This window comes from Mastigoproctus giganteus, chromosome 4 (genome assembly GCF_048544385.1).
Source record: "Mastigoproctus giganteus isolate SK-2022 chromosome 4, ASM4854438v1, whole genome shotgun sequence".
In the NCBI taxonomy this organism is placed as follows: domain Eukaryota; kingdom Metazoa; phylum Arthropoda; class Arachnida; order Uropygi; family Thelyphonidae; genus Mastigoproctus; species Mastigoproctus giganteus.
The window spans coordinates 140,608,026-141,095,612 of NC_143578.1; the positions used below are offsets into that span (position 1 = coordinate 140,608,026).

Consider the following 487,587-nt stretch of genomic DNA (forward strand, 5'->3'; position numbering starts at 1 on the left):
TGTTACTTGTGACATCAAATTGAAGGGGAACTTCATCCATATTTGCAATCTGTCCCAACTCAAACTGATGTGTCTTCTGACATTGAATGACAAAACGATGAAATTCAAGGACCTTCTGCTCATAGCTTTCAGGCATCTTTTGGGCAAGTCTGGTGTGTGTACGCATGCTTAGTCCATTCCGTTTCATGAACCTGAAGCACCAATTGTGTCCTCCTTTGAAATCAGTAACTTATTTTTCATCAGCAATTCTTCTTGCCTCATGCTGAACCATCTTCTTGCCTCATGCTGAACCATCTTTGTGGACACAAGAATTCCAATTGCCCTTTGCAATTCAATCCATATTTTCAATTCCCTCTCTAAATCAGGCTATTTTGCAGACTTGCCTCTAATGGCCTTCTTCTGCCGTGGCGTTTTCAGTAGGGTTTCATCTTCCCGTAGCCAGTCTCGGATTGTTTTCTCAGTTGGAGGAGGACCAAACTTACGTTCAGCAGCACGATTTCCATTCACTTTTGCAAACTGGACCACTTTTAACTTGAATTCAGCACTGTACGAAAATCTTTTCTGAGCCATTTCTGGAAAAAAGGCTAAACTCCATTATCCAATCACATATTCTGTGATTGGGTGATTATTGTGAAATCGTTTTATTTCTGATTGTTTTGTGTCATTTAGGAGGGGGGTACTTAGCTGAGGTAGGATATTTTTCCCCCTATTCTGCTGTTTTAAATTCGGTAAATGAATTCGCGATTTACAAGCAGCATCAAGTGGGGGGGGGATAAACACTCTAGGTATATTCACCTAGGAGGAGAGTGGGCAGGGAAAGCAGTATCAAATTTTGTGATTTTTTTCACTATTTAATATAAGTGAATAGGTTCCTAGGAGGGCAGTGTCTTCCAACATTTTAATTTTTAAAAATATTCAAATCACCATTGCGTTCATAAGCACCAACGTTGATTGCAGTGAAACAGTACTTTGTATTGATTTCCACATCACAGTATCAAATTATGTGATTTTTTTCACTGTTTAATATTAGAAGTAACCGTTATTCAAAATATGGAATTAGCATTACGATTAGAAAAGGCATATGATGCAAGAAAGCAAGCTTATACAGTATCAGACAAAAAACACCTTCTCATTTCACACATCCACTCGCTACAAATGTTTGTCGAGTTCTGTCTTGAATCTATTTAAGCTATCAACTTCTACAAAGACAGATGTAATTTTGTCTCAACAATCAACCACCCACTGGCTAAAGGCAAACTTCTGCAAATCTATCCTACAACTGTCTTTCCTCAATTTGAATTTATGGCCTATCAGACGATTATTCTGAGGAAGAGGAAGAATCCCATCAGCATTGAGCATGTTCAAACGATTCAATCTAATTCTCAATTAGATCACCTCGCAGGTGCCTAGTCTTAAGACACTAATTTGCAAAACATAAGCCTTTCTTCATAAGAGCGACCCTTTGTCCATTCACAGATTAGCATTAGCATTAGCATTAGTAGAGGCATATGATGCAAGAAAGCAAGCCTATTCAGCATCAGCAAAAAAAAAAAAAAAAAAAAAACACACAACCACTACTCCCATTTCACCCCTCCGTTCGTTCGAAATACCTGTCCAGCTGAGCCTTAAATTTGTTTAGGCTATCAACTTCAACAAGTAACGGAAGTCTATTCCACAAACCAACTGCCCGCTGGCTAAAGGCAAATTTCCGCGCATCTATCCGACATCCGTCCTTCCTCAATTTGAATTTATGCCCTCTCAGGTGATTATTCTGAGCAAGAGGAAGAGTCCCATCGGCATTGAGCATGCTCAAGCCATTCAAAGCCTTATACACCTCTATCAGATCACCTCGCCGATGCCTAGTCTCCAGACTCTGTAATTTGCAAAACTTAAGCCTTTCTTCGTAAGAGCAACCCTTTGTTCCATTCACTAATCTTGTTGCCCTTCTCTGTACTCGTTCCAGCAGCTCTACATCCTTCTTCAAATGAGGCCTCCAGACCTGTATACAGTACTCAAGGTGCGGCCTGACCAATGCCTTATACAAGGGAATAATCACATCCCTATCCCTGCTAGAAAAAGTCCTCTATATCATTGACAAGACACCATGAGCTACTCTTGCAGCTCGTCTGCACTGCTCAGAGAATTTCATATCTGCCTGCACAATTACCCCCATTTTCATTCTCTACCATTGTCAGCGTAGTACCACAGAGTTGATACGTTGATCTGGGGTTACTGTTTCCCATATGTAGTACTTTACATTTGTCAATGTTAAACTTCATTTGCCCATCTGCTCATGGGAATCATTGACAACCCCTACTGTGCATGTGGTGAAATAGAAGACTGGAACCATCTAGTATATACCTGCCAACACTATGAGGACCTCCGCAGCATCCTGTTTACTCGTATACAAGATAACCCTCAAGGAAACGAACACTTATTCATCACAGAAGAAAACTACTACTATGAGTTTACCAAGTTTGCACAAGCCCTCTTCACAAGACGGAGCACCCTATTGCCAAAACAAAATAGGAACAACCCAAACATCTGATCCTAACCTAATTGGCCAACCGATCTTAACCTGGATAGGATCAACTGACGTATGGACCATCTCATTCCTCAGTGGCAAATTGCACACGGCTCTCTTGCTGCCTTATTTATTGTCCTTCCCGGGTTCCCCTTTCAACTGATGGCGCTTATTGCTCCATTGATAACCTGGAGGATACCTTCGCCTACATCCTCCATATTTCTAGCTATACCCTCCTTTCTTGCGTACACTCTGTACTTCCCCAACTCTACCTTTTTTTTTTTTTTTTTTTGTCTCCGTCCAAAAAGCTCTGGCGACCCTGGCGGAGACAAGCCAGAGAATAATGGGCAGACTGGCTACCTCCTAGTGGTGTGTGCGGGCAACGTGGAGTCCCACTAGGGGCCCTGCGGCCAAATGCCAGGACACACAACAGAACCTAACGCAATATGTCATATACAACACACAACACTTTTCTGGCATTTACAGTAGTACTGTATTCCTTCACAGCGAACATATGGCGCAGATGTGGGAAACCACAGGTGGCGCCTGACCCTAATACTATGCACACTATGCACACTATGCCCATCTGCTCAACCTTTGCAGATCCTGTTGCAGCAGCCTAGCATCAGTAGTGTCCTTCACAACCCTGCCAACCTTTGTATCGTCTGCAAATTTGGACATCTCTCAGCCCATCTGCTCAACCTTTCCAGATCCTGTTGCAGCAGCCTAGCATCAGTAGTGTCCTTAACAACCCTGCCAACCTTTTTATCGTCTGCAAACTTGGACATTAAGCTTGATATACCATCATCAATATCATTTATAAATACAGAAAACAACAATGGACCCAACACTGAACCCTGAGGAACTCCACTAATAACATTAGTCCACGTTGAGCAGTCTCCATTGATTACCACTCTCTGTCTTCTGCCAGTCAACCATACCTTTATCCATAGCAGCAATTTGCCTCCAATGTCACACTGCTCCAATTTGTGTAGCAGTCTTCCATGCGCAACAGTATCAAAAGCCTTTCTAAGATCCAAATATATAATATCAAAGTTATTCCCTGCATCCAGTTCTTTTGTGACTACATCATAGTATCCAATCAAATTGGTCAGACATGACCTGCCCTTAACAAAACCATGCTGTGTCTGAACTATAACTGAATTCTTGTCTAGATGATCCTGCAGTGCTTCTTTAACCAGTGCCTCCATTAATTTTCCTGGAACCGAAGTTAAACTAACAGGTCTATAATTACTTGTGTCAGCCTTTGATCCTCCTTTGTGAATTGGGGTTACATTTGCACATCTCCAGTCTATGGGTACCTCCCCTGAGTCCAAAGAAGCTCTCATAATTATGGCTAGGGGTTTGCTTACTTCCTTTGCTGCCTCCTTTAATATAACTGGATAGATCCCATCCACCCCGGGTGCCTTTTTTATGTTTATCCTCAACAATTTCTCCTCCACTTTCCTCTCAGTTATTAGAAAATCATCTAGGTCACTGCCAATATTTACTTCACCTACGACATTCCCCTTCCTGAATAACTCCTCATGTGTGAATGTAGATGCAAAATACTTGTTTAGATTGTTAGCCACCTGAGCAGGATCCTCAACTGTTGAACCATCAACATCCAGTGGACCAATCTGATGCATCCCTTTCCTTCTTGAGTTTAAATAGGTAAAGAACTCTTTTCTGTTTTTCTTTGCATCCTTTGCCAAGGATTTCTCATAATCTGCCTTTGCCTGCCTAATCTTTTTCGTGACTTGGTTACAGACCAACTTATATCTATCATAGGGTTCCATGTCACCCATTAATTTGAATGTATCCCATGCATTTTTCTTCTCTGCCATATGTCTCATTAGTTCATCTGACAACCATTTAGGTCTGAACCTTGAACAATATTTCTTGGTTGGTATGTAAAGCCTGGTAGCTTCCAAGATTAGTTCCTTGAATGCTTCCCATTTTGAATTTGCTGTTGGTCCCACTGTATAGAATTTAAATACTGTCTCAGACCATCATAGTCGCCTTTACGAAAGCAAAAACCCTTCCCTTTACCTCTGATGGTAGTTACCTCCTTGAGTGAATCCCACTTCAGCACACTGTGATCACTGCCACCTAGTGGTTCCTTTATCTGCAGATTCTTAATGCATGAAGAATCACTACTGATAATCAGATCAAGAGTATTGCTCACTCTACTTGCCTCCCGAACATGGTGGTGTAGAAAACAATCATCCAATAAATCCACAAAAGCCTTCGTAGTGTGTGAGTGACCAACTCACAAATTCTAGTCAATATCTGGGAATTTAAAATCCTCCATTATAAGACTCTCTGATTTACTGGCCCATTCTATTTTCCTGTACAGTATCTTATTATACTCATCAGAGTCATTAGGCCTATAGCAGACTCCTACTCTCAATTTTGATTTACCTATGCTTATGTCACACCAAATTGACTCGACACTGCCCTGTCCATCGATGTCGACTAGCTTCACTTCCTTGGATTTTATGTGTTTTTTAACTAATAGCATAACCCCTCCTCCCTTCCTATCCTGTCTATCCTTTCTGTAGACGTTGTACTCCCCAAATTCCAGTTCTGCATTCCTTATATCTGTGTGACACCACGTCTCTGATATCCCAACAATATCTGCCTTTGATGTTTTGAGCAATACCTCAAATTTGTCAAATTTATTTACGAAACTCCTAGCATTGGTGTACACGCAAGTATACATGCACCTGTTTCGATTCTTAGCTACCCTAACACAACCCAGGTGTTTACTTGTACCGCAATGACTTCCAGCAGTTTCTGAAATATCCTGCATCTTGTTTTTCAGGCTTCTGCTCATTCCAATAGAAGCAGTGGAAGAATCTCTTTCACCTCTGCCAGTGGCTACTATTAATCTATTACTCTTTGTCTCCCCCCAAGCTAGCAGTTTTCCGACCCACCTAACACTGTCTCGATAGCATCAGCAAATATTCTTGCACCCTTTCTATTTAAGTGTATCCCATCCCTGTAGAAGCAATCTCTCCTGTTAACAAGTACAGTCCAGGCTGAAAAAAATTCTACCCCTTGAGCCTTGCACAATCTTTCCAGGGACGAATTGATCGACAAGGCTCTCATCATGTTCTCCCTCCTGTCGTGTCTGGGCAGAATTGCAGACACTTTCAAGTTCAACCCTACTTCACGGCTTTTTTTCAACAGTGACATGTACTTGTTAAGTAATTCCGCTAGTCTCCTACTTTTAATATCATTAGATCTTGTTGCCCTTCTCTGTACTTGTTCCAGCACATCCTTCTTAAAATGAGACCTCCAGATCTGTATACAGTACTCAAGGAGTAGCCTGACAAGGGATAATCATCTCATTATCCCTGCTAGAAAAAAAAATCGTGTATATCATTGACAAGACACCATGAGCTACTCTTTACAGACCATCTGCACTACTCAGAAAACGTCATATCTGACAGCGCAATTTCCCCTAGATCCTTTTCATTCTCTATCACCATCAATGTAGTATCACACACTTGATACATTACTAGCATTAGCATTAGTAGAGGCATTTGATGCAAGAAAGCAAGCTTATGCAGCATCAGCCAAAAAAAAAAAAAAAAAAAAAAAAGTAACATAAATAAATAAAAATAACCACTTCCACTTCACCCCTGTGTTCGTTCGAAATACCTGTCCAGCTGAGCCTTAAACTTATTTAGGCTATCAACTTCCACGACAAGGGATGGAAGTCTGTTCCACCCACCAACCACCCGCTGGCTAAAGGCAAATTTCCGCACATCTATCCTACATCTGTCTTTCCTCAATTTGAATTTATGCCCTCTCAGGTGATTTTTCTGAGCTAGAGGAAGAATCCCATCAGCATTGAGCATGCTCAAACCATTCAAGGCTTTGTACACCTCTATCAGATCACCCCGCTGGTGCCTAGTTTCCAGACACTATAATTTGCAAAACGTAAGCCTTTCTTCGTAAGAGAACCCCTTTGTCCCATTCACCAATCTAGTTGCCCTTCTCTGTACTCGTTCCAGCAGCTCTACATCCTTCCTGAAATGAGGCCTCCAGGCCTGTATACAGTACTCTAGGTGTGGCCTGACCATTGCCTTATACAAGGGAATAATCACCTCTTTATCCCTGCTAGAAAAATTCCTATATATCATTGACAATACAACATGAGCTACTCTTGCAGCTCGTCTGCACTGCTCAGAGAACTTCATATCTGCCTGCACCACCACCCCCAGGTCCCTTTCATTCTCTACCACTGTCAGTGTAGTACCACAGAGTTGATACGTTGCTCTGGGGTTGCTGTTTCCCATATGTAGTACTTTACATTTGTCAATGTTAAACTTCATTTGCCACCTCGAAGCCCATCTGCTCAACCTTTCCAAATCCTGTTGCAGCAGCATAGTGTCAGTAGTGTCCTTGACAACCCTGCCAACCTTCGTATCGTCTGCAAACTTGGACATTAAGCCTGATATACCATCATCAATATCATTTATAAATACAGAAAACAATAAAGGCCGCAATACTGAACCCTGAGGGACTCCACTAATAACATTAGTCCACGATGAGCAGTGTCCATTGATTACCATTCTCTGTCTTCTCCCCCTCAACCACCCCTTTATCCATAGCAGCAACTTGCCTCCAATGCCACACTGCTCCAATTTGTGCAGCAGTCTTCCATGTGCAACAGTATCAAAAGCCTTTCTAAGATCCAAGTATATAATATCAAAGTTATTCCCTGCATCCAGTTCTTTTGTGACTGCATCATAGTATCCAATCAAATTGGTCAGGCAAGACTTCCCCTTAACAAAACCATGCTGTGTCCTAGCTATAACTGAAGTCTTGTCTAGATGATCCTGCAGTGCTTCTTTCACCAGTGCCTCCATTAATTTTCCGGGAACAGAAGTTAAACTCACAGGTCTATAATTACTTGTGTCAGCCTTTGATCCCCCTTTGTGAATTGGGGTCACATTTGCACATCTCCAGTCAATGGGTACCTCCCCTGAGTCCAAGGAAGCTCTCATAATTATGGCTAAGGGTTTGCTTACCTCCTTTGCTGCCTCCTTTAATATAACTGGATAGATCCCATCCACCCCAGGTGCCTTTCTTGTGTTTATCTTCAACAATTTCTCCTCCACTTTGCTCTCAGTTATTACAAGATTCTCTAGCTTACTGCTAGAGTTGAATACACCTCTGGCATTCCCCTCGCTGAATAACTCCTCATGTGTGAATGTCGATGCAAAATATTCATTTAGTTTGTTAGCTACCCGAGCAGGGTCATCAACAGTTGACCCATCGATCTCAAGCGGACCAATCTGATTCATCCCCTTCCTTCTAGAGTTTACATAAGTAAAGAACTCTTTGCTGTTTTTCTTCGCATCCCTTGCCAAGGATCTCTCGTAATCTGCCTTCGCCTGCCTAACCTCCTTTGTAACTTGGTTACAGATCAACTTTTATCTATCATAGGCGTCCGTGTCACGTGTTAATTTGTATGTATCCCATGCATTTTTCTTCTCTGCCATATGCCTCATTAGTTCATCTGACAAACATTTAGGCCTAAACCTTGAACAATATTTCTTAGTTGGTATGTAAAGCCTAGTAGCTTCCACGATAAGTTCTTTGAATGCTTCCCATTTTGAATTTGCTGTTGGCAATATCATCAGTTGATCCCACTGTATAGAATTTAAATACTGTCTCAGTCCATTGTAGTCGCCTTTACGAAAGCAATACCCCTTCCCTTTACCCCTAATGGTAGTTACCTCTTTGAGTAACTCCCACTTCAGCACACTGTGATCACTGCCACCAAGTGGTTCATTTATCTGCAGATTCTTAATGCATGAAGAATCACTACTGATAATCAAATCAAGAGTATTACTCCCTCTAGTTGCCTCCCGAACATGCTGATGTAGAAAACAATCATCCAATAAATCCACAAAAGCCTTGCTACTGTGTGAGTGACCAGCCCCCAAATTCCAGTCAATATCTGGGAAATTAAAATCCCCCATTATAAGACTCTCTGATTTACTGGCCCACTCTATTTCTCCGAACAGTTTCTTATTATACTCATCAGAGTCATTAGGCCTATAGCACACTCCTACTCTCAATTTTGATCTCCCAAACTTATGTCACACCAAACTGACTCGACACTGCACTGTCCAGCGATGTCGACTGGCTTCACTTCCTTGGATTTTATGTGTTTTTTAACTAATAGCATAACCCCTCCTCCCTTCCTATCCTGTCTATCCTTTCTGTAGACATTGTACTCCCCAAATTCCAGTTCTGCATTTCTTATATCTGTGTGACACCATGTCTCTGAAATCCCCACAATATCTGCCTTTGATGTTTTGAGCAATACCTCAAATTCATCAAATTTATTTACTAAACTCCTAGCATTGGTGTACACACAAGTATACATGCACCTGTTCTTTTTCTTAGCTACCCTAACACAACCCATGTGTTTACTTGTACCCCAATGATTCCCAGCAGTCTCTGAAATATCCTGCATCTTATTTTCCAGGCTGCGGCTCATTCCAATAGAAGCAGTGCAAGAATCACTTTCACCTCTGCCAGTGGCTACTGTTAATCTATTAATCCTTGTATCCCCCCAATCTAGCTGTTTTCCGACCCACCTAACATTGCCTCGATAGCATCAGCAAACATTCTTGCACCCTTTCTATTTAAGTGTATCCCATCCCTGTAGAAGCAGTCTCTCCTGTTAACAAGTACAGACCAGGCTGAAAAAAAATCTACCCCTTGAGACCTGCACAATCTTTCCAGGGCCGAATTGATTGACAGGGCTCTCATCATATACTCCCTCCTATCGTGTCTGGGCAGAATTGCAGACACTTTCAATTTCAACCCTAATTCACGGCTTTTTTTCATCAGTGACCTGTACTTGTCAAGTAATTCCGCCGGTCTCCTACTCTTAATGTCATTAGTGCCAACGTGTACAACTATATCACCTTTTGTGCCCTTAAAAGATGATATCCGCTCTACAACGTTATCAACTTTTGCCCCTGGCAGACATACCCTGGTCCTATTCCACCTATCCTTTTTACAAAGCATGTTTCCCGTTTCCCTGACAATAGAGTCACCAACAACTACTAGTTCCTTTGGGACCAGCGCATTCTGCCTTGGGGGTTGCCGCTGTGTTCCGCGATGACCAAGTGCAAGCTCTGGCATTGGTGTGGGCAGCTGAGAGCTTGATGGGCCCCTCACTTGTAATCCTTCGAGGGCATCCACCCTATCCTTCAAGCTCTCATATAGGCCCATAACAACGCTGAGTTGTCGCCTTATCTCCTTGCACTCCTTGCATCGCACACACACAAAGACATCCCCCATGGCAGTATCATGTCCCATACTTGACTGCTCCGCAAACATCAAGCAAATAGTGCATCTTACAAGGCTGTGATTCAGAGGACAACTGCCCCCCTCAGTTCTCCCCTGGGCCACAGCATTCCCATTAGCTTGAGCCCTTTGCTTTGCTGCTCTGGTTTGAGTCATGATTTAGATTTACTTCCAATAAAATTTCAATTTCTGTACAAAATTAAATCCTAAACTTGTATCCAAACACAGTTATAACGCTATATTTATGTTTCAGTAACGAGTGTTATCTACGGAATATTTACGTTTCAGTAACGAGTGTTATCTACGAAATATTTACGTTTCAGTAACGAGTGTTATCTGCGAAATCCCTTTATATAACTTTCGTATCAAGTTATGTATTAATTATTTGTTTTTACTAATTATTTATGTTACATAACCTAAGTGGTTATATGTATAATTAATTATGTTAAATATAATTAATTATATTACGTTTGTAATCTAAGTCGTTATATGTATTTATTTAAACGTACAAGTTAACTGCTAACGAAGTTCAACTAACGCTATCTAGTACGGTATATCGTATCACAAAGGCGGGAAAATTACGAACGGTTAGCGGAGTTGAAACACGTGGAAACCTTTACCGATACTTTTATGCAATTACAAGGCCGAGTACTCTGGGGTTAATGATTCCCATATGCAATACTTTACATTTGTCAATGTTAAACTTCAGTTGCCATCTTTCAGCCCATCGATGCAACCTTTCTAGATCTTGTTGCAGTAGTGTCATTAGTGCCATTAAAAACTCTGCCGACCTTTATATCATCTGCAAACTTTGCCTGACATACCAACATCAATATCATTAATAAATACAGAAAACAACAATGGACCCAAGGGATGCCTCCGTAGCCAGATGGGCAGGAGCAGCAGCCCCGGTCTAATCAAGAAGCACATGCCTCTTGATTAGTCTGGGGTTCGAGCCCATGACCACCAAATACGGAGGATGATGGAAAGGTCAGGGAATGACCACCGCATATCCCCGGAGCAATATGGCCTTACTTGCTAATGCTCCTAAACACCAAATAACAACAAAAACAACAATGGACCCAACACTGAACCCAGAGGCACTCCACGAATAACATTAATCCAAGAAGAGCAGTGTCCATTGATTATCACTCAGTCTTCTTCCACTCAACCATCCATCCCTTTATCCATATCAGCAATTTGCCTCCAATGCCACACTGCTCTAATTTGTGCAGCAGTCTTCCATGTGAAGTTGTATCAAAAGCCTTTCTAAAATCCAAGATATCAAAATTATTCTTTGCATCTAGTTCCTTTGTGACCACATCATAGTATCCAATCAAATTAGTCATACAAGACTTCCCCTTAATAAACCCATGCTGTGTCCGAGCTATAACTAAAGATTTGTCTAGATGATCCTGCAGTGCTTCTTTAACCAGTGCATCCATTAATTTCCCTGCAACAGAAGTTAATTTCTGTAATTACTTGTGTCATCCTTTGATCCTCCTTTGTGAATTGGGGTAACATTTGCACATTTCCAAAACGTGGGTAGCTCCCCTGAATCCAAGTGAGCACTCATAATTATGGCTGAGGGTTTGCTTACTTCCTTTGCTGCCTCCTTTAATATAACTGGATAGATACCAGCCACCCTGGGTGCCTTTCTTACGTTTATATTCAACACTTTCACCTCCACTTTGCTCTCAGTTTTTGCAAAATCATTTAGCTCACTGCCAGAGTTTAATTTCCCTCATTCATTTTCCTCCCTGAATGTGTGAATGTAGATGCAAAATACTCATTTAGTTTGTTAGCTACCTGAGCAGGATCAACAACAGTTGAACCAGTGATATGAAGTGGACCAGCAATCTGATTCATCCCTTTCCAAAGATTTCTTATAATCTGCCTTTGCTGCCTAACATACTTTGTGACTCGGTTACAGACCAGCTTTTATCTATCATAGGCTTCCGTGTCACTTGATAATTTATATGTATCCTAAGTCCCTGGTCACCGTGAAGAGGAAAAGACCAAACCCTCCAGCATATGACAGCACGGCAAAACAAATGGCCCTCAGTCCCCAACAGCTTTCACTCCTCCTCTCACGGCAGCAAGAGGATCAGAGTGGAACCAGAGGGAGCTAAGAATCTCTGGGTACAACCTGGCTGCCATGCACAGAAACTGAAGTTGGCCTGTTATAACGTAAAATCACTCATCGGTAAAGACGGGATATTAGAGCTGGAAAAGGAATTAGAAAATGTGAATTGGAATATCACCAGTTTGGCTGAAACAACAAGAAGAAATGAATCACTTATAAGTTTATCAAGTGGAAATCTGCTGTACACCAATGGAAACAGTGAAAGGAGTAAAGGTAGAGTTGGGTTTCTGGTCCATAAAGATTTTAAAAACAACATTTTGGAATTCAAAAGCACATCACCAAGGGTGTCAAGACTAATACTCAAGATTTCTAAGAGGTACAAGCTAAAGGTTATAATGATTTATGCACCAACATCGAGCCATGATGATGAAGAGGTTGAAGAAATGTACACCGAAATTGAGATTCTTCTAGATGAGCAGAAAACCCACTACACTATTATTATGGGGGAATTCAATGCTAAGGTTGTAAAAAGACAAAACAGCGCAGAAAGGGGAACTATTGGAAATTTTGGAATTGGTGAAAGAAATGAAAGAGGTGAAAGACTTGTGGAATTTGCAGAATCTCAAGGACTGTCAGTAATGAATACTTTTTTCAAGAAAGGGGTGAACAGAAAGTGGACATGGAAGAGTCCAAATGGATTAACATCTAATGAAATCGACTAACAGAAGATATATTGTGAATGATGTTACCGTCCTGAATAAGGTAAATGTTGGAAGTGATCACAGAATGGTAAGATGGTATATAGATGTAGGAAAGGAAACGAAAAAAACTGACTCTAGTAAATAATACAAAGGTCTTTGAGATAACAAAAGAGGAGAAAAAGCAGTATGTACTGGAACTTAAGAAAACGTTTGAGCTTCTGCAGACTGCTCCGGACAAAGGTATCGACGAGGAATATTACAACTTTCTCAAAGTGATAAAGCCCAAGAAACATATAGGGAAAAAGAAATCGAAAGAAGAAAAAATTAGTCAAGAAACATTTGTCATGATAGGGAGAAACCACTGACATTGACAGAGAGAAAATTGAGTATACTGAATTATGCAAAGCCATTAGAAAGAGACTCAGAGAGGACATAAGAAGATTTAACACAAGAAAAGTAGAACAAGCATTAAGGGAAAACAAAGGATTTAAATCAGCAGCCATGAGCAGTAATACAGAAAGACAAATGATACTGAGACTAAAGAAAATGGTGTACTTATAAACAGCAGAGAAGGCATAATTCAAATAGCAGAAGACTACTATAGAGAATTATACAAGGAGCTAGGGAATGATGCCAGCAGTGGGGAAGATGGATTGCAAATTAGCAACACATACGACATACCCGATATTCTTCCTGATGAGGTAGAACATGCATTGAAGAAAATGAAGAACCAGAAAACCCCAGGGGAAGATGAAGTTATTGTAGAGTTGTTAAAATTGGGAGAAAGAGACATAAGACAAAAACTGGCAAGGCTCTTCACAAAATGCATTAAAAAAGGTGTGACACTTAAGCAGTAGAATAATGCAATCATAGTTTTGCTGCATAAGAAAGGAGATAAATCAGAAATTGGAAATTATAGATCAATTAGCTTGTTATCCCACATCTACAAGTTGTTCAGAAAGGTCATTACTAACAGATTAGAAAGAATACTTGGTGAGAATCAACCGAAAGAGCAAGCTGGGTTTAGGACAGGATTCTCAACTATGGATCACCTTCACGTAATATCACAGCTAATGGAGAAAGCAAATGAATATAAAACACCATTATGCCTGGAATTTGTGGATTATGAAAAGGCATTCGACTCCATACAGCATAAGGCAATGTTTCGGGCACTAGAAAGACAAGGCATAGATACCCCACATATTATGATTTTGAAGAAAATATATGAGAGTGCTACCTCCTTTATTAGACTAGACAAAGACAGTAGGAAATTTAAAATCGAGAAAGCAGTTCGACAAGGAGACACAATATCTCCGAAGCTGTTTACTGCTGGCCTTGAGAAAGCTTTCAGAAGATTAGACTGGTCGCAGAAAGGAGTCAATGTGAACGGAGAGTACCTAAACCATTTACGGTTTGCAGATGACATTGTGGTCATAAGCCACGATCCCAAAGAATTAGAGGAAAATCTTAATCTGTTATGCACAGTTAGTAAGGATTTAGGACTAAAGATGAATATGGCTGAAACAAAAGTAATGATGAACAAGTATGCCACAGAAAGGAAAATAATGATTGAAGGAGCAGTAATTGAAAAGATGGAGTCATATAATTATTTGGGACAAGTTATAACATGAATTGTTGAGGAGGCTTGCATCCTGCAGTGGGTTGATAATGGCTGCACTTTACTTTTTACTTTATTAGCTGTAATAATGATAAATGGCTGGAAGTCAAGAGAAGAATAAATTTTGGAGATAGCATTCAGGAAATATAGTCACATACTGAAGAGCAATATTCCAGTTTGTCTGAAACATAAAATAATGAACCAATGTATACTCTCCACCATGACTTATGGAAGTGAAACTTGGGCACTCACCAAAAGAATGTAAGAGAAGCTGAGAACTACACAGCGAAGAATGGAACGAATTATCAGACTGTTAGATAAGAAGAGAAACACATGGATTAGACAGCAAACTCAAGTAAAGGACATTCTTATCAAAACTAAAGAACTAAAATGGTCTTGGGCAGGACACAGCTCGAAGGCATAATGACAGATGGACTAAAAAAATAACAGAATGGTACCCAAGAGGAGCTAGAAGAAAACCTGGAAGACAAAGGCGGAGATGAGTAGATGAAATTTATGAGTTTGTGGGTAGAAAAACGGATGGCCAGTGCTCAAAACAGAAGGAACTGGAAAGTTGCTGGAGAGGCCTTCATCCTTCAGTGGATTGAAAATGGCTGATGACGATGATGATGATGTATCCCATGTCTTTTTCGTCACTGCTACATGATGTTTCATTAGTTCATCTGACATCCATTTAGGCCTAAACCTTAAACAATATTTCCTATGAAAAGTCTAGTAGCTTCCAAGATTAATTCTTTGAATGCTTCCCATTTTGAATTTGCGGTTGGTAACATCATCAGTTGGTCCCACCGTATGGAATTTGAAAACTGTTTCAGACCACCATAGTCACCTTTACGAAAGCAAAAACCCTTCCCTTTGCTCATGATGATAGTTACATCTTTGAATAAATCCCACTTCAGCACACTGTGATCACTGCCACGTGGTGGTTCGTTTATCTGCAGATTCTTAATGCATGAAGAATCACTACTGATAATCAGATCAAGAATATTACTCTCTCTAGTTTGCTCCTGAACAGGCTGCTTCAGAAAACAGTCATCCAATAAATCTACAAAAGCCTTTCTAATGTGTGACTGACCACCAACAAATTCCAGTCAGTATCCAGGAAATTAAAATTCCCCATTATAAGGTACTCTAATTTACTGGCACACTCTATTTCTCTGTACAGTTGTTTATTATACTTATCAGAGTCATTAGGCCTATAGCACACTCCTACTTTTAATTTTGTTTTCCCTGTGCTGATGGCATATCAAACTGACTTGACATTGCACTGTCCAGCGATGTCAACTGGTTGCATTTCCTTGGATTTTATGTGTTTCTTAACTAATAGCATTAGCATTAGTAGAGGCATATGATGCAGGAAAGCAAGTTTATGCAGCATCAACAAAAGAAAAAAAAAAACATGCTCCCATTTCACCCTTCCGTTCGTTCCAAGTACCTGTCCAGTTCAGCCTTAAATTTATTTTGGCTATCAACTTCCACAACGAAGGATGGAAGTCTATTCCACCTGTTGGCTAAAGGCAAACTTCCACACATCTATCCTACATTTGTCTTTCCTCAATTTGAATTTATGCCCTCTCAAATGATTATTCTGATCTGATAGCTTAATCCCTTCTCCCTTCCTATCCTGTCTGTGCTTCCTGTACACATTGTACTCCCCAAATTACATTTCTTCATTCCTTATATCTGTGTGACACCATGTCTCTGATAGCCCAACAATATCTGCCTTTGATGTTATGATCAGCACCTCAAATTCATCAAATTTATTTACCAAACTCGCAGCATTGGTGTACGCACCTGTTCCTATTCTTAGCTAACTCTCAGCAGTCTGTGAATTCCTGACCCTCAGCAGCCTCTGAATTCCCCTGCATCTTGTTTTCCAGGCTGCTGTTTATTCCAATAGAAGCAGTGGAAGAATCAGTTTCACCTCTGCTAGCGGCTACTGTTAAACTGTTAAACTGTTAACTTCAGGGAATACATTCCATGTATTCTCTGAAGTTAACAGTTTTCTGACCCAGCTTACTCTGCCTCAATAGCATCAGCAAATATTCTTGCACCCTTTCTATTTAAGTGTATCCCATTCCTGCAGAAGCAGTCTCTCCTGTTAACAAGTACAGACCAGGCTGAAAATAATTCTACCCCTTGAGCCTTGCACAATCTTTCCAGGACCGAATTGATCGACAAGGCTCTCATCATATACTCCCTCCTATCGTGTCTGGGCAGAATTGCAGACACTTTCAAATTCAACCCTAACCTGTGGCTTTTTTCAACATTGACCTGTACTTGTTAAGTAATTCCGCCGGTCTACTACTCTTAATATCATTTCTGCCAACTTGTACAACAATATCACCTTTTGTGCCCTTAAAAGATGATATCTGCTCTAAAACGTCATCAATCTTTGCCCTCTGGCAGACATATTCTGGTCCTGTTCCATCTATCCTTTTCGCACAATATGTTCCTCGTTTGCCTGACACCGATAACTACTAGTTCCTGTGGGACTGGTGCATTCTGCCTTAGGGGTCGATGCTGTGTTGCATGAAGTTCAAGTGCAAGCTCTGACATTGATGTGGGCATCTGAGTGCTTGGTGGGCCTCTATTAAATCCTTCAAGGGCATCCACCTTGTCCTTCAAGCTCTCATATAGGCCCATAACATCGCTGAGTTAGCACCTGATTTCCTCACACTGCTTACATCGTGCACACAGAAAGACATTCCCCTTGGCCATATCATGTCCATTGTGTACAACAGTATCACCTTTTGTGCCCTTACAAGATGATATCTGCTCTACATCATCAACCTTTGTCCCTGGCAGACATACCCTGGTCCTCTTCCACCTATCCTTTTTGCACAATATGTTCCCCATTTCCCCGACAATAGAGCTACCAACAGCAATTGTACCCAAGATCTGGAGTTTAAATAATCTTATTATAAGAATAACAAGAAAATGGGATATTTTTTATAAGATTTGTTGGCACTGGAAAAAAACCGTTTAAATCTTTGAACTGTTTGATCAAAACTTACTTACTTGTGCTACTTAAAAGGTTGATATTGATAAAAATTTTGCATTTTATTTTTGCACAATATTACTACCCGCTTTCTTGCATAATATTATCTCGAAACCTTATTTAAATTTTTGAATGGTTTGATCTAAACTTATTCACTTATGCTACTTAGAAGGTTGATGTTGAACAAAATCTTGAGAAGCCGATTTTATTAAAGTCTGCATTTTATTCTTGCATAATGTTACTTTTCTGCTTTTATCTTGCATATTGTTACTTTTCTGCTTTTATCTTGCATATTGTTACTTTTCTGCTTTTATCCTTGCATAATATTCGGCAGCATAATATTACTACTAGCTGCTTACTCTACCGAATCAACGTTAGAGTAAATCACTAGAGTAAAATCGTTACCAATCGATTTTACTCTAATGCGGCCATAGATGTTTTCACATCAAAAATTTTGTAATAATGAATTACATCATTTCTGTTACAAGAAAATTTCATTACCGATCGATTTTACTCTAGTGCCGCCATAAACGTTTTCACATCAAAAAGGTGGAACAGCAGTGTTTGCAGATGAGTTGTCTTCTGCACAAACAAGGAGGAAGAACTTCAAGAGAAACTAACACATTGAGAAAGCGTAGTTAGTGAGTATGGTCTAAAGATAAGTGGTCAGAAAAGCTAAGAGGTGGTGATGGACAGATGGATGGACAAAGGTGAGTAAAATACTGACAGAAATGTAAAAGGTATAAAATTGGGGAAGGCATGTTGGAAGTAGTGGATACTTTTAAGTACCTAGAGAATTTATTAACAAAGGATGGCAGCCTAGATATGGAAATAACTTGGACAATAGCAGATAGTCAGAGTTTCCGTTGTAATGTTAATAGCCTGTAATGGGCTAGGGAAGTTCCAATGACGTGTAAAAAGCTGATTAACAGGGCATATTTCCTCCCTATTTTGACCTATTCTGTTGAGATGTGCAGGATAAATAAGAAGGATTCTAGCAGAATCCAAGCTGTGAAAAAATGAAGGCGCTAAGGACTATGCTAGCGAAAACTAGAAGAACTAAAATACTCACATGAAGAGAATGAACTCGGACAGATTACCAAGAAGAATGTTTGTTGTTTGTTTGTTTGTTTGTTATTTGGTTTTTAGGAGCATCAGCAACTAAGGCCATATTGTTCTGGGGATATGCGGTGGTCATTCCATGACTTTTCCCCATCCTCCGTATTTGGTGGTCACGGGCTTGAACCCCGGTCTAATCAAGAAGCGTGTGCTACGCACTGCTGCTCCTTCCCACCTGGCTATGGAGGCGCCAAGAATGTTTGAGATGAAAATGGACAAGAAGAGGCTGAGGGAAGACCCAAGGATGGAGAGATCAGATTAGAGAAGATGTGGAAACAAAGGGAACTGAGTGGGAGAGAATGATAGAAGATCTGATAAGTTAAAAAAAATGACAGGCTTTGACTCCTCTGACCCAACCTTAGGTTGGAACAGTGAGGAATATGATTACAAAGTGAGTAGTTGTGTGTAAGAAAAGTAATGCCAAGAGTGAAAGAGAAAACCCAGTTTTTTTTGATGCAGAGGAAGCAATATTTGTGATGTGCTGACATCTCTAATGTCAAGAGAGATTCGAAGTCATGTTAATCGCTAATAGAGATATGACCTTGTCTAGAAATCTCGGTGTCGTTGAAGATAAGCACAGGAACCGAAGAATCCTTTTTGCAAGAAACTTAATAAATTGACCACCATTACTGACCCTATAAAACAGGCAAAAGAAGTCAAATTTTACTTAGAAGAACGCATGCACAAGCAGACCAACAGAATAACTTCTGTAATAAGACTACAGATAGTTAATTGTTGGTTTGTAATTGAAATGAGGCTAATTGAAGTAAATATTGAGCATCAAGTTCTCAAATCAAAACTTGAAGTGATTAATGAAGAGAAAAATAATTACAAGACCATGACACACTGACCTATGCTCAAGCAGCAAAGGCCAGTGGCAAAAGTGAAACTACTCAAGCTAAAAAAAGTAATTACTAAACCAAATCAGGGAAATGTCATCAAAGAAAGCAAAATAATAAAACTAAAGGCAAAGACTACATTAAAGAGCAGTGAGGCTGTAAAAGATAAAGTCGCCACTAAGCTCAAGTCCCACCTGAAAGAAGTCAAAGTGAACAATGAGGAAGATAAGGAATAATGGGGTATTTATTGAATTTTCAAACAAAGAGGACATTCACAGAACAGAATGCCCTGGGGTCCAGAAACCAGGCCTGCAACCTGAAAAACCTGAAGTGGGAAATCCCAATATACTTATATTTGATTTAGTAGGGTTCACTCCTGAAAGGGAATTAATGACAGAGATGTGCTACAAAAATTTTGAAGACATAATGACCACTGATGAATATGAAGAGCAATTTCAGTTAAAGATAGGCACAAAGAGCTGAAAAAATGAGCAGCTGAATGTAATGACAGAGATTTCATCTAAATTATCACAACAATTAAAAGGACAACAGAGAATCTATGCTGATTGGCCCAGCCATAGATTCAGGGAACTCTTCTTTGTTCAAAAGTGTTATTACTGTCACAAATGTGGACATATTGCCATGCACTGCAGCCAGAAAATTTCTGTCTGTGGCCATGACTTTAAGAACTACAAAAACAAAACTCAGCAGCCAAAGTGTGCTATTTGTAAGTCAACCAGACTGTCTGACAATTTGCACAGTATCAGGGATGTAAAATGCCCCTGTTACCAGAAAATGATAAAATTAATCCAATCTAGAACCAATTATGGATCAGATTGAGAACATGAATGTGACTATGGTTCCGAACTTCATCCAGTTGAATGATCATAGAGCACGTACCCAAGTTAGAGGAAAATGATATAGATATCCTGGTACTCCAAGAACCATATATGGGTAGAGTTCAAGGATACAAACGGCTATAAGATCATAAAATGCACCTCAGGTGTCTCTTCTACTGCAATAGTTTTAAAAAAACACTGATCTCACTGTCACAAAGGTGGGTCACCTCTGCTCCCCAGTGGCTGACTGGGTCAATATCACCACTGTGGGCCAATTACAGGTCTACCATCACTAATCCGGCCACCGATAATCCGGTTCCACCGCTAATTCGGACATAATTTCCGCAAACGTAATTTCGAATTTCCCGGGTCGGCGCACCGATCTGCCGCTACTGTTTTGGTGGCGTTGGTTGCAGCATCAGCTGCTGGCACGACCTCATCAGCGTGAAAACACTGACAAGCCATTCCCACGTGTTTTTCTGCATTTATTATTATAACCTGCTCACATTTAGCCCCAGCAATGGTTCCAATTCATAAAGGAAGTGCCTCTCATGATGGAAAGCGCAAACACCGTTTGCGCTTTATTTAAGCAGAGTTAAACTTCTGTGAGAAGTTTAACTCTGCTTAATTGTAAATTCCAGCAATTTCTCTCAGTTCCTCTTATTTTATAATTTTCTCTTAGCCATTCCTTTTTAGATTTTTTTTTTTTTTTTACAACACACTTGTACAAATTTGCGGAAAAACACAACACAATACGATGGATAATACAGCGCCCTAACAAACTTGTTTTCACAAAATCTCTAACAATACTGACAAACTTATTGCGATGTTTGAGAGTTTATTTTATTGTAATTAGTTTTACTGCAGCGCTTGCAATAAACTAATTACAAACGACCATCATACAGTGGTGGGATTCAGCCGGTTCGCACCGGTTCGGCAGAACCGATAACTAATTTTTTGTTTACTTCGGCGAACCGGTTGTTAAAATGGCACTTGTGATCAGGGTTCTCTTTAAGTTGGGCGCTTGGTATTCTATGCCATTTATTAATTCAGCAAGAAATTTTCGTTTAGTATCACTAAAATGAAGAAAATGTGTGTTCTGACTGATGTTTATCACTGGTATAAGCATAGTGCTTTGTTTATAAAAGTTTATGATATGACCACACGTAGACAGAACCAGTAAAATATTCAAATATATAGGCACATATCCGCTCCTGCTCTATAATATATTAAAATAAAACATTTTTAAATTTTTTTCCAGTAGCCCTTAAAAGGATGAAAAGGCAACAGAGTTTGACAGGTTTTTTCAATAAGAAACAAAAATCAGAATTTGTTGTATTAGAATTGGCCTTGGATTCAGTTACATCGCCAACAATTTTCGTCGAACTAGTTGAATTGGAAAAACAAGATGCAGAGGCAATGTGTTCTTCAGTTATGGAAAGTTTAAATAATGTTGGGCATACTAAGAACTACCTAGAAAAAAAATTTAATAGGATTTTGCTCCGATGGTGCCAGCGTTATGCTTTGGAGAAAATCTGGAGTGAGCACTAGGATTGCAAAAGAGTTTCCACACATAATAATAAGGCACTGTTTAAATCATCGCCTCCATCTTGTTTTAGATGATTCGATAAAGGAAATAAAGCAAGTAAATCATTTTAATATATTTATTGATAAGATATATACTATTTTTCATCAATCCAATAAGAACCAAATTGAACTTTCCAAAATATCCGAATAACTTAGAATTGAAATTATAAAGATTGGTAGAGTCTTGGGACCAAGATGGTGTTATACTGGGGAGTTTTTACTTGCTTACTTACTATTATCGTTCGGACTTCTCTGGACAACACATCTGTATAGCGGGACGTTTTCCTCCTTGATCATTTGTTCTGTCATAACCCCAGTATACTCATGTGACTGTCTAGTGGTTTTTTTATATTAGGACAATGGTCTCGGCCCTCGGTAATCCTATTCAACGGAAGGGAATAGGAACTGCAGCTTTGACCAAGGCGTGGTGACAATACTCAAACTCTTTCCAATTATAGGTAGAAATTCGAGTACCCGCGATATCAGTTCTATTCTAAGCCTTTATCTACTGACCGTCGTGTGAATAGAGCATAGGTCTGAGGCATATTTTTAAACAAAACATAGTTTAATACAATCTACTATAGAATCAATACATGTATAGTAACTACTGCCCTAGTGGCAATGACAAGCAAATCCTACATCATCTAGTTACACTAATATAACTGCTTTCATGGATTTAAGAGTTCTTAGCATTATTGATCTTTGGGAGTTAATGGGCTCCTCACACAGGTGTTCTTCGTGTGGGTACTTCATCTCAGGCAAGAACTGACATATGACATAAAGGTTATACAAACATGGTGGGTGTCAATACTAAAATACCGCGCTATAAGATACATCACTTTACCTATCGTTAATTTGTGAAACCGACAATCTGAGTGATGCGCTATTTAAGATAGCAGTATTAGGGTATTCTATACTTAATAATACTAGCATAATAAATCGTATTCAATGAGGAGTAAAGTTTATGCATAACTGTAGTAATCAGAACTTACCGAAGTTAAGCCGACTCCTTCGGCTATTTACGGGGCTCGAGGTTGGTCTCTCCATCATTTTTCTATCTTCCTCTATCTTTGTCACCTAGACTTCACTGCTTAGCTTGCAATTACTCTTTGCTACCCCGAAACTGCTTGTTCTCCCGTTGACCTTACGTTCTCCAACTCCTCGTCGGTCTCCCGTCCTGCTGGTATTATGCACCTTATCGCATGAACTTTCGCCACCCCCTCGGAGCCCGATCGAGGGTGGGGGCACCTTATTCTCACTTCGACACGACCGATAAGCTCACCAGTATTTGCCAGAGAGAGCAAAAGCTCATATTTTTCTGGACTGGTAAACTAACTTCTCCCTAACGACTGCTTACCTCGTGTAGCGACAACAGTAAACAGGGGGGGGGGGGGGCTGATACAATATTCGGATGGTATTCAGACGTGTGAAGCCTCGGCCCTCCTGAATTTTGGACTCTTATCGCTAACGCAAGCTGGTGGTCAAGTTTGTCCTGTGTGTTTCTTAGTAATGTTTTCACTGGGATACCCAAAAAAACAAAAACAACTCTTTTAGCATAAGGGATACAGTAAAAGGGGGAAGGGGGGGTACGAAAAGTAGAATGTAAAATGAATGCATTTTACACCCATCATTACTACCACTGAGAATCTCAGTCTTGTTACCCAACTAAGACTGACATTCTCGACCCTCCTACGGGGTTTTTGACCGTTTGGTCGGGAGGGGATAAACATGAACGTTACTACTCTTACAACATATAAAAGAAATTAATTCACTAACACGTTCTATGGATATAATAAAAAAAAAATACAAGATACATAAAACAAAGGTACAACACTTGGTTCGGTGAGTGGGTATGATGAATTTCTTTTCTTCTTTCAAAACAGAAGTTTGTACTACTTCTGATTGACATTCTATAGCTAGAAAATAAGTGAGCACTTTGAAGCACAACAGGGAATGGATCTGGATTTCAAGCTGAGGCTGTCAGGCGGTCAAGGAAAAGTTCTTCCGTAGTCTATGATTCGGCGAAGTTATCCTTCGGCAGGCTAAGGAGATATACTGGGTGCTTCTCCTTCCAAGGAATGCTCTGGGCACTGCTTCTATCCATAGTCCTTACTTGGCTCACAGGCACGACATAAAACATAAACAATCACACAATTAGTAACTGTCCTTAGGTCATGGACACAAAGCATCTGAAGTTAATCAAGCAAGTACATTATAATTGTTTACATGTAACTAAACATCACAATAATATAGACATGAACTAATAACTAAAATGGATCACTGCAACATACATAAAAAAAATATCATATATGTAAGCTGATAAAAATATTAAAGTTAGGTCTATAAAATATATATATATATGTATATATATATATATATTTTTTTTTTAATATTGTAGACCTTAGCAATATCCTTACACAGAAATGAATGAAATTACAACTCTTCTGTCTTCACGCTTCATGTTCTTCTCCTTATGTTTGGCCTTGTCTTCCTTAGCTGTTAACGCACGGCCTGGTGGTAAACCACTTTCACTATTAAGTTCTGAGGAAGAGCTTTTCTTGCCTTCACTAGACCTATGAATTCCAGCCACTGGGTGCAAACGTTCACTGTGCGGACTGCACAGTGGTCCGCCGGGTGGTTCCAGGGACAATGAAAGGGATTGTCTCTTGCATCAGGCAAGAATTCTGGATCGGGACAGGAGAAGACTTTAGCATCCACCACAGTCCGGAAGGGAAGGACTTTTTCCAGGCTTCGTGCCTTTCTTTCTCCTATAGCTATGACTGTTTGGTATGGCTTCGTAAGGATGCTTAACCATGATCCGAGATGCCGAGATGCAAACGCTCCTGCCTTTGGGGTTGATGCAATATACCGATGGTCCCAACTTACTAGGACAATCTCCTCTACTTTGAGCGCACTTTCTTGGTTCCTGGCAAAGAGAAAATCAATAACGATCCACCTCGAGAAAGGAGGAGGTGATCCAAGGGGGCGTGTCGTTGGTGACCGGGGAAGGGCAGGTGTGCTCCAGGTTGGGTGGAAAAAGCGTTCCACCATCCCAAGTCCACGTTTAGAAACCTGCACCTCACCTTTCCAATTTAGGAAACTTTCCATGCTATGGCTCTCATAGTGGCAGGGAAAATGCATTTCCAGGGCTGCCTTGTGTTTCCTCCTCATGGGTTGAGTCCGCCTTACTTCCTTTTGTTTCTGCTCTCACTGGGCAAGCTGCTGTGGGGTTAGAATCAGCTCAGCTCCAGAGGACTCCTGACAAGGACTTATGGGTTGATTAGGCGCTGGGATCTCCATTTTTGTGGGGGTCGCACTCTGTATCCAACGTAAAGGTGCTAGGAGGAAGGTCAGCATTCTAGCGATGAGGCATCGTATAGACTTGTGAAACACTACCATCGTGACTATGAGCAAGGGGGCGATTAAATAAAACTAGTTAGTGAAGAAATACTTTTATTCCTGCTTTCCTTCCATTCCTCTCTTCTATACTAAAGATTCGCTCCACTTACACATCTTTTTCTCGTTATACTTTCGAATCCCGGGTGAGGGGGTATCTGGTACCATACACACTCCACATTTACACCTTTCATTCATCCTTCCTGTTCTCACTCACAACCTCAATTGCCACTTTCTTGATTTCCTTGCATACCTTTCCGAAGACGCATCACTCAATTCATTCGCAAAATCAAACATGCCATGCATGGAAAAATAATAAGATCCTCATCAGAAAAAAAAAAAGCTTTAGAAATCATTCTCTTATTTTGAGAATAGCCCCTGATTTTCCTGATTAGCACAATGTTCTATTTATCAGCAGCCTGGATTTTTGAAGGCACGAACATGAGTACACTACTTCAGCAATCTTGTTTCTGTTTTTTTTTTTTTTTAAATAGTTAATATTACCTATGTGTTTGCTCTATACTGACCTTCTTACATTAATGCAATATCACTCACTACCCTACTTTTATAAATGATTAAGTTCTCATTAGTAGGTAAACTTTATTCAAAAAGAAATTATTGATGGAATTAGAATTCTGATTAATATTGTTTTGAGGATTTCCTTCCACAGTGAAGTTTTTTTTTTTTTTTTTTTTTAAATATTATTTATATAGATATGTAGTACAAGAAGATGGATCCCAAGTCTAGATCTTGAAGCTCAGAAGTTACCTCGTATTCACTTAATTTTTCTTTTCTTCAGGAAAATGATAAAACAAGTAGTAACTGGGTGGAACCAGCCGTTCCCAGGACAATTGCCTCACCTTGTCCCCAAAAGAAAAGCCAAATCTTGAAAAATTTTTTTTTTTTTTTTTCGTCCCAAATCCAATTTCTCTTGAACATAAATTTTTGCTATGCAAACAGAGAGAGAAAACACAAAGGAAATGATAAAACAAGTAGTAACTGGGTGGAACCAGCCGTTCCCAGGACAATTGCCTCACCTTGTCCCCAAAAGAAAAGCCAAATCTTGAAAAATTTTTTTTTTTTTTTTTCGTCCCAAATCCAATTTCTCTTGAACATAAATTTTTGCTATGCAAACAGAGAGAGAAAACACAAAGGGACTAGGGGCTTACTGGCCATGCCCTAGACTAAATGCGTCCTTCCTCTCTGCATTATTTTATAAACTCCAGATATATTTGTGTGAAAAAAGTATTTCCTTTAATGATATTAGCTCAATGATTATAGAATTCTGGTACTAAATCAATGGTTTTTTTTTTTTCAAGATTCATTAAAGTGATTCGTGCTTCTGCGTGAGATTTATAAAGATAAATTAATTCTATTTTCCTACTCATGCCATTTCATAACCTGCATTCATTTAGCCAACCAATTATCCAGCTGCTGATAAAACACACTGCCAGAATCCAACAAAACTGATCAATTTCTTCACCTCTGTGGCCAGTCATGTACTTTGATCCTTTGCTTATCATAACTTCGCTTATCTCCTCTCTCTCTTTTTTTTTTCTCTTTCTCTTGAAATAACACAAGAGTTTTTTTTTTTCCTGTATCTTCTCTCTTCTGTGTTTCCACCTGTGCCATTTACACTTCTCAATCCTTTTTCCCGCTTCCACTCTCTGTCACCAATCTTATTATTATTTTTTTTTTTTTAATTTACTGGTACTGGTTCTGGAACTGGTCGTTCGGTGTACACAACTGTCTTGCCAAAGCATTCACTTTGCTAGTAACTGTAATTATGGCTTGTTTCTCCTTGAAATCGATACACTTCGCTATCCTCACTTTAGTCTCTCCAGGCATCTCTCAGAATACCTGCCGGATCAAAACTACTGCCATCACTTGGTCGAAGGTACTTCTCAGCAAGTGGTCGACCCAATATCCACTGAAATGCTCTTTCCATCCTATCTGGTGGCTCACTTTGGCTTGTGTTTGCTTGAATGTTGTTACTCTGATCTGGGGTGACACCTCCTTCTGCTTCAGCTACATTGCTAGGAATATCAACCACTGTTTCTGCTCTTCCCACTGAAGCTGTCCCTGGCACTGGTTCTTCAACTTGTGGCTGGGGCACCATAATTTCCTCTGGTGGGGCATGAGTTACTCGGTCGCGACTGCGTAAATTATATCCATGGGTCTGAGTGGGTATTTGCTCAGCTCCCTCAGGTCTCACTGAATGCTCTGTCCTTGGTTGGCCCTCCTGATTTCTTTGTGGGAGGGATGACAATGGGATTGATATGGGTAAGCTTGTCGGTTTGGTCATTGTTGGTCGGGGAATTATAGGTGGGATAAGATCACAATCCTCCACTAAAGGTTCATCAAAGATCCATGTCTCTTTGGGCACTGATGTGGTGCTTGTTTGGTCTGGTGAATCGCTATCCTCTGATTCCTCTGACTCCTCTATTCTCAGTTCGGGAAACACTTTCCTGTCAATAACCTTTGTCAGTCTCTCCACGTGCACAATTTGTTTATCTTTAGGGTTATACAGGTGCTGTATCTCATAATTCACTAATGATGGCTGACTGATCACACGGTAGGGACCTGTGCTCAAATGAGCCAATTTCTTTGTAGTGCCCACTTTTATCTTAGGGGTAAAAAGATAAACAAGACTTCCTACACGGTTGTTTTTGTCTACTGAAACAGATGCTCTGCGATCCTCTTGCCTCTGTACTGCCTCTTTCAAGTGTTGGGAGACGATTTCATAGGATCTGCGAAGGCGTGCACATAATAGTTCTGCATAGTTTTCCAAAGACGCATATGAATGTCTCTCTTTGGAATGCCATAAGTCAGATGGCAACAGCAAATCTCTGCCATACATTAAAAAGTTTGGTGATTCCTGTGTGGAACTATGAGTTGCCGCATGGTATGCAGCGATTGCTAGTGGGACCATGACATCCCAGTCCGTTTGAGACTCATTCACCATATGAAACAGGATGTTTGCCAAGGTGCGGTTTAAACGTTCGACCTTTGCATTGGTCTGGGGGGTGGAAGGGGGTCGTATGAAGCTGATGAATATCTAGCTTTTTACACACCTGTCGTAACAGTGATGACATGAAGTTAGTGCCCTGATCTGTTAGGATGTATTTAGGAATCCCATGTCTCGAGATCACATTGTTTATGAAAGCTGTGGCCACTTCCTCAGCCTTCTGGATATGAAGTGGGATTACTTCCGCATAACGGGTAAAATTATCTACTGCCATCAGTAGATATTTGTGTCCTTTCAAAGTCATTGGAAGGGGTCCCAAAATGTCCAAGGACACTCGGACCCAAGGTGAGTTCTCATTAGGAACTCTCATCAGGGCTGCTTTAGCCTTAGGGTTATACCCTCTACGCTCCATGCACGATGGACAAGACTCTACATAATTCTTGGCGTCGCCAAAAAGGCCTAGCCAGAAGAAGTGTTTTCTGACCTTCTCTAACGTCTTGTGTAGGGCCAGCTGGGCCCCGCTGAGAAAACTGTCGTGGCAGGACTTCAACACTTCTGCTTTCAAGCTGGTTGGAACTACTAACTGTTCACAGGGCTCTGAGTAGCTCCATGGTCAGGTAAAGTGTAGTGATACAGTATCCTGTCCTCACTCAGATAGAAGGAATCTGGGATTTTACTTGTTGCCTGGAGTGCTCCTTCTAATTGCTCAATTAACCCCTGCAGATTTGGGTCCTCTCTTTGGAGATTCCTAATCAAAGTTCTGGTTTGTTGTTGCGGCATGATCAGTGACTCTATGGTGGGATTTGCTGCTATAGGAGCAACTAATTCAGCAGTTTTGGATTTCTTAAGCCCCTTTTTTCTTTCCTCTTCCTCTAACACTGGCCTTGAAAGGAAATCTGCATTTGAGTGCAGTCGACCCGGCCTGTATACGATTTTGAAGTTGTATTCTTGTAGAAGCATTATCCAGCGAGCTAATCTAGGGGATGGATTCTTTAAGTGAAGAAGATAGCTCAATGGTTGGTAGTCTGTTATTAGTGTGAAGCTATTAAGGCTATTAAGAATGGTCTGAACTGTGATACCGCAACAACTATTGCCAAAGCTTCCTTTTCTGTGGTACTATACATAGTCTCTGCTTTCTTTAGTAGTCTGGAGGCATAAGCGATTGGCTGTCTTTGATTTTCATCAACTTGTTGCTCTAGCACAGCCGAAATTGCATAATTAGATGCATCAGAGGACACAAAAAACGGTTTAGAAAAGTCCGGATAAATTAATAGGGGTGGTGTGGTCAAAGCGACCTTCAGCTTGTCGAAGGCCTCTTGGGCGGCACTGTTCCAGGAAAAGGGGATGTTCTTTTTTGTAAGTTGAGTTAGCGGCCTGACTATCCTGCGTACTCTGGGACAAATTTTCTGTAAAATCCTGTCATCCCAAGAAACGATCGCACTTGCTTCATGGTTCTTGGTTCTCGACACTCTCGAATGGCAGCCACGTTGGCTGGATCGGGACGGACACCGTCCTTATTAATGAGATGACCTAAGTATTTTAATTGCTGTTTTAGGAACTCACATTTTTTTGGTTTCAGCTTCAGATCGTATTTTCTCAGGTGCTGGAAAACTTTCTCAAGCTTCGAAAGGTGTGAGGACCAGGTTTTTGACACTATGATTATATTGTCTAAGTAAGCAAAAATGGAATCTCGTAAATTTTCCAACACAAGCGCCATTGCCCTCACGAAACTACACGGCGCATTTTTTAGCCCAAAAGGCATGCGTCGGTACTGTAGCAATGATTCCCCCAATAGTAAAAGCTGTCTTGTGGCGGTCCGCAGGGTGCACTTCAATCTGGTGGAATCCGACTTCCAGGTCCAAAGAGCTGAAGTAGTGCGCGCCTCCCAGAAGTTCAAGTATCTCACTCATGCAAGGGATCGGGTAAGAGTCCGAGATCGTCTTGGTGTTAAGTTTCCTGAAGTCAATACATAACCTGTATCCCCCACCTCGCTTCTTCACCAGAACGAATGGGCATGGCGTACGGAGACTAGCTGGGTTCAATGATGTTTGAATCCAGGAGTTCTTGGACCTGGTTGCGAATCTCATCCTTTAGTAAAAAGGGGGTTCTATAAGCATTCTGTCTAACAGGAATGTTGTCTGTCAATTTAATTCTGTGTTGGATAACTTTTGAGTTGCCAAGTTGGGCTGGTGATTTGGTGAACTCATCCCGGTATTTGCGTAACAGGTCTGATAATTGGTGTCTTTGATCGACAGTCAGGTGATCAAGCTTAAAGTCCTCTATGGTCACTGGAGAAACTTCCCTTTTGCCTCTTTCCTGGCTCTTAGGGTTAATTGATTGAGGATTCAGGTGCTCCAGACTCGGAATACCCATGCCTTTTGGAAGATGCAGAGGTTCCGATGTTAAATTTGCAAGGAGCACAGATATTTTCCCACTTTCGTCTACTTGGTCTACCGAATATTTCACTGCTAAATCATCCCGGCTTAAGTTTGAATTTGGCCCTGCTAATACTAGTTTGGGAGGAGCAGCAAGCTGGTCACAAGATACTGTTACCACCCGTTCTGTGCTTGCTGGGAGCACATGTTTACATGTAAGCTTAGCAACTGTGGGTGTGGAATTCACCAATTGTTGCTGAATATCCTCTTCCCTCAGGCAAATCCCTAGTGGAACTGATCGTATGATCCCTTTACCTAAGTCTAGGCTGAATGAAAACTTCCTTAATATGTTCAAACCGAGGATGATGTTATATTTACCATTAAAATTTTTTGAAGTTACCAAAACTTTCTCCCTAAAAGTTGCATTACCTAATTTAATATTAGCAGTTACTGTAGTGTGTATAGGCACAATATTTCCCGAAACTCTGGTTACAGTTAATTCTGGAGGTCTGAAATCTAACGATGTATCATTTTTAATTTTATTAAATAAATCTGAACTCATTAAAGTAACGCTAGCACCAGTGTCTAAAAGAAATCTAGTTTTAATGTTTTGTACAGATCCCAATACCACAGGTAATTTAGTATTATCCTCCAGAATGTAAATGCCATGTTGTGTTCGGATGCCTACTAACTTTACTAAAGTTAGGGGTTGGCAAAGGAGTTTTATTACATCGCGGGTCCTTCCTACTAAGTTTAGAACCCCTTTTTAGTCATAAATTTCTATCTCTATCTCGCCTGTAGCTTCCAGTATTTGTATAATTATTTTGTCTGCCCTGCAATGTTTTTGGTCGAGTTTGCCCCTGAATATGCTCATTCCTATATATTCCTCTCCTTATCCTAGAATAAGAGTCTATATTACTCCTATTATGATCATCATAATACATTCTACTGGCGACTTGATCCTGATTTTCATTAAAATTACAAAATCGGTGGTTAGCATAGGACGTCCTAACTTTTGGGGATGCAGTGTACATGTCCGTTTCGTAATTCGTGCACGGGTGGCTGCGAAAAAGTTGAGTGGGTTGATGGAAGCTCGGACGGCCGTCAAAAATGCATCTTTCCCTTCGTTCGCAATTGTTTACTGTATTTCTGGCTGTCTGCTGTGTACCGTAGTACGGCGCAATGAAGCGTCTTTCTGGACGGTCAACGACCTCTGGTCTGAAGGTCACGTTAGCGTCGGTTAGCGGATCTACTGCGCTGTCCGATTGGAGGTAGGTACGCCTAGTGCTGCCTGACCGTGGGGAGGGGAAATTTGCCCACCTTCATAGTTTGCATCTGCTGACTCAGGGCGGCTATCTGTGTCTCCAAATTGTTGATTGTTGCGTGATTTACTGATAATGAACTTAACGATTGTTGTAAGTCGCGTATTTGATCTTGAATGGGTTCAAGAATGTGTTCGGGATTATTTTCCTGTCGCTCCCATTCACTCTCGTTCCTTACAGGACTATTAATAACATGTAAAGGGACAGTTTTTGTGTGAGTAAGCTGGTCATTAATTTCCTCCCTTTTCGAAATCTCAATTGCCTGTGAAAAAGTTAAAGGATTGTGTGTGAGCACCATTTTTCTAATTTTTCCAGATATGCCCCTAAGGAATTGGGCCAGTATTGCCTGGTCTAAAATGTTTAATACTTCAGGTGTCTCTCCCTGAATTTTGAAAGCTGCCCTTGCCAAATTCCTCACCCGCGCGCTATAACTCCAATGGTTTCCGAAGGTGCGTGCACAGCACTGGCAAACTGCTGAAGGGAGGTAATAATTGGTTCCCTTTTTTCGAACTGAGCCAAAAAAGCATTCTTAAATATGTTGTAATTCTTTTCCCTGTGTAATTCAAAGGATTGGGCTAAAAAGTCTGCTGCCGAAGAGCGAAGTTTAGATTTCGAGACTGCTAAAAGTTCTCTGTGCCCCCAGAGTGCTAATTCTCCGACACTCTCCAAAGTTTCGAAAAACAATTGGACTGAAGGGCCTTCATCATTTTTGCCAAAGAATAATGGCACAAGACTTAAAAATCCCGCGATATTCGCTGAATGCGGTCTATCTGTTTCTGGGGCGGCTTGTGGCTGTTGTGTCTGAGGTAGGGGGGATGATGTTCCTGTTGTTTGAGGACTCTGATCCTCCATTTTTTAATTTACTAGGAATTGGGAAATTTAATTGCTAATTTTGGACCCCTGTCTTCCAAAATAATGTGACTTACCTGTTGCTGAAACAAAATTATGATGTTAGTAATCACTCATTTAAAATAAGAGTGTTATAGCATGTAGTCATTTGTTTATTAAATTCAATTATAAGAATAGCAATAATTTACTAATTAGTGTAGATGTCCTTTGTTGTTGCAAGGGAGCAATGCCTCCTACCTATTCTCTTAATACACGAAATCAACAATCTTACTACTTATCAGTAATCCCTTTAGATTCTCTTTCTCTTCTCGGTTTCCTTTTTGCGACTTCTTCAGTGTAGACAGTTTTTCATCCCGCAAAATATTTCATCCTGGTCACAATTGGCAACAGTGTTATACTGGGGAGTTTTTACTTGCTTACTTACTATTATCGTTCGGACTTCTCTGGACAACACATCTGTATAGCGGGACGTTTTCCTCCTTGATCATTTGTTCTGTCATAACCCCAGTATACTCATGTGACTGTCTAGTGTTTTCTTTATATTAGGACAATGGTCTCGGCCCTCGGTAATCCTATTCAATGGAAGGGAATAGGAACTGCAGCTTTGACCAAGGCGTTGTGACAATACTCAAACTCTTTCCAATTATAGGTAGAAATTCGAGTACCTGCGATATCAGTTCTATTCTAAGCCTTTATCTACTGACCATTGTGTGAATAGAGGATAGGTCTGAGGTATATTTTTAAACAAAACATAGTTTAATACAATCTACTATAGAATTAATACATGTATAGTAACTACTGCCCTAGTGGTAATGACAAGCAAATCCTAAATCATCTGGTTACACTAATATAACTGCTTTCATGGATTTAAGAGTTCTTAGCATTATTGATCTTTGGGAGTTAATGGGCTCCTCACACAGGTGTTCTTCGTGTGGGTACTTCATCTCAGGCAAGAACTGACATATGACATAAAGGTTATACAAACATGGTGGGTGTCAATACTAAAATACCGCGCTAAAAGATACATCACTTTACCTATCGTTAATTTGTGAAACCGACAATCTGAGTGATACGCTAATTAAGATAGCAGTATTAGGGTATTCTATACTTAATAATACTAGCATAATAAATCATATTCAATGAGGAGTAAAGTTTATGCATAACTGTAGTAATTAGAACTTACCGAAGTTAAGCCGACTCCTTCGGCTGTTTACGGGGCTCGAGGTCAGTCTCTCCATCATTTTTCTATCTTCCTCTATCTTTGTCACCTAGACTTCACTGCTTAGTTCACAATTACTCTTTGCTACCCCAAAACTGCTTGTTCTCCCGTTGACCTTATGTTCTCCAACTCCTCATCGGTCTCCCGTCCTGCTGGTATTGTGCACCTTATCGCGTGAACTTTCGCCGCCCCCTCGGAGCCCGATCGAGGGTGGGGACACCTTATTCTCACTTCGACACGACCGATAAGCTCACCAGTATTTGCCAGAGAGAGCGAAAGCTCATATTTTTCTGGACTGGTAAACTAACTTCTCCCTAACGACTGCTTACCTTGCGTAGCGACAACAGTAAACAGGGAGGCTGATACAATATTCGGATGGTATTCAGACGTGCGAAGCCTCGGCCCTCCTGAATTTTGGACTCTTATCACTAACGCAAGCTGGTGGTCAAGTTTGTCCTGTGTGTTTCTTAGTAATGTTTTCACTGGGATACCCAAGAAAACAAAAACAACTCTTTTAGCATAAGGGATACAGTAAAAGGGGGAAGGGAGGGTACAAAAAGTAGAATGTAAAATGAATGCATTTTAAATGGGCTGCCTGTAGTTTAAGGTCAACCCTAGCTGTGTGGCGCGCTTATCCAGCACTACATCACTATTTTTATTCAAATAAAAAGTACTCAGGTATGGCTGCCCGTCTTGAAAATATATATTTTATAACTGATTTGGCATTGATGATTGATATTTTAAACGAAATTTCTCTTCTTTGAAATGCACTGCAAGCAAGAAATATAGATATAATAAAGGCTGAAAAACTCGTGATAAGATCTATTAAAGCATTTCAAATGCTTGGAAAGGAAAAGGGTCCATACGAAAAAAAGAGTTGATGAATTAATTACTTCAGAAACCTTCAAAAAATATAAAATTTGTAGAAAATCATCGATTTGTCGGGCTTCCTCGGGTAAGACTTTTAGAAAACATCGTAACGAATTTGAAAAAAAGACTAATGGATTGTGAACATTTAAAAGCAACTTGTAGCCAATTTAAAGATAGGAATAAATTACAATTTCTCAATTTTTGTAGCCAGATTACTGGAATATTGAAGAAGTACTAGTTCCATGGAAAGCAGCTGAAGAACAATTGCTCATATTTAATGAAATTTTTAATTACCAAATTGATATTAATGATTATTGAGATTTCGTGGAAAACGTTTTAAAAAATTTCCAGAATTATGCAATTCCTGAAAGTGTTGAAAGAGCTAAAAATATTGTCAGAACAATTGCTGTAAGTTCAGCAGAAGCGCAAAGGGGTTTTTCAAACATGAACATAATATGTCCAGAGAAGAGAAGTCGCCTAACTGTTTCTAATATATCAAACACAATGACTATAAGTCTAATCGGCCTACCTCTAAAGGAATGGAATGGGATCCTACTCCTACAGTGAAAAGATGGTTAAGGATAAATCACTCAGCCGATGATGCTCGGATAAAAGCGAAGAAAATTTCAAGTGAGGACGCCAATCAAGAAGAATATGGAAATTTCTTAAATAACAGTTTTATTGTTTATTGTCAGGTATTATTTAATATTTTTTCATTAATATTTTAAAACTCTTTCTTATAAAACATAATCTAGTTTTGCGGACTTCTTTTATTGTTCTTATTTAAGTATTAGCTGCATGAAATAATAAACTACCTTTCAGTATATAGTTTTTTTATACTTAGAATGGTCATTAGAGCAGCGAACCGGTTGTTAAATTATTTGAATCCCACCACTGCCTTCATATGTATGCTGTAAAAGTGTCACACGTATGTGGCCGACACGGCTTCTCAAGAAATAATGTAACCAACATATGTGACCACGTTGGCCACATATATGCAACATTAAAAAAAAACTTTTTTTTTTTTTTATATTTTAAGTGAAAAAACGACAACACAGTAATTCTAAAATTTATTTTAGAATTACTAATCAAATTATTTGCTAAATATTTTTTGGCCCCTAGGGAATTTTTTTCTTAAACTAGCTAGTCAACATGTTAAACGTAGGAGGAGATGGTTAGCTGTTGGGTAAACTGCATGTGCCAAAATAACCACAAGCAATCCGGCAAACTCACTAATCTGGTACCCCACAAGTCCCAATGCTGCCGGATTAGTAATGGTCGACCTGTATTTCATTGTATTCCAGACCAGGTGAAGATATAAATGTAACTACTTGTAGACACTCAACAGTGTTCAAAAACAATGTTGAATGTCTACAAGTAGTTACAGATCTGCTACCTAATGCTAACATTATTGTGTGTGTGTGTGCTGTCAACTGCCAGTCAGCCTTATGGCATTGCCATAGAGAAGACAGAGCAGGCACACACACAGTGGTCAAATTTTATCAGATTACATAGCTTCCTCACCATTTCAAGTACTAAGCCAACCAAATAACTTGTCAACTTTTAGCATGTATAGTATCTTATGTAGGACGGCACCTGAACGAAAGTTCATCTCTGTCATTTTTTAGCAGTAATATGTGGGAGAGTGACGGTACTCTTGATGGTACTCTTGCCACCAATTCAGTAGCTTATAAAATTACAGACTGGTGTGTCCAGCCAGCCTGGACCACATCAGATCACAGAGCAATTACTTTCAAGCTAAATAAACAGTTACAAACAGCCTAACAATCCCTGTTGGATATCAAAATATATAACATAAAGAAAGCAAATTGGAATATCTTCACAGAAGCCATGAAGATATTCTAATATATATAACAGCTGAGCTGCAAAAGCAGGAAAATGAGTTGGTCTAGATCAAATAACAATTATAGCCCTGACGACCACTTACTGATTATGACAAATGTCTTAATAAAAACATCAAACCTGTCTATCCAAAAAAAAAACTAAGGAAGCAGGTAGTTCCCTGATGGTGCCCTGAACTGACTATACTCAGAAGGGTGCAGCAGGTGAGAAGGCATTTTCAAAGAGCCAGAACATCTTGGCCACAAAATGAGGTTGATGCACTGAGAGATTCTTACAGAACTCTCAGGAACCAATATACTTCCTTCATTAGAGAAAAGAAAAAAGAAATCTGATGGAACTTGGTGGGAACTTCTTGAAACGAGTTGCCCCTCCCCCACTTTCAACCAGGCGGGTACCTACACTATTGCCCTCCTCTTTTTCTCTACCACTTTAATCCCCTCTCACTACCCACTACTAGCTTCCATTTTCACTCTTTTTTTTTCCCTACTGGGTTCTCCCTGGCTGTAACCTTGGCTACCCACAGGGTTCCCTCCCCCAATGCTTTACACTCCCTACTTCCTGGCCTGCCTCCTCATGGGGCATTGGATGGTAATCTACAGGTTTTGTGTGAAAACACAGGCCCCTAAGCTAAGAGGTTAATACTTCACGATCACAACACTCACTAACCTACATAAATCTGGCCTTTGTAGAGTTTTTTTTATTCATTACATTGTCTGATGTGGAGTTGGAGGAATCCCAGAGTCGCATTACAAATAACCCTATACACTATTTCCTTTCTGTACACGTACTTCCCATATTCAAATTCTGTATCCCTTATATCTGAGTGACACTACATCTCTGAAATCCCAACAGTGTCTTCACTTGTTGTCTTGAGCAGCACTTCAAATTGATCAAATTTATTTACTACCAGAAGGCCTCTGTAGTAAAGTGGTCAGGACTGGGAGTGCATACGCTTTTTGGGTAGACCAGGGTTCAAGTCCCTGACTGCTAAATACAGTCGATCTGCCAAACCGCACTCGACCAGCGTGGCAAATTATCACAGATTGATAATGGCTGAAAATACCCGTACCATTGGTGTTCATGCAAGTATACATGCCCTATTCTTACCCTCAGTTATCCTAACACAGCCCGTATATTTACTTCTTCCATGATGACTTACACTTGAAATCTCTGGCACCTTGCTTTCAAGGCTGCTGCTCGTTCCAGTAGAAGCAATGCAACAAATACTTTCACCTCTGCCTGCAGCTATTGTTAATCTGCCCATCTGTGTATCACCCTAAGCTAGCAGTTTTCTGACCCACTTAACACTGCCTCGATAGCATCGGCAAATATTCTTGTACCCACCCTTGAATGAAACACCTAGATTTTTGTCAGTATTTCTCATGGAATAACTTTCTTTATACAAAGTTATAGTAGCACTTCTTTTATCAACACTATTTCATTTAAATTATATTTCTTGCGATGTTTATCATGTAACACACAAAATGTTCATCAAACTCTCTTTCTAAATAACAGGTGTTATATTTTATAAGTACGGCTCTTACTACTTAATTTATATTATTTCAAAACTTTAGAATCATCTACAACCTTCTATAATATTGAAACAATACTCCCACTTTCTTGAATATTCTAGAATCATCCACAATGTTCTCCCACATTCAGGAGTTTCTTGAATATTCTAGAATCATCCACAATGTTCTCCCACATTCAGGAGTCTTCTATGCCTTTTTAGAATATTTTGTTCAATATTCTTTAATTATTATTTAATTTTTTTTTTTTTTAATAAAAATCGGTAAACAAGTTGGTCTTATTTTTTAATTAAAACTTTGAAAATTAAGAAAAATGAAACATGATTCCAAACTTTTAGATGGGATTTTCATTAAAAAAATGGCAAAGGTAAAGAAAGCCTGCACGAGAAGCATGCAAAAGGTTGATGAAATTTACTGGTAAAAGTACTTTGCTGTAACGGCATTTGTATTGTTGCTCGCTCGGTAAACAGATGGTGGGTGTTATTGGTGAGGAGTAGAAATTGAATTCCATGGCAGATTGAAACAATCCCAAAGTGGAGAGGGTAACCTGTCTTTTTTCTTTAGAATCACTGGTGGACTAGTGGATAAATTGTTTATTAAGAAAAAGAAAAGGTAAAGGAAGCCCATACGAGAAGCATGGAAAATGTCGAAAAAGTTTACCTGTGAAACTACGTTACGAACATTTTTAATGACGCCAGAATTTCCAATATGACTCTGTTCGTGATTCAATTAGTGATTCTAAAGAAAAAAGGTCAGGTTATCCCCCTCCACTTCGGGAGTGTTTCAAGCTCCCGTGGGATTCAACTTCTACTCCAGACCGATAACACCCACCGTCTGTTTACCAAGCGAGCAACAATGCAAATGCCGTTACGGCAAAGTACATGTACTTTTACCTGTAAATTTCATCGAACTTTTAGTGTGCTTCTCGTGCAGGCTTTCTTTACCTTGGCCAAAAAAATACGAAAATTAAAAAGTATTGCAGTACCATTATTGAAAAGTTAAACATTTTTATAACCTGTGCAGAATTCAGAAAAACTAAGAAGTTTTCTACAATTAAAAACAAAGTTGAGCTCCTTTCAGATGCAGCATGAGTGTTTTTTTTTGTTATGATCAGAAGCACTGGCAGGTTAAAGGATATCAAGTTGGCACAATTTTGTGAGTTACTGTCAGAAAAACAGCAAAGCCCGTGATTTTCATCCTTAAAATCACCAGCAAATCATTCACTATCAAACAAAGTGATTTATAAATTAAATTTTCATTTGAATCATCACAGTTGTGTTTACTGGCTAGCAACAAGCAAGCAAGATGAACCATTGAGAAATGATGGAGACATTTTGAATATTTGACATAACATCTATAATGCCTTCCATTTCCATTTGTTATCTGATTTATTTGAAACTTATTTTGGTTCTTATTTGCCCAAAGTTGTTTCAGTGCAAATTCAAATCAATCAAACTGGGAGTGGGGAGGGGGTGAGAATTTTATACTTCCATATAGCCTGAGATAGCCAGAGCTAATTTTGACAGAACTTTTTGTGGAAGCATATGAGCTTAATTTTGCAACATGTAAATTTGCATTTGCTTATGTTCCCCCAGTGTCTGTGAATTGTTTGTACTCTTTGGTTGGCTTGCCTATTTTGCAGAATAAAAATTCAAGTTTCAAAGAGAAAAACCATGTAACCATCACCCAGATCAATTAACTTTTTGACTGTGTAAAAAAAAAAATATTTTTTTCTGTCAAGACAGGATTCAAATGCAGGCCGTTTCCAAATGATGTGAAAAGAGATTGGTTATAATCATTGTGCCAGGTATTAGAGTTTTCTCCCTCTCTAAATATAAAATAATAATAATAATAATAATAACCCTTTTTTTCCACAGGTACAAGGAAATGTGATAGTGATTGGATTTTTGAGAGGGTTAGAGGATTCACAATGGTTGGTGGTAAGAAAAAAACTGCTCGTGTTGTGTCCCGAGAGGCATGTATGGAGATGTGTTTGAATGAAAAACAGTTTGCTTGTCGATCTGCCATTTACAACTCAGGTAATGGAGACTGTTCCATCTGTGACAATGACCGAACCACCATGTCTACTAACAGGTATTTTCTCCGGTCCAACAGAGCTGTTGACTATTTGGAAAACAACTGTTTGGATGGTGAGTAGGATATGTATTGTGACAAAAGAATAACAATTAACTATTATTCCAGTTTTTCTTACCTTAAATGTCAGTTTTATTTACCTGGCATTAACTTTGATAAAGAATAATACTTCCTCATATAATAGAATAAAATAAGAGCTATTACAAAAAATATATGCTTCTTAAAGCATTTACCTATAATAAAATAATAGATGAATTTAATGTAGAGTCAGTGTTAGTACATTCAGTGAAATTACAGTGGTACCTTGGATTGCGAGTAACTTGGTCTGCGAGTGTTTTGCAAGACGAGCAAAAATTTTTAATAAATTTTAACTTGATGAACGAGCGAGGTCTTGCAATACGAGTACAGTCAGTCCTCGTATAACACGTGTTTACACTACACAAATTCGATCATACACGATTTATAAATAGGGGAACGATGTCGTATATAACATGAACCGAATTCGCTTATGCATGATTCGCCTTTGTGTTTACAAGAAATGGCAGTCGAACGCAGAATCACACCAACCGAATGCAACACGATAGGAATGAAAAGAAGACTCTGAAAATGTATTTATGTTTTTTATATCAGTGAAGGGGAAACACATTTCACCATAATAACATAAAAACAGACACAATTCCAGCTATCGGTATAATCGCAAATGCAATTAGATCGAGTTTACTACCAGTTTATAACAGATACCACTAGCAGAAACGCAACTGGAAATTGTTTTTATTGTTTTATGGTAGTAACACCTAGAAATGTGCTTTAGTAAAATGTGAGGTGTAATAATGTATCTGCCTTTACGGTGTTGTGTATTCAGTTGCCACACGCGCGCAGCTTTGTTTATGTGTATCAAGTGTGCCTCCTCATTTTGTAATTGTGCTTTATTCCCTAAAAATTGTCTGCCAAGCGTCACGTGATCACATGCTGATCAGGTAATCGTCCCGCATGCTCGATCTCAGTCGGCATTGTAGTGAACATTCGTGCTAGCGTTGTGACCCCGTGTATGTGCGTAAAGCATTTTTTTATTTTGTGTTCAAATGTAGTGACTGTTCTTTATTAACTGTACATTACGAAAATGGCTTCGATCAAGATTCAGTATCGGGTACAGCCAATGAGAACGAAGGAGATGATTACGGTAGAAATTAAGAAGGAAATCATCGGGAAGCACGAACAAGGTATGAAAGTGGCCGCCATCGCAAGATTTTTTAAGAAGTCTACGTCAACGATTTGCACAATATTAAAGAAGAAAGAAGAACTAAGGGGACTAGATGTAGCAAAAGGAGTCACGAGAATATCAAAGCAATGGCCACGTATTCTGGAAGATGTAGAAAAGTTGCTTTTGGTGTGGATAAACGAGAAGCAACTAGCAGGTGATACTGTGACCGAGAACTTGATCTGTGAGAAGGGAAAGGCCTTGTACGCCGACCTCGTAAGTAAACTGCCAGGTACATCTACAGAAAACGAAGAAGGCTTCAAGGCGAGCAGGGGATGGTTTGATAACTTTAAGAGGAGAAGTGGCATCCGTAGTGTTGTGAGGCACGGAGAGGCTGCGAGTTCGGACGCTAAGGCAGCTGAGGCGTTCGTTGCCGAGTTCCAGAAGCTCATGCTTTCCGAGTATTACCTGCCGCAGCAAGTTTTTAATTGCAATGAGATGGGGATTTTTTGGAAAAAGATGCCAAAGAGGACCTACATTACAGGAGAAGAGAATGCAATGCTCGGTCACAAGCCCATGAAAGACCGTCTCACCCTCTTGCTGTGTGCTAATGCAAGCGGTGATTTCAAAGTCAAGCCCCTGCTCGTGTATCATTCTGAGAATCCACGAGCCTTCAAGAAATGCAAAGTGCAGAAGAGCCAATTAAACGTTATGTGGAGGTTCAACAGCAAGGCTTGTATCACTCGTATCTTGTTCATTGAGTGGATCAACGAGGTCTTTGGTCTTGCAGTGAAGAAATACCTATTAGAAAAAAAAACTGCCACTCAGAGTCTTGCTGGTTATGGATAATGCTCCTGCTCATCCTCCAGGCCTTGAGGACGACTTACTGGAAGAATTCGAGTTCATTAAGGTCAAGTTCCTTCCTCCCAACACTACTCCATTACTCCAGCCCATGGATCAGCAGGTCATTTCAAACTTTAAAAAGCTTTACATCAAGGCACTATTTCAGCGATGCTTCGAGGTGACCGAAGGAACTAACCTTACCCACCAAGAGTTTTGGAAAAATAATTTCCACATCGTAAACTGCCTCAAGGTCATCGATAAAGCTTGGGATGGGGTCACCAAGAGAACCCTCAATTCTGCTTGGAGAAAACTGTGGTCTGATTGCGTTGAGGGGTTTGCTCATGAACAGGAGCTGCCAGTTGTCGATGAAATTGTGTCCTTGGGGACGACTATGGGACTGGAGGTGAATAAGGACGACATTCAAGAGCTGGTGGAGGAACATGGCCAGGAGTTTACAACTGACGAACTGATGGATCTGCATCACGAGCAACAGCAAGAGGTTATGGAGGAGATCTCGTCTGAGGAGGAGGAGAAAAAAATGGAGACATCCCTCTCTTCAAATGAGATTAGGGAGGTGTGTAAAATGTGGGAATCAGTGCAAAATTTTTTAGAAAAGCACCACGGCTGTGGCAGTGCGAGCGATGAATCTGTTTAATGACAATGCAATGTCATATTTCCGTGAAATTCTTAAAAAGAGGCAAAAGCAAGTGTCATTGGAAGGTTCCTTGTTAAAGTCGCACAAAAAGAAAAAGTCAACAGATAGCAGTGATTCCGTTAGTGACAGTGAAAGTTGTCCTACCCAATAATTAATAAATTCATTGCTTTATGTATATTAAATTTAAATATTAAAAATATAAAAAAGGTATGTATGTATTTTGTATTAATCATTTTTACAGTATTATTTTTGAGTTTTGGAACAAATCATCTGGGTTTCCATTATATTTCTTATGGGGAAATTCGCTTTGATATACGAGTAGTTTGGATTACGAGCACGTTTCCGGAACGAATTATGCTTGCAAACCAAGGTACCACTGTATTGGCAAGTTAAAAATTAAAAAAATGAAAAAAAATCACAAATAAAAGTGATAAATAAAGTTTATTTTATATGGCTTGAAAGAGTCAAAAGCACAAATGAATGGGCTTTAATGTGCATGACTCTGGATCATGCATAACTTGAGTCAGTGGTTGTTTTGAATTAGCTATGACTGGTCAAGAATTAACTAATTAGCTATAATAGTTAATTCTTGACCAGTCATCATCAACCTGATGGAAGTAAGTGCAGTTTTCTATTCATTTGGTCTTTGAGGCAAGCCAGAAATGTGTGAAAATTTTAATTACATTCATGAAATATGAAAGGAGGAGATAGTTGTACCATGTGCTGTCCAGTAAATTTATTGAAATGGTTATATGCAGGGCCTGCATTGCAGGTGGGTGCCACTACAAGGTGGATATTGTTTTGAAGTGTTAGTATGAAGTTTAGTATGTTTGGGGGCGCCTGCCTTGCAATGCAGGATCACCCATTTCAGCTTTGCAGCCTAGCGCCCGCCCTGGTTATATGAATATAATACAGAGTGAGTCAAGATTAGATCCTGATATTTAACAGTGACAGTGAAATGAACAAAGCTGGAGAAATGAAACAAATCATATTATATTTATGAGAATTTCAAGTTAGCCACAACTTCTGTTTATCTGCATTAATTTACCTGCATTAGTTAAGAGCAAGTGGATTGTATTTCTCCACTTGCTCTTAAAACCTGTACTCTTGTCTTGTGTTGCCTTTTTACACTTTTTCTTCATTCCACTTCTGATTTTCCTTCTACGTGGAAACTTTCTTGTATCCAGTCAGTTCCTAAAAAGGGTGATGACAATCCCTTCCCTTATTGTTCCATTGCACTTGCCTCTACTCTTTCCATAACAATGGAGAAATCCATCAACTTGCCAACTCTTACAATATCTTGAAACTTTTCATCTAATCTGTGACTCTTGATTGCATGAATGTCAATCCACTGATAATGTCTTGGCTTATGTTACTCATCTTTGGACAAATTCAGTGGAAAAGTTCAGTGGAACTCAAGTAGTTACCTTTTGCATTTTCAAGACTTTTAATCATTGTTGGCCCCAATGCCAAGTGAATGATCATAGCAATTTCCAAAGTGACTTGAAAGTTTCTTCTCTCCAATTGACTGATTAAAGAGATTATTAAAGCCTTTATTTACAAAGTTACTTATTTTTGGGTCCTTCCAAGTAAAGAGGTAAGCTTCCTATCAAGAAAGGAAAGACACCTTTCTTTTATATATAACTAACTTCCCTAACACACTAAATACTAACTTCTTATTACTTGGTCACTGGTGGCACTGCTCCTGCTTCCATGTGGCAGTTTGGTACCTACTATAAATCCAATACTCAGGGCAAAAAGGAGCAAACATGAACTCCTGAATCTCACCAACTGTAGAGCCCACATAGTAGTTCATATATTGAACATGAATCGTCTCAACCAAAAAGAATTAAAAAAAGATGATTTCTTCATCTTTTTTGACCTATCTGCTTTCCTAATCATACGTTCTTTATCAATGAAACCTCTTAGCAGCCTATCTCCATTTTTTGTGCAGAAAAGCATATTGGCTGTAGCAGGTACTCCTAAAATAGTCAAATGACTTCGCTCAGGAGATCTTGTGGAAACATCCAACCCCAATCATAACTGACTGACTAGGCAGCTCCTGTAGCAAATGACCTTTGGAGGTCCTCCCATTTCTGTAACCCCACACAGAATTTTAAATTCTGTGTGGGGTTACAGAAATGGGAGGCATTTATGAATGGGATCTCCTTAATATTCCCTAGGAAGAAATTGCTTAAGAATTTAAGGCACAATATGTAATCAGTGCCCAAAATAATTATGCCCAAACTGGATGATGGGCATAAGGAACATTATTCTTACCTTCAGCACTCCAAATCGCCTTGCATCAGTTTAAGCCGGCTACCTTTCTAGTAAGATCTGACCATATATGGATATATATGGTCAGATCTTACAAGATCTGAATTTAGAATATAGCCTAAATGGATATATTCCAAATCCATTTAGATGCTTCTAAGCGGATATACCAGAAGTATCCCATATGCATTACCAAACATCATGTCAAGGTAAGGCCACTTGCCCCTTTTGTGGATCAACAGACCATTCCCAAACTGAATGTACAGCAGTAACACCACAGTGTGCCAGTTGCCAGGATGCACTCTGTATATTCCATAACTTGTGACCCATGGAAAATGGGCAAGGAAATACTGAAGTAGAAGGCAAAGAAAAATGTCTGATACCAAGAAGCATGAAAACAGATATTAAACGATGCCTTTCAAATCATATACCAGTGCAGTCAAAAACAGTAAAGAGTTTTCAACACACACTGATATTACAATTCCTCCTAAAATATTTCTTTCTAAGTAGGCCAGATCTCATGGATGGTGAGACACTGACAGCAACAAAGAGTACATCAAATTATGCTAATACCACACCAACCAAGTCATACTAAGACAGTGCTCCCAAGTTAGGATTATTAACAAAGGAGAAAGATCCAGACCTTGCACAGAATTAACAGGTGACTCAATTGTCAGGGAAATGGAAAATATATATTGTGCAAAAAGGATAGCTGGAATAGGACCAGGATGTCTGCCAGGGCCAAAAGTTGATTTGTAGAGCTGATATCATCTTTTAAGGGCACAAAAGGTGATATCATTCTACATGTTGGCACTAATGACATTAAGGGTAGGAGATCTACAGATTTACTAAGCACGTACAGGACAAAGCTGAAAAAAAGTTGCGAGTTAGGGTTAAATTTCAAACTGTTTGCAATGCTGCTTGGACACAATAGGAGGGAGTGTATCAATTTGGCCTTGGGGAGATTGTGTAGAGTTTGTGGGGTTGAATTTTTCTCAGTGTGGTCTGATTGTTAACAGGAATTGTTTCTACAGGGATGGGATACACTTAAATAGAAGGGGGTGCAAGAATATTTGCTGATGCTATCGAGGCAATGTTAGGTGTGTCAAAAAACTGCTAGCTTGGGGAGGATTCACAGAATAATAGGTTAACAGTAGCTGCAGGCAGAGGTGGAAATGATTCTTGCACTGCCTCTACTGGAATGAGCAGCAGTCCGGAAAGCCAGTTGCTGGGGATTTCAGGAACTGCTGGGAGTCATGAAACAAGTAAATACATGGGCTGTGGTAGAGTAACTAAGAGTAAGAACAGGTGCATGTATACTTGCATGTACACCAATGCTAGGAGTATAGTAAATAAATTTGATGAATTTCAAGTGCTGGTTAAGACATCCAAGGCAGATATAGATGGGATGTCAGAGACATGGTGCCACTCAGATATAAGGGATGCAGAACTGGAATTTGGGGAGTACAATGCGTACGGAAAGCATAGACAGAAGAGGAAGGGAGGAGAGGTTATGCTGTTAGTTAAGAAACACATGAAATCTAAGGAAGTGCATCCAGTGGATATAGATGGACAGTGCAATGTTGATTCAGTTTGGTGTGACATTAGCACTGGGAAAGCAGAAATGTGGGTAGGAGTTTGTTATAGGCCTAATGACTCTGATGATTACAATTAACAATTATACAGAGAAATAAAGTGGGCCAGTAAATCAGTGTCTTATAATGGGGGATTTTAACTTCCCAGATGAACTTGTGGATTGGTCACTTGCATACTAGCAAGGCTTTTGTGGATTTATTGGATGATTGTTTTCTACAGCAGCATGTTCGAGAGGCAACCAGAGAGGGTAATATTCTTTATCTGCTTCTCAGCAGTGATTATTCATGCATTAACAATTTACAGATAAAGGAACCACTAGGTGGCAGTGATCACAGTGTACTGATGCGGGATTTACTTAAAGATGTAACTACCATCAGGTAAAGGGAAGGGTTTTTGCTTTCGTAAAGGTGAGTACAGTGTTCTCAGAGATTTTTTGGTTCTATACAGTGGGACCAAATGATGATGTTACCAACAGAAAATCTAAATGGGAAGCATTCAAGGAACTAATTTTGGAAGCTACTAGGCTTTTTGTTCCAACTAAGAAATACTGCTCTAGGTTCAGGCCCAAATGGATGTCACATGAACTAATGAGACTCATGGCAGAGAAGAAAAATGCATGGGATGCACATAAATTGTCAGGCGACACAGAAGCCTATGGTAGATAAAGGCTAGTCTGTAATCAAGTCACAAAGGAGGTTAGTCAAGCAAAGGCAGATAATGAAAAATCTTTGGCAAGGGATGCAAAGAAAAACAGCAAAGACTTCTTTATTTATATAAACTCTAACAGAAGGGGATGAATCAGATTGGTCCCCTTGATATCAATGATTTGACTGTAGTGATCATTCTCAGATAGCTGCCAAACTAAATGAGTATTTTGCATCTACATTAACATATGAGGTTATTCAAGGAAAAGAGGGCCAGTGATTTTTTAATAACTGAGATCAAAGTGGAGGAGAAATCGTTGAAGGCACACATAAGGAAGGCACCTGGGCACAAAAGGTGATGGGATCCTGGTGTGGATGGGATCTATCAAGTTATATTAAAGGAGGCAGCAAAGGAAGTACGCAAACCCTGAGCCATAATTATTAGAGCATCCTTGGACTTGGCAGAAGTCCCCATGGACTGGAGAGGTGGAAATGTATCTCCAATTCACATAGGGAGATCAAAGGGTGATATGAGTAATTACAGACCTGTTAGTTTGATTTCTATTCCAGGGAAAATAATGGAGTCACTGGTTAAAGAAGCTTTGCAGGATCATTTAGACAAGACAGCAGTAATAATTCAGTCCCAGAATGGGTGGCAAAGGTAAAGAAATCCAACATGAGAATGACGAGAAACATCGGATAACTCACACGGAAAATTAGTTTCCTGATACGGCACTCTAGCGCTCCTTGCTCGGTAAACAGACGGTTATCGGTCTGGAGCAAAGTCGAGAATGATATATTAATTGACAGGTAGGCATGACAAACGATGTCCTGATTGGTGCACGAAGACAACACACGATAACATCGGTTTAGTATGCAGTCAGCACTAATGGTAACTTGCCCTAATCAACGCCTTACATAATATATATATATGTGTGTATATATATATATATATATATATATTGGAAGCTTGAACCCCTCCTGAAGTGGGGTGGGTACCCTAACCTTTTTTCTTTAGAATCAGTCATATTTAGAAATACATTCATAAAAAAATAAAAATTTTTATGATTGTATTTTTATTTTCTTGTTCAATAATATGCCCTTACGGTGACCTTTTTTCCATGGGATTCACAAACACTTGAATCCCATGGGAGCTTGAACCCCTCCCAATATGGAGGGAGTAGTGCATGAATTGTTTATTAATAAAATATTAATTTTTTATTACTGTACTTTTATTTTTAAAGACACTCATGCAGATACACACATATCATGACACCAATAGCTATTCACTATATATATATATATATATATATATATATATATATATAGTCAATAGCTATTCACTACATATATACAATGGATTCCGATTATTTGGGCCACTGGTTAATCGAGGCCGCTGTTTATTTGGGGCAAATGTTAAAAACAGAACCCAATGAAGAAAATAGCCGGGGTTTACTTCGCTTAATTGGGACATCCTGTTTAATCAGGACAGGAGACCGCAGCACTGGAGATTACCCTACGTTTGTCTCCGACTGTACCACGTGGTTTGGTCTGATTTATGGAGGTCAGAACCATAAAACAATAAAAACAATTAGCAGTCACCTGTTTATTAGGCTTTTCTGTTAGTGCAATCTATCATAAATGGATAGTAAACTTGATCTTATTGAATTTGCAATATGCCAACAGCTGGAATTCTGTGGGTTTTTATGGTGAAATGTGTTTACACTTCCATGAAATCTTCAATCATAAAAAAATTAATTTTCAGAATCTGCTCTTCATTCCTATTTTTAAAGCTTCGTAACTTGTTACTCCGTTCTCACTTCGCGTATCGTGTTACTTGCAACTTGTGTGTGCTGTGTTCTTTGTTATTGATTGCTTACCTTTTTACCGTTTTATTTAACCTCCACCCACAAATGTCAGTGAACAGAAATATCAACTAGTTAGTATGCACATTACAGTACGTATTAATTATTCCGATTATCACGTATATTCTTCCGATTTTCATGTATCATTTAAATTTTTAATTGGTAAGATAATAAAGGGTAAATTTGTGCTTAATATATCTTTACTTTTATAGCCTGTGGATAATATTCCTCCTATTTTCACTAATTAGAATCGCGGCTTAATAGAATTAAAGTTCAAATCACAAATGTGATCACCGGCACTTACTACACATCAATGACCGGCACTTACTACACATCGTATAGTGAACGGTACTTTACTATGTTGAGTCCATCATAAAGTGATTTGATTGTACAGTGAACCAATTGTAAAGTGGGGATCCATTGTATTTTTAACTATTTATGTAAAACTTCGAATAATTGGGGCAGCCGCTTAATCGGGTCAAAATGCACTAGTCACAATGTGTCCCAATTAACCAGAATCGACTGTATATATATATATATATATAAAGAATCTTTCTTTCTTTTCCTATTATTTTCTAACCTAACGTTTAAGGTTAGGTCACGAAATATAAGGAAACCTTTTCTATTATTTCCTAACCTACCATTTAAGGTCAGGTTACAAAATATAACGAAAAATAAAGAAACCTTTTCCTTTTTTCGTAACTAAATCAACAATATAGTAAAAACATTCATGAACTCCAAAAATGAGAAAAAAAGCAAAATGAACAGAACGAAACTTTTATTAATTTAGTTTTCATCAAAAAATCAACCAACGTTTTATTTTCCTTACAAATTTCTTCCATCTTTAAAAGATTCATCGCTATTATTAACTGTTTACCGTCCATCACAAAACTATTATGCACCGTTCTTTACTCATAAATACACATTATAATGCCAACCAATGACTACACAGTGGCCTATGGTCTGTCGGCCCAATCATTTCATCGTTTGCCACACATACCTGTCAATCAATATATCCTTCTTGATTTCGGCTCAAGACCGATAACACCTACCATCTGTTTACCGAGCGAGCAGCGCTAGAGTCCGGTGTTGGGAAACTAATTTTTCGCATAACTTATCCGACATTTTTCATCATTCTCATGTTGGCTTTCTTTACCTTCGCCAAATGGGTTTGTCAAGGGGAAGTCTTGTCTGACCAATTTGATTGAATACTGTGATGTGATCACAAAGGAACTGGATTCAAAAAATAATTTTATATCATAAACGTGGATTTCAGGAAAGCTTTGATACTGATGCACATGGAAGACTACTGTACAAATTGCAGCAATATGGTATTAAGGGCAAGTTGCTACAATGGATAAAAGGATGACTGAGAGGGAGAAGACAGAGGGTGGGTGATCAATGGGTACTGCTCTGCGTGGACTATTGTTATTAGTGGAGTTCCTCAGGATTCTGTGTTGGGCCCAATGTTGTTTTGTTTATTATCAGTGATATTGATGAAGATATATCAAGCTTAATGTCAAAGTTTGCAGGCAATACTAAGGTTGTCAGGGTTTTTAATAACAGTAATGACAGCATGCTGCTGTAACAGGATCGGAAAAGGTTCAGGAGACAGGCTGAGAAGTGGCAACTGAATTTTAACATTGAAAAATGCAAAGTACTGCCTATGAGTAGCAGTAACCCCAGAAAATGGTACCAACTGTATTACACTCAGGGTAGTGGAGAATGAAAGAGACGTGGGAATAATCGTGCAGTCAGATATGAAGTTTTCTGAGTAGTGCAGACAGGCTGCTAGAGTAGGTCATGGGGTCCTGTCAATAATACTGTATACAGCAATTTTGCAAGCAGGAAAAAGGAGGTGATTATTCCCTTGTATAAAGCAATCTTTTCTAGATAGGATCTAGAAAAGTTGAGCAGATGGGCTGAAACTGGCAACTGAAGTTTAACATTGACAAATATAAAGTATAGGAAGCAAGTAGTGACCTCAGAATAACATATCAACTGTGTGGTACTACACTGACAGTGAAAAAGACCCAGGGGTAATTGTGCAGACAGATATGAAGTTTCTGAGCAGTGCAGACAGTCTGCAAGAGTAGCTCATGGTGTCTTGTCAATGATATATATATATATATATATATATATATATATATATATATATATATATATATATAATAATATAATATATGATTGTATTAAAGAGTAAAAACAGAAAATACAGGAATTTTTCTAGCAGGGATAAGGAGGTGATCATCCTCGTGTATAAGGCAATGGTCAGGCCACACCTTGAGTACTGCATACAGGTCTGGAATCCTCATTTTAGGAAGGATGTAGAGTACAGAGAAGGGCAATAAGACTAGTGAAGGGAACAATTGAATATTTGCTGATGCTTTGTTGAGGCAGTGTTAGTTGAGTCGGAAAACTGCTAGCTTGGGGGGGGGGGCATGGGTTTGTTAAGGGAAAGTCTTGTGTGATAAATTTTATAGATATTATGATGTGGTTACAAAGGAAATTGAAATAAAAAATAATTTTGATATCATATACTTGGATTTCAGAAAACTTTTACATTGTTGCGCCTGGAAGACTACTGTACAAATTGGAGCGAATGGTATTAAGGGTAAGTTGCTACAATGGATAAGGCGCCTCCGTAGCCAGGTGGGCAGGAGTGGCAGTGCGTAGCACATGCTTCTTGATTAGACCGGGGATCGAGCCCATGACCACCAAATAAGGAGGATGTGGAAAGGTCAGGGAATGACCACCGCATATCCTCGGAGCAATATGGCCTTAGTTGCTAATGCTCCTTAAAAAAAAAAAAAAAAAAACCCAAAAACCTACAATGGATAAAAAGGATGGTTGAGTAGGAGAAGGCTGAGGGTGGTAATCAATAGGCACTGCTCTTCGTGGACTAATGTAATTAGTGGAGTCCCACAAGGTTCAGTGTTGGGTCCACTGTTGTTTTGTATATTTATCAATGATATTGATGAAGGTATATCAGGCTTAGTGTCGAAGTTTGTAGATGATACAAGGTTGGCAGGGTTGTTAATGACAGTAATGGCAGTGTGCTACTGCAACTGGATCTAGAAAATTTGGGAAGATGGGCTGAAAAGTGGCAACTGAAGTTTAACATTGACAAATGCAAACTACTGCATATGGCTAAAGTAACCCCAGAGGAATGTACCAACTGTGTGGTATTAAACTTAAGATGGTAGAAAATGAAAAAGACCTAGGGTAAGTGTGAGAAGTTTGTGCAGTCGGATATGAAGTTTTCTGAACAATGCAGACAGGCTGTAAGAGTAGGTCATAGGGTTTTGTCAGTGATATACAGGAATTTTGCTAGCAAGAAAAGGAGGTGATTGTTCCTCTGTATAAGACAATAGTCAGGCCACGCCTTGAGTAGCGTGTACCAGTCTGGAGGCCTCATTTTAGGAAGGATGTAGATTTGCTTGAGCATGTACAGAGAAGGGAACAAGATTGGTGAGAGGAATGAAGGGATGCTCTTACCAAGAGAGACTTAAGTTCTGAAAATTTCAGCGGCTGGAGACTAGGCACCTGTGAGGTGATCTGATTGAAGTATATAAGGCCTTGAATGGGTCGAGAACACTGAATTCTGATGGATTCATCTACTTGTGCACATTATGAACCTAAGGGGGTATAAATTCAAATTGAGGAAAGACAGCTGTAGAATAGATGTGCAGAAAGTTGCCCTTAGCCAGTGGGTGGTTAATTGATGGAACAAACTTCCATCTTTCATAGTGCAAGTTGAGAGGAACTGGACAAACATTTAGATTGTGTGAATTTTTTTTTTTTTTTTTTTTTGTCTGATGCTACATAAGCTCATACACTTGCTTTGTTGCATTACATGCCGCCATTACTATTACAGAGGGGTACTCTTATGAAGAAAGGCTTGAATTTTGCAAATTGCAGCATCTTGAGGTGTATAAGGCCTTTATTAGATTGAGTAAGCTCAATGTTGATGGGATTTTTCCTCTTGCCCAGATTACAAACCTGAGGGGGCATAGATTCAAAGCGACCATAGCCAGTTGTGGAATATTTGTGTGGATATATGCAGATATTTGCCTGTAGCCAGTGGGTAGTTGTTTGCTGGAACAAACTTCCATCTGTTGCTGTGGAAGTTAATAGCTTAAATAAATTCAAGGTGTATACATTTGGAAGAACTAAGCAAACATTTGGAATGAATGGGTCAGTGAAATGGGAAAGGTTTTTTTTTGGCTGATGCTGTATAAGCTTGCTTTCTTGCATCATGTTCCTCTACTAATGCTGATGGTAGTGTTTGATTGAAAGGGAACTGATGAGATATCAGATAATGACGATAGAGTTTTCTTACTACATGCCAATGATGAGATGGATGTTGGTCATCCAGTATTTCCAAAGACAAAGAGAAAAATTTTAACAGGATCGAGGGAAAATAAAGCAGTCAGACCAATCCACAAAACGTAAACTCAAATAATGCAGAAAATCAGTCAGTGGAATCTTAGGGGCTTAAGAAGCAACCGAGATTTAATGCACCAGCATGATCCCATCAGAATTTGTTTACAGGAAACATATGTATCATCAAATTATACTTTTCACTTCTCAAAAGTTATGCTATTCAGATGTGACAGAAGTCTAGAATTGCTGGCAAGAGCAGGAGTAGAAATTTTAGTTCGTAGGAACATACCATCCAAACCTATCTAGATATTTGTTCCTAGAAACCCTTGTGCAATGCAAAATTGTGCAATATAAATAACAGGCCTATGGGAAAAATAGGGTTAGGTGCCAACCACCCAAGACTGAACACACATTTGTAACTAAAACATTACTAATCACAATAAATAATCATAATAAAATTCTTAAGTAGTTTATTACGACTATTATTTAATAAAACATTGCTAATGCTTTTGCTTCTATCGTAAGCAAACTTGTTCTTTGTTTGATCTTCTATCCAAACAGATGACAGCCGTTGCATCTCTTCCAATTCTTTGTGTCTTGATCTAATGGATTTTGTTACACTTTGAGTTGTTCCTGCTATGAAAGTTGTTTTTATTTTCTCTGCATTCTTTCTAATTCTTGGCATTGCCTCATTTAGGCCTGTAGCACATGCAATATCACATGGTCTTTCATTTTGCTCAAAGCGTTTCACAATTTCATATTTTTTCTCTATCAACAGAGGCAGATTAGCCATAAGCCTTACTGGGGAAACCCTGGTGGGCACGAAGCCGGTGTGATTTCGGCCATAAACCATAGTATGAGGGCCTGTAGCAAGTGCAATATCACATGTTCTTTCATTTCATTTCTTCCATACCCTGGTTCTGGAACAGGACCAGGGTATGTCTGCCAGGGGCAAAGGTTGATGACGTTGTAGAGCGAATATCATCTTTTAAGGGCACAAAAGGTGATATAGTTGTACACGTTGGCACTAATAATATTAAGAGTAGGAGACCGGCAGAATTACTTAACAAGTACAGGTCACTGTTGAACAAAAGCCGAGAATTAGGGTTGAATTTGAAAGTGTCTGCAATTCTGCCCAGACACGATAGGAGGGAGTATATGATGAGAGCCTTGTCGATCAATTCAGCCCTGGAAAGATTGTGCAAGGCTCAAAGGGTAGAATTTTTTTCAGCCTGGACTGTACTTGTTAACAGGACAGATTGCTTCTACAGGGATGGGATACACTTAAATAGAAAGGGTGCAAGAATATTTGCTGATGCTATCGAGGCAGTGTTAGGTGGGTCGGAAAACTGCTAGCTTGGGGGGAGACAAAGACCAATAGATTGACAGTAGCCACTGGCAGAGGTGAAAGAGATTCTTGCACTGCTTCTATTAGAATGAGCAGAAGCCTGAAAAACAAGATGCATGGTATTTCAGAGACTGCTGGGAGCCATTGCGGTACAAGTAAACACATGGGTTGTGTTAGGGTAGCTAAGAATAGAAACAGGTGCAGGTATACTTGCGTGTACACCAATGCTAGGAGTTTAGTAAATAAATTTGATGAATTTGAGGTATTACTCAAAACATCAAAGGCAGATATTGTTGGGATATCAGAGACGTGGTGTCACACAGATATAAGGGATGCAGAACTGCAATTTGGGGAGTACAACGTCTACAGAAAGGATAGACAGGATAGGAAGGGGGGAGGGGTTATGCTATTAGTTAAGAAACACATAAAAACCAAGGAAGTGAAGCTAGTTGACATCGCTGGACAGTGCAGTGTTGAGTCAGTTTGGTGTGACATAAGCATTGGGAGATCAAAATTGAGAGTAGGAGTGTGCTATAGGCCTAATGACTCTGATGAGTATAATAAGGAACTGTACAGGGAAATAGAGTGGGCCAGTAAATCAGAGTGTCTTATAATGGGAGATTTTAATTTCCCAGATATTGACTGGAATTTGGGGGCTGGTTACTCACACACTAGCAGGACTTTTGTGGATTTATTGGATGATTGTTTTCTACATCAGCATGTTCAGGAGGCAACTAGAGGGAGTAATACTCTTGATTTGATTATCAGCAGTGATTCTTCATGCATTAAGAATCTGCAGATAAATGAACCACTAGGTGGCAGTGATCACAGTGTGCTGAAGTGGGATTTACTGAAAGAGGTAACTACCATTAGGGGTAAAGGGAAGGGTTATTGCTTCCGTAAAGGCGACTATGATGGACTGAGACAGTATTTAAATTCTATACAGTGGGACCAACTGATGATGTTACCAACAGCAAATTCAAAATGGGAAGCATTCAAAGAACTTATCTTGGAAGCTACTAGGCTTTACATACCAACTAAGAAATATTGTTCAAGGTTTAGGCCAAAATGGATGTCAGATGAACTAATGAGGCATATGGCAGAGAAGAAAAATGCATGGGATACTTACAAATTAACACATGACACAAAAGCCTATGATAGATACAAGTTGATATGCAACCAAGTTACAAAGGAGGTTAGGCAGGCGAAGGCAGATTACGAGAAATCCTTGGCAAGGGATGCAAAGAAAAACAGCAAAGAGTTCTTTACTTATGTAAACTCTAGAAGGAAGGGGATGAATCAGATTGGTCCACTTGATATTGATGGGTCAACTGTTGATGATCCTGCTCAGGTAGCTAACAAACTAAATGAATATTTTGCATCGACATTCACACATGAGGAGTTATTCAGCAAGGGGAATGCCAGAGGTGTATTCAACTCTAGCAGTAAGCTACAGAATCTTGAAATAACTGGGAGTAAAGTGGAGGAGAAACTGTTGAAGATAAACACAAGAAAGGCACCCGGGGTGGATGGGATCTATCCAGTTATATTAAAGGAGGCAGCAAAGGAAGTAAGCAAACCCTTAGCCATAATTATGAGAGCTTCCTTGGACTCAGGGGAGGTACCCATAGACTGGAAATGTGCAAATGTGACCCCAATTCACAAAGGAGGATCAAAGGCTGACACAAGTAATTATAGACCTGTGAGCTTAACTTCTGTTCCAGGAAAATTAATGGAGGCACTGGTTAAAGAAGCACTGCAGGATCATTTAGACAAGACTTCAGTTATAGCTCAGACACAGCATGGTTTTGTTAAGGGGAAGTCTTGCCTGACCAACTTGATTGGATACTATGATGCAGTCACAAAAGAACTGGATGCAGGGAATAACTTTGATATTATATACTTGGATCTTAGAAAGGCTTTTGATACTGTTGCACATGGAAGACTGCTACACAAATTGGAGCAGTGTGACATTGGAGGCAAATTGCTGCTATGGATAAAAGGGTGGTTGAGTGGGAGAAGACAGAGAGTGGTAATCAATGGACACTGCTCATCGTGGACTAATGTTATTAGTGGAGTCCCTCAGGGCTCAGTGTTGGGTCCATTATTGTTTTCTGTATTTATAAATGATATTGATGATGGTATATCAAGCTTAATGTCCAAGTTTGCAGATGATACAAAGGTTGGCAGGGTTGTCAAGGACACTACTGACACTATGGTGCTGCAACAGGATCTGGAAAGGCTGAGCAGATAGGCTGAGAGGTGGCAAATGAAGTTTAACATTGACAAATGTAAAGTACTACACATGGGAAACAGCAACCCCAGAGCAACGTATCAACTCTGTGGTACTACACTGACAGTGGTAGAGAGTGAAAGGGACTTGGGGGTGATTGTGCAGGCAGATATGAAGTTCTCTGATCAGTGCAGACGGGCTGCAAGAGTAGCTCATGGAGTATTGTCAATGATATACAGGAATTTTTCCAGCAGGGATAAGGAGGTGATTATTCCATTGTATAAGGCAATGGTCAGGCCACACCTAGAGTACTGTATACAGGTCTGGAGGCCTCATTTCAAGAAGGATGTAGAGCTGCTGGAACGAGTACAGAGAAGGGCAACAAGATTAGTGAATGGAACAAAGGGGTGCTCTTACGAAGAAAGGCTTAAGTTTTGCAAATTACAGTGTCTGGAGACTAGGCACCAGCGAGGTGATCTGATAGAGGTGTATAAAGCCCTGAATGGTTTAAGCATGCTCAATGCTGATGGGATTCTTCCTCTAGCTCAGAAAAATCGCCTGAGAGGGCATAAATTCAAATTGAGGAAGGACAGATGTAGGATAGACGTGCGGAAATTTGCCTTTAGCCAGCGGGTGGTTGGTTGGTGGAACAGACTGCCATCCCTTGTGGTGGAGGTTGATAGCCTAAATACGTTTAAGGCTCAGCTGGACAGGTATTTTGAACGAACAGAGGGGTGAAGTGGAAGTCGGTTTTTTTTTTTTTTTTTTTTTGGCTGATGCTGCATGAGCTTGCTTTCTTGCATCAAATGCCTCTACTAATGCTAATGCTAATTTTGTTCAAAGTGTTTCACAATCTCATATTTTTTCTCTATTGACAGAGGCAAACTGGCCATAAGCCTTACTGGGGAAACCCTGGTGGGACGGAGTCTAGAAGACAATGGAAGTCAGTGTGATTTTGGCCTTAAACACTAGCATGAGGCCTCTACAAATTTTCCCGGGTAAGAATTTTTGACCCAGTCTGCTCTATCTATCGATATTGTCTCTTTACCAGGATGCTGCCTTTTCACACCTTTTAAGTATTTTACTCATTTTTAGGGAATAAAGCACAATTAGAAAATGAGGAGGCATGCTTGATACACATAAACAAAGCTGCACACATGTAGCAACTGAATAAACAACATAGTAAAGGCAGGGACACACTAATAAGACTTCACTAGCTCACATTTTACTAAAGCACATTTCTGGAGGTCACTACCATAAAACAATAAAAACAATTTCCAGTTGTATTTCTGCTAGTGGAATCTGTTATAAACTTGTAGCAAACTCAAAATAATTGCATTTGGGATAATACCGATAGCTGAAGTTGTGTGGGTTTTTACGTTATTATGGTAGAATGTTTCTCCTTCACTGATATAAAAAACATAACTACATTTTCAGAATCTTCTCTTCATTCTTATCGTGTTGCATTCAGTTGGTGTGATTCCGCATTCGACTGCCATTTCTTGTAAACACAAAGGTGAATCGTGCATAAGCGAATTTTTTTGGTTCATGCTATATATGTGTTTTATATATCGTTCTGCTATTTATAAATCGTATATGATCGAATTCATGTAGACATGTTATATGAGGACTGACTGTACCAGTCAGTCCTCAGGTAAATGAACACGTATACACGTGTTCATTTACCTGCCCTCAGGATCTAGCTCTGCCCTATAACCATCCATATGTTCCTCATACATTTTAACCAACCTTCACAACAGTGATCACTTTCCTATAAATTGCAAAATATAGACATATACAAACTATGCTTCCAACCAACAAACTACATGGAATTTTAATGGAGCCAACTGGAAACAATTTTCTAATCTAATCCAATAGTTATATTAGTTATATCCAGTAATTATATGGATAATAATAATAAAATACTTTATTAATAGAAATAAAGGAACACAATTCCCACTACAGGCAACCAGAGGAATCTAACAATTAATGCCATATTACATTTTGTATGAGTACATACAAAACTACATAGGTACATGGCAAATATATTGAATACATAGAAAAGCTAACATTATTATTATTATTAGCCTTAAAAGCACCAGCCAAAAAAAAGAAAAAAAAAATTCTGAATTACCCTGTGAGAGAGAGAAATAAGTAGGAAAGAATTACCAAGAAAGCTCATGATCCTGGGTGTGCTGAGCCCATACTCACCAGATGTGAGCCTCCCTGGGGTTAAATACTTCCGTCGAGCATAATCAGATTTGAATTTAAGCTAATTACAATTTGAGCTGGTCCTGAAACAGTGATTATAGAGGGCTTATATTATATCATATAGATTATATGTTATTATATAAAAAAAAAATTATATGACACGATACAAAACATTGAGACAATCTGAAAATCTTTCACTGGTTCCGCTCTTATGACTAGTTTTGCTGACAATTGCAAGAATGTTGACTGCACGTGAATATAGATTTGCACTTTTCTCCTCTGGACCAGAGATATAAATCAACATTGGCGAAGTTCAGTGCACCGATGATGCTGTTTGGAGAGTGCCGCTTGTAGGCCGAGAGCTTCTGTAGGTTAGACCAGATCACTGGAGAGTTTCTGAAGGCACTACTCGGGATTTCCAGCTTACAATTTCCCAAATGTTGATGAAGTTTAGAACAGTGGAGCACAGAATAAGCGCCATTGTGAGCTTCCTCGCATATGCCAAGTGCTGGGCTGGGGTGTATCTGAGATTTATGGAGAGTTGTGATTTTGAAGTTGTGTAGGGTAGGTGAGCCCAATTGTTGGCCCACTTTAGGACCCAGAATTCTAGCCCCTAGAGCACCTTCAGACTGGACATGGAGCAGCAGACAAAACTTCAATACCATAGCTAATGATAGAACTAAAGTAGTAGAGGAGAAATTTTCTGACTGTTTCCTTGTTGTGCACTCTACAGAGATCAAGCTTTATACCCCAGAAAGCCCACAATGCTCTAGAATGCAGTTGCTGGATTTGTTCCTTATACGTTAGGTTTTTGTCTATTACCAGCCCTAAGAATTTTACAGAATGAGTGGCGACAAGAACATGCCCCTCAATGGCAGGATGCAGAGATACTGCTGGATTGAGGTTTGCTTGTGCTGTAGGTGAGATGATATATTTGAATTTTTCTGGGTTCAATTTAAGCCCAAAATAGGCAGCATATTCACAGAAAGAGGACAGATATCTGTTCAGAATAACAGATTTCAATAATTTCTTTGCCTAGTCTGGTGAGGTGTTAGCAGGGTTTGAGAGGTAACACAAAATATCGTTGCCGTAGGCCATAAATGCAGGTAACTCATTTATTAATGGAATAAATATCACTGAAAATAGCAGTGCCGACAACGATCAGTCTTGGGGTATACCGACTTCCACCTGTTTTGTGATGCAGTTATTCCCATGCTGGAAGGTAAGAAACCTCTTGATTAGTAGATTTCTGAGGAGCTTCAAGACATTACCTGTGAAACCATAGTAGTTCTCCATGAGGCACATAAGAGGCTTAACATGTACTGAGTCAAAGGCCGCTTTCAGCTCTAGAAAAACAGCATGAAGAACATAACCTTGCTCCCAGGCTTGAAGGGTTTTCAAATTCAGAGCCTGTATGCATGTTATTGGGGATCTTTGTGAGAGTGCATAATGTGTGTGCAGAGGTCTCTGGGAAAGGATCTGATTGGCAACCACTTTGAACATTAGCATTAGAATTGGCACATGATGCAAGAAAGCAAGCTTATATAGCATCAGCCAAAAAAACCCTTCTCGTTTCACCCATCCGTTCATCATCATCATCAGCCATTTTCAATCCACTGCAGGATGAAGGCTTCTCCAACTTTCCAGTTCCTTCTGTTTTGTGCAGTGGCCATCCATTTATTACCGACAAACTCCTGAATTTCATCTGTCCATCTATGTTGTTGTCTTCCAGCTCCTCCTGTGTACCAATCTGTTATTCTCTTATTCCATCTGTCATCATGTCTTCGAGCTATGCGTAACACACGCTTCTTGATTAGACCGGGGTTCGATCCCGTCACTACCAAATACAGAGGATGCAGAAAGGTCAGGGAATGACCACCGCATATTCCCAGAGCAATATGACCTTAGTTGCTAATGCTCCTAAAAACCAAATAACAAAATAACATAAGTCTTCGAGCTAATTGTCTTGCCCAAGACCATTTTAGTTCTTTAGTTTTGATAACAATGTCCTTTACATGAGTTTGCTGCCTAGTTCATGTGTTTCTCTTCTTATCTAACAGATTGATTCCCAATATAATTTGTTCCATTCTTCGCTGTGTAGTTCTCAGCTTCTCTTCCATTCTTTTGATGAATGCCCAAGTTTCACTTCCCTAAGTGATGGTGGGTAGTATACATTGGTTCATTATTTTACGTTTCAGACAAATTGGGATATTGCTGCTCAGTATGTGACTATATTTCCTGAATGCTATCCATCCAAAATTTATTCTTCTCTTGACTTCCAGCCATTTATCATTATTATAGCTGATGACTTGTCCCAGATGACGTGTCCCAGATATGACTCCACCTTTTCAATTACTGCTCCTTCAATCATTATATCCCTTTCTATGGCAGGCTTGCTCATCATTACTTTTGTTTTAGCCATATTCATTTTTAGTCCAAAATCCTTACTAACTCTGCATAACTGATTAAGATTTTTCTCTGATTCTTTGGGATCGTGGCTTATTGACCACAAAGTCATCTGTAAATTCTAAATGGTTTAGGTACTCTCTATTCACATTGACTCCTTTCTGCGACCAGTCTAATCTTCTGAAAGCTTCTTCAAGGGCAGCAGTAAACAACTTTGGAGATATTGTATCTCCTTGTCAAACTCCTTTCTCAGTTTTAAATTTCCTACTGTCTTTGTCTAGTCTAATAAAGGAGGTAACATTCTCATATATTTTCTTCAAAATCATAATATATGGGGTATCTATGCCTTGTCTTTCCTGTGCCCGAAACATTGCCGTTTGCTGTATGGAGTCAAACGCCTTTTCAGTCCACAAATTCCAGGCATAATGGTGTTTTATATTCATTTGCTTTCTCCATTAGCTGGTATGATCACCTTCACATGATATTACGTGAAGGTGATCCATAGTTGAGAATCCTGTCCTAAAGCCAGCTTGCTCTTTCAGTTGATTCTCATCAAGTATTATTTCTAATCTGTTAGTTGTTATTTGGTTTTTTTTAGGAGCATTAGCAACTAAGGCCATATTGCTCCCGGAATATGCGGTGGTCATTCCCTGACCTTTCCACATCCTCCGTATTTGGTGGTGACAGGATCGAAGCCTAGTCTAATCAAGATGCATGTGTTACACACTGCTGCTCCTTCCCACCTGGCTACGGAGGCACCTAATCTGATAGTAATGAGTGAACAACTTGTAGATGTGGGATAACAAGCTAATTGGTCTATAATTTCCAATTTCTGATTTATCTCCTTTCTTATGCAGCAAAACTATGATTGCATTATTCCCCTCCTTAGGCATCACACCTTTTCTAATGCATTTTGTGAAGAGTCTTGCCAGTTTTTGCGCCATGTCTCTTCCTCCCAATTTTACCAGTTTTACCGTACCTTCTTCTTCCTCCGGGGCTTTCTAATTCTTCATTTTATTCAACGCATGTTCTACCTCATCAGGAAGGATATCGAGTATGTCATATGTGTTACCAATTTGTGATCCATCTTCCTCACTGCTGTCATCATTCCCTTGCTCCTTTCATAATTCTCTATAGTAGTCTTCTACTATTTGAATTATGCCTTCTCTGCTATTTATAAGTACAGCATCGCTATTCTTCAGTTTCAGTATCATTTGTCTTTCTGTATTATGCTCATCGCTGCTGATTTAAATCCTTTGTTTTCCCTTAATGCTTGTTCTTCTTATGTCCTCTCTGAGTCTCTTTCTAATGGCTTTGCATAACTTAGTATACTCAATTTTTTTCTTGTCAGTGTTTATCTTGCTCTTCATTTATCATCCTCGGTTCATCATGACAAGTGTTTCTTGACTAATTTTTTCTTCTTTGGATTTCTTTTTCCCCTATAGATTTCTTGGGCTTTATCACTTTCAGAAAGTTGTAATATTCCTCGTCGATATCTTGGTCCGGAGCAGTCTGCAGAAGCTCAAACTTGTTCTTAAGTTCCAGTACATACTGCTTTTTCTCCTCTTCTGTTATCTCAAAGATTTTGCATTATTTACTCATGTCAGTTTTTTCCTTTCTTTTCTTACATCTATATCAAGTATGCATCTTACCATTCTGTGATCACTTCCAACATTTACCTTATTTATAATGGTAACATCATTCATGATATACCACTGGGTGTTGTTGCATAAATCATTATAACCTTTAGCTTGTACCTCTTAGAAATTCTGAGTAGTAGTCTTGACACCCTTGGTGATGTACTGTTGAAATCCAAAATGTTGTTTTTATATCATTATGATCCATAAAACAAACTCCACCTTTGCTCCTTTCACTGTTTCCATTGGTGTACAGCAGATTTCCACTTTATAAACTTATAAGTGATTCATTTGTTCTTGTTTCAGCCAAACCGATGATATTCCAATTCACATTTTCTAATTCCTTTTCGAGCTCTAATATCCTGTCTTCACCGATGAGCGATCTTACGTTGTAACAGGCAAGTTCAGTTTCCGTGCATGGCAGTCTGGTTGTACCCAGACATTTTTAGCACCCACTGTTTCCACTCATCCTTTCACTACTATAAGAGGGGGAGTGCTTGTTCTACTTTAAGGGCCATTTGTTTCTTTGGGCTGTCATGTGCTGGAGGGTTTGGTCTTTTCCTCTTTACGCTGACCAGGCGCCTTGAAGAGAACCACTCTACACGTTCGTTGCCACCTAAGTGTCGTAACAGGGCTTATCATCGAGGAGGTGTGGTTGAGTGAATTTTAGGGAGGCAAGGCAACTGCACTTCTCCTAAATCTTCTGAGATAGAAAGATATTGGATCCATCAGTGTTTTAGACTCAGTGTCTGATAACACACAGAATGCCTGTTCCCCTCTAAGCCCCACTCACACCCACTAGCCCCAAATATTTGTCTAGTTCTGCCTTGAATCAATCCATTTAAGGCAGAACTAGACAGTTTTGCCTTAAAACCCGCTGGCTACAGTGAAACTTCTGCACATCTATCTTTTCTCAATTTGAATTCAAGCCCTCTCAGGCGATTATTATGAGCAAGAGGAATGATCCCATTAGCCTTGAGCATGCTCAAACCATTCAAGGCTTTATACAGCTCAATCAGATAACCTCGCATGTAGCTGGTCTCCAGACACTGTAATTTGCAAAACTTAAGCCTTTCTTCAAAAGAGCAACCCTTTGTTCCATTCACTAATCTTGTTCCAACAGCTACATCCTTCTTAAAATGAGGCCCCCAGACCTGTATACAGTACTCAAGGTGTGGCCTGACCATTGCCTTATACACGAGGATAATCACCTCCTTATCCCTGCTAGAAAAATTCCTGTATATATATATATATATATATCATTGACAAGACCCCATGAGCTACTCTTGCAGACTGTCTGCACTGCTCAGAAACTTCATATCTGTCTGCACAATTACACCAGGTCCTTTTCACTGTCAGTGTAGTACCACACAGTTGATATGTTATTCTTAGGTCACTGCTTCCTATACTTTACATTTGTCAATGTTAAACTTCAGTTGCCAGCTTTCAGCCCATCTGCTCAACTTTTCTAGATCCTGTTGCAGCAGCATTCTGTCATTAACAACCCTGCCGACCTTCATATCATCTTCAAACTTGGACATTAAGCCTGATATACCATCGTCAATATCATTGATGAATACAGAAAACAACAATGGACCTAACACTGAACCCTGAGGGACTCCACTAATAACATTAGTCCACGAGGAGCAGTGTCCATTGATTACCACTCTCTGTATTCTCCCACTCAACTATCCCTTTATCTATAGCAGCAGTTTGCCTCCAATGCCACACTGCTCCAATTTGTGCAGCCGTCTTCCATGTGCAACAGTATCAAAAGCCTTTCTAAGGTCCAAATATATGATATCAAAATTATTCTTTGCATCCAGTTCCTTTGTGACTACATCATCATATCTAATCAAATTGGTCAGACAAGACTTCCCCTTGAAAAACACATGCTGTGTCCGAGCTATAACTGAAGTCTTGTCTAAATGATCCTGCAATGCTTCTTTAACCAGCACCTCCGTAGCCAGGTGGGCAGGAACAGCAGTGCATAGTACATGCTTCTTGATCAGACCGGGGTTCGAGCCCGTGACCACCAAATACGGAGGATGCAAAAAGGTCAAGGAATGACCACCGCATATCCCTGGAGCAATATGGCCTTAGTTGCTAATGCTCCTAAAAAAACCAAATAACAAACAAACGAACAAGCTTTTTTAACTAGTGCCTCTATTAATTTCCCTGGAACAGAAGTCAAACTAACAGGTCTGTAATTACCTGTGTCTCCCTTCAATCCTCCTTTGTGGATTGGAGTCACATTTACACATCTCCAGGCCGTGGGTACCTCCCCTGAGTATTGTTGAAGATAAACATAAGTTTATCTTCAACAATTTCTCTGACACTTTACTCTCAGTTATTTACAAGATTATCTAGTTTACTGCCAATGTTTAATTTATCTCTGGCATTCCCCTTCCTCAGTAACTCCTCATGTGTGAATGTAGATGCAAAATATTCATTTAGTTTGTTAGCTACCTGATGGTTCATCAACATTTCAACCATTGATATCAAGTGAACTAATCTGATTCATCCCCTTTCTTCTAGAGTTTACATAAGTAAAGAGCTCTTTGCTGTTTTTCTTTGCATCCTTTCCCAAAGATTTCTTGTTATCTGCCTTTGCCTGCCTAATCTCATTTGTGACTTGGCTAGAGACCAGTTTATATATATCATATAAGCTTCTGTGTCACCTTTTAATTTACATGTAGTATGATGCATTTTTCTTCTCTGTCACATGTCTAATTATTATTATTATTATTATTAAAATTAGCCATATGGTGCAAGGAACCCGAGGCTTTTGCTGCACCAACCAAAAAAAAAAAAAAATTCTGAGTTACCCCTGAGAGAGAGAGAGAGAGGAGGTGGGGGGCCAGAAATAGAAGGGTATCATGAAGAAACAGAAGAATGATGATATCCAGCTCAGGACCCTGGTGTGCCAAGCCGATACTCACCAGATGTAAGACCGTGGGGATTAGTTCCTCTGACATCCATTTAAGCCTAAATCTTGATTGTTATTGTTTGTTATTTGGTTTTTAGGAGCATTAGCAACTAAGGCCATATTGCTCCAGGATATGCGGTGGTCATTCTCTGACCTTTCCACATCCTCCGTATTTGGTGGTAACGGGCTCGAACCCCGGTCTAATCAAGAAGTGTGTGCTACGCACTGCTGCTCCTTCCCACCTGGTTATGGAGGCGCCCCTAAATCTTGAACAATATTTCTTAGTTGGTATGAAATGCCTAGTAGCTTCTAAGATTAATTCTTTGAATGCTTCCCATTTTGAATTTCCTGTTGGACATCATCAGTTGGTTCCACCGTATAGAATTTAAATATGGTCTCAGACCACCGTAGTCAACTTTGTGAAAGCAAAAGCCCCTCCCTTTTCCCCTGATAGTAGTTACCTCTTTGAGTAAATCCCACTACAGCACACTGTGATCACTGCTACCTAGTGGTTTCTTTATCTGCAGATTCTTGATGCATGAATAATCACAACTGATAATCAGATCAAGAGTATTACTCCTTCTAGTTTCCTCCCAAACATGCTGCTGTAGAAAACAATCATCCAATAAATCTACAAAAGCCTTGCTAGTGTGTAAGTGACCATCCCACAAATTCCAGTGAATATCTGGGAAATTAAAATCTCCCATCTGCACAATTTCTCATTATACTTATCAGATTCATTAGGCATATAACACACCTACTCTCATTTTTTCTTTCCCAGTGCTTATGTCACAGCAAACAGACCGAACATTGCATTGTCCACCAACATAATTGGATGCACTTCCCTAAATTTTGTGATTCTTAATAAACAGCATAACCTTCCCTCTCCCGTCCTGTCCTGTCTATCCTTTCTGTACACATTGTACTTCCCAAATTTCAATTCTGCACTGCTTATATCTGTGTGACACCATGTCTCTTATATCCCAACAATATCTGCCTTTGATGTCTTGACTAGCACTTCATGCTCATCAAATTTATTAACTGTACTCCTAGCTTTGGTGTACATGCAAATATACATGTACCTGTTTCAGCTCTTAGTTACCCTAACACAGCCCATGTTCCACTATGACTCCCAGCAGTCCTGGAAATCCCCCATTGCCTTGCTTTCCAGGCTGCTGCTTAATTGCATTTCAATAGAAGCAGTGCAAGAATCACTTTCACCTCTACCGGGGGTACTGTTAATCTATTAGTCGATGTATCCCCCAAGCTAACAGTTTTTCGACTCACCTAACTCTTCCTCAATAGCATCAGCAAATATTCTTGTACCCTTTCTATTTAAGTGTATCCTATCCCTGTAGAAACAGTCTCTCCTGTTAACAAGCACAGACCTGGCCGAGAAAAATTCTACCCCTTGCGCTTTGCACAATTTTTCCAGTGACAAATTGATCGACAAGGCTCTCATCATATACTCCCTCCTATCATGTCTGGGCAGAATTGGAGACACTTTAAAATTCAACCCTAAGTCATGGCTTTTTTCCTACATTGACCTGTACTTGTTAAGTAATTCAACTGGTCTTCTACTCTTAATTTGCAGTTAATGTGGGACCATTATTTTTTAGGGGCTCCTGTGAGGTGCTTTGCTGCTACCATTGGGTTAAGTACCTGTTAGTCACTGATACACACACGGTAATTATTAACAGTAAGCTAATAATTACCATGAAATTACTTTAACAAATAATGAGTCAGTATCTTCTTTATCATCTGATCTCTTCTTCTCTTTTTTTTTTTTTTTTTTGAGAACAAAGTTCATATAAAATGGTTCCTTCTCTGATATACAGTAGGCACAATGATAAATAACATATTATGATAGATTTCATAATGATCAAAGGTTTCTATATAAAAATTAAACAGTTGGCCTTGTTGTTAAACTTACAAAAGATTTTTCCAAAAATGTTAAGATGGCCATTGCTGATTTCAAATTTGATATATTCGTAAATTAATTATGGCATCGAAATGTCAGACCCAACTAGAATTATTCTGTAAGGTCACGTTGAATAACTTTTGACAAAAGATTATATTTTTATATTTTTGCTGTCAGCTACTGTACTTTTTAATTATAGCATTTGTGACATTAAATGAAAGTAATATGAATCATTTGCTTGCACACTATTGCATAAACAGTTCAGACTAGTGCTTCTGATTAGCCCAAAATCTCTCACTTTTGATTCAGTTGTGTATTCTTGTAATAGTTTGTGTTGTGCTGAACCAAAGCAATAAAACAGGTGCTACCTGTTTTATTTTAAAATATCACAATTTTTTTTTACACAGGGAAAGGGGGTATAATGGAGGAGCATGTACTAGATATTTTTTTTACTTGAAAGTTTTCTGTCAAACCAGCTTTGCCTACTCCACAACTGTAATAAAATAATTTGACATCACTTCTTGAGCCATAATACTATTTTAGATGCCTGTTTCATGTCCATGTATCAATTGATTCATATGGTGTATTTTATAAACATTGTCACATGTGGTTTTATGTCAGATTCCTGTCAAAAAATTAGCAGTGAACTTTACAATTTTAATGAAATTGTAAAGTTCACTGCTAATTAATTAAATCTTAGAAAATAAATTATTTTAGATTGTTATTGCTGATTGTTACACAAGTGAGATATCACAATAAAGTTGTTATAGTCATAACTTGCCAAACCATTATAATATATTTTATCACTGATTTCTCTCATATATGCAGAAGGCATAAGACTTTGTGAATTCCGGAAACTGTCAGGACGTATTTTAAAAACAGTTGATGCTGTTTATCAGGATGTGACCTCACTGGAGGACTGTCGTCAGAAATGTCTTTCTGTTAATTATAGATGTCAATCATTTGATTATGGAAACCCTTCAAATAATGTATGCCGGCTAAGTCACCATACTACAGCTTCTCTCACTCACATTCAAGATCCATACCTTGAAATTCCAGGTGTGACAACATATGAAATATTATCATGCTACAATGGTAAGTAGTATGGTATTTGTATTCTGGTTTAAAATAAAGAAATTAGCCAAATGGTTTTAATTAATAAATTCATTAAATGATTAAAAAATTAAATTCTACACTATATAAAATATTTAAAAAATATTTCCTTTATAAAACAAGAAACTAAATACACATGACAATGTGGTCCATCAAACATAGCTACAAAAAACAATAAAAATGGTATTATTTGAAGATAATAAAGTACTGAAAACTTGAATTGGTATTATTATGTTTATTTCCCAATTGGAAATATGTACATAATGGCATTTTGTGGAATTTTCTTACCACCTCTTCAGTGATTGCAAAGACAGTCACTAGGGATTCATAATATTTTTTTAGTTGAATTAAATAGTAGAATTAGAAGTTTTAGTAAAACAAACTTAGATATAATGTGAAGAATTTTGTTTTAAGGTTAATTTTTAATAATAACAATAATACGTAAATGCTTACCAGGTGTCTTTTTTATATCATGTCACAAATAATCACTTCAGTCACGGGAACTTATTGTTTTGTTTATGAATGAAACATATACACTGAGTGATCACTGAATTGTAACCACCTACCTAATACTTCATAGATCCTCCTTTTGCCCTCAGTACAGCAGCTATCCGATGTGGCCTTGATTCAACAAGATGTCAGTTGTTGTTTGGTTTTTAGGAGCATTAGCAACTAAGGCCATATTGCTCCAGGGATATGCGGTGGTCATTCCCTAACCTTTCCGCATCCTCCATATTTGGTGGCTCACGGGCTCGAACCCCGGTCTAATCAAGAAGCGTGTGCTACGCACTGCTGCTTCTGCCCACCTTGGCTACGGAGGCGACTACAAGATGTCGGAAGCATTGCGGAGGTATGGCCAAGCAAGCTGTGTGTAATGCAGTCAGCAATGCAGGTATGGAGGTGATTGGTGTATTCAGACAACTGATATGTCTTTCCATAGTGTCCCACAAGTGCTCTATGGGATTGAAATTCAGGATTGATATCAGGGGAGTTCGGAGGCCAATTGATATGCTGGAAGCCAACTGTGTTCCTCAAACCAGTCCTGCACAACAAGTGCCCAATGGCTCAGTGCATTGTCGTTTTGGAAGACACCATCGCCATTCGGGAAAAAGTGTAACATAGCGGGGTGTACACCGTCAGCAAGCAGTTGACGATAGCAGAGGCCACTGATATGTTGTTCAACATGCACCAGGGGTCCAAGTTCCTGCCAGTGAAACATGCCCCACACCATACAACCACCTCCAACGGCCTGCACTTTTGATACCATGCATGATGGATCAACAGCCTCATGTTGAAGACACCAAATCCGTACACGACCATCCACGGTGTGGAGTAAATAATGTGACTCAAGAACAGCACACCTTCTTCCAGTCTTCTGATGCCTTGGTGCTCTTTGCACCAGGTGAGTCTTTTATGCCGATGAACCTTTGTTAAGAGAGGATGCCGTAGCAGTCATCTGCTGGTACAGCCCATACGTGCAAGCATGCGATGCATGGTAATGCCAGATATTGTTCCAAGTTGGCCCATGTTGTATTGGGTAGTCAACTCTTCAACAGTGCTGCGCCTGTATGAATTGTAGGATCCGGCACCCACCTCTAACATCAACCTTTTGCTGACCTTTGCAGTTTTGCCGTCAGGTCATTGTTTCACCATTTTGACGCCAGTCCTGGTATACTTTAACTACGGCAGCTCTTGAAACCCCACCAGTTCAGCCATTTGGGAAATTGAGGCACCAGCTCATCGAGCACCCGCAATCCGTCCTTTATCAAAGTCCGATAAATCCTTCCTTTTACCCATCACACTCGGAATTTTACTACCTACTGAACCACTGACACCTTATCTATGCTATGTAGGTCAAGTAACTGTGCACTTTCATACCTCATGTGGTCAGCGGGTTGCATTCAGTTTTCATAGGTGTGGTCATAATTCAGTGATCACTCAGTGTAATCGTTACCAGGTGGTTGGCGGAAAAGAGTTTTATAATCTTGATTACCCCTTGACGTGGGCACTACGTGGTGAGGGCACTTCCCAGTGATGCTTCTGGTCCTCCAGATTTGCATCACTGGGATCCAACACCCACAGCCTAGGTTCCAGGCTAACATCATAGGAATCCCGTGTGTTTGCTGTGCACTGCAACCCATGGAAATTGGGAAAAGGGGATCCTGGTGGTTGATGCGGCCAGCTTCGACACACCACTTTAGCCCCTGCTTTGACAAGACGGGTGGTCCAGGATGGCCCAACTAGGATCAATTGGCTAGTTGGTTTGCCTGCAAGGGTCAGCCGTGTCAATGCCATGCCCCTACCTGCGTGGTCCGAGGGACAGGATTCAGGCTGACCGCGGTGCAGGTATGGTGTCTGGTTAGCCCTGGCATTCCACTCCCAAGTGTATTTATTGCTTCCCAGGTAATGGGCATCCCTTTTGGCTCCATTATGGGTGCGGAGCCCAGGCACTGAACCAATACAAAAAACATTATGAATCCTGATAAACTAATTTCTTCAGGGTCACCAACCTGGTCCCTATCTGAAAATACAGATGGCGAGACAGATAAAGCTAATGCTGCCAAGTGACCCAGAACTGAAATAACATCAGGGCCTATCCCAAGATTTTTAATCATGCATTCTAACAGTGAAAAACCTATTGGGAAAATGTCGCCCTTTTTTATTCAGAAAGTCTTAGAGGGGTTAGCAGGTTCTGTTAAATCAGTTAAGAGGCTTCATTCAGGGGACCTCCTAATTGAAACTAAAAATGACAGGCATTCAGAGCACCTACTCCAAGCAGCATCAATCAGAGGAATACCAATATCACACTCAATTCATCGAGAGGTGTCATTTCAGAGTGGGACGCTCTCGAGGTTACTGAGGAGGAAATGTGCTCTGAACTAAAGCCACAGGGAGTGATTGCTGTTAAGAGAATTTCTGCGCATAGCGACAGGAAACTTCTTACTACTAGAAACATTTTCCCAAAAAAGAAAAAATCCAAGACTGACAAAATTAAGCCCTCAGCACCTCAGAAGCCACCTGATGGAACCACCAAAATAATGGCTAAATTCCTAAATGTCATGGATTTCGTCAAAGCCTCCGTAGCCAGGTGGGCAGGAGGAGCAGCAGTGCGTAGCACACGCTTCTTGATTAGACCGGGGTTCGAGCCCGTCACCACCAAATACGGAGGATGCGGAAAGGTCAGGGAATGACCACCGCATATCCCGGAGCAATATGACCTTAGTTGCTAATGCTCCTAAAACCAAATAACAATAACAATATCCCTGGAGCAATATGGCCTTAATTGCTAATGCTCCTAAAAACCAAATAACAACAGATTCCGGCAAATTACTGATGACATCAAGGCACTCATGCAAAAGCACAAGCCAGCTTGCTTTTGCATACAGGGGACTTCTTTAAAGGCAAACAATGACCCCACAATGCATAACATTGCCATCATTCTTAACGACAGAATTTTGGATGGTCCTACACATGGGTTGCGCCTCCGTAGTCAGGTGGGCAGGAGCAGCAGTGTGTAGCACACACTTCTTGATTAGAACGGGGTTCGAGCCTGTGACCGCCAAATACGGAGAATGTGGAAAGGTCAGGGAATGACCACCGCATATCCCCGGAGCAATATGGCCTTAGTTGCTAATGCTCCTAAAACCCAAATAACAACAACCTACTCATGGAGGAATCACAATCCTCATGGGCAACCAATCCCCCTTTCTGCCTTTGCAATTTACAACTGGCATTGAGGCTGTAGCAATTCACCTTACTATGGGGTTCTTATTAACTCTCTGCTCTGTTTATTTTCCACCTGGCATTGTCATCCGTCAGAAAGACATTGATTATGTCATGCAATTACCTTCCCCTTGCTTAATTCTTGGGGATTTTAATGGACATAACACTCTGTGGGGTAGAGCTAAGATAAATGGAAGGGGATGAGTCATAGAGCATATGCTCACTGAGAATGAACTCTTCCTTCTAAATGTGGGAACAAACACATTCTTCCACATGCCTACCCATACGTACTCTGCCATTCATCTTTCTGTCTGCACCCCTTCTCTCCTTTCTTCACTTGCTTGGGAGGTGGAGTGACCCCATATGAAAGTGATCACTTCCCCGTGATAACCACCCTAACTAGTGGTAGACCATATCTGCCATATAGTTTACCTTGGTGGAAGATTGATCAGCTGGAATACCTTTCAACATCTGGCAAATCTTTGACGTGTATGTATGTGTACCCTGTCTATGGTGGCTCCCAGACTAATGTCCATCACCACCTAATGTCACCCTCCATAGCCAGGTGGGAAGGAGCAGTAGTGCGTATCACATGCTTCTTGATTAGACCGGAGTTCGAGCCCGTCACCACCAAATACGAAAGATGCGGAAAGGTCAGGGAATGACCACCGCATATCCTGGAGCAATATGGCCTTAGTTACTAATGCTCCTAAAAACCAAAAAAACCAACAAAAAAACCTAATGTCACTGTGATGAAATACAGAAACTCTATAAAATGGGCCTGAAGTGTGGTTAATGAATGTATATGTAGTGTTGTGAATGTTCTGTAGTATGTGTTGTGAGTCAGGCCTCTTTGCCACCAGGGAGCAGCCATCACCTGGACAACTGCTGCCCAGTGCCTGTCCTCGGCACATGGAGCTGTTTCCTGTATTTTATTGCATCCACTGGAGGCAATAAAATACAGGAAAACCAGTGGATACATTAACTCTGTACTCAGGTTGCCAAGTTCTGAATACCTCACTATCTTAACTATGGGCCTTTTCCACTGTCAGTGCACAATGCACAAAATCCCACATCCATAGGAGGCAGTGTACCTGTGGCTATACCTGTGGATGCCAGCGAAATTCCTGTAACTATAGACTAAAATAATTCAAAAATTCCTGACATTTTGTCAAAGGAAATCCAACAACACTTCAAAAAAAAAAAAAAAAATGGAAAGCACAAACATACAATATAAACTTATATACAAAGTTTCCTCTTCAAGTTACTCATTACTCTTAATGTATTTACAATGTCACATCAGATGTTCCTTCCACCTCTAGCACAGTAGTTGAATCAAATTGTTTCTTCTATTCCAATTTTAGGATTATATTTGTACATCTTATAGAACTATGGCAGGTTTAGTCTCCAAAATTTTTACTTTTACATTCTTCAGGAACCTTGTTTCTAACAGTGTAGAAAACTTGAGAGTTCATACAATCATGCTATCCATGTGTGCTCTTCTAAATATCTCAACAGTTACCACCACTTTTCAACACAAGTTTGACTCTAATCACCTGTAACTTGAAGGCGCAGTAGTTCCAACAGTATTTCCACAATGTTTTCAAATTTTACAAATTATATCAAATGCCATTGTGTCACATTTTTAGGTTATTCAAAATTTTATGTCACACAAAGAAGCCTCTCCTTGCATTCTGTTAAAAGCCAGCTATAAGTGAATATTCAATCATTAACCTCTGAGGTGAAACTGTAGAGTAACACATCCAGCTGAATCATCTTAGCCAGATATGTATATCTTCAATATTTAAGTTCATTCAACCATCATGAATAGAAATTGGATTAAATTAAATACTATCTCTTTTTTAGTCTTCAGTATGTCACCATACAAACTATCACTGGTTTATAACAAACTGTTCAGCAAGCAGGATTAAAAAAAATAATAATAATAACAATCTGTAATTTTTAACTTTCTGTAAATAAAAATGGCGGAGGAAAAGAAGGGTAAATCCTCAATGTGACAAATGTAGCCCCAAACTCAAGGAAAGGGAACAACTATTGACTTATCTTGTACCTACCATTTGGGATCTTAGTTCAAGTTTCTTGAGAAACACTTTAGTCGAAAAATCTTGGAAGGGGTCAAAATTTCTGGACCACCCACAAGCAGGTGAACAAGTAGGTTTATTTAATGAAAAAACTTTCTAGCCTACAGGCCAGTAAGGTTCCTGGGGTTGATGGCATATTATAATTTTTAGTGTTTCTCACCAACCATTGAAGTAAAAACGAAAACCACTGTTGAGGAAGAAGGCAGAAGCCTTTGAAAGCTTCAGTTATTTTAGTGCTTTTAATCTAGTATATTTTATTGCATTTTAATTCAGTATTTTATTATCATTTTAATTGTACATTCACTGTAAATTACATTTGTTTTATTCTATCCTAATTCAGTATTTCATTATCAGTAACATTTTGTATAATCGTATTTTGTTGATCTACTGTAAATTTATTGTAAATTCAAACATAAACTTTTTAAGATTTTGGTTTTCATTTTTACTTCAGTGGTTGGTGAGAAACACTAAAAATTATAGTATGAATATACCCAACCCCAGAGGCCTATTTTAAGGAGTTGATGGCATATACCTTATAATCTTAAGGGAGGTGGCAAGTCAGTGCATTGAAACATTGAGGCTAATTATGAGAGCATCACTGGACTTGGGAGTGATTCCATTGGATTGGAAAAGTGCCAGTGTATCTCCAATACATAAGGGCGGTTTTAAGAGTGAAGTGGGAAATTACTGGCAGGTTAGTCTAACTTCAGTAGTAGGGAAATCATGGAGACAGTGATAAAGGGTGGAATTCAGGATCATTTAGATAGCAATGGAATTCTGAAGGATACCCAGCATGGTTTTGTAAAGGGAAAATCGTATTTAACTAATCTGGTTTGGTTAGTTATTTTGACAGGGTCACTCATGAGCTGGATTTGGGGAATAATTTTGACATTGTTATTTGGATTTTGGCAAAGCATTTGACTGCCCCACATGAGCTATTATTTTATAAGCTGGAATCACAGGGAAAATCCTTAGGTAGACAGCTGGATGGCTTCAAAGCAGGTTTTAGAGCATATGCGATAAATAGTTATACCTCAGATTGGGTTGATGTAAGAAGTGGGGTTCCCCAAGAATTAGTATTAGGACCACTGTTGTTTTTACTTCAGTGGTTGATTTTCATAAATGACATGGATAAAAGGATAGAGGAAGTCATATCTAAATTTACAGATGATGTAAAGATTGGTAGAGTAGTTAATGATCACCACCAAGCATACCCACCAAGCAGAGCTTCTTCAGAGTGACCTAGATAAACTTCAGGGATGGTCAGAAAAATTGCAGCTATGCTTTAATCCAGCAAAGTGTAAGGTATTGCACCTGGGAACAGTAAGCCCAATATAAATTATACAATTGGTGGAGTTGAACTAAAGCCGGTAGTGGAGGAAAGGGACTTGGGTATCACAATATGGTCGGACATGAAATTCTCCAAGCATTGTAGACTGGTTGCAAGGAAGGCCCATGGTGGCCTATCAATGATTTATCAAACAATTGCAAGTAAAGATAAGGATGTCATAATCCCATTATGACGTCCTTATTGTTAGGCTATTGTTAGACCACACTTGGAATACTGTTTTCAAGTATGGAGATCAGTGGTGAGCTATAGTGGGCTCGCGAGAGCCCATTGTTATTTTTTTTGAAAATATGCAACATATGAAAATATGACAAACGGGCATATATTTTTCGGAGAAGTGAGTGATTCATGTCTTCCAGTAAATTTCTCCTGTCTATGTTTACATGGTCACAGTAGCTGAATATCCATGTGATTCCGACATTTTGCACAGTATTCAAAGAACTAGCGACAGTAGCAAAGTGGAGGGGGAAGGAGATTGAGGCAACTAAGATATTATATAAACTGTAAGAAGATGAAATGCTTGCAGATTTCGAAATTTTGTCCAGCCTTTCACTGTGTAGAAAATGTTCTAAAATATGATGGCATACGGGCAGTAATTAAAAAAAAAAAAAAAATATCACCAGTCTCCAAAAAACTAGCACGAATTAAGGATGATTGCTAAAAAACTTGATGTGGAGACTATAAAGATCGGTCGTGTGTTCGGGCCACAATGAACAGCTTGTAGCTTGCAGATGGCAATTGTGGGTTGGAGGAATTATCCCTCTTTGTGCAAACATTTTGAACTGGAAATATGCCAGATTATTAAATCGACTTTTAAATTTGGAACTTCTTAACCATTTAGCACTAATGATCGACATCCTGCAGGAGCTCTCTTACCTTTCAGAAGCTTTACATATTCACTATGTAAAAGCAGTTAAATTAATTATTTGAACTATCAATGCTATTGCTAATTTGAAAAATTCTGAAGGAAATTATGAAGATAATATTGAGAGCATGTTGCAGTGGAAAGAATTTGAAGGAATCAAAATTGAAAGTAAAAAAATTAGCATTAGTAGAGGCATATGATGCAAGAAAGCAAGCTTATGCAGTATCAGCCAAAAAAAAAAAAAAAAAAACACTTCCATTTCACCCCTCCGTTCGTTCGAAATACCTGTCCAGCTGAGCCTTAAATTTATTTAAGCTATCAACTTCCACAACAAGGGATGGAAGCCTGTTCCACCAACCAACTACCCGCTGGTTAAAGGCAAATTTCTGCACATCTATCCTACATCTGTCTTTCCTCAATCTGAATTTATGCCCTCTCAGGTGATTATTCTGAGCAAGAGGAAGAATCCCATTGGCATTGAGCATGCTCAAACCATTCAGGTCTTTATACACCTCTATCAGATCACCTCGCCGGTGCTTAGTCTCCAGACACTGTAATTTGAAAAACAAACCTTTCTTCGTAAGAGCAACCCTTTGTTCCATTCACTAATCTTGTTGCCCTTCTCTGTACTCGTTCTAGCAGCTCTACCTCCTTCTTGAAATGAAGCCTCCAGACCTGTATACAGTACTCAAGGTGTGGCCTGACCATTGCCTTATATAAGGGAATAATCACCTCCTTATCCCTGATAGAAAAATTCCTGCATATCATTGACAAGACATAATGAGCTACTCTTGCAGCCTGTCTGCACTGCTCAGAGAACTTCATATCTGCCTGCACAACCACCCGCCCAGGTCATTTTCATTCTCTACCACTGTCAGTGTAGTACCACAGAGTTAATACGTTGCTCTGGGGTTGCTGTTTCCCATATGTAGTACCTTACATTTGTCAGTGTTTAACTTCATTTGCCACCTCTCAGCCCATCTGCTGAACCTTTCCAGATCCTGTTGCAGCAGCATAGCATCAGTAGTGTCCTTAACAACCCTGCCAACCTTTGTATCATCTGAAAACTTTGACATTAAGCTTGATATACCATCATCAATATCATTTATAAATACAGAAAACAATAATGGACCCAACACTGAACCCCGAGGGATTCCACTAATAACATTAGTCCACGATGAGCAGTGTCCATTGGTTACCACTTTCTGTCTTCTCCCCCTCAACCATCCCTTTATCCATAGCAGCAATTTGCCTCCAGTGCCACACTGCTCCAATTTGTGCAGCAGTCTTCCATGTGCAACCGTCTCAAAAGTCTTTCTAAGATCCAAATATATAATATCAAAGATATTCCCTTCATCCAGTTGTTTTGTGACTGCATCATAGTATCCAATCAAATTGGTCAGGCAAGACTTTCCCTTAACAAAACCATGCTGTGTCCGAGCTATAACTGAAGTCTTGTCGAGATGATCCTGTAGTGCTTCTTTAACCAGTGCCTCCATTAATTTTTCTGGAAGAGAAGTTAAACTCACAGGTCTATAATTACTTGTGTCAGCCTTTGATCCTCTTTTGTGAATTGGGTTCACATTTGCACATCGCCAGTCTATGGGTACCTCCCCTGAGTCCAAGGAAGCTCTCATAATTGTGATTTGTTTACTTCCTTTGCTGCCTCCTTTAATATAACTCGATAGATCCCATCCATCCATGTTTATCTTCAACAATTTCTCCTCCACTTTACTCTCAGTTATTACAAGATTATCTAGCTTACTGCCAGAGTTGAATACACCTCTGGCATTCCCCTCACTGAATAACTCCTTATGTGTGAATGTCGATGCAAAATATTCATTTAGTTTGTTAGCCACCTGAGCAGGATCATCAACGCTTGAACCATCGATATCAAGTGGACCAATCTGATTCATTCGAGGTGAGCGGACGCGCTTAGACAGGGCTCCTCAGTTAAATGGTCTACTTTTGGATAGTGCTTTTAAATATTTGATTTATTTAGATATTGTTGGATTATTTTGTTATAGGTTTTCCTGTAACTGTTTGATTTTAATAATATTATAGATATAATTTTTTAAAGTTACTTTCATTGATATTTATTTAACTTTATAATGGTAGTTATGAGATCTGCCCTAAACACGTCACAGGTTATCGTGACTCACATGGAAATAGCAGATGGCGATTTACGAGTGAGTAATGATTTAATCCGTTGTGGAACCTGTGGAATGTTTTCCAAGGTCGACCTGGTGACTAATCCTACCTCACCTGGGGATTCTTTTCTTTGTGATTGATGTAAGGAGTGCACCGATCTTAAATTACAATTTGTTGCACTGATGGAAAAATTTGAGTCCCTGAAAAAACAAGTGCTTGCCCTCGAAAATAATGCATCTGGGAGCTCGTCAGGGACTCAAAACTCCAGCAATCTACCAAGTGATGCACACCCGATTCGAGCCTCAAAACAGAAAAACCAATTGCAAACTATTCTGGTTAAAAAGGACATTGTTTTATTAGGAGACTCCATTGTCAGGGAAACGGGGAATATATTTTGTAATAAGGATAGGTGGAGCAGAACCAGGGTATGTCTGCCGGGAGCAACTATTGATGATGTCACCAACAGATTGTCAGATTTTAAAGGGGGTAAAGAAAATATTATTATTCATGTGGGGACAAATGATATTAAACGTACACGATCTGACGATTTGTTGGAAAAATACAGGACCATGCTGAGGAAATGTCGCGAGCTAGACCATAATGTCTGTGTGTCTGCAATTCTGCCCAGATACGATAGGAGGGATTATATGTTAAGAGCCTTGTGGATTAACTCAAGACTTTAGGGGGTAAATTTCTATCAGCATGGCCCACACTTGTAAGTAGAAGGAATTTGTTTTGTAGAGACGGGATACACTTAAACAAAGGTGGTGCAAACGTTTTTGCCAGTATTATTGAGGATACCTTAAAGGTTCAGGGAAACTGCTAGTTAGGGGGGGATGTGGGTAATACTGACACGCGTTTATCTGATAATATTGGTGAATGTAACTCTTGCACATACCTTAAGAGTTCTTATCTGTTACCCCAACTGGACGTATTATCTAGATGTTCTGAGGGCAAAGACGTTTCACGTGAGCGGGTAGCTAATATCAGGGAAGAGAGCCTAAAAAACTTCAAGGGTTGTTAAATATACAAGAACAGTAAGTCTTAATTGTTTATACAGTAACGTTAGAAGTGTCGTCAATAAAATGAGCGAATTCGAACTGCTGGTTAAAACAAGTAACAGGGACATAATAGGGCTTACAGAGACGTGGTGCCACCCGGAAATTGGGGATGATGAGTTTCAGTATGGCTTGTATAATGTATTTAGGAAGGATAGGTTAGATAGAAGGGGTGGTGGGGTAATGCTTCTTATCAGAAGCAGCCTGAGTGTGACGATAGCTTTCCCGGATTCAGACATTTCACATGCTAGTATAGAGTCTGTATGGTGTGAGATAGTTGGAAACAAAGGTATAATGCGAGTAGGAGTAATCTACAGACCAGGTGATTGTGAAGATTATGACAAAAGCCTCTACATGCAAATGGAATGGGCAAGTAAGCGTCAATGCCTTATTATGGGTGATATCAGTTTGCCTCTAATTGATTGGAGTAAATGGGAAGGAAACTCGACATGGGGAACAAAATTTTTAAATCATCTAGATGACTGTTATTTGTATCAACATGTCAGGGAAAGTACTAGAGAAAAGAATATCCTAGACCTCATCATCACACATGAATCAGATGACATAACAGGGCTGACAGTAGAGGAACCAGTAGCAGGAAGTGATCACGGAGTTCTACAGTGGATGATGACGAGAGAGGTAGCAGAAGTAAAAGGCAAAGGAATGGGTTTTAATTTCAGAAAAGTAAATTACGATGCCTTAATGTACTACATGGCCTCTATTAACTGGGCAGATATCACGCAGAGAATGAATACAATTGAACTGTGGTACGCTTTTAAAACATTAATCACAGATGCCTTGAATGCGTATATACCATTAAAAAAAATACTCCACGAGAAGGGTTCCAAGTTGGATGAATAGTGAAGTTGCCACATTACTTGAGCAGAAAAAGGTGGCATGGAAAGGTTAAAGAGCAATAGAGCCACAGAAAAGGTTCGACAGGCAAAGGCAGTTTATGAGAAATCACTAGCAAACAGAGCAAAGAGGGGGGATAAAGAATTCTTCACATATATAAATGCCAAGAAGAGCAGGACAAACCAGATCGGACCTTTACGTAAGGGAAAGGGGATAGTAATAAATACACCAGCTGCCGTTGCAGATGAACTCAACAGTTATTTTGCATCGATATTTACAAATGAAAAGCCTTTTGTGGCAATGGGAAATTGTGGGAGCGAAGTTAAAAAATATGTAATTAATGATATTGAAATTTCGCAAGATTATTTAATGAAAAAACTTTCGAGCCTACAGACCAGTAAGGCTCCTAGAATTGATGGAATTTACCCTATAATCCTTAAGAGAGGCGGCAAGCTGGTGCATTGAACCATTGAGGCTAATTATGCGAGCATCACTAGACTCCGGGGAGATTCCCTTGGATTGGAAAAGTGCAAATGCATCTCCCATACATAACGGTGGCTCTAAAAGTGAAGTTGGAAATTATCGACCTGTCAGTCTGACTTCGTAGTAGGGAAAATCATGGAGGCAATGATCAAGGGTAGAATTCAGGATCATTTGGATCGAATTGAAATTCTCAAGGATACTCAGCATGGTTTTGTAAAGGGAGAATCATGTTTAACAAATCTGGTTCGCTATTTCGAAATGGTCACTCACGAGCTGGATTTAGGGAATAATTTTGACATTGTTTATTTAGATTTCAGCAAAGATTTTGACTCAGTCCCACATGAGCGGCTGCTTTATAAGCTGGAACAGGTTGGAATCACTGGGAAAATCCTTAGATGGATAGAAGGATGGCTTCAGGGCAGGAGGCAGAGGGTTGTGATAAATGGCTATTCCTCAGATTGGGTTGATGAAAGAAGTGGGGTGCCCCAAGGATCAGTATTAGGACCACTGTTGTTTTTAATTTTCATAAACGACATTGATGAAGGGATAGAGGGCGTGATGTCTAAATTTGCAGATGATGTTAAAATTGGTAGAGTAGTTAATGATCACTGTCAAGCTGAGCTTCTTCAGAGAGACCTAGATAGACTTCAGGAATGGTCAGAAAAATGGCAGCTGTGCTTCAATCCAACAAAGTGTAAGGTATTACACCTAGGAAACAGTAATCCCAAAAAAACTTATTCACTTGGTGGAGTTCAACTAAACCCAGTACTGGAAGAAAGGGACTTGGGTGTTACGATACGGTCAGACAGAAATTCTCTGAGCATTGTAAACAGGTTGCAAGGAAGGCCCATGGCGTATCGATGGTCTATCGAACTTTTGCAAGTACAGATAGGGACGTGATAATCCCATTATATAAGGCTTATGTTAGACCACACTTGGAATACTGTGTTCAAGTATGGAGACCGCACCTAAAGAAAGACATCGAGCTTCTTGAAAGGGTGCAAAGAAGGGTAACTCGCCTTGTGAGATCGGCAAAAGGGCGTCCTTATGAAGAAAGACTTTGAATATGTGGGTTGCAGAGTTTGGAAACTAGACACTTAAGAGAAAATTTGATTGAGGTGTTTAAGGCTCTGAGAGGCATCAGTAAAATGAATGAGGACAAAATTTTCAAGATTATAAATGATGCTAGAACTAGGGGACATAAATTCAAGTTACGGGGGGGAAATGTTTAGATTGGACTGCAGGAAGTTTTATTTTAGCCAGTGAGTTATAAATTACTGGAATAAGTTGCCTTCATGGGTGGTAGAGGCCGACAGTTTGGGGAAATTGAAAGGTCATCTGGATAGTACTTTCGGGTAAGGGAAGCGCATAGGATGATAGGTTTAATTTCCTTTTTTTTTTTTTTTTAATTAATTATTATTATTTAGTTATTTATTTAGTTTATTTTATTTATTTTTTTTTTGTTTTTATCATTGTTTTGTTCGGATTTTTTTTTTTTTTTGGCTGGTGCAGCATAAGCCATAGGCTTTCTTGCACCATGCGGCCGTTACTAATACTAATCCCTTTCCTTCTAGAGTTTACATGAGAAAAGAACCCTTTGCTGTTTTTCTTTGCATCATTTGCCAAAGATTTCTCGTAATCTGCCTTCGCCTGCCTAACCTCCTTTGTAACTTGGTTGCAGACCATCTTATATCTATCATAGGCGTCTGTGTCACATGTTAGCATTAGCAAGAAAGCAAGCTTATGCAGCATCAGCCAAAAAAAAAAATAAATAAATAAATAATAAATAAATAAAAAATAAGCACTTCTACTTCACCTCTCTGTTCGTTCAAAATACCTGTCCAGCTGAGCCTTAAACTTATTTAGGCTATCAACTTCCACGACAAGGGATGGAAGTCTGTTCCACCAACCAACCACCCACTGGCTAAAGGCAAATTTCCTCACATCTATCCTACATCCTTCTTTCCTCAATTTGAATTTATGCCCTCTCAGGTGATTATTCTGAGCAAGAGGAAGAATCCAATCAGCATTGAGCATGCTCAAACCATTCAAGGCTTTATACACCTCTATCAGATCACCTCGCTGGTGCCTAGTCTCCAGACACTGTAATTTACAAAACTTAAGCCTTTCTTCGTAAGAGCACCCCTTTGTTCCATTCACTAATCTTGTTGCCCTTCTCTGTACTCGTTCCAGCATCTCTACATCCTTCTTGAAATGAGGCCTCCAGACCTGTATACAGTACTCTAAGTGTGGCCTGACCATTGCCTTATACAAGGGAATAATCACCTCCTTATCCCTGCTAGAAAAATTCCTATATATCATCGACAATACACCATGAGCTACTCTTGCAGCCCGTCTGCACTGCTCAGAAAACTTCATATCTGCCTGCACAACCACCCCCAGTTCCCTTTCATTCTCTACCACTGTCAGTGTAGTACCACAGAGTTGATACGTTGCTCTGGGGTTGCTGTTTCCCATATGTAGTACTTTACATTTGTCAATGTTAATCTTCATTTGCCACCTCTCAGCCCATCTGCTCAACCTTTCCAGATCCTCTTGCAGTAGCATAGTGTCAGTGGTGACCTTGACAACCCTGCCAACCAACCTTCTTATCGTCTGCAAACTTGGACATTAAACTTGATATACCACCATTGATATCATTTATAAATACAGAAATCAATAATGGACCCAATACTGAACCCTGAGGGACTCCACTAATAACATTAGTCCACGATGAGCAGTGTCTATTGATTACCACTCTCTGTCTTCTCCCCCTTAACCATCCATAGCAGTAATTTGCCTTCAATGCCACACTGCTCCAATTTGTGCAGCAGTGTTCCATGTGCACCAGTATCAAAAGCCTTTCTAAGATCCAAGTATATAATATCAAAGTTATTCCCTGCATCCAGTTCTTTTGTGACTGCATCATAGTATCCAATAAAATTGGTCAGGCAAGACTTCCCCTTAACAAAACCATGCTGTGTCTGAGCTATAACTGAAGTCAATACAGAAGATGTCTAGATGATCCAGCAGTGCTTCTTTAACCAGTGCCTCCATTAATTTTCCTGGAACAGAAGTTAAACTAACAGGTCTATAATTACTTGTGTCGCCCTTTGATCCTCCTTTGTGAATTGGGGTCACATTTGCACATCTCCGGTCCATGGGTACTTCCCCTGAGTCCAAGGAAGCTCTCATAATTATGGCTAAGGGTTTGCTTACTTCCTTTGCTGCCTCCTTTAATATAACTGGACAGATCCCATCCACCCCAGGTGCCTTTCTTCTATTTATCTTCAACAATTTCCCATCCACTTTACTCTCAGTTATTACAAGATTCTCTAGCTTACTGCCAGAGTTGAATACACCTCTGTCATTCCCCTCGCTGAATAACTCCTCATATGTGAATGTCGATGCAAAATATTCATTTAGTTTGTTAGCTACCTGAGTAGGATCATCAACAGTTGACCCATCGATATCAAGTGGACCAATCTGATTCATCCCCTTCCTTCTAGAGTTTACATAAGTAAAGAACTCTTTGCTGTTTTTCTTTGCATCCCTTGCCAAAGATTTCTCGTAATCTGCCTTCGCCTGCCTAACCTCCTTTGTGACTTGGTTACAGACCAGGTTATATCTATCGTAGGCTTCTGTGTCACGTGTTAATTTATATGTATCCCATGCATTTTTCTTCTCTGCCATATGTCTCATTAGTTCATCTGACATCGACTTAGGCCTAAACCTTGAACAATATTTCTTAGTTGGTATGTAAAGCCTAGTAGCTTCCAAGATAAGTTCTTTGAATGCTTCCCATTTTGAATTTGCTGTTGGTAACATCATCAGTTGGTCCCACTGTATAGAATTTAAAAACTGTCTCAGTCCATCGTAATCGCCTTTACGAAAGCAATAACCCTTCCCTTTACCCGTAATGGTAGTTACCTCTTTGAGTAAATCCCACTTCAGCACACTGTGATCACTGCCACCTAGTGGTTCATTTACCTGCAGATTCTTAATGCATGAAGAATCAATACTGATAATCAAATCAAGAGCATTACTCCCTCTAGTTGCCTCCCGAACATGCTGATGTAGAAAACAATCATCCAATAAATCCACAAAAGCCTTCCTATTGTGTGAGTGACCAGCCCCCAAATTCCAGTCAATATCTGGGAAATTAAATTCCCCCATTATAAGACTCTCTGATTTACTGGCCCACTCTATTTCCCTGTACAGTTTCTTATTATACTCATCAGAGTCATTAGGCCTATAGCACACTCCTACTCTCAATTTTGATCTCCCAATGCTTATGTCACACCAAACTGACTTGACACTGCACTGTCCAGCAATGTCGACTGGCTTCCCTTCCTTGGATTTTATGTATTTCTTAACTAATACCATAACCCCTCCTCCCTTCCTATCCTGCCTATCCTTTCTGTAGACATTACTCCCCAAATTCCAGTTCTGCATTCCTTATATCTGTGTGACACCACATCTCTAAAATCCCCACAATATCTGTCTTTTATGTTTTGAGCAATACCTCAAATTCATCATATTTATTTACTAAACTCCTAACATTGGTGTACACGCAAGTATACATGCACCTGTTCTTTTTCCTTAGCTACCCTAACACAACCCATGTGTTTACTTGTACCCCAATGATTCCCAGCAGTCTGTGAAATATCCTGCATCTTATTTTCCAGGCTGCGGCTCATTCCAATAGAAGCAGTGCAAGAATCACTTTCACCTCTTCCAGTGGCTACTGTTAATCTATTAGTCCTTATATCCCCCCAATCTAGCAGTTTTCCGACCCACCTAATACTGCCTCGATAGCATCAGCAAACATTCTTGCACCCTTTCTATTTAAGTGTATCCCATCCCTGTAGAAGCAGTCTCTCCTGTTAACACGTACAGCCCAGGCTGAAAAAAATTCTACCCCTTGAGCCTTGCACAATCTTTCTAGGGCCGAATTGATCGACAGGGCTCTCATCATATACTCCCTCCTATCGTGTCTGGGCAGAATTGCAGACACATTCAAATTCAACCCTAATTCACGGCTTTTTTTCAACAATATTTCTTAGTTGGTATGTAAAGCCTAGTAGCTTCCAAGATTAGTTCTTTGAATGCTTACCATTTTGAGTTTGCTGTTGGTAACATCATCAGTTGGTCCCATTGTATAGAATTTAAATACTGTCTCAGTCCATCGTAGTCGCCTTTACGAAAGCAATAACCCTTCCCTTTACCCGTAATGGTAGTTACCTCTGAGTAAATCCCACTTCAGCATACTGTGATCACTTCCACCTAGTGGTTAATTTATCTGCAGATTCTTAATGCATGAAGTATCACTACTGATAATCAAATCATGAGTATTACTCCCTCTAGTTGCCTCCCCAAACATGCTAATGTAGAAAACAATCATCCAATAAATCGACAAAAGCCTTGCTAGTGTGTGAGTGACCAGCCCCCGAATTCCAGTCAATATCTGGGAAATTAAATTCCCCCATTATAAGACTCTCTGATTTACTGGCCCACTCTATTTCCCTGTACAGTTTCTTATTATACTCATCAGAGTCATTAGGCCTATAGCACACTCCTACTCTCAATTTTGATCTCCCAATGCTTATGTCACACCAAACTGACTTGACACTGCACTGTCCAGCAATGTCGACTGGCTTCCCTTCCTTGGATTTTATGTGTTTCTTAACTAATAGCATAACCCCTCCTCCCTTCCTATCCTGTCTATCCTTTCTGCAGATGTTGTACTCCCCAAATTCCAGTTCTGTAGTCCTTATATCTGTGTGACACCATGTCTCTGATATTTCAACAATATCTGCCTTTGATGTTTTGAACAATACCTCAAATTCATCACATTTATTTATTTACTAAAGTCCTAGCATTGGTGTACACGCAAGTATACATGCACCTGTTTCTATCCTTAGCTACCCTAACACAACCCATGTGTTTAGTTGTACCGCAATGACTCCCTGCAAGTCTCTGAAATATCCTGCATCTTGTTTTTCAGACTTCTGTTCATTCCAATAGAAGCAGTGCAAGAATCTCTTTCACATCTGCCAGTGGCTACTGTTAATCTATTAGTCTTTGTCTCCCCCACTAGCAGTTTTCCCCAAGCTAGCAGTTTTCCGACCCACCTAACACTGCCTTGATAGCATTAGGAAATATTCTTGCGCCCTTTCTATTTAAGTGTTTTTTTTTTTTTTTTGGTTTTTTGTTTTTTTTTTAGGAGCATTAGCAACTAAGGCCATATTGCTCCGTGAATATGCGGTGGTCATTCACTGACCTTTCCACATCCTCCGTATTTGGTGGTCTATTTAAGTGTATCCCATCCCTGTAGAAGCAGTCTCTCCTGTTAACAACTGCAGTCCAGGCTGAAAAAAATTCTACTCCTTGAGCCTTGCACAATCTTTCCAGGGACGAATTTATTGACAAGGCTCTCATCATATACTCCCCCCTATCGTATATGGGCAGAATTGGAGACACTTTCAAATTCAACCCTAATTCACGGCTTTTTTTCAACAGTGACCTGTACTTGTTAAGTAATTCTGCCAGTCTCCTACTCTTGATATCATTAGTGCCAACGTGTACAACTATATCACCTTTTGTGCCCTTAAAAGATGATATCCGCTCTACAACGTCATCAACCTTTGTCCCTTGCAGACATACCCTGGTCCTGTTCCACCTATCCTTTTTACTTAAACAATATAGAGTCACCAACAATTACTAGTTCCTGTGGGACCAGTGCTGGGAGCTTGACGTTCCCCTCAATTTAGTTCCTTCGAGGGCATCCACCCTGTCCTTCAAGCTCTCATATAGGCCCATAACAACGCTGAGTTATTGCCTGATTTCGATACACTCCTTGCATCGCGCACACACAAAGATATCCCCCATGGCAATATCATGTCCCGTACCTGAATGCTCCACAAACGTCATGCAAGCAGTGCATTTTAAAAGGCTGTGATTCAGAAGGCAACTGTCCCCCTCAGTTCTCCTCTGAGCCACAGCACTTCCATTAGCTTGAGCCTTTTGCTTTGCTGCTCTGGTCTGAGTCATGATTTCAGTTCAAAATTATAATCCTAAACTTGGATCCCAACACAGTTATAACTTTATATATATTTTTCAGTGTCAAGTATTAATTATCTACGAGTTCCCTTTATGTAACTTCCATATCAGTTATGTATTAATTAATTATGTTACGTTTGTAATCTAAGGCGTTATGTATTTAGTTAAAAGTACAATTTAATTGACAGCGAAGTTCAAGAAGTTTAATAGATTCTACCGATCAACTGACAATATTATAACGTATAATATACTAATGCTATCTAGTTATGACAAAGGCTGCAAGTTACAAATGGTAAATCTACGGACACTTAAGTATTAATTAACTTTCAAATCTCGTTGTGTCAATTCAGAATAACTAACGATCCTTACTAGGTCTATAAGCTACTTACAGAAAATAATTTGATGTAAAAAATATTCAATAAAGCGTCTAAATATCGCTAAAAAACTTCTCGTTCAGTAGAGTTGCAACTTGTAACACATGGATTTGATAGCCTTACCGATACCTTTATGCAATTACAAGGCCGAGTAAAGAATAAATACACCAGATTAATCAGAAAATCACAAAATAATGCTATACTACTAAATTTAAATCAAAAGTTTTAGAAAAACAATAATTTCAAATCAAAAAATAAGAAAAATCCACTTAGCGGCTTTGAACACATCTGGCTCCTACTAGCCTCGTCAGCAGATGAATTTGAGCTGTTCAAGGCATCAAAGGTGGATATTGTTGGGATATCAGAGACATGGTGTCACACTGATATAAGCCATGCAGAATTGGAATTTGGAGTGTACAATGTGTACAGAAAGTATACATTGCACACAGGATAGGAGAAAAGGAGGGTTTATTCTGTTAGGTAAAAAATGCACAAAATCTGGGGAAGTGCAGCCAATTGATGTTGGTGGACAATGCAATGTTGAGTCTGTTTGGTGTGACTTAAGCACTGGGAAAGGGAAACTGAGAGTAGAAGTGTGTTATAGACCTAATGAATCTGATGAGTACAACAAACAAATGTACAAAAAAATAGTGGGCCAGTAAATCAGAATGTCTTGTAATAAGAGATTTTAACTTTCCAGATATTTACTGAAACTTGTGGGTTGGTCACCTGCACACTAGCAAGACTTTTGTGGATTTATTGGATGATTGTTTTCTACAGTGGCATGTTCAGGAGGCAACTAGAGGGAGTAATACGCTTGATGTGATTATCAGTAGTGATTCTTCATGCATTAAAAATCTGCAGATAAAGGAACCACAAGGTGACAGTAATCACAGTTGCTGAAGTGGAATTTACTCAAACATGTAACTGCCATCAGAGGTAAAGGGAAGGGTTTTTGCTATCGTTAAATTGACTATGGTGGTCTGAGACAGTATTTAAATTCTATACGGTGGGACGAACTTATGATGTTACCAACACCAAATGCAAAATGGGAAGCATTCAAAGAATTAATCTTGGGAGCTGCTAGGCTTTTCATACCAATTAAGAAATATTGTTCAAGGTTTAGGTGTAAATGGATGTCAGATGAACTAATGAGATCGTGGCAGAGAAGAAAAATGCATGGGATGCATATAAATTATCAGGCTACACAGAAGCCTATGATAGACATAAGCTAGTCTGCAATCAAGTCACAAAGGAAGTTAGGCAAGTGAAGGCAGATTATGAGAAATCTTTGGCAAAGGATGCTAAAGAAAACAGCAAGGACTTCTTCAGTTATATAAACTCCAGAAGGAAGGGGATAAATTAGATTGTACCACTTGATATCGATGGTTTGTCTATTGATGATCCAACTCAGAAGGCTGATAATCTGAATGAGTATTTTGTATCTACATTTATACAAGGGGAGTTATTAAAGGAGAAAAATGCCAGAAGTTTATCAAACTGTAGTAGGGTGCGTAATGATTTTGTAATAACCGAAAACAATGTGGAGGAGAAATTGTTGAAGTTAAACATAAGAAAAACACCTTGGGTGGATGGGATCTATCCAGTTATATTAAAGGAGGCAGCAAAGGTAGTAAGCAAACCCTTAGCCATAATTTGAGGGAATCCTTGGATTCGGGAAGTCTCCATGGACTGGAGATGTGCAAATGTATCTCCAATTCTTTTTTGTTTTTTTTTAAATTAAAAATTTTTTTTTTAGATTTATTAATTTTTTTATTTATTTTTTAACACCATGGGAACTCATTCTTTCTTCCTTTTCGTTCCTTTTTATTATTTTTTTTATTTGTTTATTTAATTTTTTTTCTCTTCCTATGGAATGGGTCCTCAGAGGAATCTGGCTCAACTTTTAGCAACATCAGGTGGGTCATAGTCTCAAATTGAAACAGTACAAGCACTATGGGACTGGCCCAACTTCCCGTGGTGTGGACGAGTACCCAAAATAATCTCTCCAGGTGATTGATGCTTCTGGGTAGCCAGACACAACAGAACACACACATAATACACACAAACCTACATCACACACTCATATCTGGCCCATTTGTAGTGATACTATTCTTCATAGAGATATGAGACAGAGTTGAACCAACATTCTAGGAGCTGCACTTTACAGAAACACGTCCACATGTATCTCCAATTAACAAACGGGGATCAAAGGGTGACACCAGTATTTACAGACCAGTTATTTTAACTTCTGTTCTGGGAAAAATAATGGAGTCACTGCTTAAAGAAGCAGTGCAGGATCATCTAGACAAAACTGCAATAATAATTCAGACACTGCATGGGTTTGTTAAGAGAAAGTCTTGTATGTCAAATTTGATTGGATACTATGATACCACATCTTAGTATACAAAGGAACTGGATGCACAAAATAATTTTGATATCATATACTTGGATTTCAGTCAAGCTGTTGCACATGGAAGATTACTGTACAAATTGTAGCAGTATGGTATTAAGGGTTAGTTGCTACAATGGATAAAAGTGTGGTTGAGTGGGAGAAGGCAGATGGTGGTAATCAATGGACACTGCTCTTAGTTGACTAATGTTATTAGTGGAGTCCCCCAGGGTTCTAGGAGCTGCCCTTCATTGTTAGGCTCACTGTTGTTTTTTATATTTATCAATGATATTGATGAAGGTATATCTGGGTTAATTTCAAAGTTTGCAAATGATACAAAGGTTGTCAGGGTTGTTAATGACAGTAATTGCAGGTGCTACTTCAACACTATCTAAGAATTTGGACAAATGGTTTGAGAAGTAGCAACTGAAGTTTAACATTGGCAAATGCAAAGTACTGTATATGGTTAGAAGCAACCGCAGAGAAACGTACCAACTGTGTGGTACTACACTTAGGGTGGTTGAAAATGAAAAAACCTGGGAGTAATTGTCCAGTCAGACAAGAAATTTTCTGAGCAGCAGACGGGCTGCCAAAGCAGGTCAAGAGATATTGTCAATGAGATACAGGAATTTTGCTAGTATCCCTCTGTCCATTTGTATAAGGCAATGGTCAGGCGACGCCTTGAGTGCTGCATACTACAGGTCTGGAGGCCTCATTTTAGGATGGATGTAGAATTGCTTGAGTCAGTACAGAGAAGGGCAACAAGATTAGTGAGGGGAATGAAAGGGTGGTCTTACCAAGAAAGGCTTAAGTTCTGTAAATTGCTGTGTCTGGAGACTAGGCAACTGCAAGTCGATCTGATTGAGGTGTATAAGATAGTGAATGGTTTGAGCAGGCTCAATTCTGATAGGATTCTTCCTCCTGCTGAGATTACGAACCTGAGGGAGTATAAATTCAAACTGAGGAAAGACAGTTGTAGAATAGATGTGCGGAAATTTGCCTTTAGCTTGCGGTAGTTGATTGCTGGAACAAACTTCCATATGTCGTTGTGGTAGTTGATAGTTTAAATAAATTCAAGAAGGAACTGGACATCCATTTAGAGCGAATGGATGTGTGAAATGGGATTTTTTTGGCTGATGCTGCATAAGCTTGCTTTCTTGCATCACATGCGACTACTACTACTACTTATTCTTACACTTAGTTACCCTAACACAGCCCATGCATTCACTTAGTCCATGATGACTTCCTCAATAGCATCAGCAAGCAAATGTCTGATGCTATCGAGGATTTTGCACCCTTTCTGTTTTCTCTATTTCACTTCTTGCACTCTTTTGATTTAATTGCATCTCATCCCCATAGACACAATCTCTTCTGTGAACATGTGCTGACTCCACCTAAAAAAATTCTACTCCATGAGCATTGCACAAGCTCTCCAGGGCTGAAATGATTGACAAGACCCTCATCATGGGCTCCCTTGGCAGATTGCAGGTTCTTTCAAATTTAACCCTAACTAGCGACTTTTTTTTTAACCTTTTCTCTGTACTTGTTAATTAAGTCTGCAGATCTCCTACTCCAAATGATATTTGTGCCAACATGTACAACAATATCACCTTTCGTGCCCTTAAAATATGATATCTACTCTACAACGTCATCAAGTTTTGCTCCTGACAGACATACCCTGTTTGTGTTCCACCTATCCATTTTGCACAATATATTTTCTGTTTCCCTGGCAATAGAGTCACCGACAACAACTAGCTCCTGTGGGACCAACACATTATGCCTTGGGGCATAATGTGTTGAAGGCATAATGGGCATAATGCAACACATTATGCAATGAGGTGAGCAGCTGAGAGCTTGATTTTTCCCCCAAATTTAAATCCTTTGAAGGCATCTACACTGTCCTTTAACCTCTCATGAAGGCCCGTGACAATATTGAGTTGTACCCTAATATCCCCACCCACACTCTTTATATCATATTCTATTCCAGATAAATCTGTAAACATCAAACAAGCAGTACATTTAATAAGGTTGTGAATTGGAGGACATCTGTCCCCTCAGTTCTTCCCCCTGAGCCTCAGCACTCCCACTCTGAACCCTCTACTTTGCTGCTGTGGTGTGAGGCATGATTTATGCTATTTAATATATATATATTGCAATATCAAGCTTACGTTGTATGTTATTATGTTATTGAACTTATATGTATTTAATGTATTATGATAAGAGATATGAAATATATTAAATACATTATGCTATAATACATTAGCATAATGTTTTTAAGTATTAAAATAGATAATAAATTTATCTAACTAATCCCGAACTATGTGATTCAAACTTTTGAGCTACCTGTTCGCCAGGTAGAATTCACCTACTGTGCACTCAATACTATAACAATGTCTGCAAATTCAAATGTTCTTCTCGACTCAAAACAATGGTGGTGGAAGATGACTGTAGTTTCTTAAGCTATTATACAGTGGGACCAACTGATGATGCTACCAACAGTAATTCCAATTCACCAGTTATGCAGCAATAATGCTACCGTGCTACCAAGTTTATCTTATATGTATTATGCGATACCATTTTGCTTGTAAATTAATTATAATATATAATAAAATTATTCAACCTACATGACTCGAACTTTCAAGCTACCTATTTAATGTTTTAAACATTAGACATTTAACATTTTTATTGTTATTTGTTATTTTGGTTTTTTAGGAGCATTAGCAACTAAGGCCATATTTCTCCAAGGTTTTGCAGTGGTCATTTCATGACCTTTCCGCATCCTCTGTATATGGTGGTCATGGGCTCGACCCCCGGTCTAATCAAGAAGTGTGTGCTACCCACTGCCACTCCTATCCACCTGGCTACGGAGGCACCCTCATTTTTATCGATACAACACAAATGCAGCAGAAGTCAACTGTGTTTCTTAAGCAATTTTAACTTTAGACTGTTTCTTAACAAACAGTCTAAAGCAATATGAGGCATTCTGAAGTAGAATGCCTACAACATTCAGCTAGTCTCATAAAAATAGACGGGTTGACATCAAGGTTGCCATCCAATGGTAGCATTTATAAGATGCAATTATATAATGTAATTTTAGCATTTATAAGATGAATGAACAGAGAACTGCTAGATGAATAATGTTTAAATATTGAATGACCATTGAGATTAGTACCATGTCCTGTTCCACATAATTCAGAGTTGTTTTAAAAACACTGTGAATTCAAGTTGTTTATAAGAATTCATTTTTATGTGTTCAGTTGTCTTTAACAAGTTCTCAAAATGTGTAATCCTAGATGTTAGTGTTTATTAAAGGATGTGCCCTTTGGCATGTGTTTTGCATGTGTTTATTTAAATAAACACGTATTTTGCATGTGTATATTTATCATATATGAAATAAAAAAATGAATCTAATTTCCAAAGAATGAGGAATTTGGAAGAAGATCAAAACTATTGCTATTGCATATAATGAAAAGGAGGAAACAGAAGTTAAATTATATTGTTCAATTTGTAAACAGAAACTACAAAATGGTTGTCCAGCTTTATGTTATCTAATTTTCAGTTTCTCTAATGCTAATTTGGTGATTTTTATATTATACTTTCAGTTATAACTGGAGAAGCTTATAACATTGGTGCATTAGTCATTCTTCAAGAATTATTTTTTGTTAACAAATTTTTGCAAACAAATTATATTGTATAGCTGCCAACTCTCTAGATTTATGAAGGAGAGTCACTTTTTTTTTTAATCAATTTTACCCCTTATTCTCATAATAGGGAAGAAGGTAACAAAGGGTTTCCTTGTGGATTGATCATTCACACACTAGCTAGTCTTTTGTGGATTTATTGTATGGTTGTTTTCTACAGCAGTATGTTCGAGAGGCAACCAGACAGAGTAATACTTTTCATCTGATTATCAGCAGTGATTATTCATGCATTAAGAATTTACAGATAAAGGAAACTCTAGATGGCAGTAATCACAGTGTACTGATGTTGGATTTACTTAAAGATTTAACTACCAACAGGGGCAAAGGGAAGGGTGTTTTCTTTCGTTAAGGTGACTACAGTAGTCTCACAGATATTTTAAATTCTGTACAGTGGGACCAACTGATGATGTTACCAACAGCAAATTCTAAATGGGAAGCATTCAAGGAATTAATCTTGGAGGCTAGTAGGCTTTTCATGTTAACTAAGAAATACTGTTCTAGGTATTTGAGAGTCAGATGAACTCTCAAATGAGAGTCAGATGAACTAATGAGACTCATGGCAGAGAAACAAAATGCATGGTATGCATAATTTATCAGGCAACACTGAAGCCTATGGTAGATATAAGCTAGTCTGTAATCAAGTCACAAAGGATGTTAAGCAAGACTTCACTTGCCTAACATCCTTTGTGTCTTGATTACAGACTAATCTTGATTATGAGAAAATATTTGGCAAAGGATGCAAACAAGAACAGCAAAGAGTTCTATACTTATGTAAACTCTAGAAGGAAGGGGATGAATAAGATTTGTCCTCTTGGTATTGAGTAAAGTGGAGGAGAAATTGTTGAAGATAAACATAAGAAAGGCACCTGGGATGGATGGAATCTATCCAGTTATATTAACGGAGGCAACAAAGGAAGTAAGCAAACCCTTAGCCATAATTATGAGAGCTTCCCTGGACTCAGGGAAGGTGCCCATGGACTGGAGATGTGCAAATATGACCCCAATTCACAAAGGAGGATCAAAGGGAGACACAGGTAATTACAGACCTGATAGTTTAACTTCCGTTCCAGGGAAATTAATGGAGGCAATGGTTAAAGAAGCATTGCAGGATCATCTAGATAAGACTTCAGTTATAGCTCGGACACAGCATGGGTTTGTTAAGGGGAGGTCTTGTCTGACTAATTGGATTGGATACTATGATGTAGTCACAAAGGAACTGGATGCAAAGAATAACTTTGATATCATATATTTGGATCTTAGAAAGGCTTTTGATACTGTTGCACATGGAAGACTGGTGCACAAATTGGAGCAGTGTGGCATTGGAGGCAAATTGCTGCTATGGATAAAGGGATGGTTGAGTGGGAGAAGACAGAGAGTGGTAATCAGTGAACACTGCTCTTCGTGGACTAATGTTATTAGTGGTATGTCCAGATTCGGTGTTGGGCCTATATTGTTGTCTTGTATATTTATCAATGATATTGATAAAAGTATATCAAGCTTAATGTCGAAGTTTGCAAATGATAGAAAGTTTGGCAAGGCTGTTAATGACAGTATGCTACTGCATCAGGATCTAGAAAAGTTGGGCAGATGGGTTGAGAAATGGCAACTGAAATTTAATATTGACAAATGCAAAGTACTGCATATGGTGTCACACTCAGGGTTGTGGAGAATGAAAGAGACTTGAGGGTAATTGTGCAGTCAGATATGACGTGTTCTGAGCAGCATAGACAGGCTCCCAAAACAGGCCATGGGGTCTTGTCAATGGTACATAGGAATCTTGCTAGCAGGGATCAGGTGGGAAGGAGCAGCAGTGCGTAGCACACGCTTCTTGATTAGACCGGGGTTCGAGCCCATCACCACCAAATACGGAGGATGCGGAAAGGTCAGGGAATGACCACCGCATATCCCCGAGCAATATGGCCTTAGTTGCTAATGCTCCTAAATAACAAACAACAAACAACAGCAGGGATCAGGAAGTGATTATCCCCTTGTATAAAGCAATGGTCAGACCTCGCCTGTGTGTGGAAGCCTCATTTTAGGAAAGATGTAGAGTTGCTAGAACACATACAGAGAAGGACAACAAGACTGGCGAAAGGAACAAAGGGGCGTTCTTACAAAGAAAGACTTAAGTTCTGCAAATTGCAGCCAGCATTTCAAGACTAGTCACCTGGGAATTGATCTGATTGAGGTGTATAAGGCTTTGAATGGATTGAGCAGGCTCAATGCTGATGGGATTCTGACTCTTCATATGAGGGAGCATAAACTGAAATTGAGGAAAGACAGTTGTCGAATAGACATGCAACAATTTTTCTTTAGCCAGCAGGTAGTTGATTGCTGGAACAAACTTCCATCTGTCATTGTGTAAGTTGATAGCTTAAATAAATTCAAGGAAAAACTGGACAAACTTTTGAATAAAATAGATAAGTGAAATAGAAAGGAGTTTTTTTTTGTGATGTTACTTAAGCTTGCTTTCTTGCATCATATGCTTCTACTAATGCTAATCGTGCAAAAAAGCAAGCGTATTTTGCTTTTTTTTTGCACCATTAGCAAGCAAAAAAACAGGCCAAAAAAAAAGCAGAAAATAAATAAATAAATAATATATATATATCCCATTTCACCTCCAATAGTCTGTCTAGTTCTTCCTTCAATTTATTTAAACTATCCACTTCCACACATCTATTTTACAACTAACTTTCCTCAATTTGAATTTATGCCTCTTATGTATATAGCCGGCCTCCGTAGCCGAGTGGGCAGGAGCGGGAGTGCAGTAGCACACGCTCTTTGAGTAGACCGGGGTTCAAGCCCCTGACTGCTGAATACGGTCGATCTGCCAACCCGCACTGGACCAGCGTGGCAGATTATGGTCCATTTCCCTCAGTATGAATTGTTGAGGAGGCTTCCATCCTGCAGTGGGTTGATAATGGCTACACTTTACTTTTTTTATGTATATAGCGTCAGCAAGAGGGAGAATGCTATCAGTATATTGAGTTTGATCAAGCCGTAAAAACCTAAATCACATCACTATGTAGGTGCCTAGTCTCCATATGCTGCAGTTGGCACAACTGAAGCCTTTCATGATTGAAGCACTCCTTTGTTCCCTACACCAATCTCATTACTCTTCTCTGTACCTGCTCCAATACTGCTTCATCCTTAATAAAATGAGGCCTCCAGACCTGTATGCAATACTCAAAATGTGGCCTAACCATTGGTTTATACAATGGGATAATTATATTCTTATCCCTGCTAGCAAAGTTCTCTATGCAGTGCTCAGAGAACTTCACATCAGACTACACAATTATCCTAGGTCACTTTTATTTTCCACTACCCTGATTGTATTACCACACAATTGTTATGTTACTCTAGGATTACTGCTATCCATATGCAGTACTTTGCATTTGTCAATGTTAAACTTCAGCTTTCATTTTTCAGCCTATCCACTTAATTTTTCTACATATTTTTTTGACTTTCGTTATTGTTATTAACAGCCTTGCCTTTGTATCATCTGCAAACGTAGACTGAATCCTGATATTCCTTCATCAATACTATTAATAAATACAGAAAACAGCAGTATTTCAAGCACTGAACTCTCTGGGACTCCACTAAACACATCTAGGTATGAGGTTATTACCGTGTTGGTCAAGATCTTTGCAGCTCTGCCGAATTATTAGCATTAGTAGAGGCATATGATGCAAGAAAGCAAGCTTATGCAGCATCAGCTAAAAAAAAAAAAACTTCCACTTCATCCCTCAGTTCGTTCGAAATACCTGTCCAGCTGAGTCTTAAATTTATTTAGGCTATAAACTTCCACAACAAGGGATGGAAGTCTGTTCCACCAGCCAACTACCCGCAAGCTAAAGGCAAATTTCCGCACATCTATCCTACATCTGTCTTTTCTCAATTTCAATTTATTCCCTCTCAGGTGATTATTCTGAACAAGAGGAAGAATCCCATCAGCATTGAGCATGCTCAAACCATTCAAGGCTTTATACACCTCTATCAGATCGCCAGTAGATAGTCTCCAGACACTGTAATTTGCAAAACTTAAGCCTTTCTTCGTAAGAGCAACCCTTTGTTCCATTCACTAATCTTGTTGCCCTTCTCTTTACTCGTTCCAGAAGCTCTACATCCTTCTTGAAGCGAGGCCTCCAGACCTGTATACAGTACTCAAGGTGTGGCCTGACCATTGCCTTATACAATGGAATAATCACCTCCTTATCCCATTCTAGAAAAATCCCTGTATATCATTGACAAGACACCATGAGCTACTCTTGCAGACTGTCTGCACTGCTCAGAGAACTTCATATCTGCCTGCACAATTACCCCCAGGTCCTTTTCATTCTCTACCACTGTCTGTGTAGTACCACAGAGTTCATACTTTGTTCTGGGGTTGCTGTTTCCCATATGTAGTACTTTACATTTGTCAATGTTAAACTTCATTTGGCACCTCCCAGCCCATCTGCTCAACCTTTCCAGATCCAGTTGCAGCAGCGTCAGTAGTGTCCTTAACAACCCTGCCAACCTTTGTATCGTCTGCAAATTTGGACATTAAGCTTGATATACCATCATCATTATTATTTATAAATACAGAAAATAATAATGGACCCAAAACTGAACCCTGAAGGACTCCACTAATAACATTAGTCCACGATGAGCAGTGACCATTGATTACCACTCTCTGTCTTCTACCCATCAACCACCCCTTTATCCATAGCAGCAATTTGCCTCCAATGCCACACTGCTCCAATTTGTGCAGTAGTCTTCCATGTGCAACAGTTACAAAAGCCTTTCTCAGATCCAAGAATATAATATCAGAGTTATTCCCTGCATACAGTTCTTTTGTGACTGCATCATAGTATCCAATCAAATTGGTCAGGCAAGATTTCCCCTTAACAAAACCATGCTGTTTGTGTCAGCCTTTGATCCTCCTTTGTGAACTGGGTTCACATTTGCACATCTCCAGTCTATAGGTACCTCCCCTGAGTCCAAGGAAGCTCTCATAATTATGGCTAAGGGTTTGCTTACTTCCTTTGCGGCCTCCTTTAATATAAGTGGATAAATCCCATCCACCCCAGGTGCCTTTCTTGTGTTTATCTGCAACAATTTCTCCTCCACTTTACTCTCAGTTATTACAAGATTATCTAGCTTACTGCCAGAGTGGGCCGACCTAGCTAGCCGAGCGGGTAAAGTACCTGCCTGGCAACCCAAAGGTCGCGGGTTCGATTCCTGCCTCGGGCTTGGATCAAAGTACTGCAAAAACATTGGGAGGTGCAATATGGCCACAGAAGCCGATGCGCCAACAACTACCACATCAAATCAATCAAGCCAGAGTGGAATACACCTCTGGCATTCCTTCACTGTGTAACTCCTCATGTGTGAATTTCGATGCAAAATATTCATTTAGTTTGTTAGCTACCTGAGCAGGATCATCAACAGTTTAACCATCGATATCAAGTGGGCCAATCTGATTTATCCAATTCCTTCTAGAGTTTCCATAAGTAAAGAACTCTTTGCTGTTTTTCTTTGCATCCTTTGCCGAAGATTTCTCATAATCTGCCTTTGCCTGCCTAACCTCCTGTGTGACTTGGTTACAGACCAGCTTATATCTATCATAGGCTTCTATGTCACGTGTTAATTTATATGTATCCCATACATTTTTCTTCTCAGCCATGTGTCTCATTAGTTCATCTAACATCCATTTAGGCCTAAACTTGAACAATATTTCTTAGTTGGTATGTAAAGCCTAGTAGCTTCCAAGATAAGTTCTTTGAATTTTTCCCATTTTGAATTTGCTGTTGTTAACATCATCAGTTGGTCCCACTGTATAGAATTTAAATACTGTCTCAGACAATCGTAGTCGCCTTTACGAAAGCAATAACCCTTCCCTTTACCATTGATGATACTTAACTCTTTGAGTAAATCCCACTTCAGCAGACTCGTGATCACTGCCAACTAGTGGTTACTTTATCTGCAGATTCTTAATGCACGAAGAATCACTACTGATAATCAAATCAAGAGTATTACTCTCTCTAGTTGCCTCCCGAACATGCTAATCCAATCAATCATCAAAACAATCATCCAATAAATCCATAAAAGCCTTGCTAGTGTGTGAGTGACCAACCCACAAAATTCCAGTCAATATCTGGGAAATTAAAATCCCCCATTATAAGACTCTCTGATTTACTGGCCCACTCTATTTCCCTGTACAGTTTCTTATTATACTCATCGGAGTCATTAGGCCTATAGCACACTCCTAATCTCAATTTTGATCTCCCAATGCTTATGTCACACCAAACTGACTCGACACTGCACTGTCCAGCTGGTGCCTCCGTAGCCAGGTGGGCAGGAGCAGCAGTGCGTAGCACACGCTTCTTGATTAGACCGGGGTTCGAGCCCGTGACCACCAAATACGGAGGATGCGGAAAGGTCAGGGAATGACCACCGCATATCCCCGGAGCAATATGGCCTTAGTTGCTAATGCTCCTAAAATCCAAATAACAAACAAACAAATAACAAACAAGCACTGTCCAGCGATGTCGACTGGCTTCACTTCCTTGGATTTTATGTGTTTCTTATCTAATAGCATAACCCGTTCTCCCTTCCTATTCTGTCTATCCTTTCTGTAGACGTTGTACTCCCAAATTCCAGTTCTGCATTCCTTATATCTGTATGACACCATGTCTCTGATATGCCAACAATATCTGCCTTTGATGCTTTGAGCAATACCTCAAATTCATCAAATTTATTTACCAAACTCTTAGCATTGGTGTAAGCGCAAGTATACATGCACCTGTTCCTATTCTTATCCACCCTAACACAACCGATGTGTTTACTTGTACCGCAATGACTCCCAGCAGTCTCTGAAATATTCTTCATTTTGTTTTCCAGGCTTCTGCACATTCCAATAGAAGCAGTGCAAAAATCACGTTCATCTCTGCCAGTGGCTACTGTTAATCTATTAGTCCTTGTACCCCCCCAAACTAGCAGTTTTCCGACCCACCTAACACTGCCTCGATAGCACCAGCAAATATTCTTGCACCGTTTCTATTTAAGTGTATCCCATCCCTGTAGAAGCAGTCTCTCCTGTTAACACGTACAGATCAAGCTGAAAAAAATTCTACCACTTGAGCCTTATAAGGCCTTATAAGGTTTTTATATATATTTAATTGTTTTGTTGACTTAATTGTTATACTAAGTTATTTTCTAAGGTTGGCAGGGTTGCTAATGACATTAAAAACAGTATGCTACTGCAACAGGATATAGAAAACTTAGGCAAATGAGCTGACAAGTGGCAACGGAAGTTTAACATTGACAAATGCAAAGTACTGCATATGTTGCAGAGCAGTAACCCAAGAGAAATATACCAACTGTGTGGTACTACACACAGGAAGGTGGAGAATGAAAAAGACCTTGAGGGTAATTGTGCAATCAGATATTAGCATTAGCATTAGTAGAGGCATATGATGCAAGAAAGCAAGCTTATTCAGCATCAGCCAAAAAAAAAAAAAAAAAAAACAACCACTACTCCCATTTCACCCCTCCGTTCGTTCAAAACACCTGTCCAGCTGAGCCTTAAATTTATTTAGGCTATCAACTTCAACAACAAGCGATGGGAGTCTATTCCACAAACCAACTGCCCGCTGGCTAAAGGCAAATTTCCGCACATCTATCCGACATCCGTCCTTCCTCAATTTGAATTTATGCCCTCTCAGGTGATTATTCTGAGCAAGAGGAAGAATCCCATCAGCATTGAGCATGCTCAAGCCATTCAAAGCCTTATACACCTCTATCAGATCACCTCGCCGATGCCTAGTCTCCAGGCTCTGTAATTTGCAAAACTTAAGCCTTTCTTCGTAAGAGCAACCCTTTGTTCCGTTCACTAATCTTGTTGCCCTTCTCTGTACTTGTTCGAGCAGCTCTACATCCTTCTTGAAATGAGGCCCCCAGACCTGTATACAGTACTCAAGGTGTGGCCTGACCAATGCCTTATACAAGGGAATAATCACATCCTTATCCCTGCTGGAAAAATTCCTGTATATCATTGACAAGACACCATGAGCTACTCTTGCAGCTCGTCTGCACTGCTCAGAGAACTTCATATCTGCCTGCACAATTACCCCCATGTCCTTTTCATTCTCTACCACTGTCAGCGTAGTACCACAGAGTTGATACGTTGATCTGGGGTTACTGTTTCCCATATGTAGTACTTTACATTTGTCAATGTTAAACTTCATTTGCCACCTCTCAGCCCATCTGCTCAACCTTTCCAGATCCTGTTGCAGCAGCATAGTATCAGTAGTGTCCTTAACAACCCTGCCAACCTTGGTATCGTCTGCAAACTTGGACATTAAGCCTGATACACCATCATCAATATCATTTATAAATACAGAAAACAACAATGGACCCAACACTGAACCCTGAGGAACTCCACTAATAACATTAGTCCACGTTGAGCAGTGTCCATTGATTACCACTCTCTGTCTTCTGCCACTCAACCATCCCTTTATCCATAGCAGCAATTTGCCTCCAATGCCACACTTCTCCAATTTGTGCAGCAGTCTTCCATGCGCAACAGTATCAAAAGCTTTTCTAAGATCCAAATATATAATATCAAAGTTATTCCCTGCATCCAGTTCTTTTGTGACTACATCACAGTATCCAATCAAATTGGTCAGACAAGACCTGCCCTTAACAAAACCATGCTGTGTCCGAGCTATAACTGAATTCTTGTCCAGATGATCCTGCAGTGCTCCTTTAACCAGTGCCTCCATTAATTTTCCTGGAACCGAAGTTAAACTAACAGTTCTATAATTACTTGTGTCAGCCTTTGATCCTCCTTTGTGAATTGGGGTTACATTTGCACATCTCCAGTCCATGGGTACCTCCCCTGAGTCCAATGAAGCTCTCATAATTATGGCTAGGCATTTGCTTACTTCCTTTACTGCCTCCTTTAATATAACTGGATAGATCCCACCACCCCTGGTGCCTTTTTTATGTTTATCCTCAGCAATTTCTCCTCCACTTTCCTCTCAGTTATTAGAAAATAATCTAGCTCACTGCCAATGTTTACTTCACCTACGACATTCCCCTTCCTGAATAACTCCTCATGTGTGAATGTAGATGCAAAATACTTGTTTAGATTGTTAGCCACCTGAGCAGGATCCTCAACTGTTGAACCATCAACATCCAGTGGACCAATCTGATTCATCCCTTTCCTTCTTGAGTTTAAATAGGTAAAGAACTCTTTTCTGTTTTTCTTTGCGTCCTTTGCCAAGGATTTCTCATAATCTGCCTTTGCCTGCCTAATCTCCTTTGTGACTTGGTTACAGACCAACTTATATCTATCATAGGTTTCCATGTCACCCATTAATTTGTATGTATCCCATGCATTTTTCTTCTCTGCCATATGTCTCATTAGTTCATCTGACAACTATTTAGGCCTGAACCTTGAACAATATTTCTTGGTTGGTATGTAAAGCCTGGTAGCTTCCAAGATTAGTTCCTTGAATGCTTCCCATTTTGATTTGCTGTTGGTAACATCATCAGTTGGTCCCATTGTATAGAATTTAAATACTGTCTCAGACCATCATAGTCGCCTTTACGAAAGCAAAAACAATTCCCTTTGCCTCTGATGGTAGTTACCTCCTTGAGTAAATCCCACTTCAGCACACTGTGATCACTGCCACCCAGTGGTTCCTTTATCTGCAGATTCCTAATGCATGAAGAATCACTACTGATAATCAGATCAAGAGTATTACTCCCTCTAGTTGCCTCCCGAACATGCTGGTGTAGAAAACAATCATCCAATAAATCCACAAAAGCCCTGCTAGTGTGTGAGTGACCAACCCACAAATTCCAGTCAATATCTGGGAAATTAAAATCCCCCATTATAAGACTCTCTGATTTACTGGCCCATTCTATTTCCCTGTACAGTATCTTATTATACTCATCAGAGTCATTAGGCCTATAGCACACTCCTACTCTCAATTTTCATTTACCTATGCTTATGTCACACCAAACTGACTCGACACTGCCCTGTCCATCAATGTCGACTGGCTTCACTTCCTTGGATTTTATGTGTTTTTTAACTAAGAGCATAACCCCTCCTCCCCTCCTGTCCTGTCTATCCTTTCTATACACATTGTACTCCCCAAATTCCAGTTCTGCATTCCTTATATCTGTGTGACACCACGTCTCTGATATCCCAACAATATCTGCCTTTACTGTTTTTTTGAGTCTTTTTCACCAACCTTGCGTAGAATTAAGCAAGGTTGGTGAAAAAGACTCAAAAAAACAGTATGGATATACCCAACCGCAGAGGCCTGTTTGGAGAAATATCTGCCTTTGATGTTTTGAGCAATACCTCAAATTCATCAAATTTATTTACTAAACTCCTAGCATTGGTGTACACGCAAGTATACCTGCACTTGTTTCTATTCTTAGCTACCCTAACACAACCCATGTGTTTACTTGTATCACAATGACTTCCAGCAGTCTCTGAAATATCCTGCATCTTGTTTTTCAGGCTTCTGCTCATTCCAATAGAAGCCGTGCAAGAATCTCTTTCACCTCTGCCAGTGGCTACTGTTAATCCATTAGTCTTTGTCTCCCCCCAAGGTAGCAGTTTTCCGACCCACCTAACACTGCCTCGATAGCATCAGCAAATATTCTTGCACCCTTTCTATTTAAATGTATCCCATCCCTGTAGAAGCAATCTCTCCTGTTAACAAGTACATTCCAGGCTGAAAAAAATTCTACCCCTGAGCCTTGCACAATCTTTCCAGGGCTGAATTGATCGACAAGGCTGTCATCATATACTCCCTCCTATCGTGTCTGGGCAGAATTGCAGACACTTTCAAATTTAACCCTACTTCACGGCTTTTTTTCAACAGTGACCTGTACTTGTTAAGTAATTCTGCCGGTCTCCTACTCTTAATATCATTAGTGCCAACATGTACAACTATATCACCTTTTGTGCCCTTAAAAGATGATATCTGCTCTACAACGTCATCAACCCTTGCCCCTGGCAGACATACCCTGGTCCTGTTCCACCTATCCTTTTTACAAAGCATGTTCCCCGTTTCCCTGACAATAGAGTCACCAACAACTACTAGTTCCTGTTGGACCAGCGCATTCTGCCTTGGGGGCTGCCTCTGTGTTGCAAGATGACCAAGTGCAAGCTCTGGCATTGATGTGGGCAGCTGAGAGCTTGATGGGCCCCTCAATTTATTTCCTTCGAGGGCATTCACCCTGTCCTTCAAGGTCTCATATAGGCCCATAACAACGCCGAGTTGTCGCCTAATTTCCTTGCACTCCTTGCATCGTGCACACACAAAGACATCCCCCATGGCAGTATCATGTCCCGTACCCGATTGCTCCGCAAACATCAAGCAAACAGTGCATCTTAAAAGGCTGTGAGTTAGGGGGCAACTGCCCCCCTCAGTTCTCCCCTGAGTCACAGCACTTCCATTAGCTTGAGCCTTTTGCTTTGCTGCTCTGGTCAGAGTCATGATTTCGATTTAAATGTCAGTAAAATTACAATTTCAGAACAAAATTAAAACCTTAAACTTGTATCTTAACACAGTTATAATGCTATATTTATTTTTCAGTACCGAGTGTTATCTACGAGTTCCCTTTATATAACTTCCATATCAAGTATGTATTAATTATTTGTTACGTTTGTACTCTAAGTCGTTATATATATTTAGTTAAAAGAACAATTTAATTGACAATGAAGTTTAACAAGATTAATAGATCTACTGATTAATTGACAATATTATATTATGCACTATACTATACAAAGCTAATGCTATCGAATTCCGGATATGCTGTAACGAGTGTTATCTACGAAATCCCTTTATATAACTTCCGTATCAAGTTATGTATTAATTATTTATTTTTACTAATTATTTATGTTCCGTAACCTAAGTGGTTATATGTATAGTTAAAAGTACAATTTAATTGCCAATGAAGTTCGACAAGATTAATAGATTTACTGATTAATTTTCACGTAACAATGGCGGCTGTTTATGAACGGTAAACACGTGTATTTGATACCCTTTCCGATACTAAGTAATACCTACAAATCTCTATCTAAGTTACTTTAACTTAAGTACCGTAAATAGGAATGTAAAGCTACTCTAGAAATAAGTTAATATGTCAATTTAAACTAATAAAGCAGAAAATAAATCAGAAAAAACTTCTCTGTTCCAGTAGCGGCAGAAAGGCACGTCCACACAGGAAACTCTCGTTCTCGAGACTCATATGAAGTTCTCTGAGCAGTGCAGACGGGCTGCCAGAACAGATCTTGGAGTTTTGTCAATGATATATAGGAATTTTTCTAGCAGAGACAATTAGGTGATTATCCCTTTGGATAAGGCAATGGCCAAGCCACACCTTGAGTACTGTGTACAGGTCTGGAGGCCTCATTTTAGGAAAGATGTAGAGTTTCTAAAACGAGTACAGAGAAGGGCAACAAGATTGAAAAGAACAATGGGGTACACTTATGAAGAAAGGCTTAAGTTCTGCAGGTTGCATCATCTGGAGACTAGGCCCCTGCGAGGTGATCTGAATGCTGGATAAGCTTTTTCTTGCATCATATGTCTGAGCTAGTGCTAAAAACATTGGTTCAAAAAGAGTAGTGTCCCTTAATAACAACTCTCTCTCTCTCTCTTCTCCCAATCAACCATCCCTTTATACATAGAAGTCTTTTCCCTTAATGACACACTACTCTAATTTGTATAGCAGTCTTTTATGTGGAATGGTATCAAAGGTTTTTTTGAAATCCAAGTATGGATTATCAAAATTATTTTTTCCATCTAGTTCCTTTCTCACTGCACCATAGTATCCAACAAATTGTTCAGACAAGATCAGCTCTGAACAAATCCATGCTGTGAATGAAGTATAACTGCACTCCTGTCTAAGTGGCCCTGCATTGACTCTACTGTTAGGGCTGCATTCATGCATCTACTGTTCACTGGGATCCCCCACCCCCAGAATCTATAAATGCTCTCATAATTATGGCTAAGGATTTGATTATCTATTTTTCTGCCTCCCTTTATATAATTAAATAGATCACATACGCTGTATGCACCTTTTTTTTATGTTTAACTTGGACTATTTTTCTTCTACATTTTATTCAGTTGAAAACAAAAACCCTCCCCCCCCATTAGACTTTGATAAACTTCTGACCTTCTCTTCCTTAAAAATTCTTCATGTGTGAGTGTGAATTTAGATTCAACATATATATTCAGCCTCAGCAACCCGAGCAGGTTGAAGAACAGTTAAACCACTGACACCAAGTGATCAATTTGATTCAACCCCTTTATTCTACTGTTAATGTAAGTAAAGAGCTCTTGGCTGCTGTTCTTGACACTTTTTCAAGAGACTTCTCATAATCTGCTTTGGATTGCCTAACCTCCTTTCTGACTTTATTGTCAGGGCCATGCTAATGGGGGAATGCATTGGATGTGCTGCACAAGGGCCCACGATCTATCTAAGCGTACCCCAATTGAGGGAGCCATCAAAGTCTCAACATAAATAAACAAGGTCCCCTTATAACACACTCCTACTCTCACTTTTGTTTTCCCAGTTTCACACCAATCTGACTCACCTTATATCACACCTAATTGACTCACAGTTGTACTGATCATCCATGTCAAATGGATGTACTCCACTAGATTTTATGTCTCAACATAAAGGAGGGGTTATGCTCTTAACAAACAGTATAACCCCTCCCCTTCTTGTCTTTTCTGTCCTTTCAGTATACCTTGTACTGCCCACATTCAAATTCTACATCGCTGATATCTAAGTGACAAAATATCTGATATCCCCAAATTGTCTGCATTTGTTCACTAGACTAGCACTTGCTCCTAGAATTGGTGTATGTGCATGTATATAATACACCCATTCTTACACTTGGTTACCCTAACAGAGCCCATGTATTTTGTTGTTCCACAATTGTAGTCATAGTAGTGGCAAATGATGCTAGAAAGCAAGCTTATTTAGACTCAGCAAAAAAAAAAACAAAAACAACACACACTTCAGCCATCCCTACCCTCCAAGAATTTATCCAGTTCTTCCTTGAATCTATTCAAACCATCCTGAAAGGAATAACAAATTTAAGCAATTTCAATTGATGCATGGCACTAAAGTAAAAAAAGATTTTGAAGTATGTGTGTGTGTACACATTTGCTCTCTTTGGTTAAATATATAACAAACAAACAGAACAATGGCAAACTTTGCTATGGGTCTGTTTAAAGAAGATGTTAAGAGTGGGAAAAAAAAAGTGAGCCTTTTTCAGAGTTGTCAAATTAAAAAGTACAACAAGCAATCATTAGTGAATGCCACTGACTTGTGTCCAAATCTAGTCATGATCTAAAGGAAATTTTGAAAGACAAATTTATGAACCACCCAAAGGGAAAAAAAGACTTCTTATGTTCCTCTCTTCTGGATTGAATAAAGCAATTTGCTTGTTTCTCTTAAATAGCTTCTTGTTTCTTTTTTGGACCTTGAGATTGTCACAGACATTCTCTCAGCTATGACAGACAAGCTGTACTTACTACCTGGGAGTCTAAAACACTGATGGAACTGATATTCGGGTGACACTCAAGTCAAGTGGACCCAATTTCGGCGAAGTCCGGACGGTCTGTGACAGCCAAATCCTCTGCTTGCACCTTCACGATGGTGGGACTGTTAGTAATCCTGGGTATAACTTCCATGCACAAGTACATGGTGGGTGACCACCCAGGTGTGAACCAACGTAAGCAGGGGTCGAAGTGTGGCGCCCACACCACATGGAGGAACACCGACCCTCTATGTTACCAGGCAGTACTAGGTGGTAGATGACTCTCATCAACCAGTGAAATACCACCACTTTGCTTATTGGGGGCTTAAAGTGGTGGAACCCATGTTTAGTCTCTAGAGCTAAGTTCCGGTCAACCCTTCGCTATCTCTTCCATCATGCAGTATGATTGATGACTTTTGAGGTTATGATGATGAACGTCGTGGTGAGATCCAATATTCCTTACATTTCGAGGGTACAGCTCTAAAACGGTGTTCGCAGGCCGGCGGCTAGTTAGTACACCGGACCGAACCTATTGGTAACTCTCTAGGAGGCTTCCGGATCAGCTAGTGTATAGTCTTGCTACCTCTACTCTGCCAGATAGTGACTGGAGGGAGTCCGAGTAGTGTGTATGCAGGGAGCATTGTCGAGGCCACGTTATGCCAAGGATCTGGGTATATTCTTACCACGTGTACGCCATATCCAAAAATTTCATTACTTCAAACAGCATGTCCCACCCACTTTTTCTTACCATTCAATACACAATGAATTGTCAAACTAATAGAGCAAGCTTATCTGCAAAAAGATCTAAACCTCCCAAGCACTTCCTAATTCATTTCACAAATATACGTAGTCTCAATTCTAATCTCAACGATGTCCATTTCCACTTGCAATCTGCCAAACCCCATGTACTTTTTCTGACAGAATCTCAGTTATCGGTTGATTCAACTCCTGCACATCTCAGATGCCCAAAATTATTTGCTGTATGATTCCTTTCGCCTCAAAGGTGGTACTTGTGCATATGTCCATTCTGATATTCCCTGTCAGAGACTTGGCAATTTGGAATCTCCTCTCTTTGATCTTCTCTGGCTTAAAATTTCTCTACCTCATTGTGTCAAATTCATCTGTTGTCTCTACCGTTCTCCCAACTCCACTAATCACTTGGAGCTCTTTGACTTCCTCTCTTTGCAACTTGACTTTCTCCAGTCCAACTTTCCTAACAGTGAGGTAATTTTCCTTTGTGATTTTAATGTTCACAACTCCAGCTGGCTTCCATTTTCTAGTCACACCGACCCAGCAGGTCGATATGCTGAGGCTTTTGCAATTACTAATGACCTAGCACAGATTGTTCATTTACCTACAAGAATACTGGACAATCCTAATCATACAGCCAATACGCTCGATCTTTTTCACACAAACAACCCTTCTAAGTACACGGTCGAAGTGAGAGTTCCTTTAGGCACTTCAGATCACAACTTGGTGATTGTCCCTTCTCCAAAGGAACCTTTATCTCATGGCTATTCGCAACCTCGTGTTGTTTGGCATTACAAGAATGCAAAATGGGATTACCTGCGAGACTTCTTTTTTCTTTTCCTTGGTCGGATTACTGTTTCAAAACTTCTGATGTCAAAGTTTGCTCAGATTGTGTCAGTGAAATTATTCAAGCAGGAATGGAATCGTTTATTCCACACTCCACTTGAAAATCTCACTGACACAATCTGAGCAAACTTTGACATCAGAAGTTTTGAAACAGTAATCCGACCAAGGAAAAGAAAAAAGAAGTCTCGCAGGTAATCCCATTTTGCATTCTTGTAATGCCAAACAACACGAGGTTGCGAATTTCTTGGTTTTCCAATAAATGTGCTAAGGCTTTTCAAGAGAAGAATGTTGCATATCGTAATTGGCTTGTTTCTAATTCTTCAGTGTCATTTTCTAATTACACCAAAGCTCGCAACAATTGTAAAGCAGTTATTAATCAGTCCAAACTAGAGTTTGAACAGGCTAAGAGTAAAAAACTTGCTTCTTGCTGTAATGGTAGCCGAGCATTCTGGTTTCTTGCCAAAGCTATTGACCGCAACTTTTTCTCATCTCTGCTCCCACCTCTGTCCAAACCAGATGGTTCTGTTGTCACTTCAGCCAAGGATAAAGCTGACCTGCTAGCATCCCATTTTTCTTCCAACTCGTGTATTAATGATCTTGGTAAAACACCTCCCACCATTCCCATCACGCTCCATTCAATGCCTCCTGTAGTCTTTCGTCAAAAGGATATCAGAAGGATTTTGATGACTCTTGATGCTAAGAAAGCTCCAGGTCCTGATGGTATTGCTCCACTTGTTCTCAAAACCTGTGCTCCTGAACTTACTCCTATTCTTTGCCGCCTTTTTTCACTTTCTTATTCTAAAGGTTGGAAATTCCTTCTGCTTGGAAATTTTCTCATATCCAGCCAGTTCCTAAAAAGGGTGACAAATCCCTCCCATGCAATTACTTCTACTCTTTCTAAAGTAATGGAGAAATCAATTAACCGCCAACTCTTAAACTACCTAGAAACCTTCAAACTGATCAACGATCGCCAGTATGGATTCCGTCAGTGTCGATCCACTGGTAATATTCTGGCCTATGTTACCCATTTATGGACTAATTCAATGGAAAGGTTCGGTGAAACACAAGTAGTTGCTCTTGACATCTCAAAGGCTTTTGATCGTGTTTGGCTTAAAGGTCTTCTAAACAAGCTTCCATCTTATGGTTTGCCAACTGTTTTTAGTAATTGGTTATCCAGTTTTTTCTCCGATCGCTCACTGAGGGTGATGGTAGATTGCTCTCTGTCTTCTAACTATTCCACTAATGCCGATGCCCCCCAAGGTTCAGTTCTTTCCCCTACTCTTTTCCTCTTGTATATTAATGACCTTCTTCCATTGACTGGAAATCCTATCCATAGTTTTGCCGATGATAGCACATTGCATTCCACTTTCCATTTTGAGAAACCTTGTCCTGCTCAATCAGCTTCAACTTGTCGAAAATCTGCTACAAATTCCTTAAATGCTGATCTTCAGGTAATTCTCCAGTGGGAAAAGACAACTTAGTTGATTTCAACCCTTCTAAAACTCAGTCTTGTCTTATATCTCGCAAAAAGAATTCTTCTGCTCCTATGCTTATCTTTAGTGACACTCCAATTTCTAGGCAAAATGATATATCTCTTTTGGGGATTACCCTGACTTCTAATCTCTCTTGGCACAAGCACATTACAAATATTGCTTCCTGTACATCTAAAAAACTTGGTTTTCTCTTTCGCTCTTGGCGTTACTTTTCTTCCAAACAGCTGCTCACTCTGTATAAATCGCAAATCCGCCCTGCCATGGAATATTTTTCCCACATCTGGGGTGGTGCCCCCAAAACCTTTCTCAGGCTTCTTGATTCCATTCAGAAGAGGGCAGTTAGGTTAATTAATGATTCATCTCTAACAGAGTCTCTCCACTCGCTTTCTCATAGACATTCTGTTTCTGCTGCTTGCCTCTTCTACAGATACTTCCATGGGCACTGTTCTTCTGAATTGGCTTCTATAATTCCCGCTCTATCTTTCAAAACAGTCCGAACACGTTCCGCCACCAGCCAGCATTCATTTACTGTCCAACTTCAAACTCACAGAACCAACTTTTCATCTTCCTCATTTATTCATTCAACTGCCGTTTTCTGGAACAACCTTCCTTCATACGTGTTTCCTGAAGATTACAATCTACAGAAGTTCAAGTCCAATGTCAACAAATATCTTCTTTCGTCGTCTTCTCAACCTCCAATCCAAGCATGATACTAAGTACTATAGGTTCTAATACCTCTCGTGTTTGGTGTTCACATAAAAAAAAAAAAAAAAAATATATAGTATGCCTCCATACGTTGAAGTTATTACTCCTACATATGACAGAGAATGTTATATACAAATTTACCAGCAGTTTTTAAATCTTGTACTTCTGTTTTGAAGATGTTTGCCATAGCAGACTGAACCAGAAGAATGATTCTGACATAGTCATGAGCATTGCTACTGCTAAGGCCATGGAGAATCTAAAACAAGAGGAGAATATACAGTTCTTTTGTTTAATGAGGAAGTACCTTATTGCTACATGTGAATACATGGTGTACAAGTTCCCATTTTTAAAAAGTAATTTTCCTATAAATACCAAGGAAGTACAAATTTCATCCAATGGCAGTGAATCATTTTTCAGATTTGAAATTTTGTGGACAAGTTTTTCATTACTTCTTAGTGCCAGTCAGGTCAAATAATCAGATAAAGAAATAGATGTTTAGCAACATCAATTCTGTCAGTTTCAGTGTGAGGACCTTCTAGATGCTATTATGAAAGAAGGAAGAACTGGTGTACTGAAATGGGGAACTGACATGTATACAAGGAAACTTGAAATATAACATTATCTCATCTCAAGTCATGCTTGTCATTTTAACAATTTCTCATAGTAGTGGTGAGGGTGAGGGAATATTCAGTTAGAAAAGGAAAAACATTAATTCAGATCTTCTCTTTCTGGTGAAGTTTTGAAAATGCTCTTGACAACCAAGGCTTAACAACAGCACTGTTTTTAAACAAGACTCTGACTCAGTATTTCTGAAAAGGTACAAAACCCACAACAGTATCTTTCTCAAAGCAATCAATGAATTTATGTCTGACAATCTAAACAGAAATCCACAGACAGAAAAGTCCTAAATCCTACTCTACTAGTAAACATCCTGTGGCTTTTTTAAATATAAAATATGTATTTTATCAGTAAAATTTAATTTAATTAGCCACCCTCCTGCTTTTTTGAAAGTCAAAAGTTGGCAAATATGATATTATATTAAATCTGAAAAGTAATGATTGTCAATTAACTAAATTTGAAGTGATTAGATTTCGTATATTCACACTTTCACTACCAGGCATTTTATTTTTGTGTAGTATACACAAATGAGTGGTGAGGAGTAGGAGTGAAGAAGCACACACTCTTTGAGTAGACTGGGGTTTAAGCCTCTGACTGCTAAATATGGTCAATCTGCTGACCTGCACTGGACCAGTAGCAGATTATGGTTCATTCCCTCCACATGACTTGTTGAGGTGGCCCCCATCCTACAGTGGATTGACAATGGCTCTAGATTTATGTATTTATTATTTATACATACAATGCAATACATTTGTGTGACACATGGCACCGTATGGTTGATCATAATGTCATCTTGCATTTGAGGATGGCATTTGGCAGTATCAGTGAATTAATATCAGAGTTGAACTGGAAAGAAAATGTACCCTGAAAAAATAAAACTATTTTTGTTTGAATCAATGAGTTATGCATTGGAATGAACTCCCCTCAGATTTTCCTCATTATCTTTCTTATCTGACCATGATCCAGTAGTGATCAAATTAATGTGTCAGTGGATTAGCATCAGATTCCAAGTGGAAAGAAAAAGGTCCCTTTTAAAATAAAATTTTGTTCGAATCTGTAAGTGCCTAGCTAGGCATGGCAGAGGCCCATTGAGAGTTTTCTTAGTATCTTCCTGTTTGAGTTTCACCCTAATTAGTAGCAAGAAACTGGAGGCCACTATTTGGTAGTGTGTATATAATAGCAATGAGCTCTTGAGGCTGCTGTTTGGCAGTGAAAGTGCTACAAATGCTTCCCTTAAGCTGAATCCCAGATATTCCATTGGTGCCATCTTTGCATAAAAGTTCTTCAGTTCATTGTGTATTTTTGTTTTTCTCATGCATCTCTTAGTTTATGATGTTGATGTCTTGCATTATCTATTATCTTATAAGCACAGTAAATTTTATATTTAAAAATTCTAACTACCATGATAAGTTGCTTTTCTATAGCTTTAACTAGTAACTGACAAAACAGTAAATATGCCTATTTATGGCAGAATGAATACTTCCAAAATAAACAGTGATCATGTAGAAAATGCCAAAGATATCTGCATCATTACAGGATTAAACCCAAAGTGCCATATGACAACATTGGCAGTGAAAGTGTTAAGCAATTTTTTAACAAATATTGAAATAAAACTTGAAATACCTTTTTTAATATTAAATTTCTCAACCTCTTACAGTTTCAATAGAGTGCAAGGCAAGAGAAATGATTGCCAAGATAAAAACCAGTAGAATATTCAATGGTAAGGTATATGCTAAATCTAGGCCAAATTCTTGTGTCATGGATGTCACTAATACTGTTGAGTTTGAAATTAGAATGGCTTACAATGATTTGAACTGTGATGTCAAACAAGAGGTAAATGAAAAATTTAGCAAAATCTTTAAAAATATTATTTGTATATACACTCACCAAAACATTATGACCACCTGCCTAATAGTATGTTAGGCTGCCTTTCATAATGATAACTGCTTGCACCCAGCATGGCATTGACTCCATGAAACCGTGGACAGTGTCCTCAGATATCCTGGACCAGCTAGACAGAAGAATACCCCAGAGATTGGCAGTAGAGCAAGGGGGACTGGCATAGAGTGGCAAATGCTGCATTCCAATAAATACCACAAATGCTCAGTGGGATTGATGTCAAGGAAATTTGGTGGCCGGGGGGGGGGGAGCACATGATGTTCAAACCATTTCTGCCCAATGTGTGACATGGGACATTGTCTTGTTGAAAGACTCCAGTGCTATCTGGATACATAGTCACCATTTAGGGAAAAAAATGTTGTCCAAAACAATGCTGTGGTAGGATCTGACAGTAAGGGTGTGTTCAGTGGGGATGAGGGGACTCAGTGTTGTCCATGAAACATTGTCCAAACCATTATACCACCACTGCTGACCAGTCTAACCAAGCAATCTGGTTGCAGTTGTTCACCACTCATCTCAAATAGCCACCTGTCCATCAGTATGATGAGGCTTGAGTTATCAGACCAAGAGACTCTTTTCCAGTCATTCAATGTTTAGGAATGGTGCATGTCAAAAATAGTCAGCCAACATGACAGCCTACTTTGTAAGCCTATCTACAAGAGCATCTGCTGGATGTTGTGCTCAAGAACATTTCTGTGTGCTCTGATTGTAGTCTGCTGTTAATTGAGGCATAGTGAGCTGTCTGCTGTCCCAGACAACATGTGCCAACTGTCGTTCACCTTGCCTCTCAACCTCCCCATTCTGGCATGTTGAATGGTTGTGTTCCTCTTTGGACCAATCTCACCACATTTTCACTATGGTGGCCCTTGAACAGCCAACAATGTCTGCAGTTGCTGAAATTGCCCCACATTCCTAGTCCTCCAAATCATTATTATTATTATTATTATTAGCCATATGGTGCAAGGAAGCCTGAGGCTTTTGCTGCACCAGCCAAAAAAAAATTTGTGAGTTAACCTGAGGGAGGCAGGGGGGGACACAGAGAGAGAGAGAGAGAGAGAGAGAGAGAAGCAGAAAGGAATCACCAAGAAAAAGAAGAATGATCATATCCAGCTCAGGTCCCTGGGCATACCAAGCCCATACTCACCAAATGTGAGCCCCTGGGGTTTCCCATTCAAACTCCATCAAGTCCTTCCCTTTCTCCATTGCATGGATTGGGAAAGTGAAAGGATACTGGCAAATGGACAGGCATTATCTGTTTCATCACTATATCTGGAACACAGGAATGGTCATAATGTTTTGGTTCAGGAGTGTTTTTTTCACTTAGGTACTGTCTCGTACTTAAATCTTTTTAAATGTAACATTTTTTTTATGTATTTGATATAACAGGTGATGATTGGTTTAGAGATTATCAAATATATTCAGTACTGTGTTCAAGTATGGAGACCACACCTAAAGAAAGACATCGAGCTTCTTGAAAGGGTGCAAAGACGGGGTAATTCGCCTGGTGAGATCGGCAAAAGGGCATCCTTATGAAGAAAGACTACGAATATGTGGGTTGCAGAGTTTGTAAACTAGACACCTTAGGCGATTTGATTGAGGTGTTTAAGGCCCTGAGAGGCATCAGTAAGATGAATGAGGATGAAATTTTCAAGATTATAAATGATGCTAGAACTAGGGGTCATAAATTCAAGTTACGGGGGGGGGGGGGAATGTTTAGATTGGACTGCAGGAAGTTTTATTTTAGCCAGTGAGTTATAAATTACTGGAATAAGTTGCCTACATGGGTTGGTAGAGGCTGACAGTTTGGGGAAATTCAAAGGTCATCTGGATAGTACCTTCGGGTCAGGGAAGCGCATAGGATGATAGGTTTAATTTCCTCTTCTTTTATTAATTATTATTATTTATTTATTTTTTTTTTATTTTATCATTGTTTTATTCAGGTTTTTTTTTTTTTTTTGGCTGGTGCAGCATAAGCCATAGGCTTTCTTGCACCATGCGGCGGGCGCCTCTGTAGCCAGGTGGGAAGGAGCAGCAGTGCGTAGCACACGCTTCTTGATTAGACCGGGGTTCGAGCCCGTCACCACCAAATACGGAGGATGCGGAAAGGTCAGGGAATGACCACCGCATATCCCCGGAGCAATATGGCCTTAGTTGCTAATGCTCCTAAAAACCAAATAACAACAACAGCACCATGCGGCCATTACTTTTACTAATACTAATACTATATATACATATTTTAATGGAATCAACAGTTTAAGATATTATTAATAATAGAATTAAAAGGCGCTGAGATCACAGGACGAACAGCACTAAGTTATTCTTATTAATTCTTATTATTCCCTATTACTTCTCCTTTATCTTAGCTCCCTTATTTCTTCACCGTGATAGCAATGTCAGTTCCATTCGCCCTTTGTTCTCCATAACTAGCATTACTAGTAACGTTAGCACATTGCTCTTCATGACTACTAACTGATATATGTACAAACTCTTATACCAAAACTCATCAAGGTAACACAACTCATTCATTATAATAAGGCTCTTCTATACATATCTGTTTATATCATTAGGAGATAACTCTACTTGATTTTTGTGGCTTTGAGAGTGTCAAATTTACAGTTGAAACTCTATATATTGACCCCCGGGGGAATGATAAAAATTGTTATTATAGCGGAAGGACATTATATTGATTGTTCATAAAAAGCAGCAACAAAACAAGTAAAAGCTTGAAATTTTAATGTAATGCTCCTAGTATTATCTTATTTATAATATGTACTACAATATTAAACAAGAAAATTATGATTGTAAATTTTGCATTGATTGTAGAGTGCAGTGTGGCTACAATTAAATTGTAAATTTCACTACATAGGCTACATACCTATTAAGACCTAACAAAAAAATTATTTCATACTTTAAAATAATCTGTCGAGCACACTGTTTTTATGGTAGAGCATGTTTTAAAAGGGAATTATGAAGGTGTGCAATAGCAGTTATTTCACTTTTTTAGTTGTAGGCTGCACTTGAAAAAATCAACATCAAATCCTTTATGAGCATCCTTCGCTGAAACTTTTTGTTCATCCACAGGAGATTTATCATCTTCATCACTGTAAATTTCAAAAGATTCCATTAATTCTGCAATGAGTTCTTCTTCATTTGTTCATATCCTGAAACATTCAATGTCTGCATCCACTTCTGTGTAATCTTTGAAGCTTAAGTTTTCCTGTAAGTTTAGGTCATCATGCACATGCTGAAATATTTCTTACCTATTATCGGAATGTTTTTTGCAATTAGGAAGAAGCATGCAAAACTTCACACATTGCATCATTCAAGGTGGTGTATTTGAAGCAGTTGGCGATCACTTTTTCATGAACTTCATCCCATGCTGAAACACATTGCCAACAACATGTCGATTTTGCATTGACTTTTGCTTTCAAGACATAGCACAATTTTGTTAATAGCATTCTTTGGTGGTTTTTCTTAAACAATTTTCCAGCTAAGGTAAAGAAAGCCAACACGAGAACCACCGCAAACTACCACAAACTTACCAGACAAACTGGTTTGCTGTTACCGCAGTTTTTCCCTGCATTCTCAGTAAATAGATGCTGCATGTTATCGTTAGTGGCAGTAGAAGTCGAGAAGGATGTATTGATTGAGATATACATGTGACAGATGATGTAATGATTAATTTTTTTTTTCATTATTAAAAGCAGATTATTGGAGTTCATAAGTGTTTCTGCTATTAAAAAAACCATATTTCTAATTTCTTTGTAGATTTTTAAGGTTGTTTCCTAACAGACAGTGCGATAACATGTACAGTCTGTAAACTTTTAAATTCTTCAATATCCAAGGATAGGTTAGGAAAATAGGGAAAGGTTTCTTTATTTCGTTATATTTCATAACCTGACCATAAATGTTAGGTTAGGAAATAATAGGAAAAGAAAGAGAAATTCTTTATATATATCAGGCCCGGGCAAAATGTGCAGCCCGCAGGCTTTAATTGTATTTTCAAAAAAGTTTACTTATTTTACGCCTTTTGCCGACACCTTTTTGAAAAATAAATTTGTATATGTAATACATTATAGAATTTGTCGACTTGTAAATTGTTTTATCATCTCTGTATTGTTCAAATTGAGATAGAATTTTAAATTGTGCGCGAACCGGAGTGAGCCAACAGGCGCTTTTATAACGGTATAATTTGCGATTATAAACTAACCGTGCGAAATTACGGTAACAGACAACCGGTGATGACGACAATGGCTTTGCTGCGGTGGCGGAGTAATAGGATAGGACTGCTGATCGGCCGCAGTTCCAATCTGTTTTCTCTGACGGTCAATCCCGCAGTTAGTTATCTTCAGTTATTATCTTGGTGCCAGTAGCGATAAAAATAATATTTACGCCCTTTTAAAAATGAATAAAAAAACGAAAAATTCAACAAGAGCATCGTGTCTTCAATGAAGAGTGAAACACAAAATATTTTTTTGCTAACATAACGAGACTATTTGAGAGTGTCTCAGTGTTGAAAGAGTACAATATTAAAAGACATTTCACTACTAAACATTCCGAATATGGTGCCAATTTAACTCCGGAAGCAAGAAAGAAAACTGCTGATGGATTGATTCAAAATTTATAGACAACAAAATGTGTTTACGCAGCTAACTAAGGAACTAGAAGCTACTGTAGAGGCAAGTTTTGTTATTTCCCATATAATTGCAAAAAGCAACGAGCCTTTTTCTGATGGAGACTATATTAAAGAATGTACGACTGAAGCTTGTGGAATTATATGTCCTGACATTAAACACAAATTTGAGAATATAAGTTTATCTCGGCGAACCGTAGTAAGAAGAATTGAATGTATCAATACAAATTTGAATGAGCAATTATTATCAGTATTAGAATCCATAACATGGTACTCGATAGCTCTCAACGAAAGTAATGACCAAAAGAATACTGCACAGTTATTAATTTTCATACGTGGATGTACCTCTAATTTTGAAATTATTGAAGAGTTTCTTTCAATGGAATCTCTTAAAAACCAAACAACAGGAGCTGATATATTTGAAAAAGTTGAAAAATGCTTAACAAGATATAATTTACAACGGAACAAAATGGTAAGCGTAACAACTGACGGAGCACCAAGTTTGATAGGTAAAATGTTGGAGCGTTAAAGAAAATTCAGGATAAAATTTATGAAAATTATCCTGATTATAATTTAATTACAATTCATTGTATTATACATCAACAAGTATTATGTAAAAATGTGTTAAATGTTGAACATGTCACATCTTGTATTATTAAACTAGTAAATTTAATACAATCGAGGGGCCTGAAACACAGACAATTCGTTAATTTTCTTCAAGATATTGAATCCGAGTACACAGATATTCCTTATCATAGCCAAATTCGATGGCTTAGCTAGCTTAGGAAAGGTTCTTTGAGTATGGGATCTTAAAGGTGACATCATTCTATTTTTAAAACTGAAAAATATTATGGACTTTCCTGAATTAACTGATAATAACTGGATTTGTGATTTTGCGTTTACCCTGGACATCGTGACACACAAACACTTTCAACACCGTGTTACAAGGGAAAAATTTATACGCCCATGATATGGTAAAAAGTTTGAATGGATTTCAATTAAAACTCCAGTTGTTCCTTTGACATTTATTGATTAACAAGGTAGACCACTTTCCAACCATGAAGTTGCTGAAGATTCCAGAAAATAAATTTGAAAAATATTGTGAAATTATCAAACGCTTTGAATGATGACTTTTCACAAAGATTTGACGACTTCCGAAAAATTGAGATAAGTTTAGCAATAGTGCGCAACCCATTTTCAATAGAAATTGATAGTGCACCGAGTGAACTACAACTTCAGATTATAAATCTGTAGTGTGATACCAACTTAAGGGAATTGCACCATTGTGAGGAAATCTGTAAAATCTGGGTTGCGTTCCTGAGAAATGCCGCGAATACTGAGTTATGGCTCCCATAGTAATAAAGGGGTTCAGTTCCAAAGTATGAAATATATAAGAAAAACTAGTCTAAAATTTTGTCTATGTATGTATTATATGTACCTTCATAATATGACTATGTACATAGTGAGATGCAAGCATATGGCATCAAAATGAAAATAAGAAACAATTTAATATTAAATGTAATATTTATTAGAAATTTCAAACAAATCTTTCAAACCAGCGTCTTTCCTAGCTAAAAAACTTATCCCGCCAGTGCTATCACCAGTTTCGCTAAAGTGTTGATAAAGGAGTTTTCCCTTTTCACGAATAATGAGTGAACTTAACAGAATTTTATTTTGAGTTCGATCTTCTATCCACAGATTTAAAGCCTTTTCCATTTTTTTAAATTTAACATCAGGAGTTAGAGAGCAAATTTTTGAAGCAATTAGCGCGTTTTCACGGACACTACGGTGGATTTTTTCTTCCGATTTCTTGATTGATCGTACCGTTGACTCATTGATTTTATAATGTTTTTCCACTGAGGAGACACTTTCACCATTAGAAATTTTATCTAATAACTCAATTTTATTCGCTAATGTCATCAGCTTCTTTGATCTTTTCACATTTCCCTTGTTATTCGTAGCCATATTTTTGTACGGGTTAGAAAGAACTTGTCCACAATCAAGTCACTTTCTTCCGTTAACACACTCGAAAAAGTGTTTTACACTGAAACGGTAGATTTATCGTTTCTGTAAGCATATCAATTTATAAATTTATTCAATTTATAAGCATATAAATTAATTAAAAGCAAACGACGAAACCTTCCATGACAAGCGCATAACACATACTGAACAAGGATTAGCGAGAAACATCCACGCTCGCGATTTTGTCACACCTCTCCCCCCACCCACTGAGTGCTGTTTTGACCGGGAAAGATAATTTTAGCCACGCCCATGCTTTTTTATGGCAGAAAATGTTCACGGCGCCTTAAAATTCTCATTTTTTTAGGTTTCATTTTATATTAAATCAGCGACCGCGAATACAGGTACCGCGAATAGCGGGGGTTTACTGTACTCTTAATTCGGACAAATTTGACTAACTTAAAGATTTTGCCCGAAAAATGTTGGTTATTTTTGGATCAACCTACCGGGTTTTTCCGTTAAGAGGCTCACTCAAATATAGGCCCATCTGGGCCTATATTAGGATTTTGTTTTAAAAATAGAAGCCCATGGGCTTTTATTGGGGACATATACAGTCAGTCCTCATATAGCACGATAGTTGTGTTCCTAGAAACCCTCGTGCAATGCAAAATTGTGCAATATAAACAACAGGCCCTATGGGAAAAGTAGGATTAGGTGCTGATTCCCCAAGATTGAACACACATTTGTAACCAAAACATTACCAAAAACAATAAATTATCATAATAAAATACGTAAGTATTTTATTACGACTATTACGTAATAAAATATTGCTAATGCTTTTGCTTCTATCGTAAGCAAACTTGTTTTTTGTTTAATTTTCTATCCAAACAGATGATAGCTGTTCCATCTCTTCCAATTCTTTGTGTCCTAATCTAATGGATTTTAATTACACTTTGAGTTGTTCCTGCTATGAAAGTTGTTTTTATTTTTTCTGCATTCTTTGTAATTCTCGGCTTTGCCTCATTTAGGTTTGTAGCACTTGCAGTATCACATGGTCTTTCATTTCGCTCAAAGCATTTCACAATTTCATATTTTTTTTTCTATCGACAGAGCTTATGGGCCAGAAACTGGCCCATAAGCTTTACCGGGGAAACCCCAGTGGGCCAGAGGCTGGTGTGATTTTGGCCCTAAACCATAGTATAAGGCCACTATAAATTTTCACGGGTAAGAATTTTTGACCCAGTCTGCCTGTTTATCGATATTGCTTTTCTTTTTCTCTCTAAATCTGCAGTGTCTTCCTTTTCACACCTTTTAAGTATTTTACTCATTTTTAGGGAATAAAGCACAATTACAAGACGAGGAGGCATGCTTGATACATATAAACAAAGCTGCGTACATGTAGCAACTGAATAAACAACACAACAGAGATACACTATTAACACCTCACATTTTACTAAAGCACATTTCTAGGGGTTACTACAATAAAACAATAAAAACAATTTCTAGTTGCGTTTCTGCTAGTGGAATCTGTTATAAACTGGTAGTAAACTCCATCTAATTGCATTTACGATTAAACTGATAGCTGGAATTGTGTTGGTTTTTACGTTATTATGGTGAAATATGTTTTCCCTTCACTGATATAAAAAACATAAATATATTTTCAGAATCTTCTCTTCATTCGTATCGTGTTGCGTTCGGTTGGGGTGATTCTGTGTTCAACTGCCATTTCTTGTAAATACAAAGGCGAATCATGCATAAGCGAATTCGGTTCATGTTATATTCCCCTATTTATAAATCGTGTATGATCGAATTCGTGTAGTGTAAACACGTGTTATACGAGGACTGACTGTAATAACGCACTTTAATAAACAACTCGTAATGTACCATATATCAGCGCTCTGCGCATGCCCGAGATGTCATTGCAATAGATGTGAACTGCGCGTCTTTACTCGTTGTCAGAATATTTAGACCTAAAAATGGAAAATAAAAAGTCTAGTAAACGAAAATCGTATACTATCCAGGAAAAACTACAGTTTGTGACACGTTTAAAAGCGGGGGTAAAGTCAAAATTCGATATCACAACAAACAGGCATTGACAGGAAAAATCTTCGCCATTGGTTGCAACAAGAAGCAGAATTATTGAAGCTGTTTAAAAAAACATAAACACAAATGTCTTGAGGGAGCAGGAAGGAAGGCGTTTTATCCCGAAATTGAGAAAAAACTATTTGAATTTTTCAAAAAGGAACGAAATAACCACCGATCAGTTACCTATAACACATTGCAAAACTATATTTTCTCACCAGAATTTGGTCCTAAAATACCACCTGCTTTTAAAGTAAGCAACAAGTTCTTATTTGGATGGACCTGGAGACATCGGATTAGATCACGTAGAATAACTCATCGTGGACAACTGGATTATCACGATCCAAAGGAAACGCAGGAACAAGTAAAGCAATACTTAATTCAAGTAAATAATGCTACAGCAGGAATGACAAGTGATCGTGTTTTTAATATGGATGAAACTCCATGTTACTTTGACATGGCAAGAGATTGCACTCTTCACTTTGTTGGGAGCAAAAATGTTGATGGTGCAGATACAGGCTTCAGAAAAAATCGATACACTGTCTGTTTGACAATATCATTGGATGGATGCATACTCCCGCCTATGATTATTTTTCATGGCTTAAAGAAAATTCCCAAAGTAACAATCCCCAGCGGTTAAGCAGGGGATTGTTACTTAATTATTTGGGATTCTTATGGAACTCATAAGAAAGAAGAAATTTTAAAATATCTTTTAAAAAATTATGGCTCAAAGGCAGTAATAATTCCAGGAAAGACAACACACTACACGCAGCTCCTAGATATTGCCATAAATTCCAGTTTCAAAGCTGCTATGAGAAAGGAATGGGATAATTGGGTAAGAGAAGAAACTGCTGAATTTACTCCAAAAGGATATAGAAAAAGACCATCTTACCAAAAGATTGTTGAAATGGTTATTTCTGCCTGTAATACGATCCAATCAAAATCAATTCAAAGAGCATTTGAATGTTGCGGCATTGCTGCAAATGGACAAGAAGTACCAGCGACCAATACAGTATTTTACATGCAGCCCGCCTTCTTTTTGAATTCCTAATGTGGCCCTTCAACCAAAAGGTTTGCCCAGGCCTGATATATATACATATCATAACATCAATCAATCACCTAACGCTATGATGTCTGTCATGCCTACGTGTCAATCAATATATCGTTCTCAACTTCTACTGCTGTTACCGATAACATGCACTGTGCGTTTACCAAGAATGCAGGAAGAAACTGCGGTAGCAGCAAATCAGTTTGTCTGGTAAGTTTGCCATGGTTCTCGTGTTGGATTTCTTTACCTTTGCCGATTTTTCCTTCCATTCATTTGTAATGTCAATATCATGGCTGCATTTTTGCCACACTTTTATGAAAGACAGCCCAGGATGAATCTTAAATTTCTGGAACCATCTAGCTAACCTTTTGATTCTTCAATATCCATTCGATGCACAAACGATACAGCCTTAGCTTTAAAAGATTACCATCTACGGAAATAATTTCTGCATGCATCATCATTAGCCACTCCAAAAGTACCTTTTAAAGATCTGGATACTTCACCTTTCATGCTTGAATGCTATCTGGTACAGCAGATGTCTCTAAACTTTCAATCTTTTTCTGTTCTTTAAGAATAGTGAATAGAGTACTCTTGGTAATGCCGACCTGTTTGACAATGTCAGTCTTAGAAGGCAATACATTATCTACAGCTTAAAAGGTGATATTGTTGTACATGTTGGCACTAATGATATTAAGAGTAAGAGACTGGCAGAATTATTTAACAAGTACAGGTCGCTGTTGAAAAAAAGCCGTGAATTGGAGTTGAATTTGACAGTGTCTGCAATTCTACCCAGACACGATAGGAGGGAGTATATGATGAGAACCTTGTTGATCAGTTCGGCCCTGGAAAGGTTGTGCAAAGCTCAAGAGGTAGAATTTTTTTCAGCGTGGTCTGTACTTGTTAACAGAAGAGACTGCTTCTACAGGGATGGGATACACTTAAATAGAAAGGACGCAAGAATATATGCTGATGCTATCGAGGCAGAGTTAGGTGAGTCTAAAAACTGCTAGCTTCGGGGGGATACAAGGACTAATAGATTAACAGTAGCCACTGCTTCTATTGGAATGAGCAGCAGCCTGGAAAACAAGATGCAGTGTATTTCAGAGACTGCTGGGAGTCATTGCGGTACAAGTAAACACTTGGGTTGTGTTAGGGTAGCTAAGAATAGAAACAGGTGCATGTATACTTGCATGTACACCAATGCTAGGAGTGTGGTAAATAAATTTGTTGAATCTGAGGTATTGCTCAAAACATCAAAGGCAGATATTGTTGTGATATCAGAGACGTCACACAGATATAAGGAACACAGAACTGGAATTTGAGGAGTACAATGTGTACAGGAAGGATAGACAGGATAGGAAGGTAGAAGGGGTTATGCTATTAGTTAAGAAACACATAAAATCCAAGGAAGTGAAGCCAGTCGACATCTAAGGACAGTGCAGTGTTGAGTCAGTTTGGTGTGACATAAGCATTGGGAGATCAAAATTGAGAGTAGGATTGTGTTATAGGCCTAATGACTCTGATGAGTATAATAAGAAACTGTAAGGTAAATTGAGTGGACCAGTAAATCAGAGAGTCTTATAATGGGGGATTTTATTTTTCCCAGATATTGACTGGAATTTGTGGGTTTGTCACTCACACACACTAGCAAGGCTTTTGTGGATTTATTGGATGATTGTTTTCTACATCAGCATGTTCGGGAGGCAACTAGAGGGAGTAATACTCTTGATCTGATTATCAGTAGGGATTCTTCATGCATTAAGAATCTGCAGATAAAGGAACCACTAGGTGACAGTGATCACAGTGTGCTGAAGTGGGATTTACTCAAAGAGGTAAGTATCATCAGGGGTAAAGAGAAGGGTTTTGCTTTCGTAAAGGTGACTACGGTGATCTGAGACAGTATTTAAATTCTATACAGTGGGACCAACTGATGATGTTACCAACAGCAAATTCAAAATGGGAAGCATTCAAAGAACTAATCTCGGAGGCTACCAGGCTTTACATACCAACTAAGAAATATATTGTTCAAAGTTTAGATCTAAATGGATGTGAGATGAACTAATGAGACATATGGCAGAGAAGAAAAATGCATGGGATACATATAAATTAATGTGTGACATGGAAGCTTATGATGGATATAAGCTGTTTTGTAACCAAGTCAGAAAGGAGATTAGGCAGGCAAAGGCAGATTACAAGAAATCCTTGGCAAAGGATGCAAAGAAAAACAACAAAGAGTTCTTTACCTATGTAAACTCTAGAAGGAAAGGGATGAATCAGATTGGTCCTCTGGATATTGATGGTTCAACTGTTGATGATCCCGCTCAGGTGGCTAACAAACTAATTGAGTATTTTGCATCTGCAATTTACCCATGAGGAGTTACTCAGGGATGGGAATTCCAGAGGTGAGTTAAACGCTGCAAGTGAGCTAGATGATTTTTTAATAACTGAGAGGAAAGTGGGGGAGAAATTGTTGAAGATAAACATAAAAAAGGCACCCGGGGTAGATGGAATCTGTCCAGTTAAATTAATAGGAAGCAGGAAAGTAAGTAATCAAACCCTTAGCCATAATTATGAGAGCTTCTTTTGACTCAGAGGAGGTACCCATGGAGAAGTGCAAATGTGACCCCAATTCACAAAGGAAGATCAAATGGCAACACAAGTAATTATAGACGTGTAAGTTTAACTTCTGTTCCAGGAAAATTAATGGACACACTGGTTAAAGAAGCATTGCAGGATCTTCTAGACAATTTTTTTTAGGGAAAGTCTTGCCTGACCAATTTGATTGGATACTCTGATGTGGTCACAAAGGAACAGATGCAGGGAATAACTTTGATATCATATATTTGGATCTTAGAAAGGCTTTTGATACTGTTGCACATGGAACACTGCTGCACAAATTGGAGCAGTGTGGCATTGAAGGCAAATTGCTGCTATGGATGAAGGGGTGGTTGAGTGGGAGAAGACAGAGAGTGGTAATCAATGGACACTGCTCTTTGTGGACTAATTTTATTAGTGGAATTCCCTAGGGTTCAGTGTTAGGTCCATTGTTTTTCTTTATTTATAAATGATATTGATGATGGTATATCAAGCTTAATGTCCAAGTTTGCATACGATATGAAGGTTGGCAAAGACACTAATGACAGTACGCTGCTGCAACAGGATCTAGAAAAGTTGAGCAGATGGGCTGAGAGTGGCAACTGAAGTTTAACATTGACAAATGTAAAGTACTACAATGGGAAGCAGTAACACCAGAGTTTTGTATCAGTTCTGTGGTACTACACTGACAGTGGTAGAGAACGAAAATGACCTGGGGGTAATCGTGCAGGCAGATATGAAGTTTTCAGAGCAGTGCACACAGGCTGCAAGAGTAGCTCATAGTGTCTTGTCAATGATATACAGGAATTTTTCTAGCTGGGATAAGGGGGTGATTATCCCTTTATATAGGGCAATGGTCAGGCCACACCTTGAGTACTGTATACAATTCTGGAGGCCTCATTTTAAGAAGGATGTAGAGCTGTTGGAACGAGTACAGAGAAGAGCAACAAGATTAGTGAATGGAACAAACGTTGTGAACAACAAGATTAGTGAATGGTTGCTCTTATGAAGAAAGGTTTAAATTTTGCAAATTACAGTGTCTGGAGACTAGGCACCTGTGACGTGATCTGATTGGGGTATATAAAGCCTTGAATGGTTTGAGCATGCTCAATGCTGATGGGATTCTTTCTCTTGCTCAGAATAATCACCTGAGAGGGCATGCATTCAAATTGAGGAAAGACAGGTGTAGGATAGATGTACGGAAGTTTGCCTTTAGCCAGAGGATAGCTGGTTTGTGGAACAGACTTCCATCCTTTGTTGTGGAATTTGATAGTTTAAATAAATTTAAGACTGAGCTGGACAGGTATTTGGAACGAATGGAGGGGTGAAATGGGAGTGGTTTTTTTTTTTTTTTTTTGGCTGATGTTGCATAAGGTCGCCTTCTTGCATGCTATGCCTCTACTAATGCTAAATGCTTGCAAAATCCTAATTTTGAAATTGACTTCTTTGAAATTTCAAAATCCTAATGAAATTGACTTCTAGTCGATGTTCATTTCAATATCACACTGCAAAATAAAGTGTGGGAAATCTTAAAAATGATTTCTGAGGGTCAGGCTGCAATTACTTTAATATCTTTGACCCGTTCTGTAATTTTTGAACAGGTATATTGTAATAAAAAAGTAAAAATTCAGATTAATAGGTAGAAATTTATAGTTGTTATAGAAAAATCTTTTTATTTCCAAGGTCGTTATACTGAATGCAAAGTAGCATTAGGTTAATGAGAAATTGGCTGGGATCAACCACATAGGACCTCATAACATGTTAGGATGTTAAAAAGAAGGTCGTTACAAAGAGCTTCAACTGTAGTGTGAAACTAAATAATGTGCTTTTCACCCTAAATGATAGTGTGAAACTAAATAACATGTAGAAGTGGTAATGTGTGTGTTTCAAGGTACATAAACATGGAATTACTAAGGAACTGTTTGATCAAAACATCACTGTTTTTTTTTTTTTTTTTTGTTATGTTTCTGCTTGTATATCTGATTATGTATAATTCAAATTACTGCAATCACACTGCAATTAATTTCACATTAAATTTTACATTATTAGTGTACACGATAAGCTTGCTATCTTTTTTGAGCACACAACCAAAGTTTAAATGTCGAATTTAAATTCGGCAGCAGTGCTCACTGATTGCTTTTGTAACAACTTCAGTCATTATAATTTTCACCTTTGAGTTGAAAATCAAGCATAAAAAAAAGACAGTACAGAAACAGTCAGTTTTTCTCATATTTATAGAAAAACTAAATTGATAAATGAAAATTAAAATATATTTTTAAAAATATATATTTATATAATAAAAAAAAAGTTTATTGGGTAGATAGAAAAATAGTAGTACATGCACTCCCGATTAACGCAAGGGTTGCATTCCGTGAAAAGCTATGTAAGTCGGAATTTCCCTAAATAAGCATTTGGGAAAATTCCACACTCGCAACTATGCGCACTGAATTTGATAGAAGCAAAAAAGAAATGTTCAACGAACATGTAAATAGAATTATTTATTAAATTTTTTTTATCTTATGCACAGGAAAAATTACAAAAGTGTACACAAGTACAAAAATTTCAAAATTATAAAATTACAAAAAGAGAGAGGAGATAGGCATAATGCCAGCAAGTTTTACCTTTCGAGCATCATTGCCAGAATTAACACTCCAGCTGATAAGCACGCCACTGCAGAAGTTGAGGGCTGTGGAGATTTGGAACAGGTTTTTTCCATCACATCCCAAAATTTTTGTGCAGCTGCAGGATCGACAAGGGCGACTTCACCTTTACTTTAATGTTTTGGAAACCAGCACGATGCTTGAACCTATTAAACCACCCGTTGCTTGCCACGAACTTGGCTTGGGATTTGGCGTACTTATCGTTGTCTTCATAAATGCTTTTTGCTTGAATGGCCATTAGTTTCGGGGCACTTGCTTCTGAATCTGATTTTCCATCCCTATTATTAATAACTTTTCCATCTTTGATATAGCACCTGAATGCTGTTTTGTGATCATTGTTGGGGCGGACTGGCCCCGGTGTGGAATATTTTAGCATTAGCATTAGCATTAGTATGTTGATCCTCTAACAATGTTCTTTTATATGCGCATGGTTCCTTAAAATAGTATTCACTGTTGAAGCAGCGAGACCTAATTCTGTGCAATAGATGACAAACTTTGTCTTGCTTCGTACTTCTTAATTAATCATCTTCATTTCTAAATCAATTTTGTTTTGTTTCCTAGCACGGCAAGCGCTTGCACTTTCCACTGGCCCCTTTCCCTTCATCATTGTAATAAGTAAATAGAAATGAAGAGAAGATTCTGAAAATTTATGTTTTTTGTATGATTTAAAATTTCAGTGAAGGAGAACTCATTTCACTATAATACCATAACATAAAAATCCACAGAATTCCAGTTATCGGCATTATCGCAAATGCAATAAGATCAAGTTTACTATCTGTTTATAACAGATTGCATTAACAGAAAAGCCCAATAAACAGGAAAGGTCACTACCAAAAAACAATGTTTTATGGTAGTGACCTCCAGAAATGTTCTTTAGAAAAATATCACTAAGGCATTCAAAATTGATTCTTATAATGGAACATATAACGATGAAAGTGTAGCGCAATTTCCATTATAAAAATGACCTTTTAAGTAGATAAATGGCTTAGTTATATAGCGAAAATTTCAACTTCCAAGGTCTTGGAATGAATTACCAAAAAAAAAAAAAAAAAAACAATGTTACTGGGTTTGCATTACGATGTTTTTATGATACCTCCATCTATTTCTACGGGATGTAAATACGTTTCCACGATTTTTTTAAGTTTGCACCGGCCAGCAAAAACTTACATTAAGTCGAGTATTACATAAGTCCGGAGTTCTTGTAGTAGTATGAGGGATGATCATTTAATTCACGGACTAGTGCAAGGTTTTATTTTTACAACGCGATTTTGCCATAACTGCTGTTAGAGATGCTCTCCCTGATCACTACTGAACAGACTGTGTGTGCATGCCAGTACTTGCCAAGCTATTGTTACACAAATAGTTTTTTTTTAGCCATTTGTCACTGACAATCATTTTGAAGCAAATATCATGTTGGACATACAGATTGAACAGAGATATGTGATTCATTATTTTGTCAGATGGGCGCTTAAATGCACTGGAAACAGCTAAAGAGATGAATGGAGCATATGGTATTGAGTGTCTTGGTAGCATTGCCATATTTAAATGACATGAGCAATTCAGTGAAGGCATGAGTCTATTGCAGAGGATCCAAGTCCCAGTCAGCTTTCGACCTCAACAACGCCTGAACAAATCACAAAGCTCAGGAAATCTTGGATGAAGACAGGCAAATTACACTTCATGAATTTGCTGTTACAATGTCCATTTCATACAGTAGTGCTCACAATATTGTGAAAGATCACCTGAAAATGTCGCGAATCTGTGCCTGCTGGATTCCACACAATTTGACTCCAGAACAGAAAGGGTCTACTGCCAATTTCTTGTGCAAAGAAATTGGCAGTAGACTTGTGCAAAGAAATGCTTCATCAATTTGCCATGACAGCTCATGGGGTTTGTCAATGGCATATAGAAATTTTGCTAGCAGGAATATGAGGTGATTATCCCTTTGTATACGACATTGGTCAGGTCACACCTTGAGTACTGTATACAGGTCTGGTGGCCTCATGTTAGGAATGATGTAGAGCTGCTGGAAGAAATACAGAAAAGGGCAATTAGATCAGTGAAGGAATCAAAGCAGTGCTCTTACCAAGAAACTTTAGTTATGCAAATTGTAGTATCTGGGGACTAGGCACCTGTGAGGTGATCTTATTGACGTGTTTGAGGCTTTGAATGGATTGAGCAACCTCATTGCTGATGGGATTCTCCCTCCTGCCCAGATTATGCACTTGAGGGGGTATAAATTCAAACTGAGGAAACACGGTTGCAGAATAGTTGTCATGAAATTTTCCTTTAGCCAGTGAGTGGTTGATTGCTGGAACAAACTTCCATCTATCATTGTGGAAGTTGACGAAAATAAATTCAAGGAAAAACTAAACAAAGTATTGGAGGGAATAAATAGGTGAAATGGGAGGGAATAAATGATGAAATAATGTTGTGTTTTTGGGTTTTTTTTGGCTGATTCTATATTATTAGCTTGCTTTCTTGCATCATATGACACTGCTAATGCTAAGAAAGCAAGCTATATAGCATCATCCAAAAAAAAACAAAAAAAAAAAACACATCTACAGTTCACCGATTTGTACCCTCCAAGAATTTAATTCTACTTTAATTTTTTCAACTTATTCACTTAGCATTAGCATTAGTAGAGGCATATGATGCAAGAAAGCAAGCTTATGTAGCATCAGCCAAAAAAAAAAAAAAAAAAAAAAAAACCCCTTCCACTTCACCCCTCCGTTCGCTCGAAATACCTGTCCAGCTGAGCCTTAAATTTATTTAGGCTATCAACTTCCACAACAAGGGATGGAAGTTCTGTTCCACCAACCAACTACATGCTGGCTAAAGGCAAATTTCCGCACATTTATCCAAATCTGTCTTTCCTCAATTATTCTGAGCAAGAGGCAGTATCCCATCAGCATTGAGCACGCTCAAACCATTCAAGGCTTTGTACACCTCTATCAGATCACCTCGTCGGTGCCTAGTCTCCAGACACTGTAATTTGCAAAACTTAAGCCTTTCTTCGTAAGAGCAACCCTTCGTTCCGTTCAGTAACCTTGTTGCCCTTCTCTATACTCATTCCAGCAGCTCTACATCCTTCTTGAAATGAGGCCTCCAGACCTGTATACAGTACTTAAGGTGCGGCCTGACCATTGTCTTATACAAGGGAATAATCACCTCCCTATCCCTGATAGAAAGATTCCTGTATATCATTGATAAGACACCATGAGCTACTCTTGCAGCCCGTCTGCATTGCTCAGAGAACTTCATATCTGCCTGCACAATTACCCCCAGGTCCTTCTCATTCTCTACCTCTGTCAGTGTAGTACCACAGAGTTGATACTTTGCTCTGGGCTTGCTGTTTCCCATTTGTAGTACTTTACATTTGTCAATGTTAAACTTCATTTGACACCTCTCAGCCCATCTGTTCAACTTTTCCAGATCCTGTTGCAGCAGCAGCAGCATAGTGTCAGTAGCATCCTTAACAACCCTGCCAACCTTTGTATCGTCTGCAAACTTGGACATTAAGCTTGATATACCATCATCAATATTATTTATAAATACAGAAAACAACAGTGGACCCAACACTGAACCCTGAGGGACTCCACTAATAACATTAGTCCACGATGAGCAGTGTCCATTAATTACCACTCTGTCTTCTGCCACTCAACCATCCCTTTATCCATAGCAACAATTTGCCACCAATGCCACACTGCTCCAATTTGTGCAGCAGTCTTCCATGTGCAACAGTATCAAAAGCCTTTCTAAGATCCAAATATATAATATCAAAGTTATTCCCTGCATCCAATTCTTTTGTGACTACATCATAGTATCCAATCAAATTGATCAGGCAAGACCTTCCCTTAACAAAACCGTGCTGTGTCTGAGCTATAACTGAATTTTTGTCAAGATAAGCCTGCAGTGCTTCTTTAACCAGTGCTTCCATGAATTTTCCTGGAACAGAAGTTAAACTCACAGGTCTATAATTACTTGTGTTGCCCTTTGATCCTCCTTTGTGAATTGGGGTCACATTTGCACTTTTGCATTTAGTTTGTTAGCTACCTGAGCAGGATCATGAACAGTTGAATCATCGATATCAAGTGGACCAATCTGATTCATCCCCTTCCTTCTAGAGTTTACATAAGTAAAGAACTCCTTGCTATTTTTCTTTGCATCCCTTGCCATGGATACCTCCCCTGAGTCAAAAGAAGCTCTCATAATTATGGCTAACGGATTGCTTACTTTCTTTGCTGCCTCCTTTAATATAACTGGATAGATCCTATCCACCCCATGTGCCTTTCTTGTATTTATCTTCGACAATTTCTCCTCCACTTTACTCTCAATTATTACAAGCTCATCTAGCTGTATACAGGTCTGGAGGCCTCATTTCAAGAAGGATGTAGAGCTGCTGGAACGAGTACAGAGAAGGGCAACAAGATTAGTGAATGGAACAAAGGGGTGCTCTTACGAAGAAAGGCTTAAATTTTGCAAATTACAGTGTCTGGAGACTAGGCACCAGCGAGGTGATCTGATAGAGGTGTATAAAGCCTTGAATGGTTTAAGCATGCTCAATGCTGATGGGATTCTTCCTCTAGCTCAGAATAATCACCTGAGAGGGCATAAATTCAAATTGAGGAAAGACAGATGTAGGATAGACGTGCGGAAATTTGCCTTTAGCCAGCGGGTGGTTGGTTGGTGGAACAGACTTCCATCCCTTGTGGTGGAGGTTGATAGCCTAAATAAGTTTAAGGCTCAGCTGGACAGGTATTTTGAACGAACAGAGGGGTGAAGTGGAAGTGGTTTTTTTTTTTTTTTTTTTTTTTTGGCTGATGCTGCATAAGCTTGCTTTCTTGCATCAAATGCCTCTACTAATGCTAATGCTAAATGCTAGCTCACTGCCAGTGTTTACTTCATCTATGGCATTCCCCTTCCTGAATAACTCCTCATGTGTGAATGTAGATGCAAAATATTGATTTAGTTTGTTAGCTACCTGAGCAGGATCATGAACAGTTGAACCATCGATATCAAGTGGACCAATCTGATTCATCCTCTTCCTTCTAGAGTTTACATAAGTAAAGAACTTGCTGTTTTTCTTTGCATCCCTTGCCACAGATTTCTCATAATCTGCCTTTGCCTGCCTAACCTCCTTTGGAACTTGGTTACAGATCAACTTATATCTATCATAGGCTTCTGTGTCACATGTTAATTTATATGTATCCCATGCATTTTTCTTCTCTGCCGTATGTCTCATTAGTTCATCTGACATCCATTTAGGCCTGAACCTTGAACAATATTTCTTAGTTGGTATGTAAAGCCTAGTAGCTTCCAAGATAAGTACTTTGAGTGCTTCCCATTTTGAATTTGCTGTTGGTAACATCATCAGTTGGCCCCACTGTATAGAATTTAAATACTGTCTCAGACCATCATAGTCGCCTTTACAAAAGCAATACCCCTTTCCTTTACCCCTAATGGTAGTTACCTCTTTGAGTAAATCCCACTTCAGAACACTGTGATCACTGCCACCTAGTGGTTCATTTATCTGCAGATTCTTAATGCATGAAGAATCACTACTGATAATCAAATCAAGAGTATTGCTTCCTCTAGTTGCCTCCCGAACATGCTGATTTAGAAAACAATCTTCCAATAAATCCACAAAAGCCTTGCTAGTGTGTGAGTGACAAACCGACAAATTCCAGTCAATATCTGGGAAATTAAAATCCCCCATTATAAGAATCTCTGATTTACTGGCCCACTCTATTTCCCTGTACAGTTTCTTATTATACTCATCAGAGTCATTAGGCCTGTAGTATACTCCTACTCTCAATTTTGATCTCAAAATGCATATGTCACACCAAACTGACTCGACACTCACTGTCCAGCGATGTCAACTGGCTTCACTTCCTTGGATTTTATGTGTTTCTTAACTAATAGCATAACCCCTCCTCCCTTCCTATCCTGTCTATCCTTTCTGTAGACGTTGTACTCCCCAAATTCTAGTTCTGCATTACTTATATCTGTGTGACACCACGTCTCTGATATCCCAACAATATCTGCCTTTGATGCTTTGAGCAATACCTCAAATTCATCAAATTTATATACCAAACTCCTAGCATTGGTGTACACGCAAGTATACATGCACCTGTTCTTTTTCTTAGCTACCCTAACACAACCCATGTGTTTATTTGTACCCCAATGACTCCCAGCAGTCTCTGAAATATCCTGCATCTTATTTTCCAAGCTGCTGCTCATTTCAATAGAAGCAGTGCAAGAATCACTTTCACCTTTGCCAGTGGCTACTGTTAATCCATTAGTCCTTTTATCCCCCCCAATCTAGCAGTTTTCCGACCCACCTAACACTGCCTCGATAGCATCAGCAAACAGTCTTGCACCCTTTCTATTTAAGTGTATTCCATCCCTGTAGAAGCAGTCTCTCCTGTTAACAAGTACAGACCAGGCTTAAAAAAAATTTACCCCTTGAGCCTTGCACAATCTTTCCAGGGACTAATGATTGACAGGGCTCTCATCATATACTCCCTCCTATCGTGTCTGGGCAGAATTGCACACTTTCAAATTCAACCCTAATTCACTGTTTTTTTTCAACTGTGACCCGTACTTGTTAAGTAATTCTGCCAGTCTCCTACTCTTAATATCATTAGTGCCAACGTATACAACTATATCACCTTTTGTGCCCTTAAAAGATGATATCCACTCTACAACGTCATCAACCTTTGCCCCTGGCAGACATACCCTGGTCGTGGTCCACCTATCCTTTTTACAAAGCATGTTTCCTGTTTCCCTGACAATAGAGTCACCAACAACTACTAGTTCCTTTGGGACCAGCGCATTCTGCCTTGGGGGTTGCCGCTGTGTTGTGTGATGCCCAAATGCAAGCTCTGATGTTGGTGTGGGCAGCTGCGAGCTTGATGGGTCCCTCACTTTTAATCCTTCAAGGGTATCCACCCTGTCCTTCAAGCTCTCATATAGGCCCATAACAACGCTGAGTTGTTGCCTGATTTCCTTACACTCCTTGTATCGCGCACATACAAAGACATCCCCCTTGGCAGTATCATGTCCGGTACCTGACTGCTCCACAAACATCAAGCAAATAGTGATTTTAAAAGGCTGTGATTCAGAGGGCAACTGCCCCTCTGAGTTCTCCCCTGAGCCACAGCGCTCCCATTAGCTTGAGCCTTTTGCTTTGCTGCTCTGGTCTGAGTCATGATTTCGATTTAATTTCAATAAAATTTCAATTTCAGTACAAAATTAAAATCTTAAACTTATATCCCAACACAGTTATAATGCTATATTTATGTTTCAGTATCGAGTGTTATCTACGAAATCCCTTTATATAACTTCCATATCAAGTTAAGTATTAATTATTTATTTTTGCTAATTATTTATGTTACTTAATCTAAGTCGTTATATGTATATAGTTAAAAGTACAATTTAATTGACACTGAAGTTCAACAAGATTAATAGATTTACTGATTAATTGACAACATTATGTACTATATTATACTAAGCTTATGCTATCTAGTTCGAGATATTTTGTATCTCGTAACAATGGCGGCAATTTACGAACGATAAATCTATGGACACTTAAGTATTGATTAACTTCCAAATCTCGCTGTCTCAATTCAGAATAAACTAAGGATCCTGACTAGCTACTTACAGAAAATAATTTGATATAACAATTGGTTAATAAATCGGCTAAATATGGTTAAAAAAAACCTCTCGTTCAACGGAGCTGCAACTTGTAACACGTGGATTTGATACCCTTACCGATACTAAGTAATACCTACAAAATCTCTATCTAAATTAAACTTTAAACTAAGTATCGTTACTAGGAATATAAAGCTACTCTAGAAAATAAGTTAATATGCCAATTTAAGCTAATAAAACAGAAAATAAATCAGAAAAAACTTCTCTGTTCCAGGAGCAGCAATAAGCTACATCCGCACAGGCTACTATGGAAGAGTATGGAACTTCCACAATAATAGATGGAAGCCTGTTCCAACAATCTACCACCCACTAGCCCCTCATGTGTGAGTCTCAGCAAGTGAAAGAATGCCATTAATATTCAGCTTATTCAGTAAATTCAAGGCTTTAAGCACTTCATTTAGATCACTCCTCAGATGCAGTCTCAAGTCACTGCAATTTGTAGAACTCAAACCTTACTAAGTGAGATGCTCTTCAGATTGCCCTTATCTGCACCCATTCCAGCAGATGTATATCCTTCCCAAAGTGAGGCATCCAGACATGTATGTACTTAAGATGTGGTCTTATAAAAAGGGATAATAACCTCCTCATTACAGCCAGCAAAGTTTCTGTATATCATTGGCAAACCCAATGAGTTGTAATGGCAGCATGTCTGTACTGCTTATAATTGCACACCCTGAATGTAGTAACACACTGTTTATAAGTTACTCTGAGGTTACTTTTATTCATGTGCAATACCTTGGGATTTGTCAATGGTTCACCGATTTGTACCCCTCCAAGAATTTGTCTAATTCTACTTGAATTTATTTAACCTATTCACTTCCACAATAACAAATGGAAGCCTGTTATTGTGGAAGTGAATGTTAAACTTCAATTGGTATTTCTCAGCCCATCTACTTAATTTCCTAATGATGATTTCCTAGCACTTGTTAGAGTTGATCACCTTGATGACTGTCATTAACCACCTGCCACCTTTTGTATTATTTGAAAACCTGGTCATTAAGCCTGACATACCTTCATCAATATCATTGATAAATATAGATAACAAAGGGTCCATAGGGTCCTCTCCTGAATCCATGGATGCTCTCATAATTGTGGCTAATGGTTTGCTTACCTCCTTTGATGCCTCCATTAATATAATTGGATAGATACTATCCATTCCAGGTTAATTTTTTATGTCCATCCTCAACAATTTCTCCTACACTTTCCTTGCAGTTATCACAAGGTCATTTTGCTCTTCATTAAAGTTTGAATAACTTATGGCATTCCCTTCCTTAAAGAACTCCTCAGTGTGAATGTAGATGCAAAATACCTATCCAATTTGTATGCAACCTGAGCACGGTCATCAATAGTTAACCCATAGTCGTCAAGTGGCCCACTGTGATTCAACCCCTTCCTTCTACTGTTAATATAATCATTATAGATTATATGTTAATATAATCATACATCCTTTGCCAGAGACTTCTCATAATCTGCCTTAGCTTGCCTAATCTCCATTGTGACTTAATTACAGACAAATTTATATGTACCACAGATTTCTGTATTACCTGATAATTTATATGCATCCCATCCACTTTTCTTCTCTGCCATGTGTCCCAGTAGTTCATCTGACATCCATTTAGGTCTAAGCCTTGAAGAGTATTTCTTCATTGGTATGAAATTCCTAGTAGCTTCTTTGATTGCTTCCCTCATTTCTTCCTATTTAGAATTTGCTATAGGTAACACAATTTAAAAACTGTCTGAGACCTCTGTACTCACCATTAGGAAAGCAAAAGCCTTTACAGTTGTTATGCCTTTAATTAAATTAGTACACTGTGATTGCCACCCAGTAGGTCTTTTACTTGCAGATTCTTAATGCATGAAGAATCACTGCTGCTAACCAAATAAAGAGTATTGCTTCCTCTTGTTGCTTCTCTAACATGGTGCTGTAAAAGAACAGTCATACAAGAATTCCACAAAAGTCTTGCTAGTGTGTGAGTGATTAACCCACAAATTCCAGTTAGTCAACATGTGGAAATTTAAAATCCCACATTGAGACAATCTGATTTACTGGCCCTGTGTAGGTATTTGGTATGCTCATCACAGGCCTATAACATACTCCTACTCTTAATTTTGTTTCTCCAGTGTTTAATCTCACCAAACTGACTCAACATTGCACTTATCACCGAAGTCAACTGGATGCACTGCCTTAGATTTAAAATGATCTGATAGAGCAGCAAAAAAGGAGAATATATTTTAAAAAGGGAATTTTGAAATGTCCATCATTCTGCCCAAACATTACAGAAACTGATACACGATGACAGCTTTGTCAGTCAATTCAACCCTGGAGAGACTGTGCAAAGCAGAATTTTTCTTCCTTGCACAGTTTCCTCCCAGGCTGAATCATGAAGTAGATCTTTTCTCAGCATGTTCGGCGCTTTTTAAAATGGACAGGATACACTTAAATAAAAGGAATGCAAAAAATATTTACTGATTATATCAGGGCACTGTTAGGCAATTCAGTAAACTCCTAGCATGGGAGAATAGACAGAATAATAGTTTAATAGCCACTGCAAATTGAGGTCTTTTGCATTGCTACTTTTGGGTTATGCAGCAGCCCAGAAAGTAAGGTTTCGGTGACAACAAACTCTGCTGGGAATCATCATAAAATAAGCAATGTGTCAGGGTTGCCAAGAGTAAAAACAGATGCACATGTATACTTGCATTTACATTAATGCCAGGTGTAAAGTAAACAAACGTGATGAATTTGAAGTATTGGTTAAAACGTCAAATGCAGCTTTGTAGGCATATTGGAGGATTGGTGCTACTCAGATATAAGGGATGTGTAATTACAATACGGGGAATACAATATATACAGAAAGAACAGGCAGAATGGGGGGGTTGAAGAGGTAAGCTCTTAGTTAAGAAGCAAATAGAGTCTAAGGCAATGCACTCAGTTAATGATGGTGGCCAGTACAATATCGAATCCGTTTATCATAATGCTCAGTAAACAGAAATTAGAGCAGGAGTGTGTTATAGGCCAAATAACTGTGATAAGCATAAGAAACAACTAAAATAAACAGTGTGAGCTGCAAAATCAGAATATCTTATAATGAGGATTTTAACTTTCTGGAATTTGTGGATTGGTCACACATTAGCAAGACTTAGCATTAGAAAAGGCACATGATGCAAGAAAGCAAGCTTATATAGCATCAGCCAAAAAAAAACACCCTTATTTCACCATCCACTCACTCCAAATGTTTGTCAAGTTCTGCCTTGAATCTATTTAAGCTATCAACTTCTACAACGACAGATGGGAATTTTTTCCAGCAATCAACCACCTGCTGGCTAAAGGCAAACTTCCGCACATCTATCCTACAACCGTCTTTCCTCAATTTGAATTTATGCCCTCTCAGGTGATTATTCTGAGCAAGAGGAAGAATCCCATCAGCATAAAGAATGCACAAACCATTCAAAGCTTTATACACCTCAATCAGATTACCTCGCAGGTGCCTAGTCTCCAGACACTTTAATTTGCAAAACTTAAGCCTTTCTTTGTAAGAGCAACCCTTTGTTCCATTCACTAATCTTGTTGCCCTTCTCTGTACTCGTTCAAACAGTTCTATATCCTTCTTAAAATGAGGCCTTCAGACCTGTATACAGTACTCAAGGTATGGCCTGACCATTGCCTTATATAAGGGGATAATCACCACCTTATCCCTACTAGAAAAATTCCTGTATATCATTGACAAGACACCATGAGTTACTCTTGCAGACCATCTGCACTGCTCTGAAAACTTCATATCTGCCTGCACAATTATCCCGAGGTCCTTTTCATTCTCTACCACCGTCAGTGTGGTACCACAGAGTTGATACGTTACTCCGGGGTTACTGCATCCCATATGTAGTACTTTACATTTGTCAAGGTTAAACTTCATTTGCCACCTCTCAGCCCATCTGCTCAACTTTTATAGATCCTGTTGCAGCAGCGTACTGTCATAAGTGTCATTAACAACCCTGCCAACTTTTGTATCGTCTGCAAACTTGGACATTAGGTCTGATATACTGCATCATCAATAACATTTATAAATACAGAAAACAACAATGGAACCGACACTGAAGTCTGAGGGACTCCACTAATAACATTAGTCCATGAGGAGCAGTGTCCATTGATTACCACTCTCTGTCTTCTCCCACTCATCCATCCCTTTATCCATAGCAGCAATTTGCCTCCAGTAACACACTGCTCCAATTTGTTCAGCAGTATTTCATGTGCAACAGTATCAAAGGCTTTTCTAAGATCCAAATATATGATATAAAAGTTATTCTTGGCATCCAACAGAAATTAGAGTATGAGTGTGTTATAGGCCAAATGACTGTGATAAGCATAAGAAACAACTATAATAAACAGGTTGTGAGCTGCAAAATCAGAATATCTTATTATGGAGATTTTAACTTTCTGGAATTTGTGGATTGGTCACTCACACATTAGCATGACTTCTCTAGATTTATTCAATAACTGTTTTCTACAGTAGCATGTTAGAGAGGAAGCAGTACTCTTGATCTATTATATTTTGATCTATTTCTTCTGTGATTTAATTTATTAGGAATCTGCAAATGAAGGAACCTCTAGGCAGCAGAGTAAATTCCAATGCGGAATTTACTCAAAGAAGTAACTACTGTCAAGGTAAAAGGGTACTACAATGGTCTCAGACAGTTATTAAAAACGCCGTTGTCTTCCAGATTTTCTTCTAGCTCCTCTTGGGTACCATACTGTTATTTTATTAGTCCATCTGTCATCATGTCTTCGAGCTATGTGTCCTGCCCAAGACCATTTTAGTTGTTTAGTTTTGATAAGAATGTCCTTTACTAGAGTTTGCTGCCTAATCCATGTGTTTCTCTTCTTATCTCACAGACTGATTCCCAATATAATTCATTCCATTCTTCGCTGTGTAGTTCTCAGATTCTCTCCCATTCTTTTGGTGAGTGCCCAAGTGCCCAGCAAATTCTAAATGCAAAGCAGTCAGAGAAATATTTGTACACGATACTATGCTTTTTATACCAACTATGAGAATCTGCTCTAGATTTAAACCTAAATGTATTTCAGATGAATTGATCAGACTAATGACAGAGACAAAAAATACATAGGGTGCTTCAAAATCAGGAGATTTTTAAAACCCATATTATGCATACACTAGCCTGCAATCAAGTTACAATTCGGGTTAGGGAATCTAAAGTCAAGTTATTAGAAACCTCTTACAAAGAATACAAAATAGCAAAGACCTCTATACTTATGTAAGCTCTAGAAGGAATGGGATGAAGCACTTTGATCTGCTAAATATAATTGGTATACCTTTTGATGACCTTGCTCTATTCAGTTTTTCTGATAAAAGTGAATAGATATTTTGTATCTACATTTACACGTGAGGAATTTTTTTAGGAATGGGGATGCCAGAAGTATATCAGATCATCATCAGCCATTTTCAATCCACTGCAGGATGAAGGCTTCTCCAGCAACATTCCAGTTTCTTCTGTTTTGTGCAATGGCCATCCATTTACTATCAACGAACTCATGAATTTCATCTATCCATCTCCACCGTTGTCTTCCAGGTTTTCTTCTAGCTCCTCTTGGGTACCATTCTGTCATCATGTCTTAGAGCTATGTGTCCTGCCCAAGACCATTTTAGTTCTTTAGTTTTGATAAGAATGTCCTTTACTAGAGTTTGCTGCTTAATCCATGTGTTTCTCTCCTTATCTAACAGTCTGATTCCCAGTATAATTCGTTCCATACTTTGCTGTATAGTTCTCACCTTCTCTCCCATTCTTTTGGTGAGTGCCCAAGTTTCACTTCGATAAGTCATGGTGGGGAGTATACATTGGTTCATTATTTTACGTTTCAGACAAATTTGGATATTGCTCTTCAGTATGTGACTATATTTCCTGAATGCTATCTATCTAAAATTCATTCTTTTGTTGACTTCCAACCATTTATCATTATTACAGCTAATGACTTGTCCCAAATAAGTATATGACTCCACCTTTTCAATTACTGCTCCTTCAATCATTATATCCCTTTCTGTGGCCTACTTGTTCATCATTACTTTTGTTTTAGCCTTCTTGAAATGAGGCCTCCAGACCTGTATACAGTACTCTAGGTGTGGCCTGACCATTGCCTTATACAAGGGAATAATCACCTCCTTATCCCTGCTAGAAAAATTCCTATATATCATCGACAATACACCATGAGCTACTCTTGCAGCCCATCTGCACTGCTCAGAAAACTTCATATCTGCCTGCACAACCACCCCCAGGTCCCTTTCATTCTCTACCACTGTCAGTGTAGTACCACAGAGTTGATACGTTGCTCTGGGGTTGCTGTTTCCCATATGTAGTACTTTACATTTGTCAATGTTAAACTTCATTTGGCACCCTCAGCCCAACTGCTCAACCTTTCCAGATCCTGTTGCAGTAGCGTAGTGTCCTTGACAACCCTGCCAACCTTCGTATCGTCTGCAAACTTGGACATTAAGCTTGATATACCATCATCAATATCATTTATAAATACAGAAAACAATAATGGACCCAATACTGAACCCTGAGGGATTCCATTAATAACATTAGTCCACGATGAGCAGTGTCCATTGATTACCACTCGCTGTCTTCTCCCCCTCAACCACTCCTTTATCCATAGCAGCAATTTTCCTCCAGTGCCACACTGCCTCAATTTGTGCAGCAGTCTTCCATGTGCAACAGTATCAAAAGCCTTTCTAAGATCCAAGTATATAATATCAAAGTTATTCCCTGCATCCAGTTCTTTTGTGACTGCATCATAGTATCCAATCAAATTGGTCAGGCAAGACTTCCCCTTAACTAAACCATGCTGTGTCTGAGCTATAACTGAAGTCTTGTCTAGATGATCCTGCAGTGCATCTTTAACCAGTGCCTCCATTAATTAAACAGAAGTTAAACTAACAGGTGTATAATTACTTGTGTCACCCTTTGATCCTCCTTTGTGAATTGGGGTCACATTTGCACATCTCCAGTCCATGGGTACTTCCCCTGAGTCCAAGGAAGCTCTCATAATTATAGCTAAGTGTTTGCTTACTTCCTTTGCTGCCTCTAATATAACTGGATAGAGCCCATCCACCCCAGGTGCCCTTCTTGTATTTATATTCAACAATTTCTCCTCCACTTTACCCTCAGTTATTACAAGATTCTCTAGCTTACTGCCAGAGTTGAATACACCTCTGGCATTCCACTCGCTGAATAACTCATCATGTATGAATGTCGATGCAAAACAGTCATTTAGTTTGTTAGCTACCTGAGCAGGATCATCAACAGTTGACCCATCGATATCAAGTGGACCAATCTGATTCATCCCCTTCCTTCTAGAGTTTACATAAGTAAAGAACTCTTTGCTGTTTTTCTTTGCATCCCTTGCCAAAGATTTCTCGTAATCTGCCTTCGCCTGCCTAACCTCCATTGTAACTTGGTTACAGATCAACTTGTATCTATCATAGTCTGCTGTGTCACGTGTTAATTTGTATGTATCCCATGCATTTTTCTTCTCGGCCATATGTCTCATTAGTTCATCTGACATCCTCTTAGGCCTAAACCTTGAACAATATTTCTTAGTTGATATCTAAAGCCTAGTAGCTTCCAAGATTAATTCTTTGAATGCTTCCCATTTTGAATTTGCTGTTGGTAACATCATCAGTTGTTCCCACCATATAGAATTTAAATACTGTCTCAGAAGACCACTGTAGTCACCTTTATGAAAGCAAAAACCCTTCTGTTTACCCTTAATGGTAGTTACCTCTTTGAGTAAATCCCACTTCAGCACACTGTGATCACTGCCACCTAGTGGTTCATTAACCTGCAGATTCTTAATGCATGAAGATTCACTACTGATAATCAACTCAAGAGTATTACTCCCTCTAGTTGCCTCCCGAACATGCTGATGTAGAAAACAATCATCCAATATATCCAAAAAGCCTTGCTAGTGTGTGAGTGATCAGTCCCCAAATTCCAGTCAATATCTGGGAAATTAAAATCCCCCATTATATGACTCTCTGATTTACTGGCCCACTCTATTTCCCTGTGCAATTTCTTATTATACTCATCAGAGTCATTAGGCCTATAGCACACTCCTAATCTCAATTTTGATCTCCCAATGCTTATGTCACACCAAACTGACTCGACACTGCACTGTCCTGCATCCCTTATATCTGTGTGACACCACGTCTCTGAAATCCCCACAATATCTGCCTTTGATGTTTTGAGCAATACCTCAAATTCATCATATTTATTTACTAAACTCCTAGCATTGGTGTACACGCAAGTATACATGCACCTGTTGTTTTTCTTAGCTACCCTAACACAACCCATGTGTTTACTTGTACCCCAATGACTCCCAGCAGTCTCTGAAATATCCTGCATCTTATTTTCCAAGCTGCTGCTCATTTCAATAGAAGCAGTGCAAGAATCACTTTCATTTCTGCCAGTGGCTACTGTTAATCTATTAGTCCTTGTGTCCCCCCAATCTAGCAGTTTTATGACCCACCTAACACTGCCTCGATAGTATCAGCAAACATTCTTGCACTCTTTCTATTTAAGTGTATCCCATCCCTGTAGAAGCAGTCTCTCCTGTTAACAAGTACAGACCAGGCTGAAAAAAATTCTACCCCTTGAGCCTTGCACAATCTTTCCAGGGACGAATTGATCGACAGGGCTCTCATCATATACTCCCTCCTATCGTGTCTGGGCAGAATTGCAGACACTTTCAAATTCAACCCTAATTCACGGCTTTTTTTCAACAGTGACCTGTACTTGTTAAGTAATTCCGCCAGTCTCCTACTCTTAATATCATTAGTGTCAATGTGTATAACTATATCACCTTTTGTGCCCTTACAACGTCATCAACCTTTGCCCCTGGCAGACATACCCTGGTCCTGTTCCACCTACAAAGCATGTAGGTGGAACAGGACCAAACATGCTTTTTACAAAGCATGTTTCCCGTTTCCCTGACAATAGAGTGACCAACAACTACTAGTTCCTTTGGGACCAGCGCATTCTGCCTTGAGGGCTGCCGCTGTGTTGCGTGATGACCAAGTGCAAGCTCTGGCATTGGTGTGGGCAGCTGAGAGCTTGATGGGCCCCTCACTTTTAATCCTTCGAGGGCGTCCACCCTGTCCTTCAAGCTCTCATATAAGCCCATAACAACGCTGAGTTTTCTCCTGATTTCCTTATACTCCTTGCATCGCGCACACAAAGACATCCCCCATGGCTGTATCATGTCCGGTACCTGACTGCTCCACAAACATCAAGCAAGTAGTGCATTTTAATAGGCTGTGATTGAGAGGGCAACTGCCCCACTCAGTACTCCCCTGAGCCACAGCACTCCCATTAGCTTGAGCCTTTTGCTTTGCTGCTCTGGTCTGAGTCATGATTTCGATTTAATTTCAATAAAATTTCAATTTCAGTACAATATTAGAACCCTAAACTTATATCCCAACAGAGTTATAACACTATATTTATGTTTTAGTATCGAGTGTTATCTACGAAATCCCTTTATATAACTTCCGTATCAAGTTAAGTATTAATTATTTATTTTTTACTAATTATTTATGTTATGTAACCCAAGTCGTTATATGTATAGTTAAAAGTACAATTTAATTGACAATGAAGTTCAACAAGATTAATTATCTGATTGACAATATTATGTACTATACTATATTAAGCTTATGCTGTCTATTATTGCGTAACAATGGCGGCAATTTACAAACGGTAAACACGTGGATTTGATACCCTTTCCGATACTAAGTAATACCTACAAAATCTCTATCTAAGTTACTTTAAACTAAGTATCGTAAATAGGAATATAAAGCTACTCTAGAAAATAAGTTAATATGCCAATTTAAGCTAATAAAACAGAAAATAAATCAGAAAAAACTTCTCTTTTCCAGGAGCGGCAAAAATGTACATCCGCACAGGCTACGCTCTTTCTCACCATCCAATTAGGTTGTAATAAATGTTATGGAAATTAACCCCTTGTTTCTTGTTGATTGCAGAGCTTCTGAAACATTTTATGAAGTAGGCTTGTTTGAAGGCTCTTGTAGAACTATGATAAATCTCTTGTTAGAACTATGATGTTGGAGAAATTCCATATTTTTCTGCAGGAAAGGGTATGGGCAGCTGTTTTAGGTGTTTTGATTCTGCTACGTTGAGTGTCTTAATTATATTCTTGTATCCTATTGTTCAGTCTTCTATATGCTTCTCTGATGTAATTTTATTTGCATGAGCATTGGATGAGGTACACAGGGCCATCCAAAGTCTTTACCAATTAGCCATAGAACCTGAAGATTCTTGTATCCTTTGATGTAGAATCAACGTACACCACCATCCCATCACAGGATATGAAATCCATCATATATGATAATCTAGACAAGAATGTAAACATTGGATTCATCAAGCCCATAACATCATCAGACATCTTTGATCTAATTTTTGCAGAACAATTCTACTTCGCCCACAATGGATCTTTATCTCCAGATCTCTGGCCTCAGTATGGGCAACTGCCTATCTCCCCTCCTGGCAGAAATATTTATAGCCCACTTCAAAGAAAATTTTCTAAACCAACAACTCATGAAACCAAAGCTCTAGCTCAGATATGCAAACAACATCCTTCTCATTCAGAATCAAGACAAAACTTCCACCAAAACCTCAACAGCTTTCATGACAAAATAAAATTTAAGGTTGAAACAGAAGAAAACAGACAACTCCCATTCCTAGACATCGACATTTTGAGATCCATGAATGGATCCCCCCTCAATGTTGGCACCTGTACATGGTCATGGGACCCAGCAACACTGTGGTCCTCCAGATTAGTGACACTGGGATCTAATACCCACAGCCTAGGTTCCTGGCTAACAACATACAAATCTGGCATGTGCTGTGGAAATTTGGGAAGGGAGATCCTGATGATTGAGGGGGGGGGCCAAGCTTCAACACACTACTTTGGTCCCTGCTTCAACAAGATGGGTGGTCCTGGATGGCTTAGCCAGTGAGTTTGCTTTCGAGGGTCAGCCATGTCAATGACACTACCTTCATGATCCAAGGGACGAGATTCAGGCTGGCAGGAGTGTGAATATAACATCTGGTTAGTGCTGGCATCCCACTCCAAAGCACATTTATTGCTTGCCAGGTAGTGGACATTCCATTGGGATCCGTGTTGGGTGGGGAACCCGGGCATCAAAGAAACACAAAAACAACATGAATCCTGATAAATTTATTTCTCCTGGGACATCAGCCCAGTCTCTATCTGAAAATTTGACCATTGACCCAGAGAATATCAAACTATGTGTATCTACCAGGACAGAGGTTGCACACAGTTGTGTCACAGATTAAGGACCCCATACCTATGGAATGTGTAAGTGGGATCATATATGAGATAAACTGCCTGGATTGCGGGGAATGTTATGTTGGTGAAACAAAGTGTCAGTTTAAAGATTGCATGGGGGAGCATATCAGCATGATAAAGACCGTGGATTATGGGAGGTCTGCTGTGGTTGAGCATTTTTGGCAGGAGTACCATCAAATCTCTCCTGATAAAGCTGTTATCGTCGACCGGGCACATAGATTTTGGGACTGCAAGTGGCTCGAGAGTTTGTGGATTTGCTCCTCTGAGAGCAACATTATTAATAGAGACAGGGGAAACTGCATTCATCCCCTCTTCAAAGCTGTGGTTCTTGGATGAGATGAATGGTACTACCTGTCACATTCCTGGGCCATTTCCGGTTCCAGTGCACATGCGGAGAATACTGCCCGTGCTCCTGTAGAAACACGTGCTGTGAACCTGCTGATATTTAATTATGTACTGTATGATAAGCTTCACTGCTGAAAAAGGAGGCGGATGCCTCTGAAATCTTTGGTATTTTATTGCTTTTATTGTTGTTTTATTGCTTTTATCCAGTGTTTTATTTTATTGTATTTTATATTTTTATTGTACAGACAAGTATCTTATTTTATCATTTTTATCCAGTGTAATTATACTATTCATTTTATTTATTTTATTGCATTTTGTATCATTATTATCTTAGTACAACACAACTCTAATTTATTTTATTTAATAACAGTTGATGTAGGATTGTACAGTTATTGTGAATACTTTCCACTAAATTAGAAGCGATAGCAATTTGCCTTATGGTTGGGTTTTTATTAACAGTCTGTTCCATTTACTTGCCACTTGGGGCTAACATCCCCCAGATAGACCTTGATGATCCTCATAGTGCAGCTGCAATCCCTTGTCCTGCTTTTTGGGGATTTCAGTGGACATAGCACCCTATAGGGTAGTGCCAACATTAATGGAAGAGAACTATAGTAGAGCATATGCTCACTGACAGTGACCTTTCCCTTCTAAATGTGGGAAACTAACACCTTCTTACACATGCTTACCCATATGTTTTCTGCCATTGATATTTCTATCTACCCCCTTCTCTACTCCCTTTACTCACTTGGTAAGTGGAGGAGAACAAATAGAATTGATCACTTCCCCGTGATAACCTGCTTACTCAGTGGAGACCGTGTCTTCCTTTTAGGTTACCATGGTGGAAGATTGTTCATGCTGACTGGAATGCCTTTCAATATCTGGTAGAGTTTTACGTCACTGCAATCAGTAGGATCCTATCAATGATGCAGTCATGTACATCACAAAAATATCATCCATGCAGCTGCGAATACAATTCTGAAAATATCTACCTAGTTTCCACCTTTTCCCAAACCATGGTGGAACTCACAATACACAGCAGCAAAAAAGGCTGAAAACAAAGCTTGGAGGATATTCCGATGATATCCTACCACAGCCAATCTAACAGCTTTTAAACATGCATGAGCCAAAGCACGTTGCATTTGCTATCAGAGCCAAAAGAAATCGTGGATCCATTTTACATCATCTGTTATCCAGTCTACCAGCACTAAGGTAGTCTGGGATAAAGTCCAGAAAACAAAGAGAAAATATACATCTCATCATTCATCGATCCTAGAATATACTGGATGCACTATTGCAGAGCCAACTGCAATAGCCAATGCTCTTGGGGAAATATCTTCAAACATCTCTTGGATCTTGGATGTGTACTTGTTAACAGGAGAGACTGCTTCTACAGGAATGGGATACACTTAAATAGAAAGGGTGCAAGAATATTTGCTGATGCTATCAAGGCAGTGTTAGGCAGGTCAGAAAACTGCTAGCTTGGGGGGATACAAGGACTAATAGTTTAACAGTAGCCGCAGGCAGAGGTGAAGGTGATTCTTGCACAAATTCTATTAGAATAAGTAGCGACCTGGAGCGAGGGGTGTTGGGGATTTCAGGGATGGATGGCAGTCATCGTGAAATAGGTGGGTATATGGGATGTGTTAGGGTGAATAGGAATAGGAGCATGTATGCTTGCATGTATACCAATGCTAGAAATATAGTAAATAAATTTGGTGAATTTGAAGTGTTGGTCAAGACATCAAAGGCAGATATTGTTGGGATAGCAGAGACGTGGTGTCACACAGATATAAGGAATGTAGAACTGGAATTTGGGGAGCACAATGTGTACAGAAAGGATAGACAGGATAGAAAGGGAGGTGTTATGCTGTTAATTAAGAAAAACATAAAATCAAAAGGAGTGCACCCAGTTGATATAGATGAACAGTGCACTGTTGAGTCAGTTTGGTGTGACATAAGCACTACGAAAGCAAAAATAAGAGTAGGAGTGTGTTATAGGGCTAATGACTCGAATGAGTACAATGAACAATTGTACAGAGAAATAGAGTGGGCTAGTAAATGGAAATGTCTTATAATGGTTATTTGTTATGGTTATTCGGAATGTCTTATAATGGTTATTCAGACAATATTCTTTAAAATATTTGAAACTTGGGTTTATTGCTTAAATACACACATCGACCAACTATAAAATCATTTTTGAAAGGACCTGCCAAAGCTGAAAATAAACAAGGTTTAACAGCCTTCTACAATATTTCTCATAGTATAGCAAAAAAAGGAAAACCATATACAATTGCAGAGGACATTGTTATAACCGCAATCAAAGAAGTAATTTGAAATCATAATGAAAAAAGATTCTGGCCCTGTTTCAAAATGCTTACCATTGAGTGTGAATACCGTGAGAGGCATATTGGTGAAATGGCTGAAGATGTAGAAAAAACTGTAGATGGAGAACTTCCTCAAAAATATTAAGTTCTCCATCCAACTACATTCGATAGTTCTTCTATTCTTATGGTTTCTGTAAGATATTATAGTAAAACCAAACATCAAATTATTGACTAATTTGTATTTGCAAAATATCTTGAAACTGATGGAACGGGGTTGACAATTTTTCAGCGATTGGAGGAATATTTAAATAAGTATGATATTCCATACTAATTAGCATTAGCATTAGTAGAGGCATATGATGCAAGAAAGCAAGCTTATTCAGCATCAGCCAAAAAAAAAGAAAAAAAAAAAAAAAACCACTACTCCCATTTCACCCCTCAATTCGTTCGAAATACCTGTCCAGCTGAGCCTTAAATTTGTTTAGGCTATCAACTTCAACAACAAGCGAGGGAAGTCTATTCCACAAACCAACTGCCCGCTGGCTAAAGGCGAATTTCCGCACATCTATCCGACATCCGTCCTTCCTCAATTTGAATTTATGCCCTCTCAGGTGATTATTCTGAGCAAGAGGAAGAATTCCATCGGCATTGAGCATGCTCAAGCCATTCAAAGCCTTGTACACCTCTATCAGATCACCTCGGCGATGCCTAGTCTCCAGGCTCTGTAATTTGCAAAACTTAAGCCTTTCTTCGTAAGAGCACCCCTTTGTTCCATTCACTAATCTTGTTGCCCTTCTCTGTACTCGTTCCAGCAGCTCTACATCCTTCTTGAAATGAGGCCTCCAGACCTGTATACAGTACTCAAGGTGTGGCCTGACCAATGCCTTATACAAGGGAATAATCACATCCCTGTCCCTGCTAGAAAAATTCCTGTATATCATTGACAAGACACCATGAGCTACTCTTGCAGCTCGTCTGCACTGCTCAGAGAACTTCATATCTGCCTGCACAATTACCCCCAGGTCCTTTTCATTCTCTACCACTGTCAGCGTAGTACCACAGAGTTGATACGTTGATCTGGGGTTACTGTTTCCCATATGTAGTACTTTACATTTGTCAATGTTAAACCTCATTTGCCACCTCTCAGCCCATCTGCTCAACCTTTCCAGATCCTGTTGCAGCAGCATAGTTTCAGTAGTGTCCTTAACAACCCTGCCAACCTTTGTATCGTCTGCAAACTTGGACATTAAGCCTGATACACCATCATCAATATCATTTATAAATACAGAAAACAACAATGGACCCAACACTGAACCCTGAGGAACTCCACTAATAACATTAGTCCACGTTGAGCAGTGTCCATTGATTACCACTCTCTGTCTTCTGCCACTCAACCATCCCTTTATCCAGCAATTTGCAGCAATTTGCCTCGAATGCCACACTTCTCCAATTTGTGCAGCAGTCTTCCATGCGCAACAGTATCAAAAGCCTTTCTAAGATCCAAATATATAATATCAAAGTTATTCCCTGCATCCAGTTCTTTTGTGACTACATCATAGTATCCAATCAAATTGGTCAGACAAGACCTGCCCTTAACAAACCCATGCTGTGTCTGAGCTATAACTGAATTCTTGTCCAGATGATCCTGCAGTGCTTCTTTAACCAGTGCCTCCATTAATTTTCCTGGAACCGAAGTTAAACTAACAGGTCTATAATTACTTGTGTCAGCCTTTGATCCTCCTTTGTGAATTGGGGTTACATTTGCACATCTCCAGTCCATGGGTACCTCCCCTGAGTCCAAAGAAGCTCTCATAATTATGGCTAGGGGTTTGCTTACTTCCTTTGCTGCCTCCTTTAATATAACTGGATAGATCCCATCCACCCCGGGTGCCTTTTTTATGTTTATCCTCAACAATTTCTCCTCCACTTTCCTCTCAGTTATTAGAAAATCATCTAGCTCACTGCCAATGTTTACTTCACCTACGACATTGCCCTTCCTGAATAACTCCTCATGTGTGAATGTAGATGCAAAATACTCGTTTAGATTGTTAGCCACCTGAGCTGGATGTTCAACTGTTGAACCATCAACATCCAGTGGACCAATCTGATTCATCCCTTTCCTTCTTGAGTTTAAATAGGTAAAGAACTCTTTTCTGTTTTTCTTTGCATCCTTTGCCAAGGATTTCTCATAATCTGCCTTTGCCTGCCTAATCTCCTTTGTGACTTGGTTACAGACCAACTTATATCTATCATAGGCTTCCACGTCACCCATTAATCTGTATGTATCCCATGCATTTTTCTTCTCTGCCATATGTCTCATTAGTTCATCTGACAACCATTTGGGCCTGAACCTTGAACAATATTTCTTGGTTGGTATGTAAAGCCTGGTAGCTTCCAAGATTAGTTCCTTGAATGCTTCCCATTTTGAATTTGCTGTTGGTAACATCATCAGTTGGTCCCACTGTATAGAATTTAAATACTGTCTCAGACCAGCATAGTCTCCTTTACGAAAGCAATAACCCTTCCCTTTACCTCTGATGGTAGTTACCTCCTTGAGTAAATCCCACTTCAGCACACTGTGATCACTGCCACCCAGTGGTTCATTTATCTGCAGATTCCTAATGCATGAAGAATCACTACTGATAATCAGATCAAGAGTATTACTCCCTCTAGTTGTCTCCCGAACATGCTGGTGTAGAAAACAATCATCCAATAAATCCACAAAAGCCTTGCTAGTGTGTGAGTGACCAACCCACAAATTCCAGTCAATATCTGTGAAATTAAAATCCCCCATTATAAGACTCTCTGATTTACTGGCCCACTCTATTTCCCTGTACAGTATCTTATTATACTCATCAGAGTCATTAGGCCTATAGCACACTCCTACTCTCAATTTTGATTTACCTATGCTTATGTCACACCAAACTGACTCAACACTGCACTGTCCAGCGATGTCAACTGGCTTCACTTCCTTGGATTTTATGTGTTTTTTAACTAATAGCATAACCCCTCCTCCCTTCCTATCCTGTCTATCCTTTCTGTAGACGTTGTACTCCCCAAATTCCAGTTCTGCATTCCTTATATCTGTGTGACACCACGTCTCTGATATCCCAACAATATCTGCCTTTGATGTTTTGAGTAATACCTCAAATTCATCAAATTTATTTACTAAACTCCTAGCATTAGTGTACACGCAAGTATACATGCACCTGTTTCTATTCTTAGCTACCCTAACACAACCCATGTGTTTACTTGTACCGCAATGACTTCCAGCAGTCTCTGAAATATCCTGCATCTTGTTTTTCAGGCTTCTGCTCATTCCAATAGAAGCAGTGCAAGAATCTCTTTCACCTCTGCCCGTGGCTACTGTTAATCCATTAGTCTTTGTCTCCCCCCAAGCTAGCAGTTTTCCGACCCACCTAACACTGCCTCGATAGCATCAGCAAATATTCTTGCACCCTTTCTATTTAAGTGTATCCCATCCCTGTAGAAGCAATCTCTCCTGTTAACAAGTACAGTCCAGGCTGAAAAAAATTCTACCCCTTCAGCCTTGCACAATCTTTCCAGGGCCGAATTGATCGACAAGGCTCTCATCATATACTCCCTCCTATCGTGTCTGGGCAGAATTGCAGACACTTTCAAATTCAACCCTACTTCACGGCTTTTTTTCAACAGTGACCTGTACTTGTTAAGTAATTCCGCTGGTCTCCTACTCTTAATATCATTAGTGCCAACGTGTACAACTATATCACCTTTTGTGCCCTTAAAAGATGATATCTGCTCTACAACGTCATCAACCTTTGCCCCTGGCAGACATACCCTGGTCCTGTTCCACCTATCCTTTTTACAAAGCATGTTCCCTGTTTCCCTGACAATTGAGTCACCAACAACTACTAGTTCCTGTTGGACCAGCGCATTCTGCCTTGGGGGCTGCCTCTGTGTTGCAAGATGACCAAGTCCAAGCTCTGGTGTTGATGTGGGCAGCTGAGAGTTTGATGGGCCCCTCAATTTATTTCCTTCGAGGGCATCCACCCTGTCCTTCAAGGTCTCATATAGGCCCATAACAACGCCGAGTTGTCGCCTAATTTCCTTGCACTCCTTGCATCGTGCACACACAAAGACATCCCCCATGGCAGTATCATGTCCCGTACCCGATTGCTCCGCAAATATCAAGCAAACAGTGCATCTTAAAAGGCCGTGATTCAGGGGGCAACCGCCCCCCTCAGTTCTCCCCTGAGTCACAGCACTCCCATTAGCTTGAGCCTTTTGCTTTGCTGCTCTGGTCAGAGTCATGATTTCGATTTAAATGTCAATAAAATTACAATTTCAGAACAAAATTAAAACCTTAAACTTGTATCTTAACACAGTTATAACGCTATATTTATTTTTCGGTATCGAGTGTTATCTACGAGTTCCCTTTATATAACTTCCGTATCAAGTATGTATTAATTATTTGCTACGTTTGTACTCTAAGCCGTTATATATATATAGTTAAAAGTACAATTTAATTGACAATGAAGTTTAACAAGATTAATAGATGTACTGATTAATTGACAATATTATATTATGCACTATACTATACAAAGCTAATGCTATCGAATTCCGGATATGCTGTATCGCGCTTCAGTAACGAGTGTTATCTACGAAATCCCTTTATATAACTTCTGTATCAAGTTATGTATTAATTATTTATTTTTACTAATTATTTATGTTCCGTAACCTAAGTGGTTATATGTATAGTTAAAATTACAATTTAACTGCCAATGAAGTTCGACAAGATTAATAGATTTTACTGATTAATTTTCACGTAGCAATGGCGGCCGTTTATGAACGGTAAACACGTGGATTTGATACCCTTTCCGATACTAAGTAATACTTACAAAATCTCTATCTAAGTTATTTTAACTTTAAGTACCGTAAATAGGAATATAAAGCTACTCTAGAAATAAGTTAATATGTCAATTTAAACTAATAAAGCAGAAAATAAATCAGAAAAAACTTCTCTATTCCAAGAGCGGCAGAAAGGCACGTCCGCACAGCAGTAGCCACAGATGCCGCACCTACAGTGGTGGGCCGTTATCGAGGTTTCGCTGCCTTTCTGAAAGAAAAATCTCAAAGTGTATGTACTATTCACTGTGTGTTGCACCGAAACCATTTGTGGGTTGGTCACTCACACACTAGTAAGGCTTTTGTGGATTTATTGGGTGATTGTTTTCTACACCAGCATGTTCGGGAGGCAACTAGAGGGAGTAATACTCTTGATCTGATTATCAGTAGTGATTCTTCATATATTAAGAATCTGCAGATAAAGGAACCACTAGGTGGCAGTGATCACAGTGTGCTGAAGTGGGATTTACTCAAGGAGGTAACTACCATCAGTGGTAAAGGGAAGGGTTTTTGCTTTCGTAAAGGCGACTATGATGGTCTGAGACAGTATTTAAATTCTATACAGTGGGACCAACTGATGATGTTACCAACAGCAAATTCAAAATGGGAAGCATTCAAGGAACTAATCTTGGAAGCTACCAGGCTTTACATACCAACCAAGAAATATTGTTCAAAGTTCAGGCCTAAATGGTTGTCAGATGAACTAATGAGACATATGGCAGAGAAGAAAAATGCATGGGATACATACAAATTAATGGGTGACAGGGAAGCCTATGATAGATATAAGTTGGTCTGTAACCAAGTCACAAAGGAGATTAGGCAGACAAAGGCAGATTATGAGAAATCCTTGGCAAAGGATGCAAAGAAAAGCAGAAAAGAGTTTTTTACCTATTTAAACTCAAGAAGGAAAGGGATGAATCAGATTGGTCCACTGGATGTTGATGGTTCAACAGTTGAGGATCCTGCTCAGGTGGCTAAAAATCTAAACAAGTATTTTGCATCTACATTCACACATGAGGAGTTATTCAGAAAGGGGAATGTCGTAGGTGAAGTAAACGTTGGCAGTGAGCTAGATGATTTTCTAATAACTGGGAGGAAAGTGGAGGAGAAATTGTTGAGGATAAACATAAAAAAGGCACCCGGGGTGGATGGGATCTATCCAGTTATATTAAAGGAGGCAGCAAAGAAAGTAAGCAAACCCCTATCCATAATTATGAGAGCTTCTTTGGACTCAGGGGAGGTACCCATAGACTGGAGATGTGCAAATGTAACCCCAATTCACAAAGGAGGATCAAAGGCTGACACAAGTAATTATAGACCTGTTAGTTTAACTTCGGTTCCAGGAAAATTAATGGAGGCACTGGTTAAAGAAGCACTGCAGGATCATCTGGACAAGAATTCAGTTATAGCTCAGACACAGCATGGTTTTGTGAAGGGCAAGTCTTGTCTGACCAATTTGATTGGATACTATGGTGTAGTCACAAAAGAACTGGATGCAGGGAATAACTTTGATATTATATATTTGGATCTTAGAAAGGCTTTTGATACTGTTGCGCATGGAAGACTGCTGCACAAATTGGAGCAGTGTGGCATTGGAGGCAAATTGCTGCTATGGATAAAGGGATGGTTGAGTGGCAGAAGACAGAGACTGGTAATCAATGGAGACTGCTCAACGTGGACTAATGTTATTAGTGGAGTTCCTCAGGGTTCAGTGTTGGGTCCATTGTTGTTTTCTGTATTTATAAATGATATTGATGATGGTATATCAAGCTTAATGTCCAAGTTTGCAGACGATACAAAGGTTGGCAGGGTTGTTAAGGACACTACTGATGCTATGTTGCTGCAACAGGATCTGGAAAGGTTGAGCAGATGGGCTGAGAGGTGGCAAATGAGGTTTAACATTGACAAATGTAAAGTACTACATATGGGAAACAGTAACCCCAGATCAACGTATCAACTCTGTGGTACTACGCTGACAGTGGTAGAGAATGAAAAGGACCTGGGGGTAATTGTGCAGGCAGATATGAAGTTCTCTGAGCAGTGCAGACGAGCTGCAAGGGTAGCTCATGGTGTCTTGTCAATGATATACAGGAATTTTTCTAGCAGGGATAGGGATATGATTATTCCCTTGTATAAGGCATTGGTCAGGCCACACCTTGAGTACTGTATACAGGTCTGGAGGCCTCATTTCAAGAAGGATGTAGAGCTGCTGGAACGAGTACAGAGAAGGGCAACAAGATTAGTGAATGGAACAAAGGGTTGCTCTTACAAAGAAAGGCTTAAGTTTTGCAAATTACAGAGTCTGGAGACTAGGCATCAGCGAGGTGATCTGATAGAGGTGTATAAGGCTTTGAATGGCTTGAGCATGCTCAATGCCGATGGGATTCTTCCTCTTGCTCAGAATAATCACCTGAGAGGGCATAAATTGAAATTGAGGAAGGACGGATGTTGGATAGATGTGCGGAAATTTGCCTTTAACCAGCGGCAAAAGCAAATTTCCTTTGGTTTGTGGAATAGGCTTCCATCACTTGTTGTTGAAGTTGATAAGCTAAACAAATTTAAGGCTCAGCTGGACAGGTATTTCGAACGAACGGAGGGGTGAAATGGGATGGTTGTGTGTTTTTTTTTTTTTTTTGGCTGATGCTGAATAAGCTTGCTTTCTTGCATCATATGCCTCTACTAATGCTAATGCCAATGCTATATTATCCCCCATAACTAGCAGTTTCTCCAAACCTTTAAGGTATCCTCAATGATACTGGCAAAAATGCTTGCACCATCTTTGTTCAAATGAATACCATCTAAAAAATTATTCCTTCTACATACAAGTGCTGGCCATGCTGATAAAAATTTCTCCTCTGTAGTCTTGCAAATTCCCTCAAGTCTCGATTTAATGCACAAGTCTTTCAACATATAATACCTCCTATTTTATCTGGGCAGAATTGCAGACACAAAGATTCTGACCTTTTTCAGCAAGGTCCTATATTTATTCAACAAATGGTCAGGTCACGTTCGTTTAGTATCGTTAATCCCCCACATGAATAATGTTCTCTTCCCCCCTTCTTAAAATCTGATAATCTTTTGGTAATATCATCAGTTGTTCCTCCCCTGGCAAACACACCCTGGTTCTGGTCCACCTATCTTTACTACAGAAAATATTACCCATTTCTCAATAGAGTCTCCCAGTAAAACTAGATCAGTATTCAACCAGAGTGGTATGCACATGACTATTCTTATCTGGTACCTGAATCAGGGATGCATCACTTGACAGGTCACAAGATACTTAAGTCTCTGCAGAGCTGCCATTTACATTTGTTTATTGAGCAAACACTTGTTTCTTCAGTGACTCGAAATCTCACAATGCATCAATTTGAGTTTGGTACACTCCTTTCATTGGTTTGAAAAGAATCATCAGTTGAGCTAGGTTTGTCCACTAGACCAACCTTAGAAAATACGGCAGGCAACTGAGGACTATACAAATGAACAACTCATGACTCACACTGGAAATATCAGCAGGAATTTCGGTCTGGGTCATGATATCCTTGGACTTTGTATTGTAAGTGGATCTTATAGTAACCATTATTAAGGTAAAATTTCAACTTTAGAAAGATTACAAAATTTAAATTTACAATGTATTACAGAAATTAAATTACCAAAACATTATAGAAATGAAACTGTTGACGAAACTTTAACCACTAGAGAAGTTAATTTTAAACAAAATTTACAAATTTCTCGCCAAAATATCAATAACAATGGCTATCTGATATCTAAATTTGCAGATGATATAAAGATTGGTAGAATTGTTAATGATCACTGTCAAATTCTTTAGAGAATTTAAATTTACAATATGTTATAGAATTTAAATTATCAAACTATTACAGAAATTAAACTGTTAACAAAACTTTAACCACTACTGAAGTTAAATTTAAGCTACTGAACAGAAGTTATGAAGTTCCCACCAAAATATCAATAACAAAACCCTAAGCTATAGTTTTATAAATACTTAACTAAATACAATAATAAACTAACCTACATAACTATATGTAATCAAACTATATATTAACTATAGTTTAACATAATATGGTACTGATCTGTTATATTACCTTCAAAGAACAATGTCTGCATGTGCTCATTGATAGCAGTAATGTTGTGGAAGGTTAACATGTTCAAAATTGTCTGTCTGCTTCCCACCCTTCTTTCTCTTTCAGTAATGGAAAGATAGTTGTAGTGTAAGCATTTGTACAGTTAGTTTGCATGTATTGCATGTTGTTTGTTTGTTTCTTTCTTTCTTCTGTGTTTTACTTAGCATTGTATTTTTAAAATATTTAAGCAGAAATAAGGGAAGTGTCTGAATCACCCTGACAGTTTCTGCTGTGTGTGGTTTACAGAAAAAGCTCCAAAGAAGAAAATCAACAGTATTATTAAACATTCATATTCTCTTACTCTGGTTGCATGATTGGTGATCAAGAAAAAACTTTGGCTCAATATATGTGCTGTATTACCTACACCACAAATCTGAGAGTGTGGCTAACTGGAAAAAAGTATGCTTTTTTTGCTGTTCCTGAGATGGTGCTAGAACCACACAACACATTGACATTTGCTATTTCTACATGATAAAAAGTCAGGATACCCAGAAAAATTAATCACAGCATCAAATCTAACATGTTGCTGCAAAAGAGAGCAAAGAGTGGGGTGAAGGAATCCTTCACATACCAAACCATAAATGCAGAGAAGAGAAGGGCAAACCAGCTTGGACCCTTATGTAACAGATGTTTGGTTTGGTTTTTAGGAACATTAGCAACTAAGGCCATATTGCTCAGGGATATGCGGTGATCATTCCCTGACCTTTCCACATCCTCCATATTTGGTGGTGACGGACTCAAACCCTGGTCTAATCAAGAAGCGTGTGCTACGCACTGCTGCTCCTTCCCACCTGGCTATGGAGGCGCCATGTAACAAATGTGGGAAAGTATTAGATAACCCAGTTGATGTTGCAGGTGAACTCAACAGTTATTTTGCCTCTATATTTACAGAAGAAAAACCTTTTATGTCAAAGAGAAATTCTAGGAGTGAAGTCGAAAAATATGTAATTAATGATATTGAAATTTCACATGATTATTTAAGGACAAAACGTTCGAGCCTACAGGCCAGTAAAGCTCCTACGGTTGATGGCATATGCCCTATAATCTTAAGGTAGGTGGCAAGTGAGTGCATTGAATCATTGAGGCTAATTATGAGAGCATCACTGGACTTCGGAATGATTCTGTTGGATTAGAAAAGTGGCAATACATAAGGGCTTTTCTAAGAGTGAAGTGGGAAATTATCGATGGGGTCACTCTAACTTCAGTAGCAATGAAAAGTATGGAGGCAATGATCAAGGGTGGAATTCAGAATCATTTAGATAGAAATGGAGTTCTGAAGGATACTCAGCATGGTTTTGTAAAGGGAAAACCATATTTAACGAATCTGGTCATTCATGAGCTGTATTTAGGGAATAATTTTGACATTGTTTATTTGGATTTCAGTAAAGCATTTGACTGACTCCCAAATAAGCAGTTACTTTATAAGCTGGAACAGGTTGGAATCGCAGGGAAAATTCTTAGGTGGATAGCAGAATGGCTTCAGGGCAGGAGGCAGAAGGTTGTGATAAATAGTTATTCCACAGATTGGGTTAATGTAAGAAGTGGGGTTTCCCCAAGGATCTGTATTAGAACCGCTGTTGTTTTTGATTTTCATAAATGAAATCGATGAAGAGATAGAGGGAGTGATATCTAAATTTGCAGATGATATAAAGATTGGTAGAATTGTTAATGATCACTGTCAAGCAGAGTTTCAGAGTTACCTAGATAGACTTCAGGGATGGTGAGAAAAATGGCAGCTATGCTATAATCCAGCAAAATGTAAGGTATTGCACCTGGCAAACAGTAATTCCAAAATGGCTTATGCACTTAGCAGAGTTGAACTAAAGCCAGTAGTGGAGGGAAGGGACTTAGGTATTATGATACAGTCAGACACGAAGTTCTCCAAGCATTATAGACAGGTTGCAAGGAAGGCCCATAGTGTCCTATTGATGATTTATTGAACAGTTGTGAGTAGACATAAGGATATCATAATCCCATTATTGTTATAAGGCTATTGTTAGACCATACTTGGAATGCTATTTCAGAAAGGGTGCAAGAATATTTGCTGATGCTATCGAGGCAGTGTTCGGTGGGTCGGAAAACTGCTAGCTTGGAGGGATACAAGGACTAATAGATTAACAGTAGCCACTAGCAGAGGTGAAAGTGATTCTTGCACTGCTTCTATTGGAATGAGCAGAAGCCTGGAAAACAAGATGCAGGATATTTCAGAGACTGCTGGGAGTCATTGCAATACAAGTAAACACATGGGTTGTGTTAGGGTAGCTAAGAATAGGAACAGGTGCATGTATACTTGTGTGTACACCAATGCTAGGAGTTTGGTAAATAAATTTGATGAATTTGAGGTATTACTCAAAACATCAAAAGCAGATATTGTTGGGATATCAGAGACGTGTCACACAGATATAAGGAATGCAGAACTGGAATTTGGGGAGTACAACGTCTACAGAAAGGATAGGAAGGGAGGAGGGGTTATGCTATTAGTTAAGAAACACATAAAATCCAAGGAAGTGAAGCCATTCGACATCGCTGGACAGTGCAGTGTCAAGTCAGTTTGGTGTGACATAAGCATTGGGAGATCAAAATTGAGAGTAGGAGTGTGCTATAGGACTAATGCCTCTGATGAGAATAATAAGAAACTGTACAAGGAAATAGAGTGGGCCAGTAAATCAGAGAGTCTTATAATGGAGGATTTTAATTTCTCATGACTGGAATTTGTGGGCTGGTCACTCACACACTAGCAAGGCTTTTGTGGATTTATTGGATGATTGTTTTCTACATCAGCATGTTCGGGAGGCAACTAGAGGGAGTAATACCCTTGATTTGATTATCAGTAGTGATTCTTCATGCATTAAGAATGTGCAGATAAAGGAACCACTAGGTGACAGTGATCACAGTGTGCTGAAGTGGGATTTACTCAAAGATGTAACTACCATCAGGGGGTAAAGGGAAGGGTTATTGCTTTCGTAAAGGCGACTACGATGGTCTGAGACAGTATTTAAATTCTATACAGTAGGACCAACTGATTACGTTACCAACAGCAAATTCAAAATGGGAAGCATTCAAAGAACTTATCTTGGAAGCTACTAGACTATACATACCAACTGAGAAATATTGTTCAAGGTTTAGGCCTAAATGGATGTCAGATGATCTAATGAGTCATATGGCAGTGAAGAAAATTGCATGGGATACATAAAAATTAACATGTTACACAGGAGCCTATGATAGATATAAGTTGATCTGTAATAAAGTTACAAAGGAGGTCAGGCAGGCGAAGGCAAATTACGAGAAATCTTTGGCAAGGGATGGATGCAAAGAAAAACAGCAAAGAGTTCTTTACTTATGTAAACTCTAGAAGGAAGGGGATGAATAAGATTGGTCCACTTGATATCAATGGTTCAGCTGTTGATGATCCTGCTCAGGCTAACAAACTAAGTGAATATTTTGCATTGACATTCACACATGAGGAGTTATTCAGTGAGGGGAATGCCAGAAGTGTATTCAACTGTCAGTAAGCTAGATAATCTTGTAATAACTGAGAGTAAAGTGGAGGAGAAATTGTTGAAGATAAAGACAAGAAAGGCACCTGGGGTGGATGGGATCTATCCAGTTATATTAAAGGAGGCAGCAAAGGAAGTAAGCAAACCCATAGCCATAATAATGAGAGCTTCCTTGGACTCAGGGGAGGTACCCATAGACTGGAGATGTGCAAATGTGACCCCCAATTCACAAAGGAGGATCAGAGGGTGACACAAGTAATTATAGACCTGTGAGTTTAACTTCTGCTCCAGGAAATTTAATGGAGGCACTGGTTAAAGAAGCACTGTGGGATCATCTAGACAAGACTTCAGTTATAGCTTGGACTCAGCATGGTTTTGTTAAGGGGAAGTCTTGCCTGAACAGTTTGATTGGATACTATGATGCAGTCACAAAAGAACTGGATGCAGGGAATAACTTTGATATTATATACTTGGATTTTAGAAAGGCTTTTGATTCTGTTGCACATGGAAGACTATTGCACAAATTGGAGCAGTGTAGCATTGGAGGAAAATTGCTGCTATGGATAAAGGGGTGGTTGAGGGGGAGAAGACAGAGTGGTAATCAATTCACACTGCTTATCGTGGACTAATGTTATTAATGGAGTCCCTCAGAGTTCAGTGTTGGGTCCATTATTGTTTTCTGTATTTATAAATAATATTGATGATGGTATATCAAGCTTAATGTCCAAGTTTACAGATGATACAAAGGTTGGCAGTGTTGTTAAGGACACTACTGATACTATGCTGCTGCAACAGGATCTGGAAAGGTTGAGCAGATGGCAAATGAAGTTTAACATTGACAAATGTAAAGTACTACACATGGTAAACAGCAACGTATCAACTCTGTGGTACTACACTGACAGTGGTATAGAATGAAAAAGACTTGTGGGTAATTGGGCAGGCAGATATGAAGTTCTCTGAGCAGTGCAGATGGGCTGCAAGAGTAGCTCACGGTGTCTTGTCAATGATTATACAGGAATTTTTCTAGCAGGGATAAGGAGGTGATTATTCCCTTGTATAAGGCAATGGTCAGGCCACACCTTGAGTACTGTATACAGGTCTGGAGCCTCATTTCAAGAAGGATGTAGAGCTTCTGGAACGAGTACAGAGAAGGGCAACAAGATTAGTGAATGGAACAAAGGGTTGCTCTTATGAAGGAAGGCTGAAGTTTTTCCAAATTACAGTGTCTGAAGACTAGGCACTGGCGTGGTGATCTGATAGAAGTGTATAAAGCCTGGAATGGTTTGAGCATGCTCAATGCTGATGGGATTCTTCCTCTTGCTCAGAATAATCACATGAGAGGACATATATAATCAAATTGAGGAAAGACAGATGTAGGATAGATGGGCAGAAATTTGCCTTTAGCCAGCGGGTAGTTGGTTGGTGGAACAGACTTCCATCCCTTGTTGGGGAAGTTGATAGCCTAGATAAATTTAAGGCTTAGTTGGACAGGTATTTCGAACGAACGGAGGGGTGAAGTGGAAGTTCTTTTTTTTTTTTTTTTTTTTTTTTTTTTGGCTGATGCTGCATAAGCTTGCTTTCTTGCATCATATGCCTCTACTAATGCTAATGCTAAAATACGGAAGGGTTCAAAGAAGGGTAACTAGCCTGGTGAGATCGACAAAATGGTATCCATGTGAGAAAAGACTTCGAATAAATTCGAAGACAACCTCAAGGACAAATAAATTGGTCCTTGAGGTTGTTACAGACATTCTCTCAGATAGGCCAGACAAGCTGTTCTTGTTACCTGTGAGTCTAAAATGCTGATGGAACTGATATTCGGGTGACACTCAAGTCAAGTGGACCCAATTTCGGCAAAGTCCGGACTGTCTGTGACAGCCAAATCCTCTGCTTGCACCTTCACGATGGTGGGACTGTTAGTAATACTGGGCATAACCTCCATGCACAAGGTGGTAGATGACTCTCATCAACCAGTGCAATACCACCACTTTGCTTATTGGAGGCTTGAAGTGGTGAAACCCATATTCTTCCCAAACTTCTCTTTCAACCCATGCACGGTACTACCTTTCGTGTTTGGGGTTTTCATAAAAAAAAAAAAAAAAAAAAACATTGTGGGTGACCACCCAGGTGTGAACCAACGTAAGCAGGGGTTGAGGTATGGTGCCCACACCACATGGAGGAATGCCACCCCTCTATGTTACAAGGCAATACTAGGTGGTAGATGACTCTCATCAACCGGTGCAATACCACTACTTTGCTTATTGGAGGCTTGAAGTGGTGGAACCCATGTTTAGTCTCTAGAGCTAACTTCCGGTCAACCCTTCCGTATCTCTTCCATCATGCAGTATGATTGATGAGTTTTGAGGTTATGATGAACATTGTGGCGAGATTCAATATTCTGTACATTTCAAGGGTACAGCTCTAAAACGGTGTTCGCAGGCCGGCGGCTAGTTAGTACACCGGACCGAACCTTTTGGTAACTCCCTAGGAGCCTTCCGGATCAGCTAGTGTATAATCTTGCTACCTCAACTCTGCCAGATAGTGACTGGAGGGAGTCCGAGTAGTGTGTATGCGGCGAGCATTGACAAGGCCACGTTATGTCAAGCATCTGGGTATATTCTTACCATGTGTACGCCATATCCAAAAATTTCATTACTTCATACAGCATGTCCCACTCACTTTGTCTTACTATTAAATACACCATGAATTGTCAAACTAATAGAGCAAGCTTTTCTGTGAAAAGAACTAAACCTCCCAAGCACTTCCTAATTCATTTCACAAATATACGTGGTCTCAATTCTAATCTCAACATGTCCATTTCCACTTGCAGTCTGTCAAACCCCATGTACTTTTTCTGACAGAATCTCAGTTATTGGTTGATTCAAGTACTGCTCATCTCAGATGCCCAAATTATTCGCTGTATGATTCCTTTCACCTCAAAGGTGGTACTTGTGCACATGTCTGTTCTGATATTCCCTGTCAGAGACTTGGCAATTTGGAATCTCCTCTCTTTGATCTTCTCTGGCTTATTCAACTTTCCTAACAGTGAGGTAATTTTCCTTGGTGATTTTAATGTTCACAACTCTAGCTGGCTTCCGTTTTCTAGTCACACCGACCCAGCTGGTCGAGATGCTGAGGCTTTTGCAATTACTAATGACCTTGCACAGATTGTTCATTTACCTACAAGAATACTGGACAATCTGAATCATACAGCCAATATGCTTGACCTTTTTCTCACAAACAACCCTTCTAAGTACATGGTCGAAGTGAGAGGTCCTTTAGGCACTTCAGATCACAACTTGGTGATTGTCTCTTCTCCAATGGAACCTTTATCTCATGGCTATTCCCAACCTCATGTTGTTTCTCATTAAAAGAATGGAAAATGGGATGACACTGCGAGTCTTCTTTTCCTTGATCGGATTATTGTTTCAAATCTTCTGATGTCAACGTTTGCTCAGATCGTGTCAGTGAAATTATTCTTGCAGGAATGGAATCCTTTATCCCACACTGCACTTTAAAATCTTGTCCTTTATCCAAACCTTGGTTTTCCAATAAATGTGCTAAGGCTGTTCAAAAGAAGAATGTTGCATATTGTAATTGGCTTGTTTCTAATTCTTCAGTTTCTGCGTACACTTAAGCTCACAACGTAAAGCAGTTATTAATCAGTCCAAACTAGAGTTTGAACATGCTAAGAGTAGAAAACTTGCTTCTTGCCCTAATGGTAGCCGAGCATTCTGGTCTCTTGCCAAAGCTATTGGCCGCAACTTTTGCCCATCTCTGCTCCCACCTCTGTCCAAACCACATGGTTCTGTTGTCACTTCCAGCCAAGGATAAAGCTAACCTGCTAGCATCCCATTTTTCTTCCAACTTATGTATTAATGATCTTGGTAAAGATCATTAATACACTTCCCACCCTTCCCAACACGCTCCATTCAATGCCCCCTGTGGTCTTCCGTCAAAAGGATGTCAGAAGGATTTTGATGAATCTTGATGCTAAGAAAGCTCCAGGTCCCAATGGTATTTCTCCACTTTTTCTCAAAACCCTGAACTTACTCCTATTCTTTGCCGCCTTTTTTCACTTTCTTATTCCAAAGGTGTTTTTCCTTCTGCTTAGAAATTTTCTCATATCCAGCCAGTTCTTAAAAAAGGGTGACAAATCCCTCCCATCCAATTATCGTCCCATTGCAATTACTTCTACTCTTTCTAAAGTAATGGAGAAATCAATTAACCACCAACTTTTAAACTACCTAGAAACCTTCCGTCTGATCAACGATCGCCAGTATGGATTCTGTCAGTGTCGATCCACTGGTGATATCCTGGCTTATGTTACCCATTTATGGACTAATTCAATGGAAAGGTTCGGTTAAACACAATCAGTTGCTCTTGACATCTCAAAAGCTTTTGATCGTGTTTGGCATAAAGGTCTTCTAAACAAGCTTCATCTTATGGTTTGCCAACTGTTTTTAGTAATTGGTTATCCAATTTTCTCTCTGATCGCTCACTGAGGGTGATGGTAGATGGCTCTCTGTCTTCTAACTTCTCCACTAATGCCGGTGTCCCGCACGGTTCAGTTCTTTCCCCCCACTCTTTTCCTCTTGTATATTAATGACCTTCTTCCATTGACTGGAAATCCTATCCATAGTTTTGCCGATGAAAGCACATTGCATTCCACTTTCCATTTTAAGAAACCTTGTCCTGCTCAGAAGTTGTCCTTCAACTTCTCGAATATCTGCTACCAATTTCTTAAATGCGAATCTTCAGGTAATTCTCCTATGGGGCAAAGATAACTTAGTTGATTTCAACACTTCTAAAACTCAGTCTTGTCTTATATCTCGCAAAAAGGATTCTTCTTCTCCTGTGCTTACATAGGACTTGAGTGAATCATCCAGACAACTTCTGTTATGTTTGTGGACACTTAACCCCAAAAACTCAGGGGAAGAAAATATACAATATCACAATAGTTGCGTATTCATTGTACTTCGGCTGCAAGATCAGTGACCAAGAAAAAAATTGGGCTCCACATATCTGTTGTATTACTTGTACACTGGTGGTCAAAACTTAAGGATCAGTCATGTTTTCATCTGTAGCTTCTCATAGGAGTGACCTGGATATGGGAAAAGCATACCAAAGAAACCTCGTGAGGTACAGGCTCACATCTGGTGGGTATCAGCTTGGCACACCCAGGGTCCTGAGCTGGATATCATCATTCTTCTCTTTCTTGGTGATTTCCCCCCCCCCTCTCTCTCACTCAGTGGTAACTCAGAATTTTTTTTTTTTTTTTTGTGTGGTGGAGCAAAAGCCTCAGGCTTCCTTGCACCGCATAGCTAATAATAATAATAATAATAATAATAATAATAATAATAATAACACTGACACAACAACGGAAACCAAACGGTACAGAGGGACTTTATTCAAAATGGCAACATAGCACTGGCTGCCATGATACAGATGCATATGCATCACTTCCAAAGATGGAACAAAGGGAAGAGGTGGTTCTCAGTAGGAGATATGGCCACCCGTAATGTCGATGCAGGCTTTGCACCACCTGTCCATACTTAGAACAATGTTGTTGATAAGTTCTTGCCGTAACATCGACCGTTCCTCTGTCAGCGGCATCTTCAGCTGGTGAACATTTTCTGGTGGGTGTAGGTGTGCCACTAGGCATCTCCCCAGAGCGTCCCATATGTTTTCGGTTGGATTTTGATCAGTAGAACGGGCAGGAAAATCCATATGAACAATGTCCTCACTTTCCAAAAGCATATCAACAGATGCAGTGCGATGGAGTGTGGCGTTATCATCCATAAACACGAATTCCGGGGGCCAGTGGCACCTCGGAACAGATACACATGTAGAAGGATTACCTCATTAAAGTAGGATGCACTAGTTACAGTACCATCTTCCAGTATCTGTGGTTGTGTATGTCCATCCAAGATATGGTAAGATAAGGTACGGACCATCCAAGGTAAGCTGGAAAAGGAATTAGAAAATGTGAATTGTAATATCATCGGTTTGGCTGAAACAAGAAGAAGAAATGAATCACTTATAAGTTTATCAAGTGGAAATCTTCTGTACACCAATGGAAACAGTTAAAGGAGTGAAGGTGGAGTTGGGTTTCTGGTCCATAAAGATTTAAAAAACAACATTTTGGAATTCAAAAGTACATCACCAAGGGTGTCAAGACTAATACTCAAGATTTCTTAGAGCTAAAGGTTACAATGATTTATGCACCAACATTGAGCCATGATGATGAAGAGGTTGAAGAAATGTACACCGAAATTGGGAGTCTTCTAGATGAGCAGAAAACTCACTACAATATTATTATGGGGGACTTCAATGCTAAGGTTGGAAAAAGACAAAACAGAGCAGAAAGGGGAACTTAGGAAATTTTGGAATTGGTGAAAGAAATGAAAGAGGCGAAAAACTTGTGGAATTTGCAGAATCTCAAGGATTGTCAGTAATGAACACTTTTTTCAAGAAAAGGGTGAACAGAAAGTGGACATGGAAGAGTCCAAATGGATTAACAACTAATGATATCGACTTCATCCTTACTAACAGAAGATATATTGTGAGTGATGTTACTGTCCTGAATAAGGTAAATGTTGGAAGTGATTACAGAATGGTAAGATGGTATATAGATGTAGGAAAGGAAAAAAACTGACTCGAGTAAATAATACAAAGGTCTTTGAGATAACAGAAGAGGAGAAAAAGCAGTATGTATTGGAACTTAAGAACAAATTCGAGCTTCTGCAGACTGCTCAGGACCAAGATATCGAGGAGAAATATTACAACTTTCTGAAAGTGATAAAGCCCAAGAAACCTATAGGGAAAAAGAAATCCAAAGAAGAAAAAATTAGTCAAGAAACACTTGTCATGATGAACCGAAGATGACAAATGAAAAGCAAGAAAACCACTGACAGGGAGAAAATTGAGTACACTGAGTTATGCAAAGCCATTAGAAAGAGACTCAGAGAGGACATAAGAAGATTTAACACAAGAAAAGTAGAACAAGCATTAAGGAAAAACAAAGGATTTAAATCAGCACCCATGAGCAGTAATACAGAAAGACAAATGATACTGAAACTGAAGAATAGCGATGGTGTACTTACAAACAGCAGAGAAGGCATAATTCAAATAGCAGAAGACTACTATAGAGAATTATACAAGGAGCGAGGGAATGATGCCAGCAGTGGGGAAGATGGATTGCAAATTAGCAACACATACAACATACCCAATATTCTTCCTAATGAGGTAGAACGTGCATTGAAGAAAATGAAGAATCAGAAAGCCCCAGGGGAAGATGAAGTTACTGTACAGTTGTTAAAATTGGGAGGAAGAGACATAAGAAAAAAATTGGCAAGGCTCTTCACAAAATGCATTAGAAAAGGTGTGACGCCTAAGCAGTGGAATAATGCAGTCATAATTTTGCTGCATAAGAAAGGAGATAAATCAGAAATTGGAAATTATAGACCAATTAGCTTGTTATCCCACATCTACAAGTTGTTCACAAGGGTCATTACCAACAGATTAGAAAGAATACTTGATGAGAATCAACCGAAAGAGCAAGCTTGCTTTAGGACAGGACAAGTGGAGGAAAAATTGTTAAATATAAACATAAAAAAGGCACCCGAGGTGGATGGGATCTATCCATTTATATTAAAGGAGGCAGCAAAGGAAGTAGGCAAACCCTTAGCCATAATTATGAGAGATTCCTAGGACTCAGGGGAGGTACCCATGGACTGGAGATGTGCAAATGTGACCCCAATTCACAAAGGAGGAACAAAGGCTGACACAAGTAATTATAGACCTGTTAGTTTAACTTCTCTTCCTGGAAAATTAACGGAGGTACTGGTTTAAGAAGCACTGCAGGTTCATCTAGACAAGACTTCAGTTATAGCTCAGACACAGCATAGTTTTGTTAAGGGAAAGTCTTCTCTGACCAATTTGATTGGATACTATGATGTGGTCACAAAAGAACTGGATGCAGGGAATAATTTTGATATCATATAACTGGATCTTGGAAAGGCTTTTGATACTGTTGCACAGGGAAAACTGCTGCTCAAATTGGAGAAGTGTGGCATTGGAGGCAAATTGCTGCTATGGATAAAGGGATGGTTGAGTTGGAGAAGACAGAGAGTGGTAATCAATGGACACTGCTCTTTGTGGACTAATTTTATTAGTGGAGTTCAGCGTTGGGTCCATTGTTGTTTTCTGTATTTATAAATGATATTGGTGATGGTATATCATGCTTAATGTCCACGTTTGCAGATGATACGAAGGTTGGCAGGGTCGTTAGGGACACAAATGACAGTACACTGCTGCAACAGGATCTAGAAAAGTTAAGCAGATGGGCTGAGTGGTGGCAAATGGAGTTTAACATTGACAAACATAAAGTACTACATATGGTAAGCAGTAACCCCGGAGTAACATATCAACTCTGTGGTACTACACTAACAGTGGTAGAGAATGAAAAGGACCTTGGGGTAATTTTGCAGAAAGATATGAAGTTTTCTGAGCAGTGCAGACGGTCTGCAAGAATAACTCATGGTGTCTTGTCAGTGAAATACAAGAAGTTTTTTAGCAGGGATATGGAAGTGATTATCCCTTTCTATAAGGCAATGGTCAGGCCACACCTTGAGTACTATATACAGGTCTGGAGGCCTCATTTTAGTTAGAAAAAAATAAGTAAGGTGGTTATTCTGACCATGGTCTCTTGGACAGACTTCCAACTTTTGTTGTGGAAGTTGATAGCTTGAATAAATTTAAGGCTCAGCTGGACAGGTATTTGGAACGAACGAAGGGGTGAAATGGGAGCATTTTTTTTTTTTTTTTTTGGCTGATGCTGCATAAGCTTTCTTGCATCATATGGGAAATGATTTGATAAGGCTTTTTCTCTCAGATAGCATAGTTTTTCTCATGTTTCCCTAAAGGTCTGATACAATATCCCAGCAGCTTTCTTCCATTCTCTCTTTCCTGCCCCAACCCCTGCTATGATGTCATTTGAAGTAAAAACTGAATGACAAATAAAGTGGTTTCCTCAAGTCCAGGTGTGCCAGTTATGGTCTCTGGATCAGTATTCAGTAACTACAGGGTATCCTCAGTATCCAAGTATTCATTATCCTAGTCCCCGCAGTTATGCGGACTTGAAAATGAAAGAATTAAAGCTTTTTCTCTTGAGAAAATTGACCAAGCACTTCAATATATATATTTTATTTATTTATTTTTTTTTTTGAGAATGACCTTCATGATTATGCAACAAATATTAAGTGCAAAATTAAAGACAAAACTAAATGCTACAACACAATTTTATCTGAAAATAAGCGACTAAAAAAAACCAAAAAAACAAATGATTCTGGGTTCATTCTTTATTCGTATAACATAAGAATAGTGTAAGTTCAGTAAACTCTACTTAACCTTACATTGTGTAACATATAATAAAAAATGTCTAATAAAATAATTTTCTCATTTTTCAGTGCTTTCATCCATTTTTTACTATGTACAAGTACATAATAAACATTACTAAATAATATCGGTGTAGATACACCATATCTACTCATCCTACTCTACGAGTTGCTAATGTATTGCACTACCTCGAATAAGAAATGCTTCACTTGCGATAACAGGGTATCTGCCCACCCACTGATGAAAAGCCAACTAGCTTTGAAACGGTGGCATCTGAGTGGTGGCTCCCACTGAGAATAAGCAACAATAGTCTTCTCTATTGGTGAAGTGTTACTTATTCGAGGTAAGGCAATACATGGGCAACTCGTTGTGAAGGATTAGCACAATATGAGATACAGATGAAATGATGCTTTTCACACTACTATCATAGTTCTTCTTTAAGAGTTGTCTATGGTATATCTACACCAATATTATATAGATATAGAATCGTAAATTCTTGAAATATTAAGCCTAGTTGCATTTAGTTTTATTTCAATAATAAACATTACAAAAATTGGTCCCCATTTTAAGTGGAATTTTCTGGAACCAGTTATCCTTGGATAATGAGGAGCCCCTGTAAATATTGAGTAGGCAATTCACTTCTACATATACCTTTTAGGGAGTATTCATTATATGTTTGAATTTTAATCATACCTCCTGTATGATTAAAATTAAATTCAAATAAAAATTTCGAGTTAGAAGAGATTTGAATGCCTCACTGTCTATAAGCATCCAGCTGTTTAGACCCCCAGGCTACCATCCACACAAAATAAAGCATCCTTATTTAAATTATTATTCAGTAATTCTATTTATATACACTGAGTGATCACTGAATTATGACCACCTACCTAATACTTCGTAAGTCCTCCTTTTGCCCTCAGTGCAGCCACTATCTGATGTGGCATTGATTCAACAAGATGTCGGAAGTGTTCGGGAGGTATGGCCAACCAAGCTGTGTGTAATGCACTCAGCAATGCAGGTTTGGAGGTGATTGGTGTATCCAGAAGCCTTATATAACTTTCAATAGTGTCCCACAAGTGCTCTATGGAATTGATGTGACCCCAATTCACAAAGGAGGATCAAAGGCTGACAAAAGTAATTATAGACCTGTGAGCTTAACTTCTGTTCCAGGAAAATTAATGGAGGCACTGGTTAAAGAAGCACTGCAGGATCATTTAGACAAGACTTCAGTTATAGCTCAGACACAGCATGGTTTTGTTAAGGGGAAGTCTTGCCTGACCAACTTGATTGGATACTATGATGCAGTCACAAAAGAACTGGATGCAGGGAATAACTTTGATATTATATACTTGGATCTTAGAAAGGCTTTTGATACTGTTGCGCATGGAAGACTGCTACACAAATTGGAGCAGTGTGACATTGGAGGCAAATTGCTGCTATGGATAAAGGGGTGGTTGAGGGGGAGAAGACAGAGAGTGGTAATCAATGGACACTGCTCATCGTGGACTAATGTTATTAGTGGAGTCCCTCAGGGCTCAGTGTTGGGTCCATTATTGTTTTCTGTATTTATAAATGATATTGATGATGGTATATCAAGCTTAATGTCCAAGTTTGCAGATGATACAAAGGTTGGCAGGGTTGTCAAGGACACTACTGACACTATGCTGCTGCAACAGGATCTGGAAAGGTTGAGCAGATGGGCTGAGAGGTGGCAAATGAAGTTTAACATTGACAAATGTAAAGTACTACACATGGGAAACAGCAACCCCAGAGCAACGTATCAACTCTGTGGTACTACACTGACAGTGGTAGAGAATGAAAGGGACTTGGGGGTGATTGTGCAGGCAGATATGAAGTTCTCTGAGCAGTGCAGACAGGCTGCAAGAGTAGCTCATGGAGTATTGTCAATGATATACAGGAATTTTTCCAGCAGGGATAAGGAGGTGATTATTCCATTGTATAAGGCAATGGTCAGGCCACACCTAGAGTACTGTATACAGGTCTGGAGGCCTCATTTCAAGAAGGATGTAGAGCTGCTGGAACGAGTACAGAGAAGGGCAACAAGATTAGTGAATGGAACAAAGGGGTGCTCTTACGAAGAAAGGCTTAAGTTTTGCAAATTACAGTGTCTGGAGACTAGGCACCAGTGAGGTGATCTGATAGAGGTGTATAAAGCCTTGAATGGTTTAAGCATGCTCAATGCTGATGGGATTCTTCCTCTAGCTCAGAAAAATCACCTGAGAGGGCATAAATTCAAATTGAGGAAAGACAGATGTAGGATAGATGTGCGGAAATTTGCCTTTAGCCAGCGGGTGGTTGGTTGGTGGAACAGACTGCCATCCCTTGTGGTGGAGGTTGATAGCCTAAATAAGTTTAAAGCTCAGCTGGACAGGTATTTTGAACGAACAGAGGGGTGAAGTGGAAGTGGGTTTTTTTTTTTTTTTTTTTGGCTGATGCTGCATAAGCTTGCTTTCTTGCATCAAATGCCTCTACTAATGCTAATGCTAATGCTAAAAAATGATATCAGGGAATTGATATGCTGGAAGTCAGAACTGTGTTCCTTAAACCATTCCTGCAACTGCCTGATGGCTTGCAGGCATGGTTTGTGCCCGATGACTTGGTGCATTGTCATCTTGGAAGACACCATCGCCATTCAGGAAAAAGTGTATCATAGCGGGGTGCACAGTCAGCAAGCAGTTGACGATAGCAGAGACCACTGATACGTTGTTCCACATGTACCAGGGGTTCAAGTTCCTGCCAGTGAAACATGCTTCACACCATACAGCCACCTCCACCGGCCTGCACTTTTGATACCATGCATGATGGATCAAGAGTCTCATGTTGTTGATGCCAAATCCATACACGATCATCCATGGTGTGGAGTAAATAACGTGACTCATCCAACCAGCACACCTTCCAGTCTTCTAATGTCCAACTTGCATGCTCTTTGCACTAGGAAAGTCTTTTATGCTGATGAACCTTGGTTAGGAGAGGATGCCATAGGGGTCATCTGCTGGTATATCCAATGGGTGTGAATGTGCGATGCATGGTCATGCCAGATATTGTTCTGGGTTGGCCCATATTGTATTGGGTAGTCAAATCTTCAACAGTGCTGTGCCTGTTCACCTGTGCTTTCTGTAAAGGCAAATCCACTCTTGACCTACTGATCTGGGCAGAAATAAACATCCACGATGCGTTTGTATAAAAATTTTATCCAGAAAGAAGGAATCCCACAAGGTTCATTGCTAAATACCACCCTGTTTTACATAATAATGAATTCAATAACACAGGACCTACAACAAACAGAGTCCACTACCCTTTATGCCGATGACTTCAGCATCTCCTGTTAGCATTAGCATTAGTAGAGGCATTTGATGCAAGAAAGCAAGCTTATGCAGCATCAGCCAAAAAAAAAAAAAAAAAAAACCCACTTCCACTTCACCCCTCTGTTATTCCCTTAATACACGAATGGTAGAAATACAGCTGCAAGATGCCACAACAAAGTTGTTAAATGGCCCCCAAAAAATGATTTTCACCTCTTACTCCAAAAGACTATCAGGTTACACACATCTGTAGGAAGCATAGCCTACATCAAGGCCTGGAATTCCACCCAGAAAATTAAATCATCCCAGTAGTTCCTTGCGCGACTGCTTTCTTAGTGTGGTTTTTGACCAAAAATGTACCTTCCTTGATCATTGTCTTAAGGGTACTATCTGGCACAACATAGGGGGATGACCATTACACACTACTGCATTTGTACCATGCATTAATACGATCATGTCTAGACAGCTCTGCTGGACCAAGTGCTTTACATTGGCTTGATCCCATACACCACAGTTCTCTTCATCTTGCACTAATAGCATACCCTGTATTACCAGTTCATAGCGTATATGCTGAAGCAATGAAACCTCCTTGCATCTATGCAGACAAATGCTTTTGTTAAACTATGCAACAAAACTCAAAGGGCAACCAGATGGTTCTACTCAGAATGGACTTTTCACACCCAAATGGGAAAACCTTTACGTAGCTTACCCATCAACAGGGTAAACTACGTAAAGTTTATGTAATTAAAGTTTATATCCTTTGCTTTCTGCTCACTGACTGTTAAGACTAGTAAGATACAGCCTACTCCCTCTTGTACAATCCCACCTTGGACATATCATTATACTACTGTGTGATCTTCTTTCATAGCATGGGGGAAAACTTGCTTTATCCCAACAGAACATATTACAAATTCATTTTGCATTGAGAACCCAGCATACACAGTACATGCCTATTTATACAGATGGATCTAAAACTGATACTCTTGTTGTTGCAGCAGCATTATATCCCAATATTACCATCGCCAAGAAACTCCCTTTTAAATGTAGCAGCTATACTGAACTCTGTGTAGACCCACTTGAAATTTAAGGCTATACACACAGCCTTAAATTTCATATCCTCAACAAACATGCTATCCAAGCTTTACAGCAGAATACAAGTTATGATAATGCCTTACTCATACAGATTTGGAATACCATGACCAAATTAAATGAGAACAAACAACAAGTACTCTTGTTGTGTGTTTAAATGTGACTAGGGATCCAACAAGTACTGTTGGATCCCTAGTCACATTTAAATTGCTGGAAATGAATGTGCCGACCTAGTGCCAAAACTGCTACAGAACCTATAGATCAATCCTTTAGTATACCAATCTCAGATTATAAGTCAATTATAAAGAAGCGATGTCTCAAATGGTGGCAAAGTCAAGTTGGTAACAAGCTACTCTGTATAAAGAAAGATCTCCAACTGTAGAAATCTAGTATATGCGAAAGCAGACATGAAGAAGTTGTGCTAGCCTGACTAGGAATAGACCACAGACCTAACTGCTTGCAGGCACTGACCCACCACAATCCACAAAATGCAACAATCAGCTCACTGTCCAACGTATAGTCACTGATTGTCCCAAATACAGTAGTGACTGACAAACTATGTTTACCTCATTACCCATGATGAACATGTCTTTCAGCATTCCTGACCTCCTAGAAAATACACCACATGTTGCCAAAATATTTTATTTTTCTCAAATGGACACAACTATACAATGCAGTGTAAACTTGAATGACATTTATATGGATAAAACCATGTATTTAACATTACAATAGTTAGGCATGTTATGGCCTTGTTGCCCTTTCACTGTAAAATCTATAAAAAAACAAACAGCCTCTGTGAAGGACTTTCTCAGTTTAAATCGTGCATCTCTCCTTTCTCCTATTGAAACCCCTGACAGAATTGTTAATCTCTGGCCCAGTAGTTAAGTGTTCCAGCATCTGTTACATCACATCTGATTGTTCTTATTGTGGCCTCCCATTATCTACCCACCTTTCTCCAATTTTCCAGTTTGATCCTTTCTTCATTTTCAGTGCCTGCTACCTGCTTCACATTTGCTGCAGACTGGCTTGAGCATTTTCATTTAAAGAGAGCCTCTCTAACATGTATTCCATCTCATCTAGCTATCGTGTGAGCTCTTCAGTATCACTCTTCCTTGAGCTTTTTTACACCTAGCCTCCACTTGTCTTTTATTAGTTACTGTGTTCGCTTCTTTTATCCCTGTATTTTTATTTTCCTAAAGTTTTCCAGCTTTTCTTCCTCACATGCTACATCATAGGCCTCGTGCAAGGTTTTTGGGGACATTTTTTTAGCCTTCCTTATTGTATCTATCTCTAATCCCTGTGAGAAAGTGACATGGTTATTATGTTCTCAGAGGGTTGTTTTTCTGAATCAAGTATCCCAATGTTTAATTTTAAATTTAGGATTCTTTGGTAAAATTCATTTACTGTTTTGTGGTTGGTCTGTACATATCTATCCAATTTCCTCACTCCAGTTAAGAGATACTTTTTCTTTACAAATAATTTCCTCAATGTTTCAATTAATTCATTTAGTGTTTTTGCATCATCAGTGATTGGGGCCTGTCTGTATTTAACTAACATCTGACCCTTCAGTTTGAATTCAACTATTGCAGTTACATCTAACTCACTAGTCTCTCCTTACCCTATATTTGTCTTAATTTATTTATGAATTTCACATACATGATTTATAAAATCACTTAATATAATTTTCCTTAAATGGTGGTATTATTTATTCATACATCACTGCATCATTTTTTATTTCACTTTTATTATTCCCATCATCACTACATTATCTCTTACTTCTTTGAGACATACTGACTTTAATTCTATTTAATTCAGATTGTTTCTATGTTCACTGGGTTGCTCGCCAGTTGAATGTTTGAAGTTTCAGCGATTTGTACTCATCAAATATTATAATTATTGTAATATTTGAAAAGTACAATTATCATTATTATAATTATTACAATAATTGATTTATCTGATACATATTATAATATATTTTCACTCTTTCTATCTGTTGACCTCAATACTTGGTCAGTCCTTTAAAAAAACACTTTAAATCCAGTCTGGCTTACCAATTTTGGTCGCCCATATTTTATTTATATTTTTTTTTATAATAAATTTTAAGATAACAGAAATTTCGTATGTGAAACTGGCTTCCACCTTATTGAAGCCTCAAATGAAAAATAACAGTCAACACAACTTTGACTGCTATTCTTTACACACACACACATACCCCAAGTTCTGGAGTATGTGTGGGTAAAATGACAAATTATCTGAGCATAGAGCCCTACCACACCATTTTTAGATAACAGTCAATTTTATGGGCAGGAGCAGCAGTGCATAGCACATTCTTCTTGATTAGACCGGGGTTCGAGCCCCAGACCACCAAAAATGCAGGATGCGGAAAGGTCAGGGAATGACCACTACATATCCCCGGAGCAATATGGCCTTAGTTGCTAATGCTCCTAAAAACCCAAATAACAACAACAGTCAATTTTATTAGAAACCTATTTATAGTAATAAATCTATTCAAGGGTGTGCAGATGGAGGCATAAATTACACAAAATGCCAAAACTAATAGGAGAAGGATAGCTGAAATAGAAAATATTGTAGTTGGGATAATATTAACAAAATAACAAATAGACAGAATGTGAATAACCTATATGATATAATGAATTAAATAAAATTATAGGCTGAATTGGATAGCCAATTAGAGAGAAGGGAGCTGTAAAGCAAAAATGATTAGTTTAATATATGAATTAATAGCAAGTATCAGAAAAGGGATACTTGATACTTTCTTGATACTTGCTATTACTTCATATATTATCTGAATGCACAGAGCAGCAGCACAGGAGACAAAAGTTTATATATATGAGATAAAAGTAATAAATCTATTGAAAGGTGCATAGATCCTCTCAACTATCACTTAATTAACTTTTTAAATTAAAGAAATAAAATCTCTAATATCTGAATGATAGAAACAACTGAAAGGTAAAATTGTCAGGACGAATTAATGCCATCAGTTTTGATTAAACATTACATATGCCTGCTAAAATATAAGAACTATGTTTTTTGTTTTTAACGATATAGCCTAAGGTGTGTGTAACCATAACCTACAAGGTCCCTAATAGTCACTATAATTAGTGAAATTATACTAAATCAAATATTACCAAAATAACAAATCAAAAGTATCATAATGTCGTTACTGCATAAGGCTTACATTGAAAGTTGCTGTGTCTTTTAATGTAAGCCTTATGCAGTCACGACATTATGATACTTTTGATTTGTTATTTTGTTAATATTTGATTTAGTATGACTTTGCTAATTATAGTGAATATTAGGGGCTTTGTAGGTTATGGTTACACATATAGCTTAGGCTATATTGTTAAAAATAAAAAACATAGTTCTTATGTTACTAGGTAATAGACGACTCTCATCACCAGCGCAATACCACCACTTTGCTTGAAGTGGTGGAACCCATGTTTAGTCTCTAGAGCTAAGTTCCGGAGAACTCTTCCCCATCTCTTCCATCATGCAGTATGATTGATGACTTTTGAGGTTATGATGAACATCGTGGCAAGATCCGATATTCATTACATTTTGAGGGTACAGCTCTAAAACGGTGTCCGCAGTCCGGCCGCTAGTTAGGACACCGGACCGGACCGAATCTATTGGTCCGGTGTACTAACTCTCTCGGAGGCTTCTGGATCAGCTAGTATATAATCTTGCTACCTCTACTCTGCCAGATAGTGACTGGAGGGAGTCCAAGTAGTGTGTATGTAGGGAGCATTGTCGAGGCCAGGTTATGTCAAGGATCTGGGTACCTTACCATGTGTATGCCATATCCAAAAATTTCATTACTTCATACAGCATGTCCCACTCACTTTTTCTTACTATTGATTACACCATGAATTGTCAAACTAATAGAGCAAGCTTATCTGCGAAAAGATCTAAACCTCCCAAATACTTCCTAATTCATTTCACAAATATATGTGGTCTCAGTTCTAATCTCAACGATGTCCATTTCCACTTGCAGTCTGCCAAACCCCATGTACTTTTTCTGACAGGATCTTAGTTCTCGGTTGATTCAACTACTGCTCATCTCAGATGCCCAAATTAATCGCTGTATCATTCCTTTCACCTCAAAGGTGGTACTTGTGCATATGTCCGTTCTGATATTCCCTGTTAGAGACATGGCAATTTGGAATCTCCTCTCTTTGATCTTCTCTGGCTTAAAATCTCTCCGCCTCATTGTATAAAATTCATCTTTTGTCTCTACCGTTCTCCCAACTCCACTAATCACTTGGAGCTCTTTGACTTCCTCTCTTTGCAACTTGACTTTCTCCAGTCCAACTTTCCTAACAGTGAGGTAATTTTCCTTGGTGATTTTAATGTTCACAACTCTAGCTGGCTTCAGTTTTCTAGCAACACCGACCCTGCTGGTCGAGATGCTGAGGCTTTTGTAATTACTAATGACCTTGCACAGATTGTTCATTTAACTACAAGAATACCAGACAATCCTAATCATACAGCCAACACGCTTGATCTTTTTCTCACAAACAACCCTTCTAAGTACATGGTCGAAGTGAGAGGTCCTTTAGGCACTTCAGATCACAACTTGGTGATTGTCTATTCTCCAATGGAGCCTTTATCTCATGGCTATTCCCAACCTCGTGTTGTTTGACATTACAAGAATGCAAAATGGGATGACCTGCAAGATTTCTTTTCTTCTTTTCCTTGGTCGGATTACTGTTTCAAAACTTCTGATGTCAACGTTTTCTCAGATCGTGTCAGTGAAATTATTCTTGCAGGAATGGAATCCCTCACTGCACTTTAAAATCTCGTCCTTTATCTTGGTTTTCCAATAAATGTGCTAAGGCCGTTCAGGAGAAAAATGTTGTATATCGTAATTGGCTTTTTTCTAATTCTTCATTTTCTGCCTACACCAAAGCTCACAACAATTGTAAAGCAGTTATTAATCAGTCCAAACTAGATTTTGAACAGGCTAAGAGTAGAAAACTTGCTTCTTGTCCCTCTGGTAGTCGAGCATTCTGGTCTATTGCCACAGCTATTGGCATCAACTTTTGCCCATCTCTGCTCCCACCTCTGTCCAAACCAGATGGCTCTGTTGTCACTTCAGCCAAGGATAAAGCTGACCTGCTAGCATCCCATTTTTCTTCCACCTCATGTATAAATGATCTCGGTAAAACACCTCCCACCATTCCCCACATGCTCCATTCAATGCCTCCTGTGGTCTTTTGTCAAAAGGATGTCAGAAGGACTTTGATGAATCTGGATTCTAAGAAAGCTCCAGGTCCTGATGGTATTTCTCCACTTGTTCTCAAAACCTGTGCATCTGAACTTACTCCTATTCTTTGCCGCCTTTTTTCAATTTGTTATTCCTAAGGTGTTTTTCCTTCTGCTTGGAAATAAATTTGTCCATATCCAGCCAGTTCCTAAAAAGGGTGACAAATTCCTCCCATCCAATTATCGTCCCATTGCAATTACTTCTACTCTTTCTAAAGTAATGGAGAAATCAATTAACCACCAACTTTTAAACTACCTAGAAACCTTCCGTCTGATCAACGATCGCCAGTATGGATTCTGTCAGTGTCGATCCACTGGTGATATTCTGGCTTATGTTACACATTTAATGACTAATTCAATGGAAAGGTTCAGTGAAAAACAAATAGTTGCTCTTGACATCTCAAAGGCTTTCGATCATGTTTGGCATAAATGTCTCCTAAACAAGCTTCCATCTTATGGTTTGCCAACTGTTTTTACTAATTGGTTATCTAGTTTTCTTTCTGATTGCTCACTGAGGGTGATGGTAGATGGCTCTCTGTCTTCTAACTTCTCCACTAATGCCGGTGCCCCCAATGTTCAGTTCTTTCCCCCACTCTTTTCCTCTTGTATATTAATGACCTTCTTCCATTGACTGGAAATCCTATCCGTATTTTTGCCGATGATAGCACATTGCATTCCACTTTCCATTTTGAGAAACCTTGCCCTGCTCAATCAGCTTCAACTTCTCGAAAATCTGCTACCAATTCCTTAAATGCCAATCTTCAGGTAATTCTCCAGTGGGAAAAGACAACTTAGTTGATTTCAACCCTTCTAAAACTCAGTCTTGTCTTATAACTCGCAAAAGGATTCTTCTGCTCCTATGCTTACCTTTGGTGTCACTCGGATTTCTAGGCAAAATGATATATCTCTTTTGGGGATTACCCTGACTTCTAATCTCTCTTGGCACAAGCACATTACAAATATTGCTTCCTCTGCATCAAAAAAACTTGGTTTTCTCTTTCGCTCTCAGCATTACGTTTCTTCCAAACAGCTGCTCACTGTATAAATCGCAAATCCGCCCTACCATGGAATATTGTTCCCGCATCTGGGGCGGTGCCCCGAAAGCCTCTCTCGGGTTTCTAGATTCCATTCAGTAGAGGGCAGTTAGGTTAATTAATGATTCATCTCTAACAAAGTCTCTCCACTCACTGTCTCATAGATGTACTGTTTCTGCTGCATGCCTCTTCTATAGATATTTCCAATGGCACGGTTCTTCTGAATTGGCTTCTATAATTCCCGCTCTCTCTTTCAAAACAGTCTGAACACGTGCCGCCACCAGCTAGCATTCATTTTCTGTCCAACTTAAAACCCACAGAATCAACTTTTCATCTTCCTCATTTATTCATTCAACTGTCGTTTTCTGGAACAACCTTCCGTCATACGCATTTCCTGAAAATTACAGTCTACAGAAGTTCAAGTCCAATGTCAACAAATATCTTCTTTCGTTTTCTCAACCTCCAACCCAAGCACGGTACTAAGTACTATAGGTTCTTATATTTCTTGTGTTTGGGGTTTACATAAAAAAATAAATAAATAATATATATATATATGCATAGATAAGTCTGATAAAATTTGCATAGATGGAGGTGAGAATTACACAAAGTGCCAAGGTCTAGAAGGGTAAAGAGAGTAGAAAAAAGAAGTAATGTAGATTTGAAAATGGCAAAAGAATGTTAATATTCTAAAAGTTATGATTAATTAAGAAAATTATCGGCTGAATTGCAGACCGAGTTTGGATGTGAAGGAACTGTAAAGTAAAATTATTAATACCAAATGATTAAACAAAATAAAGTAAAATAAAATAAAAAGTTGGAGGAGCTGTCATCAGATATGGGTAGGCAAATTTAGTTATAAGTTGAATTCAGGTAAGGCAAAAATGCAAAGTCTGATATCAGCAGAAGTAAATATTGATACATGGTTAGGTAATTCATCATGAGACTACACCCGACCATATGTATCAGCAACTGCATTTCTATACTTGTCCGTAACAGTAGAAGAAATATGAAATAAAGTAAAAAGAAAAATTTAGCACATTCTTTTACAGTATAGACAATACTGTAAAAGAATGTGCTAATCTTTTTCTTCAAAAAAAAAAATTAGCTTACCATTAAATGTCAAAATTGAAATGAATAGCCATTGAGCAAAAATAACAGAAAAATATTCATTCCAAATTCTTTTTTTTTTTTAATTTTTCATTAACAATCTTAAAAATTTAGGATTGTTCATTCGTGTTAATGATTAGGTCATGATATTTTTGGCCGACTCACATTTTCAGGAGCTTGCCTCACAAAAGTTCCAACAGAACTTTCCTGAGGCATGCTGGCATGAGTAGAGGAGGTCACTACCATAAAACAATAAATACAATTTGCAGTTCCCAGTTTATTGAGGCTTTCTGTTAGTGCACTCTAATTATAAATAGTTAGTAAACTCGGTCTTACTACATTTGCGATAATACCGATAGATGGAATTGTGTGGGTTTTTGCATTATTATGGTGAAATGTGTTTACCCTTCCATGAAATCTTCAATCATATAAAAAAACATAAATAAATTTTCAGAATCTTCTGTTCATTCCTGTGTTTTAAGCTTCATAAACTTGTGCAATTTGTGCTCCTCGTGTTCATCATTATTTATTGCTTATTTTTTTTTCACTGTTTTAAATTTTGCAATCCAAAAAGTAAAAGAAAATGTCAGTGAACAGAAATATCAATCAAACAAACTTAATTTTTTTTTTATCGTATGATGGAAGGAATACACGAAAGAACCAGTTTTTTCCTGCTTCCTTCATGTATCATGGCCGTGAGATCCAATCGGATAGTGCGGCACCATCATGATATCCGAGCCTGAGGCGGGATCCAAACCCGCGACCTTAGGCTTGCCAGGCAGGCACTTTATCCACCCGGCTAGCCTGGTCGGCAACAAACTTCATATCTTGTCAAGGTAAAGTGCTATATTTACTGTAATATTTATTTATTTATTTATTAGAAATTTAAGATGTTTAAACCTGTGTTACCAATTTTATTGGGTTTCTAACTTTTTTTAGTGCTTTAAATTTTAAAATTTTCTGTTTATACTCTGGGACGACCAAACGGTCAGAGGAGTTCCAAGATAGCCAGAATACATGAAACAGCACCGTATTCAGCAGTCACGGGCTAGAACCCCGGTCACTCAAGGCACGTGTACTTATGCACCCGTGCGCCTGACCACTAGGCTACGGCGGCCTTAAATAAATAAATTTTCTGTTTATACTCCGGGATGACCAAACAGTCAGAGGAGTTAACAAGATAGACAGAATACAAGAAACAGCACCGTATTCAGCAGTCACGGGCTTGAACCCCGGTCACTCAAGGCACGTGCACTTATGCACCAGCACGACCAGACTGAACATTTTTGAGTGCTCTACCCCTATCCCTATTTTTCCCATAAGCCCTTTTGTTTTTAATGCAGAGATGTTTAGGAACACATGTACTGTGTTATAGCAGAACTGACTGTATTTCCATTATAGCCTATGTAGGCCATATTGGGAACACTTTCACAATTAAAACAGTAGTAAAATGGAAAACCAGTTGTACCACTAACAAGTAGAGAAAATTATCTTTTTGAAGGCTTTAGGTCAATTTAAGTCATTCATTTTAATATAAAACAACAATTAATTACTTTCTTTCCTAAATTTATATGAACCAGTTCAAAATGATTGTTTTCAAACAAATCATGACTACTGACACAGCCAGTTAAGAGTGCCCAGTGGGCCTCAACATAAACATAGTTGTTAAGCATTTGTCAAGCCATGAAAGAAATGATGATCATTTTACTGCAAGAATTCTATTTTTTAGTTTAAAGACAAGTCAATTGAATGAAAAGAAACTTGGTTGAAACTGAATGAAAAAATTGGTGTATTGTTAAAAAATTGGATGAAAGAAACAACTGGATGATGAGATAAGTTATTATGAAAGAAACAACTGGATGATGAGATAAGTTATTGGCAAAAAGTTCTTCAAGGATTAATTTGCAGAACTTTTTATTGCCAAAAATGTTCTGCAAAATAACCATTATTTTCATTCACACATTGAAAATAATGGTTATTACCATCAATGCATGAAAAACATCAAAAATTTTATCCATTTGTGTTGCAGCATATTAAAATGATGAAAAATCATAGGAAAGGTAAAGTTTCCTATTCATTCAGACTCTTTATGAAGAATAGATAAATATATTGACAGAAAACTATCAAGTATAAGAAATAAAAATAAATATTTCTCAATTATTGTTGATTCAATTCCTGATTGTTCAAATGAGGATCAACTTGGTAATGTTCTGAACTGAAGACGGAGAACTAGCATTATTGCTTTTAGAAGAAATTACACTGGAATATGTTTTGTTGAAACTGTTTCAAAGAATTGACTTTGCAATATGCTGGAGAAATCAGTGAAGAGAATAAGCTGTTTGGTATTGGGCTTTACAGCTGAAGGGCAACAAGGCCATAATGTACTATAAGAGAGTACACAAGCCATATATTATATATACTGCATGTCATGTATAGCCTTAATTTAGTAAGCAAATAAGGTATAAAAGTTCCTGAGTTCTTGCATCTTCACCCTTTTGCAAAATTTTCTGCGATTTTTTTTTTTTTTCAGTTCTAATTTGAAGATGGCAAGTTTCGTGGCTGAAAATTATTAAATTCTTTACATGCAACACAATTTTCGGATCATTTTTGAAGCAAGTTGCTTTATAAACAAATCCAAAAACACCTTTATAGAAGACAATATCCCAAGTCAGGACACCAAAAGAGAAACTAAAAACTTGAAAAAAGAACTGGTTTTATTTAGACATACAGCATTTCTTTGTGCTTTTAAAGAACTTCCTGACAAGGACTGACACAGTTGTCACTTCTGTGCAAAATGCAAAAATTAACCTCAGTTATACTTCAATATTGAGCCTTAATATAATGAGTAAATACTGAAGAGCTTTTTGTGAGTGATATTAAAATGGGAAAGGGACCATTAAGAGATTAAAATCTTAGTTGGCTCACAATCAGTTCCGTGAGATAAACAAACAGATTTTTAACATTTAGAGGTGAAAAAGAAAAAAAAAAAAATTTAAAAAAGGTCAAGAGATAAGATATTTTTTGGACTAAAGGACCTAAAGGTTAGAAAGTGTTGTTGATTTTCATTTGTTCATCTGACATCCATTTTGGCCTAAACCTTAAACAATATTTCTTAGTTGGTATGAAAAGCCTAATAGCTTCCAATATTAATTCCTTGAATGCGTCTCATTTAGAATTTGATATTGGTAACATCATAAGTTGGTCCGACTGTATAGAATTTAAAAACTGTCTGAGACCACTGTAAGCACCGTTACGAAAGCAATAACCCTTCCCTTTACCCCTAATGGTAGTTACCTCTTTGAGTAAATCCCACATCAGTACACTGTGATCACTGCCACCTAGTGGCTCCTTTATCTGCAGATTCTTAATGCATGAATAATCAATGCTGATAATCAGACCAAGAGTGTTACTCCCTCTGGTTGCCTCTCGAACATGCTGCTGTAGAAAACAGTCAACCAATAAATCCACAAAAGTCTTGCTAGTGTGTGAGTGCCCAATCCACAAGTTCCAGTCAATATCTGGAAAGTTAAAATGCCCCATTATAAGGCATTCTGATTTACTGGCCCACTCTAGTTCTCTGCACAATTGTTCATTGTACTCATCAGAATCATTAGGCCTATAACTAGGGTCGCCATAAGTTTGCTGACCCAATACGGGATGTGTGGTGACCTTGGGCCTTGGGGGAGGGTAGTTAGTTAAAACAAAAGACAAGATTCTTGCTTCACAGTATCTTTAATGACACAAAAGAAAGTACATTAACATTTAACTGTAATTGTAACAAGAAAATAAATTCTAAACCAAATAAAGTACCAGTTTTGTTTTATACCAGTCATACTTCTCTGAGCATTTCTAATTTTTAAAAAACTTGTAAAATTCTGCACAGCTTAAGTTAAAATTACAAAAAACCTGAAGAATAGCTTCGACAGTATCACGGGACAGTCGGTTTTTCTTGTCTGTCCACTGCACCTTCATCAAAGAAAATATTCTCTATATCATTGTGGCCTAGAATGGCAAAAATGTACTCACATAATTTTATTAGCCCTGACTTCTGCTCGTTATGTTTTGTTTCCTTAAAAAACTTTAGCCACTTCTGCTGCATTTATATTTCATTCCATTTTTTATCATCTGACAGTTTATTTACCTCTATGTAATCTCTGAGATAAATAAACTGATTGAAATACATGTCTGAATTTCCCATATCTATGTTTTTTTCTTCGAGATAAAGAAGGAACTTTTCGACAGATTCCCAATTCATAATATTGTTTAGACATCCACTCAAAGATGGAGAACATTTGAAAAGACACCGCCCATTTCTGCATGTAATCATAGGCTCAATCATAAAAACTATTTACCTCCTTACAAAAAAATTTCAATTGCTTTTGCAACATCATCACAACTGTCCTGTTTTTTCAATTTATTTAGGGTTTGTTTAGTTTGCAATCCAAGAAATTTTGAATTTTTACACTCAATAATGAATTCGATAGACTATTCTAGTAGAACTTTCACTTCAATCACTGTGATATTGGATTTCTCATTTTTTTTAATTTGCTTTTCAAGAGTGTATAACTGAGAATGTACGAACAAAAAGTATATCTCTGCCAGAGGATGTGATAAAAATTCAATTATTTTTTTTTGAAGAGGTTTACTCTCATCTACAAAAAACTCTTTCAGAGGCTCCCAAATCTTCAATATTCATTCAACAACAAACATTAATGATATCCACCTATTTCCTGAATGTGATAGCAATTTTCTGTGTCAAATTAAACTGTCACAAGGATGCCACCGCTGCACTACTACTAAATTAGAAGTTAGGCTAGTTAGCGAACTTAGCTGAAATTCCTTTATTAAGCTCATTCGCATGGCCCCAGTCACGCGAATGAGTGTTCACATGTTCAATTACTTTTATGCTAATTATCTTACATTTGATCACCTTTTTAATGAATACGGGCCAATTTGCATGGCATACAGGACTACGGGACACAAGACCTCAATATGATGACATTCCCGTATATATGGGACATATGGCAACCCTACCTATAACACACTTCTGTCAACTTTGCTTTGCCGGTGCTTATGTCACACCAAATTGACTCAACACTGCACTGCCCACCCATGTCAACTGGATGCATTTCCTTAGATTTTGCGTTTCTTAACTAACAGCATAACCCCTCCTCCCTTTCTGTACATATTGTACTACCCAAATGCCAATTCTGATTTCATTATCTCTGTGTGGCACCACGTCTCTAATATCCCAACAATATCCACCTTTGATGTCTTGGCCAGCACCTCAAATTCATCAAATTTATTTACTATACTTTTAGCATTGGTGTACATGCAAGTATACATGCACCTGTTCTTACTCTTAGTTACCCTAACACAGTCCATGTTAGGACTGTGTTAGGTGGCATCTTCCGTTGTTCTTTCTATAAAATGTTAGAACATAATATATGAGTGAAGGGCAATCTTCAATAAATAGGCAACACGATATACTAAAAGTGAAAGATTAGAAGAGATGATATCCACCTATTTCCTGAATGTGGAAGATGCCACCGCCACACTGGCGGTGGCATCTTCCCTTGTGACAGTTTAATTTATCAATTTATCAATCTAATTTATTACAATTAGTTTCACAATTACTAATTGTGATAAATTAGAAATAATTTACTGAATGGTAATTATCACTTTTTGATGTACAGGCCAATTAACAAAATAAAATAAACATCAGTAAAAATACAAAGTAGAAATAGAAAAAATTGAAAGGAGAGGGGAGATTAACATATATTTTTACCAAATTATATATATATTAATTGTATTATTGTGTGATGCGATTAATAGTCTGTTTATCTGCTTTAGTTAAACATGATTTTAGTTAATTTATGTTTTCCAGGAATGTCCATATGCTAAGCAAGGTTTCTATATATTTTTTTTTTTCATAATTTTTTCTCTCTTAAATCAACACATAAAAAATATTTAATTCATTTTACTTCTGTTCTGTCTAATTTAGCAGAATACAATTAGCCAATTTGTCTAAGCATGATTTCCTCCAACTATTTTTTCTCAATCCAGAGCAGTGATGATTTAGGAAATTTTTTTGATAGAATCCCCCATCAACATTGCATTAAATCATGCTACAATCACAAAAATGATTTTGAATCGCTTCACTTAGGTATATATTATAAACCCTTAATAACTTTAATTCTATTCTAGAGTTGAAGTATTTTAATACTTTTTAATATGTGTTTCATTATTACATTAAACTTATTCACTATTTGATGTGGACAGGAAATAAAAGATTTTGATATGCTAATTGAGCATTTACATAAAATGGCACCATAACCTTATTTAGCATATGAAGTAATTACTTATTTTCCTTGTCAGGGATTTGGCCAGTTCTCTAATGATATTGTCATCCAGCATCATGATATGATTGTTACCAACCAGGATCTGGGATTGTCTCTCCACTGCCATTATGATTTGTCAAACAGAAGTGTAGCACATGGTGTGCAGCTGGAAATAGATGGGTAATTTTTTCCCCCTTGATTATTCAAAACATGCATTGATCATAAGAGAAAGAGTGGATAGACTAGTGTTTAAATTGTGTTAATGTCAGTAATAAAATAATTTAAATTATTATTATTATTAAAATCAGATAAAAAGTATAAACAATATCAATCCTTAGTTAAAAAAAAACAAATTTTTTAAAAATATTTCAGTGGGTTTTGTACTGGGACCAGTGATTTACAGTCATTTTTCATATAGATACAATCAGAATAATGACTTACATCAAATTATATAAAAATAAAAAATTTATCATCCTAACTTGTTGCACCTATTACCATAAAAAGATTCACTAAATTCTGAAATTATTTAAAATCCAGTCACCATATTTTAGAAAAAAATCAACTTTGTAAAATCAAAATATTAAGAAAGCAATCTAGCACTCATATGAATGATTGCTGTCTTTAAGAAATTTTCCAAAAAAGGGTGACATTTCTCCCTTTATAAGATGCTTGCATTATTACCTTGTCCTTTAATACATTTTTACAGCCACCAGGAATTAAACGGCTCAAATAATGCAATGGTTTTAATTCTCAGCAGAAGAAAACTTACCCTAGCAACAAGTTTCTTGGTAATTCACTACTTTCAATCAGATAGATCCTCTAAAAGGTAAATTGGACATTTTATTAATATTAATAGGCAAATGAAGCAAGAAAGCAAAAATCTCACTGCGTGTGACAAGTCTCCAGATGCTGCAGTTTGCAGAACTGAAGCCTTTCCTAGTGAGAGCACTCTTTTCTTTCCCTCACTCTTCTCTGCATAATATTCTAACAGATCCAAACCTTCTTGGATCTCCAGACCTGTATGCAGTACTCAAGATGTGGCCTCACCATTGCCTAATACAGCAACATAATCACCTTCTTATCCCTCCCGGGAATATTCCAGTATATCATTGACAGAACCCCATGAGCTGTCCTAGAAGCCAGTCTCCACTAGTCTGAAAACTTCTGGTTTCACTGCACAATTATCCACAGGTCCATTTCACATCTACTACCCCTTCTACACATCTGTCTTATAACTATCCTTCCTCAATTTATATTTATTTCCCTGTGCGTGTGTGTGTGCGTGTGTGTGTGTGTGTGTGTGTGTGTGGTCTGAGCTGTTGAAGATTGGAGCAGTATGGTATTAAGGGTAAGTTGCTACAATGGATAAAACGGTGGTTGAGTGGGAGAAGACAGAGAGTGGTAATCCGTGGATACTGCTCTTCATTGACTAATGTTATTAGTCCACGAAGTTATTAGTGGAGTCCCACAGGGTTCGGTTTTGGGCCCACTGTTGTTTTGTATATTTATCAATGATATTGATGAAGGTATTTGGTTTTTTGGTTTTTTTTTTTTTAGGAGCATTAGCAACTAAGGCCATATTGCTCCGGGATATGCGGTGGTCATTCCCTGACCTTTCCGCATCCTCAGTATTTGGTGGTGACGGGCTCGAACCTCGGTCTAATCAAGAAGCGTGTGCTACGCACTGCTGCTCCTTCCCACCTGGCTACGGAGGCGCCTATCTCGATGAAGGTATATCAGGCTTAGTATTGAAGTTTTCAGATGACACAAAGATTGGCGGGGTTGTTGATGACAGTATGCTACTGCAACAGGATCTAGAAAATTTGAGCAGATGGGCTGAGAAGTGACAAGTGAAGTTTAACATTGACAAATGCAAAGTACTGTATATGGGTAGAAGTAACCCCAGAGGAATGTACCAACTGTGTGGTACTGCATTTAGGGTGGTAGAAAATGAAAAAGACCTGAGTGTGATTGTGCAATCAGATATGAAGTTTTCTGAGCAATGCAGATAGGTTGCCAGAGCTGTTTGTTTGTTATTTGGTTTTTAGGAGCATTAGCAACTAAGGCCATATTGCTCCGTGGGGGGGATATGCAGTGGTCATTCCCTGACCTTTCCGCATCCTCCGTATTTGGTAGTCACGGGCTCAAACCCCGGTCTAATCAAGAAGCGTGTGCTATGCACTGCTGCTCCTGCCCACCTGGCTACGGAGGCACCGTTGCCAGAGCAGGTCATGGGGTATTGCCAATGATGTACAGGAATTTTGCTAGCAGTCAAAAGGAGGTGATTATCCCTTTGTATAAGGCAGTGGTCAGGCCATGCCTTGAGTACTGCATACAGGTCTGGAGGCCTCATTTCATTAGTTGGTGAGGGGAACAAAGGGGTCCTCTTACCAAGAAAGGCTTAAGTTCAGCAAATTGTAGTGGCTGGAGACTACACACCTGCAAAGTGATCTTTGCCTTGACTGGGTTGAGCATGCTGAATTAGGATAGGATTCTTCTGCTTGCTCAGGTCATGAATCTGAGGGGACATAAATTCAAATTGGGGGAAAGACAGTTGCAGAACAGAAGAATAGATGTGTGGAAATTTGCCTTTAGCCAGAAGGTGGTTAATTGCTGGAACAAACTTCCATATGTCATTGTGTGGAAGTTGATAGCTTAAATAAATTCAAGGAGGAACACTGGACAAATGTTTAGAGGGATGGTTGTGTGAAATTGGTTTTTTTTTTGGCTGATAATACATAAGCTCATATGCTTGTTTTCTGGCATCACATGGCTGTATTACTACTACTACTGCCCTGAGCAGGGCCGGCACTAGGATGTTTAGGGCCTGTCTGCAAAATAGCTGAGTGCTCCCTTTACAAAAAAAAATGTGAAAAAGATACGTTGCACGTTTTAGTGTAACATGAACAGAATATTCAAATAAATAAATATGAAATTTTATTTGAAACGAGTTTATTCGCAAAATATTTATTTTACTTGATTTAATATTTACAAAATTAGAAATAATTTCCTTTACATCTAATCCAGAACATACATCATTTTCAATCACTATTAATGCAAGGTTTACAAGCCTCTCTTGTGAAATACTCATTCATAAATATGTTAATTAAATTTAATTTAGAAAATGAACATTCACTGCTTGCTACACTAACAGGAATGGTCAATATTTTGACCATTCCTGTTTCTTAAAACAATCATTAAGTTAGGAAAGGATAAATTGTTGGAGACAATAAACTGAAGAACATCAAAAGGGTTTGAATTTTTAATTTATCTTTACTGAAAATGTCTTTATAAGCAAATATCCCACCATCGATTCTGTTCCATTTATATCTTTGTTGTCACCATGTTTTAGAAAATTTGCCAAATCATCAGTTTTTTTCTTATTTCATTATGAATTTCTGAGAAGTTATGTAAGAAACTGAAATGCTCACTATGGATTTCCAGTTGTTCAAAACGTTCATTCAGCGATGCCTAAGCAGTATCCAAAATCATATAAAAAACATTGACTCCGAATCTATCTTCTGGCATTTGCGGTGATTCGTCATGATGTTCATACTGAGATTGACATGTGTTTTTGTCTTCGGTGAACTTCAACTATAGATTTAAATTCTGGTTCTCCCTCCATATCTTCACTAAGTTTTTTGGCCGTTTCAAGAAGATCCTTGTAATTTGAATCTGATCGATATTTTAATACGATTGTTTTTAAATTGCCTATGGATTCTAAGACAATTGCAATGTCCATATTTTTATCTTGAAGTTGTTTGCTGACAGGATTTATTCTATTTAGCATACATGCCAAATTATTAAGGCGCAAATAAATTTATAATCTTTTATTTTAACACACAAACCTTGTGCCTCATGTTGTATTTCTTTATTGAAGTTGTCATGATCCATAATTTCATAGAGCATGTCATAAATTTCTCCTAGGTATATGAACTAGGATTGCTGGACTACTTCAATTCTACTTTCCCATTGGGAAAGTAGAATTGAAGTAGTCCAGAATTGCCTGTCTGAAAGCTGCTTTAATTTTAAATGTGAGATGTTCTTTAAAGAGTTCTCCATTGCTTCGGAGAAGATGAAAAGAAATTATATAATTCTTGCACAGTTGCAAAAAAACTGATTGTGTCTGCATTGACTTTTGCTGTGTCATTTATCATTAAATTTAGAGTATGAGCAGCACAAGGAACATAAAAGGCACGAGGATTTGTATTTAAGAGCACACTTTGAAGCCCATTTCTTTTCCCTTTCATATTTGCCGTGTTGTCCTACCCTTGACCCCTTTTATCCTTAACTCCTCAATTGGAATGTTCCATTTTTCCAATAATTTAATTATGGTTTCGTATAAACCGTAGCAAAAAGTTTTCTCTCATTTCGACTTTTCCGTCGGTGTAGCAAACAAAACATGTCATGTGTCAGGTGTGCAGTCCAGGATCATTGAATAGTATTTAGCCTTTTGAATTGATAATAAAATTTTACCCTTTATTCCATCGCTTAAAATTTGCAGTATTTCATTTTGACTGTCTTTACTTAAATAGTGAACGCAACCTTTTTGCCGTAGAGCTTTCTACATATGCAAACAGTCCGACTAATTTTAAAAAGTTTCCATTATTCTTTTGATATAATGTATCTGATGTTCCTCGAAATGCTAAATGTTGTAATGGCGACCAAGGAATTTTACTACAGCAAACTTTCGATTAACCGGGACACTTCAAGACTCCAAATTTAAAAAAAAAAAAAAAAATCAACCAGAAATCAAAAATTCAAGTAATAACTAGAATAGGTATAAACAGATACTTTGCTAGTCGTAAATAAGCGACAAATGGCATTATAAGTTGTCATTGGAAGATTCATCATCATCATCAGCCATTTTCAATCCACTGCAGGATGAAGGCCTCTCCAGCAACTTTCCAGTTCCTTCTGTTTTGAGCACTGGCCATCCATTTACTACTCAAAAACTCATGAATTTCATCTATCCATCTCCGCCTTTGTCTTCCAGGTTTTCTTCTAGCTCCTCTTGGGTACCATTCTGTTATTTTCTTAGTCCATCTGTCATCATGTCTTCGAGCTATGTGTCCTGCCCAAGACCATTTTAGTTCTTTAGTTTTAATAAGAATGTCCTTTACTTGAGTTTGCTGCCTAATCCATGTGTTTCTCTTCTTATCTAACAGTCTGATTCCCAATATAATTCGTTCCATTCTTCGCTGTGTAGTTCTTAGCTTCTCTTCCATTCTTTTGGTGAGTGCCCAAGTTTCACTTCCATAAGTCATGGTGGGGAGTATACATTGGTTCATTATTTTACGTTTCAGACAAACAGGGATATTGCTCTTCATTATGTGACTATATTTCCTGAATGCTATCCATCCAAAATTTATTCTTCTCTTGACTTCCAGCCATTTATCATTATTACAGCTAATAACTTGTCCCAGATAAGTATATGACTCCACCTTTTCAATTACTGCTCCTTCAATCATTATTTCCCTTTCCGTGGCATACTTGTTCATCATTACTTTTGTTTTAGCCATATTCATCTTTAGTACAAAATCCTTACTAACTGTGCATAACTGATTAAGATTTTCCTCTAATTCTTTGGGATCGTGGCTTATGACCACAATGTCATCTGCAAATCGTAAATGGTTTAGGTACTCTCCGTTCACATTGACTCCTTTCTGCGACCAGTCTAATCTTCTGAAAGCTTCCTCAAGGGCAGCAGTAAACAGCTTCGGAGATATTGTGTCTCCTTGTCGAACTCCTTTCTCAATTTTAAATTTGCTACTGTTTTTGTCTAGTCTAATAAAGGATGTAGCACTCTCATATATTTTCTTCAAAATCATAATATATGGAGTATCTATGCCTTGTCTTTCCAGTGCCCGAAACATTGCCTTATGCTGTATGGAGTCAAATGCCTTTTCATAATCCACAAATTCCAGGCATAATGGCGTTTTATATTCATTTGCTTTCTCCATTAGCTGTGATATTACGTGAAGGTGATCCATAGTTGAGAATCCTGTCCTAAAGCCACCTTGCTCTTTCGGTTGATTTTCATCAAGTATTCTTTCTAATCTGTTAGTAATGACCCTTGTGAACAACTTGTAGATATGGGATAACAAGCTAATTGGTCTATAATTTCCAATTTCTGATTTATCTCCTTTCTTATGCAGCAAAACTATGATTGCATTATTCCACTGCTTAGGCATCACACCTTTTCTAATGCACTTTGTGAAGAGCCTTGCCAGTTTTTGTGTTATGTCTCTTCCTCCCAATTTTAACAACTCTACAGTAACTTCATCTTCCCCCGGGGCTTTCCGATTCTTCATTTTCTTCAATGCATGTTCTACCTCATCAGGAAGAATATCGGGTATGTCGTATGTGTTGCTACTTTGCAATCCATCTTCCCCACTGCTGTTATCATTCCCTTGCTCCTTGTATAATTCTCTATAGTAGTCTTCTGCTATTTGAATTATGCCTTCTCTGCTGTTTATAAGTACACCATCGCTATTCTTCAGTTTCAGTATCATTTGTCTTTCTGTATTACTGCTCATGGCTGCTGATTTAAATCCTTTGTTTTCCCTTAATGCTTGTTCTATTTTTCTTGTGCTAAATCTTCTTATGTCCTCTCTGAGTCTCTTTCTAATGGCTTTGCATAACTCAGTATACTCAATTTTCTCCCTGTCAGTGTTTTTCTTGCTCTTCATTTGTCGTCTTTGGTTCATCATGACAAGTGTTTCTTGACTAATTTTTTCTTCTTTGGATTTCTGTTTCCCTATAGGTTTCTTGGGCTTTATCACTTTCAGAAAGTTGTAATATTCCTCGTCGATATCTTGGTCCTGAGCAGTCTGCAGAAGCTCAAACGTGTTCTTAAGTTCCAGTACATACTGCTTTTTCTCCTCCTCTGTTATTTCAAAGACCTTTGTATTATTTACTCGAGTCAGTTTTTTCCTTTCCTTTCCTACATCTATATCAAGTGTACATCTTACCATTCTGTGATCACTTCCAACATTTACCTTATTCAGCACGGTAACATCATTCACAATATATTTTCTGTTAGTGAGGATGAAGTCGATTTCATTAGTTGTTAATCCATTTGGACTCTTCCATGTCCACTTTCTGTTCACCCTTTTCTTGAAAAAAGTGTTCATTACTGACAGTCCTTGAGATTCTGCAAATTCCACAAGTCTTTCACCTCTTTTATTTCTTTCACCAATTCCAAAATTTCCTATTCCTCTTTCTGTGCTGTTTTGCCTTTTTCCAACCTTAGCATTGAAGTCCCCCATAATAATAGTGTAGTGGGTTTTCTGCTCATCTAGAAGACTCTCAATTTCAGTGTACATTTCTTCAACCTCTTCATCATCATGGCTCGATGTTGGTGCATAAATCATTATAATCTTTAGCTTGTACCTCTTAGAAATCTTGAATATTAGTCTTGACACCCTTGGTGATGTACTTTTGAATTCCAAAATGTTGTTTTTAAAATCTTTATGGACCAGAAACCCAACTCCACCTTCACTCCTTTCACTGTTTCCATTGGTGTACAGCAGATTTCCACTTGATAAACTTATAAGTGATTCATTTCTTCTTCTTGTTTCAGCCAAACCGATGATATTCCAATTCACATTTTCTAATTCCTTTTCCAGCTCCTGTCTAATATCCTGTCTTCACCGATGAGTGATCGTACGTTATAACAGGCCAAGTTCAATTTCCGTGCATGGCAGCCTGGTCGTACCCAGAGATTCTTAGCACCCTCTGCTTCCACTCTGATCCTCTCGCTGCCGTAAGAGGGAGAGTGAAAGCTGCTGGGGACTGAGGGCCATTTGTATTGTTGTGCTCTCATTGCTGGAGGGTTTGGTCTTTTCCTCTTCACGCTGACCAGGCGTCTTGAAGAGAACCACTCTACACGTTCGTTGCCACCTAAGTGACGTAACAGGGCTTACCATCGAGAAGGTGTGCATGAGTGGATTTTAGGGAGGCAGGCCAACCGGACTTCTCCTAAATCTTCTGTAATAGAGAGATATTGGATCCATCAGTGTTTTAGGCTTAGTGTCTGATAACACACAGGATACCTGTTCCCCTCTGTACCTATTAGAAAAAAAGAGACCAAATGTTTAGTTTATTTTAGTGCATCGCGTCGATGTTGTGTCCGTTGCAGCGCAAAAGGACAAATTTTGTTTCGTTATTTATGTCAGGGATGTCAGAATTTTTTTATTGTAAAAAAAAAATTTTTTGTTTAGAAATCGCGAAAATGATGGGTAAACGCAAAAGAGTTGCATTTTCAGTTAAACAAAAACTTGAAATTATTCAAAAGTTTGAAAACAGTGCATCCGATAAATCTCTAAAAACCATTATAAAGTTGGTGACCAAACCATACACAACATCGTAAAAAATAAAGGGAAGCTATTAGATATAAAATCGACATCGTAAAAAAATATAGGAAAGCTATTAGACTTAAAATCAACATTGCAAAAAATGGAAGGACGTATCATATTGGACATGCGAGTATTGTGTGGTACTTTTTTTCGTTTTTTTATCTATCGCCATATTTTTTATGTAGGTTGCTGAACATTTTTCGATACAGTAAGTCCCTGACTTACACAACTATGGATTTATGTAAATTTTTTTTCACTCAATTTTTTTTTTTTTTAGGATTGTAAAATTTAAAAGAAAAATAATAAATAAATAAATAAAATAAGCAATCAATAACGATGATCACGGCATGCACAAATTGCACAAGTGAGATATGGATTAACAAGAAAAAAAATAGGAAAGAAGAGAAGATTCTTACAATTTAGTTTTTTTTTTTTTATATGACTGAAGATTTCAGTGAAGGGGACACATTTCGCCACAATAACGTAAAAATCCACACAATTCCAGCTACCGGTATTATCGCAAATGCAATAAGATCGAGTTTACTACCCATTCATAATTAGATGCACGAACATGTCAAAAGCCTGGTAACCCAGAAGGTGCAAATTATTTAAATGCAGCGACCTCCAGAAACGTGCTTTAGTAAAATGTGAGTTTGCGTGAGGTGATATTAGTGTGTTTCCCCCTTAACCCTGTGAAGTTCTTTTCAGAAAATTTCATTTGGACCATTGTCATGGTGCCCACTAAGAGTGACAGCACTACTGGCATTAACAAGTATCATGCAGATTTCAGATTTGTCAATAATAATATAGTAGCAATATGTTATTAGTCATTCCCGAGTTACGTAAAACTCGACGAAGTAAGAAGTTCTGGAACGTATACGTATGTCGGGGACTTTTGTATTTTTAGATTAACCGGGATTTGTTTTTTACCATCTATCCCGGAAAATCGAGAGTCTGCTGTATTTCAATCAATCTTTCTAAAACATTTGACCAATGTTTTTTTTTTTCCATTTCGTCCATGTTTTGTGTTTGAAATTCAACAGTTGTTTTATTTTTCTAATTAGAATCGAAAGAGCAATGAAGTCCAGTATGTCCTGTTATTATAATCTTAAATTATAAGAGGAAACCTCATACCTTTTTAGTAGGACTATAATTCTCTCAACACTCAATCGCAGATGAATGTATCATTATATGAACCCGCGCCCCCTGCTTAGTCTTAAATAAATAAAATTAAAAATAGCTACTAATTAAAATCATCATGTATTCAATTCTCATATGACACCAAGCACATCGAGAAGAGCCATGGAAAGTCAGTGCCCCCAAAAACCAACCAATATCGCGTGCTACCATGAGAATTGAAAAACAAATGTTGTAAAAAAATCTTAAAACCATGAAACAAATATTCATCAATTCACAAATAATTTAAACTTTAAAAACCCGTCTACAACTTTTAAGTGACCAACTTATTCGGATTGTTTCAGTGTTCACAAGAAATGAAAAGCCATTCGCGAATGATATTCCCCCCCCCCCCTGTTTAATATAAAATTATCGAAACCTGACACAAGATTATTTATATAGACCAATGAATGAATTACTGTTCATACGTGCGCATTAGAGTCCACGAGTCCAAAACATTATAAGGTCTGCATATATTAATAGAGTCAGCATTTAATCTCATTTCTAATGTTTCAGCAATTAATAATTTAAAATATTCCTGCTGTGTATTAAGGACTTTCGATTCATTAAAAAGAAACATGCTCATCATTTATCGCATGAAATGCAAGCTGACGCACCTGTCCTACCTGTCCTAACCAATGCTGCATGCTGCTATATCCTTATTGGAAGTAAATTTTGGGTTGAGCCAATATAAGTGGAATTGCACCCACCACAAGGAATATTGTAAACAATGTTGTGAGCTTCCATAGTTGCAACTACACCAATCGCTCTATGTTTCAAGACAGGATGGAATTTACTCATGGGTTGTGCATCAATCTTAAATTCAGTGTTTGAATGGTTTTAGCATGCTCAGTGCTGATGGGATCCTTCCTTTTGCTCAGAATAATCACCTGAGAGGGCTTAAATTCAAATTGAGGCGGTTAGTTGATTGGTGGAATAGACTTCCATCCTTTGTTGTGGAAGTTGATAGCCTAAATAAATTTAAGGCTGAGCTGGACAGGTATTTGGAATGAACGGACGGGTGAAATGGGAGCTGTATTTTTTTTTGGCTGATGCTGCATAAGCTTGCTTTCTTGCATCATATGCCTCTACTAATGCTAATCCTAATGTACTCCCTCCTGTCATACCTTGTGCAGAACTGCATACACCTAATTACAATTCTAACCTGTAACTCTTTTCAACGTTGGCCCATACTTGTTGCATAAATTCTTAGATCTCCTACTCTTAATTCATTGGTAGTAATGCTTATAAGAATATCACATTTTATGCCCTTAAAGATGACAGAAAACAGTCATTGAATGACTGTTTTCTATCATCTACAATTATTGACTTTTGCTCCTAGCAGATATATCCTGGTCCTATTGCATATATTTCAAAATATATTTTCCCCTTCAAAATATATTTCTCCCTTCCTTGATAGTAGAGTCACCCACAACAGGTACATCCTGTGGACCAGCACATTCTGATTGTAGGATCTTGACCACACTCATGCCATAGTAGGCATGAGTAGTCTCCAGAACTGTGAGGGACAGTGAAGTGCTTGAAGGGTCACTCTTTTTAATTCTTTCAAGGGCATCAGTCCCTTGTATAAGCCCATCAGAATGCTGACTTGGAACCTAAGATCCTTATGATTGTCTCTACAATGAATGCACACAAAGACAATCCCCTTGGCTGTATCATGCCCTACTACAGATGTCTCAGCAAAAAAAACTATAGTTAGAATAAGAAATGTAGCCTATCATTTGCAAGAGAAACACTGTGATGGTTCTCTCCTGAGCCAGATCTATTATTATTATTAGTAGTTGTAATAGTATTAATAGTGAAAAATGATACAAGAAAGCAAGCTTATACAGCATCAGCCAAAAAAAAAAAAAAAATTCCCACTTCACCTGTCCACCCCACCAATAGTTTCTTGGTCTTCCTTGAATTTATTCAAACTATCCATTTCCACAACAATGGATAATAGCTTGTTTCAGCAACCTGTTGGCTGAAGGTAAACTGCCACAGATCTATTCTGCAAACATCCTTCTCAGTTTGATTTTTTTCTGCACACTTAATTGCTTAGTCTGAGCAAAAGGAAGAATCCCATCAGCATTGAATTTGCTCGAACTGTCCAAAGCCTTACAATACCTCAATCAGATTACCTTCGCGTGGTAGCACAAGCTTCTTGATTAGACCAGGGTTCAAGCCCATGAGCCACCAAATATGGAGGATGCGGAAAGGTCAGGGAATGACCACCACATATCCCCCAAGCAATATGGTCTTAGTTGCTAATGCGTCTAAAAAATAACCAAAATAACAACCTTCATGTGTCTGGTTTCCAGATGCTGCAATTTGCAGAACTCAAGCCTTCTGCCTTCCATTTTGTGCTTTTTGCTTAGCTGCTATTGTTTGAGGCATGATGTAACTCTAAAATTAATGGAAGAAATATAATAATGTGTGCTGTCACCAGATTTTATCATGTAATATATGCTAATGTTATTTAAATATTGCTCCTGCCTTTATAATTTCTTAGCTAAAAAAAAAATTGTAATAGTAATAATAAAAGCTGTATAACTAAGAAAATATAAATTATTTGCTTACCCTCTCACATAGGGAACTGTACAGTTGACCTTTGCATATATTCAAACTGTCAGCCTCAACTACCTGTGATGGCAACTTGTTCCGACAATCAACGACTTGCTGGCTAAATTCCACCTTCATTCATAAACCTCAATCCGATCACCTCTGAGGTGCTTGGTTGCCAAGCTCTGTAGCCCACATAATGTGTTACTTATATGCTTGCCCTTTTTTCCAATCTCACCATGCAAGTTGCATTTCTTTGTACCCTTTCAAGCTCAATGCAGTTTTTCAGATGAAATCTCTGTACTTGAATACAGCATTAGCATTAGCAGAGGCATATGATGCAAGAAAGCAAGCTTATGCAGCATCAGCCGAAAAAAAAAAAAAAAACACATGTTCCCATTTCACCCCTCTGTTCGTTCCAAATACCTGTCCAGCCAGCTTTAAATTTATTTAAGCTATCAACTTCCACAGCAAAGGATAAATATCTGTTCCACAACCAACTACCCGCTGGCTAAAGGCAAACTTCCACATATCTATCCTACCTGTCTTTCCTCAATTTCAATTTATGCCCTCTCAGGTAACTATTCTTAGCAAGAGGAAGAATCCCATCAGCATTGAGCATGCTGAAACCATCCAAGCTTTCTACACCTCAGTCAGATCACCTCGCAGGTGCCTAGCCTCCAGACACTGTAATTTGCAATACTTAAGCCTTTCTTCATAAGGGTAACCCTTTGTTCCATTCACTAATCTTGTTGCCCTTCTCTGTACTCGTTCCAATAGCTCTACATCCTTATTAAAATGAGGCCTCCAGACCTGTATACAGTACTCAACGTGTGGCCTGACCACTGCCCTATACAAGGGGATAAACACCTCCTTATCCCTGCTAGAAAAATTCCTGTATATCATTGACAAGACACCATGAGCTATTCTTGCAGACCGTCTGCGCTGCTCAGAAAACTTCATATCTGCCTGCGCAATTACTCCCAGGTCCTTTACATTCTCTACCACTGTCAGTGTAGTACCACAGAGTTGATATAATATAACTATATTATATCAACGTATAATTATAACCCAGTTTAATGTAATAATAAAATATACTAATAAGTAACAGGCAGTAGCTTTGAAGACTAACGAGTCTCTTTTTCAACTGAATTGAAATACAAATACAACGGATAAGTGCAATGAGCTAAGTGAGGCACGTTATTCATTTGTTATCGTTGTAGCACGGACATGCGCTGTTTTTACTCCCCTGATCATCTAGCATTAAAACAGTTGTCTCTAGGATGGGATGTAGACATATGCCTTTGTGGCAGTTTATTGCCTTTGGATTGTTTAATATGTTAAGTGACTCTAGCCATAGGCGGTGGTGAAAGTGTCATGAGTGGTCTACTATTTCAAAGTCACGTTTGGGATCAAAATCGTGGTTGGTGGCCCAAAAATGTTGTGCGACTGCGGACTGGTCAGTTTCGGCAAGCCAGATTGCTCTGTCATGTTTCGTAAGGCAATCTTGAAGACGTCTTGATGTCTCTCCTATGTAGCAGCTGTCACAGTCTCTACAGGTGATGCGATATACTACATTGCTGCGTAAGAGAGAGGTGTGACAGAGGTCTTCACACTGGAGACAAGTGAACATAGGTTCCTGCAGGATAACTGCACGCATTTGATGTTGTAATTTCTAAGAATCTTGGAGATCCGTCCTGACACCTGGATAATACCGTCTTGGTTCGGTGGTCTTGGGTGGGATGTGAGTTCTTGTGCCTGTAATAGGCACCTGCTTAGCACATGTGATGGATAACCACATTTGGTTAGGTCTGCCTTCACACGGGAGATCTCGTTACGCCTAATTGCATCAGTGCTGGAATGGCTCCAAGCCCTGGAGAATAGGGTGCGGGCAGTGCTATTGAGATGACTTGGTGCGTGGCCAGATCTGTAGTTAGTGTCAGCACCATATAGGTTTGCGGTATACTGAAGCCTCTAGATGTGGGCCTACGCGATGCACTAAGACATCCATGAACGGCAGCGCATTGTTCACCTCTAACTCTATAGTAAACTTGATGAAATTAGATAGGGAGTTCAGGTATTCCAGTAGTGCTGTTTCAGAGCCACGTGGTGTTACAGTAACAATATCATCAACATTTCTGCACCTATTACAGCATGGTGTAATAGGTGCAATAATTCAGTTGAAAAAGAGACTCGTTAGTCTTGAAAGCTACTGCCTGTTACTTATTAGTATATTTTATTATTACATTAAACTGGGTTATAATTATACGTATCTATATTTTTTCTCTCAACCATGGACCCCAGTACACCAGACCCATTCATTACTACAGAGTTGATATGTTACTCTAGGGTTACTGCTTCTCATATGTAGTACTTTACATTTGTCAGTGTTAAAATTCTTTTGCCACCTCTCAGCCCAATTGCTCAACTTTTCTAGATCCCGTTGCAGCAGTGTACTATCATTAGTGTCCTTAACAACTCTGCCAACCTTCTTTTATCATCTGCAAACTTGGACATTCAGCTTGATATACCATCATCAATTTCATTTATAAATACAGAAAACAACAATGGACCCAACACTGAACCCTGAGGGACTCCACTAATAACATTAGTCCACAATGAACAGTGTCCATTGATTATCTCTGTCTTCTCCCACTCAACTACCCCTTTATCCATAGCAGCAATTTGCCTCCAGTGCCACACTGCTCCAATTTGTGCAGCAGTCTTCCATGTGCAACAGTATCAAAAGCCGTTCTAAGATCCAAATATATGATATCAAAGTTATTCCCTGCATCCAGTTCCTTTGTGACCACATCATAGTATCCACTCAAATTGGTCAGGCAAGACTTTCCCTTAACAACACCATGCTATATCTGAGCTATAACTGAAGTCTTGTTTAGATCATTCTGCAGTGCTTCTTTAACCAGTGCCTCCATTAATTTTCCTGGAACAGAAGTTAAAATAACAGGTCTGTAATTACTTGTGTCAGCCTTTGATCCTCCTTTGTGAATTGGGGTCACAGTTGCACATCTCCAGTCTATGGGTACCTCCCCTGAGTCCAAGTAAGCTCTCATAATTATGGCTAAGGGTTTTCTTACTTCCTTTGCTGCCTCCTTTAATATAACTGGATAGATGGATGCATTTTTTATGTTTATCTTCAACAATTTCTCTTTCACTTTCCTCTCAGTACAGTATTCCAAATGTGCTCTTAGAATTGCCTTATACAGTGGGACTGTGACGGCCATATACCTACAGAATAATGTTCTTTAAAATAAAAGATAGGACACCATGGGCTGTCTTGGCTGCCTGCTTAAACTGCTCAGAAAACTTCATATCTGCTTATATAGGGCAGAGGTTTGTCAGAGTGAAGTTTGCCTTTAGCCAGCGAGTAGTAGATTGCTGGAACAGACTTCCATCTGTTGTTGTGGAAGTTGATAGCTTAAATAAATTCAAGGCTGAACTAGACAAACATTTGGAGTGACTGGGTGGCTCAAAGTTTTTTTTTGGCTAGTGCTCTGTAAGCTTGCTTTCTTGCATCATATGCTGCAACTAATGCTAATATTGTAACTCTTAAATTCTTTTTTCCTCTCCTGTTTTTAATTCAACAACACCAAATGTATAATTTTTTTTTGGTGGTTGCTATTTCCCAAGTGAAGTTGCCACACCCCAATTCACCTTGCATTTTGCTGCAATAAAACATAGTCTGAAGGAGCACTGCTCGGTTCTGATCATTCTGATCTAACAATCTTTCTGTCATCTGCAAATTTGACATTAGCATTACTATTAACATTAGCAAATGCACATGATGCAAGAAAGCAAGCTTATATAGCATCAGCCAAAGAAAAAAAAAAAAAAAAAAACACCCTTATTTCACCCATCCACTCGCTCCAAATTTTTGTCAAGTTCTGCCTTGAATCTATTTAACCTGTCAACTTCTACAATGACAGATGGAAGTTTGTTCCAGCAATCATCCACCCGCTGGCTAAAGACAAACTTCCACACATCTATGCTACAACCGTTTTTCCTCAATTTGAATTTATGCTCTCTCCGGCAATTATTCTGAGCAAGAGGAAGGATCCCATCAGCATTGACCTTGCTCAAACCATTCAAGGTTTTATACACCTCAATCAGATCACTTCACAGGTAACTAGGCTCCAGACACTGTAATTTGCAAAACTTCAGCCTTTATTCGTAAGAGCAGCCCTTTGTTCCATTCACTAATCTTGTTGCCCCTCTCTGTGCTCAGAAAACTTCATATCTGCCTGCACAATTACCCCCAGGTCCTTCTCATTCTCTACCACTGTCAGTGTTAGTACCACAGAGTTGATATGTTACTCTGCGCTTACTGCTTCCCATATGTAGTACTTTACATTTGTCAGTGTTAAACTTCATTTGCCACCTCTCAGCCCATCTGCTCAACATTTCTAGATCCTGCTGCAATTTGCCCCAATACCACACTGCTCCAATTTGTGCAGCAAACTTTCATGTGCAAAAGTATCAAAGGCCTTTCTAAGATCAAAATATATGATATCAAAGTTATTCTTTGCATCCAGTTCCTTTGTGACTACATCACAGTATCCAATAAATTTGGTCAGACAAGTCATCCCCTTAACAAATCCATGCTGTGTCCGAGCTATAAGTGAAATCTTGTCTAGATGATCCTGCAATGCTTCTTTAACCAGTGCCTCCATTAATTTCCCTGGAACAGAAGTTAAACTAACAGATTGGTAATTACCGGTGTCTCCCTTTGATCCTCCTTTGTGGATTGGGGTCACATTTGCACATCTCCATTTCAGAGAAGCTCATAATTATTGCTAAGAGTTTGTTTACTTTCTTTTTTGCCTCCTTTAATATAACTGGATAGATCCCATCCACCCCAGGTTCCTTTCTTATGTTTATCTTCAACAATTTCTCCTCCACTTTACTCTCAGTTATTACAAGATTATATAGCTTACTGCCAGAGTTTAATACACCTCTGCCATTCCTGAATAACTTCTCATGTGTGAATGTAGATGCAAAATATTCATTTAGTTTGTTAGCTACCTGAGCAGTTGTCATCAACAGTTGAACAATCGAAATCAAGTAGACCAATCTGATTCATCTCCTTCCTTCTAGAGTTTACGTAAGTAAATAACTCTTTGCTGTTTTTCTTTGCATCTTTTGCCAAAGATTTCTCATAATCTGCCTTTGCCTGCCTAACCTCCTTTGTGACTTGGTTACAGAACTGCTTTTATCTGAGTGGTCAGGAGCGAGAGTGCATAGCACGTGTTCCTTGAGTGGACCGGGGTTTAAGCCCTTGACTACTAAATATGATAAATATTTGTATTGACGATTTATTGTAAACTCTACTGACTTGGTTCTCGTGCCGGAGTATAAACAGAAATTTTTTTTATGTCTATCATAGGCTTTTGTATCACCTGTTATTTTTTATGTATCCCATGCATTTTTCTTCTCTGTCACATGTCTAATTAGTTCATCTGACATCCATTTAGACCTAAATCTTGAACAATATTTCTTAGTTGGTATGAGAAGCCTAGTAACTTCCAAGATTAATTCTTTGAATACTTTCCATTTTGAGTTTGCTATTGGTAACCTCATCAGTTGGTTCCACCTTATAGAATTTAAATACTATAACACACACACACACCTACTCTCATTTTTCCTTTCCCAGTGCTTATGTCCCACGAAACAGACTCAACATTGCATTGTCCACCAACATCAATTCAATGCACTTCCTTAGATTTTATGTGTTTTTTAACTAACTTAACATAACCCCTCCTTCCTTCCTGTCCTGCCTATCCTTTCTGTACACAGTGTACTCCCCAAATTCCAATTCTGCACTGCTTATGTCTTTGTGAAACCACGTCTCTGATACCCCAAGAATATCTGCCTTTGATGTTTTGACTAGCACTTTAAGCTCATCGAATTTATTAACTATACTCCTAGCATTGATGTACATGCAAATATACATGCACATATTTCTACTCTTAATTACCCTAACACAGCCCATGTATTTACTTGTTCCACTATGACTCCCAGCAGTCCTGGAAATTCCCATTGCCTTGCTTTCCAGGCTACTGCTGAATTGCATTTCAATAGAAGCAGTGCAAGAATCACTTTCACATCTGTCAGCGGCTACTGTTAATCTATTAGTTTGTGTATCCCCCAAGCTAGCAGTTTTCCAATCCATCTAACTCTACCTCGATAGCATCAGCAAATATTCTTGCACCCTTACTATTTAACTCTATCCCATCCCTGTAGAAGCAGTCTCTCCTATTAACAAGCACAGACCAGGCTGAGAAAAATTCAACCCCTTCAGCCTTACACAATATCTCGTGGGACGAATTTATCAACAAGCCTTTCATCATATACTCCCTGCTATCGTGTCTGGGCAGAATTGCAGACACTCAAATTCAACCCTAACTCACGCCGTTTTTCAGGATTGACTTGTTAAGTAATTCTGCCGGACTCCTACTCTTAATGCCATTAGTGCCAATATGTACAACAATATCACCCTTTGTGCCCTTAAAATATGATATCTGCTCTATAACGTCATCAAGCTTTGCCCCTAGCAGACATACCCTGGTCCCGTTCCATCTTTCCTTTTTGTACAATATGTTCCCCGTTTCCCTGACAATAGAGTCGTCTACAACAACTAGTTCCTTTGAGACCAGTGCATTCTGCCTTGAGGGTTGCCACTGTGTTGTGTTGTGTGATGTTCAAGTGCAAGCTCTAGCATTGAGCACCCTGGATGGAAGTAGAACGAAGAAAACGAAGGACATACAAGAGATGAGAGTGGGAGATTCAATAAGAAGAAGTAAAACAGTCGATCAGGAACACCTACAACTGGTGAACCCCAGGAATCGATAACGTCCACAACTACTGGTACAAGAAGCTCACCTGGACACACACACACACACACACACACACACACACACACACACACACACACACACACACACACACACACACACACACACACACACACACACAAAAGAACTTAGCAGAACAGTTCACTCGAATGATAAGGCAATCCCGGAGACAATCCCGAAGTTTCTCACTGAAGGAATCACATATCTGAAGCCTAAAGATGAAGATTCAAGAAACCCGGCGAAATATAGGCTAATCACATGCCTCCCAACGGTGTACAAGATCCTGACCAGCTGCATAACTAAGAAGATATCAAACCACTTAGAGAGTCAGAACATAATGGCCAAACAGCAGAAAGGATGCAAGTGGAGGAGCAAAGGATGCAAGGAGCAATTTACCGTAGATGCCGCAGTTATGGAGCAAGCCTTCAAGAAGCACCACAACCTATACACGGCCTACATTGAGTACCGGATTAACATACAAGGTTTGTCACTATCGGATTAACATACAAGGTTAATCCGATAGTGACAAACTTCCTAAGAGCAACAATGGCGAAATGGAGCACCACCATTAAGGTTGAGAACGTCACAACCAGGCCAATCCCCATTAGAAGAGGAATCTTTCAAGGAGATGCTCTGAGCCTACTATGGTTCTGTCTAGCACTCAACCTGCTATCCACCATGCTCAACAGCAGCAAGTATGTTATTGTTATTTGGTTTTTAGGAGCATTAGCAACTAAGGCCGTATTGCTCCGGGGATATGCAGTGGTCATTTCCTGACCTTTCCGCATCCTCCGTATTTGGTGGTCACGGGCTCGAACCCCGGTCTGATCAAGAAGCATGTGCTACGCACGCAGCAGGTATGGATATAACCTCAAAGAAGGAAGAAAGATCCTGTACACCCTCACCCACTTGATGTTCATGGATGATATAAAGCTCTACGCAGCAACCGAGAAGCAACTCCAGATCACCAAAGAATTCAGCAAGGACATCAGGATGGAATTTGAACTAGACAAATACAAGACCCACACACTGCACCAGGGAAAATTAGTTGGCCAAAACTACCAGCTACTGACCGGTAAAGAGATTGAAGCTATGACAGAAGGAGAGACCTACAAATACCTAGGAATGATGCAGGCTAAACAGTTAGAACACAAGGAAATCAGGAAGTGCCTGAGCGAAAAATATCATCAGAGATTCAGAAGCCTGCTGAAAGCAAAATTGAATGGAGGGAACACAGTTAAAGCCATAAACACCTATGCAGCTCCAGTACTAACATACACATTCGGGGTCACAGATTGGACTAACACTGAACTAGAAGATATCATGCAAAAGACAAGGACAATGATGACCAAGAGTCGCCAACACTACCCGAAGTCAGCAGTGGAGAGAATAACAATAGCTCGGAAAGTGGGAGGAAGGGGCCTGATAGACCTGATAGAACAACAGAAAACAGCTAGTTCTAACTTTCACTTGTTAGCCTGATGGATTACTTTGACAACACTGCACCACTCCACCTGGCCATAAGGGAGATAAATAAGTGGTATACCCCACTCAACCTAAGCGAGGAAACCCTTCCCGCCCAGACAGTACAAGAAATGAAGTTAGAAAGATGGGCAAAGAAGACACTACAATGACCTCCATCAAGATCACATCGATAACATTGCTTCCAATGCATGGCTCAAAAGCGGGACACTCTTCCCGGAGACTGAAGGATTCATGCTGGCCATCCAAGCCCAAGTAAGCAACACCAGAAACTATAGAAAATATATCACAAAGGAGCCCGGAATGTCAGATGACACATGTTGATGATGCCACCTGGCTTCAGAAACGATCCAACACATCACTGCAGGGTGCAAGGTGATAACTCAAACGGAGTACACTCATAGACACGACCAGGTAGCCAGGATAATACATCAGAAGCTAACGAGGAAATACCAGTTGACCAAAGAAAGTGTACCATACTACAAGTACGAACCCCAGGCAGTACTATAGACCCGAACCCAGAAGCTGTACTGGGACTGCACCATAATAACGGATAAGACCATCCCGCACAGCAGACATAACTCTTGTGGACAAGATGGGAAAGGCTACCTACCTGATTGACATAGTGGTGCCGAACACTAGCAATGTCCAAAAAACCCATGAGGAAAAAATTAGGAAGTACACGATCCTGAGACATGAGATCAAGGAGATGTGGCATATGCAAGAAGTATCAACCATCCCAATCATGATGTCAACCACCATTATGGTACCAAAGACTCCACATAGCAGCCTAGCTGCAATATGTCTCCCAGAGAACACCTACAAGGAACTCCAGAAAGTCATAATCCTGAACACCTGTAGGATAATCAAAGAGAAATAATATATGAGCAACAACAATAATAAGTGGAGCGAATGATGCTGTCCCCTGAATGGCAACCACAAGAGAAAGGCAAGACCATCTAGCCCCACCAACTGGAAGTGCTTCCTGCAGAATTACGCTAGTGACAACCCAGGAAGGGAAAAAATGCCAACGCATGAAGTGGAGCATCGAAATGAATACGCACATCATGCAAGCATACTACGAAATAATGAAGTTGGAGACCGATATGACAACTTATAGAGCGAGACTACATACTAAGTGACAGGAACGATTCCCGGATATTCAGGTCACCGAACAGCAAATAGTGGACCAGAGAAGGACCATCGTCACGAAGAACCTGATTGTTCCTGCAATCTTGGAAGAAATCAAGCAGGATGTGAGCAATCAACTATAAAGGATAAAGAATATCTTGAAACAGGCCTATGGGGCTGGGAAATTCCATACTGCAATAATTGCACTCAAACACCAGCCAAGCAATTAAAAATTTTACTATAAAATAAAATATAATAAAATACTATGATACAAATATTGGGAGACTAAACTATAACAATAAAATAAAATAAGTTACGATAAAACAATTAAAAACAATGCTAAAATCGTTAAAATTTACTAAAATACCGAAGCTTTCGGAGACTGCTGTCTCCTTCTTCAGCAGTGTACTATTACTGCAGTGACGCATCCTTAAGTAGCAGGCCCAATGCACTCAAACGCGTGATTCACCAGGCACATGGTCGGCATTCCCCACATGCGCATCGGAAACGGAAGTGGCTGAGGAGAGTGTCAGACGGAACTGGTCATCCCGTCTGAGGACAACCGCCTCAAACAGAGGGTGTAAACACATACCCCTGTCCCAGTTAATAGTATTATGACTGGATGAACCAATTTGCAAGCCCTCGAGCCACTTGCGTTCCCAAAATCCATGGGCACGGTCAGTAATGACCGTATCATCAGGGAAGATCCGATGTTGCTTCTCCCAGGAATGCTCTGCCACTGCAGACCTCACATAGTTTGCAGTCTTAATAGTGGTCATGTGTTCCCCCAGACGGTCTTTTAAACGCCGCCCTGTCTCCCCCACATAACACTCCTCACAATCCAGGCACGTGATCTCATAGACCACACTACTAGTAGAGTCTTGGGCTACGGGATCTTTGACTTGGGACACCACTGTGTGCAACCTCCATCCCGAAAGTTGCACACAGCGGGTCTGACACTCCCGCAATGCCCATAGAACACGTTTTGAAAGGCCCGGATAGTAAGGAATGTATGCGGTAGCCACAGGGGCAGGCGACTCCCTACGATTGGACTCTACCCTATTAATATATTTGTCTAAGACCCTCTGGGGGTCTTAGACAAATATATTATATCATAGTACAAATATATTTCTATCATAGTATTTTATTATATTTTATTTTATTTTATAGTAAAAAAAAAATTTTTAATTGCTCGGCTGGTGTTTGAGTGTAATTATTGCAGTAAGGATAAAGAATATGGTACCAGAGGAGGAAAAACATACCACCACCAAACCAGAGGAGGAAGAGCAAGAAGATATACAATCCACAGCAGCTGAAGTGGAAACAGACGAAGTCATGATATCCAGAGTAGAGGACGAGTGGAAGAAGGCCCTAACACAATTCGGAGGAATGGACCCCACAAAGCCTCAAGTGATACCGAAGCAGTGGCTGAATAGAACCTTGTGGAGAGTCCCAGACCACCTGAATCGGCACATAATATCGCATTACCTCAACAACAATGGTGCAACACTGGAGGCCATCCACACTTCCGTATATTGTGCTGCGGTAGCAGCCACAAGGATTAATGTAAGAGAAACGAGAGACCAGCAGCAGAAGAACTGAAGACACAAGGAACCACCAGCTTAGGTAAGAAGACCAGCAGAAGATAGAAGAATTAATAGTCAAGATAAGCCAATTGGCCCAGTACCAACAGGGTCAATTGGCCTATCTTGACTATTAGGAGAGTACTTGGACACATTGAAGCAGAAAGTCCTTGCACTCAGCAAAAGAGTACGCCAATACAAAGAGAGCTCCCATAGGAAAATTAACAACCAAATCTTCGATGAGGACTAAAGAAGCTTCTACAGGAATCTTGGAGAAGCCGGGAAAGAAGAGAACGGACCACCCGAGAAGAAGACAGTTGCGGAGTTCTGGGAAAACATATGGAGCAGGGAGGTAAGATGTAACAGCTGAGCCACCTGGATAGAAGTAGAACGCAAGAAAACCAAGGATGTACAAGAAATGACAGGAATGGGAGATTCAGGAAGAAGTTTTTTTTTTTTTTTTTTTAGTTGTTGGCGCATCGGCTTCTGTGGCCATAATACACCTCACAAAGCTTTTGCATTTTACTCTGATCCAAGCCCAAGGCACGATTCGAACCCTCGACCTTTGGGTTGCCAGGCAGGCACTTTACCCACTTGACTAGCAGGGTCAGCAAGGAAGAAGAAATAAAACAGACAATCAAAACTCTCACAACTAGCAAACTCCAGGAATAAATAACATCCACAACTACTGGTACAAGAAGTTCATTTGCACACACACACACACAAGCACCTGGCAGAGCAGTTCATCCGAATGATAAGGGACCCAGAGACAGTTCAGAAGTTTCTCCCTCAAGGAATCCTATATCTGAACCTTAAGAAAAAGATACAAGAAACCCAGTGAAATATAGGCCAATCACCTGCCTCCCAACAATGTACAAGATTCTGACCAGCTGCATAACCAGGAAGATATCAGACCACTTGGAGAGCCAGAACATAATGAACATAATGAAATTCAACTGTCCAGTTGAACTTTTAATTAATTCAGACTGTCAGCCTCAACTACCTGCGAGGGCAACTTGTTTCAACACTCACTGACTCGCTGGCTGAAAAAACTTCCTATAATTTAAACTAAACATCAACCCCCATAATTTGAATTTATGACCCCTAGTTCTGGAATTCTTTATAACATTGAAAATTCCACCTTGATTCAATTTATTAATCCCTCTCAGAGTCTTATAAACCTCAGTCAGGTTGCCTCTGAGATGCCTGGGTGCCAAGCTTTGTAGCTCACGTATTCTGAGTCTTTTCTCATACAGTCATCCTTCTGCTAATCTCACCATTTGAGTTACCAATCTTGGGACCCTTTCAAGAAACTCAATGTCATTTTCAGATGAGGTTCCCATACTTGAACACAGTATTCCAAATGTGGTCTTACAATTGCCTTATACAATGGGATTATGTCCTCCCTATCTGTACATAATAACATTTGATAAATCATCGATAGGACACCATAAGCTTTCCTGGCTGCCTGTTTACACTGTTCATAAAACTTCATATCTGTCCATACTGCAACTTCCATATCCCTTTTCACTTCCACTGTTATTATTTTAACACCAGCAAGTGTATAATTTATTTGGTTGTTTGTATGAAAATCAGAAACAACATTGGTCCAAGAAATGATCCTTTGTGGGGATGGGGGGGTTGCTCGCTTCTGACTTTACTCCAATGTAAAGAATTTTTATTAATCACAACCCTCCACCTTCTGCCCCTGCATCCACCCAGCAATTACCTTAGAATTTTTTCAGTAATCCCAATATGTTCCAGCTTATACAGCAACCTCTCATGAAGGACTGAGTGAAATGCCTTGCTAAATTTAAAATACGTTATGAAGGAATTGTTCTTCCCTACATACAGCTCATGATTAACTTTGTGAAAATAGCTTACTAAGTTAGTTAAAGGCCCCAAGTGCCAAGCGATTCTGTGATCAAGTGACTTTTTGCTCTGGATTAGCGCTCTTTCTTGAAGTAGAAATCGTTTCCTTATTTAAAGCATTTATTAACACACAATTAAATAATCCGTAGTAAAGAAAGCAACTTTACTAGATTAAGAAGGAAAGTAACCTTCTCTTTCCCTTTTATTTTTTGTTATATCTTAATTACTAACCTCCTAGTGCTTGGTCACAGGGTGGCACTGCTCCTGCCTCCACATGGCGGGGCCAGTAACCTGGAAGGGAAAAGCTCTCCCTTCCAGGGCGAAATGGAGCAAACTGACTCCAATACCCAGGAATCCACTGGGTCAACGGACCCGAATAGAACTGATCCAAGATATGAGAAATCTAGTTCTTTCGGAGACACCTCTAAGGCAATCAGAAAAGGCGATAGAAATGACTCTGTCTCCACAAAGAGATTAAAAACTGACGTTCAAGTTTTAATTTCTCCAACATATATTATTATACACTCAAATACTGAGAAAGTGGTAGGACAGTTGTCACCCTTTCTCATACAAAAGACTCTTGAGAGTTATGTCAGCCCACCAAAACAAGTTAAAAGACTAAAATCAGGTGACATTTTGGTAGAAACGTCCAATTCTAAACACTCTGAAAAATTATTACAAATGACGACCTTTGCAGGAATACCAGTAATGGTATCCCCACACAATACATTAAATACCTCAAAAGGGGTCATTACGGAATGGGACCTTCTAAATGTGCCTGAAGAGGAAATTCAAATGGAGCTTCAGGAACAAGGAGTCATCTGTGTGAAAAGAATTACAATTAAAAAAGAAGGGATAATCACCCCCACCAGGAATCTGATACTCACTTTCAACATGCCTAAATCACCCAGATCAGTAAAAGCTGGATATCTACACTGCAATATAAGACCATATATCCCGAATCCTCTCCATTGTTTCAACTGTCAGAAGTTTGGTCACTCACAGACAGTATGTAGAGGAAAATTAACATGTGCAAACTGTGGTTCGCAAGAACATGCCACTTCTACTTGCACAGCTGGAAACCATAAATGTGTAAACTGTAAAGGAGAACATACTGCATATTCAAGGGAGTGTGAAATTTGGAAGAAGGAAAAAATGATACAAAAATACAAAGCAGAAAATGGAGTTTCATATCAGGAAGCTAAAAAGGCGATTACAATAAATATAGCAAACAAACCTTCTTATGCACAGATTACCACAATCAAAAAGGCTCCAGAAATTAAATTACCCAATTCAAAATGTTGTGGCACACAAACCGATGTTACAATCCCCCCAGGAGAATCCATCTCAGAATGGGTTCGTGAGTTTTACAAACCATCTCCATCACAAAAACAAGAAAAGATTATCAATACTCCTTTATCTTTCCCACGAGATAATTCAGAAAATGTAAGAAGAAAAGCAAACAAAGAAAAGATAGGTAGTACAGGAAAAAAGATTGCAGAACAAATGGACATGGATGCAAGAAACCAAGGAGAGGAACCAGTTCTCGAAATCTTCGCTGAAGAAGAAATGGATACGGGTAGACCATATTTTTCAAAGAAAGACAAAACCAAGGTAGACAAAGTTAAATCAGCCCCAAGGAAACAATCCGAGGGAACATCTAACCCCAAATGACAGATACGATTATCCAATGGAACTGTCGAGGTTTTCGCTCAAACACTAATGATGTTATAGACCTCATCACCCAGTAGCATTAAGTATCTGCCTACAAGAAACCTATTTAAAACCACAGGACAATAGTATAATCAAAAATTATATCACATATAGAAAGGATCGCATAACGAATGGAACAATGAGAGGAGGAGTTTCAATACTAGTTAACAGACATGTACCTTCCCATTGAACACACCATTAGAAGCTGTTGCAGCCCATCTAGCAATAGGCTTCAATATTACCATAGCCTCAATATATCTGCCCCCTAGGGCCGACCGGGTTAGCTGGGTGGGTAAAGTGCCTGCCTGGCAACCCAAAGGTCGCGGGTTCAATTCCTGCCTCGGGCTTGGATCAAAGTACTGCAAAAAACCTTGGGAGGTGCATTATGGCCACAGAAGCCTATGTGCCAACAACTACCAAAAAAAAAAAAAAAAAAAAATATCTACCCCCTAATCAAGAATTACGATTTAAGGATTTCGAAGAGCTGATCACTCAACTACCACCTCCATTCTGCATCTTAGGTGACCTAAATGGACATCACCCACTATGGGGCGATCCCAAAATAGACCAGAAGGGTAAGCAAATAGAAAAATTAGTTGTCGAAAACAACCTAATGATTTTAAATGATGACACACACACACACATTTCCACCTTCCATCAAAAAGCAGTTCTGCAATAGACTTACCAATATGTTCCACAACACTGTTCCCTATGACTAAATGGAGCGTGCACAAGACTCCATTGAGCAGCAACCACTACCCCATTATTTTGAAAATCATGAAAATCATGCCAGTAGGCATCCAAGATGGAAAATATATGATGCAGATTGGCAAACATTCAGGATACTAGCCAAGATAGAGTGCAACATTATTAAACGAGAATCAGTACAAACATCAGTAGCCTATGTTACTGATAGTATGCTTCAAGCTGCGGAAAAAACAATACCTAAAACATCTTCTAACATTAGAATATATCCAAAACCATGGTGGAACAAAGAGTGCCGGGAAGCTAAAAAAGAGAGAAATAGAGCCTGGAACCTTTTTCGCAAAAATCCAACAACAGACAATCTGATACAATTCAAGAGAGCCAGAGCTAAGGTCAGGAAAGTGCAAAAAATAAGCAAAAAAGCTGCTTGGGTGAAATTCGCATCCACTATAACTATTTCCACACCAGACCTTGGTCCTTGAGGTTGTCACAGACATTCTCTCAGATATGCCAGACAAGCTGTACTTGCTACCTGGGAGTCTAAAACGCTGATGTAACTGATATTCGGGTGACACTCAAGTCAAGTGGACCCAATTTCGGCGAAGTCTGTGACGAAGCCTGTTTCGGCGAAGTCCGGATGGTCTGTGACAGCCAAATCCTCTGCTTGCACCTTCACGATGGTGGGACTGTTAGTAATCCTGGGTATAACCTCCATGCACAAGTACATGGTGGGTGACCACCCAGGTGTGAACCAACGTAAGCAGGGGTCGATGTGTGGCGATCACACCACATGGAGGAACGCCGCCCCTCTATGTTACCAGGCAGTACTAGGTGGTAGATGACTCTCATCAACCGGTGAAATACCACCACTTTGCTTATTGGAGGCTTGAAGTGGTGGAACCCATGTTTAGTCTCTAGAGCTAAGTTCCGGTCAACACTTCCCTATCTCTTCCATCATGCAGTATGATTGATGACTTTTGAGGTTATAATGAATGTCGTGGCAAGATCTAATATTCCTTACATTTCGAGGGTACAGCTCTAAAAGGGTGTTCGCAGGCTGGCCGCTAGTTAGTACACCGGACCGAACCTATTGGTAACTCTCTAGGAGGCTTCCGGATCAGCTAGTGTATAATCTTGCTACTTCTACTCTGCCAGATAGTGACTGGAGGGAGTCCGAGTAGTGTGCATGCGGGGAGCATTGTCGAGGCCATGTTATGTCAAGGATCTGGGTATATTCTTACCACATGTACGCCATATCCAAAAATTTCATTACTTCATACAGCATGTCCCACTCACTTTTTCTTACCATTGAATACACCATGAATTGTCAAACTAATAGAGCAAGCTTATCTGCAAAAAGATCTAAACCTCCCAAGGACTTCCTAATTCATTTCACAAATATATGTGGTCTCAATTCTAATCTCAATGATGTCCATTTCCACTTGCAGTCTGCCAAACCCCATGTACTTTTTCTGACAGAATCTCAGTTATCAGTTGATTCAACTACTGCTCATCTCAAATGCCCAAATTATTCGCTGTATGATTCCTTTCGCCTCAAAGGTGGTACTTGTGCATATGTTCATTCTGATATTCCCTGTCAGAGACTTGCCAATTTGGAATCTCCTCTCTTTGATCTTCTCTGGCTTAAAATCTCTCTACCTCATTGTGTCAAATTCATCTGTTGTCTCTACCGTTCTCCCAATTCCACTAATCACTTGGAGCTCTTTGACTTCCTCTCTTTGCAACTTGACTTTCTCCAGTCCAACTTTCCTAACAGTGAGGTAATTTTCCTTGGTGATTTTAATGTTCACAACTCCAGCTGGCTTCTGTTTTCTAGTCACACTGACACAGCAGGTCGAGATGCTGAGGCTTTTGCAATTACTAATGACCTAGCACAGATTGTTCATTTACCTACAAGAATACCGGACAATCTTAATCATACAGCCAATAAGCTTGATCTTTTTTTTTCTCACAAACAACCCTTCTAAGTACACGGTCGAAGTGAGAGGTCCTTTAGGCACTTCAGATCACAACTTGGCGATTGTCTCTTCTCCAATGGAACCTTTATCTCATGGCTATTCCCACCCTCGTGTTGTTTGGCATTACAAGAATGCAAAATGGGATGACCTGCGAGACTTCTTTTCTTCTTTTCCTTGGTCGGATTACTGTTTCAAAACTTCTGATGTTAACGTTTGCTCAGATCGTGTCAGTGAAATTATTCTTGCAGGAATGGAATCCTTTATCCCACACTCCACTTTAAAATCTCGTCCTTTATCTAAACCTTGGTTTTCCAATAAATGTGCTAAGGCTGTCCAAGAGAAGAATGTTGCATATCGTAATTGGCTTGTTTCTAATTCTTCAGTTTCATTTTCTGCCTACACAAAAGCTCGCAACAGTTGTAAAGCAGTTATTAATCAGTCCAAACTAGAGTTTGAATAGGCTAAGAGTAGAAAACTTACTACTTGCCCTAATGGTAGCCGAGCATTCTGGTCTCTTGCCAAAGCTATTGGCTGCAACTTTTGCCTATCTCTGCTCCCACCTCTGTCCAAACCAGATGGTTCTGTTGTCACTTCAGCCAAGGATAAAGCTAACCTGCTAGCATCCCATTTTTCTTCCAGCTCATGTATTAATGATCTTGGTAAAACACCTCCCACCATTACCAACACGCTCCATTCAATGCCTCCTGTGGTCTTCCATCAAAAGGATATCAGAAGGATTTTAATGAATCTTGATGCTAAGAAAGCTCCAGGTCCTGATGGTATTTCTCCACTTGCTCTCAAAACCTGTGCTCCTGAACTTACTCCTATTCTTTGCCGCCTTTTTTCACTTTCTTATTCCAAAGGTGTTTTTCCTTATGCTTGGAAATTTCCTCATATCCAGCCAGTTCCTAAAAAGGGTGACAAATCCCTCCCATCCAATTATCATCCCATTGCAATTACTTCTACTCTTTCTAAAGTAATGGAGAAATCAATTAACCGCCAACTCTTAAACTACCTAGAAACCTTCCATCTGATCAACGATCGCCAGTATGGATTCCGTCAGTGTCAATCCACTGGTGATATCCTGGCTTATGTTACCCATTTATGGACTAATTCAATGGAAAGGTTCGGTTAAACACACTCAGTTGCTCTTGACATCTGAAAGGCTTTCGATCGTGTTTGGCATAATCGTCTTCTAAACAAGCTTCCATTTTATGGTTTGCCAACTGTTTTTAGTAATTGGTTATCCAGTTTTCTCTCTGATCGCTCACTGAGGATAATGGTAGATGGCTCTCTGTCTTCTAACTACTCCACTAATGCCGGTGTCGCCCAAGGTTCAAGTCTTTCCCTCACTCTTTTCCTCTTGTATATCAATGACCTTCTTCCATTGACTGGAAATCCTATCCATAGTTTTGCCGATGATAGCACATTGCATTCAACTTTCCATTTTGAGAAACCTTGTCCTACTCAATCAGCTTCAACTTCTCGAAAATCTGCTACCAATTCCTTAAATGCCGATCCTCAGGTAATTCTCCAGTGGGGAAAAGACAACTTAGTTGATTTCAACCCTTCTAAAACTCAGTCTTGTCTTATATCTCTCAAAAAGGATTCTTCTGCTCCTTTGCTTACCTTTAGTGACACTCCAATTTCTAGGCAAAATGATATATCTCTTTTGGGGATTACCCTGACTTCTAATCTGTCTTGGCACAAGCACATTACAAATATTGCTTCCTCTGCATCTAAAAAACTTGGTTTTCTCTTTCGCTCTAGCCTTTACTTTTCTTCCAAACAGCTGCTCACTCTGTATAAATCGCAAATCCGCCCTGCCATGGAATATTTTTCCCACATCTGGGGTGGTGCCCCCAAAACCTTTCTCAGGCTTCTTGATTCCATTCAGAAGAGGGCAGTTAGGTTAATTAATGATTCATCTCTAACAGAGTCTCTCCACTCGCTTTCTCATAGACATTCTGTTTCTGCTGCATGCCTCTTCTACAGATACTTCCATGGGCACTGTTCTTCTGAATTGGCTTCTATAATTCCCCCTCTCTCTCTTTCAAAACAGTCCGAACACGTGCCGCCAACATCCATTTACTGTCCAACTTCAAACCCACAGAACCAACTTTTCATCTTCCTCATTTATTCATTCAACTGCCGTTTTTTGGAACACCCTTCCTTCATACGTATTTCCTGAAAATTACAATCTACAGAAGTTCAAGTCCAATGTCAACAAATATCTTCTTTCATCTTCTCAACCTCCAACCCAAGCACGGTACTAAGTACTATAGGTTCTAATACCTCTCGTGTTTGGGGTTCACATAAAAAAAAAAAAAAAAAAAAAGCTACTCTTATCTGGAAAAAGGTCAGAAGGATGACAAACAATTCTCAATTAAATCCCTCTCCATTGCTAAACTGGAAGGGACAGTTGGTTACAAATACCTTAGATATAGTCAATGTGCTTGGTGAAAATTTTTCGAATACATCTGCTAATTGTGCATACCCCCCTGCTTTCAAAACATACAAGAAAGAGGCCGAAAAAATAAAACTAAACTTTTCTAGCAATCAGTGTGAACAATACAACTTGCCGCTCACAGTAGCAGAACTAAAACAAACTCTGCTACAGGCGGAACACAGCGCAGTCGGTCCTGATGAAATCCATTATGCAATGATACAACAATTAGATGAACAGTCTCAATTAGCCCTGTTAGATCTATACAACAAAATATACCTTGAAAATTCTTTCCCAAACAAATGGCACCACGCAATAATACTAGCTCTCCCAAAACAGGGAAAAGATCTATCAGACCCACAGAACTATCGTCCCATAGCTTTGACTAGCTGCTTAGGCACGATCTTAGAGAAAATGGTCAACAATAGACTAACATGGTATCTAGAAAATAATGATCTTCTCAACTGAGAACAATTTGGCTTTAGAAAAAATCACTGTACCTTAGATGTACTTATACAACTGGAAAATCAAGTAAGAAATGCTTTTCTCAGGAAACAACACCAAGTCATGGTTAATATTGATATCCAAAAGGCATATGATACCACGTGGCGATATGGTATACTTAAAAGGTGACATCAACTTGGCCTTAGAAGACATCTACCCCTCTGCATATACAATTTTCTTAAGAATCGGACCTTCCAAGTTCGAATGAACAATACACTTTCCAATATATTTTATCAAGAAGAAGGGGTCCCTCAAGGATCTGTACTTAGTGCCACACTTTTTGCAGTCCACTTCAGCACGATAATAGAACAAATCCCAAACAATATCTTTACAACTGTTTATGCTGATGATTTCAGTATTTCTTATCAAGCGCAGCATATGAGGACAATAGAATGGCAATTGCAAGTAGCCATTAACAGAGTCATAAAATGGACAGAAAGAAATGGATATAGAATATCGGTACAAAAGACTGCATGTATACATTTCTGCAGAAAAAGAAATCTCCATCCTGACCCAGAACTCAGGCTGAAAGAACAGATCATCCCAGTTAAAAATAGTATCCATTTCTTAGGATTAGTTTTTGACAAAAAACTGACTTTCCTAGAGCATATCAGTCACATAAGAGTCCACTGTTTGAAGAAAATGAACATCTTGAAGGTCCTATCCACTATATCCTGGGGAGCAGACAGGACAATCCTACTACGTTTATATTGCCTTCTCATTTGGTCTAAGCTAGACTATGGTGCCCCAGTCTATGACTCGTCAAGACCTAGTGCCCTGAGATAACTCATAGCTCGACCCAGTACATCACTGCGCACTCCGTTTAGCCCTTGGAGCTTTTCGCACCTCACCCGTGCAGAGTCTGTACGCCAAAGCTTAAGAACCTCCTCTGCAAATCAGAAGACAAAATCAATTACTCTCTTATGCAGCTAAAATAAAATCCTTACCAGACCACCCTCTACAAAAAACTCTTTTTGCTTCTGAATGGGAACAACATTATCACCAACAACAAATAATCAATAAACCTGCGAATGTGAGATTAAAAAACCTTCTCAGTAGAGAGCTTAACCTAGATAACATAATTCTGCTGACAAAGCAGTCTACTCCACCATGGATAATCAGATAACCTTTATGTGACTTCTCCTTCCACATTTCGAGCAAACAAACCCTTTCTCATATAAACCATCAACAGCTGCATGCTGCTTATAAGGCACAATTTTCAGATCATTGCTTTCTATATACAGATGGATCCAAAACTAATTCTCATGTGGGAGCGGCAGTTTACTTTTCTGACATCACATTGGCCCAAAAACTTCCAAAAGACTGTAGCATTTATACTGCAGAACTGCAAGCCATTATGTTAGCACTAAACGAAATCGACCATTCAAGTTTTCAAAACAGCATAATTTTTACTGACTCCCGTAGTTCCATGATGACAAAACAAAATATCAGTTCTAACAAACATCCACTACAACAGCAGATTCAATACAAAATATCAAAACTCCTTGAACAACGTCGTAACATTAGATTTTGTTGGATCCCAAGTCATGTCAGAATACATGGAAACGAGCAAGCAGACAGAGCGGCCAAAGAAGTCAACAACAATATTTCTGCATCAGAATATATCCCTTTCTCAGACTACAAACATGTTATTGATCACAGTGGGATACATCACTGGCAGCAGCAATGGCAAGTACTTACCACTAACAAATTGCATCAGATTAAAAGATTACTCCAACCATGGAACTCCAGCATTCAGCAAAATAGACGCGATGAAGTGATACTTGCTACGTTAAGGATAGGACACACGTATTTCAGTCACTCTTACCTTTTGCGAGGAGAGGATCCCCCAATATGCCCTATCTGTCACACACAACAAACATTAGAACATGTACTGATTTCTTGTCCAGCTTTTGCAGATGACCGCCGAAACTCCTTCAAAGAGCTAAACAAACATGACTCCCTCACTCTCAAAACCATACTGGAAGATAGAAAAAATATAGCAGATGTTTTTCAGTTCCTCAAGAAAATAAATTACTATAATCAAATATAAAACTAAATATTATCTCTAAAGCAAGCTATAGTCATTCTCTGTTACTCTTGGAAATTATTAGCAGCAATATAAGAATTAGAACAAAACCGTTATATAAATTCTTACAGGCGCATTTTAGCCGCAGTAGCTCTTGCGCCAAGAATACTTAAATCAAATCAAATCAAAGTTAGTTAAAAATTATTTTTCCTTAACAAAACCATGTTTTGTGTCCCTGGATAGCAATCTTAATCATTACCTCTAATATTTTTCCTACTGCTGAAGTCAGTCTAACTGGTCTTTAGTTATAAACTTCACTTTTACAACCACTTTTAATTTTTGATGATATATTGGTACTTCTCCAAATCCAAAAAGGAATCTCCTCTGAGTTCTAAGATGCCCTCATAATTAACCTCAATGTTTCCGTTCACTTCCCCTTGTGCTCTCCCTCAGAACTCCAGGGTATATGCCATCAGCTCTGGGAGCTTTACTTGCCTTTATTCTCAAACTTTTTCTAATTAACAGGCATCTTCAATTATGACATCATTCATTTCATATGGTGCAGCCTCATTTGCACAGCCTTTTCTTCGGTTAAGACCAATGAAAAGTACTATTCAATTAATGCAACATTAGTTGGGTTATCTAATACTTTCCCATGCACACAGTGCACAAGGGTCCGATCTGATTAGCTTTTTTCTTCATTGTATTCACATACATGAAAAATTCCTTTCCCCACTTTTGCTCTCTTAGCCAATGCTTTCTCATATGCAGCATTGGCCTCTCTAATCTTATCTGTAGTTCTGTTACAGGTTAACCTGTACCTGTTGTAGGCATCAGTACTTTTCAGTGATATTGCTTTATAACTGTCTGCTCTATTTGATCGGCCAACTGCACATTCATTTATTTCCACATCATCCTCCTACAATATGTTCTTAATGGTATTTATGCATTCATGGCTTCTGTGATTTTTTCTTTAAAGGTATTCCCTAATTCAAGTCTATTTGCAATCTCACTCTGCAATCTCCTCAATTCACAGATGCCACATAGCACCTTAAACTGTCCTAGTCTCCTATTCTGAAGTTAAAACCCGTGCCTTTACCTTTATCTACTGCAACGTCTTTCTTCATCTTCCAGCTGACGACTGCATGATCACTACCTGCCAATGGTTCCTGTATTTTAAGCTCTGTGATGTGATCTAATTCGTGATAATAATGACGTCAAGAATATTCTCACCCTTGGTATTATCTCTGACATGCTGGTACAAATGGAACATGCTTTGTAAAAAGGATAGGTGGAATAGGACCAGGGTATGTCTGCCAGGGGCAAAGGTTGATGACGTTGTAGAGCGGATATCATCTTTTAAGGGCACAAAAGGTGATATAGTTGTACACGTTGGCACGAATGATATTAAGAGTAGGAGACCGGCGGAATTACTTAGCAAGTACAGGTCACTGCTGAAAAAAAGCCGTGAATTAGGGTTGAACTTGAAAGTGTCTGCAATTCTGCCCAGACACGATAGGAGGGAGTATATGATGAGAGCCTTGTCGATCAATTCGGCCCTGGAGGGATTGTGCAAGGCTCAAGGGGTAGAATTTTTTTCAGCCTGGACTGTACTTGTTAACAGGAGAGATTGCTTCTACAGGGATGGGATACACTTAAATAGAAAGGGTGCAAGAATTTTTGCTGATGCTGTCGAGGCAGTGTTAGGTGGGTCGGAAAACTGCTAGTTGGGGGGGATACAAGGACTAATAGATTAACAGTAGCCACTGGCAGAGGTGGAAGTGATTCTTGCACTGCTTCTATTGATATGAGCAGAAGTCTGAAAAACAAGATGCAGGATATTTCAGAGACTGCTGGTAGTCATTGCGGTACAAGTAAACACATGGGTTGCGTTAGGGTAGCAAAGAATAGAAACAGGTGCATGTATACCTGCGTGTACACCAATGCTAGGAGTTTGGTAAATAAATTTGATGAATTTGAGGTATTGCTCAAAACATCAAAGGCAGATATTGTTGGGATATCAGAGACGTGGTGTCACACAGATATAAGTAATGCGGAACTGGAATTTGGGGAATACAATGTGTATAGAAAGGATAGACAGGACAGGAGGGGAGGAGGGGTTATGCTATTAATTAAGAAACACATAAAGTCCAAGGAAGTGAAGCCAGTTGACATCGATGGACAGGGCAGTGCCGAATCAGTTTGGTGTGACATAAGCATAGGGAAATCAAAATTGAGAGTAGGAGTGTGCTATAGGCCTAATGACTCTGATGAGTATAATAAGATATTGTACAGGGAAATAGAGTGGGCCAGTAAATCAGAGAGTCTTATAATGGGGGATTTTAATTTCCCAGATATTGACTGGAATTTGTGGGTTGGTCACTCGCACACTAGCAAGGCTTTTGTGGATTTATTGGATGATTGTTTTCTACATCAGCATGTTCGTGAGGCAACAAGAGGGAGCAATACTCTTGATCTGATTATCAGTAGTGACTCTTCGTGCATTAAGAACCTGCAGATAAATGAACCACTAGGTGGCAGTGATCACAGTGTGTTGAAGTGGGATTTACTCAAGGAGGTAACTACCATCAGAGGTAAAGGGAAGGGTTTTTGTTTTCGTAAAGGCGACTATGATGGTCTGAGACAGTATTTAAATTCTGTACAGTGGGACCAACTGATGATGTTACCAACAGCAAACTCTAAATGGGAAGCATTCAAGGAACTAATCTTGGAGGCTACCAGGCTTTACATACCAACTAAGAAATATTGTTCAAGGTTTAGGCCTAAATGGTTGTCAGATGAACTAATGAGACATGTGGCAGAGAAGAAAAATGCATGGGATACATATAAATTAATGGGTGACATGGAAGCCTATGATAGATATAAGTTGGTCTGTAACCAAGTCACAAAGGAGATTAGGCAGGCAAAGGCAGACTACGAAAAATCCTTGGCAAAGGATGCAAAGAAAAACAGAAAAGAGTTCTTTACATACTTGAACTCGAGAAGGAAAGGGATGAATCAGATTGGTCCACTGGATATTGATGGTTCAACAGTTGAGGATCCTGCTCAGGTGGCTAACAATCTAAACGAGTATTTTGCATCTACATTCACGCATGAGGAGTTATTCAGGAAGGAGAATGATGTAGGTAAAGTAAACATTGGCAGTGAGCTGGATGATTTTGTAATAACTGAGAGGAAAGTGGAGGAGAGATTGTTGAGGATAAACATAAAAAAGGCACCTGGGGTGGATGGGATCTATCCAGTTATATTAAAGGAGGCAGCAAAGGAAGTATGCAAACCCCTAGCCATAATTATGAGAGCTTCTTTGGACTCAGGGGAGGTACCCATAGACTGGAGATGTGCAAATGTAACCCCAATTCACAAAGGAGGATCAAAGGCTGACACAAGTAATTATAGACCTGTTAGTTTAACTTCTGTTCCAGGTAAATTAATGGAGGCACTGGTTAAAGAAGCACTGCAGGATCATCTAGACAAGAATTCAGTTATAGCTCAGACGCAGCATGGTTTTGTTAAGGGCAGGTCTTGCCTGACCAATTTGATTGGATACTATGATGTAGTCACAAAAGAACTGGATGCAGGGAATAACTTTGATATTATATATTTGGATCTTAGAAAGGCTTTTGATACTGTTGCACATGGAAGACTGCTGCACAAATTGGAGCAGTGTGGCATTGGAGGCAAATTGCTACTATGGATAAGGGGATGGTTGAGTGGCAGAAGACAGAGAGTGGTAATCAATGGACACTGCTCAACGTGGACTAATGTTATTAGTGGAGTTCCTCAAGGTTCAGTGTTGGGTCCGTTGTTGTTTTCGGTGTTTATGAATGATATTGATGATGGGATATCAAGTTTAATGTCCAAGTTTGCAGATGATACAAAGGTTGGCAGGGTCGTTAAGGACACTACTGACGCTATGCTGCTGCAACAGGATCTGGAAAGGTTGAACAGATGGGCTGAGAGGTGGCAAATGAAGTTTAACATTGACAAATGTAAAGTACTACATATGGGAAACAGTAACCCCAGAGCAACGTATCAACTCTGCGGTACTGCACTGACAGTGGTGGAGAATGAAAAGGACCTGGGGGTAATTGTGCAGGGAGATATGAAGTTCTCTGAGCAGTGCAGACGAGCTGCAAGAGTAGCTCATGGTGTCTTGTCAATGATATACAGGAATTTTTCTAGCAGGGATAAGGAGGTGATTATTCCCTTGTATAAGGCAATGGTTAGGCCACATCTTGAGTACTGTATACAGGTCTGGAGGCCTCATTTCAAGAAGGATGTAGAGCTGCTGGAACGGGTACAGAGAAGGGCAACAAGATTAGTAAATGGAACAAAGGGTTGCTCTTACGAAGAAAGGCTTAAGTTTTGCAAATTACAGAGTCTGGAGACTAGGCACCGGCGAGGTGATCTGATAGAGGTGTATAAGGCCTTGAATGGTTTGAGCATGCTCAATGCCAATGGGATTCTTCATCTTTCTCAGAATAATCACCTCAGAGGGCATAAATTCAAATTGAGGAAGGACGGATGTCGGATAGATGTGCGGAAATTTGCCTTTGGCCAGCGGGTGGTTGGTTGGTGGAACCGACTTCCATCACTTGTTGTTGAAGTTGATAGCCTAAACAAATTTAAAGCTCAACTGGACAGGTATTTCGAACGAACGGAGGGGTGAAATGGGAGTGGGTTTTTTTTTTTTTTTTTTTTTTTTTTGGCTGATGCTGAATAAGCTTGCTTTCTTGCATCGTATGCCTCTACTAATGCTAATGCTAATGCTAAAATGATAGTCATCTCGTTTATTTGAAAAAGGTTTTCCCCATGGCAAATTTCCCCTCTCACTTATTCCAATCAATTTAGGGAAATTAAAGTCACTGTAATAAGACATTCATGCTTGCTTGCCTATTCCATCTTGCCTATTTCATTTTTTTTTTTTTTGGCTGGTGCAGCATAAGCCATAGGCTTCCTTGCACCATGTGGCTAATACTAATACCACATCCTGTCAAATTCATCTGTTGCCTCTATTGTTCTCCCAACTTCATCAATCACTTGAAAATCTTTGACTTCATCTCTTTAAAACTTGACATTCTCCTTTCCAGCTTTCCTAACAGTGAGGTAATTTTCCTTGGTGATTTTAATTTTCACAACTCCAGCTTGCTTCCATTTTTTAGATCCTTAGACCCAGCTGGTCGAGATGCTGTGGCTTTTGCAATTACTAATGACTAACACAGATTGTTCATTTACCTACCAGAATACCTACGGAATTGCCAATGTATTGCACAATATTTTGTTCATAGTAGCGAACTACAACGGTAGTGTAAAAGGCATCAATTTCATTGTATCTCATATTGTGACTACCTTCATAGTGAGTTACCATGATATTGCACTACCTTGAATAAGTAATGCTTCACCAATGGAGAAGACTATTGTTACTTATTCTAGGAGGATACCACCACCCAGATGCCACCGTTTCAAGGCTTATCGGCCTATCCTTGGTGGGTGGGTAGGTACCCCGATGATGCAGTCATGCCAATCCAGTTGAAAAGTATAATTCTATAATATGAGATGCCAAATGGTGTTTATAGTAATAGAACTAGAAAATAGTAATAGTTCGTAGTAGTGTAAACAAAAAAAAAAAAATATTGTGCGTATACACTGGCAGTTCAGTAGTGAATTTCAAATTCATGGTTTATTAAGCCTTGTGCATTTATTTTTCTAGTACTATGAGAATACTAGACAATCCTAACCACCCAGCCGACATGCTTGATCCTTTTCTCACAAATAACCCTTATAAGTACACAGTTCAGGATCGTCTAAGCACCTCAGTCACAACTTGGTGATGGTCCCTTCTCCAACGGAGCTTTTCTCTCATGTCCATTCTCAACCTCATGTTATTTGGCATTACAAGAAGTCATAATAGGATGACCTGCGAGATTTCTTTTCCTCAGTCAGATTACGGTTTCAAAACTTTGGATGTCAACATCCGCTCAGATCGTGTCAGCGAAATTATTCTTGTAGGGGTGAAATCCTTTATTCCACACTACACCTTAAAATCTTGTCCTTTATCTAAACCTTGGTTTTCCAATAAATGTGCTAAATGTTCAAAATAAGAATGTTGCATATCGCAATTGGCTTGGTTCCTACTCTTCCTACACCATAGCTTGCAACAACTGTAAAGCAGTTATTAATCAGTCCAAGCTAGATTTCGAACAGCCTAAGAGTAGAAAAATTGCTTCTTGTCCAAATGGAAGTTGGGCATTCTGATCTCTTGCCAAAGATAATGGCCACAACTTTTCCCCATCTGTATTCCCACCTCTCTCAAAACCAGATTCGTCTATTGCCACCTCAGCTGAAGATAAAGTTGACCCGCTAGCATTCTACTTTTCTTCTAATTCTTACATTAGTGATCTTGGAAACCCACTTCCTACAATTCCAAGTACACTCCTTTCAATGCTTCCTGTGGTATTCTGTTAAAACAATGTCAGAAGGATTTTGAACAACCTTGATGATAAGAAAGGTCCAATGATATATCTCAACTTTTCTCAAAACCTGGTTTCCCAAATTTTCTCCTATTCTGTGTCACATTTTTTTCTCTTTCTTATTCCAAAAGTGTTTTCCTTTCTGCTTGGAAATTTGCTCATATCCAGTCAGTTTCTAAAACGGGTGAAAAATCCCTCCCATGCAGTTATCTTCCCATTGGGCTTACTTCTGCTCTTTCTAAAGTAATGGAGATATCAATTAACTGTTTTTTAGCTTCTCCATTTATGCTGGCGTTCCCCAAGGTTCAGTTCTTTCTTCTACTCTTTTTCATTTGTATATTAATGACCTTCTATTGACTGGAAATGCTATCCATAATTTTGCAGATGATAGCATATTGCATGCCACCTTCCAGTTTGAGAAACCTTGCCCTGCACAAACAGATTCAACATCTTGAATATCTGCTACCAATTCCTTAAATGCTGCTCTTCAGGTAATTCTCCAGTAGAGCAAAGGTAACTTAGTTGATTTCAATTCTTCTAAAACTCAGTTCTGTCTTATGTCTTGCAAAAAGGATTCTTCTGCTCCTATGCATATCATCAATTACACTCCGATTTCTAGGCAAGATCATATATCTCCATTGGAGAATACCCTGACATTTAGTATCTCTTGGCAAAAGCACATTACAAATTGCTTTCCCTACATCTAAAAACTGGGTTTTCTCTTTTTCTCTTCACATTACTTTTCTTCCAAACAACTCTTTACTCTGTACAAATCGCAAATCTGTCTTACCATGTAATATTAGCATTAGCATTAATTGAGGCATATGATGCAAGAAAGCAAGCTTACGTAGCATCAGCCAAAAAAAAAAAAAAAAACCTCTCCTCTCACCAATCCATTTACTACGAATGCCTGTCTAGTCAGCCTTAAATTTATTTAAGCTATCAACTTCCACAACAAGAGATGGAAGACTGTTCCAGCAATCAACTACCATCTGGCAAAAGGCAAATTTCTGCACATCTATTCTACAACTCTCTTTCCTCAATTTGGATCTATGACCCATCAGGTTCATAATCTGACCAAGAGGAAGAATCACATCAGCATTTAGCTTGTTCAACCCGTTCAAGACCTTATACACCTCAATCAGGTCGCCACGCAGGTGCCTAGTTTACAGCACTGCAATTTCCAGAACTTAAGCCTTTTTTTGGTAAGAGCACCCCTTTGTTCCCCTCACCAATCTTGTTTCCCTTCTTTGTGTACACAGTACTCAAGGTGAGGCCTGACCATTGCCTTATACAACAGGATAATCACCTCCTTGTCCCTGCTAGCAAAATTCCTATATGTCATTGACAAGACTCCATGACCTGCTCTGGCAGCCTGTCTGCACTGTCAGAGAACTCCATATCTGACTGCACAATTACTGCTAGGTCTTTTTCATACTCCATTTCTCCGAGTGTAGTACTACACAGTTGGTAGGTTTCTCTTGGGTTACTGTTACCCATATGCAGTACTGTGCCTTTATCAATGTTAAACTTCAATTGCCATTTCTGAGCCCAGTTGCCCAACTTATCTAGATACTGTTGCAGTAGCATGCTGTCTTTACTGTCATTAACAACCCTGCCAACCCTTGTATCATGTGCAAACTTGGACATTAAGCCTGATATACCTTCATCAATATCATTGATGAATTCACAAAACAACAATTGGCTCAGCACCGAAATCTGGGGGAGTACACTAACTAATCACATTAGTCCATTGATTACCACTCTCTGTCATCTCCCACTCAACCATCCCTCTATCCATTGTAGCAGCTTGCCCTTAATGCCATGCCACTCCAGTTTGTACAGCAGTCTTCTATATGCAACAGTATCAAAAGTTTTCCTGAAATCCAAGTACAGTAGACTCTCGATTTTCCGGGATAGACGGTAAAAAACAAATCCCGGTTAATCCAAAAATACAGAAGTCCCCGACATATGTAAGAAATACGTTCCAGGACTTCTTACTATGTCGAGTTTTACGTAACTCGGGAATGACTAATAACATTGCTACTATATTATTATTGACAAATCTGAATTCCGTGCGATACTTGTTAATGTTTGGCCATTTTGATACATCTTTTTAGAGATTTAACAGATGCACCATTTTCAAACTTTTGAATAATTTCAAGTTTTTGTTTAACTGAAAATGCAACTCTTTTGCATTTACCCATCATTTTCACAGTTTCTAAACAGAAAAAAAAAAAATGTACTATGAAAAAAAATTCCAACATAGAATAAAGAAACAAAATTTGTAATTTTGCACTGCAACAGAACACAACAACTGATGTGATGCACTAAAACAAACTAAACATTTGGTCTCCCTCCTTTTTTTTTTTGAGCGGTAGGTGTGAAAACAGCGGGGTTGAAAGATAATAGGTACACTAATCTCCCAATGACGACTTATAATGCTGCTCTTGTCGCTGATTTACAACTTGCAAAATATCTGTTTATACATATTCTAGTTATTACTTGAATTTTTTGATTTCTGGTTGATTTTTTTTTTTTTTTTTAATTTGAAGTCTTGAAGTATCCCGGTTAATCGAGAATCTGCCCTATATGATATCAAAATTATTTTTTACATCTAGTTCCTTTGTGACCACATCATAGTATTGAATTAAATTGATCAGACAAGACCTCCCTTTAACAAACCCATGCTGTGTCTTAACTATTACAGCAGTCTTGTCTGGATGATCTTGCAATGCTTCTTTAACCAGCGACTCCATTATTTTCCCTGGAACACAAGTTAGACTAACAGGTCTATAGTTACTTGTGTCACTATTTGAACACCCTTTGTTAATTGGGGATACATTTGCACACCTCCAGTCCATCTGGGGATATATTTGCACACCTCCAGTCCATTTGGGGATATATTTGTACACCTCAGAGGAACGCCCCTGAGTACAAGGAAGCTCCCATAATTATGGCTAAGCGTTTTCTTACTTCCTTCGCTGCCTCCTTTAATATAACTGAATAGGTACTATTGATCCCAGGTACCTTCCTTGCGTTTAATTTCAACAATTTGTCCTCCACTTTACTCTGCATTATTACAAAATCACTTAATTCCCTGTTACAGTTTGATATACTTCTGGCATACCTCTTTTAAATAACTGCTCATGTGCGAATGTACATGCTAAATACTCATTTAGTTTGTCAGCTACTTGGGCATGATCATCAAAAGTCGAACCAGCTATGTTGTCGACCAATCTGATTCATCCCTTTCCTTCTAGAGTTTACATAAGTGAAGAAATCTTTGCTGTTTTTCTTTGCATCATTTGCCAAATATTTCTCATAATCTTACCCTGCCTAACCTCTGTGACTTCATTAGAGACTAGCATATATCTGCCATAAGCATTTGTGTTGCCTGATAATTTATATGCATACCATGCATTTTGCTTCTCTGCCGTGAGCCTCATTAATTCATTTGACATCCATTTGCCCTTTACTGTGTACACAGTACTCAAAATACACAGTACTTGAACAATAGAATTAGCATTAGTAGAGGCACACAATGCAAGAAAGCAAGCTTATGCAGCATCAGCCAAAAAAAAACAAAGCAAGCTCCGATTTCACCCCTCCATTCGTCCCAAACACATGTCCAGCTCAGCTTTAAATTTATTTAGGCTATCAACTTCCACGACAAAAGATGGAAGTCTGTTCCACCAATCAACTACTCGCTCGCTAAAGGCAAACTTCCACACATCTATTCTACAACTGTCTTGCCTCAATTTGAATTTATGCCCTCTGAGGTGATTATTCTGATCAAGAGGAAGAATCCCATCCGCATTGGCATGCTCAAACCAATTCAAGGCTTTATACACCTCAATCAGATCACCTCGCAGGTGCCTAGTCTCCAGACACTGTAATTTGCAAAACTTAAGCCTTTCTTCATAAGAACAACCCTTTGTTCCATTTGCTAATCTTGCTGCTCTTCTCTGTACTCATTCCAACAGCTCTATATCCTTCTTAAAATGAGGCCTCCAGAACTGTACACAGTACTCAAGGTGTGGCCTGACCATTGCCTTATATAAGGGGATAATCACCCCCTTATCCCTGCTAGAAAAATTCCTGTATATCATTGACAAGACACCATGAGCTACTCTTGCAGACCATCTGCTCTGCTCAGAAAATTTCATATCTGCCTGCACAATTAACCCCAGGTCATTTTCATTCTCTACCACTGTCAGTGCAGTTCCACAGAGTTGATACGTCATTCTGGGGTTACTGCTTCCCATATGTATTACTTTACATTTGTCAATGTTAAACTTCATTTGCCACCTCTCAGCCCATCTGCTCAACTTGTCTAGATCCTGTTGTAGCAGCATACTGTCGTTAGTGCCATTGAAAACTCTGCCGACCTTTGTAACATCTGCAAACTTAGATATTAAGCCCGATATGCCAACATCAATATCATTAGCATTAGCATTAGTAGAGGCATATGATGCAAGAAAGCAAGCTTATTCAGCATCAGCCAAAAAAAAAAAAACAAAACACACACCACTCCCATTTCACCCCTCCGTTCGTTCGAAATACCTGTCCAGTTGAGCCTTAAATTTGTTTAGGCTATCAACTTCAACAACAAGTGATGGAAGTCGGTTCCACCAACCAACCACCCGCTGACCAAAGGCAAATTTCCGCTCATCTATCCGACATCCGTCCTTCCTCAATTTGAATTTATGCCCTCTGAGGTGATTATTCTGAGCAAGAGGAAGAATCCCATTGGCATTGAGCATGCTCAAACCATTCAAAGCCTTATACACCACTATCAGATCACCTCGCCGGTGCCTAGTCTCCAGACTCTGTAATTTGCAAAACTTAAGCCTTTCTTCGTAAGAGCAACCTTTGTTCCATTCACTAATCTTGTTGCCCTTCTCTGTACCCGTTCCAGCAGCTCTACATCCTTCTTGAAATGAGGCCTCCAGACCTGTATAGAGTACTCAAGATGTGGCCTAACCATTGCCTTATACAAGGGAATAATCACCTCCTTATCCCTGCTAGAAAAATTCCTGTATATCATTGACAAGACACCATGAGCTACTCTTGCAGCTCGTCTGCATTGCTCAGAGAACTTCATATCTGCCTGCACAATTACCCCCAGGTCCTTTTCATTCTCTACCACTGTCAGTGTAGTACCGCAGAGTTGATACCTTGCTCTGGGGTTACTGTTTCCCATATGTTGTACTTTACATTTGTCAATGTTAAACTTCATTTGCCACCTCTCAGCCCATCTGTTCAACCTTTCCAGATCCTGTTGCAGCAGCATAGCGTCAGTAGTGTCCTTAACAACCCTGCCAACCTTTGTATCATCTGCAAACTTGGACATTAAACTTGATACCCCATCATCGATATCATTCATAAACACCAAAAACAACAACGGACCCAACACTGAACCCTGAGGAACTCCACTAATAACATTAGTCCACGTTGAGCAGTGTCCATTGATTACCACTCTCTGTTTTCTGCCACTCAACCATCCCCTTATCCATAGCAGCAATTTGCCTCCAATGCCACACTGCTCCAATTTGTGCAGCAGTCTTCCATGTGCAACAGTATCAAAAGCCTTTCTAAGATCCAAATATATAATATCAAAGTTATTCCCTGCATCCAGTTCTTTTGTGACTACATCGTAGTATCCAATCAAATTGGTCAGGCAAGACCTGCCCTTAACAAAACCATGCTGCGTCTGAGCTATAACTGAATTCTTGTCTAGATGATCCTGCAGTGCTTCTTTAACCAGTGCCTCCATTAATTTACCTGGAACAGAAGTTAAACTAACAGGTCTATAATTACTTGTGTCAGCCTTTGATCCTCCTTTGTGAATTGGGGTTACATTTGCACATCTCCAGTCTATGGGTACCACCCCTGAGTCCAAAGAAGCTCTCATAATTATGGCTAGGGGTTTGCTTACTTCCTTTGCTGCCTCCTTTAATAAAACTGGATAGATCCCATCCACCCCAGGTGCCTTTTTTATGTTTATCCTCAACAATCTCTCCTCCACTTTCCTCTCAGTTATTACAAAATCATCTAGCTCACTGCCAATGTTTACTTTACCTACATCATTCTCCTTCCTGAATAACTCCTCATTCGTGAATGTAGATGCAAAATACTCGTTTAGATTGTTAGCCACCTGAGCAGGATCCTCAACTGTTGAACCATCAATATCCAGTGGACCAATCTGATTCATCCCTTTCCTTCTTGAGTTTAAATAGGTAAAGAACTCTTTTCTGTTTTTCTTTGCATCCTTTGCCAAGGATTTTTCGTAGTCTGCCTTTGCCTGCCTAATCTCCTTTGTGACTTGGTTACAGACCAACTTATATCTATCATAGGCTTCCATGTCACCCATTAATTTGTATGTATCCCATGCATTTTTCTTCTCTGCCACATGTCTCATTAGTTCATCTGACAACCATTTAGGCCTAAACCTTGTACAATATTTCTTAGTTGGTATGTAAAGCCTAGTAGCCTCCAAGATTAGTTCCTTGAATGCTTCCCATTTTGAGTTTGCTGTTGGTAACATCATCAGTTGGTCCCACTGTATAGAATTTAAATACTGTCTCAGACCATCATAGTCGCCTTTACGAAAACAAAAACCCTTCCCTTTACCTCTGATGGTAGTTACCTCCTTGAGTAAATCCCACTTCAACACACTGTGATCACTGTCACCTAGTAGTTCATTTATCTGCAGATTCTTAATGCATGAAGAATCACTACTGATAATCAGATCAAGAGTATTGCTCCCTCTTGTTGCCTCACGAAAATGCTGATGTAGAAAACAATCTTCCAATAAATCCACAAAAGCCTTGCTAGTGTGCGAGTGACCAACCCACAAATTCCAGTCAATATCTGGGAAATTAAAATCCCCCATTATAAGACTCTCTGATTTACTGGCCCACTCTATTTCCCTGTACAATATCTTATTATACTCATCAGAGTCATTAGGCCTATAGCACACTCCTACTCTCAATTTTGATTTCCCTATGCTTATGTCACACCAAACTGACTCGACACTGCCCTGTCCATCGATGTCGACTGGCTTCACTTCCTCGGATTTTATGTGTTTCGTAACTAATAGCATAACCCCTCCTCCCTTCCTGGCCTGTCTATCCTTTCTATACACATTGTATTCCCCAAATTCCAGTTCCGCATTCCTTATATCTGTGTGACACCACGTCTCTGATATCCCAACAATATCTGCCTTTGATGTTTTGAGCAATACCTCAAATTCATCAATTTTATTTACCAAACTCCTAGCATTGGTGTACACGCAGCTATACATGCACCTGTTTCTATTCTTAGCTACCCTAACACAACTCATGTGTTTACTTGTACTGCAATTACTCCCAGTAGTCTCTGAAATATATTCTGCATCATGTTTTTCAGGCTTCTGCTCATTTCAATAGAAGCAGAGCAAGAATCACTTCCACCTCTGCCAGTGGCTACTGTTAATCTATTAGTCCTTGTATCCCCCCCAACTAGCAGTTTTCCGACCCACCTAACACTGCCTCGACAGCATCAGCAAAAATTCTTGCACCCTTTCTATTTAAGTGTATCCCTTCCCTGTAGAAGCAATCTCTCCTGTTAACAAGTACAGTCCAGGCTGAAAAAAATTCTACCCCTTGAGCCTTGCACAATCCCTCCAGGGCCGAATTGATCGACAAGGCTCTCATCATATACTCCCTCCTATCGTGTCTGGGCACAATTGCAGACACTTTCAAATTCAACCCTAATTCACGGCTTTTTTTCAACAGTGACCTGTACTTGCTAAGTAATTCCGCCGGTCTCCTACTCTTAATATCATTAGTGCCAATGTGTACAACTATATCACCTTTTGTGCCCTTAAAAGATGATATCCGCTCTACAACGTCATCAACCTTTGCCCCTGGCAGACATACCCTGGTCCTATTCCACCTATCCTTTTTTACAAAGCATGTTCCCCGTTTCCCTGACAATAGAGTCACCAAGAATGTGGGACCAGCACATTCTGCCTAGGGGGCTGCCTCTGTGTTGCCTGATGACCAAGTGCAAGCTCTGGCGTTGATGTGGGCAGCTGAGAGCTTGATGGGCCTCTCAATTTATTTCCTTCGAGGGCATCCACCCTGTCCTTCAAGCTCTCATAAAGGCCCATAACAACGCTGAGTTGTCGCCTGATTTCCTTGCACTCCTTACATCGTGCACACACAAAGACATCCCCCTTGGCAGTATCATGTTCCATACCTGACTGCTCCACAAACATCAAGCAAACAGTGCATTTTAAAAGACTGTAATTCAGAGGGCAACTGCCCCCCTCAGTTCTCCCCTGAACCACAGCACTCCCATTAGCTTGAGCCTTTTGCTTTGCTGCTCTGGTCTGAGTCATGATTCCGATTTAATTCAATAAAATTTCAAAACAAAATTAAATTCTTAAGTTATATCCCAAAACAGTTATAACGCTATATTTATTTCGGTATCTAGTGTTTTCTACGAGTTCCCTTTATACAACTTCCGTATCACGTGTACCACTATAGTTATGTATTAATTATTTGTTACGATTAAGTCGTTATATATATATATATATATATATAGAGTTAAAAGTACAATTTCATATCATTAATAAATACAGAAAACAACAATAGACCCAACACTGAACCCTGAGGAGCTCCACTAATAACATTAGTCCATAAAGAGCAGTGTCCATTGATTACCACTCTCTGTCTTATCCCATTCAACCATCCCTATATCCATAGCAGAAATTTGCCTCCAATGCCACACTGCTCCAATTTGTGCAGCAGTCTTTCACGTGCAATAGTATCAAAAGAATTTCTATGATCCAAATATATGATATCAAAATTATTCCCTGCATCCAGTTCCTTTGTGACCACATCATAGTATCCAATCAAATTAGTCAGACAAGACTTCCCCTTAACAAACAACAAACTCATGCTGTGTCCGAGCAATAACTGAAGACTTGTCTAGATGATCCTTGAATGTTTCTTTAACCAGTGCCTCCCTGGAACAGAAGTTAAACTAACAGGTCTGTAATTACCTGAATCTCCCTTTGTTCCTCCTTTGTGGATTGGGGTCACATTTGCACATCTCCAGATAATGGATACCTCCTCTAAGTCCAGGGAAGCTCTCAAAATTATGTCTAAGGGTTTGCTTACTTCCTTTGCTGTCTTCTTTAATATAACTGGATAGATTCCATCCACCCCAGGTGCCTTTCTTGTGTTTATCTTCAACAATTTCTCCTCCACTTTACTCTCAGTTATTACAAGATTATCTAGCTAACTGCCAGAATTGAATACACTTCTGGCATTCCTCTCCCTGAATAACTCCTCATGTGTAAATGTCGATGCAAAATATTCATTTAGTTTGTTAGCTACATGAGCAGGATAATCAACAGTTGAACCATCGATATCAAGTGTGCCAATCTGATTCATCCCTTCCTTCTAGAGTTTACATAAGTAAAGAACTCTTTGCTGTTTTTCTTTGCATCCTTTGCCAAAGATTTCTCGTAATCTGCCTTCGCCTGCCTAACCTCCTTTGTAACTTGATACAGAGCAGCTTATATCTATCATAGACTTCTGTGTCACACGTTAATTTATATATGTATCCCATGCATTTTTCTTCTCTGTCATATGTCTCATTAGTTCATCTGACATCCATTTAGGCCTAAATCTTGAACAATATTTCTTTGTTGGTATGAAAAGCCTAGTAGCTTCCAGGATTAATTATTTGAATGCTTCCCATTTTAAATTTGCTGTTGGTAACATCATCAGTTGGTTCCACCATATAGAATTAAAATACTGTCTCAGACCACTGTAGTCACCTTTACGAAAGCAAAAACCCTTCCCTTTACCCTGGATAGTAGTTACTTCTTTGAGTAAATCCCGCTTCAGCACACTGTGATCACTGCCACCTAGTAGTTCCTTTATCTGCAGATTCCTTATGCATGAAGAATCACTACTGATAATCAGATCAAGAGTATTACTCCCTCTAGTTGCCTCCTGAACATGCTGCTGTAGAAAACAGTCATCCAATAAATCCACAAAAGCCTTGCTAATGTGTGAGTGACCAACCCACAAATTCCAGTCAATATTTGGGAAATTAAAATCCCCCATTATAAGTCACTCTAATTTACTGGCCCATTCTATTTCTCTGCACAATTGCTCATTATACTCATCTGTTTCATTAGGCCTATAACACGCACCTACTCTCATTTTTCCTTTCCCAGTGCTTATATCACACTAAACAGACTCAACATTGTATTGTCCACCCACTTCAATTGGATGTACTTCCGTAGATGTTATGTGTTTCTTAACTAACAGCATAACCGCTCCTCCCTGTCTGTCCTTTCTGTACACATTGTAATCCCCAAATTCCAGTTCTGCTCTGCTTATGTCTGTGTGACACCATGTCTTTGATATCCCAACAATATTTGCCTTTGATGTCTTGACTAGCACTTCAAGCTCATCGAATTTATTAACTATACTCCTAGCATTGGTGTACATGCACCTGTTTCTACTCTTAGTTACCCTAACACAGCCGATGTATTTACTTGTTCCACTATGACTCCCAGCAGTCCTGGAAATTGCCATTGCCTTGCTTTCCAGGCTTCTGTTCAATTGCATTTCATCAGTAGTGCAAGAATCACTTTTACCTCTACTTATTAGTCCGTGTATTCCCCCAAGCTAGCAGTTTTCCGACCCACCTAACTCTGCCTCAGTAGCATCAGCAAATATTCTTGTACCCTTTCTATTTAACTGTATCCCATCCCTGTAAAAGCAGTCTCTCCTGTTAACAAGCACAGACCATGCTGAGAAAAATTCTACCCCTTGAGCCTTGTACAATCTCTCCAGGGCCGAATTGATTGACAAGGCTCTCATCATATGCTCCCTCCTATCATGCCTGGGCAGAATTGCAGACACTTTCAAATTCAACCCTAACTCACGGCTTTTTTTCAGCATTGTCTTGTACTTGTTAAGTAATTCTGCCGGTCTCTTACTCCTAATATCCTTAGTGCCAACATGTACAACAATATCACCCTTTGTGTCCTTAAAGGATGAAATCTGCCCTACAACGTCATCAACCTTTGCCCCTGGCAGACATACCCTGGTCCTGTTCCATCTATCCTTTTTGCATAATATGTTTCCCGTTACCCTGGCAATAACCAGGGTAACAACCTACAACAACTAGTTCCTTTGGGACCAGCACATTCTGCCTTGGGGTTTCCACTGTGTTGCGTGATGTTCAAGTGCAAGCTCTGGCAATGATGTGGTCGTTGTATTTATTTAGTTAAAAAGTACAATTCAATTGACAATGAAATTTAACGAGATTAATAAATTTGTCTGATTAATTGTTACTACTATACTTGCTATCTAGTTTTCCGTTAAACCTTACGCTAGCAAACGTTGTATCTTATAACAATGGCGGCAAGTTCCGAACAGTTAATCTACGGACACGAGGTATTATTTATTTACCAAATCATGCTATCTAAATTCAAAATAAACCACTGAGCTTGACTAGGTCTATAAGCTACTTATAGAAGATAATTTAATCTAACAATTAAGTCATGAAGTGGCTAAGTATAATTAAAAACCTTGCATTCGCGGGAGCTGCAAAACCTCAAACGGCACCATGGGTTCCTCCATCTCCATGTAGTATACATTGTGGGTGTGAAACAGAACACTGTCAGTGCCAAAGGTTTAAAAGTGTGTAGATTTTGTACATGTGTGCCTGGACAGTGGTTTTTTTCTTTTCATCGTAGATTTCTTTGTAGCAAGCAAGCATATCATTCATCCCTTTCTTAACTTTTAAGAATCGTTTGCTGTCAGGATCCATCTTCTCAAAAATCGCCATTACCGATGCAATTTCATAAAATGCCATTGCCATCTCTCTTGTGATGAAGTGTCCAGGATTCTCATTTGGTTCATCTTGAGCTTTGTTAGCATTTTTGTCTTTCGCTATTGCTGCCTACAAGTCAGTAAGTTCTTCATTAGATAATCCCCTCTCTTCTTCCTATGTTAACTCCTCCACATCTTTGGCATCAACCTCCAACTGAGGTAGCTCTGCAGCCTTTACAATTTTCTCTGTAATCTCTTCATATGATTCGTCTTTTTCAAATCCTTCGAAGCCTTTTACATGCCGTGGTCATATTTTCTTCCATGTGCTATTTAAACAACTTTTCGTAATTTCTGCCCAGGCCTTATTAATGTTTAAGATGGTTTTGTAGATATTGTAAGATTTCCAAAAGTCTCTTAACATAAAATTTTTCTCATTGTCTACTGCAGACAATGCCTGAGCAAATGTTGTGCATGAATAGTATGCTTTTAAATTCGAAATAACACCCTGATCCATAGATTGGATGAGTGACGTTATGTTTGGCGGTATAAATATGACATTCATGTTCAAATTGAAATCATCTAGATGCGTAGGATGTCCAAGAGCATTATCTAATAGAAGCAAAAATCTTGAAAGGAACATTGTTGCCTTTACAATATTTTTCAACCTTGGGAATGAATCAGCATTTAAACCAATCCTAAAAATGATATATTGTTATCCATGCTGTCTGGTCCGTGGCTTTATTGATGCCCTTAAATGCCTGAGGATTTCCAAATTGTACACAAGCAGTGGTTTTAATCTGTAATCTCTCGCTGATTTAGCCCCAAGCAAGGGCATGGCCCTATATTTTGACTCCTTGAAACTTAGCATTGTTTTTTTTTTTGTTGTTGCTGTTTTAGTTTTTTTTAGGAACCTTAGCAACTAGGGCCATATTGCTCCGGTGATATGCGGTGGGCATTCCCTGACCTTTCCGCATCCTCCGAATTTGGTGGTCATGGGCTTGAACCCCGGTCTAATCCAGAAGTGTGTACTACTCACTGCTGCTCCTGTCCACCTGACTACGGAGGTGTCCACTTGGTATTGTATTTTTCTCTTTAGCAATGTATGTTCTATCCAGATTTTTTTCCCAATACATAGTAGTCTCATCAATGTTAAAAATTTGCTGCATTGAATGAATAATTTTTTCCAACACATCACAAAATTTCTTTGCAGCTGCAGAATTGGCACTGGCGACTTTGCTACACACTTTAACGTTGTGGAAACCAGTGCGATGCTTGAACCTATTAAACCACCCATTGCTTGCCAAAAACTTGGGTTGGGGTTCACTGTACTTATCCTTAATATCTTTATAAATACTTGTTGCTTTTGCTTGAATGGTCATTAGACTCAGGGGCACTCACTTCTGAATCTGATTTTCCATCCATATTATTAACCTGAACACTATTTTGTGATCACTGTTTATCTTAAGTGCGTTGATCCTTTAATATGTTTGTTCTTTTATATGCGCACTGTCCCTTAAAATAGTATTCACTGTCGAAGTAGCGAGACCTAATTCCCTTGCAATAGATCACAAACTTTGTCCTGCTTCATACTTCTTAATCATTTTCATCTTCGTTTCTAAATGAATTTTGTTTCGTTTCCTGGCACTACCACCACTTGCACTTTTCATTGATCACTTTCCCTTCATCATTGTAATACTGTAAATAGGAATGAAAGGAAATTTCTGAAAATTTGTTTTTTTTATGATTGAAGATTTCAGTGAAGGGAAACTCATTTCATCGTAATAGCATAAAAAACCACACAATTGCAGTTATTGATATTATCGCAAATGCAATAAGATCGAGTTTACTACCCATTTATAATTAGATGTACTAACAGAAAAGCCCAATAAACTGGAAAGTGCAAATTGTTTTATTGTTGTGACCTCCAGAAATGCGCTTTAGAAAAATATCAGAAAGGCATTCAAAATTGATTCTTATAATGGGAACATATGATAACGATGAAAGGGTAGTGCAATTTCCATTATAAATATGACCTTTTAGAGAGATAAATAGCTTAGTAATACACCAAATTTTCAACTTTCAAGGACTTGGAATGAATTACAAAAAAAAAAAAAAAAAAAAAGCTTTATTGGGTTTACATTACGATATTTTCATGATACCTCCATTTATTCCTACTGGATGCAAAATACATTTCAACGATTTTTTTAAAATTTGCACCAGCCGGCAAAAACTTATATAAAATCTAATTTCCGTAAGTAGAGTATTACGTACCTCGGGGAGTTCCTGTACTAAGCTAATGCAGTAATACGTATTCCGCTATGTAGTTTTATGTTATACCTTGACTATCAAATTCGAGATATGCATTATCAAGTTACACTATACCGTAATGATCACAATGCTCAATTGTGACTTGGGAGAGATACCTTTGAAATGGAGAAGTACTGATGTTTTACCAGTATATAAAGGCCAAGTTTGTAACTACAGACCATTTAGTATGATTTCAGTGGTAGGGAAATTGTAGAGACAATGATAAAGAGTGCAATCCAGGGACATTTAGATAGACATGACATTCTTAAGGACACACAACATGGTTTTTGTTAAGGGAAAATCATGTTTAACTACCTCGGTAAGCTATTTTTACACAGTTAATGATGGGCTGGATGTAGGGATCAATTTTGTCATAGTTTATTTGAATTTTAGCACACAGTCCCTCATGAGAGGTTCTTGTATAAACTGGAACATGTTGATATTACTGGAAAAATTCTAAGATGGTTTTATGGGTAGCTGCAGGGTAGAATGCAGAAGGTTGTGATTAATGGATATTCTTTACATTGGTTAGAAATGACTTTTCCCCCTAAGATCTGTTCTTGGACCATTTTGTTTTTGATTTTCATAAACGACACCTGCAATGGAATAAAAGTCTTGATTCAAAATTTGCAGCTGATGTAAAGATTTGCAGAGTAGTTAATGATCAGAACCAAGCAGGACTCCTTCAGGATGACTTAAACAGACTTCAAAGATGATAGAGAAATGGCAGTTAGGTTTCAATACTGATAAATGGAAGGTCTTACACTTGGAGAATAGCAACACCCAAATGAATTATGCTCTTATTGGATTTGAATTAAAAGCAGTGGAGGAGAAATGGGGACCCTATCTGAAAAAAGATATAAAGCTTCTCTAAAGGGTCCAAATATGAGCAACTCGAATGGTGAGATCGGCAGAAGGATGACTGTATGAGGAAAGACTCCAATTATGTGGGCTCCAGAGCTTGGTAGCCAGACACCTCGGAGGTGACCTGATTGAGGTGTCTAAGGCTCTGAGAGGGATTAGTAAAATGAATGAAGTTATAATTCTGAATGTTATAAGGTATTCCAGAAGTAGAGGCCATAAATTCAAATTACAGTGGATGAAGTTTAGATTAGATTGTAAGTATTTTCTTTTAGCCATGGTGTCATTGATTGTTGCCCTCCCAGTTAGTTGTGGTTGACAGTTTGAATAAATTTGAAGGTCAACTGGTTAGTTACCTATATGAGGATGAAGGCATATAATTTGTATTTTGTTATCTAGTTGTTTTTGTTTTTTTTTTCTTTCTGGGTGGTGCAGCAAAAGCCTGTGATTTCCTGCATTATATGATAGCTGACAGACTCAGATAGCTGAAAACCTGAATGAGTATTTTGCATCTACATTCACACATGAGGAATTCTATAAGGAAGGGGAGGACATGCATTTGCTAACCTCTAACAGGGAGCTAAATGATTTTGTAATAATGGAGAACAAAGTGGAGAAGAAATTGCTGAAGTTAAACATAAAGAAGGACTTGGGGGGGGGGAATGGAATCTATCCAGTTATATTGAAAGCGGCAGCAAGGGAGGTAAGCAAGCCCTTAGCCTTAATTATGAGAGCATCCTTAGATTCAGGGGAGGTCCCCACAGATTGACAATGTGCAAATGTATCCCCAATTCACAAAGAGGGTTCAAAGGGTGACACAATTATAGACATGGTAGTTTAACTTCTGTTCTGGGGAAAATAATGGAGTCGCTGGTTAATGAAGCATTGCAGGATCATCTACACTAGACTGCAGTAATAGTTCAGACCAAGACTTACAATACCTGTCAAAATCTTGATACCGGTATTTCAGTATTTTTAATTTATTGAGAAAAACGTTTGTTTTTGGAATACCGGTATCCCAGTATTCCAAAAACAAACGTTTTTCTCAATAAATTTTGATAACAGTTAGGTGCAATAAAGTAAGGAAAAAACAAGTACTGTAATTACTTGAATTCAAGTTTTAAATAAACATTTATTGCAATAATAAATATTCTGGAAAAAATCATTAAAAGTACAGTTATTCTAAAAACAAAAAAAATACATATTGTTACTAAAAATTTTAGTTATGTTTAAGCATCCACACTACCTGTCCGAATAAAGTGAGCTTTAAGAAACATAAGCAATCAATAGTATGATCATTTAAAATGGATCTGATAAACATATTTGATTAGTGGCAGAAAATGCCCTTTCAGATTCTATTTTGGTACTATTGTACTGAGATAATCGTAGAAAATCTTCTAGGCGTTGAACTTTTTTAGCAAAAATAGTCAAAAGTATTTCATTAATTTCTGACTAAAGTTCATCTTTTAAAATCTCGTTGGAGTCAGGCAAGAGGCAATTTCATATTTTGGAAAGAATTTGCGAAACACTGATGATCTGTTATGTGGTTAAATTTTAAACTATTTTTTTAAAATTAGTACTGAAAAACCAGTATTTTTGTATCAATACCGGTATTTGAATACCGGAAAACATGACCAGGATCCCGCTATTCAGGATCGTGGGATCTCGGTATTGTAAGCCCTTGTTCAGACAGAGCATGGGTATGTAAAAGGGAGGTCTTGTCTGGCCAATTTGATTGGATACTACGATGTGGTCACAAAGGAACTGGATGCAAAGAGTAATTTTGATATCATATACTTGGATTTCAGGAAAGCTATTGATACTATTGCACATGGAAGACTGCTATACAAATCAGAGTGGCATGGTTGTTGTCGTTTGTTATTTTTTTTTCATTTTTAGGAGCATTAGCATCTAAGGCCATATTGCTCTGGTAATATGCGGTGGTCATTCCCTGACCTTTCCGCATCCTCCGTATTTGGTTGTCATATGGGCTCGAACCCCGTCTAATCAAGAAGCATGTGCTACGCACTGCTGCTTCTGCCCATCTGGCTACGGAGGCGCTGGAGTGGTATGGCATTAAGGGCCATACCACTCCAGCGCCTGGTGTGGTATGGCCCTTAATGCCATACCACACCCGCCTCTGTAGCCAGGTGGGAAGGAGCAGCAGTGCGTAGCACACTCTTCTTGATTAGACCAGGGTTCGAGCCTGTCACCACCAAATACGGAGGATGCGGAAAGGTCAGGGAATGACCACCGCATATCCCGGAGCAATATGGCCTTAGTTGCTAATGCTCCTAAAAAAAAAAAAAAACCCAAAAAAAAACCCATACCACACCAGGCGCCAAGTTGCTACAATAGATAAAGGGATGGTTGAGTGGGAGATGACAGAGAGTGGTAATAAAAGGACATTGCTCTTCATGTACTAATGTTTTTAGTGGAGTCACCCAGGGTTCAGTGCTGGGTCCTTTGTTGTTTTGTGTATTTACCAATGTTATCGATGAAGGTATATCGAGCTTAATATCAAAGTTTGCAGATGATACAAAGGTTGGCAGAATTTTTTTTATTTTTTAATGACAGTACGCTATTGCAACAGGATCTAGAAAAGTTAGGCAGATGGACTGAGAAGTGGCAGCTGAAGTTTAACATTGAAAAATGCAAAGTATGGCATATGGGTAGCAGTAACCCAAGAGAAATGTACCAACTGTGTAGTACTACACTCAGGTAAGTGGAGAATTAAAAATACCTGGGGTAATTGTGCAGTTAGATATGTTCTCTAAGCAGTGCAGACAGTCTTGTCAATAATGTATAGAAATTTTGCTAGCAGAGACAAGGAGGTGATTATCCCTTTGTATTAGGTAATGGTCAGGCCACACCTCCTTGAGTACTGCATACAGACCTGGAGGCTTTCTTTTAGAAAGGATGTAGAGTTGCTAGAACGAGTACAAAGAATGCCAACAAGATTGATGAGAGGAACAAAGAGGTGCTCTTACCAAGAAAGGCTTAAGTGCTGCAAGTTTAGCATGTGGAGACTAGGCACTTGCGAGGTGATCTGATTGAGGTGTATAAGGCCTTGAATAGTATGAGCAGGCTCAATGCTGATGGGATTCTTTCACTTGCTCAGATTACAAACCTGAGATGGCATAGATTCAAATTGAAGAAAGACAGTTATAGTATAAATGTACAGAGGTTTTCCTTTACCCAGGGGGTGGTTTATTGTTGGAACAGACTTGCATCTGTTGTTGTGTAAGTTGATAGCTTAAGTAAATTTAAGGCTGAATTATAATGTGTGTTGGTGGGTGACATGGGAAAGTTTTTTTTTTATTATTATTTTGGCTGATGCTGCATTAGCTTGCTTTTTTGCATCATATGCCTCAGCTAATGCTAAATACTATTAATATTACTATTACTATTTAGTATAATGGAGATTCCGAGATGGATTAATAATGAATTAGCCAGTATAACAAACCAGAAAAGATCAGTATTTTTAACAAAGCAGAAAAGATCAGTGTTTTTATTTTAAAACATGATGTGAATTGATATTTAACAATACCGCAAAAGGATACTGGCACAAGGATATTATGGGAGATATAGAAATAGCTGGCTAAGAGAGCAAAGAATGGGACCAAGGGGTTTTTCTCATACATGAAAACAAAGCAGATCAAAAGAGCAAATCAGATTGGACTTGCATAATGATTGCAAGAAAGTTATAGATAATCCTCCCGATGTTGCAGATGAAATGAACAGGTACTTTTCTTTGATATTTACAGAAATATGAAATGGGTATATAGCATATATGTATGCAAATGAGTATACTGGGTATATGAAATATATATCCAGTAATTTTGAGGGAGATTGCAAGAGAGTGTATTGAGCCTTTGACATTAATTATGAAGTATCACTAGACTCAAGAGTCATTCCCTTGGATTGGATTAGTGTCAGTGTATTGCTATTGCTACTGACAAGTCAGTCTGATCTCAGTGGTTGGTTGGTTGTTTGGGGATTTTATGGCACATCAGCATCTGAGGCTTGAGTGCATCAACTGAACTTCATTACTAGGAAAAATCATGGAGGCAATGATAATGAGTACATCAGGATTGTTTAGATAGAAATGGAATTCTAAAGAACCACATCATGGTTTTGTAAAGGAAAAATCATGTTTAACCAACCTGGTTAGCAATTTTGACAAGTTCCTCATCAGGTAGAGGTAGAAAATAATTTTGCCACTGTTTAGATTTCAGCAAAGCATTTGACTCAGTCCAGCATGTGACATTCAAAATTGAGAGTAGGAGTGTGCTATAGGCCTAATGACTCTGATGAGTATAATAAGAAACTGTACAGGGAAATAGAGTGGGCCAGTAAATCAGAGTGTCTTATAATGGGAGATTTTAATTTCCCAGATATTGACTGGAATTTGGGGGCTGGTTACTCACACACTAGCAGGGCTTTTGTGGATTTATTGGATGATTGTTTTCTACATCAGCATGTTCGGGAGGCAACTAGAGGGAGTAATACTCTTGATTTGATTATCAGCAGTGATTCTTCATGCATTAAGAATCTGCAGATAAATGAACCACTAGGTGGCAGTGATCACAGTGTGCTGAAGTGGGATTTACTCAAAGAGGTAACTACCATTAGGGGTAAAGGGAAGGGTTATTGCTTCCGTAAAGGTGACTACGATGGACTGAGACAGTATTTAAATTCTATACAGTGGGACCAACTGATGATGTTACCAACAGCAAATTCAAAATGGGAAGCATTCAAAGAACTTATCTTGGAAGCTACTAGGCTTTACATACCAACTAAGAAATATTGTTCAAGGATTAGGCCAAAATGGATGTCAGATGAACTAATGAGGCATATGGCAGAGAAGAAAAATGCATGGGATACATACAAATTAACACATGACACAGAAGCCTATGATAGATACAAGTTGATATGCAACCAAGTTACAAAGGAGATTAGGCAGGCGAAGGCAGATTACGAGAAATCCTTGGCAAGGGATGCAAAGAAAAACAGCAAAGAGTTCTTTACTTATGTAAACTCTAGAAGGAAGGGGATGAATCAGATTGGTCCACTTGATATTGATGGGTCAAGTGTTGATGATCCTGCTCAGGTAGCTAACAAACTAAATGAATATTTTGCATCGACATTCACACATGAGGAGTTATTCAGCGAGGGGAATGCCAGAGGTGTATTCAACTCTAGCAGTAAGCTACAGAATCTTGAAATAACTGGGAGTAAAGTGGAGGAGAAACTGTTGAAGATAAACACAAGAAAGGCACCCGGGGTGGATGGGATCTATCCAGTTATATTAAAGGAGGCAGCAAAGGAAGTAAGCAAACCCTTAGCCATAATTATGAGAGCTTCCTTGGACTCAGGGGAGGTACCCATAGACTGGAAATGTGCAAATGTGACCCCAATTCACAAAGGAGGATCAAAGGCTGACACAAGTAATTATAGACCTGTGAGCTTAACTTCTGTTCCAGGAAAATTAATGGAGGCACTGGTTAAAGAAGCACTGCAGGATCATTTAGACAAGACTTCAGTTATAGCTCAGACACAGCATGGTTTTGTTAAGGGGAAGTCTTGCCTGACCAACTTGATTAGATACTATGATGCAGTCACAAAAGAACTGGATGCAGGGAATAACTTTGATATTATATACTTGGATCTTAGAAAGGCTTTTGATACTGTTGCACATGGAAGACTGCTACACAAATTGGAGCAGTGTGACATTGGAGGCAAATTGCTGCTATGGATAAAGGGGTGGTTGAGGGGGAGAAGACAGAGAGTGGTAATCAATGGACACTGCTCATCGTGGACTGATGTTATTAGTGGAGTCCCTCAGGGCTCAGTGTTGGGTCCATTATTGTTTTCTGTATTTATAAATGATATTGATGATGGTATATCGGGCTTAATGTCCAAGTTTGCAGACGATACAAAGGTTGGCAGGGTTGTCAAGGACACTACTGACACTATGCTGCTGCAACAGGATCTGGAAAGGTTGAGCAGATGGGCTGAGAGGTGGCAAATGAAGTTTAACATTGACAAATGTAAAGTACTACACATGGGAAACAGCAACCCCAGAGCAACGTATCAACTCTGTGGTACTACACTGACAGTGGTAGAGAATGAAAGGGACTTGGGGGTGGTTGTGCAGGCAGATATGAAGTTCTCTGAACAGTGCAGACGGGCTGCAAGAATAGCTCATGGAGTATTGTCAATGATATACAGGAATTTTTCCAGCAGGGATAAGGAGGTGATTATTCCATTGTATAAGGCGATGGTCAGGCCACACCTAGAGTACTGTATACAGGTCTGGAGGCCTCATTTCAAGAAGGATGTAGAGCTGCTGGAACGAGTACAGAGAAGGGCAACAAGATTAGTGAATGGAACAAAGGGGTGCTCTTACGAAGAAAGGCTTAAGTTTTGCAAATTACAGTGTCTGGAGACTAGGCACCAGCGAGGTGATCTGATAGAGGTGAATAAAGCCTTGAATGGTTTAAGCATGCTCAATGCTGATGGGATTCTTCCTCTAGCTCAGAAAAATCACCTGAGAGGGCATAAATTCAAATTGAGGAAAGACAGATGTAGGATAGACGTGCGGAAATTTGCCTTTAGCCAGCGGGTGGTTGGTTGGTGGAACAGACTTCCATCCCTTGTGGTGGAGGTTGATAGCCTAAATAAGTTTAAGGCTCAGCTGGACAGGTATTTTGAATGAACAGAGGGGTGAAGTGGAAGTGGGTTTTTTTTTTTTTTTTTTTTTTTTTTTGGCTGATGCTGCATAAGCTTGCTTTCTTGCATCAAATGCCTCTACTAATGCTAATTACCAGATTAATTAGAACATTTTGGAATCACTGATAAGATTCTAGGATCACAGGTGGTTGCAAGAGCCAGAGTGTTATGAGTAATGGATATTCTTCAGATTGCTGTAATGTCAGAAGTGAGGTCTGAGAAAAATGACCCAATGGTATGGTGCATCCACATTAACACATGAGGAATTCTTCATGGAAAGGGGGGGAGGGGTGTCAAAGGGTTATCAAACTGTTGTGAGAAGCTTAATGATTTTGTGATAACTGAAATAATAACGGAAGAGAAATTGTTGAAGCTAGACATAATAAAGGTGCTTGCAGTGGATGGAATCTATCCAGGGAGGTAGCAAACCCTTTGCCATAATTATTAGAGCATCCTTGCCTTGGATTCAGAACAGGTCCCTATGGAATGGAGAGGTGCAAATGATTCAGAAAGGGAGATCAAAAGGGACATGACAAATTACAGACCTGTTGGGCTTAGCTTCTGTTTCTGGGAAAACAATGAAGTCACTGGTTAAGGAAGTAATGATGGACCATCTGGACAGGAATGCAATTATAATTCAGTCAGAGCACGGATTTGTTAAGGGGCAGTCTTGTGTGACCAATCTGCTAGAATACTATGATGCAATAACCAAGGAACTGGATGCAAACAATAATTTTGATATCACATACTTGGATTTCAGGAAGACTGAAATCTGTTGATACTGTTGCACATCAAAGGCTGCTGTGCAAGCTGAGCATTGTGGCATTAAGGGCAAGTTACTGTTATGGATAAAGGGATATGCATTTCCCTTCGTAAACTAATGTTATTAGTGGAGTATCCCAGGGTTCAATCCTGGATGCATTGTTTTTAATATTTATTTATGATACTGACGAACATAGATCAGACTTAGTGTCTAAGTTTGTAGATGGTATAAAAGTTGGCAAGGTAAGTTAATAACAGTAATCAAGGTGAGCTATTACAATGAGTTCTAAGAAAATTAGGTCAATGGGCTGAGAAATGGCAATTGATGTTTAATATTGATAAATGTACTGTATATGCAGCAATCCCAGATTACCAAATGTGTGGTACTATAAGAAAAGTAGTGGAAAATGAAAAAGACCTGGGGGTAATTGTGTAGTCAGATATGAAGTTCTATTAGCAATCAGACAAGCTGACAGGACAACTCAAGGGATAAGGAAGCAAGTATTTCTTTGTACAAGACCATGTTTAGGTTATGTCTTGACTGTATACAGGTCTAGAGGCCTCACTTCAGGAAGGATGTAGATCTGTTGGAACAGATGCGCAGAAGGTCAACCAGATTGGGGAAGTGAAGTGAAGAAAAGGGTGCTCTTACCAAGAAAGGCTTCAATTCTGCAAACTATACACATAATATGTCGGCTATGGAACTTGGCAACCAGGCACCTCAGAGGTGATCTGATTGAGGTTTATAAGGTTTTGTTGTTTTGTTTGTTATTTGGTTTTTAGGAGTATTAGCAACTAAGGCCATACTGCTCCGGGAATATGTGGTGGTCATTCCCTGACCTTTCGCCATATAGTCTATTGCTATACTTTTTACATGGGTTGCTGAACATTTTTCGATATACTAAGTCCGACTTGCATAGCTTCGGACTTCCATTACGTTATTTATATATTTTTTTTTATATGACTGAAGATTTCAGTGAAGGGGACACACATTTCACTATAATAACGTAAAAACCCACAGAATTCCAGCTATCGGTTGAGATCGAGTTTACTACCCATTTATAATAGATTGTACTAACAGAAAAGCTCAATAACCCGGAAAGTGCAAATTGTTTTTATTGTTTTATGGCAGTGACCTCCAGAAATGTGCTTTAGTAAAATGTGAGCTCGCATGGAGTGATAATAGTGAGTTTTCACCTTAACTCTGTGAAGTTCTTTTCAAAAAGTTTAATTTTACTGTAATCATGGTGCTGACTAAGAGAATAAGTGACAGCAGTACTAGTAAATCTATCAAGAAAAGGAAAGCAATTGAGTTGGATCAGAAAATTTAAATAATAAGGATGTATGAAAATGGTCGCACATTAACTAGCATCGTGCAGAATTCAGATTTATTAGTGGCAATGGTGAACACAATAAAGGAGAAAGACTGAAAAGCGATCAGCACCAGTGAAGTCATCTATAATTAGGGTTGCCAACCCATTATAGAACGTGTGGTGGCCTTGGGATGGGGGGGAGGGTAGTTGGTTGAAACGAAAGACAAGATTCTTTCTTCACAAGATTCTTTCTTCCTTAATGACACAAAAGAAAGTACATTAAAATTTAACTGTAATTGTAACAAGAAAATAAATTCTAAACCAATACTAGTTTTATTTTATTTTTTGTCATACCAGTCATACTTCTCTGAGCATTTCACATTTTTGAGGAGGGCTTTCTCATTTTTAACAAACTTGAAAAATTCTGCACAGCTTAAGTTAAAATTACAAAAATCTGAAGAATAGCTTCAACAGTATCAGGAGACAGTCGGTTTCTCACGTCCATCCACTGCACCTTCATCAAAGAAAATATTCTTTCTACAGAGCCATTTTGGTCTGGAATGACAAAAATGTACTCACATAATTTTATTAGCCCCGACTTCTGTTCGTTATGTTTTGTTTCCTTAAAAAACTTGAGCCACCTCTGTTGCATATCCATTTCATTCCATTCTTTATAATCTGACAGTTTATTTTCCTCTATGTAATCTCTGAGATAAATAAACTGATCAAAATACATGTTCGAATTTCCCATATCTATGTTTTCTTCTTGGAGATAAAGAAGAGACTTTTTGACAGATTCCCAATTCGTAATATTGTTTAGACAAACCCACTCAAAGATGGAGAACGTTTGAAAAGACACCACCCATTTCTGCGTGTAATCATAGGCTGAATCATAAAAACTATTTGCCTCCTTCAAAAAAATTTCAATTGCTTTTGCAACATCGTCACAACTGTCTTGTTTTTTCAATTTATTTAGGGTTTCTTTAGTTTGAAAACCAAGAAATTTTGAATTTTTACACTCAATAATGAATTTGAGAAACCCTTCAATCACTGTGATATTGGATTTCTCAATTTTTTTTTTATTTCCTTTTCAAAAGTGTATAATTGAGAATGTATGAACAAAAAGTATACCTCTGCCAGAGGATGTGAAAAAAATTCAGTTATTTTTTTGAAGCGGTTTACTCTCAGCTGCAAAAAACTCTTTCAGAGGCTCCCAAATCTTGAATATTCATTCAACAGCAAACATTAATGATATCCCCTATTTCATGAATATGATAGCAATTTTGTGTCAAATTAAACTGTCACAAGGGAAGATCCCACCGCCGCAATGCTGCTAATTAGAAGTTAGGCTAGTTAGCGAACTTAGCTGAAATTCCTTTATTAGGCTCATTCGCATGTCCCCAGTCACATGAATGAGTGTTCACGTGTTCAATTACTTTTATGAAAATTGTCTTACATTTGATCACCTTTTTAATAAATACGAGACAATTTGCATGGCATAAGGGAGTACGGGACACAAGACTTCACTACAGTGACATTCCCGTATATACGGGACGTTTGGCAAACCTAACTCTAATAACCAAGGCTACGAAATACATATCACTTTTTACAGTACAATAATATGCATTTTTTCTAACTTTTATGTTTTCTTTTCCTATGTGCCACTTCGGCTACTTCACTGCTGTCCCTAGATAAAGTTTTTAATTGAACTAATTAAAAATATATAACTATTTTTCTAAGGCGCATGATGATGCTAAGCACTTTATATACATAACTGTTTTTCTTCATTCTTCTGAGGATATTATGTGGTTTTTGTAATTTTGGCATATCAGGGATATAGTAGAAAAATCTGTTTATTCATTTCTGAGTTACGTAAAACTCTACTTATGTAAGAAGTCCTGGAATGTATCCCAGAAAATTGAAAGTCTACTGTATTAAAATGAATTATTTGTTTAAATTAAAATCAGATTAAAATAATTGAAATAAAACATTTGTGATGTAGCAACTGAAACTATGCACTACAAAAATTTTAGTCCTATACAAACTTCATTTAAAAATAGAAATTGTGTTGCAGTACAAGTTATATTATTGTTACCCAACAGCGATGTTGATACCACTGGTACCAAATCAGCAGCAGTCAGTTCTCCAAATGTTACAATGCGAATTACTGATCGCTCTGGTAATGATGTACTTACTGCCCAAGTTGGTGATCCTCTTGCACTCCAGTTTGAAATACTTGACAAGCATAGTAAGTGTATGATATCATTATCATCTTGCTTTATTAATGCATTTATTATGAGATGTTATAAATTAAATATGATTTTTGTGATTGTTTAGTTTATTTCTCCTGAATGTGTAAATCAATCTTTATTCTTCCTTCAAGATATTTACATTACCTTTCAGACTTTAATCACTAAGAGAGCAATCACTTTAATTAATAAATCTTATTGTCTGAAGAGACAGAGATAGCATCTTCAATTCAATATACCCGTAAACAAAATTAATGCCAGAGGTTTATAGAGGAAATTATAGTCCACTGCATTAGGGATGAATAAGCACACACACACACACACACACACACACACACACACACACACACACACACACACACACACACACACACACACACACACACACACACACCAAGGCAGGGTATTTATGTAGGGTGGGGCAAAATTAAGATGTTCATAAAAGTTTATCCACAGAATATAACAGAGATACAAATAAATAAGTTGGTGATTACGTATAACCAATTGCATCTAAACAATTTTAATAAATTTTCTGTTCTATATTTTTATTGAATATTGGTGCAGTTTTACTTATCGACTTGCAGTCATTTTCTGTACTGCAGAGGAGATATGTACAAATAAAGCTGATTAGAATTTTGTCACAGATTTCTATGGGAGAGTTAGTCCACACTAACAGCTTTCATTTTAAGGCTCCTTATTCTGTAATGGAGAAATGAAGGGGGAATCCAACTTTTTAGTTGAGAATTTTTTTTTTTTTTTTATAGGCCTTATCTTTAGCACACTTTACATAATCAGTGTCAAAGTCCTGATTTCTTTAAAGGGGTTGGTATGGCAAAAATCTGTTTGTCTGGTGCAGCTTAGTTCTCATTGCAGAGAGTGATGAGTCAACCCTGAGAGGGGCAGGTGGAATCCACCAACCACACTGGTCCCAGATATTTGGAGCTGAGACAAGCTCAGCTAGCATTTTAACTACAGTAATCATTGTAGTGTTTTCCATTTTTTCTGGAAGCCTGTGGAAACCATTTCAAGGATTGCTGCTGTGCTAAAATACAGCCACTCCCTGACTTACGTAAGGGTTGCGTTCCGCTGCACTCTACATAAGTCAGAATTTTACGAAGTTGGAACTTCCCTAAATGTTTAGGAGTCTGCTGACGAGGCCACTAGAGACGGTCGCGTTCAAAGCCGCTAAGTGGATTTTTCTTATTTATTGATTTGAAATTATTGTTTTTCTAAAACTTTTGATTTAAATTTAGTAGTATAACATTATTTTGTGATTTTCTGATTAATTTGGTGTATTTATTCTTTACTCGGCCTTGTAATTGCATAAAAGTATCGGTAAAGGTTTCCACGTGTTTCAACTCCGGTACCGTTCGTAAAATTTTCCCGCCTTTGTGATACGATAGTTATATACCGTACTAGATAGCGTTAGTTGAACTTCGTTAGCAGTTAAATTGTATGTTTAAATAAATACATATAACTACTTAGATTACAAATGTAATATAATTAATTATATTTAACATAATTAATAATATAACATAATTAATTATAATTAATTAATAAATTAATAGAATCATGACTCAGACCAGAGCGGCAAAGCAAAAGGCTCAAGCTAATGGAAGTGCTGTGGCTCAGAGCAGAACTGAGGGGGGCAGTTGTCCTCTGACTCACAGCCTTATAAAATGCACTGTTTGCTTGATGTTTGCAGAGCAATCGGGTACGGGACATGATACTGCCAAGGGGGATGTCTTTGTGTGTGCGCGATGCAAGGAGTGTATCGATATCAAGCAACAACTCGGCGTTCTTGTGGCCCTATATGAGAGCTTGAAGGACAGGGTGGATGCCCTCGAAGAAACTAAATTGAGGGGCCCATCAAGCTCTCAGCTGCCCACATCAACGCCAGAGCTTGCACTTGGGCATCGCGTGACACAGAGACAACCCCCAAGGCAGAATGCGCTGGTCCCGAAGGAACTAGTAGTTGTTGGTGACTCTATTGTCAGGGAAACGGGGAACATGCTTTGTAAAAAAGATAGGTGGAACAGGACCAGGGTATGTCTCCAGGGGCAAAGGTTGATGACGTTGTAGAGCGAATATCATCTTTTAAGGGCACAAAAGGTGATATAGTTGTACACGTTGGCACTAATAATATTAAGAGTAGGAGACCGGCAGAATTACTTAACAAGTACAGGTCACTGTTGAACAAAAGCCGAGAATTAGGGTTGAATTTGAAAGTGTCTGCAATTCTGCCCAGACACGATAGGAGGGAGTATATGATGAGAGCCTTGTCGATCAATTCGGCCCTGGAAAGATTGTGCAAGGCTCAAGGGGTAGAATTTTTTTCAGCCTGGACTGTACTTGTTAACAGGAGAGATTGCTTCTACAGGGATGGGATACACTTAAATAGAAAGGGTGCAAGAATATTTGCTGATGCTATCGAGGCAGTGTTAGGAGGGTCGGAAAACTGCTAGCTTAGGGGGAGACAAAGACCAATAGATTGACAGTAGCCACTGGCAGAGGTGAAAGAGATTCTTGCACTGCTTCTATTAGAATGAGCAGAAGCCTGGAAAACAAGATGCATGGCATTTCAGAGACAGCTGGGAGCCATTGCGGTACAAGTAAACACATGAGTTGTGTTAGGGTAGCTAAGAATAGAAACAGGTGCAGATATACTTGCGTGTACACCAATGCTAGGAGTTTAGTAAATAAATTTGATGAATTTGAGGTATTGCTCAAAACATCAAAGGCAGATATTGTTGGGATATCAGAGACGTGGTGTCACACAGATATAAGGGATGCAGAACTGCAATTTGGGGAGTACATTGTCTACAGAAAGGATAGACAGGATAGGAAGGGGGGAGGGGTTATGCTATTAGTTAAGAAACACATAAAAACCAAGGAAGTGAAGCCAGTCGACAGCGCCGGACAGTGCAGTGTTGAGTCAGTTTGGTGTGACATAAGCATTGGGAGATCAAAATTGAGAGTAGGAGTGTGCTATAGGCCTAATGACTCTGATGAGTATAATAAGGAACTGTACAGGGAAATAGAGTGGGCCAGTAAATCAGAGAGTCTTATAATGGGAGATTTTAATTTCCCAGATATTGAATGGAATTTGGGGGCTGGTTACTCACACACTAACAGGGCTTTTGTGGATTCATTGGATGATTGTTTTCTACATCAGCATGTTCAGGAGGCAACTAGAGGGAGTAATACTCTTGATTTGATTATCAGCAGTGATTCTTCATGCATTAAGAATCTGCAGATAAACGAACCACTAGGTGGCAGTGATCACAGTGTGCTGAAGTTGGATTTACTCAAAGAGGTAACTACCATTAGGGGTAAAGGGAAGGGTTATTGCTTCCGTAAAGGTGACTACGATGGACTGAGACAGTATTTAAATTCTATACAGTGGGACCAACTGATGATGTTACCAACAGCAAATTCAAAATGGGAAGCATTCAAAGAACTTATCTTGGAAGCTACTAGGCTTTACATACCAACTAAGAAATATTGTTCAAGGTTTAGGCCAAAATGGATGTCAGATGAACTAATGAGGCATATGGCAGAGAAGAAAAATGCATGGGATACTTACAAATTAACACATGACACAGAAGCCTATGATAGATACAAGTTGATATGCAACCAAGTTACAAAGGAGGTTAGGCAGGCAAAGGCAGATTACGAGAAATCCTTGGCAAGGGATGCAAAGAAAAACAGCAAAGAGTTCTTTACTTATGTTAACTCTAGAAGGAAGGGGATGAATCAGATTGGTCCACTTGATATTGATGGGTCAACTGTTGATAATCCTGCTCAGGTAGCTAACAAACTAAATGAATATTTTGCATCGACATTCACACATGAGGAGTTATTCAGCAAGGGGAATGCCAGAGGTGTATTCAACTCTAGCAGTAAGCTAGAGAATCTTGAAATAACTGGGAGTAAAGTGGAGGAGAAACTGTTGAAGATAAACACAAGAAAGGTACCCGGGGTGGATGGGATCTATCCAGTTGTATTAAAGGAGGCACCAAGGGAGGTATGCAAACCCTTGGCCATAGTTGTGAGAGCTTCCTTGGACTCAGGGGAGGTACCCATAGACTGGAAATGTGCAAATGTGACCCCAATTCACAAAGGAGTATCAAAGACTGACACAAGTAATTATAGACCTGTGAGCTTAACTTCTGTTCCAGGAAAATTAATGGAGACACTGGTTAAAGAAGCACTGCAGGATCATTGAGACAAGACTTCAGTTATAGCTCAGACACAGCATGGTTTTGTTAAGGGGAAGTCTTGCCTGACCAACTTGATTGGATATTATGATGCAGTCACAAAAGAACTGGATGCAGGGAATAACTTTGATATTATATACTTGGATCTTAGAAAGGCTTTTGATACTGTTGCACATGGAAGACTGCTACACAAATTGGAGCAGTGTGACATTGGAGGCAAATTGCTGCTATGGATAAAGGGGTGGTTGAGGGGGAGAAGACAGAGAGTGGTAATCAATGGACACTGCTCATCGTGGACTAATGTTATTAGTGGAGTCCCTCAGGGCTCAGTGTTGGGTCCATTATTGTTTTCTGTATTTATAAATGATATTGATGATGGTATATCAAGCTTAATGTCCAAGTTTGCAGATGATACAAAGGTTGGCAGGGTTGTCAAGGAAACTACTGACACTATGCTGCTGCAACAGGATCTGGAAAGGTTGAGCAGATGGGCTGAGAGGTGGCAAATGAAGTTTAACATTGACAAATGTAAAGTACTACACATGGGAAACAGCAACTCCAGAGCACCGTATGAACTCTGTGGTACTACACTGAAAGTGGTAGAGAATGAAAGGGACTTGGGGGTGGTTGTGCAGGCAGATATGAAGTTCTCTGAGCAGTGCAGATGGGCTGCAAGAGTAGCTCATGGAGTATTGTCAATGATATACAGGAATTTTTCCAGCAGGGATAAGGAGGTGATTATTCCATTGTATAAGGCAATGGTCAGGCCACACCTAGAGTACTGTATACAGGTCTGGAGGCCTCATTTCAAGAAGGATGTAGAGCTGCTGGAACGAGTACAGAGAAGGGAAACAAGATTAGTGAATGGAACAAAGGGGTGCTCTTACGAAGAAAGGCTTAAATTTTGCAAATTACAGTGTCTGGAGACTAGGCACCAGCGAGGTGATCTGATAGAGGTGTATAAAGCCTTGAATGGTTTAAGCATGCTCAATGCTGATGGGGTTCTTCCTCTAGCTCAGAAAAATCACCTGAGAGGGCATAAATTCAAATTGAGGAAAGACAGATGTAGGATAGACGTGAGGAAATTTGCCTTTAGCCAGCGGGTGGTTGGTTGGTGGAACCGACTTCCATCCCTTGTGGTGGAGGTTGATAGCCTAAATAAGTTTAAGGCTCAGCTGGACAGGTATTTGGAACGAACAGAGGGGTGAAGTGGAAGTGGTTTTTTTTTTTTTTTTTGGCTGATGCTGCATAAGCTTGCCTTCTTGCATCAAATGCCTCTACTAATGCTAATGCTAATGCTAATGCTTATGTAGCACTCGCAGATTTGATTGAAGCAAAAAAAAAAATGTTCGACAAACATGTAAATAGAATTATTTATTCGATTTTTTTATCTCATGCACAGGAAAAATTACGAAAATTTCAAAATTATAAAATTACAAAAAGAGAGAGGGGCCAGGCATAACATCAGCAAGTTTTATCTTTCGAGCATCATTGCCAGAATTAACTCTCCAGCTGATAAGCACGCAGCTGTGGAGATTAAGAAGGGGTTTTTTCCAACGCATTACAAAAATTCTCTACAGCTGCAGAATCAGCACTGGAGACTTCTCTGCATACTTTAATGTTTTGGAAACCAGCGTGATTCTTGAACCTATTAAACCACCCATTGCTTACCATGAACTTGGCTTGGGATTTGCCATACTTATCCGTAATTTCTTGCGTTTGCTTGAATGGCCATTGGACTCAGGGCACTTGCTTCTGAATCTGATTTTCCATCCATATTATTAATAGCTTTTCCATCTTCAATATAACACCTGAACACTGTTTTGTGATCGCTGTTGATCTTAAATGCGTTGATCCTTAAACATATTCTTTTATACGTGCACTGTCCCTTAAAATAGTACTTACCTTTTGAAGCAGCGAGACCTAATTCCATACTAGATGAAAAACTCTGTTCTGCTTCATACTTCTTAATTAATCATCTTAATTTTAAATCAGTTTTGTTTAGTTTCCTAGCACTGCCAGTATTTGCACTTTCTGTTGGTCCCTTTCCCTTCACCCTTGTAATAAGTAAATAAGAATGAAGAGAAGATTCTGAAAATTTATTTATGTTTTTTATATGAATTAAGATTTCAGTGAAGGGAAACTCATTTCAACATAATACCATAATGTAAAAACACACAGAATTCCAGTTATCGGTATTATCGCAAATGCAATAAGATTGAGTTTACTACCCATTTATAATGTATTGCGCTAACAGAAAAACCAATAAACCGGAAAGTGCAAATTGTTTTTGTTTTATGGTAGTGACCTCCAGAAGTGTTCTTTAAAAAAATATCACAAAGGCATTCAAAATTGATTCTTATAACAGTATATATGATAACGATGAAAGTGTAGTGCAATTTCCATTATAAAAATGATATTTTAGAGAGATAAATAGCTTAGTTATATAGCAAAAATTTCAACTTCCAAGGAACGAATTACCAAAAAAAAAAAAAAAAACCAATATGTTATTGTATTCACATTATGATATTTTCACGATACCTCCATTTATTCCTACAGGATGCAAAATACATTTCCACAATTTTTTAAGTTTTCACCGTCGAATTTCCGTAAGTTGAGTATTATGTAAGCCAGGGAGTGGCTCTACTGTGGGAAGGTTTGACATTGGTGCTTGTAGGCTACCCACCTTGGAAACCAATACTCACCTCAGGTCAGTGGTGCTACTCAAGCCTTAACACATGCCTAATACAAAAATCCCAGAATGTAGTTTCTGGTTTCTGTCAGTCCCCAAATGTGCAACAGATTTGTTCCATCTTAGCTTACAGCTTGAGGTCCCACTCCAAAACCACAGCTTTGGATCAAAGGTTGCTCCAGATCAGTATATTTGTTTAAGATGGGGATTTAAGTTCTCTCTATTGCAGGCATGCCTGTGTTCTTCAGTGAGTATATTACTAGAGATGATTTAGCTGGCTTAATTTCAAGGCTGAATTAGTAAAGTAAGTTGCCATTTGATTTAGATGATGGTTTATCCTTTGTGTGATAAGTTGGGGTTTGTCTGATCTTGCTTGCTTTTCCAATCACTTTTCTAACTCGGGGTTGAAAATTATAGGAATATGGGATTGATTCAATCTGGAAAGTGGAGGGCGGAGACCATTTTGGGCTTTCTGCTCACTATGGCTGAATTAGTGAGCATCTGCCAAAGGTTGCTTGAGACAACTGTGCGGTTTTTCTTCTGGACAAATTGGAAGAAAATAGTTCTGAATTCGGGTACTTTCCCTCTAAGTGGATTAAAACCTCATGATATACATGTGTGTAATGATGCAGTTAACATGTTAATGCATGTCATATAACCTAGCACAGTATTCATTTCTTTCACAAACAAGTAAAGATATTGATGTGAAGAGAATCCCCAAGAGAACCCCTCTCCTTGTGGGACCTACAAGGAGAGGGGTGTTCTGTAGCTAGCCTCAGAATCCTTTCTGTTAAGAGAATAGTGAACATTTCTTTTGATATGAAAATATCCTTCATAGAGGAAGAGCAACATGGTGACAACAGCTGCATCAAAAGTGATCTAAATGTCCAGATATGTTATCACTAGTTCTGCATTTTCTTCAAAAATGCAAAAATGTCGCCATTTTGTGGTGTAGCTATAACCTATAGCGTTTTTGTATATTGAGTTATTACAGACTGTTGGTAATACCATTTTAGCTTGTTATACTATCTTTGGTGCAGATTATTGGCTGCACTGTTATATAAACATTATCATTGACTATAATATATTTGTTTTGGTAACCAATAGTTACCTTGAAAATATTGTGTATACTTGAATTGCCATTTTTATCACTATGTCTTTTAAATTTTGTAACTTTTGTTTGGGTGCTCCTAATATTTTGCCCTTTAGTATACTTTCTTCTCATGCCCTATAGACCCCCTCCATAAAGTTTTGGGGGATTTGGCTTATTAGGGACTGAGATATAAGCATAATTGTCTTGTTTGCTTAAACCTGCCTTCAATATTATTTTTGGGCTGGTTTGGGCTGTTATTTTTTAAACTTAAATCGCCCTTTTCTCGATACCTATTGGGCGGATCCTGCTCATTTTTGGTGTGGTAATTCAGAATAAAATTACTTATTTTTGTGAATTTTTGAACGCCCCCTGGTGAGTAGAAACAGAACTATTCATTATCAAACTTTAGGTACAATTACATTCAAAATGGATAGCTCCACCAGCTCAAGTACTTCTAGTGATGATAAAACAGGTAAGTGTCCCCAACTATTGAACATTTCAGTGTTGGACAGTTCTCTTACACAGAAGTTTGGACCCATTGGTTCGATTCTTACCAGTACTCCTTCTAAAGTTGAAGGCCCTCTGGCTTTGAATGAGTCTCAGTCTAAGAGTCTCAAGAACTTGATTGTGGACATTAGTAATCCTTCTGAATTGATTTCAGCCTTTAACTTTTATAAGAATCAGTTTTCTGAAGTTTCACATTCGTATAAGGGCATTCCATCTAAGTTTATTACATCGTCTTGGCAACTTTGGAATGGTGTGGAGGAGATAATTCAGAAGTTGGCCTTTGCTTTGGAGGAACAGAAGAAATTTTTCAACGACTTCGCTGCCAAAGACGTTGAGACGACTTCAAAGCTTAAGGAGGAGATTGCTTCTTTGCAGGTTGCAGCTACAGATAATATTTATTTGAAGGAACTATTAACATCAAAGGATTTCCAAATCACAGAACTTCGTACAAAACTTGCAACTGCGGAAGACTTCTTGACTAAATTTGAGGATGTTTCTGCCAGCTTGCTGGCTAAAGATAACCAATTGAAGGATATCCAAATAAAATTGGATACGCTGACGCAGCAATTGGATGAAATCTCCAAACCCTTGTCTGTTTCCTCAGACCCCTCGACAGCATCCACGTTTGCTACAGTAACTACTACTAATTTAAGACCTCAAACTGGTCCAGCTCTAGCCCCTCCACCTTCGGGTGCTCAATCGAAACACGTTCTCTTCGTCAAAGCTGGCGTAAACAGTACGGTAACGTCAAGCGAAGATGTAAAACAACTCCTTTCTTCGGATTTTAAGCAAGAGTTAAAGAAGGTTAAGATTAAATCAGTGCGAAAGCTAAGGGAGAAAGGGATAGTAATAGAGACTGCTACTGAGAATGATCTCCGTACTTTGGAGAATTGTGGTAAATTTGTGGACTGCGATCTTCACATAGAACATCCTAAGAAGTTAAACCCAACCTTGGTAGTTTTTGACATCCCTAGGGATTCCTCAGATGAGGACTTTTTGGATGACTTGTTTGAGAAAAATCTCTGTAATAAAATTGATAAAAAGGATTTTGAAACAAATACTAAAGTAAGATTCAGGTTTGGCTCGAAAAATAAAAATACTTGTCATTTAGTTTTCGAGGTTTCCCCGAAAATGAGACACTGCTTATTGAGTTCGGATCGTAGAGTTTTCTTGGGCTGGACAGCCCACAGTGTAAAGGACTTTACCATTGTTTCGTGCTGTTTTCGTTGTTTAGGATATGGTCATTCCGCAAAAACTTGTCAACAAACTGCTAATGTCTGTGGTCACTGCGGTGATCAAGGTCACCAATTTGACAATTGTACTAAGAAAGACTCCCCCCCCTTGCTGCGTTAACTGTAAGGTGAGGAGAAAGGATAGTAAACACTCTTATAGGGATCTTAGCTGCCCGGAATTTATTCGAGCACAGGAGCTGATTCGTTCAAAAACTAATTTTCAATAGAATCCTCCATTCTTCTTTTAGTCCTTCGCTAAAAGTTATACAACTCAATTGTCAGAGGTCAGCTTCGGTTACTAATGACTTAGCAAAAATTGCAATTGATAAAAAGATTTCGTTTATGGGTTTACAAGAATTATATTCAGTAAAGGGTTTGGTTAAAGGCTTTCCTTTTTCGTTTCGAATAGTCTCTTCTCATATACAGCATATTGGTACTGGGGGGAATGCCAGGGCTATGGTTTGGGCAGCCCTGGTGGTGGCTGACCCCTCATTGGTTGTTACTAAAATTAATACCTTGTGTTCTAATTTTGCTGCCTGCGCCTGCATAGAGGGTCCGTTTGAAAAGTTTTATGCTATATCATTGTACATGCGTTGTTCACAAGATGTACAGCCAATTGAGCCTTTTTTAATCTATCTGGACCACGTATTATCGCATTTAGCTCGTGAAAAACTACTAATTATGACAGATTCTAATTCTTCTTCGTCGCTCTGGTCTTCTTTTCCTCCAAATCTTAAGGGTGAGTTGTTTGAGGAGTTAATTTTTTCTAAAGGTTTAACGGTTTGGAACATTCCGAATTCACCTCCAACTTTTGTTTCTGCTTCCGGACAGTCCAGTATCGATGTAACTCTTACCAACAGAGCCTTTGGCAGTAACATTCATTCTTGGTCGGTTCAGCCCACGTGGTCCGGTAGTAACCATAATGCCATTGTATTCCACATTAAATTTAACGTTTCCTTGGGCCCTTCCAGACACACAGCTGATTTTCGCAGATATAGAACAGTTAATATAGTTTGGTCACTTTTTGATGCAAAATTTTTGGATACTTTTACTCCTACCTGTATTGCTTTTCTGAATTCTCTGGACACTAATTCCCATCTTGAAGAATTTATGAAGTTATTCTCTTTTGTTTGTGACTCTACATTGCAGAAATGTTCTCGTTCCCCTTCTTCCGTCCCTTGGTGGACGTCTGAGCTCTCGAACCTGAGAAAAGCTTTTAGCACTGCAAGGCGAAAATTTCAAAGGGCTAAGCGTTCACACAGACCTCAGGCGGAAATACAGACTTTTTACGAACAGTATAAAACATCAAGGAGAACTTATTTCAATACTATATATAAATGTAAGAGAAAAGCTTGGGATGATCTAATTTCAAAAAACTTAAATTCTGACCCTTGGGGTTTTGTGTTCAAACTGGTTACTGAGAAGATTCACCCTGATCCATTCTTCAATCCTAAAACCAGATCTCACGGAAACTTTTTCTTGGAAGGAATCCATCACTCTCATTTTACAAGAAATAATAAAGGATGATATCACCGTTCCTGAGAGTCCTTTGCAGACTTCCTTAAGATTGAATCATCTTTGTTACTCTGCTTCAAGTGTTGAGGAACCATTTTCCATTTTTGAAATCGACAACTCCATCAGTTCACTTAATTCGGGCAAATGTCCCGGTCTGGACTTGATGGAGGTGTCCATACTGAAGCGAATCTGGAAGCTTTGCCCGACTTGCATTAGTGACTTATTGAATTCTTGTTTGGCTGGTGGTTGTTTTCCTGATTCTTGGAAGGTAGCAAATTTGAAAATATTATTAAAACATCAAGACAAACCGGCAAATATGGTTACTTCATATAGGCCTATTGCTTTACTTCCTGCTTTAAGCAAAGTACTAGAAAAATTAATCTCACTTCGTTTTCAGATTTATTATAACAATCATTCTCTTTCGGCACGTAATCAATTTGGCTTTCGGAAAGGGTACTCAACGGTGGATGCCATTAATGCCACCCTTGATTTGACAGCTGCCTCTAATAGCAAATATGTCCTTGGTCTCTTTGTAGACTTCAAGGGGGCCTTTGACACCTTATGGTGGCAAAGTGTCCTCGCGAGGTTTCGGGAGGCCGAGGTTTCCATTCCTTTATACAGGTTAATATCAAGTTATTTCTCAAACCGTAACATTGTTGTCTCCTCTGGCTTTGAAGTTGTAAAGAGACAGGTTACTCGTGGCTGCCCCCAGGGCTCTGTTCTGGGACCAATTTGTTGGTCCGTTGTTCTGGATGGGTGGCTCACTCAAAATCTACCATATACACATAAAGTTGCTTACGCCGATGATTTGGTCGTTCTCATCCTTGGTAATTCCAGGTTGGAATTGGAGGAACATGCCAATGAGGCACTCCTTGATCTTGACTGCTGGTGCCAACTGCATAAGCTCGAGGTCTCAGTCTCAAAGACAAAGCAGATGCTGTTGAAGGGGCGGCTAGCTGTTAACAGACCACCAACCGTAAAACTTAATGATAATTCTATTGGCCTTGTAACTTCTTTCAAATATTTAGGAGTCATGCTGGATAATAAGCTCAATTTCGTCCAGCATGCGAAATACTTGCTAAAGAAAATTAAAATCCTCACTGTCAAAATACTTCATATAGCAAGATGTACTTCTGGTTTAAAATCCAGTGTGCTTCGAACATATTACAGATGCATCTTTATCCCGATTATTGTCTATGCTGCTGGTGCTTGGGGCCGTAAATGTACTACAACTATGGTTGCAAAGTATCTTATACAAGCGCAACGTTTTTTCCTTTTAGCAACATCACGTGCTTGCAGAACCATTTCTACCCCAGCCCTGTTAGTTTTAACTGGGAAATTACCAATTCAATATGAGGTTATTCAAAATTTTCTTATGTTCCATAAAAGTCGAGGTATTCTTGTCCAATTGAACCAGTTTTCTAACAATTTGGATCTTACCTATAAGGAGGAATGTCAAAGGTTGACAGCACTCTTTAAAGATTCCTGGCAACAGGATTGGAATCTTAATACAAAAGGAAGAGTAACTTATAGTTTTAAACCTACAGTAGAAATTTTTACTAGGGATAACTTTCCCTGGTTTACGCCAGGTCTATATCTCACCTTTCTTCTTTCTGGGCACGGTAGCATTAATTTTAAGCTTTTTCATTTCGGTCTTGCTAACTCTCCAAACTGTTTGTGTGGTGAATTGGAAACAGTTCCACACATAACATTAGACTGTCCTTTATATGTTGATTTACGGCTTCCTTTTCAATTAATAACAAACGTGTTTGATGTTTCTGAGTTTCCTCTTTTGGTTTCCTCTTTGGAATTGTTTGGGGCTTTTTCAACTTTTGCGGATAAGGTTTTCAAACGTCGGAAAATCTTAATGTCAGATAGTTCTTAGATAACATCGCCACCATTAGGAATCTAACTCTTGTGTTTTAGGTATAATAATGCACAGTTTTTGTTTTGCCCTGGTTGGGGTGGAGTCTTTCTTCTTGTACTTCTGTTGTAAATGAGATGTCTTAGCTCGTAGTTAAATGTAAATATGTAACAAAGTTTTAACTCTTCTAGAACTTTTGTATTATATTGTAACTTACAGTTATTACCTGGTTTTGTTTTTGGGCTTCTGAGTCTGTTCTGTGTTTGTTTTCTAGTTTTGTATATATGTATATCTCTTCTCAGAAATTGAGATTTTGTAAATTTCAGCCCCATTCGGGCTGTTGGTTGATTCATTAAGTTAAATGGTAAATGTAATTATTTACTTAAGTGTTGTTCCAATAGTTGCTGAATTTTGTCGTAATAAGTTAATTGGTGTTATTGAATCAAATTTAACTTAACTGTAGTTGAATATACTTACTTATTTTTGCTTTCAATTGGAAGATTTTATATAACAAAATATAAATTATATTTTGTAATAGTAAGAGATTTAAAGCAATATTTGTTGAAATGTTTTTAATTATTTGCCACTAGTGTTGAGGAAATTCTTTTTTTTTTTCCTCTTCTGTTTCCTTTTCTAACCTATTTCTTCCGTTTCTTTCTTCTAACTATTTTCCTACTAAGTCCTTCCCATTTATTCTTGATGTTTTGCATCAGTATGAAGTATAGTAGTTCCTGGCTGCCTCCACGTGGCTAGGGACGGAGTCTGGGGGTAGAAGGAAATTGCTTCTGCCCCCAGACTGCGAAATGCCAGGAGCCGGCACACAACATACAACAGAACACACACTTACACACAGTAACGGGTTCAAACATTTTATTAGTTGTTCTTTCCTTGAAAAGTTTTTTTTTTTTTTTTTTTCCTGCCGGCTCAGCGATATGCTTTTAGAGTACACTGCGGTGTATAGGGAAAACCCTGGATCCCGCCTAACAAACACAAATACTTGAATACTTGTTCATTTACCTACAAGAATACCGGACAATCCTAAACCATACAGCCAACATGCTTGATCTTTTTCTCACACACAACCCTTCTAAGTATACGGTCAAAGTGAGCGGTCCTTTATACACCTCAGATCACAACTTGGTGATTGTCTCTTCTCCAATGGCGCCTTCATTTCATGGCTATTCCCAACCTCATATTGTTTGCATTTACAAGAAAGCAAAATGGGATGACCTACGAGATTTCTTTTCGTCTTTTCCTTGGTCGGATTACTGTTTCAAAGCTTCTGATGTCAGCGTTCGCTAGATCGTGTCAGTGAAATCATTCTTGTAGGAACAGAATCCTTTATTCCACACACCACTTTAAAATTTCATCCTGTATCCAAACCTTGGTTTTCCAATAAATGTGCTAATTCTGTTCAAGAGAAGAATGTTGCATATCGTAATTTTGGCTTGTTTCCTATTCTTCAGTTTCATTTTACGTCTACACCAAAGCTTGCAACAATTGTAAAGCAGTTATTAATCAGTCCAAACTAGATTTTGAATAGGCTAAGAGTAGAAAACTTGCTTCCTGCCCTAATGGTAGTTGAGCATTCTGGTCTCTTGCCAAAGCTTTTGCCCATCTCTACTCCCACCTCTGTTAAAACCAGATGGTTCTGTGTCACTTCAGCCAAGGATAAAGCTGACCTGCTAGTATCCCATTTTTCTTCCAACTCATGTATCAGTGATCTTGGTAAATCACCTCCCACCATTCCCAACATGCTCCATTCAATGCCTCCTTTGATCTTCCATCAAAAGGATGTCAGAAGGATTTTGATGAATCTTCATGCCAAGAAAGCTCCAGGTCATGATATTTCTCCACTTGTTCTCAAAACCTGTGCTCCTGAACTTACTCCTGTTCTTTGCCGCCTTTTTTCACTTTCTTATTCCAAAGGTGTTTTTCCTTCTGCTTAGAAATTTGCTCATATCCAGCCAGTTCCTGAAAAGGGTGACAAATCCCTCCCATCCAGTTATTGTCCCATTGAAATTACTTCGACTCTTTCTAAAGTAATGGAGAAATCAATTAACCACCAACTTTTAAACTACCTAGAAACCTTCCATTTGATCAACGATTGCCAGTATTGGTTCCAGCAGTGTCGATCCACTGTTGATATTCTGGCTTATATTACCCGTTTATATATATATGAGGTAAACTCCTCTTATTATTTTACTAATATTATTATCAACGTAGAACATATTGAGTAGTACAGCTCTGATTCATACTATCTAATTACTCATTTATGGACAAATTCAATGGAAAAGTTCAGTGAAACACAAGCAGTTGCTCTTGACATTTCAAAGGCTTTCAGTCATGTTTTGCATAAAGGTCTTTAAATAAGCTTCCACCTTATGATTTGCCAACTGTTTTTAATTCAATATCCAGTTTTCTCTCTGACCACTCCCTGCGGATGCTGGTAGATGGCTCTGTCTTCTAACTTCTCCACTAATGCTGGTGTTTCCCAATTTTCTGTTCTTTCTCCCACCCTTCTCCCACTCTGCCCTACCATGGAATATTGTTCCCACATCTGGGGCGGTGTCCCCAAAACCTCTCTCAGGCTTCTAGATTCCATTTAGAAGAGGGCAGTTAGGTTAATTAATGACTCCTCTCTAACCAAGTCTCTCAACTTGCTGTCTCATAGGCATACTGTTTCTGCTGCATGCCTTTTCTACAGATTCTTCCATGGGCACTGTTCTTCTGAATTGGCTTTTATTATTCCCGCTCTCTCTTTCTAAACAGTTAAAACATGTGCCTCCAACATCCATTTACTGTCCAACTTCAAAGTCACAGAACCAACTTTTCATCTTCCTCGTTTATTCATTCAACTGCCGTTTTCTGGTACAACCTTCCTTCATACGTATTTCCTGAAAATTAGAGTCTACAGAAGTTAAGTCTAATGTCAACAAATATCTTCTTTCATCTTCTCAATCTCCAACCCAAGCACAGTACTAAGTACTATAGGTTCTAATACCTCGTGTTTGTGGTTTTCATAAAAAAAAACAAACCTAATGCTGTTTTGCATTCAGTATAACGACATTGAAAATAAAAGGATTTCTCTAAAACAACCATTAATTTCTACCTCTTAATCAGAATTTTTACTTCTTTATTACAATAATCATGTTTTAAAATGGCAGAATACTTCAAATATATTGAAGTAATTGTTAAGCTTACAGCCTTACCATGAGAAATCATTTGTTAAGATTTCCCATGATCTTTTCTTGCAGTGTGGTAATGAAATGAACATTGTCTAGAAGTTAATTTTATCAGTTAAATGAATGTTTATTGGTATGGCTCCAAGAAAGCGGCTAGTTTTGCCAATCGCAGATAAAATTTGGATTTTGAGAGTTGTAGATAATGGCGTGCATTATAAGACTAACATCACCAAACAATTCAGTATTCCTAAGAGTACACTGTTCACTATTCTGAAAGATTTGAAAAAGATTAAAAGTTTAGAGAAATCCAGATCTTGAAAGGGTACTTTTGGAATGGCTAATGATGATGCATGAAAAAATGCTCCTGTAGACCGTAATCTTATAAAAGCTCAGGTTGAACCATTTTCGCATCGAATGGATATCGAAGAATTTAAAAGTTCTGATGGATGATTTCAGAAATTTAGTACTCGTCATGACCTGTCTTTCAAAAAAGTGTGGCAAAAGTGCACCCATGGACACTGATGCTACAAATAAATGGAAGGAAATTCATTTAAAAAATGTTTTGCTGATATACAACCACAATGATATCTTCAATGCTGATGAAACTGGACTCTTTTTCATATTGCTACCAGATAAAACACTTATATTTCAAGGCAAGAAATATAGTTGCAGAAAAATGGCCAAACAGAGAATTACTGTTCTCCTAGCAGCAAACATATCTGGCACAGAGAATCTTCATCTTTTAGTCATTGGGAAAGCTCAGAACCCCTCATTGCTTTAAAGGTTTGAAGACATTACAGATTGTGTCAAGAAAACCAAAAGGCAAAATCTGTGAAAAATGAATCAGAGATAGATCATAGGATTAGTGACCAGAATGGAAAAATTTTGCTGTTTGTGGATAACTGCACCCTTCATTGTCAAGTAAACGACCTATGTGCAATCACTATCGAGTGCATACCAGCAAATATGATGTCAGTTCTTCAGCCACTTGATCAAGGTGTATTCCAGTGTTTTAAGAAAAACCACCAAAGAATGCTATTAAACAAAATTGTGCTGTCTTGAAAGCAAAATTCAATGTGAAATCGACATCCTGCTGGCAATATATTTATGTGTTTTGGCATGGGATGAAGTTGATTAAAAAATGATCGTCAACTGCTTCAGACATGCTGGATTTACTGCCTAGAATGATGCAGTGTGTGAAGTTTTGCCTGCTCTTTCCTCTATTAATTGTGAAGAACAGTCCAATGATAGGGCAGAAATATTTGAGCATGTGCATCATCATCTAAATTTACAGGAAAACTTAAGCTCTTCAAAGATTTTGCAGAAGTGGATGCAGACATTGAATGTTTTGGGATATGCACAAATAAAGAGGAACTCATTGCAGACATAATGGAATCATCTGAAATTTGAAGCGATGAAGATGAGGAACCTACTATGATTGAACAAGAAGTTTCAGTGAAAGATGCTCATAGGATTATAACTTTTATGTCGATTTTTTTTCAAGCACACCCTAACTGCAAAAGTGAAATAACTGCTATTGCGCACCTTCATAATTCTCGTTGAAAACATGCTCTACCATTGAAACAGCATGCTTTTAGAGAACCAAATAAGAAATTTAAGTTGTCTGATAAAATATGAAATAAAAGTTAACGATTTTAGAGATTTTGTCGAAAACAGTTTATCTTTAAAATCGAGTGAAATTCCCTTTTCAATTAAGAAAGCCAGAAAATATATTTGAAACCATTGCGATTAGCAGTGCTGAAGCTGAGTTCAGCTTTCAGCGTAATGAATAATATTGTGACATTTAAACATGTTGCAGATTATAATGACCATACATCTAAATGGAAAACCATTGCTTCAGTTTGATCCGGATCGTTACGTCAAATCATTCCTCTGTAATCATCACTCAGCTATTGAGAAAAGCAGAAGATCGACAACAAATATTAATAAAAAAAGTAAATTGTATGTGGAAATTTTTAGAATAAATTTTTCTTGAATATTTGTGAAATAATTTTTTTTCATGTAATTGGTGATTTTTTTGTGTACTTTTTCTAGAAAGTTAGTTTTTTATGTAATATTTGTTTTTATATTGTGGAATGCTTTGTGATAGTTTTTATGTTATTTGTGATATGGGAAATATTTCATGTTAATTTTTATTCACAATATTAAAATTTTATCATGAAAAAAATGTATCCATTATATCTCTCTAGTTGTTAAAAAAAAAGATGAATAAAAAAGTTTCGCTTGTGCTGAGCACGCGCAGTAAATGGTTTATGCGAAACATCCCTTGTGTTTCTTTTAGGTACTTTGATTTGTATATATCGATTATGAAATAAAAGAGCTTTTTTTATTGTAAATATTTTATTGATCATTCACAGATTTTCATATTTGGAAGAAAAGATACAATGGATTTATGATACTAAAGTAAAAGATGTATACATGCAAGTGCAGCATATCTAAATATCTCTGTAAAATAGCACCGATTGATGTACCGATGTTGTAGTTGAAGCGACATATGTGGGTGTTAGGGGCACCTAACAATGGAATGTAATGAAAATGCGAGACGAAAACAGAAATTGTTGACAAATATTTGTATTGTTGCAATCATACTTACTGCAGTAGTAAGGAAGCATGATTGTGATGTCATACTATTCAAAAATTCTAAAAAGTTAGAACTCGAAACACTGTCGTATCCAGTTATCATCGTAAGGCAAGGCATGACGACCAGGTTTTTAAGTTTATTTTTTTTTTTTTTTTAGATAGATCTAGGAACGTTTTACACATTCACTTATACACATGGTTAAGGGGATAATAAGCTGCATCTGTCCCTGACTCGAGATATCATACCGGTCACGAAAAATGCATCACGTGCTCTAATCACACTACTAGTAGTGTGAGCATGGGAAACGCCTCTAGTGGAAGCTGCCGATGACGTCACATTTCCGTGACTGATCAAATTTACTCAGTAGAAAGTCGGAAAAACTTTGAAAATTTGAATATGAGGAGTACGATGTGTAAAGAAAGGACAGACAGAATAGAAGCAGGGGGGGTTATGATCTTAGTTAAGAAGCACATAAAATCTAAAGCAGTGCATCCAGTTGACATGGGCGGCCAATGCAACATTGAGTCAGAGTTAAGTGTGACATAAGCTCTGGGAAAGAAAAATTTGAGTAAGAATATGTTGTTATAGGCCTAATGACCCTGATCAGTACAATGAACAACTGTACAAAGAAATAAGAGTGGGCCAGTAAATCAGAATGTCTCATAATGGAGGATTTCAGTTTTCCAGATATTGACTAGAACTTGGGGATTGGTCACTAACACACTTCAGGACTTGTATATTTATTGGACGACTGTTTGCTGCAGCAGCATATTAGAGAGGTAACTAGAGGGAGTAATACTCTTGATCTAATTATCAACAGTAATTATTCATTCATTAAGAATCCGCAGATAAACTAACTACTAGGTGGAAGGCCTCAGAGTGCATTGATGTGACAATTATCAATAGTAAGGGAAATGGTTTTTGCTCTCATAAAGGTGACTATAGTATTCTCAAACAGTTTTTAAATTCTATACAGTCGAACCAACTGATGATGATACCATCAGCAAATTCTAAAAGGGAAGCATTCATAGAAACTACTAGGCTAGGCCAATACTGTTCAACATTTGGGCCTAAATGCATGCCAGATGAACTAATTAAGACTTGTGGCAGAAAAGAAAAATGCATAATTGTATATAAATTATCAGGCAACACAGAAACCTATAGTAGATATAAACTAGTCTGTTATCAAGTCACAAAGGAGGATAGGCAAGCTAAGGCAGATTATGAGAAATCTTTGGTAAAGGATACAAAGAAAGATGGCAAGCACTTCTTCCTACACTACAAGGAAAGGGATGAATCAAATTGGTCCACTTGATATCAACAGTTCGACTGTTGATGATCCTGCTTAGTTTTCTGACAAACTGAATTAGTATTTTGCATTAGATTCGCACGTGAGGAATTCTTTAATGAAGTGGATGCCAGACAATTATCAAAATCTAACAGGGAGTAAATGATTATGTAATAACAGAGAAAATGGAAGAGGCATTAGCATTAGTAGAGCCATATGATGCCAGAAAGTGAGCTTTGTACAACATCAGCAAAAAAAAAAAACACACTTTCCATTTCGCTCCTCCATTCACTCCACAAAAATTTGTCCAGTTATTCCCTGAATTTATTTAAATTATCAACTTCCAAAACAACAGATGAAAGTCTATTCCTGCAATCAATTACCTGCTGCCCAAAGCAAACTTCCACACACACACACATTCTACAACTGTCTTTTCTCAGCTTGAGTTTATTCCCCTCAAGTTTGAAATTTGAACAAGAGGAAGCATCACATCAGCATTGAGCCTGCTCAAACCATTCAAGGCCTTATACACATCAAGCAGACCACCTCACAGGTGCCAAGTCTCCAGATGCTGCAATTTGCAGAACTTAAGCCTTTCTTGTTCTTAAGCATTTATTTACCCTCACCAATCTTGTTGCCCTTCTCTGTACTCACTCTAGCAACTCTACATCCTTTCTAAAATATAGCCTACAGATCTGTATGCAGTACTCAAGGTGTGGCCTGATCATAGCCTTATACAAAGGGATAATCATCTCCTTATCCCTACTAGCAAAATTCCTGTATATCATTCACAAGACCCCATGACTTCCTCTGGCACCTGTCTGCACTGCTCAGAAAACTTCATATCTGAAGTTCTCTAAGCTCCACTATCCTGAGTGTAGTACCACACAGTTAGTACATTTCTCTAGCTTTACTACTACCTATATGCAGTACTTCACATTGTCAATGTTAAACATCAGCTGCCACTTCTCAGCAGATCTGCCCAAATATTATAGATTCTGTTGCAGTAGCATACTGTCATTACTGGCCTTAACAACCATGCCAAACTTTGTATCATCTGCAAACTTCAACAATAAGCCTGATATACAATCATCAATATCATTGATAAATACCGAATACAACAATGGTCCAACACCAAACCCTGGGGGACTCCACTAATACCATTAATCCATGAAGAGCAGTGTCTTGATAACCACTCTCTGTCTTCTCCCACTCAGTCATCCTTTTATCCATTGTACCAACTTGCCCTTAATGCTATACTGCTTCAATTTGTACAGTAGTCTTCCATGTGCAACAGCATCAAAAGATTTTCTGAAATACAAGTATTTCATATAAAGTACAGTGGCTCCATTATTTTGCCAGAACAGAAGTTAAATGTAATTACCCATATTACCCTTTGATCCCCCTTTTTTGAATTGGGGATACATTTGCACATCTCGAGTCCATGGGGACACCCCCCGAGTACAAGGATGTTCTGATAATTATGGCTAAGAGTTTGTTTACTTCTTTTTCTGCTTCCTTTAATGTAACTGGATAGATCACATCCACTGCAGGTGCTTTCTTATGGTTAAGTTCAACAATTTCTCCTTCACTTTTCTCTCAGTTATTACAGAATCATTTACCTCCCTGTTAGAGTTTAATAATCTACTGTCCTCCATTTTCCTACAGAATTCCTCATGTGTGAATAAAGATACAATATACTCATTCAGTTTGTCATTGTCAAATTGATGAAGTTAAACATAAAAAATGCACCTGGGGTGAATGGAATCTCTCCAACTTTATTAAGGGAGGCAGCAAAAGACGTAAGCAAAGCATTAGCCATAATGATGAGGGCATTTTTGGATTCAGAGGAGTTTTCCATGGACTGGAGATCTCTGAATGTGTGCCCAATTTGCAAAGGGAGATCAAGTGCAAGACATGAGTAATCAGAGACCTGTTAATTGACGTATAAGTTAGTGCTATTGCATCATTTTAATATGCAGAAACCTACTAAAGTAGTATATTATATCTCATATTGTGAATACTTTTGCAACTAGTTGCCATGATATTGCACTACATCGAATATGAAGTTCTCTGAGCAGTGCAGATGGGCTGCAAGTGTAGCTCATGGTGTCTTGTCAATGATATACAGGAATTTTTCTAGCAGGGATAAAGAGGTGATTATTCCCTTGTATAAGGCAATGGTCAGGCCACACCTTGAGTACTGTATACAGGTCTGGAGGCCTCATTTCAAGAAGGATGTAGAGCTGCTGGAACGAGTACAGAGAAGGGCAACAAGATTAGTGAATGGAACAAAGGGTTGCTCTTACAAAGAAAAGCTTAAGTTTTGCAAATTACAGTGTCTGGAGACTAGGCACCGGGGAGGTGATCTGATAGAGGTGTATAAAGCCTTGAATGGTTCGAGCATGCTCAATGCTGATTGGAATTCTTCCTCTTGCTCAGAATAATCACCTGAGAGGGCATAAATTCAAATTGAGGAAAGACAGATGTAGGATAGATGTACAGAAATTTGCCTTTAGCCAGCGGGTAGTTGGTTGGTGGAACAGACTTCCATCCCTTGTTGTGGAAGTTGATAGCCTAAATAAATTTAAGGCTCAGCTGGACAGGAATTTCGAACGAACAGAGGGATGAAGTGGAAGTTTTTTTTTTTTTTTTGCTGATGTTGCATAAGCTTGCTTTCTTGCATCATATGCCTCTACTAATGCTGATGCTAAAGTAATTCTAAACCAATAGAGAAAATTCTTGTTATTATTCTCTGCAGATACCACCACCCAGACGGCACCGTTACGAACCTTATTGGCTTCTCCTTGGCGGATGGGCAGGTACCCTGGTGTTGCAATGATGACAACTCAATTGTGAAGTATAACCCTTACCTTTTAAGGTTAAACCTCATATTGCGAGCTAGTTTACTTATTACTTATTATACGTTAATGCTATTGCATCATTTTAATATGCAGTAACCTACTAAAGTAGTATATGATTGGCATCATTTAAGTATATCTCATATTGTGAATGACTCTGATAAGTATAATAAACAACTGTACAGAGAAATAGAGTGGGCCAGTAAATCAGAGAGTCTTATTATAAACCCCAGGGGCTCACATCTGGTGAGACTGGGTTTTGGTACACCCAGTGTCCTGAGCTGAATCAACATTCTTCTCTTTCTTGGTGATTCCCTTCTAATTCTGAATCTCTCTCTCTCTCTCTCTCTCTCTCTCTCTCTCTCTCTGTACCAGGTAGCTCGGGAATTTTTTTTGGCTGGTGCGGCATAAGCCTTAGGCTTCCTTGCACCATATGGGGGATTTTAATTTCCCAGATATTGACTGGAATTTGGGGGTTGGTCACAAACACACACTAGCAATGATTTTTGTGGATTTATTGGATGATTGTTTTCTACAGCAGCATGGTCAGGAGGCAACTAGAGGGAGTAATACTCTTGATCTGATTATCAGTAGTGATGCTTCATGCATTAAGAATCTTCAGATAAAGGAACCACTAGGTGGCAATGATCACAATGTGCTGAAGTGGGATTTACTCAAATAGGTAACTACCATCAGGGGTAAAGGGAAAGGTTTTTGCTTTTGTTAAGATGACTACGGTGGTCTGAGACAGTATTTAAATTCTATATGGTGGGACCAACTGATGATATTACCAACAGCCAATTCAAAATTGGAATCATTCAAAGAAATAATCTTGGAAGCTACTAGGCTTTTCATGCCAACGAAGAAATATTGTTCAAGATTTAGGCCTAATTGAATGTCAGATGAACTAATTAGACATGTGACAGAGAGGAAAAATGCATGGGTTACATATGCATTAACAGGTAACACGGAAGCCTATGATTGATATAAGCTGGTTTGTAACCAAATCACAATGAAGATTAGGCAAGGGAAAGGCAGTTTCCAAATGGAACAAACGGTTGCTCTTATGAAGAGAGGCTTAAATTTTGCAATTTACAGCGTCTGGAGACTAGGCACCTGCAAGGTGATCTGATTGAGGTGTATAAAGCCTTGAATGGTTTGAGCATGCTCAATGCTGATGGAGTTCTTCCTCTTACACAGAATAAACATTTGAGAGGACATAAATTCAAATTGAGGAAAGACAGATATAGGATAGATGTGCAGAAGTTTAACCTTTGTAGTGGAAGTTGATAGCCTAAATAAATTTAAGGCTGAGCTGGACAGATACTTGGAACAAATGGAGGGGTGAAATGGGAGTGGTTTTTTTTTTTTTTTTTTTGGCTGATGCTGCTTAAGCTTGCTTTCTTGCATCACATGCCTCTACTAATGCTAATGCTAAAAAATCTTTGGCAAAGAATGCAAAGAAAAACAGCAAACAGTTCTTTACTTATGTAAACCCTAGAAGGAAGAGCATGAATCAGATTGATCCACTTGATATTGATGGTTCAACTGTTGGTGATCCTACTCAGATATCTAACAAACTAAATGAATATTTTGCATCACATTCACATATGAGGAGTTATTCAGGGAGGGGAATGCCAGAGGGGAAGTAAGCTAGATAATCTTGTAATAACTGAGAGTAAAATGGAAGAGAAATTAAATTGTTGAAGGTAAACATAGATTCCATCCAACTCGATAGATTCCATCCAACTGGATAGATTCCATCCACCTGGTGTGGATGAAATCTATCCAGTTATGTAAAAGAAGGCAGCAAAGGAAGTAAGCAAACCCTTATCTATAATTATGAGAGCATCTTTGGAATAAGGGGAGGTACCCATGGACTGGAAATGTGAAAATGTCATCCTAATCCACAAAGGAGGATCAAAAGGCAACACGGGTAATTACAGACCTGTTAGTTTAACTTTTGTTCCAGCGAACAAAAGGGAACATCTAGGCAAGACTTCAGTTATAGTTCGGACTTCATTGGTTGATTGCCTGAACAAACTTCCATCTGTGGTTGTAGAAGTTGATAGCTTAAATAGATTCAAGGCTATAAAGTATTTAAGGGCAAAGGCTATGAGGTAGAATGACTAATATTTATGTTAGTGCAAATGCATCATTTTAACATAGCTATCTACCAAAGTAGTTAAATTAATTAATTAAATTTGCATCATTTTAGTTATCTCATATTGTGACGGCCTTCACAATGAGTTGCCATGGTATTGTACTTGAATAAATAACAATATGAGATATAACCAAATGAGAGTCACAATATGAGATATAACCAAAATGGGTTTGTTAAGGGGAAGTCTTGTCTGTCCAATTTTATTGGATACTATGATGTGGTCAAAAAGGAACTGGATGCAAAGAATAATTTTGATATCATATATTTGGATTTTAAAAAGGCTTTTGATACTGTTGCACATGGACTGCTGCAAAAATTGGAGCACTGTGGCATTGGAGACAAATTGCTGCTATGACTAAAGGGCTGGTTGAGTGGGAGAAGACAAATCGTGGTAATCAATAGATACTGCTCTTTGTGGACTAACATTATTAGTGGAGTCTACCAGGGTTCAGTGTTGGGTCCATTGTCGTTTTCTGTATTTATTAATGATATTGATGATGGTATCAGGCCTAATTTCCAAGTTTGCAGATAATACGAAGGTCGGCAAGGTTGATAATGATACTACGCTGCTGCAAAAGGATCTAGAAAAGTTGAGCTGAGAGGTGGCAACTGAAGTTTAACATTGACAAATATAAAGTACTGCTTTTGGGAAGCAGTAACCCCAGAGTAACATATCAACTGTGTGGTACTACACTGATAGTGCTAGAGAATGAAAAGGACCTGGGGGTAATTGTGCAGGCAGATATGAAGTCTTCTGAGCAGTGCAGATGGTCTGCAAGAGTAGCTCATGGTGTCTTGTCAGTGATATACAGGAATATTTCTAGTAGGGATAAGGAGGTGATTATCCCCTTGTATAAGGCAATGGTCAGGCCACTCCTTGAGTACTGTATACAGGTCTGGAGGCCTCATTTTAAGAAGGATGTAGAGCTGTTGGAATGAGTACAGAGAAGGGCAACAAGATTAGTGAATGGAAGAAAGGGTTGCTCTTACGATGAAAGGCTTAAGTTTAGCAAATTACAGTGTCTGGAGACTACGCACCTGTGAGGTGATCTGATTGAGGTATATAAAGCTTTGAATGCCAGGGGCAAAGTTGATGACGTTGTAGAGCGAATATCATCTTTTAAGGGCACAAAAGGTGATATAGTTGTACACGTTGGCACTAATAATATTAAGAGTAGGAGACCGGCAGAATTACTTAACAAGTACAGGTCACTGTTGAACAAAAGCCAAGAATTAGGGTTGAATTTGAAAGTGTCTGCAATTCTGCCCAGACACGATAGGAGGGAGTATATGATGAGAGCCTTGTCGATCAATTCAGCCCTGGAAAGATTGTGCAAGGCTCAAGGGGTAGAATTTTTTTCAGCCTGGACTGTACTTGTTAACAGGAGAGATTGCTTCTACAGGGATGGGATACACTTAAATAGAAAGGGTGCAAGAATATTTGCTGATGCTATCGAGGCAGTGTTAGGTGGGTCGGAAAACTGCTAGCTTGGGGGGAGACAAAGACCAATAGATTGACAGTAGCCACTGGCAGAGGTGAAAGAGATTCTTGCACTGCTTCTATTAGAATGAGCAGAAGCCTGAAAAACAAGATGCATGGTATTTCAGAGACTGCTGGGAGCCATTGCGGCACAAGTAAACACATGGGTTGTGTTAGGGTAGCTAAGAATAGAAACAGGTGCAGGTATACTTGCGTGTACACCAATGCTAGGAGTTTAGTAAATAAATTTGATGAATTTGAGGTATTGCTCAAAACATCGAAGGCAGATATTGTTGGGATATCAGAGACGTGGTGTCACACAGATATAAGGGATGCGGAACTGCAATTTGGGGAGTACAACGTCTACAGAAAGGATAGACAGGATAGGAAGGGGGGAGGTGTTATGCTATTAGTTAAGAAACACATAAAAACCAAGGAAGTGAAGCCAGTCGACATCGCTGGACAGTGCAGTGTGGAGTCAGTTTGGTGTGACATAAACATTGGGAGATCAAAATTGAGAGTAGGAGTGTGCTATAGGCCTAATGACTCTGATGAGTATAATAAGGAACTGTACAGGGAAATAGAGTGGGCCAGTAAATCAGAGTGTCTTATAATGGGAGATTTTAATTTCCCAGATATTGACTGGATTTTGGGGGCTGGTTACTCACACACTAGCAGGGCTTTTGTGGATTTATTGGATGATTGTTTTCTACATCAGCATGTTCGGGAGGCAACTAGAGGGAAGAATACTCTTGATTTGATTATCAGCAGTGATTCTTCATGCATTAAGAATCTGCAGATAAATGAACCACTAGGTGGCAGTGATCACAGTGTGCTGAAGTGGGATTTACTCACAGAGGTAACTACCATTAGGGGTAAAGGGAAGGGTTATTGCTTCCGTAAAGGCGACTACGATGGACTGAGACAGTATTTAAATTCTATACAGTGGGACCAACTGATGATGTTACCAACAGCAAATTCAAAATGGGAAGCATTCAAAGAACTTATCTTGGAAGCTACTAGGCTTTACATACCAACTAAGAAATATTGTTCAAGGTTTAGGCCAAAATGGATGTCAGATGAACTAATGAGGCATATGGCAGAGAAGAAAAATGCATCGGATACATACAAATTAACACATGACACAGAAGCCTATGATAGATACAAGTTGATATGCAACCAAGTTACAAAGGAGGTTAGGCAGGCGAAGGCAGATTACGAGAAATCCTTGGCAAGGGATGCAAAGAAAAACAGCAAAGAGTTCTTTACTTATGTAAACTCTAGAAGGAAGGGGATGAATCAGATTGGTCCACTTGATATTGATGGGTCAACTGTTGATGATCCTGCTCAGGTAGCTAACAAACTAAATGAATATTTTGCATCGACATTCACACATGAGGAGTTATTCAGCGAGGGGAATGCCAGAGGTGTATTCAACTCTAGCAGTAAGCTACAGAATCTTGAAATAACTGGGAGTAAAGTGGAGGAGAAACTGTTGAAGATAAACACAAGAAAGGCACCCGGGGTGGATGGGATCTATCCAGTTATATTAAAGGAGGCAGCAAAGGAAGTAAGCAAACCCTTAGCCATAATTATGAGAGCTTCCTTGGACTCAGGGGAGGTACCCATAGACTGGAAATGTGCAAATGTGACCCCAATTCACAAAGGAGGATCAAAGGCTGACACAAGTAATTATAGACCTGTGAGCTTAACTTCTGTTCCAGGAAAATTAATGGAGGCACTGGTTAAAGAAGCACTGCAGGATCATTTAGACAAGACTTCAGTTATAGCTCAGACACAGCATGGTTTTGTTAAGGGGAAGTCTTGCCTGACCAACTTGATTGGATACTATGATGCAGTCACAAAAGAACTGGATGCAGGGAATAACTTTGATATTATATACTTGGATTTTAGAAAGGCTTTTGATACTGTTGCACATGGAAGACTGCTACACAAATTGGAGCAGTGTGACATTGGAGGCAAATTGCTGCTATGGATAAAGGGGTGGTTGAGGGGGAGAAGACAGAGAGTGGTAATCAATGGACACTGCTCATCATTGACTGATGTTATTAGTGGAGTCCCTCAGGGCTCAGTGTTGGGTCCATTATTGTTTTCTGTATTTATAAATGATATTGATGATGGTATATCGGGCTTAATGTCCAAGTTTGCAGACGATACAAAGGTTGGCAGGGTTGTCAAGGACACTACTGACACTATGCTGCTGCAACAGGATCTGGAAAGGTTGAGCAGATGGGCTGAGAGGTGGCAAATGAAGTTTAACATTGACAAATGTAAAGTACTACACATGGGAAACAGCAACCCCAGAGCAACGTATCAACTCTGTGGTACAACACTGACAGTGGTATTGAATGAAAGGGACTTGGGGGTGGTTGTGCAGGCAGATATGAAGTTCTCTGAGCAGTGCAGACGGGCTGTAAGAGTAGCTCATGGAGTATTGTCAATGATATACAGGAATTTTTCCAGCAGGGATAAGGAGGTGATTTTTCCATTGTATAAGGCGATGGTCAGGCCACACCTAGAGTACTGTATACAGGTCTGGAGGCCTCATTTCAAGAAGGATGTAGAGCTGCTGGAACGAGTACAGAGAAGGGCAACAAGATTAGTGAATGGAACAAAGGGGGTGCTCTTACGAAGAAAGGCTTAAGTTTTGCAAATTACAGTGTCTGGAGACTAGGCACCAGCGAGGTGATCTGATAGAGGTGTATAAAGCCTTGAATGGTTTAAGCATGCTCAATGCTGATGGGATTCTTCCTCTAGCTCAGAAAAATCACCTGAGAGGGCATAAATTCAAATTGAGGAAAGACAGATGTAGGATAGACGTGCGGAAATTTGCCTTTAGCCAGCGGGTGGTTGGTAGGTGGAACAGACTTCCATCGCTTGTGGTGGAGGTTGATAGCCTAAATAAGTTTAAGGCTCAGCTGGACAGGTATTTTGAACGAACAGAGGGGTGAAGTGGAAGTGGGTTTTTTTTTTTTTTTTTTTTTTTGGCTGATGCTGCATAAGCTTGCTTTCTTGCATCAAATGCCTCTACTAATGCTAATGCTAATGGTTTGAGCATTCTCAATGCTGAAGGGACTCGTTCTCTTGCTCAGAATAATCTCCTGAGAGGGCGTAAATTCAAATTGAGGAAAGACAGTTGTAGGCTAGATGTGCGGAAGTTTACCTTTAGCCAGCATTGGTTGATTGCCTGAACAAACTTCCATCTGTGGTTGTAGAAGTTGATATCTTAAATAGATTCAAGGCTATAAAGTATTTAAGGGCAAAGGCATCATGCTATGAGGTAGAATGACTAATATTTAGGTTAGTGCAAATGCATCATTTTAACATAGCTATCTACCAAAGTAGTTAAATTAATTAATTAAATTGGCATCGTTTTGGTTATCTCATATTGTGACGGCCTTCACAATGAGTTGCCACGGTATTGTACTACCTTGAATAAATAACAATATGAGATATAACCAAATGAGAGTCACAATATGAGATATAACCAAATGAGAGTCACAATATGAGATATAACCAAAATGATGCCAGTTTAAATGATTAATTAATTTAACTACTTTGGTAGATAGCCATGTTAAAATGATGCATTTGCACTAACCTACATATTAGTCATTCTACCTCATAGCATGAGGCCTTTGCCCTTAAATACTTTATAGTCTACACACTACACTACACACCATCAGGCATCCCTCATATTGTGAAGTTATACTTCATAACTGGGTTGTCACTATTTCAACATCAGGGTACCTGCCCACCCACCGAAGAGAAGCCAACAAGCTTTGAAACGGTTCCGTCTGAGTGGTGGTATCTGCTGAGAATAAATAACAGTAGTCTTCTCCACTGGTGAAGTGTTATTTATTTGAGGTAGTACAATACCATGGCAACTCGTTGGGAAGGCAGTCACAATAAGAGATATAACCAAAACGATGCCAATTTAATTAATTAATTTAACTATTTTGGTAGATAGCTATGTTAAAATGATGCATTTGCACTAACCTACATAATAGAGTCAAGGTAAAACTAGACAAACATTTGGAGTGAGTGGATGAGTGATATGAGAAGGGTTTTTTTTTTTTTTTTGCCTGATGCAATATATCAGTGGTTTTCACCCATTTTTAATAATGGCACACCTAAGTAATTTATTTTATTTTGCAGCTCCTCTACTCAATCTACTCAACTTTCTGTATGTTAGATCTGATTCTCTCTTTCTATCTATCTATCTATATATATATATATATATATATATATAATTATACATATATTTGAATAACGTTTAAAATAGTTGAAAACGGAATATTTCATAATAAAAATAAAAAGGGGAAGTACAGCATACATCAGAGGCAGCAAAAAAGCATATTCCTCTACATGATGCTAGAAATATAACCATACAAATAAATTAGAATAAGGATTAAAATAAAAATAAAATAATGCCAGCAGTATGGCAAGACAAGAGGGAAAAACAAAATTAAACCTAAATTAAATCAAACCAAGCAGGGAGGAAAGAGAGGAGTAACAAGAGTAAAAATATTGCAGCAGAAACTCTCTAAAATAATTTAGAAAATCTAAATGTACAAATAATAATTCACTGAATTTTAAAAGCCAATTAACTGGAAATTTAACGGTGCCCCCCTCTGACAGGCACCAGGTCCAAATTTATTGACATGTGTAAAGTACTACACATGGTAAAAAGCAACCCCAGAGCAACGTATCAACTCTGTGGTACTACACTGACAGTGGTAGAGAATAAAAGGGACCTGGGGGTGGTTGTGCAGGCAGATATGAAGTTCTCTGAGCAGTGCAGATGGGCTGCAAGAGTAGCTCATGGTGTATTGTCAATGATATATAGGAATTTTTCTAGCAGGGATAAGGTGGTGATTATTCCCTTGTATAAGGCCACACCTAGAGTACTGTATAAAGCCCTGGAGGCCTCATTTCAAGAAGGATGTAGAGCTGCTGGAACGAGTACAGAGAAGAGCAACAAGATTAGTGAATAGAACAAAGGGATGCTCTTACAAAGAAAGGCTTAAGTTTTGCAAATTACAGTGTCTGGAGACTAGGGACCAGCGAGGTGATCTGATAGAGGTGTATAAAGCCTTGAATGGTTTGATCATGCTCAATGCTGATGGGATTCTTCCTCTTGCTCAGAATAATCACCTGAGAGGGCATAAATTCAAATTGAGGAAAGACAGATGTAGGATAGACGGTGAGGAAATTTGCCTTTAGCCAGTGGGTGGTTGGTTGGTGGAACAGACTTCCATCCCTTGTCGTGGAAGTTGATAGCCTAAATAAATTTAAGGCTCAGCTGGACAGGTATTTTGAACGAACAGAGGGGTGAAGTGGAAGTGGTTATTTTTTATTTATTTTTTTATTTTTTTTTTTTTGGCTGATGCTACATAAGCTTGCTTTCTTGCATCAAATGCCTCTACTAATGCTAATCACCAACTAATGCTAATGCTAATCACCAACAGAGATATAAACCACTACAATAAAACAAAACAAAATTAAACCAAAAATAGACTGACCATTACGCCCCATCTCGACAGAGGACCACAAGGCCAATAATGGTGAGGAAATTGCTGCATTTCAAATGCTAGACAAATCGCCGCAAAGGAGAATCGATCGAAAGATCAGTTCGCCACCCGATCCCCAGATCGAACCGCCAGTGCAGGGGAATTGAACAGCGGTGGTCCTAATGCAGCGAAAATTAAAAATAGAACAGATAAGAGCACTCCAGTGCAAAGCCACACTACTAACAAAAATAATCTTAACCAGTTTATATAGAAGAATAATGAAGTATGGATAATGAACTATAGATTTTCTAAATTATTTTAGAGAGTTTTTTTTTTTTTTTTGATTTGGTAGTTGTTTGCGCATCGGCTTCTGTGGTCATATTGCACCTCCCAAGGTTTTTGCAGTACTTTGATCCAAGCCCGAGGCGGGAATCGAACCCGCGACCTTTGGGTTGCCGGGCAGGTACTTTACCCACTCGGCTAGCCCGGTCGGCTATTTTAGAGAGTTTCTGCTGCAGTATTTTTACTCTTGTTACCCCTCTCTTCCCTCCGTGCTTGGTTTGATTTAATTTAGGTTTAATTTAGTTTTTTGCTCTTGCCTTGCCATACTGCTGGCATTATTTTATTTTTATTTTATTTTAATCCTTATTCTAATTTATTTGTATGGTTATATATATATATATATACAGTCAGTCCTCGTATAACACATGTTTACACAATATCGTATATAACACGAACCGAATTCGCTTATGCACGATTCGCCTTTGTGTTTACAAGAAATGGCAGTCGAATGTGGAATCACCCCAACTGAACGCAACACAATAGGAATGAAGAGAAGATTCTGAAAATGTATTTACTTGTTTTATATCAGTGAAGGGGAAACACATTTCACCATAATAACGTAAAAACTAACACAATTCCAGCTATCGGCATAAATGCAATTAGAACGAGTTTACTACCAGTTTATAACAGATTCCACTAGCAGAAACGCAACTGTAAATTGTTTTTATTGTTTTATGGTAGTAACCCCTAGAAATGTGCCTTAATAAAATGTGAAGTGTTAATAGTGTATCTCTGCCTTTACGGTGTTGTTTATTCAGTTGCTACATGCGCGCATCTTTGTTTATATGTATCAAGCTGTTGTTATTTGTTGTTATTTTGTTTTTTAGGAGTATTAGCAACTAAGGCCATATTGCTCCATGATATGCAGTGGTCATTCCCTGACCTTTCCGCATCCTCTGTATTTGGTGGTGACGGGCTCGAACCCCGGTCTAATCAAGAAGCGTTTGCTACGCACTGCTGCTCCTTCCCACCTGGCTACGGAGGTGCCGTATCAAGCATGCCTCCTCGTTTTGTAATTGTGCTTTATTCCCTAAAAATGAGTAAAATACTTAAAAGGTGTGAAAAGGAACTGTCCTGGTGAAGACACTTCAGATTCAGAGAGAAAAAGAAAAGCAATATCGATAAACAGAGGCGGACTGGATCAAAAATTCTTACCTGGGAAAATTTGTAGTGGCCTCATACTAGTATTTATGGCCAAAATCACATTGGCCTCCGGCCCACCGGGGTTTCCCCGGTAAGGCTTATGGTCAGTCCGCCTCTGTCAATAGAGAAAAAATATGAAATTGTGAAACAGTTTGAGCGAAATGAAAGACTGTTTGATATTGCACGTGCTACAGACCTAAATGAGGCAACGCCGAGAATTACAAAGAATGCAGAGAAAATAAAAACAACTTTAATAGCAGGAACAACTCAAAGTGTAATTAAAATCAATTAGATTAAGACACAAAGAATTGGAAGAGATGAAACGACTGTCATTTATTTGGATAGAAAATCAAACAAAAAACAAGTTTGCTTACAATAGAAACAAAAGAATTAGCAATCTTTTATTACGTAATAGTCATAATAAAATACGTATGGTAAGTATTTTATTACGATTATTTATTGTGTATGGTAATGTTTTGGTTACAAATGTGTATTCAATCTTGGGTGGCCGGCACCTAACCCTATTTTTCCCATAGGGGCCTGTTGTTTATATTGCACGAGAGTTTCTAGGAACACAACTATCGTGCTATACGAGGACTGACTGTATATATATTTAGTCATATAACCTACTGTGACTATATTAGGTTATATGATAATATCAAATATTATCATATAACATATATAATATTAAAATATATATATGTTATATGATAGTTATTGCAATAATATAATTATAAAAATTACATTTCATAATACAAATTATATACAGGGTGTCTCAAAAATATTGGTACAAACGTTTAGGGGAGGTAGGTAACATCTAAAGGAATATGAATCGCATAGGAACCCATAACCGGAAAGGTCACAGGAAAGTAGTATCAGAGGCACAAGAAGCAGAAATGACACAAGACAGTAATTAGTGGCAAACATTTATTTGACATAATATTAACAATGGAGTACGAGATGGATGCATTTCATGATGTTACAATGGATTGGCGGGCACGGTCGAACACACCTGGAGTTTCTTTGACAGTAGCAGCAGTGCAGACGAGTCTCGCCATGAGATCCATTTCCATCTCCACAGGCGATTCATACACGATAGATTTGAGGGCCTCCACAGAAAGAAATCAAGGCTCAATAAATCAGGTGAGTGTGGGGGCCAGGCAACGGGTCCACCACAGCCAATCCATCAATGCCCAAAACGCCTGTTCAAATGGTCATGAACACACCTTCCATAATGGGCAGGCAACCCGTCATGTTGAAACCAAATGTTGCATCTCACATTTGATGGAACATCGTCAAGTACCTCTGGTAGAACTTGTTCAAAAAAAGATCCGATATTTAGTGGAGTTCATGCGGGATGGTAACAGGTATGGGCCGGCTAAGCAGTCACCGACCATACCTGCCCACACATTTATTGCGAATCAGTGTTGTGCCGCATGGGGGGTGCACACCGTGTGGGTTGTCGTGAGCCCACACATGAGCATTGTGCTAATTGAATAAGCCTTCCCGAGTGAAATAAGCCTCATCTGTGAACAAAACATAGGCTGGAAAATTGAAGTCTTGAACACTTTCTTGGAGAAACCACTGCGCAAAAGCCACACCTGCAGGATGATCTTGGGGAAGCAGTAACTGAACCCTTTGGAGATAAAAGGGATGTAAGGAATTGTCGTGCCAGACACACTGTACACTGCAATGAGACACTCCTAAGGCAGAGGCAACGCCACGTGTGCTGGTAGTAGGATTATTCTGGATGGCATTCAACACACTTTCTTCCATGGCAGGAGTTCACATCGAACGTGGTCTGCCTGCACTACTCCTGTTACCTCTAAATGACCCATAATCGCACAAATTTTGATGCACACGCGCAAAAAGCAAACAGTGGTCCGGTACATGTCTGTCTGGGAAGCGTTCTCCATAAATTCGTTGAGCGGCTCGTCCATTGCCCTCTGCTAATCCATACACTAGGTCATGGGTAGGCAACAGCCGGCCCGCGACGATGTTGAATCCGACCCCCTCGGTAAATGCATAAATATAGAAAATCCATACCTGACTACACTCGCCGTAAACGTTCAGCTTAATTCGGTTCAATCGGGAATCGCAGCCAGTACAACAGTAACCAAGTGATTCTACGCAGCGTCAAAGAGTTATTTCCTAATTATTATTGTAGCATCGATCGAACAAAGTTCCTTTGGGTTTGACTTCTTATTGAAAAAAATAATATTGGTGCGAGATATTTTATGTTTTATGCCTTTTCTAATTATTACAATTTTTAATTTAATATAATTTATAGCCCATAAAATGAGCCAATTAAAAAAAAGAAGAAAAATTGATGCCGAATGCCGCATTTTCAATGATAATTGGACATTCAGATATTTTTTTTTAAAAATACATTAAAAATTTGGTAATTCAAGTAATATAACATTTTTTAGGTTCTGATTTTTTTTATTAAATCGTTCAATCTATTCCGGCCCGCATCATGATGCGAAAATTTCATTCGGCCCGCTGACGAAAAAAGTTGCCCACCCCTGCACTAGGTGCATGTCTGCCAACTCACAGTTCGTATATCGATGCATGCTCTTCGTGCAGCGACTACCATGCCATCTACCGACTTACGGTGACGTTTCCGGTTATGGGTTCCTATGCGATTCACATTCCTTTAGATGCTACCTACCTCCCCTAAACATTTGTACCAATATTTTTGAGACACCCTGTATATATAGTATATAATAATTTTATTCTTTATATAGAGGTACTAAGTAAACATCAATTATAGATCACCACAAAATTAAAAAGATACTGTACACCTTTTTATAATGAAATAAACATATAAATTTTAAAAAATAATAAGTTTAAGTAACTTAAGCCGAAATTACGTGGCAGCCCTGGAATGTTGTTGCGGCACCCCGCTTGAAAACCACTGCTATATAAGCTTGCTTTCTTGCATGATGTGCCTTTACTAATGCTAATCTTTCAACGAATTGCTATGATATTGCTGCGTATTAAAATGATGCAATAGCACCAACTTATATGTCAGTAAACTAGCTCGCAACATGAGGCTTTAGCCCTAAAAGATTTTTAGGCCGAGATCTGTTAATTTAATTTATTTTCCAGTGAAAATAATGGAGTCACTGGTTAAAGAAATAATGCAGAATTATCTAGACAAAGCTGTGTTTTTATTTCAGTCACAGCATGGTTTTGTTAAAGGGAGATCTTGTCTGATCAATTTGATTGGATAGTGTGATGCAGCAACTAAGAACTGGATGGATGCAAAAAATTAACTTTGATATCATACTTGGATTTCAGGAAATCTTTTGATACTGTTGCACATAAAAGATTACTGTACAAATAGGATCGTTGTGCATTAAGGGCCAGTTGCGGCTATGAATAAAGTGAAGGTTGAGAAGACAGAGTGATAATCAATGGATGCTGCTATTCGTGGGCAGCATTTTCAGTTGAACCCATTGTTTTTTTTGTATTTATCAGTGATTTTAACGAAGGCATATTAGGCTTAATGTCCAAGTTTGCAAATGATGCAGAGGTTGGCAAGATGGTTAATGATAGTATGGTAATGTACCATCTGTGGAGTACTACACTCAGTGTGGTGGAAACTGAAAAATTCGTGGGGGTAATTGTGCAGTTGGATATGAAGTTCTCTGAGCAGTGCAGCCATGTTGCCTGGATAGCCCATGGGGTTTTGTCAGTGGTATACAGGAATTTTTCTATCAGGGATTAGGAGGTGAGTAACCCATTGCATAAGACAATGGGTTACGCACCTCCACTCACCTCCTAACAGTGGAGGTTTCTCACCTCCACTGTTAGGCCACAATTTTCCCACTGGATTTCTCGTAATCTGCCTTCACTTGATTACAGACTAGTTTATATCTACAATAGGCTTCTGTGTCGCCTGCTAATTTATATACAACCCACACATTTTGATAAGGCTCTCATCCTTTACTATCTCCTATTGTGTCTGGGCAGAATTGCAGACACTTTCAAATTTAACCCTAACTCACATCTTTTTTTCAACATTGACCTATACTTGTTAAGTATGTGTGCAGATCTCCTACTCTTAATGTCAGTGGTGCCAACTTGTACAACAGTATCACCCTTTATACCCTTAAAATCTGCTCTACAATGTTATCAGCTTTTGCCCCTGGTAGATATACCCCCATTCTGTTCCAGCTATTCTTTATACACAATATATTACCCATCTCCCTGACAATGGAGCCACCAACAATAACTATCTACTGAGGGACCAGCGCATTCTGCCTTGGAGATTGCACCTGATCACAAGGGGGGGGCTCTGGCATTGAGTTGGGGCAGCTGAGAGCTAGATGGGTCCCCCACTTTAATACCTTTGAGGGCATTTACCTAACTCTTCAAACTCTCATCAGAACATTGAGTTAGTGCCTAATTTCTTGACACTCTCTGCAAATAGCATACACATAAAGACATTCTCCTTGGCTAGATCATGTCCTGTTCCAGAATGATCAGCAAACATTTCACAAGCCACACATTTTTTGAGGCTGTGATGTGTTGTAGAACCAACCCCCTTGTTTCTGCCCCGAGCCACAGCACTCCTGCAATTTTGTTCTCATTACTTTGCTGCTCTAGGCTGGGGCATGATATCTGATGGAAAACAATGAAAATTAATAAGATTAATCAATTTTTAATGCTACACAATCTAATAAATTTTTAAATGCTGTGATAAGTACTATGCTATATAGTTTTACATTTACTACCTATTTACGACATTTGAAAAAACACTCACTCTATATTATAACATTGGCATCAAGATTCAAATGAAACAACGATTTTACCTACATTAAGTAGTAACTACAAAATCTCTATCTAAATTAAAAATAACAAGCATAACTAGGTCTATAAAGCTACTTATAAAGTACAATATAATATGACAATCAATTAAATAAAATGGCAAAAAACCTATATTTCTTGGTCCTCGAATTTCACTGCATTCACTTGCAATTACACTCAGTGCCCTCTTTCTAGTACTCAAAGCTACATCACTGCACAGAATTGAGAAAAGTAAAAGCAAGAATTGAATTTAAATCTACTTTATTTTCTATGCATAATGCAAAGCTAATGTATGTTGCAAGGGTCAATACGAAAAAATAAAAGAAATAAAAAAGAAATTCAGTTTTGATACTTAAGTGTGATAATTTATTTTAATCATAACATTCTGAAAAAATGAAGACAACACGTTTTATAGTTAACTATTTTATTACATTTTGAATGTTTTACATGTAATTTGTAATCCAACTAATGTATATTTATTCATTAAATCTAATAATTTGATTACTATGGTTGAACAGAAATTATTTTACTTCAAATTTAACTCTTTTTCAATGTTTTAAGTTTATGTTTATGTATTGCTTTTAATACATGCTGTGTTTTTTTTTCTCCATTATTTTTTTATCATGGATAAAATAAAATGTCATATTTTTAATTTGACAATTAGTTTTGAATCATAAATACATAAGCACTTGTAGATGCGTCAGTACTATCAAAAGAATTTTCCAGAAGGCTTCCACCTTTGTAATCAATATAAGGTTTCAGATGATTTTCATCAATCATTAAACTAATTTTGCATTCTGAAGAATTTAAAAAGGCCAGTTTCTGTTTCGCCTACATCAGAAAATGATTTTCTTGTTGGTCATCTGGAATTTTTGCATTTAGAGAAGAGCAGAGCCTACAAATAGTATTTGGATGAGGAAGAAGTAGGAATGCATAATGTTGTAGAAATTTGTAGACATGCGCTGAAATTAATTGAAATTGGAGATATTGAAAACACCAAAGATGAAAATATTAATACTTCGGTGGAACATCTGTATGCATTCTTTTCACATTGTAACAAACGTAATTGTTCACATATGAATTTAAACACTGATGCTCTCTTGCTATTAATGCCTACTGCAATTGAATTCAGTAAACTACAAACAACATTTAAAACAAAAGAAATATTATTAACATCACTGCTATTGACAATTACTGGTATCTGTTCTAAGATGTCAGTAATCTGATTGAAACTATTCACCTTCATAGGAAGTTCCAGTGACTTTGACTTGCCTAAATTATTAATTTCAGCACTCTCTACAAATACCAACAACATCAAACCTTCACTAATCAACTGAATAAGCAATGGAAGGTGCTGGCTGAAGTATTAAATATAAGAACATAATACATTTTTAGAAATAACTTGCTAGCGTACAGGTATTGTATGTCTATTCAGGCACTTTGCTAGTTGTGGGAATGTATGAAATTCTCGGGCTTTTTCATAATTGTATTTATTCTTAAATACTATTTTCTAGGACCTTCCCAAAGTATTCTCTTTTATTTTCCATTAAATTTAGATGTCCATCTAACTATCCGGGATGGCTTGAAATGAATCTCGCATACTTGTAACAATATGAAATTTATAAATAAAATGTTATGCTCTCTTCCAAATTTCACTTTACTTATTATTAGCATCTCAGACAATTGTTATTAGCTTTTACAACTAAGGTTACCTCAGTCCGCATTCACAGGCCTGTAGTTTATCAAAAGTTGCATATAATTACACTCTGTGTATTTATCTACACTAAAAGTTTCAATAAATAAAATTAACATTACGTATTGTACAAATATTGAGTTTTTTTTATTCTTTTATTCTATTCTTTCTTTTTTATTCTATTCTATTCTGTTCTTTTATTTTTTATTTTATTCTTTTATTTTTTATTCTAATTTTATTCTTTTATTTTTTATTCTAACCATACACTTTCTTCAGTGTATCTAATACATGAAATGAATATTTTATATATAAATGAAACCACAAAAGTCGAAATTCTGACAAAATTTACTTCTATATTCTGACAAGAATATATCTGTATCATTTCCTTATATATTATCGTTTCATTTACTGTTAAAATACTCCTATTTAAGATAATTGTTATTAACGTACCACAAACTTATTTTAGCAAACTTGCCTTTGAATGTTCAAATGGCACCAAGTCTTTCCTTGATATATTTAAATGTTAGTTAAAACAGTATTCTTCAACGGAAAGCCAAAGACATGTATTTTGGACCACTTTTATAATTTCCACAGGAACACATTTTCCAGGCATTATTAAAAAGCATTTTTATGAGATAAAATAGCACAAGAAACATACAAACACAACATTGCTAATGAACAAAGGCAACAAAAGATTAAACTCTATCTACTGACCGTTACCCCTCGGCCCACTTAGCACAACGGATTAACCCACTGATGACGTAGTGATCAGGCTCTATCTAATGGTGGTGTCGGCTGTAACACACCTGTTATGAAAGACTGACAAACAGGAGTAGTGTAGGTATTAAAAGAGGAGATTGGAGCCTTGGTAGCATATCCTTGCCATCTTCTTAATTTGTGTGCTGGAAAGTGAGCCGCATGCCTCCTGTGAAAGTAAATGAACATTTTGCGAACATTTATTACTGTCTAAAGAGAAGTGCTAAAAGGAAAGATAGATTTAAACAACTTTAGCTGGTGCATGTTACTGAAATAAAAAAGATTTTAAGCATGCCTGTACTCATTAGCTGTCTTTGGTTAAATTAGACTGGTAACTGCAACTCGTGGGGACTCTTGATAAGTCTATTTAAAGAAGAAACTAGAAGGGGTCAGAAAAGCCATACAAGTACCACTTTTCACAGTTACCAAATTGAAAATTACTACAGGTGATCACTAGTGAGTGCCACTGACCTGTGTCCAAATCCAGTTCATCACCCAAAAGAATTTTTGAAAGACAAAGTAATGAAAGAAAAAGAACTGAATCACAACCTTCTGATGAAAGTAATCCTCATAGAATAACATAGCAATTAGGTGGTACCACAAGGTAGGGAAGAACAAAAGACACCTATGGGTTATTGTACAATCTGACATGAAGTTCTCTGAGCAGTGCTGCCAGGCTGCTATAACAGCTCATGAACAGCCAAAAAAATAAAACAAAATAAGAAATTCCTCCCACATGCAACACCTCTAATAATTTTTGCAGTTCTTCCCGAAATTTATTTAAACTGCTCACTTCCACAACGCCAGATGGACATATGTACTAACAATCAACTACCGTCTGGCTGAAAGAAAATTTCCACACATCTCTCCTCCATACTCTGTCAGTAGTGGAGAATCAAAAAAGATGGCTGTCCCTATGATGGCACCTCCGTAGCCAGGTGGGCAGGATCATCAAGAACTCTGGTCTAATCAAGAAGCGTGTGCTATGCACACGCTTCTTGATTAGACCGGGGTTCGAGTCCATGACCACCAAATACAGAGGATGCGGAAAGGTCAGGGAATGACCACCGCATATCCCCGGAGCAATTAGCATTAGCATTAGTAGAGGCATTTGATGCAAGAAAGCAAGCTTATGCAGCATCAGCCAAAAAAAAAAAAAAAAAAACCACTTCCACTTCACCCCTCTGTTCATTCAAAATACCTGTCCAGCTGAGCCTTAAACTTATTTAGGCTATCAACCTCCACCACAAGGGATGGAAGTCTGTTCCACCAACCAACCACCCGCTGGCTAAAGGCAAATTTCCGCACGTCTATCCTACATCTGTCTTTCCTCAATTTGAATTTATGCCCTCTCAGGTGATTTTTCTGAGCTAGAGGAAGAATCCCATCAGCATTGAGCATGCTTAAACCATTCAAGGCTTTATACACCTCTATCAGATCACCTCGCTGGTGCCTAGTCTCCAGACACTGTAATTTGCAAAACTTAAGCCTTTCTTCGTAAGAGCACCCCTTTGTTCCATTCACTAATCTTGTTGCCCTTCTCTGTACTCGTTCCAGCAGCTCTACATCCTTCTTGAAATGAGGCCTCCAGACTTGTATACAGTACTCTAGGTGTGGCCTGACCATCGCCTTATACAATGGAATAATCACCTCCTTATCCCTGCTGGAAAAATTCCTGTATATCATTGACAATACTCCATGAGCTACTCTTGCAGCCCGTCTGCACTGCTCAGAGAACTTCATATCTGCCTGCACAACCACCCCCAAGTCCCTTTCACTCTCTACCACTGTCAGTGTTGTACCACAGAGTTGATACGTTGCTCTGGGGTTGCTGTTTCCCATGTGTAGTACTTTACATTTGTCAACTTCATTTGCCACCTCTCAGCCCATCTGCTCAACCTTTCCAGATCCTGTTGCAGCAGCATAGTGTCAGTAGTGTCCTTGACAACCCTGCCAACCTTTGTATCGTCTGCAAACTTGGACATTAAGCCCGATATACCATCATCAATATCATTTATAAATACAGAAAACAATAATGGACCCAACACTGAGCCCTGAGGGACTCCACTAATAACATCAGTCCACGATGAGCAGTGTCCATTGATTACCACTCTCTGTCTTCTCCCCCTCAACCACCCCTTTATCCATAGCAGCAATTTGCCTCCAATGTCACACTGCTCCAATTTGTGTAGCAGTCTTCCATGTGCAACAGTATCAAAAGCCTTTCTAAGATCCAAGTATATAATATCAAAGTTATTCCCTGCATCCAATTCTTTTGTGACTGCATCATAGTATCCAATCAAGTTGGTCAGGCAAGACTTCCCCTTAACAAAACCATGCTGTGTCTGAGCTATAACTGAAGTCTTGTCTAAATGATCCTGCAGTGCTTCTTTAACCAGTGCCTCCATTAATTTTCCTGGAACAGAAGTTAAGCTCACAGGTCTATAATTACTTGTGTCAGCCTTTGATCCTCCTTTGTGAATTGGGGTCACATTTGCACATTTCCAGTCTATGGGTACCTCCCCTGAGTCCAAGGAAGCTCTCATAATTATGGCTAAGGGTTTGCTTACTTCCTTTGCTGCCTCCTTTAATATAACTGGATAGATCCCATCCACCCCGGGTGCCTTTCTTGTGTTTATCTTCAACAGTTTCTCCTCCACTTTACTCCCAGTTATTTCAAGATTCTGTAGCTTACTGCTAGAGTTGAATACACCTCTGGCATTCCCCTCGCTGAATAACTCCTCATGTGTGAATGTCGATGCAAAATATTCATTTAGTTTGTTAGCTACCTGAGCAGGATCATCAACACTTGACCCATCAATATCAAGTGGACCAATCTGATTCATCCCCTTCCTTCTAGAGTTTACATAAGTAAAGAACTCTTTGCTGTTTTTCTTTGCATCCCTTGCCAAGGATTTCTCGTAATATGCCTTCGCCTGCCTAACCTCCTTTGTAACTTGGTTGCATATCAACTTGTATCTATCATAGGCTTCTGTGTCGTGTGTTAATTTGTATGTATCCCATGCATTTTTCTTCTCTGCCATATGCCTCATTAGTTCATCTGACATCCATTTTGGCCTAATCCTTGAACAATATTTCTTAGTTGGTATGTAAAGCCTAGTAGCTTCCAAGATAAGTTCTTTGAATGCTACCCATTTTGAATTTGCTGTTGGTAACATCATCAGTTGGTCCCACTGTATAGAATTTAAATACTGTCTCAGTCCATCGTAGTCGCCTTTACGGAAGCAATAACCCTTCCCTTTACCCCTAATGGTAGTTACCTCTTTGAGTAAATCCCACTTCAGCACACTGTGATCACTGCCACCTAGTGGTTCATTTATCTGCAGATTCTTAATGCATGAAGAATCACTGCTGATAATCAAATCAAGAGTATTACTCCCTCTAGTTGCCTCCCGAACATGCTGATGTAGAAAACAATCATCCAATAAATCCACAAAAGCAATGCTAGTGTGTGAGTAACCAGCCCCCAAAATCCAGTCAATATCTGGGAAATTAAAATCTCCCATTATAAGACACTCTGATTTACTGGCCCACTCTATTTCCCTGTACAGTTCCTTATTATACTCATCAGAGTCATTAGGCCTATAGCACACTCCTACTCTCAATTTTGATCTCCCAATGTTTATGTAACACCAAACTGACTCCACACTGCACTGTCCAGCGATGTCGACTGGCTTCACTTCCTTGGTTTTTATGTGTTTCTTAACTAATAGCATAACACCTCCCCCCTTCCTATCCTGTCTATCCTTTCTGTAGACGTTGTACTCCCCAAATTGCAGTTCCGCATCCCTTATATCTGTGTGACACCACGTCTCTGATATCCCAACAATATCTGCCTTCGATGTTTTGAGCAATACCTCAAATTCATCAAATTTATTTACTAAACTCCTAGCATTGGTGTACACGCAAGTATACCTGCACCTGTTTCTATTCTTAGCTACCCTAACACAACCCATGTGTTTACTTGTGCCGCAATGGCTCCCAGCAGTCTCTGAAATACCATGCATCTTGTTTTTCAGGCTTCTGCTCATTCTAATAGAAGCAGTGCAAGAATCTCTTTCACCTCTGCCAGTGGCTACTGTCAATCTATTGGTCTTTGTCTCCCCCCAAGCTAGCAGTTTTCCGACCCACCTAACACTGCCTCGATAGCATCAGCAAATATTCTTGCACCCTTTCTATTTAAGTGTATCCCATCCCTGTAGAAGCAATCTCTCCTGTTAACAAGTACAGTCCAGGCTGAAAAAAATTCTACCCCTTGAGCCTTGCACAATCTTTCCAGGGCTGAATTGATCGACAAGGCTCTCATCATATACTCCCTCCTATCGTGTCTGGGCAGAATTGCAGACACTTTCAAATTCAACCCTAATTCTCGGCTTTTGTTCAACAGTGACCTGTACTTGTTAAGTAATGACCTGTACTTGTTAAGTAACAGGTCATTACTTAAGTAACAATATGGCCTTAGTTGCTAATGCTCCTAAAAAAAACCAAATAACCAAGTACCTGTGATCTTATAAAGGGAGCTACATACCTTCCTGTGAAATTTATGAATAATTGGTAGACATACTACTCCCTAGAGAGAAGTTCAAAAAGGAAAGATAGATCTAAGAAATTTCAATTGATGTATGCCACTAGGATAAAAAAGATTTTGAAGAATGTTTATTGCACATATTGGTTGCCTTTGGTTAAATGTGTTACTATAACTGTGGCAACTTTTGGCAAATCTGTTTAAAGAAGCAGTTAGAAATGGTGAAAAAAAAGTGATATAAGCATAAGAACACTTTTCAGAGTTACCAAATTAAAAATGCAACAAGCAATCACTCGTGAATGCCACTGACTTACGTCCAAATCCAGTTCGTGATCTAAAGCAACTTTTGAAAGAAGACAAATTATGAACTTCCAAGGTTAAACTTCTGAATTGCAAATTTTTGGTGAAAACAGTGCTAAGTATACCAAGCAAACTGATAATTATAAGAATTTTATCCTCACTCGTGCAGAAAGTCTATTGATGATCCTCTTTTCTGACTTGAATAAAGAGGTTTGTTTCTTTTAAATGTTATGGCAAAACTTGAAAATGGAAAACATAGCTATTCAGTCTAATATACCTCACATCTTGACTGAGGGTCATTCCTCCTAAATACATAGATGCCAACTTTTGACTTTCAAAAAGCTGGAGGCCAGGTAAATGTAAGTAGATGAAAACAGGAGGTTTTTTAAGATAAAACAGGAAGTTTTTGCAAAAAGCAGTAGTTTTGCTAAAAACAGGAGATTATTTGGAAAAAAGCAGATTATTATTGCCAAAAACAAGAGATTATTTGAAAAAAAAGCAGGAAGTTTTGCTCCACACTGCACTATAAATTTAATTTAACTGACAATATTCACATTACTATATTTTCACTTCTTTCAAACATTTGCTTACCTAGGATTTTCTCTGCATTTTTGTTTGGATTTTCTAGACATCGGGTAATTTTGATTACTTCAAGAAAGGCATAGTTGCTTAGACATGGCTGTCAAGAGCATTTCCAGGAAGGGAAGCTCTGAATTCAGTTTTTTTTTTCCTACCTGGTTAAATATTCTCTAACACTCAGCACTGCTGTAGGGTATTATTAAAATACAAAGAGTAGCTTGGGATAATTTGTTATATTTCATGCTTCCTTGTGAAGCTGCCAGTTCCTGACCAAAGACCAATGAACATCAGTTCTTTCATAATAGCTTCCGGTAGGTTCTCACACTGAAACTGATAGAATCAGTATGGCAAAACATTTATTGCTACATCTCTTTCTTTATCTTTAACAGTACAAACTAGAAACCTATCCACAGTAAATTTCAATTTCGAAAATGATGCACTGTCACCTAATGAAATTAGTGCTACCTCAGCATTTTTAAGAACATAATTTTTCTTTTTTTTTTTTTTTTTTTTTTACTCTTGTTTTAGCCTTCTCTTGTTTTTTAGACTCTCCATGACCTTGTCAGTAGAAATGCTTGTGATTAAGTCAGAATGATTCTTCTGGTTAGGCTGCTATGCTGTTCAACTTCCAAAATGGAAGATTTAGAAACTGTTGGGAAAAGAAATTTGCAAATAACATTTTTCAACATATCTAGGAGTAATCTGCAGTACATAGATGTGAGGATTGGATTCAAGAACTGTTCAAAATTTTCAAGACATTTAAAAGGAACAAGTAAATTGCTTTCTTCATGCCAGAAGAGAGGAACATCAAAAGACCTTCTACATGGGTGAGGATAAAATGCTCAGAATTTGCCAGGAATTATCAGCTTCCTTTGTCTGTTTAGAATTACTTTCACCAGAAGTTTGTGATTTACAAGTTTATTTTCTTAGGAGTTTGTTCAACTTCTTTCTAAACTTCCATTGTATCATGCATAGGATTTGTATACAAATCAGTGGCACTCACTTGTACTTTTCAGTTTGGCAAAAGTGCTCATATGGCATTATCCCTACTTCTAATCTCTTCTTTAAAAATACTTGTCAAAGCTGCCATTGTTCTACCAGGCTAGTTACACCTTTAACCAAAGACATCCAGTGTATACTCACGTTTCAAAATTTTCTTTACTTCAGTTGCATGTATCAGTTAAAGTTCTTTAAATAAATTTTTCATTTTAGCTCTTCTTTCTAGATAGTAGCAAATATTCATCAAATATTCATCCACTTTCACAGAAAAGTATGCAGCTTACTTTTCAGCACTCAGATTAACGTGCACCTAATTCTTAATCCTAACACACACACACACACACACACACACACACACACACACACACACACACACACACACACACACACACACACACACACACACTTGTTCTGCTTTTCCTAATTAGGAAATTTTTTGTGGTTAGGATTAATCCCATGTCAGTTTCTTAAAGGAATCTCAATGCTTTTTAGGCTGTTCAGAAGAGAAGAAGCTAAACATTGCACTTTGTCGACTCATCTAGCAATGCTGGAACTGAGAACAAGCTGCTTTTGATTTCGTCAAAAATGGCCCATTTTTCAGAGCCATCTCTTATGACTGAGAATTATTAGAACTCAGGACATTTTACAGTAATTATAATTTTTAGAGAAGTAATTTTAAACACAAAATCTTTTATAACTTAGAAGCAAAGAAGAAAAAACCTGTGAAACATTTTTTTTTTAAGTTCCCATTCACTGAACTGCCTCTTCTTATCATTCTGCCTTCTGATGTTTTAGCATTAACATTAGCATTAGCATTAGCAGAGGCATATGATGCAAGAAAGCAAGCTTATTCAGCATCAGCCAAAAAAAACAAAAAAAAAAACCCACTCCCATTTCACCCCTCCGTTCGTTCGAAATACCTGTCCAGTTGAGCTTTAAATTTGTTTAGGCTATCAACTTCAACAACCAGTGATGGAAGTCGGTTCCACCAACCAACCACCCGCTGGCCAAAGGCAAATTTCCGCACATCTATCCGACATCCGTCCTTCCTCAATTTGAATTTATGCCCTCTGAGGTGATTATTCTGAGAAAGATGAAGAATCCCATTGGCATTGAGCATGCTCAAACCATTCAAAGCCTTATACACCTCTATCAGATCACCTCGCCGGTGCCTAGTCTCCAGACTCTGTAATTTGCAAAACTTAAGCCTTTCTTCGTAAGAGCAACCCTTTGTTCCATTTACTAATCTTGTTGCCCTTCTCTGTACCCGTTCCAGCAGCTCTACATCCTTCTTGAAATGAGGCCTCCAGACCTGTATACAGTACTCAAGATGTGGCCTTACCATTGCCTTATACAATGGAATAATCACCTCCTTATCCCTGCTAGAAAAATTCCTGTATATCATTGACAAGACACCATGAGCTACTCTTGCAGCTCGTCTGCACTGCTCAGAGAACTTCATATCTGCCTGCACAATTACCCCCAGGTCCTTTTCATTCTCCACCACTGTCAGTGTAGTACCGCAGAGTTGATACGTTGCTCTGGGGTTACTGTTTCCCATATGCAGCACTTTACATTTGTCGATGTTAAATTTCATTTGCCTCCTCTAAGCCCATCTGTTCAACCTGTCCAGATCCTGTTGCAGCAGCATAGCGTCAGTATTGTCCTTAACGACCCTGCCAACCTTTGTATCATCTGCAAACTTGGACATTAAACTTGATATCCCATCATCAATATCATTCATAAACACCGAAAACAACAACGGACCCAACACTGAACCTTGAGGAACTCCACTAATAACATTAGTCCACGTTGAGCAGTGTCCATTGATTACCACTCTCTGTCTTCTGCCACTCAACCATCCCCTTATCCATAGCAGCAATTTGCCTCCAATGCCACACTGCTCCAATTTGTGCAGCAGTCTTCCATGTGCAACAGTATCAAAAGCCTTTCTAAGATCCAAATATATAATATCAAAGTTATTCCCAAATATATAATATCAAAGTTTTTTTTCTGTTTGTTTTTTGTTGCCTTATTTATAATTCATTTGGTTATCATTATACTCTTACTTTATTGGTCAACTTGATATGCATAGATCACATAGATATTAACAAACCTTTACTGTTTTGTCTCATTGATGCATGGTAATGAAACATTGCTTATTTTTAAGTGTTTAGATACAAACTGGTGTTGAATATAGCTGGCCAATCTTAGTTTGAAAGTTGTTATTAAAGATAAGATCTACATTCTATAAAGAAATGCTGAGTTGTGTTTTTTAAGAGTTTACCTTACTTGTTTTGATATGAAAATAGTAATATGAATACAACAGTTTGTATTCTCTCTTTATCAAAATACTAAGTGTTTTATTTAAAGTCAGATTTATGTATTCATTCACTCATTCGTGTAGTCAACAACAAAGACAGAAACAAGGTTTCTAGACCTGTGTGAACTTAATAAGGGAAACACCAAACTAAGTGCAGTTTTTTTGGTTGTGAAATAAATATATTCTTATGAATAATTCAGTAAGTGAGGAGGAGGGATGTAGTCCTATGACTTTGAACATTGCAACTTAGTTACTTGTCCGAACCTTTATTCAGGTAAATAAAATACATATATTTTTTTGTTTTGATTGAGAACTCAGCTTTCATTGTTTTTGCTTGACAGGCAGCATACTCCTTGTTGTCTTCTCATGCTCAACCATAAAAAAACACATCACTACCTCTTCTATCTCTGTCTATGCATCACTACCTGTTCACTAAACACATCACTACCTCTTCTATCTCTGCCTCTGCAATTTCACTAACAATGACTGTTGCTCTTGTTATTCCACCACACTGTATCTTTTGCTATTTCACTTTCAGGAACTGTTTTTCTGAACAATGCACCTGCAGGATGAGCACAAATTAGATTAGTGTTTTTAAATCTTCGGTAGACTGGAACACAACAAAGCGTTTTCTAATTAGGAAGCAAACTACGATTTTGTAGTTTGCTATTTTTTTCAGTAACTGCAGAAAAACACATACACAGATATGATACAGTGAAACTTCCCTTTAACAGATAGCCATGGGGAACGAAAATTTGTCCGTTAGAGAGAAGTGTCCGCTAACAAGAAGTCTGAGGGAGAAAAAAAAAGAAAGAAAGAAAAATCGTTAAATGTTTAATGTAAAATTAAATTAAATTATATACAGATTTTGCACAACATTTTTGTAAATAATATACATACAATTGTGCTATGCATATTATGACTTTATCTTAAGAAAAATACATACAGTAATCACTTATTTTCTTCTGCACCTTCTTCCAGCTGATAATTTTGTTTTCAACATTTGTTTGGAGTGAAGAAACCATCGAAAGTCCTTCAGTATCTTCTTCAGTGGCAAATAACATTTTTAAACGATTGATTTGTATGAGCGCTTCTTCTATTTTCATCGGTGGTTTGTCGTTAATATGTTCTTCGACAGAATGACCTCCTTCCATTTCTTCATCCTCATGAGGAACTTCTTGAAAAATATCGATGATAATGTCATTGTTATCTAGAGCACCATCTTCTGTAGTGAGGTTCGAGTCTATATCTTTGTAGCCAGGGTCACTTGTAGCGGATGTATCGTACATTATCAATAGATGTTGAAGTTCTTGTTCTTCTTGGTGCTCCACACTGCTGTTCACAACTTCAATTTTTGTGTTTGAGAAGCCAGACTTTACAAAACAGTTCATGACAGTTTGTTTTCTAATTGCGTTTACTGAAGAGGAAATCCATTGAAACGCATCTAGGATGCTGAGTTTCTTTGCAAGGTCACTCGCACATGTTACATTGTTCATGTTTGCAATGAGATGTCTTAAAACACGTTTTCTGTAGTGAAGTTTAAAATTTTTTATTATCCCTTGATCCAAGGGCTGACACTCTGCAGATGTGTTTGGTGGCAGAAAAGCGATTTGAATGTTGGACAATTCAATGTGCGGGTGAGATGCAGCATTATCCATGAAAAGAATAATTTTTCTGTTTTGACGAATCATGTTTTGGTTAAAGTGACTTATCCATTCGCTCATGATATCTCGTGTCATCCACGCTTCCAGTCAACATTCAAAAGATTCAACTTTATGCCCTTGAAACAACGAGGATTTTGTGGTTTTCCTATAACAAGAGATTGTTCAAAGTCTCCCAGCATATTTGTGCACAATAGTACAGTCAAGCGTTCCTTAGAAATTTTTCTGCCCTGGCACTTTTCGTTTTTTAGACTCATTGTTTTATCAGGAAGAGCTTTAAAAAACAACCCTGTTTCGTCACAGTTGTAAATATCCTTAGCTTCAAAATCACAACATAAATCTTCCAATTTGACGGTCCACTCTGTTATAACCCCAGTATCAACAGATCCACCTTCACCACTTACGGTTTTCCAAGAAATTTTATGCCGAGTTTTGAACTTGTCTAGCCATCCCACAGAAGCTTTGAACTCATTTACTCCCATAGATTTCGCAACCTCCAAAGCCTTTTCTCTAATAATAGGCCCATTAATGGGAATTTTTTTAGCACGTGTGCGACAAAACCACTCATACATAACATTGTCAATTTGAAATCCAACAGTTTTTGGGAATGATTTTTGAACCTGATCATTTACATGTTGCCAAAATTGTTTGAGCAGTTCATTTTTTTTCTTTAGGATGTCGCTTACATGCGTCTTCCCGATTTTGAATTTTGCAGCGAGATTGCAAACACTATTTTTTTGCTGATCATACACATTAATGAGTTCGACATTATCTTTTAAAGTTAAATGTTTACGAGAAGACATTGTGCACTTCACACGACACTGAACAAAACTGAAAACTGAAACTCAAAAGATGAAAGGCTGACAAAATCCCTCCCCCCCTTGCACACACCGAATTCATCAGAAGTTTTACATATGCCTTAAAATTCTTGAAAAAGGGTTTAGAACCGCGATGTAAACCTTGATAAAATTCAGAGAATTGGAAATAGAAAATAAACACACGATTGAGGCAATACGTGGAAGAAACGTTCCTAGAAAAAGGGCCGTGAGTTCGCCCGCTGTCCGTTATTGGGAGATCAAATTAAGTGCTAATCTCAACGAAACAGTGCAGATTGCCTGTCCGCATCCGTTACAGAGAATGTCCGCTAGATAGAAGCTGAAAACACATTAAATCCAATAGAGGAGAGTTGGGGAATTTGAAAATGTCCGTTGTAGAGAGATATCCATTAAAGAGAGGTGTCCGTTAGGAGAAGTTTCGCTATAATAGGAAGGAGGACTTACAGTGCTTGTTCATTTAGCTTTGGTAATTCAGTGGAGCTTTAATCCAAAAATTTTCAAATGAACAATCCTACTTTAAAAATTTTAATATTCAGCCTATAAAAGATCTGCTAGCAATAACTGCTCTTCTTCTAGGGACAGTTATTATCCTGAGTATCATTAAATGGATCCTTGTTTGAAGGAAAATACTTATCTAATTAATTATTATCAAATTAATTGATTTACAGTAATCAGTTCCAGGTCTGAAAAAATAAATTCTTTATTATTTCTGTCTTTAACTTCATTCACCTCTGTTAATCAACCAAACATATCAAAGTTGCCATTAGCTCTTTTAACCCATAATTCCAGTACAGGCAACCCCTGTATAACACACTTCTACAACATGTTCTTCAAATAGGCCTCTGGGGTTGGGCATATTCATAATATAAATTTTTAGTAGTTACAACAACCTTGCATTAAAATAATAAAACAAAAAACACAATTAATGGTTTAATAAAATTAAACTGGTATCACTAATTTACAATAAATTACTATTTACAATAAGTATATAAAAAGAAAGAGTACTACAAAATACAATAAAATATACAGAATTAAAAGCGCCAAAATCTGAAGCTTTCGAAGGCTCTGCCTTCTTTCTCAACAGTACGCTTTATTTTTGCAGCACAATCTTAAATACCTGCAGATTCACGGCACATATCATGTGATTCAATAACACGTGCATTGTTCTCAAGCGTAACTGAACCGGAAGTGGCTCGGGAGCACCTTAGGTGAAATCGTTCATCCCCTCCAAGGATCACTGGCTCAAAGAGGGGATGAATCCGCATACCCCTATCTATATTAATGTTGCTCCCAATGGAACTAATCCGCAAGCTCTCGAGCCACTTGCAGTCCCAAAACCTATGCGCCTGGTCGATGATAGTAGCTTCGTCCTGGGAGATTTGATGTTTCTCCTCCCAATAATGCTCTGCCACGGCTGATTTTGCATAATCTGTATTCCTCATTGCCTTCGTGTGCTCCCCCAGACGATCCTTTAAACGCCATTTTGTTTCCCCCCACATAACAATCCCCACAATCTGGGCACTTAATGCTATAAACGACCCCACTTACACTTTCTTTTGGAATGGGATCTTTCACTTGTGACAACACTGTGTACAACTTACGTCCTGGCAGTTGCACACGGCGTGTCTGATGATCCCGTAATACACGGGCTATTCGCTCAGTTAAACCCGGATAATAGGGAATGTATATGGTGGCTATCGGCATTAAATGCCTCACCTCTCCTCTGTTCTCCTTTGATATACTTATTTATGATCCTCTGGGGGTAGCCACACCTCAGGAGATCTGCCGCAACGTGCTCAAACTCTTTCCTTTTATCCTCGGAGGTGGTACAATGTGATTTAGCCCTTTCTATTAGTGTTCTAATCACACTGTTCTTGTGATGGTTGGCCTGAGCTGAATTATAGTGTGAATATGCATAGGTTTTTTGTGAACCCTAGTCTTTAAACACGGGCCTTCTCTGTAGACCAACACATCCAAGAACGGTAAAACCCCTCCTTCTTCCACCTCTGAGGTAAAAGAAGGAGTGTAATCTTATAAGAAGGAACTTATAAGATTATGGGCAAAAATCCATTGTTGAACTTGGAGTGCCAGGTTAATAGGATGGCATACAGTTGGCTTAAGAATAACAAGATTTCTAAAGAATGGTATTGGTCATTGCATGCTACGGGAAGCCAATTACCGAGATTTTATGGACTGCCTAAGATACATAAAGTGGGTGTTCCCACTCAGACCCATTGTTTCGTTTATAGGCAATCCCACATATGCATTATCTGGTTTCATGGCCAAATTGTTGGCACCGATAGTGGGGTTCTCTGAGTTTAGTGTTAGGGACAGCAAGGATTTTGTACATTTTATAAGAGAACAATCTATAGAAGAAAATGAAACCATGATATCTTTTGACGTGACATCTCTTTTTACATGTATTCCTATTAACCATGGGGTACGTTGTGCACACATGGCCTTACAGAAAGATATGTAGATGATACGATGGAAAAGATATGTAGATGATACGTTCTCAATTATTTGAAAAGGGAGTGAAGATGAGGTTTTGAATTTTCTTAATGGCTTCTCCCCATTTATACATTTTACCTCGTTGGTGGAAGGAGGAGGGGTTTTACCGTTCTTGGATGTGTTGGTCTACAGAGAAGGCCCATGTTTAAAGACTAGGGTTTACAGAAAACCTATGTGTAAGGGTCAGTATTCACACTATAATTCAGCTCAGGCCAACCATCAGAAGAACAGTGTGATTAGAACACTAATAGACAGGGCTAAATCACATTGTAGCACCTCCGAGGATAAAAAGAAAGAGTTTGAGCACGTTGCGGCGGATCTCCTGAGGTGTGGCTACCCCCAGAGGATCATAAATAAGTATATCAAAGGAGAACAGAGGAGAGGTGAGGCATTTACACCGATAGCCACCGCATACATTCCCTATTATCCGGGTTTAACCGAGTGAATAACCCGTGTATTACGGGATCATCAGACACGCTGTGTGCAACTGCCAGGATGTAAGTTGCACACAGTGTTGTCACAAGTGAAAGATCCCATTCCAAAAGAAAGTGGGGTCGTTTATAGCATTAAGTGCCCGGATTGTGAGGAATATTATGTGGGGGAAACAAAACGGCATTTAAAGGATTGTCTAGGGGAGCACACAAAGGCGATAAGGAATACAAATTATGCAAAATCAGCCATGGCAGAGCATTATTGGGAGAAGCAACATCAAATCTCCCCGGACAAAGCTACTATCATCAACCAGGTGCATAGGTTTTGGGACCGCAAGTGGCTCAAGAGCTTGCGGATTAGTTCCATTGGGAGCAACATATTAATGTTGCTCCCAATAGGGGTATGCGGATTCATCCCCTCTTTGAGACAGTGATCCTTGGGGGGGGGATGAACGATTTCACTTGAGGTGCTCCCGAGCCACTTCAGGTTCCGTTACGCTTGAGAACAATGCACATGTTATTGAATCACGTGATATGTGCCGTGAACCTGCAGATATTTAAGATTGCGCTGCAAAAATAAAGCATATTATTGAGAAAGAAGGCAGAGCCTTCGAAAGCTTCAGATTTTAGTGCTTTTAATTCTGTATATTTTGTTGTATTTTATGGTGCTCTTTTTCTTTTTATATACTTATTGTAAATAGTAATTTATTATAAATTAGTAATACTAGTTTAATTTTATTAAACCATTAATTGTGTTTTTTGTTTTTTGTTTTATTATTTTAACGCAAGGTTGGTGTAAACTACTAAAAATTTATATTCTACAACATGGTTTTGCTCAAACATGATTGATAAATTGCAGCAATCCTCACACAACATGGTACTTAAATAACACGGTTTCACTGTAACATGGTTAGAGAATCACAGCAAACCTCACATAACATGCTATTTTTGAGTTTTTGTGCAGGGAAAATACTGCTATGTTGGATGTAATTTTTCAACATTATCATTCTTTTTGTTGTCTCGCTAGTGGCTATACAACAAAGAAAATTATCACGAAATCCCCTTATTTTATTTTGTTGGGAAATCCAAGTGCTATCGAACTTGTGCTTATTTGAGACCATAAAAAGTTGTGACTGAATCATGCTGTTCGTGACGAACAGCATGATTCGGTCACAACTTTAAAGGTTATTTTGGTTTATATTTGATCATTTATAAATTTTTTACAGGTATGTATACTAAACTTTGTTCGTAAGAACCATATTGGAATAATTTCTTTGTTGTGAATTAAATTCCAGCCCTAAATTATGCTTAAGGAAAGTAAAAAAGCACCACTCAAAAAACATTCTTCAATTGTAGACTGTACAACATTTTTCCTTTGTGGACTGTATCGGAATCATAGCTTTATCACTCAAAGAAGTAAACCATCAACGTTAAATGTGTGTTGGAAAATTCTATGGGCAGAGTCAGTTCATTCAGGAATCAGAATCAGCAAAAACGGAATCAGCGTGATAATAGAACTTGCTAAGTTAGTGGGAGGGGGAAAGTTTTGATGATATGACTACTGAAAACATTCAAGAATTACTGGTAGAAAAAGAGGCTGGCAAAGTGAATTTGGTGGAAATGACATTGGAGGTAAACCAAATCAATTCAGAGAATGATAGCACAGATGAAAATTCTGGAGTTCCAAATTTTACACTAAAAAGTATATGGAAAGGCATAAACTTAGCCAAGCACTTAGAATCTTATTTTTGAATGAGATCCTTCAACTGAAAGGAGCACAAAGTTCAAAAGGGAGCTTCAAACATACTTAGCTCCGTACCAAGAAATTTACAAAGATCTATCAAGCAAAAGCAAACAAACCCAAATTACTGATTTTTTAAAGAGAGCAGAAGATACACGAAACCTAGATGTTGTAGAAGAAAGTTCAGAAGGTGAAGATATTTTGCAACAGAGAAAACGTTTTTGTTTGATTGCGCTTAGCAGTGATGAAAGGGAAGAAAATTAAATGGATATACATTATCTGACATATAAGTATCACAGTTCATAAGACATTTGTTTAGTTATTACTATTTTTAATAAAAATTAAGTTTCTGATAGTATATCTTTATAAAAAAAATGGTGTATTTTTGTTATCTTTACGTAAGCTTGTCTGGGACCACTGTAGTCATCTTTTTAAAAAATGGTGTATTTTTCTTAGCTTTTGGGATGTAACCCCCCTCCCCCCTTTTTTCTAAGGTTCTTAGTCCTGTATAACACAGTTTTGAACTACATGAGATTTTATAGTAATATAAGTACCGTGTTATACGAGGGTTACCTATATATTTTTAAACCAGTTTATGCAAAACATTTTAAGTAGTTGTTAGGATAGTTTTAGTAGTATTAGTATTAATAGTAGCAAATGACTCAAAAAAGTCTTGTACAGCATCAGCCAAAATAAAATGAAAAAACAGCAGCTCTTTGTACATCACCTGTCCATCCTCTCTAATAGTTTTTGTAGTTTTTCCTTTAATTCATTCAGAATACTTGCTGGCTGAATGTTAATTTCCACATGTCTATCCTACAACCATCTTTCCTCAATATGCCCCCCCCTCATGTGTAGTCTGGGCAAGAAGAATGCCAATCAGCATTGAGCTTGCGCAATTAATTCAGAGCCATTAAACACCTCAGTCATATTTTCTCACATGTGCCTAATCTCCAGACACTGTAATTTGCAGAATTGAAGCCTTTCTTGATAAGAGCACCCTTTTGTTCTCACTAATCTCATTGCATTTGTCTTCATCTGTTCCACCAGATCTACATCTTTCCTAAAATGAGGCCTCCAGACCTGTATGCAATACTCAAGTTGGAGCCTAAACATTTCCTTATACAACAGAATAATCACCACCTTATCCCTTCTAGCAATGTTACTGTGTATTTTTGACAAAACCTTGTGAATTGTCCTAGCAGCCCCATCTGTGCTGCTCAAAGGACTTCATGTCTGACTGCACGGTTATTTCCCAGGTCTTTTCATTCTCTAGTACTCTGAGTGTGGTACCACAAACTTAGTACAGTAATACCCCGACTTACGCTACCCCGACTTACGTGAACTCGGAGTTATGCGGTTCTTGATTTTTTCGTTTGGCAACGCTGCCGCCCACTATCTTCAAGGTCGTTTTTCATATGTTATCGATATACGGTGCGACGGCGGAGAATGAGAGCGAAAGATGAACAAAATTCAACTTTGCTGCTTTTATGTTTTTTATATCAGTGAAGGGGAAACACATTTCACCATAATAACGTAAAAGCCAACACAATTCCAGCTATCCGTATAATCACAAATGCAATTAGATCGAGTTTACTACCAGTTTATAACAGATTTCACTAGCAGAAACGCAACTGGATTTTTATTGTTTCATGGTAGTAACCCCTAGAAATGTGAGGTGTTAGTAGTGTATCTCTGCCTTTATGGTGTTGTTTATTCAGTTGCTACATGCGCGCAGCTTAGTTTATGCGTATCAAGCATGCCTCCTCGTTTTGTAATTGTGCTTTATTCCCTAAAAATTAGTAAAATACTTAATTAAAAGGTGTGAAAAGGAAGCGTCCTGGTGAAGACACTGCAGATTCAGAGAGAAAAAGAAAAGCAATTATCGATAAACAGAGGCGGACAGGATCAAAAATTCTTACCTGGGAAAATTTATAGTGGCCTCATACTATGGTTTATGGCCAAAATCACACTGGCCCACCGGGGTTTCCCCGGTAAGGCTTATGGCCAGTCCACCTCTGTCGATAGAGAAAAAATATGAAATTGTGAAACGCTTTGAGCGAAATGAAAGACCATGTGATATTGCACGTGCTACAGGCCTAAATGAAGCAACGGCGAAAAGCACATGACAGTTGCAAACTTGACAGGTTGAAAATTGAAAAGGGCTCAATTGTAAAGGGCTTAAAAATTTTAGAAAACATAGACTCCAACGAAGAACGCGTTATAGCTACAAAGCAAGGAATAAAAAAATTATTAGCTTGCTACGACGAAATTCTGCGTGAAAAAAAGAAGGCGCTGTGTCGTCAGATGAATTTGTTAGATTTTATGAAGCCATCGACATCGAAATAACTTTTTTACGTAAGTCATTTGTTTTTTTAATACATATTTTGTATTAATATGTATAAAGAACTGCAATTTTATTAATATTTTTCTTCTAAACTAGTGTTTTTGTTAGTCCTTGGTCCCAATTAAGCAAAATTTATATGTATTTATATGCAAAGTTGTACCCCGACTTACGCGAATTCGACTTACGCGATTTTCGTCGGACCCACCTATCGCGTAACTTCAGGGTATTACTGTATTTATTCTGGAATTATTGCTACTCATATATACAGTAACTTGCATTTGTCAATGTTACATTTTAATTGCCACTTCTCAGCCCATCTTTCTGATTCTTCGATATCATTGCAGTAGCATACCCTGATTGCTGTAATTAACCACCCCGCTAACCATCATATCATCTAACGATTTAGACAAGTGGTTTTCAACCTTTTTTTAATAACGGCACCCCTAAGTCATTTATTTTATTTTGCGGCACCCCTACTCAATTTTCTGCCTGTTAGATCCGATTCTCTCTCTGTATATATATATATATATATATATATATATATATATATATATATAATATTAAAAAATATATATGTTATATGATGATATTTATTATAATAATATAATTATAAAAAGTACAATTAATAATACAAATTATATATATATACAGTATGTAATAATTTTATTCTTTATATAGAGGTACTAAGTAAACATCAATTATAGATCATCACAAAGTTAAAAAGATACTGTACACTTTTTATAATGAAATAAATATATAAATTAAAAAATAATAAGTTTAAGTAACTTAAACCCAAATTACGTGGCACCCCTGGAATGTTGTTGTGGCACCCCGGTTGAAAACCACTGATTTAGGCATTAAACCTGGTATGCCTTCAGTGATATCAATAATACATTATAGAAAACAACAATGGGTTCAGTATGAACCCTGGGGAACTAGTAATAACAGTAGTCAAAGAAAAGCAGTGCTCATTGATAACTCCCTTTAACTTTGGCATTAGCATTAGTAAAGGCATATGATGCAAGAAAGATAGCTTATACAACATCAGCCAAAAAAAAAAAACACTTCCCATTTCTTGTAATCTGCCTTTGCCTTGATCTTCCTTTGTTACTTGATTACAGACTAGCTTATATCTACCATAGGCTTCTGTGTCGCCTGATAATTTATATGTATCCCATGCTTTTCCTTCCCTGTCATGAATCTCATTAGTTCATCTGATATCCATTTGGAGCTAAACCTTGAACAGTATTTCTTATTTGATGTGAAATCCAAGTAGCTCCCAAGATTAATTCCTTGAATGCTTCCCATTTAGAATTTGCTGTTGGTAACATCATCAGTTGGTCCTGCTGTATAGAATTTCAAAACTGTCTGAGACCACAGTAGTTATCTTCACGTAAGCTTGTCTAAGACCACTGTAGTCATCTTTATCAAACAAAAACCATTTCCTTTACCCTTGATGGTAGTTACGTCTTTAAGTAAATCCGACATTGGTACACTGTGATCACTGCCACATAGTGGTTCCTTTATCTGCAAATTCTTAATGCATGAATAATCACTGCTGATAATCAGATCAAGGGTATTACTTCCTTGTGTTGCTTCTCGAACATGCTGCTGTAGAAAACGGGCACCTCCGTAGCTAGGTGGGCAGGAGCAGCAGTGCGTAGCACACGCTTCTTGATTAGACCGGGGTTCGAGCCTGTGACCATCAAGTACGGAGGATGCGAAAAGGTCAGGATATGACCACCGCATATCCTTGGAGCAATATGGCCTTAGTTGCTAATGCTCCTAAAAACCAAATAACAAAAACAAACAGCTGTAGAAAACGAATCCAATAAATCCACAAAAGTCTTGCAAGTGACAAACCCACAAGTTCTGGTCAGTATCTGGGAAACTAAAATCTCCCATTATAAGACATTCTGATTTTTCTGTATAGTTGTTCTTTGCACTCATCAGAGTTATTAGACCTATAACATACTGCTACCCTCACTTTTGTTTTCCCAGTGCTTATGTCACACCAAACTGACACAGCATTGCACTGTCTATCCATGTCAGCTGGATTCACTTCCTTAGATTTTATGTGTTTCTTAATTAACAGCATAACTCCCCTTCCCTTCCAATTGTGCACTGCTTATATTTATGAGACACCACGTCTCTGATAGTCCAACAACAACCACCAGCACTTCAAATTCTCCCACCCAACCATATATTTATCCATAGCAGTAACTATACTTATCCATAGCAGTAACAATGTCACACTGCTCCAATTTGTACAGCAGTCTTTTATGTGGAACAGTGTCAAAAGCTTTTTTGAAATCCAAGTATATCAAAATTATAATTTGCATCCAATTCCTTTGTTACTGCAACATTGTATCCAATCACATTGGTCAGGCAAGATTGCTCCTTCACAGATCCATGACTACATTCCTATCTAGATGTTCTTTCATTACTTCTTTAACTGGTGACTCCATTATTTTCCTTAGAACAGCAGTCAAACTAACAGATCTCTGATTACTCATACCACGGTTTGATCCCCCCCATCTGTGAATGAAGATACATTCACATATCTTCAGTGCTCTCTGATTATGGCTAAAGGTGTGCTTACCTCTTCTGCTGCTTCCATTAATCTAATTGGATAGATCCGTTCCACCCATTGTAGGTTTTCTACATTAATCTTCAACAATCTCTCTTCTACTTTTCTCTTGGTTATCACAAAACAATTTAGCCCCTCGATGTGGGCACCTGTACGTGGTGAGGGGATCTCCCAGTGATGCTACTGTGCTTCCAGATTAGCTTCACTGGGATCTAACGCCCATACCTTGGTTCCAAGGTTACATCTATGGAATCAGACATGTGCAGCCATGCGCCGTGATGCGTGGAAACTCGGAAAGGGGGATCCTGGTGGTTGAGGGGCCCAGCCTTGATACACCACTTTGGCCCCTGCTTCGACAAGACAAGTGGTTCTTACTGCTTGGGTCAACTGCATTCCAATAAGTCTCCCTCCCTTTGGTCCTGGGACAGGATCAAGGTTTATTGGATACGCGGGTATGGTGCTCCTAAGCGAACTTGGCATCCCATTCATGTACGGTGTACCTGCTAGTTCATGAGTGGGTGTTCCCTCGTAGGGCTCCGTGGTGGTTGAGGTATTTAGAGCATCTGAAATTTTTATCTTACTCATATGAGTAATTTAAATTCTATTTCTTCTGGGGCCCCAACAAGCCCCCTACCTAACTGATCGGAAGATACCGATAACTGCAGCTCAAAAAGGCCCAGAACTGAGGAGAGACCACCATCTGTGACACCGCTTTTCCTCATTCTCCATTCCACCAGAGAGCAGGCACTCGGGAAAATGGCACCCTTTTATATCCAGAAAGGATTAGAAGGGTTGACAGGATCTCCAAAATCTATCAAAAGGCTACATTCTGGAGACATTTTAGTTGAGGCTGCAAGCCAAAAACACGCACAGCAACTACTCTGAAAGCCACATCGTTAGGGGGATTACCCATCATCGTTACTCCCCATAAAACCTTGAATTCTCACACAGTGTCATATCAGAGTGGGATCTTCTTCATGTTTCTGAAGAAGAGATCTGCTCTTAACTTAAAGACTAAGGAGTGACGGCTGTCAAAAGAATATCGATGTGGAAGGATGGGAATCTCGTCCCTACCAAAGTTCTCATCATAATGTTCAACACCCCACAGCCTCCAAGTTCCATAAAAGCAGGCTATTTAAACTGCCCAGTGAGGATTTATATCCCGAACTGACTGAGGTGTTTTAAATGACAAAAAGTATGGTCACTCTCAAACAGCTTGTCGTGGCACTCCTGCCTGTGCTCGCTGTAGTGCTAAAGACCATAAGAGCAAGGAATGTTTAGCTTCTAAGCCAAGTTGTACTACTGCCAAGGAGAACACCCTGCATACTCTCGAGCATGCCAGCGGTGGAAAGATGAGAAGGAAATTCAAAAACTAAAAACAGAGCTAAACATCTCCTATCAGGAGGCCAGAAGATGCATCCAACCTATAAATAGCGCCAAGCCCTCATATGCCCAGAAAGCTTCTGGGAAAAGTACCATTAGTACTCAGACTGATATGAGTATTCCACCAAGGGAGTCATTTACCCCCATTGCACGCTATTTATTAAGTTCCCAAAAGCCCACCCAAAAATCACAGTCAGCCGTCACTGCTATATCCGTACCTCCTAGTTCTCCACCACTTCCAAAACAGAGTGCTAAAGAAACTCCAAAGAAAGGGGAACAGGCATCTACAATTCAAGAGACAATGGGTGTAGAAGATAAGGAGGTACAGGATGAGTCTGGCCTGGAACTCTTTGCAAAAGAAGAAGAAGAAGAAGAAATACAGGCCAATGTCCAGTCTTTCCAAAGAGAGATAAACCCAGTACTGAGAAAATGAAGCCCTCAGCCCTTCGGAAGCCACCAGATGGACCCAGTAAATCAAAATAATGGGTACATTTAAATTTCTCTAATGGAATTGCCGTGGATTTCGTAGAAATAGAGATGACATCAAGGCTCTCCTGAGTAAGTATGAACCAACTTGCTTTTGCTTACAGGAGATGTATTTAAAGGCAAATGAGGACCTTTACTTACGTAACTGCTCAGTTATTTGCAGAGACAGAGCTGGGGATGGACCTGCTCACGGAGGAGTCGTAATCCTTGTGGGTAACCACAACCCCTTTCAAGCTGTGCTTCTTACCACTAATCCAGAGGCTGTAGCAGTTCGTCTTACAGTAGGGTTCCTTTTAACTGTTTGCTCCATTTATTTGCCACCTGGGAATGACACCGCCCAGGCAGACCTCGATGATCTCATTAAGCAACTGCCACCCCCTTTTCTATTATTAGGGGATTTCAATTGGCATAATCCGCCGTGGGGTAGTTCTGACATCAATAGCAGAGGTCGGATTATCGAGCGATTGCTTGAAAACAATGATCTAACACCGTTTTACACACGGCTGCCTGTACATTTACTACCATTGATCTTTCCATCTGCTTCCCTTCCCTCCTGTCTCTGAGTACATGGGAGGTTGAACAAAACCTTTATGGTAATGATCACTTCCCCGTGTTATCCACCATTTCAAATGGGAGACAATGTCACCAGTCGAGGATACCACGTTAAAGATTGATCACACTGCCTGGAATGCCTTTCGTCCTCTGGCAACATTCAATACCACTATAGTCGGCCAGGAGCCAATTAATGAGTCAGTAAAACACATCACAGAAAGTATAGTCCAGGCAGCAGCAGTTGCAATTTCAAGGACATCGTCCTGCTTTCCACGTTTTCCAAAACCATGGTGGAATGGAGAATGCACAGCAGCTAGGAAGGCTCAAAACAAAGCATGGGGAATATTTTGTCGTTACCCCACCACAGATAATTTAATAGCCTTCAAACGTGCATGTGCCTAAGCACGGTACATTAGACGTCAGAGCCAAAAGGAATCTTGGATCAAATTTTCATCTTCCTTTACTCGGGCTGCCAATCCCAAAGCCATCTGGGACAAAGTTCAGAAAATGAAGGGCAAATACACCTCACACCCTTCATTGATCCTGGAACATAATGGATGTACAATTGCAGATCTAACTGCAATTGCAAATACTCTCAGGGAGACATTCACACAAAAGTGTCTTCAGAAACATCATACCCCCCCCCAGAGTTCCTCACGATCAAACAAAGGCCAGAAAAACATCACCTGAAGCTGTCCTCTATCAATTGCGAGGAATGCAATCAGCCCTTTACACAGTGGGAGCTGAAAGCAGCACTCTCACTATCCAAGGCGAGTTCCGTTGGGCAAGATGACATCCATTATGAGATGATTAAATACCTTTCATCAGAATCCACGAATCGTTTGCTCTTGCTCTATAATAGAATCTATATCGAAGAGAAATTTCCGGACTCATGGTATATCGCCAACCATTCTTCCCTTTCCGAAACCAGGAAAGGATCCAAAATAACCATCCTATTGCTCTGACGAGCAGCTTGTGCGAGATCCTGGAAAGAATGGTCAATGCTCATCTTTTGTGGTATTTAGAAGCTAACGACCTCCTTTCTGGAATACAGTGTGGCTTCCGAAGGAACAAGTCAACACTTGACCATTTAATCCGCTTCGAAACATCTATACGTGATGCTTTAAATCCCTGCGAGACAATCCTACGTGGACATCCATTTTCAAGCCATGATGGGAAAACCTATATAACACTTGTCAGACTGCCAGCCGGCCTTTTGGTACCCGTGTCCAAGAGCTGCTCAGAGAGCTCGACATCATGGTAGACAATGTTGCCCAGTCACCAAGGCAACCACTTCCACCCTGGCATGCTCGCTTACCATCATGCAACTTTTCCCTTAAAAATCCATAACACCATCTTCTGACTACCACCAGCTTTACGCTGCCCACCGGGCCAAATATTCCGACTTCTTACCTGTCTTCACTGATGGCTCGAAGGTCATTCTATATCTGGAAAGATTCCCCAAGAATACAGCATATATACAGCTGAGTTGTATGCTATAGAGTTAGCCTTGGACCACGTTAAAACCCATAGGTATCAAAGGTGTATGGTGTACACCGACTCTCTAAGTACACTGCAGGCTTTATTGGATATGAGTATAATCCTCATCCATTTGTGACCCAGATTCAGCAGACACTACACCCTCTGTCTGAGTGTTCTTTCGACATTCGTGTCTGCTGGATTCCAAGCCACATTGATTTCATGGGAAATGAACTGGCAGATGCTGCGGCGAGGTCACTAGAACCCCACAACATTTATTGCCTGTTAGTCCCCTATACAGACTACAGGCAGCTAATATACGCTAAATTACTGTCCCAATGGCAACAATCTTGGCATGAGCAAGTCACAAACAAGCTCTGTCAGATAAAGCCTGTAATCCGACATTGGCAATCTAGTCTGCGCAGGAATCGCAGAGAGGAAGTTGTTTTAGCTCATCGCCGCATAGGACACAGTCATCTCACATATGCATTTCTGCTGAGGGCAGATGACTCTTCTATGTGTGAGAACTCCGACACCTATTTAAGTATACGTCACATTTTAACCGAGTGTCCACGTTTTAGACACGAACGTGATTTTTATTTTACCGCTTTTAGTCATCTGGCTGAACCTTATACACTCAGTCAGATTTAACCGACAATGACAATGTGTCTGCTGTTTTTAGCTATTTAAAATCAGTAAACCTTTTTACTCGTATTTAAAATTTAAATTGTATTGTTATTTCTTTGTTGATATATTTTTTACTTTTACACCTTTTATATCTATGTTATATCTCGACATGGTGGCCTAACTAATTAGGTCACTGAATGTTTAACTTTTTATATATGACCTGGATTTGCCACATTATAGCCTTAGTTGCTAATGTGCCAATAAAATCCAAATCAGATCAAATCAAACAAAACAATTTAGCTTCCTGTTAGAATTTGATACTCTTCTGGCATCCGCATCTCTAAAAAACTCATCATGTTTGAATGTTGATGCAAACTATCACATTTTTCAGCAACCTGTGGAGGATTATCATCAGGTAAACCATTCATAACTAGCTGACACCAGTATGAATCATTGCCTTCCTTGCGGAAATTTGCCTTTAGCCAGCGGGTAGTTGATTGGTGGAACAGACTTCCATCCCTTGTTGTGGAAGCCTAAATAAAGTTAAGGCTCAGCTGGACAGGTATTTCGAACGAACGGAGGGGTGAAATGGAAGTTTTTTTTTTTTTTTTTTGGTTGATGCTGCATAAGCTTGCTTTCTTTCATCATATGTCTCTACTAATACTAATACTAATGTTTAAATAAGTAAAGAAATCCTCACTTTCTTTGAATTCTTTGCCAAAGACTTCTCATAATCTGCTTTAGCTTGTCTTAACCTTCTTTGTGACTATTGCAGACTACTTTAAATATATATACCATAGACTTCTACGTCACTTATTTGATGCTTTATATGCATCCCATGTGTTTTTATACTCTCATTAGACTCATCAGTTCATCTGATTCATTTAGGTCTAACATTGAACAGTATCTCTTAATTTGCATAAAATGCAATTCTATGATTACTTTCTCTGAATGGCTTTCTTGATTACTTTCTCATTTAAAATTTGCTGTTGGTAACATGTCACTTGTCCACTGAATAGAATTTAAAAGCTGTCCAAGACCACTATAGTCATTTTTATAAAAGCAAAAGCACTTCTTTTTCTTTTGACAGTTGTTACAATTTTAAGTAAATCCCATATCAGTACAGTGTAATAAGCCACCTAGTGGTTCCTGTATTTGCAGAATCATTATGCATGAAGAGTTAACTGCTCATAATCAGCTCAAGTGCATTGCTTTCCTTCATTGGCTCTCAAAAAACCTTGCTTCTGTGTAGGTGACCAATAAGTTCTAATCAATATCTGGAAAGGTGAAATCTCAATTATAAGACATTCTGATTTCCTCTATATGCCTACTCTACTTGTCTATATAGTAATTCATTACACTCATCACAGTCATTTGGTCTGTAACATTCTCCTACTCACATTTTTGTTTTAAAATAGCTGCTGTCGTTGTTATTATTAGATTTTAGGAGCATCGACAACTAAGGCCATGTTGCTCCTGTATATTTTCTGTAAATTGTGTGTTGTGAGGTTGGTTTTCTGGATGAAAAACTCATTTCCATGATAAGAAACCATGCTACTCTCTTGAGAGACCGACTAAGTCAGTCATGTTGTGAAAAAGATACATAAAAATTCCTCTTGTCATCGACGGGAATTGAAGGTCTTTTTCCATCTAGAGTGTGTCAATTGGATGCACTGTTTTAGATTTGTGCCTGATATTTTATGTTCTTCTTAACTAAGACCATAAGTTCCCATCCTATCTTGTCAGCCCTATCTGTACACATTGCACTCCTGTTCTTCAAATAATGAATCCCATATGTCTGACTGCCACCATGCCTCAATATCGTTATAGTATCACAATTTCATTACACCATTCTGCATGGTTTTCGATGTTTGTAAACTAATAGTTGTTATTAACTCAATTTTTATGCTCGTTTCAGAAGTGATATTTTTTTTTTGTATTGTATAATGTTTTTTCACAGTGAACTCAGTTTATTTTTGAAGTTTTTGTGTCAAAATGTCTTCATGCAAGTGTTAAAACAATCTGTACTTATTTTTTTATATTTCTGGAAATTATGGACTCAAGCAAAGACAAGATATTATAGAATTTGTAAAATGTGTGTATTTTACTTATTATAAACAATAATTTTGTATAATTTTGTACAAAGAGCTTTGTATAAAGTTTTCCAAACCTGGTTGAAGCATTCAAATTGTGGAAAAATGGTAAAAAGAAGGCTATGCCATTTGCAATTCCATGATTTCGCAGGAGCCTACAAACCGCTGTGAAGACTGTTACTTTTTCTTAGTTAATGTAGAGGGATACAATGCAAAGAATAAGAAGGGCATTGTGTATCTTAATATTCCATTTGACATTAGACCAGTTCCAAATGGAGATAACCGATTATCTCTATTTGGGACTCCAATTCCATAAGGGAGAATGTAGCAGAAGAGAATACTGAAAATGAAGCTTCCAAAGATGAAACTGAAGTCTTCATGCCTAGGGGCATTCAGTCCAGCCCTCAGTGTTTTCACAGCATGAACTCAATAATCTGGTAAGAGATTTAAATTTACCAATGGAATCTGCAGAACTCCTTGGTTCTAGATTTAAGTTACAAAACCTTCTAGAACATTGGACATTTTTCTCACAACACAGACACAGAGAACAAGAACTAGCCTCCTACTTTTCTGAGAATGATTCTATGGTTTTTTTCCATTAATATAAATGACTTAATGAACTATTTAGGAATTAGTTATAATCCTACACAGTGGAGACATTTTATTGACTCATCAAAGAATGATCTGAAAGGTATGTTGCTCCACATTGGAAATAAATATAGGTTAATTCCCATAGCTCACTCTGTGCATTTGAAAGAAAAATAGGAGAATTGAAGAAGTGGTTGGCAAATAATAAGTATGAAGAACATAGTGGATTGGTCTGTGCTGACTTTAAAGTGATAGCCATATTAATTGAACAGCAATCTGGCTATACAGAAATGCCTTGCTTTTTGTGTGAATGTGACATTTGGGCAAGGAGTAAGCACTGGTGTGTCAAAGTCTGGCCAAAGAGGGGCAGTTTGTTGCATGGATCAAAGAACATAGTTCGGAAACCACTTTTAGACCAAGTTTAGACCCCAAGTTTAGACCCCAAAACTGTCCTCCTTCCACTCTTACACATCAAACTCGGTTTGATGAAACAATTTGCTTTATCTCAGGAAGGTCATTGCTTCAACTACCTTTGTACTAATTTCCCATCAATCACCCAAGCAATGATAAAACAAAAGTATTTTTGTTTAACTTCAAATAAACTGATGAGAGAGTCTGATTTTTTGAGGGAACTATGAACAAAAGAGAAAAACAAGCATGGGTTAGCTTCGGGTCTGTTGTTGAGAGCTTCTTTGGGAATGACAAGGATCCAGATTACAAGAATATAGTTGAAAGTACGTTGGCAAACTTCAAGAAGCTGGATTGCAACATGATCGTCAAGATACTTTTTTTTCCACTCCTACTTTGACTACTTCCCAAAAAATCTAGGATGTGTTAGTGAAGAATAGGGTGAAGGAACATCAAAGACATGGAGAGGAGGTACCAAGGGAGATGGAATATCAACGTGATGGCTGACTATTGCTGGATGCTGAAGAGAGACTAGAAGGACATGCAACAAATCAGGCACCAACTCAGCATTGTTATGGGCTTATATGAAAGCTTGAAGGACAAGGTCGATGCCCTCAAAGGATTTAAATTGAAGGGCCCATCAAGCTCGCAGCTGCCCACATCAATGCCAGAGCTTGCACTTGAACATCATGCAAAACAGCGGCAACCCCCAAGGCAGAATGCGCTGGTCCCAAAGGAACTAGTTGTAGGTGACTCTATTGTAAGGGAAACAGGGAACATATTGTGCAAAAAGGATAGATGGAACAGGACCAGAGTATGTCTGCCAGGGGCAAAGGTTGATGACGTTGTAAGGCAGATATCATCCTTTAAGGGCACAAAGGATGATATTGTTGTACATGTTGGCACTAAGGATATTAAGAGTAGGAGACCATCAGAATTACTTAACAAGTACAAGACAATGCTGGAAAAAAGCCGTGAGTTAGGGTTGAACTTGAGAGTGTCTGCAATTCTGCCCAGACACGATAGGAGGGAGTATATGATGAGAGCCTTGTCGATCAATTCAGCCCTGGAGAGATTGTGCAAGGCTAAAGGGGTAGAATTTTTTCTCAGCCTGCTCTGTGCTTGTTAACAGGAGAGACTGCTTCTACAGGGATGGGATACAGTTAAATAGAAAGGGTGCAAGAATATTTGCCGATGCAGAGTTAGGTGGATCAGAAAACTGCCAGCTTGGGGGGGGGATACACAGACTAATAGATTAACAGTAGCCGCTAGCAGAGGTAAAAGTGATTCTTGTACTACTTCTATTGAAATGCAATTGAGCAGCAGCCTGGAAAGCAGGCAATGGGAATTTCCAGGACTGCTGGGAGTCATAGTGGAACAAGTAAATCCATGGGCTGTGTTAGGGTAACTAAGAGTAGAAACAGGTGCATGTATACTTGCATATACACCAATGCTAGGAGTATAGTTAATAAATTCAATGAGCTTGAAATGCTAGTCATGAAAGGCAGATATTGTTGGGATATTAGAGACATGGTGTCACACAGACATAAACTGAGCAGAACTGGAATTTGGGGAGCACAATGTGTACAGAAAGGATAGACAGGACAGGAAGGGAGGAGGAGTTATGTTGTTATTAAGAAACACATAAAATCTAAGAAAGGCATCCAATTGATGTGGGTGGACAGTGCAATATTGAGTCTGTTTGGTGTGATATAAGCACTGGGAAAGGAAAAACGAGAGTAGGTGTGTGTGTTTTTTTATTTATTTTTTTTTTTATGTGAACCCCCAAACACGAGAGGTATTAGAACCTATAGTACTTTGTACCATGCTTGGGTTGGAGGTTGAGAAGACGAAAGAAGATATTTGTTGACATTGGACTTGAACTTCTGTAGATTGTAATTTTCAGGAAATACGTATGAAGGAAGGTTGTTCCAGAAAACGGCAGATGAATGAATAAACGAGGAAGATGAAAAGTTGGTTCTGTGAGTTTGAAGTTGGAAACTAAATGGATGTTAGCTGGTGGCGGCACGTGTTCAGACTGTTTTGAGAGAGAGAGAGAGAGAGAGCGGGAATTATAGAAGCCAATTCAGAAGAACAGTGCCCCATGGAAGTATCTATAGAAGAGGCATGCAGCAGAAACAGTACGTCTATGAGACAGCGAGTGGAGAGACTCTGTTAGAGATGAATCATTAATTAACCTAACTGCCCTCTTCTGAATGGGATCAAGAAGCCTGAGAGAGGTTTTGGGGGCACCGCCCAAGATGTGGGAACAATATTCCATGGCAGGGCGGATTTGTGATTTATACAGAGTGAGCAGCTGTTTGGAAGAAAAGTAACGGTGAGAGCGAAAGAGAAAACCAAGTTTTTTTAAATGCAGAGGAAGCAATATTTCTAATGTGCTTGTGCCAAGAGAGATTAGAAGTTAGGGTAAACCCCAAAAGAGATATATCATTTTGCCTAGAAATCGAAGTGTCACTAAAGATAAGCATAGGAGCGGAAGAATCCTTTTTGCGAGATATAACACAAGACTGAGTTTTAGAAGGGTTGAAATCAACTAAGTTGTCTTTGCCCCACTGCAGAATTACCTGAAGATCGGCATTTAAGGAATTGGTAGCAGATTTTCGACAAGTTGAAACTGATTGAGCAGGACAAGGTTTCTCAAAATGGAAAGTGGAATGCAATGTGCTATCATCGGCAAAACTATGGATAGGATTTCCAGTCAATGGAAGAAAGTCATTAATATACAAGAGGAAAAGAGTGGGGGAAAGAACAGAACCTTGGGGAACACCGACATTAGTGGAGAAGTTTGTAGACAGAGAGCCAGCTACCAAAACCCTCAGTGAACGATCAGAGAGAAAACTGGATAACCAGTTAATAAAAACAGTTGGCAAACCATAAGATGGAAGCTTGTTTAGAAGACCTTTATGCCAAACACGATCGAAAGCCTTTGAGATGTCAAGAGCAACTACTTGTGTTTCGCCGAACCTTTCCATTGAATTAGTCCATAAATGGGTAACATAAGCCAGAATATCACCAGTGGATCGACACTGACAGAATCCATACCGGCGATCGTGATCAGACGGAAGGTTTCTAGGTAGTTTAAAAGTTGGCGGTTAATTGATTTCTCCATTACTTTAGAAAGAGTAGAAGAAATTGCAATGGGACGATAACTGGATGGGAGGAATTTGTCACCCTTTTTAGGAACCGGCTAAATATGAGCAAATTTATTTCCAAGCAGAAGGAAAAACACCTTAGGAATAAGAAAGTGAAAAAAGAATAGGAGTAAGTTCAGGAGCACAGGTTTTGAGAACAAGTGGAGAAATACCATCAGGACCTGGAACTTTCTTAACATCAAGATTCATCAAAATCCTTCTGATATCCTTTTGACGAAAGACCACAGGAGGCATTGAATGGAGCACGTTGGGAATGGTGGGAGGTGTTTTACCAAGATCATTAATACATGAGCTGGAAGAAAAATGGGATTCTAGCAGGTCAGCTTTATCCTTGGCTGAAGTGACAACAGAACCATCTGGTTTGGACTGAGGTGGGAGCAGAGATCGGCAAAAGTTGCAGCCAATAGCTTTGGCAAGAGACCAGAATGCTGGGCTACCATTAGAGGAAGAAGTAAGTTTTCTACTCTTGGCCTGTTCAAACTCTAGTTTGGACTGATTAATAACTGCTTTACAATTGTTGCGAGCTTTGGTGTAGGCAGAAAATGACACTGAAGAATTAGAAACAAGCCAATTACGATATGCAACATTCTTCTCTTGGACAGCCTTAGCACATTTATTGGAAAACCAAGGTTTAGATAAAGGATGAGATTTTAAAGTGGAGTGTGGGATAAAGGATTCCATTCCTGCAAGAATAATTTCACTGACACGATCTGAGCAAACGTTAACATCAGAAGTTTTGAAACAGTAATCCGACCAAGGAAAAGAAGAAAAGAAGTCTCACAGGTCATCCCATTTTGCATTCTTGTAATGCCAAACAACACGAGGTTGGGAATAGCCATGAGATAAAGGTTCCATTGGAGAAGAGACAATCACCAAGTTGTGATCTGAAGTGCCTAAAGGACCTCTCACTTCGACCGTGTACTTAGAAGGGTTGTTTGTGAGAAAAAGATCAAGCGTATTGGCTGTATGATTAGGATTGTCTGGTATTCTTTTAGGTAAATGAACAATCTGTGCTAGGTCATTAGTAATTGCAAAAGCCTCAGCATCTCGACTTGCTGGGTCAGTGTGACTAGAAAACAGAAGCCAGCTGGAGTTGTGAACATTAAAATCACCAAGGAAAATTACCTCACTGTTAGGAAAGTTGGACTGGAGAAAGTCAAGTTGCAAAGAGAGGAAGTCAAAGAGCTCCAAGTGATTAGTGGGGTTGGGAGAACGGTAGAAACAACACATGAATTTGACACAATGAGGTAGAGAGATTTTAAGCCAGAGAAGATCAAAGAGAGGAGATTCCAAATTGCCAAGTCTCTGACAGGGAATATCAGAATGGACATATGCACAAGTACCACCTTTCAGACGAAAGGAATCATACAGCGAATAATTTGGGCATCTGAGATGAGCAGTAGTTGAATCAACTGATAACTGAGATTCTGTCAGAAAAAGTCCATGAGTTTGGCAGACTGCAAGTGGAAATGGACATCATTGAGATTAGAATTGAGACCACGTATATTTGTGAAATGAATTAGGAAGTCCTTGGGAGCTTTAGATCTTTTCACAGATAAGCTTGCTCTATTAGTTTGACAATTCATGGTGTATTCAATGGTAAGAAAAAGTGGGTGACATTACTTCATGCTGTATGAAGTAATGAAATTTTTGGATATGGCGTTCACGTGACCTCGACAATGCTCCCCGCATACACACTACTTGGACTCCCTCCAGTCACTATCTGACAGAGTAGAGTTAGCAAGATTATACCCTAGCTGATCCAGAAGCCTCCTAGAGAGAACCAATAGGTTTGGTCCGGTGTACTAACTAGCCGCCGGCCTGTGAACACCGTTTTAGAGCTGTACCCTCGAAATGTAAGGAATATTGGATCTCGCCACGACGTTCATCATAACCTCAAAAGTCATCAATCATACTGCATGATGGAAGAGATTGGGAAGGGTTGACCGGAACTTAGCTCTAGAGACTAAACATGGGTTCCACCACTTTAAGCCCCAAATAAGCAAAGTGGTGGTATTTCACTGGTTGATGAGAGTCATCTACCACCTAGTACTGCCTGCTAACATAGAGGGTCGGTGTTCCTCCATGTGGTGTGGGCACCACACTTCGACCCCTGCTTACGTTGGTTCACACCTGGGTGGTCACCCACCATGTACTTGTGCATGGAAGTTATACCCAGGATTACTAACAGTCCCACCATCGTCAAGGTGCAAGCAGAGGATTTGGCTGTCACAGACCATCCGGACTTTGCCGAAATTGTGTCCACTTGACTTATTTGTCACCCGAATATCAGTTCCATCAGCATTTTAGACTCCCAGGTAGCAAGTACAGCTTGTCTGGCATATCTTAAAGAATGTCTGTGAGAACCTCAAGGACTAAAATGAGTATAATGATCAATTGTGCAGAGAAATAGAGTGTCTTTTAATGGGGGATTTTAATTTCCCAGATATTGACTGGAATTTGTGGTTTTGTGACTCACACACAGACTAGCAAGGCTTTTGTGGATTTATTGAATGATTGTTTTCTACAACAACATGTTCAGGAGGCAACTAGAGGGAGTAATACTCTTGATCTGATTATCAGTAGAGATTCTTCATGCATCAAGAATCTGCAGTAAAGGAACGACTAGGTGGCAGTGATCACAGTGTGCTGAAGTGGGATTTACTCAAAGAGGTAACTACCATCAAGGGTAAAGGGAAGGGTTTTTGCTTTCGTGAAGGTGACTACGGTGGTCTGAGACAGTATTCAAATTATATACGGTGGAAGCAACTAATGTTGTTATCAACAGCAAATTCAAGATGGGAAGCATTCTAAGTATTACTCTTGGAAGCTTTACATACCAACAAAGAAATATTTTTCAAGATTTAGGCCTAAATATATGTCAGATGAACTAATTAGACATGTGACAGAGAAGAAAAATGCATGGGATACATACAAATTAACATGTAACACAGAAGCCTATGATAGATATAACCTAGATATAAGCTGGTCTCTAACCAAGTTACAAAGGAGGTTAGGCAGGCAAAGGCAGATTACGAGAAATCTTTGGCAAATGATGCAAAGAAAAACAGCAAAGAGTTCTCTTCTTATGTAAACTCTAGAAGGAAGGGGATGAATTAGATTGGTCCACTTGATATGATAGTTCAACGGTTGATGATCCTGCTCAGGTAGCTAACAAATTAAATGAATATTTTTCATTGACATTCACACATGAGGAGTTATTCAGGGAGGGAAATGCCAGAGGTGTATTCAGCTCTGGCAGTAAGCTAGATAATCTTGTAATAACTGAGTAAAGTGGAGGAGAAATTTTTGAAGATAAACACAAGAAAGGCACCTGGGGTGGATGGAATCTATCAAGTCATATTAAAGAAGGCGGCAAAGGAACTAAGCAAACCCTTAGCCATAGTGATGAGAGCTTCCCTGGACTCAGGGAGGTATCCATGGATTGGAGATGTGCAATTGTGACCCCAATCCACAAAGGAGGATCAAAGGGAGACACAGGTAATTTCAGGCCTGTTAGTTTAACTTCTGTTCCAGGGAAATTAATGGAATTTAAAGAAGCGTTGGGTGATCATCTAGACAACACTTCAGTTATAGCTCGGACACAGCATGAGTTTAAGTGGAAGTCTTCTCTGACCAGTTATGTTTTTTGGATATTATGATGTAGTCACAAAGTAACTGGATGCAAAGAATAACTTTGATATCATATATTTGGATCTTAGAAAAGCCTTTGATACTGTTGCACATGGAAGACTGCTGCACAAATTGGAGCAGTGTGGCATTGGAACCAAATTGCTGCTATGGATAAAGGGATGGTTGAGTGGGAGAAGACAGAGAGTGGTAATCAATGGACAATGCTCATCGTAGACTAATGTTATGAGTGGAGTCCCTCAGGGTTCAGTGTTGGGTCCATTGTTGTTTTCTGTATTTATCAGTGATATTGATGATAGTATATCAGGCTTAATGTCCAAGTCTGCAGACGATATGAAAGTTGTTAATGTCACTAATGGCAGTACACTGCTGCAACAGGATCTAGAAAAGTTGAGCAGATGGGCTGAGAGGTGGCAAATGAAGTTTAACATTGACATATGTAAAGTATTACATATGGGAAGCAGTAATCCCAGAGTAGCGTATCAACTCTGTGGTACTACACTGACAGTGGTAGAGTTTTAAAAGTACTTGGGGGTAATTGTGCAGGCAGATATGAAGTTTTCTGTGCAGTGCAGACAGTCTGCAAGAGTAGCTCATGGTGTCTTGTCAATGATATACAGGAATTTTTCTAGCAGGGATAAGGAGGTGATTATTCCCTTGTATAAGACAATGGTCAGGCCACACCTAGAGTACTGTATACAGGCCTGGAGACCTAATTTCAAGAAGGATGTAGAGCTGCTGGAACAAATACAGAGAAGGGCAACAAGATTAGTGAATGGAACAAAGGGTTGCTCTCACGAAGAAAGGCTTAAGTTTTGCAAATTACAATGTCTGGAGGCTAGGCACCTGCAAGGTGATCTGATTGAGGTGTATACATGCCTGAATGGTTTGAACATACTCAAATCGGATGGGATTCTTCCTGTTGCTCAGAATAATCTCCTGAGAGGACATAAATTCGAATTGAGGAAAGACGGTTGTAGGATAGATGTGCAGAAGTTTAGCTTTAGCCAGCGGGTGGTTGATTGCTGGAAAAAACCTCCATCTGCCATTATAGAAGTTGATAGCTTAAATAGATTCAGGGCAGAACTTGACAAACATTTGGAGCGAGTGCATGGGTGAAATAGGTTTTTTTTTTTTTTTTTTTTTTTTTTTGGCTGATGGTATATAAGCTTGCTTTCTTGCATCATATGCTTATGCTAATGCTAACAAAATAAACAAAACTTTGATCCATTGTAGATCAATTTTTAAAATGAGTGGTGAGCGTTTGGAGGACTTTTACCACACTGCCCTTTTTAATAATGTGTTTGATGTGTATTTAAATATAAAAGTCTGGTAAAAGTAACATTTTGTTATAATTGCAGTGCAAAAATTCTGCTAAAATTAATAAAATTTCAAATTTTTTTCATAACTTTTGCAGAAACCCAAAACGATGGGAATAAACAGAAGTCATGCAAGTATGCATGCACCTGTTTCTACTCTTAATAACCCTAGCACTGCCCATGTGTTTGTTGTTTGATGAGGATCCCCAGCAGGCCTAGAAATCCCCAACACCTTCCTTTCCAATAGCCTATTCCAGTAGAAATAACCCAAAATCATTTATTTTTTCCTGTAGCTGCTGTTAATCTATTATTCTCTCACCTGCCTAGCATCATCAAATATTCTTATACCCCTTGTATTTAAGTATATTCCATCCCTTTAAAAACAGTCTCCTGTTGACCAGCACAGACTATGCTGAGTAAAATCCTATTCCATGGGCCTTGCATTGTCTGTCCACAGCCAAAATGATTAACAATGCCCTCATCATATACTCCCATCTAGAGAAAAAAAGTATTTTCTGTCTACGTTAACATAATCTTCTTAACACTTGACCTCTGGACAATCAGCAAACATCTGCATACAGTAATAGTGTGGAATGTGCAGACCCCATTTCATTGCATAGTATTTTGATTTTTGTTTTAATCAAAACCTCAAACACAAAAAGTATTATAACCTGTAGTACTTGGTACTATGCATGGGTTGATGGTTATGAAGATGAAAGAAGATACTTGTTGACATTAGACTTGAATTTCTGTAGATTATCATTTTCAGAAAATACATATGAATGGACTTTGTTTATAAACAAAGGTGCAAAGAATAAATGAAGAAGAAGAAAAGTTTGTTCTGTTAATTGGAAGTTGGACACAGTGTATAGTGTTATTTGTAATGCGGCTCCGGGGGTTCCCCCATAACTCTGCATCAATCAATGTGATGAATACAAACTCTGTAACGACTAGATTTATGTAAGTTAGTGAGTGTTTGTGCAGGATTAGCTATCCAGTCTCTTAGCCTGTGCTTTGACACAAAAACCTCTAGTTTACTGTCCAGCTTCACGAGAAGGCAGGCCAGGCAGTAGGGAGTATAAATCACTGGCAAAGCAAACCCTGAGCTAGCGAAGACTACAGGCAGGGAGAGCCCAGTATAAAAAAAAAAAAAAAAAGAAAAGAAAAAGAAAGAAAAAAAAAAATCTGAAATTTGGAACATTGGTGGGGTATAGAAAAGTATGAGGGCGACATACAAGTAGAAGGATAAAGGGAGCAATAGTAGAGGTGCCCACCTGAGTGAAAGAGGGGACAGCAAGGCAACCCCTAGTTCAGGATGCCTGTCCTGTCCTGGGGTATAGTTAATAGTTGGTAATGGGGATGACCCACTAGATGAAAGGGGAGAGTGCCACCTAGGTGGCACTCTCCCCTTTAATCTGGGAGGAAGTAAGAGAACAATCACCCGAATTGAATGATCATAGGGAAAGGGTCTCTATGTTGGAGCTCCCTGTTTGGTGAGGGGTCAAGCCCTGCTTACCAGTGTCTGCATCCCACACCATGCCAGCTAAGCAGCCACGGCATGGTGTCTTCTTGGGTGGACATGGGGCCATAAACAGTCCACATGTCCATCAGTCAATCCGGGGGGGGGTATGAAAAAGACACAATTTGTTAGACTTGTACTCTCATTTACACTCTGCATTCATTCTGTTTTTATACTTTTGCTTACACTTTATATTTATATATTTTTTTTTTCTGTTATGTTTTTGTTTTGTTTTGTTTTTATGTGCATCCATCTTCTTTCTCACACCCGGGGGAGTGATGCAGTGGCGTGTAGTGTAAAATAAGATAAAATGCTTACTTAAAGATTAACTTAAATAAAATAATTTAATCTATAAAATAAGGGCTATTTGTTTGTTTGTTTGCTATTTGGTTTTTAGGAGCATTAGCAACTAAGGCCATTTTGCTCTGGGATATGCGGTGGTCATTCCCTGACCTTTCCATATTTGATGGTGACGGGCTCGAATCCCGGTCTAAATCAAGAAGCATGTGCTATACACTGCTGCAACTTCCCACCTGGCTACGGAGGCGCCTAATAAAGGTTATAAAATATACTAAGTAAGAATTAAAATTTGTGTTCTTTCTTGTTCAGACCCATGCTTCATTCATTCTTTCACGCATCAGTTTCTCTTATTCAATTCCATTCTCTTTGCACTGCATCCCCAAGCCCCTCTTTACTTTAATACTTATCCTCAGCTAAATAATTAAAGTAATAACTTACTTTAATTATTCAGCTTGGGGTGCAGTCCAAGCTGCAAGTCCTGCATACCAGGGATGTATGCGGTGGGTGTGTTGGTGTTGTAAGTAACTAAGTTCATTTGTGTTAGCATTAGTAGAGGCATATGATGCAAGAAAGCAAGCTTATGCAGCATCAGCCAGAAAAAAAAAAAAAAAAAAAACTTCCACTTCTCCTCTCCGTTCATTCGAAATACCTGTCCAGCTGAGCCTTAAATTTATTTAGGCTGTCAACCTCCACAAAAAGGGATGGAAGTCTGATCCACCAACAAACTACCTGCTGGCTAAAGGCAAATATCTGCACATCTACATCTGTCTTTCTTCAATTTGAATTTATGCCCTTTCAAGTGATTATTCTGAGCAAGAGGCAGAATCCATCACCATTGAGCATGCTCAAACCATTCAAAGCTTTATACACCTCTGTCAGATCACCTCGCCGGTGCCTAGTCTCCAGACACTGTAATTTGCAAAACTTAAGCCTTTCTTTGTAAGAGCAACCCTTTGTTCCATTCACTAACCTTGTTGCCCTTCTCTGTACTCATTCCAGCAGTTCTACATCCTTCTTGAAATGAGGCCTCCAGACCTGTATACAGTACGCAGAGTGTGGCTTGACCATTGCCTTATACAAAGGAATAATCACCTCCTTATCCCTGCTAGAAAAATTCCTGTATATCATTGATAAGACACCATGAGCTACTCTTGCAGCCCGTCTGCACTGCTCAGAGAACTTCATATCTGCCTGCACAATTACCCCCAGGTCCTTTTCATTCTCTACCGCTGTCAGTGCAGTACCAAATAGTTGATACGTTGCTCTGGGGTTGCTATTTCCCATATGTAGTACTTTACATTTGTCAATGTTAAACTTCATTTGCCACCTCTCAGCCTATCTGCTCAACCTATCCAGATCCTGTTGCAGCAGCATAGCATCAGTAGTGTCCTTAACAACCCTGCCAACTTTTGTATCGTCTGCAAACTTGGACATTAAGCTTGATATACCATCATCAATATTATTTATAAATACAGAAAACAATAATGGGCCCAACACTGAACCCTGAGGGACTCTACTGATAACATTAGTCCACGATGAACAGTGTCCATTGATTACCACTCTCTGTCTTCTCCCCCTCAACCACCCCTTTATCCATAGCAGCAATTTGCCTCCAATGCCACACTGCTCCAATTTGTGCAGCACTCTTCCATGTGCAACAGTATCAAAAGCCTTTCTAAGATCCAAGTATATAATATCAAAGTTATTCCCTGCATCCAGTTCTTTTGTTACTGCATCATAGTATCCAATCAAATTGGTCAGGCAAGACTTCACCTTAACAAAACCATGCTGTTTTCGAGCTATAACTGAAGTCTTGTCTAGATGATCCTGCAGTGCTTCTTTAACCAGGCCTCCATTAATTTTTCTGGAACAGAAGTTAAACTCACAGGTCTATAATTATTTGTGTCAGCCTTTGATCTCCTCTGTGAATTGGGGTCACATTTGCACATCTCCAGTCTATGGGTACCTCCCCTGAGTCCAAGGAAGCTCTCATAATTATGGCTAAGGGTTTGCTTACTTCTTTTGCTGCCTCCTTTAATATAACTGGATAGATCCCATCCACCCCAGGTTCCTTTCTTGTGTTTATCTTCAACAATTTCTCATCCACTTTACTCTCAGTTATTACAAGATTATCTAGCTTACTGCCAGAGTTGAATACACCTCTGGCATTCCCCTCGCTGAATAACTCCTCATTTGTGAATGTTGATGCAAAATAATCATTTAGTGTGTTATCTACCTGAGCAGGTAGCTAACAAACATTTGAACCATCGATATCAAGTGGACCAATCTGATTCATCCCCTTTCTTCTAGAGTTTACATAAGTAAAGAACTCTTTGCTGTTTTTCTTTGCATCCCTTGCCATAGATTTCTCGTATTTTGCCTTTGCCTGCCCAACCTCCTTTGTAACTTGGTTACAGATCAACTTATATCTATCATAGGCTACTGTGTCAGGTGTTAATCTATATGTATCCCAAGCATTTTTCTTCTCTGCCATATGTCTCATTAGTTCATCTGACATCCATTTAGGCCTAAACTTTGAACAATATTTCTTAGTTGGTATGTATAGCCTAGTAGCTTCCAAGATAAGTTCTTTGAATGCTTCCCATTTTGAATTTGCTGTTGGTAACATCATCAGTTGGTCCCACTGTATAGAATTTAAATACTGTCTCAGACCATCATAGTTGCCTTTACGAAAGCAATAACCCTTCCCTTTACCCCTGATGATAGTTACCTCTTTGAGTAAATCCCACTTGAGCTCACTGTGATCACTGCCACCTAGTTGTTCCTCTATCTGCAGATTCTTGATGCATGAAGAATCACTACTGATAATCAAATCAAGAGTATTACTCCTGATAGTATGCATACACTAAAACCATATATTTCACAGCTGTGTTTTCATACTGTCATTTACATTCATAACTTCATTCACTCCCATTTACCAAAACTTTCATTCACTTTCTTTTGTTTCTATGCTGGGTCATTCTTTACCTTTCACCACAAAATCTTATTTCACCCCATGGCATTCATTCAGCACCCAGCACATGCATACAATTCTTTCACACTCACTTATTCATTTCATTATTACGTTATGTCATATCAGCCATATAGTACAAGAAGGCTTGAGGCTTATGCTGCACCAGCCAAAATAAATTTCTGAATTACCGAGAGAGAGACAGAGAAGTAGAAGGGAATCACCAAGAAAGAAAAGAATAATGAAGAATGATGACATCAAGCAGTGCCAAGTCCATATTTCTTTCATTCTACATTGCATCCCCCTTACAACAAGCTTTCCAATGTTATTCGGCTGTATTGCTTCCCTGGCTGCCTGTTCAACTCCCTCCCCTGTATATTTAATTAGTGAGTGTAGGCTAGGGTGACCAGATTTATAAAACAAAAAAAGGACACTCATGGCGAGTTGACATGATTCGATTGTCATACTAGTTAAAATGATCCTCTTGTACTCAGTTCATGCCAACTAGCCATAACTGTTTTGCTTTATTAAAATTAATATAGGTTACTTACATATTTATTGCTGTCTTAGTCTCACATTAACATTGTCAAACTACACAAATCTTTATTGAGCAGATGGTTCAGTATATACACTATTAATATTTTTGTCATATATTTTTAGCTGTTGCTTTATGAAATTGTAAAAGTTCATACAAGAAATATCTTTAAAATGTGTTCCTGTTATTAATATTGCCTGTACAGTTTCAACGGACAACTGGTTCCTTTCATCTGGTTCCGTTCATTAAAGAAAACACCCTCTCTAATGATGCATTTGTGCCCGGTATTTCTAACACAAAACTCACAATGTGTATTATGTTTCCAAATCTAATGTCTTCACTTTTCACGGTCTGAATTGTCTCAGTCCACCTGTCAGTAGTCGTCACATCACATTTCTTCCAATGTTCAATCTTAGATTCACATATATTCTTCACATGATTCACTTCATTAAATAGTTCGTCTTTATCTATTACTTTTAGTATGTTAGTGTCAATTTTGGATATGTTTTGGACACACTGTTGAGCAAAACACCAAGATGGGGGGGGGGATATTAAACAAAACCCATTTAAAGTCACATACCTCTGGAAAAGGCTTGGCCCAATTTAAAAATTAAAATTAAAATATTCCACATATTTTATTTTTTTCAGGTGATATCCTGAGTGTGTGCATTTGTCTCATTCCTGCAGCTGCATGAGGGTGGCATTTGATCTTGCTCTGCAGAAGGATCCCAGCTTGCCATCCAAGGCAAGGTAATAAACAGCAGGAACTGCATGAAATACATCACCAAGAATGGAGATGATGCCACCTGGCCCCAGACACAATCCAGCACATCATCACAGGATACAACATTATCACCTAGATGCAGTACACAAATAGACATGACCAGGTTGCCAGGATAATTCAAACTACCCACTAACATTAGACGGAAGTTTGTTCCTATGATCAACTACCCCTGGCTGAAGGCAAATTTACACACATCTCTCCTATAACCAACCTTCTTCAATTTAAATTTATGTCCCCTCTTATATGTTCTCTTAAAAAGATGGATGCCATCAGCATTAGGTGCACTATGGCCATAGTTTCCGATGAGCCTAATAAATGCCTAAATGAAGAACAACAATAACCATCAGCATTTAGTTTACTCTATCCATTGAAAGCCTTTAACAACTCACTGAGATCTTGCAGGTTCCAGATGCTGCAATTTACAAAACTGGAGTCTTTCTTGTTAAGTGGTTTTTTTTTTTTTTTTTTATGAAAACCCCAAACACGAAAGGTATCAAAACCTATAGTACTTAGTACCGTACATCGTTGAAAGAGAAGTTTGGGGGGGGGGGATGCCGGAAACTTTGCTCTAGAGACTAAACATGGGTTTCACCACTTCAAGCCTCCAATAAGCAAAGTGGTGGTATTGCACTGGTTGATGAGAGTCATCTACCACCTTGTGCATGGAGGTTATGCCCAGTATTACTAACAGTCCCACCATCGTGAAGGGGCAAGCAGAGGATTTGGCTGTCACAGATAGTCCGGACTTCACCGAAATTGGGTCCACTTGACTTGAGTGTCACCAGAATATCAGTTCCATTAGCATTTTAGACTCCCAGGTAACAAGAACAGCTTGTCTGGCCTATCTGAGAGAATGTCTGTGACAACCTCAAGGACCAATTTATTTGTCCTTGAGGTTGTCTTCGAATTTATTCGAAGTCTTTTCTCACATGGATACCATTTTGTCGATCTCACCAGGCTAGTTACCCGTCTTTGAACCCTTCCATATTTCAGCATTAGCATTAGTAGAGGCATATGATGCAAGAAAGCAAGCTTATGCAGCATCAGCCAAAAAAAAAAAAAAAAAAACTTCCACTTCACCCCTCCGTTTGTTCGAAATACCTGCCCACCTAAGCCTTAAATTTATTTAGGCTATCAACTTCCACAGCAAGGGATGGAAGTCTGTTCCACCAACCAACTACCCGCTGGCTAAAGGCAAATTTCTGCACATCTATCCTACATCTGTCTTTCCTCAATTTGAATTTATGCCCTCTCAGGTGATTATTCTGAGCAAGAGGAAGAATCCCATCAGCATTGAGCATGCTCAAACCATTCAAGGCTTTATACACCTCTATCAGATCACCTCGCCAGTGCCTAGTCTTCAGACACTGTAATTTGCAAAACTTCAGCCTTCCTTCATAAGACCAACCCTTTGTTCCATTCACTAATCTTGTTGCCCTTCTCTGTACTTGTTCCAGCAGCTCTACATCCTTCTTGAAATGAGGCTCCAGACCTGTATACAGTACTCAAGGTGTGGCCTGACCATTGCCTTATATAAGGGAATAATCACCTCCTTATCTCTGCTAGAAAAATTCCTGTATATCATTGACAAGACACCATGAGCTACTCTTGCAGCCCATCTGCACTGCTCAGAGAACTTCATATCTGCCTGCCCAATTACCCACAGGTTTTTTTCATTCTGTACCACTGTCATTGTAGTACCACAGAGTTGATACGTTGCTGTTTACCATGTGTAGTACTTTACATTTGTCAATGTTAAACTTCATTTGCCACCTCTCAGCCCATCTGCTCAACCTTTCCAGATCCTGTTGCAGCAGCATAGCATCAGTAGTGTCCTTAACAACCCTGTCAACCTTTGTATCATCTGTAAACTTGGACATTAAGCTTGATATACCATCATCAATATTATTTATAAATACAGAAAATAATAATGGACCCAACACTGAACTCTGAGGGACTCCATTAATAACATTAGTCCACGATAAGCAGTGTCAATTGATTACCACTCTGTCTTCTCCCCCTCAACCACCCCTTTATCCATAGCAGAAATTTTCCTCCAATGCCACACTGCTCCGATTTGTGCAATAGTCTTCCATGTGCAACAGAATCAAAAGCCTTTCTAAGATCCAAGTATACAATATCAAAGTTATTCCCTGCATCCAGTTCTTTTGGAACTGCATCATAGTATCCAATAAAATTGGTCAGGCAAGACTTCCCCTTAACAAAACCATGCTGAGTCCATGCTATAACTGAAGTCTTGTCTAGATGATCCCACAGTGCTACTTTAACCAGTGCCTCCATTAAATTTCCTGGAACAGAAGTTAAACTCACAGGTCTATAATTACTTGTGTCACCCTTTGATCCTCCTTTGTGAATTGGGGGTCACATTTGTACATCTACAGTCTATGGGTACCTCCCCTGAGTCCAAGGAAGCTCTCATAATTATGGCTAAGGGTTTGCTTACTTCCTTTGCTGCCTCCTTTAATATAACTGGATAGATCCCATCCACCCCAGGTGCCTTTCTTGTCTTTATCTTCAACAATTTCTCCTCCACTTTACTCTCAGTTATTACAAGATTATCTAGCTTACTGACAGAGTTGAATACACCTCTGGCCTTCCCCTCACTGAATAACTCCTCATGTGTGAATGTCTATGCAAAATATTCATTTAGTTTATTAGCCTGAGCAGGATCATTAATAGTTGAACCATCGATATCAAGTGGACCAATCTGATTCATCCCCTTCCTTCTAGAGTTTACATAAGTAAAGAACTCTTTGCTGTTTTTCTTTGCATCCATCCCTTGCCAAAGATTTCTTGTAATCTGCCCTCGCCTGCCTGACCTCCTTTGTAACTTCGTTACAGATCAACTTATATCTATCATAGGCTTCTGTGTCACGTGTTAATTTATATGTATCCCATGCAATTTTCTTCTCTGCCATATGTCTCATTAGATCATCTGACATCCATTTAGGCCTAAACTTTGAACAATATTTCTTAGTTGGTATGTAAAGCCTAGTAGCTTCCAAGATAAGTGTATCCTTTTGTTGTCCTCAGTAATTTCATTGCACCTGGTCCAACAGATCCACTTCTTTCCTAAAATTAGGCTTCCACGCTTATATACAATCTCAAGGTATAGTCTAATCAGCGCTTTATATAATGGAATAATCACTCCTCATCCCTGCTGGCAAATTCCTATATATCATTGACAAAACGCCATGATTACTTGGAAAAGAGGAGTCTCCATGATTATTCATTACTATGATAATGAAATGACAGACAGTACTCTATTAAAATCACATGGTAGATTAAGTAAGTAATTTATTATTAAAATGATACAATTTCAAGGAATTGGACCATCTAAGTGTCAAACACTTAAACTATTTATGGCTAGTTTTGCAAACTCTGTTTTCCATCTTCAGGCCTTAGGAGGATAGAACATTGTTCGAGGAGTGTACTGCAAGTTTTCAATTTGATAATGATATTTAACTATTTACAATACGATGTATTCTAATTATACTATACTCTTAATTTCTACGTGTAATTATTACACTTTTTCTTATAAATTTAATTAATTAATTTATTAAATAATGAATAAAGATAGTTTAAGAAAAATCCCTAGAGTTACTCTCTAAATTAGTTGGAGATTCCACTCCCCATATCACTTGTTAACATGATCTGGGGAGTGGAGTCTCTTGGTCTGGTTAGGGAAGACTGGGGTGGAAGGAGTGGACTGACTGTTTAGGAATGTTGAAGGTGACTTGGTGTAGCCAATGGGAAGTTGTTGCATTGCAAATCTGGGGAATTTTAGTTACAAGATATATTATGGAGGTAATTGATTGTGTTGTACTGCTATTAAATTTAAATTAAGATTAATTTTAATTTTCGGACCTGGATTTACTCTTCCATTTACTCCAGGGGCTCACATCTGGTGAGTATGGGCTTGGCACACCCAGGGTCCTGAGCTGTATATCATCATTCTTCTCTTTCTTGGTGATTTCCTTCTACTTCTCTCTCTCTCTCTCTGGGTCCTAGGGTAAATTATTTTTTTTTGGCTGATGCAGCATAAGCCTCAGGCTTCCTTGCACCATATGGCTAATAATAATAATAATAATTATTATATATCAGAAGTTACTGCAAAAATATCAGTTGATCAAAGAAAGAGTACTGTATTACAAATATGAATCTCAGGCCATACTAGAAACCTCGACTCACAAACTCTACTGGGGCCTTGCCATTATAATGGACAAGAAATCAGGAATTACACAGATCTAAGACAGGAACTCTTAGGATGTCAAAGACATGTGGCAACCACTGGCATGGTGCCAAACAGCCTCCATAAGCAACAATAGGCCTCCCATGGAATACATGGAATTCATGTATTCCAAGGAAGCAATGATTCTGCACTCTTATAATATAATCAGAGTTCCTCGACCAATAATATTAACCAGATATAACAGCCATCTCCACACACCTAGTACCAGTACGTATTATGGAATGGGGGAACCCATTAGGTGAAGGAAGATAATAATAATAAATAACACACCTTGACAGGTGAAACTGAATTGAACATAGTCAGAGTTGTATTTTTGATATACCGCTTTCTACATTTTCCATTTCGACTTTGAAGGTGAATCACATGATAACTTATTATTATTATTAGCCATATAGTGCAAGGAAGCCTGAGGCTTATGCTGCACCAACCAAAAAAAAAAAAAAAATTTCCAAGTTACCCTGAGAGAGAGAGAGAGAGAGAGAGAGAAGAATGATGATATCCAGCTACCAGATATCCAGGACCCTGGGTATGCCAAGCCCATACTCATCAGATGTGAACCCCTGAGGTTGACATTGTTTCTTCTGAAAGTAGATGGGATGGCATTGGTAACATTTTGTTTCACTCATTCTTGAATTTTAAAATAAGTGAAATGCAGTTTCAAGCTTAAAAAAAAAAAAAAAAAAAAAACTGCTACAGTGTATTCCAGTTAATCAGCGCAGCTGCTTATTTGAGGCAAATCTTAAAAAACAGAACCCAATCGAGAAAATAGCCAGGGTTTACTTCGCTTAATTGGGACAACATGCAGTTAATTGGGGCAGGAGACTGCAGCACTGGAGATTACCCTACGATTGTCTGCGACTGTACCACGTGGTTCAGTCGGATTTCTGGAGGTCACAACCATAAAACAATTAGCAGTCACCTGTTTATTGGGCTTTTCTGTTAGTGCAATCTATCATAAACGGATAGTTATTTATTTTTTTTAAGGAGCATTAGCAACTAAGGCCATATTGCTCAGTGGATATGCGGTGGTCATTCCCTGACCTTTCCGCATCCTCCGCATTTGGTGGTCACGGGCTCCATCGAACCCCGGTCTAATCAAGAAGCGTGTGCTATGCACTGCTGCTCCTGCCCACCCGGCTATGGAGGCACCTAGTATAAGCTGTTAGTAAGCTCGATCTTATTGAATTTGCAATAATACCGACAGCTGGAATTCTGTGGGTTATTATGGTGAAATGTGTTTATACTTCCATGAAATTTTCAATCATATAAAAAAATTTATTTTCAGAATCTTCTCTTCATTCCTATTTTTACAGCTTCCTAACTTGTTACTCATTCTCACTTGTGCGTATCGTGTTACTTGCAATTTGTGTCTGCTGTGTTCTTTTTACTGTTTTAAATTTTAACCCCCACCCACAAATGTCAGTGCACATATTACACCGACTGGACTAGCCAGGTGGGTAAAGTGCCTGCCTGGAAACCCAAAGGTCGCGGGTTCGAATCCTGCCTCGGGCTCGGATCAGAGTAAAATGCAAAAACTTTGGGTGGTGCATTATGGCCACATAAGCCGATGCACCAACAACTACCAAAAAAAGAAAAAAAGTACTTATTACAGTACGTATTAATTATTCCGATGATGAAAGAAGATTAAGTGTTAACCAGTACAACAATTTAATTACAAATAGATACAGATTAACTTTGATTACAAATAAATACTGTAGCTTTCGAGACAAATCGTGTCTCTTTTTCAACAGAATTTGAACTTAACGGACACAGTTATGCATGCAGTGAGGCGTGTGAAGCATGTCATTCAATCATTAAACTGGTGTTTATTGTTGGTGTTCTTCTAAAAGATATTCTAAATTTTATGTAAATTAAAATAATTTTAAATATTTAAAATTTTATTTAAAATCTCCGCTCCAACTCGGCGGCTTCTTCATGCCATGGGCTGCCAACTGCCACAGTTTTATGGATTTTTGCTCTCAGACCCATAGTGTCTTGCTGAAATGCACTGTGAACATGAACTGTCCAAGTATATTGCACGTCTCCTCTCACCTCTTGTAGGAAATACCACCCACACCGTCAATAACAGTGGTGAATTCATTCGCCTTATTAAAGAGCTCTCAATTCCTGACAACGCTGTTATGGCATCATTTGATGTAGTGTCACTATTTACATCAATGCCTGTCCAACAGGCCATACACTGAACCAAGAGGCTCCTTGAGAATGACTCAAACCTTTCAAACAGAACATCACTATCTATTGACGATATCTGTACCGCCCTCAACCTGTGCTTGTCAAGCAGCATCTTTACCTTTGAGGATTCCGTATACCAGCAAGTACATGGCACTGCTATGGGTGCCCCTGTTAGTTCCGTAGTAGCCAACATCGCCATGGAAGAATTGGAATATCAGATATTCCTGAACCCACCAGTACCTATTACAACATGATGCAGATACTTTGATGATATCTTCACCGTAATCCCACATGGCTCTTAAACAGCAATGCTAGAATATCTCAGTTCCCTGTCTGTGTTCATCCAGTTCACTCTAGAGTTACAGGTTAACAGATCTCTCCCATTCCTGGATGTCCTAGTAAAACGCATGGGCCCATATCTGAAAACCTCAGTATACCGTAAGCCTATGTGGTGCGGACAGTTCACAAACTACAGATCTGGCCATGCTCCCAGTCATCTCAACAGCACTGCCCGCACTCTATTCCCCAGAGCTTGGAGCCATTCCAGCACAGATGAAGCTAGGCACAGTGAGATTTCTCGAGTGAGAACAGACTTAATTGTGGCTACCCAATGCACGTACTAGACAAGTGCCTATTGCAAGCACAGGGCCTCACAATCCAGCCGAGACCACCAACCCAGGCCAATATACCTACTGCCTACGTTCCCTACTATCCAGGCTTGTCAGGCCGGATCTCGAAAATCCTCAGAGAATACCACATAAAATGCGTGCAGTTGCCTGGTAGAAGCTTACGTTCTTTGGTTTCCAATGTAAAGATGCCCGTCACCCCTCTCTTACGCAGCAGTGTAATATACTGCATAACTTGCAAAGACTGTGACAGCTGCTACATAGGAGAGATTTCAAGACCACCTTGCAGAACACGACAGAACTATTTGCCTTTGCTGAGACCGACCAATCCGCAATCGCAGAGCACTTCTGGACTACCCACCATGACCTCAATCCCAAGGAAGACCATGAAATAATAGACCACTCCTGGCACTTTTGCCACCACCTCTGGTTAGAGTCGCTCAATATATTGAGCAATTTGAGAGCCACGAACCGCTGCAAAGACACCCCATCTTAGAGACAACCATTTTATGCCTAGACAAACGTTGGAGAAAAACTGCGCATGTCTGTGCAGTAACAATAAACACCAGTTTAATGATTGAATGACGTGCCTTCACACGCCTCATTGCATGCATAACTGTGTCCATTAAGTTCAAATTCTGTTGAAAAAGAGACACGATTTGTCTCGAAAGCTACAGTATTAATTTGTAATCAAAGTTATTCTGTATCTATTTGTAATTAAATTGTTTTACTGGTTAACACTTAATCTTCTTTCACCATGGATCCCAGTAAAAACAGGCCCATTTGTCCTTATTCCGATGATCACGTATATTTTTCCGATTTTCACGTATCACTTAATTTTTTAATTGATAAGGTAATATAGGGTAAATTTGTGCTAAGGTAATAAAAGGCAAATATATCTTTACTTTTATAGCCTGTGGATAAAATTCCTCCTATTTTCGCTAATTAGAATCACTGTTTAATAGAATTAAAATTCAATTCACAAACATAATCACAAGGACTGGTGCTTACTACACATCGTATAGTGAACGGTACTTTACTATGGTGAGTCCATTGTAACGTGATTTGATTGTACAGTGAACCAATTGTAAAGCGGGGGTCCATTATATTTTTAACTATTTATGTGAAACTTCGGATAATTGGGGCAGCCACTTAATCGGGCCAAAATGCACTAGTCCCGATGTGTCCCAAATAACCAGAATTGGCTGTACTTTCCCTAATTGTGTTGGTCCAGGTCTGTCATGAATGACCATGGAAGCCCTGGTACAACTGCCCCACTGGTCCTGGTAAATCCACTGTGGTAATAATTCAACTAACTCAGTGATGACCTAACTCAGAGATCAACTAACTCAGTGATGGATGGAAAAAGCTCATAAAAATACCTTGTGTCACTGATGGGATTCAAGACCATTAGTTTCCATGGGATGGTGATTATAACCCATTTACATCTGCAAGGGCACTATTTAAGTAAAGTAAAAGTACCTAGTTGTTTAAAATACCTAGTTGTCTAAGACAGAAGAAGAAAGCAATGTCACTGGGTAGTTTGATGTGTTTAAAATTTGTATTATGAATTTCAGAATGGGACAACAAAATTGTCTGATTGATATGAGATTGTTGGGCAAAATGTGCCCAACAATCTCATATCAATCAGAACATAAGATAACGAGTAAAGTGTAGCTCATTTTAATGATTTGAATTGCTTTTTTTGAAATTTGATTCTATAAAGCAACTGATTCTACTAACCAGTGATCATGTTAACCAGCACCTACTCATTTCACTTTACGATGCACTTACAATTGTCTCTGAACACGTGGTCCTTCCTCTCAACCAAAGCAGCATTTGTAAATGTGATGACAGTGTGTTTTGTTTTTGCAGACTTTAGTTGAAGTGATTTTTTGGTGTGCTTTAATTAATATATTAGTTTTAATCAATTTTTCTAATTAATATGTACAATTTACATTATAAAAATTGTAAAACCTTTTAGAGAGATAAATAGCTTAGTTATATAGTGAAAATTTCAACTTCCGAGGTCTTGGAACGAATTATCAAAACACAGTGTGTTATTGGATTCGCATTACAATATTTTCATGATACGATCACGTCTCTGGAGCAGATTAATATCGTAAAGTGGGGGTTCACTGTATATTAAACTTTGAATTTTCAAAAAATTCTGTTAAATATTTCTTAATAAAAAACAAAAAGGAAAAAAGCAAACTATTCTGCTTTATTCTCATTTACAATGCAACCCATACAGTACAGCCAAAAAGGTTGATACCTCTCTTAATTTAGAAAGAAACATAGATTAATAAAAGAACTTAGAATTTATTAAAACTAATATAATTAAATATTTATTTTTAAAGAAAATAAATTATGCATTCTCACCTAGCTTGCATAGAGTCTAGAAATATGAGCCAAATACTGCCCACCCATCAGTAAATTAGTAAATGCTGTCCATCTTTCTTCTCAATCACAATTACAGAAAACCAATAAGAAAAAAGTACAAAGACAAAATGACGATGTCTTGTACATAATGATAAATTAACTATATAATATCGGTGTAAATACACCATAGTTAACCCATAGATTTCAGCTACGATTGTAGCGTGGAAGGCATCGTTTTAATTGTATCTCATAATGTGGTTGCCTTCACAACAAGATAGCTACTATTGAATTACTTCAAATAAATAACGCTTCTCTAGTAGAGAAGACTACTGTTATTTATATTCAGCGTACCACCACCCAGACGATCGTTTCGAAGCTTATTGGCTTCGTCATCAGTGGGCGGGCAGATAATACAACAAGCCATCTCTATGGGTTAAACTCAAATCTATGGGTTAACTATGGTGTATTTACACCGATATTATATAGTTAATTATCAAAACCCATAAGGATTATGCCTAGTGCATTTAATTTTCCAAATAAATTACCACCACACCCTTCTGGCATCCCTCATAATGTGGATATAACTTCGCAACTGAGATGGTTTGTTGTATTACCTGCCCGCCCACTGATGACGAAGCCAATAAGCTTCGAAACGATCGTCTGGGTGGTGGTACGCTGAAAATAAATAACAGTAGTCTTCTCTACTAGAGAAGCGTTATTTATTTGAAGTAATTCAATAGTAGCTGTCTTGTTGTGAAGGCAACCACATTATGAGATACAATTAAAACGATGCCTTCCACGCTACAATCGTAGCTGAAATCTATGGGTTAACTATGGTGTATTTACACCGATATTATATAGTTAATTATCAAAACCCATAAGGATTATGCCTAGTTCATTTAATTTTCCAAATAATGATAAATGAACGAAATAAAATCATGCCTCAGACCAGAGCAGCAAAGACAAGGGCTCAAAGTAGCAGAAGTGCTGTGGCTCGGGGGGGGGGGGGGAGAACTGTAGAAAGGATGTCCTCCGAATCACAGACTTATGAAATGTACTACCTGTTTGACGTTTGTGAATCCATCTGGAACAAGACGTGATACAGCCATGGGGATGTCTTTTGTGTTTGTATGTTTGATGTAAAGAATGTGAGAATATTAGGCATCAACTTAGCTTTCTGATTGGCATTTATGAGAGCTTGAAAAACAGGGTGGATGCTTTTAAAACAGTATGAGAGCTTGTACTTTGCATCTGGCAACTCCCAAAGCAGAATGCACTGGTCCCAAAGGCAATAGCTATTGTCGGTGACTGTTGTCAGGGAAACAAAATAATATATGGAATGCTGCCAGGAGCAAAAGTTGTCAACTGTGTAATGGATCATCTTTTAAGGAACAAACGGTGATATTTGTACATGTTGGCACTAATGATATTAAGACTAGAAGGGATGATGACTTACTGGAAAAGTTGCAGGTTATTGTTAAATTTTAAAGGGTCTGCAATTCTGTCCATAGGAGGGAGTACATGAGAGAGCCTTGTTGATCAATTTGACCCTGGAGAGATTTTGCAGTGCTCGTGGTGTAGAATTTTTCTTTGCATGGTCTGTACTTGATAAAAGGAGAGACTGCTTCTACAAGGATGGGATACGCTTAAATAAAAAAGGGTGAAAGAAGTAAAAAGGGATGCTATCAAGCCAGTGTTAGGTGAGTCAGAAAACTTCTAGCTTGGGGGATGCACAGACTAATAGATTAAAATGCCCACAGTTAGAAGTGAAAGTGACATATTCATTTGTGTTTTACAAATAGATTAAATAGGCTTAGTAGTGTTAGCATATTTTTTTAAATTTAGTTAGTGACTTTGTAAGTTACAACTTGTTACTCTCCACTATGGTATTGGTGTTTTGGCCGGAATATCATAACGATGAAGAATAGTAGGGTTTTAATTGTAATAAATAAGTATTTTGAAGGTTTTAATCACTTTTTTGGGCATATATCTTTTGTATTTAGCTAAGGGTATAACTAATTTAGCAGTGTGATTGTTATGGTATGGCATAACTTGATAATGTATATCCCGAATTTGATAACTAAGGTATAACATAAAACTATATAGTGGAATACGTATTACTCCATTAGCTTAGCATTAGTATTGTATAGTCAAGTATAGTATAGTAAATTAATCAATTAAATATATTAATCTTATTAATTTTCATTGTTAATTAATTAATTAAATTGTATTTAAATGGAAATCATGCCTGAGACTAGAGCAGCAAAGCAACATGCAAAAAGGAGCGGGAGTGCTGTGGCTCAGGGAAGAACCAAAGGGGGGGGGGCGATTCTCCAATGCACCACAGCCTAAAGAAATGTGCAATTTGAGAAATGTTTGTTGTCCTTTCTTTCTGGGAGGGAACATGACATTACCAAGGGGGAGGGTCTTTGTGTGTGCTCGATGAGCATTTTTATGGGAGCTTGAAGGACAGGGTAGATGCCCTCGAAGGACTTACCACCAGTGCCATCAGACAATTAACACTGGTAAAACACAAGCTCTCAGCTGCCCACATCAATACCAGAGCTCTCACTTGATATCATCAGGCAACACAGCGGCAACCTTTAGGGCAGAATGCGCTGGTCCCACAGGAGCTAGTTATTGTTGGTGACTTTATTGTCAGGGAGATGAGAAATATATTGTGGAAAAAGGATAGGTGGAATAGGACCAAGGTATGTCTGCCAGGGTCAAAAGTTGATTGACGTTGTAGGGCAGATATCGTTTTTTAAGGGCACAAAGGGTGAAATTGTTGTATACTTTGGCACTAATGACATTAAGAGTAGGAGATCTGTGGACTTACTTAAAAAATACAGGTCAATGATGAAAAAAAAGTCATGGGTTAGGGTTAAATTTGAAAGTGTCTGCAGTTCTGCCGAGACATGATAGGAGGCAGTATATGATGTGAACCTTGTCAATCAATTCGGCCCTGGAGAGATTGTGCAAGGCTCGTGGGGTAGAATTTTTCTCAGCGTGGTCTGTGCTTGTTAACAGGAGAGATTGTTTCTACAGGGATGGGATACACTTAAATAGAAAGGGTGCAAGGATATTTGCTGATGCTATTGAGGCAGTGTTAGATGGGTTGGAAAACTGATAGCTTGGGGGGGGGGATTCACAGACTAATGGAGTAACATTAGCCACGGACAGAGGTGAAAGTGATTCTTTCACTGCTTCTATGGAAATGAGGCACCTCCGTAGCCAGGTGGGCAGGTGCAGCAGTGCGTAGCACACGCTTCTTGATTAGACTGGGGTTCAAGCCCGTGACCCCAAATACAGAGGATGCGGAAAGGTCAGGGAATGACCACCACATATCCCCGGAGCAATATGGCCTTAGTTGCTAATGCTCCTAAAAACCAAATAACAACACCATCATAACTATGGAAATGAGCAGCAGCTTGCAAAGCGCGATACTGGAGATTTCAAGGGCTGCTGGGAGTCATCATGGAACAAGTAAATACATGGGTTGTGTTAGGATAACTAAAAGTAAGAATAGGTGTATGCAGTGTTTTTTTTTTAAAAAAAAATAGGTGCGGTACTCATTCTTTGCTATCAGGAAAAATTGAAAATTAAAAGGATATGAAAAGTACCCTAAAAATTTTTTTTCCTGATATTGTTACTTTAGTAGTAATGTTTTTGGAATAAGAACAACAAAACGAATAATAAATGTATGCTTAATAAACACAGTTTATTATGCATAAATTTATTATTCAAGTATATAAAAAATATGTAAAATGTGAGTAAAATAAGTAAAAAATAATAACATAAGTAAAAATAATTTCATAATAAAGTTTTTGTAGAATATTCCAAATTTTTACTAAGTTCTCATCCGTCACCCTATGCTGACTTCTCTTCTTCCTCTTTGTGTGTTGGTTGCTGAATGATGTTTCCGAAGCAGCCACGAATTGATATATTTTGCTGGGTCGAAGCGGGTCAGCAGTGGGACTACAGTTTTAAGAAACAGTAGTTTCTTCACTACTAGGACGAAAAGGCTGTTTTTGTCATCAACGAAGCGCTAGTTGGGGTGGTGATCAGATTCTTTTGTGAAAATCCTCGTTCACATTCACTCGATGAAATTGATATCATACTCAGTGTTCATCAAATACTTCAATTCTTCCGAAACCTTCTTATCAATTAGGTATCCATGAATTTCATCTCTTTCATTTAACTGTAACCTAATTTACAATTTTCTAACTTCATTTTCACCAAATGCCAACAATTCTTCATGTTTAGAAGGATTAATACCTTCGTAGTCATCGTTTTCCTTCTCTCGTCATTAGTATTGTTACTAGTTTTTAAATTTGAATTTTTTTTTCTTTTCTTTTTCTTTTTTTTTTGAAACTATTTAAAATGTCAGTGTCATTCAGATATTCAGGTACTGTGACCATGTAAACAGAGAAGGGAAAATTTACGGAAAATGTGGATAACACACTTCTGCAAAACAACAGATGATTATTTGTCTGGGTAAAAGAAAATCACTTTTCTAATTCTCGAACAGGGTGCTTACAGTTACTTCACAGTGGTGTCCAACCTACAGCCCATGAGGAAAGTGAACTAAAACAGCATTTTAAAATTTGTTAATTATCAAAAAAATTTTCTCGTTAAATGTTTTGTTCAGTAAATGAAATTGTGTATTGTACTTAATAAAATTTTCAAATATTTTCAATTTTACTTTTACATGCAACAAAATATGGAAAATGTAACGCACTAAAGAACTTTGAATTTTTTTGAATATGACCCCTGTACGGGAAAAGGTTGGACACCACTGCAGTAGAAGGGTGGGCCAAAGCCAATTGGAAGTACACCTTGATCTGCTCACTCTTGACTAGCGCGACTTCTCCGTATGTGGGACAGATGGTCGGATAGGTTTTACCAGGTACCACTAAGTTGTAGAATGGTAATCCCTTTAGCTCTCCTAATTCGCGCAGCAGCACTATTTGCCTAAATTGCCTGAAGGCCAGAAATGCGAACAGTGCATACCGAGTTAATTCTCCTAATCCATTCGCTATGAAAATTTTCTTCACTCAACGGAAACTATTTTAAATGTAACTTCCAAGGGGAATTCAAAATAATTTGCTATAAAAGGACTTTGTTAAACAGAGGTCCAACTGAGTAATTTAGAATTATAAAAATGGTTATACAGTTTTATATAGAAAATATCTTAACAATAGACAGTAAAAAATGCAAATTTAGTTAAATACGTTTCAGCTTATATGAATAGTAGATAAATGTAAAAAAAATTTACGGAATATTACAAATTTCGAAGTGCACTGCATCCAAATGTCCCACATTACTGTTAATAAAGGTGCCAGTACGCCGTACCGTTGCGTACTGTCCCTAAAAAAGCACTAGGTGTATGCATACTTGGATACACTAATGCTAGGAGTATAGTAAATAAATTTGATGAATTTGAAGTGCTAGTCAAGACATCAAAAGCGGAAATTGTTGGGATATCAGAGATGTGGTGCCACATGGATATAAGTAGTGCAGAAATTAATGTGGGGAGTACAGTGTATACAAAAGGATTGACAGGACAGTAAGGGAGGAGGGGTTATGCTGTTAGTTAAGAAACATAAAATCTAAGCAAGTGCATCCAATTGACATTGGTAGGAGGGATGGATAGGTAATATGGGAAGTACTGTTTTTTTTGGCTAATATTGTATAAGTCTGCTTTCTTGCATCATTTACCATTATTAATACTAATTGTGTGCATGCGTACGTGTGCATGTGTGTGTGTGTGAGAAAGTGCAATTTATAATGGTACAAAGTCACTCTAGATTAAAGAGCAATTCTGAATGCCTCTACTCTATAGCCAATAGAGTGTGATTATTATTACTATTACTACTAAAATAAAATCCATCAGAACTTCATTTTTAATGAGAATAGTGACATCATTATGTGGGTTTTTTTTTTTTTTTTTTGGTAGTTGTTGGCGCATCGGCTTCTGTAGCCATAATGCACCTCCCAAGGTTTTTTTCAGTACTTTGATCCATGCCCGAGGTGGGATTCAAACATGCGACCTTTGGGTAATTATGTGTTACTTTTGATATTATGTTTTTTCATGTAGTAGTAATAGCAGCAAACTCTTTGCTCTTTAATTTTTGCTATACAGTGCAGGTGATAGAAAATTGATTCTTTTTACTAGGTTCATCCAAATACCAAATGAAAACTTCAGCATAGATAAAATGAAGATCATTAAGATTAATAATAATACCACTCCGATCATTAAGTTTAATAGCAAATTTCTAATTTCTCAAGATTTTAATTCTTGCATTAGCAGAATTAAAATCATCAGAAACAAATATTAAAGTGGCTCTCTGTTGTGTCATTTAAATATAAACATTCAAGTTATCAAACAAGATATGCAGACCTTACATAAGTCATTCATGATGATGTTTTAATATCTTATTTCAGGTCCTTATGAGATTTTTGTGAGGGAACTTATAGCTATGGATGGCATTGATAACAGTGAAATCTTACTCATTGACACAGGAGGGTAAGTATCTAAAACAGTTTTTACTTGTAGCAGAGTTTTTTTTTTTCTCTACTGATAGTGTTAGATATTTTCCTTGAGAGAGAGATGAAAGAATCTTTATTGCAAAAATAAGAAAATATGCCCATAGATTTTGTTGCATTATACCCATCACAGGCTCATGAAGTCAAAGGGATTCAGGGGGAATACTAACATCAGTATTGTATGAGAGTATTGAATAGGTCACTGCATACTCAAAATCTGCATTACGAATACAGTAAACACTAGTTATAATGATCATGTTTGCAAATTGAATTTTGATTCTAATAAACTGCGATTTTAACAAGCAATAATTGACAAATATTATCCACAGGCTAGAAAAATAAAGTTGTAAAGCACAAATTTACACTTCATTACCAAAAGTTTTATACCAATTAAATTATATGTGAAAATCGGATGAATCCACAGGTTAGCAAAATAAAAATTAATGTATACATACATACATAGCTTAATTAATATACATATTAATTAAACATAACACTTTGTAATATGATCATAATTTAAAACAGTCACTTATTTGAGATTGCTTTTAATTATCACTACAGAGTATATTTATAGATTTTTAAATATTGTATAACAGTCTATATTCACAATCACTTGCACCAGTTTCTTCCAATGCTCTCCTCAGGACAGCTATAGCTTTTTGTGCACTTCATGATCTGAAAAACACCATGAATATAACCCACCCAGTCTTAAAGGAAATAATCTCCTCTTTGTATACTGTATCTGAACTTGGAAAAAGCATGCACCTCTGCTGGGTCCCTGGACTAAGGAAATTCCAGGAAATGAATTAGCTGACAAGGCTGCAAAATTAGCCATCTTACCACCTGGAAAATAAATATAACAATAAGCTTCAGAGTATCAAGCCAAATCTCGAGCGATGGCTTTTAAACTTCAGCTCAATTTGACAACAGGAGGTAATACTGGCATGCCTACGAATAGGTCACAAAAATATCACTCATAGTTATCTATTAAGAGGGGAGATCACCTCTGAGTGTCACCACTGCAACACAGTGCTTTCAGTAAAATATATCCTCATTGAATGCCTGAAATACACAAGAGAATGCCAGAATCTCTTCGCTCCAGCCATGACAGAAGACCCTCTTACACCTACTTCACTTTTAGACATAAAACAAATGTCTCAAGCAAATTTATCTTTCTCAAAATGATTAATGTATACTACTTCCTTTAACTAGTTAAAAACTAACTTGCTGGTACTATTTTTTGCAATTATCTCTATCTGACAGAAATAGCATAAATACTTACCATATGTATGATGCACTATGGCCATAGTTGCCAGTGTGCCTAATAAATCCATAAACCAACAACAATCATTTCTTCAATGATTCAAATTCTTTTCGTAACACACCAAGTTCTAATTTGAGATCAGTACACTACTTACTTCAGTTGCAAAGCAAAGAATCGTTAGTTGAGCTAGGTCTGTCTGCTAGACGAGCCTTTGAATACAATATCATTAATAAATATAGAAAACAACATTGGGCTCAAAACAGAACCCTTTGGGGACTCCACTAATAGCATTAGTCCATGAATAGCAGTGCCCTTTGATAATCACTCTCTCTCTTTTCCCACACAACCATCCCTTTATCCTTAGTAGTAACTTGCCCTTAATGCCACACTTCTCCAATTTGTACATCAGTCTTTTAGGTGCAGCAGTATGAAACGTTTTCCTGAAATCCAAGTACAGGTAATGCTCATAAAATCTCATGTAGTGCGAAACCGTGTTATATGAGACTAAAAACCAGTACAAAAATGGGAGTTATCTTCCAAAAGGTAACAATACACCATTTTTTTATAACTATCAGAAACTTAATTTTTATTAAAAATAGCAATAACTGAACAAATGTCTACAAACTGTGATACATATATGTCAGATAATGTACATTCATTTAATTCTCTTCTTCTTCATCACTGCTGAGCAAAATCAAACGAGAATGTTTTCTCTGTTGCAGAATATCTTCACCTTCTGTTGTTGTTGTTCTTGTTTGTTTGGTTTTTAGGAGCATTAGCAACTAAGGCCATATTGCTCCGGGGATATGTGGTGGGCATTCCCTGACCTTTCCGCATCCTCCGTATTTGGTGGTCACGGGCTCAAACCCCGGTCTAATCAAGAAGCGTGTGCTACGCACTGGTGCTCCTGCCCACCTGGCTATAGAGGTGCCTCTTCACCTTCTGAACTTTCTTCTGCAGCATCTAGATTTCATGTATCTTCCACTCTCTTTAAAAAATCAGTAATCTGGGTTTGTTTGCTTTTGCTTGATAAATCTTTGTAAATTTCATGGTATGGAGCTAAGCATTTTTGAAGCTCCCTTTTTAACTTTGTGCTCCTTTCATTTGAAGGACCTGCATTTAAAAAATTAGATTCTGTCCGCTTGGTTAAATTTATACCTTCCCATATGCTTTATAGTGTAAAATTTGGAACTTCAGAATTTTCAACTGCGCTACCATCCTCTGAATTCATTTGGTTTACCTATGTTGCCATTTCCACCGAATTTGCTTCACCAGCCTCTTTTTCTGCCAGTAATTCCTGAATGTCTTCAGTAGTTATATCATCAAAATCTTCCCCTCCTACCAACTTAGCAAGTTCTACTATTGCACCGATTCCATTTTCTGCTTGTTTGATCATATTTCCTGTATGAACTGTCTCTGGCCATATATTTTTCCAACATGCATTTAATGTTGATGGTTTTACTTCTTTGAGCAATAAAGCTATGAATCCAATACAGTCCACAAATGAAAAAAATGTTTCCATGCCTCCATCACTTCAATAGATTCGGTATAATTTTTTTTCCAAAATCCATTGTAATGATTTTCTGATGTAATGAGTTTTAAAGGTAGATATAATGATTTGATCTAAATTAATGGCTAAATTAAAGAAGTTATATTAGGTTGAAGTAATTAGGACCATTACTTCAACGTTTGGATTGCCTGGTGCATTATCCAATAGTAATAAAACTTGGAAATCTAGATTTTTCCGCTTTAAATAGTTTTCCACAGTTGACAAAAAAAATTTAGAAACCATTCTTTAAATAAATCGGCAGTTACCCAAGCTTTTTTATTTGCTTTCCAATATACCGGTAATGAGTTTTTATTTACACCTTTCATTGTACAAGGATTAGGGGATCTATAAACTAGCATAGGTTTTATCATGTAATCTCCTGATGCATTACTGCACATAAGTAACATTACACAATCTTTTGATGCCTTAAGACCTGGTGCATTTTTCTCTTTTTTTGAAATAAACATTCTGTTGGGCATTTTTTTCCACCAAATACCTGTATCATTGGCATTGAAAACTTGATGTGGTGTGTATCCGTATTCTACAATAATCTTTTGAAATTCCTCTGCATACTTCTTGGCAGCTTCATTATCTGCCGATCCACTTTCCCCTTGAATTCTTATGTTATGTACTGAGAAGCAGTTTTTAAATCACTCAAACTAACCTTTACTGGCAACAAACTCTGGGTTAACAGAAGATTCTCCATTATCTGTTAAATGGTTATAAATTTTTAGTGCTTTTCATTTAATTACATCGCCGTCTAATGGGATCCGTTCTTTACTGATATTGTCAATCCAAATACTTAGTGCTTTTTCCATTTTCTCAATTATTGGCCCTCAGGGACAAGCTGCCGTATTTGCAGAAATGAAAGATTCTGCAGCAACAGCAGTTTAATTTTCTGTTCATTTTTCTTTATGGTTTGGATTGTTTCTTCATTTATATTTAAACATTTTGCAACGTATGATACCTTTTCCCCATTTTTACGATGATCCAAAATTTGTTTCTTTGATTCTAGAGAATAAAGTTCCTTTTGAGTGGTGCTTTTTTTTTTTTTTTTTTTTTTACTTTCCTTAGGTAGGAATTTAATTCACAAGAAAGAAATTATTCCAATACAGTTCTTACGAACAACGTTTAGTAATTCAGTAGAATGTCGGTTATCTGGAAGTCAGTTATCCAGAATGTCAATTATCTGGAATAATTTGAAAGCTTGATTTGTCTTATTTTTTTATTTTTTTATTTTTTTTTATTAATAATGGTCGTATTTAGGACAAATGTTTCTTATGTTACGAGAGTATTTCTATCTGTTTTTTTACGTTGTATCTGGTAAAATGTTGGATTAGGACTAATGGTTTGTTTGTTTGTTATTTGGTTTTTAGGAGCATTAGCAACTAAGGCCATATCGCTCCGGGAATATGCGGTGGTCATTCCCTTGACCTTTCTGCATCCTCCGTATTTGGTGGTGACGAGCTCGAACCCCGGTCTAATCAAGAAGCGTGTGTTACGCACTGCTGCTCCTTCCCACCTGGCTACGGAGGTGCCTAGGACTAATGGGTTTTCTTAGAAACCATGAGTGATAGAGTTTAGTCATTCGCATCCAATTTTTCATGACATAATTTATCTTCATTTCATATTATATTTAGTTTAGCTTCAGATTTGGTAAGAATAATATCCACCCGAAACTGTGTGATTTATTATTTTTCTCAGTTTTTTTTATGGTAAAATGTCAACAAAAAGAAACAGCACTGAAATGGGCAGAAAATCAGAAAGAATGCAATATAATCAAATTGATTTATTAAGGAACTCGAGAGATTTAGCATTAAAAAAAAGGTCACAACAAACAAAACAAAAAACGATCGAACATTATTTTTTAAAATAATTACTTTAAAATTTTTTCCACTTTAAATTTGAAGTAAAAAACCTCTCTGAATATACATGCATATGTAAATGTGCAAATTTTTATGTATAAGCTATTGTTATTATTTTTTAAAATTAAATGAATTCATTTTTTTCACGGCATTTAAATTCTTTTTCTTTTACCTTAATACATTATAACAGAATTTATTTAATTTTACCTTATGTTCAATTGTCCTGAAAATTTTGCTATCCGAGAGAGGTCTGACATTAATTATTCCGGATAACTGGTGCTGCACTTTAAATACCCAGAAAAATTTATAAATGATCAAATAAAAACCAAAATAACCTTACAAATACCTTATAAAAGCCACAAATTGCACACTTCAAAGTCACCAATTTTTATAATCTCAAATAAGCACAAGTTTAATAGCACAGTACCTACACGGGGACTTCCCAACAAAATAAAATACAGGTTTTTCCCAATAAAATTTTGCTTAACAACTAGTGAGTCAACATCAGGGATTCACAGAAAAAGAATGGAAATGCTGAAAAATTACATTCCCTACTCAAAAGCTCAAAAATATCATGTAATGCGAGGTTTCTGCAATTTTATAACCGTGTTGTGCGAGGATTGCTGCAACTTATCAATCATGTTAGAGTGAAACCATTTTAGAAGTACCGTGTTGTGCGAGAATTACTGAAACTTATCAATCAGGTTAGAGCAAAACCATGTTAGAAGTATTGTATTATATGGGGGTTTCCTGTATATGATATCAAAATTATTTTTGCATCCAGTTCCTTTGTTACTGCATCACAGTATCCAGTCAAATGGTCAGACAAGATTTCCCCTTAACAAACCCATGCTGTGACTGAAGTATAATTGCAGGTTTGTCTAGATGATTCTACATTATTTCTTTTATCACTGACTCCATTATTTTCCCTGGAATCGATGTTAAGCTAACAGCTCCGATCTTATCTTGTTGCCCTTCTGTTGCCCTCACTAATTTTGTTGCCCTTCTGTGCACTCGCTCCAGCAGCTCTACATCCTTCCTAAAATTAGGCCTCCTAAAAAGCAGCTTCTCCTGTTAACAAGTCCAGACCCCATTGTGAAAAATTCTACCCCATGTGTCTTGCACAGTCTCTCCAGGGCCAAATTGATAAACAAGCTCTCATCGTGTACTCCTTCCTATCATATCTGGGAAGAATGTCTCATTGAAGATGACCCAAATATGGAATGAAGTGAGAATTTCAATAAAGGATAGATTGAACTTTTGTGCAGCAGTTATGAAATAAATTAAAAGAAGTAGCAGCAGCAGAAGCAAAATTCTATTTAGACTACTATCCCTGACTTCTAAAAAAACGAGTAATTTAGTGTAACTAATAAAGGTGACATGAGTAATAAATGTTTACTACATAGTAAAACACATATGTATTTTTATCGCTTTGTTATTTTAATATTGATTTGTTTTTGATAAATATTTAAGTGAAGCTTTAATTAAGTTGACAAGTCCAAAAATCTGAACCTCTAGACTACACTCCTCTTTATAACCTATAAAGGTAAAATAAAAACATACGGTTTGTACTGTTTCAACTTATCTTGTCTCATATATAATATCGGCGTGTAGATACACCATAGACAACTCTTAAGAAACTACAAAGTAGTCGTTGTGGGCATCATTTGCTCTTTCTCATATTGTGCTCTGCCTTCACGACGAGTTGCCATGATATTGCACTACCTCGAATAAGTAACGCTTCACTAATAGAGAAGACTATTGTTACTTATTCTCAGTGAGTACCACCACCCAGACATGTTTCAACGCTATTGGCCTATCATCAGTGGGTGGGCAGGTACCCTGGTATTGCAGACATGACTGGTATTGCAGACATGACTGGTATTGCAGTACCAGGGTACCTGCCCACCCACTGATGATAGGCCAATAGCCTTGATACATGTCTGGGTGGTGGTACTCACTGAGAATAAGTAACAATAGTCTTCTCTATTAGTGAAGCATTACTTATTCGAGGTAGTGCAATATCATGGCAACTCATCGTGAAGGCAGAGCACAATATGAGAAAGAGCAAATGATGCCTACAACAACTACTTTGTAGTTTCTTAAGAGTTGTCTATGGTGTATTATTATATAGATATTAAACTCTTAATGTATTATGCCTTGTCTCATACGAACACATCCTTAACGTTAATTAGGGATATATTCTATTTGTGTCTATTTTCTTCACCATGTAACCATCTGGCCATCTCCATGTAACAACTTGACTCCAATGGACAGAATTTCATGAAATTTTATATTTAGGCTTTTTAGAAATATTTGTTGAGTTTTCCATATTTCATTAAAATTGGACTAATAGAAATCCATCAACCATTCCTTTTTTGTGCATCCAATCTGAGTGTAATAACTCAAATACTAGTGGATGAGTTTTTATGATATTTTATTATTTGGGCCTTTGTAGAGCCATCCCAAATTTCATTAATATTGGATCAATAGACATCTCACAATTATTATTTCCTTGTCTGCTAATTAATTGGAAATTATATAATTATATAATAACTTGATTCCTAGTGGTTAGATTCTTATGAAATTATATTTGATCCTTTCAGAAAGATTTATCAACTCTTTTCATACTTATCACATTAACTACCCATATATTGTAGCTGAAGCACTGGTTATTGTTTCTTGCCATGTGCTGGTTAGAGGAATGAATGTGCAATGTTAGCATTAGCATTAGTAGAGGCATTTAATGCAAGAAAGCAAGCTTATGCAGCATCAGCCAAAAATAAATAAAAAATAACCACTTCACCCCTCTGTTCATTCGAAATACCTGTCCAGCTGAGCCTTAACCTTATTTAGGCTATCAACTTCCACAACAAGGGATGGAAGTCTGTTACACCAACAAACCACCCGCTGGGTAAAGGCAAATTTCCACACATCTATCCTACATCTGTCTTTCCTCAATTTGAATTTATGCCCTCTCAGGTGATTATTCTGAGCAAGAGGAAGAATCCCATCAGCATTGAGCATGCTCAAACCATTCAAGGCGTTATACACCTCTATCAGGTTACCTCGCTGGTGCCTAGTCTCCAGACACTGTAATTTGCAAAACTTAAGCCTTTCTTCGTAAGAGCACCCCTTTGTTCCATTCACTAATCTTGTTGCCCTTCTCTGTACTCGTTCCAGCAGCTCTACATCCTTCTTGAAATGAGGTCTCCAAGTACTCTAGGTGAGGCCTGACCATTGCCTTATACAAGGGAATAATCACCTCCTTATCCCTGCTAGAAAAATTCCTATATATCATTGACAATACACCATGAGCTACTCTTGCAGCCTGTCTGCACTGCTCAGAGAACTTCATATCTGCCTGCACAACCACCTCCAGGTCCCTTTCATTCTCTACCACTGTCAGTGTAGTACCACAGAGTTGATACATTGCTCTGGGGTTGCTGTTTCCCATATGTAGTACTTTACATTTGTCAATGTTAAACTTCATTTGCCACCTCTCAGCCCATCTGCTCAACCTTTCCAGATCCTGTTGCAGTTATGCAAGAGGATCTGTAAGGTTATGTTGTGGTTATGCAGAACAAAATTATCAGTTTATGCATAAAAGTTGTAGTAGTAGTAGTAGTAGTAGCAGTGGCATTTGATGCAAGAAAGCAAGTGTATGAGCTTATGCAGCAACAGCCAAAAAAAAAAAAAAAAAAAAATCACACCAAATGCCTGTCCAGTTCCTCCTTAAAGTTATTCAACCTATCAACTTCCACAACGACAGATGGAAGTTTGTTCCAGCAATTAACCACCCGCTGTCTAAAGGCAAATTTCCGCACATCTATTCTACATCTGTCTTTTCTTAATTTGAATTTATGCCCCCTTAGGTTCGTAATCTGAACAAGTGAAAGGATCCCGTCAGAATTCATGTGCTCAACCCAATCAAGGCCTTATATACCTCAATCAGATCACCGCGCAGGTGCCTATTCTCCAGCCTGTCTCTCTAGTCTTCTGCAATTTGCAGAACCTAAGCCTCTCTTGGTAAGAGGATCCCTTCATTCCCCTCACCAATCTTGTTGCCCTTCTCTGTACACGCTCAAGTAAATCTACATCCTAAAATGAGGCCTCCAGACCTGTACGCAGTACTCAAGGCGTGGCCTGACCATTGCCTTATACAGAGGGATAATCACCTCCTTTTCCCTGCTAGCAAAATTCCTATATATCATTGACAAAACCCCATGACCTGCCCTGGCAGCCTGTCTGCATTGCTCTGAAAACTTCGTATCTGACTGCACAATTACTCCCAGGTCTTTTTCATTTTCTACCACCTTAAGTGTAGTACCACACAGTTGGTACGTTTCTCTGGGGTTACTTCTACCCATATGCAGTACTTTGCATTTGTCGAGGTTAAACTTCAGTTGCCACTTCTTAGCCCATCTGCCCAAATTATCTAGATCCTGTTGCAGTAGCACCCTGCCAACCTTTGTATCATCTGCAAACTTTGACATTAAGCCTGATATACCTTCATCAATATCATTGATAAATATACAAAACAACAGTGGACCTAACACCGAACCCTGTGGGACTCCAGTAATAACATTAGTCCAAGAAGAGCAGCACCCATTTATTACCACCCCCTGTCTTCTCCCACTTAACCATCCTTTTATCCATCGTAGCAACTTACCCTTAATACCATTCTGCTCCAATTTGTACAATAGTCTTCCATGCGCAACAGTGTCAAAAGCTTTCCTGAAATCCAAATATATGATATCAAAATTATTTTTTGCCTCCAGTTCCTTTGTAACCACATCATAATATCCTATCAAATTTGTCAGACAAGACTTTCCCTTAACAAACTCATGCTGTGTCTGAATTATTGCTGCAGTCTTGTCTAGATGATCCTGCAATGCATCTTTAACCAGTGATTCCATTATTTTACCCGGAACAGAAGTTAAACTAACTGGTCTGTAATTACTCGTGTCACCCTTCGATCCCCCTTTGTGAATTGAGGATACATTTGCACATCTCCAGTCCGTGGGAACCTCCCCTGAGTCCAAGGACACTCTCATAATTATGGCTAAGGGTTTGCTTAGTTGCTTTGCCGCCTCCTTTAATATAACTGGATAGATCCCATCCACCCCAGGTGCTTTTCTTATGTTTAACTTCAACAATTTCTCCTCCACTTTGCTTTCAGTTATTACAAAATCATTAAGTATCCTGCTACAATTTGATAACCTTCTGCCATTTTCAAACCTTAATAATTCCTCATGTGTGAATGTAGAGGCAAAATACTCATTCAGTTTGTTTGCTATCTGAGCAGGATCATCAACAGTCGAACCATTGATGTCAAGTGGACCAATCAGATTCATCCCCTTCCTTTTAGAGTTTATATAAGTAAAGAAATCCTTGCTGTTTTTCTTAGCATCTTTTGCCAAGGATTTCTCGTAATCTGCCTTCGCCTGCCTAACTTCCTTTGTCACCTGATTACAGACTAGCTTATATCTGCCATAGGTTTCTGAGTCGCTTGATAATTTATATGCATCCCATGCATTTTTTTTCTCTATTACAAGTCTCATTAGTTCATTAGATAACAATTTAGGCCCAAACTTTGAACAATATTTCTTAATAGGTATGAAACTTTTAGTAGCTTCCACAATTAATTCCTTGAATGCTTCCCACTTAGAATTTACTGTTGGTAACATCGTCAGTTGATCCCACTGTACAGAATTTAAAACTGTCGGAGACCACTGTACTCACCTTTATGGAAGCAAAAACCCTTTCCGTTACCCCTGATGGTAATTAAATCTTTAAGTAATTCCCACATCAGTACACTGTGATCACTGCCACCTAGTGGTTCCTTTATCTGCAAATTCTTAATACATGAATGATCACTGCTGATAACCAGATCAAGAGTATTGTTGTTTCATATTGTGTTGTGTTTTTTTTTTGTGCATGTTCCAATAGGAACAGTACATGAAGTATTGCTATTTTCTAACATGCCTGAAATGCACTGCACATATTAACTAACTTAGCATTAGTAAAGGCACATAATGCAAGAAAGCAATCTTATACAGTTTCAGCCAAAAAAAAAACTTCTAATTTCATCCATCCACTCCCTCCAAATGTTTGTCTAGTTCTGCCTTGAATCTATTTAAGCTGTAAACTTCTACAACAACAGATGCAAGTATGTTCCAGCAATCAACCACACACGAGCTAAAGGCAAATTTCTGCACATCTATCTTACTACTGTTTTCCTCAATTTGAATTTATACCCTCTCAGGTGATTATTCTGAGCAAGAGGAAGCATCCCATTAACATTGAGCATGCTCAAACCATTCAAGGCTTTATATACCTCAATCAGATCACTCAATCATTCCAGTAGTAACAGTGCAAGAATCACTTTCATCTCTGCCAGTGGCTACTGTTAAACTATTAATCTGTGTATCCCCCAATATAGCAGTTTTCTGACACAACTAACACTGCCTCGATAGCATCAGCAAATATCCTTGCACCCTTTCTATTTAAGTATATCCCATCCCATCCCTGTAGAAGTAGTCTCTCCTGTTAACAAGCATAGACTAGGCTGAGAAAAATTTTACCCCTTGAGCCTTGCACAGTCCCTCCAGGGCCGAACTGATTGACAAGGCTCTCATCATATACTCCTGCTATCGTGTCTGGGCAGAACTGCAGACTTTCAAATTCAACCCTAATTCACATTTTTTTTTCAATAGTGACATGTATTTGTTAAGTAATTCCACCGGTCTCCTACTCTTAATATCATTAGTGCCAATGTGTATAACAATATCACCTTTTGTGCCCTTAAAAGATGATATCTTCTCTACAACATCATCAGCCTTTGCCCCTGGCAGACATACCCTAGTCCTGTTCCACCTATCCTTTTTGAACAATTACTAGTTCCTGTGGTACAAGCACATTCTGCCTTGGAGTTGCCACTGATTTGCGTGATGTTCAAGTGCAAACTCTGCCTTTGATGTGGGCAGCTGAGAGCTTGATGGGTCCTCTCAGTTTAGATCATTCGAGGGCATCCACCCTGTCCTTCAAGCTCTGATATATGCCCATATCAACGTGGAGTTGTAGCCTGATTTCATCACACTCCTTACATCATGCTTACACAAACACATTCCCCTTGGCAATATCATGTTCTATACCTGATTGCTCCACAAACAGTACATTTTAAATTTATGATTCAGAGCACAGCTGCTTTCCCCACCTCAGTTCTCCCCTGACACACAGCACTCCCATATTAGCTTTTGCCTTTTTGCTTTGCTGCTCTGGTCTGAGCCATGATTTCAATTGAATTTCAAATAAAACTTCAATTTCAATACAAAATGATATGATGCAATAAAGCAAAATTATATAGAATCAGCAAAAAATTACACCCTTCACATTTCACCCATCCATTCACTCTAAATGTTTGTCTAGTTATGCAATGAACTTATTTAATTTGCTGACCTCCACTACAACAGATGGAAGTTTGTTCCAGCTATCAACCACACTCTGGCTAAAGACAAATTTCCACACATCTACAATTGAGGAAAGACAATTCTACAATTGTTTTTCCTCAATTTCAGTTTTATGCCCCCCTCAGGTGAGTAATCTGAGCAAGGGGAAGAATTCCATTAGCATTGAGCTTACACAATCCATTCAATTCCTTATATACACCTCAATTAGATCATCTCGCAGGTGCCTAGTCTCTAGAAGTTGCAATTTGCAGAATTTAAGCCTTTCTTGGTAACAACAACCCTTTGTTCCACTCACCAATCTCGTTGTCCTTCTCTCAGCAGCTCTACATCTTTCCTAAAATGAGGCCTCCAGACCTGTATACAGTGCTCAATGTGTAGCCTGACCATTGCTTTACAAGGGGACAATCACCCCCTTATCCCTGCTAGCAAAATTCCTGTATATCATTGACAAGTCACCATGAGCTACTCTTGCAGCCTTTTTGCACTGCTCAGAAAACTTCATATCTGACTGTACAATTACCCCCAGGTCCTTTTCATTCTTCACTACCCTGAGTGTAGTACCAATCAGTTAATACGGTATTCTGCGGTTACTGCTACCCATATGCAGTATTATTATTGCTGCTCTTATATTATTTCTCCCTGATTGGGGGTTCCACCTCGTGACGGGTATTGCTACCAAATACACCGGGTGGTGGTTGTTATGTCTGATGTTACTGTTGGTCGAGGAACTCTATCAATCCTACAGATGTTCAGGATTGTGACTTTCTGGAGTTTCTTGTAGGTGTTCGCTGGGAGACCTATTGCTACTAGGCTGTTATGTAGGGTCTTTGGCACCATACCTGTGGTTGACACGATGATTGGGATGGTCATTATTTGTTGCATATGCCACATCTCTTTGATCTCCTGTCTTAGGTTCGTGTACTTCCTGATTTTTTCCCCATCAGTTTTCTGCAGGTTGCTAGTGTTGGATACCACTGTGTCATTCAGATAGGTAGCCTTTTCCTTCTTGTCCACAAGGGTTATGTCTGATCTGTTGTGCGGGATTGTCCTATCCGTTATTATGGCGAGCTCCCAGTACAGCTTGTGGGTTGGGGTTTCTAGTACTGTCTGGGGTTCGTACTTGTGATACGGTTCACTTTCTTTGATCAACTGGTATTTCCTTGCTAGCTTCTGATGGCTACCTGGCTATGTCTATGAGTGTACTCACTCTGGGTGATCACCATGCATCCCACGGTGATGTGTTGGATCATTTCTGAGGCCAGGTGGCATCGTTGACATGTGTTATCTAACACTCTGGGCTCCTTGGCGATGTATTTTCTATAGTTCCTAGTGTTGATTACCTGGTCTTGGACGGCGAGCATGAATCCTTCAGTCTCTGGGGAAGAGCATCCGGCTCATGAGCCATGCATTGGAAGCAGTTTTATCTATGTGACCCTGATGGAGAACATTGTAGTGTCTGCCATGGAGTGTCTTCTCTGTTCATCTTTCTAGCTTTATTTGTACCTCCTGGTTGGGGGGGACTCCTCACTTAGGTTGAGTGGGGTATACCTCTTGTCTGTCTTCCTTATGGCCTGGTGGAGTGTTGCTTGTGTTTCTGGAAGTAATCCTTCAGGTTAACTATCGCTGTCTTCTGTTGCTCAGTGAGGTCTATCAGGCCCCTTCTTCCTGGGCAATTGTCAGTCTCTCCACGGCAGCTCTCGGGTGGTGTTGGCGGCTCTTGGTCATCATTGTCCTTGTCTTTCTCATGATATCCTCCAGCTCAGTGTTAGTCCAATCTATGACCTCGAAGGAGTATGTTAGCACTGGGACTGCATAGGTGTTTATGGCTTTAACTGTGTTCCCTCCGTTCAGCTTTGCTTTCAGCAGGCTTCTAAGTCTCTGATAGTATTTATTATTATTATTATTGCTGTTGCTCTTATATTATTTCTCCCTAATTGGGGGATTCCACTCTGTGACAGGTACTTTTACCAAATACACAGGGTATTATTATTATTATTATTATTAGCATATGGTGCAAGGAAGCCTAAGGCTTATGCTGCATCAGCTAAAAAAAAAAAATCTGAATTATCCTGAGAGAGAGAGAGAACAAGAACAAGAATCAAAAGGGAATCACCAAGAAAGAGAAGAATGATGATATCCAGCTCAGGACCCTGGATGTGCCAAGCCCATATTCACCAGATACATTTGTCAATGTTAAACTTCAGTTGCCATCTCTCAGCCCATCTGCTCAACTTTTCCAGATCCTGTTGCAGTAGCGTACTATCATTACTGTCATTAACAATCCTGCCAACCTTCGTATCATCTGCAAACTTGTACATTAGCCCTGATATACCTTCATCAATATCATTGATAAATACCGAAAGCAACAATGTGGCCAACACTAAACCCTGGGGGACTCCGCTAATAACATTAGTCCATGAAGAGCAATGTCCATTGCTAACCACTCTCTGTTTTCTCCCACTTTACTTATTTAATTAATGTTTAATTTAAGTAATGAAATAAAAAAATTCTTGAAAGGAAAGTGTGTATGACTTTAGTTCTTAAAAGCTGAGTGACATCTTAAACTGTAACTATATTTGTACTGTTATCTTAAAGTAAGAACTGTAATGATGCAAATCACTACTTGTATACAATATATTAAATTTACTTTAAAAAAAAATAAGAAAGCAAAAGCTCTCTTTGTTAGATTGCTTTTCTATTTATGCACAGAGAATTAATTTAGAAAACTTGTAAATAGTAAAAAAATCACGATTTTATTTTAATATAGGCATTGAAATAGTTTGAGGAAGGAATGTTACAATGCTTTGCATTGTCTGGGTACACTGTATTCTTTGTGACAGAGTTTGGTCTTATGTCTTCTTTAGACACAACTTCATTTTCCATGAGATAACTTAAAGTTATCATAATTTTTAAATAAATAATATCGCCAAGAAGGCAAATCTATTATTCATTGAAAACTTGAAGTTATTGCTGTTATTGGTTCCTCCTCTGATTATGAGTAGCCTCAATGTAGCCTCAAACAAATAATTAAGCAGTGCATGGGAGAAAAACTAAGTAATATAATGGGAGATACCCATTATATCACTTAGATAATGGATGATACCTTATACTCAGATAATGAAGATACCTTATACTCAGGTAATGGAGGATACCTTATACTTAGCCTGGTAGTGGGGGATCCTTATACACATAACAAAGGTTATATAAGGAACATAACAAAGGTTATATGAGGAACAATTCAGATTTCCCATTACCAGGCTTTGTTGTCTCAGTGCAGCAAATAAGTAAAAAGATTTGAACTACTATTTCAATGTAGGAATTTACATAGTTTCAGAAAAGAACACAGCAGTGCAGTATGGTTTTTCTCTAAAGACAGGACAGTTGACAGATTTGGTTTGGGTTTTATTGGTGCAGTAGCAACTGAGGCTATAAAGTTTCAGAAAAGAACACAGCAGTGCAGTATGGTTTTTCTCTAAAGACAGGACAGTTGACAGATTTGGTTTGGGTTTTATTGGTGCAGTAGCAACTGAGGCTATAAATGCTTAGTTGTCAGAAAAACTGTTGCCAGACACTAAAGTCTGGCAACAGTTATTGTCCAGTGATAAAAAGTATGCTTTATGCTCACTTCATAAGCAACTACATCATCAGTTAATTGATATAGTTCCTTCTAAAATTAGCATAAGCATCATAAGACAGTGTAGCATTATTTTCTCAAACTAGAAAACATTCCTGCACTCTTTCCTTTAAAAATAAATAACACTGTTTTCAAATTTTCTCCTTACAACAAAGAATTGACATTATTGGGATGCTTTAATTACCCTTCAGTTTTACCATAAAGAATTGCATACCATTACTTATATTAGCTGACTTGTCTCATAATTGCCATTTTATTGTATAATATAAGAACTTGGTTATTTAATAAAAATTTAGGGCAAAAGCCTCAGACTGGGAAAATTTACAGACATTACATTACATCTCATACATTATCATTACATTACATCTCATATTGTGAATTCCTTCACAAGGTCTGGTTATACTTTGAATAAGTAACATCTCCAGTAGAGAAGACTATTGTTCCTTATTCTCAGTGAGCACCATCACCCATAGACTGTTTCATGACAGTTTGGCCCTTCATCAGTGGGTGAGTAGGTACCCTGATGGTATTAGCATTTAGCATTAGTAGAGGCATTTGATGCAAGAAAGCAAGCTTATGCAGCATCAGCCAAAAAAAAAAAAAAAACCACTTCCACTTCACCCCTCTGTTCGTTCAAAATACCTGTCCAGCTGAGCCTTAAACTTATTTAGGCTATCAACCTCCACCACAAGGGATGGAAGTCTGTTCCACCAACCAACCACCCGCTGGCTAAAGGCAAATTTCCGCACGTCTATCCTACATCTGTCTTTCCTCAATTTGAATTTATGCCCTCTCAGGTGATTTTTCTGAGCTAGAGGAAGAATCCCATCAGCATTGAGCATGCTTAAACCATTCAAGGCTTTATACACCTCTATCAGATCACCTCGCTGGTGCCTAGTCTCCAGACACTGTAATTTGCAAAACTTAAGCCTTTTTTCGTAAGAGCACCCCTTTGTTCCATTCACTAATCTTGTTGCCCTTCTCTGTACTCATTCCAGCAGCTCTACATCCTTCTTGAAATGAGGCCTCCAGACCTGTATACAGTACTCTAGGTGTGGCCTGACCATTGCCTTATACAATGGAATAATCACCTCCTTATCCCTGCTGGAAAAATTCCTGTATATCATTGACAATATTCCATGAGCTACTCTTGCAGCCTGTCTGCACTGCTCAGAGAACTTCATATCTGCCTGCACAACTACCCCCATGTCCCTTTCATTCTCTACCACTGTCAGTGTAGTACCACAGAGTTGATACGTTGCTCTGGGGTTGCTGTTTCCCATGTGTAGTACTTTACATTTGTCACCAGCTGACAACCTGGTTGTGAAATAATTGCATGATATGAGATATGCCAAATGGTGTATAGTAGTTTAATATGTAATAAAAATTCAGGGAAAAAGCCTCAGACTGTGGGAAAATTTACAGACATATAAATTAGTGCATTTGAATCATGTCTACAATTGCACTAACTTATATATCTGAACTAGATTATTTTAATAAAATATGACTACTATAATATATAAATTTTAAATATTTATATGATTCAGTCAAGGTTAGTGCATATGGTGACCCTCTCCTGGCTCTGTAGCAGGCATCTGCATGCATCTTGAAAAATAAAACTTATTATTATTATTAGTCATATGGTGTAAGGAAGCGTGAGGCTTATGCTGCACCAGCCAAAATAAAATTCCCAAGTTACCATGTGTGAGAGAGAGAGAGAGAGAGAGAGAGAGAGAGAGAGAGAGACAAAGAAGTAGAGAAGAATCACCAAGAAAGAGAAGAAAGAAAGAAATCCAGCTCAGGACCCTGGTGTGCCAATCCCATATGCACCAGATGTGAGCTCCTGGGATGGTATTCAAGGACATTTAAAATCTATCCAAAAAAAATATATATATATTTATATAAAAAGAATGGAAAGCTGAATCTGATTGGATTTGTGTAATTCTAATCTAGGAACTGTTCATCAACTAGAATAATAATTCATTCATCTTCTGGATATGAGGATGTGAATTATTAATCTTATTCTGCTGTCTGATTTTTCCCAAACACCAAAATCTGAAATCTGACAGTAATGTCAGAAGTGTCGTCAATAATATGAGTGAATTCGAACTGCTGGTTAGGATAAGTAACGCTCGCTTGACATAATATGGCTTATGGAAACGTGATTACACCTGGATATAGGGGGTGATGAGTTTCAGTATGGTACGTATAATGTATTTAGGAAGGATAGGAAAGATAGAAGTGGTGTTAGGTCCGTGCTTCTTATCAAAAGCAGCCTGAGTGCAGCGAAAGCTTTCTCAGATTCAGATATTTCACATGCTAGTATAGAATCTGTATGGTGTGAGATAGTTGGAAGCAAAGGTATAATGAGAGTGGGAGTAATCTACATGCCAGGTGATTGTGAAGATTATGATGAGAGTCTCTACATGCAAATGGAATGGGCAAGTAAGCGTGAATGTCTTATTATGGGTGATTTTAATTTGCCTCTAATTGATTGGAGCAAATGGGAAGGAAACTCCGCATAGGGGATAAAATTTTTAAATCATCTAGATGATTGCTATTTGTATCAACATGTCAGGGAAAGTACTAGGGATAAGAACACTTTAGACCTCATCATCACCCATGAACCAGATGACACAATAGGGCTGACAGTACAGGAACTAGTAGCAGGAAGTGATCATGTAGTTCTATGGTGGACAATGAAAAGAGAGAGATTGAGAGAGAGAGAGGTAGCAGTAGTTAAAGGCAAATGAATGGGTTATAATTTCAGGAAAGGAAATTATGATGCCTTAAGGTGCTACATGCCTCTATTATCTGGGTAGATATCTCACAGCAAGCGAATACAATTGAATTATGGTATACCTTTTAAACATTAATCACAGAAGCCATGAATGCTTATATACCATTAAAAATATAAATACTCCACGAGGAGGATTCCAAGTTGGATGAATAATGAGTTTGCCAGATTACTTGAGCACAAAAAAAGATGGCATGGAAAAGTTACATAGCAATAAAAAGTACTGATGTAAAGATCTGTAATAGTGCCACAGTAAAGGTTAGGCTGGCAAAGGCAGATTATGAGAAAACACTGGCAAAGAGAGCAATGAGTGACGATAAGGAATTCTTCACATATATAAATGCAAAGAAGAGAAGGACAAACCAGATCGGACCCTTATATAATGGATGTGGGATAGTATTAGATACCCCAGCTGAAGTTTCAGATGAACTCAACAGTTACTTGGCATCGATATTTACAGAAGAAAAACCCTTTGTGTCAATGAGAAATTATGGGAGTGAAGTTGAAAAAAATTTAATTAACGATGTTGAAATTTCAGATTTTTTTTTAATTTAATGAAAAAAATTTCAAGCCTACAGGCCGGTAAGGCTCCTGGAGTTGATGGCATATACCCTATAATCTTAAGGGAGGTGGCAAGTGAGTGCATTGAACCATTGAGGCAAATTATGAGAGCATCACTGGACTCGGGAGTGATTCCATTGGACTGGAAAAGTGCCAATGTATCTCCAATACATAAGGGCAGTTCTAAGAGTAAAGGGGGAAATTATCAGCCAGTTAGTCTAACTTTAGTAGTAGAGAAAATCATGGAAACAATGATCAAAGGTGGAATTCAGGATAATTTAAATATAAATGGAATTCTGAAGGATACTCAGCAAGATTTTGTAAAGGGAAAGTCATGTTTTACTAATTTGGTTAGCTATTTTGACAGGGTCCCTCAAGAGCTGATTTTTTATAAGCTGGAACAGGTAGGTATCACAGGGAAAATCCTTAGATGGCTTCAGGGCAGGAGGCAGAGGGTATTGATAAATGGTTACTGCTCATATTGGGTTGATATAAAAAGTGGGATTCCCAAGGATCAGCATTAGGACCCTGTCATTTTTGATTTTCCTAAATGACATTGGTGAAGGGATAGAGGGCATGATGTCTAAATTTGTAGATGATGTGAAGATTGATAGAGTATTTAATGATCACCACCAAGCAGAGCTTCTTTAGAGTGACGTAGATAGACTTCAGGAATGGTCAGAAAAATTTGGAGTTACTGTTCACCTGGTGAACAGTAACTCCAAATTTGGCAGAGTTGAACTAAAGCCGGTAGTGGAGGGAAGGGACTTGTGTATTACGATACGGTCAGACATAAACTTCTCCAAGCATTGTAGCCTGGTTGCAAGGAAGGCCCATGGTGTGCTAGCGATGATTTATCGAACAATTGCCAGTAGAGATAAGGACATCATAATCCCATTATATAAGACTATTGTTAGAGCACACTTGGAATACTGTGTTCAAGTATGGACACCACATCTAAAGAAAGATATTGTGCTTCTTGAAAGTTCAAAGATGGGAAACTCGCCTGTTGAGATCAGTAAAATGACGTCCATATCAGGAAAGACTTCAAATATGCAGGTTGTAGAACTTTGAAACTAGGCACTTTAGAGGAGACTTGATTGAGGTGTTTAAGGCTCTGAGAACCATAAGTAAAATGAATGAGGATGAAATTTTCACGGTTATAAATGATTCTACAAATAGAGGCCATGATATCAAGTTACAGGGGGAGAGATGTTTAGACTGGATTGCAGGAAGTTTTATTTTAGCCAGCGAGTTATAAGTTACAGAGGCTGACAGTTTTGGGAAATTCAAAGGTCACCTGCATAATTACCTACAGGAGGAGGGAAACACATGGGTTGTCAATTTCCTTTTCCTTATTTTTCTCTTATTATTATTTTTTTTTCTTCTTAATATTATTATTTTATTTCTATTCTTATTTTTTATTTTATTTTATTTTATTTTTTTGGCTGATGCAGCATAAGCCATAGGCTTCCTTGCAACATTCTGTTTCTAATGTGGCCATTACTAATACTAATCTGTTTCAAGAAAGTTAAAAAAAAACTGCTCAGCATAATCAGATAGTCCTAAAAGACTGGTGTTGCCCTACAACTGGTGTTCAATAAGTGATACATATGGTACTTAGCATACTAAACTAAACAAAACAAAACAAAAAAAAATGTTTTCTGAAATTTAAATATTTGGTGTCAAATATAAAAGGATAACAAGGATATGGAGCAAAGATAACAAGAGGCTGAAGAGAGAGCCAGTGTCCTCTTTATTGCTTCTTCTTTTTCTTATGAAGCATAAGTTTTTTGGTTTATTGATATTATTGAAGCAGTTTGATAATTTATATTTTATGATCCTGTATGTGTTTTCAAGGCATTGATTGTTCATGCCCATAAAATTAATAAGAATCAAGAACATAAAAGGAAATTCACTTATATTGTTGATAATGCTTCTGCTAGGGGGAACAACTGTATCCGGCTGCTCCATAAACTTTTCTTGATTTGTGTGTTCTTAATTACAGTATTAAGTTCCTATTAGTGCTTTAGTGCTACCACATAAAATAAGCCCATGGATATGCCAGATGCAAGTGCTATATTATGGGTGCAGACAAGAGATAAGCATTAAATGAACTTCTTCATGCTCATTCTGTTTCTTTATACACTCGTATAATGGCTGAATGCGAGTGTTTCTTTATACACTCACATTCAGCCATTATCTAATAGTTCAACTTATAAGCCCATGGATATGCCAGATGCAAGTGCTATATTATGGGAGCAGACAAGAGATAAGTATTAAATGAACTTCTTCATGCTCATTCTGTTTCTTTATACACTCGCATTCAGCCATTATCTAATAGTTCAACTTATACACATGTCCAATTGACACTTGTTTTTGATCCGGCATTAGAGTTCTGCTTAGCCACTCTGCTCTCTCCTCCTTCCTTTGCACCCCTGCTATCTGTGAATTTTACTGTATTTGTCGGGACAACTAAGGTGACTTCAAAGTGACAAAGTGACCTGGCTGGTCACTTTGTCACTTTGTTTACAAAACCATAACTGGTATTGATATTGATTAGTAACCCTACAATATGTGAACTGTTGTTCACTCAAAATGCTTGGCTCTATTGAACTGCCTATTCTGGGATTTGCCTAAGAAAATCGCAATGAACAATCGATTTTACAAAAAAATAATAATAATAATATTGTCAAAAACATATAGTACAAGCAGATATTTGATTCAACTAATTCAATATGACAAATAAAATCCTTGCATCTGCACCATCTCTGGAACCAGATCTGACCCCAATTGTCCAGTGTATTGATTGTAAACAATTAATATGCAATGACTGTACCCAATCTGACCTGAAAAATTAAATAAAAGTCTTTAGAAATCATTTTCTTGTGATAGATGTCGACTCATAAATTCTCAGAAAAGCCCTATAAATGTTAGCATTACCATTAGTAGAGGAATATGTTGCAAGAAAGCAAGCTTATGCAGCATCAGCCAAAAAAAAAAAAAAAACCGCTCCCATTTCACCCCTCTGTTCATTCCAAATACCTGTCCAGCTGAGCCTTAAATTTATTTAGGCTATCAACTTCCACAACAAAGGATGGAAGTCTGTTCCACCAACCAACTACCCGCTGGCTAAAGGAAAACTTCCGCACATCAATCCTGCAACTGTCTTTCCTCAATTTGAAGTTATGCCCTCTCAGGTGATTATTTTGAGCAAAAGGAAGAATCCCATCAGCATTGAGCATGCTCAAACCATTCAAGGCTTTATACACCTCAGTCAGATCACCTCACAGGTGCCTGGTCTCCAGACACTGTAATTTGCAAAACTTAAGTCTTTCTTCATAAGAGCAACCATTTGTTCCATTCACTAATCTTGTTGCCCTTCTCTATACTCGTTCCAACAGCTCTACATCCTTCTTAAAATGAGGCCTCCAGACCTGTATACAGTACTCAAGGTGTGGCCTGACCATTGCCTTATACAAGGGGATAATCACCTCTTTATCCCTACTAGAAATATTCCTGTATATTATTGACAAGACACCAAGAGCTACGCTTGCAGACCATCTGCATAGTTCAGAAAACTTCATAGCTGCCTGCACAATTACCCCCAGGTCATTTTCATTCTCTTCCACTGTCACTGTAGTACCACACAGTCGATACATTACTCTGGGGTTACTACTTCCCATATGTAGTACTTTACACATGTCAATGTTAAACTTCATTTGCCACCTCTCAGCCCATCTGTTCAACTTTTCTAGATCCTGTTGCAGCAGCATGGCATCAGTAGTGTCCTTAACAACCCTGCCAACCTTTGTATCATCTCCAAACCTGGACATTAAGCTTGATATACCAGCATCAATATCTTTTATAAATACAGAAAACAACAGTGGACCCAACACTGAACCCTGAGGGACTCCACTAATAACGTTAGTCCATGATGAGCAGTGTCCATTGATTACCACTCTCTGTCTTCTCCCCCTCAACCATCCCTTTATCCATAGCAGCAATTTGTCTCCAATGCCACACTGCTCCAGTTTGTGCAGCAGTCTTCCATGTGCAACATTATCAAAAGCCTTTCAATGATCCAAATATATGATATCAAAGTTATTCCCTTCATCCAGTTCCTTTGTGACCACATCATAGTATCCAATCAAATTGGTCAGGCAAGACTTTCCCTTAACAAAACCATGCTGTGTCTGAGCTAAAACTGAAGTCTTGTCTAGATGATCCTGCAGTACTGCTTTACGAAGTGCCTCCATTAATTTTTCTGGAACATAAGTTAAACTAACAGGTCTATAATTACTTGTCTCGCCCTTTGATTCTCCTTTTTGAATTGGGGTCACATTTGCACATCTCCACTCCATGGGTACCTCCTCTGAGTCCAAGGAAGCTCTCCTAATTATGGCTAAGGGTTTACTTACTTCCTTTGCTGCCTCCTTTAATATAACTGGTTCGATCCCATCCATTCCAGATGCATTTCTTATGTTTATCTTCAACAATTTCTCGTCTACTTTTCTCTCAGTTATTAAAAAATCATCTAGCTGACTGCCAGAGTTTAATTCACCTTTGGAATTCCCCTCCCTGAATAAATACTGATTTGTGAATGTAGATGCAAAATACTAATTTAGTTTGTTAGCTATGTGAGCAGAATCATCAACAGTTAAACCATCCATATCCAGTGGACCAATTTGATTCATCCCCTTCCTTCCAGAGTTTACATAAGTAAAGAACTCTTTGCTGTTTTTCTTTGCATCCTTTGCAAAGATTTCTTTTATTCTGTCTTTGCTTGCCTAACCTTCTTTGTGACTTGGTTACAAACCAACTTATATCTGTCATAGGCTATCGTGTCACCCATTAATTTATATGTATCCCATGTATTTTTCTTTTCTGCTGTATGTGTCATTAGTTCATCTGACATCCATTTAGGCCTAAACTTTGAACAATATTTCTTAGTTGGTAGGTAATGCCTAGTTGCTTCCAAGATAAATTCTTTGAGTGCCTCACATTTTGAATTTGCTGTGGGTAACATCATCAGTTGGTCCCACCGTATAGAATTTAAATCTGTCTCACACCGCCGTAGTCGCCTTTACGAAAGCAAAAACCCTTCCCTTTACTCCTGATGGTAGTTACCTCCTTGAGTAAATCCCACTTGAGCACACTGTGATCACTGCCACCTAGTGGTTCCTTTATCTGCAGATTCTTAATGCATGAAGAATCACTACTTATAATCAGATCAAGAGTATTACTCCCTCTAATTGCCTCCCGAACATGCTGATGTAGAAAACAATCATCCAATAAATCCAAAAGCCTTGCTAGTGTGTGTGTGTCCAACCCACAAATTCCAGTCAGTATCGGGGAATTTAAAATCCCCCATTATAAAACTCTCTGATTTACTGGCCCACTCTATTTCCCTGTACAGTTTCTTATTATACTCATCAGAGTCATTAGGCCTATAACACAATCCTACTCTCAATTTTGATCTCCCAGTGCTTATGTCACACCAAACTGACTCGACACTGCACTGTCCACAGATTTCGACTGGCTTCACTTCCTTGGATTTCATGTGTTTCTTAACTAATAGCATAACCCCTCCTCCCTTCCTATCCGGTCTATCTTTCCTGTGCACATTGTACTCCCCAAATTCCAGTTCTGCATTCCTTATATCTGTGTTACACCACATCTCTGATATCCCAACTATATCTGCCTTTGATGTTTTGAGCAATACCTCAAAATTATCTGGTTTTAATTTGCATTCAGACATGAAATTTTCTGAGCAGTACAGACAAGCTATCAGAGCATGTCATGGTATCTTGTGAATGATAAAGAGGAATTTTGCTAGCAGGGACAAGGAGGTTATTATCTCTTTGTATAAGGCAACGGTCAGGCCACACCTTGTGTATTGCATACAGAACTGGAGGCCTGATTTTAGGAAGTGTGTAGAATTGTTAGAATGAGTACAAAGAAAGGCAACAAGGTTGGTGAGGGGAACAAAGGTTTGCTCTTACAGAGAAAGGCTTAGTTCTGCAAATTTCAGCACCTGGAGACTAGGTACATGCGAAGTTATCTGATTGAGGTGTATAAGGCGTTAAATGGGTTATGCAAGCTCAATGCTGATGGATTCTTCCTCTTGCTCAGAATATGAAGCTGAGGAAGCATAAATTCAAATTGTGGAAAGATAGTTGTAGAATTGATGTGCAGAAATTTGCCTTTAACCAGCAGGTAATTGATTGCTGGAACAAACTTCTGTCATTGTGGAAATTGATCGCTTAAATTCAGTGAAGAACTTGAAAAACATTTGGAGCAAATGTGTGAATGAAATGGGAAATGTGATTTTTTTTTTGATTGATACTGTATTATCTTGCTTTCTTACATCATATGCCTCTACTAATGATAATGCATACTTCCTTTGTACATGTGATTTTATTGTTTGGACTTTTGTCAATGGTTTATCTTACTGTTTGATTTCTTATTATTGTTATCAACTCTGTACTTTTTTTTACAAATATGCTGTTTTTTTTGGGGGGGGGGGGAAGGCAATATCTTTCATCTGTTATTGTGGAAGTTGATGGCTTAAATTCAAGGAAGAACTGGACAAACATTTGGAGTGAATGGATAGATGACGTGGGAAGAGTTATTTTTTTATATTTTTTGACTGAAGCTTGCTTTTCTTGTATCATATGCCTCTACTAATGCATACTTCTTTTGTACATGTGATATTAATGTTTGGACCTATGTCAGTGGTTTGCCTTACTGTGGGATTTCTTATCAACTCTGTACTTTATTTGTAAATATGCAGGAAAATAAGTCTCTGCGGGACACTTTCCATCAGTTTTTTATAAATATCCTCCAATGTTTCTGTCAAATGGCCCTCAAAGCAGTAACCAGTACAGCAGCACTGTTTTTTTTTTTTTTTTTTTGGGCAATCTCTTCTCGCACATTCCCAATGATTCAGGTCATTCCAGAGGTTCTCTGTACAATTGAAGTCAGGGCAATATGAAGAAAATGTCAAAGAGCTGGACTGTTAACAGGAAAGATTGCTTCTCCAGGGATGGGATACACTTAAATAGAAAGGGTGCAAGAATATTGCTGATATTATTGAGGCAATGTTGAATAGGTCGGAAAACTGCTAGCTTGGGGAATTCACAGACTAAAACATTAACAGTAGCTGTTAATGTATTAATCGCACTGCTTCTATTGAAATGAGCAGCAGTCTGGAAAGTAAGTTGCTGGGGATTTCAAGAACTGTTGGGAGTCATCACGAAACAAGTAAATACATGGGCTGTGTTAGGGTAACTAAGAATAAGAACTTTAGTATCAAAAAGCTGGACTGGCCAGACCAGCTTTTAATACTCATTTCCTCAAACTAGTCCATTATAGTGCAAACAGTATGATCTAGAGCATTGTCTTACTGATACAGTTATGTTTCATTTTCAACATGCACTACCTACAGTGTGTCAGTCACAATGTAGGCCATGCATGATTGTCAGTGATATCTAGAGAGACCTCAGAATTCATGGTTTTGTCCAAAACAATCAATGGTCCATGGCCAAACCATGAAAAAGAACCTCAGACCATCATGCTGCCTCCATCAAACTTCATTGTCAGGACAATACTATCTGGAAGAGGGGTGCCCAAATATTAATGTTAGCACAGTGTGTGTCTCTGTGTGTGTTTATATATATATTTATATATTTTTTATTTAATAAAAATTTGCATTAGCAGAGTCATATAATGCAAGAAAAGAAGCTCATACAGTATTAGCCAAAAGAAAACTTCACATTTCACCCATCCATTCACTAAAAAAGATTGTCCAGTTTTTCCTTGAATTTATTTAAGGTATCAATTTCCACAATGACAGATGGAAGATTGTTCCATCTAAAGACAAATTTCCACACATCTATTCTGCATCTGTCTTTCCTCAATTTCAATTTAATTTCTTCAAGTTCAATTTAATTCCCTCCCCCATAATCTGATCAAGAGGAAGAATCCCATCAGCTTGCTCAAGCGATTCAAGGCCTAATTGGCATTAGTAAGTCATTTGAAAGCATCAGCCAAAAAAAAAAAACCCTTCCCATTTCACCTATCCATTCACTCCAAATGTTTGCCTAGTTCTGCCTTGAACTTATTAAAGTTGCTGACCTCCACTACAACAGATGGAAGTTTGTTCCACCTATCAACCACCCATTGGCTAAAGATGTATTTCTGTACATCTATTCTACAAATGTCTTTCCTCAATTTCAATTTTTTCCCTCTCAGCTGGTTATTCTAAGCATCCTATCAAACCATTCAAGGGTTCATGCACCTCAGTCATATCACCTTGCAGGTGCCTTATTTCAAGACACTGTAATTTCCAAAACTTAAGCCTTCTTTCGTAAGTGCAACCCTTTGTTCCATTCACTAATCTTGTTGCCCTTCTCTGTACTCGTTCCAGCAGCTCTACATCCTTCTTTGGTGCCTCCGTAGCCATGTGGGCAGGAGCGGCAGTGCGCAGCACACGCTTCTTGATTAGACCTGGGTTCGAGCCCATGACCACCAAATACGGAGGATGCAGAAAGGTCAGGGAATGACCACCGCATATCCCCAGAGCAATATGGCCTTAGTTGCTAATGCTCCTAAAAACCAAATAACATAACATCCTTCTTAAAATGAGGCCTCCAGACCTGTATATAAAGTATTCAAGGAGTGGCCTGACCATTGACAAGGGGATAATCACCTCATTATCCCTACTAGAAAAATTCCTGTATATCATTGACAAGACACTATGAGCTACACTTGCAGACCGTCTGTACTGCTCAGAAAACTTCATTGCACAATTACGCCTGCACAATTACCCCAGGTAATTTTCTTTCTCTACCACTGTCAGTGTAGTACCACACAGTTGATACATTACTCTGGGTTTACTGCTTTGCATATGCAGTACTTTACATTTGTCAATGTTAAGCTTCAGATGCCACCTCTCAGCCCATCTGCTCAACTTTTCTAGATCCTGTTGCAGTAGCGTATTGTCATTACTATCATTAATAACCCTGCTGACCTTCTTCGTATTGTCTGCAAATTTAGACATTAAGCCTGATATATATCATTAATAAATACAGAAAACAACAATGGACCCAACACTGAACCCTGGGAGACTCCACTAATAACATTAGCCCATGAAGAGCAGTGTCAATTGATTACCACTCTCTGTCTTTTTCCCTATCAGCAATTTGCCTCTTATGCCACAGTGCTCCAATTTATGCAGCTGTCTTCCATGTGCAGCAGTATCAAAACCCTTTCTAAGATCCAAATATATGATATCAAAATTATTCTTTACATCCAGTTTCTTTGTGATCACATCATTGTATCCAATCAAATTGGTCAAACAAGACTTCCCCTTAACAAATCCATGTGTCTGAGCTATAACTGAAGCGTTGTCTAGGTGATCCTGCAGTGCTCTTTAAGCAGTGCATCCATTAATTTCCCTTGGAACAGAAATTAAACTAACAGGTCTGTACTTACTTGTGTTGCCCTTTGATCCTCCTTTGTGAATTGGGGTTGCATTTGCACATCTCCAGTCCATGGGTACCTCCCCTGAGTCCAAGGAAGCTCTCATAATTATGGCTAAGGGTTTGCTTACTTCCTTTGCTGCTTCTTTTAATATAACTGGATAGATTACATCCACCCCAGGTGCCTTTCTTATGTTTATCTTCAACAATTTCTCCTCCACTTTGCTCTCAGTTATTACGAAATCATTTAGCTCACTGCTAGTTTAATTCACCTCTGGCATTCCCCTTCCTGAGTAACTCCTCATGTGTGAATGTAGATGCAAAATACTCATTTAGTTTGTTAGTTACCTGAGCAGGATCATCAACAGTTGAATCATTGATATCAGTAGACCAATCTGATTCAGCCCCTTCCTTCTAGAGTTTACACAAGTAACAAACTCTGTGCTGTTTTTCTTTGCATCCTTTACCAAAGATTTCTCATAATCTGCCTTTGCCTGCCAAACCTCCTTTTTGACTTGGTTACAGATCAGCTTATATCTACCATAAGCTTCTGTGTCACCTGTTAATTTATATGTATATGTATCCCATGCATTTTTATTCTCTGCCACATGTCTCATTAGTTCATCTGACATCCATTTATGTCTAAACCTTGAACAATATTTCTTAGTTGGTATGAAAAGCCTAGTAGCTTCCAAGATTAATTCTTTGAATGCTTCCCATTTTGAATTTGCTGTTGGTAACATCATCAGTTGGTCCCACTGTATTTGCCTTTATGAAAGCAAAAACCCTTCCCTTTACCCCGATGGTAGTTACTTCTTTGATTAAATCCCACTTCAGCACACTGTGATCGCTGTCACCTAGAATCTGCAGACCACTGTCATTATCTGGAAAGTTAAAATACCTCATTATAAGACATTCTTATTTACTGGCCCACTCTCTTTATCTGCACAATTGCTCATTATACTCATCTGATTCATTAGGCCTATAACACACACCTACTCCCATTTTCCCTTTCCCAGTGCTTATGTCACACCACACTGACTTAGCATTGCATTGTCCACCAGTGTCAGTTGGATGCACTTCCTTAGATTTTGTGTTTCCTAACTAACAGCATAACCCCTCCTCCCTTCCTGTCCTGTCTGTCCTTTCTGTACACACTGTACTCCCCAAATCCCAATTCTGCACTGCTTATATCCATGGGGCACCTCGTCTCTGATATTTCAACAATATCTGCTTTTGTTGGCATGACCGTGTAGGTACATAGTCTTAAGATGCTACAATTTGCAGAACTTAAGCCTTTCTTGGTAAGAGTACCCATTTTTTCCACCTCACTGATCTTGTTGCCCTTTTCTGTACTCGTTCCAGCAGCTCTATATCATTCCTAAAATGAGGCCTCCAGTCCTGTATGCAGTACTCAAGGTGTTTTCAGGGCTCAAGTCTCAGACTGCAGGAGAATTTAATGACATATAAGGTAGTTAAAATCAATTGCATCTATACATAGTAAATTATCCAAAATTATTATACTGGCATGGTTTCATTACATCTCATATTGTGAATCCCTTTAGAACAAGTTGCCTATCCATTTTTTACTTCAAATAAGTAACACTGCTCCAATAGGGAAGACAGTAGTCTTCTCTGGATGTGGTATTCACCAAGAATAAGTAATAGTCTTCTCTATTGGGTAAGTTTCTTATTCAAAGTACAACCAGATAGACAGCTTTTATGAAGGTATTCACAATGAAACAATACCACTATATTAACTTCAGTTAATTTTCTGCATATAGACGATGCATTTGCACTAGCTTATATGAGTATTGTTTTTATTTTATATTATTTATTTATTTATTATATTTTTTTTACTACAAACTAACATGATGCTATGCACTAACTTGTTAGATTATTATTTAATACTTATTTATGAATTATTAATAATTATTTATTCTATTTTTTATATATTTTTTTTCCATCTTATATTATTTCCAGTATTATTTCCATAAGTATTTCCATCTTATATTACCTCGAAAGGCAAAGCTCTAGTATTACCTTTAAAGGCAAAGTTCTTTGCTTTTCAAGGTACATGCCATGTCTCAGACATCCAGGGAGGGTCACCACCTACAGTAACCTTGATAGTATCAGATAAATATTTTTGTGTTTAAGAGTGTAGTATTATATAATATAAGTTAATTTGTATATTTCTTCCGTCTTAATACACATCAGAAGCTGATATTTTTTTTGATTTATTCAGTATTTTCTAAATTTTACTCTCAGTTTTCTCAAGTTTTAGTTTATCTTGCTTAGATTTGTAATTATATAATCTTATTTAATATTTAGGTGTCCAACAGATACTAGCATTATGGGCCCTTTAAGTAAAGTGCTTGGAAATGGACAGGTACTTCATGCTCCTTTTGATGCATTCAAATTTCCCACATCGGATATTGTGCAGTTTAAAGCACTGGTAACCCCATGTCTACCCATTTGTGAACCAGTATGTATAAACTTAGTTTAACAAGAAAAATTTCTTAAGTTTGAAAAATTTTAATTCAAGATTTTCTTCAGGATCTTCATGCATGACAGTTTCAATTCCAAAGTTCTGTAGCAATTTAAAACAATATATTTTGTTAGGTTACATAAAAAATACTTTTAAGTAAGATTTACTGTAATTCAGTGATATTTGTCTCTCAAAAAGAGCTGCTAGAAATCTTCCAAATAGAAGTCAAGAAAATGAAAGGTAAGATTCTTCTCCATAACTAGTACCATACCCTCACTTTATAAATCAAGCAATAACTTAATATGTTATCTGTCAACCAGTTATTTATTCACACATTTGTTTATTGAAGAAACCATTGATATTTCTTTGAGCTATATTTTTTATAGGAAATGTCCAGATAAAGAATCCCAGAAAAACATAACATACAATTACCAGATTTTGTAAATTGCAGATAACATTAGTTTTATAGCTGATGCTTCTGTTTCCAAGATGATTAGTGACTTGCTTGTCGCAATTTTTACCCATTATGTATTTGCACTTTGCAAATGAGTGAAATGATGAGTTTTTAGAAAAATTTGTGAAGCCATCCCAGATTTCATTAAATTCAGACCAATAGAAATTCATTAAACCCCCCTTCCCAAGTTATTACTATACATAAGTGGAAGTATTTTTTATTTATTTATTATTTTTTTTATGATGAAAACTCCAAACGCAAAACGTATTGGAACCTATAGTACTTAGTACTGTGTCGGTTGAAGGTTGAGAAGAAGAAAAAAGATACATGTTGAATTTAGATTTTAATCTCTGTAGATTTTAATTTTCAAGAAATACATGTGAAGGGAGGTTGTTTCAGAAAACAGAAGTTGAAGGAATAAATGAGGAAGAAAAAAAAATTAGTTCTGTGAGTGTGATGTTACATAGTAAAAGAATGCTGACTGGTTGTGGCATGTTTGACTGGTTGTGACAGGTTTGGGAGTGGGTTGGAATTATAGAAACCAATAAGAAGAATGATGCCCATGAAAGTATTTATAGAAAAGGCATGCAGCAGGAACAATGTCTGAGACAGAGTCGAGAGACTTTGTTAGAGATGGGTCATTAATTAACCTAACGGCCCTCTTTTGAATTAAGTCTAATTTGGGAAAGGTTTTGTTGGCACCACCCCCAGATGTGAGAACAATATTCCATAGTAGGATGGATTTGAGATTTGTTCAGAATGAGTAGCTGTTTTGAAGAAAAGTAATGCCAAGGGTAAAAGAGAAAACACAGTTTTTTAGATGCAGAGAGAGCATTATTCATTATGTGCATATGCCAAGAGAGATTACAAGTCATGGTAATTCATAATAGAGATATGTGAACTTGTCTAGAAATTTGTGTGTCATTGAAGATGACCATCAGAGAATAAGAATCCTTTTTATAAGATATAAGACAAGACTAAGCTTTAGAAGGATCACAGTTAACTAGAATATTCCCACTGGAGAATTTTCTGGAAATCAGCATTTAAGGAATTGGTGTTAGTGGATATTTGATAAGTTGAAGCTGTTTGTGCAGGGTAGAGTTTCTCACACTATAAGGTGGAATGCAATACGCTATCATCAGCAAAATTATGGATAGGATTCCCAGTTAGTGACATTATCATTTGGTTTTTAGTAGCATTAGCAACTAAGGCCATATTGCTCCAGGGATAATGCGGTGGTCATTCCTTGACCTTTCGGCATCCTCCGTATTTGGTGGTCACAGGCTCGAACCCCAGTCTAATTGAGAAGCGTGTGCTACGCACTGCTGCTCCTGCTCACCTGGCTACGGAGGTGCCAAATCCAGTCAGTGAAAGAAGGTCATTAATTGACAAGAGGAAAATAGTGGAAGAAAGAACTGAACCTTGGGGAACACCAGCATTAGTGAAGTTAGAAAACAGAGTGCCAACTACCAATCAACCACAGTGAGAGAGAAAACTAGATACCCAATTAGAAAAAACGGTTGGCAAACTGTAAGATGTAAGCTTATTTAGAAGCCCTTTATACCAATAATTAAAAGCCTTTGAAATGTCAAGAGAAATTGCTTGAGTTTTACCAAACTTTTCCATTCAATTTGAATATGAGAAACTTAAGCCAGTATATCACCAGTTGATCGACACTGATGGAATCCATACTGAAAAATATTGATCAGTTGGAAAGGTTCTAGATGATTTAAGAGTTTGTAGTTAATGGATTTCCCCATTATATTAGAAAGAGTAGAAGTGCAGTGGAATGATTGACAAGAGGGAATTGTCACTCTTTTTAGAAAATGGCTTGATGTGAGAAATTATCCAAGGAGCAGGAAAAGCACCAGCAGAACAAGAAATTGTAAAAAAGCAATACGGAACAGGATAAAGCTCAGCAGCACAGATTTTGAGAACAAGTGGAGAAACACCATCAGAACCTAATGCATTCTTGGCATCAGATCTGTTCAAAATTCTTCTGACATCCTTTTTGATGGAAAACAACAGGAGGCATTGAATGAAGTGTCTTGAAAGTGGCAGGAGGTGGTTTACCAAGATCATCAATACAAGGGTTAGGAAAAAAAGTAGGATGCTTGCTAGGGCTTTATCTTTAGTTGAGGTGGCAGTAGAACCATGGGGTTTAACAGCGGTGGGTGTAGAGATGAGCAAATGTTGTGGTCAATAGCTTTGGTAGAAACGAGAATGCTCGACTACCATATGAACAAGAAGCAAGTTTTATACTCTTACCTTGTTCGAAATCTAGTTTGGACTGATTAATAACTGCTTTAAAATTGTTGCAAAGTTTTATATAGGCATAAAATCATCCTGAAGATTTGGATGCAGGTCATTTGCAATATGCAACATTCTTATCTTGAACAGCCTTAGTGCATTTATTGGAACCCATGGTTTAGATAAAGGGTAATATTTTAAAGTGGAGTGTGGAATCGAGGATTTCATCCCTACATGAATAATTTCACTGATTAATAAATCTGAGCAAACATTGACAATAGAAGAGTTAAAACAGTAATCCAACCATGAAAAGAAGAAGAATAATCTCTCAGATCATCCCATTTTGCATTCTTGTAATGCCATACTACATGGAGTTGAGATTGGCCACAAAAGCAAGTCTCGATTGGAGAAGATATCATCACCAAATTGTAACCCGGGGTGCCTAGAGAACCACTCACTTTGACCATGTACTTAGAAGGGTTGTTTGTGAGAAAAAAATCAAGAGTGTTGGCTGTGTGGTTAGGATTGTCTAGTATTCTGGTAGGTAAATGAACAAGCTGTGTTCATTCCAAAAGCCTCAGCATCTTGACCAGCTGGGTCCATGTGACTTGAAAACAGATGGCATCTGGAGTTGTGAACACTAAAATCACCAAGGAAAATTACCTCACTATTAGGAAAGATGAACTGGAGAAAGCCAGGTTTCGATGAAAAGAAGTCAAAGAGTTCCAAGTGATTAGTGAAGTTGAGAGAATAATAGAGGCAACAGAAGCATTTGATAAAATGGGAAAGAGAGATTTTGAGCCAGAGAAGGTCAAAAAGAGAAAATTCTAAATTACTAAGTCTCTAACAGGGAATATTATATTGAATGTATACAGAAGTGCTAACTTTGGAGTGAAAGAAATTGCACAGCAAATAATTAGGACAATGAAGATGAGCAGTGGTTGAATCAACCAATAATTAAAATTTTGTCAGGAAAAAATAAGTAGAAATGGACATCATTGAGATTGGAACCAAGACCACATATATATGTGAAATGAACAAGAAAGTGTTTTGGAGGTTTAGATTATTTACTGCTAAGTTTTGTTCTATTAGTTTCAATTCATGATGTATTCTGTAGTAAGAAAAGGTGGGAAGGATATGCTGTATAAAGTAATGAAATTTTTGGATATGATGTTCACATAACAAGATTGTTTGTTTGTTATTTGGTTTTTAGGAGCATTAGCAACTAAGGCCATATTGCTCCGGGGGGGGGATATGCGGTGGTCATTCCTTGACCTTTCTGCATCCTCCATATTTTGGTGGTCACGGGCTCGAACCTCGGTCTAATCAAGAAGCATGTGCTATGTGTGCAGGAGCACACAGCAAAGCATGTGCTTTGCTGCTGCTCCTGCCCACCTGGCTACAGAGGTGCCACATGACAAGAACGAACCCAGCTCCTTCACATAACATGGTCTCAACAATGCCCCCACATACACACTACTCAGACTTCCCTAGTCACTATTTGGCAGAGTAGAGGAGAGGAGATCATATACTTGCTGATCATGATGCCTCCTAGCGAGTTACCAGTAGGTTCTGTTAACTACCTAGCAGTCAACCAGCAAACACTGTTTTAGAGTTGCATTCTCAAAATGTAAGGAAGATTGGATCTTGCCATGATGTCCATCATAACCTTAAAAGACATCAGTCCTACTAAATTATGGAAGAGATGGGGTGGACTGTTGCCTGAGCTTTGCTCTGGATAGCAAACATTGGTTTCTCTATTTCAAGCCTCCAATATGCAAAGTGTTAATATTGCATTGGTTGATAAGAGACCACCTAGTATTGCCTAGTAACACAGAGGGGCAGCATTGTTCTGTGTAATGTGGATGCCAAATCTTGATCCCTGCTTTTCATTGATTCACACCTAGGTGGTCACTTCAAGTATACCAGGTGCCATATTTCAGCACTTGCACATGGGGAGGGGGGGGCTATATCCAGTGTTACTAACAGTCCCCATTATGAAAGTGCAAGGAGAGGATTTGGTTGTTGCAGAATGATCAGACTTTGCTGAAATTCAGTCCACTTTACTCAAGTGTCTCCTAAATGTCAGTTCCATCAATGTTTTAGATTCCTACGAAGTTAGCCTAGCTTGTCATGCCTGAGAGAATATCAGTGATAGCCTCAAGGACAAAGTGTTGGTCCTTGAGGTATTTGACTGCTACTCAACAAGGAAACATCAGATTGACACTGAATTTTCAGCACATGTTCTGTTAGTTTAGTCCCTATTAAGATTTTAGGATCAATTTCAGTACAGCAGCTCCCCCAAAATCTTATATTAATTTCATATTAATTTCAGATTAGTGTTACTTGAGAAAGTCAGATTGCACCACACGTTTAGCATATGTTATCTTGGTCCTTGGGAAGCTTTTAAGACCAATTATAAATCCATAGCCACCCCAATATGCTGTCTCCTCTACACACCACAAAACTTTATAAATGAAAGTATATTATTTCTACATTACTGAAATGGGAAAAGTCGGAAAGAAACTGGATTTTCATTGCACGCTTTGTTGGCTCTCTAGAGGGTTTTAGATCCAGTATCCATATACCACTTCGGAAACATTTCAATAAATCTGAAAGAACAGCTCTTGACTCTTTTTAAAATTTCAGCACTTATTTAGAATATTTTTTTCTGGGCTTTTAAACCATATGTATACTGTATTATCCAAACTATAAGCTGCACTGTGTTTTCTGAAAAATGTTTCCTAAAATTTCCATGTTGTCTTATGGTACAAAGGTATACACTGGATACATTGGTGCATTGTGTAATATCTTTAGCTGTCTAAAGGTGGTGTAACCAAAATGCTAGATAGTCTTCTAAAAACTGGCTCTTTTATTGCATCATTATTTCAGATCACATGTAACAGAGGCAACAAAAAGGATGACTGCTGAATTAAGCACACAAAGTTAAACACCTGTAATTCTAGGAGGCCTTAGCCAACTGCAGTCATTAGATATCTCAGTTAACACACCATTCTTTCACATAGAGTGGACCAACTGAATTCATAATTTGATTTTACTAGGACAAATGAAGTGACCACCCATTTCCCAAGTGTGCATATGGGTTGAAAATTATTGGGAGCTAATCAAACATGAGACAGTTTCCATGTCTCTCAGGCAATGGGGAATCAGCAGTGCCCTTGATGATCCTGAAGATGATGCACATTTTGAAGAAATTGAAAGTTCGAATTATAATCAGTAATGAGTGTGGCGATAGCAACAATATGTGATTGGCATTATGATGAGTGAAAGCTTTGTTTTACACGGACATTTTGTTTCATGCACACCTGTGAATGTGTTTCAGATATATGCTATAAAATATTTTTTCCCAAAATTTGCCTTCTGAAACATGGGTGCACCTTATCATTCAAAAAGTAGCATTATATATAGTATTATATATATACAGGTGACCCCCGCTTAACGCTGATAATTCGTTCCTGAAAAACAGAGTGCTAAGTGAATCCACGGTAAGCGAACGCCACATTCCCATTAGGTAACATATGTATTTGTGAGTTGCAGTCGGTGCCATAGGATATTTCCTAATCAATAATAAACGGTAGTGAAAAGATGCACAAATGTTGGTCAAAATATTTAATATTCAAATATTTGTACATATAAAATATTCTGCATTACATACATATATAATTATGTGGTAACTATTTACGTATCAAAATTAAACTTAAAATTTCAATTAAATTCATGAATTTAATTGATCTAAATTGATTTTAATTGATTTAATTTAATCATGAAAAATGTGTCGATTTTGGATTGAACTTTGGCCCTCTTCCAAATAAATTAAAAGGGGTATTAATTTTAAATTCCCCACAGCGTTACAACCCAACAATAAAGTCAACCAATCCTTCGCCGCTTTGAAACCTGGCATGTTTTTTCTTCTTTCCATATGAAACTTCTTTTAGGCATTCGTTTCCACAAAAGTCCTGCTTCATCTATGTTAAAACTTGTTGAGAAGTATAACACATAATACCCTTCTTCAATAATTTTAACAAGTTCTTTTTTGAAAGTTTCGGCTCCTTGATCTGCACTTGCGGCTTCTCCCTGGATTTTAAATCTACTCAACCAGCCCTTATTAGTTTTAAATGAGTCCACATTTTTCTAGTATGAAATACTAGTTCCCTGAGTCTAGTATGAAAGAAAATTTCAGTAAAACATCCGACTCTAAAATCAGTTGGTATCGAGGACTCAACCTATCTAAGGTGACGCCTCCATAGCCAGGTGGGAAGGAGCAGCAGTGCATAGCACACGCTTCTTGATTAGATCGGGGTTCGAGCCTGTCACCACTAAATACGGAGGATGCGGAAAGGTCAGGGAATGACCACTGCATATCCCGGAGCAATATGGCCTTAGTTGCTAATGCTCCTAAAAAAAAAAACCAAATAACATAACTATCTAAGGTCACAAAAGCATCAATCTTTTCCATTCACAAAATCATTCACAGTGATTTTTGTATCTAGAGGCACTACATTTCCAGCGATCCCACAAACTGTAATATTGGAAGGCCTCTGCTTTAAAGATCTGTGATGTTTGATTTTATTAAAAATTTCTGTGCCAAGTAGGGTGATTGATGTGCCACTATCAACAATAAACCTTGATTTAAATCCCCTGAATCCGCTCCTCTACCAATGGTAAGTCTGTATTGTTATCTGCTGTAATTTCACAGTGTTCTGCTCTATTCCCTTTCATACCTTGTTGAGAAAATTTTCTTTGTCAACTGGACCTATCATTAGACTGGCAATATGAAGAGATTCCCATGTGCTTTATTTGTCTCTGATTTATCCCCCTAGGTTGTCTATATTATGCATTTTTGCCATATAATATTTCCCTAGGTCTTCTGTTGAAAGTATTTGAATTTGCTCTAACTTTAATGATCCTACTATGAAAGGACCTCTCAACTGTTGGGGAGGGGGTGTACATGTTTCTACCCACTGTTTTCTGCCAATAAAAGCAACCTCGCCTCGCGGGGGGAACCTCCATAGCCAGGTAGGCAGGAGCAGCAGTGCGTAGCACACGCTTCTTGATTAGACCGGGATTCGAGCCCATGCCCACCAAATACAAAGGATGCGGAAAGGTCAGGGAATGACCACTGCATATCTCTGGAGCAATATGGCCTTAGTTGCTAATGCTCCTAAAAACTAAATAACAAACAAGCCTCGCCGTGAAAGTGCTCTGTCTCTCTGCCAAATAATCGCTCCCTTCTCTGCTTTCCAGTCTCTGAAACATGTCCCCTGCTGTGACCGAGGTCATGATATTCTCTGACCGTGAGTGTCTCCTTGCCTACTGTACCTCTCTCTCTCTCTCTCTCTCTCTCTCTCTCTCTCTCTCTCTGTGGAGCACTCTCCAGGATTGGTCTACTAGCTGGGTGTTGACAAACTTCGGGCTGTCGCGTGAGGAGTGAATAGGGTTTGTGTTGATCATGTCTTATCTCCTGTAATTGTTGATTTATTCCCATTGCATAAATTTGAAATTTACTATCAAGAGAAGACACATGTGTTCAAGTTGTCCAAGACAGGTGTGTCCAAGGTGTTCAAGTTGACATTATTCGTTGATAAGCGATCTAGGGACTGCTGTAAAGAAAAGATTTGTTCAGAGTCTCTGCCTGGTTACAATGGTTATGGCCAATATCTGCTAAATTAATAGTAACATGTTGCTTGCTTTTGTTAACTTATCATTTTCTTCTTCTCTTATGGCGACTTCCAAAACCTGTTGAAAAGTAATTGGATTATAATTCAGAACTAATTGCTTTAATTTTGAGTTTAGTCAGTTTAAAAACTGGACCAGTAAAGTCTGGTCTCTTAATACTAACACCTCATGTGTTTTATTCTGAGATTTGAATGCAGTCCTGCATAAATTTCTTAGGTGTGTACCAAACTGTATTACAACCTCCCTTGACTCTTGCCTAGCTGTACTAAACTGTTGTAATTGTGATATTAAAGGAATTAATCTCTCGAAGCACTTCACATAGTAACATTTCCAAAGGCTTCCTTATAGCGTTCATAATTCTTCTCTGCTCTTAACTCAAGCGAATGTGAGAAAAATTCCACTGCTGCTCCATGGAGTCTAGTCTGTCCAATTTGCAATTTCAGATATTTCCTCTACAGTTTTGAAAAATGGGGACACGGGGGCCCTCATCATCTTTACCTAGATAGATTATTATTAGGTTTAGGTACCCCGCAATGGAAGCTGGGTGAACCCTTACTTGTTCTGGAGATGGCTCTGGTTGTGTTGGAAATAACGATTCTGATATAGCTAAACTCGCTCCTTCTAGATTCTGACCCTCTGTGTTCTGTGTAGTAATTGTTATTTTACTGTTATTTGTTGAAATGATAACCCAAAATCTAAAATATAGTCCTTCCCACTTAGACTGCTTGTATATTTCAATACATAAAGACACATATATCAAACTATAATAGTAACACTTTTACGTTATAAACCTACCTTCTGAAGTTCTCAAAACTTATGTACCCACACTAACAACACTTAAAAGACATAATATAAAATACTTATGTTAGCAACAAGCAGCAACCTAAATTTACCTACCCTTTATCTTTTAGTCAGTAGTGACTGAACTGTGCTACTAGGTTAATGAGAAAAAATTGCCACTTCTTGCTGTGTGTACTCAAACAATAATAATAATGACAATATACAGATAATTCACTGATATCAAATATAGAAAAGCCGACCAGGTGGGTAAAGTGCCTGTCTGTGGCAACCCACAGACAGGTTGCAGGTTCGAATCCCGCCTCGGGCTTGGATCAGAGTAAATGCATAAACTTTGGGAGGTGCATTATGGCCACAGAAGCTGATGCATCAACAAAAAAAAAAAAAAAAAAAATAGAAAAGATAGAAATACTATAACATTTTTCTCTCTGTCAACCTCTAAAAACGCCAGCATCCATATGCCATTTTGTTCCCAAACTTATTTTTTTTATCCTCGTCATGGCACCATCTTGTGGGGTGCTCTCATCCTGGAACTGGCTTGTACCCTCCCCTTCCTACGGCGTGACGCCCTCGTCGTCTATGCCACTCTAAACTTTCAATCTCTTAGGACAAAAAATCTGTGCCTTTGGCAACCAGAGGTCGTATAACACCTGGCCGCTGTGTATTTTAGATTGGGCAATCACTGTGTGTCACCCCCCCCGCTTTAACCCCTTCCTTACTTCTGTCTGTTTTCTCTGGTGTGGATATTGGCAGTGAGAACGAGACATGTATTAACACATAAATTCCTTAATCCTTACCATTGTCGTTTACTATATTGCTCTGGTCTGAATAACCATAATGTTCAGAAAGCACCTTCATATTTTGTATACTATAGGAAAAAACAAAGGAAACATAGGGTAGCTGGGTTTTGTGCCCTGACATCTCTTAGTACCTTTTCTCATCATAGTTAAAGGACTAACATTTTTCCATATTTCATTATTTTACTCCTTTTTGGGTATTCGATTTGCTGGGAAAACTTTCAGGTACTTCTAAAGCATTATAGTTATTCCACTTATAATTAAATTAACAAGAAGTTCAAGTAAGTTAGGAAAGAAACATTGAGTTCTATTCATCATTTTCATTCACACAAATGGAATAGTTTGCTTACCAGTTAAATCACTTGCTCCTAGAATCAGTTAAGAGGCTTCCTTCTCTCCAGCGAAATCTGGATGTGGGCCTCTCTGATGTCTTGGATCTTTTACCTCTGGCATTCGTTCTTCTTCTTTTAATATTCTAGCAACTCACTGCCGACGATGTCATCTGCTAACTCTTTCTGATGCACAGCTTAAAACTCTTTTCTGCTGGATAGCAGTTGCTTCTCCAGAATCAATTCTGGAACAGAGAACTCTCACTCTGTCTGCACACAATGAAAACTAGCCACAGTCAAAAATCTCTGTCTGACTATCTCCCTACCCCCCCATTTGGGCCCCCAAAAAAACTCTTATATACCTTGTGCCTTTACTCTACTTTTCAGAGAAGACGCTTTTCATCGACTATGATAAAATAAAGGAATTATTCACTTTCTGCCGATGGTATTAAAGGAAGTCGTAAAATGGAAGGAAACTTTGTTCTTTGGTTATCTGATTCTATGTCATAGAGACAAAATCACCCAAGAATGCACATATTCCGTCCAATGCTACCATCTTTGGTAACCGTCCCAAAGTGATCTGCACATGTGGGCTCCGCCATGATCGTAAATATCATTTATTTATGAGAGCATCTTTGGACTCAGGGGAGGTCCCCATGGACTGGAGATGTGCAAATATATCCCCAGTTCACAAAGGGGGGATCGAAGGGTGACACGAGTAATTACAGACCAGTTAGTTTAACTTCTGTTTTGGATAAAATAATGGAGTCACTGGTTAAAGATGCATTGCAGGATCATCTACACAAGACTGCAGCAATAATTCAGACACAGCATGGATTTTGTTAAGGGAAAGTCTTGTCCGACAAATTTGATAGGATATTATGATGTGGTTACAAAGGAACCGGATGCAAAAAATTTTGACATCATATATTGGGATTTCAGGAAAGCTTTTTACACTGTTGCGCATAGAAGACTACTGTACAAATTGGAGCAGAATGATATTAAGGGTAGGTTGCTACAATGGATAAAAGGATGGTTGAGTGGAAGAAGACAGAGGGTGGTAATCAGTGGGTGGTGCTCTTCGTAGACTAATGTTATTAGTGGAGTCCCACAGGGTTTGGTGTTGGTTCCACTGTTGTTTTGTATATTTATCAATGATATTGATGAAGGTATATCAGGCTTAGTGTCAAAGTTTGCAGATGATACAAAGGTTGGCAGAGTTGTTAATGACAGTAATGGTAGTGTGCTACTGCAACAGGATCTAGAAAATTTGGGCAGATGGGCTAAGAAATGGCTACTGAAGTTTAACCTTGACAAATGCAAAGTACTGCATATGGATAGAAGTAACCCCAGAGAAACATACCAACTGTGTTGTGCTACGCTTAAGGTGGCAGAAAATGAAAAAGACCTGGGAGTAATTGTGCAGTCAGATATGAAGTTTTCTGAGCAATGTAGACAGGCTGCCAGGGCACATCATGGGGTTTTGTCAATGATATATAGGAATTTTGCTAGCAGGAAAAAGGAGGTGATTGTCCCTCTGTATAAGGCAATGGTCAGGCCACGCCTTGAATACTGCATGCAGGTCTGGAGGCCTCATTTTAGGAAAGATGTAGATTTTCTTGAGCGTGTACAGAGAAGGGCAACAAGATTGGTGAGGGGAATGAAGGGATCCTCTTACCAAGAGAGGCTTAAGTTCTGCAAATTGCAGTGGCTGGAGACTAGGCACCTTCACAGTGATCTGATTGAGGTGTATAAGGCCTTGAATGGGTTGAGCATGCTAAATTCTGATGGGATCCTTCCACCTGTTCAGATTACAAACCTAAGGGGGCATAAATTCAAATTAAGTAAAGACAGGTGTAGGATAGATGTGCGGAAATTTTGCCTTTAGCCAGCAGGTGGTTAATTGCTGGAACAAACTTCCATCTGTTGTTGTGGAAGTTGATAGGTTTTTTTTTTTTTTGGCTGATGCTGCATAAGCTCATACACTTGCTTTCTTGCATCACATGCCACTGCTGCTGCTACTATTTGCTGTTGGAACCAGGGAATCTTTTTTCCTTCCACCCATGTTAGGGGCTCACATCAGGTGAGTATGGGCTTGGCACACCCAGTGTCCTGAGCTGGATATCATAATTCTTCTCTGCTTGATGATTCCCTTCTCTCTCTCTCTCTCTCTCTCTCTCTCTCTCTCTCTCTCTCTCTCTCTCTCTCTCTCTCTCTCTCAGGGTAACTCGGGAATTTTTTTTTTTTTTTTTTTTTTTTTGGCTGGTGCAGCATAAGCCTCAGGCTTCCTTGAACCATATGGCTAATAATAATAATAATTCCTCTACTGATGGGGATTAGTGTGGTTGTGATGTTCTCGACCCTAATGATGGTACTCCATTTTTCCATTGTTGTTCTCAGGAAGTTTGTCACTATGGGATTGACTTTGTAGGTGTTGGATTTGAAGGCCTTGTAGTAATCAATGTAATTTGTGTACAAGTTGCAGTGCTTCTTGAAAGCTTGCTCTATAACCACGGCATCTATGGCTAATTGCTCCTTGCATCCTTTGTGATGTTCGACCATTATGTTCTGGCTCTTCAAGTGGTCTGATATCTTCTTGGTTATGCAGCTGGTCAGGATCTTGTACATCATTGGGAGGTAGGTGGCTGGCCTGTATTTTGCCGGGTTTCTTGTATCTTCATTTTCAGGCTTCAGATATGTGATTCTTTGAACAATAAACTTCAGGATTGCCTCTGGGTGCCTTATAATTTGGGTGAACTGCTGTGCCAGGCATTTGTGCAAGTGAGCTTCTTGTGCCATGTGTTTGTGCAAGTGAGCTTCTTGTGCCAGGTGTTTGTGCAAGTGAGCTTCTTGTACCAGTAGTTGTGGACGTTATCTATTCGTGGAGTTTGCCAGTTGTGAGAAGTCCTGATCGTATGCTTTTATTTCTTCCTCCCGAATCTCCCACTCTCTTTCTCTCTCTCTCTCTCTTGTACATCCTTTTTTTTCTTCCATTCTAGTTCTATCCAGGGGGCACGACTGTTATGTCTTACTTCCCTGCTCCTTATGTTGCTCCAAAATGCAGAAGTCCAACAGAATCCTGTGGAGAGTCATAGACCAGTTGAAAACAAAAGATGTGAGAAACTTTTTACTAATTCGTCTGCCAACTTATAATTTCTTTTTAGAATAGAAAAAAAAAAACACAATACGAGCACACCGAGTGGCTATGCTAAAAGGAAGAGGAAAAGCGAGTCCACAGATGCACTAGAAAAAGAATTAAAGAAAAATGTTAAGTTGTCTTCTTTCTTCCCAAGAGCAGCATGAGCTCTTTTATTACAATGCCAATGGAATAACAATCAATATTGGGTTCAGTATCATAAGCATTGACATCGGGTTCAGTTTCCGCAAAATCATCGTTTTTTTCAACTACAGATATAGATGTAAAAATCAAAATGAACACCAGTGAACTAGAGCTATTAGAAAATTTTGCTAAATTTCAGAAGTGTGTGCACTCCATACCTATCGGCATTTTTTAATTGTGTGGGTTTTTTAATAGACTTCCATTTTTGGCTATTAAAAAAAGGTTAGGGTAGTTTATGCCACTACATGATGGATTCAAGCAGACTAATGAAAAAAGGTTAGGCTGTGTTACCCTCGAGTGTGCACCCTGTTCTGAATGTTACCAAAGTTTAGATAGTGAACAATAACCAAGTAACATTGCTAATTATCCAGACATAATAACAACAGATATGAAGAGATTTATCTTACATCATGAACTCTGTTTGGGAATGGGCAGTTCCCATTTTTGGGAACTGCCCATTCCGAAATATCACAGCAATAGGTTGTTTTCAGAAAGGTATTACAAAACAATTAACAAATCGGGTCTTAACATGAACAGATTTTGGTTGTGTTATTCCCCAAAATTGGACACTGTGAACCCTGGATGTTCTCATCAAGTATGCAGAATTCCAGATGGATAAATGGAATAAAGACCTGGCAAAATTAATCCAATAAAATTAAAGACCGCGAGGCAAGTTTGTCACATATAGGGGCATGTTATGTCTAGGATTATGGATGCCAAACAAATGTCTGGATAAAAATGTAGAAGAGAATTTACAACAAAAACGTAATTTTTAGCATAAAGTTTTGGAGCAGCTTATCAAAATAACTCTGAAATTATCAAAAAAAATTCAATCGCATTTCGAGGTCATCGAGTGAATTTAAAGATACATACATACATACATACAATGGAAACATTTTGTCTGATGTAAAATTCTTAGCCAAATATGATGATACTATGAGATGTACTAAATTTGCCATTTGGCACATAAAAATATCCAAGTCATAAAATACAAAACAAATTGAGAGAATGTTTGAATTTGCATTTAAAAAAATATTGAAAATTCGAATATTGAAATTTCACAAGATTATTTAATGAAAAAACTTTCGAGCCTACAGGCCAGTAAGGCTCCTGGAGTTGATGGAATATACCCTATAATCTTAAGGGAGGCAGCAAGTGAGTGCATTGAACCATTGAGGCTAATTATGCGAGCATCACTAGATTCTGGGGCGATTCACTTGGATTGGAAAAGTGCAAATGTATCTCCCATACACAGGTGGCTCTAAGAGTGAAGTGGGAAATTATCGACCTGTCAGTCTGACTTCAGTGGTAGGGAAAATCATGGAGGCAATGATCAAGGGTGGAATTCAGAATCATTTGAATCGAATTGAAATTCTCAAGGATACTCAGCATGGTTTTGTAAAGGGAAAATCATGTTTAACAAATCTGGTTCGCTATTTTGAAAGGGTCACTCACGAGCTGGATTTAGGGAATAATTTCAACATTGTTTATTTAGATTTCAGCAAAGCTTTTGACTCAGTCCCACATGAGTGGTTGCTTTATAAGCTGGAACAGGTTGGAATCACTGGGAAAATCCTTAGATGGATAGCAGGACTTCAGGGCAGGAGGCAGAGGGTTGTGATAAATGGCTATTCCTCAGGTTGGGTTGATGTAAGAAGTGGGGTTCCCCAAGGATCAGTATTAGGACCACTGTTGTTTTTAATTTTCATAAACGACATCAATGAAGGGATAGAGGGTGTGATGTCTAAATTTGCAGATGATGTTAAAATTGGTAGAGTAGTTAATGATCACTGTCAAGCTGAGCTTCTTCAGAGAGACCCAGATAGACTTCAGGAATGGTCAGTAAAATGGCAGCTATGCTTTAATCCAACAAAGTGTAAGGTATTACACCTGGGAAACAGTAATCCCAAAATAACATATTCACTTGGTGGAGTTCAACTAAACCCAGTACTGGAGGAATGGGTGTTATGATACGGTCAGACATGAAATTCTCTGAGCATTCTAAAAGGTTGCAAGGAAGGCCCATGGTGTCCTATCGATGATCTATCGAACTTTTGCAAGTAGGGATCACGTCCCTATGTGATAATCCCATTATATAAGGCTTTTGTTAGACCACACTTGTAATACTGTGTTCAGGTATGGAGACCGCACCGTTCAAGTATGGAGACACAACCCAAGGACGGTACTAAGTACTATAGGTTCTAATACCTCTCGTGTTTGGGGTTTACATTAAAAAAAAAAAAACCTAAAGAAAGACATCGAGCTTCTCGAAAAGGTGCAAAGACAGGTAACTCGCCTGATGAGATCGGCAAAAGGGCGTCCTTATGAAGAAAGACTTTAAATATGTGCGTTGCAGAGTTTTGAAACTAGACACCTTAGAGGAGATTTGATTGAGGTGTTTGAGGCTCTGAGAGGCAGCAGTAAAATGAATGAGGACGAAATTTTCAAGATTATAAATGATGCTAGAACTAGGGGACATAAATTCAAGTTACGGGGGGAAATGTTTAGATTGGACTGCAGGAAGTTTTATTTTAGCCAGTGAGTTATAAATTACTGGAATAAGTTGCCTACATGGGTGGTAGAGGCTGACAGTTTGGGGAAATTCAAAAGTCATCTGGATAGTACCTTTGGATCAGGGAAGTGCATAGGATGACAGGTTTAATATCTTTTTCTTTTATTAATTATTATTACTTATTTATTTTTATTATTTTTTTTTATCATTATTTTATTCGGGGTTGTTTTTTTTTTTTTTTTTTGGTTGGTGCAGCATAAGCCATAAGCTTTCTTGCACCATGCGGCCATTACTAATACTAAAAAAACAAATAATCATGGAAATAAAAAATTGTCCTTTTTTTTTCTGTCATGTTGGACACAACTCAGAATATTTATCAAAAAACAGCTGAGCATTAGCATTATCTGTAGATACATCAAAATTTTAAACAACAGCAATACTGGAAAATAAACCTACATGGTTAAAAATTGAGGAGTCCTTTCTTGGCTTCGTTCTTCTAACCAATCAAACTGCTGCAGTTATAACAACAATTATTTTTAACACACTGCAGTCAAATTATTTGGGTCTTTCTAAATGTCTGGGACAAGGATATGATGAGGCTAACACTGTGAGTGGGGTTTATTCCAGGTTACAAGCCCGCATAAAAGAAATGGAACCAAATTCATTATATGTTCATTGTGCAGCTCAATATTAAACTAGTGGTGAATGGTGCAGTTAATGGTATCCCAGATGTATCAATGTATTTTCCAGTTGTACAAAGCATCTATGTGTTTTCTGGACATAGCATCAATCGTTGAGACTTGTTATCTTCATAATATAGTGAATCAGATGTTACTTTAAAAAAGCTAAACTCTACACAGTTGGCTGGTTGCCTTTCGTCATTGTTAACAATAAAACAAGGACATTAGCATTGGTTGTGGAATATGATGCAGAAAAAAAGATAATACAAGATCAACCAAAAAAAAAAAAAAAACTTCCCAATTCAAATAGGCATTCACTCCAAAAGTTTGTACAGTTCTTCCTTGAATCTGTTTAAGCTATCAACTTCCACAACAACACATGAAAGTTTGTTCCAACAATCAACCACTCGCTGACTAAAGGCAGATTTCCACACAATCTATCCTGCAACTGTCTTTCCTCAATTTGAATTTATACCCCTTAAAGTGCATAATCAGTGCAAGAGGAAAAATCTGATCATTAATTAGCTTTCTCAAACCATTCAAAACCTTTTAGCATTAGCATTAGTAGAGCATATGATGCAAGATAGCAAGCTTAGACAGCATCAGCAAAAAAAAAAAAAAAAAACACGACTTCCCATTTCACATATCCAATTTGCTCCAAACATTTGTACAGTTTATTCTTGAATTTATTTAAGTTATCAATTTCCTCAACAAAATATGGAAGTTTGTTCCAGCAATCAACTACCTACCCACTGGCTAAAGGCAAATTTTCACAAATCTGTTCTACAGCTGCTTTCCTCAATTTAAGTTTAGGCCCTCTCAGGTTTGCGAACTCAGCAAGAGAAAGAATCCTATCAGCATTGAGCCTGCTCAAACCATTCAATGCCTTATACACCTCAATCAGTTCACCTCGCAGGCACCTAGTCTCCAGACTGCAATTTGCAGAACTTAAGCCTTCCTTGGTAAGAGTACCCCTTTGTTCCCTTCACAAATCTTGTTTGTCTTCCCCATGCTCATACTAGCAACTCCACATCCTTCCTAAAATGAGGCCACAAGACCAGTACGCAGTACTCACGGTGTGGCCTGACCATTGTGTTGTACAAAGGGATATTCGCATCCTTATCCCTGCTTGGAAAATTCCTGTATATCATTAACAAGACCCCATGGCCTGATTTGGCAGCCTGTCTGCACTGCTCAGAAAACTTTATATCTGACTGCACAATTATCCCAAGTCCTTTACATTCTCCACTACCTTGAGTATAGTACCACAAAGTTGATACACTTCTCTGGGGTTACTGCTACCCATGTGCAGTACAGGTAACCCTCGTATAACATAGTTGTTTGGTTCCTACAAAATCTCGCGTAATGCAAAACCATGTTATACAGGACTAAGAATCAGTACAAAATGGGGGGTTATGTTCCAAAAGCTAACAAAAATACACCATTTTTTTATAACTGTCAGAAACTTAATTTTTATAGTAGTAATAACTTAATATTATTAAGTTAAGTTTAATAATAACTTAATATTATTAAACAAACGTCTTACCTTACAAACTGTGATACTTATATTTCAGATAATGTATGTTCATTTAATTTTCTTCCTCTTCATCGCTGCTAAGCACAATCTCTTCTGCAGCATCTAGATTTCGTGTACCTTCTTCTCTCTTTAAAAGTCACGATCTTCTCTCTTCGAAGTCACAATTTTTTATGGTCTCAAACAAGCATGAGTTCAATAGCACAGAATCTAACTCAGGGATCTCCCAACTAAATACAATGGATCCCCCGCTTTAAAATGATACGTGAAAATCGTAAGAATATTTTCCAGTTGGCAAAATAAAAATAAATTTACACTTACATACATAGCTTAATTAATGCATATTGAAATATGTACATACTAATTGATATTTCTGTTCACTGCCTTTTTTTTTGTAATTAAAACAATAAAAATAATAAACAAAAAAAATTATAAAAATAACAAAGAACACGGCACGTACAAGTTGCAACAAACACACAAGTGAGATACGGAGTAATGAGTTTCTGAAAATTTATTTATGTTTTCATATGGTGAGTATGGGCTTGGCACACCCAGGGTCCTGAGCTGGATATCGTCATTCATCTCCTTCTTGCTGATTCCCTTCTCTCTCTCTCTCTCTCTCTCTCTCTCTCTCTCTCTCTCTCTCTCATTTTGTATTTTTCCTGAGTTACCTGGATAACTCAGGAAAAATACAAAAATCTTTAACGAACTAAACGTTTCTTAAACTAAAAGTTAAAAGATTTTTGTATTTTATATTTTGACAATTTATCTAATTGTCAAAATACAAAAATCTTTAATGAACTAAACGCACCTTATCTGCACCGCCTATCAACCCTTGATCCCTGATGCCTTTGAACTTGTCAAATAGAGAGACTCTCAAAAATTCTCATAAAATACTTTACCAAAAAAGTCCATATTTCCTTTCTACATAAATGCCTTACCTATATTATAATCCCAAAATTTGCCCCAAAAATACCAAAAATATCGCTATCCCCAAAAATACCTGTAAAAAATATCCATACATTATTCACCAAACATGTATTAACATTGTATTGAAAGAACTGCAAAAAAGATACAATAAAAAACATCAACTACTATCTCAAATACATCATTTAAGATTTAGTCTAAAAAGAAATATGACACCCCAGATCTGGACAGAATTCACCACATATAATGAAATAAAGTATAAAAGCCACTGTAAAAGATATCGAACAAAGACACATCAAAAAATGGAACATTCTTACACAAAAACTTCTACAGTAAACATTTCCTCACAACCCTTTACCACTACTGAACTCACTAGCCTTGAATACGGATTTAATTTTGCTATAAAAGATAACCAATACCCCTCCAAAGAATGCATCATAGAACTTCAGACCAAACTGGACAATCACCCAGACAAATGGCATATAATGCATCAGGCCAATTCCATGCTTAATTCAAAACTCCAATCCCAATCTAATATAAATAAACAACAGCTAAAAAACATACAGAAAATACAAAATAATCCGCATGTTATTACACAGAAAGCCGACAAAGGCGATACCATAGTGATTCTTAATAAAAATATGTATATCGACAAAATGAAACAAATCCTATCTGACAGGATACATACAAACCCAATAATACGTACAACATATCCAAACACAAAAATAAACTTGACATTATCTTAAGAAAATTAAGGACAAATAAAGAAATCACCTTACACACTTTACAACAAAACCACCCACTAAGACCAATAATCTCATTCAATAAATCAGCTTTTGCCAATTTATCCTCCTTTCTTGAATGAATGGCTTTTTTTTGCAGTAAAACTACTATGATGAGAATTCCAGATTATTTTAAAGGATGCAACTATTGTCACAAAAAAATGGAGTACTCAAACTGATTTTAAAAATGAAAGAAAATTAATAATAAAAAAATATTACCATGAACTTGTAAAAGATCACCGCTTTGAAAATTTAAAAGATTGTTTCCAAGTTAATGTCTTTTATAGAATGACATTGTAACTGTTCAAGAAAAACACAGATTCACGGATTTGAAAACTATTGTTGACTTATTTTCATTTTTAACATCAAAAATATTATTATTATTATATTATTTCTCCCTGATTGGAGGATTCCACTCCGTGACGGGTACTGCTACCAAGTATACAGGGTGGTTATAATGTCTGGTGTTACTGTTGGTCGAGGAAATCTCTGACTATCCTACAGGTGTTCAGGATTGCGACTTTCTGGAGTTCTTTGTAGGTGTTCTCTGGGAGACCTATTGCTACTAGGCTGCTATGTAGAGTCTTTGGTACCATACCGGTGGTTGACATGATGATCAGGATGGTTGATATTTCTCTCATATGCCACATCTCCTTGATCTCTTGTCTCAGGTTTCTGTACTTCCTAATTTTTTCCTCATGGGTTTTCTGGACATTGCTAGTGTTGGGCACTGCTATGGCCGACCGGGCTAGCCAAGTGGGTAAAGTACCTGCCCGGCAACCCAAAGGTCGCGGGTTCGATTCCCGCCTCGGGCTTGGATCAAAGTACTGCAAAAACCTTGGGAGGTGCAATATGGCCACAGAAGCCGATGCGCCAACAACTACCAAATCAAAAAAAAAAAAAAAAAAAAGCACTGCTATGTCAATCAGGTAGGTAGCCTTTTCCACCTTGTCCACAAGGGTTAGGTCCGATCTGTTGTGCAGGATGGCTTTTTTCCATTATTATGGTGCGGTCCCAGTACAGCTTGTGGGTTCAGGTCTCTACTACTGCCTGGAGTTCGTACTTGTTGTATGGTACACTTTCTTTGGTCAACTGGTATTTCCTCACTAGCTTCTGATGTACTATCCTGGCCACCTAGTTGTGTCTATGAGTGTACTCAGTCTGGGTGATCACCTTGCACCCCCACAGCGATGTGTTGGATCGTTTCTGAGGACAGGTGGCATCGTAGACATGTGTTATCTGACATTCTGGGCTTGTTTGCGATGGATTTTCTGTAGTTTCTGGTGTTGATTACCTGGCTTTGGATGGCCAACACGAATCTTTCAGTCTTGGGGAAGAGGCGTCCCACTTATGAGCCATGCATTGGAAGCAATGTTATCGATATGATCTTGATGGAGGGCATTGTAGTGTCTGCCATGGAGTGTCTTCTTTGCCCATCTTTCTAACTTCATTTCTTGTAATGCCTGGGCAGGAGGGGGTTCTATTGTTAGGTTGAGTGGTGTATACCACTTATCTGTCTTCCTTATGGCCTGGTGGAGTGGTGCTGGTTTGTACTTGAAGTAATCCTTCATTTTAACTATCGCTATTTTCTGTTGCTCTATCAGATCTATCAGGCTCCTTCCTCCCTCTTTCCGAGGTATTGTTAGTCTCTCCACTGCTGACTTCGGTTGGTGTTGGCGACTCTTGGTCATCATTGTCCTTGTCTTTCGCATGATATCTTCTAGCTCAGTGTTAGTCCAATCTATGACCCCAAATGTGTATGTTAGTACTGGAGCTGCATAGGTGTTTATTGCTTTAACTGTGTTCCCTCCATTCAATTTTGATTTTAGTAGGTTTCTGAATCTCTGATGATATTTTTTGGTCAGGCACTTCTTGATTTCCTTGTGTTCTAACTGCTTAGCTGGCATCATCCCTAGGTATTTGTAGGTTCTCTCCTTCTGTCATAGCTTCGATCTCTTTACCAGTCAACAGCTGGTAGTTTCAGCCAAGTAATTTTCCTTGGTGCATTTTGTGGGTCTTGCATTTGTCTAGTCCAAATTCCATCCTGATATCCTTGCTGAATTCTTCAGTGATCCGGAGTAGTTGCTGGAGTTGCTTCTCGGTTGCCGATTAGAGCTTGATGTCATCCATGTACATCAAGTGGGTGAGGGTGTACAGGATTTTTCTTCCTTCTTTGAGGTTATATCCATACTTGCTGCTGTTGAGCATGGTGGATAGCAGGTTGAGTGCTAGACAGAACCATAGTGCGCTCAGAGCATCTCCTTGAAAGATTCCTCTTCTAATGGGGATTGGCCTGGTTGTGACGTTCTCAACCTTAATGGTGGTACTCCATTTCTCCATTGTTGCTCCTAGGAAGTTTGTCACTATCGGATTGACCTTGTAGATCTTCAGGGTCTCTATTAGCCAGCTATGAGGTATGGAGTCGAAAGCCATGTGGTAATCAATGTAGGCAGTGTATAGGTTGTGGTGCTTCTTGAAGGCTTGCTCCATAACTGTGGCATCTATGGTTAATTGCTCCTCCGCTTGCATCCTTTCTGCTGTTCGGCCATTATGTTCTGACTCTCTAAGTGGTCTAATATCTTCTTGGTTATGCAGCTGGTCAGGATCTTGTACATCGTTGGGAGGCATGTGATTGGCCTGTATTTCGCCGGGTTTCTTGTATCTTCATCTTTAGACTTCAGATATGTGACTCCTTCAATGAGAAACTTTGGAATTGTCTCTGGGTGTCTTATCATTGAAGTGAACTGCTCTGCTAGGTGCTTGTGTGTGCAGGTGAGCTTCTTGTACCAGTATTTGTGGATATTATCAATTCCTGGGGTTCACCAGTTGTGGGTGTTCCTGATCGACTGTTTTACTTCTTCTTCTCAAATCTCCCACTCTCTCATCTCTTGTATATCCTTTATTTTCTTCCATTCTGCTTCTATCCAGGGTGGTCTGCTGTTATGTCTTACTTCACTGCTCTATATATTTCCCCAGAACTCTTCAATTGTCTTTTTCTCGTGTGGTCCATTTCCTGCTTTCTCATCTTCACCCAGTTTCCTGTAGAAGGCTCTTTGGTTCTCATCGAAGATTCGGTTGTTTATTTTCCTCTGGGAGCTCTTTTGTATCAGTTTAGTCTCTTGCTGAGTGGAGGAAGTTCTGCTTCAGTGTGTCCAAGAATTCTCCTCTTCTCTGATTTCTAGTCTCATGTTTGCTGTGGACACTGTCTCTCTTGAGGATACTCTTCACCTTTCCAATCAATTTCTTACTTCTATTACCCTTTTGGTACTGGGTCAACTGACCTATCTTGACTCTTAATTCTTCTATCTTCTGCTGTAGTCTTCTTTCCCAAGCTTGCGGTTCCTTCTGTTTTCAGTTCTTCTGCTGCTAGTCTCTCATTTCCTTTCCATTAATCCTAGTGGCTGCTATGGCAGCACAGTGTACGGCTGCATGGATAGCTTCCAGCATTGCACCATTGTCGTCAAGATAATGTGGCATTATTTGCCGATTGAGGTGATCTGTTACTCTACACAGGATTTTGTTTGGACTCTGCTTAGGTATCACGTGGGTTCTTGTGAGGTCCATTCCTTCGAATTCTGTTAGGGCCTACTTCCATTCATCTTCTATTCTGGATACTTTGTTTCTTTCCACTTCAGCTACTCTGGATTGTATTTCTTCTTGCTGTTCCTCCTCTGGTTCCATATTGACCATATTCTTTGTGCTTTGTAGTTGATCACTGACATCCTGCTTGATTTTTTCCAAGATGGCAGGAGCTGTTAGGTTCTTCATGATGATGGTCCTTCTTTGGTGTGCTAATTGCTGTTCGGTGACCTGAATATCCAGGTATCGTTCCAACCACTTGGTATGTAGTCGTGATCTGTACGTTGTCATATCGGTCTCTAGGCTGGTTATTTCATAGTATGTTCGCATGATGTAAGTATTCATTTCAATGCTCCACTGCATTATTATTATTATTATTATTATTATTATTATTATTAGCTATATGGTGAAAGGAAGCTTATGCTACACCAGCCAAAAAAAATTCCCAATTTATCCTAACAGAGAGAGTGAGTGAGAGGCAAAAGTCACCAAGAAAGAGAAGAATGATGATATCCAGCTCAGGACCCTGGGTGTGCCAAGTCCATACTCACCAGATGTGATATTGAATGTGACAGATGAAGAAATCTTGCAAAATGCGTCTTTTGTATAAAATCAATATTTGATTTATCCTAATCTTTTTATCGCCTCAGTGATTTCTTTTCGTCAAAACGCTCCAAAGGAAAATAGAGAAAAGTAACACAATAAGTGAATTGGTTGAACTAGTATTGGTGCAGTATATGAGCACGAGTTACACTGAAGTGTGTTCATTACTAATTCTTTTTTTGACAATTCCGGTAACCGTGGCAAGAACGGAACAATCATTTTCAAAGCTGAATTTAATAAAAAATTATTTAAGAAATACCATGAGTTAAGAATGACTTTTTTTTTTTTCTTTTTTTTATGAAAATCTCAAACACGATTAGTATTAGAATCTGCAGTACTTAGTACCTTGCATGAAAGCATAAAAGAAGATATTTGTTGACATTATACTGGAGCTTCTGTAGATTGCAAATTTCATGAAATATGTAGGAAGGAAGGAAGTTTGTTGCAAATAGTGGAAGTTGAATGAATAAATGAAGAAGAAGAAAAGTTGGTTCTATGAGTTTGAAGTTGGACAGAAAAATGATGTTGACCGGTTTCAGCACACCTTTGGGCTACTTTGAAAGACAGACCGGGAATAATTACAGAAGACAATTCAGAAGAACAGTGCCCATGGAAGTATCTATAGAAAAGGCATACACTAGCATTAGCATTAGTAGGGGCATATGATGCAAGAAAGCAAGCTTATGCAGCATCAGCAAAAAAAAAAAAAAAAAACCCTTCCACTTCACCCCTCCGTTCATTCGAAATATCTGTCCAGCTGAGCCCTAAACTTATTTAGGCTATCAACTTCCACGACAAGGGATGGAAGTCTGTTCCACCAACCAACCACCCGCTGGCTAAACGCAAATTTCCGCACATCTATCCTACATCTGTCTTTCCTCAATTTGAATTTATGCCCTCTCAGGTGATTATTCTGAGCAAGAGGCAGTATCCCATCAGCATTGAGCATGCTCAACCCATTCAAGGCTTTGTACACCTCTATCAAATCACCTCGCCGGTGCCTAGTCTCCAGACACTGTAATTTGCAAAACTTAAGCCTTTCTCTGTAAGAGCAACCCTTCGTTCCGTTCACTAACCTTGTTGCCCTTCTCTGTACTCGTTCCAGCAGCTCTACATCCTTCTTGAAATGAGGCCTCCAGACCTGTATACGGTACTCAAGGTGCAGCCTGACCATTGCCTTATACAAAGAAATAATCATCTCCCTATCCCTGCTAGAAAATTTCCTGTATATCATTGATAAGACACCATGAGCTACTCTAGCAGCCCATCTGCACTGCTCAGAGAACTTCATATCTGCCTACACAATTACCCCCAGGTCCTTTTCATTCTCTACCACTGTCAGTGTGGTACCACAGAGTTGATACGTTGCTCTGGGGTTGCTGTTTCCCATATGTAGTACTTTACATTTGTCAATGTTAAACTTCATTTGCCACCTTTCCAGATCCTGTTGCAGCAGCATAGCATCCTTAACAACCTTTGTATCGTCTGCAGACTTGGACATTAAGCTTAATATACCATCATCAATATTATTTATAAATACAGAAAACAACAGTGGACCCAACACTGAACCCTGAGGGACTCCACTAATAACATTAGTCCACGATGAGCAGTGTCCATTAATTACCACTCTCTGTCTTCAGCCACTCAACCATTACTTTATCCATAGCAACAATTTGCCACCAATGCCACACTGCTCCAATTTGTGCAGCCGTCTTCCGTGTGCAACAGTATCAAAAGCCTTTCTAAGATCCAAATATATAATATTAAAGTTATTGCCTGCATCCAGTTCTCTTGTGACTACATCATAGTATCCAATCAAATTGGTCAGGCAAGACCTTCCCTTAACAAAACCATGCTCTGTCAAGATGTTCCTGCAGTACTTCTTTAACCAGTGCTTCCATTAATTTTCCTGGAACAGAAGTAAACTCACAGGTCTATAATTACTTGTGTCAGCCTTTGATCCTCCTTTGTGAATTGGGGTTACATTTGCACATCTCCAGTCTGTGGGTACCTCCATGAGTCCAAGGAAGCTCTCATAATTATGGCTAATGGATTGCTTACTTCCTTTGCTGCCTCCTTTAATATAGCTGGATAGATCCCATCCACCCCAGGTGCCTTTCTTGTATTTATCTTCAAAAATTCTCCTCCACTTTATTCTCAATTATTACAATATCATCTAGCTCACTGCCAGTGTTTACTTCATCTATGGCATTCCCCTTACTGAATAACTCCTCATGTGTGAATGTAGATGCAAAATATTGATTTAGTTTGTTAGCTACCTGAGCAGGATCATGAACAGTTGAACCATCGATATCAAGTGGACCAATATGATTCATCCCCTTCCTTCTAGAGTTTACATAAGTAAAGAACTCCTTGCTGTTTTTCTTTGCATCCCTTGCCAAAGGTGAAAGTGGCAGAGGTGAAAGTGATTCTTGCACTGCTTCTATTGAAATGAGCAGAAGCCTGGAAAATAAGACGCAGGATATTTCGGAGACTGCTAGGAATCATTGGGGTACAAGAAAACACATGGGTTGTGTTAGGGTAGCTAAGAAAAAGAACAGATGCATGTATACTTGCGTGTACACCAATGCTAGGAGTTTAGTAAATAAATTTGATGAATTTGTGGTATTGCTCAAAACATCAAATTGTTGGGATTTCAGAGATGTGGTGTCACACAGATATGAGGAATGCAGAACTGGAATTTGGGGAATACAATGTCTACAGAAAGGATAGGAAGGGAGGAGAGGTTATGCTATTAGTTAAGAAATACATAAAATCCAAGGAAGTGAAGCCAGTCGACATCACTGGACAGTGCAGTGTTGAGTCAGTTTGGTGTGACATAAGCATTGGGAGATCAAAATTGAGAGCAGGAGTGTGCAACAGGCCTAATGACTCTGATGACTATAATAAGAAACTGTACAGGGAAATAGAGTGGGCCAGTAAATCAGAGAGTCTTATAATGGGGGATTTTAATTTCCCAGATATTGAATGGAATTTGGGGGCTGGTCACTCACACACTAGCAAGGCTTTTGTGGATTTATTGGATGATTGTTTTCTACATCAGCATGTTCAGGAGGCAACTAGAGGGAGTAATACTCTTCATTTGATTATCAGTAGAGATTCTTCATGCAATAAGAATCTGCAGATAAATGAACCACTAGGTGGCACTGATCACCATGTGCTGAAGGGGGATTTACCCAAAGAGGTAACTACCATTAGGGGTAAAGGGAAGGGGTATTGCTTTCGTAAAGGCGACTATGATGGACTGAGACAGTATTTAAATTCTATACAGTGGGATCAACTGATGATGTTACCAACAGCAAATTCAAAATGGGAAGCATTCAAAGAACTTATCTTGGAAGCTACTAGGCTTTACATACCAACTAAGAAATATTGTTCAAGGTTTAGGCTTAAATGGTTGTCAGATGAACTAATGAGGCATATGGCAGAGAAGAAAAATGCATGGGATACATACAAATTAACACGTGACACAGAAGCCTATGATAGATACAAGTTGATCTATAACCAAGTTACTAAGGAGGTTAGGCAGGCGAAGGCAGATTACGAGAAATCCTTGGCAAGGGATGTGAAGAAAAACAGCAAAGAGTTCTTTACTTATGTAAACTCTAGAAGGAAGGGGATGAATCAGATTGGTCCACTTGATATCGATAGGTCAACTGTTGATGATCCTGCTCAGGATCTGCTCAGTAGCTAACAAACTAAATGAATATTTTGCCTCGACATTCATACATGAGCAGATATTCAGCGAGGGAAATGCCAGAGGTGTATTCAACTCTGGCAGTAAGCTAGAGAATCTTGTAATAACTGAGAGTAAAGTGGAGGAGAAATTGTTGAAGATAAACACAAGAAAGGCACCTGGGGTGGATGGGATCGATCCAGTTATATTAAAGGAGGCAGCAAAGGAAGTAAGCAAACCCTTAGCCATAATTATGAGAGCTTCCTTGGACTCAGGGGAGGTACCCATGGACTGGAGATGTGCAAATGTGACCCCAATTCACAAAGGAGAATCAAAGGCTGACACAAGTGATTATAGACCTGTGAGTTTAACTTCTGTTCCCAGAAAATTAATGGAGGCACTGGTTAAAGAAGCACCGCAGGATCATCTAGACAAAACTTCAGTTACAGCTCGGACACAGCATGGTTTTGTTAAGGGGACGTCTTGCCTGACCAATTTGATTGGATACTATGATGCAGTCACAAAAGAACTGGATGCAGGGAATAACTTTGATATTATATACTTGGATCTTAGAAAGGCTGTTGATACTGTTGCACATGGAAGATTGATCCACAAATTGGAGCAGTGTGGCATTGGAGGCAAATTGCTGCTAGGGATAAAGGGGTGGTTGAGGGGGAGAAGACAGAGGGTGGTAATCAATGGACACTGCTCAACATGGACTAATGTTATTAGTGAAGTCCCTCAGGGTTCAGTATTGGGTCCATTATTGTTTTCTGTATTTATAAATGATATTGATGATGGTATATCAAGCTTAATGTCCAAGTTTGCAGACGATACGAAGGTTGGCAGGGTTGTCAAGGACACTACTGACACTATGCTGCTGCAACAGGATCTGGAAAGGTTGAGCAGATGGGCTGAGAGGTAACAAATGAAGTTTAACATTGACAAATGTAAAGTACTACATATGGGGAAAAACAACCCCAGAGCAACGTATCAACTGTGTGGTACTAAACTCGGGTGACACTCAAGTCAGTGGACCCAATTTCAGCGAAGTCCGGACGGTCTGTGACAGCCAAATCCTCTGCTTGCACCTTCACGATGGTGGGACTGTTAGTAATCCTGGGTATATCCTCCATGCACAAGTACAGGGTGGGTGACCACCCAGGTGTGAACCAACGTAAGCAGTGGTAGAGGTGTGGCGCCCACACCACATGGAGGAACGCCGCCCCTCCATGTTACCAGGCAGTACTAGGTGGTAGATGACTCTCATCAACGGGTGAAATACCACCACTTTGCTTATTGAAGGCTTGAAGTGGTGGAACCCATGTTTAGTCTCTATAGCTAAGTTCCGGTCAACCCTTCCCTATCTCTTCCAGCATGCAGTATGATTGATGATTTTTGAGGTTATGACGAATGTCGTGGCGAGATCCAATATTCCATACATTTCGAGGGTACAGCTCTAAAACGGTGTTCGCAGGCCGGCCGCTAGTTAGTACACCGGACTGAACCTATTGGTAACTCTCTAGGAAGCTGCTGGATCAGCTAGTGTATAGTCTTGCTACCTCTACTCTGCCAGATAGTGACTGGAGGGAGTCCGAGTAGTGTGTATGCGGGGAGCATTGTTGAGGCCACGTTATGTCAAGGATCTGGGTATATTCTTACCACATGTACGCCATATCCAAAAATTTCATTACTTCATACAGCATGTCCCACCTTTTTTTTTTCTTACTATTGAATACACCATGAATTGTCAAACTAATAGAGCAAGCTTATCTGCGAAAAGATCTAAACCTCCCAAGGACTTCCTAATTCATTTCACAAATATATGTTGTCTCAATTCTAATCTCAACGATGTCCATTTCCACTTGCAGTCTGCCAAACCCCATGTACTTTTTCTGAGAGAATCTCAGTTATCGGTTGATTCATCTACTGCTCATCTTAGATGCCCAAATTATTCGCTGTATGATTCCTTTCGCCTCAAAGGTGGTACTTGTGCATATGTCCATTCTGATATTCCCTGTCAGAGACTTGGCAATTTGGAATCTCCTCTCTTTGATCTTTCTGGCTGAAAATCTCTCTACCTCATTGTGTCAAATTCATCTGTTGTCTCTACCGTTCTCCCAACTCCACTAATCACTTGGAGCTCTTTGACTTCCTCTCTTTGCAACTTGACTTTCTCCAGTCCAACTTTCCTAACAATGAAGTAATTTTCCTTGGTGATTTTAATGTTCACAACTCCAGCTGGCTTCCGTTTTCTAGTCACACTGACCCAGCAGGTCGAGATGCAGAGGCTTTTGCAATTACTAATGACCTAGCACAGATTGTTCATATACCTACAAGAATACCGAACAATCCTAATCATACAGCCAATACGCTTGATCTTTTTCTCACAAACAACCCTTCTAAGTACACGGTCAAAGTGAGAGGTGCTTTAGGCACTTCAGATCACAACTTGGTGATTGTCTCTTCTCCAATGGAACCTTTATCTCATGGCTATTCCCAACCTCGTGTTGTTTGGCATTACAAGAATGCAAAATGGGATGACCTGCGAGACTTCTTTTCTTCTTTTTCTTGGTCGGATTACTGTTTCAAAACTTCTGATGTCAACGTTTGCTCAGATCGTGTCAGTTAAATTATTCTTGCAGGAATGGAATCCCTTATCCCACACTCCACTTTAAAATCTCGTCCTTTATCTAAACCTTGGTTTTCCAATAAATGTGCTAAGGCTGTCCAAGAGAAGAATGTTGCATATCGTAATTCACTTGTTTCTAATTCTTCAGTTTCATTTTCTGCCTACACCAAAGCTCGCAACAGTTGTAAAGCAGTTATTAATCAGTCCAAACTAGAGTTTGAACTGGCTAAGAGTAGAAAACTTGCTTCTTGCCCTAATGGTAGCCAAGCATTCTGGTCTCTTGCCAAAGCTATTGGCCGCAACTTTTGCCCAACTTTGCTCCCACCTCTGTCCAAACCAGATGGTTCTGTTGCTACTTCAGCCAAGAATAAAGCTGACCTGCTAGCATCCCATTTTTCTTCCAGCTCATGTATTAATGATCTTGGTAAAACACCTCCCACCATTCCCAACATGCTCCATTCAATGCCTCCTGTGGTCTTTCATCAAAAGGATATCAGAAGGATTTTGATGAATCTTGATGCTAAGAAAGCTCCAGGTCCTGATGGTATTTCTCCACTTGTTCTCAAAACCTGTGCTCCTGAACTTACTCCTATTCTTTGCCGCCTTTTTTCACTTTCTTATTCCAAAGGTGTTTTTCCTTCTTCTTGGAAATTTGCTCATATCCAGCCAGTTCCTAAAAAGGGTGACAAATTCCTCCCATCCGATTATCGTCCCATTGCAATTACTTCTACTCTTTCTAAATAATGGAGAAATCAATTAACCATCAACTCTTAAACTACCTAGAAACCTTCTGTCTGATCAACGATCACCAGTATAGATTCCGTCAGTGTCGATCCACTGGTGATATTCTGGCTTATGTTACCCATTTATGGACTAATTCAATGAAAAGGTTCTTCGAAACCCAAGTAGTTGCTCTTGACATCTCAAAGGCTTTCGATCGTGTTTGGCATAAAGGTCTTCTAAACAAGCTTCCATCTTTTGGTTTGCCAACTGTTTTTAGTAATTGGTTATCCAGTTTTCTCTCTGATCGCTCACAGAGGGTGATTGTAGATGGCTCTCTGTCTTCTAACTTCTCCACTAATGCCGGTGTCCACAAAGGTTCACTTCTTTCCCCCACTCTTTTCCTCATGTATATCAATGACCTTCTTCCATTGACTGGAAATCCTATCCATAGTTTTGCGGATGATAGCACATTGCATTCAACTTTCCATTTTGAGAAACCTTGTCCTGCTCAATCAGCTTCAACTTCTCGAAAATCTGCTACCAATTCCTTAAATGCCGATCTTCAGGTAATTCTCCAGTGGGGCAAAGACAACTTAGTTGATTTCAACCCTTCTAAAACTCAGTCTTGTGTTATATCTCGCAAAAAGGACTCTTCTACTCCTATGCTTATCTTTAGTGACACTCCGATTTCTAGGCAAAATGATATATCTCTTTTGGGGTTTACCCTGACTTCTATTCTCTCTTGGCACAAGCACATTACAAATATTGCTTCCTCTGCATCTAAAAAACTTGGATTTCTCTTTCGGCATTACTTTTCTTCCAAACAGCTGCTCACTCTGTATAAATCGGAAATCCGCCCTGCCATGGAATATTGTTCCCACATCTGGGGTGGTGCCCCCAAAACCTCTCTCAGGCTTCTTGATTCCATTCAGAAGAGGGCAGTTAGGTTAATTAATGATTCATCTCTAACAGAGTCTCTCCACTCGCTTTCTCATAGACGCACTGTTTCTGCTGCATGCCTCTTCTACAGGTACTTCCATGGGCACTGTTCTTCTGAATTGGCTTCTATAATTCCTGCTCTCTCTTTCAAAACAGTCCGAACACGTGCTGCCACCAGCCAACATCCATTTGCTGTCCAACTTCAAACCCACAGAACCAACTTTTCATCTTCCTCATTTATTCATTCAACTGCCGTTTTCTGGAACAACCTTCCTTCATACATATTTCCTGAAAATTTCAATCTACAGAAGTTCAAGTCCAATGTCAACAAATATCTTCTTTCGTCTTCTTAACCTCAAACCCAAGCACGGTACTAAGTACTATAGGTTCTAATACCTCTCGTGTTTGGGGTTCACATAAAAAAAAAAAAAAACTGACAGTGATAGACAATGAAAAGAACCTGGGGGTGGTTGTACAGGCAGATATGAAGTTCTCTGAGCAGTGCAAACGGGCTGCAAGAGTAGCTCATGGTGTATTGTCAATGATATATAAGAATTTTTCTAGCAGGGATAAGGAGGTGATTATTCCCTTGTATAAGGCAAGACCACACCTGGTCAGACCACACCTAGAGTACTGTATACAGGCCTGGAGGCCTCATTTCAAGAAGGATGTAGAGCTACTGGAACAAGTACAGAGAAGGGCAACAAGAGTAGTGAATGGAACAAAGGGGTGCTCTTACGAAGAAAGGCTTAAGTTTTGCCAATTACAGTGTCTGGAGACTAAGCACCAGCGAGGTGATCTGATAGAGGTGTATAAAGTCTTGAATGGTTTGAGCATGCTCAATGATGATGGGATTCTCCCTCTTGCTCAGAATAATCACCTGAGAGGGCATAAATTCAAATTGAGGAAAGACAGATGTCGGATAGACGTGAGGAAATTTGCCTTTAGCCAGCGGGTGGTTGTGGTTCGTGGAACAGACTTCCATCCCTTGTCGCGGAAGTTGATAGCCTAAATAAGTTTAAGGCTCAGCTGGACAGGTATTTCAAATGAACAGACGGGTGAAGTGGAAGTGGTTATTTTTTTTTTATTTATTTATTTTATTTTATTTATTTTTTTATTTTTTGGCTGATGCTGCATAAGCTTGCTTTCTTGCATCAAATGCCTCTACTAATGCTAATGCCAAAGATTTCTCGTAATCTGCCTTCGCCTGCCTAACCTCCTTTGTAACTTGGTTACAGATCAACTTATATCTATCATAGGCTTCTGTGTCAAATGTTAATTTATATGTATCCCATGCATTTTTCTTCTCTGCCATATGTCTCTTTAGTTCATCTGACATCCATTTAGGCCTGAACCTTGAACAATATTTCTTAGTTGGTATGTAAATCCTAGTAGCTTCCAAGATAAGTTCTTTGAATGCTTCCCATTTTGAGTTTGCTGTTGGTAACATCATCAGTTGGTTCCACTGCATAGAATTTAAATACTGTCTCAGACCATCGTAGTCTCCTTTACGAAAGCAATAACCCTTCCCTTTACCCCTGATGGTAGTTACCTCCTTGAGTAAATCTCAATTCAGCACACTGTGATCAATGCCACCTAGTGGTTCCTGTATCTGCAGATTCTTAATGCATGAAGAATCACTACTGATAATCAAATCAAGAGTGTTGCTCACTCTCGTTGCCTCCTGAACATGCTGATTTAGAAAACAGTCATCCAATAAATCCACAAAAGCCCTGCTAGTGTGTGAGTGACCAACCCAAAAATTCCATTCAATATCTGGTAAATTAAATAGACAAGGTCATTGGGGATTACCCTGACTTTTAATCTCTCTGAGCATAAGCACATTAAAAAACTAGAAATAGAACATCTGTGAGATAGAGTGGAGAGACTCTGTTAGAGATGAGCCATTAATTAATCTAACTGCCCTCTTTTGAATGGAATCTAAAAGCGTGAGAGAGTTTTTGGGGAGCAATATTCCAAAGAAGGGCGGATTTGTGATATGTACAGAGTGAACAGCTGTTTGGAAGAAAAGTAAAGCCGAGAGAGAAAGACAAAACCCAGTTTTTCAGATGCGGAGGATGCAGTTTTGTAATGTGCTTATGCTCAGAGAGATTAAAAGTCAGGGTAATCCCCAACTGAGATATATGATCTTGCCTAGAAATCGGAGTGTCACCGAAGATAACCATATGAGCAGAAGAATTCTTTTTGTGAGATATAAGACAGGACTGAGTTTTAGAAGGTTTGAAATCAACCAAATTCTTTTTCCCACTGGAGATCAGCATTTAAGGATTTAGTAGTAGATATTCGAGAAGTTGAAGCTCTTTGAGCATGGCAAGGTTTCTCAAAGTGGAAGGTGCTGTCGTTAGCAAAACTATGGATAGGATTACCGGTCAGTGGAAGAACGTCATTAATACACAAGAGGAAAAGAGTGAGAGAAAGAACTGAACCTTATTGAACACCAGCATTAGTAGAGAAGTTAGAAACGGAGAGCCATCTGCCCTCGCTTGCAGTGTGCAGTCAGAGAGCAAACTGGATACCCAATTACAAAAAGCAGTTGGAAAACCATACGATGGAAACTTTAGAAGACCTTTATGCCAAACACAATCGAGAGCCTTTGAAATGTCAAAAGCAACTACTTGAGTTTCACTGAATTTGTCCATAGATGGGTAACATAAGCCAGTGTATTGACACTGAAGGAATCCATACTGGCGATCGTTGGTCAGGTTTCTAAATAATTTAAGAGAGGGGAAGGTTTCTAAATAGTTTAAGAGTTGGCAGTTAATTGATTTCTCTATTAATTTAGAAAGGGTAGAAGTAATTGCAATGGGATGATAATTGGAAGGGGGTGATTTGTCATCCTTTTTTGGAACTAGCTAGATATGAACAAATTTCCACGCAGAAGGAAAAACACCTTTGGAATAAGAAAATGAAAAAAGTCAGTACAGAATTAGAGTAAGTTCAGGAGCACAGGTATTAAGAACAATGGATAAATACCATCAGCTTTCTTATCATCAAGAATTGTCAGAATCCTTCTGAAATCCTTTTGTCGGAAGACCATTTGGAGGCATTAAATGGCGCATACTGGGAATGATGGGAGGTGGATTACCAATATCATTAATACATGAGTTGGAAGAAAAATAGGATGCTAGTAAGTCAGCTTTATGAAGTGGCAATAGAACCTTTTGTTGACAAAGGTGGGAACAGAGATGGATAGAAGTTGTGGCCAATAGCTTTGGCAAGAGACCAGAATGCTCAGCTACCTAGGTGCCTCCGTAGCCAGGTTGGCAGGAGCAGCAGTGCGTAGCACACACGCTTCTTGATTAGACCAGGGTTCGAGCCTGTGACCGCCAAATACGGAGGATGCGGAAAGGTCAGGGAATGACCACCACATATCCCCGGAGCAATATGGCCTTAGTTGCTAATGCTCCTAAAAACCAAATAACAACAACAGCTCAGCTACCATTTGGACAAGAAGCAAGTTTTCTACTCTTAACCTGTTCGAAATCTAGTTTGGACTGATTGATAACTGAAAGAGTTTGTTTATGCATGGGCACTTCCATCATTTCTACTACCTGGGTAGTAGAAATGATGAATTTCCCATTAGGCACTATAGGCACTGTGCCTAGGGCCTACAACTGTTTTAAGGCCTATGAAGAGAGGGAAAAAAAGTTAAAAAAATAGGGAGGAAAAGGTTTTCAGACTTAAAAAGAATGCAACTAAAAAACTTCAACATTGTACTTGAAATTAAAAAGAAACAAAATTTACATAATCATCAATATCTAGATTACTTGTAACATTTTTTAAGATTACAAAAGTTTTTTGCTTTGGCTTCTCGTAGCAAAATCTTTAATAACGTTCTCAATACATAGAAGTGGTAACGACGATAAGCAATCTTTGCTCATAGTTGATCGTACAGAGTTCTCGATCTGCTTAAGTTTCGAAAATGAGCACTCTTCTTCAGCATTCGATCCAATTATGGATAGATAAATTCTTAAAGCTATGTGTACATTTGGGAAACTAGTACATGTAATCAGTTTAGCTTTTATTTGTGCCTTTATTAATTCTGGCACAGACGTTTTGTCTTTGTATAGTGCCAATACAAGGACAAACAATAGGGATTCATCAACCAAGTCTACTTCTAAGGCGGACGAGTAGGGGTTGACTAAAGTTAAAAAAAAAAAAAAACTATTATATTAGGCCATCGGAATATTTAAATTCATCTGCCGAGTGTTGTGTATTATTTTTGTGAATTGCATGTTATCTCTGGTCAATTTGCCTGTTTTGCTGGACAAAAAACCCGAGTTGCTGGGGGGGGGGAACCATGCTATCTACGCCTGAGACCGACTAACTCAGCCACGGAGTGAAAAAAATTCCACTAAAGTTCCTCACATCACCGACAGGATTTGAACCCAGGCCTTTTACACCAGGTGTGGGGAGGATGGTGACGATACTACTGTGCTACCCACACAGACTGTTCTAATGCTGTGGTTTTGGATCGAATTTCTTCTTTTGACATAGATTTATCTTTAAGAAAACTGAAGGTATCATGCAATGTACTGTATGCAGCACGCCTTTGTCATTTCTGTGACTAGTAAGTCTACAATACGATAAAAATTTGAATTCGAAATGTATCTTTTGCACTTAGTTCTGCTGTTACCAATTCCTCTGGTGTTTCATCAAACAGTCTCTTCCTTTTCTGCTTTCGGTCTTCATATTGTCTGTAATCAGAATTTGGAACGAATTCTTTTGCCATTTTTTCAAAATCATCAAATTTGTCTTCATCTCGAACATCAATCAAATAATCCAGAAGAGCATCATATAATTTCACAATTACACACAACTCAATTCCAAGTTCTTGAATTGCTTTATTCATTCTATCTATGTTTTTAGAAGACCTTCCCAAATAACAGTCACTAATACTATTTCTAACCTATTCAGTTTATATATCAAAACTTTTGCTTCATGAACCACTGTTAGTTTTTGTTCTTTGCATTCTGAAATATCAATGAGTGCTGCACGAATTTTATTGTAATTTTTTTTTCCAATGATCTCTCGGCATCGTAACGTGATGACCATCTTGTGTCTGATAGATTTTTGACCAAGATTGTATTCTCCATTGTACTCAATTTAGACCATCTTTGTGATGAGGCTGCAAAGAATGTGTAGAGCGACTGTAAAATGCCGAAAAAATTAATGGCTGCCAAACAGCTTTCTGCAGATGTCGTCCCTACTAAATTAAGACTGTGTGAAGCACATTGTTGACTTCCTTGACTCTAGAATACATCCCACTCGTATTAGTAGCATTGTCATATGAGTGAGATCTGCAATTTGCTACATCTATTCCATTTTTATCAAGAACAGATGCTGCTGTGTCAAAAAGATATTTTGCTTCATGCTTTTCGATGAGAACAAACATCAATGCCCATATACTTCGCCATCTTTTGATAAATAACGAATAATGACTGACAGCTGATCTGTGTGACTTACATCAGGAGTTGAATCTATGCTGATGCCATAATATTTGGCTTCTTTAATTTCAGATGCGATGTGCCAACCCTAATAAATTGATAAATTCTTCATATGTGGTTGAAGACTGGTACGAAACATTTCCACTTCCTGGATTTCCATATTTTCTTATATGCTCTTTTAGAAAAGGATCAAACTCCAACAGAAGATCAATACATCCGAGGAAGTTGTCATTGTTAGGATTATTGTGTTGCTCATTATCACCACGAAAAGCTATACCTCTCTTTCTGCCAAAAATTTTACTACTGCAACTACTCTTCTTAAAACTTCAGTCCAGTATTTAGTTGCATTTTCTTTCTCAATTTTCAATTTTGTGTCCAAATTTTTTAGACATTGATTTCAAATTGCACTCTAAATTCTGAGATGGCACATTTTGGGCAATGTGATGAGATTGGCATTTATTTTCCATTAACTGAATCAGTACTGAAATCCGATAGTGAAACAGTCATTCACAGGCTCTGATTCATCCTTATTTGCTATTGCATCAGTTGTCGGTCGACACTACGGAATCTACCGGGTTTGATTGTAATTCTATATGAACTTAAACTTTACTGTATTTGTTTCTTTGTCGGTAGCTAGAGGTAGGCCTATCAATGCCATCACCGAAATCTTCAGATTGAGAAAGAGTAGGCTTATTGCAGGAGTGGTTTGGAACATTTATTTATTTCAGCATTGAATTTTTCATTTTACACAAAGCTTTTTCTTTTTTTCATAACCAGATTTGTATTTTCGCATATACCCGTCAGACATTGTAAATCATGTCAAACACAATTATTCTAGGATCAGAATATGAAAAATTGAAAATACAACTCACCAGTCTTCTTTTAAAATTTACACTATTTTTTTAAAAAGTCACACCGCAAAATTATTCCACTGTTTACTACCGCTCTCTTTACATGCAACTCCCAGGGGCTCACATCTGGTGAGTATGGGCTTGGCACACCCAGGGTCCTGAAATAGATATCATCTTTCCTCTCTTTCTTGGTGATTCCCTTCTACTTTCTCTCTCTCTCTCTCTCTCTCTCTCTCTCTCTCTCTCTCTCTCTCTCTCTCTCTCTCTCTCTCTCTCTCTCTCTCTCTCTCTCAGGGAAACTCAGAATTTTTTTTTTTTTGGCTGGTGCAGCATGAGCCTCAGGCTTCCTTGCACCATATGGCTATTATTAATAATAACTCACATGTACATATTTGTGAGTACAACTGTTTTTAACAGGAGAATGCACATTTAACTCCCTATGAAATAAGTCAGTTTAACAAGATAAGCATGAGACAACAGTCATACTTGCTCATACTTGCATTACATCAAAAGATGTAATTCACAGTCAGTGTGTTAATACAGTATAATTTATTATAAAAAATATTTTACTTTTTCTCTTTTCCCACTTTTCAGAATAAAAGTACCTAGGCCTACAAACATTAAAATCTGACCCTGCTCTTAGACATTCAATCAAGGGATATTTCAGGGATATCCATGTGTTGTTGTGGCGGACCCCAGGGTTCCCCCCATTAACCGCTATTGTACTTCTTGTGTTGAAGCTTACACCAAAACCGGCCATTTGTATGTATGTGTTGGGTGTGTAAATGTTATGATTTGTTCTGTTGTTATGTAGTCAGCCAGTATCTGGTTCTTAGCAGGTGGGAAGCGGCAACACCTGATCATCACATCCCAGCCATGTGGAGGCAGCCGGGATCTACTATCGTCTTGCTAATCTGTATCATGACAAGGTCATGATACAGATTAGCAAGACGATACAAATAGAAATTTGTATCGTCTTTCTATTTGTAGAAATAGAATTTCTACAAATAGAAAGTAAAAAGGGGGGGTCAGACAGAGGGACCCACTATAGAAATAGGAAAGAAGAGTTGAATAGGAAAAGTTGAAGTAAAAAAAAAAAAGAAAAATTGGAAGAATTCATTTTCCAGGATGAGACTAGTCAGTCCCAAAGTATCCCATCCAGGATGCAAAATTCAGGAGCAGCATGCGTTGAAATTCTTCTCCAACATTATCATCAGCTCAATGATATGACCTTCAGCAGTGTCCGATACAGGACAAGCAGATATAATGACATCTCGTTGAAAGACTTATCTTCATGAGAGAGAGAGAGAGAGCAAGCAAGCAAACCAAAGACAAGAGTAAAGGTTCTTCTATGTACAATCCTGCCTCACAACCGGAGGTTCCAATTAAATCTGTGAAATTTCCTTGGCACAAATTCATCTCCAGTGCTACCATCAACTCAATGATAAAACCAGTAGCTGTGCCCAAACAGGATCAACAGGTGCAACTACATCACACTGATAGCCCTATCCTTCCAAAAGGGAGTACTAGTTAACATTAAGTACTAGTTTGTTCCAGGAATTGAAGGACTTCTTTATACAGTCCTTCCCTTACTATCGAGGGTACCAATGATATCCAGAAAACTATTGCATTTCTTATCCACCTTGGAAAAAAAAAAAAAAAAAAAGAAACAAATATTCCAAACACATGTTGAGCAGTAAAACCACCAGAAAATATATCATCCAACGAGAGAGGATCCTGCCAAATCCAGAGAACTCGGAGAATCACAATGTGATTCTCCGAGTTCTACATTGTATGTAGAACTCCTAATTCATAATTTCTACATAGTATTTATAGGGTATAAAAGTGCTCCTTTTTGGTGCCTCATGTAAAAAAGTGCTTCATATAGTGTTGCATATAGTGCTTCATAAAACACTTTTATTTGAAGCACTATATGAGTTGCATTATATGAAGCACTAAGAGGCACTTTTATGTTATTTTGGTTTTTAGGAGCATTAGCAACTAAGGCCATGTTGCTCCGGGAATATGTGGTGGCCATTTCCTGACCTTTCCACATTCTCTATATTTGGTGGTCACGGGCTCGAACCCCGGTCTAATCAAGAATCTACACACTGCTGCTCCTGCCCACCTGGCTACAGAGGTGCCGCACTTTTATGACTCACTGTTAAAGCACTAAATGAAGTACTATATTAAACACTGTACGTAACACTATGTGAAGAATTTTTTTAAATGTGGCACCAAAAGGAGCACTTTTATACCCTATAAATACTATGTAGAAATTCTCACTGAATGAAGCACTATTTGAAGTTCTATATGAAGCACTTTAATACAAAGCACTATGTGAAACACTATGAAGCACTATATGAGTCACTGTGTGATGCACTATACGTAGCACTTTTATATGAAGCATAATACAAAATACAGTGTGAAACACCATATAAGTACTTTAAACAAGGAACCTTACATGAAGCACTTAAATACACTATATGCACAACATACAGGTTCTCAAACACTGTGTTTCCAATTGAACTTGGTTTCTGAGTTTACCAATACAATTCAAGGTAAATATATTACTGCACTACTGTCTCATTAAAGACAATTTAGTGTAAAGTAGCAAGTCTTAATTGGTCTCTTCTCTTAAACACTCTAGATGGATAAAGTATTAAGAGCGTTAAAAGTTGAGTCAGCGTTAGTAGGAATTTATTGTCTCCATTAAGAGAGCCCACAATCTGCTCCACCACCCCCATATAGCCTGGTGTGGACGTTTGAAACTGTCTCTGATGGAGTGTTTCTAATGAACTTGCCACTTGTATAATTTAATTTAATTGTAATTGTACTACCCTTGGTGAAATTACACTCATATTCTTGAATAATATTAAAATTCAATAGCTAGACAAATTCAATAGCTAGACATCCTGTATACAAAATGACAGAGTTAATTTTCAGCTGTTAAGTATGACAAAACATCATATCATTAAGAAAAAACATTGAATGCACTGAATTAATAAAGCATTGATTGTATGCAGTGGGAAACCCAGAATTTTCAAAAGGGGATGCTAAAGCAGTTAAGAATGGGGTTTAAAGCAGTGTATTTTTTTTTTTTTTTTCTGGGAACCACTAAGTTTTAAGCATCATGTAGCAGTAAAAAAAATTCACATTGTTTTGATCATGAAGGGGGGAGCCCTTATCTCAACTGCTCCTGATTGCATAAATGGAAACATCTTGGTTTGGGTTGTTTTGAATTAGCACCAAGATATTAGGCCCCCAAAGCATTAGTGGACCATTTATGCATTTATGCATTTATTATTTATGCATTTATTATACATTTATGCTTTTTAATGATGACCCTAAAACACTAAAGGTAATGGATTTATTGTACTCTAATACCACACTTAGGATGAAGGTTGACAAGACAGAAGATACTTGGTAACATGGGACATGAATTTCTCTAGATTATAATTTGCAGGAAATATAAAAGAAGGTAGGCTCTTCCAAAGAACAGAAATATAAAGATTAAATTAGGAAGAGGAAACTTAAGTTTGGTGAGAATGATATTTAATTGTAAATAGATTTTTGTCTATTTGATGTTCAGATAGGTTTGTAAGAAAGAGGCAGAATTACAGATCTTAATACAAAAAAACTCTGCTCAATGAAACATTCAACAGAAGCTGGATGTCTGTGTGATGGGATGGAATCAGTTTTAAGTTAGAAATCATTAACATAGCCACCCTATTTTTTTGAATTTGGGAGTTTAAGAGAGGTTTTTTGTGGCACCCCCACCCTTAGATGTGGAAACGGTATTCCACAGAGGGAAGATTTGCAGATTGTAGTCAGGAGTTTTTTAGAAGAAAATTAACACTGAGATAGAAAGACAAAATATAGTTAGACAGAAAAGAGTTTTTCATGATGTAGGGGAAGTAATATTTATTATATATTTATGCCAAGAAAGATTATAAGTTAGGGTTATTCACAGCAAAGAACTGTGAATTTGTCTAGAAATCTGATCATTGTTGAAGATGGGAATGAGAGTGGCACACTCTTTTCTTGCAAAAAAATAAGATAGAGCTAGGTCTTAGAAAGTTGACTAAGTTTTCCTCTTCTCATTGGAGATGAGTTTTTAATGAACTGGTGGTGGATATTTCAGAAGTTGCAGCTGTTTGTGCATAGCAGGCTTTGTCAAACTGTGAGGTGGAATGTAGTGTACTATCATCAGATAAACTGTGGACTGGATTTTAATTATTCTCGGTGAAAGAGCAAAGCATGGATAGCTCTAGAATTAGTCAAGAAGACAGAGTGCAACCTGTATTACATGTGTCAGAGAGAAAACTGGCTACCCAATTGCAAAAAAGGGAAGATAGACCGTAGACAGATGCTTGCTTAAAAAACTTTTATGCCAAGCACAATCAAATTGAATCACATGAATTCCTCTACTTTTCTATAGAATTTGCATAGGTGACTCCAATGAAGAGTCACCTATGCCAAGTTATTGCCAGAGGGTTTATACTGATAGAATCCATATTGATGATTAGTAATCAAATAAAAGGTTTTAAGATTGAAAAAGAGTTGATGGATTTCTCCATTACCTTGGAAAGAACTGAGGTAAATGCAATTGGAAGGGAGGGATTTTTCATTCTCTTTAGGAATTTGCTGCATATGAGCAAATCTTTATGCAGAAGAAAAACCATCAGTGAAATAAGAGAGTGTAAAAAGACTACACAGGAGTTACCACTGGTGCACAGTTTATACTCTACCTGGCCACTTCATTTAGAGATCCCAGATTTTAAAAACAAAAAACCAGCATGTTGTGAAATGCAAGTCTATCTATATGTTAGAGGCAATGTTTTCAAGCACAATTCTTTTGATAGTCTTTTTAAAGAAGTGTACATGCATGAAGTAAATATACATATAATGAAATAACTATTCTAAAAAGGAACGAGACAATTCACATATGTAAAATTAACAGAAAATATTAAATATAAACAAGAAAAATACCAAAAAAAAAATCAGACAACCACTCATGTTTTTTATTAATCCCTTCCATATCCTTCGCAGTTGCTGTCCATACTCTATAATCACTAATTTGTACAACTTCTTCTCTTCCTCATGATTGACTGGTTAATGGATGACATGTTTGAAACTGCTTCTACAGGGATAGGATACACTTAAATAGAAAGGGTGCAAGAATATTTGCTGATGCTATCGAGGCAGTGTTAGGCGGATCGGAAAACTGCAAACTTGGGGGTATACAAGGACTAATAGATTAACAGTAGTTACTGGCAGAGGTGAAAGTGATTCTTGCAATGCTTCTATTGGAATGAGAAGCAGCCTGGAAAACAAGATGCAGGATATTTCAGAGACTGCTGGGAGTCATTGCGGTACAAGTAAACACATGGGTTGTGTTAGGGTGGCTAAGAGGAAGAGCAGGTGCATGTATACTTGCGTGTACACTAATGCTAGGAGTCTAGTAAATAAATTTGATGAATTTGAGGTATTGCTCAAAACATCAAAGGCAGATATTGTTGGCATTTCAGAGACGTGGTGTCACACAGATATAAGGAATGCAGAACTGGAATTTTTGGAGTACAGTGTCTACAGAAAGGATAGACAGGATAGGAAGGGAGGAGGGGTTATGCTATTAGTTAAGAAACACATAAAATCCAAGGAAGTGAAGCCAGTCGACATTGCTGGACAGTGCAGTGTCAAGTCAGTTTGGTGTGACATAAGCATTGGGAGATCAAAATTGAGAGTAGGAGTGTGCTATAGGCCTAATGACTCTGATGAGTATAATAAGAAACTGTACAGAGAAATAGAGTGGGCCAGTAAATGAGAGAGCCTTATAATGGGGGATTTTAATTTCCCAGATATTGACTGGAATTTGGGGGCTGGTCACTCACACACTAGCAAGGCTTTTGTGGATTTATTGGATGATTTGTTTTCTACATCAGCATGTTAGGGAGGCAACTAGAGGGAGTAATACTCTTGATTTGATTATCAGTAGTGATTCTTCATGCATTAAGGATCTGCAGATAAATGAACCACTAGGTGGCAGTGATCACAGTGTTCTGAAGTGGGATTTACTCAAAGAGGTAACTACCATTAGGGGTAAAGGGAAGGGGTATTGCTTTCGTAAAGGCGACTACGATGGACTGAGACAGTATTTAAATTCTATACAGTGGGACCAACATATGATGTTACCGACAACAAATTCAAAATGGGAAGCATTCAAAGAACTTACCTTGGAAGCTACTAGGCTTTACATACCAACTAAGAAATATTGTTCAAGGTTTAGGCCTAAATGGATGTCAGATGAACTAATAAGAAATGGCCGAAAAGAAAAATGCATGGGATACATATAAATTAACATGTGACACAGAAGCCTATGATAGATATAAGCTGGTCTGTAACCAAGTTACAAAGGAGGTTAGGCAGGCGAAGGCAGATTACGAGAAATCTTTGGCAAAGAATGCAAAGAAAAACAGCAAAGAGTTCTTTACTTATGTAAACTCTAAAAGGAAGGGGATGAATCAGATTGGTGCACTGGATATCGATGGTTCAACTGTTCGTGATCCTGCTCTGGTAGCTAACAAACTAAATGAATATTTTGCATTGACATTCACACATTAGGAGTTATTCAGCGAGGGGAATGCCAGAGGTGTATTCAACTCTGGCAGTAATCTAGATAATCTTGTAATAAATGAGAGTAAAGTGGAGAAGAAATTGTTGAAGATAAGCACAAGAAAGGCACCTGGGGTAGATGGGATCTATCCAGTTATATTAAAGGAGGCAGCAAAGGATGTAAGCAAACCCTTAGCCATAATTATGAGAGCTTCCTTGGACTCAGGGGAGGTACCCATAGACTGGAAATGTGCAAATGTGACACCAATTCACAAAGGAGGATCAAAGGTTGACACAAGTAATTATAGACCTGTGAGTTTAACTTCTGTTCCAGGAAAATTAATGGAGGCACTGATTAAAGAAGCACTGCAGGATCATCTAGACAAGACTTCAGTTATAGCTCGGACACAGCATGGTTTTGTTAAGGGAAAGTCTTGTCTGACCAATTTTATTGGATACTATGATGCAGTCACAAAAGAACTGGATGCAGGGAATAACTTTGTTATTATATATTTGGATCTTAGAAAGGCTTTTGATACTGTTGCACATGGAAGACTGCTGCACAAATTGGAGCAGTGTGGCATTGGAGGAAAATTGCTGCTATGGATAAAGGGATAGTTGAGGGGGAGAAGACAGAGAGTGGTAATCAAAGGACACTGCTCATCGTGGACAATGTGATTAGTGGAGTCCTTCAGGGTTCAGTGTTGAGTCCATTATTGTTTTCTGTATTTATAAATGATATTGATGATGGTATATCAAGCTTAATGTCCAAGTTTGCAGATGATACAAAGGTTAGCAGGGTTGTTAAGCACACTACTGATGCTATGCTGCTGCAACAGGATCTGGAAAGGTTGAGCAGATGGGCTGAGATGTGGAAAATGAAGTTTAACATTGACAAATGTAAAATGCTACATATGGGAAACAGCAACCCCAGAGCAACTTATCAGCTCTGTGTTACTACAGTGACAGTGGTGGAGAATGAAAAGGTCCTGGGGGTAATTGTGCAGGCAGATAGCATTAGCATTAGTAGAGGCATTTGATGCAAGAAAGCAAGCTTATGCAGCATCAACCAAAAAAAATAAAGTAAAATAAATAAATAAAAAATAACCACTTCCACTTCACCCCTCTGTTCGTTTTAAATACCTGTCCAGCGGAGCCTTAAACTTATTTAGGCTTCAACTTCCACGACAAGGGATGGAAGTCTGTTCCACCTACCAACCACCCGCTGGCTAAAGGCAAATTTCCACACGTCTATCCTACATCTGTCTTTCCTCAATTTGAATTTATGCCCTCTCAGGTGATTATTTTGAGCAAGAGGAAGAATCCCATCAGCAGTGAGCATGCTCAACCCATTCAAGGCTTTGTACACCTCTATCAGATCACCTCGCTGGTGCCTAGTCTCCAGACACTGTAATTGGCAAAACTTAAGCCTTTCTTCGTAAGAGCACCCCTTTGTTCCATTCACTAATCTTGTTGCCCTTCTCTGTACTCGTTCCAGCAGCTCTACATCCTTCTTGAAATGAGGCCTCCAGGCCTGTATACAGTACTCTACGTGTGGTCTGACTATTGCTTATACAAGGGAATAATCACCTCCTTATCCCTGCTAGAAAAATTCCTATATATCATTGACAATACACCATGAGGTACCCTTCTAGCACGTTTGCACTGCTCAGAGAACTTCATATCTGCCTGCACAACTTCCCCCCAGGTTCCTTTCATTCTCTATCACTGTCAGTGTAGTACCACAAAGTTGATACGTTGCTCTGGGGTTGCTGTTTCCCATATGTAGTACTTTACATTTGTCAAGGTTAAACTTCATTTGCCACCTCTCAGCCCATCTGCTCAACCTTTCCAGATCCTGTTGCAGCAGCATAGTGTCAGTAGTGTCTTTGCCAACCTTCGTATCGTCTGCAAACTTGGACATTAAGCATGATATACCATCATCAATATCATTTATAAATAGAGAAAACAATAAAGGACCTAATACTGAAACCTGAGGGACTCCACTAATAACATTAGTCCACGATGAGCAGTGTCCATTGATTACCACTCTCTGTCTTCTCCCCCTCAACCACCCCTTTATCCATTGCAGCAATTTCCCTCCAATGCCACAATGCTCCAATTTGTGCAGCAGTCTTCCATGTGCAACAGTATCAAAAGCCTTTCTAAGATCCAAGTATATAATATCAAAGTTATTCCCTGCATCCAGTTCTTTTATGACTGCATCATTGTATCCAATCAAATTGGTCAGGCAAGACGTCCCCTTAACAAAACAATGCTGTGTCCGAGCTATAACTGAAGTCTTGTCTAGATGATCCTGCAGTGCTTCTTTAACCAGTGCCTCCATTAATTTTCCGGGAACAGAAGTTAAACTCACAGGTCGATAATTACTTGTGTCAGCCTTTGATCCTCCTTTGTGAATTGGGGTCACATTTGCACATCTCCAGTCCATGGGTACCTCCCCGGAGTCCAAGGAAGCTCTCATAATTATGGCTAAGGGTTTGCTTACTTCCTTTGGTGCCTCCTTTAATATAACTGGATAGATCCCATCCACCCCAGGTGCCTTTCTTGTGTTTATCTTCAACAATTTCTCCTCCACTTTACTCTCAGTTATTACAAGATTCTCTAGCTTACTGCCAGAGTTGAATACACGTCTGGCATTCCCCTCGCAGAATAACTCCTCATGTGTGAATGTCGATGCAAAATATTCATTTAGTTTGTTAGCTACCTGAGCAGGATCATAAACAGTTGACCCATCGATATCAAGTGGACCAATCTGATTCATGCCCTTCCTTCTAGAGTTTACATAAGTAAAGAACTCTTTGCTGTTTTTCTTCGCATCCCTTGCCAAGGATTTCTCGTAATCTGCCTTTGCCTGCCTAACCTCCTTTGTCATTTGGTTACAGATCAACTTGTATCTATCATAGGCTTCTGTGTCACGTGTTAATTTGTATGTATCCCATGCATTTTTCTTCTCTGCCATACGCCTCATTAGTTCATCTGACATCCATTTAGGCCTGAACCTTGAACAGTATTTCTTAATTGGTATGGAAAGCCTAGTAGCTTCCAAGATAAGTACTTTGAATGCTTCCCATTTTGAATTTGCTGTTGGTAACATCATATGTTGGTCCCACTGTATAGAATTTAAATACTGTCTCAGTCCATTGTAGTCGCCTTTACGAAAGCAATACCCCTTCCCTTTACCCCTAATGGTAGTTACCTCTTTGAGTAAATCCCACTTCAGAACACTGTGATCACTGCCACCTAGTGGTTCATTTATCTGCAGATAATTAATGCATGAAGAATCACTACTGATAACCAAATCAAGAGTATTACTCGCTCTAGTTGCCTCCCTAACATGCTGATGTAGAAAACAATCATCCAATAAATCCACAAAGCCTTGCTAGTGTGTGAGTGACCAGCCCCCAAATTCCAGTCAATATCTGGGAAATTAAAATCCCCCATTATAAGACTCTCTCATTTACTGGCCCACTCTATTTCTCTGTACAGTTTCTTATTATACTCATCAGAGTCATTAGGCCTATAGCACACTCCTACTCTCAATTTTTATCTCCCAATGCTTATGTCACACCAAACTGACTTGACACTGCACTGTCCAGCAATGTCGACTGGCTTCACTTCCTTGGATTTTATGTGTTTCTTAACTAATAGCATAACCCCTCCTCCCTTCCTATCCTGTCTATCCTTTCTGTAGACACTGTACTCCAAAAATTCCAGTTCTGCATTCCTTATATCTGTGTGACACCACGTCTCTGAAATGCCAACAATATCTGCCTTTGATGTTTTGAGCAATACCTCAAATTCATCAAATTTATTTACTAGACTCCTAGCATTAGTGTACACGCAAGTATACATGCACCTGCTCTTCCTCTTAGCCACCCTAACACAACCCATGTGTTTACTTGTACCCCAATGATTCCCAGCAGTCTCTGAAATATCCTGCATCTTATTTTCCAGGCTGCTGCTCATTCCAATAGAAGCAGTGCAAGAATCACTTTCTCCTCTGCCAGTGGCTACTGTTAATCTATTAGTCCTTGTATTCCCCCAATCTAGCAGTTTCCCGACCCACCTAACACTGCCTCGATAGCATCAGCAAACATTCTTGCACCCTTTCTATCTAAGTGTATCCCATCCCTGTAGAAGCAGTCTCCTGTTAACAAGTACAGAGCAGGCTGAAAAAAATTCTACCCCTTGAGCCCTGCACAATCTTTCCAGGGCCGAATTGATCGACAGGGCTCTCATCGTATACTCCCTCCTATCGTGTCTGGGCACAATTGCAGACACTTTCAAATTCAACCCTAATTCACGGCTTTTTTTCATCAGTGATCTGTACTTTTTAAGTAATTCCGCCGGTCTCCTACTCTTAATATCATTAGTGCCAACGTGTACAACTATATCACCTTTTGTGCCCTTAAAAGATGATATCCGCTCTACAACGTCATCAACCTTTGCCCCTGGCAGACATACCCTGGTCCTGTTCCACCTATCCTTTTTACAAAGCATGTTTCCCGTTTCCCTGACAATAGAGTCACCAACAACTACTAGTTCCTTTGGGACCAGCGCATTCTGCCTTGGGGGTTGCCGCTGTGTTGCGCGATGACCAAGTGCAAGCTCTGGCATTGGTGTGGGCAGCTGAGAGCTTGATGGGCCCCTCACTTGTAATCCTTCGAGGGCATCCACCCTATCCTTCAAGCTCTCATATAGGCACATAACAACGCTGAGTTGTCACCTGATTTCCTTACACTCCTTGCATCGCACACATACAAAGACATCCCCCATGGCATTATCATGTCCCATACCTGACTGCTCCGCAAACATCAAGCAAATAGTGCATCTTAAAAGGCTGTGATTCAGAGGGCAACTGCCCCCCTCAGTTCTCCCCTGAGCCACAGCATTCCCATTAGCTTTAGCCTTTTGCTTTGCTGCTCTGGTTTGAGTCATGATTTCGATTTACTTTCAATAAAATTTCAATTTCAGTGCAAAATTAAATCCTAAACTTGTATCCCAACCTAGTTATAACGCTATATTTATGTTTCAGTAATGAGTGTTATCTACGAAATCTACGAGTGTTATCTCCGAAATATTTATGTTTCAGTAACGAGTGTTATCTACGAAATATTTGTTTCAGTAACGAGTGTTATCTCCGAAATATTTATGTTTCAGTAACAAGTGTTATCTGCGAAATATTTATGTTTCAGTAACGAGTGTTATCTTCGAAATCCCTTTATAACTTCCGTATCAATTTATGTATTAATTATTTATTTTTGCTCATTATTTATTTTACGTAACCTAAGTGGTTATATGTATAGTTAAAAGTACAATTTAATTGCCAGTGAAGTTCGACAAGATTAATAGACTTTACTGATTCATTTTCGCGTAACAATGGCGGCTATTTACGAACGGTAAACACGTGGATTTGATACCCTTTCCGATACAAAGTAATACCTACAAAATCTCTATTTAAGTTACTTTAAACTTAAGTACCGTAAATAGGAATATAAAGCTACTCTAGAAAATAAGTTAATATGTCAATTTAAACTAATAAAGCAGAAAATAAATCAGAAAAAACTTCTCTGTTCCAAGAGCGGCAGAAAGGCACGTCCGCACAGGCAACACTCGTCCTCAGATATGAAGTTCTCTGAGCAGTGCAGATGGGCTGCAAGAGTAGCTCATGGTGTCTTGTCAATGTTATACAGGAATTTTTCTAGCAGGGATAAGGAGGTGATCATTCCCTTGTATAAAGCAATGGTCAGGCCATGCCTTGAGTACTTTATACAGGTCTGGAGTCCTCATTTCAAGAAGGATGTAGAGCTGCTCAGACGAGTACAGAGAAGGGCAACAAGATTAGTGAATTCAACAAAGGGTTGCTCTTACGAAGAAAGGCTTAAGTTTCGCAAATTACGAGGTGCCTAGTCTGGAGACTAGGCACAGGCGAGGTGATCTGATAGAGGTGTATAAAGCCTTGAATGGTTTGAGCATGCTCAATTCTGATGGGAATTCTTCCTCTTGCTCAGATTAATCACCTGAGAGGGCATAAATTCAAATTGAGGAAAGACAGATGTAGAATAGATGTGCAGAAATTTGCCTTTAGCCAGCGGGTAGTTGGTTGGTGGAACAGACTTCTATCCCTTGTTGTGGAAGTCGATAGCCTAAATAAATTTAAGGCTCAGTTGGACAGTATTTTGAATGAAATGGGAGTGGTTTTTTTTTTTTTTTTTTTTTGGCTGATGCTGCATAAGCTTGCTTTCTTGCATTATATGCTAATGCTAATTGGAGCTCAAGCCGAAGATCAGTATAAAAGTGACGATCCAAGAGAATGTGGTTGACGTCCTGAACACAACCACAAAGACAAAGCCGCATAGGTGACAAACATAATTTATGCAAATTGTAATTAATACTGCTCTGGCCATACAGTAGATACATGCCATATAACCCAGAAGAGAACCATAGGTATTCCTTATTCTTGAATTCCACAACAGTAGGAAAAATTTCCTTCGTCACTTCTGTACCATTCCAGTCAGCTTGCCACTTAGCCAAGAAGAGAGAGCGAAGTCTGTTCCTTTCAGACTCACTCAAATTTAATTCAGTCACACTCAAATTTAATTGAATATTATTTAAGGATATGAGAACTGCTTTTTTCAGGTAATAATTTAAATAGCGGTACTGGATCTCATACTGTATGGGTAATTTCCATGTTATGATCTGCAGAGCTGCTGTTGAAATAGTTCTACAGGCCCTTGAATCATTAGGGTTGAATTTGAAAGTGTCTGCAATTCTGCCCAGACACGATAGCAGGGAGTATATGATGAGAGCCTTGTCGATCAATTCGGCCCTGGAAAGATTGTGCAAGGCTCAAGGGGTAGAATTTTTTTCAGCCTGGACTGTACTTGTTAACAGGAGAGATTGCTTCTACAGGGATGGGATACACTTAAATAGAAAGGGTGCAAGAATATTTGCTGATGCTATCGAGGCAGTGTTAGGTGGGTCGGAAAACTGCTAGCTTGGGGGGAGACAAAGACCAATAGATTGACAGTAGCCACTGGCAGAGGTGAAAGAGATTCTTGCACTGCTTCTATTAGAATGAGCAGAAGCCTGAAAAACAAGATGCATGATATTTCAGAGACTGCTGGGAGCCATTGCGGTACAAGTAAACACATGGGTTGTGTTAGGGTAGCTAAGAATAGAAACAGGTGCAGGTATACTTGCGTGTACACCAATGCTAGGAGTTTAGTAAATAAATTTGATGAATTTGAGGTATTGCTCAAAACATCGAAGGCAGATATTGTTGGGATATCAGAGACGTGGTGTCACACAGATATAAGGGATGCGGAACTGCAATTTTTGGAGTACAACATCTACAGAAAGGATAGACAGGATAGGAAGGGGGGAGGTGTTATGCTATTAGTTAAGAAACACATAAAAACCAAGGAAGTGAAGCCAGTCGACATCGCTAGACAGTGCAGTGTGGAGTCAGTTTGGTGTGACATAAACATTGGGAGATCAAAATTGAGAGTAGGAGTGTGCTATAGGCCTAATGACTCTGATGAGTATAATAAGGAACTGTACAGGGAAATAGAGTGGGCCAGTAAATCAGAGTGTCTTATAATAGGAGATTTTAATTTCCCAGATATTGACTGGATTTTGGGGGCTGGTTACTCACACACTAGCAGGGCTTTTGTGGATTTATTGGATGATTGTTTTCTACATCAGCATGTTCGGGAGGCAACTAGAGGGAGTACTACTCTTGATTTGATTATCAGCAGTGATTCTTCATGCATTAAGAATCTGCAGATAAATGAACCACTAGGTGGCAGTGATCACAGTGTGCTGAAGTGGGATTTACTCAAAGAGGTAACTACCATTAGGGGTAAAGGGAAGTGTTATTGCTTCCGTAAAGGTGACTACGATGGACTGAGACAGTATTTAAATTCTATACAGTGGGACCAACTGATGATGTTACCAACAGCAAATTCAAAATGGGAAGCATTCAAAGAACTTATCTTGGAAGCTACTAGGCTTTACATACCAACTAAGAAATATTGTTCAAGGTTTAGGCCAAAATGGATGTCAGATGAACTAATGAGGCATATGGCAGAGAAGAAAAATGCATGGGATACATACAAATTAACACATGACACAGAAGCCTATGATAGATACAAGTTGATATGCAACCAAGTTACAAAGGAGGTTAGGCAGGCGAAGGGAGATTACGAGAAATCCTTGGCAAGGGATGCAAAGAAAAACAGCAAAGAGTTCTTTACTTATGTAAACTCTAGAAGGAAGGGGATGAATCAGATTGGTCCACTTGATATTGATGGGTCAAGTGTTGATGATCCTGCTCAGGTAGCTAACAAACTAAATGAATATTTTGCATCAACATTCACACATGAAGAGTTATTCAGCGAGGGGAATGCCAGAGGTGTATTCAACTCTAGCAGTAAGCTACAGAATCTTGAAATAACTGGGAGTAAAGTGGAGGAGAAACTGTTGAAGATAAACACAAGAAAGGCACCCGGGATGGATGGGATCTATCCAGTTATATTAAAGGAGGCAGCAAAGGAAGTAAGCAAACCCTTAGCCATAATTATGAGAGCTTCCTTGGACTCAGGGGAGGTACCCATAGACTGGAAATGTGCAAATGTGACCCCAATCCACAAAGGAGGATCAAAGGCTGACACAAGTAATTATAGACCTGTGAGCTTAACTTCTGTTCCAGGAAAATTAATGGAGGCACTGGTTAAAGAAGCACTGCAGGATCATTTAGACAAGACTTCAGTTATAGCTCAGACACAGCATGGTTTTGTTAAGGGGAAGTCTTGCCTGACCAACTTGTATACTATGATGCAGTCACAAAAGAACTGGATGCAGGGAATAACTTTGATATTATATACTTGGATCTTAGAAAGGCTTTTGATACTGTTGCACATGGAAGACTGCTACACAAATTGGAGCAGTGTGACATTGGAGGCAATTGCTGCTATGGATAAAGGGGTGTTTGAGGGGCAGAAGACAGAGAGTGGTAATCAATGGACACTGCTCATCGTGGACTAATGTTATTAGTGGAGTCCCTCAGGGCTCAGTGTTGGGTCCATTATTGTTTTCTGTATTTATAAATGATATTGATGATGGTATATCAAGCTTAATGTCCAAGTTTGCAGATGATACAAAGGTTGGCAGGGTTGTCAAGGACACTACTGACACTATGCTGCTGCAACAGGATCTGGAAAGGTTGAGCAGGTGGGCTGAGAGGTGGCAAATGAAGTTTAACATTGACAAATGTAAAGTACTACACATGGAAAACAGCAACCCCAGAGCAACGTATCAACTCTGTGGTACAACACTGACAGTGGTAGAGAATGAAAGGGACTTGGGGGTTTTTGTGCAGGCAGATATGAAGTTCTCTGAGCAGTGCAGACGGGCTGCAAGAGTAGCTCATGGAGTATTGTCAATGATATACAGGAATTTTTCCAGCAGGGATAAGGAGGTGATTATTCCATTGTATAAGGCGATGGTCAGGCCACACCTAGAGTACTGTATCTAGGTCTGGAGGCCTCATTTCAAGAAGGATGTAGAGCTGCTGGAACGAGTACAGAGAAGGGCAACAAGATTAATGAATGGAATAAAGGGGTGCTCTTACGAAGAAAGGCTTAAGTTTTGCAAATTACAGTGTCTGGAGACTAGGCACCAGCGAGGTGATCTGATAGAGGTGTATAAAGCCTTGAATGGTTTAAGCATGCTCAATGCTGATGGGATTCTTCCTCTAGCTCAGAAAAATCACCTGAGAGGGCATAAATTCAAATTGAGGAAAGACAGATGTAGGATAGACGTGCGGAAATTTGCCTTTAGCCAGCGGGTGGTTGGTTGGTGGAACAGACTTCCATCCCTTGTGGTGGAGGTTGATAACCTAAACAAGTTTAAGGCTCATCTGGACAGGTATTTTGAACGAACAGAGGGGTGAAGTGGAAGTGGTTTTTTTTTTTTTTTTTTGGCTGATGCTGCATAAGCTTGCTTTCTTGCATCAAATGCCTCTCCAGGGCCGAATTGATCGACAAGGCTCTCATCATATACTCCCTCCTATCGTGTCTGGGCAGAATTGCAGACACTTTCAAATTCAACCCTAATTCTCGGCTTTTGTTCAACAGTGACCTGTACTTGTTAAGTAATTCTGCTGGTCTCCTACTCTTAATATTATTAGTGCCAACGTGTACAACTATATCACCTTTTGTGCCCTTAAAAGATGATATAATGGCTAAATCTATCTCCTTGAGGGTAAAGGGAAATTCATCATCAGGATCCATGTAATTAGCATTTTCTCTTTTCTCCTCCTCCTGGTGTATGATTATATCCAATATCCTGTCTATAGTAGGAACCCAGGACAAAGTATCAAAATTATCTTCTGTTCTCACTGAGGCAAAAATTTTGCCAGGAGGAATCTTATTATTTAACAATTTGTATATGAGCCCCCAGGGGTCACTATTTTTCTGAGTGCTGACAAGATTTTTCCAAGCTGCTTTTTTCCTTTTATATATCTCCTGATGGTAGTTTCGAAGAGCTTGCTTATACAGACTCTGAAGGGTGACAATCTCCAACTTAGTATGCGATATATCCCTTTTGGCCTTTTGAACTTCCCTTCTAGTTTGTCTAGTTTTTGATTTTAAATGAGAAGGTTCAAGAGACCACCACAGCACATGATACGGTTTCCTTTTCTTGTACCACATAGACTGTTTACAAGCTGTGATGATTTTATCTTGAATAGTTTCTACCTGCTGGTCAACAGTGAGTGAAGTCAGATCATTCATGTGATCTTGTGTAAGTGACTCCTTTAAGACACTATCAAAAACAACCCACTTAGCATCCCTGACATGGAATCTGTGAAGTTCAGTAGAGTCCAGCCTGGATCGCCTGACATCACAATTCAATTGAAATGTAATCACGTTGTGATCGCTTATGGACAAGCTTGTATGTAATTTCCAGTTACTAAGACTAGGAGCGAAAAGAGTTATATCTATAAAAGATAAACCCATAGGTGTGACACATGCTGGATGGTCCATGGTGTTTAAGACGGTCAATTGATGAGATAAAATAATTCAGTCAATAAATATATTTTTTTTAATAACTGCTTTACAATTGTTTTAAGCTTTTGTGATGCAGAAAATGAAACTAAAGATTTGGAAACAAGCCAATTACAATATGCAATGTTCTCCTCTTGAACAGCCTTAGCACATTTATTGGAAAACCGAAGTTTAGTTAAAAGGCGAGATTTTAAGGTGGTATGTGGAATAAAGGATAACCATCCATGGGTACTAGCAGCATGCTGCAAGTGCACCATGTTTGGATTTAGAAGTAATACATGATTTTTAATATTTTCATTATTTTTTTGAAACATAAGATATTGCATGTTTCGAAAATTTTATGAACAAAAAATTTATTCTTGCAAAATATCCTGACGGCACCCATTATTCCATCTCTACAAGAATAATTTCACTGACACGATCTGAGCAAATGTAGACATCAGAAGTTTTGACACATTAATCTGACTAAGAAAAAGAAGAAAGGAAATCTCTCTCTCTCTCTCCATATAATTTCTGTCCAGGCAAGGAACATTATCCTACCCATGGTGTTCCAGCTCTTCTCAATAATCCCCCTGTCCATGTAGTCCTTAGTACTCATATCCCAAATAGGGGGATTCATGTGAACACACTGAATAAATTTATTGATGTCAAACATGGTAGGAAATCAGTGCACAGAATGAAAAATGTGCAACTGCACTTTGTGGACATTTTCACTCAAATAGACTTTTAGATTTGTGTCTCCTGTTGTCAAGTCATCCAGTCTGGCTGTGGCACGGTGTAGCAGATGCCGGTGGCTGTAGTTGAACTAGAAATGTGTAGATGCTCTAGCATTAACATTAGCAAAGGCAGATGATGCAAGAAAGCAAGCTTATATAGCATCAGCCAAAAAAAAAAACCCTTATTTCACCCATGAACTCACTTTTGTTCCAGCAATCAACCACCTGCTGGCTAAAGGCAAACTTCCGCACATCTATCCTATAACCGTCTTTCCTCAATTTGAATTTATGCCCTCTCAGGCGATTATTCTGAGCAAGAGGAAGAATTCCATCAGCATTGAGCATGCTGAAACCATTCAAGGCTTTATACACCTCAATCAGATCACCTCGCAGGTACCTGGTCTCCAGACACTATAATTTGCAAAACTTAAGCATTGCTTCATAAGAGCAACCCTTTGTTCCATTCACTAATCTTGTTGTCCTTCTCTATACACGTTCCAACAGCTCTACATTATTCTTAAAATGAGTCCTCCAGACCTGTATGCAGTACTCAAGGTGTGGCCTAACCATTGCCTTATACAAGGGGATAATCAACTTATCCATGCTTGAAAAATTCCTGTATATCATTGACAAGACACCATGAGCTACTCTTGCAGACCGTCTGCGCTGCTCATAAAACTTCATATCTGCCTGCACAATTACCCCAGGTCCTTTTCATTCTCTACCACTGTCAGTGTGGTACCACAGAGATGATACGTTACTCTGGGATTACTGCTTCCCATTTCTATTACTTTACATTTTTCAATATTAAACTTCATTTCCCACCTCTTAACCCATCTGCTCAACTTTTCTAGATCCTGTTGCAGCAGTGTACTGTCATTAGTGTCCTTAACAACCCTGCCAACCTTCGTATTGTCTGCAAACTTGGGCATTAAGCCTGATATAACATCATCAATACTATTTATAAATAGAGAAAACAACAATGGACACAACACTGAACACTGAGGGACTCCACTAATAACATTAGTCCACAAAGAGCAATGCCCATTGATTACCACTCTCTGTCTTCTCCCACTCAACCATCCATTTATTCATAGCAGCAATTTTCCTCCAGTGCCACACTGCTCCGATTTGTACAGCAGTCTTCCATGTGCAACAGTATCAAAGGCTTTTCTAAGATCCAAATATATGATATCAAAGTTATTCTTTGTATCCAGCTCCTTTGTGACTACATCATAGTATCCAATCAAATTAGACGAGACTTCACCTTAAGAAACCCATGCTGTGTCCGAGCTATAACTGAAGTCTTGTCTAGATGATCCTGCACAATGCTTTTTTAACCAGGGCCTCCATTAATTTCCCTGGAATAGAAGTTAAACTAACAGGTCTATAATTACTTGTGTCAGCCTTTGATCCTCCTTTGTGGATTGGGGTCACATTTTCACATCTCCAGTCCATGACTACCTCCACTGAGTCCAGGGAAGCTCTCATAATTATGGCTAAGGGTTTGCTTACTTCCTTTGCCGCCTCCTTTAACTGGATAGATTCCATCCACCCCAGGAGATTTTCTTGTGTTTATCTTCAACAATTTCTCCTCCACTTTCCTTTCAGTTATTACAAGATTATCTAGCTTACTTCCAGAGTTTAATACACGTCTGGCATTCCACTCCCTGAATAACTCCTCATGTGTGAAATGTTGATGCAAAATATTCATTTAGTTTGTTAGCTACCTGAGCAGGATCATCAACAGTTGAACCATCGATATCAAGTGTACCAATCTGGTTCATCTCCTTCCTTCTAGAGTTTACATAAGTAAAGAACTCTTTGCTGTTTTTCTTTACATCCTTTGCCAAAGATTTCTCGTAATCTGCCTTCACCTGCCTAAACTCTTTTGTGACTTTGTTACAGACCACCTTATATCTATCATAGGCTTCTTTGTCACATGTTAATTTATATGTATCCCATGCATTTTTATTTTCTGTCACATGTCTAATTAGTTCATCCGAAATCCATTTAGGTTTGAACAATATTTCTTAGTTGGTATAAAAAGCCTAGTAATTTCCAAGATTAATTCTTTGAATGATCTAATTTTGACTTTGCTGTTGGTAACATCATCAGTTGGTTCCACTGTATAGAATTTAAATACTGTCTCAGACCACCGTAGTCACCTTTACAAAAGCAAAAATCCCTCCCTTTACCCTTAATGGTAGTTACCTCTTTGAGTAAATTCCACTTCAGCACACTGTGATCGCTGCCACCTAGTATTTGCTTTATCTGCAGATTCTTGATGCATGAAGAATCACTACTGATAATCAGATGAAGAGTATTACTCCCTCTAGTTGCCTCCCGAACATGCTGCTGTAGAAAACAATCATCCAAAAAATGCACAAAAGCCTTTCTAGTGTGTGAGTGACCAACCCACAAATTTCAGTCAATATCCGGGAAATTAAAATCGTCCATTATAAGACACTCTAATTTACTGGCCCACTCTATTTCTCTGCACAATTGCTCATTATACTCATCAGATTCATTAGGCCTATAACACACACGTACTCTAATTTTTTCTCTCCCAGTGCTTATGTCACACCAAACAGACTCAACATTGCATTGTCCACCAACATCAATTGGATGCACTTCCTTAGATTTTATGTGTTTCTTAACTAACAGCATAACCCCTACTCCCTTCCTGTCCTGTCTATTCTTTCTGTACACACTGTACTCCCAAAATTCCAGTTCTGCAATGCTTATATCTATGTGACACCATGTCTCTGATATCCGAACAATATATGCCTTTGATGTCTTGATTAGCACTTCAAGCTCATCGAATTTATTGACTATACTCTTAGCATTGGTGTACATGCAAGTAGAAATGACTCTATTTCTACTCTTCGGCGCCTCCGTAGCCAGGTGGGCAGGAGCGGCAGTGCGTAGCACATGCTTCTTGATTAAACCGGGGTTCGAACCCGTGACCACCAAATACGGAGGATGCGGAAAGGTCAGGGAATGACCACCGCATATCCCCAGAGCAATATGGCCTTAGTTGCTAATGCTCCTAAATAACAATATAACAATAACAACTATTTCTACTCTTAGTTACCCCAACACATCCCATGTATTTACTTGTTCTACTACGACTTCCAGGAGTCCTGGAAATTCCCATTTGCCTTGCTTTCCAGCCTGCTGCTCAATTGCATTTCAATAGAAGTAGTGCAAGAATCACTTTTACCTCTGCCAGCAGCTACTGTTAATCTATTAGTCTGTGTGCCCCCCCAAGCTAGCAGTTTTCCGACCCACCTGTCTCTGCCACGAGTCACCCTTTTCACGCCAAATGGGTCCCATCAATTTTTTTTTATGAAAACCCCAAACAGGAGAGGTTTTACAACCTATAGTACTTAGTACCGTGCTTGGGTTGGAGGTTGAGAAGACGAAAGAAGATATTTGTTGACATTAGACTTGAACTTCTGTAGACTGTAATTTTCAGGAAATACATATGAAGGAAGGTTGTTCCAGAAAACAGTAGTTGAATGAACGAACGAGGAAGATGAAAATTTGGTTCTGTGAGTTTGAAGTTGGAAAGTAAATGGATGTTGGCTGGTGGCGGCACATGTTTGGACTGTGTTGAAAGAGACAACAGGAATTATAGAAGCCAATTCAGAAGAACAGTGCCCATGGAAGTATCTGTAGAAAAGGCATGCAGCAGAAACAGTACGTCTATTAGACAGCGAGTGGAGAGACTCTGTTAGAGAGGAGTCATTAATTAACCTAACTGCCCTCTTCTGAATGAAATCTAGAATCCTGAGAGAGGTTTTGGGGGCACCAAACCATCTGGGAATATTGTCCCCATATGTGGGAACAATATTCCATATTGGGGCGAATTTGCAATTTGTACAGAATTAACAGCTGTTTGGAAGAAAAGTAACACCAAGAGCGAAAGAGAAAACCGAGTTTTTTAGATGCATAGGAAGCAATATTTCTAAAGTGCTTGTGCCAAGAGAGATTAGAAGTTAGGGTTATCCCCAAAAGTGATATACCATCATGCCTAGAAATCAGAGTGTCACCAAAGACAAGCATAGGAGAAGAAGAATCCTTTTTGCAAGATATAAGACAAGACTGGGTTTTAGAAGTATTGAAATCAACTAAGTTGTCTTTGCCCCACTGGAGAATTACCTGGAGATTGCCATTTAAGGAATTGGTAGCAGGTATTCGAGAAGTTGAAGCTGATTAACCAGTGCAAGGTTTCTCAAAATGGAATGCAATGTGCTGTCATCGGCAAAACTATGGATAGGATTTACAGTCAATGGAAGAAGGTCATTCTTCCATTGACTGTAAATCATCGGCAAAATGTTGATCATCAGCAAAACTATGGATAGGATTTACAGTCAATGGAAGAAGGTCATTAATATACAAGAGGAAAAGAGTGGGTGAAAGAATTGAACCTTGGGGACACCAGCATTAGTGGAGAAGTTAGAAGACAGAGAGCCATCTACCATCACTCTCAGTGGGCGATCAGAGAGAAAACTGGATAACCAATAACAAAAAACAGTTGGCAAACCATAAGATGGAAGCTTGTTTAGAAGTCCTTTAACACAATCGGAAGCCTTGGAGATGTCAAGAGCAACTTCTTGTGTTTCACTGAACGTTTCCATTGAATTTGTCCATAAATGGGTAACATAAGCCAGAATATCAACAGTGGATCGACACTGCCGGAATCCATACTGGCGATCGTTGATCAGACGGAAGGTTTCTAGGTAGTTTAATAGTTGGTGTTTAATTGATTTCTCCATTTCTTTTGAAAGAGTAGAAGTAATTGGATGGGAGGGATTTGTCACCCTTTTTAGGAACTGGCTGGATGTGAGCACATTTCCAAGCAGAAGGGAAATCACCTTTGGAATGAGAAAGTGAAAAAAGCGGCAAAGAACAGGAGTAAGTTCAGGAGCACAGGTTTTGAGAACAAGTGGAAAAATACCATCAGGACCTGGAGCTTTCTTTGGCATCAAGATTCATCAAAATTCTTCTGACATCCTTTTGATGGAAGACCACAGGAGGCATTGACTGGAGCATGTTGGGAATGGTGGGAGGTGTTTTACCAAGATCATTGATACATGAGTTGTAAGAAAAATGGGATGATAGCAGGTCAGCTTTATCCTTGGCTGAAGTGACAACAGAACCATCTGGTTTTGACAGAGGTGGGAGCAGAGATGGGTCCAAGTTGCGGCCAGTAGTTTTGACAAGAGACCAGAATGCTCGGCTACCATTAGGGCAAGAAGCAAGTTTTCTACTCTTAGCCTGTTCAAAATCTAGTTTGGACTGATTAATAACTGCTTTGCAATTGTTGCGTGCTTTGGTGTAGGCAGAAAATGAAATTGAAGAATTGGAAACAAGCCAATTATGATTTGCAACGGTCATGTTGGCTGTATGGTTAGGAGTGTCCAGGATTCTTGTAGGTAAATGAACAATCTGTGCAAGGTCATTAGTAACTGCAAAAGCCTCACCATCTCGACCACCTGGGTTGGTGTGACTAGAGAATGGAAGCCAGCGGGGATTGTGAACATTAAAATCACCAAGGAAAATTACCTCACTGTTAGGAAAGTTGGATTGGAGAAAGTCAAATTGCAAAGACTGAAAGTCAAAGAGCTCCAAGTGATTAGTGGAGTTGGGAGAATGGTAGAGACAACAAATGAATTTGACACAATGAGGTAGAAAGATTTTAAACCAGAGAAGATCGAAAAGAGGACATTCCATATTACCAAGTCTCTGACAGGGAACATCAGAGCGGACGTATGCACAAGTACCACCTTTGAGGCGAAAGGAATCGTACAGCGAATAATTTGGGCAACTGAGATGAGCAGTAGTTGATTAAGCCAATAACTGAGATTCTGTCAGAAAAATACATGGGGTTTGGCAAACTGCAAGTGGAAATGGACATTATTGAGATTAGAATTGAGACCACGTATATTTGTGAAATGAACTAGGAAGTGTTTGGGAGATTTAGATCTTTTCGCAGATAAGCTTATTTTATTAGTTTGACAATTCATGGTGTATTCAATAGTAAGAAAAATTGTGGGTGGGACATGCTGTATGAAGTAATGAAATATTTGGATATGGTGTACACATGGTAAGAATATACTCTGATCCTTGACATAACGTGGCCTTGACAATGCCCCCCCCTCCCGCATACACACTACTTGGACTCCCTCCAGTCACTGTCTGGCAGAATAGAGGAAGCAAGATTATACCCTAGCTGATCCGGAAGCTTCCAAGTTACCAATAGGTTCGGTCCCGTGTACTAACTAGCGGCCAGCCTGCAAACACCGTTTCAGAGCTGTACCCCTGAAATGTAAGGAAGATTGGATTTCGCCATGATGTTCATCATAACCTCAAAGTCATCAGTCATCAGATGGAAGAGATAGGGAAGGGTTGACCGGAACTTAGCTCTAGAGACTAAACATCAGTTCCACCCCTTCAAGCCTCCAATAAGCGAAGTGGTGGTATTGCACCAGTTGATGAGAGCCATCTAGTATTGCCTGGTAACACAGAGGGGCTGCATTCCTTCGTGTGGTGTGGGCGCCACACCTCGACCCCTGCTTACCTGTTCATACCTGAGTGGTCACCCACAGTGTGCTTGTGCATGGGGGCTATAGCCAAGATTACTAACAGTCCCACCATTTTGAAGGTGCAAGCAGAGGATTTGGCTGTCACAGATCGTCCAGACTTCGCCAAAATTGGGTTCACTTAACTTGAATGTCACCCGAATATCAGTTCCATCAGCATTTTAGACTCCCAAGTAGCAAGTACAGCTTGTCTAGCATATCTGAGAGAATGTCTATGACAACCTCAAGGACCAAATTAAGGGGGTGCCTGGTGCCCACAGGATGCAACAGTGCACATTCTATGTATTTTTGGGTTACAGTAATTCTAGTAAAATTAGAAAATAGTAATAGTAGTAGTAATGGTGGTGGTGACAAATTATGCAAGTAATCAAGCTTATATAGCATCACTAAAAAAAAAACCTACTTAGTTTACCCATCTGTACCCTCCAAGAATTTGCCAGCTTCTGCCTTGAGTTTATTCAACCCATCAACTTCCACAATAAGGGATGGAATCCTGTTCCACAATAACAGATGGAACAGACTTCCATCTGTTATTGTGGAACAAGTACAAGGCCATGTACAAGGGAATCATCACCTCTTTTTCCATGCTAGCAAAGTTTCTGTATATCATTGACAAATCCCCCATGAACTGTCCTGTAAGTAAATAGTAAGTAATCTAGTAAAATTAGAAAATAGTTAAGTAACACTAAAAATAGCATTGTTGATGCAAAGCCCTTCCCATAGAAGCTATTATTAGTGAAACTTCTTCAAAATGGTCTTTAAATATTTTGATGTATTTAGCCATGTGCAACTCTGGAACATTAGAGAACTTCTTTATAAAATTATCTACCTTTATAAAGAAGTCTCTACCTTACATAATGATCTTTAAAATAATAAAATAAATTTAATAAAAAAGCAATACTTTGTTAGTAGCACTTTTTTAAAGCAATCTTAACTTATAGTTAAGATTGCCTTTGTTATTTACCATTTCAGGTTCAGTGCACATCGAAAAGCCATATAGGATTAAATCAGGAAATGAATTCAATGGGCAGAAAAAGGAGAAAAGTAGCATCTATTGGGATGCTTAGAAAATCACGAATGTCTGAGAATGATGACTTGGTTGTTGTTCAGACCATCAAGATTACTGACAAATTTGGTTTTGACAGGACTGAACGTAAACTTATGGATTTTGATGAACCTCAAAGGCCAAGCATCAGCTCAATTGGTAAGTTCATTTATTGTTAATATCTAAGAGCATATACAGTTATCACAAAAGGTTTCTTTTTTTAATATTAACTTTTACTAAGATACAAAAATTATATAATTGATACTTGTTAAGGGGAATTCTTGTCTGAACAATTTAACTGGATACTATGATGTGGTCACAAAGGAACTGGATGAAATAATAATTTTGATATCATATATAGTAGACCCTCGCTAATCTGGATTAATTGTGGGAGAGAAGTCATCTGGATTAAACAATAATCTGGATTAGTGAAGCAAAATATTACCCTAAAAGACAAAAAACCTTAGAACACAAATAAATATAAAATTTAATGATATAGGTAGTGCTGATGAAAATAAACAAAAAAATATATCACTGTAGAACCTTTATTTAAAAACTATAAAAAGACAATACATTTATCCATCGATAGAAGACTCAGAAATTGTACAGCAGACTCTCGATTAACTGGGTTCAAGACTCCAAAGTTAAAAAAACAAAAACAAAATAATAAGTGACAAGAAGTGGCATTATGAGTTGTGATTGGGAGATGAATGTACCTATTATCCTGCGATCCCTGTTGTCCTAATACCCTCCGCACAAAAAAACAATGGAAAAAGAACAAATGTTTAGTTTTTTTTTTTTTTTTTTTGTGCGTCACATAGACTGTTTTGTTCCATCACACTGCAGAAAGACAAATTTTGTTTCGTTATTTATATCAGGAGTGTAAATTTTTTTATAGTAAATATATATATATTTTTTTTTTTTTTGTTTATAAATCGTGAAAATGATGGGTAAACACAAAATACTTTTGCTTTCAATTGAACCAAAACTTGAAATTATTCAAAAATTTTAAAATGTTGTATCTGTTAAATCTTTAAAGAATCATTATAATGTTGGTAACCAAACCATATGCAACATTGTAAAAAACAAAGGGAAGCTATTGGATTTTGTGGGCACATCTGATGTGATAGCATTAAAGGCATTAATATCAGAAAAACGATGAAACCTTCTGCATACGAGGACCTCAACAAGGCAGCGGTGTTGTGGTTTAGCCAACAATTACATAAACTCATAATATATAAAATATGGTAACTTATGGACATATATATGTATAAAGAAGTACGCAAACAAAGCGATATAAGCAATAACACCCGTCTGACTTAGTCAACAACAGTACTGAACAACATGCAAAATGGTGTGATATATGTTCTGTCTGTCTCTTCGCAGTCAGAGTGACTCATCTGCCTTCCTAAATCCCATGTGTCTTTCAAGGTACAGTATTTCTATCCGGATTATCTAACATCCAAATTAATTGTAACTGGATTAGTGAGGGTTCACTGTACTTGGATTTTAGAAAAGCTTTTGATATTGTTGCTCATGGAACACTACTGCACAAGATGGAGCAGTACGGCATTAAAGGCAAGTTGCTACAATGGATAAAAGGATGGTTGAGTGGAAGAAGACAGAGAATGGTAATCAATGAACACTGCTTGTGAAGCCAGTGGGTGGACTAATGTTATTAGTGGAGTTCCCCAGGGTTTTGTGCTGGGTCCATTGTTGTTTTGTGTATTCATCAGTGATATTGATGAAGGTATATCAGACTTAATGTCCAAGTTTGCAGATGATACAAAGGTTGGCAGGATTGGTAATGACTGTAAATACAGTATGCTACTGCAACAGGATCTAATTAAGTTGGGCAAATGGGCTGAGAAGTAGTAACCGAAGTCAAAATTGACAAATGCAAGGTGCTGTACATGGGTAGCAATAACCCCAGAGTAACTTATCAACTGTGTGTTACTACACTCAGGGTAGTGGAGAATGATAATGACCTGGGGGTAATTGTGCAGTCAGACCTGAAATTTTCTGTGCACTGTAGACATGCTGCCAAGACAGCTCATCGGGTTTTGTCAATAATATACAGAAACTTTGCTAGCTGTGATAAGGAGGTGATTTTCCTTTGTATAATTCTATGGTTAGCCTCATCTTGAGTATTGTATACACGTCTGGAGACCACACTTTAGGAAGGATGTAGATCCACTGGAACGGGTGTAGACAAGAAAAACCAGATTGGTGAAGGAACAAAAGTGCTCTTACCAAGAAAGACTTCATTTCTGCAAACTGAAGCTTCTCAAGACCAGATACCTGCAGGGGTATCTAATTGAGGTGTTTAAAGCCTTGAATGGATTGAGTAAGTTGAATGTTAATGGTATTCTTCCAATTGATGAGACTGCACATACGTACTGCAACCATCCATCCTCAATTCAGGTAGCCTTTCTTGCCTTCAGCCAGTGGGTGGTTGATTGTTGGAACAGACTTCCATCTGTTGTTGTGGAAGTGGATGGGTTTAATAAAATCAGCGGAGAACTAGACAAATACCTCGAGGCTACAGATGGGTGAAGAGAGATAGAAAGAGATACTGTATTAGCTTGCTTTCTTGCATCATTTTCCATTAATACTACTTATGGCAAATTGAAAGTGTTAGTCACCAAATACAGGGTGATTCACTACCAGTGCGACAAACTTGCAGGAGGTGTAGGGGACACAAAGACGAATCAGAATCACATAGCATTGCAGGGTCCGAAATGCCTTCATCATGCGGTAGAGGACGTTGAACAGGAGGTCGCGTGAACAGCGATCCCGCTGGAAGTCAGCATTTGCGAACCTTTTCTGTTGAAGAAACCAAGTAGCAAAAGTTCTCCGGAGTGGATAATCTGCAGGCTCCAATGATTGGACGCATTGCAGATGGTATGAACTCATTTGGTTTGTTAACAGTATCCTCCATACAGTGGATTGGGAAATACCCAATCGTTGGCCTATCGCTCGAGTACTCGTATTGCCTTCTGCAAGACGTAGGACATTCTCCTCATTGTCAGGCGTCCTCGTCGTTCGCTCTCGATTCATGGTACCTCTCGTGAAACAACCAGTCTCACATAACCTTCTGTGCACACGTGCGAAAATCGTATGATGAGGAGCACGCCTGTGCAGGAAACGTTCCTGGTACAAGCACAGAGCGGCACGCCCATTACAGTCCGCAGCTCCATATGCGAGAATTGTCTGCCAGTTCAACGTTTGAATACTCGTCTATCCTACTGCCTCGGGAACCGGTTCACAAATGCTGACTTCCAGCGGGATCGCTGCTCACGCGACCTCCCGTTCAACGTCCTCTACCACATGACGAAGGCATTTCGGACCCTGCAATGCTATGTGATTCCGATTCGTCTTTGTGCGCCCTACACCTCCTGCAAGTTTGTCGCACTGGTAGTGAATCACCCTTTATATAGATATGAAGCTGGCTATGGAGTTTTCTCAAGTGTTAAATTAAACATTTTACTTGAATTTATTATAATGGAACTCTGAGAATCTATTTGTGAGCACTGTTCAGAGAATAAGTTTTGATTCATATTAAAATGTTTGAATTTTGTACAGATCCAGTTTAAATACAGAGAGCAACATTGTTTTCTGTGTTTAAACATCATTGGGCCCATTCTTGTTTTCTGTTAAATACAGAAAACACTGAACCCTGGGGGACTCCACTAATATCATTAGTCCACGAAGAGCAGTATCCATTGATTACCACTCTGTCTTTTACCACTCAACCTTCCCTTTACACACTGTACACATTGTACTGTACACAGGAGTACAATGTCTTGTACACATTGTACTCCCCAAATTCAATTTCTGCATTCATATCTGTGTGACACCACGTCTCTGATATCCCTACAATATCTGCCTTTCATGTTTTGACCAACACCCCAAATTCATCAAATTTATTTCCCAAACTCCCAGCATTGGTGTACACGCAAGTATACATGCATTCCTATTCTTAGCTACCCTAACACAGCCCATGTATTTGCTTGTTCTGCAATGACTCCCGGCAGTCTCTGAAATCCCCTGGCAACTTGATTTCCAGGCTGCTGCTCATTCCAATAGAAGCAGTGCAAGAATCACTTTCACCTCTACCAGCGGCTACTGTTAATCTCTATTAGTCCATGTATCTCCCCCAAACTAACAGTTTTCCAACCCACCTAACTCTGCCTCGATAGCATCAGCAAATATTCTTACACCCTTTCTATTTAAGTGTATCCCATCCCTGTACAAGCAGTCTCTCCTGTTAACAAGCACAGACCATGCTGAGAAAAATTCTACACCTTGAGCCTTGCACAATCTCTCCAGGGCCGAATTGATCGACAAGGCTCTCATCATATACTCCCTCCTATCATGTCTGGGCAGAATTACAGACACTTTCAAATTCATCCCTAACTCACAGCTTTTTTTCAGCATTGTCTTGTACTTGTTAAGTAATTCTGCCGGTCTCCTACTGTTAATATCATTAGTGCCAACGTGTACAACAATATCACACTTTGAGCTCATAAAGGATGATATCTGCCCTACAACGTCATCAACATTTGCCCCTGGAAGACATACCCTGGTCCTGTTCCATCTATCCTTTTTGCACAATATGTTCCCCATTTGCCTTACAATAGAGTCACCTACAACTAGTTCCTTTGGGACCAGCACATTCTGCCTTGGGGGTTGCTGCTGTGTTGCGTGATGTTCAAGTGCAAGCTCTGGCATTGATGTAGGCAGCTGAGAGCTTGATGGGCCCCTCAATTTAAATCCTTCGAGGGCATCTACCCTGTCCTTCAAGCTCTCTTATAGACCCATAACAACGCTGACTTGGCACCTGATTTCCTCACACTGCTTACATCATGCACACACATAGTCATTCCCTTTGGCAATATCATGTCCCATTCCTGATTGCTCCACAATCATGAAAGAAGCAGTACATTTCAAAAGGCTGTGATTTAGAGGACATCTGTCCCTCCCCCTCAGTTCTCCCCTGAGCCACAGCACTCCCATTAGCTTGAGCCTTTTGCTTTGCTGCTCTGGTCTGAGTCGTGATTTCGATTCAATTTCAAAAATATAACCCTAAACTTATATATCAATGCAGTTATAACACTATATATATATATATATATATATATATTTCAGTATCGAGTATTATCTCCGAATTACGTTATGACTTCTATATCTCCTATCAAGTTATATGTATTAATTAATAATGTTATGTTTGTAAAATCTAAGTTGTTATATGTATTTAGTTAAAAAAATATAAATTAATTGACAATGAAATTTAATAAGATTAATAAATTTTACTGATTAATTGATAATACTATGCTATGCTATGCTACGGTAACAGATTTCTAATATGGTGCTACGTGTTTCGCTATCTAGTTTTACGTTAAACCTTACACTATCTAGTTCGGGATATACCCTATTTCCCCATGTATAAGACGCACCCTTTTTCGAAAAATTTGGGGTCTAAAAACTGGGTGCATCTTATACAGTGGTTGTAGATTTTTTTCCTTGCATTTACTGCTTTTACGCGCTTGTTGCCTTTGCTCATTGTTTCGCAATTGTTACCGGTATATTAGGTTACGTTTTGCCCCATTCTGCCTAGAAATGGCTCAGAAAAAATTTTCGTACAGTGCTAAATTCAAGTTCAAAGTAATCCAGTTTTCAAAAGTGAATGGAAATTGTGCTGCTGAACGTAAGTTTGGTCCTCCTTCAACTGAGAAAACAATCGGAGACTAGGCTACGGGAAGAAGAAATCCTACTGAAAACGCCACGGCAGAAGAAAGCCATGAGAGGCAAGTCAGCAAAATGGCCTGATTTAGAGTGGGAATTGAAGATATGGATTGAAGAGCAAAGGGCAATTGGAATTCCTGTGTCCACAAAGAAGTTACTGATTTCAAAGGAGGACACAATTGGTGCTTCAGGTTCATGAAATGGAACGGACTAAGCATACGTACATGCACCAGACTTGCCCAAAATATGCCTGAAAGCTATGAGCAGAAGGTCCTTGAATTTCATCATTTTGTCATTCAATATCGGAAGACACATCAGTTTGAGTTGGGACAGATTGCAAATATGGACGAAGTCCCCCTTCAATTTGATGTCCCAAGTAACAGAACTGTTGATAAGAAGGGGTGAAAACTGTAACTGTGAAGACAAGTGAACATCAAAAGAGCCATTATACAGTTGTTCTAGCTTGTTGTGCCGATGGAACCAAGCTGCCTCCTATTCTGATTTTCAAACGCAAAACAATGCCAAAAGAAGACATTTCTCGAGGAGTGATTGTCCACGTTCATGACAAGGGTTGGATGGATCAGGATGGGATGAAGATCTGGTTTGAGAAAGTTTGGAGCAGGAGACCAGGTGGGCTCTTATGCAAACCTGCCCTATTGGTGCTTGATCAGTTCAGGGCACACATAACAAAAAACACAAAGAAGATTTCTGCAGAGCAAAAAACAAAACTTGCCGTCATACATGGAGGCTTGACATCCCAGCTCCAACCACTTGATGTCAGCATTAACAAACCCTTCAAAGCTGCCATGAGAGACGAATGGAACCAATGGATGAAGTCTTCTGGGGACAATTTGACACCAGCAGGAAGAGTGAAGAAACCAACTATAGGAGAAGTTTGTACCTGGGTGAAAAGATCCTGGGATAATATCAAGATTGAGATCATTGTCAAGTCATTTAAGAAGTGTGGCATTTCAAATGCCATAGAAGGAACTGAGGACGAGGCAATATATGAAGACAGTGATTCGTCATCAGACACAGATAAGGACAAGCTAATGTATGGGAGTTTTGACAGTGATGAGGAGTTGTATGAATTTTATGATGAATAAAACTTGAGTTCAATAACTTTATTTAATACATTTTTTTTTCAAGTTTCAGGCCCCAAAATTAAGGTACGTCTTATACATGCCAACCCGCACTGGACCAGCATGGCAGATTACAGTCCATTTCCCTCGGCATGAATTGTTGAGGAGGCTTCCACCCTGCAGTGGGTTGATAATGGCTGCACTTTACTTTTTTTACTTATACATGGGGAAATACGGTACATTGTATCGTATAACAATGGTGGCAAGTTACAAATGGTAAATCTAGAGACACTAAGTATTACTTAACTTTCAAAATTACACTATCTAAATTCAAAATAAACCAAGGATCTTGACTAGGTCTATAAGCTACTTATAGAAAATAATTTAATATAACAATTAAGGCAATAAAACGGCTAAATATACCGTATTTCCCCATGTATAAGACGCACCTTAATTTTGGGGCCCGAAATTTGAAAAAAAATGTATTACATAAAGTTATTGAACTCAAGCTTTATTCATCATAAAATTCATACAACTCCTCATTACCTGAATTCAGCACTGTACGAAAATCTTTTCTGAGCCATTTCTGGGCAGAACGTGGCAAAATGTAACCTAATATACTGGTAACAAGTGCGAAACAATGAGCGCAATGACAACAAGCGGAAAACGCAAGTAAAAAAATCTACAACCACTGTATAAGATGCACCCAGTTTTTTGACCCCAAATTTTTCGAAAAAAGGTGCGTCTTATACCTGGGGAAATACGGTAATTAAAAACTTAGTGTTTGCTGCAGCTGCAAAAACTTGTCCAACACATGGATTGGATACCCTTACCGATACTAAGTAATAACCTACAAAAAATCTCCACTGAAGTTCAAATTAAACTAAGTATCATAACTAGGAATATAAAGCTACTTCTAGAAAATAAATTAATATGCCAATTTAAGTCAATAAAACAGAAAAAATTTAAGCTAAACTTCTCTATTAGCTGGAGCCATAAAAACTTCACCCGCACGAGACTACTCTTGTTTCTGATTGATTTGGAGTGAACGGATGGGTTAAATGGGAAGGGGGTTTTTTTGGCTGATGCTATATAAGCTTGCTTTCTTGAATCATGTGCCTCAACTAATGCTAATAAGGAGTGATTATCCCATTATACAACGTAATAGTTAGTTGCATCTTGAGAACTATATACAGGTACTAATATAAGATTTTGAAAGGGAAACAAAAAGGGTGCTTTTACCAAGAAAGGCTTCAGTTCTGCAAATTAAATATCTGGAGAACCTGGAGGTGATCTGATTTAGTTGTTTAAAGCTTTGAATGAATTTAGCAAGCTGAATGCTGATAACCTGTCCATTCCCTGTCCACCCTGTCCATTACCTGTCCATTCCCTCCAGTAACACTACTCAGCCTTTTAAAAAAAATTCACTGGTGTTTCCGAATCATTTTCCAATGCTGATTTCAAAAATAATAAAATGCTACTATTACCAAACTTTTATATTTAAATACATGTTGGAAACACTATTAAAAAGGTCAATGTCTGCAATAAGGCCTCTGAGGTTGGGATTATTCATACCACCAATTTTAAACACACACACCAACCGTTTATAACTGATTGAATAATGAAATAAAATAAAATAAAATGATAAAAAAGACTGTAAAATAATATTTACAAAAAACTAAACTATAACAAAAATAAAATGAGTAAATAAGTTAAAATGCATTAAAATATAAATATAAAAGCGATAAAAAAGACGATAAAAAACACTATTAGAGCTTTCGGAGGTGTCTGCCTCCTTCCTCAGTAATAGTGAGACTTAAGCGACACATCCTTAAATACCAGGTTCACGGCACACATGGATGACCAGGCGCATACTCAGCATTCCTTTCACTTGTACCAGAACCGGAAGTGGTCTGTAGACGTGGAAAATTAAAACGTTACGTGGGGGAGACAGGACGGCGTCTCAAGGACCGTCTGGGGGAACATTCACGAGCGATATGGACCGCAGAGCTCAATAAATCCGCCATTGCCGAGCACTATTGGGAAAAACAACACCAGATCTCCCCCGACAACGCTGTCATCCTTGACCGGGCGCATAGATTCTGGGACCGCAAGTGGCTGGAAAGTCTGTGGATTGGATCCTCTGGTAACAATAGTATGAATAGAGACAGGGGAGTTAGGCTTCACCCCCTTTTTGAGGCGGTGGTTTTGGCCGGAGATAAACGTTTTAATTTTCCACGTCTCCAGACCACTTCCGGTTCTGGTACAAGTGAAAGGAATGCTGAGTATGCGCCTGGTCATCCACGTGTGCCGTGAACCTGGTATTTAAGGATGTGTCTCTTAAGTCTTACTATTACTGAGGAAGGAGGCAGACACCTCCAAAAGCTCTAATAGTGTTTTTTATCGTCTTTTTTATCGCTTTTATATTTATATTTTAATGCATTTTAACTTATTTACTCATTTTATTTTTGTTATAGTTTAGTTTTTTGTAAATAATTAAAAGTTTTTTGTAAATATTATTTTACAGTCTTTTTTATCATTTTATTTTATTTTATTTCATTATTCAATCAGTCATAAACGGTTGGTGTGTGTGTTTAAAATTGGTGGTAAGGGTAATGTGGTAAAAAGTCCATGAAACACTCACTTCTCATTTTAAAACTGATCTACTGTGGGTCAATTTTTATTTTTATTTCTTTGATTCTTTTGCAGATCCTGTTTACAGTCCATCTTCATCATCAAGCAATAGTTAGCCATCGTGTTGACATTCCACCTCCCTTGGTACCTCATCCCCATGTTTTTAATGTCCTAGTGAAACATTTCACCCTGTTCTTCACTAATACTTCCTAGATTTTCTGGATATTAGTCAATGTGAGAGTCATTTTGATGTGCAAGGTTGGAAGGAGGACAGTTTTTGGATCTACCAATGGTGGTTGAAAAAAAAAAAATTCATCTTTGACACTCTTGTTACAGCCCAGAGAGGATCAGCTGGTTCTTGAAGTTTAACAACATATTTCAACTATATTCTTGTAGTCTGGATCTTTGTTATTCCCTAAGAAGTTTTCAACAACAGACCTGAAGCTAATCCATGTCTGTTTTTATCTTTAATTCATAGTTCCTTCAAAATCTCATGGCCCCAAGTGACTATAGCGATTCCTAAGCGATTTACTTAAAAGAGCGGTTGATTATAGAATAGTGTTATTTTTCTGAAGTTATTTAATTTTGCACTTCTGAAGTAAAGAAGTTAGCTCACTTGACAGAAAGGCAAGACACCTTTCTTTTTGTATATAGGAATAACTTATTAACACACTAATAACTAATCTCTCTTTATTGCTTAGTCACTGGTGGCACTGCTCCTGCCTCCACGTGGCAGGGCTGGAAGTCTGGGAGAAGAAATCCACTCTCCCAGGGCTAAAAGGAGCAGTGATGGAAAGCACAAAACAGTCCAGCTGCAGATCTACTGATCCAGATCTAGATAGGCATGACCCGGATCATGACTTAAACCCATCCCATGCCAATAGACAAAAAAAAGAAGGGACAGATTATTCTGCTCCTCTCTTTTTAATATTGCATTCCTCCACAGACCAGCCACTGAGTAAGTTATTTCCATTTTTGATTCAGAAATGTCTCGAAAATGTGGCTGGCCCTCCAAAAATGGTTTGTCAATTAAGATCTGGAGATTTATTAGTGGAGATGAAGGAACATAGACAGAAAGACTCCTGAAAATTTCTACCTTTGGTGGAATTCCCACAAAGGTTACCCCCCATGCCACCTTGAACTCCTCCAAAGGGGTAATATCAGAATGGGATCTCCTAAATGTATCGGAAGATGAATTTGTCCATGAATTAAACAACCAAAATGTAATCCATGCCAAAAGAATTTTTATCAAAAGAGATGGAGAGCTTGTCCCTACTCAGACAGTCATACTGACGTTTAAAACACCAATTCTCCCCACAACTATAAAGGCTGGATACCTCAGATGTCATGTTCGACCATATATTCCCAATCCAGTACGGTGCTTCAAGTGGCAAAAGTTTGGTCATTTGCAAACTGTATGCAGAGGTGTAGTCACTTGTGCTGCTTGTGGTTCTAAAGAACGCACACATACCAATTGTAACAAGGAAACTCATCATTCTGCCTTCTCTAAGAACTGTGATCAATGGAAACGAGAGAAGAATATTCAGAAATATAAAATAGAGCATAAGGTTTCATATCAAGAGGCAAAAAAAACACTTTACAATTCCTGTTAAATCATCTACGTACGCGTCAATTACTCAACGACTACGCTCAGTATCAACTCAAACTGACTGCTCAGTCCCTCCAAATATCTCTATATCTGGTTGGGCTAAATCAGTACTTTCTTCATCAAAGGAACACTCTTCCTCCAAATATGTAACTCAAGAAGTAAATAGACGAGTAACAGTACCTCCAGATAAGAACCCCAAACAACAACAGAAAGAACAAATCAAGAGCCCTAAAAGAAGTGATAAATACAAACTCAGATCTGATACCATTGACATCGATGAAAAGCAGGCGAAGATGATACAATTCTTGAAATTCATCCAGAAGATGACATCGACACAGGCAGACCAGTTTTCTCAAAGAAGGAAAAGGGAAAAATAGACAGGCATAAGCAGACTACTTCACGGATGTTAGCAGACACCAGTTAAAACCAAACAATGAGTACAGTTATTCAGTGGAATTGCTGTAGGCTCCGTGCTAACGTAGATGACTTTTACAATCTCTTAAGTAAATATAAGCCTGTTGCAGTATGCATTCAAGAAACCAATCTCAAAAATACAGTATCTATGACAATTAAGCATTATACTATATATAGAAAAGAAAGAAGTTCCTCTAATTCAGCTCATGGAGGAGTAGCGGTCATGGTGAACTCTGTAGTTCCCTGTAGACCTATCCCCATGCAAACATCTTTAGAGGCAGTTGCAGTTCATGTCACTATTGGTATAACAGTAACATCAGTTTCATTGTATCTATCGCCCAACCGTACATACAGCCTTGATGATTTAGATGATATAGTAAAGCAAATACCTGTTCCCTTTTGTACTTTGGGTGACTGGAGTGGCCATCACCCCCTATGGGGTTCCCAACATCTTGACTCTAGAGGACAGATAATAGAAAAATTTTTAGATAAACATAACCTAACTATTCTAAACACTGGTGATCACACATATGTACACACTCTCCATCTGGTTCAAGTTCAGCTATTGATCTTTCAATATGCTCCCGAGCGATATTTCTTATCATAGACTGGACTGTTACTGATAACCCTTGTGGTAGCAATCACTTTCCTATAATCTGTACTTTCAGCTCAAGTTCTCCTCCCCAGAGAGACATTAGGACAACCTGGAAATTTGAAAAGGCTAACTGGACTAAATACCAGGAAATAGCTCAAATAGATACTTCCGTCATTAAAAACCTCACAATTGATTCTGCAGTCAGGGTGACTACACGAAAAATAATGAAAGCATCGGAGTCTGCTATTCCAAAATCTTCATCCAAAATTCGGCTTCATCCAAAAATGTGGTAGAATAAGTACTGGAATCTGTTTTGAAAATATCCAACCACTTTAGCATTAGCATTAGCATTAGTAGAGGCATATGATGCAAGAAAGCAAGCTTATTCAGCATCAGCCAAAAAAAAACAAAAAAAAAAAAAAAAAAAAACCCACTCCCATTTCACCCCTCCGTTCGTTCGAAATACCTGTCCAGTTGAGCTTTAAATTTGTTTAGGCTATCAACTTCAACAACCAGTGATGGAAGTCGGTTCCACCAACCAACCACCCGCTGGCCAAAGGCAAATTTCCGCACATCTATCCGACATCCGTCCTTCCTCAATTTGAATTTATGCCCTCTGAGGTGATTATTCTGAGAAAGATGAAGAATCCCATTGGCATTGAGCATGCTCAAACCATTCAAAGCCTTATACACCTCTATCAGATCACCTCGCCGGTGCCTAGTCTCCAGACTCTGTAATTTGCAAAACTTAAGCCTTTCTTCGTAAGAGCAACTCTTTGTTCCATTTACTAATCTTGTTGCCCTTCTCTGTACCCGTTCCAGCAGCTCTACATCCTTCTTGAAATGAGGCCTCCAGACCTGTATACAGTACTCAAGATGTGGCCTTACCATTGCCTTATACAAGGGAATAATCACCTCCTTATCCCTGCTAGAAAAATTCCTCTTTATCATTGACAAGACACCATGAGCTACTCTTGCAGCTCGTCTGCACTGCTCAGAGAACTTCATATCTGCCTGCACAATTACCCCCAGGTCCTTTTCATTCTCCACCACTGTCAGTGTAGTACCGCAGAGTTGATACGTTGATCTGGGGTTACTGTTTCCCATATGCAGCACTTTACATTTGTCGATGTTAAACCTCATTTGCCACCTCTCAGCCCATCTGTTCAACCTGTCCAGATCCTGTTGCAGCAGCATAGCGTCAGTATTGTCCTTAACGACCCTGCCAACCTTTGTATCATCTGCAAACTTGGACATTAAACTTGATATCCCATCATCAATATCATTCATAAACACCGAAAACAACAACGGACCCAACACTGAACCTTGAGGAACTCCACTAATAACATTAGTCCACGTTGAGCAGTGTCCATTGATTACCACTCTCTGTCTTCTGCCACTCAACCATCCCCTTATCCATAGCAGCAATTTGCCTCCAATGCCACACTGCTCCAATTTGTGCAGCAGTCTTCCATGTGCAACAGTATCAAAAGCCTTTCTAAGATCCAAATATATAATATCAAAGTTATTCCCTGCATCCAGTTCTTTTGTGACTACATCATAGTATCCAATCAAATTGGTCAGGCAAGACCTGCCCTTAACAAAACCATGCTGCGTCTGAGCTATAACTGAATTCTTGTCTAGATGATCCTGCAGTGCTTCTTTAACCAGTGCCTCCATTAATTTACCTGGAACAGAAGTTAAACTAACAGGTCTATAATTACTTGTGTCAGCCTTTGAACCTCCTTTGTGAATTGGGGTCACATTTGCACATCTCCAGTCCATAGGTACCTCCCCTGAGTCCAAGGAAGCTCTCATAATTATGGCTAAGGGTTTGCTTACTTCCTTTGCTGCCTCCTTTAATATAACTGGATAGATCCCATCCACCCCAGGTGCCTTTTTTATGTTTATCCTCAACAATCTCTCCTCCACTTTCCTCTCAGTTATTACAAAATCATCCAGCTCATTGCCAATGTTTACTTTACCTACATCATTCTCCTTCCTGAATAACTCCTCATGCGTGAATGTAGATGCAAAATACTCGTTTAGATTGTTAGCCACCTGAGCAGGATCCTCAACTGTTGAACCATCAATATCCAGTGGACCAATCTGATTCATCCCTTTCCTTTTCGAGTTCAAGTATGTAAAGAACTCTTTTCTGTTTTTCTTTGCATCCTTTGCCAAGGATTTTTCATAGTCTGCCTTTGCCTGCCTAATCTCCTTTGTGACTTGGTTACAGACCAACTTATATCTATCATAGGCTTCCATGTCACCCATTAATTTGTATGTATCCCATGCATTTTTCTTCTCTGCCACATGTCTCATTAGTTCATCTGACAACCATTTAGGCCTAAACCTTGAACAATATTTCTTAGTTGGTATGTAAAGCCTGGTAGCCTCCAAGATTAGTTCCTTGAATGCTTCCCATTTTGAGTTTGCTGTTGGTAACATCATCAGTTGGTCCCACTGTATAGAATTTAAATACTGTCTCAGACCATCATAGTCGCCTTTACGAAAACAAAAACCCTTCCCTTTACCTCTGATGGTAGTTACCTCCTTGAGTAAATCCCACTTCAACACACTGTGATCACTGCCACCTAGTGGTTCATTTATCTGCAGGTTCTTAATGCATGAAGAATCACTACTGATAATCAGATCAAGAGTATTGCTCCCTCTTGTTGCCTCACGAACATGCTGATGTAGAAAACAATCATCCAATAAATCCACAAAAGCCTTGCTAGTGTGCGAGTGACCAACCCACAAATTCCAGTCAATATCTGGGAAATTAAAATCCCCCATTATAAGACTCTCTGATTTACTGGCCCACTCTATTTCCCTGTACAATATCTTATTATACTCATCAGAGTCATTAGGCCTATAGCACACTCCTACTCTCAATTTTGATTTCCCTATGCTTATGTCACACCAAACTGACTCGACGCTGCCCTGTCCATCGATGTCGACTGGCTTCACTTCCTTGGACTTTATGTGTTTCTTAATTAATAGCATGACCCCTCCTCCCCTCCTGTCCTGTCTATCCTTTCTATACACATTGTATTCCCCAAATTCCAGTTCCGCATTACTTATATCTGTGTGACACCACGTCTCTGATATCCCAACAATATCTGCCTTTGATGTTTTGAGCAATACCTCAAATTCATCAAATTTATTTACCAAACTCCTAGCATTGGTGTACACGCAGGTATACATGCACCTGTTTCTATTCTTAGCTACCCTAACACAACCCATGTGTTTACTTGTACCGCAATGACTACCAGCAGTCTCTGAAATATCCTGCATCCTGTTTTTCAGACTTCTGCTCATTTCAATAGAAGCAGTGCAAGAATCACTTCCACCTCTGCCACTGGCTACTGTTAATCTATTAGTCCTTGTATCCCCCCCAACTAGCAGTTTTCCGACCCACCTAACACTGCCTCGACAGCATCAGCAAAAATTCTTGCACCCTTTCTATTTAAGTGTATCCCATCCCTGTAGAAGCAATCTCTTCTGTTAACAAGTAAAACCACAGCCAACCTCCTACAGTTTAAGAGAGCCAGAGCTAAAGCTCGTCATATAGGATGAGAGAGTAAAAAAGAAGCATGGGCATGTTATGCTTCCACCATAAACAGATCCACAGATACTTCTATAATCTGGAAAAAAATCACACGAATTAATGGCAAATACTCGCAAACAACTTCTCCTATTCTACTTGTAAGAGGGAAGGAAATTTCTGAACCTGTAGAGATTGCCAATGTCTTAGGTACTTCATTTGAAACACTTTCAGCTGTTGCCACATATGAACCAGCATTTCAATTGTTAAAATCCCAGGCAGAAAAATACAAACTAAAATTTAATACTGCCGTCCCATATTCGTATAACCTACCTCTGACCATTATTGAATTGCGCACTGCACTTGCCCGATTAAGAACAGTGCTCCAGGCCCCGATGGAATTTTTTACACCATGATCTGTCATTTAAGTGAGGATTCGTTAACTGCCCTATTACAACTGTATAACAGAATTTTTCTAGAGGAGTATTACCCTGCTAGCTGGTGCCATTCTTATGTGCTAGCTTTCCCGAAACCAGGAAAGACCACACAGATCCCAGAAATTACCGCCTTATTTCTCTAACCAGTTGTCTGGGAAAAACATTGGAAAAAATAGTTAACGCTAGACTGACATGGTTTCTATAAACGGAAAACATTCTAAGTCCAAACCAGCATGGCTTCCGGAGAAGAAGATCTACACTTGATCTCATTATCAAAGTAGAAACAAATATCCGGAACACTTTCCTCAGAAATGAGCACTTAGTCATGATATGCGTTGACATAGAGAAAGCCTTCGATACAACATGGCGATATGGGATTCTTCAGGACTTACATAAATGTGGACTTCGGGGTCATCTGCCGATATTCATTAAGAACTTTCTAGGCAATAGATCGTTTCAGATCCGATTCCATTCATCATTGTCTCCAGCATATCTACAAGAAGAGGGAGTTCCCCAAGGTTCTGTGCCACACTCTTTGCCATTAGAATTGATGCCATAACCAAGTGTATACCCTAATACAGTTGATGCATACCTATACACTGACGATCTTGCCATCTCATGTCACTCTCAAAATATGCGACTGATTGAAAGACAACTACAAGGTACCATTAACAAAATAGTATCTTGGGCCAAAAACAACGGATATCGACTTTCTAAACCAAAAACAACTGCCATACACTTCTGTCACAAACGTTCTTTACATCCTGATCTAGACCTACAGTTAGATTCTCATCATATTACTTTCCAGCCTAGTATTAGATTCCTTGGTGTAATATTTGATAAAAAATTCTGGAACATATAAAACATATTCTTACAAGTTGTCTTAGAAAACTAAATCTTCTCAGAGTGATTTCTTCTATGTCATATGGTGCAGATCGCTACGTGTTGCTACAGCTATATCGCTCGCTGATTAGATCCAAGTTAGACTATGGGTCTCCTGCATATGACTCGACCAGACCGAGTGCACTGAAATGGCTCAATCCCGTACATTATAGTGCCCTACGAGTTGCACTGGGGGCTTTTCGTACTTCACCAATCTTAAGCCTATATACCGAAGCCTATGAGCCACCGCTACATCTTCGACGACAAGTTCTGTTACTAAATTACACAGCCAAAATCAGCAGTCTTCCACATCATCCCATATGGCAATATCTTTTTATGTCTAAATGGAGTAAACTTTATGAAAGTAAACCACGGCTCAATAAACCATCTAGCATTAGGCTTCAAGCTCTTATCACAAGCTGGGACCTGAATTTTACTAACATACTTCAGGATACTAGCATGGAAACCCAGCCATGGCAAATGCCCCCGATACATATTGATAGACACTTTCAGCAATGGGGAAAGAATAACCTTCCAGATTCCAACATTAGGCAAATTCATATGATCCACTCCTCTGAGTTTAGCACTTCCATTCAAATATATACAGATGGATCCAAAATTGGTAGTAAAGTTGGTACCGCTGTAGTATTACCAAATGTCACCATCTCCAGACAGCTTCTGTCTGAATGCAGTTCTTCTACCTCAGAATTATACGGTATTGTTCTAGCCCTAGAGAACATCAAAGAAGACTTGTATACCAAATCCATCATATATACGGACTCGTTAAGTGCTGTTAATGCTCCACAATGTAAATTCTTCCCTAGTCATCCGCTGGTACAAAAAATTTGGGCACAGCTACTAGAACTTCACAGACATGGACGGCTAATAATATTTTGTTGGATCCCTGGACACATTGGAATACCAGGAAACCAGCAGGCAAATTTAACTGCTGTTTGTTTGTTATTTGGTTTTTAGAAGCATTAGCAACTAAGGTCATATTGCTCCGGGATATGAAGTGGTCATTCCCTGACCTTTCCGCATCCTCTGTATTTGGTGGTGACGGGCTCGAACCCCAGTCTAATCAAGAAGCATGTGCTACGTACTGCTGCTCCTTCCCACTTGGCTACGGAGGTGCCTATTTAGCTGCTAAATGTGCTACAAATGTGATACCATCTAATTTCAGGACTCCTTATATTGACCATAAATCCATTATCAAACAGATGTATAAACAACAGTGGACACACATGTGGCAAGATCAAGCAAATAAAAAACTTCTTGAAATCAAGAGAGAACTCAAGCAATGGCAATCCAGTCTGAGACGAAACAGAAAGGAAGAAACCATCCTAGCCAGATTACGCATTGGTCATACATTCCTCACTCATAGCTGCCTACTAACAAACGATGATCCTCCACAATGCAGTAACTGCTTAAGCTCATTAACAGTAAAACATATCATCTTGGAATGCCTGCTATATCTGAAAGAATGGAAAACTGCTTTCTTCTCTCATTTTCATAACTCCAGCCAGTTATCATTACAGTGTGTTCTAGGAGATTGTGAGGATATGGATGATATTTTTCTCTTTCTAAAATTGATAAATAAATATCACAATATATGAGCCATATCACGCATAAGACAAACGAAGAAGATATTACACAGTAATCAGTGCATTATAGCCTAAGTTGCTGATGCACCAACAAATTTAACAATAACAATCAAAACTCTCATTTTCTCATCAATTTGTGAATTTCAGGTCCAACAAATATACCTTGTTTAAGCTTCTCTTGGGTGATCGATGGGAATTTAGTATAAATGAAGTAGTTGAAGCAAGGATTTTTCTGAGGTAAATTTTTCACAAACTGTTTCTTCAAACCCAGTATGATGAAACAGGTTTTAGGATTGTAACTAATTCCTAAATAGTTCATTAAGTCAGTTATATTACAGCAAAAAAATCATAGTTTCATCCTCAGGAAGGTAAGGAACTAGTTCTCATTTTCTGTGTCTGTACCAGGACAAAAACATCCCATGTGCTAGAAGATTTATTAACATAAGTCTGGCATAATAGAGTTCTGCAAATTCCATTTGTAAATTTAAATCTCTTATCAGATCACAGAGTTCATATACTGTGAAAACAGTTGAGGGCTAGACTCAATGTCTCCAGATGTGTAGACTTCAGTTTGATTTTCAGAAGCTTCACTTTCAGCACTCTCTGCTGCTGCACTCTCCAATATGAGTGGAGGACGTGGAATCAGCCAGTTATCTCCATGTTGGACTGGCCTAATGACAGGTGGAATATTAGGATACACAGTACCCTTCTTACTCTTTGCTTCTTACTCATCATATCCTACTAAACATAAATTAATAGTCATCACAGTAGTTTGTATGCTCTTGCCAAATCATGAGAATTGCAAATGCCATAGCCTTCTATTTACCATTTTTCTGCAATCTCAACACTTCAACAGTGGTTCGACAAACTTTATGTAGAGCCCATTGTTTATCTTGGTCACCAAGTTTTACTCCAAAATAAGCACAGTACAGGTAGTTCTCGAATTTACAAGTTAATTCGTTCATAGCACACGGCTCATAAAGCAGGAATTTATTTCCCATAGACATAATATTAAAAATAGGGATTACATTATCAACAACGAAATTAGTTAGCTAATTAGTTTATGTTTAAACAATGATTGATTTATCCAAAGAAATGAAAACGTAGCCTGTAAAATCAAGCAAATTATAATAATAGAGAAATTATTTATGACGTACAAATGTTAAGGAATGTTTATTCATCATCATCTCATCTCATCTCATCGACAGCACACACACACATTGATCACTCATTATTGGCTCATCACTCGTTGGTTTGTTGCACAAGGAGTCGCCTTCTTCAGAAATGCTTCAAGAGAATCTTGTTTCCAAGATAATCTTCTCCTTTCTTTATAAATTTGAATAACATGCATAAGCATTTTTTAACAAAATGCACAAATTGCAACTAACACAATTTGTGCGGAGTAACAAGTTTACGAAGCTTAAAAAAAAAAAGGAATGAAGAGAAGATTCTGGAAATTTATTTATGTTTTTTATATGATTGAAGATTTCAGTAAAGGGAAAACATGTTTCACCATAATAACTTTAAAAAATCACACAATTCTAGTTATCAGTATATTTGCAAATGCAATAACATAGAGTTTACCACCCATTTATAATTGCTTGCAGTAACAGAAAAGCCCAATAAACAGGAAGGCACTAATTGTTTTATGGTTGTGACCTCCAGAAACATGCTTTAGAAAAATATCACAAAGCCATTCAAAATTGGTTCTTATAACAGAACATATGATAATGATGATGGTGTAGTGCATTTAATGATTTGAATTGGTAATTAATACAATTTACGCTATAAAAACGACCTTTTAGCGAGTTGTATTTTGAAAATTTCAACTTCCAAGGTCGTGGAATGAATTACCAAAAAAACAATGTGTTATTGGGTTCACATTACGATATTTTTGCGATACATTGGTAATGGATTAATATCATAAAGCAGGGTACACTGTATCGTATAGCTATGCAGGTAGTTTGAAATGCAGTATTTATGAATGTTTAACATTTATTTTTGCAATTAATGTTCATATTTTCAATTTTGTTGATACTTGGAAAAAAAAAAACTCGTAAACCCGGGAACTCATAAAGCGAGAACTGCCTGTACACATTTTGTACAAATTTTGTAATATCTTGTCTTTGCTTGAGGACTACATAACTTCCACAAAAATAAGAAAATAAGTTTGGGCCATTGAAACACTTGCTTGAAGACATTTTACTCACTTTTCTGCACAAGTTTGACACAGTAACCTCAAAAATAAACTGAGTTCACACTGATAAATACTGCTGTGTCGAACTCTCGAGGTCAAGAAACAAATGACTGATAGCAGCGTTGCCAATGCGAAGATTTATTTTACAAATTCCCAACATTTACTCCTAACTTAATAGATTCAATAATACAACTCATGACATCAACTTAGAGATTTATGAAAAAAACAAATAACATGTCTGAAATCAGCATAAAAACTGAATTAAAAACAGCTAGTAGGTTATAAACATCAGAAACCATGCTGATTGGTGTAATTTGTATAATTTTTCCTTAAATTTATTCAAACTGCCCCCTTCACAACAACAGATGGATGTTTGTAACAAACAATTAATCATCCACTGGCTGAAAGCAAACTTCTACACAGCTATGATGCAACCAGCCTTCTTCAATTTGAATTTATGCCTCCTCACATGTGCATGTAGTCTGAGCACGAGGAAGAATGCCATTACAATTGAGTTTGCCCAATCCATTCAAAGCCTTAGACACCCCAATCAAAGTAAATTGCAGTCACATGACAGAGCGGAAATTCAATTTGAGGAAAGATGGTTTCAGAGTAGATGTGCAGAAGTTTACCTTTAGCCAGTGGGTGATTGATCATTGGGACAAACATTCATCTGTTGTTGTAAAAGGGGGAGTTCAAATAAATTCAAGAAAGAAGTACATTAACTATTGGAGGGGATGGAAAGACAGGTGATGTGGGAAATGTTGACTGATTCTGTATAAGCTTGTTTTCTTGTATCATTTACCACTATTAATATCTATTTAATGGGATATGGATACCACCATACTATAGTGTAAGTGCATGCTTCATTGACCTCTTCTGCAGTCTGCTGCATCTGGAAAATGTTTTTCTTCTCTCATTTACAGTTTTTTTTTTTTTTTTCCATTGTTCAGGTGGTAGATGACTTTCATCGACCAGTGAAATACCACCATTTTGCTTATTGGAGGCTTGAAGTGATGAAACCCATGTTTAGTCTCTAGAGCAAAGTTTCCGGTATCCCCCTCCCCCCCATATTTCTCCTTCAACCCATGCACGGTACTAAGTACTATAGGTTTTGATAACTTTCGTGTTTGGGGTTTTCATAAAAAAAAAAAAAAAAAAAAAAGCAGTGAAGCTGTAAAAATCACTTGTGATCTTCAGCCGTTTTCAGTCCACTGCAGGATGAAGGCTCTCCAGCAGTTTTTCCAGTTTCTTCTATTTTGTATAATGGCCATCTATTTACTACCCAAAAACTTGTGAATTTCATCCGTCCATCTCCATTTTTGTCTTCCCGGATTTCTTTTAGCTCCTCTTGGGTACCATTCCATTATTTTCTTAGTCATCACGCCTTTGAGCTGTGTGTCCTGCCCAAGTCCATTTTATTTCTTTAGTTTTCATAAGAATGTCTCTTACTTGAGTTTGCTGCCTAATCCATGTGTTTCTCTTCTTATCCAACAGTCTGATTCCTAATGTAATTCATTCCATTCTTCGCTGTGTAGTTTTCAACTTCTCTTTCATTCTTTTGATGAGTGCCCAAGTTTCACTTCCTTTGGTGTGGAGTATACATTGGTTCGTTATTTTACGTTTCGGACAAATTGGGATATTGCTTCTCAGTATGTAACTATATTTCCTGAATTCTATCCATCCAAAATTTATGCTTTTTTTGACTTCCAGTCATTTATCATTACAGTTAATGACTTGTCCCAGATAAGTATATGAATTCATCATTACTTTTGTTTTAGCCATATTCATCTTTAGTCCAAAATCCTTACTAACTCTTCATAACTGATTAAGATTTTCTTCTAATTCTCCAGGAATGTGGCTTATGATCACAATGTCATCTGCAAATCGTAAATGGTTTAGATACTCTCCATTCACATTGACTCCTTTCGGCAACAGGTCTAATCTTCTGAAAGCTTCCTCAAGGGCAGCAGTAAACAACTTTGGAGATATTGTGTCTCCTTGTTGAACTCCTTTCTCAATTTTAAATTTGCTACTGTCTTTGTCTAGTCTAATAAAGGAAGTAGCATTCTCATATATTTTCTTCAAAATCATAATGTATGGGGTATCTATGCCTTGTCTTTCCAGCCCAAAACTTTGCCTTATGCTGTATGGAGTCAAATGCCTTTTTCATAATCCGCAAGTGCCAGGCATAATGATGTTTAATTTATTCATTTGCTTTCTCCATTAGCTGCAATATTACGTGAAGGTGATGAATCCTGTCCTAAAGGCAGCTTGCTCTTTTGGTTGATTCTCATCAAGTATTCTTTCTAGTTTGTTAGTAGTGACCCTTGTGAACAACTTGTAGACGGGACAACAAGCTAACTGGTCTGTAATTACCAATTTCTGATTTATCTCCTTTCTTATGCAGCAAAATTATGATTACATTATTCCACTCCTTAGGTGTCACACCTTTCCTAATGTATTTTGTGAAGTCTTGCCACCTTCTGTGTCATGTCTCTTCCTCCCAATTTTAACAACTATACGGTAACTTCATCTTCACCAGGAGCTTTCTGATTCTTCATTTTCTTCTATGCATGTTCTGCCTCCTCAAGAAGGATATCAGGTGTGCTGTATGTGTTGCTAATTTGTGATCCATCTTCCCAACTTCTGGCCTCATTCCCTTGCTCCTTATATAATTGTTTATAATAGTCTTCTTCTATTTGAATACTGCCTTCTTTGCTATTTATAAGTATACCATCACTATTCTTCAGATCCAGTACCATTGGTCTTTCTGTATTACTGCTCATGGCTGCTGATTTAAGTCCTTTGTTTTCCGTTAATGCTTGTTCTAATTTCTTGTGTTAAATCTTCTTATGTCCTCTCCCAGTCTCTTTCTAATGGATTTGCCTAACTCAGTATACTCAATTTTATCCTTGTCAGTGTTTATCTTGCCCTTCATTTTTTGTCTTTGGTTCACAACGACAAGTGTTTCTTGGTTACTCTTTTCTTCTTTGGATTTCTTTTTACACATAGATTTCTCAGGCTTTATCACTTTCAGAAAGTTGTATTCCTCATCGATATCTTGGTCCTGAAAGGTCTGCAGAAGTTCAAACTTGTTCTTAAGTTCCAGTACATACTGTTTCTCCTCTTCTGTTTTCTCAAAGACTTCTGTTATCTTCATATTATTTACTCAAGTCAGTTTTTTCTTCTCTTTATTTGGAGATTTTTTTAACATGTTGGTGCAAAATTACATTAGATTAACATTAAGATACTTGGCCCAAATTTACCATATTTCTTTTCTAAAATATTGTCTTCAAAAGAACATCATTCCGATATTTGCCAGGGTCAATTTAAATCATAAAATTTCGGGCATAAAGCAGCTAATACGTAATTAAAAGCAGCTAATACTAATAAAGCAGCTAATTGCGTAATGTAGTTAAATTTGCCTTAAAATCTGGGTAATAAACACAATTACCTTTCCCAGGTTAGGAATCTTCACGACAAATTAAAAAATTACCTACATCCAAACGATTGGTCTGAACACCTCCATAGATTTGCAACATGAAACACAGACCACAGAAATAAAAAAACAGACACATTAACAAATTGAATACATTATTGTGGGTATGAAGGCAGGTTCATACGAATTTAAATACATGCTCGCGAGCCTTTGGCCAAGCAGATATGCGTTTGTTGCCAATCTCCCCCCCCCCCACACACAAGCGTACAACACATGCTATCTCACGATAAAAATGCTTCACCTAGTAGTTAGGCGCCTCCGTAGCCAGGTGGGAAGGAGCAGCAGTGCGTAGCACACGCTTCTTGATTAGACCGGGGTTCAAGCCTGTCACCACCAAATACGGAGGATGCGGAAAGGTCAGGGAATGACCACCGCATATCCGGAGCAATATGGCCTTAGTTGCTAATGCTCCTAAAAAAAAAAAAAAAAACCAAATAAACAAACAGCTTCACCTAGTGTTCAAACATCCTCTTGCCCAACGTGTAACGTACCATCATATCAGCAGGTTACAAATCTTTCCCCATATAAGCTTTCGGAGGACATATTGCACTTTTATCCAAAGGATTAAATTATAATTTACCACCTCGCAAGCTACCTAAAAAAACAGTTCACAATAGATATTGAGTTTGGTCTTCGTAATGTTCCACAAAAAGATTTATTTATTCAACAAGTTAACCAAGTGGTGAATAACATAAAAGACACATAAAATACCTAAATTGAATAGATATGAAAGTTCAGCTTTAAGTGAACTGCGGAGAAATAAAGACATTATTATTCAGAGATCAGATAAAGGAGATAAAGGTTCTTAAGTTCCAGTACATACTGTTTCTCCTCTTCTGTTTTCTCAAAGACTTCTGTTATCTTCATATTATTTACTATTTAATAAAGACATTATTATTCAGAGATCAGATAAAGGAGATACAGTTGTAATACTCAATAAAACTGATTATATAAATAAGTTATATTCAAGTATATCAGATATGTCTACTTTTCATGAAGTAGACCTGGTACTATTTACCAATTTGGTCAACAGTACAATAAAATGTTAACCACGTATCGGAAAAATTACTACATTACCATGTCTCAGTTGAAGCAAATGAAGGACAGAACATACAACATTCCTGTACTTTTCAGTCAGGTAAAACTGCTTATGACTGGTTATTGAAAAATGCAAAGAATTCAATGTTCCAGTCATTTTGTGTTTTATAGATTATGCAAAAGCATTTGATTGTGTTCAACATGAGAAACTATGGGAAATGATGGCTATTGTGGGTTTCCCAATCCACATAATTCGGCTGATTAAGCTACTGTACCAGGAACAGGAAGGAACTGTAAAAACAAACATGGGAAACACGGACTTTTTCACAATAGGTAACGGTGTCAGGCAGAGCCGTATTTTGTCACCTCACCTTTTTAATCTTTGAAATCCGAAAATATCATGCGTGAAGCTTTGGAAGATTTAGAGACTGGTATCAAAATTGGAGGACTGAAGATAAATAACCTTCATTATGCAGATGATACTGTGCTAATTTGTAATTCTAAGGATCATCTTAAAGAAACTCTGAGGAGAGTATGTGAAACAAATAAGAAAAAAGGATTGTTTCTGAGTCTGTGTAAAACTAAAATTATGATGATTGGTGATAATCTCAATACCAGTAAAGTGAAGGTTAATGGGCCAGATATCGAAGAAGTTGATGAATTTGATTACTTCGGGTCAAGAATAGATAAAAATAGTGACTGCTCAAGCAATGTAAAGAGATCACAGGCAATTGCTAAAATGTTGGTCACTGATCTGATAAAATTATGGAGAGAACATGATCTGCCCCTAAAGACAAAGCTTGAGAATCATTGATTCGTTAATTTTTCCAGGTGCTACTTATGGATGTAAAGGATGGAATCTGAAAAGAGTTGACAGGAAGAAAATTGAGGCATTTGAAATGTGGTGTTGCAGGAGAATACTGTGTATTTCTTACTTAGATCGAAGAACAAATGAGTGGGTATTGAATAAAATCGGCAGGCCTAAAATTCTTCATAGCATCAACAGAAGAAAATTCAAGTTTTCTGGTCATATAGTAAGAAGGGAAAACTTATTATTATTACTAGCCATATAGTGCAAGGAAGCCTGAGGCTTATGCTGCACCAGTTAAAATAAATTTTCGAGTTACCCTGAGTGAGAGAGAGAGAGAGAGAGAGAGAGAGAGAGAGAAGTAGAAGGGAATCACCAAGAAAGAGAAGAATGATGATATCCAGCTCAGGACCCTGGGTGTGCCAAGCTGTACTCACCAGATGTGAGCCCCTGGATTTCTGTTGAAGAATATAATGGAAGGAAAAACCAAAGGGTAGAGGTGCATAGAAAGGCCTGCAACTAGGTGGAAGGATGGGATCAGTGATCTTCTGGGCATGACACTTTGCGATGCTGCTCGTATAGCACACGATCAATGCAGTTGGAGGAACTTGTTGGTGGCCACAACAACTTCTCAGGGAGCTATGTGACTGGAAGAAAAAGAAAACTGCATAAGAATGGATTTTCTTTTCACCCCATTGTTTCTTACAGAATCTCGACATTTTCATCCTTAGCCATGCATGCTTCTTCCTTTAGACAGGAGATACAATTTGGGATAAAAACTACGACATTATTTAATAACCTTAAGGACTGTGTAAACTCTGTGATAATGATAATATCATCATCATCATCATCAGCCATTTTCAATCCACTGCAGGATGAAGGCCTCTCCAGCAACTTTCCAGTTCCTTCTGTTTTGAGCACTGGACATCCATTTACTACTCAAAAACTCATGATCATATATATATGATAATATATATATATATAATATAATCTTCCTTATATACAAATGTAAATGTTGAACACAGTAGATATTAATTGGGATATGTTAAATAATAATTCTATACCAATTAATTATACGAAGCTTCCTATTACAGAAATTCCTATCACTTAAACTTTTTGTTGAAGCCAACTATATCACCTTTCGAGACAAAGTATATTAATATCAGAGGTCTATCTCTCAACGATTGAGCGTATACATTTGATGCCTTGTCTACCCCATTTCACATAATGTGGGATGTATTTAGACGTGGTTATCACTGATAGTAGCACTATTCAAGGCATTTTACATTCATTTAATAATATTTATCCTAGACTCAATTTTACATTGGAAAAAGAAAATACGGATACTAAGTCAATAAATTTTCTAAATTTCACGCTTATTCAGAACATGAATGAAATCCAATTTATCATCTATCTTAAACCAACAAACACCGGTATGCTTCTACATTATAACAACTATCACCTGTTCACCTACAAAAGGGCTATTATCTTAAATCAGTTTCTCAATGCCTATAAATATTCAATGATGGAATCTGCTTTAGACTCAGAAATGCAGATATTAACCAGCAGTTTCTTACACAGGGGTTACCCCTTGCTACAATAAACTGATGTTGTTTGGTTTTTAGGAGCATTAGCAACTAAGGCCATATTGCGCCGGGAATATGCGGTGGTCATTCCCTTGACCTTTCCGCATCCTCCGTTTTTGGTGGTGACGGGCTCAAACCCCGGTCTAATCAAGAAGCGTGTGCTACGCACTGCTGCTCCTTCCCACCTGGCTACGGAGGCGCCTACAATAAACTGAATTGGGATACAAGCTAAGGATAGGATACAAAAAACTACACCAACCAACAATAGTAACATCAAAAAATACTTTATTTCTGTCTGATACATTGAACAGTGGCACAAACAGCTTAACAGATTCATTAAAGATACTGAATTTAAAATTGTGGTCAGGCCAATACAGAAATTACACGCTATACTGAATAATCCCTCAGTCCTTTCCTCTTTCGCGACAAAAATAAATGACTTGGTATACATTTCTTGCAGTGATTGCGACTCGTCTTATCAAGTACCTACGTGATTCCCATTCATTTCGTGTAAATGAATGAATGTTCGCGTAAAACAGCAAGCATCATCAGTTCGCGTTTTGTGTTCAGCAGCATCAGAATTGACTTTTCATGCCATTAACAAAAAACATACATTCTTATTTAACAGACCAAAATACTCAGTCCAACGTAATTATACATGACTTAATTGCAGAAACGTCGAAATTAAATTACATAAGAATTCTATTAACGTTCGTCGTTCATATCTAATCTCTGATTCATGGCCTTTTGTGCATATGCGTGAAGACAAATAATCACGGCGTTTCACACACATAAGTAGGGATGAATAATCTCTATTTAAGATTGAAGCACACATTCAGTAATTTCCATTCCTTTGATCACAAAATGTGGTCGAAAAGCATTGCTTCAGGAAGGAAAATCATTTTTTAAAATTTATGTTCAACTTTATTCAATTTTTAAATTGTTTTTTAAATTTTAATTTATTTTGAATTGTGTTCAATAGAATTTTTACTGTAATCATTTTGCATTAATCTTTTATTAGTCTTAATTTCTGGCAAGTATCATCCGAAAGTGTTGTACGTATCATATTGAGCTAAATTTCTCTTATTCTTCTACAAATATTGATATCAGCGTAGAATGTATTGAGCACAATAGCTCAGTTATATTCTATCCTTTCTTTTCTCACATTTATATCAAGTGTACATTTTACCATTCTGTGATCACTTCCAACATTTAACTAGTTCACGGTGTAAGATCATTCACAATTTATCTTCTGTTAGTGAGGATGAAGTCGATTTCATTAGTTGTTAATCCATTTGGGCTCTTCCACATTCACTTTCTGTTCACCCTTTTCTTGAAAAGAAGTGTTTATTACTGACATTCCTCGAGATTCTGCAAATTCCACACGTCTTTGACCTCTTTCATTTCTTTCCCCAATTCCAAAATTTCCTAATGTTTCTCTTTCTGCACTGTTTTGTCTCTTTCCAACCTTAGCATTGAAGTCCCCCATAAGAATGGTGTGGTGAGTTTTCTGTTCATCTAAAAGTCTCTCAAATCAGTGTACATTTTTTCAACTCTTCATCATCATGGCTCAATGTTGGTGCAAAAACCATTATAACCTGAGAGGTGGCAACTGAAGTTTAACATTAACAAATCTTTATGTAGTATATGTAGTACTTTATCATTAACAATGATAAAGTACAACATATGGGAAGCAGTAACTCCAGAGTAATGTATCAACTGTGTGGTACTACACTGACAGTGGTTGAAAATGAAAAGGACCTGGGGATAATTGTGCAGGCAGATATGAAGTTTTCTGAGCATTGCAGACAGTCTGCAAGTGTAGCTCATAGTGTCTTGTCAATGATATGCAGGAATTTTTCTTGCAGGGATAAGGAGGTGATTATCCCCTTGTATAAGGCAATGGTCAGGCCACACCTTGAGTACTGTGTATTTACAGGTCTGGAGGCCTCATTTTAAGAAGAATGTAGAGCTGCTGGAATGAGTACAGAGAAGAGCAACAAGATTAGTGAATGGAACAAAGGGTTGCTGTTAACAAGAAAGGCTTAAGTTTTTACAAATTACAGTGTCTGGAGACGAGGCACTTGCGAGGTGATCTGATTGAGGTGTAATAAGCCTTGAACGGGTTGAGCATGCTCAATGCTGATGGGATTCATCCTTTTGCTCAGAATAATCGTCTGAGAGGGCATAAATTCAAATTGAGGAAAGACAGTTGTAGGAAAGATGTGCAGAAGTTTGCCTTTAGCCAACAGGTAGTTGATTGTAGGAACAAACATCCATCTGTTGTTGTGGAAGTTGATAGCTTAAATAAATTCAAAGCAGAACTAGACAAACATTTGGAGCAAGTGGATGGGTGAAATGAGAAGGGTTGTTTTTTGTTTTTTTTTTGCCTGATGCTGTATAAGCTTTCTTTCTTGCATCATGTTCATTTACTAATGCTAACCTTTAGTTTGTACCTCTTAGAAATCCAGAGAAGCAGTCTTGACACCCTTAGTGATATACTTTTGAATTCCAAAATGTTGTTTTTTATATATTTATGGACCAGAAAGCCAACTCCACCTTTGCTCTTTTCTCTGTTTCCATTTGTGTACAGCAGATTTCCACTTGATAAACTTACAAATTATTCATTTATTCTTCTTGTTTCAGCCAAACTGATGATATTCCAATTCACATTTTCTAATTTCATTTCCAGCTCTCAGAAGCGGCCTCAGGTCTATCAAGCACCCTGTGCAAGATTTTTTGGTATGCCCTCTCTGACTTGAAATTTAGAGCAAATCAGTGAATTTTTGGGGGAATTACTCCATCGTGCTTTAAACCCGCCCTGCAAACTCAATTATCCTTTCTTCATCAATGAGTGATCTTATGTTGTAACAGGCCAAGTTCAGTTTCCTTGCATAACAGCCTGGTCATACCCAGAGATTCTTAGCACCCTCTACTTTCATTCTGATCCTCTCGTTGATGTAAGAGGGGGAGTGAAAGCCACTTGGGATTGAGGGGCATTTGTTTCGTCGTGTTGTAATGTGCTGGTGGGTTTGGTCTTTTCCTCTTCAAGCTGACTAGGCATTTTGAGGAGAACCACCTCTACACATTCTTTGTAGAACGTGTAGGGTGGTGTAACAGGGCTTACCACCGAGAAGGTGTGCATGAGTGGATATTTTAGGGAGGCAGGCCAACCATACTTCCTCTAAAATAGAAAGATATTGGATCCATCAGTGTTTTAGTCTGATTGTCCGATAACACACAGAATGCCAGTTTCCCCTCAAAGGTATATACAAAGCCCCTTTAAAGGTATACATTATGCTTAGTCTCATATTTTATGAAATATCATGTATAACTTATTAAGGTTATAATATTATTTTTAGTGACTTCAGTAAAGGTATTTAAAAAATAAAATATTACTGTAAATCTATGAGCATTATTTTGTTTTGTTAGTTGATTTTTCCTTTAATGATTTTTATAAATGATGAATTACTTCATTAAAATTAATTTATTGAATTAGGTGTGCATCCTTCAAAAGATAATGCATGTATCAATTTAGTGGGACTTGTCATTGCTTCTTCACTTTTTATACTTGCTCAACTAGTCTTAATCACAGCATGGACTCTTCTATGGCAAAAACAAAGAAGAAGAAACAAATTACAAGGAATTGCAAAGAGAAAGCTTGATGTGCTGTATTCCTCATGAAAAAACCATTGGTATCGACTATTAATAAAGAAAATAATATACTGAGATAGCTTTGCATTAAGAACACACCTAACTTGTACTTGGTTGCATTACCTTAAGTTCACAGCATGGCTTGGTTGACCACACTACATCCCACAATTGCTGGGTCTTCAGGGGTATCTGGATCTGGGCATTACAGCCTTCCAGTACAAAGTAATTTCTTATTAAAAGGTACATTGGTAGTCGAAGAAGATGGTACCATAAATAAATGTACAGTCAGAAATGATGGTTCTCTGTGATGCTCCAGTGAACCATGGATCGGTAGGTACCCAGAGAACTCTCTGTCTTCCATTCAAACATGCCTCATGTTTAAGAACCTCATAGTTTGCACACTTTGCACCATGCAGACTTGTCTGTCTGCATGGTGCAATTGGAAACACAATTCAGCAGACA

At 38.7% G+C, this 487,587-nt stretch overlaps 1 protein-coding gene across 1 annotated transcript; it reads left to right on the forward strand.

The window, feature by feature from the left end:
* Positions 1-37,590: 37,590 nt before the first annotated feature.
* On the forward strand, positions 37,591-487,155 carry LOC150087100 (uncharacterized). Its single transcript, XM_090372375.1, has 10 exons — positions 37,591-37,627; positions 39,948-40,220; positions 69,139-69,405; positions 116,170-116,345; positions 193,311-193,453; positions 260,114-260,259; positions 359,897-359,978; positions 390,957-391,110; positions 455,713-455,944; positions 486,971-487,155. Exons 1-10 carry the CDS (start codon positions 37,591-37,593, stop codon positions 487,153-487,155), a joined length of 1,695 nt encoding a protein of 564 aa, XP_090228501.1.
* The last annotated feature ends 432 nt before the right edge of the window (positions 487,156-487,587 follow it).

Bases quoted from the DNA above. Each gene is read 5' to 3' on its own strand.
- LOC150087100 (XM_090372375.1), top strand. From the start codon at position 37,591: ATGGCTGAAAATACCCGTACCATTGGTGTTCATGCAA. The intron at 116,346-193,310 runs GTAAATGAAAAA...TTTCCTTGTCAG, and splicing joins ACTGTGATGTCAAACAAGAG to GGATTTGGCCAGTTCTCTAA. The intron at 260,260-359,896 runs GTAAGTGTATGA...ATCTTATTTCAG, and splicing joins TGAAATACTTGACAAGCATA to GTCCTTATGAGATTTTTGTG.